This window comes from Stegostoma tigrinum, chromosome 5 (assembly GCF_030684315.1).
Source record: "Stegostoma tigrinum isolate sSteTig4 chromosome 5, sSteTig4.hap1, whole genome shotgun sequence".
Taxonomy (NCBI): Eukaryota; Metazoa; Chordata; class Chondrichthyes; order Orectolobiformes; family Stegostomatidae; genus Stegostoma; species Stegostoma tigrinum.
Genome location: NC_081358.1, coordinates 95,217,970 through 95,698,424, shown reverse-complemented (window position 1 = coordinate 95,698,424; position 480,455 = coordinate 95,217,970). Strand labels below are relative to the sequence as shown.

The window sequence follows — 480,455 nt, the reverse complement described above, 5'->3', positions numbered from 1 at the left end:
TGTCTTTCTAATGTAAATAATCCTAATCTAATTAACGTGTCTTCATAGCCAGTGCCCTCCTTATCAGGCAACATCCTGGTGAACCTCCTCTGCAGCCTGTCCAAATCATCCACATCCTTTTGGTAATGTGGCGACCAGAACTGTCCGCAGTATTCCAAATGTGCTTGAACCAAAGTGTCATTCAACTGCAACATGACTTGCCAACTCTTGTACTCAATAGCCCATCCAATGAATGAAAGCATGCCATGTGCCTTCTTGACCACTCTTGACCTGCGTAGTGACCTTCAGTGTACAATGGACCTGAACCCCAGATCTCTCTGTGCATCAGTTTTCCCCAGGGCTTTGCCATTTACCTTGTAGTTTGCTCTTGAATTGGATCCTACAAAATGCATTACCTCACATTTGCCTGGATTGAACTCCATCTGCTATTCCTCCACCCAAATCTCTAATCTGTCTGTATTTTGCTGCATTCTCCGACAGTCCCCTTCACTATCTGCTGTTCTACCAATCTTAGTGTCATCTGCAAACTTGCTAATCAGGCCATCTATACCTTCCTCCAGATCATTTATGTACATCACAAACAACAGTGGTCCCAACAGTGGAACACCACTGGTCACAGGTCTCCAATTTGAGAAACTCCTTTCCACTACAACTCTCTGTCTTCTGTTGCCCAGCCAATTCTCTATCCATCTAGCTAGTACATCTGGAACCCCATGCGACTTCACTTTCTCCATCAGCCTACCATGGGAAACCTTATCAAATGCCTTACTGAAGTCCATGTATATGACATCTACAGCCTTTCCCTCATCTATCAACTTTGTCATTTCCTCAAAGGATCCTATCAAGTTGGTAAGACATGACCTCCCTTGCACAAAAACAAGCTGCCTATCACTAATAAGCCCATTTTCTTCCAAATGTATATAGATCCTATCCCTCAGTATCTTCTCCAGCAGGTTCCCCACCATTGATGTCAGGCTCACCGGTCTATAATTACCTGGATTATCCTTGCTACCCTTCTTAAACAAGGGGACATCATTAGCAATTCTCCAGTCCTCCGGGACCTCACCCATGCTCAAGGATGCTGCAAAGATATCTGTTAAGGCCCCAGCTATTTCTTCTCTCGCTTCCCTCAGTAACCTGGGATAGATCCCATCCAGACTTGTCCACCCTCATGCCTTTTAGGACACCCAACACTTCCCTGCCTCTTTATGCTGACTTGGCCTGGAGTAATCAAACATCTGTCCCTAACCTCAACATCCATCACGCCAGTCTCTTCAGTGAATACTGACACAAAGTACTCATTAAGAATCTCACTCAATTTCCCTGACTACTCACATAACTTCCCTCCTTTGTCCTTGAGTGGGCCAACCCTTTCTTGAGTTACCCTCTTGCTCCTTATGTATGAATAAAAGGCTTTGGGGATTTTCCTTGACCGTGTTTGCTAAAGATATTTCATGACCCCTTTTAGCCCTCTTAATTCCTTGTTTTAGATTGGTCCTGATTCTTCCAAAGTTTCGTCTGTTTTCAGGCGTCTAAACCCCACCTCTTCCTCCGTTACATTGATGACTGTATCGACGCCGATACATGCTCCCAAGAGGAGCTCGAACAGTTCATCCATTTCACCAACACCTTCCACCCCAACCTCAAGTTCACCTGGACCATCTCTAACACATCCCTCACCTTCCTGGACCTTTCTGTCTCCATCTCAAGCAACCACCTACAAACCGATGTCCATTTCAAGCCCACCGACTCTCACAGCTACCTGGAATACACCACCTCCCCCCACCTTCCTGCAAAAATTCCATCCTCTATTCCCAATTCCTTTGCCTCTGCCGCATCTGCTCCCAGGATGAGGCATTCCACTCCTGCACATCCCTGATGTCCTCATTTGTCAAGGACCCCAACTCTTTCCCCCCCCCCCCCCCCCCCGCGGTGGTCAAGAACGCCCTCGACCGTGTCTCCTGCATTTCCCACACCTCACACCCCGCCCTCGCAATAACCGCCAAAAGAGAATACCCCTAGTTCTCTCATACCACCCCACCAACCTCCAGATACAACGCATCATCCTCCGAACCTTGTGCTATCTACAATCCGACCCCACCACTAAAGACATCTTTCCATCCCCACCCTTGTCTGCCTTCCAGCGAGACCACTCTCTCCGCGACTCCCTTGTCCGCTCCACACTCCCCTCCAACCCCACCACACCAGGCACTTTCCCCTGCAGCCACAGGAAGTGCTACACCTGCCCCCACACCACCTCCCTCACCCTCATCCCAGGCCCCAAGATGACTTTCCACGTCAATCAGAATTTCACCTCCATATCCGCCAATGTGTTATACAGCATTTGCCGTACCTGGCGTGGCTACCTCTACATAGGGGAAACCAAGCAGAGACTTGGGGACCGCTTTGCAGAACACCTATGCTCGGTTCACAGTAAACAACTGCACCTCCCAGTCGCAAACCATTTCAACTACCCCTCACATTCCTTAGATGACATGTCCATCCAGAGCCTCCAGCAGTGCCATAATGATGCCACCCATAGGTTGCAGGAACAGCAACTCATATTCCGCTTGGGAACCCTGCAGCCCAATGGTATCAATGTGGATTTCATCAGTTTCAAAATCCTCCCCCCACCCCCCCCCCCCCACCCCCGCCGCTGCATCCCAAAACCAGCCCAGCTCGTCCCTGCCTACCTAACCTGTTCTTCCTCTCACCTATCCCCTACTCCCACCTCAAGCCGCACCTCCATTTCCTACCTACTCATGCCATCCCGCCCCCTTGACCTGTCCGTCCTCCCCAGACTGACCTATCTCCTCTCCCTCCCCACCCTTACTCTCCTCTCCATCTATCTTCTCTATCCATCTTCGGTCCACCTCCCCCTCTCTCCCTATTTATTTCAGAATCCTCTTCCCATCCCCTTTTCTGATGAAGGGTCTAGCTCGAAACGTTAGCTTTTGTGCTCCTGAGATGCTGCTTGGCCTGCTGTGTTCATCCAGCCCCACACTTTGTTATCTTAGACCTTATGTATGCTTCCTTCTTCCTCTTTGCTAGTCTTACAATTTCACCTGTCATCCATGGTTCCCTAATCTTGCTCTTTCTATCCCTTCTTCAGACTCTTCTTCAGAAGAAGGGTGTAGGCCCGAAACGTCAGCTTTCCTGCTCCTCTGATGCTGTGTGGCCTGCTGCGTTCATCCAGCTCTATACCTTGTTATCTCAAATTGTCCACCATCTGCAGTTCCTACTGACTCTGATCATTCAGAGACTTAGGTTGGTCAAAACATCAATGCTAACTGTATTATGATAATTTGCAAATTTAAATTCAGTTATTCTGAAAAGAAATATGGAAGTAAAAAGCTGTTATCAGCTAAAATGACTAATCAAAACTCAACTAGTTCTAAGCTATTCTTAAAAGGATTAAGTTTTGATACATGAAATGCAAGACATAGAAGTAGAAGTTAGACTTTCAGCCCCTCAAGTCTGCTCCACCATTCCATGATTTTTTTTAAGTACAACTATGCGTGGACATTGCGCACACAATACAGGGAACCACATCACCTTTCACGCTAGTGTTGTTGTAAAACAGTTTATAAATAAAATGTATATGCAGCTGAAATGAGCAACCGGGTTATCAAATGGAAAGATGAAAACTTGACCATGAAATGAAAATCAAACCTACCCCTATCCATGGGAGTGGTCCTGTTTCTCTACTGGTTAATTTCGTTTTCTATGTGTTGCAATCTCTGCACAAAACAAATAATATCATGAGGCACTGATCGCTTGAGGTCTGAAATAAAGGTATAGTACTAATAACGATCATGCTTATCAGTCATTCAAACTGAAGCAGATGAAATGAAAGGAGTTGCATTTATGTGTTACATTTCACGACATCAGTTTCTCTACACTGCTAAGTATTTGCAAGCGTACGCCGTAAGAAATAGAAGCTAATTTGCGCAATGTACAAGGAAAATGGTTAAGCAATATATGCTGGCAGGATATCCTGTTCTTTCACTCGTGCTGTGGGACGTTTAGATCGTGAAGGGCTGAGACCTTAAAATTAGATTTGCATTGCTGAAAGACCAGAACTCTCGGGCATCATATGTCCTGAGTCTGTGGTGTGAATTTAAAAATCGTTACATTCTGACCGATTTGAGGACGCTACCCCTTGCTTTAAGATTGAGAGCACGAGTTTTCCAGTGGCCTGTCTATATGAATATGTCTGCTAATTGCTGAGCTGATCAGAAGCGCAGAAGTATTTACATGTCACCGTGGAATCAAACTTAAACCTGTTATTTTTAAGTGCGATACGTTTGTTCAAAAGGACATATTCACATAGGGAGTGAATAAATGATGGGAATTTCGAGATCATTGGACTTAGCTAGCTGAACAGGAGCAGGCTCTGATAATGCTAGCTTTCCTGCTCCTCTGATGCTGCTTGGCCTGCTGTGTTCACCCAGCTCCACTCCTTGTTATCTCAGATTCTCCAGCAGCTGTAGTCCCTACTAGTTCTTTCCCTAAGTTGTTTGAGTCTAGTTCGTCCCCCAGCAGTGACGAACACACACCTGAAATTAAGGCGAAGGCTGCAGGAGGCGGGCCGAGGCCATGGGGTGGGGCAGCCAGATGTGGTGGGCGGGGCAGGGGCCGGGCCGTTGGTGGGGGTGGGGTCTGAGCCGGCAGAGGTGGGCGGGGACGATCCGCCTCACGTGTCGACGGCCAGCTGTTGCCGTTGCCGCGCTTCGCGTTTCCCCAGCGACAGTGGCCTTAGCAACTGCTGCCCTCGTGCGCTCGTAAATCACAAAGAAATTCTGAAATAAAGCGAGTCCAATGGAATCGGCTTTAATTACAAACTGAAGTGAGATCCGCGCTGAATCCGGACCCGGAAAATATGGGGTTTAGCTGCTCTGGGCCCTACACCGTCTGGTCACCTTGGGAACTGTTTCCATGGTGATGGCGGCCCGGCGTCTGGGAGATGGTGTTGTTGGAGCCTCCTGCGGGAGATAGAGAGTGAGGGAGAGAGAGAAAACATCGGGGACAGTAAGTCGTGATCATTTCACTCAGTTTATAGACAGAGTTTGCAGCTGTCCCTTTGCAGCCACTCCAGGCCTCAATGTGGTCAATACGACTTCTCCCGTACCTCATTTTCCTTTTTGCCGTTGACTATAATCGGCCGGAGGGGAAAGTGGGATTTTTGGCTTGGTCTCCATATGCCGTAAAACCACTTGTGCTGACAAGGGGTTGCAGGCATACACCAGGCGAGAGAATGAGGACCCTGGCTTCCTTGGTGACACTGGGTATGTTGGGCTGACCTAAATCAAGAATAGCCGTCCCCTAACCATCAAAACCGCCACTACCCAGGCGAGGTGCTGGGAAAGTCTATACAGCCCCCATAAGGATCAAAGTCTTAGAATGAAAAAAAAATTGCATAATGTTCCTTTCACCCCACAACAAACACAAACAAAACAACCATTGAAATATTTTTAAAGTACAGCCATTGATGTGATCCAGAAAACATAGGCACCCAAAAGTTCCACAAAAATAAATCAGATTATCGTTTTACTCGCAAATTGATTGAGGGATAAGTATTGGTCACAGTACCAAGCAACGCCTCCCTAGAATGCCGGAGGATCTTTTATTTTCTTGTGAGTAGATGGTGCCTCACTTTGGCATCTCAGCAGGTAGCCGGATTGCATGGAAGTGAAGCATCCCCTCAATTGTACCCAAAATGATGCGCCAAGTCCCTGGAGTGGTCTTAAACTCAAGCCAGCATCTGACATAGAACTGAATGCAATGACTAAGCAAACGCTAACATCTCAAAAAGGGCGTATCTACTTTTTCGAAAGTTGGAAGAAAACCTTGATAAAATTCCTAGCCGCGGTATTGATGTTTAGCAGGTTTAAAATTCCATTCCAGATAAAGTCTGATCCAGAGTAAGAACCTTGGTGAGGAATTGAGAGACACTACAATTCAAATGAACGTTTCCTGAGCTTGGATGGAGAAAACAAAGTGCATTCTTATTCCTGGTCCTGATTACTATGCAGCAACTAATACCGGAGAGAGACTGTGTATGAATGCCAGTCTGCCTTCTATGGTTCAATGACTTACTAGTGTAGTTCAAGTTTGTATGTTAACATTTTCAGCATTATTATTCATTGAGATATGCAGACATGATAGGAACACAGCAGAGAATAAAACTCACATTTATAAGCAACTTAGAACTGGGTAATGGAGACAGACAAAGTCTGCTTTATCTCAATGGCAATGCTCTGTTCAATCAAAATCTACCTGCCTGGTCTGGAAATAGCAGTGATGGTTAACTGTTCTTACTGCCTCTCCATGCCAATGGTGGCCCAACTAATCAGCATCCCCACTTGTGCTATGTGAAATGGTATTGTTTTTGTTAAGTTTGTTTCTTGTAACCTAGCTCTGATGGTTGCAAGACAGAATGCTCCAATACCTAATTACCTTAGCAGGATATTGCTTGGTATGGAGGACATTAGCTATGAGGAGAGGTTGGAAAAACTTGGATAACAAGATGTAGAGCTGGACGAACACACCAGGCCAAGCAGCATCAGAGGAGCAGGAAAGCTGACGTTGTGGGCCCGACCCTTTTTCTGAAGAAGGGTCTAGGCCCAAAAAGTCAGCTTTCCTGCTCCTCTGATGCTGCTCGGCCTGCTGTGTTCATCCAGCTCTACACCTTGTTATCTCAGATTCTCCAGCATCTGCAGTTCCTACTATATCTGAGAAACTTAGGTTGTTCTCACTGGAATGATGGAGGTTGAGGGGGCACCGGATAGAGTTCTACAAGATTATGAAGGGCATGGACAATTTGGACAGTCAGAAGTTTTTTCCCAGGATGGAAGAGTCAGTTACCAGGGGCCATGGTTTAAGCTGTGAGTGGCAAGGCTTAAAGGTGATGTATGAGGCAAGTTTTTTACACAAAGGGTGGTGGGTGCCTGGAACTCACTGCTGGGGGAGGTGGTGGAAGCAGATACTACAGTGACTTTAAGGGGCGTCTTTACAAATATATGAATAAGATGGGAATAGAGAGATACGGTTCCCATAAGGGTATGGGCTTTTTGTTGTGATGGGCAGCATGTCGGTGCAGCTTGGAGTGCTGAATGGGCTTATTCCTGTACTGTATTTTTTTTTGTTCTTTGTTCTAATCTCCTTTTAGCAATTTTTAACTTCCTGAGACTTCCTTGCTAGCCAGAATAGTTTCCTCTCTCTTAACCATATTTGGTCCCTTTCATATCTTGTAAAATTTGATCAACTCAGCGTAACTTTTTAAGTTTCAGGAGATATGATCGTAGCTTATGTAAACTTCCCTCATAATTTAAAACAAAAGGCTTTTCAGAAAAAATAAAACTCCTTTATGGTCACTACATTGATATGAAGATGTGTTATTTGAAGTATAAATTTAAAATCTAATTGAACTTAGCGAAGGTGATGGCCATGTGTTTTTATGGCTGGACTGCTAATTCAGAGACCCAGGTAATGTCCCAGGGACCGTGGTTCAAATCCTGCCATGGCAGATGGTAGAACTTGAATTCAATGAAAATCTGGAATTAATAGTCTAATGATGACAATGAATCCATTGCTAATTGTTGAAAAGAATACCTTTAAAGCTAAGGAGACTGGCCGCAGCACAAAGAAAGGTTGCATTTGCAAAGAACAGAAGCTGCTCAACTGAAGTCAATAAGCCGACAACACTTCTGGAGATATCACATGACACAGTTTGTAGATCCAAATGAAACTATTGGATTTTAACACGAAAATGCAAGATAAGCTCTCCCAAACGCAACAGCCTTTGCCCTCTTTCTCCTCCTTGAAATCATTGTTGTCAGAGTTTGAGAGTTGAAAATTCACTGGAAGATTTCATCCCTCTAAATGGAGGTTTCCAAAAGGAGACTTGGAAATCTACATCACCGTCTGCATTAAAATATTATTAGCCAGTCATAGCTGGTCCAGGAAGACATTCCAGTGCCAAAACACTTGGCAGTGTTTAATACTTTGCTGTCAAAATTGGAGGTTGTGTATTGTAATTTGAAAGAAGGACAGTTGTGTATATTTTTGCATTTCTAACCACTTGTTAATAATCTTTACATCTATGTTTGAGCAAGTTTGGTTTCCCATAAATTAGTTATTTGTTTATTACTTAAGGAACCTGGCTGACTTGTTTCTTGTACTGAATTACAATTGACAATATTCCCTCCTTTTTAAATTTAAATTTTATTTTGACCAGTACAGGAGCGGGACAAGGAAAGGAATCAGTTCACCCTTCCTAACTTGACTTAACAAAGTATTTGAATGGTGTGACATCTAGATTTGCTTACTTGACCCTAGGTATGGCCTAATCATTGCTTTATGCAGCTAAAGCTGCATTGTGGTCCTTTAGATATAAAGGACAGAAATCCATTAGCCTTTTAAAATATTCTTCACACCCATGCTAATTTTACTTATCTCTTTACTTACACTATTTTAAACTTTCCCTCATTTAGTAAATACCCTTTTTAGCTAAAAGTGGATGAAGTCTCATGTACATTGAAATCCATTTGGCACTGTTTTGCTAATTCCATTGATCTATGAGTATCTTATATTTTTAGGCATTCATTTACCCTGCTTAAAGTGCCACTTACCATTTGGATTAATTTTGATATGTGAATTTCTATCGTATCATTTTGAAAAAAAAAGGATCACTTGACATTTTATGGTCTAACTATTCTTCATTGCAGTTTTAGTTGAAGATGAGCAGCAAAAGCAGTGGTGTGAAGGTGTTCGCCAGAGTCAGAACAACAACTAATTTTGCATCAGATATGATTGAGTTTTTACCTGACAATCAGGTAAGAAAGACCATTACAGAAGACTCTCCTGTATGTTTTATTTATATTGAGAAATCACAGTGAAGAGTTGATGTCTTCAGAGCCTCTAACAACTCCTAATGGAAGATGAACATCACATCACCATATCATCACCCATTCTTCCTGGTCAACTGGCTGTCTAAAAAATTTAGACTCATTTTCAGTCTTAGGAGAATTAACTATCTACTGTGACATGAACAACTGCATATATTGCTTGTTGACATCTTCTGTTGCTGACCACAATATATATACTATAATTAAAACTTGAGGATTGCAACATGTCTTTTAGTTAGAAATTGAAGGATTATTTTCAAGGACACAGAAATTGCTGGACAAGAGAAGGTCCACACTTCATGTACTACCATCACGGTAGCCCCCTGATGCTAATATAATGCATTTCTTGATTAAATCAGAAATCAGACAACACAAGGTTATAGTTCAACAGGAACAAAAACAGAAATTGCTGGAAAAGCTCAGCAGGCCTGGCAGCATCTATGAAGAAAAAATCTGGGTTAACATTTCAGGTCCGGTGACCCTTCCTCAGAACATTTTTCTTCACAGATGCTGCCAGACCAGCTGAGCTTTTCCAGCAACTTTTGTTTTTGTTCTTGACTTACAGCATCTGCAGATCTTTTGGGTTTTTTAAAATAGCCCAACAGATTTATTTGAAATCACGGGCTTTCGGAGCATAGCACCTTCCTCAGGTGAAGTGAGAAAGAAGCTCCAAGAAACAAAATTTATGGGCAGAGAGATCAAAGGCAGATAGATCAAACGATCATACAAATGGTGTGAGTGGAGGGTTGAATAATACGTCTCTGCTGGTGATCACATGTCAGACGATGTGAGTAAAGTGCCAACAGTTAAATAACAAGTGAAGGGATGACATATAATCCGATTAAGTGAGGCATGGAGTTAATTATAAAAGCTTAAAAATAAGTTGATGTTGGAGACAAACCAAATGACAGGAATAACATGATAGGTATAAGAGTTGCATGCCGAGGGTCTAACCAAAGTAATAAGTAATCCAACACTGTACAAACTAATTAAGGTAGAGAGACCATAACAATTTGTCAAGGTGACGGAGTCATAATAGTACAGTAGGGAAGATTTTACAGATATAGAACAGTGTGGTGGGGTTGCATGTAGCGTGACATGAACACACAATCACGGTTGAGGCCAACTTCATGTGTACGGAACTTGGCTATCAATTTCTGCTCGGCAATTCTGTGTTGTGTATCTCAAAAGTTACCTCAGTGGACGTTTACCCAAATGTTGAAGGCTGAATATTCTTGACTGTTGAAATGTTCAACTGGCAGGGAATATTCCTGTCTGGTGATTGTTGCGCAGTGTCCATTAATCTGTTGTCCTGGCATCTGCATGGTCACGCCAATATACTCTGCCTCAGGGCATTCAATCCTGTAGCGTATGAGATAGGCAACATTGCCCAAGTCACATGAGTATCTGCCGTGTACGTGATGGGTGATATTCTCATGTGTGATGGTAGTATCCATGCCAATGATCTGTCATGTTTTGCAGAGCTTGCCATGGCAGCGTTGTGTAGCGTTGTGGTCAATGTTGTCCTGAAGGCTGGGTAGTTTGCTGCGAACAATAGTCACTTTAAGGTTTGGCGGTTGTTTGAAGGTATAGGGATGATCTTGGCGAGATGCTTATCATCATCAATAATGTGTTGAAGGCTGCAAAGAACATGGTGCCATCTCTCCACTCTGCGAAAGTACTGAATGATGCACTGTATTCTATTGATCGTACCCTGAATCTGTCTTCTGAGGAGGGCTTTGCGGTTTTTCACTGTGGCACATCAGAACTGGTGATCAATGATTTGAGCATCAAATCCCATTCTTATGATGGCGTCCTTCAAAATCTTGAGGTGCCCATTCCATTCCTCCTCATTACCTATTAGAAGATAAAGTGAGTGCACTCAAAGGTGCCCTGGCTCCTGCATGCGTACTGGAGCTCTTTCCTTGGGTTGGTAAATTATTACAAATCATACATAACCTGGCCTCCAGCTTGGCTGTCTTACACCTGCTATTGAAAAAGGGTCAGCCTTGGAAATGACTGAATAGCCAAGAAGTAGCCTTGAGGGAAGTGAAGAAGCAACTGTTGTTATCTAACGAGTTGGCCTACTACATACCCGAGCAAGAGGTGATGCTGACATTCATTTATTCCCCAGATGGTATCAGGGCAGTGTTAGCTCACTGCTGGCCCAATGGAGTGGAATGCCTGACAGCTTTGGCCTCCCAGACTTGGGCTGATACTGAACGCAAATTGCTTCAATAGAGAATGAAAGTTTGGTGGCCATCTTTGGTGTGAGAAAGTTCCTCCAATACCTTTACATACATGGATTTTTAATAGTAATGCACCACAAACCCCTGCTAGGACTACTTAAAAACAAGGCTTGTGCCACCCATAGCTTCTGGTTGAATTCAGCAGCAGGCCTGTTCTGAGTGCATACAAGTTGGAACACAGTCCAAGATGCAATGGCAAATGTGGATGCCTTGAGCCATCCCCCACTGGCACACACTTCTGGTGGTTCCTCCGCTGGAAGAGTCCATTCTGGTTTTAAACTTTCTGGGCACTGTTCTGGTCACCACTGACAATACCTGACTGTGGACACTAAAATCTCCTATCATAACAAAGCTAAAGCAACTGGAGGTAATGGGGGAAACAAAAGAGCCATCACAACCAAGAATGAAAACTTCCCAGACCTGATAAGACCAGATTACCATAGAGGGTGGCATATTACTATGAGAAGCAAGAGTGATTGGCCTGATTTAAAGGTCACTGCCAGGTACCGGCTGAACTTCACCAGGGTCATCCAGAGGTATCCAAAATGAAAGTTTTGCAAGAAGTTATGTCTGGTGGCCAGGATTGGATAGCGACGTAGGTAGTGGGGTAGTGCCAGAGTGCCAACAAAGACAAAAATTACTGCCAGCAGCTCCTGCTAGGAATGACTGGCTAAAACCTGGACTCGGTTACACATTGACAATGCTGGTCCTTTCATGGGCTCAATGTGCTTGGTCATTGTGGATACCCATTCAAAATGGTTGGGCATGCATAGTGTTCAAACACAGGTGACAATTGAAAACCTGCGAGCATCATGTATGATACATGGACTCCTACACATATTGGTCATGGACAATGAGATGTCATTTACCAAAAATTGAATGGTGTTCAGCTTGTTCAGTCAGCTCTGTACAATCCATCGTCCATTGGTTTGGCAGAAAAAGCAATTCAAATGTTGAAGGTAGGCCTAAGAAACAGCCTGCAGCTTCACTCGGCGCCAAACTGTCCTGCTTTCTGTTTGATTATAAGACCAGCCCTCATGCAACTACAGGGGTAGTTTCCAGCAGAATTGCTGACGGGGTGAAGATTCTGCACCAGGTTAAACCTGATATTCCCAGACCGGGGTGGGTGGGGTAAGGGGTTTGGGTGGGGTGGAATGGGTAAAATTCCAGCAGGAACGCCAGTGCTGGCTACATGACACGTCTAAGATAGAAGGACAGTTTAAGTCAGGGGACGGCATTTGGTGTCAAAACCATGGAAATGGTCCTGCATGGATATGAAGCAAGGTCAGTAGCAAGGTCATGTCCTATACCATATAAAATACAAGCAGGTGAGGTGATCCTGAATAAACATGTGAATCACCTGAAAGCTGCTACCTTGCAAATGGAGCAAAACATACTTGGCCCTCAGAACAGCCAGAAGGCGTATCAGAAACTATGGGTTCTCAGAGTCCCAGAAGGATGCAGTCTCAATACCATTAGCAACAGAAGAAGAGAAGGAAACTCCCCCAAGACAGTCTGGGCAAGATTATGGTACATGCTGTCCGTGTCCTGAGTCCACATCAGTAGAACCAGACCTGGGGTGGATTCTTCCCTGAAGAAGCTACAAAAGAAAGAACAGGCCTGCATCCCTGGACTTGGGGAAAAGGCGTGTAATTATTGGAACCAGAGCTAGATGGATCTCATTGACTATGAGATCCTTGATTGGGGTTGTTAACTCGGGCCAATCAGGGAGACTTAGCTTACAGATAAAAACAGGTGATTCAGAGAGCCTCCTCGGTCTTGGGACTGGTTTTGAGCAAGTTGGGCAAAGCCCAGTACTAAGCACATGTAAGTAAAGTGTGACTCATAGAGTCATAGAGGTGTACAGCATGAAAATGGACTGTTCAGTCCAACTTGTCCATGCTGACCAGATATCCTAATTTAATCTAGTCCCATTTACCAGCATTTGGCCATATCCCTCTGAGTACTTCCCATTCATATACCCATCCAGATGCCTTTTAAATGTTGTAATTGTACCAGCCTCCATCACTCCACTGGCGGCTATTGTATACATGCACCACCCTCTGCTCCTTAAGTCCCTTTTAAATCTTTCCCTCTTACCTTAAACCTAAACTCTGTAGTTTTGGACTTCCTTACCCTGGGGAAAAGACCTTGTCTACATACCATATCCATGCCCTTCATGATTTTGTAAACTTCTATAAGATCACCCCTCAGCTTCTGACACTCCAGGGGAAATAGCCCCAGCCTCTTCAGCCTCTCCTTGTAGCACAAACTGTCCAAATCCGGCAACATCCTTGTAAATCTTTTCTGAAATCTTTCTAGTTTCACAACATCCTTCCTTTGGCAGGGAGACCAGAACTGAATGCCGTATTCCAAATGTGGCCTAACCAATCTCCTGTATAGCCACAACATGACATCCCTACTCCTACACTCAGTGCACTGACTATTAATGGCAACCGCACCAAATGCTGCCTTCACCACGCTGTTTACCTGTTTAATCCACTTTCAAGGAGGTATGAAACTGTACTCCAAGGCTTCTTTGTTCAGCAACACTCCCAAAAAAACTTACCAATAAGTGTATAAGTCTTGCACTGATTTTCCCTACCAAAGTGCAGCATGGTATACTAGTTTGTTTGCAGTTATTTCATATGCACAGTGCAGCCTGCTGTACATTGGAAAGATCAAATGCAGATTGAGTAACAACTTTACAGGACACCTCGATTTGATCTGCAAACGTGATCCTGAGCTTTTGGCTGCCTGTGATTTTAATCGTACATCTTTGCCTCACACTGACCTTTCCGTCAGCCCTGCATGAGAATTTCAGTGAAGCTCAATGCAAAGCAAAGGAACTGATTTTCATCTTTTTTATCGGGCAGTTTGCAAGTTGAAGGACATACCAGTAAGTTCTTCACATTCAGACCATAGCTGCTCCACTGTTTGTTGCCTTTTCTTTATGCTCCCAATGTCCTTTTGCCATATAATCTCTTACACACTCTGTCTCATCTCAAGCCTTCCCTTATCATTTTCCACAGTTTACCTCCCTCCTCCACCCCAGTTTACTTGCTTAGCATATCGTGATTATTCTGAGTTTTGACGAAATTATTTCTTTCTCCTGGATGCTCCCTCATCTGCTGAATACTTGCAGGATTTTCTGTTTAATATTTCAGCTTCCTTGTTAATACAAACTATTAGTGTAAACTATAACGTGAATGTATTTTTCAAACTTAAGCAAATGATTTCATTCACTTTTATTATTTTTCATTGCAGACAATACATATTCACACCAGACTGGATCAACGAAAGGACGTGGTCAATAATCAACACAGCGACTGGTCATTCAAAGTAGATGGGATTCTCCACAATGCTCCACAAGATGTTGTGTACAAAGCTGTCGCAAAGAATGTCGTGTCTAGCACAATAAATGGCTTCAGCAGTACGTAGATCTAAATCCTCTGGTTAGGAACAAATTGAGGAATCTCAGCTCAGGGAATTTTATGAGAATAAGGCTTGTGTTCAGGTTCCAAAAGGGATTGATTCTATTGTCAGTAACACTGAATGTGCCAACTATTTCTAAGGTGAGAACATTGAATACAGTTGCATGTAACAATGTAGATTTTCAAATTTGTTCATAGTGGTTGTCTTCCCTGGCAAGGTCAGTATTTATACCCATGTCTCATTGCCCTTGAAAAGATGCTGATGACACAAAAACAGAAATTGCTGGAAACACTCAGCAAGTCTGGCAGCATCTGTGGAGAAAAATCAGAGTTAACATTTCAAGTCCAGTGACCCTTCTTCAGAAAGATGCTGTTCTTGAACTGCCTTCTTGAACCGTTGTATTTTTTTTGGTGAATGTATTCTCACAAGATTTTGATCCAGCTAACTTGAAGAAACAATGGTAAATTTGTATGTCAAAATGGCATGTGACATGAGACACAATTTGCATGTAGATGATGATGTTTCTATGATTGTTGCCCTTGTCATTGTAATATAGTAGATGATGCAGATTTAAATGGTTAATTTTTGAAACTTTGGTGAACTACTGCAATGCGCTTTATATATTGTATGCACAGCTGACACTGCTTGTCATGGAGGGTGTAAATGCTTAAGATGGTTCTTGAGATGTCAATTAAGTTACTTTATCCTGGATATTGCTATGCCTCTGTGTTGTATTGGTGTTGTGCACATCCAGGAGAATGGGTATTTTATGTTCCTGACTTGTGTCTATGTTATTATCCCAGCTAATATTATTCCTAGACAAGTCCAATCCCAGAATGGAATCGGGTTTGGTAGGTTATATTGTGTTTTGTTTTAGTTTGGTTTTAATATTGTGGTCTCATAATGAAACATAAATATGTAAAGTTGCACATTTAGTTTTCACAATTAAACAGAAATTTATTTCACATAAGAAATGGAGACAAAATAGAATAAACCTAAACTATTTAGACATAACACAAGTTTAGAGGTTTTGAAACACATGGTAAAATATAATTCCATTCATCCAAAACACCACTTTACAGATCCCAAAATACCCCTACATATTACACAAAAGCACCCCTTCTACAGTACTCACACCAAAGAAGAGTCCTTTTCTTTAACATCTCAATAGGTTTAATTTGACAGTGCCCTCAATAGGGGCAGAACAGCAGCTCAGCGGTTAGCACTGCTGTCTCACTGTGCCAGGGACTGGGGTTTGAGTCCAGCCTTGGGTGACTGTGTGGAGTTTACGAGTTCTCCCTGTGTCAGTGTGTGTCTCTACTGAGTGCTCCAGTTTCTACCCACAGCTCAAAGATGTGCAGGTTAGGTGGATTGGCCAGGATAAGTGTGGGGATAGTGTAGGGGTCTGGATCTTAGTGGGGTGCTCTTCAGGGTGTCAGTGTTGACTTGATGGGCTAAATGGCCTTTCTGCACTGTAAGGATTCTACGTAAAAATAAAAGTCACAGTCTGCAGCTTTCACATACCTGAATTTAAATATTTTATCCAAATACTCCCATTATGGTACTATTACTAAACTCTTCATTCTAAGATAAACAATTTTTACTACTTCTCCTTTTCTCAGGAGCACTGCTTTATACATCCATCTCCAAGCTGCATGTATGCGCCAAACTAAAATTAAAACAAAACATTTATTTAAAAGCTATGGGTTAAAATAATGTTCTAAACTATAAGCTTAAATAAAAGTCCACAATTTTCTAACAGAAATCCTGATGCATGATTGTTTACGTTGCTTGGTTGTAAAACCTCTTAATGTACACACAAAACTATTTGTTCTGAAAGCTAGATCTCTATTAAGTTATTTTAAAAGAAATCACCATAGCTACAGAAATAGTTACAAGATAATCATTAAACTCTTTATGGACTCAGAAAAATATATATGGCACTAATTCAAAATTAAAGCATTTAAACTTAAAAATAAACAACATTAAACTGCATGTAAATTGCACATCGTACATTATACACTGAAGATGCTAGACATTTAAGAGGCAGCCAATTATCACTTTTTCAGGGCTTTGGGAGTTCCAGGGTCAAGTTAATTGCCACAAAATTCTCTGCTTTCTATCCAACCTGTCCATGCCCCTCATGCTATAATATGCCTCAGTCATGTCTCCTCCTGGCTTCCTTTGCTCCAAAGAGAACAACCCAAACTCATCCAGCCTCTCCTCTTAGCTAAACTGCTCCATCTCAGGCCACAGCCTGGTGAATCTCCTGCAACCTCTCCAATGCAATCACACCAATCCTATTGTGTAATGATCAGAACTGCATACACTATGGCCTAAACAAAGTCCTAGACAGTTCCAACATAATCTCCCTGCTTTTATAATATGTGCCACAGTTGACAAAGGACAGTGCCCCATATTTCTTCGTGACTACTCTATTAGCCTGTCCTGCCACCTTCAGGAATTTGTGGACAAACATCCCAAGATCCCTCTTCTTCTGAGTTTCCTATTGTTCTATCCTTCATTCTTCCAAAGTGCATCACCTCACACTTACTAAGGTTAAATTCCATCTGCCACAGAACTGCCCATCTAACTAATCTATAAAATCCTGTAACCTAAAGCCTTCTTCTTTGTCAAAACCCTAACCAATCTACATGTCATCAAACCCCCCCTCTATTTTTAATAATTTCACCAATTTCTTTTTGAACAGCTTCCACTGTTCCTCTGTAGATTTACCCAGAAGTAGCTGTTCCCAGTCTACTTTTGAATGAATGATTTATTATCATGTGTAATTTACAGTGAAACATAACAAAATAAAGTGAAAAGGTTTCATTGTTGCCATAATCCAATGCCAATTTGATCATTTAAGAATAAGAGAAAAAGGAAAGATACAGCTTAAAGAGAAGTCTGGCTCAGAGACACTACTCAGAACCAACTATTATCAAAGTCACTGATCCTCAGGCACCATCTTTTACCGCTTGCCACCGCCCACGCCAGACACTCTTAACATCAGGGACTATCTCCATGGTTGATGTTGCCGTGGTGCCCTCTCACACTGCTTCACCGCTGCTAGTGCCGGATCCAGCTAATGACAAAGTCATCAATCCTCAAGCGTTATATTCTGCCTCTGGGTCTTCCTCATTGACATGTCTTCAGTGCTTGCTCTCCTCCATGTTGGGCTCCCTCTCCTCCACACGGGGCCCCCTCTCCCTCACGCTGGGCTCCCTTTCCTCCACAGTGGGCTCTCCTCTGCGCTGAACCTACCACTGCTACTTGGGAGTCCAGACCTGTTCTTCCCTGTTGATGACGCCAAAAATGCTGTTAAAGAGAAAAAAAGAAAAAAGAGCAAGAAAAAGAAACAAAGAAAGCAAATGGAAGCGGACAAGCCTTGGACCAGGAGCTCAAACGCAATTCTGGCACCCTGCCAGTGTCTTGGCTGCTTTGGTCAAATCCTGCCTTATTCTAAAAACATCTTCCTTACCCCAATCCAAAATACTTTATTGTAGACCATCGCTTTCTTTTTCCTGAGTAAATATTTATGGTGTTGTAGTTGTTATCGCTAATATTCTCTCCCATTTCCCCCTTGAACACCAGTCCAGCTTCAGTCCCCAGGATTAGGTACAGCACTGCATTTGCTGGGCCTTCGACATGTTGATAGACGATATTGTTCGAAATACATTTCAAAAAAATCTGCCATCACTAAACATTATGATGGATTTTCTGCTCAACAATGATTCCAGTCTCCATATGAGATTGATGATAGGGTATTTTGCAATGATTATCCCATTGAAAGTTATGGGGAGTTGATTAGACACTCTCTCGTCAAAGAATCATTTATCAGGGACGTGTCACAATAATGTCACAATAATTGTCATACTAAGACTGAATATGTTAAGTTTTATTTTGAATATGTTAATATGCAAGCAAGAAGAGATTCATTATTTAAGGAGCTGTGAATAGAGCTGAACAGTGTGATATCATTAGCAAACATTCACACTTCCAACCTTAGAGAAGTAGAGAATCCTCACAGTGTGGAAGCAGTCCATTTGGTCCATCGAGTCCACACCACCCCTTTGAACAGCATTCCATCCAGTCCAACCCCACTACCCAATCCCTGTAACCCTGGACAGGGTTATGGCAGACATAAATTTATTAAAGTAACTGAAGATGATAGAATACTGCTTTAAAAAACTCCTGCAGCAAATTTCTGGGACTGTGAGGCTGCAGTGCTAACCACTGAGCCACCGTGCCACCCCAACATATGCTTATTTAGAATCCATGGCTCTGCATCCAGAATATGTTGGATTCTGGTAAGTTAGATTTTGGAGTTAAGAATGCCCACCATTTACATTCCAAATTTTCTTTATTCTTACATTCCAAAATTCCTTTAAACAATAGTTCATGTTTTGCTCCAGGAGGACATCAATGTAATAATGTATGTGAAATTGACTAAGAATAAAGCTTATAGTAGACTTTTTGGAATTGTTCTAAATGATGAATATGTTTGATAAATAAGGAGAAATTGTTAGCAGTAGCAAAAAGGGTAGTAACCAGCGAACATAGATTTAAAGTGACTGGGAAAAGAACCAAAGGCAATTTGTAGAGCTTATTTTTGACAGTGAGTTGGAATACATTGCCTCAACTAGTTATGAATCTGATTCAATAATAAAGTTTTATAAGGAAATGTCGAAGTATTTGTTGGGAGTGAAAGAGAGGGCTCTGAATGCAGAACAAGCGAGTGGGGCTATTTGAATTGCTGTCTGCTAAAGAACTAGCAGTCATGATTGGCAATATAAAACTAGATGTTAAGAGCTGCTGGAGACAGGAAATAAATTTAAGAGTATAGAAAATATGCAGGACAACACGAGAATCCAGAACCTAAAAATAAAGACAATCCATCATCTTTGATGCTTTTGAGGGATGAAACAGGGAGTCTATATTTTACTTTTTCAGGTCCTGATGACCTGTTTGCATGTTCCTAGCATCATCATCTTTTAAATTGCCAACTTTTGTGTCTGCATCACTTATTTACAACTTATTTTCCCACTGTCAAATCTTCAACAGAGACACAAAGGACTTGCTATGCATTTCTAACATTTCCAGTTTCTTCTTACTTGCATTGAGAATTTTCTGTGTTCAAATCTAGCATTCACAGCATCCTGAACACTATTCAGCTAGTCATGTCTGTGCTGGCTTTCAGCAAAAGTAACATTGCTAGTCCCAACCTCCCACCTTTTCCCCATAAACCAACAGACATTTTTCCCTTCAAGTGCTTATCCAATTTCCATTTGAAAAGTTTTCTTCACCACTCAGAGTCAGCTCAAAAATGAATACCCTTTAATTCTTCAACATTCCAATCCCTTACCTTGATGACCATACAAAAAGAATTCCTTTCCTGCCTTGTCTAGAGATTCTGAGGAAGATGATACAGGAAAAAAGTAAACTGTATAAATGACAGATTATTCTTCACATTTCCTGTAGGTACAATAATGTGTTATGGACAAACTGGGGCAGGAAAAACCTACACAATGACCGGAGCTACAGAGAAGTATGATTATCGTGGTATCATCCCGAGAGCAATTCAACAGGTAAGATTTGCAGTGACTAAATTACAATCAATGTTCTTTGAGATTCCCCTCCTATTAACCAAGTCTACCATTCTACGTGTGACCCATGATCCGTGTTCCTGCATTGTTATGAATAACACAGAATTAAGCCAAAAATTCTTCCATAGATTCCCAATATCCTAATCCACATCTGACAAATTTTCTAAAGTTCTTTGAGGATATAAGAAGTGGAATTGATGAACAGGGATAGGTAGGTGTAGTGTATTTGGATTTCTAGAAAGCTTTTTGAGAGATTTGTAGCTCAGGTTGTAAAGCGTCGATGTTCTGTTCCTCTTGTTATTTATGTGCTTCCTTTTGCTGAGGTGGTTGGCATTACTTCTGGTTCTGTTTTTCAGTATTTGGCTATTAGGTCCAGTTAAATGTGTTTGATGGAGTTCTAGTTGGAATACCAGGCCTCCAAGAATTCCCTGGCATGTCTCTGTTTGGCTCATGCTATTATGAATGTGTTGCCCCAGTGGAATTCATGTCTTCATTGTCTGAGTGTATTGAGACTAATGAGAATTGGATGTGTATCTTGGTACCTCGCTGGTGTTCATGCATCCTTATTGTCAGTTTTCTTCCAGTTTGGCCTGTGTAATGTTTTTCACAGTCCTTGCATGTTATTTTGTATATTACATTAGTTTTATTGGTTGCGGTTATAAGATCCTTTACATTCATCAGTAGCTGTCGCAGGATGGTTAATGGTTTGTTGGCAACCCGCATACCTCAAGGTTTGATTGATCTGGCAGTCACCTCTGTAATGTCTCTGTACGATAGGATGTCTAGTATGTCTGGCTGTGTTGTGCCTTCTTGTGGTGATCTGTTGGGGAGGCAATGGCAGATTGTGCTTTTTGGGTACCCATTCCTTTTAAAAATTCCGTATAAGTGCTCCTATTCTGCTTTGCTGAATTCCAAATTGCTGCTGTGTTTTGTGGTCCGTTTGAGTAATGTCCTGATAGAGCTCTGTTTATGGGTGTTGGTGTGATTGCTGGAGTAATTAAGTATCTGGTCGTATGTGTGGTCTTTCTGTGTACACTAGTCTGAAGTTCCCTGTTGCTCTCAGGGTCTACCATTACGTCTATGTAGGTTAGTTGGTTATTGTTCTCTTCTTCTTTTGTGAATTTTATTCCAGTGACGATGATGTTTACGTGTCAGTGGATTTCTTCTAGACTTATGCATTTGATAATCATGAGGGTGTCCTCTACATAGCATTCTAACCTTTGCATTAGCACTTCTGAAATTAATCATGATATCGGGGATCCCATCAGTTGTTCTGTTGATTTTTTTTTAAGATACGACCATTGAAGGTGAAGTGGTTGTGAGGCACAGATCCAGCAGCTTCAGGGTGCTGTCCTTGTTAATGCTGTAGGTGTCGTGGGGTGCCTGCCTTCCTGATTCGTCCACCAGTGTGGCAATTGTCCCTTTGGCTAGGTCAATGTTTATGGATAGTGCTGTTACGTTGAAGGATATTATCTCTTCCTCTTCTATTCTGGTGTTCTTGATGAGGCTGAGGAATTCTTGGGAGGAGTGGGTGGAGTGGGTAGTGTTGTCAACTAAGTATTTCAGTTTGCATTGTAGTTCTTTGGCTAGCCTGTATGTTGGTGTACCTGGTAGTGAGACAATGGGTCTGAGGGGGACCCCTGGCTTGTGTGCCTTGGCGAGCCCATAGAAGCGGGGTGTGCTGGATCCCTCTGGCTTCATATTTTGGTAGTCTGTCTTGCTGATGTCTCCTGAGTTATATAATTTCTTCAGGGTTGTTTTGATCCAGTTCTGTAACTGGTATTGGGTCTATCACCATCTCTTGGTAGGTGTCGGTATCTGCTTGCAGTGCCTTAACTTTCTCGATATATTGGGCTCTATTAAGGATTACTGACATGCATCCTTTGTCCACTGGTAAGATTAGAATGTCTCTGTATTTCCTAAGTCTTTCCAGGGCTTTCTTCTCTTCTGTGCTGAATGTGTTCCACTTACTTTTTCTGCTCAGTTTTGGAACTATAGTCTGTTTGATGGTCTCTTGTATTTCCTCGGTGAGCCTGTTGTTCTTTAGTGTTGATTCCACTGCAGCTAGGAAGTCAGTTTTCTTGGCATCTCTGTGGTTATAATTCAGTCCGTGTATGAGGACGATCTTCTCAATATCTGTTAGTGGTCAGTCTGAGAAGTTGTTAATCCACGTTTCTGTGTTATCTGTGTCTTTTGTGGGTAACTTTAGATAGTTTTTCTTGTAGTGCTATTCTTTTCTTAGTTCTGGTCTTTTGTTGTTGTTTGGTGATGGCTTGTTCCGGTGTGCTTATCTATTCTTGGTCGGTTGCATTGGAGTATAAAGTTTTTTGGCACACAATTTCCCACTCGTACTTGTGGAAGCAGTTGTGGGCATTGTTGATCATAACCCTTGTCATTCTGCAGCCATTCTGTGCAGCTGTTTCATGCCACTGGAATGTTGATTGGTGGTTTATATTTTAAGCTTAAAATATCACACCCAACACCCATAAACAGAGCCACATCAGGACATTATTCAAATGGGCCACAACACACTTCAGCAATCCGGATTTGTGCAAAGCAGGACAGGAGAACTTATACGGAGTTTTTAAGAGGAATGGATACACAAAGCACAATCCACTGTTACCTCTGTGACAGACCACAACAAGAAGACACAACACTGCCACGCACACTAGTCACCCTAACGCACATCAGAGACATATCACAGATGACCACAAATCTGCTTAGACCCCTAGGTATCAGGGTAGCCCACAAACTAACAACGACCCTGCTACAGCTACTGACGAATGTTAAATATCCCATACCCATAACCAATAAAACTAACGTAATGTACAAAATACTATGCAAGGACTGTGAAAAACATTACACAGGCCAAACTGGAAGAAAACTGACAATAAGGATTCATGAACACCAACTAGGCACCAAGAGACAGAATCAATTCTCACTGGTCTCAATAATGGACAAAGAATGGCATAAATTTGACTGGGACAATACATCCATAATAGTATGAACCAAACAGAGACATGCCAGGGTATCCCTAGAGGCCTGGCATTCCAACCAGGGTTCCATAACAGACACATTAACTGGACCCGTTATGCAAACCAGTGAAAAACAGAACTGGAAGTGATGCCACCCACCCCAGCAAACTGAAGCATAATAACAAGCGGGACAGAACACCAACGCTTCACCGGAGGCGCACTGATGATGTTACCTGGCAGGATGATGAAACGTCTGCAATCAAACATACTGTCTCAGCAAGCAAGTCTACAACCTCCCTTCTGGAAAGCATTTGATAAGGTGCCATATAAAAGGTTATTGCAAAAGACAGGCGCTCGTAGTGTTAGGGTAATATATTGGCATGGACTGAGGATTGGTTAACTCACAGAAGACTTAGAGTGGGCATTTTCAAGTTGTAAAGATGTAACTAATGAAGTGCCACAAGAATCAGTCTTAGGGCCTTGATTATTTACTATCTATATTAATAACGTTCAGGAGGCACAGAGTGTGATGTATCAAATTTGCAGATGATTCAACATAATTGGGAGGGTATATTGCAATGAGGATATTAAGAAATCCGCAGAGAGATATAGGTAGGTTGAGGTAGTGGCCAAAAACATGGTAGATCGAGTTTAATGTCATACAGTGTGAAATCATGCACTTTGGTAGGAAGAATCAACGGCAGTTATTTAAATAGAGGAAGACTCCAAAATAGTGCAGCATTAGAGGGATCTGGGCATTCTTGTTAATGAAACACAAAAAGTTAGCATGGGTGCAGCAAATGATTGAATGGCAAATGGAATTTTGGCCTTTGTTGCTATGGATTTAGAGTTTAAAATAGGGAAGTCTTGTTACAAATGTACAGGGTTTTGGTGAGTCCACACCTGGAGTACAGTGTACAGTTATGGCGCCCATGTTTAGGGAAAAATAGGCTGGCATTGGAGGCAGTTCAAAAGAGATTCACTAGGGTTGATTCCAGGAGCCATTGATTTATCAAAGAAAGCTAAACGGGGTAAGCCTTTGACGTTACTGTTCTATTCATATTGATTGACATACTGCTGGCAAGAAAAACACGAGCAACACTTCTAAAAGAACAAGACCCAAGGGACACCATCTCCACAGACAATATGCTGAAGTTACTGGACCTATGTCTCACGACTCACTTTACCTTTAATGGCCAAATCTATGAACAAATCAACGGGACACCAAAGGCATCACCTATCTCCAGACTAATAGCAGAAGCGGTGATGCAGAGACCTGAAAGCATGGCCCTTCCGCAGATCCAACCAAAACTATAGATCCACTACATGGATGACACTTACGTCATCATCAAACCGTCTAAACTAGAAGAAACACACCAACTTATAAACAACACTCACCGGCATCAAATTCACCAGGGAAGAAGAAAAGAATGAACAGCTCTCATTCCTGGATGTCTTGGGAGAACACAGGGCAACCCGGGATTTCTGACGGCACACAAAGAGACCACACACACAGATCAAGTCCTGAATTGCAACAGCAACCACCCCAACACCCACAAACGGAGTTGCTTAAAGCCCTATTTAAACACACTGCAGAATCCTGGAACTATGCCAAAATGAAGAAGAATACCTCTACCAAGTATTTAAGGACAACGAATACCCGAACAGCCGGGTCTGATGACACCGATCACTCAAGCAACAAGAAGAAGATACAGTGTGCTCACTCACCCAATCTAACCAAGTCTTCTTGAAGCCTCTTACAACTTATAGTCCAACCCAGCTTAGTGTCATCAGCAAATTTGGAAATAATACAGTTGATACCCACATCCAAATTATTTATCTAAGTTGCGAACAGTTGTGAATCTCGCACTTAGCCTTGATGTTAATAGTAACAGCCTGAATTTCTAAGAATGATCTGTTTATTACTGCTCTTGAATTTCTATGAATGATTCTCGAACTATACCAGTATACCCCTTGATCCCATTTTATTTAAATTTTTTATTAGCCTCCTTAGTGCCGTGAGCAGTTTTGGGCCCCATATCTAAAATAGAATAGAATAGCAATTTATGTCACTTGTATTTATGAAATTAAGTGAGATGTGTATAAGTCGCCATAATCAGTGCCAATTTAATACAGAAATTAGGAAAATAAATAATTGAGACAAAGTTAGGGCACAGTTCATCATGTGCTGTCTCCAACTCAGCAGGTCCAGCAGCACCTGTGAAGAGAAATCAGAGTTAACGTTTCAGGTCCGGTGATCTTTACTCAGAACTAATGGTAGCCAGGAAAATGGCAGTTTATATGCAGAAGATTGAGGTGGGAGGGGTGAGAGTAAGGAGTAAACAATAGTTGGGGATACAGCCCAATGAGAGAGAAGAACAATTAGACAGACAAAGGAGTGGATTTACTCCTTAACCCCTCTCCCATCCTATATTCCGCATATAAACCGATATTTTCCTAGCTACAACCAGCTCTGAGGAAAGATCACCTGACCTGAAATGTTAATTCTAATTTCTATTCACAGATGCTGCCGGATCTGCTGAGCTTTTCCAGCAATTCCCAGCAATGTTTTGGTGACTCAAAATAACTGTTTAGTTTCACTGCCATTTCTCTGTTGTCCATGATAAATTTCCCTGTTCTCATTTGTAATAGGCTTTGTAATGTACATTTTCTTTATTGCTTTCTCTCTCTTAATAGAGATTACATGAAATCAATCATACCTATATTTAAACACTATGAAATGCAACAGATTAACCATTGATAAATGGTCTTGTCATCCTAAGAATTGGTTTTGGGCACATCTGAAGAAATTGGAGAAATACACATACAAGGGACAATAATCAAAAACAGAAATTGCTGACAAAACTCAGCAGGCCTGACAGCATCTGTGGGAAGAAAACAGAATTAACATTTTGAGTCCCGTGATCCTTCAACTGATAGTTCTGGCAGCACACCTGCTGAGTTTCAGGTGTCCAGCACGCGCACTTCTTTGTTTTATTAAATTGCATGGATATCCAGTTCATAGCACAAGGGAATACTTTAGTTTTTAGCACCAGTGTGCTGGAGGAGTTATCTAGGAAAGATCAAAACTTATAACAGAGAGGAAAAAAACTAGAAGAGAATAAAGAGATAAAATGCTCAATGTTCTTGCTCACAGATTTTTAAAGAGGTAGAAGAACAGGGGGATCTTTCTCTCACCGTATATGTCTCCTACCTGGAAATCTACAACGAGACTCTCTTTGACCTCCTGTCTAGCCTGCCTGATAGCTTGGCCTCTGATGGACACATGGCAATAGTGGAAGACAACTATGGCGTGCATGTTCGAGGGCTGTCAATTCACCAGGTCAGCACAGAAGAAGATGCTCTCAACTATCTGTTTGAGGTAAGAAAGCTCAGGAGTATTGCAGAAATATTGGTGCAGAATCAAAGTTTGGGTGGGGGCTAATGTTCCTTCTAAACTGTGTAAACACTTAACAAGCTGAAAGTGCCCAAGCAGGCTAAGCAGAAGTCAATTTTTTAGGTTACCACACTTGTGGAGATGTGTGAAACTGTAAACTTTAACAATCAGCCATGCACTTCAAAATATAACGTTTGCTGGAACACAGCAGAATAGATCTTTTTAAAATTATGCATTCTCTACGTATAGCAAGGTCAACATTTACTGCCCACCCGATGGGTTTTCATGAAAAGCCAAGCCTGAAATTTTAACTCTGTTTCTCTATAGATGCTGCATTACTTGATGAACATTTCCAAGATTTTCTGTTCTTATTTCATATTTCCGCCATCAATAGTACAGTATTTTAGTTTTGGTACAGTTCATCTGCATTTGGTGTTAACATGTTATCTATCTAGACTTCCAAAAGGCCTTTGATACAGTGCCTCACGGGAGGCTGCTGAGCAAGGTGAGGGCCCATGGTGTTCGAGGTGAGCTACTGGCTTGGATTGTGGATTGGCTGTCTGACAGAAGGCAGAGAGTTGGGATAAAAGGCTCTTTTTTGGAATGGCAACCAGTGACGAGTGGTGTCCCGCAGGGTTCAGTGTTGGGGCCACAGCTGTTTACCTTATATATTAATGATCTGGATGAAGGGACTGGGGACACTCTGGTGAAGTTTGCCAATGATACGAAGATAGGTAGACAGGCAGGTAGTATTGAGGAGGTGGGAAAGCTGCAGAAAGACTTAGACAGTTTAGGAATGTCAGGAAATGGCTGATGAAATTCAATGTGAGTAAATGTGTGGTTTCGCACTTTAGAAAAAAGAATACAGGCATGGACTATTTTCTAAACGGTGAGAAAATTCGCAAATCAGAAGTGCAATGGGATCTGGGAGTGTTGGTCCAGGATTGTCTAAAGGTTAACTTGCAGGTAGAGTCCGTAATTAAGAAAGTGAATGTAATGTTGTCATTTATCTCAAGAAGGTTGGAATATAAAAGCAGCGATGTGCTTCTGAGGCTTTATAAGTCTCTAGTTAGGCCCCATTTAGAATACTGTGTCCAATTTTGGGCCCCACACCTCAGGAAGGACATACTAGCCCTGGAGCTTGTCCAGCAGAGATTCACATGGATGATCCCTGGAATAGTAGGTTTAACGTATGATGAACGGCTAAGGATCCTGGGATTGTACCCATTAGAGTTTAGAAGGTTGAGGGGAGATCTAATAGAAACTTACAAGATAATGTATGGTTTAGAAGGGGTGGACGCTAGGAAGTTGTTTCCGTTAGGCGGGGAGACTAGGACCCGTGGGCACAGCCTTAAAATTAGAGGGGCTAAATTTAAAACTGAAATGAGACGACATTTCTTCAGCCAGAGAGTGGTGGGCCTGTGGAATTCATTGCCGCAAAGTGCAGTGGAGGCCGGGACGTTGGATGCCTTCAAGGCAGAGATCGACAAACTCTTGATCTCAGAAGGAATCAAGGGCTACAGGGAGAGTGCAGGGAAGTGGTGTTGAAATGCCCATCAGCCATGATTTAAATGGCGGAGTGGACTTGATGGGCCGAATGACCTTACTTCCATCCTATGTCTTATGGTCTTATGGTGGCATTATTTGGACATTGACTAGGACACCAGAAGAACTTGAAATAGTGTCATAGGATCGATAACACAGATTGAAGTAGACAGACAGGACCTTGGTCTAGGATCACATCCAAAGAACGTAACATTCCTTGGCAGAAGTGAATGAAGCTTTATAGCACTTTCTGTGAAGCGCTGAATAGGGTAATAGATTTATTCATTTAAAAAAGCAACTAATTGTTGTGTGACTACATAACACAGGCTGCCACATTCACTGCATAATATGATGTTTGCAAATAAAAACCAAAGTATTATAAATAAATGTAATACTCAGTTATGTTGAAAACTCAACCCAAATTAATGCCAGAAAAAGAAAAACTGAATTAATTGCACAAAAGCTACATGACCACCACCACAGTAATAAATATGCAGCACAGCCCATAATGAATTGGGAGGCAGCTGATGCTGAAGAAGCATTGGAGAAGTTTGAATAAAAGTGCAGACTGGCAATTAGACACATATTCCCCTCCCCTCTCTTGCCCGCCTTCCGCAGGGACTGTTCCCTTCAGGACACCTGGGTCCACGCATCCTTCAGCCCCAATACCTCCCCACAGCCCTACGGCACCTTCCCCTGTACCGAGAGAAGATGCAACACCTGCCCATTTACCTCCTCCCTCCCCAGTATCCAAGGGCCCAAACATACCTTCCAGGCGAAGCAACACTTCACCTGCACTTCCCAGAATCTACTCTATTGCATTTGTTGCTCACGATGTGGTCTCCTCTACACTGGGGAAACGAAGCATAGACTTGGCGACCACTTCTCAGAACATCGACGTTCTGCACGCAAAAAGACCCGAAACTACCTGTTACCTACCACTTCAATGCACCACCCTGCTCAATGGCCAACATCTCTGTCTCTGAGTTGCTGTAGAGTTCCAGTGAAGCCCAATGCAAACTGGAGGAACAACAGAGGTAGCAGGAGCTGCAGATGCTGGAGAATCTGAGATAACAAGGTGTAGAGCTAGATGAACACAGCAGGCCAAGCACCAACAGAGGAGCAGGGAAGCTCACATTTTGGGCCTAGACCCTTCTTCGGAAATGGGGGAGGGGAAGGGGATTTTGAAATAAAGAAAGGGGGAGACGGATAGAAGATGGATAGAGAAGATAGATGGAGAGGAGACAGACAGGTCAAAGAGGCTGGGATGGAGCCAGTAAAGGTGAGTGTGCGTGGGGAGTTACAGAGGAGATAGGTCAGTCCAGGGAGGACAGACAGGTCAAGGGGGCGGGATGAGGCTGGCAGGTAGGAGATGGGAGTGGGGCTTGATATGGGAGGAGGGTATAGGTGGGAGGAAGGACAGATTAGGGAGGCGGGGACAAGCTGGGCTCATTTCGGGATGTGGTAGAGGGAGGGGAGATTTTGAAGCTTGTGAAGTCCACCTTGATATCATTGGGCTGCAGTGTTCCCAAGCGGAATATGAGTTGCTGTGCTGTTGCTGCAACCTTCGGGTAGTATCGTTGTGGCACTGCAGGAGGCCCAGGATGGACATGTCATCTGAGGAATGGGAGGGGAAGTTGAAATGGTTCACAACAGGGAGGTGCAGTTGTTTGTTGCGAACCGAGTGCAGGTGTTCTGCAAAGCGGTTCCCAAGCCTCTGCTTAGTTTCCCCGATGTAGAGGAGACCACAATGGGAAGAGCGGATGCAGTATACCACATTAGCAGATGTGCAGGTGAACATGTGTGTGGTGGGGCTGGAGGTGAGTGTGGAGCGGACAAGGAGTCTCAGAGAGAGTGGTCCCTCCGGAATGCAGATAAGGATGGGAGGGAAAAAGTCTTTGGTGGTGGGGTCGGATTGCAGATGGCGGACGTGTCGGAGGAAGATGCATTGGATCCGAATGTTGGTGGGGTGGTACGTGAGGACGAGTGGGATTCTGGTTTGGTTGTCACTGCGGGGAGGGGGTGTGAGGAATGAGTTGCAGGGGAAATACAGGATACAAGGTCAAGGGCGTCTTGACCACTGAGGGGATGAAGTTGCAGTCCTTGAAAAAGTGGATATCTGAGATGTATGGGAATGGAATGCCTCATCTGGGAGCGGATGTGTCGGATGTGAAGGAATTGGGAATAAGGGATGTCATTTTGGCAGGAAGGTAGGTGGGATGACCTCATTTTCTGCTTGGGGACCCTATAGCCCTCCAGACTCAATGTTGAGTTCAATAATTTTAGGGCCTAAACTCTCCCATGTCCCAGCCCTCCATCCCACACCCCAGGCCTTGTTACCACATAGCCTGCCATTTATACACCCTCTGTTGTCAGTCACTTACAGTCCCCATAAACAACTAGTCACCCTCCCAGCCTGATCGTTAGCAACTCCTTTGTTTGTACAAGCGCCTTTCTCTCTCTTTGGGCTCTATCCTATTGTTTACTCCCTACACCACCCACCTCCCTATCTTCTGCATATAAACTGACGTTTTCCCTGTCACCATCAGTTCGGAGGAAGGTTCCGTGAACCCGAAACATTAACTCTGTTTTCTCCTTCACAGATGCTCCCAGACCTGCTGAGCTTTTCCAATAACTTTGTTTTTGTTCCTGGCAATTAGCAGGTTTAGAAAAGGTCCTGGTAAAGTGGAAAAGGTCAGCTCCATCCCTCTGTGGGCATGAGAGAAAGTGTTAAATCAGCTGAATAGTTGGGAACTAAGTGAGGAAAGGAGCAAAAACCAGACAAGATTTTTGAAATCAAAAATTGCTGGAAAAACTCAGCCAGTCAGGCAGCATCTGTGGAGAGAACCAATTTTAACATTTCGAGTTCAGCACAAATCTGCAGCCAAATTCAAAATTTCAAATTCACCAATATGAATTTCAAGACCTGAGCTAGGAATCAGGCAAACCAGTTGACAATTTCCTGAAGACTGAAAGTTCAGCCAGAAAATATAATTTTAAAGTTAAAGCTGAAAGGCTGTCAGATCAGTTCATTTGGGGTTCTGCACACCCTGTATACAAAAAGGACAAACTCACAATATCACAGGCTGTAAATACTAACACCGCACACGAAGCCATGAGTAGCCAAATTAAGGTGCTGACTACAAAAATGGCTTACTTCCAGTTAAAACAAGAGAAAAGTAGCAAGATTGATGAATTGAAATTGCAGCAAAAGAATACATGCTAGACAGAGAAAGCGTGCAAGAGCTGTGAACAACCAAATGATTTTACAGTCAGAAGGAAATGGTATCCATATAGATCAGATTGCAGAACATGTGGAAACCCAAATCTTTGAGAAAAGATGTAAAACAAAACAAAGAAAGAAGATGGTAAGTGTGTTATCAGAGACAGAACCACAGGGTGAATAAGAAATCTAAAGAATAAAAATGTCTATGCTGTAGAAGATGATAATGAATTTGACAATATAATGGCTGCCGGAACCATGCACCTACAAGAAATGTCACGATGCCGCAATTCCCAGAGAAAAGATTTCACAACTGCTGAGGTCAGGAAGAGGGTGCAAAATAAGCCCACAACCATCATCTTAAATAAAACTTTGATACCAGACCATACAGTAACATTTTTCCAGTTGGACTATATAAGAACTGTTTTACGGAAAGTCGGGATAAAATTAGTGCCCAGGAAAGATGCTATAAAACCAGGCAACATCACACTATGGCATATATCGGAAATGAAATTTGTTATTCCAGCTAGGAATAACACAACTGAGGCACACAAAGGAAATAATGTTAACTGTATGTTTTATATTATTGAAGCAGACGGTCCTGCTATCCTGGGTTTGAGCAGTTGTGAGGAGCTGCAGTTTATCTCTAAATCTTGAGATTAACAAGGTGATACTGATGGTTGGAGGGAATCACCCTCTGAAAAGCATCCTCCGATCATAAGTAAAGGGAATCTGATTCAAATGTAACCAGTGTTTTGACAAGACCTTTGAATACTTTGAAGGTTTTGTGCATCACATCAACAGTGACCCAGTTTCGAAGCCGGTGATTCATTTCCCATGTAAGGTACCAATGAACTAAGAGAAAAGCTTGAAAGAGAACGCCGAAGATGGAAGAAAAGCTAGACTTACAGAGCTCGCACACTGGGTAAATCCCGTTGTCGTGCACAAGAAACCAAAGAGGTGGTTAAAATTTTGCATCAATCACAGAACAATAATCAAATAATAAGGCATCATTGGCTTATTCCAAAACTGAGTACAGAAATCAAACCATTACTGTCATGGACAAATGCTTTCAACATGCTTAATGGCAGAATTGGCTACTGGAACATCAAGCTGAATAAGGAATCTTCAGTGTTGAGAGAGTTATAGAGTCATACAGCATAGAAAAAGGCCCTGTGCCGACCATGCCTGTGCCAACCAACAAACACCAAACTATACTAATCCCATTTACCTGCACTTGTTTCATAGTCTACTATGCCCTGACATTTTAAGTGCACGTCCAGATCCTTCTTAACTGTTATGAGAAAATATTCACAATTCCTGCACCAACCTTTTGAGCCAGGATGTGTTTCAGCAAGTAGTAGACAAGAAGTACCAAGGATGTAAAGGACTTGTGAGACCACTGTCTACGTGAAACCATGGAGAAAACTAGAGAAGCTGGGTTCAAGCTAAATGCAGACAAATGTTTTGGAAAGGTAACAAAAAGCCAAGTTTTTAAATGGGGTACGTAGCTGACAGGATATAATTGAATCCTGAAAATATTACAGCCCGGAGTGCTCTACCAATGCTTTTACAGAATGCTCTTCTCAGCCGACAAGGTTTCCCACCAGTACAGCCAAGTCAGAAAATAGTGTGATGATACTATGGCTTTAAGAGCTGTGTTTTGTCCTAGTTTTCTTTTTATGAAGAGAGATTGAGATAGATGTATGAGCGGCCTGCTTCAAGCCAATTAAGTGAACAGCTTGTGAGGCTTTGGTTTTTTTTATTTAAGTTGGAACAGTAGAAGCAGCCTGGATTAGGGTCAAGCTCCCACAGAACCAGGATTGTTTTTAGTTTTAGCCTTCAGCAGAGGTTGCTACAGTCTTAAAGATGGATGTAGAAGCCCTTTTTCCTCTCCTTGTTACAGCTAAAAGCTGGGCTTTTCTACCTGCTGCCAGAATTACCAAAGTCAGAATTCTGAGCTTCCGTCCTGCTTTTGTAGCTGCAGTGGCCAGGCCAGTAAAGTCTGTGGTCAACTGTGACCCCCACAAGCACAGTGTTGGTGATGGGGACAGGGGAAGGGAAGATGAACATGGCACTAAATGTTAATTAGGTTGTAACCTAGCTCGAATGAATTAGTTACCAATTATCGGCACAAACTACAACACTCTCTCAATCTTAGATAATGGGAACTGCAGATGCTGGAGAATCCAAGATAACAAAGTGTGGAGCTGGATGAACACAGCAGGCCAAGCAGCAATGTGCTCCTAAGATGCTGCTTGGCCTGCTGTGTTCATCCAGCTCCACACTTTGTTATCACTGTCTCAATCTTGTTGCTTGTTGCCTAGAAAGGGAAAGTTGTTGCAAAAATGCTGGCCTTGCTACTGATGGCCAGATTCCATGAGAGGTAAAGGAAAAAAATCTTCAGCAACAGTGAAGATGTTGTTAGGATCCATAATCTTTGCTAAATTCAGTTTGCTCAGCCATTTATTAGCACCACTTGAAGTGAATTGAACTATCTGAAGGAATGATGAGTCTCAATACTAGCGTATTTTTGATGGTACAAACTCAATAGGCCGTAGGCTTCTTCTGTACTCTGATTCTGTAACATCTGTAACAGTGGCATTACTACCTTTGTTTACTGCTTTGTTTCACACTGCAGGGTGAAACTAACCGAATCATTGCATCACACACTATGAATAAGAACTCCTCCAGGTCTCACTGCATCTTCACAGTGTATGTCCAGGTAAGCTTAGTCTTGATTCCTTTGGCTTGTAGGCCTCTGATTTGATTTGATTTTATTTATTGTGTACTGAGATATAGTGTAAAGTATTGTTTTTTTGTGCTTTTCAGGCAAATCAGACCTTACATACATACATTAGGGTAATAGACTAGAATGCAGACTATAGTGTTATGGCTAAAAAGAAGATGCAGTGAAACATCAACTCAAAACAGCAGGGAAGAAGCTATCCTTGAATATGTTGGTACATGGTTTCAACTTTTGTATCTTCTGCCTGATGGAAGAGGGTGAAAGAGAGTATAACTGGGATGGGAGGGGTCTTTGATTATGTTGGCTGCTTTGCTGAGGCAATAGAAAGTGTAGGCAGAATCAATGGAAGGAAGGCTCGTTTGTTTGATGGACTGGGCTATGTTCACAACAATGTAATATCTTGTGGTCCTGGCAGTTCAGTTGCCATATGAAGCTGTGATGCATCCAGATAGGATGCTTTCCATGGTGCACCTGTAATAATTGGTAAGAATCATTGTGGGCATGCCGAATTTCCTTAACCTTCTGAGGAAGTAAAGCATCGGTGTACTTTCTTAACTGTGGTGTTGATATGGATGGACCGGGACAGATTGTTGGTGATATTTAATTCTAGGAACCTGAAGCTCTCAACCATCTTCACCTCAGCACCATTGATACAGACAGGAACATGTCCTCTCCTCCACTTCCTGAAGTCGATAGCTAGCTCCTTTGTTTTGCTGATATTTAAGGAAGGATTGTCATCTTTACACCATGCCATAAAGCTCTCTATCTCTTTCCTGTGCTCTGTCTTGTCATTGTTTGAGATTCAAACCACTATGATAGAGTCATCAGCAAACTTGTAAATGGATTTAGAGCAGAATTTGGTCACGCTGTTGTTAGTGTATTAGGAGCATAGTAAGGGGCTGACTATGCAGCCTTGTGGGGCACCAGAGTTGAGGATTATCATGGAGGAGGTGCTGTCCTGATTGTGGTTTGCAGGTCAGGAAGTCAAGGACCCAGTGCAGAGGGGGAAGCAGAGTCCTAGGTCTTAGAGTTTAGAGATGAGTTTTGTTGGAATTACGGTGTTGAAGGCAGAGCTAAAGTCAATAAATTTAAGTTTGACGTAAGTGTCCTTGTATCCAGATGTTTGAGGGATGACCTGGGTCTGCTGCAACAGAAGGCGAATTGTAGCAGGTCGAGGCAATCGGGGAGACTGAAGTTGATGTGTACCATTACTAATCTCTTGATGGTCTTCTTAGTGATGGATACCAGACGGTTGTCATTAAAGCAGACTGCCTGATTTTTCTTTTGCACCGGGATGATAGTGATCTTCTTGAATCAGATGGCAACCTCAGATCGGAATAGGAGATATTAAAGATGTCTGTGAATACTCCCTCCAGCTGGCCCGCACAGGATCTGAGTGCACAGTCCCAGACTCCATCCAGCCAGTCACTTTCCATGGGTTCATTCTCAAGAAGGCCAATGTGATATCTGCGGCAGTAACTGTGGTTTTGGTGCACCTGAGGCTGTGGAGGCAGGTGACATCATTTCACTGACATTCTGTTCAAAACAAGCAGAGAATGCATTGACCTTATCGGGGAGGGATGCATTGGTGCCAGCGATTTTGCCCAATTTCACTTTGTAGTTACATTATGTAAGCCTTGTTACAATTGACGTGTGTTTGTGTAATTAGTCTGGGACTCTAGTTTAATCTTGTATGTCTTGGCATCCTTGGTGGCTTTGCAAAGGACCTTTCTAGTTTTCCTGTATAGATTAGAGTCACTCTGAATTGAAAGCCTCAGACCTGTACTTCAGTAGAGAGTGGATCTGCTGGTTCATCGATGGTTTCCAGTTAGAATCATAGAAGAACCATAGAATCCCTACAGTATGGAAGCAAGCCATCTGACCCATCGAATCTACACTGAAGAGCACTCCACTCAGAACCATCCCTCTACCGTGTCTGTGTGACCCTGCATTTCCCGAGGATAATCCACCTAGCGTGCACATCCCTGGATACTATGAGCAATTTAGCATGGCCAATCAACCTATTATGCACATCTTTGGTTAGAGAACAGTCGGATTATTTCATTGGCACACAGTCCTCTCCACATTTACTGATGAAGTTTGTGATGGTAGCGGTGTACTCATTTAGGTTGGCTGCTGAGTTCTTGAATATGGACCAGTCTACTGAGCCCAAGCAGTTATGTCAGAGCTCATCTGTTACCTCAGACCAGAACTATAAGTCATTCCTTCCCTCAGTAATAGATTATGGACTAATCTCACAGGCTACCTGAATCGTTAGCAAAATGTTTTGTTCACAGGAAAATCTTTAATACAAAAACAGAAATTGCTGGAAAAGCTCAGCAGGTCTGGCAGCTGAGTTAACATTTCAGCTCCAGTGACCCTTCCTTAGAATTGATGGTACCAGCAGCTCTGAGGAAACATTACTGGACCCAAAACATTAACTCTAATTTCTCTCCACGGATTCTGCCAGACTTGCTGAGCTTTTCCACTAATTTCTATTTTTGTTTTTGATTTGTTGCATCCGCAGTTCTTTCAGTTTCTATTTAAAATTTTTAATATGGTTGAAATGCTAATTAATTAGAATTTCCATACCAGATAAGTAATGAAAAATAAATTGTTAGTTGACTTCGGAATCAATGAACACCTTACTCCATTATATGTTCATTTTTGAGCACCAGATGATTAACATGATTTGCTTGCTATTGAACCTTCTTTCAGGTTGTGAACACTGCAAGATAAATCATAACAGGTAGATTTTATAAGGAAAGTCAAAGGAAACATTTTTTCATCCAGTAGAGTAGCCATTAGCTTTGTTTAAGTCAAGTACAATGACCCACTAACATGGGCAAGCAAGAAAATTTTACAATTTTTGTGCTATCATGCAAGAATTTACATTTTAATTGTGTCTTTAACGTAAAGAAATATCCCAAAGTACTTTACAGGAATATTATGAAACGTAATATGACATTGAGCCACAGAAGGCAACATTAGGTAAGACGGACAAAAGTTTGGTCAAAGACTTAGTCTTTAAGGAATGTTTTAAAGGAGGAAATAGGAATAGAGGGACAAGAAAAATATAACATTAGACCATAGCTTGTCTAGACCAGATTCTATTTTTGAATTACGTTGTTGAAGGGCAGCATGTGGTTGAGAAATAGGATTGAGTCAAGAATAGGTTCTTGGGGAAACACCAGAGATATTTGCAAAATCAGGAGGAGAAGCTATTGAACTGATTTTCTAACTATGATTACTTGGAGCCAGTTAGAGCAGTGGAAACTCATCCAGCTAAATGACAGTGGACGAACATGGAGGAGAGTGATGTGACCAACTGTGTCAAAGGCTGCAGATAGGTCAAGAAGGACAAGGAGGGATAGTTTACGTTTGTCACAGCAACATGGGATACCATTTGTGATTTCAGAAAAAGACTTCTTGGTACTGTGGCAGTGGCAAAATCTTGATTGGAGGGATTCAAACAAGGAGCTCTGGTAAGAATAGGCACAGATTTGAGAGGCAGTAGTACATTCAAGGACTTTGCAAAGGAATGTGACAAGTTGTACCATTTCTTTTTATGTTTTTACGCTGTAGAATAAAGCAGTTTAGCAGCTAGTGCGCTCTTAATAGCTGTTTTGGAGTCTACTTATAGAAGATTGAAGACACATATTCAAAAATGTTTTTGTATATCCACTTGAGGTTATACAGGTACTATTGTTGTACCATCACCAGAGGGCATTAGACAATGTGAATCTATGGTACAGATCACCGAGTGGTTCTGATAGGCATCTGAGCCTCGTGGGAGCCAATGAATAGTTTTGCGCCTTCAGCTACTCAAAACGTTCACCTCTTTCTTTCAGTTGACTTATGAGTAGTTTCTGTTTTTAACAAAATGTTTAGCATTGCCTATCTTTAATTCTCCTTCTTTGTTTGCAGACTCGTTGGAAGGAGGCTTCAGAAGTCAAGTATTTGGCCTCAAAGCTTAACATGGTGGATCTTGCAGGCTCAGAGCGTTTGGGAAAAACAGGAGTGAGTGACAATCAAAATGTTTCATTCCATTGCTTAATCTGTCAAATTGGTTAATTTGCTAATTCCCAAGTCAGATCATCTCAAACTTGTAGTTAATTCTGCCTTTTTTTTTATAGTGAGCTGATGGTTTAAGTTCTCGACCAATTTAACTTATTTTAGCTCTCTTAAAGGGACAAGCAGAATCACAGAATTGTTAAAGCACGGAAAGAAGCCGCTTAGTCCATCATATGTGTGTGTCAGTTGTCTAAACAAGCACCTTATTTTAGTACCTTTGTCGTGATATCTCCATTTAACACTGCACAAAATTCCTGTTCAAATAACTATCTATTCCATTCTGAATGCCTTTTTTGAACATGCCTCATCATGTTCTCCCAGCTGTAACTACCTGTTGCACAAAAAAAGATTTTCCTTATATCACTTGCAATTGTTTATTAATTATGTTCAATCTGTGGCCTCTTGTTGTCTATGTTTTCACAAGATGGAACCGTTCCTTCTGATGTACTGTGTCCAAACTGTTGATGATTTTTGACATAACGGTGTAGAGCTGGATGAACACAGCAGGCCAAGCAGCATCAGAGGAGCAGGAAAGCTGATGTTTCAAGTCTAGACCCTTCTTCAGAAATGGGGGAGGGAAAGGGGATTCTGAAATAAATAAGGAGAGGGGGGAGGCGGATAGAAGATGGATAAAGGAGAGGATTGGTGAAGAGGAGACAGACAGGTCAAAGAGGTGGGGGTGGAGGCAGTAAAGGTAAGTGTAGGTGGGCAGTTAGTGGGGGGATAGGTCAGTCCAGGGAAGACAGATAAGCCAAGGGGGCAGGATGAGGCTGATAGGTAGGAGATGGGGGTAGGCTGGATGTGTGAGGAGGGGATAGGTGGGAGGAAGGACAGGTTAGGGAGGCCGGGACAAGCTGGGCTGGTTTTGGGACACGGTTGGGGGAGGGGAGATTTTGAAGCTTGTGGAATCCATATTGGGCGGCAGGGTTCCCAAGCGGAATATGATGTGCTGTTCCTGCAACCTTTGGGTGGCATCATTGTGGCACTGCAGGAGGCCCAGGATGGACGTGTTGTGTAAGGAGTGGGAGAGGGAGTTGAAATGGTTCACGACAGGAGGTGCAGTTATTTGTTGCGAATCGAATGTAGGTGTTCCACAAAGCGGTCCCCAAGCCCCTGCTTGGTTTCCCCGATGTAGAAGAGGCCACATTGGGAACAGCGGATACAGTATACCACATTAGCAGATGTGTGGGTGGACATCTGTTTGACGTGAAAGATCTTCTTGGGGCCTGGTATGGGGCCGAGGGGGTGGTGTAGGGGCAGGTGTAGCACTTCCTGCAGTTGCAGGGAAAAGTACCAGGAGTGGTGGGGCTGGTGGGGAGTGTGGAGTGGATGAGGGAGTCACAGAAAGAGCGGTTCCTCTGGAAAATAGATAAGAGTGGGGAGGAAAAAATGTCTTTGGTAGTGGGGTCAGATTGCAGATGGCGGAAATGCCGGAGGATGATGTGTTGGATCCGGAGGTTGGTGGGGTGGTCCGTGAGGATGAGGGAACTCCTGTTTTGATTGTTATTGCAGGGACGGGGTGTGAGGGATGAGTTGTGGGAAATGCGGGAGACGCAGTCGAGGGTGTTTTCGACCACTGTTGGGGGTAGTTGCGGCCCCTGGAAAACGAATATGTCTGGGAGTGGAATGCCTCATCCTGGGAGCAGATGCAGCAGAGGCAAGGAATTGGGAATAGGGGATGGCATTCTTGCAGGAAGGTGGGAGGGAGGAGGTGTATTCTATGTAGCTGTGGGAGTAGGTAGGCTTGAAATGGATATTGGTTTCCAGGTGGTTGCCGGAGATGGAAACAGAGCGGTCCAGGAAGGAGAGAGAGGGAACAGAGATGGTCCAGGTGAACGTAAGGTTGAGGTGGAAGATGTTAGTGAAGTGGATAAACTGTTCGAACTCCCCATGGGAGCATGAGGCAGCGCCAATACAGACATCAATGTAACGGAGGAAGAGGTGGAGGATAGGGCCAATGTAGCTGTGGAAGAGGGATTCTTCCACATAGCCTATACACTTGCATGCCTCATGCAGCTGGCCTAAGGCCCTCCGCTTCTTCCTGTTCCGCAGGCCCGACCAGTCCCCCTCCACTGACACCCTCAGCCGCTTAGCTGAACTCGCCCTCACCCTCAACAACTTCTCCTTCAATTCCTCCCAATTCCTACGGACAAAGGGGGTGGCCATGGGTACCCGCATGGGCCCAAGCTATGCCTGCCTCTTTGTAGGATACATGGAACAATCCCTCTTCCGTACCAAAACTGGCCCTAAACCCCACCTTTTCCTCTGTTACATCAATGACTGCATCAGTATTGCCTCATGCTCCCACGAAGAGCTCAAACAGTTCATCCACTGTACTAACACCTTCCACCCCAAGCTTAAGTTCATTTGGACCATCTCTAATCCCTCATGCACAAGCCCTATGCATACACAGGATCTGTTCAGATGAGGAGGAATGCGATGGATGCCCGAAGGTGTTTAGGGTGGAAGCCAGAGAAATGCAGCATTGTGAGGTTATCCGTAGGCTTGCGGTAGAGTGAGGTACTGAGTTATCCGTCCCTGATGGAGATGTCTATGTCCAAGAATGAGACTGATTGTAAACAGCAATACACACACTTATGTAAATCTATGGGGTGAATTTGTATTTGCAGATGCATTCTATTTTGTTCAAAAAGTACACGATTTATAGACGGTCAGTCAATGTGGCATTTTACAAATTCCTGCTTTGGAAATAAAACGAGTTTGACTCCAAATCAAAGCACAAACAGATTCTAAACAAGGCCTCACACCTGGCATGCATTGCCTGACTGAAAATGTCACCTCTTCTTTACACTGATGATACCTTAATTTTCTCAGGGCAGTGACTTGAAAGAAATTTGAGGATTTACATATACGTATTAATCAATTAAAACCTTCAAACTGATTAAAGATTTAACAGCACCTTAGATTTGTTTAATACATTCTCATTTGTGGTGTGACCCTTTGATCTTTTACTTATAAATTCTGTGTCTGATTCCACGTCTCTCACTAATGCCTGAAGAAGGAGGAAGTCTCTGGAAGCTTGCATTTTCAAATTAACCTGTTGGACCATAACCTGGTGTCATGTGATTCCTGATCTTGTCCATCCCAGTCCAACACCGGCACATCCACATCATACTGTTATTTAAGATTAACCTTTTATTTAGGGTTTTATAGATATAAAATGTTAGTCTTTGACCTTTCCCTCTTGCCTTCAAACTAAATGTGGATTTCTCTCATGTGCCGATCATTGTCACCTAAAGACACCTTCACCTTAAGGATATTAATTTTTGTTAACAAAGAACAAAGAAAATTACAGCACAGGAACAGGCCCTTCGGCCCTCCAAGCCTGCGCCGATCCAGATCCTCTATCTAAACCTGTGTCATATTTTCCAAGGATATCCCTCTGCTCCCTGCCCATTCATGTATCTGTCTAGATACATCTTAAATGACGTTATTGTGCACAGCTCTACTGCCTCCACTGGCAATGCGTTTCAGGCACCCAACACCCACTGCGTAAAGAACTTTCCACGCAAATCTCCCTTAAACTTTTCCCCTCTCACCTTGAAGTTGTAGTAATTGAGCCCAAGTGAGTGAGTCCCCCACTCTAAGGGAAAAAGCTTCTTGTTATCCACCCTGTCTGTACCTGTCATGATTTTGTAGACCTCAATCAACCTCTGTCTTTCTAATGTAAATAATCCTAATCTACTCAACTTCTCTTCATAGCTAGCAGCCTCCATACCAGGCAACTGCACCCTCTCCAAAATATCCACATCCTTTTGGTAATGTGGCAACCAGAACTGTACACAGTAATCCAAATGTGGTCGAACCAAAGTCCTATATAACTGTACAATGACCTGCCAATTCTTGTACTCAATGCCCCGCCTGATAAATGAAAGCATGCTTTATGACTTCCTGACTTAAGAGATCTAGGATAGCTAATCTCTGTTTGTGTGATAACATACTGCGTTAAGAAAATTGTCTTGAATGTACTCTAGGAGCCAGTTTTCCAGGCTACTTTTGTCAATCTTATTCACCCAGATTGCATGCCAAGATAATTGCACTCCTTCACACACCCAATTATTTTTTCATATATTTTCTGTCCTAAATCGGAACTACCATTAGGGGGTTTATAAACTACTCCTGAAATTGACCTCTTATTGACCTCAATTTCCTAATCCTACCCAAACTGATTCTACATTTTCCTCTTTCAAGGTAAGATAACCTCTCACTTATGTTCTTTTTAGTTAACAGTATTACACCTCAACTTTCCCAAGATTCCTGACTTTCTGAAATATTCAATATTAAGGTCCCAGCCTTGGTCACCTCAAAATCATGTCCTTGTAATGGCTATCAGGTTCTGCATACCTACTGCTATCTATTTTCTGCCGCAGAAAGCAGTTGAGATCAAAACATTGAAGGTTTTCCAGGAGTTAGATATAGATCTTGGTAAGGGATCAAAGAATACAGGGAGAAAATGGGAGCAGTGTACTGAGTGGATGATCAGCTGATATTGAATGGCAGAGAAGGCTTTAAGGGCTGAATGGGTCTACTCTTGCTTTTATTTTCTATGTTTCTGACACTCTTGTTACAAATTCTACTTTAATTCAGGTATAATGCCCTTCACTCTCTCTTTTTACCATCCCTAGCATCTCTGGCTTTATCTGCTGGTGCACACTTAACTGGAAAGCTCTGTTCTTAAATTACTACCTGATCGACTACCTTGTCATTTCCCTGAAATTTACCACATCTCACCATATTGCTATTTTAAGCATTTTGCTCAAGTCATGTGAAGCTATTCACTACTTTGTTAATTTTTGTTTCATAATGTTGTTCCTTAAACCTGAATTTTGATATTTTTAAAAAATGGCATTCAAGTCCAAAATATTCTACACATATAAAGAATAAAAACAGATCCAGCATTGACATCTGATGTACATCACTTCCAACTGAACCCCAAACTGACCAACATCTGTTAAATCTACCTCTGTTTTCTGTCAATCTCATTTCTATCTATGCCGTTCATTCTTGAAGGTTGAAATTATGATTTTCTATCGCAAAGGCAAAAAAGGTACTACTAAGCCAAAGCAGAAACTCATATGCAAAAAAATGGCGTTTAATTTCCACAGTACTGTATATTAATCCAAACTAATGTCTTTTTATGTTCTTTCAGTCTGAAGGGCAGGTGATGCGAGAAGCTATGTACATCAATAAGTCACTCTCTTTCCTCGAGCAGACCATCATTGCTCTTGCTGATCCCAAGAGGGGACATGTTCCATTCAGGCAGAGTAAGCTTACACATGTACTAAAGGATTCTTTAGGTAAGTGAGAAAAATAAAAACAAGTGTATGGAAAAAGCATTAAAGGATAAAGGTGTTAAATTAGAGCATGAGACAATCATTAGCAGAGAGGGACAAGACTAACAAACCAGTGAATGTAAATTATCATGTGGTTTTCGATCTGAATTCAACTTTTTTTAAAGAAATTGGAAAACTAGTTAGATTGTCATAAAAACCCAGCTGATTGACTATTGTCCTTTAGCAAAAGAAGCCTGTTGTCAATACGCAGCCTGGCTTGCAAGTGATTACATGTGGACATGGGTTGACTCTTAACTGTCCTCTGGAATGGCTTAGTAAGCCATTTCATTATGTTACAACACTACAAAGAAGTAGGGGCAGTAGAGTTTGGCAAGGTGTAGGAAAGACTTATGAACCCTATGACCTCCCCATGAACTTGAGGAGGGTAGGAACCTTCTATTTTGGGCTCTATGTGGTCCTCTGGGACACTCCAATGGCAATGTCCACCCTTGCAGTAACCTCTGTGCGCATCTCACTAAGGCTTGCCTAACTGGTCCCCATGCTCCCAGATTCCATTCCCATTTTGGGAAAGAGGCATTCTTCCATAGTGTGCCCTCTTTCAGACTCAGTGCCAGCATTGCACCCCTATGGTCCTGATGAGTTATGCTGCAATTTGCCATCAGATCCTGGGGACAGGTGTCCATCAGAAGGGCCCAATTAGTTGCTGAAGGTCTAAAAAATACGTCCAGAGAGGAATGTCACAAATGACTGATGTAATACGGCAAAAACATTCTCACCTTAGTATGTAAATTATTTGGCAAAATTCACTAATCAACTGCATGAATTCCTTTTTTTCAGTTTTATAGTACAATGTTTAAATAAATCACTTTGCTGTCAACTCTCTTCAGGAGGGACCTGCCACACAATCTTGGTGGCAAATATATATGGCGAGGCAGCTCAAATTGAGGAAACGGTAAGGATCATACAAACGCAGACATGTAATCTGTGTTTATTCCTGAGAATACTGAGGGCTTATGTGATTTGTTTCCATTCACCTATTCCCAATAACCAGATTGGTAATGGCAATGTTTATTTCCAAGTTGCTTTTGAGATGATGATGGCTAGTTTTCTTTTTGAACAGCTGCACTTCATGTGCTGAACATGCTCCCACAGTTATTAGATAGAAAATCCCAAGAGTTTGACTGAGCAATGATGAGGGATTGACAATCTGTGTCCAAGTTGGACTGTTGTGTGATTTGGAGGTAATCATTTTCTATGCAGTAGCTAACCTTGATCCACTCCGTAGTGGAGATTTCAGAGATGCTGCTAAACAAATTTGGTAAGTCACTCTAGTGTATCCTATAAATCATAGACACTGTAGCGGTGGTGTGCTGCTGTGGAGTGACTGAATGTTTAAGCTGATATTTGGATAACTGCTCAAGAAAGACTTTTTCTGTGATTGGAATGTTAGGCCTGGGGTAGAGAAGAAGCCAATGAGTATCTTTACACTGGATGATATACTGAAGGCTTTTCTCCATGTAGAAAATAACCTATGGTTCTATTCTGATGCTGCCTGTCCTGCTGTGCTCCTCCAGCTCCACGTTGTGTTATCTCTGACTCCAGCATTGGCAGTTCTCACTATTTCTATAATTCTATTCTTCCTACCAAAGTGTACAACCTCAAACTATCCCATTGTATTCCATCTGTCACTTCTTTGCCCACTTCCCTAGGCTGTCCAAGTCCTTTAGCAGTCTCCCTGCATCATCAACACTACCAGTCCCTCCACCTATTTTTGCATTATCTGCAAATTTAACAACAATGCCCTTCGTTCCTTTGTCCAGATTATTATTGTAAATTGTGAATAGCTGTGGTCCCAACCTAACTGCTGTGGAACTCTACTAATTACTGGCTACCACCCTGAAATAAAATTCTTTATGCCCACTTTCTGCCTTCTGCTAGTCAGCCAATACTCTATCTATGCCATTACCTTGCCTGTAATGCCATGGGCTCTTATTTATCAGCACCATGCCGAAGTCTTTCCAGAAATCCAAATATATCCCATCCATTGGCTTTCCTTTGTCTAACTTGCTTGTTACCTCCTCAAAGCATTCTAAGAAATTTTTCAGGCATGAACTCCCTTGATGAAGCCATGCTGACTCAGCCCAAATCACCATGCATTTCCAAGTACTCACAATCTCATCCTTATTAATAGACTCGAAAGTCTTACCAATGACTGAGGCCCAGCTAACTGACCTATAATTTCCTGCCTTCTGCCTCCCTCCCATCTTAAATGGGGGTGTTATATAAGCCATTTCCGGTCCTCTGGGATCCTGTCTGCCCCCTGTGATTCCTGAAGGATTACATCAATGCCTTCACAGTTTCCTCAGATATCTACTTCAGAACCCTGTGGCATAATCCACCTAGTCTGCATGATTTATTCACCTTTGAACCTTTCAATTTCCCCAGCACTTTCAACCACTATTGTTTTTAAGTTCTGATATGCTATTGGTGTCTTCCAGCACGAAGAATGAAGTACCTATTCAGTTTCTCCGCCATTTCTTTGTTCTCATAATGACTTCTCCAGCCTAAATTTCCCATGGTTCAATGTCTAGTGTTGCCTCTCTCTTGCATTTCGTACTCAAAAACACCTTAAAAAATGTTTCCATAATATTGAATACGGTCTTTGGAAAACAGTGATAAGATTGGACAGAGTAAACATGGACTTACAGAAGGGAAATCGTGTCTTCAAATCTATTGGACTTTTTGGACAATGTATCTACTAGAGTTGATATTGGGGAACCAGTGTAATGTGGTTTACTTGGACTATCATAAGGCTTTTGACAGGGTCCCCCATAAGAGATTAGCATGTAAAATTAAAGCACATGGGATTGTGGGTAGTGTACTGACATAGAAAGGGAACTGATTGGCAGCCAGGAAACAAAGAGTAGGAATAAATGGGTCTTTTTCCAAGTGGCAGCAAGTGACAAATGGGGTATCAGATGTTTTAGTGACTGGATCCCTGCTATTCACAACATATATCAATACTGTAGATGAGGGAACTAAATGTTACATGTCCAAATTTGCAGATAAGACAATGTTGAGTGGAGGGTGAACTGTAATGAAGATGCAGATATGCTTCAGTATGATTTGGGCAAGTTGAGTGAGTGGTCAATTAAATGGTCAATCAAGTAAAATATGGATAAGTGTGAGTTTATATTTGAGTAGTGATAGTTGTGAAGCGGGGGAGGTAAAATGAGACTTCGGTGTCCTTTTACAACGGTCACAGAAAGTAAGCATGCAGGTGCAACAAGCAGTGAAGAAGGCACATGGTGTATTGACCTTCATAGCAAGAAAATTCAAGTACAGAAGCAGGGATGTGTTGTTGCAGTTGTACAGGATCTTGGTGAGATTGCACCTGAGGTACTGTGTGCGGTTGGTCTTCTTATCGGAGGAAGGATTCCAAGGCTATGAAGGAAGTGCCACAAAGGTTTACCAGATTGATTTCTGGGAAGGCAGCACTAATGTATGAAGAAAGACTGGAACAATTAGGCCTAAATTCAGTCATGGGTTTGAAAGAATGATGAGGGAATTTCAAAAATACCTATAAAATTCTAAATGGATTAGATAGGGTAATCACAAGAGGATGTTCCTGGTGATAGAGGAGTCTAGTACTTGAGGTCACAGTTTAAGGATACGGGATAGGCCATTTAGGACTAAGATGAGGAGAAATCTCTTCACCCAGAGAGTGGTGAGCCTGTGGAATTCTGTGTTACGGAAAGTAGTTGAGGCCAAAACATTGAATATTTTCAAGAAGGAGTTAGATATCGTTCACATGGCTAAAGGGATCAAGGGATATGGGAAGAAAGCAGGAACATGGTACTGAGTTGAATGATCAGCCATGATTATATTGAATGGCAGAGATGGCTCCAAGGACTGAATCGTCAACTCCTGCTCCTATTTTCTATATTTCTGTGAATTCAGGTATAATGTATGATCTATAGCTTATGTTAAATTGGATCAATAGAACAAGTCGTGAACCCTTGCATAAGACTTGTGAAAGAAAATCAGCAAGGGATCTGCTTCCCTCATTTCTAGTTTTAAAAACTCATCTCGGTTCTGGGGGGTTATCCCTTCGCTCTGGGGCTGTGCCTTGGGTTCTGGTCTCCCTGTTGGTGGAGGCACCTTCTCCATATCAAGGGTTCAATTCTACCCTCAGGTAACTGTCTGTGTGAAGTTTGCACATTCTCCCTGTGTCTGTGGGGGTTTCCTCTGGATGCACTGGTTTCCTCCCACAATCCAAAGGTGTGCAGGCTAGGGTGGATTGGCCAGGCTAAATTGCCCGTAGTGTTCAGGGATGCGTAGATTAAGGCAATAGGTCTGGGTGGGATGCTCTGTGTCAGTGTGGACTTGTTGGGCCGAAGGGCCTGTTACCACGCTGTAGGGATTCTATAAATAAAATAAATAAATAAATAAATAAAAATGTGAGTAAGCTAACGAGTATCAGACTTGGCTGTGGAGTCCTTATGGTGCATTAGTCTAATGGTACATACTCAATCATTTTGCTTGTTAGTAAAGGCCACATGAGGGGGCTCTGGAACTGAGTCAGGAGAGGAAGGGAGGAAATAAAATAATAAACTCCTTATAACTGACGACATTTTTTTTTCTTGTTTCAGCTGTCTACACTCCGGTTCTCATCAAGACTAATGTGTATTCCAGCTGAGCCAGCCCCTAACGTATACAGTGATCCCAAGGTGAGTAGAGATCTTGTTCATTTTGTGTCGAAGAATTTTCCCATTCAAATAAGCTGTCACTTACCACTCATTCACCCTGTCAGAAAATTATCAAAGTAGTTTTCTATTAACAGGGTCCTGATTTGATGAACGTAATAAAATGACTTATATTTCTTCAGCATGTTCCTGCATCACATAGCTTGTTCCTGATTGACACATAATGGCTATTACTAAATTAACAAAATATCTGTCGCACACCTTGAATGACCAGCTAATATATGTATGCAATAGTGGTTTAGAGAGGAATTCATATTTAGATAATTCCTGGCTGTCCTACTAATGCTGCCATTCAATCTTTCACCTCAGCTAATCAAGAGTGGATATTGGTGGGATCTTGATTTCATATCAAGGTTGACGCCTCTGACAGTGCAATACTCTGTTAGTGACTAGTACGGGCATATTATTCCTATAAATTGAGACATCCATGCCCAGATCTTTGCACCCTATTTAGAATTGGTGATGGGACTGGTTCTGGGGCTCCTGCTGTAATTTTCATCAATGTGGGACAAGGGTACAGGTAGCAAGCATACACCCTATACTTGTCAAAGTCAGTTCCATGGCTAGTCTGAGCTTCTCATAGTCACAGCGGTTTTGGTGGAATTGGGTCGTATTGAGCCATATTGAGCCCCTTTGTAGCTCAAAATAGAAGTGAAACTGCGCAGACTGCCTGGCATTGATCTGGGTAAATACAGTCCTATCAACCCTGAAAAATTCTCCTTATTAACATCTGGGATTTCAATGTACACAACCAAGAGTGGCTTAGCAGTGCCACTACTGACTGAGTTGGTCAGGTTCTAAATAACACTGCTGCTCAACTGGGTCTGCAGCAGATGATAAGGGAATCAGCAAGAGGGAAAATATACTTGACCTTATCCTCACCAACCTGCCTGTCACAGTGGCATCTGTCCATGACAATATCAGTAAGAGTGACCACCGCACAGTCCTTGTAAAGACAAAGTCCTAGCTCCACACTGATAATACCTTACATTGTGTTGTGTGGTACTATCATCATATTAAATGGGACTGACTGAAAAGATTTAGCAGTTCAGGACTGGGCATTCATGAAGTGCCATGGGCCATCAGAAGCAACACAATCTGCAACCTCATGGCTAGGCATACCCCCACAGTACCATTATCATCAAGCCAGGGGATCAATCTTGGTTTAATGAAGAACGCAGGAAGGCATGCCAGAAGCTGTATCAGACATACCTACAAATGAGTTGTATCAACCTGGTAAAGCTATAAAACAGGACGACATGCATGCCAAACTGAGTAAGCAGCAAGTGGTAGAACTAGTTTGCACTGCAGAGTGATGCCAACATTGCAGGATCAAATCCTGTAGCCACTGAGATTAGTATGTCGGTCCCAACGTCTCAACATGTCTCCTTGCCTGAGTTGGGGTAATCGTCAGGTTAACCCAGCACCAAGTCATCCCTCTGGATGAGAAAGCAGCCCTGTTGTCCTCTAGGATTATGGCAACTTCACCTGTTTGAATGAGATTAAGAGATATGACATGGGAATAACTTCTGTTACTGACATGATAACTACACTTATATAAAAAGACAAAAAAGTTGCAGGAATCCTCAGGTAGTCAGGCAGCATCTGTGGAAAAAGACAGAGTTAACAATTCAGGTTGATGATCATTCAAACTGTTTTTTATTATTGTTTTCACATTTCTAATGTCCAGAGTATTTTGCTCTTGACCTTTAATGACCCTGTCTATTTCCAGGTTTGTCCATATGGACAGATCTTCTAAGCAAATTAAAGGCCTATAGTGCTAAGGAATATGGGTATTTCCAATTCATTCACAATTTTATTTGCCGTAATACAATAAGTGAATCTTTCAGTGTAGGTGGTCCATCTTCAAATGATCTGATGGATCACTATGAAGAGTAGTTTCTAATTCCAGATGTATGAATTGAGTTTAAATACCACAGGCCCCATGGTGGATTGAATCCATGCGTTAGCATGGGCCTCTGGATCATGAGACCAATGACATTACCATTAAGCCACCAATTCCCCCCAAAAGTGAAAGTGCTGTTAATTGTGGCAAGCTGATTGATGATCAGTGAGATAGTGTGTCATTGAGATGAAATTCATCAGCAAATATCAACATCCTATCCATAAACAATGCTTCTTTTTCTAGAAATTGGTTCAGAATCTTCAGAAAGAAATCCAGCTACTGCAGGATGAGCTGGCTATGCACAACATACTGGTGAGATAGTTTACCTTTCATTCTTCAAATATTTGTTTCTATTTCTGATTACACAAGTGATGGTAAAGAAAGTCAGAATATGATTTAGTATTTTAAAGTCATTTTTGCTGTTAAAAATGGTAATGTCCGAGAGTTTGTACTGAGTTTATTTTATTGTTCAGCTCCCCGAAACATGTTTTTAGTAGTGTGATGATCTTCCGTCATTTTTAAACATTTTATTGCTTTGTAAGGATTTTCAGCAAAATATTTCAGTTAATCTTTCAGAATATCAAAAGATTATATTCTAGCAAATCTGTCTAGCTACATAATGATTCTATTCCAATTTATCCTTCAAGATATCCCATGGATATCCAGTGATAAAAGTCCAGTCATTGTGCTGAGATATTCAATTATACATTTCAATAAAATCCTCAGAACATTCAGTGATTATATTTGACTAATTCCCTCAGAATCTTTTGAATATATTTCAGTATTTCTGTCATATTTTCTATTCCTGCAAACTTTAGGGTATACAGTGACCATATTCTAGTAATTTGGTTAAAATACTGCGATAAATTTTTCAAGATATTCGTGGATATAAATCTATAAATCTTAGTATATATAGTGATGGATTCCTATAATTCATTTTGATATATGGTAACATAGTCTTGCAAATCCCTTTCTGGATTTTCAGCTTAATGATTTTTCTGATGTATAATGAAATGAATCTAAAATTCTTTCTGCTTGGATAATATATTTTTGTAATTCTTCGAAAGTATAGAGTGATTTATTCCTGCCAGTCTGAATCTTGAATGATTTGGCCTAATAATTCTGTCTGGACATACGCAGATACATTCCTGTAAATCTCTCTTGTGTTGCTTCTGAGCCTTACACCATGTGATCACACTATTTCAAGGCCGTGACTGCACTATTTCAAGGCCTTGCTCCCTCTAACAGTTCTATTCCAAGGCTGCTTCTCCTCTGACCACTCTGCTCCCAAACCTTGACACCTCTGATCGCTGTGTTCTTAACTCTCAATTATTCTGACCACATCCTGGGTCCTTACCCCTGTATCCGCTCTGCTGTTGACCTGACACCGTCCAACTGCTCTGTTCTTGGGTTCCGCGCCCTCTGAGTGCTCTGTTCCCAAGCCTCACATCCTCTGTTGTATATCCAGGCCTCTACCCCACAACTTCTCCGCTCCCAGGCCTCACCCACTTCAATTGCTCATTTCCAGGCCTCTACCCCTCCAACTACTCTAGGCCCTCATCCCGTTTGAACTCTCTAAACCCAGATTCATCTCCGATTGTTCACAGGTCTTGTCCCATCCGGGTTGCTGTGCTCTGTCTTGGGCTTCAATCCCTCTGTTTCTGGGCCCAGGTCTCGCCACTTTTGTTCTCAGGTTGCATCCCTGAAACACATCTGTGTTTCACACTTTCCAGCTCTCCAGCCTATAGCTTTGCCCCTTCCACCCAAAGTCTCATTCTCTCTGAACACTATTTTCTGATATTATTCTCTCTCCCATTGCACCTGGGCCTTGCCTTGTGTGAGATGGTTGCACCTCTAATTCTCGCCTTTTGGTTTTAAGCTTGCAGCTCAAGCATTCTCGAATTTCCTCGCTTACATTTCTACCCCCACTCACCCTATAAAATTGGTCAATGAACACAATTTTTGTTATCTGCTGTAACCTGACTGATGTGGTTCAATCGACACTCTTCTGAAGTGCTTGGTATATTTTCCTAATTTTAAGGTGCTAGATAAAATTAATAGTTGGTATCATTACTGTGCATGGATTCCTGTTTCCCGTATAGGCTAACCGTCGACAAACCAGTTATGAAGCTTTGACTGAAAATCAAGTTCAAGAAATTAAGACTCAAGTTAGCAGATATCTGGATGGGACGTTGGATGAAATTAATGTGAGTGACTGTATGCTTCAAATGGTATATATGTGGAGAGATACACCAATCCCACAGATCTGTTGAGAATCTTTATTGCAGCACAGGTTGTAGGTGGGGCCACTAGAGAGTGCTAATTTTCCAAAACAAGCTCCATTCTAGTCAACTTCTGCTGGGTTTACTGAATTCAAGAAATTGAACAAAGAATCCATGCAAATGCTGCAATGCCGTACTATCGACAAATGGTTTTTAACATACATACAGATGTGTACTTTGATAGATTTACACTGCATAGGAATTATGTCCTATCAGGAGGGGTAGATTGGCTTAGCTCCTTAACCCATTCAATTGGATTTTTATTGATTTGTACTTCCCAAATCTATTTAGACACCTTTGCAGAACAAAATATATCAATTTCATTGTTAAAATGCACCAAGTGTTCTGCACCAACATTCTTTTGAGGAAGGGAATTCCACTTCTACTTCTCTTTATGTGATCAGATCTAATTTTAAGATTATGTCTCCTTATTTTTTGATTTCCCTACCAAAGATAACAGATTTTCCCCATTTACCTTAAACTTCGATCATATTATCGCTCAAACTGTCTATATTTAAGGAAATGCAAACCAAGGATTTTGTCTATTCATTCATGGGATTTGGACATCACTAGCTCAACTAGCATTTATTGCCCATCCCTAGTTGTCCTTGAGAAGGTGATGATGAGCTGCCTTCTTGAAACGCTGTAGTTCATTTGAATTAGATAGCCCCAAAATGCAGGTAGGAGAGAGTTCCAGGACTTTGGCCTGGCAACACGGAAGGAACAGTGATATATTTCTAAATCAGGATTGTGAATGGTTTTGTGGAGAACTTCCCGGTGATGGTATTCCCATGTATCTGATGCTGTTGTCATTCTAGATGGGCATGGATATGAGTTTGAAAAGATACCATTTAAGGAGCCTTGGTGAATACCTGCAGTGCATCTTGTAGATGGTGAACCATGCTGCTTCTATGCATCAGTGATGGAAGCAGTGGGTATTAATGAATATGGTGTCAATCAAGTGAGTTGTTTTGTCCTGAGTGATATCAAGCTTCTTGTTCGAACTGCACTACCAAGCAAGTGGGGAGTATTCCATCACACTCACAAATCAAAAGTCTTTCCTTTCATTCCCTCCCTCACCAGTATTCAGTAGCACTAATGTGTACCATCTACAAGATGTATTGCAGAACTTCACCAAGGCTTTTTCAACAGCACCTGCCAAACTCATGACTACTGCCATTTACAGTGGGAGCATCATCACATAAGAATAAGAACAAAAGAACTAGAAGCAGGAGTAGGCCATCTGGCCCCTTGAGCTTGCCTGCCATTTAATAAGATCATGGCTGATCTTTTTGAGACACAGCTCCACTTACCCGCCCACTCACCATAACCCTTAATTCCTTTATGTTCAAAAACTTATCTAGCCTTGCCTTAAAAACATTCAGCTACGTAGCTTCAACCACTTCACTGGGCAGGGAATTACACAGATTCACAACCCTTTGGGTGAGGAAATTCCTCCTGACCTCAGTCCTACATCTCCTTCCCTTTATTTTGAGGCGATGCCCTCTAGTCCTCTTTTCACCTGCTAGCAGAAACAACCTCCCTGCCTGCACCTTATCGATTCCCTTCATAATCTTACATGTTTCTATAAGATCTTCCCTCATTCTTCTGAATTCCAATGGAGGAATCACCTGCAGGTTCCACTCCAAGCTACTTACCATCCTCACATGGAAACGTACCACCGTTCCTTCAGTGTTGCTGGCTCAAATTCCAGGAACTCCCTCATCTGTAAAGTGATAGAAGGTGTCATCAATAGTGCAAGCAAGCAGCACCTGCTCAGCAATAACCTGCTCAGTGACACTCAGTTTAGGTTCTGCCAGGGCCATTCAGTTCCTGATCTCATTACAGCCTTGTATTCAAACATGGTCAAAACAGCTCAGCTCTCAAGGTGAAGTAAGTGTGACAGGGCTTGACAGCAAGGTTGCATTCAATTGAGTATGACATCAAGAAGCCCCTGTAAAACTGGAATCAATGGGTATCAGGGAGCAAACTCTCCTCTGTTTGGAGTTATACCTGGCATATAGGAAGAAGGTCATGGTTGTTGGAAGTCAGTCATCTGAGCTCAAGGACATCTCTGCAGGAGTTCCTCAGGGTATTTCCTTGGCCCAACCATCTCCAGTTTCTTCACCAATGACTTTCCCTCCATCATACCTTTAGAAGTGAGGATAGTGAAGCAGTTCAAATACAACAAAATCTGGACAATATCCAGATGGGCTGACAAGTGACATGTAACATTTGCACCAAACAAATTCTAAGTTGTGACCAATAACACTAAAAGATAATCCAACCACTTGGCATTCAGTGGTGTTACCATCACTGGATCTGTCTGGCTAGGGGATAGAGAGTCAAGCATGAAAGAGGGACTGAAAGACATCCTTTTTAGCCAGGTATTGGGGAAACTGATGTGATTAAAACCTGATAAGTCCACAGGGCCTGATGCTCCCACACCAGAGTACTTAAGGAAGTGGCCCTAGAAATACTCGATGCATTGGTGATCATTTTCCAGCATTCTATAGAGTCTGAAAGACTTCCAATGGATTTAAAGATAGTAAATGTAACCCCACTTTTTAAAAAAGCAGGGAGAGAGAAAGTGAGTAATTAAGACCAGTTAGCCTGACATCAGTAGTGAGAAAAATGCTGGAGTCAATTATTAAGTATGTAATAACTGAGCATTTGGAAAGCAGTGACAGAATCAGTCTAAATCAGCATGGATTCACTAACGGGAAATCATGTTTGACAAATCTTCTGGAAAATTTTGAGAATGTTACCAGTAGAGTGGGCAAAGGTGAACCAGTGGATGTTGTGTATCTGGACTTTCAAAGGGTTTTTGTCAAGGTTGCACACCAAAGACTAGTAAACAAAATTAAAAGTCATGGTATTGAAGGTAATGTATTGACATGGATAGAGAACTGGTTGGCAAACAGGAAGCAGAGAGGGGAATAAATGGGTCCGTTTCAGAGAGGCAGGCAGTGATGAGTGGGGTAATTCAGGGGTCCGTGCTGGGTGCACTACTGTTCACAATAAATATAACCATTTAGGTGAAGGGATTGAGTGCCATATCTCCGAATTTGCAGATGACACTAAGCTGGCTGTCAGTGTGTGCTGTGAAGAGGATGCTAGGAGGCTGCAGGGTGGCTTGGACAGACTGGCTAAGTGGGCAAATACTTGGCAAATGCAATACTATGTGCATAAATGTGAGGTTATGCACTTTGGTGGCAAAAACAGGAATGCAGATTATTATCTGTTTTGGTAGCAGCTTGGGAAAAGATGAAGTGCAACAAGACCTGAGTGTCATGGTGGAACAGTCGCTGAAGGTTGGCAATGCAGATGCAGCACGTGGTGAGGAAAGCTAATGGCATGTTGGCCTTAAAGCGAGAGAATTTGAGTTCAGGAGTAGGGATGTCTTGCTACAGTTATACAGGGCCTTGGTGAAGCATACCTTGAATATTCTATGCAGTTTTGGTCTCCAAGTCTAAAGAAGGACATTTTTGCTATTGAGGAAATCCGGCATAGGTTCACCAGACTGATTCTTGGGATGGCAAGACTGACATACGAAGGAAGACTGGATCAACCGAGCTTGTACTCATCGGAATTTGGAAGAATGAAGAGGAATGTCACAGAAACATGTAAAATCCTGATGGGACTGGACAGGCTAGCTGTGGGAAGAACGTTCCTGATGTTGGTGAAGTCGAGAACTGGGGGTCACAGTCTAAGAATAAGGGATGAGCCATTCAGGACTGAAATGATTTAGTGTTGTGAACCTGTGGAAATCTCTATCATAGAAATTGGGACCAATTCATTAAATATATTCAAGAGGGAGCTGGATGTGGCCTTTGCAGCTAAAAGGATCAAGGCCTATGGAGAAAGGGTGGGAATGAGATACTGAGATCGCATGAACAGCAATGATCATATTGAATAGTGGAAGAGGCTTGAAGGGCCAAATGGCCAACTCTTCCACCTTTTTTCTATGTTTCTATGAATCTCCCACTGTAAACACAATGGCTGCAAGAGCAGGCCAGAGGTTAGCAATACTATGATGAATAACTGACCTCCTAACTCCCCAAAGTCTGTCCAGCATCTACAAGGCACAAGTCAGGAGTGTGATGGAATACTCCTCGCTTAGCTAGATGGATGCAGCTCCAATAACACTCAAGAAGTTTGATACCATCCAGGATAAAGCAGTTTGCTTGATTGGTACTACATCCACAAGCATTCCTACCCTCCACCTCTCAGTGGCAGCAGTGTGCATTATCTTCAAGATGCATTGCTGAAACTCACCAAAGATTCTTAGACAGTACCTTCCAAACCCACGACCACTTCCATCCAGCAGGACAAGGGCAGCAGATACATGGAAACACCACCACCTTCAAGTTCCCCTCAAAGCCACTCACTATCCTGACTTGGAAATATATTACCATTCCTTCACTGTCAGTGGGTCAAAATCCTGGAATTCCCTCCCTAATGGCATGTGGGTCAACCCACAGCAAGTGGACTGCAAAGGTTTAAGAAGGCAGCTCACTACCACCTTCTCAAGGGCAATTAGGGATGGGCAACAAATGCTAGCCAGCCGGTAACACCCACATCCCACAAATGAATAAAAAATGCATTATGGGTGTACTTGGAGTGAATGGTCTACAGTGGTTCGAGATGGTAGCTCACTAATGACTTCTTGAGGGCAACTTCTGATGAGCAATAAATGCCAACATGCAGTGAAAAAATGGAGACAAGCACTCTGCTTTGAAATTGAAGTGAACACCTTCTCAGAGAGCACTCTATGGTATGGATAGCTGTTGTCATTGCGAATGATTGATTGAGTTTCAACTGCTAATGGATTTCTGCACTGTGAGGGTTCTATTAATGCAAGAACAAATTACTCTTTTTAGACGTTGTAATAAGGAGATTGTGCCTTTGCTATAGTTTTATTAATATAATTACAAGTACGACAAGGGCCTTTTTCACATGGCAGAAGGCATTATTTTTCTGAGAATCGATTACAACGTGTTTGATGCCTGTTTTGTTCAGATGATGAAAGGTTTATTTCTCTTCCCAGGGAAGATAAAATATTTCCATTGATATTTTCATTGATATTTCATGACTCTGAGCATTGCATGGAGTGAAAATTGGGCAAGTGGCAATGAAGGATGTATGGAAAGGCCATGGAGTGTGTGTGTGTGTGCGTATGCGCGCGCACACATAATAACGTTGATGGTGGTGATGATGGGAAGTGAGGTTGGTGGAGGCATTTGAACAATGTTAGGAGCCACACATTTCTGGTGGGGCTTCTCAACAGGGCTTCTCAACAGCCCCACACTGTTCCCATGTTTGCAGTTTGCAAACTGCACTGTCTACTCAAATTTTGCTGGAAAAGTCATAAGAGGTGAAGAAATCAAATGGTATGTTGACCTTCATAGCAAGAGGATTCGCAGTACAGATGCAGTAATGTCTTCCAGCAATTGTACAGGGTCTTGGTGAGCCCACACCTGGAATATTGCGTGCAGTTTTAGTCTCCTTACCTGAGAACAGTTGTTCTGGCTTTGGAGGAAGTGCCAAAAGGTTTATCAGACTGATTCCTGGGATGGCAGCACTGATGTATGAAGAGAGACTGGATTGATTAGGACTATATTCACTGGAACATATAGAAACTTATAGATCTTATAGAAACCTACAAAATTCTAACAGGACTAGAAAGGGTAAATGAAGGAAGGAAATTCCCAATGACAGGGGGGACCAGGACCATTCGCAGTCTAAGATTACAGTGTAGTTCATTTCGGACTGAAATGAGGAGAAATTTCTTCACTTAGAGTGGTGAGCCTTGGAATTCTCTGCACAGAAAGTGGTAGATGCCAAAACATTGAATGGTTCTGGATGTGAGTTTGCTTGCTGAGCTGGAATGTGTTGTTTTCCTGTAGACACTGGTTTGAAGTTCCCCATTGGCTGTTCATGCTGTCATGAGCCATAGACATCAGACAGCGGCAAACACAGAAAACGAAAAGACTAGACCTGCAGAAAAAACTAGACAAACTCACACAAAATAACAACACAGACAGCACAGAAGCATGGATAAAAAACTTATCTGACCAAACATTAACAGACACTGAAAAAGCCGTCTTAGTAAGAGGATTAAATTACAACTTCCGGGATGCGGACAAGAAAGATTTCTTAGCAGCGTTAGAAACAACACTGAAAGACAACAAACTCACAGAAGAAACCCAGCAAACCATCAGACAGACAGTCGCACCAACACTAAGCAGGAAAAGGGAAGAAAACACACTCAATACACAAGAAAGGAAAGCTCTAAAAGGACTCAAAAAAGATAAAAACATCGTTATCCTACCTGCAGACAAAGGATGCTTGACAGTCATCTTAAACCGAACAGACTACATTGAGAAAGCGAACGCACTGCTTGCAGATACCGACACTTACCAACAGGTGGCGATAGACCTGACCCCACGACCAGAGAACCGAATCACAGCCTTACTCAAAAAACTTCAAAAATCTGGAGAATTAAACAAGAGAGACTTCCAAAAAATGAAACCAGATGGGTCCAACACACCACGCTTCTATGGACTACCAAAAATTCACAAACCAGGAGCCCCCCTCAGACCCATAGTGTCGCTACCTGGAACACCAACCTACAGATTAGCCAAGGAACTACACCAAAGACTAAAACACCTAGTAGAAGACTCCCACCACTCCATTCGCTCCACCCAAGAATTCCTGAACACCATCAAAGGCACCAAGATAGAAGAGGATGAAATAATGGTCTCCTTTGACGTAACAGCCCTGTTCACATCCATCAACATCAACCTGGCCAAAGAAACACTGACTACTCTATTAGAAGAACCGAAGACACATACACCAGACACCACCAACCTCATCAGCAAGGACAACATCATCAGGCTAGTGGACCTATGCCTCACCACCCACTTCACTTTCAATAACAAAACCTACAGACAAACCAACGGTACACCCATGGGATCTCCGATATCAGGGTTCTTAGCAGAGGCAGTAATGCAGAGACTCGAACAAACAGCTCTGCCAATCATCCAGCCCAAACTTTGGGTCCGCTATGTGGATGACACCTTTGTCATCACTAAACAAAACAAATTAGAGGAAACATTCAAGACCATCAATAATACCCTTTACTGGCATAACATTCACAAAAGAGGAGGAAAACAACAACAAACTGCCATTCCTAGATGTCACAGTAGAGCGAACAGCCAATGGGGAACTTCAAACCAGCGTCTACAGGAAAACAACACATACGGACCAAATACTGAACTACAGGAGCAACCATCCCAACACCCACAAACGAAGCTGCATTAGAACATTATTCCAACGAGCCACCACACACTGCAGCACAGAGGAACTACGCAGAGCAGAGGAAAATCACCTATACAGCGTATTCAAAAAGAACGGGTACCCAATGAACACAGTCCGCCGATTTCTCAGCAACAAACCCAAACAAACAGACAAAACGGGCTCAGAAACCATAACCACTCTCCCCTACATCAAAGACATTTCCGAAATGACTGCCAGACTACTCGGACCTCTTGGCATCAGGGTAGCCCAAAAACCCACCAACACACTAAAACAGCAGCTAATGAACTTAAAAGACCCTATACAGACAACAAATAAAACAAACATCATCTACAAAATACCTTGCAAGAACTGTGACAAACACTACATTGGACAAACAGGCAGAAAGCTAACCACCAGGGTACACGAACATCAACTAGCCACAAAACGACATGACCCACTATCACTCGTATCCTTACATACAGATAAGGAAGGACACCACTTTGATTGGGACAACACATCTATCCTAGGACAAGCCAAATAGAGACACTCACGAGAATTCCTAGAAGCATGGCATTCCAACCGGAACTCCATCAACAAACACATTGATTTGGAGCCAATCTAGCATCCCCTGAGAAAAAGAACAGGAAATGACATCACCAATGCAGGAAATGACATCACCAACCCAAGGAAACCTAGCCAGATAAATAGAAAGCGGGACATAACACCAGCGCTTCATTGGAGGCTCACTGATGATGTTACCTGGAATGGTGACGAAACGCCTGAAAATGAACCTTCCAGCTCAGCGAGCAATCTCACATCCAGAACCTCAAACTGAGCTACAAATCTTCTCAAAACTCACTAACATTGAATGGTTTTAAGAAGGAGTTAGAAGTACCTGCAGTTCTCAGGGCTAAAAGGATCAAAGGATATGGAGAGAAAGCAGGAATAGGGGTACTAAGTTGGATGATCAGCCTTGAGCATATTGAATGGCAGAGCAGGTTTGAAGAGTCAGACAGCCTACACCTCCTCCTGTTTTCTGTTTTAATATTTTTATGAGCAATGTCATAATATCCTTTTCATTGACTCTGGCCTTGAACCCTCTGAGGAATCCTCTTTCTAATGCTCAGCAATGTCCTCCTTAACCAATACTGATATGCTTCCTGCTTTCCTTCCTTTTCTATCTTTTCTGGAAAACTTACAGCCATGATGTTTAACACCTAAACTTGCCCTTCCTTGAACCAAGTCTCTGCTGTTGCCACACTATCATATTGCCACATGAAAATTTCATCTGTAACTCCCCATCCTATACACTGTACTTCTTGCGTTTACATATATGGACATTATCTCTGTTTTAGACTTCCATTCTTTTTCACAACAGCATTAGCAAAATGCCTCACAAAAAAATCAGTCCCAGCCTTGTTCAGGTGCAACCAGTCTGGCTTGTACAGGTGGAATCTTCCCCAGAGACCCCTCCCCGCAATAACAACTAAAACAGAGTACCCCTCTTCCTCATGTACCACCCCACCAACCTTCGGATCCAACGCATCATCCTCCGACACTTCCGCCTTCTGCAATCCGACCCCACCACCAAAGACACTTTTCCCTCCCATCCTTATCTGCTTTCCAGATGGACCACTCTCTCCGGGAGTCCCTTGTCCACCCCACACTCCCCTCCAGCCCCACCACACCCGGCACTTTTCCCTGCAGCTGCAGGAAGTGCTACACCTGCCCCTACACCTCCCCCCTCACCCCCATCCCAGGCCCCAAGAAGACTTTCCACATCAAGCAAATGTTCACCTGAAAATCTGCCAATGTGGTATACTGCATCCACTGTTCCCATTGTGGCCTGCTCTACATCGAGGAAACCAAACGGAGGTTTGGAGACTGCTTTGCAGAACACCTACTCTCGGTCGCACTGAACAACTGCACCTCCCATTCGTGAACCATTTCAAGTCCCCCTCCCATTCCTCAAACAGCATGTCCATCCTGGGCCTCCTGCAGATCCACAACGATGCCACCCGAAGGTTGCAGGAACAGTACCTCATATTCCACTTTGGAACTCTGCAGCCCAATGGTATCAATGTGAACTTCACAATCTCCCCTCCCCGTACCACATCCCAAAACAAGCCCTGTCCTTCCTCCCAACTATCCCCTCCTCCCACCTCAAGCCCCACCCCCATCTCCTACCTACTAACCTCATCCCATCCCCTTGACCGGTCCATCCTCCCTGGACTGACTTATCTCTTCCACAATGCCCCACCTACACTCACAGTTACTGGCTCTATCCCTGCCTCTTTGACCTGTCTGTCTCCTCTCCGCCTATCTTCTCCTCTATCCATCTTCTGCCTGCCTCCCCAGCTCTCCCTATTTATTTCAGAACCTTCTCCCCTTCCCCCATTTCTGAAGAAAGATCTAGGCCCAAAACGTCAGCCTTCCTTCTCCTCTGATGCTGCTTGGTCTGCTGTGCTCATCCAGCTCTCCACCTTGTTATCTCAGATTCTCCAGCATCTGCAGTTCCTACAACCTCTGATCACATTTGGCTGGGTGTGACTTTGTGACAGGCCAAGAAGTCTGCCAGACAGTTCTTAAGTGGATTGGAGCTTGATCTGTTGGAATCCCTCTCTGTCAGGTTTAGTCACCCTTGAAGATGGCTGTTTCCTGTTTCATGCAGAGGATGCGAAATCTCACTGCAGAGGAAGTATTCACTCAGCTTTATACTCACATTATTTAGAATCTGTTCCATGTAGTTACTTACAGCTGATTGAAAAGCAAAATAATGCAGGCATTGGAAATCTGAAATAAAAACAAAAAAGGCTACGAAACCTCAGCAGCTCAGACACATCACTTTTCAGGTTGATGGCCTTTCATTAATGGATTGATGATATGGGGAAGATGGGGTGGTAGCCCTCATGCAGAAAAGTTATCACTTTAACAGATTAACTGTTTAAAGTTTTGGCAAAGATCTGTAGCTCAGGTTTTGGATAAGATTGTTGACTTGCTCGCCAAGCTGGCTTGTTTTTGGTCAGATGTTTTGTCACCATGCTAGGCGACATCATCAGCACAGTGTCTGATGAAGCGATGTTATTCTACTCCACTTGGAATTTATACTGTCCGGTCCGTTAAGGTGAGTACTGTTATTTCTGGATTTGATCTGTATGGGTTTGTATATGGGGTCTAATTCCATATGTTTGTTGTTGAATTATGGTTGGAGAACCATGCCTCTCGGAATTCCCATATGTGTCTATGTTTGACTTGGGCTACAATAGTTACTTTGTCCCAGTTAAATAGATGGCCTTCATTGTCTGAATATACTGATATTAAGGAACATCAGCCAGTAGCAAAACGGCACGAAAAAATCTCCTTCATATCAGTACATTCAGACAATGAGGGCCATCAGTTTAACTGGGATGAAGTAACCATAGTAACCCAAGCCAAACATAGACACACACAGGAATTCCTAGAGGCATGGTTCTCCAACCATACTTCAATCAACAAACATAAAGAATTGGACCCCAATTACAAACCCAGTTGAGATGACAGTTTTCACCATAAGGATCCGGACAGCATAAATTCCAAGCGGAGTAGAAAAACATCGCTTCATCGGAGGTTCCACTGATGACGTCGCCTGGCACAGTGACAAAACATCTGAACAAAAACAAGCCAGCTCAGCAAGCAAGTCAACAACCTCAGATTAACTGTTTCTCTCCACAAATTCTGGCTGACCTGCTGACAGTAACAACAGGCAAATTCTGTTAACAAACCTTCAGTTTCTTTTAAAATTTAAAAAAAATGACACATTCAAAATGTTGAACTAAATTTAAGTTTGTGATATGGCTATGAGTAGTTTCAAGAGACCATTTATTCACATGAAATTGCCAGCCTTTACACTGTCTTTACACTGCCTTCCTTTAACAATCACTCTGTCCAACTACTGGATAATAGAGTTGGGAGACTTGGCTGAAATAACCGTGTGCGATGAACCTGAGAATTTGTGCATTATGTATCAGTGAAATTTATAGTCTACACTTCTAACACAACTATCGTGTCTCTGGCAGGAAATTCCTATTGGACAACCACGTGTAAACTATTGTTGTATAAGATTGAACACTGCCTCTTTATAAAAAAGAGCTAAAAAAATTCTTTGGGTCAGGCATTTAAATTGTAGAATTAAAAACAGCACTGCAATGTTTGTGTGTGATGATTAATTTCGAACTAACCGTTTTACCAATTTAATTTTACAAGATCACAAACCTCAGGCAACTCCGTGAATCCTTTGCACAGTTCAAGATAATATTGCAGTGAGTACTGATGTATGCTCTCATTTTTTCTGTTATGCTTTCATTAAATTGAGATGATGCCTTGAATTATAAACACTCCCAGGACAGATACTGCACAGAGCAAGAATAGACTAAAGATCTCTCAAATTTGTCCCATTGAACTCTTGCAGAGAAGATACTAAATAGGTAAGATCAAGAGTGACATTTCCTCTACATTGCCCATCATGCCCTCTCAGATAAGATACTCTCTTTATCCTGTCCACCAAACACTCTCAGGTCAGGTAAGGCAGCGACAGATAGAAAGTAGAGCCTTCTCCACATGATCCTATTAAGGATGCCTAAATCAGATGAGTTGATTAGGTACGTGGTAAAGTTTCCTCGCCACTTCCCCACCAAAGGACTCCAGGTACCGCAAAAGTAAGATACAGACTAAAGCTCCCTCTATTCTACATAGTTAAGAACTTTCAGATTTCCTTTGAATATACTACATCAGCATCAGCTTTAAAAATGTACAAATTTAAACCGCACTGTGTTAAAGACAAACTGTATGTAACTGATGAAATGAGTTTTTTGATGAGGTAACAGAGGGCTGTTGAGGGTAATGCAGTTTATATGGTATATACGATCTTTCAAAAGGTATTTGATAAAGTGCCATGTCAGGAGCCTTTAAACAAGATTAAAGCCAGCTGTATAGGATTTATCCTCGGATCCTCTGGGAAGCCAGGGAGGAGATTGCCAAGCCTTTGGCATTGATCTTTAACTTGTCATTGTTTACAGGAATAGTGCCAGATGACTGGAGGATAGTAAATGTGGTTCCCCTGTTCAAGAAGGGGAGTAGAGACAACCCTGGTAATTATAGACCAGTGAGCCTTACCTCAGTTGTTGGTAAAGTGTTGGAAAAGGTTATAAGAGATAGGATTTATAATCATCTCGAAAAGAATAAATTGATTAGGGATAGTCAGCACGGTTTTGTGAAGGGAAGGTCGTGCCTCACAAACCTTATTGAGTTCTTTGAGAAGGTGACCAAACAGGTAGATGAGAGTAAACCGGTTGATGTAGTGTATATGGATTTCAGCAAGGCGTTCGATAAGGTTCCCCACAATGTACAAAATGCGGAGGAATGGAATTGTGGGAGATATAGCAGTTTGGATCGGAAATTGGCTTGTTGAAAGAAGACAGAGGGTGGTAGTTGTTGGGAAATGTTCATCCTGGAGACCAGTTACTAGTGGTGTACCGCAAGGGTCGGTGTTGGGTCCACTGCTGTTTGTCATTTTCATAAATGACCTGGATGAGGGCGTAGAAGAATGGGTTAGTAAATTTGCAGACGACACTAAGGTCGGTGGAGTTGTGGATAGTGACAAAGGATGCTGTAGGTTGCAGAGAGACATCGATAAGCTGCAGAGCTGGGCTGAGAGGTGGCAAATGGAGTTTAATGCAGACAAGTGTGAGGTGATGCACTTTGGTAGGAGTAACCGGAAGGCAAAGTACAGGGCTAATGGTAAGATTCTTAGTAGCGTAGATGAGCAGAGAGATCTCGGTGTCCATGTACACAGATCCTTGAAAGTTGCTACCCAGGTTGACAGGGCTGTTAAGAAGGCATACAGTGTTTTAGCTTTTATTAATAGAGGAATCGAGTTCCGGAACCAAGAGGTTATGCTGCAGCTGTACAAAACTCTGGTGCGGCCGCACTTGGAGTATTGTGTACAGTTCTGGTCACCGCATTATAAGAAGGATGTGGAAGCTTTAGAAAGGGTGCAGAGGAGATTTACTAGGATGTTGCCTGGTATGGAGGGAAGGTCTTACGAGGAAAGGCTGAGGGACTTGAGGCTGTTTTCATTAGAGAGAAGAAGGTTGAGAGTTGACTTAATAGAAACATATAAAATAATCAGAGGGTTAGGTTAGATAGGGTGGATAGGGAGAGCCTTTTTCCTAGGATGGTGACGGCGAGCATGAGGGGGCATAGCTTTAAATTGAGGGATGAAAGATATCGGACAGATGTCAGAGGCAGTTTCTTTACTCAGAGAGTAGTAAGGGAATGGAACGCTTTGCCTGCAATGGTAGTAGATTCGCCAACTTTAGGTACATTTAAGTCATCATTGGATAAGCATATGGACGTACATGGAATAGTGTAGGTTAGATGGGCTTGAGATCGGTATGACAGGTCAGCACAACATCGAGGGCCGAAGGGCCTTTACTGTGCTGTAATGTTCTATGTTCTATGTTCTATAAAGAGAACAGTAGCTAAATGACTGGAAACAGCAATCAACGACAAGTGATCATATTTCATTCTGTAGAAAGGTGTTCCACAACAGTCGGTAATGGGATTATTGCTTACATTGATCTGTATTCATGAACTAGACCTGGGTGTACTGATCACAATTTCAAAATTTGCAGATGACACAGAAGTATAATGTACAATGAATTGTGATGAGAATCGTGGTAGACCATGGGATAGTGAAATGGGCAGATATGTTTTTGATAAAGTTTAATGGAAATGAGTAGGAAGTGATGTAATATTAACAGCAAGAATGAGGAAAGAAATTATAAACAAGGGTGCAATTCTAAAAGGATGCAGGAATAAAGAAACCTGTGTGAATATGTGTACATTGTTTGAGGTAGCTAGGCAGGTTGAGAAAGTGGTTTTGAAAGCATAGAAATCCTACACTTTATATGGAGGATGGCGTACAGGATCATGGAAGTTTTGATGAACCTTTAAGAATCATTTGATCAGCCCCATTTGGAGTACTACATTCAATTCCAGGCATCGCACATTTGAAAGAATCAAAGGCTATAAATACAGTGCACAAAGATTTTCTGATAATGCTTCCAAGAATGAGAGACTTACTTTGCAAGCATAAGTTCAAGAAGCTGGAATTGTTCTCACCGCAGAAGAAAAGGTCGAGAGGTGAATAATAGAAGTATGCAAAATCATAAAGAACATAGAGATAGTAAATAGAAGAGAAATCATTTCCATTCAGCAGAAGGATCAGCAATTGGAGGACACCACGGGGGTTGGTTGGTTCACTTGACTGGATGACTGGCTCACACTGTGAGCACCACCAAACACAAATTCCTGTATTGATATCACTATGATGCCCCTGCCTTCTCAAATTCATCTGAGGCATGGTGATTCTCAGTTTAAACTCACCAACAAATCATCTTTCTCTAATGAAAGAGAAGTCTATGGACCTCAGGGACTATGACAACATTTGCTTTCACTTTGGCAATACTTCAGTAAATGGTTATAATCAGTAAATTAAACGCTATGCCTATGAAATATAACTGTAGAGGCCAGTATCCCATCACCAAATCACCCTTTATTCACATGTGCATAGTACTTGACGTTCGTCCAGCTTCCTCAGAGCCAGCTCTCAGGGTGAATAGAACCTCTGACACTTGTATTTGTATCTGTCAGCCAGAATCCATAATTGGACCAGGTTAACAGCCCAAATCAGGGAGATAATATTCTATGTCGTCTACTTGGCTGAACTCATTAGTATTGCTTCAGCCTGAAATGATGTTTGAGGCAAATTTAGTCTTTCAAAAGGAAATTGAATAAACCTTTGATGCAGAAACAGAAATTGCAGGGTTTTCGGGAAAGGGTTTGGTGTGGGAAATTGTTAGAGAAAACTGACAGGTGTTTGATAAGCTGAATGGTGCTGGAATAATTTTGATTCTGTGTTGCATTATGATCAATGTTGCTGGTAATATCAGACAAGTCAATCCCAGAGTGAAACCTTACTTGATAGACCAAAAGTTTTATTTTTCTTTTTGTTACCAGTGGAGTCAGTCACTGAATATATTTGCAAGATCCTTTCCATGTACTTTTAACATAAACATTAAAGTTTATTTCAGGTATTATGGACCAGGCCAGACCCTCTCAAAATATTTTAAGAAGGTAGTCTAGACCCTAACTTTTCTTATTTTAAAGGCAGGTGTGAAGTGGGTGATCCAGGTATGATGCAACTGGTCAAACCAGTCAGCTTTAAGCAAAACAAAACTTATTTAAACACTACAGTTGAAACATGAATGAAAGAAAGCGGAATTTAGAGTAACTTAACTATTGGAAAACCTACCTGACTCGGCCCAGAAGCTTAATTAATTAACTTTTCTATGTAATAACATCCCATAACACAACTCTTGGCAAAAAGATAAATTCAAACACAGATTCCAACAGGCAGGAGGGAACAAAACCCTGAGAGAGATCTCAGAGAAAGTCAGAGGAATCCTCCACTGAAGCTTGCAACATTTCTGGTAGTCGAAACATCTTGTGACTGCTACAGCTAAAAAAAAACAGGAAAAGGACTGGACTGGGAGAACTGGCCATTCTGCTTCCATTGTTGCTCTCTAGACTCTTTGGTACCTTTGCCTTTACAATCTCTCTTCAAAAAAATCAAGGACAAAAATAACCTTATCAAAGTGACAGCATTGTCACACAGAGAAGAAACAAAAACAAACTATGTTCCACTGTACAAGAGCTATTGGACTGATCCCATTACAAACAGCGGAAAGAAAGAATCACAGAATTGTTACAAACCAAAAGGAGGCCATTCAGCAGCAATACCCTCGTAAGCTTTCAAACCACAGTGTCCTGTCTCTACGCTAAAGCCTGTTTCTCAGCTGCACAGTTGTGGTCAGCTCCCCTTTTGGCAAATTCACTAGATGCTATATTTTTCAGTTAATATATTTTCTTGATATTTAAAACAATCTGCTATCTCAGTTTCCCGTTACTTAACATGGATACGCAAAACTCATGTCTTCAGTAGTTTTGTAGCATGTCTCATGCTCAGATACTCCCACAAACTATTTGGCACCCCAGGATTCTGGGCTCCAATTGTTTGAAAAATGCTCTTAACAGCACCTTTGCTGCTATTGACCTCTTGTCCTTGCCTGAACCTGCTTCAAGCCCCTTCTCTCTCTCATGTTTGAAAAACTCAATTCAGCAAAATACCTTAATAATTATCTCAACGGGTGAATTGATAGTCATTTAGTTGAGGTCATGTGATTTCTTTTAAATGCTGTCTTAAACTTAATGTTCAAAATTACTTTCCGACTTTTGCAAAAATAAATCAGACCTTTACACAATAACTAAATCTATTTTCCTTACTTTCAAACCAAGTCCTCAAATAATAACAACATTATAATCTTCATAACGGTTGTGATTGGCTATAAGTGCCTTGGGGTATCCTAAGGTCAAGAAAATTACCAATGAGATCTGAGTCTTTCTTTCTTAACAAACAAAAATGCACTCAGTTCAGTTGCAGGATAAGCTGAAAATAGAGGATGACACCACTACACCATCCCATCATGGATCAGTTACAGTAAAGCTCTGTTTACACTATTAAGCCAAATGCTTTCAAATAAGGTTTATTGCTGGGGCTGTAATTTTGCTGCTGTATCTAATGCAGCCTTTTCATCTGCTGCCTTGTCTCAGTTTACCAGTGTCTCTCTGAATCTCTCTGGCTTTGCTTCTGCCTGTTTCTTTCCCTGTCCCTGATTCCACCTCTGCCTGTAAAATTGCTTTTATCCCTGCTGTCACATCTGTCTCTAGTTTGATCCAACTTCTTGCTGCTGTCTGTTTCTGTTTCAGAGTTTTCAACAAAATTCAGTTCATAGTCAAAACCATAATTTCTGATTTGATTCCCCTTCTTTCACATCAAGGCAACAAGGGCAGGAAATAGAGACTGCATTGCGGAAGAAGTACATTCTGATTGATAAAATGAATAAAGCAACTAGCTATACTCCTGAACCGGTGAGTAAGGGGAAACTTGTAAGATATCATTACCTCAGCATGTTACCATTAGTGTATGTACATGGATATGAGGTGATTGAGGAAAGGGCTGGTTTTTGCCCACGATTTAATTTATTTATTGTTTAGTCATGTCTCTTACAATGCTGTCTCACACATGATATAGTTACTTTGATATATAAATTTGTCATGTAGATGAGCAGCAAGTTAATCCAGTGTAATTCGTTGATGACAGAATTTTGGCCAGAAGGTTGTCTTTCTTGCCGTCTTAAAATATTGACATGGGATTCTTATTTGCATAAGAACAAGTAGATAGGGCCTCAATTACTCACCAAAATCACTTTACAAACAACAGAGCACCCATAAAATAAAGGAGATCAGAAAAACCACCAATCCATTAGTCATTATGTCCAGTTTATTTGGCTTACAATGTTCTTGTCTGCTTTGTCCCATTCACAGCGTCCAAAGAGCAAATTTGATCTGAAATTAATTGTTTGAAACAATAGTTGGAACAGTAACTTCCAAAAGTGAATTGGACATGCACTTGAAAAAAACATAATTTGCAAGGCTATGAGAAAAGAACTTGATGTGGAAAATCTGGAACTCTCTTCACTGTGATTGTACATCTAATATGCACTGCAGCAGTTTAAGAGAGTGGCTTACCACAACAAATAACATTGCTAGTGATACAACGCAAGACTAAATAAAATAGGCTGCTATCTGTATTTCTGTATTAGTTCCATTTTTCAAGAAGTGGCTGAGAGGGCACCTTCTCGTTAAATTACCCTCTTAGTTCCTTAATTTTTAATGTAGCTGGATGCTCCTCTGAGTTGGAAGTCTCCCACTGATCATTCAACTTCAAAAACCAATCTGGCATCCTCATGACCTTGATGAACATGAAACTGGCTCCATGCCAGTTTGGGGCACCCCAGTAAGAAATACACATCAATTACACTTTTCCAGGGGTTAGAATCAGGAGGTGAAAAAAGTCCCAGTTCCTGTTTCCTTCCTTTAAAGTAAAATTCAGCCCAGTAACACTTCTTACATTCTTTCTTGTATGCACACCATTACAGATTCAAAACAATTAAAGACCATATATATAGAGCAGAAGTAGACTACCCAGACTATCACATCTGCTCAATGAGACCATAGCTGATCTGATAATCTATAACTCCACTTTCCTGCCTATTCCCCATAACACTTAAATCCTCCACTGATTAAACATCTCTCTATCTCAGCCAAGCTTCTACAGTCATAGACCCACCACCCTTGTGAGAAAAAAATTCTCCTTTTCTCCTTTTTTCTGTCTTAAATAGACAACTCTTTACCCTGAGATTTGCCCTCTGGCCCTAGAAACAATTTTTCAACATCCACCCTGTCAAGTCCTTCAAGAATCTTGTATGTTTCAATAAGGTTGACTATCATTCTTCTAAACTTCAGTGAGTACAGGCCCAACCTACTCAACCTCTTGTAATAAAACAATCCTACCATACCTGGAATCGAGCTAGTAAACCTTCTGTGGACTGCCTCCAATATCTGTCTTTCTTTCCATAAATAAGGGCACCAAAACTGTTCACAGTATTTAAAGTGTGGTCTAACAAGTGCCTTTTAGCAAGACTTCCCCATTTTTATACTCCATTCACTGTACACAATTTTAAGAAACAGCTGGGTGTGCTGCACGCAATAAAGGTTATAGCTGTAGACAGATCTTAACTACTGAAGACCCATGCTTATAGCAATTACACTTGCATTTATCTGACAAAAGTGTAAAATATCTGTTATATCCATTTGAAAAGGACAAATCCAACTTGGCAAATTATCACTCTGTCAGGCTGCTCTCCATCACCAGTTAGGTGATGAAAGAAGTCTCCAAACAAGCAATGCTGCATTGTCAAAGGTGATACTTTCAAATGAAACATTACAATAAGACCTCATCTGCCTCCTACGGTGATGTAAAAAGAGAATATCAAATCATTCATTTGAAGAGAAGCAGGTAGTGTTCTGGCCAATATTACTCCTCAATCAGTATCTAAAAACAACTAAGTCTGAAGTGCAAAGAGACTTGGGAACTCTAGTCCAGGATTTTCTCAAAGTAAACTTGCAGGTTGAGTCAGTAGTCAGGAACGCAAATGCAATGTTGGCATTTATTTTGAGAGGACTTGAATTTAAAAGCAGGGATGTGCTACTGAGGCTTTATAAAGCTCTGGTCAGGTCACATTTGGGCCCCGTATCTCAGGAAGTATGTACTGGCCCAGGAGTGGGTTCAGTAGAGGTTTACGAGAATGGTCACAGGAATGGAAAGCTTAACATATGAGAAACGTTTCAGGACTCTGGAACTATACTCATTGGAGTTTAGAAGGATGAGGAGGAATCTAATTGAAATTTATAAAATACTGAATTGCCTGTAGAGAGTGGACATTGGGAAGATGCTTCCATTGGTAGGAGATTCTAGGACCCCAGGGCACAGCCTTAGAGTAAAGGGAAGACCTTTTAGAACAGAAATAAGGAGAAACTTCTTTAGCCAGAGAGTGGTGAATCTATGGAATTCACTGCCGCAGAAGGCTGTGGAGGCCAGGTCATTGAGTACATTTAAGACTGAGATAGAGAGGTTCTTGTCTATAAAAGGAATCAAAGGTTACAGGGAGAAAGTGGGAAAATGGGGTTGAGGAACTTATCAGCCATGATTGAATGGCGGAGCAGACAGGCTGAATGGCCTAAATTCTGCTCCTATGTCTTATGGTCTTATTAATATTTGTGGGATCTCAATGTGCAAGCTGGCTGCCTTATTCTCCACCTTACAACTTTAAAAGGACCTTTAATTTAACTTTAATTGGCTGTAAAAATGCTTTGGGCACCCTGAAGTTGGGAAAAGCTTTAGATTCCAAGTGTAAGTCTTTTTTCAAAAAATTAGCTTAAATTCACAGTAAATCCTACGGTAAAACTAGATTATGTTGCTGTTGCACATTATTTCATTAACCTTTTCCTTATTTTTTAAAAATTATGTATAAAACAAGATCCAATATGGTGCTCAATATTTTCAAAGGCAGAAAGAGACTGTGGAAGCAAATGAGGGTTTTTATTTTGTAAGGCAATTAACAGAAAGGATTTTATGCTTGATATCCTAGACATGTTATTGTAAACCCACTTCAGCATAAAGTAAAGGCCCTGGTAATGGCTTAGTTTTAAAATTCAGCTTTGAAAAACTTCAAATTTATATCTTTTTTATGTATATAAAATATTCCCAATTTCTACAAGTCATTTCTAAAAGAAAACATTACAGTGGGCACAACAATATTCTAGGGACTTGGATTCAAATCTCACCATAGCAGTTGGTGAAATTTGATTTAAAATCCTGGAATTTAAAAAAAAGTTAGCCTATTGTAGAATTTCATCTGGTTCACTTTCCCTTTAGGAAAGAAAATATGCCAACTTAAACTGGTCTGACCTACATGTGACTCAGGCCTACAGAAATGTGGTTGCCACTTAACTGCCCTCTGAGCAGGAATGGGCAATAAATGTTGGCCTAGCGAGTGAAACCCACATCCCATGAAAGATTTTTTTAAATCTATGAGGTTTTCTTTTAAAGTATCTTATTACTTGTGAGCACTTCACCAATTGTTTTTTAAGTACCTTGTCCTTTGGTGCTTGCAGGTTGTGACTGGAACAGCTGAAGAAACACATGTTGGAGAAGTTAGTGGTGAGGGATTTGGTATTGGACATGCTCCAACATCAGCTAAAGCCAAGAAGTTAAAAACCAAGAAGGGCAAAGATCCAACTGGGTTAGAGGTTACATTTTTTTTCATTGGATTTATCTTTCTCCTTCATGAGCTCTGCTTGAAGAAACTATTCACATAATCGTATTATGTTGTTGCAATCTTCCTCATGTGCTAATCATTGTAGAATAATATAGTACAAGCGAAGGCAGTTTTCCCGTTGTATTTGTTTCAGGTCTTTGAAGAGCTATTAAATTAGTTCAATTCATCCACTCTTTTGCTTATTATTCCTCATCTCTACCTAAATCAATTTTAAATCCTGATCTCCTGAACCACCTGTAGTTATTGCACAAATCGAATCTTGATTAACAGTGCTACCCTAACCACATTTACCAAGCTTCCTGTTTTTCCTTGAATATTACATACCCGTCAATATTCATGACTCAACCTTTGCCACCTGGCAGCCGTGTCTCTATCAGATTACATTTACTTAAGTGTGTTTTGTCACTTTCTTTACTTTCTCATAAATGCTATGCATATTCAGATACAGAGTGTTCAGTTTTGTCTTTTTTGTTATTGTTGTAATGTCTAGTCTTGATTATATATTCTTAGGTTTTTTGTTTCTCCTTGCGCCTGCCTGCCATTCTCTGATTCTCATTTCACATATTAATGCTTTCCTTTCTTACCTTGTCTCTATTCTTTGCAATACCTATCTTTCTTTATTTCATCCTTGCCCCATGATTTATTTCAAACCGTCTCTACTTCCCTAGTTATGTGATTTCAAGAACATAGGCCCATTAACATCAATTGATTCTCACAGTATTTAATGTTTTAAGAATTTGTAAACCTCTGATTCAATGCTTGAGCATCCATAACCCTCTGCTGCAGAGAATTCCAAAAATTCAGAACAATTTCAGTGACGGGCTAATCCTGATACTGTGATGCTTGTTCTAGATTTACTCAGGAGAAATATCCTCCCAGCAGCTACCATATCAAACCCCAAGGATTGTTTCAGTGAGAGTACTCCAATTTTTGTAACTTCTAGGGAATTTAAACCTATCCAACACAACCTCTTCTCAGAGCAATGCTTTCATTCCATGAATTAGTTTACTGAACTTTTCTTGTGAGGCAAGAACATAGTGTACATCCTTAGTTAAGAAAACACAATTGTGCACACTATTCCCGACGTGATCTCACCAAGACTGTTTGAACCAGGCCAGGATTTTCAAGTAAAGTTTTCAATTAGTTTCAGGCAGAATCTTATGGACCAGTAAGTGTCAATGATGCAACAGGAAGAACCTAAGTCAGCTTCTGTCACTGTTAGTACTTTGCTATGAGTTATTTTTATAATTTTGATCTGCCAGAAGCTGAATTCTGGACAATTGTTGAAATCTAAGCTGCCTAGATGAAATCCAATTTTTTTTTAAAATCATGAACATTGTTGGTAAGGCCAACATTCTTTTCCCATCGTTAATTACTTTTGAAAAAGTGATGGTAAGCTAGTTTCTTGAGTACTACACTCAATGTGCTGGTTGTACACCTACTATGACATTTAGGGGAAGGAGTTCTTGGATTTTGATCCACTGGAGTGAAGGATGGTGTCAAAATTTTGAGAGCTGTTGTAGCTGCACTTAATCAGATAAGGGGAAAGTATCTCATCACAATTTTGACCTGTCCTGTAGATGTGAACAGGTTTTGGGGAGTAAACAGGTGAACTATTTGCCACAGTATTCCCAATCTCTAGTAGTGCTACTCTAGTAATCACAGTGCTTTGACGGCTGATCCAACCAAATTCAGACACAATGGTAGTTCCCCATTATAGTATGAGATGTGGCGATGAGAATGCCTTTGAATGGCAAAGAGGAATGGATACATAATTTTGCTGGAGACAATTATTGCCTGACACTTGTGCAACAGTTATGTTACTGACATATCAGCTGAAGCCTGGATGTTGACCAAGTATTATCACAGGCATGGAATGGTTAATCGTCTGACAAGTTACAAGCAGTGCTGAACACTCAGCAAGCATCTGCAAAAATCTATACAAGAAGATTGGGCCCCAGACACTAACTTATGAACTCTTGAGATGATGTTGTGAGACTGAGACAATTGTCTTCCAACAATCGTAATATCTTCTTTTGTGTAGGGGTTTTCCTCCCATTATTTTAATCAATTTACATTTGATCAGAGCTTCTTGATCCTTCGGTCAAATACTACCTGAAAGTCAAGGGCAGTTTCTTATGCCTCACCTTACCTCAGCTATTTTGTCCATGTTTGGATCATAGCTGTAATAAGGTTTTCAGTTGGAATCCTGAGAGAACCCAACAGAGCATCGGTGAACTATTTTTGGTGAGTGAGCACAGCTTCATAGCATTGTTGATGACACCTTTCATTATTTTGCTGATGATTGAGTGGGCAACAATGAATATCTGTCTGTTCCTAATTAAATTGATGGTTACTTTGTGTTTGCAGTGGCAACATCAAGAAGGAACGAACCTCCATTGGAGGAAAAGATGGTGAAACGGTTTCACAGGTGAAGGACCCTCCACCTCCTCTCCTTCCTGAGAAAGATACAACACAGCGAGACCATGAAGTACTGAGTGCTGATTCTGCACAGTCAGAATTAGTTATCAAATTGGAAGATAGCAAGCCCAGGTAAGCAGGGCAATTCAGAGACTTGGAAAGAGAATTGGAATTCAAGGAATCTGTGATCAGCAGATTTTACACCATAAATCTCCTATTGTAGTGATGCTTGACTCTGATTCAATTGGTTTGGCATATGGAGCAGTAGGTGATGGTGGTCTGATGATGACGGTAGAAAAGTGTTTAAATTGTGTTATTGAAGGTAAAAGGTAGAAGAACCCAGTGAATAGGCAAGGTAACCATTTTAAAAAGACCAAAATTATGTAGAAGCCAATAGCCTTTTCTGTTGATTTGTACCGCCGTTGAATTATTTTGGAATGAGAAAATTCCACTGTTTGATAAATTTCCAACTCTTCAAGTATGTATTGAATTCCACCCTTGAAAATTACTTTCTTACCTCTGCCTTTCTGTAATTGTTTGGTGTGATTGACTGTGATCCCATGTGCTTTCAGTTGATCCCTAAAGTCCATAAGTTTTCAAGGCACAGTCTGAGAGCTCGAGTGTTGGGTAAAAAGCTTAAAGGCCAACCACACACGCTCAGAGATGACTGCCTAACACATCACGACACTGAGGCTCTGCTGCTGACCGTTTGACTGAAGCCTTAAAGTTTTTAAGTGGTGATGAAAGGGAGCAGAGCTCAAATCTTTGTGCAGTTCAGGAAAGGGAGCAGTGAAGCTCAGGTCTCAATGTGGTTTGTGAGGGGGAGGGTGTGTCTGGGTTTGCTATTGGAGATTGAGTCTCCATGAGGTTTGGGGAGGGTACCAGAGCCGGAGTGTGTATGGGTTTTGGGGATGCATGGGGGTGTGGAAACAGAATGACTCGAGTCTATGGGATTTAGTGGGGAAGGAGCATCGCCTAAATCTCCCACTAGTGTAGTGAATTGCCACCAGTTTGAGTGACGGTGCCCTTGCATAAAAGGATCTATGGGGGCCACAAGGCGGCTCAGTGTTGTTGTAAGGCTGTTGGAAAGGTCAGTGTTGTTACAGTCTAGCAGGCTGGTGGAGTGACTATATTGATTAGTGCGATTGGTATCCAAAAATCCAAAAAAACTGGCATCCATTCTTTGAAAACCAGTGAGTGTCCAGATTTCTATATGGTTACATGAAACTAGAATGGTACCCATTGCTTTATAGAGTTTGCATCTCTGTCATAATTGAGGACAAATGACAAAACATTGACGAGGTTTTTGACTGTTCCCTTTTGTTCCTTATTATTACAAATGTCTGCCCACTCTGAGACTGGGAAGAGGTGGCATATAGTTGGGGGATGGGAGGTGGCGGGGGCGATGATTTGAGAAGTGGGACTACTGACTGAATGCAGGGAAGTAGGATTTTGAAGAGGGGCTGCTGATTAAGTAACTGCGAGAGGAAACAGAGTTTGAGAAGAAATTGCTGGGTGACTGATTGCAAGGGGTAGGGGGAAAGTTTGAGAAGAGAGCTGCTGTTTGAGTATGGGAGGTTGTTGTGAAGAGGGGCTGGGTGAGGATGGGGTTGCAAACAGGTTTGTATATATATGTGAGAGATAATGGGAACTGCAGATGCTGGAGAATCCAAGATAACAAAGTGTAGAGCTGGATGAACACAGCAGGCCAAGCAGCATCTTAGGAGAACAAAAGCTGACATTTCGGGCCTAGACCCTTCATGAGACTCAAAATGCCAGCTTTTGTGCTCCTAAGATGCTGCTTGGCCTGCTTTGTTCATCCAGCTGTACACTTTGTTATTGCTGGAAAAGCTCAGCAGGTCTGGCAGCATCTGTGGAGAAAAAATCAGAGTTAACATTTCGGATCCAGTGACCTTTCCTGAACCATTCTGAGGAAGGGTCACTGGACCCAACACATTCACTTCGATTTTTTTTCTTCACAGATGTTGCCAGACATGCTGAGCTTTTCCAGCAACTTCTGTTTTTGCTCCTGATTTACAGCATCTGCAGTTCTTTCAGTTTTTGTGTTTGGAATTAGGGGGATACAGTTTAGCTCTGCATAGTTGTTCACCAGTTTTGCCATTTATCATATATGTAGCAGCCATGTGTACTATCCACAAGGTGCACTGCAGACGTTCATCAAACATCCTCAAAGAGCACCTCCAAACCCATGACCACTTCCATCTAGAAGGACAAGGATCAGCAAATACAGGGGACCAGCACTACCTTCAAGTTCTTCTCCAAGCCACTCACCATCCAGACTTCAAAATTTTTGATCTTTTCTTCATTTTCGATGGGTCAGAACTCTGGAATTCCCTCCCTCATGGCATTGTGAGTCAACCCACAGTAGGTGGATTATAGCAGTTCAAGAAGGCAGCGCATCACCACCTCCTAAATGGCAACCGGGATGGGCAATAAATGCTCGCCAGCCAGCAATGTCTACATCCCACACATGGAAAAAAAAATGTTTTCAAAAAGGAGTTAGATGTAGCTCCTAAATGTAAAAGGATCAAAGGGTATGGGGCAAAAGCGGAAACAGAGTACTGAATAGAACGATCAACCATGATCACATTGAATGGCATAGCATGCTCAAAAGGCTGAATGGCTTTCTCCCGACTGTATTTATTATGTTTCTATGTAACGTCTCAGATCACCATAAAGCCATTAGACATAGGAGAAGAACTAAGCCATCTGGCACATCAGGTTTGCTCTGCCATTCAATCAGGGCTGATCTGATAGTCCTTAAGTCCACTTTCCTGTCTTTTCCCCACAACCCTAGATTCCCTTCCTCAATACAAATCTATCTACTCAGCCTTGATTTTTCGTCCTCATTACTGCCTTATTTTGGCAATCCCTTACTCTGAGATTATGCCTTCTGGCCCTAGACATTCCCACAAGGGCAAACTACCCTGTCTAAGTCTTCTAAGAACCTTGCATGTTTCAATAAGGTCACTTGTCATTCTTCAAAACTCCAATAAGGGCCAAAGCTACTCATCCTGTCTTCATAAGAAAATCAGTCCATGACAGGGATTAACCTAGTGAGCTTGCTCTGCACTACCTACAATGCCAGCATATTGTTCCTTAGATAACGGGATTAAAACTGTTCGCAGTGTGGAGGGAGGAGAGAGTGAATGTTTGTGGATGTGGTGCCAATCAAACAGGCTGCTTTGTCCTGTTTGGTGTTGTTGGTGCTGCACCCATCTAAGCAAGTGGGGAGTCAGGAGGTGAATTACTTGCCTCAGTACTCCTAGGCTCTGACCTGCTGTTGTAGCCACTGTGTTTATGTGGTGAGTCCACTTGAGTTTCTGATCAATGGTAACCTCAGGATGTTGATAGTGAGGAATTCAGTGATGGTAACACCATTGTAAGTCAAGGGGCAGCTATTTCTTGTTGGTGATAGCCATAGCCTGGCACTTGTGTGGAGTGCATGTTACTTGCTACTTTTCAGGTGAAGCCTGGACATGTCCAGATCTTGTTGCATTTTAACATGGACTGCTTTAGTATCTGAGAATTGTGCTGAACATTGTGCAATTATTAGTGAACATCCCCACTTCTGACGTAATGATGGAGAGAAGGTCATTAATGAAGCAGTTGAAGATGGTTGGCCCTAGGACACTACCCTGAGGAACACCTGCTGAGGTATCCTGGGGTTGAGATGACTGACCTCCAACAACCATGACCATCTTCCTATGTGCCCAAGTATGACTCCAACCAGTGGAGAGTTGGGCCCCTGATATCCATTAATTCTGAATTTACAAGGGCTTCTTGATGTCACAGACAGTCAAATGCAGCCTTGATGTCAACGGCTGTCACTGTCACCTTATGTCTGGAATTTAGTTCTTTTATCAATGTTTGAACCAAGGCAGTAAGGAGGTCAAGAGCTGAGTGGCCCAGGCAGAACCCAAACAAGGTGTCACTGAGCAGGTGCTGTTTGACAGCACTATTGGTGACACCTTCTATCACTTTACTGTTGGGTGAGTGTAGACTGATGGGGCAGTAATTGGCTAGATTGGATTTGTCTTGATTTTTGTGTACAGGACATACCTGGGCAATTTTCCACAATGTCGGATAGATACCAGTGTTGTAAGAGTTTGGCTATAGGAGCAGCAAGTTCTGAAGCATGAGTCTTCATTACCATCGTCAAAATGTTGTCAATTTTTGCAGTATTCAGTGTCTCCAACTGTTTCTTGATGCCATGTGGAATGAATCAAAATTATTAGAAACAGGAATCTATAATGCTGCGACCACTGAGGAGGCCAGGGTAAATTATCCACTTGGCACATCTGGCTAAAAATTACTGCGAATGTTGGGTCTTCCATCATTGAGGATGGGGATATTTGTGGAGCCTCCTCGTCCAGCTGATTGTTTAATTGTCCACCACCATTCACAACCGATTAAGGATAATCAGCATGGCTTTGTGTGGAGGTACATCATGTCTCACAGGCTCAATTGAGTTTTTTAAGGAAATAACCAAAAAGATTAATGAGAATAGAGTGGTAGATGTTGACTTGAAGGACTTTACGAAAGCATTTGACAAGGTTCCACATGGTAGATTAATTACTAAAGTTAGATCACAAAATTCAGGGAGAGCTTGCCAATTGGATACAGATTGGCTGACAGTTGGAGACAGAAGATGGTAGTGGAATGTTATTTTTCAGACTGGAGGCCTGTGACCATCAGTATTCCACAGGGATTGGTACTGGGTCCTCTTTATTTGGCATTTAAATAAACAATTTGGATGATAATTTAGGAGACATGGTTAGTAAGTTTGTGGATGACACCAAAATTGGTGGTATGGTGGACAATGAAGAAAGTTATCTGAGATTACCAAGAGCTTTTGATCAATTGGATCAATGAGCTGAGGAATGACAGATGGAGTTTAATTTGGATAAATGCAAAGTATTGCATTTTGGTAAAACAAACTAGAGCAGGTCTGATACAAATAGTGGTAGGGCACTAGGTAGTGTAGTAGAACAGAGGGACCTACAGGTGCAGGTGCATGATGCTTTGAAATTTGAATCACATGGAGACAGTGTGGTTAAGAAAATGTTTAGCACACTTGCATTCATTGCTCAGACCTTTAAGTATAGGAGATGCCACATTAAGGTTGTACAGGATGTTGCTGGGGCCTCCTCTGGTGTACTGCACAGTTCTGGTTGCCCTCCTACAGGAAGGATATTATTAAATTGGAGAGGGTGCAGAAAAGACTTACCAGGATGTTGCCGGGAATGGAAATTTGGAGTTATAAAGCTAGGCTGGATAGGCTGGGACTTCTTTCACTGGAGCATAGAAGGTTCAGAGGTGACCTAATTCAGGTTTATAAGATCATGAGGGGCATAGGATCTTTTCCCTTAGTCTGTGGGCATTCAAAACTAGGGTGTATATTTTTAAGGTGAGAAAAGAAAGATTTAAGAAGGACACGAGGGATTACCTTTTCACATAGAGAGTGGTTCATATGTGGAATGAACAACCAGAGAAAGTGGTGGATGCAGGTACAGTTTCAACATTTAAAAGACATTTGGATAAGTACATGAATATAAAAGGTTTGGAGGGATAAGGGCCAAACGCAGGCAAGTGGGACTAGTCTGGATTGGGAACACAGTCATCATGGATTAATTGGACTGAACAATCAGTTCTCATGCTATATGACACTGTGACTCTGTATCTGGATGGCAGGACTACAGAGCTTAGATCTGATCCATTGATTGAGGGATTGCTTATCTCTGTCTATCACTTACTGCTTATGCTATTTGGCATGGAAGCAGTCCTGTTTGGTAGCTTGACACCTCATTTTCAGGTATGCCTGGTGCTTCTCCTGGCATGCTCTCCTGCATGCTCCATTGAACCAGGACTGATTCCCCTGGCTTCATGATAATGGTTGAATGGGGCATATACTGGGCCATAAGGTTACAGATTGTGCTAGAATGCAATTCTGCTGATGTTTGACAGCCCACAGCACCTCATTGATACCTAGTCTTGTAATAATGTTCAAGGTATATATGAGATACCACCTCATTCATCTAAATTCCAGTGAGTACAGACCTAACCAATCCAGTCTCTTCTAATCTGTCAGTGCTGCCATCCTAGGAATCAGTCTAGTAAACCTTTGTTGCATTCCCTCTTAAGCTCGGAGATTCTTCCTCAGATTAGGAGACCAAAACTGCACATGTAGCACCAAGGGCTTGCACAACTGCAACAAGACATCCGTCAAATCTTCTTGCTATAAAAGTCAACATACCACTTGCCTACTTCTTAGCCTGCTACACCTGCATGCTTACCTTCAGCAGTTGAAAGAACACTGAGATCTTCATCGCACCTTTCCCTTTCTCAATCTAACACCATTCAGATAATAATCTGACTTCACGGTTTTGCTAACAAAATGAATAATATCACATTTAAGGGTAGGCAATGGCATAGTGGTACTATTGCCAGAGATCCAGGTAATGTTCTGGGGACCTGGATTCGAATCCCACCATGGCAGATGGTAGAATTTGAATTCAATAAAAATCTGGAATTAAGAGTCTAATGATGACCATAAAACCATTGTCGATTGTCAGGGAAAATTCACCTGGTTCACTAATGTTCTTTAGGGAAGGAAATCTTACCTGGTCTGGCCTACACGTGACTCTAGACCTACAGCAGCATGGTTGTCTCTTAACTGCCCTCTGAGTACTTATGGATGGATAACGAATGCTGGCCCAGCCAGTGACACCCACTTCCCATGAATGAATAAAAAAAATTAACATTATACTTCATCTGTCATACTCACTCATTCAACTTGTCCAAATCACACTTTAGCATCTCTATCTCTTCTTCACTGTTTAGCTTCCCCACCAGCACTGTGTCATCTGCAAACCTGGAGATATTATTCTTAGTTCCCTCATTTAAATCGTAAATATATATTGCAAATAGTTGGGGTCCAGGCATTGATCCATGTGACAATAAATGCTAGCCTAGCCAGTAATGCCTACATCCAATAATGATTAGAAAAATTTGCTTGAATGACACCAGGCTTAAAGCCTTATGTTATGAGAACTGATTGCCATCCAGTGATCCCTATTATAAATGGGTGACAAGTAGATTCAATTATAGTTTGTTCAGCTGATAAATAGTCTATGGATCATAGCAAGTGGCAGGAATTTATGGAGTGACTTTACCTAAAGGTATGAAACAAAAGTTAAAAATAAGATTTATTAAAAGCAGTTTTGTTCAAATAAGGTTAATACTTTATAGTTTTATTCTTCATTTGTGTTCTATTTTTGTTATTTAGCACTCCTCCACCAAAAACTTCAATGTTTGAATTATTCAAAAATGAGAAAGGGCGTGAAATTAATCGTATCCTAATGGAGAATAAAAGTATTCTCAATATGAAGCAGAAGAGTGTGAAGGAGCTGACTGAAAGGATCAACAGCATCAAGGAAGAAATTGATATCACTAACCAGGCACTCAATGTCAAGAAAAAGGAGCGTCAGCATCAAGGTAATGCCACAGGATAGTGAGCAGTTTCTTCAACACAAACAGAATCATAGAATCCTTACAGTGCAGAAAGAGGCCACTTGGCTCATCAGGTCTGTATGAACCCTCTGAAAATCATTACACCAAGACTCAGCCCTCCTCCACTCTATCCCCATGACCCCATATTTCCCATGGCCAATTCCCCCAACCTGCACATCTGTGGACTGTGGGAACAAACTGCCACATCCAGTGGAAACCCACGCAGACACAGGGAGAATGTGCAAACTCCACACAGACAGTCTTCCAAGGCTGGAATTGAACCTGGTTCACTGGTAATGGGAACTGCAGATGCTGGAGAATCTGAGATAACAAAGTGTGGAGCTGGATGAAAACAGCAGGCCAAGCAGCATCTTAGGAGCTGCTTGGCCTGCTGTGTTCATCCAGCTCCACACTTTGTTATCTCTGGTTCACTGGTATTGTGAGGCAGCAGTGCTGACAACTGAGCCACTGTGCAATTATGCTATAGTTTCTGCTCTTCGTTATCGTGCTGTTCCTCCAACTGTAAATTGACTTTTTAAAAATTTCATTTTGTGGTTGTGGATTTCATGAGAGAAACCAACATTGGTTGCCCAACCCTAACTGCCCTGAGTAGGTAGAAAATTGTGGGTCACTTCAAAGGGCAGTTAAGCCAATTACACGGTTTTGAAGAGATAACAAGGCGTAGAGCTGGTCAAGCAGCATCAGAGGAGCAGGAAGGCTGACGTTTCGGGTTGTTGAACTGGACTCACTCAGGCCATTCTGGATAAGAATGACACACTACTTTCCTAAAGAAAATCAGAAAATTGGTTTGATTTCTGTGACATTCTGATTGCTTCATTGTGCCTTTCTCTTAAAATTGAATTTAAATAATCAAACTGCATGTTAGAATTTCCAGTGATATTCTCTGGTGAACTAATCAAAATGTGTGTAAATTAGGTACAGGGGATTCTGCTATAATGTGATAGTTGCATTCCAGCACAACATCAGTAGAAAGTCACGCTATGTAAATAACTGGGCCTATGGAAAAAATGGGGTTAGGGGCAGAGCACCAAAAAACCATAATACAAAGGATAGCACTATTGTCAGCAGCTGTTCAGACAGGTTAGTCCAACTGTGACAGCTGCTTTGCAGCTCCTTCTCAGATCGACACAACTGTCATCACTATTTCCAAAAAGTGCAGGATAGTTACCTAGGAGTCCTGGTCAATATTTATCCCTGAGAAAGCAACACAATGATAGATTGTCTGGTCATTATCACATTGTTGTTTGTGGGAGAGTATTGTGTGAAAATTAGCTGCTTATATTTTCTACTATGACTGCACTCCAAAAATACTTCAGTAGCTGTCAAACTCTTTGTAACATCCTGAGGTTGTGAAAGGTGTAAGCCTTTGTAGGCAAGAAAATCTAGGTTCACATACTGCCTCAGAACTCAATGGCCAGGGTACATGCATTCAAAATGCGACTAAAAAGATTGCATATCAATTGGCAAATACTTCCAACACCGCCAGTAGCAGACTGTCAAATTGGGAGAGATTCCCGGTCAGCATGTGACTAAAACAACACTGGAGACTCTACCACCACAATCCATTGTTCCAGACTACGACATATACATATGTGTATGTTGCCAAAGCAACTCAGACTACTTCAGCAATCTTATCAACACAACAGTATCGAGGGGCAGGGAGCAAAGGTGGGATTCAAGTTGAAACATGATTCAATCATGATCTGACTAATTACTTAAACAGGAGTCTCCTGTTGGACCCAGGTCCTGTGCCTCACACTGTTTCCTTTCGAGGTAAGTTGGATATACAGTTTTTCACTCTCCCCTACACCCTACTTTTCTTGATAACAGACCTGCTGGCTTAGTTTTCAGTTTTAATTAAGGCTGACAGAGAGAATTTCTTTGAGACTCAGAATTACAGCATTGTAGAAGTACACTGTAGGTATCATTAACAAAGGGCTCCTGACAGCAAAATGCCTACTCGATGAAATTGCATTATAGCCAACACAAGTTCACATTTCAGAAATAGCATTCCCCTATTCGTCAATCGCATTATAACCAATTTGTGTTGCCCGACTGCGCATTTTGGCAGAGCCCGTTGTACGGATCTGACTGGGCTGTAATAGGACTCTGCAGTGGAATAACTCACAGACACTCATTGTCCTTGTATCCTTGGCTTGGGTAACATTGCAACTAAAATCTTTAGCTCATGCTATCTTAAATAAACTGACTCCAGCCCAGAAACAAATATAGATAAAATTGAACGGATTGACATTTCTAATACTGTTATGTCGTGTAACGAGTTGTCCAGTGTACAATTTAATGATCTCTCTGTTAGAAGGATGAAGAGGGTTTTTGTTAAAACCATGTTATCAGCTTCACAGGCCCAGTGCTTCAGTGGATAAACAAAGGCGAGTTAATTTCAATTCGAGTTTATATTGAGTTAACTAGTTAAATAAAAGCATCAAATCTTGCACCACAGTTGAACTCCACACTGATGTGCCTAGGGCTAGGGATTGGCAAGACAGAGTTCCTGTTTCTGGTCACTAACTTATGAGCCCCATTGCTAATACAGAATTAGACTGGTGTGTAATGATTTTCATGATCAAAAAGTTAATGGCAGTCACTTGTAGACTCATGCGTGAAGAACAATGACTTGGATGATGCTGCAAATAAAGTGAAACGTGTCAGATATAACAGGCAATGTAGTTCATTACCTGCAACCTTTAAAACTGGGTGTGATTCATTATCAAAGTTCTGCTTAGATCATTATCATCTGTTTTTCTCAAAATAGCTTACAAGATTAATCTACCTAAAACCATAGTCTAAAAATGCCTAAACTTGTTTGATTATTGGTCCTTCCCACACCTAACAGGTGATTACATGAATGAACAAGGTGATCCTGTGATTGATGAAGATGAGTTCAACTTGGTCATGCAGCTGAAGGATCTGAAACACCAATACCGGCACGACTTTGATACTTTGCGAGACCTGAAAGTGGAGCTTCAGTACTGCCACAAGCTGGTGGACCAGTGTAGGCTGCGACTGTTAACAGGTAAGAAAAGATGACTCAGCTCAAAAATGTGCTGAGATTCAACTGCAGCAGTTACAATAATCAGGAACAATTGCACTTTAGATGAGAGATTGTTCCTATTTTCAGTGGCTCAGTTAGATTTGAAAGTTCCCATAATTCTACTGGAAGAAGATTAGGAAGGTGTTTTGGCCAATATTCCTCCTTTGATCATAAACAGATTTTCTAGTTATATGTGATGGCACTCTTGGAAGGTTTTTGCTTTGTGCACCAAAGACTGCCAGGTAACTCAGGATGTGAAATAGTTTGAGATATTTCTGAGAGACATGCTGAGTTACAGTATAAATATAATGCCTTACAAAACCAGTTAAACTCGAAAATCACAGGTATACGTTTAGATCCTCTGTATTATTTCTTTTTCATAGCTCTCAAGTCCAATGACCACACATTGTGTAACACTGTATGCTCTCATTAATGCCTATAAACAGTCACCTTGTGCTCATAGTTAACACTATATTCAGATGATGAAGTTTCATATGGAGAGATTTGTAATTGTAAGTAGAAACCTAACAAACATTGGCAAGTTTCCCAGTGAGCCAGCAAGTATCCATGCTACTTACAGTGAGATATACTGACATAATATTTGGCATATCTTCCATCAGACAGGGAAAGAGTTCACCCTATTAGTTCAACACTCCTAAATTGCAATCCATATAAGACTAAACACTAAAGAAACCATCAAGCATTGATTTATTAGTCCATTATGTATGCATTTGCAAACTCTGATGACATATCTATTAATCTTCAATTAATGCAAGGAATTCTGCCCTCCTCCCATTTTCCATGCCAGTGATGTAACCCTAGCAAGTTTCTCCTTGTCACCACAAGGTTGATGAGAACTTAAACCCAGTAGTTGCTCCCGATATACAAATATCTATAGCAGCTCTCAGAGGCCACAGAAGACAAGTTCCTTCATTCAAAAGCCACAAGGTGGTCCAAGTACAAAGCAACTATGAGTGGGAACCAGTTAGAAAATTAGATTATATACTTGATCCAGACTTGGAGGGTTGGGGATGAGGAGATAAGAAATGCATTCATTTAGCAGACATTGAGAGATTGATAAGCTAAAATCTGAATTGGGAAACAAACAGTAAAGCTGCTGAAATATACCAAGCAATCACAGAATAGAAATGCTAAAATGTTTCCTTGGTCATACAGCCGAGCCTCCAATCACCACAATAACCAGGAATTTTCCATATCTCTGAAGCACAGAAAATCAAAAGCTTTGCAGCTAAGCTCTGCCCTTGTATGGACAGCAGCTAGGACTCATTATAGCTGCCAAACTCCAAATTATTGGCTTTCCAGCAGGTAAAAGATTAAATTCTCCCTGAACTGATCATGAATTGCAGAAGTGCTGCCATCGTAGTTGAATATCATAGAGTTGATCTCACCTCCATTACTTTAACACATTAAATACCCCAATGGCTGGTTGTGGCAATGTCTTACAGTATTCATAAAGAAGCAATCCAGAGAAGATAGAATTTAGAGTTGACCATACCCCTCTTTGCCATTCAATAACATCACGATTTATCAGTTATAACAACTGCTCTTTCCTACCTGATCCTCATATTTGTCAATCCTCTTCCATTCAAAGAATTTGCTGATATCAACCTTGAATATACTCAATGACTGATCATCCACAGCCCTCACAGGAAGATCCATTACTTTTTGAATGAAGACATTTATCCCCATCTTGGACCTAATGAGTCTCGCACTTATCGTGTGACTACGGCTTTGTTAAAATTATGATCTTGTAATTTGGAATTGGTCCTTTAACATGGTAAAATGACGTGGGTCATGTGACCTATCTTTAGTCTGCTTGACAGCAAGCCTGGTTGCTGAGACAGTTAGAGATTAGAGGTGTTTAACTAAGAAGAAGATACAAGATGAGTTGCAGCTAAACAGAGCTGGGACAGAGTTTCTTGTGGTCCATTGTACTAGTGCCATTGAGAGGGCTTTAAGTTTACTTAGCAGTGTTGTAGGAACCAAGAAACAACAGCAAAGGGGAATACCAGGGTTTGAAAAATACCTGGGGATACAGTTGGCACTAGCATAGAAAATAGGAAGGTTATAAGTGAAGTTGGAATAAAGAGAAAGAAAGGAAGTCCAAACATAGTTAATGTACATGTATGTAAATGTTTGGAGTATAGCAAATAGGGTTGGGATGTTATAGATACAGATTTCAAATGTGGAATTATGATATTGTAGCAATGATGGAGACCTAGCTCAAGGAAGGGCAAGACTGGGTGTTAAATCTTCCTGGGTACAAGTTGCTTCCGAAGATGGGAAAAGAAGGGAAGATGAAAAGGTAACAGTATTGGCTAAGGTGAATGTTTCAGTGATGGAAGAATGAGGATATCAAAGAGGGTTCATGGATAGAATCAATCTGGCTACAGCTAAGGCATAAAAAGGGTAATTACATTGTTCAGTTTAGCCTAAAGGACAAAAACTAGTGGAAAAGATGTAGAAGAACAAGCCTGTAGGGAACTTACAGAGAAATGGCAGCATTTTAGCATAGTTAAAATGTTGGACTTTGATTACTCAAATATAGGCTGGGATGCTCGTAGTGTAAGGGGCAGTGAGGGGTAAGTGTTCCTATATAGTGGGCAGGAAAGTTTCCTACAGCAGTATGTATTTAGTCCGGCAAAGAAAGATGCATTTTTTGTACCTGTTCCTTGAAATGAGAAAGGCTAAGTGAATCAAATGTCAGTGGAGGAACATTTAAGAGACAGTGGTCATCATATCATAAGGTCCAGGATGGTATTGGAGAATGACATACCACACCCCAGAGGAAGAAAAATCAATTTGCGGAGATAACAAAGTGTGGAGCTGGATGAACACAGCAGGCCAAGCAGCATCTTAGGAGCACAAAAGCTGACATTTCGGGCCTAGACCCATCATCAGAAAAGGGGGAGAGGGAGAGGGTTCTGAAATAAATAGGGAGAGAGGGGGAGGCGGATCGAAGATGAATAGAGGAGAAGATAGGTGGAGAGAAGACAGACAAGTTAAAGAGGCAGGGATGGAGCCAGTAGAGGTGAGTGTTGGTGGAGAGGTAGGGAAGAGATAGGTCAGTCCAGGGAGGACAGACAGGTCAAGGGGGTGGGATGAAGTTACTAGGTAGGAGATAGGGGTGGGGCTTGAGGTGGGAGGAAGGACAGGTTAGGGAGGTGGGGATGAGCTGGGCTGGTTTTGGGATGCGGTGGAATTTTTTGAAGCTTGTGATGTCCACAGTGATACCATTGGGCTGCAGGGTTCCCAAGCAAAATATGAGTTGCTGTTCCTGCAACCTTCAGATAGCATTGTTGCAGGAGGCCCAGGATGGACATGTCATCTGAGGAATGGGAGGGTGAGTTGAAATGATTCACGACTGGGAGGTGCAGTTGTTTAATGCAAAACAAGCATAGGTATTCTGCAAAGTGGTCCCCAAGGCTCTGCTTGGTTTCCCCGATGTAGAGGAGGCCACAACGGGAACAGCAGATGCAGTATACCACATTAGCAGATGTACAATTCAACATTTGCTTGACATGTAAAGTCTTCTTGGGGCCTGGGATGGGAGTGAGGGGGGAGGTGTAACGGCAGGTGTAGCACTTCCTGCGTTTGCTGGGAAAAGTGCCGGGTGTGATGGCGGGTGTGATGGCGTGTGTGGAGTGGACAAGGCAGTCACGGGGAGAGTGGTCCCTCCAGAAAGCAGACAAAGGTGGGGATGGAAAAATGTCTTTGGTAGTGGGGTCGGATTGCAGATGGCAGAAGTGTCGGAGGATGATGGATGATGCGTTGGATCCAGAGGTTGGTGGGGTGGTATGTGGGGACGAGGGGGATTCTCTTTTGGCGGTTATTGCGGGGACGGGTTGTGAGGGATGAGTTGCAGGAAATGCGAGAGACACGGTCAAGAGGGTTCTTGCCCACTGCGAGGGGGATGATGCGGTCCTTGATAAACAAGGACATCTGAGATGTACAGGAGTGGAATGGCTCAACCTAGGAGCAGATGTGGCGGAGGCGAAAGAATTGGGAATAGGGGATGGCATTTTTGCAGGAAGGTGGGTGGGAGGAGGTATATACTAGGTAGCTGTGGGAGTCAGTGGGCTTAAAATGGATATCGGTTTCTAGGCGGTTAGCTGAGATGGAGACAGAGAGGTCCAGGAAGGCGAGAGATGTGTTGGAAATGGTCCAGGTTGGTCAATTTGCGGACAGCTGCCTTTAATGAGACAAAAACAATAGTTGATCAGGATTGATTGCAATAAGAGGCTGGTGGGAAAAACAATAACTGAACAATGGGCCACCTTTAAGGAGCAGATGGTTTGTGTACGGTTTAGGATTATCCCCTCAAATGGAAAGCTAGATCAAACAACCAGAACTCCCTGGATGATAAAGTAGGTAGCAATTAACATGAGAAAGAAAAAGAGCATAAGACAGGTATAAGGCAGAAAGTACAATTGAGAACCAATACAAATAAGGAAGGATTGGGAGAGATGAAAAGCAAATAACAGACGCAAAGAGGAAACATGAGAAAACATTAGCAGCTAACATAAAAGGGAATGCCAAAGTCTTCTATAGGCATATAGAGAGTAAGGAAATGTCTAAAGATGGAGTAAGACCAATCAGAAACCAAAAAGGAGATTTACGCATGGAGGCACGATTACACATGGGTCATGGCTGAGATGTTACATGAATACTTTACATTACAGAAGTGGAGGATGCTGCCCAGGCCACAGCGACAGAGGAAGAAACTCACACCAGAAGGGTTCAACATTAATCAGGAAGAAGTCTTGGATAGATTGTTGGCACTTAAGGTTGTCAAGGCACAGGAACTGGACAAGTTACTTCCAAGGAATTTTTAAAAAGTGAAGATAGAAATTGCAGGGACACTGGCCATAATCTTTCAGTCTTCCCTGGACTCAGGGGAGGTACTAGAAGACTGGAAAATCATGAAGAATCCAGACTTGTTCAAAAAAGATTGTCAGGATAATTCTGGCAATTACAGAACAAACAATTTAACTTCAGTAGTGGGGAACATCTAGAAATAATTATTTGGGATAGAATTACTCGTCACATGGAAAAAAGTAGGTTGATTAGGAAGAGTCAGCATGGATTCTGATGGGGATGCCGTGTTTAACTAATTTTCTGGAGTTTTTCGGAAAAGTTAACACAAAAATTTGATGAGCGTAACACTGTTGATGTGATATACACAGTTCTCCAGAAGACATTTGATACAGTGCCACACAATAGACTTGACAGGAAAGTGTAGGTCTTGATATGAAAAGGGACAATAGCAACATGGATACAAAATTAGCTAAGTGACCGGAAACAGACTGATCAACGGATATTTTTTGGGCTGGAGAAGGGTTTGTAGTGGAGTTCCCCAGGGGACGCTTACTTTTCCTGATAAATATTAATGATGCACATTTTGATATGGAGGGGACAATTTCCAAGTTTTCAGATGACATAAAACTTGGATGAATTTTAAGTTGTGAGGAAGACATTGATAGTTGATGGAATGACGGGCAGGTGACTAATACAGAGAAGTGTGAAGTGAAGCACTTGGCCAGAAGAACATTGAACGACAATATAATAGAGGTGGTTCATGGTGTCAAGTGCTGGTAGCAGTTCATGAACAAGCAGCTTATAGGTAATGGAAAAAAAACAAATCCACTGAACGGACAGCAGAGCTGCTGGGAATAGGATGGATAATATTGATGACTACTATTGCAATTGTGACAGACATATTGTGAGAGAGTGGCACAGTGGTTCAGTGGTTGGCATTGCTGCCTCACAGTGCCATGGACACAGCCTTGGGCGACTGTGTAGAGTTTGCACATTCTCCCTCGCTTGGGTTTCCTTCAAGTGCTCCAGTTTCCTCCCACAGTCCAAAGATGTTCAGGCTAAGTGGATTGGCCATGCTAAATTGCCGGTAGTGTCCAGGGATGTGCAGGCTAGGTGGATCAGCCATGGAAAATGCAGGGTTACATGGATAGGGTAGTGGTCTGGGTGGGATGCTCTTCAGAGGAGTGGTGTGGACTCAATGAGCCGAATGGCCTGCTTCCATAGTGTAGGGATTCTATGATTCTGTATATACTTTGGCCAAATCAGGGTAATGACTTCATTGCAAGGGCATGGTCCCTGGTTTCCACCTACTGGTGGTCATTCCAATACATTTTACAATCCTTGACTTCAGTAATAACAGAACTGAACACTTTCTTTTACTCATCGATATCTACAACAAGTTCACACAGACTATTCCCACCCATGACCAAAAGGATTTAATTTAGGCCAGTGTTAGGGCATGATTGTTTTGTCTGTTTTAGTGTTCTAAGTTGGATACACCGTGACCAGGGACTCAACTTTGAAGACAAGATCTTACAGGATTTCTGCAAGGCTTATGGCACTGTTAACCTCAGAACATAGTACAATGGAGTGTTGCTTGAAGCCTGAAGTCTGTTGGATGAGGTGGATGCAAACAGCTGTGTGGCAGGATCTGAAATGTCTGCGCATGATGACTCGAGTGGAGTCAGATACCGACGCAGAATCCTGGTGTGACCTGAGTGTTGTGATCCCGTGTGGATAGACCTATTTCTACCCTGGAAAACAACTCCGGGGGAACCTGCAGGATGCAGAAATTGAAGCAACAAGTACCCCCCCGTCATACAATTCCTGGGATCCTGTGACATAATTTCCAACACTGGTCATCTGCCAAAAAGCCTGGAACCCTTGGAAGATACCAGTACAAATAAGAGGCCGAGAACATATTCTAAGGCTATCAACCCAACCCTGACCAGTTTTTTAAAATTCATTCGTGAGAATGTGGGCATTGCTGGCTGGGCAGTATTTATTGTACCTCCCTAGTTGCCTAGATGAGAAGCTGCTGTCTTAAACTGCTGCAGTCCATATGGTGTAGATAGACCTACAAACCTATTTGGGAGGGAATTCCAGGTTTTTGCCCTATCAGCACTGAAGAAACGTCAATATATTTCCAAGTCAGGATGGTGAGTAGCTTTGTAGGAGGTATGTTCCCATTTATCTGCTGCCTTTGGTCTTCTCGGTGGTAGTGGGCGTGGATTTGGTAAGTGTAATAAGTCTTGATGAATTTCTGCAGAATATCTTGTGGTGTACATTGTTGTAATAATTGGTGGTGCTGGAGAGAGTGAATGCTTGTGGATATGGTGTCAATCAAGCAAGTGATTTTGTCCTGGATGCTGTCAAGCATCTTGAGTGTTGTTGGAGCTGCACCCATCCGGACAAGTGAGGAGTATTCCATCACACTCCTAAGTTGTGCCTTGCAGATAGTGGACAGGCTTTACGATGTCAGGAGGTGAATTATTTGCTGCAGGATTTCTAACCTTTGACCATTCTTGTAGCCACTATATTTATGTGGCTAGTCCAGTTCAGTTTCTGGTTAATGGTAACCACCTGAACCTTCTCACACTCCCTCTCCTCTTTGCTTAAAATGCTGTTTACAACAATGTCAGGAGACTGGTTGTAGCCCAATTTAGGTGGATTCTGTGACTACTGAATGTTTCTTCTTCATCTTCAAAGGACATATCCTTAAACCCTGCACAAGGCAGGCAACACAACTTTTGGGAATTCAGATCTCAGCTCTAAAGAAAGTATTTACTCTGTTAGTATTATCATATTATCAGTTGTTCAGCAGTTTGTCCGTGCTCCCTGCAGTGTTCATTATTATCCATAGAAAGCACTTTGCATGCATTGGACAAGATCAAAGGATGAAGCTCCTCTTTCAATGCATCCTGGATATCCATACCTGCCTCTCTCCTTGTTACATCCTCCAGCTCTTGATCACTGACCAAATTTAAATTACTCCCTGATGTACAGGGTGCTATTGTTTCTTGAATCAAATTGTCCAGATAATTCTTTCTCTCAGAGGCATAATGATGTCTGGAGTTTGGACTACTGTTCAATAAATCTGAAACTAGAACACAACATACAATTGTACAGCACAGGATATGCCGAACATGTTGCCAAATGAAACTAATTCCTTCTGCCTGCCCTTGGTCCGTATCCCTTCATTCATTGCATTTTCATGTGCTTATCTAAAAGTCCCTTAAATACCCTTATCATATCTGCCTCCACCACCACCCCTGGTATTGCATTCGAGACTCCTACCACTCTCTGTGTAAAAATCCTTGCCCCTCACATCTCCTTTGAACTTTCCCCCTCTATCCTTAAATGCATGCCCCCTAGTATTAGACATTTCAACTCTGGGAAAAAGATTCTGACCATCAAACTTATCTGTGTATTGCATAATTTTATAGACCTCTATCAAGTCTCCCTTCAGCCTCTGCTGTTCAAGAGAAAAAAACGCAATTTTTTCTAGCCTGTCCTTATAGCTCATACCCTCTAATCCAAGCAGCATTCTGGTAAATCTCTTTTGCCACCCTGTCCAAAGCATCCATATCCTTCCTGTCATGTGGCGACCAGAATTGAACACGATACTCTAAGTGTGGCCTAACCAAAATGTTATACAGCTGCAACATGACATCCTGACTCTTGTACTCAATTCTCTGATCAATAAAGGCAAGCATGCCATTCATCACCTTTACCAACCTATCTACTTGTGAGGCCAGTTTCTGGGAGCTTGAACCCCTAGGCCCTCCTGTACGTCAGTGCTGTTCAAAGTTCTGCCATTGACTGTATACTTTTCCCTAACATTTGATCTCCCAAAATACGGCAGCTCACACTTAGGTGGATTAAACTCCATCTGCCATTTTGTTTGCAAGAATATTAAGAAATAACCAGAGAGCCTCAAATCACATCTCGACCAACAGTCAGGTAGATTGTTGACTGATTTATTACATTCTTTGAGGAAGTAACAAACAATATAAATAAAGGGAAACTGGTGAATGTACTGTACTTTAAATTTTCAGAATGAATTTGATAAGAGGCTAATCAAAAGTTAAGACACAACATAAGACCTCATGGTTTAGATTGTGACATTTTGGCACAAATGAAGGATTGGAAAGCTCATAGGAAGCAGAGGTGAGGGTGAGGTGACAAGTGGATTGCCACAGGGAGGCCTGCATCCTCAATTATTTGCCATTTGTAAATGACTTGGATGAAAGGACCAAATGCATTGTTGCTACCTTTGCTGATGATGCAAAGATAGTTAAGTTGTGAAGAGAGCATAACGAGTCAGCAAAGGGATATAGACAAGTTAAATGACGTGGCAAAAAGTTTGGTAGTTAGAGTGTAATGTGGGAAATTGTGACTTGTCCCCCACTCTGGCAGGAGAACAGCAAAACAACATACGATTAAAATAAGGAGAGATTACAGAACTGTTTGGTGGACAATTATCTGAATATCTTTGTACATGAATCATAAAATGTTAGCATATATTTTATTAATGATAATCATCAGGAAGAAAATTTGAAATGTTGCAATTTATTACAAGGGGAATGGAATATAAAAGCAGGAATGTGTGCTCCAGTTGTATTGTGTTGGTGAGGTCGTGTACAGTTTGGTTGCCTCATGTAAGAAAGAATGAAAGTGCACTAGAAACAGATCAGAGCTCGATTGATACTTGAGATAGGGGAGGACATTATCTTATGAGAAAATGTAAGACAAGCTGAGCCTGTATCCATTGGAGTTTAGAAGAATAAAATGTGATCTTATTGTAACATGTAAGATTCTCAGGAGACATGACAAGGTGGATGCAAAAGTATGTTTCACCAGAACTGTAGGGCACAGTTTTAAAAATAAGGGATCTACCACTGAAGATGAAGATAAGCAGGACATTTTTCTCTCACAGTATGGTAAGCCTTTGGAACTCTCTTCTCCAGAGATCAGTGGAGGCAGGTTCATTGAATACATTTTAGATAGAGGTAGATTTTTAACTAACAAGGGGATCAAAGGTGATGAGGGGTAGGTGGGAATAGCAAGAGATAAAAGAAGAGACAAGAATAATGATGGCTAGATAGTCTGAGCCTTCAAGAAGCAACAGTTCAGAAATATACATCTTAACTATAAACCAGCTGCTAAAATATGCCTCAATATTCTGGATTAAGGAAGGGAGAAGTTAGCCTGGGTACTTAATTCTAATCATTGCCCAGTGATGGGATGCTGGAACGATTTCTACGTTTGGATTGTAAGAAACCCAGATTTAAAATGAAATCGCTGATTGTGCTCAGAAATAAATAATGTCAACTTCAGAATGAAGTGAGGCTGATTCCTAACAAACCAATCTCCAGCAAAATATTGGAGAGGAGAAAAAATTATATTTCAGACAAGTATCACATCTGACAAGAAACATTAAGTCTGTTTCTCTCTCCACAGATGATATCAGACCTGCTGCGTTTTCTTTTAACACGTTGTTTTTATTTCAGAATTGCAACATCCTAAATATTTAACTTTTGTTTTCGCATTTAATTCACTGCTACTTCACTTCCAGGAATGCCTACTGTGAAGAAGTTCTGTTTCTCTCATCGACAGGATTTCCATTTGTCTCTTTCACTTTACATACCTTCATTGCTTTCTATTTTCCTCCTAATGTCAGAGAAGAAGAAATTTGGCAGTATGATTTTAAATAGTGACTTATTTTTCCCCCGGTACAGAGTTTAATATTTGGTACAATGAGTCTTTTCTCATTTCTGAGGATGTTCAGAATACAGCACAAAAAGACAGCATTCGACCAGGATTGATCCCAGACTCCAGAATGCTATCTTTGGTAAGTTTCTTAGGATTGCTTGCACTACAGATGTTTGGTGCATCCCCCTACTCTTGTTAGCTTGGCCAACAAGTAATATCGCCATTCAGACCATCAAATCAGTTATGGTGGTCTTCCCTTCATGAGTTCCTGAGTCCAAACCCTATATCTTGCTTAAGATAACAAAGTGTGAAGCTGGATGAACACAGCAGGCCAAGCAGCATCTCAGGAGCACAAAAGCTGACGTTTCAGGCCTAGACCCTTCATCCTCTCTGATGAAGGGTCTAGGCCCGAAACGTCAGCTTTTGTGCTCCTAAGATGCTGCTTGGCCTGCTGTGTTCATCCAGCTTCACACTTTGTTATCTTGGATTCTCCAGCATCTGCAGTTCCCATTATCCCTATGTCTTGCTTGCTGCCTGTAGCCTTCAGTTCTCAATATATTCTAATCCCAGTCTCCCGATCACTTCTACCCATTAATATGCCTCTTCATTTAGTCCCACTCATAATCTACACTTCTCTAATATTCTACCTTCAATACAGGTATCCATCATTTAATGTTGTTGCTGTGTTCTTGAAACTGGTGACTTTAAGCAACGAATGGTTTCCCATAGGTATCAACGTTGAATGAGATGGCTAACTGGCTTGCCTAGCTGGTTTGTTTCTGTTCAGATGTTTCAGCACCATGCTAGGTGACATCACCAGTGGAGCCTCCGATGAAGCAATGTCGTTCTACTCCACTTGGAATTTATACTGTCTGGTCCGTTATGGTGAGTACTCATCGCTTCATCGGAGGCTCCACTGATGATGTCACCTAGCATGGTGACAAAACATCTGAATGAGAACAAGTCAGCTCAGTGACCAAGTCAACAACCTCAACCCGAGCTACAGATCTTTGTCAAAACTTCATCAATGTTGACTCCAGAGTTAGGATCCTCTGCATACCTTTTGCTTGGAAAGAAATGTACAGGTTGAAAGACTTTACAGTACATGTGCAATACTATTTATTTTTACCTGAAATAACTTGCAAAATAAAATGAATCTCTAAATTTAAAAAAAAAATCCATACAGTGCAATATTCAAGTGTTTTGTTTTAAAAATACTCACCAATATAGTGCTTTTAGATTGACCAAGCTCCATCTGGTGGCAGATATTGGTCAGTGCAGGTAATCGCTCAGCCACGAACGCTTGCACCAACTAACCAGAATGGGAAGCAGAAACCAAGAGCAGACAGTAACTGAAAAAACTCACCTCGGGATAAGCTAAGGGGCAGGATCCAGCCTGTAAACCAGGACAAGAGCCAGGCTGCAAATCAAGGTGGGAGACAGGGCAAAGTGGAAGGAGAAGTTAAAATCCCCAGTGGTCGCATTGGACACTGGAGACTTTCAAGGTAAAAATGGAGAGTAGGAATGGGAATGGGAGCGAGTAAAGGGGCCAGAGAGGGACTTTGTGACTGAGACTGGAACTGGGAACACTGGGGAAATTGTTATATGCACCTTGCAGGAGGTCTGTGGCAAGGGAGTTGAAGAGAAAACTCAGAACCTTAAATGTATGCTTTGGCATTGCTTTATTCACAATGTTGAAGCAAAACAACATTAAGTGAGTTGATTTTAAGTGTTGACTACCTGTATCACTCCTGTGCACTCCCACATCTTTATTATATCCAGATCTTTCTACTTAACCCAATACTTGCTCACTTCCCATTTCCTTTAAAATTTTGTTCAGTCTGATCACCCTGTTATTGTTTCTTCCCACAATCTTCAATATCCTAACTAGTCTGTTGTCCTCTTTCTACTCATTCCCCACATCTTTGAGTGTTGCATGAGGATGGTAAAATAGTGTGCTGCAGATGTTGTGAGGTATTTCTCTGATAGGTCCAGACAGTTTCACCAGCAACAGTTATAAACTAATCATCAGAGTGGTCAGGCTTAGCTAGCGGCAGGGCATAAAGGCTAGGGAGGGGAGTGGAGAGTTCCAAATTCCAAGGGAAAGAGGGTTGGTCAGTTAGAAAGAGGGCTACATGTTGTGGTCAGGGACTGGGAGAGAAACAGTCGGCACTGACATTTCTGTCCTTTGTAAAGAGATGACTTGGCTAGTCAAGAGGGAGGAATGGGCTGTGCATCAGGACAATCCAGCAGCCTGTCAGGAATGGAGGGAAAATAGGGAAATGGTATTAGAGGTTTACAGGTAAGTGTCCTGGTTCCAGTTTGCACAGTAAATCAGTGGCATGTCACTTCCTCAGTACAAGGTCAAGGAATTGACATCCAGCTTGTCAGAATAATAGACAGCAGGTGAAGAACCAAGTGTGTTTCTCATCATGTGAGAAGAAATAATATTAGTAGAAGTAGACCGGGAACATTGGGAAGGAAGTTTAAAAAGAATACTTCAAATATAGTCACTTCTGAAATCCTATCCATATTAGTAAAAAGAGACAACAGGAGGGTGATAATACTCTTAAGGCTTTGGTATGATGAATCAGGAGTTTGATCTTTCATGCACTGGAATGCTCTTTGGAATATGTGGAATTTAAAATACAAAATTGGAGCCACCTATAGAAATGGTGAGGGTAGAGGATTATCCAGCCAGAGGGAAAGAATGTTGGGCTAGCATTTAAATGAAGTGTAGGGATTAATTACAGTAGGTATAAGTGAACAGAATGGAGCATACACTAAGATGTGTCAGTATAAATGAAAATCAATTTTTAATTATTCTGAATCTGACAGTGAGAGTGAACAATAGAAAATGTTAATAAATCAAAAGATAAATATTTTAAAATATATTTGACTTAGAATAAAATTACCATCACCCAGACAAAAAGGATTTCTCTGCCTTCCATCCACCCAGGATGAAGATGATAAGGAAAAATTCCAACGTATCCAGGATGAAATCCTAATGGAAAATCCAGGTTCAGCCGCATTCTACAGGGCACGGATGAAGCTGAAACAGAGGGTAGGTGAAGGCCAAGACAGACAACAGGATGAGACTCAGACTGTGTAGGGATTGCTAAGAAGAAAAAAACCTTCATATTGGTGGGGTGAGAGACAATGAGTTCTTTATTTTGCATCTTAAATGTGGTCAGAACGTGGCTGACCAACGCAAGTTCAAGGACTAAGTATATGAAAACAGCAACTTAGGCTTTTGCAGGTTACTGATGTCCCAACTGGTCTCTACGTAGAACCCAAACAACACTGAACCTAGGAGAGATCAAGGACTGCAGATGGTGGAAGTCAGAGTCAATAAAATGTGGAGGTGGAGGAGCACAGCAGGTCAGACAGCATCCGAGGAGCAGAAAAGCCTACATTTCAGACCCAAAACATTGGCTTCCCTGCTCCTCGGATGCTGTCTGATCTGCTGTGCTCCTCCAGCTCCATATTTGATTGAATAGCATTGAGCCTTTTCATTTCTCCCCACCTAAACATTCTTTGCTCTCTGTGTCAGCTAAACACTCACCAAATTTTGAAATGCAGCCTCCAGGCCTTCTACAAGAATAAGTAAGTTAGATTGGCTGTGCAGGTTGATGCAAATTATGTCCAGATAGTTTGTGTTTCTCATTTAGGCTCTCATTTTTCATTTGTGCTCAATACTTCCAATGCCCGTCCAAACAGTCAGCTTCCAAAGCCATCAGAAACTGTCCCCTGTTGTCGGTACCAATATCTACTATGTTACTATTTATCTCATAGCCTAGATATCCAAGCAGTTGCGACTCATCTGCCAATTTATCATATAAAAAGATTTTGGATATATGGGTGTCATGTATTTGATGAAGGTGGCTTTGCCAGCGCAGATGTCATGGGATAACAAGGTGTGGAGCTGGATGAACACAGCAAGCCAAGCAGCATCATAGGAGCAGGAAAGCTGATATTTCGGGCCTTGACGATGTTCCTTTCAAACCAGTCACCACTTTTTTACTACAAAAACAGAAATTGCTGGAAAAGCTCAGCAGGTCTGGAGTTAACGTTTCAGTTCTTAGGAAATGTCACTGGACCCAAAATGTTAACTCTGATTTATCTTCACAAATGCTGCCAGACCTGCTGAACTTTTCCAGGAACTTGTGTTTTTATTTTTGATTTACAACATCCGCAGTTCTTTCCATTTTCATTTACCACTTTTCTGCTGTTGCTTCCCAAAGGCTATTATAGATAGTATCTTCAAGTATGATCCATTTAGCTTCTGTACTCTGTGTAAGAACACCAGAGGGCTCTTGTTAAAGTGTGTCAGGGAACTATTGATATCAGAATAGCATTTCTGCTTTGAATTAAAAAACTTCAAGGGTTGTATCTTAAGCCTGGTGATATCAGTCAGTGGTCTGTAGTATAGTCAGTGCTGCAGCTGCTGTGTGTATTTAGAATGTGGTTGAGAGGCACATCTGGTGATAATCATACCAAATTGGTGCTAATGGCCTGATTATGGATGTCTCCAGACACTTAGTGGTGTGGTTTGTGCTAAAATGTATGGTAACAGCAAACCCTCAAGCAGTATCAGACCATTCCTATTTATAGTTCCCAGGACATGCAGCCTGAGGCATAAGGACCTATTATTGTGTTAAAATCTCACAGTAGGTGAAGACATTCAGACTTGTACAAGATAATAAAATGTGAGGCTGGATGAACACAGCAGGCCAAGCAGCATCTCAGGAGCTCCTGAGATGCTGCTTGGCCTGCTGTGTTCATCTAGCCTCACATTTTATTATCTTGGAATTCTCCAGCATCTGCAGTTCCCATTATCTCTGATACTTTCAGACTTGTACAATCTGTTTATAACCGTTTTAAGCTCTTCATAAAAGTGGTCCTATGCCTCTGCAGTGGAGGACAGGTTTGGAAACCTTAGACTGGTAGGGCTGCTTACAGCTTATAGACTATACTCAGCAGGTGGATAAAAGCCAGCGCAGAAGTCAGGCAACATTTACGTAAAATGAAAATGCCAGTTCAAACTGCAATGTCAGTACCATGTGCAGGAGATTGACAGTGATTTAAGCTGCCGTTTAAGGTACACATGCTGACTGTAATAAGCAGAACACAGATGGAGCTCCCTTACAAGAGGCCAAGCTTTCCAAGGGTGGATCAATTAATGAGGGGGAGGCAATGGCCTAGTGGTATTAGCACTGGACTGTTAATTCAGAGACCCAGATAATGTTCCGGGGACTCATATTCAAATCTCACCAGGGCAGATAGTGGAATCTGAATTCAATAAAATATCTGGAATTAATAATCTAGTGATGACCATGAATCATTGTTGACTGTTGGAAAAAGCCATCTGGTTCACTGATGTCCTTTAGGGAAGGAAACTGCCATTCTTACCCGGTCTGGTCTGCATGTGACTCCAGACCCACAGCAATGTGGTTGACTTTTAACTGCCCTCTGGGTAATTACAGATGGGCAATAAATGGTGGCCTAGCCAGCGATTCCCTAATCCTGTGATCGAATACAGAAAGAAAAGAAAGAAAACCTTACATGTTCATGCTGCAGGGGCTGAGCTCAGAAACCTGTGAACATGGTGTAGACTTCACTGTAAGGAACTCACTACACTCAATGAGAGAACCTCTGGTCCCTAAGGAAGGTATATCTGTGTTCTGTTTATGGAATTCCGTTTTAATCACAGTCATTTTTTGTGCCTTAATGGACAGCTGTAAATCACTGTCAATCCCCTGCACTTGGTCCTGGCATTCCAGTTTGAGTTTGCATTTTCCTTTTTCTAAAAAATTGCCAGACTTCTATAGTAGGTTTTATTCACGTTTCAAGCAGAGCCAGTAAGCTGCAAGCACTCATTTAGCTGGATTCCAGTCTTGGGTTTTCCAATCTAAGGTATGAGGTGGCTGACCAATGGGACATGGAGGCCTCAACTACTGTCAGAAACACCCCTTATCACTAATTCTCTACAATAATTGAGTTGGGCTTATTACTTGTAACTGCTGTATCCTGCTTTGTATTAAGATTCTGCAACAAACTAGGAAACTTTCTGGAGACTGCTGCCTTTTTTGACCTCCCACTTGGATTCAAAGATATACACTGACTTGATTGCAGCAGTTCCTCTTTGGGCTCCGCGCCAGATTTTTTTGTTAGTATCTGTTTCCTTAACCTTTGACTCGCCTAAGATATTAACACGGTTGTGGAGCAAGGGATTGACCCACAGCAGGGTTCACTGGTTCATGAGAAGCAGGATGCATCCACAACTGCACCGCAGGCTTTGGGGTCAAACCTCTGCCAGGTTACTCTGAAGCTGTAGCCAGGGGCTGTGAGGATCTCAGTCTCCTGGTGCTGGCATGAGGAGTTAGTGATGGAGAGACTCTGTATTAACTCAGAGGGACGTGCACATTTGGCTCTCATGTTCACATTGATCCATGCCAGGAGTGTAGACTGAAAGTGAGAAGCAAGCTAGAACACTAACTCTTTTTAGCACACACTAGACACATGACTGTTGATATGTTGGACATACTTGATGTGGTCTGATACAAGCCGCAACAGACACAGATTCTTACCCTACAGGATATGACTGAAACAAAACGGTTTTTAACAACAACTTGATGAGAGGTTTAATTGATATTAATTATTTTTACTTAGTTTTCTAAAAGAAAAACAAATCCCCAATTGTCAGGGTGGTATTTCAGTTTATGTCAGCTAGATTACTCGTGTAGGCCTCGATACTGGAGTGATAACGTAACTATTATTTTACTGTACCCATGTTTACAGGAAATTCTTCACCACAGGACTTTTTAAGAATAAATATTAAACAAATAATTGAAGCAAAGGGAACAATTGAGAAAAAGACTGCTAGAAAGCTGGAATATGGTCTTGGGGAGCTTGGCTGCTACTACTGGGCCCAGATCTTTCACCACTGAGAATGACATGGCATCACCATGACCTGAAAGTTTTCCTCCATGAAATAGACCATTCTGGACTAGATACACAAATCCAACTTATCCAGAAATCATGTTCTCAATGGTCTGGATTGGGTCCTACCATCTGAACATCTTTCATCAGATATCATTAATTTGAAATATTAACTCTCCTTCTCTATCTGTTAGATCTGCAAAGTATTTCCAGCATTTTCTGTTTGAAAACAAGCCAAGTTTGCTTAGCCCATTAACCCTAGTATAATTCTGGAAAACCCACATAACCGTACAGAACCTCCAGTTCTGAAAAAGGGTCACTGGACCCAAAACATTATCTCTAATTTCTCTCCACAGATGCTGCCAGGTCTGCTGTATTGTTCTGGCAATTTCAGTTTTTGTTTCTGATTTCCAGCATCTGCATTCTTTCAGTTATTCCAATATATCTTTAACTGAAACTTTAGTGTCTAAAACTTAATGCAAAACTCCAGAAAGTGTGACACCAAGGGTCTGTGAAATTAAGAACTATGTCTCTGCTAGTCAGTATGCTGGTTCACAGTATGATTTTCTTCTTTCTAGCAAAATTACCTCAACGCCATGGCTCAGCCTCAACCAGTAACCATAAGGAAGAAGCCAGGAATGATCACTCAAACCATCAAGAACAAACCACCCTCTATCTTCAGTGTTACCTAACAATTCAGTCAAACAGTAATGGGAAAAAAAAGCCAAAAGGGACCCTCCAGCATAAACACTGTTCAATAACAGTGTTTTTTTTCTAAAAAAAAACTGCTGGCAACAAATTTAAGGACAGTATCCCTAAAATAAGCATTGTACAAAGTTAAATAAATCAACAAAATCACATATTGTATTTTACTACCTGTAAGTATGTTTAGTTTTAAATTAAGTTTGTTTTCACATATAGTTCTCATGTATGGAGTCAGGCCTCGGTGGCTGAATGAATAAATGCACTAGCTAGTGTACACACAAAGTCAACTTTCAACCTGCACTCAGTAGATCAATCTTTGTGCATGGTTCAGCATTCATTCAGCAGCCCTGATTAAGTTAGCTCAATTTCCCATTTTGCAAATTCTCAATCCCTGTGGGATACTCTCATTACCACAACAGCAGACCAAACAATAAACCTGGGACCTCTGCACATAAGGCAAAACCACTGATGTAACTGCAATTAGTTAGCATGTTCCATATGTCATAAATGGGTTGAATGTTGTGCTGAAAGCTGTAATTTTAAGCACCAGGTCTCAGCACACAGCATTCGCAGGTCAGGGATGGTAAAGTCGACATAGTCCCAGAAGACTATAGTCAGGTACAGCTTAGTTGGAGACAGCATAAAACTCCCACTCAAAACACTGTGCCTTACCCACAACAAATGTCATATTTCTCCTCTGCTCACATGAAAATCTGCCTGTGACTGCTCAACTATATTTCAAACCAGGAGACTGAGCTGGAAAGTAATCCACATGTGGAAGAGAAAGGCCATCACTTCTCCTCTTATCAGCACTTAACAATAACATATGTAAGTCTCTGAGATGGATGGTCAGTGATCTCCTGCAGCATTGTATTCCTTCACCACGGAGTCCAGGATCTCAAAGGCCTGCAGGAAGTCTCCCTCTTCACAGCCGTGCTTCCAGTACCAATGGAGATAGGCATGGGCATCGTACATAGTCTGAGCCTTCTGTAGGACATGCTGAATGTAGTCTGACACACTGCTGTGGTTGGCACAAATGGTCAGAGAATGGCTGGACGATGTCAGGTCAACAATATTGCAGGGATCTTAAAAGAAAAAAAAATCAGCAACTTCAGAAATCCAAAATGCACAATCTTAAAATATTAATTCCACACAAAAAAATTAAAATTATACATAAAATTTTATTGACTAAGAAAAGCTCATTTTCCTGAAGATCCTGTACACCTTTCCCCAATCGTGGTCTCAGCCCACAAACTCAGTACACTACCCTGCACGTTTTGTTCAAGGATATTTATCCACACACTCCAACGGTTTGATTCAGGTGGGCTGTCTTCACAGATGGGTTACCTCCAACATTCATCCCAGTTTAAAACATTATCACAAACTGAGTAACATCAACTATCAACATCTTCAGGTTTGCCATGAACCAGAAACTAAACAGAACCAGGCATATAAATTATGTGGCTACAACAGCAGATAGGAAGCTGAGAATCTTTGGGTGATGACTGGTGAATAACTCACCTTCTGACTTTCCAAAGCGTGTTCCCATTTACAAGTGTTTTGATGCCATCTGATTGTGATGCCAGACAAGCCAAGTGCCAGACAGAAACCTGGCTTGTTAAAACATAAGCATTATTTCGTAACCTTAGCCAGTTGCTGAACATATTCAAACACAGCTGCTGATGGCCTTTGAACAAAAAGTAAGTATTCCACAAAAAGGGAGGTAAAAAAAAGCTATCTGATGATAATAAAATGTGAGGCTGGATGAACACAGCAGGCCAAGCAGCATCTCAGGAGCACAAAAGCTGACGTTTCGGGCCTAGACCCTTCATCAGAGAGCTTGGGACGTAGGGGTACAGCAGCGCTGTTAGGAAGCGAGTTTGAGGATTTTGACCTCGGAACAGTTAAGGAACAGCGATATAATTCCAAGATAGGTTGGTGTGTGGCTTGAATGGGAACTTGCAGGTGGTGGTGTTCCTGTGTATCGCTTATCTTGTCCTTGTAACAGTCACAGAGCATGGAAACAGACCCTTCAGTCCAACTAGTTCACACCGATCATGTTCCCATACTAACCTAGTCCCACTTGCCTATGTTCGGCCCGATCCCTCCAAACCTTGCAGCTAATTCCATACGTACACCACCCTCTGCATGAAAAAGTTGTCCCTCAGGTCTGTTTTCAATCTCTCTCCTCTCACCTTAAACCTACACCCCTTAGCTTTTGACTCCCCTACTGTAGGAAGAAAACTTTAGCTATTTATGCTCCTTATGATTTTACAAACCTATATAAGGTCACCTCTCAGCGTCCGATCCTCCACGGAAAAATGCTGCAGCCTATTCAGCCTCTCCCTATATCTCAAACTCTCCAGAGCCAGTAACGTTCTTGTACATCTCTTCTGAAGCCTTTCAAGTTTAACAATATCCTTCCTATAGAACGGAGACCAGAACTGAACACAGTATTCCAAAAGTGGCCTCACCAATGTCCTGTACTGTCACAACATGACCTCCCTATACTCAATGCACTGACCAATAAACACAAGCATGCCAAACAACTTCTTCACCATCCTGTTGACCTGTGGCCCCACTTAAGGAACTTGCACTCCAGGTCTCTTTGTTCAGCAACATTGCCCAGGGCCGTACTATTAACTGTACAAATACTGCCCTGACTTGCCTTACCAAAATGCAATACCTTCAGTACCATTCCCAGAAAGTTATTAGGAGTCTATAACTTTGCAGTATCCACTGTCTTAAGCAGTATCATGGAGTGAATCAATTGTTTGACTGGTCGGGCTGTCAGGAAGAAGTTGAGATGGATCACCCAACTGGCATTTCTGGCTGAAGATTGTTGCAAAGTGTTCAGCTCTGTATTTTGCACTGACGCACTAGGCTCCCTTCTTATTGAGGATGGAGATAGTTGAGGAGCCTTTACATCCAGCTGGTTGCTTCTACCCATCTTTATTCATGACTGGTCATGGCAGAGCTTCGATGTGATTCATTGACTAGGATTGTTTAGGCCCGTCTGTCGCATGCTGCTTTACTGGCTGGCATGCACATCGTCCTGTGTAGTGTATTAAACAGGTTGAACACCTCAGGTTTAGGTATGTCTGGTGCTGTTCCTGGAATACACTCCTGCACTCTGCATTGAACAAAGGTTGATTTCCCACCTTCATGGGAACGGTAGAGCATGGAATAACCAGGGCCATGAGGTCACAGAGTGTGGTTAAAATTAATTCTGCTGCTGCTCATCACCTAGTGTCTCGTGGGTGTTCAGTTTTGAGTTGCTAGATCTGTTCAGTGACTGTCCTATTTATCATAGTGGTGCTGCCACATGGCATGGTGGATGATATCCTCAATATGAAGATGGGTTTCATCTCCACAATGGTTGTGCGGTGGTCGCTGACCAAAATCGGTAAGGATGAGATCCAGTAGATTTTCCCTTCTTGTTGGTTCCCTCATCACTTGTTGCACAGACCAGTCTAGCAGCAATGTCCCTAAGGACTTGACATGCTCAGTCAGTAACAGTGGCAGTATTATTGGTGATGGACATTGAGATATTCGCACTCAAAGCACATTCTATGCCCCTGCCACCCTCAATGCTTCCTCCAAGCGGGTTTCAACTGAAGGATTACAATGTTGGAAATATATTGTCAATCCTTCATCATCACTGGGTCAAAATACTGCAAATTTCTACCTAACAGCACAGCACATGTACTGACATGAGACGGACACTAGCAGGTCCAGAAGGTTGATCAATACCACCCTCTCAAGGACACTTTAAGATAAGTGAGAAATACTGTCCTTGCCAGTATTGACCACATCCCCATAAAAGCAAAGAAGGACTTGTATGTATATTGGGTCTTTCTCAAAATAAAAGGCACCCCAAAGCAGTCCCTTAAGTACCATTGGAGTGTGGTGACAGCTTTATGATGTGGGAAATGGGGAAGTGAATTTTTGCACAGAAAACTCAAACAGCAAAGTGCTAGAAAGGATTGTGTCAACTTGGGTGTTTTTATTATAAGGCTCACATCCCATCAGATCAAACAGACAGCAGCCAATGGGAGGAGGAGATCTGGTGCAGAAAATGAAGTCACCAAAACAAGTCTTGTGTTGTCTATTCCAAAAATCTGCTACACAACTACTTCTGACTATATCACTGATATAGTAACAAAGAAATAAACAATACAATGCAAGTCAGCTCAGGACATTTGAAATCAGAGTGCAAATAATCATCAATTCATTGGAAGTTAGGTCACAATTATGCAAACTGATGTGACTCTTCATCTGTTTCACTTTCTGTAATGCCTACGACCCTTTATTATAAGGTTTTCCTTACGATTGTCATAATTGAAATTTGGAGATGGACATTTGTAGACATTGTTGATCCTGATGCACTCCAATTCTTGTTTAGTTTGGGTGCTGCAATCTTTGAACATTTGCACACCAGTCTGGATTGATAGTTATTTCTCATTCTCATGCACACGACTGCAGATTGTGGTTCTTGGCCCAGTTACTGGAGAGAAACTGGTCTACAACAGTACAATCTCTGCACCATGCTTCAAAATTCAGGTCCAAATTCCCTGGTAAGCAGGAGTAACAAAAACAAAGTGCATTGGCTCGAATTTCCTGGGAAGTGAAATTGCATTGAAAGGGTTTTTCACGCGAGTGTCAGTTAGCTCAGTTGGCTGGAAGACTGGTTTGTGATGCAGACTAACACCAACAGTGTGGGTACAATTCCTGTACTGGCTGTGGTTCCCATGAAGGACTCTCCTTCTCAGCCCCTCCCCTTGCCGGGGGTACAGTGACCCTTAGGGTAACATACTAATGAGAGAGCAGCCCTATAGGACTACGGTGACTTTACTGACCTGTCCAATAGTCCAAGGCTTGAGGGTTCCATGAAACACATCCATATCCTTGTTTCATTTTCATCATGATGGGCTGTAGCGAGCAATTAAATGTCTCAGCTCTGGTTCCACGCGCCACAGCTAGAACTGCTGTGCTGTGATACTGATATAAAGGAATTAAGAACGTGTTAACAATAATTTTGCAAGCACAGCCATTCATTCAAGAATTCTCTGCTCTCTTCTCCTCGAGTGAATCTCCAGCAGGATGCTTCACCCTGTCTCTCCAGCCTCTTCAAGGTACAGAAATGGCCCAAAGCATTCATACAGTCACTCGGAAATCATACCTTAGCATCAGACAACCCCTTTAGAGAGTGTTTCTCTTTTAATTTTCTTCCTGCATGTAAACATTAGAAACATTCGTAATTTCACTACCATTCCCTGAATTGGCCATGTGATGGGTCTCATCAGCAATTTTTGTAACTTGCTGGGCCATGTCTGAAAGCACTAAGGATTAAAGATCAGTTTGCCTTCAGTGCAGGATGTTAGAACTGGAGAAAAAATGAAATGGGACTTAGGGGTTCAAGGTCAGACTCTTAAGGTTACCATGAAGGTTCCACTGGGAGTTCGGAAGGCAAATGCAATGTTAACATTTATTTTAAGAGGGTGAGATTACAACAGTAGAGATGTACTGCCAAGGCTGCATCAGGCTCTGGTCAAACCACATCTGGAATACTGTGAAGCAGTTTTCGGCCCTGTATCTGAGGGAAGATATGCTGGTGGGAGGAGATCCACAGGTGGTTTACAAGATTGATCCCAGAAACGAAGAGATTGTCACACAAGGATCTCGCTGAAACTTAATGAATATTGACAGGCCCAAATAGTCTGGACATGGAGACATTTCCTTGAACAGGAGAGACTAGGAACTGAGGGCACAGCCTCGGAGTGAAGGGATGACCTTTTAGACCTGCGATAAGGAGGAATTTGTTCAGCCACAGGATGGAGAATCTAAGGAACTCATTAGTTCAGAGGGCTTTGGAAGCCAATTCATTAAGTGTATTTAAGACAGAGAGATAAAGGTTTTTGATTAGTGAGGGGAAGAAGGGTTATGGGAAGAAGGCGGGAGAACGGGGTTGAGAAATATATCAGCCTTGATAGGCCAAATGGCCTTATTCTGCTCCTATATCATATGGTTTGCATTTTATAGAATGCATTTGACAACCTGAGGATGTCTCAGAGCTCATTATAGTTGACAAAGGATGATATTTTAAAGCAGCATCACTGTTGTGGGCCAGGTAAAGTTGATGTTGCCTGAAGGACAAATATAGACCAGGAATCTGGACCAGATCCCCGTCTTCAAAATTGAGATCTGGGATCCATTACTTCCACCTGAGGAGACTTGTAAGGTATTGTCTCACCCCAAAGGAGGCATCATCAATGATGTAACACTCGCTCAGAACTGCAGTCAGTCTCGATTCTGTGTTCAAATCACACAGGAATGTGTTTTGAAATCACCACCTCCAAGATGAGAATGCTCCCACTGCGACATGGCTGTCGCACCCGTACCTTATCACATATTGCCAGCTTCACTGACATCATTTTAAAATCGCCAGCTTCACATCATTACACAAAAAGACTGAAGGGTTGGAAGGAGGCCTTTGTGCCCCTCTCCAGGTGAATTTATATTGACAACAAATCTGGCCACATTCTGACAGCACTTATCAGCTCGCTGGCTCCAGAAAAAAACGGTTGAAAATTCGGAGCAGGAACACTCCTGATTAATCCCAAAAATGCAACAAAATGTGGTAACACAAAGGTTCTGTCAGTCTCGCTGGTCCGCGAAATTGTGTTGTAATTCCAGAAAGATGAGGATAAACTTCTTCATCTCAATGTGTTTGCTTATCTGCAAAAGGATACAGTATTGCCAGTGGGTGAGTGACGCGGAAGAGTACGCACAATGGAGGACAGCATACTATCCCAGGATGCAGTTCCCCTAAGGACAACAAAGCAAATACAATTGATTGGACCAGCAGTAAATGGTTAATCCAGACGGTCATGGAGCAAAGTCTAAGGGGATTAAATATTTGAAAGGAGGAGGAGGAAAGTTCATTTAGTTAATTGATCCTGTTCAACATCAAAACTACCCCACTTTGATAAATTCTCTTTGGGGGAGATAAGACCTCAATACATTCAGTTTTGATGAGTCCAGCTTTAACCTATAACCTGTCACCTCAGAAACAAATGCTGCCATTAAGGTAAAGTTAATACTTTGGGACTTGTTTGATTTGAAGACTCTCAGACTTAGTTTTCATCCTTATTGGAGAACTGGCAAATGAAATCGTAAATCAGAACATGAGCATTTCACAGCCAAGCTATGTATGATATGAATTGCTTATTGAGTGACATTCCACACTCCCAGTTATGTAACTCAGTCAAAGTTACAATGCTGTATCTTTATCAAGAAATGACCAGTTGCTCAGTGGAATGAGCACGGTCACTATGGTAATATTCCCACCTCTGAAACAGAAAGGCTGGTTTTCAGGCTGTCTCCAGAAAACACAATAAGTGCTTCATGTAATGGTTTCTTGTGCAGAGGCTACAGCTGTGTTCAACTGATACAGGTGTTATCTTCCCCCATCAGATTATAAAGCACAGGTGGAGTTCTTCCACATGGCATACAGCTCGGCAAAGTGATGGTACTTAAACATCAGCTCAGCTGAAGAAGGGTCTAGGCCCGAAACGTCAGCCTTCCTGCTCCTCTGATGCTGCTTGGCCTGCTGTGTTCATCCAGTTCCAGACCTTGTTAGCTCAGCTACAATACCTAGGATGTGACTCAAAAATTTCATGTGACCATTAAAAGTAGTCTCACTAGACCCAAAACATTAACTCTGTTTATAACTTCATAGATGCTGCCAGACTCGCTCAGCTTTTCCAGCAACTTTGTTTTTGTTCATAAAAAGTAGTCTGTTTGGCCTTGAGTCTAATCCACAATTCAATAGGATCATCGTTGATCTGACTATCCTCGCATCCACCTTCCTGCCCTTTCCCCATAATGCTTGCTTCCCCCACTCTTTATGTAATCCAATCTGCACCTGCCAGAGTGTATTTGCTGGGACAGTTATGAGGCAGCTTTATTCTGTGTCTAATCCAAGCTGGTCTTTCCACCAGAATGCTGTAACTAGCTGATGAATTCAAAATTCTCACCAGGTCCAAGTCTGATGCTCTGATTCTAACACAGTTCAAACTTTCACTGAGGTCTTCTTAACCCATCAATTAGCCAGTTTGACAACTGGACCAACAAGAGTTAGATTGGCCTCCTACCTCATGTTCATCTGGCTTGTATACAGGAGCTTAGTAGTTGGCATGGGGCAGACTGTTCTCAGCAACTCCCAAGGTTCCAGACCAATGCCGACACCACTTCAAATAAAAAATACACATACAAACCAGTTAGACAATGAAACAAATCAACTCATGTTCCTGTGACCCTTCTGCAAATGAAAGCCCAAACCATGAACACTATCAGATTGTTATAACATTATGGGTTGCAGAGCCAGGTTCAGAAAGGTCCATATAGAGTTACCACCAGGATGACGAGATGGGTTCAGGTCAGAGGACCTTCAGCTCATTTTAGGTTTCATTGTTCCTAGATAAAAGCTACTGAATCCAACTCCTGCACCAACTCTCCTGCTGAGTTGAGAAATTAAGAAAACAATATTTAGCCTCTGGTTGACAGTTATCCAGTGACCACGATGTTCAACCGGTATCATGGGAGATTGTCTTAAAATACGTTGAAAAATCATTCTCAGCAGGATCCTTTCAACAAGCCCTACAGAGAAACTGCACAGAAGGGGGATGAAGGACTTGAACTACAGTCTGTTAATTAGTCAAAATTCATTGCTTAGTCAGGAATATGAACTGGTCACTTGCATGAGATATCAGGGGGTTTCCAGTGTAACCAAACTAAACCCAATAAGAGTCCTCACTTATAACAGCAAACTGTCAGAAAAGTAACATAGAAACATAGAAAATAGGAGAAGGAGTACACCATTCAGCCCTTCAAGCCAGTTCTGTCCTTCGACATGATCATGACTGATTATCCAATTCATAACCCTGTTCTCCAAGGCTTTGATTCCTTTAGCCCTAAGGACAAATTTATATCTAACTGCTCCTTGAAAACATATTGAACTCAAATGCTTTCAGTGGCAGAAAATTCCATACGCTCATCACTCTCTGAGCAAAGAAATTTCTCCTCATCTCGGTCTTAAATGGCCTACACTATATCCTTAGATTGTGGCCCTTGGTCTGGAATGCCTAGATAATGGGAACAGCCTTCCTGCATTAATCCTGTCTAGACCTGGTTGAATTCACCTGTTTTTTTTTTAAAGACTTTTATCAAGCAAGTTTTGAGAAGATTTGTAGCTCAGGTTGAGGTTCTGGATGTGAGTTTGCTCACTGAGCTGGAAGGTTCGTTTTCAGACGTTTCGTCACCATTCTAGGTAACATCATCAGTGAGCCTCCGACGAAGCGCTGGTGTTATGTCCCGCTTTCTATTTATCTGTTTAGGTTTCCTTGGGTTGGTGATGTCATTTCCTGTTCTTTTTCTCAGAGGATGGTATCCTCTTACCATCCTCTGAGAAAAGAACAGGAAATGACATCACCAATGCAGGAGATGACATCACCAAACCCAAGGAAACCTAAACAGATAAATAGAAAGCGGGACATAACACCAGCGCTTCGTCGGAGGCTCACTGATGATGTTACCTAGAATGGTGACGAAACGTCTGGGAACAAACCTTCCAGCTCAGTGAACCAGCTTACATCCGGAACAAAATAAAGACCCACTCTTTTGTGGACCGAGAGGAGGAGAGTGCTGTGTTGGAGGTGGAAGGAAGATGTCGGGTTGGCTGTGCACCCTTGCAACCAGTGGATCTTAATGCTGGCTTCGGCCTAAAGCTCGTTCAAGGGAGCTGCCAACCTGCAGCGATGGCTGTGGCGAGTGTTCGTGCCCCAAGTCAGGGGGTCCAGAACACCATCCGTGTTTCCGTGAAGAAGGTGGATGAAGGTGCACCTGTGGACAGGACTTTCTTTGTGAAGAGGGTCCTGTTGGACTGTTGTGCGTTCGCTGCTGCAGACATTTACTGCCTGCAGGATTTCCCTGGAGGAAGTTTTTACGATGTGACCTTCAGGAGTGCCAAGCTTAATGAGCGCTTCCTGGAGGTTTTCAAGGAGAAAAGAGGTGAGGGCCCCATCTCTGTATTGACTGCTGTCCTGCTGTTCGTGATGCCAGCACAGAGGAGCCGTATGGTGACTGTACATATGTACAACCCGCATGTGCCAGCAGTTGATGTCCTGACCTTCCTTGGAAGGTACGTGAAGGTGGAAGGGGACCTAACCAACATCATGGACCCCTTCGGCATCTGGACCAGTAAGAGGCAGGTCAAGGTGACACCGAGGATGGGCACAGATGGGAACATTGTACACCCACCGTCCAGCTTCGCAATCGGCGGGAGCAAGGGCTACCTGACCTACGCAGGGCAACCTAAAGCCTGCCATGCCTGTGGTAGGTCAGGTCACATGGCAGCCGACTGCAAAGCCACCATCTGCAGGAACTGCAGGGAGGAGGGACACCTTGCAAAGGATTGCCCACAAGAGAAAAGCTGCAACCTTTGCGGGGAAGCGGGCCACTTCTATAGGGCATGCCCGCGGCGGGGTCCACCTACGCCCAGGTCGCCGGCAGGGGCAATGCGAGGCCAGCACCCCCCGGGAGGACAGGAAGGCACCAGGGCCCTGCAAGGACCCCCCTAATGTGCAGGAGGGCCAGGTCATGCAGGAGGGCCCAGCCACGCAGAATGGGCCCGAGGCCAGCAAAGCGCCTCTCCAGGCTCCGCTCCCCCCCGACAACCCGGAGTCGATGGAGGCGGCGACAGGCGACCCAGGGGAGTGGACGACGGTCCGGAAAGCGAGGAGGAAGGTGCCTCGGCGGGCCCAGGAACCGCAACCATCAGGTGGGAAGAGGCAGCTACAGGGGGGCTATAAGAGCTCCTCTGACGAGGGAGATTTGGAGGGGGCATGCCCAAAGCAGAAGCTAAAGATCTCAAGGGAGAAGAAAAGCAGCACCCGGCTTCCAGGTGACGGGAGGCATCCTGAGGCTCCCTCCGACACCCAGTCACGTGCCGCTGGGGCCCTGGAGGGCCCTCCGGAACTCCCAGGCGGGAAGGAGGAAACAGCGCGTCCCCAGCTTGACCCAGAGCTGGACTCTCCTGCCTCCGCACCCCCGACGGGAGGATGCCACAAGGAAGGCAGCACAGACGGCTTCCTGAGCCAGGAGAGCATCCAGCAGTTAGCCCGGGCAATGGGCATGAAGGGACAGATGGAGGGGCTGGACCTTGGACTTGGGGAGGGTACTGCGGTCACTGCCCACAATGGGGGTACGTGTTGCGAGCATTAATGTGCGCAGTGTCAAGTCCACCACAAGATGTGTGCCCACGTTGGCCTACCTGACCACCATCAAGGCGGACCTCCTGTTTCTGCAGGAGTGCGGGATACTGCATCTCAGCAGGTACAGGAAATGGTCCGGCGCCTGGACCTGTGGGCCTTCGATCTGGTCGGGGGGTAATGACTGTCGCTCCTCGGGCCTGGCTATTCTGCTGCGGGGGCGCAACTTCACCATCTCTCAAGTTCAGGAGGTGGTGGTGGGATGCCTCCTAGTGGTTGACGTCACCTACAAGAACGCTCCCCCGAGGCTGATCAACGTGTACGCCCCAGCGGTACGGAGTGAGCGGTTGGCCGTCCTGCAGCGGCTTCCACCCCTGCTGGCTACGTCCAGGCTGGTCATCCTAGGCAGAGACTTCAACTGCATCATCGATGCAGATGGAAGATCCGGCGTGGGGACAGCGGGTGGGGGGATTCAACTGGACATCACGTCCAGATTCCTGATGGGCACGGTGAAGGACGCCAATCTGCTCGACGTCTTCCGCACCCCTGCAGACGGAGCGCAGCGGAGGTACACCTGGTCGCGGCCAGACGGGTCTATCCGCTCAAGGATAGACTTCCTGTTTGTGTCACGGACGTTCTCGGTCAGGTCCACTAGCGTCGAGCCGGTGTTCTTCTCTGACCACTGCCACCTACTGGCCGACTGTCACTTACAGGACGACCAGCCGGCCGGCAAGGGGACATGGAAGCTCAACACGACTCTGTTGACCCCAGAGAATGTCGAGGAGCTTAAGAGGGAGTACGCCGGTTGGAGAACCGTGAAACCCCTCTTTGAGTCTCCGGGCGACTGGTGGGAGATGGTGAAGGAGAACATCAAGAGGTTCTTTGTCCTCAAGGGTGTTCGGAAGGCGAGAGAGAGACGGGGAAAGCTGTCGCGACTCCAGAAAAGGGTGCAGAACCTGCTCCTTCTGCAGTTGATGGGGGTCGATGTCACGGAGGACCTCCGCGAGGTGAGGGGCCAGCAAGACTCGCTCTTCGCCACGGAGGCCTCCAGGATAATCTTCCGGTCCAGGGTCTGCTCCGTGGAGCAGGACGAGACATGCTCGCGTTTCTTCTTTCAGAAGGTGCACAAAGAGAGCTCTGTGCTTAGCCGGCTGAAGGAGGATGACAGCTCGGTGACGTTGTCTCAGCCCAACATTTGGAGGATCAGCAGATCCTTCTATGCCGGATTGTACGACACGAAGCCCACGGACAGCATGGCCTCCGAGTCGTTCCTGTCGTCTATCACGGAGGTCTTAGACGACGGCAAGAGGGAGTGGCTGGACCGGCCGATATTCCTGGACAAGCTGACCAGAGCCCTCAAGTCCTTGGAGAGGAATAAGACTCCCGGGAGCGACGGCTTACCGGTCGAGCTGTATTCCGCTCTGTGGGACCTGGTCGACCAGGACCTGCTGGAGGTGTACGATAGTGCGCTTTGGGCAGGGGAAATGTGCAAGTCCATGAGGAAGGGCATCATCACCCTCATTTACAAGAGGAAAGGGGAGAGGGAAGAAATTAAGAATTGGCATCCCATTTCACTATTAAACGTGGACTACAAAATCCTGGCCAAAGTCATAGCCAACCGGGTCAGGTCTGTCCTGGAGTCAGTGATTCACCCTGCCTGTGCTGTGCTGGGCAGGAAGATCGCTGAGAGCCTCGTGCTCATCAGGGATACAATCGCCTATGTGCAGGACAGGCGGATGGACACCTGCCTCGTCAGCCTGGACCAGGAGAAGGCCTTCGACAAGGTCTCTCATGCTTACATGAGGGACGTCCTCTCCAAATTGGGGTTCGGGGAGGGCATCCGCAATTGGATCCGGCTGCTCTACACCAACATCGTTAGCGCAGTCTCGATCAACGGGTGGGAATCGGACAGTTTTCCCGTCAGATCTGGAGTCAGGCAGGGCTGCCCGCTCTCTCCTGCCTTGTTCGTGTGCTGTGTGGAGCCCTTCGCCGCATCCACCAGGAAGGACGTGAGCCTGAAGGGCGTGACTATCCCAGGCAGCGGAGGCCTTCAGGTCAAGACCTCCCTGTACATGGACGATGTCGCCGTCTTCTGCACCGATCGTCGGTCGGTGAGTAGGCTATTGGACATCTGCGGCCAGTTTGAACTGGCCTCGGGTGCCAAAGTCAATAGGGGTAAGAGCGAGGTCATGTTCTTCGGGAACTGGGACGACCGCTCCTTCATCCCCTTCACCGTCAGGACAGACTACCTGAAGGTGCTGGGTGTTTGGTTCGGTGGAGCTGGGGCGTGCACTAAGACTTGGGAGGAGCGTATTACCAAACTGAAGCAGAAGCTGGGCAGGTGGATGCTCCGGTCCCTCTCCATCATGGGTAAGAACCTGGTTGTCAGGTGCGAGAGGCTTTCGGTACTGTTGTATGTGGCGCTGGTCTGGCCTATTCCCTGGACCTGCGCCGCTGCGGTCACCCGGGCCATCTTCCACTTCATTTGTGGGTCGAGGATTGACCGGATCCGCAGGGACACCATGTACAAAGACCTGGAAAATGGGGGAAAGGGCATACCGAACGCCACCCTCGCCCCGACGGCTACCTTTGTGTGCGGCTGCATCAAGCTGTGCGTAGATCCTCAGTACAAAACACCAAGTGTCACTACTTACTGAGGTTCTACCTGTCCCCGGTGTTGCGAAGGATGGGCCTGGCCTCGTTGCCGCGGAACGCTCCGAGTAGTTGGACCGTCCCGTACCACCTGTCCTTCGTGGAGAAATTTTTGAAAGGAAACACCTTTGACCACAAGGCCATCAGGCAGTGGTCAGCACGTAGTATCCTCGAGACCCTTTGGGAAAAGGAGAGGGTGGATCCCGTCGTGTGGTTCCCCACGCAGACTGCCAAAGTCGTTTGGCAGAATGCCTCATCGCCAGAACTTTCAAACAAGCACAAGGACGTTGCTTGGCTGGCGGTGAGAGGGGCTCTGCCAGTGAGATCCTTTATGCATGCCCGGAATCTCTACGCCACAGCACGCTGCCCTTGAGGTGGCTGCGGGGGGGGACGAGACTGTTGATCACCTCCTTCTGAAGTGTGCCTATGCGCAGCGGGTTAGGAGGGGGATGCAATGGTATTTGTCGAGGTTTGTCCCGAGCAGCTCCGTGACACGGGACTCCGTGCTCTATGGGCTGTTTCCCGGGACGCACACCGAGACCAACATCAACTGCGCCTGGAGGACCATCAATGCAGTGAAAGATGGTCTGCCCGCAACTTGCTGGTCTGCCAGCTGAAAGAACTGACCCCAACTGAGTGTTGCAGACTGGCGCACTCCAAGGTCCAGGACTACGTGCTGAGGGACGTGCTAAAGCTTGGGGCAGCCGCTGCCAAGGCGCGGTGGGGAAAGACCACCGTATGAAACCCCTCGTCCAGAATAGAAAAAAGGGACCTATCTGGTAACTGGGCCCAGCTGGCGCCTTCCCCAACAGGTCAGGGGGCCAACTGGGACTGTGCGGGGAGATGACTGGCAGGGTATTTTCTTTGCTTTGTTTTTTTCTTCTTTGTTTTTTTTCCTTTAGTTGTGTATGTACCCCCTGGGTAACCCGGAGCGGCTTGCATGACTGGGTAGGTGTATAAATGTTTTATTTTTTGTACATCTTATGAATAAAGTATATTTTTTCAAATAAAAAAAAGTGATGAAACGTCTGAAAACTAACCTTCCAGCTCAGCGAGCAAACTCACATCCAGGACTTTTATCAAATTTTATTCCCACCTCATTTTTCTAAGTTCCAGTGAACAGAGTCTAAACCGGTTCAGTCTCTCTTCATAATGTCAGTACTCTTGTCCCAGGAATCGGTTTGGTGAACCTTCATTTCATTCCCTCTGATAGCCAGACATCCTTCCTCAGATGACAGACCAAAATTCCACACTCCAGGTGTGGTCTCACCAAGTGAAAACAGGAAGAACTGTGGATGCTGCAAATCAAGGACAAAAGTAGAAGTTGCTGGAAAAGCTCAGCAGGTCTGAGGAAGGGTCACCCAGACCTGAAACGTTAACTCTGATTTTTTTTCTTCACATATGTTGCCAGACCTGTTGAGCTTTTCCAGTAACTTCTGTTATTGTGGTCTCACCAAGCCCCTGTACAACTACAGCGAGGCATCCCTGCTCCTGTACTGGAATTCTATAGGGCCAGCATTCCATTTGTCTTCTTCAAAGCCTGTTGCACCTGTGTGCTTACCTTCAGTGACTGGTGCTTTGTACTTTCCCCTTTCTCAATTTATCACCTTTCAGATAATAATTTGCATTTGTGTTTTTGCTTCCTCACACTTATTCACATTATATTTCATGCATATGCCCCGTTACTCCACTTGCCCAAATCACACTGAAGCATATCTGCAGCTTCCTCACAGTTCACCCTCCACCAGGCCTTGCATTGTCTGAAAACTTGGAAATATTACGTTTAATCCCCTCATCTAAACTATGAACATATATCACAAATAGTTGGGGTCCTAGCACTGATCCCTGTGATACTTCGCTCATCACTGGCTACCACTCAAGAGAAAACCCTGCTCATGCCTATCCTTTGTTTTCTTCTGCCGCCCAGTTCTCTATCCATCTCAGAACACTACCCAATTCTTTAGGCCTTAACTTTACTTTAAATTTTATATCAGCATTAGGACTGTGACATTATTAAAAGTCTTCTCAAGTCCAAAAAAAGCCACATCCACCAGCTACCCTTTGTCAACTCTCCTGGCTACATCCTTGGAAAAATTCCAGCGGATTTGTCAAGCATGATTTCCCTTCAAAAATCCATGCTGACTCTGTCCGAGTCTGTTTCAGGCCCTAAACTCTCCCATGTCCCAGTCCTCTACCTCACACACCAGGCCTTGCTATCACATAGCCTTTACACACTACCTATTGTTTACACTATCAGTCCATATTAACAGCTATTCACCCTCCTAGCCAGATCGTTATCAACTCCTTTGCCTGTCCAACTGCTCTTCTCTCTCTTCAGGCTCTATCTTATCATTTACTCCCTACTCCATCCCCTTCCCTATTTTCTGCATATAAACCAACATTTTCCCAGCTACCATCAGTTCTAAGGAAGGGGTGCCAGACTCGAAATGTTAACTCTGATTTTTTTCTTCACAGATGCTGCCAGACCTGCTGAACTTTTCCAGCAACTTCTGTTTTTGTTCCCGACTCTGTCCGATCCTGTCACTGTTTCTAAGTGCTACCCTCTTAAATCTTTCATAACAGGCTCAGGTTGAGGGAAAATTATAATCCTAACTTTTCAAACGCTATTTGATTATCACTCAGTGTTTGACCTTTGAGAGAGATAGTAGGAACTGCAGATGTTGGAGAATCTGAGATAACAAGGTATAGAGCTGGATGAACACAGCAGACCAAGCAGCATCATAGGAGCAGGAAAGCTGACGTTACGGGCCTAGATCTGAAGAAGGATCTAGACCCGAAACATTAGCTTTCCTGCTCCTATGATGCTGCTTAGCCTGCTGTGTTCACCAGCTTGACCTTTGAGAGTTGTTTCAATTAAATTGATGGAGATTGATGGAGGGTTGGACAGAGCAGATAGAAACAGGAGATAATGGGAACTGCAGATGCTGGAGAATCCAAGATAATAAAATGTGAGGCTGGAACAACACAGCAGGCCAAGCAGCATCTCAGGAGCACAAAAGCTGACGTTTCGGGCCTAGACCCTTCATCAGAGAGGGGGATGGGGTGAGGGTTCTGGAATAAATAGGGAGAGAGGGGGAGGCGGACCGAAGATGGAGAGAAAAGAAGATAGGTGGAGAGAGTATACGTGGGGAGGTAGGGAGGGGATAGGTCAGTCCAGGGAAGATGGACAGGTCAAGGAGGTGGGATGAGGTTAGTAGGTAGGAGATGGGGGTGCGGCTTGGGGTGGGAGGAAGGGATGGGTGGGAGGAAGAACAGGTTAGGGAGGCAGAGACAGGTTGGACTGGTTTGGGGATGCAGTGGGTGGAGGGGAAGAACTGGGCTGGTTGTGTGGTGCAGTGGGGGGAGGGGACGAACTGGGCTGGTTTTGGGATGCGGTGGGGAAGGGGAGATTTTGAAGCTCGGGAAGTCCACATTGATACCATTAGGCTGCAGGGTTTCCAAGCGGAATATGAGTTGCAGTTCCTGCAACCTTCAGGTGGCATCATTGTGGCACTGCAGGAGGCCCATGATGGACATGTCATCTACAGAATGGGAGGGGGACTGGAAATGGTTTGCGACTGGGAGGCGCAGTTGTTTGTTGCGAACCGAGCGGAGGTGTTCTGCAAAGCGGTCCCCAAGCCTCCGCTTGGTTTCCCCAATGTAGAGGGAGCCACACCGGGTACAGTGGATGCAGTATACCACATTGGCAGATGTGCAGGTGAACCTCTGCTTAATGTGGAATGTCATCTTGGGGCCTGGGATAGGAGTGAGGGAGGAGGTGTGGGGGCAAGTGTAGCATTTCCTGCGGTTGCAGGGGAAGGTGCCGGGTGTGGTGGGGTTGGAGGGCAGTGTGGAGCGAACAAGGGAGTCACGGAGAGAGTGGTCTCTCCGGAAAGCAGACAGGGGTGGGGATGGAAAAATGTCTTGTGTGGTGGGGTCGGATTGTAGATGGCGGAAGTGTCGGAGGATGATGCGTTGTATCCGGAGGTTGGTGGGGTGGTGTGTGAGAACGAGGGGGTCCTCTTGGGGCGGTTGTGGTGGGGGCGGGGTATGAGGGATGTGTTGTGGGAAATGCGGGAGACGCGGTCAAGGGCGTTCTCGATCACTGTGGGGGGAAAGTTGCAGTCCTTGAAGAACTTGGACATCTGGGATGTGCGGGAGTGGAATGTCTTATCGTGGGAGCAGATGCGGCGGAGGCGGAGGAATTGGGAATAGGAGATGGAATTTTTGCAGGAGGGTGGGTGGGAGGAGATGTATTCTAGGTAGCTGTGGGAGTCGGTGGGCTTGAAATGGACATCAGTTACAAGCTGCTTGCCTGAGATAGAAACAGCAAGTGATTGAGGTGATTGAGTGGTCCAGATTGAGGGAACAAATAAGATTACATGTAAAATATTTTAGGTAGAGAGCAGAAGGACTTTTCTAACAATAGAAGGTTTGAGTCAATAGTTAAAAAGAGGCAATAACAGTGCTGAAGAATGGTTTAGACTGGTTGTTGAAGGGGCACAAAAGAATTTGGGAAGAGAGTAATCATACAGATGAGGATTGGAGCCTGTGTGGAGGAAGAACTGATGGGATCAAACGGCCTTGTCCTTTTTATAAAACCCATGTAATTCTGGGACCTGGCTAGGTTTATGTCCCTCAGGAAGGTTGAGCTTGCTACAGTCATCTCATTCACCTACTCCCGTGAAGACCTTAAGCTTTCACTGAGGTGCATTCCCACAGATACTTCTGCAAAATTAGCAATTGGCCAAAGTCACTGCATGAGCATGGGCAGCGAAGGTTAGAAAGCTGTTCGGCCATGTGGGCTGTTAATGTGAAGGCAAGGCCTGGAATAACTGTAATCAATTTGCGCAGAACATAACGACAGATCCTCAGGGAACAAAGTACAAGCAAATTGAGAAGCCTAAGACCACAGGTCGCAGGGTAAGGAGTAGGCCATTCGTACCTTTGTCATTCAATAACATCAGGGTTGATCTGGCTGCGCTTTCAACTAAACTCTCCTCTGCCCCCAAAGCCCTTGACTCCCTTGTCTATCAAAAATTGATCTGAATCAGCCCTGAATAAATCCAATGATCCGGCCTCAACTGCTTCCTGAGGAAAGGAATTGTTCAGGCTAACCACCTCCACAGAAAAACTGATAAGGTAGGTATCTATTTTTAAACTCCACTCCCTCGTTCTAGGCTTCCCCACAAAATGAACCATCCTCCAATTATCAAGTCCCCTTAGGATATAATATGCTTCAGTAAAATCATTTCTTTTTCTGCTGAATCCCAAAAAGCATGGGACCAACCTTTTCAACTTTTCCTCATAAGAAAAGCCCTGCTTTCTGGAAGTGAGTCAAGCAAACCCTCCATAAACTGCTTTTTGCACATTTATATCCTATTTGAAACAAGGAGGTTTAATCTGTACGAAGTGTTTCAGATGTGGTCTCACCAAAGCCCTGTGGTAAGCTTTGCAATCAACACCACATTACATTTGCCTTTCCTGTCACTTGCATCTGCAAACTAACATTTTTGATTCATGTACCCGGACACTCAGATTCTTTTTTACCTCAGCAGATGAAGTTTAATCTGGGTAAGTGTGGGATGCTGCACTTCGGGAGATCAAATGTTAAGGAAATGTATACAGGACCCTGAACAGCAGAGGGAATTTGGAGTTCAAGTCCATAGCTCCCTGAAAGTGGGCACAGAAGTAGAGAGGGTGGTAGAGAAGGCATATGGCATGCTTGCCTTTCTTGGTCAGGTTTTTGAGTAGGATGTCATGTTGCAGCATTATAAGACTTTGGTTAGGCCACACTTGGAGTATTGTGTTCAATTCTGGTCGCAACATCATAGGAAGGATGAGGCGGCTTTGGACAGGGTGTAGAAGAGGTTTACTAGGAAGCTGCTTGGATTAGAGGGTATGAGCTGAAAGGAGAGACTAGAAAAACTCAGACTGCTTTCTGTGGAGCAGCAGAAGCTGAGGAGAGACTCGACAGAAGTCTAGGAAATTATGAGATGCATAGATAGGCCTGACAATCAGAATCTTTTTCCCAGAGTTGAAATGTCTAATACTAAGGGGCAGGCACTGAAGGTGAAATGGGAAACTCAAAGGAGATGTGAAGGGCAAGTTTTTTTTAACAGAGTGGTAGGTGTGTGGAACGTGCTGCTAGGGGTGGTGGTGGAGGCAGATATGATAGGGGAATTTAAAAGACTTTTAGATAGGCACATGAATATGCAATGAACGGAGGGTTATGGCCAAAGGGATTTGTTTTATTTGGTGTCAAGGGCCCGTTCCTGTGCTGTACATTCTATGTTCTATCAAAAATGCGTTTGAATATATTCGATGACCAGCTTCATTGTTCTCCGGGAAGCTGAAACCCAGTCACCTCTACATGTACGACTGAATCATCTATCTTGCTAATGATGCTTCACATGTTTTGTTACATTGCCTTAATTTTAAATTTTTACTATTATTCCTAATGTGGCCTCAGTCATTAATGCCCTTTAACATAGAACATAGAACATTACAGCACAGTACAGGCCCTTCAGCCCTCGATGTTGTGCCGACCTGCCATACCGATCTGAAGCCCATTACACATTACATTTACTGGCATTACACTCTCTGACATAACCTAACAGATTGTTTTTTTTCCAAATTGCTATCATATTCTCCAGCTTTTCTCTTCAGACATGTTAGATTTAGTCTTATCTGACCTACCTCTCTCTTAGTAACTTTATGTCCTGTCTTTTGTCACATTGACAGAGGCCTCTCCTCCCAGATGTTAAATCCGTAAAGTGTCAGGATGAAACAGGGGATCGACACGAGTCCACGTCAAGGCCTTGAGTAGCAATGGACCTACAGGTGCTACCGCTCTACCACTGTTTTTATACTCACAGGGTTGATGGGGAGTGGGGTGCAGAGGTGAGCAGGCCAGCAGTGGGAAAGCTGCCAAACCAAGATACCTTATTTCACCATCCCTGCTGCCCACTTTCTCATGTATAGGTGGCTCGTAAATATAGACAAGCCAATTATGGAGTTATGAGGAGTGTATTGATTGAGGTAGGTTGGGAAATAAGATTTTTAAAAAATGGCATCTCATGTAAACAATGCAGTTTTAAAAGAGAATATTTGCATTTCGATAGTACCTTTCACAATCGGTCATCCTAAAGAGCTTTTGAGCCAATAACATGTATTTGAAGTGTTGTTAAGTAGAAAATGTGGTACTGATTTGCAGACAGCAAGCTCTCACAAATAGCAATGCAATAATTACAAGATTAACTGTACTGTTAATTTTGATTTGAGTGATAAATATTGGGCAAAATACTGGGGATGATTTCCCTGTCGTTCTTTAAACTTTTTTTCAGCAGTAACAGTATTAAGATATTATATGGAAAGGACAAGAAAGTGAGGTTGCTGGGTAAGTATAGCCAGTACATCACTGAATAGTGGAACCAGCTCAATGGCCCACTGCTGTTACTATTTGTTTCATTTTGATGTTTTATTTCAAACACACGTATTTTCAACAGAGGTCACCAGATAGTGGCATAGAGTCATTGAAGCCAACGGGAACATGGCAAGGAAAGAAAACGCTATCTCAGGCAGATTGGAGTCAAATTTAGGACTTTCTGGTTTGTGTCTTAATTCTAGATTCTACCTTTCAACTAATGAGTCATTAGAAAGTCTACAACTCTATTTTTTTTAAAAATGTTCACCTGGGAGTCTAGGCCCTGGATCTGTGGGAAATAAAATTAATGCTGATGCTAAAATTTTGTTGAACAATTTTAACTGTACGTTAGCTCTGCAAAAATAATACGAAAGGCAAAATTCAATGTTTCCTGTAGACTAACCAAGGAGTTAATGTCCATTTGTTCTAGTCCACAGAGCCAGAACTGGTTTAATTCTATCAATCTTTCTCATACAGTACTTACTATAGGAATGAGAGATAATGGGAACTGCAGATGCTGGAGAATCCGAGATAACAAAGTGTGGAGCTGGATGAACACAGCAGGCCAAGCAGCATCTTAGGAGCACAAAAGTTGACGTTTTGGGCATAGACCCTTCATCATAGGCCCGAAACGTCAGCTTCTGTGCTCCTAAGATGCTGCTCAGCCTGCCATGTTCATCCAGCTCCACACTTTGTTATCTCTCATACTGTAGGAATGGTGGGCGAAACTATAGCCAATTTACAGTGAACTCACTTATCAAAAGATTAGTTGTGATGCTGAGGAGGTTAAAATAGGAACTTTCCCCCTATCCCTGTGTGAAAATCCACCCATTAGCTTCGCTACATCAGCCATCCAGCTCTGAGTTGCAGATTAAAAACAGGATTTACTTGTTTACCCTTCGGGGCAATGATTTCCAAAGTGGGGATGGGGACAGCATTACGGTTATTTGGGCAGGGGTCGGGGTGGAGAAAGTTTTGTTACAAGAAACAGGAGCTTCCAGGTACATAATGCCAAAAGGATCATTAAGCAACATGCTCACGCTACGTCAGCTTCCGATTCCCATGTGCAATGTAACTTTGTGTTTTCGTAAAGAAAAGGAGTACATTTTGGAGAGTAAAGTTAAGGATGCTGAATTCTCGAGAAGGACATCAAAAATAATTAGCTTAAATTAGACATTTAGTTCTGTATAAGACACTATTTCTTGCTGTTAAACATTGGACTGAGACCATTTTGTGAGTTTTGATCCCACCAAGCAGTGTATTCTCACCATTAATAATGCACTTTGTACAACATAGATGTATCAACATGAATGAATGAATGAATGATTTTTATTGTCACAGCGCCAGGGACCTGAGTTCGATTCCAACTTTAGGCAACTGACTGTCTGTGTAGAGCTTGCACGTTCTCCCTGTGTCTGCGTGGGTTTCTACCAGATGCTCCAGTTTCCTCCCACAGTCCAAAGATGTGCAAGTTAAGTGGATTGGGTCGTGTTAAATTGCCCAGTGTCCAAGGATGTGTAGATTAGGGTTCAGGGTTGCAGGGACAGGGGAAGGGGATGAGTCAGAGTGGGAAGCTCTTTGGAGTGTCGGTGCGGACTTGTCGGGCCGAATGGCCTGCTTCCACATTGTAGGGATTCTATGATTCTACCTTGTTGTGCCTTATAAAGTATAATGAAGCATATAACATAAATACAATGTAAATAATAGAATAATAAGTATGGTCCCTTCTATATGGAAATATCTGCAGAGCTACAGGGAAAGTAGAGAGGAGGAGTACTAAATGGATAACTCTTTTACAGTACAGGCCAATGAGTCATAAGGGATTTGGCCTAATGATCAAGACATGGGGTTAAAATCCTACCACAGCAGCTAGTGAATTTAAATTCAGTTAGTGGGTAAATTTGGAACTAAAAATGTTTCTGTCAATAATAACAATAATGATGTAACTTCTGAATTTGTGTAAAAACATAATTAGTTCACTAATATCCTGCAAAGAAAGAAATGTGCCCTGCTTCCCCGTCTAGCCTACAGAACCACAGCAATATGTATGACTCTGAACTATCTAACATAGCCGAACAAGTCACACCATACAGTATCAGGCAGTTAGTGTTGGACATGTTAATGGTCTGTACATGTCTTGAATGAATGATTCAATGATTTAAGATTCTCATGGACTGGCTCTGAACCAGCAAGACATGATACTCAGCAGATGATCGGGGACTGGGGTAATGTGAATCTCTGGTAGTGAATACAAGAAGAAGGGTTTGGGAAGATCCAGGGTTAGGGTTCAGAAACATTATCCAATCGAGGAATGTTCTTTTCTCTCTCTCCCCATGTCCCTACTATTGAAAACATATTAGGAGTAAATATCACCAAAACTCTGTCCTGCTCCATCCACATTGACTCTACAGTTAAGAAATCACTCCAATGCCTCAACTTCCTCAGGAGGCTAAGGAAATTCAGCATGTCCGCAATGAATCTTATCAATTTTTTATACATGCACTATAGAAAACATCCTGTCCAGATGCATCACAGCTTGGTAAGGCAACTGCGCTGCCCAAGGCTGCAAGAAATTACAGAGAGTTGTGAACACAGCCCAGTCCGTCAGTCTTCCCTTCATTGACTGTCCACATTTCCTGCTGCCTCAGGAAAGCAGCCAACGTAATGAAAGACCTCTCCCATTTATAATCTCTTCCATTCTCTTCCATCAGGCAGAAGATACAAAAGTTTGAAAACACATACGAACAGATTCAAGAACAGCTTCGTCCCCGATTTTGAACAGACCTCTGTTCAAAACTGACTTTTTTCTGCACCTTTCCTGTTGCTGTAAGACTGTATTCTGCATTCTGTTCTACTACGTAACGTATGATTTGTCTGGATGGCATACAAAACAGTACTTGCACTGTATTTCAGTACAAGGGGCAACATTAAAATCAAACCAAATTCTTTGGCATGTACTGAACATTTACCTTCGGGTTCGGAGGTTGCTCACTGGGTACATCAATCCTGCCAGGCAGGAAGCAATGAGTGTGTTCATGTCAGACAAAGAAATTTGTGGCTGTTGAGCTGTGGTGTGGTTGATCTTCCTTCCACACAAGGCCTGCATCCTGCGCAATATGTCATCATTGTGAAACAGGAGAACCCCATCGGCATACCTACACACAAAAGAAAATGATGCTGAATAGAACAGCCCCAAACTAGAATCATAGAACCCCTACAGTGTGGAACCAGGCCACTTGGCCCGTCAAGTTCACACTGACTCTCCAAAAGCATCCCGCCCAGAGCAACACCCCCACCGGAGGCCTGTAACCCTGCATGTCCCATGGCCAATGCACCTAACCTGTATACCTTTGGACTGTGGGAGGAGACGGGAGCACCTAGAGGAAACCCACGGGGAGAATAAGACCATAAGACATAGGAGTGGAAGTAAGGCCATTTGGCCCATCAAGTCCACTCCGCCATTTTAATCATGGCTGATGGGCATTTCAACTCCACTTCCCTGCACTCTCCCTGTAGCCCTTGATTCCTTCTGAGATCAAGAATTTGTCAATCTCTGCCTTGAAGGCATCCAACATCCCGGCCTCCACTGCGCTCCGTGGCAATGAATTCCACAAGCCCACCACTCTCTGGCTGAAGAAATGTCATCTCATTTCAGTTTTAAATTTACCCCCTCTAATTTTAAGGCTGTGCCCACGGATCCTAGTCTCCCCACCTAACGGAAACAACTTCCCAGCGTCCACCCCTTCTAAACCATACATTACCTTGTAAGTTTCTATTAGATCTCCCCTCAACCTTCTAAACTCTAATGAGTACAATCCCAGGATCCTTAACCATTCATCATACGTTAAACCTACCATTCTAGGGATCATCCGTGTGAATCTCCGCTGGACACGCTCCAGGGCTAGTATGTCCTTCCTGAGGTGTGGGGCCCAAAATTGGACACAGTATTCTAAATGGGGCCTAACTAGGGACTTATAAAGCCTAAGAAGCACATCGCTGCTTTTATATTCCAACCCTCTTGCGATAAAACAACAACATTACATTCACTTTCTTAATTACGGACTCTACCTGCAAGTTAACCTTTAGACAATCCTGGACCAACACTCCCAGATCCCATTGCACTTCTGATTTGCGAATTTTCTCACCGTTTAGAAAATAGTCCATGCCTGTATTCTTTTTTCTAAAGTGCTAAACCTCACATTTACTCACATTGAATTTCATCAGCCATTTCCTGGACCACTCTCCTAAACTGTCTAAATCTTTCTGCAGCTTCTCCACCTCCTCAGTACTACCTGCCTGTCCACCTATCTTCATATCATCGGCAAACTTTGCCAGAATGCCCCCAGTCCCTTCATCCAGATCATTAATATATAAGGTGAACAGCTGTGGCCCCAACACTGAACCCTGTGGGACACCACTCGTCACCGGTTGCCATTCCGAAAAAGAGCCTTTTATCCCAACTCTCTGCCTTCTGTCAGACAGCCAATCCTCAATCCAAGCCAGTAGCTCACCTCGAACCCCATGGGCCCTCACCTTGCTCAGCAGCCTCCCATGAGGCACTGTATCAAAGGCCTTTTGGAAGTCTAGATAGATAACATCTACTGGGTTTCCCTGGTCTAACATACTTGTTACCTCTTCAAAGAATTCTAACAGGTTTGTCAGGCACGACTTCCCCTTACTAAAACCATGCTGACTTGTTTTAATCTGACCCTGCACTTCCAGGAATTTAGAAATCTCATCCTTGACAATGGATTCTAAAATTTTACCAACTACTGAGGTTAGGCTAATCGGCCTATAATTTTCCATCTTTTGCCTTGATCCTTTCTTAAACAAGGGAGTTACAACAGCAATTTTTCAATCATCTGGGACTTTCCCTGACTCCAGTGACTTTTGAAAGATCACGACCAAAGCCTCCGCTATTTCCTCAGCCACCTCCCTCAGAACTCTAGGATGTAGCCCATCGGGGCCGGGAGAAAACAGCCTCAAGTCCCTCAGCCTTTCCTCGTAAGACCTTCCCTCCATGCAAGGCAACATCCTAGTAAATCTCCTCTGCACCCTTTCCAAAGCTTCCACGTCCTTCTTATAATGCAGTGACCAGAACTGTATGCAATACTCCAAGTGCGGCCGCACCAGAGTTTTGTACAGCTGCAGCATAACCTCTTGGTTCCGGAACGCGATTCCTCTATTAATAAAAGCTAAAACACTGTATGCCTTCTTAACAGCCCTGTCAACCTGGGTGGCAACTTTCAAGGATCTGTGCACATGGACACCGAGATCTCTCTGCTCATCTACACTGCTAAGAATCTTACCATTAGACCAGTACTTCGCTTTCCGGTTACTCCTACCAAAGTGTATCACCTCACACTTGTCTGCATTAAACTCCATTTGCCACCTCTCAGCCCAGCTCTGCAGCTTATCTATATCTCTCTGCAACCTACAGCATCCTTCGTCACTATCCACAACTTCACCGACCTTAGTGTCGTCTGCAAATTTACTAACCCATCCTTCTACGCCCTCATCCAGGTCATTTATAAAAATGACAAACAGCAGTGGACCTATCACTGACCCTTGCGGTACACCACTAGTAACTGATCTCCAGGATGAACATTTCCCATTAATTACCACCCTCTGTCTTCTTTCAGCAAGCCAATTTCCGATCCAAACTGCTATATCTCCCACAATTCCATTCCTCCTCATTTTGTACAATAGCCTACTGTGGGGAACCTTATCAAACACCTTGCTGAAATCCATATACACCACATCAACCGGTTTACTCTCATCTACCTGTTTGGTCACCTTCTCAAAGAACTCAATAAGGTTTGTGAGGCACGACCTTCCCTTCACAAAACCGTGCTGACTATCCCTAATCAATTTATTCTTTTCGAGATGATTATAAATCCTATCCCTTATAACCTTTTCCTACACTTTACCAACAACTGAGGTAAGGCTCACTGGTCTATAATTACCAGGGTTGTCTCTACTCCCCTTCTTGAACAGGGGAACCACATTTGCCATCCTCCAGTCATCTGGCACTATTCCTGTAGACAATGACGAGTTAAAGATCAATGCCAAAGGCTCGGCAGTCTCCTCCCTGACTTCCCAGAGGATCCGAGGATAAATCCCATCCGGCCCAGGGGACCTATCTATCTTCACCCTCTGTAGGATTTCTAATACCTCTTCCTTGTGAACCTCAATCCCACCAAGTCTAGTAGCCTGTATCTCAGTATTCTCCTCGACAACATTGTCGTTTTCTAGAGTGAATATAGTTGAAAAATATTCAATTAGCGCTTCCCCTATCTCCTCTGACTCCACACACAACTTACCACGACTATCCTTGATTGGGCCTAATCTTACTTTCGTCATTCTTTTATTCCTTAAATACCTATAGAAAGCCTTAGGGTTTACCCTGATCCTATCCACCAACAACTTCTCATGTCTCCTCCTGGCTCTTCTGAGCTCTCTCTTTAGGTCTTTCCTGGCTACCTCGTAGCCCTCAAGCGCCCTAACTGAGCCTTCACATCTCATCCTAACATAAGCCTTCTTCTTCCTCTCGACAGAGATTCCACCTCCTTCGTAAAGCACGGCTTGCGCGCTCTACAGCTTCCTCCCTGCCTGACAGGTACATACTTATCTAGGACACACAGGAGCTTTTCCTTGGATAAGCTCCACATTTCCAATGTGCCCATCCCCTGCAGTTTCCTTCCCCATCCTATGCTCCCTAAATCTTGCCTAATCTCATCATAATTGCCTTTCCCCCAGCTATAACTCTTGCGCAGTGGTATACACCTATCCCTTTCCATCGCTAAAGTAAACATAACAGAATTGTGATCACTATCACCAAAGTGCTTACCTACTTCCAAATCTAACACCTGGCCAGGCTCATTACCCAGTACCAAATCTAATGTGGCTTCGCCCGTTGTTGGCCTGTCTACATACTGTGTCAGGAAGCCCTCCTGCACACACTGGACAAAAACTGACCCATCTATAGTACTCGAACTATAGTGTTCCCAGTTGATATTTGGAAAGTTGAAGTCCCCCATGACAACTACCCTGTCTCTCTCACTCCTATCGAGAATCATCTTTGCTATCCTTTCCTCTACATCTCTGGAACTATTCGGAGGCCTATAGAAAACTCCCAACAGGGTGACCTCTCCTTTCCTGTTTCTAACCTCAGCCCATACTACCTCAATTGACGAGTCCCCAGACATCTTTTCTGCAACTGTAATACTGTCCTTGACCAACAATGCCACACCTCCCCCTCTTTTTTTACCATCTTCTCTGTTCTTACCGAAACATCTAAATCCCGGAACCTGTAACATCCATTCCTGTCCCTGCTCTATCCATGTCTCCGAAATGGCCACAACATCGAAGTCCCAGGCACTAACCCATGCTGCAAGTTCACCCATCTTATTCCGGACACTCCTGACATTGAAGTAGACACACTTCAAACCAATTTCTTGCTTGCCAGCGCCATCTTGCGTCCCTGAAACCTTATTTCGGACCACCCTACCCTCAACCTTTTCTATACTCGAACTACAATTTTGGTTCCCATCCCCCTGCTGAATTAGTTTAAACCCACCCGAATAGCCTTAGCAAATTTCCCCCCCAGGATATCGGTACCCCTCTGGTTCAGGTGAAGACCATCTTGCTTGTAGAGATCCCACCTACCCCAGAAAGAGCCCCAATTATCCAAGAATCCAAAACCCTCCCTCCTGCACCATCCCTGTAGCCATGTGTTCAACTCCTCTCTCCCTATTCCTCATCTCACTGGCACGTGGAACGGGCAACAAACCAGAGACAACAACTCTGTTCGTCCTAGCTCTAAGCTTCCATCCTTGCTCCCTGAATTTCTGCCTTAAATCCCTATCTCTCTTCCTACCCATGTCGTTGGTGCTAATGTGGACCACGACTTGGGGCTGCTCCCCCTCCCCCTTAAGGATCCCAAAAACACGATCAGAGACATCACGCACCCTGGCACCTGGGAGGCAACACACCAACTGTGAGTCTCTCTCATCTCCACAGAACCTCCTATCTGTCCCCCTAACTATGGAGTCCCCAATGACTACTGCTCTGCTCCTCTTCCCCTTTCCCTTCTGAGCAGCAGGGACAGACTCTGTGCCAGAGACCTGTGCCCCACTGCTTTCCCCTGGTAAGTCCCCCCCCCCAACAGTATCCAAAATGGTATACTTGTTGTTGAGGGGAATGGCCACAGGGGATCCCTGCACTGCCTGCCGGTTCCCTTTCCGTCCCCTGATCATAACCCATCTGCCTTTTTCTTGTACCTGAGGAGTGACTACCTCCCTGTAACTCCTCTCAATAACCCCTCTGCCTCCCGAATGATCCGAAGTTCCTCCAGCTCCAGCTCCAGTTCCAGTTCCCTAATGCGGTTTTCAAGGAGCTGGAGTTGGGTGCACTTCCCGCAGATGGAGTTAGCAGGGACACTAGTGGTGACCCTTAGCTCCCACATTCTGCAGGAGGAACATTCAACTGCCCTGACCTCCTTTCCCATTATTCTAAATTCCCAAAGAGACTCCTAAAAAATAAAGGATAAAAAATAAACTTGTTACCTTACCAATCAGGTGCACAGAACCTTTTTGTTTTGGTTAGAGGAGGAGGATGGGTGGGAGACACTACCTGAGTAGTGTTTTGGGTAATGCAGCCACAAATATATTACCTCACTTACTCAGCAGTCCCGTGTCCGCTCCTGCTCAGTGTGCGCTCCACCTATTCACAAGGTAAGCTTTTTATAGATTCACTTCCTTTGTCAGCCATGGCTGTCTAATCCCACCCCGGATAATCTTGCCTTTCTTTGGGATGAACCTCTGTACTGTGTCCTCAATTACACCCGGAAACTCCTGCCATTGTTGGTCTACTGTCTAATGTGAAAACTCCACACAGATAGTCACCTGAGGCTGGAATTGAACTCGGGTTCCTGGTGCTGTGAGGTAGCAGTGTTAATCACTGAGCCACCGTGCTGCCCCTAGACTTCACACTTGGGCCCTGACTTGAAAAGGAGGCAATACTGATGTTCCAAAAGGATATTTCTGTCAAAGGCAGAAGATTATGGTCAACCTAAAGGACTCCCCGAGTCTTCTGCACAAACTGTCTTGAGGGCTTTTACATCCACCTGAGAGCATGGTGGGGAGGCCTCAATCTCATCAAAAAGGCAACCCCTCTGACTGTGCTGTGCTCCCTCAGTGTTACAGAGTGCCAGCCACTAATGGTTGATTCAGAGAGGAGAGAGTTACCCACTGAGCCAAACAGGCAGATACGACAGAGTAAATATCAGGCACTGCACTCCGGGTCTTTCTCTTTCTGAGGTGGCTCTAAGATATCCTGGTGTCAAATGTACGGTATCCAAGGTGTGATTTATCTAATCACAGGAAGTGGGAGGGAAGTTTAACTTTTTCTATTGGGAATGCTTACTGCTGCCACCTGGTGGCCTGCAATGGAAAGTGTCCGTTCCCATCAGTTTGAAGAGCACAAACACTCAGACGGAGAAACAAATGTTGTTTAAAGCAGGTAGCATCTGGAGTGAAGTCTTACCTCTGAAGCCAGGAAAGGCAGAGCAGGGAGTTGTAATGTTGGAGTGGGCTTTCCCCGACCTGATGTGGAGCGACCGTCACGGAGAGAATATAGCCCATTGGAAACTCCTCCCGGATTGATTCACATAATCGTGCACCCAATCCTACAGGAAAGGAAATATTCACCGCTACAGATCAGAAAAGCTTTCATGCTCCAAAAGGATAATGCTATTAACAGGTCACTACCTTCCACTGTCTGTTTGGATGATTGGTAGCATTCTCAGCTCTGAGTCAGAAAGATGAGGGACATAGAGATGAAAGCACACAATGTGGCCTGAATCTCCCAGGACAGTCTGAAGGGAGAGCTGCACTGTCAGAAGTACCGCCTTTTGAATGAGCTGCTAAACTGAAGTTCAGTCTGCCCTCTATGGAGATGTTAACATCCTGAAGGAGGTCAGGAGAACTGCCCCCAGTATTCTGGCTAACAATTATGCCTAATGTATGAAATAGGGGCATTTTCACATCTCCATTCTTGTTTGAATGGAGGTGGAAGGGCTTTAATATTAGAAGGCCAAACCCGATCCAGAAATACTCCACTAATTCCCAATTTCAGCCACTTTTGTTGGCACAGGATAAGGGCGTGGCCAGTGAACCCACGAACAACAATCCTACTATTTCCACTCTATTACAAGGTTGGACATTTCAGACCCTCCTGACTTACAGGCCAACATTTCACAGGAGACATGCTTGATGCCTTCTCAGAGGGGCAGAAACCATGAGGGAACCCTATCTGCTGCTGGGAAAAACACAAAAAGTATACATTCAACATTTCCTGTATCGCAAGAAACGGGCTGAGACCCAATATGTATAATAGCCTGATTCTAGCAGGTATTTGTTTACTCAGTTACAGAAGGAAGTACTGACTTTGTTTGCTGTTCTTGCAGGATTGTGAATGTTTACTATCTTATTTGAATGAGATTAAAAAAATAAAGTGGTTTAAAAGTTTCTGCTAATACCTGTGTTTATTTAATTTTGTATGGGAAGATATGAGGCAATGTTGATCAAATGTATTTTTATTTTTTAATTTCAAAGATATGCTAGTGTAATTACATGGTTAATTAGTTCTGCACCTACTCCATACTTGGTGAGTAGACTTGGAGGGGGCAAAGGGGGCATGAGACATAAGAGAATGCCTTGGAGGCTGAGATATTGAGGGCTGGATGACCATTAATACAATCACGTTGTTTTCTAACTTAGCCTTGACATCCTCCTGTCTCCGTAGCTGCCTCATTAGATTGTGGGTCTGTCTTCAATCCGTGACCACCTCTTCAGGACAGGAATAGGGTAGGTGTACTCCTCCATGAAGCAAAAAGGATTATATAGTCAGGAAAATTCCAGACTCCCAATATCGACTTCCTGAACAAATCTTGCGCACACTATCTGGTCATTTAGTAACTTGTTAAATGTTTGTAGGCCCTTATTGACTGCCATATTTCCCTACAAAGCAGCAGGGACTGCATTTCTAAATTCTTTATTGAAGCACTTTGAGAAGACATGAGCTCACAAAGGGCACTATATAAATGTAGAAATTGAACATTTTCCTCATGAAAGAAGTTTGACAGTAGCTCAGTTAGTCAGTGGTTGTATAGTACTTGGTTATCAAGGAGGGAAGCATAGCAGTTTATGTAATGGGCTGAGCCATTAAAAAGGCAACTGTACATGTTGCTTTAGCATTACTCACAATACCTGATGACTTGAGGAGGAAATGTCATGTTTGAAACTGCAAGTCTGTGATGTAGCATCACTGGCTGTTTTCACACAAACAAACTTTCATCACAATTTCTCCTGCCCTCATTTTTGCATTTAGATGGAAATCTGCCTCTTCGTTTTCACCACATTGATGTGATTCAGTGGATTTGCATAATCATGTCACTTGAAAAAAAGTAATTCAGAGATAGTGGGAACTGCTGATGCTAGAGAATGTGAGATAACAAGGTCATCTCAGATATTATGGATCTCTCGGATATTATGGTAAAGCTGGATGAACACAGCAGGCGAAGCAGCATCAGAGGAGCAGGAAAGCTGATGTTTCCAGTCTGGACTCTTCTTCATTTTCTGCATATGCTTCAAGTGGGACTTATTTTCACCTTCGAATAGTAGAAGGACACCTATAATATTGGACACGTAGTAAGCGAGCAGCTGCAGCCCACCTTGAGGCCTCAAATTCTGGCCCATGCCATCCCTACCAGGTTAAGTTATAGGAAGCCTCACAATTATGGAATGGGAGGGTGCCCCTGAGGTGTCAGCTGCCAGGGAATGCCTTGAGGCTGACAAACACTTAACATGCCTTTGGTGGGCTTTTCATTTCCATTGCTTGTGGCACAAGCTCTGATTACAAACCTTTAGTGTGCAGGTACAGCAAGTGATTAGGAAGTGAATAGAATGTTGTATTTTATAGACAGAATCAAACAATAAATGTAGGGAAGTTTTGCTACATTTATAAAAGCCATTGCTGAGACCACATTTGGAGTACTACGTAGAATTTTGGTTTCCTTAATTTAAGACAGGATATAATTACATTAGAAGCAGTTCTGACCTCATTTGCTCCAAGCATGAACAAAAAGAGGTGAGTTCCAAAGGTGAAATGAGAGTGGCAGCCCTTGAGATCAAGGCTGCATTTGACAACATTTGACATTTAGAACATAGAACATAGAAAAGTACAGCACAGTACAGGCCCTTTGGCCCACGATGTTGTGCCGTGGAATAATCCTAATCCAAAAATAAAATAACCTAACCTACATTCCCCTCAATTCACTGCTGTCCATGTGCATGTCCAGCAGTCGCTTAAATGTCACTAATGACTCTGCTTCCACGACTACCACTAGCAAAGTATTCCATGCGCTCACAACTCTCTGGGTGAAGAACCTCCCTCTGACGTCTCCTCTACACCTTCCTCCTAACACCTTAAAACTATGACCCCTCATGGAAGCCAATCCTGCCCTGAAAACGCCCTTGTGAAAAGCTGAAGTCAATGGGAATGAGGTGGGGTGAAAACCCTCTGATGGTTCATAGTCATACTTAGGAAAAAGGAAGATGGTTGTGGTCATTTTAGGTCAATCATCTCATCTTCAGGATAAGAGTGCAGCAATTCCTCAGCATAGTTAATTTCTCATCAACCTGTTGAGAGATGATGCTTCAATGACATTCGCTCCCCATCAATAAGGTCAGAAGTGAGAATGTTCACTGATGAGTGGACAATCTTCAGCATCATAGCATTTTACACAACAGAAGGAAGCTACTGGACCCCATCATGTCTGTACCAGCTCCCTCAGAGACCAAACATATCAGTTTCCATTTGTGGCAAGGCCTAAGTCAAGACTTGGGTTTTACTGATCTTAATTCTTTCATCAGATGTAGGTGTTGTCACCAAGACCTGCATTCATTGTCCATTCCTAATTACCCTTGTACCCACTAGCTTCCTAGGCCTCTTCAGACAGCAAAATGGTTCTCCTTTCAGACTTAGTCCCCATGCATCATTTTCAACATTTTAGTTAACTATTTGTCTTTAATCAATTATCTTAAAAACTGATTAAATGTTTAGCCTGCATACTGGTTAACCATTTCCCCTCTTCAGACCTAGTTTCTGAAAGTGCTTTGTCCAAAATTACGGCCAAAGGGTGCCCCTGGGGCCAGGTCATTTGGGTGTGGTTCCAATCTTTTGCCTTGTTCCTTCAGGCTTAGTGCATTGTTGAATTATGTGAGAGGGTCTTATCTTTCCAATGAGTCATCTGTGGCCTGACTGGATGCCAGACCTCACACTGTGGGTATCTGTTAATTTTGTACAACAAGGAGAAATTTAATTGTCACCACATTTAATTCAATGGAGCTGGTCTCTTCTTTCTCCCTCCCATGCCAGGCTGGTTCCAGGCTTGCTCAACAGCCCTTGGCCCCAGTCAGCCAAAACAGCTGCCTGGGGGCGGCTGGTCTCTCTGCCATTTGGTCAAATACCAGAACGTGGTTTCAAGTCTCTGTGCCATTCCCTTATCTGGGCGGAGGATGGGTTTCTGGCCATTCAATCTCCATGAGACACATCTCTCTGAGTCCCTCAATCAGCTGTTGACCCAATGCAGAGTTTTCTTTTTGAATTTGTTTGTGAGGTGTGACACTGGATGGCTCAGCATTCATTGCCCATCCCAAACTGCTCTGGAGAAGTTGGTGAACTGCCTTCTTGAACTGCTGCTGTCCTTATTCTGTAGGGATAGTGAGGAATGGAATCCCAAAATTTTGACCCAGTAACTGTGAAGGAGCAGCAATATATTCTTTCCAAGAAAGGATGTTGTGTGACTTGGCTGTGTTCCTCCATTTGCTGCTCTCTCTTCTCCTTCTAGATGGCAGAGATCATTTTGGAAGGTGCTATCAAAGGCATCTTAGTGAGTTAGTACAGTGGATCTTGTATACAATGCTGTGACCATGCATCGATGAAGGGAACGAATGCTGACGGTGGTGGATATGGTGCCAATCACTGATAACACACTGTGGAGCTGGACAAATGCAGCAGGCCAGGCAGCATCAGAAGAACAGGAAAGTTGACTCTAGCATCTGCAGTTTTCACTATCACTGTGCCAATAATTGGGCTGCTTTGTCCAGGATGGTATTGAGCGTCTTGAACGTTGTTGAACCTGTACTCATCCATACAAGTGGGGAGTATTCCATGTATCCCTGACTTGTGCCTTGCAGATGGTGGAGGGTCACTGTGGATTCAGGAGATGAGTTACTTATCCTAAAACCATAGAATTGTTACAGGTGTAGAAGGAGACCATTCATCCTATTGCTGCTGGATGGCTGATTAAGCATTCTAACTTGATGCCAATCTCCCACTATTTTCTTGTAACCCTCCAAATTGCTTATATTGAACTAATTGTTCATTGCCTCAGTTGAACCTGCCTCTTTTATTGCATTCCAGATCCTAACTATTTGTGGAGTAACAAAGATTTTTGTCACTTCATATTTGCTTCTGTTGTAAAACACTTTAAATCTGTGCCTTCTGGATGTTACTGTATTCGTGAATGGAAACAGATTGATCCAGACAGACCCCTCAATTTTGAAAACATCTATCAAATCTCCTCTTAGCCTTCTCCCCTTCAAGGAAAAAGGTCCCAACTTTTCCAATCATTCCTCATAACTCAAGTGTTTTATCCCTATAACCATTCTCATTAGCCCTTTCTGAAATCCACTCACATCCTTCTTACAGTGTGGTACTAGAATTCCCAGCCTCTAATCTACTGTTGTATCCACAAATTTCATATGGTTGGTCTGACACAGTTTAGCTTCCGGTCAATGGTAACACCCAGGATGTTGACAGTGGGGGATTTGACAGCGATAATACCATTGAATGTCCAGGGTTAGATTCTCTCCAAATGGATGTTTCCCCTTGTGGGCAAGACTAGAACTAGAGAACAGAGATTAAAAAGAAGGGATCTCCCACTGACAAAGTAGTTAGGGAGAAATATCAAGTTTGAGAGGGTTGGTGTTCTGTGAAGCTGTGTTTCCCAGTGAGAAGTGGAGGCATGGTCATTGAACATTTTTAAGGTCGAGGTAGACAGATTTACCACTGTGTATAAGGACAGAGAGCTGTTGTCTCCGGCGGAACTGAATCTCAGTGCATGCAGTGCAGAATCAGTGCCTGTAGAAGCACAGAGTGGCAAACTGCAAAGATTTACAAATCCTGCTGAGCCGGAGAGTCTAGAGCTAAACCTCCCAGGAACAGAAAATAACAGGCTGTGCCTCGCTTGTGCATTCCCACTTGTTTTATTATCTTGTGTAAAAGCAGCAGGGGAGAGGTCACTTTCCTTCTCAAGCACTTTATTCTAGACACAATAAACCAAAATGTATTCCTTAACTCAGCATGACCAGCTTGTGTGATCTAGGCAGTTTGCAGGGGAAAGTAATTTTGTATTATCTGTTCTTGAGACACTTCTATTGAAATTCTGGTGTAAAATATTATATTACTAGTTCAGGTTGATGACAATTGCCCTTCAGTTCTTTCATGCCACCCACTGAAGATGCTCTCTCATGTAGCCACTCTGCAGCTCTAATGCAAATAGCCTGCTCCAGTGTCTGTTTATCAGCTATATTTCATGCGTGAACCATGACTATGAAAACAGGTTAAACATTCAGTGTCAAGCTGTGCAAAATATTGCATTTTAGGAGGAACAATGAGTAAAGGGCAATATAATTTAAAGGATACAACTGTAAAGGAGGTGTGGGTCCAGAGAGAGCTGGCAAGTCCTTTCCACAAATCTTTGACAATAGCGAGCTCTTAAAAGGCAGATGGGACCCTGGGCTGTATTATCGGAGCCATTGCATACAAAAGCAAAGGATCTCAAGTAAAACATTACAAATCACTGGTTAGGCTTCAGCTGGAGTACCGTGCTCAATTCTGGTGATCACATTTTAGGAACGGGCAAGATTTTGCAAAGTCTCCAAGAGAGATTTAAAGAATTTAAAGAATGAAGAAGCTAGATTGATCTTCTTCGAACAGAGAATCATAGAACACCAGAGTTTGGAAGCAGGCCATTTGGCCAATGAGTCTGCACTGAGCCTCTGAAGAGTGTCCCTCCCAGACCCACCCCCATCCAATCCCTGCGACCCTGTATTTCCCACGGTTAATCCACCTAACCTACACATCCCTGGACATTTTGGGTAATTAGCATGACCAATGCACCTAATCTGCACATCTCTGATCTTTGAGAGGAAAGCCACGCAGAGAATGTGCAAACTCCACACAGACATCACCTGATGATGTAATCGAACCCCAGATCCCTGGTGCTGTGAGGCAGCAGTTCTGACCACTGAGCTACCCTGCTGTCCAGAGAAAGTTAAAGTTAATAGAGCTGTTCAATATTCAGGGAGGTTAGCACAATCAGCAAGAAATACATAATAATAGAACATGGGACAGAGTGAGGAGAACCTTCCTGACACAGTGAGTTTGAAAAAATTGAAAAAGAAAAAAAAATTGCAACGCAACAGGGAAAGAGTTGGAACAAAAACAGAAATTGCTGGAGAATTTGAGAAGATTTGTAGCCCAGGTTGAGATTCTGGATGTGAGTTTGCTCGCTGAGCTGGAAGGTTAGTTTTCAGACGTTTCGTCACCATTCTAGGTAACATCATCAGTGAGCCTCCGATGAAGCGCTGGTGTTATGTCCCGCTTTCTATTTATCTGGTTAGGTTTCCTTGGGTTGGTGATGTCATTTCCTGTTCTTTTTCTCAGGGGATGGTAGTTTGGCTCCAAATCCATGTGTTTGTTGATGGAGTTCCGGTTGGAATGCCATGCTCCTAGGAATTCTCGTGCGTGTCTCTGTTTGGCTTGTCCTAGGATGGATGTGTTGTCCCAATCAAAGTGGTGTCCTTCTTTATCTGTATGTAAGGATACGAGTGATAGTGGATCATGTCGTTTTGTGGCTAGTTGATGTTCATGTATCCTGGTGGCTAGCTTTCTGCCTGTTTGTCCAATGTAGTGTTTGTCACAGTTCTTGCAAGGTATTTTGTAGATGAGTTTGTTTTATTTTTTGTCTGTATAGGGTCTTTTAAGTTCATTAGCTGCTGTTTTAGTGTGTTGGTGGGTTTGTGGGCTACCCTGATGCCAAGGGGTCCGAGTAGTCTGGCAGTCATTTCAGAAATGTCTTTGATGTAGGGGAGAGTGGTTATGGTTTCTGACCCTGTTTTGTCTGTTTGTTTGGGTTTGTTGCTGAGAAATCGGCGGACTGTGTTCATAGGGTACCCATTCTTTTTGAATAAGCTGTATAGGTGATTTTCCTCTGCTCTGCGTAGTTCCTCTGTGCTGCAGTGTGTGGTGGCTCGTTGGAATAATGTTCTAATGCAGCTTCGTTTGTGGGTGTTGGGATGGTTGCTCCTGTAGTTCAGTATTTGGTCCGTATGTGTTGTTTTCGTGTAGACGCTGGTTTGAAGTTCCCCATTGGCTGTTCGCTCTACTAGCCACAAAACAACATGACCCACTATCACTCGTATCCTTACATACAGATAAGGAAGGACACCACTTTGATTGGGACAACACATCCATCCTAGGACAAGCCAAACAGAGACATGCACGAGAATTCCTAGAAGCATGGCATTCCAACCGGAACTCCATCAACAAACACATTGATTTGGAGCCAATCTACCATCCCCTGAGAAAAAGAACAGGAAATGACATCACCAACCCAAGGAAACCTAACCAGATAAATAGAAAGCGGGACATAACACTAGCGCTTCGTCGGAGGCTCACTGATGATGTTACCTAGAATGGCGACGAAACGTCTGAAAACTAACCTTCCAGCTCAGCGAGCAAACTCACATCCAGATCGCTGGAGAAATTCAGCAGGTCTGGCAGCATATTTAGGAGCGAAGGCAGAGTCCAGTGGCCCTTCTTCCTGAAAGAGCTGCGTTGTTGAATTCATTGGATAGCTCTTTCAATGGCCTCTTTCTGTGTCAATGACTAACCCTGAACTTCCCCACCAGTATAGTGAACGATTTTTGCCCTTTTAATAACAAAAGGTAAGAAAGGAGAAAGGGTGGGAGTGGGGCCAAGAGCAATGGATGACAGTCTCAGAAAATGTGGTGTAACATTTCAAAACTGAGATGAGGAGAAATTTCTTCACTCAAAAGGTGATGAGCCTGTGGAACTGTCTATCACATATCGTAGTGGAGGCAAAGCCACTGAGTATATTGAAGAAAGAAATAGATTTCCAGAAGTGTCAAGGTGCATTCCAACTTGGACTGTGACCTTGACTGCTTTCAAGCTCGTCTTTTCATCATCTCTGCAAAACTTGGAGAGTTGCATCTTGTTGGATAGCTCACTTAATTGGAGGAAGGCACTCATCTGTTAAATGAAACAGTTGCTGAATTCAAGAGCATTGCAAGATAATTCTTCGAGTTGAATCTGGAAGATTTCACATTCTATCATAGCAGCGTCTACTTTCTTCACTAGGAATGCTGCTCTGGACATTTTGTCTGCAACGTACATCTGCTATCTTTCTGTGTATGTCGCATTCAGATATTATCTCTCCAATTGATATAAAAATCTTTCAAAAAGCATTGGAACAGGTAACAAAGGCTTGAGGAAAATGCTTTGAAATGTCTTGTGGAGAAATTCAACTGCCATTTTGTCTCTTCCAGCAAAGACAATGGTGAGACATTCTACTGCAATCTTAGAATAGCATCATTCCATTTGTGTTAACATCCTTAATACAAATGCACTTAGTTATCTTTGTTATACTAAGTTTGCTCCAAGTCTCATCATGCTGGCACCACAGTGCAGGGTGACTTCATCATTTACGTTATAATCTATCATTACCAGGACTGTTATCACGAGTTGCTTAATTTTAGCAAGTGTCACTTCTTGTGTGATAATTCTCCACTTTGGGCCTGCAGTATTAATCAGCATAAGGCAACCCCTGGTCTGTTCTACTACGAACATGCCTTAGCTGCTGACTTCAATCCTCAATGCTTTGGCACATGTCACTCACTTTCCTGGAAGTGAGTTTGTCCTCTCTCAATAGGATCTCTTATGCTAAATACAATCCTGTCTTTAAGTAAAGCATCTTTCAGTTCAAACAGTGGAAACTGATTCAACTATATATACACGGAAATTGCAAAATACTTGAAAAAATGTTGAGCTGTGGGTAAGAAGGAAGCAGGACTATAGAATAGCCCTTTCTAACAAATTATTCCAAACAATAGATTATTCTCGAAAGATGGGATTATTCTTCTTATGGCAGATAAGTTAAGAGATATTTATCGAGATATTTAAAATCATGGAATGATTTAATAGATTAAATAAGAATAAAGTGTTTTCAGTGGCAGGAGGGTCAATAATCAGAGGACAATGATGTAAAGGAACTTGTAAAAAACATGGAGGTGGTAGAGGAGAAAATGCTTTATAGTCTAGAAGGCACTGCCTAAAGGGTGGTGAAGATAGATTTCTGAAGAAGGGTCTAAGCCGGAAATGTCAGCCTTCCGGCTCCTCTGATGCTGCATGGCCTGCTGTGTTCATCCAGCTCTACACCTTGTTATCTCAGATTCTCCAGCATCTGCAGTTTCTACTATCTCTGAAGATCGATTCAATTGTGATTTTAAAAGTGATTTGAATAAATTACTGGAAAGGAAAGTATTACATGGTGATGGAGAAAAACTGGAGGAATGTGGCTAGGCACTTTCACAGAAACAGCCTGACTTCCCTTTGCACAAGCTAATTCTACAGTTCTATACTACATTTGGGGAAAATTAAATTCAGTGTTTCTCTATACCCTAGAGAATAGTAATCCTGTGGAGCAAGTTGCTGGATTTTGTGCCAAATGCTAATTCGCTGTATATTTTTCACTGATAGCTAGAACCTGCTTAGGCAGAAATTTAAGTAGCAAATATGGCACCAAGGATACGTGGAGACTTTTCCTGTGATGCTGACCATTTATGTTGGGGAGGGGGAGCTAGTTCATCCTAATTTATTTTCCTATTTAGGTCTTCATACTTACAGGCACTGAAAAATCTGAAACTGGGAGAGTGATAACAAAGTTGCTTGTTTAAAATCAATAAATAGTGAAATTTTCATACAGACAACATTGGGAAAACTCCCCAGCTCCTCAAAAAAATATCAGTGGATCTTTCACTTTAATCCAAACTGGCAAGCAGGGTCCTCAGTTTAACAACTCACTTGGCATCTACAGTGCAACATTCTGATAATGGCATTAGCCTGGATTATACGCTGAAGTCACGGTGCGCAGTTTGAATCCTGACCATGTGTTTCAAGTGGAGCTTTCACAATATGACACACAGTTCACCATAACAGAGGTCAGTTGAAACCACTTCTGTCCACTTGCTGTTTGATTAACCTTTGACCTGTTTGCTTTTCTCACCAGATCCTGTGCCACCAGTCAGACTGTGTAACAGTATGACCCCACAGTAGGCATCGCGTCGCTCCACCTCCTTCCGGAAGCTATCCAAGGTGCGATTGAGCAAACTGTTGTCATTCTGCGTCTGCAGCCCGTGATACCCTGTCAATAGAATGTGGTTGATTAGGTTTCAGTGAGTGTCCTGTTGGAATAATCACTATAGCCACCATATGATCAAAACAGTCACAATCACTGAATTATATAGTTGACAGAATGGAATCAAATAGATATATTCAAGGCTGAGTTACACAGATTTTCAAGAGACATGGGAGTCAAAGGTTATGGAAGGAGGAGGGGAGCAGAGAAGAAAATGAAGCCAAAACCACAACCAGCTCAGCCATAATCTTAGTGAACGATAGACTAGGCTTGGAGAGACGAAAGCTACTCCTGCTCCCAAATTATATGCAAATAGATTCAGAGAATGCACAGAAAAAGGCCATTCAGCCAGTTGCGTCCAAATCGGGTCACAGCAAGTGGAGTTCCACAGCGCTGTCCTTTTCCCATAGTCCCGCAAGCTATTTTTTATTCACTTTTTGGACAGGGTTGACACTGGATGGCCAGCATTCACTGCCCGTCTCCAGTTACCCTTGAGAAGGTGGTGGTGAAGCAGCCTTCTTGAACCGCTGCAGTCCATGTGCTGTAGGGAGACCCACAATGCCCTTAGGGAGGGGAATTCTCCAGATTTGAAGGCAATTCTCTTTTGGAAGCAATGATTAATCTGCCTCCACCACACGCTCAGGAAGTGCATTACAGATCCAAACCACGCACTTTGTAAAAATATTTCTTTATCACATTGCTATTTTTTTGTCAAACAACTTGAAACTGTGTCTTCCGGTTCTTGGTCCTTCCACCACTGGAAATTATTTCTCTCTACCTATTCTGTCCATTCCAGTCATGATATTGAATACATCTGTCAAGTATCCTCTCAATCTTCTTCAAGGAAAACAGTCCAAAATTCTTAAACAACTAAAGTTCCTAAACCTTAGATCCATTCTCACAAGTCTATGCTATTTCCTCTCTATTTCCTTCAAATCCTCCTTAAGTGTAGTGCCAAAACTGTGTGCAATATATAAATGAGAGCAAACAGGTGTTTATACAGGATTATCATAACCTGTGTGTTTTTCAGCAATGCATGCTCCTGTACGTTTTATTAGAACCACTCTCTACCTGACCCTACCACTTGAATTATTTATGCAGATATACCCCCCACTTACACCCATCCTCAGCCCCAGGACATCTGTGCAGGAGTTCCTCAGGGGAGTGTCCTAGACCCAGAAATCTCCAGATGTTCACCAATAATCTTCCTTCCAGATCAGAAGTAGAAATATTCACTGATGAGTGCATCATGTTCAGTACCATTCACAATTCCTCATTTACTGATGCAAATACAGCAGGACTTGGACAATATCCAGTCTTAGTCTGACAAATGGCAAATAGCATTTGCACCTCACAAATACCGTATGCTGACCATCTCCAACAACAGAGTCTAACTAGCCACATGACATTCAGTAGCATTGCCATTGCTGAATCGCCATTATCAACATCCTGGGAGTTACCATCAACCAGAAACTGAACTGGACCAGCGATTTAAACACTGTGGCTACAACAGCAGGTCAGATGCAAGGAATTCTACATTGAGTAACTCGCCTCCTGACTTCCCAAAGTCTGTTCACCAGCTGTAAAGCACAAATCAGCAAAATGATGGAATGCCACACATTTGTCTGAACAAGTGTAGCTCCAACCATAGTTGAGAAACTTGACGCTGCCCAGGATAAAGCAAACTACTTGACTGGCATCAAACATTAACTCCCTCCACCATTGAGGTAGAGTAGCAGCAATGTGCACCATCTACAAGGTGCCCTGCAGAAATTCACCAAGGATCCTTTGACAGCATCTCTCAAGCCTGCGACCACTACATCTAAAAGGACAAGGGCAGCAGATACAAGGAACATTGTAAATTCCCATCTGAACCGACACGAAGGTTGGAGGTGTCGTTGACAGTATAGAGGGCTGTTGTAGGCTGCAGCGGGACATTGACAGGATGCAGGGATGGGCTGAGAGGTGGCAGATGGAGTTCAACCTGGATAAATGCGAGGAGATGCATTTTGGAAGGTCGAATTTGAAAGCTGACTACAGGATTAAGGATAGGATTCCTGGCAGTGTGGAGGAACAGAGGGATCTGGGTGTGCAGATACACAGATCCCTTAAAATGGCCACCCAAGTGGACAGGGTTAAGAAAGCATATGGTGTTTTGGCTTTCATTAGCAGGGGGATTGAGTTTAAGAGTCGTGAGATCTTGTTGCAGCTCTATAAAACTTTGGTTAGACTGCACTTGGAATACTGCGTCCAGTTCTGGTCGGCCTATTATAGGAAAGATGTGGATGCTTTGGAGAGGGTTCAGAGGAGGTTTACCAGGATGCTGCCTGGACTGGAGGGCTTATCTTATGAAGAGAGGTTGACTGAGTTCGGACTTTTTTCATTGGAGAAAAGGAGGAGGAGAGGGGACCTAATTGAGGTATACAAGATAACGAGAGGCATAGACAGAGTTGATAGCCAGAGACTGTTTCCCAGGGCAGAAATGGCTAACACAAGGGGTCATAGTTTTAAGCTGGTTGGAGGAAAGTATAGAGGGGATGTCAGAGGCGGGTTCTTTACACAGAGAGTTGTGAGAGCATGAAATGTGTTGCCAGCAGCAGTTGTGGAAGCAAGGTCATTGGGGACACTTAAGAGACTGCTGGACATGCATATGGTCACAGAAATTTGAGGGTGCATACACGAGGATCAATGGTCGGCACAACATCGTGGGCTGAAGGGCCTGTTTTGTGCTGTACTGTTCTATGTTCAATGAACCACTTTAAATCCTAGCTTGGAACTATATTACCATTCCTTCAGTGCTGCTGGGCCAAAATTCTGGAACTCCTTTCCTATTGGCATTGTGAATGTACCCATACCAAACGGTCTACAGCACTAATAAAGCAGTTCACACCCACATTCTCAAGATCAATTATTGATAGGCGATATATGGCAGCCTAGCCATCAAAGCCCATGTCCTTCTGTCTAATATGCCTCACTTCACAAATGCATGAATTTCATTTGCTATTCGTCAGCCTTTCCTGTTTAAGACCTTTCTAATTTTAACATGTGCTCCTCACAGGTGCATTGAACAGTGTGGCTTGGTGGACATCAGAACTGTTTAAGTAACTAGTCAACCACTTGTTATGTGTTGCTCAGTCCGTCCTACCTTTCCAGCATGAGTGCCATTTAGCACACAATGTATAACCTTTTCTGAAGCTTATACTGCTCAGGAGGTATAATCTACAACAGATTGGCTATATGACTATGAAACTTGAGCTCCTGTAACGACTTAAGAGTTAAAAGCTTCTTCCAGTGGGAACCCAGATGTACCATGTTTGATTCACAATATGTGCTTGGCTACTGTAAGTTATTTCATGTTAGACAACAATTGCTCTGATTTAGAGAAACAGTAAAAATCAGCCAAGAGTTCTTACTGCTGGACATGAACCAGTGATCCTTGGAGTGACTGTGTGTAAATATCATTCAACGTGAACAAAACTAATCAACACACATTCTTTTATTTTCTTTTCAAGTTGGATCCAATCCCTTTCAAAAATTATCGTAAAAGTGGCACCCACCACCCTCTCATTCCAGATCACAGCAATCCTATACTTAAACATCCACAGACCTCCCCTGTAACAAAATAGCCTGTGCCTTCTAATTACCAACAAAACTGATAAAAGGAACATTGCATCTCCTTATTTACTCTAGCAAGCCCTTCAGAATTTTGAATACCTCTACCTAAATATCTCTCACATCAGTTGTAGGGAAGCTACTAGAGAAAAATCAGAAAGAGAGAATTAATCTCCATTTAGAGAGACAAGGTTTGATCAGGGACAGTTGGCATGGCTTTGTCAGATACCTAACAAATCTGATTGAATTTTTCAAGAATGTAACCAAGTCTGTAGATGAGCGAGGCGCAGTTGATTTTGTTTGTATGAATTTCAGCAAAGTCTTTGACTAGGTCCCACATTGGAGACTGATAAAGAAGGCAGAAGCACATGGGATCCAGGGTAACCAGATTGGAACCAAAACTGCTTTAGTGGCAGGAGACAGAGGGTAATGGTAGACAGCTGTTTGTGTGACTGGAGGACGGTGTCCAGGGTCGTACCACAGGGATCAGCACTGGGTCCCTATTGTTCATGATAAATATAAACAATATACATGAGAATGCGGAGTTGAGGAAGATGATAAGTAAGTTTGTGGATGACACAGAGTGGCCAGGTGATTCACAAGTGAGGAAGTACCTCTTAGATTACAGGACGATATCAATGGATTGGTCAGACGGGCAGATCAGTGGCAAAAGGAATTTAAGCTTGATATTTGTGAGGTGATGCACTTTGGAAGAAATAACAAGACAACAGAGTACTGAATGAATGGTAGGACATTAGAAAACTGCGAGGAATAGAGGGATCTTGGGGTATTTGTTCACAAATCCCTGAAGGTAGCAGGATAGGTTAATAGGGTAGTTAAAAAGATATACTGGATACTTACCTCTATTAGCCAAGGTACGGATTATGACAGCAGGGAGGTTATGGTGGAGCTATACAAAACTTTGATTAGCGGGAGTGCTGTGTGCAATTCTGACTGAGAAAGGGTGTGATTGCATTGAAGGGAATGTAGAGGAGATTCACCAGCTTGTCACCTGGGATGGAACATTTTAGCTATGAAGAGAAGCTGGATAAGCTCAGGGTATTTTCTTTCGAGCACAGAAGGAGCTGCAGGGGTGAATCAGATTGAGGCGTATAATATTACGAGGGACATGGTCAGGACGTAAAGAAACCATCTGCTCCCCTTACTTCTGAAGAAGCGTCTCTGGACCTGAAACAATTAATTCTGCTGTTTAAAAAGAAGGAATGAAATCCATGGGCTTGTGGAGATTTGAGGGTCAGGAAATTGCCAAACTTGTATCTTGCTGCTGAGAGATGGCTCTCAAACCTACATGGCAGGGGGAAGTGAGCCTGCTCAAGAGCTGGCATTAGACTTGACTTGTTCTCATCATGCAACATATCCGTCAAAAGTGCAGTGTACAGATCTCAGTTAGTGCAGAAGTCCTTTCTCTTCAATCCATTACATTTGTTGTCTGTTAAGTGGCGTTTGATTAATGTTGATTTTGTTCAAAAGTAAACATTTTAAAATTAGAAATATTGACCTTTGGTTATTTATGATCATCATTTGGAAAATTAATCTATTATTAAAAATTCTCTAAATGACACTGCAGAATCTCACCAAGAGCCCAGTTGTTGCCTCTTCCTCTCAGGCCAAGGGAAATGTTTGAATCTCTGAATGACCTTTAATTGAATACAAATGTGATGTCAGTTTAATTGTGAGTAGTGTAATTAAGTCTACAGTATAGTTCAACAGTGGTCCATTTCAAAGAGCTCAACACTCAAAATATTTATGCATACTGACATATTGTCATAGCCAGCCACCAATATCAACAAGACGGTCTCAGTCATCTGCATCACCTTAGACATCAATTACTTTCAGTGTATTAAACAGAATGGGCTTTTCAATCCAAGTAATGGCTTGTATCTTGCTGAAATGCACTGGCCTTAGTGATGTTACTTGTATTAATACCTCTTGCAGCCTCTCCCTCCTGCATGAGTCGGCAATGCCATTCAAGTGAGAGTGATAGGACAGAATCATTCCCTTTCCTGCAGAGGCACCCTTTTGAAGGTGGGGCATGGAGGGGAGGTAAGCAACTTTGCCGGAGGAGGGTGATCATCAGGATCAGCTACCTATCCAGAAAAGGCAGGGAGCTAATGTTAATCAAAGATATGCCAAATGAGGGGGAAACTATGAGGATTTTCCCAAGTGGATCCCATTGATGCACAGCCTGGCAACAAACTGTCATCAGGAGCAGAGACTCCATGCGTTAATGATAGGTTTTCTGGTTAGAAGGTAGCAACCACAGCTAAAGCAAACCCTGCACAAGGGTTTTCACTCCACCCTCACAACCCTATCAGATCCAGCAGGGTTTTCACTCCACCCTCACAACCCTATCAGATCCAGCAGGGTTTTCCCTCCACCCTCACAACCCTATCAGCTCCAGCAGGGTTTTCTCTCCACCCTCACAACCCTATCAGCTTCAGCAGGGTTTTCTCTCCACCCTCACAACCCTATCAGCTCCACCAGGGTTTTCTCTCCACCCTCACAACCCTATCAGCTCCAGCAGGGTTTTCTCTCCACCCTCACAACCCTATCAGCTCCAGCAGGGTTTTCTCTCCACCCTCACAACCCTATCAGCTCCAGCAGAGTTTTCTCTCCACCCTCACAACCCTATCAGCTCCAGCAGAGTTTTCTCTCCACCCTCACAACCCTATCAGCTCCAGCAGGGTTTTCTCTCCACCCTCACAACCCTATCAGCTCCAGCAGGGTTTTCACTCCACCCTCACAACCCTATCAGATCCAGCAGGGTTTTCACTCCACCCTCACAACCCTATCAGATCCAGCAGGGTTTTCCCTCCACCCTCACAACCCTAACAGCTCCAGCAGGGTTTTCTCTCCACCCTCACAACCCTATCAGCTCCAGCAGGGTTTTCTCTCCACCCTCACAACCCTATCAGCTCCAGCAGAGTTTTCTCTCCACCCTCACAACCCTATCAGCTCCAGCAGAGTTTTCTCTCCACCCTCACAACCCTATCAGCTCCAGCAGGGTTTTCTCTCCACCCTCACAACCCTATCAGCTCCAGCAGAGTTTTCTCTCCACCCTCACAACCCTATCAGCTTCAGCAGGGTTTTCTCTCCACCCTCACAACCCTATCAGCTCCAGCAGAGTTTTCACTCCACCCTCACAACCCTATCAGCTCCAGCAGGGTTTTCTCTCCACCCTCACAACTCTATCAGCTCCAGCAGAGTTTTCTCTCCACCCTCACAACCCTATCAGCTCCAGCAGGGTTTTCTCTCCACCCTCACAACCCTATCAGCTCCAGCAGGGTTTTCTCTCCACCCTCACAACCCTATCAGCTCCAGCAGAGTTTTCTCTCCACCCTCACAACCCTATCAGCTTCAGCAGGGTTTTCTCTCCACCCTCACAACCCTATCAGCTCCAGCAGGGTTTTCTCTCCACCCTCACAACCCTATCAGCTCCAGCAGAGTTTTCTCTCCACCCTCACAACCCTATCAGCTCCAGCAGGGTTTTCTCTCCACCCTCACAACCCTATCAGCTCCAGCAGAGTTTTCTCTCCACCCTCACAACCCTATCAGCTCCAGCAGGGTTTTCTCTTCACCCTCACAACCCTATCAGCTCCACCAGGGTTTTCCCTCCACCCTCACAACCCTATCAGCTCCAGCAGAGTTTTCTCTCCACCCTCACAACCCTATCAGCTCCAGCAGGGTTTTCTCTCCACCTTCACAACCCTATCAGCTCCAGCAGAGTTTTCTCTCCACCCTCACAACCCTATCAGCTCCAGCAGAGTTTTCTCTTCACCCTCACAACCCTATCAGCTCCAGCAGGGTTTTCTCTCCACCCTCACAACCCTATCAGTTCCAGCAGGTTTTTCTCCCAACCCTCACAACCCTATCAGCTCCAGCAGGTTTTTCTCCCCACCCTCACAACCCTATCAGCTCCAGGCTTCTTTTGTTTTGGAAATGGTTTGGGAAAATCACATATTAAGTTAAGGATATTATTCCATACCCACTCTTTACTTCCCGGAGCAATCTCTTCACTACTTTGGGCTCACTGTCCACACACAGGGCACTCAGCTTCCCGTCAGATGCGTAGAATGGATACCTGCAACAAGAGATCATATTGTGTCACCAGTCTATAAACACAAATAATAAGATACGTGCACATATTGAGGGTGGAATAGCCAGACAGCATATCTCAAATAATCACGGTCCTGCAGACAATTATTAGTAAACCAGGAGAGACATTTTAAAATGTCCCTTAAAGGCCCATAGTTGCCAGAATACTGCCAGAGCTATTCGATTTTTGCTCCCAGTTCTGTTGCATCTCCACCTGCCTTAAGGAGCAATAGTTAAGAGTTTTGTGAGTGTCAGCCAGTGGGCAATATGCTGCCAAGTCCTTTGACCAGGGTTTGTATGTCCCTTGCCCACTAGGTAAGTACTGGCAGGTGGTGGCATGAGGCACATTAAATGCCCACTTTGGGCCTCAGTTGGCAGCAGGGAAGAAAAAATATTCACCAGACCCTCCAACCACAAACTTACAGAATGTCCACCCAACAACTTTCCCCCCGATTAAATGTCCATTACAAGAGAATGCACAAAATTCCACCCACAGTCTAGCCGCTGTTTAAGTTACCTTCATTTTCTCCAAGTGTAAGTACCTCGTATTTTCTTTACAGTAAAACAATCTGGGCATGCAATCTCAAAAATTATTGCAACCCAAGCTTGACCTGAGGCAGACCTTCAGAACACTGTCACATGACCTCTTCACCTTGCTTCATAGAACACAGAACATAGAACATTACAGCAAAGTACAGGCCCTTCGGCCCTCGATGTTGTGCCGACCTGTCATACCGATCTCAAGCCCATCTAACCTACACTATTGCATGCATGTCCATATGCTCATCCAATGACGACTTAAATGTACCTAAAGTTGGCAAATCTACTACCGTTGCAGGCAAAGCGTTCCATTCCCTTACTACTCTCTGAGTAAAGAAACTACCTCTGACATCCGTCCTATATCTTTCACCCCTCAATTTAAAGCTATGCCCCCTCGTACTGGTCGTCACCATTCTAGGAAAAAGGATCTCCCTACCCACCCTATCTAACCCTCTGAATATTTTATATGTTTCAATTAAGTCACCTCACAACCTTCTTCTCTCTAATGAAAACAGCCTCAAGTCCCTCAGCCTTTCCTCATAAGACTTTCCCTCCATACCAGGCAATATCCTAGTAAATCTCCTCTGCACCCTTTCCAAAGCTTCCACATCCTCCTTATAATGCGGTGACCAGAACCGTACACAATACTCCAAGTGCGGCCGCACCAGAGTTTTGTACAGCTTCACCATAACCTCTTGGTTCCGGAACTCGATCCCTCTATTAATAAAAGCTAAAACACTGTATGCCTTCTTAACAGCCCTGTCAACCTGGGTGGCAACTTTCAAGGATCTGTGTACATGGACACCGAGATCTCTCTGCTCATCTACACTGCTAAGAATCTTACCATTAGCCCTGTACTTTGCCTTCCGGTTACTCCTACCAAAGTGCATCACCTCACACTTGTCTGCATTAAACTCCATTTGCCACCTCTCAGCCCAGCTCTGCAGCTTATCCACGTCTCTCTGCAACCTACAGCATCCTTCGTCACTATCCACAACTCCACCGACCTTAGTGTCGTCTGCAAATGTACTACCCCATCCTTCTACGCCCTCATCCAGGTCATTTACAAAAATGACAAACAGCAGTGGACCCAACACCGACCCTTGCGGTACACCACTAGTAACTGGTCTCCAGGATGAACATTTCCCATCAACTACCACCCTCTGTCTTCTTTCAGCAAGCCAATTTCTGATCCAAACTGCTATATCTCCCACAATTCCATCCCTCCGCATTTTGTACAACAGTCTATTAAATCATTAAATCAGAGAAACGATTCGTCGCTTGGGACAGGAGAATTAAATTGATGTGGTTTTGGACAACGAGTTATTAGAGCACACTCCATCTTGTATTCCATTAACTGTTCTCTGTTTCCCCTTTGCTGGAATTTAATAATTTACAGACTCTATTTTCAAAATTTAAAACAAATAATTAACATCCAGAGTAGTCTCCTACCACTAGTTCTGTTTGGAGCAGTTTTGTCTCCCAAACATGTTAGATATCACAGTATTTGCAGTGTTCTTCAACCCCAACATTTGTGAAAATCTTGGATCACCCTTTCCAATGCACACAGATCTAAAATAAATCTCCCGTTATTTCAATTTAGAGACGGTCTCAAAACTGATAATCGTATTAGTCTGTTCATCATAACAGTAGATTAAACGAGGCTCATCAATTGCTGTGATTAGTTAATTACTCCTCTATGACTGCATTCTATTTTGTACTATTTCTACAGTTCTGAGATTCTGTCAACTACCAGGACAGTAGAAGGAGAACCAGATCAATTTTACACATTCTTTGTCCAGTATTTTCTATGTTCATTGTAAACAGGAGAAAAGCAAAAGCTGGTCCAGTCAGGGTATATGAGACAGTAAAGAAAATAGAGAAAGTAAATCTAAATTACATTGTGGGATTATGGCCAAGGGATCAGTATTCAAATAGTGAAAGGAAAACAAAAGGATTGCCAGGAAATTCTTCCAGGTAGATTGTGAGGTATTTTTAATTTGGGCTGACTGTCTTCATTGGGTGATATGGAGTTGGTGGCGCATTATACAACTCCTCAGTTTTATCTTCCGTTAACTTCATTGGAAATTAGTAAATTGGTATAATGGTTGGTACCATTCAATGTAGCCCATCTTACACCATAGCTTATTGTAAAAATTATCCCCAAAGAGTGACCAACATCTGGAATGGAAGCTCAAGAAAAATGGTAGAGGAAAAAAATAATCTCATTAACATAGCTGGTTCTCCAGTGAGGCAAAGATCTCTTTTGATTGAAAAAAACTGGCCTTTACCACAATCGTAATTATCTAGGGATTTACGTCCTCAGACCAAGAAAAACAACACACAAAAGCTCGTGAACCTAACGTCTAACCTTTTTCTCTGGAAACTATAACGTACGCAGCTTCCTTCTATCACATTTCCGTACAAGCTATGTGAGCAAGTTAAATACCTACCCACCTTGCTGTACAGATTTCTGTTTGTTCAGATCAACTGCAGTTTGCTTTGATGTACGTCTTTGTAGATCTTTTGAGCTGTCACTGAGGGCTGTCAGAAATTGAAAAGTGACATTCCTCAGTCTTATCATTCATGGGTCAATAATGAAGGAGGTAACATTTGAAAATTGCACCGGGCCCTCTCTAGCCTGTTGCCAAGGAGACTCAAACAACTAACTTCGCAACATCGTGACAAAATAGGCCCAGGCTGCAGGTGGCTTTTCAAAAGACCAAGGTAGTTAGTTAAATTCAAAGGACAGTTTCTACAAATGAAATAGGTAATAATTGAATACTGGAGGACAGGATGGGAAAAGATTGGATTTACGTGCAATATAAAAACCAGAACAGATAAGTTGGTGAGAATGGCCTGTTATTTCGATGCTGAAGATTCTATGCAAGGCCACAATAAGCCAGAGCTAGTTCACATTTAGAATTGTACAATGTTAGAGCTATATGGTACAAACAGGAAGATAGGGTCAAGATCACAAACAGATCAGTTATGATTTCAGAATTTGAAAAAATAATCAATTGCACTTGTAATTTGTATCCATTTCTCACCTTTACCTGGCCCATCTTTGACTCACACTCCCCTTCCTTGACATCACTGTTTGCGTTTCTGGGGCTAAACTGCCCATCAACGTCTACTATAAACTCAAGCTCCCACATTTACCTCGATTACACTTTCTCACAGACTACTTCCTGCAAGGATTCTATTCTTTTCTCACAGTTTCTCTCTGACTCCACTGCAACTATTTCAATGATGCCATCTTCCACTGGGTTGTCTTTGACATGACTTCCCTAAATTGAAGATTAACCGCCATTGAGGTTGACAGGACCTTCAGCTGTGGCCGACCCTTCTCCCATACTTCTGACCTTCCCCACCCTCCCAGGACAATGATAAGGTTTCCCTTGACCTTACTTTCCAACTGGCTAGTCTCTACATTCAAAGGATCATCTCTGTCATTTCTGCACCTCCAGCACGATACCACCACCAACTACATTTTCCGCTCCCCTCCACTGTCAGCATTCCACAGGGACCATTCCCTCTGTGATACCCTAGTCCACTCCACCATTACTCATGGCACCAGTTGCCCATTCACCTCCTCCCCCCTCACTGTCTAAGGCTCCAAACAAGATTCCAGGTGAAGTGATGTTTTACTTGTACTCATGCAGTCACAGGATTATACAACACGAAAACAGACTCGGTCTAACTCTTCCATGCGAACCAAACATCCTAAATTGATCTAGTCCCATTGGCCAGCATTTCACCCATATCCCTCTAAACCCTTCCTATGTACACATCTAGGTGGACTGTAAATGTTATAATTGTACCCTCCTCCACCACTTCCTCTGGTTGCTCATTCCATGCACGCACTACCATCTGCGTGAAAAGTTGCCCTTCAGGTCTCTTTTAAATCATGCCCTCTCAACTTAAATCTATGCCCTCTAGTTTTGGAAATCCCTACCCTGGGAAAAAGAGCTCGGCTATTCACCATATCTATGCTCCTCAAGATTTTATAAACCTCTTTAAGGTCAATCTTGTCTACTGTATTCACTGCTCACAACACAGTCTCCGTTACATTGGTGGTATTGTCCTGGGCCTGCTGAAATGTTCCAACAAAGCAAATGCAAGCTCAAGGGACAACACCTCATCTTCCAATTAGGCACATTACATCCTCTTGAACTCAATATTGATTTCCACAGGTTCAGAGCCTGACTGTAACTTCCTGCCCTTCATTTTTGTTATGATCTTCTCTCAGCTCCCCTTCCCCCCTCACCCTAATAGGCCTGTCTTTTGTTTGTGTATTGTATACTCTGCTCTCAGCAAAGAGGGCTCATTTTCTTTTACTATACAGTCATTTTACATCTCTATTTCCAACCCCTTTCAGTTCTGAACAAAAGTCGCATGGGGCTTGAAACAATACCTGTTTCTCTCTCCACACATGCTTCCAGACCTGTTGAGTTTCTCTAGAATTTTCTGTATTCGTCTCAAATTTTCAGCATCTGCACCATAATGCTTTTACCTCAGCCATGATATTACTGAACTGTGAACAGGCTCAAGGGCTGAAAGCCTTACTCCTGCTTCAATATTACAGAGATCTGAATAAATGACCACGTGAATTAAGAGCAGAAATAGGCCACTTGGCACCCAGAGGGCTGTTTCGCCATTTATTAAGACCATGGCTGATCTGATTATGTCACATTTCTGCCTTCCCCCCAGTAACCTTTCAGCCTCTTGCTTATAAAGAACTTGCCTATGCCTGCATTAAAAATTTTCAAAGACTGTGCTTCCACGAGCTTTACAGGAAAAGAGTTAAAGACTCACGAACCACGGTCAGAAGGGATTTCTCTTCATTTTTGTTCTCGGCGGGCAACCCCTTAAATTTAAGCAGTGCCCCTCAGGAAACATCCTCTCCGCATCTCTCCTGTAAGATCCTGAAGGATCTTATATATTTCAACATGTATCTTATATGGCATCTCTTAATCTTCGAAGGTCCAGCAGACACAGTCCTAGCCCGTCCAACCTTTCCTCATAAGACAACATACCCAATCCGGGATAATGGGAACTGCAGATGCTGGAGAATCCGAGATAACAAAAGTGTAGAGCTGGATGAACACAGCAGGCCAAGCAGCATCCTAGGCCCGAATAGTCAGCTTTTGTGCTCCTAAGATGCTGCTTGGCCTACTGTGTTCATCCAGCTCCACACTTTGTATACCCAAACCAGGTATTAGTCTGATAAACCTTTCCACAATTGCTTCCAAGGCATTTACATCCTTCCATAAATAAGGTGACCAATACTGTACACAGGACTTCAGATGTAGTCCCATCAGTGTCTGTATAACTAAAGCATAACCTCGCTACTTCAGTAAAAACCAAAAGAACTGCAGATGCTGTAAATCAGGAACAAAAACAAGGTTGCTGGAAAAGCTCAGCAGGTCTGGCAGCATCTGTGGAGAAGAAAACAGAGTTTACGTTTCGGGTCCGGTGACCCTTCCTCATAACTGACGGTAGCTGGGAAAACATCAGTCTATGTGCAGAAAATAGGGAGGGGGGTGGGGATGTGGTAGGGAGGTAGGGTCACCGGACCCAAAATGTTAACTCTGTTTTCTCCTTCACAGATGCTGCCAAACCTGCTGAGCTTTACCAGCAACTTTGTTTTTTTCTCCCTACTTTTGTGTTCAATTCCCCTTGCAATTCGTGAAATCTAATAAATTGTTGTACCCACATACTTACCCCCGCATCCCAGAACTGTGCAATCTCTCATCAATTCCTACTAAAATGAACAATTTCACATTTTCTCACATCTTTGCTCACTCATTAATCTAACAATTTTCCTGCTGCAGTTTCCTTATGTCCTCTTGACACTTTACTTTTTAACCTTGGAAGAAAAAAATCAGTTAACATTTCAGGTCTGGCGACTCTTCCTCAGAACTGATGGTAGCTGGGAAAATGTCAGTTTATATGCAGAAAACAGGGAGGGGGTTGGGGATGGGGTAGGGAGTAAAAGACCAGATAGAGCCCGAAGAGAGAGAACAGCAGGTGAATAGACATAGGAGTTGATAATGATCTGGCTGGGACGGTGAATGGGGACTGTTAGTGGCTAACATTAGGTAGTGTGCAGTGTCAGGCTATGTGATAATAGGGTAGGGTGCTGGGACATGGGAGAGATTGGGCCCTAAAGTTTATTGAACTCGATTTTGAGTCCAGAGGGCTGCAGGGTCCCCAAGAGGAAAATGAGCTGTTGTTCTTCCAGCTTGTGTTCAGCTTCGCTGGAAAACTGCAGCAAGCCTGAGACTGAGACAACAAGGTGTAGAGCTTGTACAGGATTTCACAAGCTTCAAAATCTCCCTTTCCCCCAGTGCATCCCAAAACCAGCCCAGCTCGTCCCTGCCTCCCTAACCTGCTCTTCCTCTCACCTATCCCCTCCTCCCACGTCAAGCCGCACCTCCATTTCCTACCTCCTAATCTCATCCCACCCCCTTGACCTGTCCATCCTCCCCGGAGTGACCTATCTCCTCCCTACCTCCCCACCTATACTCACCTCTACAGGCTCTATCCTCGCCCCTTTAACTTGTCTGTCTCCTCTCCACCTATCTTCTCCTCTATCCATCTTCGATCTGCCTCCCCCTCTCTCCCTATTTAATTTCAGAATCCTCTCCCCATCCCCCTTTTCTGATGAAGGGTCTAGGCCCGAAACGTCAGCTTTTGTGCTCCTAAGATGCTGCTTGGCCTGCTGTGTTCATCCAGCTCCACACTTTGTTATTACAGCAGGCCAAGCAGCCATGTTGGCCAGGGAACAGGGTGGTGTGTTAAAGTGGAAGGCAACAGGTAGCTCAGATAACAAAGTGTGAAGCTGGATGAACACAGCAGGCCAAGCAGCATCTCAGGAGCACAAAAGCTGACGTTCTGGGCCTAGACCCTTCACCTCCTGAGATGCTGCTTGGCCTGCTATGTTCATCCAGCTTCACACTTTGTTATCTTGGATTCTCCAGCATGTGCAGTTCCCATTATCTATGAACAGGTAGCTCAGAGACTTTTTTGCAAGCAGAACATAGATATTCTGTGAAGTCATCATTCAGTCGATGCTTCATTTCCCAAATGTAGAGGAGATCACATTGTGAGCAGTGAATGCAATAAACCACATTGTGGGAAGCGCAGGTATTACACATTACCTATTGTTAACCACTATCAGTCCATATTAACAACTATTCACCCTCCTAGCCAGGTCATCATCAACTCCTTTGTCTATCTAACTGCTCTTCTCTCTCATAGGGCTCTATCCGCTCATTTACTCCCTAACCCATATCCCTCCCTATTTTTGGCATATAAACCAACATTTTCCCAGCTACCATCAGATCTGAGGAAGGGTCACCGGACCTGAAATGTTAACTCTGATATTTTCTTCACAGATGCTGCCAGATCTGCTGAGCTTTTCCAGAAACTTCTGTTTTTGTTCCTGATTTACAGCATCCACAGTTCTTTCAGTTTTCACTTTGTCACCTATCTATTCTGTTGCTCCTACAATCCAGGGTAGCATTCAGCTCATCTTAGTTGTGCCTGTTCTTTGAAAAAATTGTCCAATTTTCCTATCCTTTTGCCATATTATTTTACATTTTTGTTCGTAATATTTGCCCTTTTACTGGTTGGGCATTTCATGTTCTAACAACCCTGGACGTCAAAACACATTCTCCTGAACTCTCCCCTCATCCTTCTGATGCTGGTATTAAACTGATTTCCCTGTCTTCTGATGATGATGATGTTAGTGGCGATATGATAACGATTTTCCTTTCCAACTCAATGACCATTAGTCACTCGCCCTTTTCCCATAAACGTGGGTGCTGCAGAGGGAGCTGTGGTAACCACTGCTCGTCATGATGAATCCTTGAAAAGCAATGGCATTCAAGCATTCTTTGCCAGTTGTGAAATAAGCCATCACCTGGAAAACACATCACAGTGCAACATCGGGGAGGCGATGGGCTAGTGATATTATTGCTGAGCTGTTAAGCTAGAAGCTCAGCTAATGTTCTGGTTCCCCAGGTTTGAAGCAGATGGAGGAATTTGAGTTAAGAATTTAATGATGACCATAAATTCATTGCTGATTGTTGGAAAAACCCATCTGGCTCACTTATGTCCTTTAAGGAAGGAAACTACCATCCTTACCTGGTCTGGCTTATACATGATCCCAGGCCCACAGCGATGTGGTTGACTCTCAACTGTCCGCTGGGTAATCAGGGATGGGCAATAAATGCTGGCCCAACCAGCAACATCCCAAGAAAGAGTAAAAATAAAAGTCACTGTTGGCCATTTCACAATGGTCGCATTCTCATCTCTAAATCAGAAGATTCAAGCCGTATTTCAGACACTGCAACCTAATCCTATCGCAGTTCCATGTTTTTCAGGCAAGATGTTAAACCATAGTCTTCCACCTCAGGTGGGCATGAAAAAAATCCCATGACACTTATCAAAAGAGCAGCAAAGTAATATATTTGATATCCTGACCAACATTTCTCTTTCTAACGACACCAGTCAAAGAGGTCATCTAGTCATGGAATTAATTGAACAAATTGCTGCTTTAATTGAATATGAAACTGTAGAAATGGGCATCAAGCTAAGGATTCCTTGCTGTTTTTGTCTCTCCAATGAACACTGGTATCTATCCCCAGTAGGTCTATTTCCCTTATAATTCACTCAAGGCCTAAGATATTATACCACATTCCTTCACTAGCATAGAATCCATCAAGAACAAAGAAAGAACAAAGAAAATGACAGCACAGGAACAGGCCCTTTGGCCCTCCAAACCGGTGTCGATCCAGATCCTCTATCTAAACCTGTCGCCTATTTTCCAAGGATCTATATCCCTCTGCTCCCTGCCCATTCATGTATCTGCCCAGATACATCTTAAATGATGCTATTGTGCCCACCTCTACTACCTCTGCTGGCAACACGTTCCAGGCACCCACCACAGTCCGCGTAACGAACTTTCCACGCGTATCTCCCTTAAACTTTTCCGCTCTCACCTTGAAATCATCAAACTTGAAAGAATGACTAATATTTATATAGTACCTTTCATGGCCTTTCAGGACATTCCAAAGTGATTGACAGCACTTGGATCTTTTTGATTCTCCAGCATCTGCAGTCCCCATTCTGTTTGATTTACAGCAACTCCCCCTCCCATTCTTTAGATGACATGTCCATCATGGGCCTCCTGCAGTGCCACAATGATGCCACCCGAAGGTTGCAGGAACAGCAACTCATATTCCACTTGGGAACCCTGCAGCCCAATGGTATCAATGTGGACTTCACAAGCTTCAAAATCTCCCCTTCCCCCACCGCATCCCAAAACCAGCCCAGTTTGTTCCCTCCCCCCACTGCATCACACAACCAGCCCAGCTCATCCCCTCCCCCCACTGCATCCCAAAACCAGCCCAGGCTGTCTCTGCCTCCCTAACCTGTTCTTCCTCTCACCCATCACTTCCTCCCACCCCAAGCCGCACCTCCATCTCCTACCTACTAACCTCATCCCACCTCCTTGACCTGTCCGTCTTCCCTGGACTGACCTATCCCCTCCCTACCTCCCCACCTATACTCTCCTCTCCACCTATCTTCTTTTCTCTCCATCTTCGGTCCACCTCCCCCTCTCTCCCTATTTATTCTAGAACCCTCACCCCATCCCCCTCTCTGATGAAGGGTCTAGGGCCGAAACGTCAGCTTTTGTGCTCCTGAGATGCTGCTTGGCCTGCTGTGTTCATCCAGCTTCACACTTTATTATCTTATACTCTTCAATAGTGAAACACTTCCTCAAGAGTGCAGTAGAATGTCAGCCTCAACTTTTGTACTCAACTTTCCAGAGATTTGACCCGACAACATAATGAATTAGAGGCGAGGGTGTTACCAGCTAAACCATAGCTGATACACATTCACCAAACCAAAAGAACTAGGAGCAGGAGTAGGCAATTCAAGCTCTCTTGTCTGCTCTATCATTTAGTATGGCTGATCTCAGCTCGGTCTCAACTCCATTTTCCTGCCCTCCTTCCATAATCATTCAATCTGTTACTAATTTATAACCTGTCTGATGTCCTTAATAAATTTAGTCACTGTACTCTGGGGTAACGAACAGATTCACAATCCTTTGAGGGAGGTAATTTCTCCTCACCTCTGTTTTAAATCTGCTACCCCTTATCCTAAAGGTATGAACTTTTGTTCTAAATTGACCCACAGGAGGAAACATCCCCTCTGCATCTACTTTGTCAATCCCCTTTAGGCACAATCATATGTATCATCTCATCATTTTCTGGACAGAGGGCTCTGGTGTCCCTACATCTGAGCCAGGACACCTGGGTTCAAGTCCCTTGAATAGGCTGATATAAAATATTGTAAAAATTGCCCCAAATGGGGTTCTTGTGTGATTGTGTCACTACCTCTGGGCCAGGAGGCCCTAAACCTATTCCATGTGCTCCAGAGGTTTGGAATATCATCTCTGAACAGGTTCATCAGAAACTGTATTTTTAAAAGATTACGTTGCAAGTACAGTGTATAACTGAATCTACACACATGGCTACATTGAATATATGGCGGAGAAACTGGGCATTCAACTCAAACAGTTAATGCTAGTGTTGTCAGTCCACTTGAGCATCCTCCCATCTTACTCATCTTCTCTCATTGTAACTGTTAATTCCTTTCTCCCATACATTATTCTGTGCTTCCCTTTAAATGCATCTGTAGATTTGTAGTGATTGCAACGAGATCAGCCAGGTCGACCTCATGGAATATGTGTTTCTTGATTGGCTCTGTTAATTTGGTCCAATCAGGGAGCCCTGGCTGATACATATAAATGGAAACGTCAGGGGCTCTGCTTACTCTGAGGAAGCCAGACTGTTGTGAAGTACTATGCACATGTAAATAAGGGGTGATAGGATATCACCCTTCGTAGAGTTATTTTACGACTCACTGCAACCATTCCCTATAGGAGTGAGTTCTACATTCTTACCAGTCTTTGGATAAAAATAACTTTCTCACAATTCTCTATTGGATTTCTAGCTCACTGACATAAATTGATGCTTATCCCCATAGGAGGAGACATTCTCTTTATGCTTGCATCAAGACTAAGGTCATCCAAACCCAGTGATGGAGCTCACACTGATGAGTTTCTGTCAAGTATTTAGTCTGCACGAAACCACGGGTCCTGAAAAGTTCATATTGATCCAAAAAAAACTCCTATTATTTCTATCTCAAAATGCTCTTTCACACTATCTGGTACAGGGTGTGTACAGAACATGGAATCATACAGCACAGAATAGGCCCATCAGCCCACTGTGTCTGCCCTGACAAAAACTACACTAGCTCCAGTTTTCAGCACTTGCTTGAATATTATGCTATTTCAAGTGCTCAACCAAACACTTTTAAAAGTTGTGAGGTTTCTTGTCACACTACCCTCCCAAGCAGTCCATTCCAGATACCCACTACCATAAAAATACCCACTGGGTGAAAAGAATCTTCCTTAAATTCCCTCTAAACCTTCTGCCTTTCATCTTGAAATTCTGCCCTCTTGTTACTGGCCCTTTAACTAAAAGGAATAACAAAGGGAATCAGCTGCTTCCTATCCACCTTGTCCATGCCCCTCATAATCTTACACACAACAGTCAGATCCCCTCTTAGCCTTCTCTGCTTGAAAGGAAACTAGCTGAACTTGTTCAGCCTCTCTTCTTAGATAAACTGCTCTATCCCAGGCAACATCCTGGAGAATCTCCTCTGCATCCCCTCCAAAATAATTGTGTCCTTTCTATTGTGTGGTGACCGGAAATGTACACAATCCTACCACTGAGGCCTAACTAAAGTTTTATACAGCTCCAAAATAACCTCTCTGCTCTCATAATCTATGCCACAACTTATAAAGGCAAATGTCCCATTTGCCTTCTTAATGGAGTATTAACTTGTCCCACTGTCTTCGGGAATAGAGACATAAGGACCCAAGTTCTCTTGGCTCCTTTCTGGTGACTTGCCATTCAGTGAGATCTGCTTTGTCTTGTTATTTCTTCTAAAGGGCATTACCTCATGTTGATCAGGGTTAAATTCCATCTGTCACTGCCCTGTTCAGCTGACCAATCCGTCCTTATAAATCTGCAACCAAAGACCTTCTTCCTCACCATCAACTGCCCAGCCAATCTTTGTGTCATTCACAAACGTACCTATCATCAGCCTCACATTTTCTTCTATACTGCCTATATATATGAACCATGACCAATAAGAGATCCAATACTGATCCCTGTGGTACACCATTGGACACTAGCCACCAGTCACACAAACAGGATTCTACCACGCCTAGCGCTAAGCCAATTTTGGGTGCAACCTGCCAAATTACCCTAAATCCCATGGGCTTTTATCTTCTTTATCAATCACTCAAGTGCGATCTCGTCAAACGCTTTGCTGAAATCCATATAAACTATGCCAAATGCACATATTGCTTTAAACGTGTACCTTGACCTTGCGTTTGTTATATTTTGTCATTGTTGATTTTTGTTATATTATCCAAAAAAGAATTTCCTGGGTTGCTGTACCAGTGTAGGACAGAGCTAGAAGGGAAAGTTGTTAGCCCTGTGAAAGATTCTGGAGCAGAAGGAGATCTTTCCAGCAACTTCTGAAAGCGAAGCAGTGTATGGCTTTTAACTCAGATGGAGAAGTTGAAAAGGAGACGCTGAAACGTGGCCATCCCAAGTGTCTATGAGCCTTCTGCTCTGGAGAACACATTCCAGGAGGATAACGGAACATAGAACAGAACAGTTATGAGTGAAGGGATGCTCAACTGCCAAGAATAGAGCAGACAGAAAACAAAAGGCCAGCGAATCCTACACATTCTCAGCCCACTATTTTCACCTGTAACAAATGTACTACAGACTACTGTGCCAGAGCGGGGCTGCTGAGTTCAACGTAGGTTTGACTACCAACTTGAAAACTATCATCTCACAAGATGGAAGACTGCCAATCAAGAAATAGTAAAATGTCCTAATATGTTTCACAGGAAGGTAATCAGTAAAAAATTCACAAATAATATGACATTGGGAAAGGAGGTCAGTTTTAAGGTGAATGAGTGGAGAGGTAGAGGTTTAGTGAAGGGCTCTTGGCCTACAGAGAGCTAAAGAACAGCTGCCAATGGTAGGGTGAAGGCAGTGGAGTATACAATAGAGGCTGGAATAGGAGGAGCACCGTGTTCTCGGAAGACAAAAGGCCTGGAAGGATTACAGAGATAGGAACGGATAAGGACATGGTGGGTTAGAACCTGATCAGAATTATAAAATCAAGGAGATGCTGGATAATTGAAAGTCAGTGAGAACAAGCATAACAGATGAAGAGGACTTGGTGTGAGTTAGGATATGGGCAGCCAATATTTGGATGAGCTCAGGTTTATACAGGATAAGCAGCTGGTTCACTTTAGATGTTTTCCACACCCAGGCCACATGGGGAATATTTATAAGTAGTTTTTTGTCACTCCAATACCACACTTGGATCATAGAGACATAGAGCACAAAAAGAGCTCTTTAAAAGAGCTCTATTAATCCCACTCTCCTAATCCTTTCCATTGCTCTGCAATTGCTTTCCTTTCATGCTTCCAGACGATTCCCTTTTGAAGGTTACTACTGAATCTGCTTCCACCACTTTTCTTTTCCAGACACTACATTTCAAATCAGAACAACTATCTCCTCAAATCTGTGCTGTCTAGTTATCAAACCTCTGGCCAATGGAAACTTTTTCCGGTGTTTACTCTGTAAAAATTACGTTACATTTGTAAATATTAGAAAATTTGAACATCTGTATTAAATCACCCAGGAGCTTTCTCTACCCTCAGGACAACAAAGTGCAACTTTTCTAAACTACCCACATAATAGAAGTCCTTGTCCCCTTGTCATTCTGGTAAATCTGCTCTGTCCCCTCTCCAAGGCCATAACATCCTTTGCAAAGTGTGGCATGTTGGGAACGATAGCTTAGCTGAAGCCAAAATATCAATTTACAAAAGCTTAGCATATGTTATTTGCTTTTATATTCTATTTCTCTACTTGTAAAGCTCAAAATACAATAAGCTTAACAACTTTATCACGATTTATCAAGTTATCATGGCACCTTCATGTGCAAGTGCAAACTCCCAGGGCTTCCTCTCCCTATATTCCCTTTAAAGTTTAATTGATGTTTCTGTTTTTTATCCTGCCATGGAATACGGGAATTGCTGGCATTTGCTGCTCCAGTTGCCCTTGAAATTAACTGCATAATTAGCTATTTTGAGAGGACAGCTAAAAGTCAACCTTAGCTCTTTGGGACCAGAGTCACATTTAAGTCAGACCAGTTAGGGATGGTGAATTTTGTTCCCTACAGAAATTAGTGAATCATATCGGGTTTTAAGACAATTACTAATTGTTTCACAGTCACCATTATCATGACAAGCTTTCAATTCAGATTTATTATTTAACTGCAACTAAACTCCAAATATTGGACCTTTCAGATTAGCAGTCTAACAATATTACCACTATACCATTGTCTCCCCCTCAGTTTAGCTCAATGGTGGATCTTAAGTCAGAAGGTTGTTGGTTTAAATCCTGCAACAGGATCTAGGTTGGTAATGTAGTGCTCCTTCATTATGGCATTGAGATGTCAGAGATTTTGCCTTCTAGATGAAACATTAAACCAGGGCCAACATGCCCTGTAGTGTGGGAATAATGGATTGCATGAAAATTTGAAATTGAGAAGGAAATTCTTCCTCACGTGCCAGCCAATATTTATCTCTCAGCAAGTATGAGCAAAACAGGTTAACTGGAAATGTGCCTCTGTTGTTGGGGATTTATTGTGCACAAATGACCAATTAGTTTTTCTCCATTACACAGTGAATACGCTTCACACGCACTTCATATGTTTTGGGCAGTGCTGTGGGTGTAAGGTGTGCTGTAAGGTACTGTCACAGTTAGGAATAGGCAACAAATATTGGCCATGCCAATGTCAGTTATACCCATACAAGAATAATATAAATGCAAGTTCTTTCCTTTACTCATTGGAATAGCAGATAATCCACCACTAGGGCTGCTCCTAGGCTGGTAACATTTTCCTGAGTGATAAAGAATGCCAATTCCGAAAGTCCCAAATTCTCCATTCATTTCTTCTGGAAAAGGCCTCCTCACAATTCCCAGATCACAAATCCTCCAGTGGAAGCCCAAATCCCAATTATCTGGTAACTAACAATCATTGTAGATCATATTTCTTTTCTTTTCAAAGATTAATAATAAAATCAATACAGCCAATTAACAACAGTAGGTTAAAAAGTAAACCATAACTATCAAAACGTCCACAGGTTAACTCAGAGTACAAAGGGACCTTGATCAGATGGGCCAACACGCCGAGGAGTGGCAGATGGGGTTTAATTTAGATAAATACAAGACGTTGCATTTTGGTAAGGCAAATCAGGACAAGACTTATAGACTCAATGGTAGGATCCTGAGGAGTGTTGCCAAACAAAGAGAACTTGGGGAGCGTGTTCATAGTTCGTTGAAGGTGGAGTCACAGATAGACAGGGTGGTGAAGAAGTAGTTTGGCACACTTGCCTTTATTGGTCAGTACATTGAGTGTAGGAGTTGGGATGTCATGTTGTAGCTGTACAAGACATTGGTTAGGCCATTTCTGGAATATTGCATTCGATTCTGGTCTCCCTGCTGTAGGAATGATGTTGTTAAACTTGAAAGGGTGCAAAAAAGATCTACAAGGAATTTGCCAGGGTTGGAGGGTTTGAGCTACAGGGAGGGGCTGAATAGGCTGGGGCCCAATTCCCTGGATTGTTGGAGGTTGTGAGGTGACCTTACAGAGGTTCATGAAATCATGAGGGGCATGGATAGGCTGAATAGGCAAGGTATATTTCCCAGGATGGGACAGTCCAAAACTAGACAGCATAGGTTTAACTGAGACAGGAAAGACCTAAGGGACCTAAGAGGCAATTTTTTCACACAGAGGATGGCGTGTGTGTGGAATGAGCTGGCAAAGGAAGTGGGTGGAGGCTGGTACGATTACAACATTTTAAAAGGCATCTGGATAGATACATGAATAGAAAGGGTTTAGAGGGACATGGGCTAAATGCTGTCAAATGGGGCTGGACTATTTTAGAATATATGGTCAGCATGGACGATTTAGACCAGAGAGTCTGGTTCCAGCTCAACGACTTTATGTATCCTCAGAGCTAGGCTTTGTTTTGACAATGGTTCCTGGTCTATTTTCAATTTGTCTTGAAGAATAAAGTATGTACACATTTGGTCAGAGAAACTGCTTGATCTCCAAACCCTACACACAATTTTCCATTTCTAGTTTATCCCATAGGTAGGTTCCTTTCGCTACTGTTTACCCAACTTTTGTCCTTTCTTGTCGAGAGGTGACAAGCCCTGGCTGCATATGATACTCCATGGAATTTCCCAGCCTTCACTGACGAAGTGCAGGAATGGGTACTGACAGGCTTTTTGAAATTGTGGGGCACAAATTGCTGGGTCTAACTCTCTCTTCAGCCAGCCAATAACTAACAAAGGTTGATGCATAACAATTAGGAGTGAAATCCCTCCTACTTCTTCCCAGCCTACCTAGGGTGGAATTCAAAGTACACAGAAGAAACAGTAGCTGTAGAGGAGATGGGCAAGCACAGCAAGCCAGAATGATTCATAGAGCTGCTGCACTGCTGAGATCACCTGACCCAGCATCGGTCTAAATTCAAGCCTGAAACCTTTTGTTCTATTTATCTCAGTCTTGAAAGCTCTAATTATCCCATATTCACATTCTTTTTAGTTACTGTCACTTTCCAGGCCAGGTGAGATCACTGACCTGTCCAAGGCAGAATTTGGAGCCTTTTCGTTGGTAACCAGTTTCCACCATTCCTGTCCCACTTGATTGCCACACTGCCCAATCTGTAGCCAAATGGTGGACATTCCTGGAGGAAAAGAAGAAAACAGGGGCCATTTCACATTGAATGCAGAATCCCAATGGATAGTGCCCACTGCAACAAGTATGGAATAGGGTTTAAAGGATAAAAAGAGAAATTAAATGCTAATCTGAACGCAACCACCTTTTTAAATACTGTTTTTACAATCTGAATGATTTTATTCTCAATGATTTCATACTTGGGAAAAGTTTAAAGTGGGCAGCCAACTCACACCCACCTATTCCTAGGTTAAAATTGTTATTGGACCGTGAGGGACAGACAGCAATTGAAAGAAAAGAAAGACTTGCATTTTGATACTGACTCTCATAACTATCGAATGCCTCAAAGTGCTTCACAGACAATTAATTGCTATTGAAGTGGAATCATGGCGATAATTTAGGAAACATTGCAGTTAATCTACAATTCGCAAACTTTCCCAAGCACAAACATTTTAGTAACTTGATGAAGTGTTTTTCCTGACGTTGACTGAGCGATAAATATTGACCTGGGCACCAGGAATAATTCCCTTGCTCTTTTTCAAAATGTTGCCATGGGATTTTTTGCATTCACCTGATTAGATAGATAGGGCCAAGATTTAACATCTCATTTGAAAGATGGCATACCAAATAAATGCAATGCCCTTTTAGTACTGTACTGGAGTGTTGGTCTTGAATGTTGTTCTCAAATCCTGCAGTTGCCCTTCAACTTGGAACCTTATGTTTTAGATAATAAATGGATGCTAGAAATCTGAAATAAATATAGGAAATGCTGCAGAAACCCAGCAAATCTGGCAGAATCTATGGAGAGAGAAACAGAATTAATATTTCAAGTCCAACATGGCTCTTCAAAGTTAACGCTTCAAGACCAATATGACTCAGAATTGAAACATTAACTTTGTTTCTTTCTTCATGGATGCTGCTCAACCTTACGACTGGGATGAGTGAGAAAAAGAAATTTAAGCATGAAAAGTGTGGTGTGATGTATTTAGGGAGGTTCCACAAAACAAGAGAACATGTGATGATTGGTATGACCCCAGGAAGTACAGAGGATCAGAGGGACCTTGCTGCAGGCAAAAGAACAGGTAGAAAAGGTGGTTAAGAAGATATATGGGATACCTGCCCTTATTAGTCAAGGCATTGAATTCAACAACAAGAAGGTTACAATGCAGCTATACAGCACATTAGTTCATTCACAACTGGAGTACTGTGTGCAGTTCTGATTGTCACACTATAGGAAGGATGAGATTGCATTTGGTGGGGTGGGGGGTAGAGAGGGTCAGGCAGGGGTGAGGGTCAGGGGGGTTGTGCAGTGTAGATTCACCAGCAAGTTGCCTGGTATGGTGTGTTTATGCTAAGAGGTTTGATAGACTTATGGCAAGTGAGGCAGAGCAAAGGTGTTTAAATTTATGAGAGTTACAGATAGGATGGACAGGAAGGAACATTTCCTCTTAGTAGGGAGCATATTTTTAAAGTAAAGGACGGAAAGTAATTTTTTTCACAGAGGGCAGTGGGCATCTGGTGCTTACTGCCTGACAAACAAGTAGACAAACAAATCATCTCAATATTTAAGAATTTAGAAGATCATTTGAAGCACCATACCATAAAGGCAATGGGCCACATGCTGGCAAACAGAACTAGAGTTGTACATAAGTGATTCCAACTTTGAGTGACTGTCTCTGTGGAGATTGCACACTGTTTTTTTAAATTCATTCACAGGATGAGGGTGTCATTGGCCAGGCCAGCATTTAACACCCAACCCTAATTTCCTACATTGTAGGGCATATCAGGGAGGATGGCATCTTCCTTCCCTAATGAAAATTAATGAATCAGATGGGTTTTCCTGACTATTGACAATGGATTGATACTAATCATTAGACCCTTAATTTCGGTGTTCCCTTTTTATTGAATTCAAATTCCACTATCTGCCGAAGTGGGATTTGAACTCAGGTCCCCAGAACATTAGCTAAGTTCCTGGACTAATAGTCCAGTGACAACACCATTAGACCATTACCTCCCCATGTCTGCACAGGTTTCCTCCCACAGTCCAAAGATGTGCAGGTTAAGTGGATTGGTGATGGCAAATTACTCTGTGGTATCCGGGGACGCGCAGGCTAGGTGGTGAGCCATAGTGAATGTGGGGTCACATAGATAGGGCGGGAGGGGGCAGAGTCTGGATGGGAAGCTGTTCAGAAGGCTGGCGCAGATTCAATGATCTTAATGGCCTCTTTCCACACAATAGAGATTCTATGATTCTAGATGCTTGACTATTGGTATAGATAATATGGGCCAAAGGGCCCTTTTTGTGTTGTAAAACCGTAAGAATTATGACTCAGAAGCAAGTGTCTCATCAACTGTGCCACCAACAAGATACAGGGAATGAAAAAGGGAGAGATGGATTAGACAAAGATGAGAAAGCAATTAGAAGTGGCTGAAAGATTAATGTTGTCCTGGACCCCACTCCGCTTCAAATAGTTATTTATCATTGGATCTGAAACAGCACACCTAACCATGCTGGATGCCGTAGGTGAGATGTTAAACCAATGCAGCACTGTTTTTAGGACTGAACAGAAGTTTCAACCTCATTTAAGGCTATGGACAGGGCTTGACCTTCTGACTCAGAGGTCAACATAACCATTGAAACTAAGTTAGGGAGGAATATCAGGAAAATCTAAGAGTGTTCATTTAATAGCCTTTAGGGAATGGAAGTTTCCAGTCCTGCCTGGGAGAAACATACACAGGCTATTAGTCTAGATGGGATTGAGGTTCATAAGGAGGGCGTGTTAGCAATTCTGGAAAGTGTGAAAATTGATAAGTCCCCTGGGCTGGATGGGATGTATCCTAGGATTTTCTGGGTAGCTAGGGAGGAGATTGCAGAGCCTTTGGCTTTGATCCTTAGGTCATCACTGTCTACAGGAATAGTGCCAGAAGACAGGAAGATAGCAAATGTTGTCCCCTTGTTCAAGAAGGGGAGTAGAGATAACCCTGGTAGTTATAGACCAGTGAGCCTTACTTCAGTTGCGGGTAGAGTGCTTGGAAGGATTGTGAGAGATAGGATTTATAATAATCTAGAAAGGAATAATTTGATTAGGGATAGTCAATGCGGTCTTGTGAAGGGTAGGTCATGCCTCACAAACCTTATTGAGTCCTTTGAGAAGGTGACCAAACAGGTGGATGAGAATAAAGTGGGTGATGTGGTGTATACGGATTTCAGTAAAACGTTTGATAAGGTTCCCCACAGTAGGCTATTGCAGAAAATACGGAGGCATGGGATTGAGGGTGATTTAGCAGTTTGGATCAGACATTGGCTAGCTGTAAGAAGACAGAGGGGGGTGGTTGATGGGAAATGTTCATCCTGGAGTTCAGTTACTAGTGGTGTACTGCAAGGATCTGTTTGGGGCCACTGCTGTTTGTCATTTTTATAAATGACCTGGATGAGGGGGGAGGAAGGAATTGTTAGAAAGTTTGCCGATGACACTAAAGTAGGTGGAGTTGTGGATAGTGCGGAAGGATGTTGCAGGTTACAGAGGGACATAGATAAGCTGCAGAGCTGAGCTGAGAGATGGCAAATGGAGTTGAATGCGGAAAAGTGGGAGGTGATTCACTTCGGAAGGAGTAACAGGAATAGAGTACTGGGCTAATGGTGAGATTCTTGGTAGTGTGGATGAGCAGAGAGATCTCGGCATGCATGTGCAAAGTTCCCTGAAAGTTGCTACACAGGTTGATAGGGTTGTTAGGAAGGCATACAGTGTGTTAGGTTTTATTGGCAGAGGGATTGAGTTTCGGAGCCTTGAGGTCATGTTGCAGTCGTACAAAACTCTGGTGCGGCCGCACTTGGAGTATTGCGTACAGTTCTGGTTGCCACATTATAGGAAGGATGTGGAAACATTGGACAGGGTGCGAAGGAGGCTTACCAGGATGTTGTCTGATATGGACAGAAGGTCTTATGAGGAAAGGCTGAGGGACTTGAGGCTGTTTTTGTTAGAGAGAAGGTGGTTAAGAGGCAACTTAATAGAGACATATAAGATGATCAGTGGATTAGATGGGGTTGACACTGAGAGGCTTTTCCTCAGAAGGTGATGGCTAGCACGAGGGGACATAGCTTTAAATTGAGGGGTGATAGATATAGGACAGAAGTCAGAGGTAGGTTCTTTACTCAGAGAGTAGTAAGGGCGTGGAATGCCCTGCCTGCAACAGGAGTAGGCTCGCCAACTTTAAGGGCATTTAAATGGTCATTGGATAAACATATGGCTGATAATGGAACAGTGTCGGTTAGATGGGCTTCAGATTGGTTTCACAGGTCGGCGCAACATCAACGGCCGAAGGGCCTGTACTGCGCTGTAATGTTCTATGTTCTATGTATGGATGTATAGGCACAAGCTAGAATAGCATTTTCTAGGATTCGATTGTATCAAGGCGTTTCTGAAATCAGTTTTACTTTCTGCTGTCTCCAAAAACTCTTGAACACACTAATGATGCACGTGTTATCATTCTACACAGCGCTGTACTCTACATTAACTCAATTGGTCACAGTCTGTTGCTACGGGAAGCATCGCGTCAAAGACAGAAAAAACTGAAAGTGCCTGGCGATTCGAAAGCGATTGAGTAGACTACCTCTCGATTTTTAGGAGTGTCGCTCCAAAAGGACATAGTTCACGTTCATTTTAAAGTTATTTTTAAAACCAAGGTGTTTCCCACCCAATGAGCAAGTTTCTTAATCGTGCCTATTACAATTGTCTTTGAAATTACAACTTTTAGAAAGATAGGTGAGAACAGAAATTATTCCAGAAACAAACCCATATCCAATTGCGGAAAGAAACAGACACAGACCTGACGATTAACAGCAGTAACTCCCGTAAATTAATGATAATAAAATGTCGCTTGTTATGTCAGTTTTACCAGTCAGCCAGGCACTTACAATTGGCCAAGGCGTCCATCGATTTTACAGGAAAGTCCCAGTCTCTTTTTAAAAAAACCATCTCGGTTCATTTCCGTTTGTTACGGAGCGACGTACATCGTCCTAGTGTTCTTTCTCGAGCCTGAAAAAAAACACACACACAGAATGTGTGCTTAAAACAAGAGAGAAACCAGATAGAAAAAAATACAAATTAAAATGGATTTGAATGTAAAGAATTGCGTTTCTTTCTGACGAAAGATTTTTTTTAACGTTACAATTTTTTGTAGAGGCAATACGGGGATTAAAAAAGATCGTGTGCTTGGTGTTTTCCCATATATTTGATACAATAATATATAGATATATAGAAAGGATGTTTTAAAAGAAGGGCTTCGTGTGAGGATTCCACAAGGCGACCGGCGGCGGAGCAGCAAGCATGGAACGAAGCTGAAGGGCAACATTTGTATCGGATCGGAGGAGAAAATTGATACAAAAAGGTTCGATTTTGGAACGTCGCGGGCGCCGGGATTCTAATTTCGGAACGTCGAGTTGCCACTCGTTTCGAGAGGAAAAGTCTCAACGTTCTAGAGGAAGGTGGAAGACAAATTTATAAAGAAGGAAATTTCAACGCCGGCCGGGATAATCGTTGGGGATTTTTTTTCTTTCTCGTTGTTTTATTTTTTTTTCCTTTTAATGCTGAATGTTTTGAGTAAAATAGCGCCGCTCGGTGAAGATGGGGGACGCTTATGACCCAGAGCACCCGACCGAGTAAGTGATTAAAATATTTATTATTGTCACATAATTGATTTGCTTAGTTGTTTCACGGCGGATTTCCGAAGAAACTAGCGATTTCAGATGTGATTTGGGAGAGGGCGGATGCAAAAGCACGAGTTTGAACTGTTTTGCGAAGCGTTCCTTTAGGGGACGGTCTTAAAAGGGTTGGAGCCCAGGCCCCTTGTGATGGTCACTCTCCTCACGTTTTAATCCCCCTCCTGTTTTACCTTCAGCCATCTCCCAACGTTGTTCGGCTGTAAGGTAAAATAAATGGCGGGTAAACTTTGAAATTGGTAGGTTTAAAAGACATACAGGATAGCTTTGGGAACGGAGATGCAAGGCCTGAAATCCACGACGCTCGCGTACATGAAATGGGCGGGCGGTGAAGCTGCGGCACCAGTTGGAGTGTCTTTTTGGGGGCGGGAGGCTGCTGGTGTATTAAACCATGAGAGAGCAGCCTCAGTAAGATTTTTAACTGGGTGGTGGTATAGACACAGAGAGAATGGTAGGTGGGGTAGGGGTGATCAGAAGGTTTTGGTTGAAGAGGGAGATAAACACTTGTGGGGGGTGGGGGCTTCCCTTGTTTGGCCAAGTGTTAACGTTTGGTATAAAACACTCAGCAGTTAGCTCCATCTTATTGCACTGAACACAATGGAGCCAGAATGAAGGACAGTAAACATCAGAATGGTCAACATAATCAGCCAAATGCATAGTGGCCATCATTTGCCAAAAAAGACAGTTGGATGCCATCTTGAGTATTTCAAGCTGTTATCACAAACTCACATAGCCATGAGGAAGAAAATTCATGATCAAAATTCTACTAAAACACGTGTAATTTTTTTAAGATAAAGTTTTCACTAATGGCAGGCCAGCCAGACCGCAGTGATCTCTAAATCTACATGTAATAGACGGGATTTTACTTATTTTAATATGAAAGAAAATATTCAAATGAAGGAGCTCTTTTTGTCACTAAAACACTCTACTGTGTGGTGGAAAGTCTTTTGTACACAAAATTTTCTAAGTTAAACTTTGACAAACTGTTCAGATTAAAATGAGACACCTGCAGAATATTCTGGAAATGTAGGTTGGCCTTCGACAAGGTAATGGTGGGTACCCTTTGGCAAGAAATGGACACATTTTGAGGTGGAAGGACTGGAACAATAATTTGCTCTTTTTATTTGCACCTTCAGGCACTGACTGTCCTGATGGTGATTTCTGGAATTTGCAGTTTATTTTGCGCTCCTAATATTATCCTTCATAACAAACAAGAATTAGCAGTATGACCTGCTCTCTGAATAAAAGAACTTATATTCACACAGTCTTTCGCCACCGAGTGCATCCAAAGATCCTGAATGTCCAGTGAAGTACTTTTGACATAGACTCAGTGATGTATCCAAGGTAGACTTGGCAGCCAAGCATAGATGACCAAGTCCCACAAAAAAGGACCAAGTTCAGTAATGAGGTAACCTGTTGTTAGTGTTGATTGTTCGATAAGTATTGACCAGGACACTAGGAAGATCTTCCTTGCTCTTCAAATTGTGCCTGTATCTTTCACATTCAACTTGGGGGAGGTACAGGGCCTCAGTTTAATGTTGCGAGCGAAAAATGATACCATTGATTGTATGGCACACCAGTACTACACAACTGCTCTTTGACTTTATCAGCCTAGATTGAATCTTCTGGAGGTCCCAGTAAAGACTGTTAATCTCATCCTCACTTTGTGCTCTCGAGCACGTAGCTTCCATCATTAAGTGCAATACTGCATATCAGTATGTAGGGTAATATAGGGCTTATTTTAATTGAGAAGGCATGGATGATGAGGCTTCATTTTAAGCAAGATGTTTTTGACGGTATAGTTAGGAAATTGCAAAGAATGGGATACCTTCAAGTTAATTGTTGATTGTGCCCTTTATATAGTTGCAATTGGTTGTTTGATCAATGTCTTTCTTTGTGAGAGACATACAGAATTGTTGGTTGATGTCCGGAGACATTCCCTTTCACCCAGCAGCGTTCCAGTAGACTAAGACTGTCTGAAGTTAGGAGTGGCTTTTGACAGCATGTTTAGATAGAAAGGAATACAAGAAAGCTTTGAATCTCATGAACAGAGATGTAGGTTGAAAAGGAATGCGTAGATATTTTTAATCAGCATGTTCAGACATGTTACAGCACGCACCTTGGGCAGGTGGGACTTGAACCCAGACTTTGTGACCCGGAGCTGAGGACATTGTAAGTGCTTTTTCAGTGCAGTGGCAAAGTCACTGATCAGTTGAAATTGTTTTCCTTTATTGGGTATTTCTAATCAACCTATTCAGAGATGTTATGACACATCAATGCACTTAAACCCAAGGCTTCTGACTCTGAGGTAGGGACACAGCTATTGCACCACAAATGCCCTTTTTCCAAAGGGAGTGTATATGGCAAATATAAAGGGAGACCTAATGATGGACAGTCGAAGGTTTGGTGACACACTAGGAAGCTCAAAGGAACAGAGGGATTTTGGGGTGCTTGCAAACAGAACCTGGAAGCTGTCAGTGTAAGTTAATAGGGTGGTTAAGACTTGTAGAGTGCTTGCACTTTTCGGTGGAAGTATGGATTATAACAGCAAGAGCAGGGTAGCTATGTTGGAGCTTTACAGGCCTTTGGTTATGCCACAGCTGGAGTACTTTGTGTAGTTCTGGTCACCACCCTGTAGGAAGGCTGTGATTGCATCAGAGGAGATGCAGAAGAGATTCACCAGGATGTTGCCTGGGATGAAGCACTTTAACTGTGGAAATACTTTGGATAAGCATGTGTTTGAGCAAGGAAGGTTGAGGGGGGGAACCTGAGGAGTGAGGTGTAAAAGATTGAGGAGTGTAGACAGAAAACAACTGTTCCCCTAATTGAGATGTCAGTACAAAGGGGCACACTTTGAAGGTGAAAGGAAGGAGTTTTACAGGGGATGTAAGGAAATACGTTTTCACCTAGAAGATAGTAAGGGCCCGGAATGCGTTGCCTGGTTGGGTAGTTGAGGGTGGGAACAACACAACTTTTGAAAAGCGCTTGAATGAGCACTTGAAATCTCATACTGTTCAAGACTAAGGGCCGAATGCTGGAAAGTGGGACTAGTGTAGATTAATTAATTTTTGGCAGTACAAATTTGATGAACTGAAGGCCGTCTTCTATACTGTATTATTCTATGATCTATATAGTGACTTTTAAGAGAGGAAACTTTGCATGGCACCTTTCACAGCATCTGGAAATGGACAGTGAAATACTTTTGAAATGTGGTCATTGTTTCACTGTAGAAAAAGTGACCTCTAATTTATGCAAAGAAAGCTTCCTTCTACAAACTGCAAATACATGATTGATTACACTGTTTTGTGGTGGTGGTTGTGGGATGATATTGGCACCAGGAGAACTCCTCTGCTCCTTAGCAAACAGTGCCGGAAGATCATTTACCTGAAGTCATTTGAGGTGATTGAGAGTCTTTGAGAAAAGTAGCTATCCATAACTGGTGGGCATGTGGGCTAAAACATGTCAAATTGGCACACACAACAATATTATGATTTGGAATTCTAGGTCTCCTTGGTTAATTTGATTTTGTCTACAGTATATTGGCAGTACTTCCCTAAGAGTAGACACTTGCGGTGTTATCTTAGGTGACACTGAGCCACTTCTGAATTGGTCATTAAAAATAGACAAAGCACAGGAAGAAACAAACTTGGGTAGGATTGCGTGATCTTTTGGTATTTTTCACTCTTAAGATCAGCATTCAATCTCTCTCAATTTCTTGCCCCCTCCCCGTACTTAATGTAGATCTAAAGCAACAATTATAACTTTATATTTTGATGCTTAAGCCAGGTGATTGGGCCTTTTTTCTATGAATAAGTATTGAATGTTCCATGGTCTACTCTGGGTGACCACAGCTGCACAATTACACAATTCTGTCTTTGTGCATCAAAGACCTGCATCTGATCTAGTTTGTGGAAACGCAGTTAAGGTTTCTCAAATTACTTCCTAAAATATGACGAGATAAATGCTGATGTCTACCTCAGTTGTGAATTTAGAAAATGGAATAATTTCACAATAATATCTAAGTCAGAGTTGAGGAATTTATTCACTTCGAGGGTCATGATTCTTTTGGCATTCTCTACTCCAGGAGCCTGCGTCATGAAATATTTTCATAGCTGACGTAGACAGAATTTTGAATTAAAGGAAAGTAATGGAGAGAGGCAGGAAATTGGAATTGAAGCCAAGACCAGACAGATTTTAATGAATGGTGAAGCATGGGGAGTCCAAGTGACCTACTATTACTTCTGTTTCTTATGAAGCCAGAAATCTTTGTGTCAAGTCTTTTTCAATATTTTTATGACTTCTGTTGACGATCCACTTCATTTGCCTTTTCAGGCTTCTTTATGGGTTGAAGTCATGTTGAAGATTAAATATAAGGGCCCAAAACGGCGCATGCAGCTTCAAGTAGTGTTGAGCAGTGTTGCTGATGTCCTGGTGAATAAGGAGATGTTCATTTTCTTCAGTTTCCTGAATTTCCCAGAAGGTTGCAGCATCTCAGTGAACAGACAGAGCAATATGCAACAACATGAGAAGCCAGGGTTTTGGGGCTTATGATGTTTCCAATGATACACTATGTTGCAGTAATCAGTTGACAATTAATACGTTTGAGCGTGATCCTTACTCGTGTTCAGTACTTGGCCTGGGAGCACCAAGAACACTGTGTGGTCTGAAATACCGATACTGCTGGTCCACAGCTTGTGCTTGCTAGTTCCTCCTTCGCTCTGAAAAGGGCCTGAATGGGATCCATGTTGCATACAGATGTTCACTGGGTGTGTACTTCGTGATCCAGTTATCAAGATGCAATGCAGTGCTTGTTGTATTGTCAGGGTTTGACTTGAGGTTCTATTTCTGGAAATAATTCCTCTATTTAGTTTATTGCTCAAAATGGATTCTGGAAGTAGGGATCTTAGATAGGTTAAGTTTGGTCAATACCATTCATCATGAGCTTTACTTTGAATTTTTTGTTTTAACTTGCCTCAGCCTCCATGTTGGGTTTCTTTTCATTTCCTTGTACAACCTTCATCGTTTCTTTTCATTTGCAGCTTAATATTTATGTAATCAGAGGTTCCAACAATTGTCCTAGCGTTCAATGCATTAGTATGCCCCACAGACTTCACTCGTAAACTTGTGGCTCTTTGGCCACAACAGTGCTCCAATGCTGTACCATAGCCAAGTGCATATTCTTCACTTGCAAGCTTAGCCACATTGGTAGCTGATTCCACTGCAAAAATGATAAGAACCCAAACTCGACTGACACTCATACAAACATGTTTTTTGAATGGAGAATCTCTGGTGAAGAAAAACGTGCTCCAGTTCAGCCCCCCACCCTCCCACCCCCCTCCTCACCCAGGTTGTTAAGCTGACTGAATCCAATGTTTGCATTCCACAGCTTCCGAGCACTTTTATTAATTTGGCTCAAATCAGGGTCAACTGGGCACAATGGTTCTCGCTATTCCAGCTGTTGGGAGCTGATGTTTGTTTGAATTTAGGATGTGGAGGTGCCGGTGTTGGACTAGGGTGGACAAAGTCAATCACATGACGCCAGGTTATAGCCCCATTGGTTTATTTGACATCACAAGCTTTCAAATAAACCTATTGGACTATAACTTGGTGTTGTGTGGCTTCTGACTTGCTTTGAATTTAGCCATTTGCAATTTTAAAAAAAGAACTGCAGATGCTGTAAATCAGAAATATAAGCAGAAATTGCTGGAAAAGCTCAGCAGGTGTACCAGCATTTGTAGAGGGAAATAAGAGTTAAAGTTGCAGGTTGAATGACCCTTCCTTAGAACTGTTCTGTACAGATGCTGGTAGACCAGCTGAGCTTTTCCAGCAATTTCTGTTTTTATTGTTGTTGCAGTGATCCAGTTGCTGTTTGGCAAGTGGAATGAGGTAGCTGTTGGAGATTTACTGTGCTGAAATTGTTTCTCTGGGCTTGAAGATCACATTGAAGTTTGGAAGTCATGGTGGTGCATTTGTGCAACAGATGTAGGCCAGTCAGCCTCTCATGTCTGTACTACTGTTCTGTTACCTCAATCCCATTAGAGTAGGCACCTTTGTGGAAGCTTTTGGTGGGAAATAAATGCTGACCTTGCCCACATCAACAGTGTCCCATGAATAAAGATGAGAAAGTCACTACCTCAGTTCTTCTAGACACAAGCGACAGATCAACATTAGCTTGAAGCTGATATTGCCCTTTTACAAGAGCAGGAGTAAACCATTCATCACCTCAAACTTTGATAACAGGATGTAGAGCTGGATGAACGCAGCAGTCCAAGCAGCATCAGAGGACCAGGAAGGCTGATGTTTCGGGCCTAGACCCTTCTTCAGAAATGCCTTGGATGCTGCCTGGCCTTTGTGTTCATCCATATCTCCACCTTGTTATCTCGGATTTTCTAGCATCTGCAGTTCCTACTGTCTCTGAAACAATTATCACCTCAGTCTTGTTCAGTCATTCAATTAGTGTTTGATTGATCGTTATCTCAATGTCACTGTCATTTACCTGCCTTGGGCCCAAGTCAGTTATATCCTTACTCAAAACAAAATCTACCACTCTCAGTCTTCAATATTTCATTTGGCCCAGCATCCACAATCTTTCAGTATTTTATTGAGTGAAGAAATGTTTTCTGATTTCATTCTTCAACAACTGAAATTGTCTTCTGCTGGACTCTCCTACAATAGAAAATCACTTCTCTGTGTTGCTGTCTTTTTACATTGCTGAATACATTAACTAAAATACCTGTAATCCTCTACATGCAAGATGTGTCTCAGTGCTGCCTTTGGTGTGGAACACTTGACACCCAACTAGTGGGAGCCAAAAGTTAATGATTGTGTTGCAGATATAAAGTTTACCCAAATTTTTTTTTTTTGAGGATTGCTTAAGTTTGTATCTCTCTTTGTTTCACAGACAAAAGGTTATGTGATCAAGCTTAACTCAAGGACTGGACCATGTAATCTAAGCTGGCACTTCAGTATCATACTGAGGGACTACTGCAGTGAGACAGATTTATTCTTCTGATGAGATGTTAAGTTGAGGTGCTCCCTCCATATTGAGCTGGATGCTAAAAGATCCCCTTATGCCTTTGTTAGTCGTTTGGTGATTGTGACTTAATTAGTAATTGAGGAGATATTAAAATCTCACACAGCAATTTGTGAATATCAATTCACGCTTTAAAAATCTAAAAATTAAAAGCTGATACAGCATAAGCGACCAATCAGCTATTGGACTCATCTCGTCCACAAACTTGTTTTGGTGAAGCAAACCTGCTGTCCTTAAGCAGCCTGGTCAGTGTGTGACTTGGTTGGACTCCTTAACTAACCTTTTGAAATAGCTTGACAAACATTCAGCTAACTGCCCTTTATTTATTTGCCGAACTCAGTTTCTGGTCAATGGTAATCTCCAGGCTGTTGATAGTGGGGGAATTCAGTAATGGTAACACCACTGAATGTCAAGGGGCAATGGTTAGATTGCCTCTTACTGGAAATGCTCATTGCCTCAATGTCAGAATGCGAAATACATGCTAGCTCTGCCAGTGACACCCACAGCCCAAGAATGAATTTTAAAATAACCATTGTTGGTGGGCCAAATGTTTCCTTGCTAACTGCTTAGTAGGCCATTTATAGTTGCTGTGTTTTCCTTCGTAATAGTAGTCAATGACGCAACTTCTGATCTCCCCCTCTTGCACAAGTGAATTATTAAGGGGATGAAAAGTCACTGGATAAGTGCAAGTTCTTATTTCTTTCCCAGGGGAATTGCTAAGTCTGCCAGAGGGGAAATCAATGAAGTACCTAGTCATAAGTGTGCTCTGTTGTGTATTGACATTTCCCATTTGTGGCTATTTCACATACTCACTGGGATCAGTACCCTTCTGGGAATGTTACTGGATGAGTAATCAAAGGCCTGGACTAATATCCCCATGACATGAGTACAAGTCCCATTGTTGCTGGAGAATTTGAATTTAATTATTAAATTGTGAATAAATACTATTCGCAATGAGTATCACGAAACTGCCAGATAATTAGGAATAGTACCATATCTGATGATGAGATCCAAACATCGTGAAGCTACCACACAGGACTAAGCAGCATGCTTTAGATGGTCAAGTAATCTAGATGTGAGTGGCAATGGACAATGACTGAACAAGCTCTGAAAAGACCCCTATCCTCCGTGGTAAAGGAGCCCAGTGCATCTTTTTTTTAGTTCCAGAACAAAAACAAAGTTGCTGGAAAAGCTCAGCAGGAGTGGCAGCATCTGTGGAGGAGAAAACAGTTAACGCTTCGGGTCTGGTGACCCATCCTCAGAACCCTTTCAGGTCACTGGACCCGAAACGTTAACTCTGTTTTCTCCGCTGCAGACGCTGCCAGACCTCCTGAGCTTTTCCAGCAACTTTGTTTTAGTTCCTGATTTACAGCATCTGCAGTTCTTTTAGTTTTTTTTAATTCCCCTGTGGGACATGGGTGTTACTGGCCGGGCCAGTGTTTAATGTGCGTCCCTGGTTGCCTTAAGGAGTTGATGGTGAGTTGCTTTTTTGAACCACTATGGACCATGTGCTGTAGGTCCAAGGCCATTTGGGAAGGAATTCTAGGATTTTGACCCAGCTGTACTGATATATTTTGAAAGCAGGAAGGTGAATGTCTTGGAGGGGAACATGGTGGGTGTTCAAATGTATCTGCTGCCCATTTCCTAGATGGTAGTAGTCGTAAGTTTAGGAAGTGCTGTCTGAGGATCTTTGGTGAATTTCTACAGTGCATCTTGTTGAAGGCACACAGTGCTACTGCTGTGCATCAGTGTCAGACTGGTTGTTTGTGGCTGCACTGCCAATCAAGTGGTCTGCTTTGCCCTGAATGGTGTCAGGCTAGTTGAGTGCATTTGGAGCTGCACCCATCCAGGAAAATGGGGAGTCTTCCACTCCGCAGTTAAGCCTTGTAGATGTTGGACAGAATTTAGGGAGTCAAGAAGTGAGAACTTGCTGCAGTGTTACTAGCCTCTGACCTGCTCTTGTTGTCAATGTATTAATATGGCTAGTTCAGTTTCTGGCCAATGGTAACCCCCAGAATGTTGTTAGTGTGGGATTCAGTAATTGTAACACCATTGAATGTTATGGGGCAATGGTTAGATTGGCTGCCTGTTATTGGAAATGCTCACTGCCTCGTATTTGTGTGGTTAATTAAAAATGTCTACAGAACATAAGAAATAGGAGTAGGCCATCTGGCCCCTTGAGCCTGACCCACCATTTAATAAGATCATGGCTGATTTTTCAGACTCAGCACCACTTACCCGCCCACTTCCAATAACCCTTAATTCCTTTACTATTCAAAACTTTGTCCAGCCTTGCCTTAAAAACATTCAGCGAGGTAGCCTCAACCACTTCACTGGGCAGGGAATTCCACAGATTCACAACCCTTTGGGTGAAGAAGTCCCTCCTGACCTCAGTCCTACATCTGCTTCCTTTTAATTTGAGGCAATGCCCTCTAGTCCTAGTTTCACCTGCTACCCTGAGGAACTCCTGCAGAGCTGCCCTGGAGTCGGAATGATTGACCTCCAGTTATTGCACCCACCTTTCTATGATTCTATATTTCTGTTGTGACAGGTATCTCACACGCGCATGTGAGCGCGCACACATGTGCACATGCACACATGCTGCCACCACCGCCGCTGACACACACACACACACACAAGACAGCTTTCCCCTGAATCCTGTCGACTCCTAGGGCTCCTTGATGCCATGTCTAGTCAAAAGCAGCTTTGTTGTCAAGGGCAGGTACTCACACCTTGCCTCTGGAGTTCAGCTCTTTTGTCCATGTTTGAACGAAGGCTGTAATGAGGTCAGGAGCAGAGTGGCTCTGCTGGAACCCAAACTACATATCAGTGAGCAGGTGTTGCTTGATAGTACTGTTGATGACCCCTTACATCTCTGAGAGGTTTGGATTTGTCCTGCTTTTTGCATCAATGTAAAAGGCAAGGCCAAAACACTTGCAACCGCCTTCTTCATCCAGAAGTGGCCAGTGGTTGATGTATCTTCACTTCCTTCGGAGGTACACACTAGCATGCTAGCCAGTAGCTAAACTAGTTTGTCGCACATCTCATCAAGAATTGGCTGAATACTGTGGGGCTTATCAATATCCCAAATAGACTGTGTTCCCAGTTGATCCAACTGTGGAAAATTGCCCAGACATTTCCTGTCCACAAAAAGCAGGACAAATCCAAACCAACTGCTTTTGACCCATCAATCTATTGTCACCATCACCAAAATGATATCAAAAGACCAATGAAGTAATGCCTGCACATGAAGTGTGCTCCATTCATGATGATATTATAACCTTAGTCCAAATATTTTGGCACTCCAGGGATGTGATGAAAGTGACTGCCCTTGACTGAGTGTGACAACAAGGAGCCCCAGTAAAATTTAACGATTTGGGGACTGAGAAAAACATTCTACTATTTGGAGATTTAAATGATTTTGATAAGAGTATAGGAGGCATATTTACTAAGTTTGTAGACAACACCAAAATTGGTGTATGGGCAGTCAAGAAGGTTACCCCCAAGAGTACAATAGGTTCTTGATCAACTGGACCAATGAGCAGCAGATGGAATTTAGTTCAGACAAATGTGAAGCGCTGCGTTTTGGTAAGACAAACCAGGCAGGATTGACACAGTTAATGATCGAGCTTTGGGGAGAGTTGTCAAACAGAGAGACCTAGGAGCTAAGGTATGGAGTTCCTTGAAAGTGGCATCACAGGTAGACAGGGTGGTGAAGAACATGTTTGGCATGCTTGCCTTTATAGGTCAGAGCACTGAGTACAGGAATTGGGACATCATGTTACAGCTGTACAAGACATTGGTAAGGCCACATTTGGAGTACTGCACACAATTCTGGTCACCCTGCTGTAGGATTTGCTAAACTGAAAGGGTGCAAAAAAGAAATACAAGGATGCTACTGAGACTGGAAGGTTTGAATTATAAGAGGCAGCTGGATAGGCTATGGCTTTTTTCCCTTGACCATAGGAGGCTGAGGGGTGATCTTAAGGAGGTAATAAAGTAATGAGGGGCATAGATAAGGGGAATTGCCATGGTATTTTCCCTAGTGCCGGGGAGACCATAGCTAGCGGGCTTGGGTTTAAGGTGAGAGGGGAAAGATTTAAAAGGGACCTGAGGGACAAATGTTTAGCCTGAGGATGCTGTGTGTATGGAACAAACTGCCAGGGGAAGTCGTAGAGGTGGGTACAATTACAATTTAAAAGACATTTGGACAGGTACGTGGATAGGAAAGGTTTAGAGGGGCAAACGGTTCAGTTTACGAAACCTGGTTGGCATTGGTGAGTTAGGCTGAAGGGCCTGTTTCTGTGCTGTATGCCTCTACAATTCTAAAAGGATTGGTAGCCTAATAGAACCACAACCATCTCAACCCCAGAATGGAGGAATTCCTCAGGACCATTTACTATGCCCAATCATCTTTAGCTGCTTTGTTAATGACTTTCCCTTTTTATGAAGGTATTCAGATGTCCTGTTATTACTAACAAGTAACATTAATGGCATACAGTCATGTCCAACAGAGAATCTATCCATTTCTGTCACCGGTATTACCATAATTTATTCACTCACTGTAGCGTCCTGTGTGTGACTATTGGCTGGAAAGTTAACTAGATAAATCAGATAGACATTGTGGCTAATGAGCAAGTCGTGTAATTCTACAACGAGTAACTCCCCTCTTTACTCCCAGAATTCTTTTCATCATTTGACAGACCAGATCAGAAGTGAGTTGGAATACTCTTCATTTGCCTGGATGAATGCGGTCCAGCCACAGTCTTAAGATCAACGCCATCCAGTACATAGCAGCTTGCTTGATGGATACTCAATCCTCCGATTTAAACATTCGCTCCCACCATTGTCGATGTGCAATGATACCAGTAATGTACTAAATGCAAGATGTGCTGCAGCAACTCACCAAGCCTCCTCCAACCTCACCTTCCAAACCAGCAACCTCCAGCACTTGGAAGCACAAGGACAGCAAATATTAGGCTCAACGCCACCTGCAAGTTCTCCTCAGCCACTCACCAGCCTGACTTGAAACTATGTTTCTGTTTCTTCGCTGTCAAGAGGTCAAAATCCTGGAATCTCCCTTAACAGCAAAATAGGCATGGATAGCAGTGGTGCAAAAAAGTGGCTCACCCCTGCCAAAAAATGGATGCTGGACTGACCAAGGATGCTGACATCCAGGGGGAAAAAAAACACATTATGAATGAAATGGCTGAGCTTGTCCCCATAATGGCTTCATGGCTAAGGGATGCGTAGACCATCTGTGACAGAAAGGAAAAACCTGACGTGGATTGCACAGTTTTTACAGACTTGCTGTGGAAGTATTTTCTGTGCACTCAGTGTGGTAAATCAGGAAGCGCAGCATCCAGTTTTCACACTGTAACGTCCCAATGAGAAATTCACTGAATTGATGTCGGATGAGAAGTAAATTTTGGCCAGATCATTTAAAGGAGTTTCCCCTTTCTTTTATGTTTTAGTTTAACAGCTCCTCTTAAAAATGGCGCCTTGTGTAGTTTGCCAGCAGTACTGCACTGAAGTGTCATCCTAAATTTTCTCTGTCTGGAGTGAGACTTGACAATATAGCCCTCCGATTCAGTTTCAAAATTGTGGGGAGACGGTGGGGGGGGCTACTTTTGAGTCAGGTGATGTTGTGGAAGCTGGAGCAATGAATTGGGCATTGGCAAACAGCCACTAAGCTGCTGGTGCAGGCTTTATGTTTATCAATAAGCATACCATGGAAACTCAAGGGCTTCCCTGGCATAGTGGTGGTGTCACTGCCTCAGGCTAGAAGGCCTAGATTCAAGTCCCACCTATGTTAGAACAAATCTGAAGAAGTAGATTTTTTTTTAAATAACCTACCAAAGAAGCTCACTAACATTGTTTATCGAAACTGTTGTGGGATCACCCCCATTTGGAGGTCCCACCTCTGGCACTTTCAGTCCTGGGTACATTTTCAATAACTTTACTGTTCTCACTTCTGTCTGAACTGTTGCAAATATAATGAAACCTAGGCCCGAAACGTCAGCTTTTGTGCTCCTGAGATGCTGCTTGGCCTGCTGTGTTCATCCAGCCTCACATTTTATTATCTTGGATTCTCCAGCATCTGCAGTTCCCATTAGCACTGTTTCAAATATATCTGCTTTTCTCTCTTTTTTTGTGGAAAATTTTTAAATGCCCTGACACTACGTTCTGAGCTAATAACAAAGTGTTTATGTGTTACCTATTTAATATGTTGTGCAGCTCACTAATGTTGTGTAATGAATTGTAGAATTTGAATTTTCTTCAGTGTTCTGTTAATGGCATGTTTTGACATTGTTCACCACCTTCCCCCACCCCCCCCTCCCAATTTCACAATACGATGGCAGAATGTCACTATAAGCCATATGTTTCCAACCTAAAAGGTGACCATTCGAATCACAGAATCCTGGCAGTGCTACTAGAGGCTATTCAGCCCATCAAGACTGCAGCAATCTTCTAAAGAGCATCCCACCCAGAACCCTCACCACCATCCCTGTAACCCCCCAGTTGCCTTGGCTAACCCACCTAGCTAACATATCCCTGGACACAATAGACAATTTAGCATGGCCAGTTCACCTAACCTGCGTGTCTTTGGACTGGGGCGGGCGGGGAAGAAGACGGGAGCACCTGGTGGAAACCCACACAGGCATGGGAGAATGTACAAACTCCACACAGACCATGATTAGAATCAAATGCAAGTCCCTGGCACTGTAAGGCAGTAGTGCTAACTACTGTATTACCCCAACCTGTTTCTATCTAGCACTAATGCCACATCCCTGCATTTTTTTTCTTTCAGAACCTTGTACTGACCTGTGCTGTCTAGAATAAATTTAAATAAAACAAAATTGTGACAATTAAAATGTTTGCTACAAATGAAAGATGAGCCATGGAGAATGCTTTCCAGACGGTTAGGTTTGAAGGGCAATAGATACAAGGTTAAAAGCAAGATTTTTGGACCTGATGACAGGTGATGTGTGCGTTCATTAAAGATCAGAAGAATAAGGCAACCTGGGTTCAAGTCCCACCTATTCCAGAAGTATGTTGTAACATCTCTGAACAGGTCGATTGGGAAAAGAAAAATGAGAAGTAATTTTAAAATCTGTTTTAAGATTCTGAGGGGACTTGACACGTTGGATGTTGAAAGAACCCTTCCTCTCCTTAAGGGATGCAGATTAAAGAAGGTGATTTAGAGGGATTACTTTTCTGAGGGCCATTGAATATTTAGAAATCTCTTCTCCGGAGAGGAGTAGAGGTTAGGTCGATATATTCTAGGCTGAGTTTGACAGTTTTTTTTTGGATTTATCAGAAAGTTGAACATTGAGTCAGAGGCAGGCATATGGCGTTAAAGCTACAGTGAGATCAGTTTGAGCTTTTGTGGAGCAGGCTTGATGGACCAAGTACTTACTCCTATTTCTTATGATCTCAAGATTTTATTACTTGGAAGATAAAGTACTTTACTCTCTTGTTTCTTGCCCGATGCAGGAAGTTGCTTATTTTAAAGGTTGATGGTTAATATTGGTCGCAGGGTCAGCGCTAGCGTTCACCATTGTTGTTCAAGACATATTATGTTAGGCAGTACCCACATTGGGATCTAGCTGGGCAAAGGCATTCCTGTTCAATTATCTGTGTCTTGTTGTCAGGCAGTGTATTTATTGAATTGGAATATGCTTACAACCACATCCTTCTTGAGCATTTGGTTCATAATCTTAAAGATAAAGCTAAATCTCTTAAGCATTGAATCAGGAAACAACATTTTTAGACAAGGGTTTCTGGACATCTGGAAACCTCATTCCCAAATATGGATACAGGGCTGTTTTAAATTTAAGGTTGAGATGGATGGGATTCAGAAGCAAGGGCATTAAAGTTGTGGAGCAAAGAAGGATAAATGAGGATGAGCAAAAAAAATCACCCATGATCTGATTGAAGAGTGGAATAGGCTTATGAGACTTCCTCGCTCCTGGCTGTTTCAGTGTGGGAGCGGGATGTTTCTGGTAAGATCCCCATCCTAAATGAACAAAATGCCACAAGGGTGATACTGACTTTGAATCATTGTGGCTGAGCCCTAATGGCCATGCAATTATACTTTGATTCAATGAAACATAGAAGAGGCCATTATCCAAAAAGTAACGTTCCTAATGTAAATATTTGGCTTAAACCCTAATTCGTACTACTGGGGGTCCTTGATTTAAGAGTGTCCAATTTCTAAGTGGCTGTACTTATGAACGTGATCCCGTGCAGGGATGTAATTTTAAAAACCTAAAAACATTTCCTGTACTTACAAACAGCTGTTTTATATTGTCCTGCATTGTGGTTCCAAGGCACACTTGCTTTCAGTGGTCAGTGCATTGAGTACGGGAGTTGGGATGTCATGTTGTGGCTGTACGAGACATTGGTTAGACTGCTTTTGGAATACTGTGTTCAATTCTGGCTTCCCTGCTATAGGAAGGATGTTGTTAAACTTGAAAGGCTTCAGCAAAGATTTACAGGGATGTTGCTGGGCTTGGAGGATTTGAGCTAAATGGAGAGGCTGAACAGGTTGAACTTTGATCTGTTTTGTTTTCTTCGGGTAGGGGAGCCCAAATCTAGAGAGCGTAGTTTTAAGGTGAGAGAGAGGAAAGATTTAAAAGGGACCTAGGAGGTAACTTTTTCTCACAAAAGGTGGTGCGTGCATGGAAGAAGTTGCAAGAGGAAGTGTTGGAGGCTGGTTCAATTACAATTTAAAAGGCATCTGGATGGGTACGTGAATAGGAAGGCTTTAGAGGGATGTGGGCCAAATCGGATTAAATCGGCTTAGGATATGTGGTCACTGTGAATAAGTTGGACCAAAAGGCCCGTTTCTGTGCTGTATAACTCCATGACTTGCAAAGTCACTCCGGAATGGAACCTGTTGAAACCAGGAACTACCTATATATCAAAATATCAATTTGACAGCATGGCCTATATCTGTGATGCAATTGCTGTGTAACTGGAAAAGGCCCATAAAACATTTCTAACGAAATATAAACTTGAAATAGCACTAATGTTAAATTCAATATTTCTTGTTCTTTCAGTTGAAACTTTGACAGAGTCAAAACTGCCCGCTCTAAAAAGCTGTGTAAAAATAGATATTTTATCAAGATCCTGACCTTGTAACTTGTTTATGGTTGTAGAATGTAAATATCTAATTGGGATTTGTTTTCTTCCGAGTTGAAAAGGCAGTTTTACATCTGATGGATTCAATATCGCTCAAGGACTTTTTAACTATCTAATTTTAATTTCAACATTTATCATCAATGTTAACTGCTTTGAAATGACCGATTTTGTACTGAATTCTTGTTTAGATTTCACGTTCTGTAGTAACATTATAACTCCTCCTTCCTTGACTAAATGACTTGGATGAGGGGACTGAAGACAGAGTAGCAAAATTTGCTCATGGCACTATGATATGTAGCAAAGTATTTTGTGAAGAGAACATCGGGAGGATCCAGATGGACGTAAGTTGAATGCACAGAAAAATCTGATAGATGGAGTATAATGTGGTAAAACGCAAACATGTTCACTTTGGTAGGAAACATGTAAAATGTTTTAAATAAAGTATATTTCAAATATACTCACTAGTTTGTATATATTTGCAGCTAATTTGTAAATTAAATGTGTTTCTCTCGGGTTCAGAGTTCAGTTATCAGAACTAGTAGAACAATACCAGGATGTAGGAGTAAAGCAGTAAAAATACTGCATACAACCTTCTGTGCAAGTGATGCTTTTTAAAGGTGTGGTTATTCTCATTGGTCTTGAGAGGGAGATGGTGGTTCCTTGTTGAACACTGATTTTTTTCGTTAGATTTATATCAGGAGCTTCTAAATGTCAACCAGGTAGATTTGAACTGAAATCAAGGCTAATGTGTAGGACAGACTGGGTATGACAGGAAGACCTCTCCCTTGTAGAACATTAAGTTTTCATAACAAACTAGTAGGTTTTCTTGATATTTTTAGCCTTTCTGGCAGGAGTCCATCACTTATTAGATTTTATAAATTAGATTTCATAATTCATAATGTGCCCTCTGGGTTCTGTGGTTCTGTACCACAACCATTGGCTTGCATTGTACCCAACCAGTGACACCTGTTTACTGTTTATAATATGAAGCATACAGAAATACAGCTCTGTATTGTCATGTTATAAACTTTTCTCTCTCATAGCGTTACATGTGGAATGAATTACGTATATCAAAGTGAAGACATCTGGTTCTCAATTTTGCACGTATGTTTTGGGGTGGTGTTTGTCAAAGGAGTAATGTTGTCTGGGGCACTGTATGACACCCCCCCCCCCGGCCTCCTGTGGTTTGGACAAATTCACTTTTGGGATAAATACATTCCTGGTAAGGTCAACATTTATTCCACTGAGAAAGTGATGATATGGTATCATCCTAAACTGCTCAGCCCACATCAAGCAGTTGCCTCCAAAATGCTGTGCCTCTTAATGTAGCAAATTAATACAAATTGTCTGCGTTTCTAGGTAGGGGCTGTGTAAAGTGAGGTGGTAAGCTGAAACTTTGGGGTTGCAAGCTCTGAGCTAGCCATAGCGCTCTGAGTTATAAGAGCTGTGCTGTTGTTCAAAGAGAACCACATCAGTTCTCTACTCAGTCCCACTTGGGAGGTCATGACAAATTCCATACCTCCAGAATGGGATCACAGTGGGAAAAAGTTTGGGAAGTGATGTTGCAGGCTGTTGCTGAGGGCAGGAAAGAGTTAGTCATGTTGCGCCACCTATGGGTTTCCATCCCTACTGGGCATTAGTGAACCAGTTGAATGTTTACAGCACTTAGTGTTTTGTATTGATACCTGATATTCACAAACTGCCTGTGGTAAATTTTTTTGAAGCGACCGCTATTTTGGAATATCCCAATGTGTTTACCTGAATCACCAGCAACAGGCAGAACCCCAGGTGGATTCTCTGACAGATGATTAATAACTGAATTTTTACATGGTGCCTTTTCACAACCTTGCGATGTCCCAAAGCACTTCTCCGCTCAGTGAAGGACTTTGGAGGCAAGACCACTCTTGTTCTGATGGCACATGCTGCACTCCCTCGCCACTGGGCAGGGACAGGCATGTTGGCTTAAAACGGTGGGAGCAGAGAAAGGTCGGAGTAGGGGAAGAAAAAGGCGGGGTGGGGGGGGGAAACCCGTCTCTGTAACGGGCAACAGGGTTCATGTTCCAAGGATCGGTGCCTTTTGGACCTCTCGGAAAGATTTGGTGATGTGTCATAATCAGGGCCCGCGAGAGTGAGCACTCTGCGATGGCATTCCTCTGGTAACTACGGCAACAGACTGCCAGCTGGAACAGTCAACTTTTAAACGCTAGGGAGGGAACAGAAACTTCTGCAGACGAGCCCTTCTCGCTTTAAACGAGTATGTTTGTGACTTTTTAAAATTTTGAATGTTTATTTTAAAATTTTAAGGTGTGTGTGTATATACACAATGCGGTTTGGGGTGAGAGTTTCAAGATAATCAAGTCAACATGATTTTCTTCCCTTTTTTTTTGAAGCCTCCTTTTTTTTTGTTTTCTGAGCGTTACGCTGCCCCTCTCGCTCGCCTTCGGCCCAAATATTTTTCCATCATCCCCTCAATTTAATCTAGGTGTGGGGGCCTGTGAATGTAGAGTGGACTTGGTGAAGGGGGCAAGGTTTGGCAATGAGCTGTCGACAGTTAACTTTCTAAACCTGCTTTGCCCCTTGCCCTCCACAGGTAGGATCACCAACTCTCCCTGATTGTCCTGAAGTCTTTGGGAATTGTAAGATTAAATTCCCAAGGTAATGGTGCAAGTAAATGGAGAAAACCATATTTCTGGGCGATTCTCAATATGAATATTGAAGAGTTCTTTATTATTTTTGTATTCTTGTGCGCTTCCTGTGTGAATCAGTGAAAGGACGTACAGGGTGATGAACAGAACATGATGACACACCTTTTGTGGCTGTGACTATCTGACTGCCACCGTCCTTTAGTTTTGTTGTAGTCATGTACAGCAGGAGTATTTTTAAGATTGCACACAATGAGGAGACCATCCTGGACCACCGGTCCCACAAAACATCAATCCGGAATTCGGAGCTCCAGTCCCCTCGTCAGAACAGTCTGAAGTGCAGTCTACGTCTGTGTTCTGACATATGGAAAATCACCAAAGATGAGCCCAAATCAGATTCTTTGCTGACTCTACTTCGCTGTATTGGTAGGACACATCAAGTGTCGTGACTGTTGCAGAAGGAAAACTTTGTAAAACGAGTGAATCTTCAAAATTTATTCATGGGATGTGGGCATCTTTGAGCTGGCATTTATTACCCAGAGGGCAGTTGAGTCACAGATCTGGGGTCACCGGTAAGGATGGCAGTTTCTTTCCTTTTCAAAGGTCATTTGTGAACCAGATGGGTTTATTCAATAATTCACAATGTCATGATCATTATACACTTGATTCCAGATTTTAGTTGAATTCAGTATCCACCGTATACCGTGGCAGTATCCCCAGGAAATTATGCAGGTCTGTGGACTTGCAGTCTTGCATAATACGACTAGGCCATTGCCTTCCACTTGAGACTGACTGATCTGACTCACATTGTATACTCAAAATAGAGGACCAATAAACTTGTTTCTGAGTATGACAGTTTGTTTCTACAATTTCTACCCCCAGGATCTTATTTTATCTCATCCTCTACTGAGGTACCAACCTTTTTGTTGATGGAGTAATGTTCCACAGACGCCAGATGTTTCAGCAAACTGGCCATTGCCTTTTGACAAAGCCTAGATTGGTATAGTCTGCTTCGATTAGAATTGTATTTATACAGAACCTAGCATGACCCTGATGTGCCAGAGTGCTTTGCAACTAATGAATCATTTTAAAATTACAGTTGTTTCTCAGTGAATATGTTAGACAATTTGCCAATGGTAATGTCACGCTAACAGCAGTGTGATAAATGGCCAGATAAATCTGTTTTTGATAAGGTTTAGTTGAGGGATAGTTATGGCAAGAATACAAAGAATGTGGTTGAATTTGCCACATAATTAGCCCAACGAGTCTGTGTCAATCTTTCCCACTTAAGCAGTAAGGTCTTGTCCTTCAAACACACTTCCTCTGCCACCACCATATTCTGTCCCAGGATAAAACGTTCCATTCCTGGACATCCCAGTTGTCTTCCTACTTCAAGGACCATAACTTCCCCTCCCCAGCATTCATATCGCCCTCAGCTGCATCTCTAGCACTTAGCGCACTTCTGCCCTCAAATCCCCTCCCCTCAGTAACAATAAAGATAGAGTCCATCCCTGGTCCTCATATACCATGCCACCAAACTCAAAATCCAATGCATCAATCCAATTGCCACCTGCAATCCGACCCTGCCACCAAAGAGATTTCCCTTCCCACCCCTATCTGCCTTTCATTGAGACCACTCACCCTGTGCCTCCCTTGACTGCTCCACACTCACCACCAGCCCCACCGCACCTGGCTCCTTTCCCTGTAACCGCAGGAGGTGCTACACTTGCCTCCAGACCTCTCCCTCACCTCTGCTCAATCATTCCAAATCCAACAGGGATTCACCTGTACGTCTTCTAACCTGGTCTGTTGCATTCATTGCTCCTGATGTGGTCGCCTCTACATCAGACAGACCAAACGTAGACACAGTGACTGATTCGCCAGCCATTTCAACTCCCACTCCCTTGGCGACATGTCCATCCTGGCCTCCTCTAATGTCACAATGAGGCCACACACAAACTGGAGGAACAACACCTCATATTCTGCATTGGGAGCTTACAGCCTAATGGCCTCAACATAGAATTCACTAGTTTCAAAATCAGAGGAGTCAAGACTTGGTGTAGATCTACAGCTGGGTGCTGTCACTGCACATGGTAAAGTTGATCTATCTGCAAATATTTAAGCATGGGCAAAAATTTGGGCCTGGGAATGACTCATTTGGGGATACCGATTTTTTTTTTTTTTTTTTTTTTAGGGTTATAGGGAAGTAATTGTAAGAGCCTGTCTGGCTATAACTGGATAGATTGCATCAAATTGAGACTGTTCCATTGAGCTGAACAACATCAAATAGGTGTTGAAAAAGAATTATATGGTTGACTGTGTCAAAGGCTACTGGACAAAGATAGGAAGCAAGTACACAAAAGCCCCTGTTGAAAATGTTGTCATTCCTCACATGCATTAGGATCATTTCACTGTTTTGGCAGGGATGGAAACCTGATTGGACATGATCAGTTTTCAGGCAGGTGGGCACGGATGTTGGACAGGACAACACGTGGAAGGTCATTGGAGAGGTTAGGGATGGTGGTGGTAATTTGCAGAACCAAAACGGTCAAGGGTATCATGTGAAAAGGATGAGCAGCAATAATTGGGAGAGTGAATATTTTGGCATCAGCTAGCATTTAATCTTATTTCAAGAACTCACTACTTTGAGGCTTCCTGAAATCACAAAGGGTGCTGAAGAAATGCAAATTGTTTCTGTCTGTGTTTCTTTGAATAGTGCTGTAGGATCTTTAATGTCCAGTGAACAGGCAAATCGGACCACAGTTAATGACTTTATTTAATGTTTTATTGTTAACTTTTTGTACCACCTGACACTGACAGAAATAGCACTTTGTATGATGGTCTTCTGAGACTTGTGACTGTCCAGTCATTCCTTCATATCTGTGAGCATTCTGATCCAAAGACCCCCCCCCCCCCCGAATGATGAAATGTGAGTGTGTGGAATCGTTAAATAGGTATTAAAAACTGCAGATGCTCAAGTTTTGCCCAAGGATGTTGAATTTTGTTACTGTTTGTGCGTTTCGGTGAATTCATGATTGTTGATTTCATGGAGGTAGAGAATGTATTGTATGTGCTTTCCTAATGGACTACCTGAGGGGCGCTAATCACAGCTCATATTCATATGAGCATCACAGGGTACAGTGGAAAGAGCACTGCGGCAAGTACAGCAACATAAATTAGATGTTGAGGCTTCTGGACTACCGGCATAGTTTAGCCCCTTTTGTAAACTGAGGTTTGAGTCATACAAATATATGCTCCGTGTAATCCCACATAACTCCATACTAATGTTCTGGCTAAGAGCCTGAACAGGAAGTTATTGGTGCCAAGGGACAAATTAACTTACAGTTAATGGTAAACAAAATAGTTTAACGTTTTAAAGATACAAAGCAATTGTTCCCTTAAGGGCAGGAGAATCTCTGCACCATAATTAGCTTATTGTCCTGATTGCTCACATATGTTAATACAAAATTATTCACCTCAAATCTAGCTGCTGTCAGGTTCTACTGGGCCTGTTTCCCTAATCTCCCCAGCGTTCTAGCGTTCTTAGCATCACTTTCAAACTTGCCTTCTTCCTCATCTGAGGAGGCAGGTGGCTGGTCTGCATACCCCTTTTCTGAGTTCTCACCCTATCACTGAACAAAGTCTTGCAGGGCACAGCAAGCTGTCATTATTCTGGAGACCCTATCTCTTGAGTACAGGAGTATTCCTCCTGAATGGAACAGCCAGTGAAAGCACATCTTCAGAAGACCAGTTATCTATTCACTGATGCCTCTAATGGATGCACGTGCTGTATTTTACTGCTGTTTAACATTACTCCAAGGGTCTTGCACTGAGATCATTAACCATGTTTTGACACCCATTAGCTTGCCCTGGAGATGGGGGTCAAACATCCGCTATACCAGTGGGTTGTGCACAATGTGAACTTTGTGTTCGACTTGTAGAGAGCAGGCACGTATCTGTTGGAATTGGTGCATATGACCACAAATGAGTTGGATGTTGAAGGAATGAAATCTGTTTCTGTTCAGGAATCTGGCTGGGTGATCCCAGGGAGCTCTGAGTGCCATTGTGTGCAATTAATGGCCCCTTGTATCTGAGGGAAGCCAACACCTGGCTGTGTATCCAACCCTGGTACCTTGACTCTTGGAGTTTACGAAAAATTGGACAAACTGTGTTACTTGCCTGTCAAATAATCAGTGAACCCAGCCATGCATTTGGAGATGCCACACATCTCCAGAGTTGAGGCCTGAAAGGAACTAGTGACAAGAAAGATCAGTGTCACTGATCTTCAGGCCCACTGGCATAGTACTGCCTCCCCAAGCCATCTGGCTGCAGGATGTTGTGGATATAGGTAATAACGTCACCAACACATTCCTGGTGCTGCCTTTTCACGTATCTGCAGGGTGGTCAGTGCATCTTCTGCCTTGGTAGCCTGGAGCCCCTTCATCCCATCTGCAGGGGCTGCTTATTCATCCACAATTGAAGCCCTTGAGGCCTCATGTCTCTGGTTCAGTAGCTTGGGGTATTTTTTTAAAAAAAACATTGTGGCTGTTACTAGCTGAGCCAGCATTTATTACCATCCCTGAGTTTCCATTGAGAAGGTGGTGGCAAGCTGTTGCCTTGAAGTGCTGTAGCCCATGTGCTGTGGGTAGACCCACAGTGCCTCTCAGGTGGGAATTCTAGGATTTCTCTTCCTTCCTTCCTCTCCCTCAGTGCTGCTGGTTAATTTGATGAAACATCTGGTGTGAAACATTTGGTAAAGCATCTAATATGTGAAGGAATATCAAACGGGAAATGTTTGGTTTGCGTTTGAGATCTTGACATGGTCGAGCTAACCTTTGGACCCTTATCAAGCTGCTCGGGTCTTGAGTGAAAGCCTGCCTTACGGTCCCCTCTCTGTGATAAGCTGCATCCTCCATGACTCGTGACTGCTTTACCACTTTTAATGACGCAATTGTGAGTAGTAGTCTTGCTCATTTACATTGAGCCAATTACCACATGCATAGAAAGCAATCTGTTTCTTGGTGGTCTCCGTTAGTCTCCATGACGCACTTGGATAGCTGTGGAATCTACAGCCTACATAATGGTTTCATGTCCCTAACTTTCATATCAAAAAGGGCCTGGGAATATTCCTGTATGTGCGCATGCCCCCCCCCCCGCCGACTCCATACCAACCTACAGGCTGTGTTGATAGAGATTATAAATTTTTATTTTACATTCAGCACTAAGCCCTCTCCTGAAAGTTTGCACAACAGCAGGGTAGGCAATGTTGTAGTGGTAATTGTAGAGTCATAGAGATGTACAGCACAGAAACAGATCCTTTGATCCAATTTCTCCATGCCAACCAGATATCCTAAATTAATCTAGTCCCATTTACCAATATTTGGCCCATATCCCTCTTAAACCCTTCTTATTCATGTACTCTCTCTCTGAACTAGTAACTACAGCTCTAGACGCATGTTCTAGGAGTGTGGCAATGAATCCCGCAATAGTAATAAAATTTGAATTCAATAAAAATCTTGGATCAAATACTCGTAACCATCCGTGATTTGTCATAAGGACCAATCTGGCTCACTTGTAGAGAAGGAAGTCAGTCTACATGTGACTCCAGACTGACATCAAAATGAGTGACTTTAAACTACCTTCTGAAATGCCTGAGCCACTTGGTTCAAGGGCAGTCAGATAGGCAATAAATGCTGGCCTAGCCAGTGAAATTCAGATGCCACAATCAAGAAATGAAATTTAAGAAGTATTTTTCTGTTTTTAATTCCCTCAATTGGGTGTGTTTTGAGCTCTGTAGGAACTCATGCAAATAGATCTTCCATGAGGAGGGTACTTGGCTCCCAATTGTACGACATGAGGAGAAAGCTGGTGGTTGTGATCAATTGATTTGTTCATGTTTTTCCTTTCACTACACTTTTCTACCATAACTAGATCATCTCCTTCCCTCTAGAGTCTCTTTTTGTCCTCCTCAGTCATCGCCGTGACTTATCAGTCCTTTCACCATCTTTCAATATTCCAGTGACCCTTCCTCAGAACTGATTAACTCTGATTTTTTCCTCACAGGTGGTGCCAGACCTGCTGAGCTTTTCCAGCAACTTCTGTTTTGGTTCCTAATTCACAGTTCTTTCAGTTTTTATTCACTTCACCTGGTCATGTTTCCTCCGAAATGTGTGTGCTTATCCCACTCTGTGCCTGCCTTTCTTTGTTGCCCAATCACTGACTCTCTTCTGTATCCCAGTTTTCTTCCCTGTATTGCCCAAGATTATCCTAGTGTCCTCGTTCTGTTTCTATAGCTCCTTTCTACGTTGCCAACCCTTTTCTCAACTTCTGAATTGAGGAATTCTTGCCTGCCACCTTTTTTGAGGTGTCACTTTTTACACAAAGCATTTAAGAGCAACAAGCAAGACCACACATGACTGAAGCTCCTTGTAAGCTGATTGACCCACTGAGGCTTCACACCTTGCGCTGTAAACGTTTACAGAAAGAAACAAATTGTTTATGAAGGCACCTCATATTTTTGTACTCGTGGAGCTTGGAAGAAGAATACTACACAACCAGATCACGCTTGGTAGTTGAGTTTGCAAACATGCATATTTGCCATTTCTAATTGCATGAGGTTGTGCTGGTGAATGCATTTGGAACATGCTAGGATGTTGAAGTATTCACGGTAACCTGATAAAAGCAAAAGGGGTTCTCAAAGCTGACTCATTTGAAAGGTTGATCAGAGTACTTAATACCAAAACTTTAACTTTACTTTTTGCCTCTCATCCAATCCACTTTCTAAAAGCTCATGGTGGGCCCAGAAGACTCTACCAGAGTATCTCATCATTGGGCTGTTTGTTGTTTTGTATTGCGCACATTGATTGCTTTGTTTCTCACACCCACAGCAGTGATTATGCTTCAGAAATACTTCACTGACCACAAATGATTTTTCAGTTGGTGGTGTTAGTCAAGAAAGGTCCTTTGTAAATGTAAGTCTTTGGTCCTCTTCTTTTCTTGGTCAGACCCCAACAGGTGATCTTGTGAGGGTTGAGAGACCACCTCTTCTAAATCAAGCTCGTAATTTTTTTGCTGACTGTCTGCGGATGTGTCACTGCCCTCTATATCTGGATTAACAGTGAGAAGGTGGAGGAATGACTATGCCTGAGGAAAGTATTGGAACGATGGCAGCTTGCAGTGCTCACCTGAAGCAGTCAGCTGTGGCTGTCTTTCAGCACTACAATATCTGAGGAGAATGTATTCAAGCTGCACTCCAGAGACTTGAGTTGTCTTCACCCCTGGACTGAGTGAATGTCATGCTGTTTGAGAGAGATGTTTCAGATGAGACATGGAATCTGTCAGCCTTATTAAGGGAGATTAAAGATTATCTTGATAAATTACACAATGTAACACAGAGAATAGCCATGATAAAGAACCAACATAGGTAAGGGTAGGCAGGGCATGGACAAGAATGAACATCTGGTGGAGCGATCACAGATCGGGGCAAGGATTTAGGTAAGGAGCAGCATTATTGAGTGAATTGAGGGGGGAGAAAACGTACATCCAGAGATGGTGGAAATCTGGAACTGACTTGTGAGGATGTTAGAGTCAGAAACCTTTATAACATTTAAGCAGTATCTAGATGTGCACTTACAATGCCAAGCCATGCAAGCCTGTGGGCCAACTACTGGAAAATAGGATTAGAATAGTTTGGTACTCATTAAAGACTAATGCGGACTTGATAGGCCAAAAGGTCTTTTCTCTATGTAGACCTCAACGCCTCTGTCCCGTCGCACACTTTTTTTGGGGGGGAGAAAAAACACCTCCAGTTGCATTTGGTGCCTTAGCTAAACATGACTGTTTTCTAATCCACCGACTCTGATGTTATCACACTCTATATTACAGCAGATGGAACCCAGGCCTGCTGGCCACTGCACCAGAAGAGGGCCCAATCCAACCAATAACTGCCCCATAACTGTCAGTGAATGCAGATGGTTTGGCCATTAATTTAATTGATGTTTATTAACTCTTACTCTGCATGCATTAACTTGCTGCATTTCACTTTGTTAAAATACATGTTTATCACTGCTCTGTAGCAGAACACCTTTGAAAAGGCAGGTGTCAAAACACAGTAATGGCACCTAAGGCTGACAAGTCCTCTGAACCTGATGGTGCAGCTCACACTCTATAGAGGAAGTGACTGCATAGATGGTGAATTCTTACGGTCTTCCAGATTTCCTTACGTGAGCTCTTGGAAAGCCCCAAATTTAACAGCTCTATCCTAGAAAAGAGGGCAGCAGAAAGCAAGCAATGATCAGCTAGTTATCTAGTATCTGTCATTCTGCTAGGATGCATTATTAAAGGGATGACGCATTTAAGAAATCTCTCAGGTACATCCTCTCAAATCTGATAGCCTCAGGACCATAGCCTTGCCAGATTTTGGAACATGGTGGGTGCGAAGGAAAAGGTCTGAAAGCCTTTTTTCGAATCATAAATATTTTTAACTCACTGAATGAGGGTCACCAGAAAATCAGCTAATACGATTGTAAAGTCCTTTAGGTTAATGGCCATATGTTTTAATAGTACTAATTCACTTCTCATGCATTGGAGTTTTACTAACAGCTTAAGGCTGCCCCACTTTACTTCATCAGCAGAACCTATTTAAAATGAGAAAAGATCAATCAAAAAAATGTGTTGTCTTCATTCAGTGCTGGTTTTTGGGTGACTACTTTTGAAAGAGTGTACGAGTAACACTCATCATCATAGGTCTGTGAACGGGAAGTTGTATCTGACTGGTTTATAAGAGTTAATTGAGGATCTGTCAGGTAACCTGGATAAAGGGGAGCCAGTGAATGCGTATTTGGATTTTCAAAGCATTTGTTGAATTACCACATGAAGGTTTATGACATGAGGTGAGCGCTCCTGTGGTGTTGGTGATACATTGGCCCTGATAGAGGACTGATTGACTAAGAGGGAGCAGACAGCTGGGTGCAATTGGGCAATCTTTGGTTTGGCAGACTACAACAAGTGGAGTATCACATGCCTCAACTGCTTACAATCTGTATTAATAGGTCTCAAGATATATGGGCAAATTCCACCCCCCACCCCCAAAACAGTCAACAAAGCGCCCTGGAAAATGTAATCGCAAGGTGACCAATCAAAGAAAAGTCATTCCTATAAATAAAGTAGAGACTTTCAGAGGATCTGCTGTTGCAGTCACAGTCTGGGTCCCACCCTTGTGGCTGCTTCAGTGTCAGCCATAGGGGAAGAGGAACAGCAAGCAGCGAAGAAAGTTAAGTGAGGAAATTAAAACCAAAAGAACTGCAAATGTTTCAAATCGGAAACAAAAACTGTGGAGAGAAATCAGAGTTAACGTTTCGGGTCAAAGCTAACTTGACCTGAAACATTAACTCTTGACTTCTCTTCACAGGTGCTGCCAGACCTGCTGAGCTTTTCCAGTAATTTCTGTTTTGTAAATGGGAGAATTGTTGGAGGATCCTGTGTTTTTTGGGAATCACTTTTTGCTGGGAGAAAGGTAGCAAAGGAGAGAGAACTGTTTTAAACTTGTCACCAATGTATTATTTGACTAACTAGGAAATCTGAAATAACTGAGGTAATAAATGTCTTGCAAATGGAATCTTTAGCTTAAGGCTACATAAGTTCAAGAGCTACTATATCAGGGAAAAATGTGTGAATTGTTAAATTTAGGCATTTGGTTCTTGATCTGAGATGCTGCAACAAGGATAGCAACTGCCTGGTTAAAATGTGATTGTACCTTGGAAACCTTTAACAATGACCATACCAGTGAACAGTGTGTTTACAGTCATTTTTTAAATCAAAGAACTCATGTTCAGTTATGCTGTTATCTCGTACCAGCTTAAATAATATGGCCTCAAGAAAATTGTTTCCTAGTGGTTTGAAGTTTAACGGATGGATGATTGTTGGGAGATTGCTGAAAGGTATTCCTACTACGTGACTGCATCACTTAATAAACTACTCCATGGGTGTCATGGTGGCTCAGTGGTTAGCACTGCTGCCTCACGGCACGACGGACCCAGATTCAGTTTCACCCTTGGGCGACTGTCTGTTTGGAGTTTGCACATTCGCCCTGTGTCTGCATGGGTTTCCTCCGAGTCCTCTGGTTTCCTCCCACAGTCTGAAGATGTGCAGGCTAGATGGATTGGTGATGCTAAATTGTCTGTAGTGTTCAGGGATATGTAGATTAAGTGGGTAAAAGGGGGATGGGTCTAGGTGGGATGCTCAGAGGGTCAGTGTGGACTTGTTGGGTCAAAGGGCCTGTTTCCATATTGTAGGGATTCGATTTAAAAAAAAAAATAACTGAAGCACCTAATATACCACTGTTCCTTCAGTGTTGCAGATCAGAATTGCAGAATTCCCTCTGACAGCTGTATGGATATACTTACACCCCATGAGTTGCAGCAATTCCAGAGGGCACCTCGCTGTTACTTGGGGGCAATTGGGGATGGACAATAAAAGTTACCTAGTCAGCGATGTGTGTATCACATAGGCACATTTTGAAAAATGTACCTGCGAATGATGAAGGAGCTCCTGTGAAGCAAAAAAGTAACCGGCAAGCAAACCTCAAGAAGAAAAGTGAGGGGAGTTTATTTTGTGCTCTGTGTATTAATGACTTGAGTAAAGATACTGATCAGATCAGTAATGATGTTACAGAAATTGATGGGAAGGCAAGTTTAGATTCAATTTCTGTGAAGTGATCTAGATAAGGGGGCAAGAATTTCACAGATGGAACATAGTATGGAGGAATAGAAATGTTGAATGTTTCAAACTTCTGATGGGGGAAGAGCTTTGAATATGTGTTTAGAGCAGGAGTAGATTATTTGCCCCTCAGACTGACTGTGCCATTCAGTAAGATGATGTGTGATCTGATTGGGGTATTAAGCCACTTACTTGGCCAACCCAAATTCTTTGACACCCTAATTAGTCAACAGTTTAAGCATCTCTGCTTAAAGTTGGTGAGACAGTAAGGTGGATTGAGCATGGAGTCAAGTAGGCCGGGAGGGTATTATAGTGGGTATTAGTTTTGTGGCGGGGAGGTCACTCGGAACATTTGGGAAGTCAGGGAGTCAATGTTGAGTCATGGTTGGGTGGTGCTGGTCAGTTTTATTGTTAGCCAAGAGTTAGTACTATTTTTAATGCATTTAGCATTCCTGTGTTACTGTCCAGGTCAGTGAATCGAATCCTCCAAATCCTCTGACTCTCACTGAAAATTAGAGACTTTTGCAGGGGGAACTGGTGCAGGATAAGTCCCCCATCAGAAATTTAGACTTCCCAGGCAGTTTGTGCTGAGTTGGTGTGCTGGGACCTCCAAGGGATCCCTCCACATCCTTCAGGTTGTATTGCTGTAGATTATCTTCCAGTTGAAGACCTTGTCAGAAGTCACAAGACACCCAGATTATTGTCCAACAGGTTTATTTAAAATCACAAACTTTTGTAGTACTGCTCCTCCGTCACATCTAGGAGACCAATGCTGTATGCAACTCTGGTTGTGGTTTCACCAATGCTCTGTACAAAAGTAGAAACACGTCGCTCTGTTCATATTCCGTTCCCTTTTCCAACATGTGACAGTGTTCAGTCTGCCTAAATCATATGCTGTGGATCTGTTTGTTATTTCTGTTAATGATGGTCTTTATTGCCAGGGTGATGGAGTATAAAAATAGAGAAGTCTCACTAGAACTGTGGAAACGAATAGTAAGGGTTCAGAGGGATATGGGCCAAATGCTGGCAAATGGGACTAGATCAGTTTAGTATATCTGGTCAGTGTGGACAGGTTAGACCAGAAGGTCACTTTCCATGATGTATAACTGTATGACTCTATCTGAGACTACACCTGGAGTAGAGTATTATGTACAGTGTGTCCTCCTTACTCACAAAAATAAATTGCACTGTTCTTGTAATCCTACATTGTTACAATGCAGAAAGAGGCAATTCATCCTGCCTTATCTATGCTAACTCTCCACTGATTAATTCCCCAAGGAGCAGTCTCTGCTTCCTCTAAGTAAGAATGCTTTGATTGAACCTGCCTCCAGTGTCAGGCGGCACGTTCCAAATTCAAATCAGTTACTGCAAGAAAAGTTTCTCCTTGTGTCTCTCCTAAATCTGTGCTCTGATTTTCAACCCTTCTACCAGTGTGAAGTTTCCCAATATCTACCTTGTTCAGACCACTCATGATCTTGAATACCTCCGTTGAATCACCTAGACTCATCTAAGGAAAACAATCCAAATTAAAGATCCCTGAAACCATCCTCCTGAATCTTTTCTGCAGTCATTCCAATGGCTTCACTTTTTTTCCCCCTAAAACGTAGCACCCAGAATTGGACGCAGTAGTCCAGTAACCGTAATAGACCATTGATCCTTTTCCATCATGATGGCCCAGTGATGGCTGATCGAACACTTCAGTGTACTCTTTTATTTTATTTTACATGTCTCTTCTTCCTATCAAACTGTATTACTTTACAATCCTCTGCATTGAACTTAATCTGCATTTGTATGATGATAATAATCCCTGAAATGAAAGAGTTGTCACATGAGGAAAGTTGAGCACACTGGGCTGGTGCCCTTGGAAGTTTTGAAGGATGAGAGAGAATCTTATCCGAGGTGACTTGATAGGGTAGATGCTGGGAAGGATGCTTCCTCTCATGGAAGAATCCAGAACTAGGGGGCACAGTTTAAAGATAAAGGGGTTTCCCGTTAAGGCAGAGATGAGCAAGTTCAACTCAGTCTTGTGAGTGTTTGAGATTTTTTTTATTGTATACAGAGCAGTGGATGCTGGGTCACTTGATATATATGACACTGTTAAATAGCAGAGGAGGGTTATGGCAGCGCAGGCAGGAAAGTGGCATTAGGGCCACAACCATATCTCTCCTGAGCTACTGAATTGTAGACCAGTCTCAGTGGGTCAAATAGCCTACTCCTTTTACTTCTTAGGATCTTGTATTCTAAAGTCAAATTATTATTTTTAATGTTCATGCATCTGGGTTTGCCAGTAGCAGCATCCAGAAGATTAATCTCCTGAAAGTTCTTGAGATTCCAGTACATCCTGGAGTGTTGCCACCCCATTCTTTCACAGTGTGGCTCTGGTACAGAGGTAAGGAGGCTATGATGTAAAGCCCTTGTGGATTGTGTCGAGGAGATTGTCTTTCTCAAGGCTTTAGCTGGGAGGAAAATTTGATGCAGTGTATAATGGCAGTTCCACTGTAGATTTCGATTTGTCTGATATAAATTTTAGAAAATAATGTAACCTTTCCTTTCTTTCTTCCCCTCCCCCAAGGGCTCATGCCTCTCCTCACCCTCCGTCTCCTGCGAGGGAAGGTTGGACGGAACTGCAGATGTCGCCTGGAGCATCGACGCATCTTCAAGTTCAGTCCACGGGAGATGTGCTTGCTGTGGGGTGAGATGGACAACTCTCTCTCTTGCACTCTCACCCGCGCGTGCTCTCGCACTTTGTGTGTCTATGTGTGACTCCCTCTTCCCCTTCCTTCAGTTTGGACTCCTAGTTGCAGAACCCCAAATGAATGTTCAAAATTTAAGAAATCCTGTGTTCCACGGAAGAGGAATGAGGGAGAAGGAAATAACTTGAAATTCTTATGAATGTATCCGTGTAACAAATGCGTTTCTGCCATCGGCTATCTCCCAGGCCATTGCGTTTGAATTATCTGTATTTCTTTTTAAAATTTGGGTTCCAAGTTGAGCTTAGGGAGCACTGGCAATAAACCCTCCAAGTATCAGAGCCTGTTTGTTGTTTGAGTTTGATGAGAAATAACAGTCGTCTTTTAGGTATCCTTTGATAATAGCTCTATTGATCTCTTAGGGAACAGTAGTAGTATTTATTAACAATCTAGTAATTAATAATTCTGTCCAATTCTGATACCCCTTTAATTTAACAAATTCTTATATGCAAAATTTTTGCTGAAACTTGCCATGTAATAACAACCTCCTGCCTCTGGTGGGAGGATACAATTATGGTGTGACATATTTTTAACGCCCATTCTTATAAAAATCTGTGCCCATAGTTAGAACAGAAAAATAAGAAACCAGGATAGGATGTGTTACAACTTAACATTTGCAAATATCAACACTGCAAGTGGCATCATTATTTTCTTGGTCAGCTGTTATACAGAAGCTGCAAGTTTTGGCCTCTGTGTCTTGTGGAATGAACTTCTGAAGCCTATTTTTGAACTTGATTAACATTGTGTTTATTTTTTAGTAACTATCCCCGGCTGCATACAATTTAGTAAACTCTTGAAGATAACTGTCTTGCTTTTTTACATTTATGAGTGTTGTTAGGCTTAATTTTTGTCTTGTGTAGTTGTATTAATTGACCCATTGTATCTCCCTTTGTGCTATCAGTTAGTTCAGTGGGTATCCTGTGTGTCATTTTCCTCTTCTTCCTAAAGCCTCCCCAACACATCTCCATAGTCGTCTTCAGCTATGAATTTTGTTGTCCAAGAGTTCACAGGCAGCAGCAGAGCTCATTCAGTCAGCCATTCTCATTCTTGCACCTTGGCTGCAAGTATTGCTAACCTATTTGACAACATGCTGCATCACTATTGCACTTGCTTTTGTTCCTAACTTTGCCAACATAGCACATGAGAAATGGGAGCAAACTACATTCCTTTCCCCGCCCTGCTCATCCCCATCCAACTATCCTCCAATAATGATGAGGCAAGTGAGAAGTGCTCACCTGAGATCTGAGACAAGTGCTGGGAAAGAGCCCACACTGAGACGTTTGAAAGAACTCGCAGGAGGTGTATCGCAATATCCCAGCCTGTTGACTGGCAGTATGCCCACCCAGTAACAAAAGCATAAATTTCCAAGCAGGTTGATCAGCACCAGGGAGAAAAACACTGAATCAGTGTTTTGGATCAGTGACTTTTCAACAGAATTTGAAGATATTAGTTTTTGAATACATCTAGAACCAGAGAAAGAACAAAAGGGAAGTGGTGAAAGTAATGACGGTTCAAAACAGCACTAGTGTTCTACAATCATAGAAACTAAAGATGAGTCCTGGGGAGATGTGACTACGCTGGAATCACACAGGGTGATAGGGCATTTGGAGGTAGTGTGTGGATTACTTATTTTAACAGGGATAATATACAGCCCATTGTATCTGCTGGCTCTTTGAAACTCGATTACTCTCATCCTCCCACTCTTTCTCAAAGTCCAGCAGTTAATTTTACTTTTTAAAGTTTCTATCCAGTTTAACAAAGTAGTAGCTTTAGGTGCCTTGTTAGATGATGGATAGGGAGTCAAGAGATGCAGTGCTTGCTATTGTAGTCGTCGTCCAGGTGGCTTGGTTCAGTTTCTAGTCGATGGTAGTTCCTGGGATGTCGATGGTGGAGGATTCAATGGTGGTAGTGCATTGAATGTCAAGAGGCAATGGTTCAAATCTCCAGTAGGGAAAGAGGATATTTGCTGGCACGCTTGTATTTATATGAATGTTATTTGCATCTTGGCAGCTGAAGCCTCTTGTCATTGGCAAACACTCCTTCCTTCTGGATTTAACAGAGGGGAGGTAATTGAAGAAGTGGCTGGACATTGTTGGTCCTCGGGGAGCTCCTGCGGAGATGTCCTGGAACTAGAATATCTGGCCTCAGCAGCCACAGCGATCTTCCTTTAATGCGGTGTGACTCCACCCAGTGGAGAGTTTCCTGATTTTCCCCGAGTCTTGTTTTGATAGCCACCCACCTCTTGATGCCACGCTGTCTTGGTTCCTGATGTATACTGACAATCAGATGCAGTAGCAATACAGATTGAAAATGTAACTACAGCTATCAAAGCAGCATTTGGCTTGGTCATAGCAGACAAGAAAGTTGTGGAGAGGTGTTTTTCTGACTGGAGGTCTGTGACCAGTGGCGTTCCACAAGGACCAGTATTGGCACCTCTGTGTCTGTTTGTAAATTACTTGAGTTAAAATGTAGATGGTCAGATCACTTAAGTTTGCAGAAATTAGTGGAGTTGTGGATGGTGAGGAAGGTTGTCAAAGGATATAGTGAGATATAGATCAGTTGGAAAGGTTGGGCAAAGAAATGGCAGGTGGATCTTAACCCAGACAGTGAGAGGTGATGCATTTGGGGAGCTGAAATGTGAGACAAAAGTATAAAGAAAATGGCAGGAACCTGAGGAGCATTGAAGTACAGAGTGATCTTGGGTTGCAACTCCACAGCTTCCTGAAAGTGGCAACACAACTGAATCAGGCAGTAAAGAAGACGTATGGCATGCTTCTCTTCAATTAGTATAAAAATTGGCAGGTCGTGTAGCAGCTGAATAAAACTTTGTGGAAGCTTTGGAGAGGATGCAAGAGGTTTACCAGAATGCTGCCTTGATTGGAGTGTAATAGCTGTAAGAAGAGGTTGGCCAAACTTGGATTGTTTTCACTCAAATGTGAAAAGCTGAGAGGTGGCCTGATAGAAGCTTATAAAATTGAGGAACAAGATTAGAGTGAAATGTAGGAGTCTTCTTCCCAAAGTGGAAATGCCAGTACTCGAGTGCATAAGTTTTTAAAAATGTGCAAGGCAAGTTTTTTTTTGATGCAGAGTGTGGTAGTTTCCTGAAGGTGATGGAAGCAGATATAATAGTAATGTTGAAGAGGCATTTAGACGTACATGTGAACAAGCAGGGAACAGAGGGACACGTACCACATGCAGGCAGATGGGATTAGTTCAGAATGGCATCCTGGTCGGTACTGACATGGTGGGCCAAAGGGCCTGTTCCTGTGCTGCGCTGTTCTCTGGAAGTCTTTCAAAATCTAGGCACAATTACAGCAGATAATTCCATGAGATTTTGGTTGAATGATAAAGATTGATTAAGACACTAGGTTGAACTCCTCTTCGAAATATGCCTCAGATCACCTGAGAGAGCAGACAAGATTGTCATCACATTTGGAACATGACAATGCCTGTTCCCACAGGAACAAACACTTTAGCTGATGTTTTGACTTTACTATTGGGAACCGTTCAATTATAGCACCAGATCTCCTTTTGTCAATCAAAGGTCTAATAGCTGGGACCTGAAGCTGCAGCAGTAGTGAAATTTTGAAATTTAATTTTAGATGTTATGGTTGTCATCCTCACAAATCAAGTTGGATATAGAAGGTACAAAGATCTAATTAGGGTTTTAAAAAAAGAAGAAAACCAGCATAGCTAGTCTGAGAATAAGCTAGGCTCTTTTTATGAACACAAATAGTGAAATGATTGTGGCACCTTGCAATTCAAGGATGCCTTTTGCAATTTGTCTGCCATTGAACAATATTTTAAACCTCTAACCCAACAGCCTAATGGGACTAGTTCAGTATAGGAAACTGGTTGGCATGGATGATTTGTACCAAAGGATCTGTTTTTATGCTGTATGACTCTATAACCTTGGTGATTGGTGGTGGATTACACCAACTGCAAGCTAAACTTGATGGGTTGTTAATGACCTAGTAATGTAGAAGCAGTTTGGTTGAAGAAATCTAAAGACCAGGCCTATTTTGTATTCATGCAGCCTGTAACTGTTCTGTCTCTTATGATTAACTTTCTCACTCTTGTCTTCAGAGCAATGGGAGCGCTCTGTCAGATTTCAAAACTGGGTTTCTGGTGGAGCTGTGAACAGATGAAATCTGTTCACTGAGAATTTTTTAGTGTTCCACACAGCCTACCACGTGGTGCACTTGCTGACAGTGCAGTTGTTGTCTTGGGCCAAAGTGAAGATTTCAAGCAGCGTAGTCTTGATTCGTGTCGCGTGCTATTTTTGAACTCGCCGTTACCTGCGAGCCTGGCCCCCTTGCCTTGAGTGCAACTTGATCCAATGCCTCTTTGTTTTTCCCCTCAGTGTCTCCATCCTGCATGACTTGCACTGTCTCTCGCATCCTTCCTCTATCTTGCTGTCCTTGTTCTATAACCTTCCCCATTTCTTCTGTTCTCAACCCCTACCCGACTCCAGCTGCACCCAATTCTGCTTGCACGCTCTCTTTTCGGCCTCTGTTGCTGTTGTTCTTTCTTTATTGATTTGCCCAGGTTAAGGTGGACTTACTCAACATTTTTTTATTTTGTGTGGGGTATTTTGTTAACATGAAGTAGACATTGCTAGCAGCATCAGTATTCATAATTCAAAACGAACGGCCCTGGAGAAGGAGGTGGTGATGAGCTGTCTGTTTGAACATGGTGTGGATCTGTTACGAAATTTCAAGATCTTGGTCCAATGACTGAGGGAAGAATTATATTGCTCTGAGTCTGGATAGTACATGGCTTTCAGGATTCCATATATCTAATGCCCTTACCTTTCAAAGATGGTAGAGGTTCCGGGCTTGAGAGGTGCTGTTGAAGAAACCTTGCTCTACTGTTGCAATGTATCTTGTAGATGATATACACTTGTGTGCAGGCAAGTGGAAGTAAAAACACAAGGTAGTGCATGGGGTGTGATCAAACAGTGCTCTTTGTCTTGGATAGTGTTGAGCTTCTTCAATGTGGCTGGAGCTGTACTTATCCAAGTACACAATATTCCATTTCACTTTCAATTTGTGTCTTTGTAGATGGCGGACAGATTTGGAGCAGCCAGGATTAAATAACTTATAGAATTTCCAACCACTGCTCTTTTTTTTAAAAATAGGTATAGTGTTTATATAGGTGGTCTATTTAACTTCGTAATTAATGGTTATTGCGAAGATATTGATAATGGAGGATTCAGTAATAGAATGCCATTGAGGCAACAAGGTGACAGTAAGTAAAGTCTCCATAGACCCAAAGGACCATAGGACTGCGCTGTCACTACAGCCAAAAGTGGGGGTTGGGTTGGGGAGAGAGAGAGACAGCTGCCTGGTCATGGTTTAACCTAAGGATCACCATACCTCGGACTAGGGGAGAAATTGAGAATGAGGGATTTGCACATTCTCCAGATTTGAACTGAGAAAGAGAAGTTCAAAGAGGAGTACCTTGTACTTGGGTTTCGTGAAGCACACATGACTAAACAAAGAGATTTTACAAAGTCAAACGTAATGAAAAGACGTTATCATTCAGCGATTATTAGAAGATTTGGATACTATGTAAAGACAGCAAAAGAGTTTTTTAAAAATATTGAGGGGAAAATTTTGATGTGTAAAGGCTGGCTGGAAATATATAAAAAGATGTTTTCTAAAGGGGGGAAAAAAAGTTGAATGTTGGTCCTATATTGAAAGTAAATCTGGGGTACTAATAATGGGAAATAAAGAGATGGCAGAGGAATTGAACAGAAATTTTGCATCGGTCTTCACAGGAGGATACAAGTAACATCCCAGAAATAGCTGTAAATCATGAAATGGGAGGGAGGGAAGAACTGAAAGAAATTACAATCACCAGAGCAGAGACGTGAAGTACATTTTTGGAGTTGTGGGCTGATGAGATGCTGCTTCACCACTGCCACCGCTGCCATTAACTTCATCCTGGACCCTTCCATTAGATAGAAAACATGAAGTATAAATCCTATATTCAAAAATTGAGAGAGATAGAAAATAGTAACCTAGAGTCGAGTTAGCTGAACATCTGGCATGGAGAAGATGTTAGAAACTTCTTTGAAAGGCATCAAAGCGTGGCACTTAGAAAAGTTCACAGTAATCAGGCAGAGTCAGCATGGTTTTGTGAAAGAGAAATTACGCTTAACCAACTTATTAGAGATCTTTGAGGAAGTAATGTGCTGTCAATTTTAAAAAATAAAATTGGATATACTGTACTTGGGTTTCAATTAGAATTCAGTGAGGTGTCATGGTAAAAGTTATTGCAGAACACAGTGTACTTAATGTATTGGGGTTTGTGTAGAAGATTGACAAGTGAACAGAAAACTGGAGATTTAAAAAAAAGTTGCTGGAAAAGCCCTGTGAAGAAAAAAAAATTAAAGTTAACCTTTTGGGTCCGGTGACTGTTCCTCAGTATCAGTTCCAAAACATTTTGCTCTGATTTTTCTTTTCTTCACAGATGCTCCCAGCCCTGCTGAGCTTTTCCAGCAACTTCTGATTTTTGTTCCTGATTTACAGCATCCGCAGTTCTTTTGGCTTTTAAACTGTAGGGGGTAAATGGGTCATTTTCTGGTTGGCAAGAAGTAAAGAGTGGTATGCTACAGGGATTAGTGCTGGAACCTCAAATTTATACAATTTACCTGAATGGCTTTGAAGACAGGACTGAAGGTATTTATTTGTTGATCACTTGAAATTGCTTGACCTCCCAATTTCCTTATTTCAGATATCATCTTGTATGGGTGCCTGGTGGGTTGTCGATTGGCATCACTCTGCTCTCCTCTACCCACTCAAGCTTCCATCCTGTGGTAAATAATATGCTGCCAAATGACGGGGTTCGCAATTTACGAATGTCTGGCTTACATGGAAACATAGAAGATGGGAGCTGGAGGAGGCTGTTCGGCCCTTTCAGCCTGTTCTGCCATTCTTCATAATAATGGTTGATCATCCAACTCAGTAGCCTGCTTCTGCTTTCTGCCTGTAACCATTGATCCCATTTCCCCCAAGTGCTATATCTGGTGGCCTCGAATACATTCAATGTTTTGGCATCAACTACTTTCTATGGTGATGAATTCCATAGGCTCACCACTCTTTGGGTGAAGAAATATCTCCTCATCTCTGTCCTAAATTGTCTACTCAGAATCCTCATACTGTGACACCTGGTTCTGGACACACCCACCATCTGGAACATCCTCCCTGCACCTAACCAGTCCAGTTTTGTTTGAATTTTATGGGAGATGCCCCCGCCCACCCCCACTGACTTTCGTCTGAACTCCAGTGAAAACAATCCCAACTTAGTCAATCTCTCCTCATACGTCAGACCCACCATCCCCGAATCAGACAGGTAAACCTTTGCTGCACTCCCTTGAGAGGAAGCACATCCATCCTCTGAAAAGGAGGCAAAAACTCCACGCAACACTCCGGGTGTGGTCACACCAAGGCCCTGTACAACTGCAATAACATATCACTGCTCCTGTACTCTCAACCTCACACAATGAAGGGCAACATAACTGTTTGCTTTCTTTACCACCTGCTGTACCTTCACGCTTACCTTCAGCAACAGGTGCACAAAGACACTCGGGTCCCACTTCACATACCCCTCTCCCAATTTACAGTCATTCAAGTAGTAATCTGCCTTCTTGATTTTGCTTCCAAAGTGAATTACCTCTCATTTATCCAAGTTTTGCTGCATCTGCCATTGATTTGCTCATTCACCCAGTCTGTTGAGATCATGCTGAAGGATCTCTGCATCCTTGTCACAATTCACCCTCCTACCCAACTGGGCATCGTCTGCAAACTTGGAAGTGTTACTTTTTGTTCCCTCATCCAAATCTTGAATATATAGTATGAATAGCTGGGGTCCCAGTAGCGATCCCTGTGGCACCCCACTAGTTTCTACCTGCCTATTTGAAAATTACGAATGCTCGTAATTATGAACACGTCTTATTAGGGGTATAATTTTAAAGATCTCAACATACATAAACTTGCTGTATTTGCAAACAGCTGCATTATATCATTCTGCCTGGTTTTCCGACCTGCTTACACATTAATTTGCGGATGGACTCCGAAAAGGAATCTGTTTGTAACCTGGACACTCCCTGAATTTCACTCCCCTTAATAAAAAAACTCCATAATTCAGCAATCTGCTGCGGTTTCTCAACTTTAGCATAAAGAGACTCCATGTTGGTAAGGAAAACATTTCATGTCAAGCATAGTTTTTCATGTTTAATGTATAGTTGATGGCTTGTGTTTTTTTTAAACTTTAACATGCATAATGCCATAGAACATACCAGGGTGGTTCTTAAGTACAGCGGTTGACTTTTTTAAATACTGAACTTCCATTTAGTCTTTTGAATATTTTAATACAAAACTTGGCTACAATGAAGAAGACTGGTAACTCTGTTTTGGCATGATAAAAAGCTACAAAAAAAATCACTGTTAGGCATGCACACAGTTCACAAAACTATCTGATCAGATGAGTATACTAGCCTCGTATCTCTGCTATACTGCACTAGGAGCCCAAAGGTTATTAGTTCCTGGTAAGGAATAAAGGAAAATTGAAACAAACTTGTGGGCTGACTTTGGTGGTTCAATGCTGGAAGATGACTGTTCTGAAGATTCAGACTAAAGTTTTAAAAGCCTATAAGTTCTAAAGTTTTAAATTGGTTCACTAGTATGGTGCCGTCGTATTCAACCTTGGGGAGTAGACCCTGCTTTCTTACCCAGCTGTGGTCTGGAGAGTCCAATCGTATGTGATTTCATAACTCTTATCAAGTCCTCCTGAGGTGCAGTAATAAACTATCCAGTTGCAAATAATTGATATGTAACTCAAAAATAAGTGGGAAAGAATATTTTCAAAAAATGTTCATTCATGGATTGGACATGGCTGGCAGGGCAACTATTTATTTCCTCACCTAGTTGCCCTTCGGGAAGTAGTAGTGAGCTGCCTTCTTGAACTGCTGCAGTCCATTTGGTGTAGGCACACCCACAGTACTGTTAGGGTTCCCAGATTTTAACCCAGCAATGTTGAAGGAACGCAGAATATATTTCCCCAGTCAGTTTAGTGTGTGGCTTGGAGGGGAACTTGCAAATGGTAATGTTCCCATATGTCTGCCCTTTATCCTTCTCGATGGAAGTGGCTGTGTGTTTAGAGGGTGCAGATAAAGGACCCTTAGTGAATTGTAGCCGTACCTCTTGTCCATGGTGCACACTCCTACTGAGTGTTGGTGATGGAATAACTGAATGGTGCCATATCCATAAACAATCAAGCAGCTGCTCTGACCCGAATGTGTCAAGCTTCTTGTGTGTTGTTGCCCCTGAACACATCCTAGCAAATGGAGAGTATTCCACCACATGCCTGACTTATGCTGTTGACCAGGCTTTGCAGAGTCATCACACAAGTTATTTTGCTGCAAGAGTCCTATCCTCTGTCCTCTTTTTGTAGCAACAATATTTATTTTGTTGCAGTTTTTGGCCAATTGAAAGTCGAGGATGATAATGTCATTGAATATCAATGGGCATTGGTTCGCTTTCTGTCTTTATTGGCGCTTGTCATCACCTGGCGCCTAATACAATGCAAATATTACTGGCCACATTTCAGCCCTAGCCTGGATATTTTCTGGGTCTTGCTGTATTTGGACATTAACTCCTTGGACGCTGAAATAGTCACTGATAATGTTGAACAACGTGAAGTCATCAGCAAATATCGCCAGTCTGTGAGCATACCATGCAGGGAGGATCATTGATGAAACAACTAAAGATGGTTGGGACTAGAATACCACTCTGAGGAACACGTGCAGGTGTCCTGAAACTGTGGTATGATCTCCCAAGACCCTCAACCTTTATTCCTTGCGCAAGGTATGATTCCAACCAACAGAGAGTCTTCATCCGCATTTCACAAGTCTAGAATAAAACGAAGAGCTGGGGATGCACGTTCACTTACCCATCCACGCACCCACCTAGGTCTCGCTGCTGTAGAAAAGATGTTGTAAAACTAGAAAAGGTTCAGAAAAGATTTACAAGGATATTGCCAGGGTTGGAGGGTTTGAGCTGGAGGGAGAGGCTGGGGTTATTTTCCCTGGAGCATCAGAAGCTGAAGGATGACCAAAGGTTGATAAAATCATGAGGGGCATAGATTGGGTGAATAGCCAAGGTCTTTTCCCCAAGGTGGGGAGTGCAAACCTGGAGGGCATAGGTTTAAGATGAGAGGGAAAGGATTTAAAAGGGACTTAAGGGGCAACATTTTCACACAGGGTGATGTGTGTATGGAGTGAATGGCCAGGGAAGATGGTGGAGGCTGGTACAGTTATATTTAAAAGGCATCTGGATGGTACACGAATAAGTAGGGTTTAGTGGGATATGGGCTAAATGCTGGCAAATGGGACTCGAGTAATTTAGGATATCTGGTTAGCGTGGATGGGTTCGACCTAAGGGTCTGTTTCTGTGCCATACATCTTTATGACTCTGTTAGGTTCGTTTTTCAGAGACCCTCACGGACTTGATGCAAGAGCAAGACACTGACCTGGTTACAAAAACACAGTCCTTTATTATTAAGCAAGTACAAGCTGCTGTATGCAACCCGGCACAGAGTGCTCAGCATCGTGAGTGATTCTCCCCGAACAGGGTACAGCCCCCACTTTTATGCCCTTGGAATTGGCAGATACGTAAAACAATTACTACATCTGAGAACAGGATATAGCTTTGATTGTCACTAAGTGTAAGATACCGAAAGGATGTGGTTTCAAGTGGTGACAACTGCCTGGCTTGATCACAGGCCACTGACCTGGCAATCTCAACAGAAACAGGGGTAGGCAGCAGTGTGGGTACAGCCATAAAGATTACCGAGCTAAATACCATTCGTTTTTACAGATGTTTTGCACCCAATCCTATTCGGGCAGGAAGTTGAGACAGTGTTCACATACCCCTGTATGAGGAGCGTAAAAATTCATGGGATGTTAACCCATTAACATCTCATCCATGACAGCAAAAATTGCTGGAGGAACTCAGCAGGCCTGGCAGCATCTGTCAGAAGGAAGTAGAGTTAGCATTTTGAATCTGGTGTCTCTTCATTAGAACATCCTGGTACAAGTGAGAATCCCCTTGCTGTCCATGTAGTGTCATGGGATACAGATTCTATGATTTCATGATTACATCCATCTGACAAGGCAGATGAGTAATGTCTTATGAAAGGTTTCTTAACCTCTTTGTAGTACATGCATTATGGCCCGCGTTAGCAGCTGGTACCATGGTGGTGTTGAGATTATTTGGAAACTGAATATAAAATGTAATTAAATTGCAAGTTATGTAAAAATCTACCTTGTTGCCCAGTGCCAGGGTCTCCAGTGGTGGCAATAATTCATTGAGCCACCAATACACTGCGCTCTTACTCTGCATTTGGCTTTTGAAAGCAACCACCTAGTTCCCTGAAGCCCTTCTGTTAAATTGTTGATCTTGGCCAGTTGATCATGGTGAGGGGTTACTGAAGAAGGAAGGATGATCGCATTGTGTAGCCCCAGTTTACAAATGAATGAGGGACGGGGAAATGCAGTTGGTGGAATTAGAAAGCATTGCAAGCTCAAAATTAAAATCCGAGCAATGCTGTGCACAGTATAAATCGGTCTCTTAGACTGTCACCTCAGAAGTAATTAATGGTGTGATGGGGGTTTGTAATTTATTTTTCATTTTTAAAAGTCAGAAAATCACTTTGAGCAGCAAATCAGAGGTCGTGTTTCATGGGAAGTATGTGACATAACTCCTAATGTAGCTGATCAAGATAGTTAATTGCTGAATGTTGCAAAGCTGAGTTTTAATGAATGAAAAATTGACAATAAGTGCCACTAGCAGCTCGAGTTCTGAAGAATGAATCGACCAAGCAGAAGAGCAGATTTTTATTTTTTAAGTTTGTAGAACGTTCAATGTTTTCAGAGTTGGCAAGAAGTATCTTGACCATCAGAGTTGGAAAGAAGTCTTCCAGCCATCAGACCTAAGGTGTTTCAGGAGAAGGGCCAGGAAATGCCATTTGAGTAAAGATAGGAGTGATACTCTGCTCTGAGTGTCTGTAAAAGATATTCCTGGGGAAAGAGTTAAAACTTTCTTTTTGAATTAAACTTTTTTTTTAAAGTTATCTTGTGTATTGCTGTTTTTGTTTTCATTTGTATGATAACACCACAGTAATTAAACTGCAGAATAAAACCTTAGGCTAGGCTTCACTCTGTAATTGAAGTTATCCAGTATTACCAGTAGTTGGGATCGTAATGATAGTGAGAAGTGGAAATCCTTGACTGAGTTGGCATCTGTTTTACTTTTGTGAAAAGTTCTAAATGTGTATTCCATGTGAGGATCTAAAAATGATCCCATCATGAGTGTATATCCTGGTTGTATTACAATTAACCTAATGCCCATTGGCAGCCAAGTAAACCAAGAACTGTATCTTCTGAGATAATGGGAACTGCAGATACTGGAGAATTCAAGATAACAGTGTGAAGCTGGATGAACACAGCAGGCCAAGCAGCATCTCAGGAGCACAAAAGCTGACGTTTCAGGCCTAGACCGTTCATCAGAGAGGGTGGTGGGGAGAGGGTTCTGGAATAAATAGGGAGCGAGGGGGAGGCGGACTGAAGATGGAGAGAAGAGAAGATAGGTGGGGAGGGGATAGGTCAGTCCAGGGAAGACGGACAGGTCAATGAGGCAGGATGAGGTTAGTAGGTAGGAAATGGAGGTGCGGCTTGAGGTGGGAGGAAGGGATGGGTGAGAGCAAGAACAGGTTAGGGAGAGGAATTGGGAATGGGGGATGGAATTTTTGCAGGAGGGTGGGTGGGTGTTTCTCCTGAAACACCTTAGGTCTGATGGCTGGAAGACTTCTTTCCAACTCTGATGGTCAAGATACTTCTTGCCAACTCTGAAAACATTGAACGTTCTACAAACTTAAAAAATAAAAATCTGCTCTTCTGCTTGGTCGATTCATTCTTCAGAACTCGAGCTGCTAGTGGCACTTATTGTCCCGTGCGGGGACGAGCTGAGCTGGTTTTGGGATGCAGTGGGGGGAGGGGATGAGCTGAGCTCGTTTGGGGATGCAGTAGGGGGAGGGGACGAGCTGGGCTGGTTTGGGGATGCAGTGGTGGGGCGGGGGGGGGGGGGGGAGAACGAGCTGGGCTGGTTTTGGGATGCAGTGGGGGGAGGGGAGATTTTGAAGCTTGTGAAGTCCACATTGATACTATTGGGCTGCAGGGTTCCCAAGCAGAATATGAGTTGCTGTTCCTGCACCCTTCGGGTGGCATCATTGTGGCACTGCAGGAGGCCCATGATGGACATGTCGTCCGAGGAATGGAAGGGGGAGTTAAAATGGTTCGCGACTGGAAGGTGCAGTTGTTTATTGCGAACCGAGCGGAGGTGTTCTGCAAAGTGGTCCCCAAGCTTGGTTTCCCCAATGTAGAGGAAGCCACACCGGGTACAATGGATACAGTATACCACATTGGCAGATGTGCAGCTGAACATCTGCTTAATATGGAAAGTCATCTTGGGGCCTGAGATGAGGGTGAGGGAGGTGGTGTGGGGGCAAGTGTAGCACTTCCTGCGGTTGCAGGGGAAGGTGCTGGGTGTGGTGGGGTTGGAGGGGAGTGTGGAGCAAACAAGGGAGCCACGGAGAGAGTGGCCTCTCCAGAAGGCAGACAAGGGTGGGGATGGAAAAATGTCTTGTGTGTTGGGGTCGGATTGTAAATGGCGGAAGTGTTGGAGGATGATGTGTTGTGTCTGGAGGTTGGTGGGGTGGTGTGTGAGAACGAGGGGGATCCTCTTTGGGCGGTTGTGGCGGGGGTGGGGTGTGAGGGATGTGTTGCGGGAAATGCTGGAGACGCGGTCAAGGGCGTTCTCGACCACTGCGGGGGGAAAAGTTGCTTTCCTTTGAAGAACGTGGACATCTGGGATATGCGGGAGTGGAATGCCTCATCCTGGAAGCAGATGCGGCGGAGGCAGAGGAATTGGGAATGGGGGATAGAATTTTTGCAGGAGGGTGGGTGGGAGGAGGTGCTCGTCCCCTCCCCCCCCACTGCATCCCAAAGCCAGCCCAGCCTGTCTCCGCCTCCCTAATCTGTTCTTCCTCTCACCCATCCCTTCCTCCCACCTCAAGCCGCACCTCCATTTCCTACCTACTACCTCATCCCGCCTCATTGACCTGTCCATCTTCCCTGGACTGACCTATCCCCTCCCTACCTCCCCACCTATACTCTCCTGTCCACCTATCTTCTTTTCTCTCCATCGTCAGTCTGCCTCCCCCCTCTGTCCGTATTTATTCCAGTTCCCTCTCCCATCCCCCTCTCTGATGAAGGGTCCAGGTCCGAAACGTCAGCTTTTGTGCTCCTGAGTTGCTGCTTGGCCTGCTGTGTTCATCCAGCTTCACACTTTGTTAACTGTATCTTCTAGTTGCTGTCCACTCCAGATAAGTTATGCTGTCCCGTGACCTCCAATAGTATAAGCGTGTAAAATACGTTTGAGCTTTTGCCCAATTGTAACCAGGCAACCCAGCACTAATTTATAAGGTTTTTGTTAAAGATTGCTGAGAGGTTATGATTGGACCCATCTAACCAGATCCCATTCATTTATTCAAAATGGTTATTCAGTTTGCAGAACCAAATATCAGGTCAGATATGTTTGCCCTAGGCTGGGATTTATTCATCATTATTAGAGCAGTTTTTCTAAGCTTACCTTTTGTTATTCCCTGAAGTGGCTAGGATAAAATATGATGTAATCAAGATATTTAAAACTGCATGCTGTGTAAGTAAGAGAAGCTATTTCCTCTGATGTGATCAAGAGAGTATAACCTAAGTATGATTCAGGAGTGAAATCAGGAAGTATTTTTTCTCACATAATGTTGGTGTTTCTCCCTTGAAAGCCTGTGGATTTTGCGTTTTTGTGTCGTAAACCAACACATTTTTGTCAGATAAAGAAAATGAAATTTTTATCCAGATTTACCATCATCTCATTAAGTAGCCTACCCAACAAATTTGAGGTGCTGAGCAACTTATTCCTGCTCACTGTTACCATAAGGTAAGAAAGACTTTGTATTTCTCAAGCCACTTTCATGTTCTCAGGATATTACAGAGTTGGACAGCCATTATACTCAATTTTGTAGCCTAACACAACAGCTAATTTGCCACAAACAGCAGTGAGGTATGTAACCAGTTAATCTGTTTAGACAAAATAATATTTATGAACTTCTTTAAATGTTGGTGAAGGATCTTTAGTCTTCAACAAGTAAAGGGAAGAAAACTTTTTCAGGTGTCTTACACGATACAGTATTGACATCTCCACTGGATTATATTTCCACTTGGGTCTCTGGAATGCAACTTTAAATCCATAACCTTAAGACTCCAAGGCAGTGGGTGTCAAGCAAGGAGAGGATTGCACTGTTTATACATTGGCAGGGTACTTGACCAAATTAGACAAATGTTGTGTTCCCTACGTAAAAGAATGATGATTTGGACTAAGGTTTTGAAGTATAACCAGGTCAAGGAAAACTTAAAGAATCTTGTGAAAGATTCTGCTTCAAGATTCCTACGCTCAATTATTACACAGCCATTCATAGGAGAAAAAATATGTATGTGAAATGGTTGGAGAAGAAATGTTTCAGGTTAATTAGCGACACCTTCATCACTTACAACATTCCATTACTTGACTATCTTGCAATTGAAGAATATCCAATCCGATTTTCTTTTTAAATCAGGATGTGACTTGGGCCAGCATTTCCCCCCCGATCTTCTGTTGCTCTTAAATAGTGGTGCTGAACCACTGTCAACTGAGCAACTTACTTCATCTTTAAGAGAGCAACTGCTTTGGTTTTGAACTGGAGTCCTTCATAGGCAAGGCCAGGTAAAAAGAGGCAAGTTTCCTTTCTGAAAGTGCATTAGTGAATCTGTTACAAGTTTTGCTCCAGTCCTGAACCTTCAGAACTGGCAGAAAATATTCTGTTCCCTTAAAACACTGCTGGATAGTCAACACTTCTAGGAGAACAAGGCAAAGTGCAGTCACTTTGGTTGTGATGCTTCTGTCATTATCATTTTCCCTCTCTTTATGTGAAGAAGTTTCTAACCTTGTGCTTTTTTCCCCTTTTCTTTCATGGCTTGCTTGGTCATCTGCAACAGAGAAGACGAGAATGCAGTAAGATTTAAATAATGTTCAATTAACTGTTGTTTAATCATTGTGTTGGGGAGACAGAGAGATTGGTCTGTTTTTGGCTTGTCATTGAAAAAGATTTGGCCGGTTTTAAGCTTTTGTCAAATTTAGGAACCTGGCTGAAGTGGGATGTGAAATGAATTCATGGATATCTGGGGAATTTTTCATTTTTTTGAGCGGGATAATTGCCCTTGTGTTCATCAAAGCAAGAACAGGTTGGGACTTTTCTCATTGGAGTTTAGCAAGATGAGAGGTGATAACAATGAAACATATAGGATTCCTAAGGGGTAAATTCTGAAAGAATAGCTCCCTACATGGAAGAATCTAGGAACAGAGGGTATAGTCTTAAATTGGCACCCCTTTATTCTGAGAATGCAATAAGGAAGCGTTTCTTCTCTCTGAGTGTGTCTTTGGAACTCGTTGCCACAGAGAGCTGTAAGGGCAGAGTCCTTGTGTATATTTAGGGCTAAGATTCTTGATCAGTAGGGAAGTCAAGAGTTACAACAAAAGTGTGGGAAGGAAGCCACGCGTCTCGCATGCTATAAATCCTATGGAATGGCAGAGTAGGCTTGAGGGGCCGAATGACCTACTCCTGTTCCTACTTTTTATGGTCTTTTTGGTAAATCTGTGTGTTGGATATGTCAGTGATTAAGCCTTGAATTCATGGAAATGTTCAGCCAGGGCTAACCTATCAAATGCTCCCAGGGCAGGTATGCCATTGGTACACAACAAAGCTCTCTCTCTATATGCACCAAACACGCTCCCAGGGTTGATAGAGCAGTTTGGATAAGGAATAAAACTCCCAGCGTGAGTTAGATGTCCAAACTTACGTAGAATTGATCCGTCAAGGTACCTGAACTGCTAAAGAAGTTTAAATTTGTGATATTTTCAGTCATTTGTCAAAATTGTAAAACAAAAAATCTTCATTTTGTCATGGGATGTGGACACGCTGGCTAAGCCAACACTTTCTACTGACTCCTAATTGCCCAGAGGCGGCTAAGACCTAGATTGCTGTGGGTCTGGAGTAGATGAGGCCAGATAAGGATGGCAGATTTCCTTACCTATATGGGTTCAAACTAGATGGGCTTTTACCCACAATCAACGATGGTCACCATTAGATCAGCTAGTTATATAAACCAATTATTTCAGATTTTACTTAAGTCAAGTTTCACTATCCGCCCTGGAGTGATTCGGACCCATGACTCCAACATTACCCTGGGGTTCTAGATTACTAGTCCAGTGACATTATCACTGTGTTACTCCTCCCCTTCACATACAACAAGTTACCTTTCAATGGAAGGAAACCAGCCAATTTGGGTACCTAAAGGTTCCATAAAAGATTAATCACTAATGACATATATTTTTAATGTGTTATTTAAAGGAGAATGATATCTAGAAACTGGAGAACTTCTTTCTCCGAAATTGTGCTATGGGATCTTTAAATGTTTACCTGAAACAACAGACGAACCATTGATTTAATGTCTCCACGAGTGTTGAGTCCTGTCTTGAAGTGACATTTGAAGTCACAATCTTTGGACTCTGGCAAGTTGCAAAGTTGTCCTTTCCCATTTTCCTTATCAGCCATCCTATAACCTCCTGAGTGAGGTCTCTGGATGAGTCAGAATTACATCAGTCTCTTACTTTGAATTATTTTTAGGCTTTACATTCTTATTTATTTGCTTAAAACAAATAAATCATAAATGCTGCTCAGATACTCCTCCAGGTTCTGCCCTCGACTATGCAGCATCATTTGATTTTAGCCAGACAAGTAATGAGAAATCTTCTCCATCCCCAAAATCATGGAGGGGGAAATATGGCATATGTGTCACCCTGCCTGACTCCTCTTCATTGCACAGGCTGTTGTTGTCAGGCATTATTTTCCAGTTCCTCAGCTAGTTCAGTCCTTGGGTCAAGGTTGAGACACTGAGTGCATGACCACTGTGCACAATCCTGCCCTTGGCTGATGCCTGTCCACATCCACTTCTTTTAGCAGGGTGATCACTAGATAGCCAGAGCAGGGACTCTCTATGCCTCATGGGTAATTAAGTGAGCAAAATCATCACAAACGTGGAGCTTTGGGTGACCTGTTCTTGCATGTGTCTTAAATACCTGCTACTTTGACATTAAGATTGAATTATAATGAGCTGCACGTGACCTCTGAGCTGTACCTAACATTTGTGTAATACCATTGCAGGTCAAGCCAGAGAATCCATTGGTATTGAATGTTCTCAAGAGTCAAGTGACAAAAGGCTGTAGTCGCTTTCTACCCAAGGGCACCAAGGCAAAAGTCAACCTGGAGGATCAAGGGCGACAGAAAGTGTCTTTTACCTTCAACGTAACAAAGAATTTACGGAATAGGTTCCAAAGTGCCATTGGGAGTGAACTGGATGAAGTCAAGATTCCCCCTCTGACATTGCCTCCGATTTCAGTGAAAGGGAGCCAGGACAATAAAAGTGACTCTGATTCAGCTGATGCTACTGAGACCACTACCTCACCACCAAAATCCAAGGTAGAGTGGAGTAAGGTACACTTCAAGAAGAAACATCTCACCGATGCAGCTAAACCGGCAGGTTTGCCAGACAGGGAACTGTGCACCTCGTCAGTGGAGGAACCTGTGGATGTAGCCGCTAAGAAAGATTGTACAGGAGGAACGGAAACTGTGACAAAGGTGGCCGCTGAACCAAAGCCATCAAAACAGAATCTTAGTACATCCCACATTGGGAAGGGTGATAACTTAGAGGAATTTAAGAATGTCTCCTCATCTTCGGAAAACGATGAGCTTAGGAAGGTTACCCAAACAGAAGAAGCAGTGCAAGCACAATCAGCTGGCTCTGAGTCTGATGGGGATTTATTAAGGAGGTCGCAAGAAATGAAAAACACTGAATCCGATCGAGATGTTAAGAAAAATCCAACTTCTTCCAAAGTAGATGAAGTTGAAAAAGCATTCTCTCATTCCAAGTCTGACAGGGATAAGAGGAGCAGTGGCCGTTCCAAGTCCGATCGAGATCTTAGAAGGGCTTCAACCCGCTCGAAGTATGGAAGAGAGGAAAGGGTCAGTTCTTCTCGATCCCGTTCTGATAGAGACTCGCGGGTGCCCTCTTATTCAAAATCGGATCGTTCAAGGACCTCTTATTACCGTGACAAGGATAGAGGATATCGTAGAAGCTCACCTTACTCAGAAAGGAGCAAATTTTCTCGTTCCAAATTGGTGTCAGATTTAAGGGATGCTTCCTCTTGTTCAGATTCTGAAGAAGACTCTAGAAGATATTATCCTAGATCAAATGACTTGAGAAGGGCTTCATTGTGTTCTAAATCCTATAAAGACTCTCGCAAGTACCAATCACGATCCGACAGAGATCTGAGGGCAACTTCATCTTGCTCTGAGTCAGAAAGAGAGTCTAAAAGGACTAAATCTCATTCTAAAGCAGAGAAAGTTTCTAGAGCTTCAGCTTCCTGTCACGAGTCAGAAATCTCCAAAATTAATTCTCCTGAACCAGAGTTAGATTCCAGGAAATTGTCCAAATCAGACTGTCATTCAAAGGTATCTTCACTTCCTACAAAGTCATCAACTTCTTGTCATAAACCAGAAGTAGTTAAAACAAACTCAGCTGACCTGGAATTAGATTGCAGGAAAATTACCAAATCTGACGCTCTTCCAAGGACAAGTTCATCTTATTCCAAATCTGTAACCTCTTGCCATGAAGTCATAGTAAAGAGGGATTCTCCTGAGTTAGAAATGGACTCAAAATGTTTTAAATTGGACAGTACCACCAAGACACTTCCACCTCATTCCAAGCTATCCACTTGTGGAATTGCTCAAAGTGACTGCCCAGAGCTAGAATCAGATTCCAGAGGCAGCCACAATCCAGATGTTAATTCAAGGATATCACCTTTACATTCTAAATCAACTACTTACTGTGAAATGGAGGTAGTTAAAATGGAGTCTTCCGACCCAGAATTGGACTCTTGGACTAAAAGTCGACTAGATAAGAATTCAATGGTAGCTTTATCACATTCTACTTGCTATGAAATGGGAGTTGTTAAAATGGACTTTGCAGAGCCAACTTCAGACCCATGGACAAACAGGTTTGACAAGAACTCTGTTGTCACCCAATCTCATTCTAATTCAGCAACTTGCTATGAAACAGAAGTAGTTAAAATGGAATCCTCTGAACCTGATCTCAAATTGGACTCTTGGAAAAGCTGTACATTGGACCGGAATTCGAGGATACCTGTATCTAGTTCCAGGTCCTGTAAATTGAGGACTTTGCCTCTTTATACATCTGACAAGGAATTAAGGAGGATTTCAGGTTCTGAGTCAGAAGATGAATTCAGAGAGTTTCCTGAACTGCACACGTCAGGAACAATACAGACTATTTCTAGATCAGATCAGATTTGTTCCTCATTTGATCACCAGTCAGACAATTATGTAAGCACTTCGCCATATTCCACATCAGATTTACCAAGGGTGTTCTGCCACTCAAGATCCACAACCGATGTAGCTGGAAATTCACCTAATTCTAAATTAGATAGACCCCTAGCAAAGGTTTCATCTTACTCAGAATCAGAGGAAGAACAGGGATCTTTACCTCATTGCAAAGTTGATTTGATGGTTTCTTCTCATTCTGTATCAAATGAATTGTTGCCCATGCCCCCTTTCGTAATTAAGGATTTGAATTCCTCCCCTCATTGCAGCTCTGAATTGGCCCACCCAAAACTGGAGCAATTCAGCACTTGGCACCACACCAAGGAGAAGGAGATTTTGCCCTGTCCCAAACAGGATGAAGCTGCGTTTGTGTCCCATTCAAATTTAGATGTAGCAAGGACTGTTTTGGCTAATGCCAAAAGTTGCACAAACGAAGCTAAGCGCATTGGCGACAAACCAACAGAAAGTAGGGATGTCGATAATCGAAGAGAGCAACAAACCAGTGAAGGAGATAAATTGAAGCAAGATAGACTGTTCCAGAATTGCAAAAATAAACCAAATGCAGATGTTAGCGACCAGAATTGGGATTCGTTTGAGAAGGTTAGATTGTACACAGATTTGGCCAGCCACCTTGCTTCTGAAATGCAGGAGTCTTCAGAATTGAGGACCCAAAATCTATCAATTAATAATGAAGGTATCTCTTTCTCCGCCACGCCAGATAGTTCCGTTAAAGTAGAGCCAGAGCAATCAATGGAAATCTTTCCAGTTGATGAAGAGACGGATGATGAATTGGCTGGGGAGGTGGCCACTGAAAGACCGTTATCTTTGTATGTGACCAACCTGCCGAGCTCAAATGAAGCAGAACGTAGTTCACAGAACTACAAAACCAAATCTGATTGTGATAGTAGCTGCATGAAGACCAAATACAGCAATGCAAACTCTGAAAACGAAGAAGGCTTAGAGGTTATCAAGAGTAGCAGTGAGCAGGAGAGTGAAGAAAGTGAAACAAGCTCTGATTCTGATGATAGTGGAGTTCCCAGGAACCGTTTGCAGTCTGTTGTTATCATTCCCAAGAATTCTACGTTAACATTAGAGAAGAGCTTGTCATCCTCTCCTTCATCATCCTCTTCATCTACCAGAAGCAACCATCAGGAAAAGAAGCAGTTGAGCATTGAAGGAGGTCAGAGAGAAGCAGAAGAGAAACCCAGTCAAGGACATCAACCAAGCAGTATTCAACTTGGAAGTGACCCCCAGGACTTAGCTGGTGGCCAGGTTCCCAGTGAAGAAGTGGTTCAGGACAGCCTGTTATTCTCCCATACAGCAGCAGAGGATCCACCACAAGCCTCTTCAAGTCAGATCTCCCCCATTACTGACGCCTGCAGAAGTAACAAACAGCAATTGTCAAGTGACAAGGCAGATAGTACTAGTCAGCCTGACAGGTTTTCACCAGACCAAAATCAGCTCCCACGGTTGGATGAAAAGCCTGGTTCTGTAGAGTTTCCACATGTGGATGGACCAGCAGAACACCACCATCACCAGCTGCCTGGTAGCTACTTGGACAGTCCTGCGTCTGGAGAGAGCATTGCTCAGCCATCCAGTCGGTTAGAGAAAAACCTGAAAGAAAAGCCAGACAGTGGGCAAGCCGTGCCTTGGCTGCCACAGCAGACCCAAGATGAAGAGTCGCTTTGCAGTCCAGAGTATGTCGTTGACAGCCATGACTGGGACCTCTGTCAGCCAGAGAAGCCAAGCAGCAGTTGCCAACAACCGGATAGCAGTTATGGACTGTGTCTGAAATATGAAAATCAAACTGAAGAAGCAGACTTACGTGACCAAAGTAGTTGCTGGCAAGATAGCAAAGCCAATTACTGGGATCCCAGGTTACACTCCAAGTCAGCATTGTATAGCAGTTGTCAGTTGAGTCAAGATATTTCTGGCTCAGATGCTCAAGGTCAGGTGCAGCCTGACTCTATGACCGATGACTTTGCAAGCTATGATAGCTGGGAGGCTGTGACCAGAGATCCACGGACTGTTGCCAAAGGTGTAAGCTCGCTACAAGCTCATGAAATAACCAGCAATTCTAGTAAGGGGACCACTCTGGTGCTGAAGGCCAGTGACTCAACTGCAGACAAGGAGCCGAGGGTCAAAGGGTCAGAGAACAGGTTGGAAGATGACCAGGGGCACTCGCAGAAGGCACAGCAAGAGGATGTGGACACTGATTTGGAAAGTGATACAGACACACGGGACTGTGAGCAGGTCAACACCGAACTTGATTCACGTCCCATGTTGCCCTGCAAAGAATGGGTCACACTAGTGTGCAAGATGGAAGACTTCAAAAATACTCAGTGGTGGAAGGAACAGTCAAAGTTGGGATTGATGCCACCTTACTTTGAGCTAATTGAAGAGAATTTGTATTTGACAGAGAGGTAACAACTTTTAAATACATTTTTTTTAACTGATAAATAACTAAAATTCTACGTTAATGGAGATTATTGGTGTATCCTTAGTGGAAGTTATGCTTGACCAAGTGTAAGCTTTGATTCTTGCCAACCTGGGCTTTAAACATTTTTGCAACTGAGAGTGATATTATAATTCCTAAATAGAAGCAATAACTTCTTTTTAAAAAAAAAAGTTTGGATTCTACAACAAGATTTCAAACTTAGACTTTTTGCTTATAACAAATAAACTAAAATCAATATTGCTTAAGTATTGCTTAGTGGGCAACTAACACTAACTACAGAAATTGTGACCCCTGTTAATGTCTTAGCATGACTCCTAACCCCACAGGATGACAGTGATATCAGGGAAACATCTAAAGTCACCCAGGTGCGACTTCTTCATATTGTGATATCATGTGGATTGATCATTGAAAGTCACTTTCCCTCAGTTTTTGGAGTATGCCTGGACTGATTACTGACAGTAAGACCCCGTTTTGGTGATTTTTGCCTCCGACACTGACAAGGGCAAACCTTCAAGATTCTCTTTAGTGCCAAAAGATGTGTCTCTCCAGCCAGTTTCACAGGCTTGTTGTGGTGCAAAGCCGTGCTGAATTGCCTGTAGTGTCCAGGGATGTGTAGATTAGGTGGGTTACAGGGGGATGGGTCTGAGTGGGATGCTCTGAGGGCAGATGTGGATTTGTTGGGCCAAAGGGCCTGTTTCCACACTGTAGAAATTTTATGATCTATAAACCTTTATCAGTGACCGTTTACAGAGCAGATATAAAATTATGTTAATTCTAGATATGTTTTTGGAAGGATATCTCAATCCTTGTAGAGAATGCAGATGAGATTTGTCAGAATTATACCAAAACTGAGGGACATTTGTAAGATGAGGAGACAAGCTACCTTGTTTACTTTAGTATGAAAATGGGGCGATCACTAGTAGTCACATTGGCAGTTAGAGAAAACCGATCCAATTACCTGCAAATACGGTTCTATCATAATGGGAAACAGTGCAAGATAATAACGTTAAATTAATTCTTGGAACTAGGCAACACAGACAAGATTATCAGTGCATTTATTGTTCACCCCACTCTGTCCTGAGAAGGTAGTCGTGATCCTTCCCCTTTGAAGAAATTGTGGCATAAAAGAACTGAGCACAGATCAGCTAAATGTAGCAGGTTATCTTCACTGTTAGGACCACCCTGGTGCCATCCCACAAATTCATGGTGATATGATTGAATTTGAGCTTGTACTTTCTCTGCTGATAGGTTGGAAACGTAACTAACTTCATGTCGTCATGATCTCCCAAAGTACTTTATAACCAGTGAAGTACTTTTGGAAGATAATCAACTGAAGTGCAGTAACTTTGCATGCACCAAGTACTACAAACAGAAATGTAGTAATTTTTTTGTTTAATCAATGAAATTGGTGAAAGGATAACTAACCGCCAGGCCATAGGGGTGAAGTCCCATGTTCTTCCCCAAATAGTGCTACTGCGCATTTTATATCTCTCTGAAAGGAAAAATGCTCCCTCAGGTTCATGTTTCCAACAGTGCAGCAACCCTCTAAACTGCATAATAGCATCATTAGAACATAGAACATTACAACACAGTACAGGCCCTTCGGCCCTCGATGTTGTGCCGACCTGTCATACCGATCTGAAGCCCATCTAACCTAGACTATTCCATGTACGTCCATATGCTTATCCAATGACGACTTAAATGTACCTAAAGTTGGCGAATCTACTACCGTTGCAGGCAAAGCGTTCCATTCCCTTACTACTCTGAGTAAAGAAACTGCTTCTGACATCTGTCCTATATCTTTCACCCCTCAATTTAAAGCTATGCCCCCTCGTGCTCGCCGTCACCATCCTAGGAAAAAGGCTCTCCCTACCCACCCGATCTAACCCTCTGATTATTTTATATGTCTCAATTAAGTCACCTCTCAACCTTCTCTCTAACGAAAACAGCCTCAATTCCCTCAGCCTTTCCTTGTAACACCTTCCCTCCATACCAGACAACATCCTAGTAAATCTCCTCTGCACCCTTTCCAAAGCTTCCACATCCTTCTTGTAATGCGGTGACCTGAACTGTACGCAATACTCCCAAGTGCGGCCGCACCAGAGTTTTGTACAGCTGCAGCATAACCTCTTGGTTCCTGAACTCGATCCCTCTATTAATAAAAGCTAAAACACTATATGCCCTCTTAACAGCCCTGTCAACCTGGGTGGCAACTTTCAAGGATCTGTGTACATGGACACAGAGATCTGTCTGCTCATTCTAGATTATAGAAAAAAATTCTGTTTTGGGCATCATGGTACACCATTGGTGCAGATGAACTTGAACCTGGTGTTTCTTCACTAGAGGTAGGGAAGCTTCACTTGTGCTAAAATATGAGGCTTGGGACTCAAACCAACAACCTTCTGACTGTTGGCTCAGAGTTGTCACCAAGTGTGGTTAATGATGTTCTCCATGGGGCAATATATAGCAGAAACTCTCCTTTTCAGGTTTTTTTTCAACTTACATGTTTTTATTTCGAAAACATCATGGAGGTGCACAGTGCTGCTGCCTCTTCTTTAATACTGTCCCTTTCTTGACCATACAGTGAGGATGGGATTGTAATGACCTTGCTGTCCTTCAACCCCATTCTTATCATCAGATATCATTAGGTACCACATCCCTGCATGCTCACCCTACCATATCCACTCTAACCAAACTGCCTATAGTACTATGGCAAGTCAATTGAGGTTTTTTTGTTATTCATTAATTGTTCAATAATTCTTTGTTACATGTTACTGCCACTAGATTTTCCTCAGAGTCATGCAGTGATTCACACAGATAAGGAGTACAAATGGAGATTATGAAACTAAATATATGTATATCCAATAACAACAGTCTGGAATTATTTAAAGTAGGAAAACTTCCCAAGGTATAACTCACATGAATGCTGGGTGGAGGGGTGAGCTGTGAGGAGAATGCAGAGACGCATCACTGTGATTTGGACAAGCTGAATAAGTGGGCAGACACTTGACATGTACTATAATGTGGCTAAGTGAGAGGTTATCCACTTTGGTAGCAAAATCAGGAAGGCAGATTATTATCTGGCTATAAATTGAGAGCGGGAAATACACAACTGAAGGTAGGCATGATGATCATGAAGGCAAATGTATGTATCATAGATAGAGGATTTGAGTAAAGGAGCAGGGATGTCTTGTGCAATTCCACAGGGTCTTTGTGAGACAAAACCTGGAATAACGTGTGTAGCTTTGGTTGTCTTATTTGAGGATGGATGCTCCTGCAATAGAGGGAGTGCAGTAGGTATGCCAGACTGATCATGGGGTAGCAGGACTGAAGTATGAGGAGAGGTTGAATCAATTAGGATTATGTTTGCTGGCGTTTAGAAGAATGAGGGGGGGATCTTGTAGAAACCTATAAAATTCTAACAGAACTAGAGAGCTTAGAAACAAAAACAGAAGTCACTGGAAAAGCTCAGCAGGTCTGGCAGCATCTGTGGAGGAAAAAAACGTTAACATTTTGGGTCTGGTGGCGCTTCCTCAGAACAGCTAGACAGCTTAGATTCTGGAAGGATGTTCTTGATGTCAAGGGAGCCTGCAACCAGTGGGTACAGTCTGTGGATTTTAGACTGAGCTGAGGAGAAATTACTTCAGCCATTGAGTGGGGAACCTGTGGAATTCACTACTACAGAAAGCAGTCAAAGCCAGAACACACTGATTTCAAGAAGTAGATGTAGCACTTGGGACTAAAGGGACCAAAGGAAAGGGGAGAAAATCAGGAACTGGCCATCAAATTGCATGAGCAAACATGATAATGATGAATGGCAGACCAGAGCTTGAAGGGCCAAATAGCTTACTTGTGATCCTATTTCCTGGTTCTGTTTAATTTTAATAAGCAATGTTTGACATTCAGTTGCGTAGGATAATGTTAGGGGAATGGGTCTGGGAGGGATGCTCTTCAGAGGAGCGGTATGGACTTGATGGCCTGAATGGCCTGTTTCCATTTCATGGCCTGTGATTCTATGACCAGAAGAAAAGTCTCAGAAGTAGGTTTTATGGGAAGAAGGAGAATTCAGAGGCAGAATATTTTGGATTTCGGGGCTTCAGCAACTGAAATCATGGCTTCGAGTGAGGGAGCAGTTAATTTTGGAGTTACTCCAGGTCAGAAGTGGACAAGTGTAGATATTGGAGGATACTAAGACTGAAAGTGGTTAGAGATAAGGGGACTGAAGCCACTTGAGTAATTTGAAAACCAGAATGAGAATTTTAAAACGGCAGCAGGGCCAGTTTAAGTCAGTGGTAATCTAGAATGGCACTTGGTGTGAAGGGATACAGCAAAGAGTTTGAGTTTAGAAGGTAGGATTTGGGAGACCAATCTGTATTGCATTAAAATAGTAAAGTCTTTTGGTAACAAATACAGAAATAAAAATTTCAGCAGATGAGCCGAGCTGGAGCAGAGTGGAGTAATTATGAAGGTAGAAAACATGCAGTCATAGCAATGACCCAGCTATGTGATCAGAGTCTCATCTCGACATCACTTCTGGTGTGAAGGTTGCAAACGGTCTGGTTCAGACTCGGTTAATCACCAGAGAGAGAGATGAAATTTGTAGTTGGAGAATAGAGTTTGTGCCAGGGATTGAAGATGATGACTTCAGTGTTCTCAGTATAGAATTTGATGAGATTTGTGCTCATCTGTTTGGGCATTCAGTCTCGGTTTAGCAACACTGAAAGAGTTGGGGATAGCGGTGAGATGGATCTGGATGTTGCGAGTATACGTGTAAATACTGGCACTATTTTTGGATATCACCCAGGGCAGCAGGTTATTGAGAAGGAAGAGAACATCTAAGGTAAATGCTTAGAGGGCATCCGAGTTAATTGTACGGAACAGGAAGCAAAACCATTGCAAGCAGTATTTTGAGTATGACTAAATGGATAAGTTTGGAACCAATCTTGGCCAGCTCATCAGCAGAGAGGCATTAGAGGAGGATAGTGTGACTAACCATGAAAAAGGCTGTAGGAATGATGTGGGCACACTTACCTTTCTCACAATCACATGGAAAGGCATTTGTGATTTTTAAGAGCTGGCTTGATCCTGTGGCAGAGACAAAACCTGATTGGAGAGATTGAAATGTAGATTTCTAAGAAACTTGTTGACTGGCTAATGAGATAACAACAAAATTATACAAAGCATGCAAATATATAACATATATGAACATATATATATATTTAAAAATGGGATAAATGAGTAGGCAACAAGACAGCAGTTGCAGTATGATGTAGGGAGGTAGGTACTTTGGAGAATGGGAAAGCAAAATATTACTTTGAAAAGCACGATACTTATAAATGGTGATGTTCAGAGACACTTAGATCTGCTGTCATCAGGAACACAAAACATTAGTTTCAATGATAGTAGGAACTGCAGATGCCAGGGAATCTGAGAAAACCAGGTGTAGAGCTGGATGAACACAGCAGAGCAAGCAGCATCAGAGGAGTAGGAAGGCTGATGTTTGGGACCTGGACCCTTCTTCAGAAATGGGGGAGGGGAAGGAGGTTCTGAAATAAATAGGGAGGGGGGGAGGAGGCAGCTCGAAGATGGTTAGAGGAGAAGATAGGTGGAGTGGAGATGTTCACTTGCGCATCTGCTAATGTGGTGTACTGCATCCGCTGTTCCTGTTGTGGCCTCCTCAGCATCGGGCAAACCAAGCGGAGGCTTGGGGACCGCTTTGCAGAACACCTACGCTCGGTTCGCACTAAACAACTGCACTTCCCAGTAGCGAACCATTTCAACTCTTCTTCCCATTCTGCAGATGACATTTCCATCCTGGGCCTCCTGCAGTGCCACAGTGATGCTACCTGAAGGTTGCAGGAACAGCAATATATATTCCACTTGGGAACCCTGCAGCCCAATCGTATCAATGTGGACTTCACAAGCTCCCAAATCTCCCCTCCCCCTACCGCATCCCAAAACCAGCCCCGCTTGTCCCCGCCTCCCTAACCTGTCCTTCCTCCCACCCCCAACTCCTACTGACTAACCTCGTCCTGCCCCCTTGACCTGCCTGCCCTCCCTGGATTGACCTATCTCCTCCCTACCTCCCCACCTACACTCACCTTTACTGGCTCCATCCCCGCCTCTTTGACCTGTCTGTCTCCTCTCCACCTATCTTCTCCTCTATCTATCTTCTATCCACCTCTCCCTATTTATTTCAGAAACCCCTTCCCCTCCCCCATTTCTGAAAAAGGGTTTCGGCCCAAAATTTCAGCTTTCCTGCTCCTCTGATGCTGCTTGGCGTGTTGTGTTGATCCAGCTCTACACCTTGTTATCTTACATTAGTTTCAGGTGCAGGAAGCAATTAGTGAAGGAAATGGTATGTGAACTAATTAGACTAGCCATTGAGATTGTTTCCTCTGGCTGGGGTAATTTGGATCAAGGTAGCACACAATCTCAGGATAAGGAAGCAAGTCATTTGGCACTAGCGTGAGGATGAATTTCTTCACTGGAAAGATTGTGAATCTTTGGAATTCTTTGTCCCAGGTTATATTTAAGATTGAGATAGACTGATTTTTGTCCAGATTAGGGCTGAAAGCAAAATAATGAATAACTTGGTCTAAAGCAAAAACATGAAGAGCAAGATCCAGAACAGCATGCAACGAAAAAAACACAAAATCAAAATGAGAGTAGAGTTTGTGGTCTGAAGTTGTTAGACTCTATTTTGAGATCAGAAGGCTGTAAAGTAGAAGAAGCTTTTAGGGTGCATTCAGCTGCAGCAGGCCAAGGACAAAATGTGAGAATGAGAACAAAATGGCAAATTAAAATAATGGACAGCTAACAGCTTGGCCTCATGCTTGCAGACTGAACAATAGCGTTCCTTGAAGCAGTCACCCAGCCTGCATTTCACCTTCCGAACTGGAGAGGACAGTAGTCTGAATAGTCAATATGGGGTTAAATTGTTAAATTCCACTGCCGCTTGACCTGGAAGGAGTGTTTCAGGTCTTGGACAGTGAGGAGAGGGGGTTGGTTAAAAGGACAATTGTTGCTCCTCCTGCAATTGCATGGACAGGTGCCATGGAGATGACTGGGCGTAGTTGTGGAGTAGATCCATCAGAATGCTGAAATGGAGGGCAAGGTGTGAATGCTAGGAGTAGCAGAAATGGCAAAGGATGCCTCATTAACTAAAGAGGCTGGTGACGTGGAAACTGGCAACAAGGTGAATCCATTGTGGTTCTGGGAGGGAGGAGGAAGGGATGAGAACAGAATGTGAGAAGTGGGTCAAACAAGGTTGAGGGCTGTGTCAACCTGTGGTGGAAGAAGAACATCCATAAGTTGAGGAAAATCTCATCAGAAGCCTTAATGTGAAAGATGGATTTTGGGAAGGAGGTAGAAGTTCAGAAGTGTCTGAGAGTTGCCTCCCAGTCTCTGCAAGATTGAGGTCATTACACCAGACAGTAAGCCACCTTTGAAACTGATCTGATAACCGTTTCAGGGTTAGACCTGAGAGAATGGAGTGCTGCAAATTCAGAGGGAGTCTAGGCAGAGTGTCTAAAGGGTGAGCTAGGCAAATGAGATGATTTTTAAAATATATGATTGCTTGTGTCATACCAATAGCGCTCAAAAGAAAAGATCAAGAGCAGGTCAGAGACCAGGGATGGGGTCATGGTGGAGGGAGGTGAAAGGGACTGCTGGTCAGGGGAAGGACCCCAAGGCAAAGAATTGGGCACAAGTGTGAAAATGACAGAGATGAGTTCAATATTATACCAAGGCCAAATTAAAGTGGAGACGTAATAAGATAAAACTAGGCTTTTGCCAAGCACAAATCATGCCCCCTCAGATGGGAAGATCAGACAGTGTTGTCTATACCCAGCAAGTGGTGGGATTAGCAGAGGGTCTAGGATTGGAGGGTAGTGAAGGGAAAGAAAGGTCTGGATGGGTCTTGGTACCCAGAGTTAGAGCTTGTTTTCCTTAACATCTGAAAGGAAGAGAAGTTTTTTTTTGTTTTTCCTTGCATTTGTCTCATGTTGAGGAGGGAAGTTTTGAGGCAGAACGAAACAGTTCTCCTGGAGAGAGCTGTGTGTCTGTCTGTCTCCAAGACTAGCAGCCAGAGGAGCCCAGTAGGCCATGGACGTACTTGTGCACTTGGATGGACCCACAGGATGGATCTCAGTTGGAATCCACCTGGGATAAGTTAGAACTAGAGAACTTCACTGAGGGAAGGAGATGTGGCTATCAAAGTGAGTTTTGACAGTGACCTTATCAAAGACTAGGAGTGAAATTGAAAGCAATGAAGCTGAACAGGGCCTACTCACGTTTTATGTGTCCAGCCAGACTTGTCAATGAATGATTGAACCACTTGTCATTGTATTGTTTCAGATTGCATCCTTTGTACTTAAAGGGAAGTGACAGAAGGAAAAGTTAGGAGGGTTGAAACAAGGACAGCAATGAGACAAGAGAGGTATCAATTGAGACTGATGGAGAGAAAATTTATACAGTGCATTAAAACTTCATGAAGTTGGAAAAGATTAATGCAGCAGTAGTCAGTGAATTAGAAGAACAGGTATTTGAAAACAGCCATGGAAGATACAGCAAAGAGGAAGAGAATTGGAGGGCAAGACACAAATATGTGAAGGATGTATTTCAAATGGTTTTTCTGGTAGGAAAGGCTTCGCAGAGATCAAGTAGCTTTTAGCAATGGACAAGATTTTCAAACTCAGGATAAAAAGTTCAGCATTCAAGAAATTTAGACTAGTACGCTAAAGTGAAGACAGTCTGATCATTGGCTTACTCTTCCTGTGCACAGATGCTGGCTGAGCTCAGTATATTTCCACTATATTAGCATTTCATATTTTTTAGGTTGCAGTATTAGCTTTGACTTGCTTCCCTGGCTTCACCAGTGAATGCTGGACAGATTGAAATGTTCAGGTTATTTTCGTTGGTCAGGATATTAAAGGATAAAGAGATAATAAGTGCTTGAATAGGCTGCTGTTGGTCCTTTGGATGGATGTGCTGTCTGTTCCGCAGTGCTTTGCATTTAAATTGTCCCTCTCTCTCTTCCAGGCTGTTCCTACTGCTAAGTTTTAAGGATAAATAGTCTGTTGTTCAAAGCACTTGTTTACTACTGTAATTAAAATGCTTATTCACAAAGTTTGGCTTGGCTTGAGCCATGTCTTAATTAAACAAATTTACTACTTACAGGAAGAAAAGTAAGTCACACCGTGACATAAAGCGCATGCAATGTGAATGTTTATTATCCAGAGAAGACCGAGAACGAGGAGAGCTGGCATGTGGTGAAGACTGTCTCAACAGGTTACTCATGATAGAATGGTAAGTGCCTTCCCATTGACCTGTGATGCGGCCAAGGACCGGGATGATCTTTCATAATCCCTAATCCCTCAGTCCTTTAGAGTCTCTGTGGTACTTTTTGATGGTCATTGCAGTAAAATAAACTAACCAGATGCAGAAGGTGAAACCACACGGGCCCAAGAGGGTTCACCATCTGCAAGACTGGTTTTTTTGTGTCTGTTGAGAACTCGGTGTTCTGTGTAAGGCACCAGCAGTGTCAACAGGAGTAAAATACGTCACTTTAGAAGATGCCAGTTGTTATGATCCCAACTGTCAATAATATTGGAAAGGTCAATGTTAATACAGGCTTGGGAGATCATAAATTTTACCTTTTGTCTACTATGGGCATCAGTCACTGAACATATTCACAAATTGCTTTTGATGTACTTTTAAAGACAATTACAAATTTATGACAGGATTTTTTTTAAAAAACACATCACATGAGACAAGAACTCTTTAAAAACAAAAACAGAAATGGCGGAAGGCTCAGCAGGTCTGGCAGCATCTGTGGAGAGAAATCAGAGTTAATGTTTAGGGTTCAGTGACTTCTTCAGAACTGCTCGTAGCTAGGAAAATAGTTTTTTTTAGACAGAAGATAGTATAGGGGAAGGGGGTTATGGAATAAGTGATAGGTGGAGATAGATCCCAAAGAGAGAGAACAATTAGACAGACAAAGCAGCTGATAACGATCTGGCTATGTGAATGAATAGCTACTAATGGGAACTATTAGTGGCTAACAATGGGTTGTGTGTAAAAGCAGACCATGTGATAACAAGGCCTGGTGCGTAAGGACTTGGGAGAAGGTGCCGCAGGTTCTAAGATTGTTGACCTCAATATTGAACCAAGGAGGCTGTAGAGTTCCCAAGTGTAAAATGAAGTGCCCTCCTTCCAGCTTCACTGGAGCACTGCAACATGTCTGAGAGAGATGTTGGCTAGAGAACATGTTAGTGTGTTGAAGTTCAGCAACTGGAAGCTCAGGGCCTTTTTTGATGACAGAACATAGGTATTCTGTGAAGCAGTCACCCAATCTATGCTTGTTTCCACATTGCAGACCACAATGTGAGCAGCGAATAGTACAGGTAAAGTGCTGCTTCACCTGGAAGGTATGTTTGGGCCCTTGGATACTGAGGACACAGGAGTTAAATGGCAGGTGTGAGTCCTCCTGCAGTTGCAGGGGAAGGTGCTGTGGGGAGCTTTTGGGAGTGGAGGAGAAGTGGACCTGGGAATGGTCCTTGTGGAAAGCTGATAAGTGAGGGGAGGGGGAATATAATATTCCTAAACTTGTATCTTCAACAGCCTTGTAAGATGTATTCCTCCCTGATATGTCCACAACCTTCTGCTTTTGAAGCTCTCTTCCCCTTATTATCTCAGAACTTCTCCCTAGCCTTGACTACTTGTAGACCTCTGCTGTTGTGCTGCTGTGTCTGAATGAGCCAGCTTCTGGCACCCTCCCACTCTGTCAGAAGGTCTTAAACTTCAGAGTCTTAGTAATTATCTCCCAGGTGGCTTGATTGTCATTTAGATAAAAGTAAATGATTTCTTGTAAATGATGCTTTAAGTTCTGTTCAAAATAACCTACTGGTTTACCTACTTTATTCTGAGAGAAGAAATAAGGCAGACTGTCAGCTTTCTGCACTGTATGATTCTATGTTCGTAGTAAATTCCATCTTCCTCCAGTACAGACCCCAAGTTCCCAGTAATGTTGATATTTTATGATATTTCATCACACAGACATTGTCTGTTAAGGAGCTGAAGTATGAGGGAGATGAAGATTGTGGTTTATGATCCTGCGAAGTGGCGTTGAAGCAGATTCTACCTAGGCATCAAATTTGGAACTTCGGGAGGATCAAGGGAAGAAATTTGAGAAGAACGTTTACTGTAGTTGTGCACATTAAAATGTAGATGAGATAAAGAAATCAGAGTCTGTGAATCACTAGCGTATCCAACTAACGTAAGAGATGTGCTGGAGGAGATTTTTGTTCCGCATGTAAGGAGCAAAATACATGACTGAGATCAATTGGATCACGTTTGCAGCAATCTGACAGTAGCACAATGATCTCTGCTATATGACTGCGTGAATCTGAGTTCCCATGATGCTGATTAGGAGTTCTGCTCAGGGTCACAGGAAAAGCTGAGGTCTTCAGTGACATCAGATGAAGTCAGATTGAGCAAAAGTAATTGTTGGTAATCGCCTTATGGGAGAGGTGAAGACGTTGTCTGAAAGAGACATTCTTATTAATGGCAAAGTCAATAGAGACGATTTATTTACACCGTATGGTGAATAAAGGTTGAGTGTGACAACCAGACAAGGTAAAGGAAGGTCATCAACGTAGAGCATTACCAATGTAAGATTGAATAGGACTGTATGATGACTGGTGATATTTTGAATCTAAATGGGATGTAGAATGAAACTAAGATTGACAGTAAACTGAATGACCTTGTGTCAGCGGTGAAATAAGTAGAACATAGAACATTGCAGCGCAGTACAGGCTCTTCGGCCTCAATGTTGTGCTGACCTGTGAAACCAATCTGAAGCCCATCTAACCTACACTATGATAATAAAGTTTAAATAGTAGCAAATAATAAATAGTGAAAAATCATAAAATCTGGCTAGAAGTGTGCAGTAGCCTGCACGTTCTGAAAACTTGGACATATCTGAGACAATGACCAATACATTATGTTGTCATGATCAGCACAGAAATGATGGACAGAAGGGCCCGTTCCTGTGCTATACAGTTGTATGTTCTGTAGGTGATCAAACAGTGTTCTAATGTGTGACTGGATCCAGAAGTAAAGGCCAACAATTCAGACCCCCTTGTGACGAGGCTGAATGGCCCTATTTGAATGTATTAAAGAAGATCACCATAATACTTAACAGTAATGTTAGATGTTGTCGTTGCCTTGTCACAGCTCATCGAGATGTCTGCATGGTGAGTACTGTACAAACCGGAGGTTCCAGAGACGGCAGTATGCTGATGTGGAAGTCATCCTCACTGAAAGGAAAGGTTGGGGTCTGCGAACAGATAAAGACTTGTCAGTGTGAGTGGAAGTAAATTTATCTTTGCATTAGTGAAGCATTTCAAATTTATTCCATCATAACTTATGGAGCTGCCTCTTGCAGGAATACAATTCTCCTGAGTTTTTTTTGTCAGTTGTTAATAACCCACTCTTCATCTGAAGTTGATCATTACCAAATGATTGCCTGCCAAATACACACCATTCATCAGAATGAAAATTGGTAAGCATTCTAAAATTAGACATGCAATCATGCCACTTGACCTGTTGCAGATGAGCCACTATTTGTGGATTTCATCATTGCATTCCCCAATAGACATCCAGTTTTTATTATTCTAGTTTCTCCATCACAACTCCCCTGCCCACTGCTCCCGAACATCTTCCTGAGAAAAAGGGTGCAACTCAAGATGGTCAAGTCAGTGATCTAATTCTTATAAGCCCACTCTCATGGGTTTTATTGTTCTGAGATCTTGCAGCCTCCTCATGGTGACGATCTGTTCAGACTTCCTCCCAATAACTCTATGTGGTTGTTTGAGTTCTTGGCTATTCAAGAAAGCTCACACTCTTCACTCACTGGTTAAATATCTGTTTGATATAATGGTTTAATTTTTACAAAGAGCCAGTCATTGCCCTGCCCTTCCCCTGGTTCTCAACAGCTTTTAGCCCCCAGTAGCTGTGAGGTTCAGATTGAACTATTCAGATCTTCGCTTACACAGTACAACCATCTCCGCTCTGGCTTCCAACTTCCCTTACGTCCAAAACCTATCGTTCTTTAATCGCTAAATGTTCAAATGGAGCTTGGGTTTTGTCCTCTTCACTGTCTTTCCTCTGTTAGGCAATTAACGTTGTTATTAGGTGCTTCGTAAAGTGAAATGCTGTTATAACAAAGAAACCTATGTCTTTACAGGAATAGTTTTGTACTGGAGTACTGTGGGGAAGTGCTGGATCACAAGGAATTCAAGGCAAGAGTTAAGGAGTATGCCCGCAACAAAAACGTCCATTACTACTTCATGGCACTGAAGAATGATGAGGTGAGCTTGGGCAGTGTTGTTGTGATTCACATTTCCCCCTGCACTGTCTCGTGTTGGCCCAGTATGTATATGATTTGCTGAAGGAGTTAACCAATTGGTACCTTTCCTCAGTTCCTTGAACACACTCTTTTACATTTGACCCCAATTAGTGTTGGCCATTTTGGTTTTAAAAGCCAGTATGCTTTCTGATTCCACCACAGATGGTTCAATGGCCCAACAATTCTTCTGAGCTTTTTAAAAAGGCAGTAATTCTCCAATCCCTCTCCATTCTTTTTCTGCTGTTCTTAAATTATTTTTGTTTGTGGGCTCACTGACCCCTGAAGTGTCGGACTTGTTTACGAACTCCGGTCTCTGGAGTGTGTTAAGCCCCCGGGTCACGAGTCCAAGATGTGATTGTTGTCTTTAAGTCTAGGCTGACAGTTTTGTTGCAGTGCTGAAGGTGTGCTACACTGCCAGTGTTGCTGTCTTCTGGGTAAGGAGTGAAATTATGGCCCTGCCTGTCCCCTCAGGTGAATGTAAATGATTCCATGATGCCATGTTGAAGATATTAAGGCAACTCTCCCACTGTCCTAGCCAAACAGAGATTAGTGATGAAACTTTCCCAATCCTTTGGTTAAAAATCAGCAAAGCAACAATAATATAAAAACACAGAGAATTAACTTTGTGTGAAGACTTGTAAGTAACATTGAGGCAGACACCAAGAGCTCTTTTAAAATATGTAAAGGGAAGTGAGGGGCAAATCACAGGCCCCGTAGGGAGTGAGGCTTGGAAATAATAATGGAGAACCAGGAAATGGCAGAGGAGTTAAATAAATACTTCACGTTAGTCTTCAAGGTAGAAAACCCTAATAATATTCCAAAATCCTAAATAATCAAGCGGCAAAAGGGAAAAAAATAAACACGATAACTACCACTAGAGAAAGCACAATGGGGCTAAAAGCCCAGTGATCCATGGAAGTGATGGGTTGCATCCTGTGATGTTTAAGAAAATAGCTGCCAAGATAGTGGATAATCATTCTCTGCAATTATCCTTTTCATCCTCTATCTTTGCCCTCCTTTTGTTGAATGCAAAAATACTCGGGCTTTTTGCTTCTTCTGGTCTCCTCTCGGTCTCCACTTTGGATCTAATAAGAGCTGTAATTTATTTTGTAAGGTATTGTTGAACCACCTTTCCAGCCAGGAATGAATAATAGTGGTCGTTCATGCGTGAGAGTTTAAAGTATTAGCCATTGCCTATCCACCACCATCATTTTTGTGAGGTTTCCCAATCCCCCCCCTTGCCAATTTGCAATGCATGACCCATGTAGTCTACTTATTTATATTCTGATTTGGGACCCCAATTTTTTTTTAAAAAAAGGTAAATTTTCCTACTTCACTCCATCTGATAATTCTTCAATCATATTGTAGTCGCTATTTCCCAAGGAACCCCACACAGCAATGTTATTAATTAATCCTCATTACACGGTACCCAGTAACAAATAGCCTGGTCTCCGGTTGGCCCTTCAACATATTGGCCTAAAAATCAATTGCATACACACACCAGGAAATCCATCTCCGCACAATATTATTGCTGCTTGGTTCAGTGAAATCTAAATGTAAATTAAAATCTGTCATGATTACAGTTATACTCTCGGACTTCTCGTTCAGTGCCTTCCCTTGCATCTCTGCTACTGTTTATGGAGCTACAGACAACCCCAGTGCGTTTTCCGAGCCAATACCCTTCGTCACTACTGCATTGATTTTTAAGTAATGATGCTACCCAATTTCCTTTCCCTTTAAATCTGTCCTTCCCAAATAATGAAATCCTGAATGTTCAGTTCCCATCTTTGGTTACCTTGCAATTTATATCTCTGTAACCGCTACTATATCTTAATGTTTATATCTATTTGCACTGCTAATTCATCTACTTTATTGCAAATGCTACAGAGATTAAGACACAAAGCCTTTAGACTTGTCTTTTTAACTTTATTAGTTATCATGGCTTTAGCTTGCATTGTGGTTTCTTTTTTTTGGCCTTCCACTTTTTCTTCTTTCTTTCTGTCTTTTGATTTTTTTTTTAATCCATTCATGGGATGTGGGCATCTCTAGCTAGACCCATATTTATTGCCCATCCCTGATTGTCCAGAGGGCACTTTGAGTCAACTACATTGCTGTGGGTCTGGAGCCACCTGTAGGCCAGACCAGGTACTTGCCCTCCCTCAAAGCCATTAGTGAACCAGATAGATCTCCCCAGCAATCAACAATGGTTGTTGTCATTGTTAGATTCTCAATTCCAGATTTTTTTTGTTGAATTCAAATTCTGCTATCTGCCATGGTGGCATTTGAAGCCAGAGTTCCAAAACAGTCTGGCAATAATACCACTAGGCCGCCACCTCCCATCGCCACAGTCCTCTGTCTCCCTGCTCTGGTTCCGTGGCCATGATCGGATCAGTTGTTTTGTGCACATGAGATCTTGCTATGTGAGAATTGGCTGAATTTTGATTTATTTCCTGGAATGGACTTATCTCTAGCTGTGCCAGCATTTACTGTCCATCCCTAATTGCCCTTCAGAAGGTGTGGTGAGCCACCTTTGTGAACCGCAGTATTCTATTCTCGAACCTGTAGCTGGTTGCTTCAACTGACTGTGTCTGACCTGACCACTTCACAGGGCAGTTGAGAATCAACCACCTTGCTGTGGGTCTGAGTTCACATGAAAGCCTGACCAAGTAAAGACAATTTAAATATCGCCACTGCCATGAGCCTGTGTCTCTAAAACTTTAGCTTAGCCTCTAGATTGCCAGTCCTGTGATGTTTCCACTAGGTCACTGTCTCACTCTACATTACTGCAGAGGCATTGCTTCAAAGGTTCCTAATTGGCTGTAAAGTACTTTGGGATGTGCTGAGCTTGTAAAAGACGCCCTCCGAATGTGCCATCATCATCTTTAAAACTATTCTGTCCTGCCCCAGCTGTGAACCAAGCTGAAATCGCATTTCAGGCCACATGCTGTCAGCTTTTCCCGTAATCCCACAGATAGATCATTATTTACATGGAAACTAATGCCCTCATGAACACTTCAGTTGAACCTGCCTCCTCCAAACTTCCAGGCAGCTCATTCCAAACATAAGCCACTTACTGTGTAAAATGTTAGATCTCACCTTTTATTTGTTTCTTCTGCAAAACACTGTGCCCTTTATTTCTTGACCCCTCTCTGCCACACCTTTTTACTTGGGGCTTGTTTACTTGCTGTGACCACCTCCCTTGAGGTTGGACACTCTGTTGTTAACTCAAGCCCATCCATTCCACGTGGCATCAAACATCAGTGCATTGCTCACCAAGGTCCTTTTCAAGGAAGGAAAAAGTGCAGCTGTTCACATGTCAATGTTCGTATTTTGAAACAAGGCAAAGTCACTTTTATGTCAATTGATTCTTGCAATGTGAGTTGCTGGGAAGTTCAAGATTTGTTGCTTATTCCTAGTCCCTCTTGAGAAGGCTGAAATGTCCTATTGAAAACTTGCGGTCTGTGTTGTGAAGGAATTCCTACCGTGTTGTCAGGCAGGAATTTCCAGGAATTTGACCCAACAATGATGAAGGAATCACAATTTAACATTGATCAGTGCATAAGTCATAGAGTTCTAGTCATACAGCGTGCTCCAACTAGTCCATGCCAAACATAATCCCAAACTAAACTAGTCCCGCCTGCCTGCCCCTGGCCCATATCCCTCTAAACCTTTCCTGTTCATGTATTTTATCTAAATGCCTTTTAAACATTGTGATTATACTTACATCCACCACTTCCTCAGGAAGTTTATTCCACACTCAAACCACCCTCTGTGTGAAAACTTTGCCCCTTGCGTCTTTTTTAAATCGCTCTCCTCTCACCTTAAAAAGTGCTCCTTATTCTTGAAGTCCCCTGTCCTAGGGGAAAAACAACTGCCATTTACTCTACCTATATCCCCCATTGTTTTATAAGCTACTACAAGTTGCCTCTCAATCTCCTACGCTCCAGTGGAAAAAGTTCCACCTATCCAGCCTCTTTTTTTTTTATATAACTCAAACTTTCCATATCTGGCAACATCCTGGTAAATCTCTTCTGAACCTTCTCCAGCTTAATAATATCCTTCCTATAACTGGGCGACCAGAACTGGACACAGTATTTCAGAAGAGGCCTCACCAATGTCCTGTACAACCTCAACATGACTTCCCAACTTCCTATACGCAAAGGATTGAGCGACCTAAGAAGTTTCAAAAAAGCACTCTCAAACACGTCAACTAACACCCTGTGTGAGTAAAATGTTAACAGTCAGGAGGGACTTATTTCTGTTCATCAGTCACATGCCTAGTTGGCTGCATGTGGGGTGCCTTAAACTTTGCAGATCACGTCAGCTCTATGGTCCATATTGCCTGCTTGCTCCCATACACTGGCTTAAAAGGAAGGTATAACTGTAAATACATATCTCTGAGCTGAAAATTCAGGCATCTCCTAATGGAAAGCTAGCCCTAAATGTGGACTGACCAGCTGCCAAATGGGGTTTCAGCTTCATGCTGAATACAGGTCAGTTGTATGTGCTTCTCCTACATCTGCTGTCACCCTCTTTGCAGTTGCTTGGAACTACAGATTGGGACATCATATCAAAGAAAGGTTCATTGCCCAAGGTGAATCAAATGGAGTGAGTGGGGTCTAGAAATGCTGCAGTCTACAGTGAGCGAATCTAATCAACACTATCTAACACTTCATTGGTTGCGGGCAGAATGTTAACCAGGACACATGGAGATCTTTAACACCAGGTATCTTGTCTCAACACTCAGTGCAACAGATATGAATATTAATGGGGCAGCACCAGGCATACCGGCCTGATTTGAAGGTTAACTTTCGATCAGCCAGAATCTTAATTTGTGCTGGTGTAAAATAAGCAGCTGCTTGCTTGTGGTTTGGAGAACAAGTAGTGGTTTCTATTTATGAGAATAAGTTATGGTTTTTTGCTTTCCTTTTTCTTTTCACTAGATCATAGATGCTACTCTGAAAGGAAATTGTTCACGCTTCATGAACCACAGCTGTGAGCCGAACTGTGAAACTCAGAAGGTGAGAATGGAAGTCCAAAGCAATTGTCGTGATAATAACTTGCCTCTCTCATGCTCCTTCCCTTGCTCCCTGTCTTGTATCTATCTCTGCCCCTTTACTTCTCCCTTCTTTTGTTCCTCTTCCTTTGTTACCAACCCTTCCCCTCCTTTTTCTTTCCTTCCCTCTCTCTCCCCTCCACTTCCCATCCTCCCTTCTCTTTCCTGCACGCCCCCCCACCCCCAGCCCCTACCCATTTCTTCTTGCCGCCCCAACTCTCTCTCGCACCTTTCTGTCAACCCCGTCAACTTCTCCAGTACAAACTTGTTGCTGATTTGAATGTCCTTCTTCCTCCTCTCTGTCTGTCTTTCTCTCTCCCTGTGAGATCAGGAAGATATTAAACAGATTCTTGTTTTGCACTGGCTTAATTGATAACATTTGAGATGCTACACTTGACCTTGTTCACATTTGATGAGATGCAAGCCTGAGCTCCAACTCCTGGTCTTTGTTTATTATGTATGTCCCTCGTCATAGGTATGACATAACCACCATATATTATCCATTCTATTTAAGATGATCAGAACAGCAGAAGGCTGCCACTTAATCCTCAGGCATGCTCTACTATTCGCTAAAATCGTCTCCTTTCTTCACTTCTACCCGTCAGCACTATATGATCTTTCCATCTACAAGTCTACTGATTGGTGCTTTGAATTTACTCAACAACTCTGCATCTGTGGCTGTTTGGGATTAAAATGGTTCAAAGATTTGTAATGTGCTTGATGAAATTTCTATTCCTCCTTTTCCCCCTAGTTCTAGACTACCCACACTTACGGAAGCAACCATTTCAAAATTTTAAGACTTCACTGAGATCGCATTTCAACACTGCAGAAAAGAGGCCTTATTTACTCAAACTCTCCTCATAAATCAATCTCCTCATATTAGTAATCACCCTCTATTGCACTCACTCTTGAGGCAAGAAAGTCCCTCCTTAGGTAAGGAGCCTAAAATTTTACTAATTGATATAAAAATTGTCACACCAAGGCTTTACACAGTGTATGCGTTCTCCTCAGTCTTATGGCTTTGTTACAAAAGGATCAGAGTAGAATATTTACTTCTGTTTGCTCTAGTTGCATGTCAACTCTGTGATTTGTGTGCAAAGGTCTGTCTTAATGCCAGCATTTTCAGGTTTTTCACCATTTAAATAAGGTGGCTTTCGGAAGCAAAGCCCTACAGGACTGAGCGTTAATTCTGTTTCACTCTCCACTGATGCTGTTGGGCCTGCTGAGTTTCTCTAAAACTTAGTGTTTTTAATTTCAGATTTCCGGCAACCAGAGTATTTTGCTTTTACATAACATGCTACTTTGCCTACCAAAGTAGGTAACTTCACATTTTCTCCACATTATCTTTCATCTACCATGATGTTGTTCACACATTTAACTGTCTGAATCCTTCGCAATTTTCACGTTACGTTCTCATCTTTATATTTGCTCAAGAAGTAATATTAGAAAAACCAAACTAAGGAAGTAGTTACAGAAATAGTAGATGCATTGGTTGTAATTTTCCAAAAATCTTGCATTCTGGAGAATTACCAGAGGGCTAGGCTAGTGAGCTCCTGATGTGACACATCATTTCAGAAAGGGAGTCAAGAACTGGCTAACTACAGACCAAATAGCCTAACATCCATTGTCAGAAAAATGTTGGAGTCAATTGTTAAGGAAGTAAAAGCAGTCCAATTCGAAATTCATAGAAATATCAAACAGACCAAGCATGGCTTCATGAAAGAGAAATTATATCCTACTGTTTTGACAGAGTCTTTTGACAGTCTCTCAACCAGAATAGATAGAGGGAAACCACTAAGATGTGTTGTATTTGCTCTCCCAGAAGGCATTCAGCAAGGTACCTCACAAAAGGTTAAATCATCAAATAAGAGCCAGTGGTGTTGGAGGTAGAGTATTGGCATGTAGAAAGAATTGGCTAATGAGCAGGAAACACAGTATGGATAAGAGGTTCTTTTCCAGATTGACAGCCTGTAGCCAGTGGGGTTCCACGGGAATTAATGCTGGAACCATGGCAGTTTACAAAATATCTTAATCACGTGGAGAAAGGAAGCAAATGTACTATAGCCATATTTGCAAATGATTCAAAATAGGTGGAAAGGCAGGTTATGGGAGGGATACAAACAGCTGACAGAAAGATATTTATCAGATAAGTGAATGAGCAAAAGGTTGGCAACTGGCATATAATGTGGGATAATGTGAAGTTTTTCATTTTGCAAGGGATCACAAAAGAATACTATTATTTGAATTGAGAAAAGTTGCAGGACAAAGTGACTTGGGGATACTTGTGCATGAAACCAAAAGATAACGCACAGATTCAGCAGGTAATGAAGAAGGTTGATAGACTGTCGCCCTTATTTCAAGAGGGTTGAAGTATAAGAATCTAGCAATCTTGAAACTTGGGGAGGAGCTGGTGAGACTACATCTGGAGTAATGTGTGCAGTTTTGGTCCCCTTATTTAAGGAAAGATATCATTTCACTGGAGACAGTTCAGAGGAGGTTCACAAGGATGATGCCTGGAATGGAGGCATTGTCTGATGACCAAAGAGTAAACTCACTGGAGTTTAGAAGGATGAGAAGTGATCTCATTGAAACATGGAGTCTCGGACCAGAGGACATAGTTTTAAATTGGAACCCTTTTATTCTGAAACTGAGATGAGGAGGAATTTATTTTCTCAAAGGCTTGAGTGTATTTGGAACTCCTTACCACCATGGACTGTGGGAGCAGAGTCCTTGTGTATATTTAAGGTGACATTCTTGATCTGTAGGGGAATCTAGAGTTATGAGGAAACTCAGGAAAGTGTATGTGAGCAATGTCAGATCAGCGACGACCCTGTTGAATGGCAGAGCAAGCTCGGGAGTTGAACAACCTACTCCTGTTCCTGCCTATTTTATAATCTTGTAGTCTAAAACTCTGTCACGTGCATGATCTCTCTTCTGCTTTTTTGAGTCCTACTATTGTCCGTTTGAGCGACTCACTATTCCAGGATCATCCTAGATTGCAAATATAACTGTTAGCTTCTTTCATCTGCAAATTGTCTTCTAAAACTCATCTTTCCTGCTCCTTTGACCTCTCCTCCAACAAGAAATGTGAGCAAGTAATGGACTTCTTTGTGTATCTGGTTAACAGCCTCCACCACGGCTCTGCCTTCAGTGGCCAATCCAGCTAAACTTTATTGAGAGCTTCACCGTTTCCCCCCAACCCTTGCTGTCAATTAGCATCTTTTTCTAGTTTGTCTCTGCTCTTCCTTTGTGCTCTGTTTGAGTACATCTTGTCCATGAGCTCCACCTCCTATTCATTCAATCCTATTCCCACTAAATACTGATCACCTAACTTCTAGAATGTTCCCACTGCTGTAATGTACTCATGGGATGCGGGCATCACTGACTCAGTCAGCACTTATTGCCTGCCCCTACAATTAAATATTGGGTCTATCAATGCTGTTGTCCTCACTGTTTATTCCCTGGTTACTGGTGTCCTTCTCCCTGCCAACGTTTGCAACTTCAGTGTCACCGTTGATCCTGATGTGACCCTCCAGCCTCATGTTCATATCTCCTAAGACCACCTCTGTAGCAGCATCCTACTTTGCCCTTTTCTCAGCTCCACAGAGCTAGCATTTTCAAGCTCTGGATTTGACTATTCCCGTTCACTTCAGGCTGACCTCCTGCATTCCGTTCTTCATAAGTTTGATGTCATTTCCAAACTTCTGAGTTGCCTGCATGTTTATTTGCTCCACTATGACTCACCTGTCCTATTCTCCTGACTCAGAAATGAAAGCCAAACTGACAGCCTTGTTCTTTGTGTGTATTTTCTTGTAGTATAAAAGCTCTTTGATATTACACTTCCTGGTATCTGTGTTCTTTCCAGTGGACAGTAAACGGGCAACTACGTGTTGGATTTTTCACAACTAAGACGGTTCCAGCTGGGACAGAGCTAACCTTCGATTACCAGTTTCAGAGATACGGGTAAGAGATATCTAACAGGGCTGTTTGTACAACTGAAATGCCTGTTTTTTTTTAAACTCCATTGGTGCAGTAGTCTTTAACACTGCCTTTTACGACATAACACCACTGTCACACAGTGTTGCAATGTAGGCAATACATTGGGTGCACTGCCACAACTCACCAAAGACTTTTCAGAAGCTCCTTCCAAGCAGTCAACCGCCATTGTCCAGAAGGACCGCTCCACCAAAATGCATGGGAATAGCATCACCTTAAAGTTATCCTCACACCATCTGGCCTGGACACACATCATGTGCCCAAACTCTGGAACAGCACACTGCCCAGAGCTCCAAAAGTACCTCAGATATGACTGACAATGGGAACATGGCTATGTGGAGGAGTTCGGCCTTTCATTAAGTGTAGCAGTAATGTTACTGGGCTGTAATCCTGAGATTGGGAGTTCAAGTCACATCATGGTAGTCATGTCACCATAACATTAGCACATTGTAGCAGAATTCCAATTTGTTTACTAAAATCCTCATGGAAGTAAATCTGGCCCGATATGTGACTGTAGCCATACAACAAAGTCTCACAGCGAGCTTTGAAATTGCCTAGAATGCCATTTGGTTATATCAAAGTTTCATCAATGATGGTTATATTATAATTTCACGCTGGCACACTATTCTACAGTCAGTGTTAGTTGCCTAAAACCCTTTCCCCATGTCTCTTTCACTGTCACTTCTTCTTTCTCACTAAGATTGTGATGATGTGATCAGCTGCTTCAGCCATTTGTCTGCCAGTTCCTGTAAAATCCATTCTCTCACCACCCCCCCCGCCACTGTCAATGTGTATATACTCAATCCTCTCCCCCCCCCCCCCCCCCCCCCCCCAACCCACACACACACAATCCTGAACTTGGGTCATGACCATGAGACTACCTCCTTGCCTCCTTCCTTAACCCTATTCCCTGGAATCTGTGGACCTACCCGTCTGGTCTCTGTGTTAGCTGATGTTGCTGGACCTTGGCATCTGAATCTCTCTGGTCAGATTTCTATATGCAGTAGTACTGAAACAGCTTTTACCAAAGCCACAAACGGCATTCAGTCTTACTGTGACAAGAGTTAAACTTTCACTCCTCATCCTTAACTTCTCTGTGGCCTTCGATACATTGACCACACCATCGTCTCATGCTTTTTCACTAACAGCCTTGTCCTTTCAGTGTGGGTAATACCACACTCACATGGTTCCATTCTTACTTAAGTGTAGCTATAGAATTATTCTAACAGCTTCTCTTCCTGTACCCACATCATCGTCTCAGGTTTTCCCAAGGATCAGTCCCTCCTATTTCTCACCTCAACACATTGATTTCCACATGTACCTAAATGACTCCAGTACCTCCTCTTCCTTGACTAAATTATCAGACTGCTTAGTGAGATGTTCAACACTGAATAAGGAGAAATGTCCTCTTATTCACTACCAGGTTGTGAATGGAGTCCATTCGCAAGTCATTTGTACACAAGTCAAAACATAATGCACGGAAATATAAAATAGAATTCATAAGTACAAGAAGCGATCATTTGTTGAATCTTCAAAACTACATCCCTTTTTGGGTTCAGAATTACAAGGGTTCATAATTCAGACATTTAGCAACTTGGGGGGGCCCCTGTATTGGGAAGAAGGAACCATAATCTTCGGCTCCCTGGCTGAGGGTGAACCAGAATGATCCCAACTTTGGTGTCATAATTGACTCCTGGATGAGCTTTCAATCAAAGAACTGCCCCATTCATTTAGGACTGCCTGCTTCCACCTTCATTACATTACTAAATAGCTTCAGCTCACTCACTGCTGAAACCTTCAACCATGATTGTGTTGCGTCTCTTTGACTAATCCATTCCACTCCTGGACAATTTCCCATGTTCGACAGCCCATAAATTTAATGTCATCCCAAAATGTGCTCCTATGCCTTAACTCCCTCCAAGTGCACTTCTCTTGTCATCCTTGTGTTCATTCACCTCCATTGGCTCACAGTTAAGCAATTCCACCATTAGTAAATTCTCATCTTTGATTTCGATCCCCCCCATGCCCCTGCCCCTTGCTCCAGCCACACAACTATCTGAGTTATCTACACACTAATTCTAGTCTCTTGTGCATCTCAGTTGTAATTATTTCTTACGACCAGATATCGTATTTTGTTTTGTAACATTCCATGATGCATCTTGAGATGTTTGATTATGTTAAGGTGTTATGTAAGTTGTAGTTTTCTTCCTTGATGTTTGCCTTAACCCTGAAGGTGCGATAGATTAATTAGCTGGGTTGTGTCCTGTTCCTTAGCTGGGGTTTGACGCTAAACATGTTGCTGATTGGTATTTTTCTTTTTCAACTGCAGGAAAGAGGCTCAGAAATGCTTCTGTGGGTCTGCAAATTGTCGCGGGTACCTGGGTGGTGAGAACCGTGTCAGCATCCGGGCTGCTGGAGGGAAGGTTAAGTTAAAGGACAAGGATCGGTCCCGAAAGAAAGACTCTGTGAGAATCACATTAATCAACCTGCTGCGTGATTTATACCACGTTTAATTGCAGCTTTCTTTTCTCTCCCTGGTTACCCTCCATCATAGGCACAGCCAGATGAAAGTTGCGAAAGGGACATCATGCTTGTAAATCTACTAGAATTTTTCAAGTGTGAGGCTGGATGAACACAGCAGGCCAAGCAGCATCTCAGGAGCACAAAAGCTGACGTTTCGGGCCTAGACCCTTCATCAGAGAGGGGGATGGGGGGAGGGAACTGGAATAAATAGGGAGAGAGGGGGAGGCGGACCGAAGATGGAGAGTAAAGAAGATAGGTGGAGAAGGTGTGGGTGGGGAGGTAGGGAGGGGATAGGTCAGTCCAGGGAAGACGGACAGGTCAAGGAGGTGGGATGAGGTTAGTAGGTAGCTGGGGGTGCGGCTTGGGGTGGGAGGAAGGGATGGGTGAGAGGAAGAACCGGTTAGGGAGGCAGAGACAGGTTGGACTGGTTTTGGGATGCAGTGGGTGGGGGGGGGGAAGAGCTGGGCTGGTTGTGTAGTGCAGTGGGGGGAGGGGATGAACTGGGCTGGCTTAGGGATGCTGTGGGGGAAGGGGAGATTTTGAAACTGGTGAAGTCCACATTGATACCATTGGGCTGCAGGGTTCCCAGGCGGAATATGAGTTGCTGTTCCTGCAACCTTCGGGTGGCATCATTGTGGCAGTGCAGGAGGCCCATGATGGACATGTCATCAAGAGAATGGGAGGGGGAGTGGAAATGGTTTGCGACTGGGAGGTGCAGTTGTTTGTTGCGAACTGAGCGGAGGTGTTCTGCAAAGCGGTCCCCAAGCCTCCGCTTGGTTTCCCCAATGTAGAGGAAGCCACACCGGGTACAGTGGATGCAGTATACCACATTGGCAGATGTGCAGGTGAACCTCTGCTTAATGTGGAATGTCATCTTGGGGCCTGGGATGGGGGTGAGGGAGGAGGTGTGGGGACAAGTGTAGCATTTCCTGCGGTTGCAGGGGAAGGTGCCGGGTGTGGTGGGGTTGGAGGGCAGTGTGGAGCGAACAAGGGAGTCACGGAGAGAGTGGTCTCTCCGGAAAGCAGACAGGGGAGGGGATGGAAAAATGTCTTGGGTGGTGGGGTCGGATTGTAAATGGCGGAAGTGTCGGAGGATAATGCGTTGTATCCGGAGGTTGGTAGGGTGGTGTGTGAGAACGAGGGGGATCCTCTTGGGGCGGTTGTGGCGGGGGCGGGGTGTGAGGGATGTGTCGCGGGAAATGCGGGAGACGCGGTCAAGGGCGTTCTCGATCACCGTGGGGGGAAAGTTGCGGTCCTTAAAGAACTTGGACATCTGGGATGTGCGGGAGTGGAATGTCTTATCGTGGGAGCAGATGCGGCGGAGGCGGAGGAATTGGGAATAGGGGATGGAATTTTTGCAGGAGGGTGGGTGGGAGGAGGTGTATTCTAGGTAGCTGTGGGAGTCGGTGGGCTTGAAATGGACATCAGTTACAAGCTGGTTGCCTGAGATGGAGACTGAGAGGTCCAGGAAGGTGAGGGATGTGCTGGAGATGGCCCAGGTGAACTGAAGGTTGGGGTGGAAGGTGTTGGTGAAGTGGATGAACTGTTCGAGCTCCTCTGGGGAGCAAGAGGCGGCGCCGATACAGTCATCAATGTACCGGAGGAAGAGGTGGGGTTTGGGGCCTGTGTAGGTGCGGAAGAGGGACTGTTCCACGTAACCTACAAAGAGGTTCCACTCCCCCTCCCATTCTCTTGATGACATGTCCATCATGGGCCTCCTGCACTGCCACAGTGATGCCACCCGAAGGTTGCAGGAACAGCAACTCATATTCCGCCTGGGAACCCTGCAGCCATATGGTATCAATGTGGACTTCACCAGTTTCAAAATCTCCCCTTCCCCCACTGCATCCCTAAGCCAGCCCAGTTCATCCCCTCCCCCCCACTGCACCACACAACCAGCCCAGCTCTTCCCCCCCCACCCACTGCATCCCAAAACCAGTCCAACCTGTCTCTGCCTCCCTAACCGGTTCTTCCTCTCACCCATCCCTTCCTCCCACCCCAAGCCGCACCCCCAGCTACCTACTAACCTCATCCCACCTCCTTGACCTGTCCGTCTTCCCTGGACTGACCTCTCCCCTCCCTACCTCCCCACCTACACTCTCTCCACCTATCTTCTTTACTCTCCATCTTTGGTCCGCCTCCCCCTCTCTCCCTATTTATTCCAGTTCCCTCCCCCCATCCCCCTCTCTGATGAAGGGTCTAGGCCCGAAACGTCAGCTTTTGTGCTCCTGAGATGCTGCTTGGCCTGCTGTGTTCATCCAGCCTCACATTTTATTATCTTGGAATCTCCAGCATCTGCAGTTCCCATTATCACTGATAGAATTTTTCAAAGATGTAACAAATAGAGTTGATAATGGGGAGTCAGTGGATGTGATTTACTTGAGTTTTAAAAGGCTTCTCATTGGATCTTATATGAGAATAGCATATAAATTTAAAGCACACGAGATTGGTTGTGTGCTGAAGTTGATGGCTGACAGACAGGAAATAAAAACTATGAATAAACTGTTTTCTCCTCCTCCCTCTCTCTCCCCCTCTCTCTCGTTTCCTCTTCCCTCCCCCCCCCCCCCCCCCCCCGGGGGGGAGTGGCAGTCTGCAACTAGTGGGTTTACCGCATGGATCAGTATTTGGACTCCCAACTATTCAAAGTAAATATTAATGATTTAGATGAGGGAACTAAACATAATATCTCAGGTTTATAGGTGACAGAAAGCTGGGTAAAAGGGGAGGAGAGTCTCATAGAAATCTATACAATTCTAACAGGACTAGATGCAGTCAACACTTGAAGGATGTTCCCACTGACCTGGGAGTCCCGAACCAGGGGGTCACAGTCGCCGTACAAGAGGTAGACATTTACCTAGAAATTGGTGAGCCTGTAAACTACTCCGCATAGAAAGCGATTGAAGTGAAAACATTGAATGTTTTCAGGAAGGTGATAAGTATAGTTCTTAGAGATAAACAGATCAAAGGGTGTGGGGGGGAAAGCAGGAACAGGGTATGAGTAGGATGATCAGGCTCACATTTAATGGCTGAACAGATTCAAAGGACCAAATGGCCTACTCCTGTCCCTATTTTCTCTGTTTTGTAATAGCCAAGCCATGTGGTCTAGCTTCTCTTTCCCCTCAATTGTCAGGTGGATGAAGAACTAGAGGCATTCCTAGAGAATGGTGACGGATTGTGCGACTCGAACCATGTGCTCAGTTTAACTCGGCTGATGGTCCGCATAGAGACAATGGAGCAGAAACTGACCTGCCTGAAAATAATACAGGTAATGGGAGAGAGGGCCTTGTAATAACGGTGAGTGATTATAACCCAAGTAAAACCTCAAGCTTGAAGTTACTTCAGAAAGGGTTGCATTGCATGTGATGACAGTATAATTTAGTGATGCTTTCACTTATTGGTAAATCATTCATGGTTTAATCACATGGACCTTACTGGCATTATCTCTCCAAAAGCAAGTAGAGTCTTGGGAAGAATAGTGTAACAGTGATATTACTTGATTGGTAATTCAGAGGGACAGATAAAATCCCAGCTGGTTGGAAATTGCATTCTAATTTTTTTCTCGTCTTGGTTTGAGTGATTGCTTATGAAGTAAAGTGACCGTGTATTTGTTGGCTTGTCACTAGAAGCCCATATGGTTCATGTGCCATCCTTCCACCAGTCCAGCCTGTATATGAAACCGGTGCCCATATTCATGTGGTCAGCTCATAGCTACCCTATACACTTGCCCAGTAAGTCAATCATTTCTATCAAACCATGACTAGCAGTTCTAGAACACATAGAACAATGTGAGTCAACCTTTACTGTATGGATTACAGAGAGAGGACAGGTTACAATGGAGCTGTACAAGATGTTAGGTGACAGCTGGAGTATTGTGCGCAGTCTGATCATAATACTATAGACAGGATGTGATTGCACTGGAGACAGTGTAGAGGATGGTAACCAGGATATTGCCTGGATTGGAACAATTCACCTGTAAAGGGAGGCTAGTTAGGTTAGGATTATTTTCCTTAAAGTAGAGAAGGCTGAGAGGGGAACGTAAATTAAGCATATAAAATTATGATCGGCATTGATAGAGTGAATAGGAATAAAGCTATCACCCTCAGTAAAGAATCAGTAAGCAAGGGGCATAGATTCAAGGTAAAGGGCAGGAGGTTTTGAGAAGATTGAAGGAAAGTATTTTTCATCTAGAGGATGGTGAGTGCTGAAACTTGCTGCCTGAAAGGGTGGTAAACGTGGGAAGGCAATGCTGAAAAAAATTAGGGATGAGCAATAAATGCTGGCTTTGCTACCCGTGTCCATATTCCGAATGGAAGGAAACGTTAATGCCACGAAGATGAACAGGTTAAATTTTTTTAAATATAAAATATGAATGTACTTGTTTGTTTTGCAGAACACACACTCACAGAGCTGCTTGAAGTCCTTTCTGGAGTACCATGGATTATCCCTGCTGTGGATCTGGATGACTGAGCTTGGCGACAGCCGAGGGAACTCCAGCAACAGTATTAAGTTTCAGACTGAAGTATGTTGAGCTAAAGATTTGTAGGGCATGTTGCACTGAAGGTGTTGTATCTGGCTGCGTGAGTGGGAAGCTGCAGGACTCACCCTCCACCAGCAGAGGGAGCTCAGACATTAACAAATGCTTAAAAATGGCACAAAGTGAACTTGGTTGGCTTCATTCTTTCCATTTCAGCATTTTAAGTTTTTTTTTGTTTACCTAGACAAACACAAAATCCAATTGCGCTCACTATCACCATCGACAGACATAGTTTTCCTATCTTCAAAGTCTTTCTCAAGAATAGATCAGTTTGAAATTGATAAACAATGTGACCTGATGGAATGTGAAAAGTTCATACCCAGGCTTTGTCCTTTTTACCACAGTGGGGATTGGGGTGGTAATGAAGTTTCTGGGCTTCCACAGCCTTTGCAGTGAGGAGAGGCAGCTAATCACCAGACCCAGGGCTGTCTTCTCAGAATTCACCGATAAAACTGTGGTCGTGTGGAAATATATATTTGCATAAATAGGACCATTTCGTCAGTTGTATCAGTGCCGACAGCAGAACATCTACCCAGTCTAATCCCACAGCCTTATAGTCCTTTCTCTGTAGCCCTATACTGCTATCTTATCTACTTTTTTAGTTTTGAGTTAATTATGGAAATGCACAGTAAGATTTCTTCTGCACTTAACAGAACTCTACATTTTATTCTGTATTCTTTTCCCTTGTTTGCTCTTGTCAAATGCATTACCTCAGCCTTCTCTGAATTGAATTCGATTTGCCACTTAGCTGCTGATCTAACCAGCCCAATGATATTCTTTTTCCTGCATTTGACAGATTCCTTCCTCCTTTTCAGCCACATGCCCAGTTTTCATGTAATCTGCAAATTTCTTTGCCCTGCCTCCAACATTTAGGTCTAAACGTTGATGCATGCCACCAATAACAATGGGCCCAGTATTGTGCACTGGAAACAGCCTTCCAGCCACAAAAGCACTGTTGACCATAGCCCTTTGCTTCCTATTGCTTAAGTCTGAATCCAGCTTGGATCTTGAGAGCTTTTAATTTATTAATAAAGCTGGATGTAAGGTTTCGTTCAAAAGTCTTAATAAAATCTATATAGTGCATTAACTGTGCTGTACTAATTGACCCTTCTTACTTTCTTTAAAAAATTCAATCAAGTTAGTCAGACTCTGCCTTCCTTTAACGTTCCATGCTGACAGACCTTGGTTAATCCCTCCTTCTCCTAAAACTGATGTGTATCATCTCTTAGAAATTTGTTAACAATGCTGTGCCCTGATCGTCTCACTTGAATTGCCTTTAGAGTAGGAGATTGAATCGGAACCTTTTGACTCAGATGGGAATGCTACTGTTCCAGTGTAGGTTCAGTGCACGTTAGCTGAGAATACAAAATAAAATCTGACCAACACTATCTCATTAAATACCTGGGAATGTGTTCTAGAACGAGATAGGAGAGAGAGTTTATTTCTCACCAGTGCTGTACCCCCCTGGTAAGTGTAGAGGGAGCTTTGACTTTACCCATTCCATGCTGTGTATTACACTGTGCAGAGCAGGCTTTAAAAGACCCAAAGATTGTGGTAAAGTAGGCAGGTCTGAAAAGCTGGTGCTGTGCATATTCTCCTTTTATTGTAAAGAAAGTACTTACGCATTTGACACTCCACCTCAGTTCATGTCCTTGGATATCACAACGTGGAAGGGGGTCATTTGGTCAATCATTGAAAGAATGGACATTAAATCCCTCTTTTTCCCTGTACCTTGGAAAATCCATTTTCAAGTGGATGCCAACACCTTTTTTGGAATTGCTATGAGATCAGATTCCACCATCCTTCCAGATCTTTGCACCAGACTGGAAAATTCTTCCCAAGTCAGCTCCAATAAGTCAATGTTCTCTATTACTAACTCACTTAGCAGAACCAAAAAAAACCCTCCATTTGTTTAGTGAAAAGCCATCATAATGTAATCCAATAGAAAATACAGCACTGAACCAGATGATTCAGCCCAGTCAGACCACGGTGCTATTTATGCTCTATTCAAATGAGTGAATATTTCCATTAACTCCCGTTAATATACTCTGCAGTATGGAGAAACTGAGATTCTCTCTAGTCTCTCCACAGAACTAAAGTCTGTCATCCCTAGTATCATCCTGGTAAAATTCCTCTACCTTCAAGGATTTGATATTGTTACCTGATACCCAGTTGGTGGGAGGCATCAAGTCAGCTGGGTCCCAGTTCTGCAGTGTGAAAGATTGGGTCCTTCACAGTGTGGTGCTCCTGTAACAGAGAATCTAGATTAAAAATACAAAACAATGAGAATTGTAACATGGAAAAAAAATTTGTTCAAAGTTCAGTTACAATGTGGAGCGTGGTCCTTCAGTTTATTATCATGTTAAAATGTGTGGGGATGAGTGAGATCAGTAGGTGGAATTGTAAAAGAAAGCTTAGCTTTTTGAAGGAAGACTGATATTGCTAAGGAATTCTACCTGTTTCCCCAAGTCAGTCTCCGGAATATGAGAGTAGCTTTAACTACAGAGTTGTTCACTTGTCTTCCCAGATCATGAAGACTTTGGAACTGCTACCAATCTCCACCAAGAACATGTTAGAGGAAAGCAAGCTCCTGCCTATAATTCAGCGTTGGGCTCAGACAAAGGCCTCCGCTCCTCAGATCAGCGAGGCAGATGGTTACTCAAGTGAAAATACCTCCCGTGCACAAACACCGCTGAACACACAGGATCCTGCGTTGAAGCAGAGCACCGAAGCTGACACTGACCCCTCCAAAAAACTGGTGATGAAGAGACTGAAGATCATGAGTGAGAACAGCATGGACAGTGGCCTCTCTGACACGAGTAAAGCCTCTGATGGAGAGGTCGAGGTCAAAGAGGTGAAGGACGAGGTTGTTACAACAATTGAACCGTTGCCATGCCTACCACTGGACGAGGAGGAACCACCAGGCCAGGTGCCAGCTGATGATGGGGAGGGCCAAGAGACGGACCCTGCTTCAAAAACGACCAATGGGACAAAACTGGAAGAGGGTATCTTGGTGGAGACACCGTCGCAGGATGAAGAGGAAGGCGTTTCCGATGCAGAGAGTGAGCGAAGCCAGGAACAACCCGGTAAAATTGAGGATGTGAGTGAGCTGGCAACGAAGCTGCTTGATGTCTGGAAGGACCTGAAGGTAAGCGCTAACAGTTGAAGGGGTTAAAGTTGAAACGAATTCATGGAGACATGAATTACAATATTTCAGGGAGTGCGTGGTCATTAGGCTCCCTTGGGTGGAAGCAGTTGGTACGATATCGATTTCAGTCAAAACACAAATTAGGACAGTTGCTTTCTGAAAAAGAAAAGTATGGAGCTGGAGGAACACAGCAGGCCAAGCAGCATCAAAGGAGCAGGAGGGCTGACGTTTCTGGTCAGGACCCTTCTTCAGAAATGGGGGGAGCGGTGGAAGGGAGCTCTGAAATAAATAGAGAGAGAAGCTGGGGAAGGTAGATGGGATGGTGATAAGTGAGTGCAGGTAGGGACTGGTGTAATAGGGGAGACAGTAGCATAGTGGTAACGTCACTGGGCAAGTAATCCAGAAACCTGGGGGAATGCACTGGGGTCACGGGTGCAAATCCTACCACGGAAGATGGTGAAATGTGAATTCTGTATAAATCTGGATTTATTCATGATGACCGCTACCAATTGTTGTAAAAACCCATCAATGTGTCCTTTAGGGAAGGACATTTGCTGTCCTTAGCTGATCTGGCTTATAAATGACTCCAGATCCACAGCAGTGTGGTTGACTCTTAAGATGTCCTCTGGACATTTAGCGATAGGCAATTAATAGACAAATTGGCCTAGCCAGCAATGCACTCGTCTCGAGAACAAATAAAAAGGAATAGTTGAGTCTGAATGTAACAAAAGACGTGGATGAGGATTTCAGCAGCAGATGAACTGAGACAGCGGCGGAGTCAGACAATGTTGCATGTGAAACCAACAGACCGTGCACAAGTGATTAGGATGCTTGGCCACATGGCAGTCGTAGAGGGGGCATGCACTGCAATAAGTCAGCCATGTAGACCAAGCAAAAATGAGGGAATATCTTTATGTTGTCCAGTGCATTTGTGCAAGAAAACGAGAGAGGACAGTGCAGGATTGTGTTATGATCTTTCAGTCCCTGGCCCCATGGTTCAAGAATCTATTGCCACACCTTCATAGGCCAATAGGGGTTATATATTACAGGGCTTATATGTTTCTAGATTTGGGTAGAAGTTGTGTGAGAGGAATGTATAACTAATGTTCTGAATTGTGAATGAGAAGTTTGGATTCCATCATCTGTGCAATGAAGCTACTCTAAGCATGTCAGACCTTCTCTGTGTAATCAGTGGTTTGTAAGGCTGAGACCTGTTGCTGAGTGGTGAGCAGTGCTATGTTGCCACTTGCAGTCTGGATTAACATCCCAGCTGGAAGCAGGCCATTTGGCCCATCACATCCACACCGACCCTCTGAAGAGCATCCCACTCAGACCCACTCCATTACCCTATCCCTTTAACCCTGCATTTCTCGTGGCTAATCTACGTAGTCTGCCCATCCCTGAACACTATGGGCAATTTAGCATGGGCAGCCCACCTAACCGATGTATCTTCAGATTGTGAAAGGAAACCAGAGCACCTTAATGATGGAACAGAACTAAGGCGCAGTTCCAGAATAAGTTTTCTATTTAAGATGAAGATGAGTAATTTCTTCTTTCAGAGACTTGATAATCTTAATATTGAGAATTATGTACACCAGAGAACAGTGGAGCCTGGATCACTGAATATCTTCGAGGCTAAGTTAGACAGAATTTTGGTCTTTATTGATTATAGGGGATAGCTGGGAAAGGGGAGTTGAGGACACAGTTCGATCAATCATGCTATTATGGACTGGTGGAGCTGGCTCAAGAGACCTATTTCCTGTGTTTATGTAAGTGCCTTTCTTCCAATGAGAAAACAACAAATTAAGGTCTTGTCCAACTGTCCAGAAGGATGTTAAAGATCCCGTGGCACTAATTGAAGAATTGTAGAAATATTCAGTCTAGTATACCAGACGACATTTGCCTTTCGTCCAAAAATAGTTTGTAATTCTTAGCCTTGGTGCCAAACAATGAGACCTTGCACCATGGAAAATAAGCTGCCACGTTCCCCAACACAGCCTTCCCTGTTGCAAGGATAACGTTGAGATGTGATTGTTTGATATAATGCCTGTTTCTGACTTTGCTAACTTTGTTAACTAGGAAGTGTACAGAATTCCCAAGAAGGATCGAAGCCAAACAGAACGGGAAAGTACTGGTATGTATGACAGAGGCTCCTTGCTGTATTGGCTCCTTGATTTCTCCTCTCTGTGGTATGTAATTTGTCTGTTTAGTTCTGGAGATGGATGTGAAATATTTATTCAGTGATTCTGCCATTTCCTCATTCCCCAGATCATTTATTGGTCTCTGGCTCTAAAGCACCAATATTTAATTTTGCCATTCTTTTACCATACATGGTATAACCATTTTATAATTTCATATGATTCTTGGTGACCTTTTGACATGCTGTGTCCCTGTCACCTTTAAGCAAGAGTAATTTGCGTAATCCGCTACTCTACCTTTTCTCTGTGATCCTTTTGTAAAACCTCCCAAATCTGCTCTTATATTCCAGATTGGCTTACTTTCATTATATTTTTCCCTTTTTGTTAATTGTCACCGTATTCTGGTTTCCAGGACTATTCCAATCCTCCGGCTGTCTACTATTCTTAATAACACAGTAAATTTATTTTTCCTTACCGGGAATGTAGGTATCACTGGGTTGGGTCATCCATTTGTTACACATCCCTAATTTCCCTTGAATCGACTGACTAGCTAGATCATTTCAGGGTCGTATGTAGACCAGACTGGGTAGGAACAGCAGATTTCCTTTCTTTAAAGGACATTAGTGAACCAGATGAGATTCTAACAGTTTACAATAGTTACATAGTTGCCATTAGTCTGGTTTTTAGTCCTGATTTTTATTGAATTTCGATTTCATCACTTGCTGTGGTGGGATTCAAATCCATATTCCAGAAAACTAGCCTGGGGTTCTGGATTATTAAAATTCCCACTACCCACTCTGCCCCTTAGTATCTAGCGCTGAGTTCAGCTTTTAAACTAGACCCGTAGATAGGTTCTAGAAGAACCTATCAATCACCTATTTAAATACTCTCAGCTTTAATTACCTCTTCAGTGTTTTATCCTAACACTTATGGCCTAGGATTAATACTAACTCCTCATTCTAAGCTAACCTAATTCGCTATATGTCCCTCTCAGGAGAGCAGGTCTACACAATCATCATATTGCAAGGACTTCACAGGACTCAAGATAAAGAAACAAGACCAATCTACTTCTCTAAGCTATAAGTGTTCCTAAAAGTTCTAGCCATTTCTAGCAAACCTTCTGATCCCATTATTGATCTTGCTGGGTCACAAAACAATTGAAAATAAACAAAAGTCTGTAGGTGATGCACAAATCTCGGATATTCTTTAAGTATATTAAAGGGAAAAGAATAACTAGCAAGAGAATAGGACCCCCCCCCCCACCCCACGAAGGACCAAAATGGACGTGTATGTGTGGAACCACAGGAGATGGGCACTGTCTTCAATGAATATTTCTCCTCTGTATTTACCATGGAGAAAGACATGAAGACTTGGGAACTTGCTGGTGATATCTTGGAGACCATCCAGATCACAGCAGAGGAGATGTTGGCTGCATTAGAATATATGAACGTGGATAAATCTCCTGGTCCTGACCAGACATATCCAAGAATGTGACCAGAGGCTAAAAAAGAAATTGCGGAGGCCCTGGCTGTTATGTTTGTTCTTTGTTAGCGGTGGGTGAGGTCCCGGAAGATGGAGGGTAGCAAATGTTGTACTCTTATTCAGGAAGGACTGCAAAGAAAAACCTGAGAATTGCAGACCAGTAAACCGAACATCTGTGGTCAATGAGTTACTTGAGAAGATTCTGAGGGGTAAGGTGCACATGCATTTGGAAAGACAGGGTTTGATTAGGATTAGTCAGTATGGTTTATGAGTGGGAGATCATGCCCCACAACTTTGTTAGACTTTTTTGATGAAGTGACCAGGAAGGTTGATGAGTGTAGGCCGGTAGACGTAGTCTACGTGGATTTCAGTAAAGTCTTTGATAAGGTTCCACATGACAGCTGTTATGGAAGGTTAGATCACATGGAATCCAGGGAGAGCTGGCAATCGGATACACAATTGGCTTGATGGTAGGAAGCAGAGAGTAATAGTGGAAGAATGCTTGTCTAACTGGAAGTCTGTGACTAGTGGTGTGCCTCAGGGGTCAGTGCCGGGCGCATTGCTGCTTGTTGTCTACGTCATTGACTTGGATGAGAATGTACGAGGCACGATTAATAAGTTTGTAGATGACACTAAAATGGGCAGTATCATGGACAGTGAGAAAGATCATCAGAAATTGCAGCAGGAGCTTGATCAGTTGGGGAAGTAGGCCAAGAAATGGCAAATGGAGTTTCATACAGATGTGCGGAGTGTTGCGTTTTTGAAAAGCCAAATCAAGGTAGGACTTTCATGGTGAATGGTAGGGCCTTGACGAGTGCAGCGGAACAGAGGGACCTTGGGATTCAGGTGCACGGTTCTCTGAAAGTGGAGTCACGTGGACACAGGGCAGTGAAGGTGGCGTTTGGCACATTGGCCTTCATCGCTCAGGGCGTTGAGTATAGAAGTTGGCAAGTTATGTACACGACATTGGTGAGGCTGCAACTGAAGTATTGTGGTCAATTTTGGACATCTTGCTATAGAAAGAATGTTATTAAACTGGAAAGAGTGCAGAAGAGATTTACAAGGATATTACCAGGACTCGAGGGATTGACTTCTGGGGAGAATTTAGACAGGCTAGGGCATTTTACTTTACAACGTAGGACACTGAGTGAGGGATATTATAGAAGTGTATAAGATCATGAGAGGCATGGATAGAGTGAATGGATTCTGTCTTTTTCCCAGGGATGGGCAATCAAGGGCTAAAACGCATCAGTTTAAGGTAAGGGGAAAGAATAAATGGGTACCTAAGGGGCAACATTTTTCGACAGAGGGTGGTGCACATGTGGAATGAACTGCCAATGGAAGTGATTGAGATGGATACATTTGCAACATTTAAAGGGCATTTGGACAAAACATGGATAAAGGCTTAGAAGGATATGGGCCAAGTGTAGGGAAATGGGGTTAGGGTGGATGGGCATTTGTGTCGACCAGGACTAATTTACATGGAAGGGCCTGTCTCCGTGTTCTGGGACTCTATGAAAGCCCTAAAGCCAGGCCTCAAAAATTCTTTTTTAAAAGAAATCACAATGGTTACAGAAATACTTAGAAGTTAATTATTAAATTTCAGACACACTCAAATTCTACCAATTATTTAGTTAAAAATCGGCAACCTGATAAATCACAAGGTTTATGTCATAATATTGATCTGTCAGTATGCAGAGCGGGTGCTGCAAATCAAGCGAGTAGCCACTTCTGTTTGCTGACTGTTCATTAATCTTTAGGTTTTGGATGCAGAGGATGCAGGCTGTTAATCTCCCATCAACCTGACCCATTCACTGCCTGTAGTCAAAGTGATGTGGAGATGCTGGTGCTGGCCTGCGGTGGACAAAGTCAGAAGTCACATGACACCAGATTATAGTCCAGTGGGTTTATTTCAAATCACAAGCTCTTGAAGCACTGCTCCTTTGTCAGGTGAACAAGAGCAGCTTTCCGAAAGCTTGTGATTTCCAGTAAACCTGTTGGTCTATAAACTGGTGTCATGTGACTTCTGACATACCACCTACGTGAGCTGCTGTGAGGTACCTAGGTGTTTGTGTGAGATGGAGGTGGGGTCTACTGTCAGTATGACTATCTCTTTTTCTCCCCTTTTCCATCCCACCAAAACGACAACTTACAATTATTTAGCACTGCTAACCAACTAAAAGAAAAGATCAAGCAGATTGATCAAAAACCTAACAGTGTCTAGGATAGGATCTCTGGAGCATTCATCTGAAGCTGATGAAGGCATGGCTTTCACTGGTAGTGAAGGAGGGGAGAAGTGCACCACAAGCAAGAATTGGAGGAACATAGTGTTCAGATGTGATATTTTAGAGCTGGGCAAGTTCACTGAGAAAAAGAGAGGTGACAAAGTGGAGGGATGTAGCCACAAGTTGTGAATTTAAAACTTGAGGCATTGAGAAACTGAGCGAATGGATATCACTTTTTAGTCATTCATGGGATAAGTGTCGCTGGCTGGGCCAGCATTTCATATCAATCCCCAGTTGTTAAGAGTCAACCACATCACTGTGGGTCTGCAATCATACATAGGTGAGACAGTTTAAGGATGGCACTTTGGTTCCTTGAACAACAATAGTTAAGCAGATGGGGATTTTCAACAATCAGCAACGGTTTTATGGTCATCATGGGGCTCTTAATTCCATATTTTGTTTATTGAATTCAGATTCCACCATCTGTCATGGTGGGATTTGAACCTTGGTCCCCAGTAACCTGGGTCTCGGGATTAATAGTCTAGTGATAATACCGCTTGGTCAAAAAGAGACATAAGAGTATTGAAACTGGAGATGACAAAATCTTGTAAAAGGCTTTTAGCAGAAGAATGGCTGGAGTGGCAGACGTAGTAGTCTTTGTGATGGAAAGGGTTGTGGCGTCACTGTCCAAACAGTGCTTAATGTTGAACTGAAGGAAGTGGTGGACAATCAGGACCAGATGTCAGGGCTGGATGTCTGATGCCACAGGAGCAGTGGGACAGTCAAAAGAGGCAGTGATGACTTAATTCTGGATGTTGTTGATGTACATGTGAAAACTGACCCCATATCTATAAGAGATGTCATCAAAGGCAGAATATAGACAAGGACAGTGGTGGGGAGAGGGCTGAGGGCTGACTGTTAGCGAACTCTAGCAGCGACAATGAGAAGGTAAGCAATCATTGAAGGTGCTTTGAGTTTAGGGTGACGCCAAATACATTAGCCCCACTGAACTGAACAACAGAAGAGTGGCACCCAGTAAGGTGGCATTGTTGACCATTTAGAAATCTGCCTATCTGACCTCTCACAGAGGTCACTGGGATTCATCCACCATGATCAGAGCGCGGAATATTGTGATTTTAGGATTGTGTGGCAAAGCACAAGCTTGATCAGAGGAAATCCCAACAAAAGTATGGATTAAGGGTTGTGGAAAAGATGGTGACAAATTCTTCAGGCAATAACCTAGTCAATGAGTGTAAAATGACATTGGAGATCACAAACCAAAGGTTTGAGGTTGGGATTTTGATGAGGCTGTCAAGATGGAATTTCTTTAGAGGGAACCATTCACAACAGAAGGAAGTTGGAAGCTCACAGGGAAAGGGTCTGAAAGAGCAGGGGAAAGGTTTCATTGAAAGTGATATGTTTGGTGATGACAGGAGGGGAAGAGCTCAAGTGTGCCAAGGATCTTATGTTGGGGCTGGGACATAGGATTGGGTTTGGCTTGGTGATGAGAAATGTAGCATTCAACTAAATGTTTCTCTCTGTGGCAAGAAATTCACAAGCCCCTTGTAGATTTGGTGGAGCTGCTCAAGACTGATCTGGCAAGGCTAGATCATAGCAGTGAAGGTTTGCTGGGGTGGGGAGGATGGCAAAGTGAATCAATGGTTGCAGAGTTGTTGTGGTGAGTGGAGATCGCACAGGGTGATAATACTGCACTTGAACTGCTGTTTGATTCACTATACCAGCTGTACCTGTCCTGGTTATTTGGCAATCTAAAACCAAGGGAAGGAACTACTAGCTTAGCATCTATTATAGCAGGGTTAGTTTAAGATGTGGCATTTGGCAAGGCTTGTTAGCATTGGTACACAAAGGGAAGTGCTTGCTGTTAGTGTGGAGGTCTCAGCCAGGGTGGGCAAGGAAGTCTACATCATCAATGTTGTTGTTCTCAGCTCACCACCTCAGGAAGCCGGTGGGCTTAAGCAGAGTTTTATTTTGAGAGAGCGAGAGAAATGGGAACAAAATGGAACTTAAAATTCATTTTTTGTTGACTTGCTAGAAGCTTTCTCAATCCCAATTGAAAGTTCTTCTCTAGAGAGATCCTGAAGATTTGTTGCTGTGTCTTTTTTTTGTGTTCTAGAGCGCAGCAGGGATGGGGCCTCACAGAAGGATGTTTCTCAGGTTCCGAAGACTCCAGTAAACGTGGGTAAGGAGAAGGATGTTGACAAGACACTTAGCAAAGATCGTAAAAAACGTAAACCAGCAACTTCGCCACCACCTTCGGCCTATGAGAGAGAAGGACTGAAAAGATCTGTCCCAGATGAAAGGCAAGTTTATTTTCTGTTTTGCTTTCTTTCGAGCTACTCTGATTGTATTGTGGGTTCTAGGAAGCCTTCTGTCGTTCTTAGGCAGTGACTTGTGTGATGGAGTGTATCAAGCTGAAGCTTCCAGTGTCATACATATTGATACATTTCCTGTTTATCAGATTCAGAAAAAAAACTAGGTAGTCTACGGCGAAACTCTTGCTTTTTAGCTGACCTTTGGTAACTTGAGAATGACCCAAGGCATTTTCCAATCAACTACTTTTTAAGTTGTGGTTATTTTTGCAATGTAAGGAACACAACTAGCATTAAGGTAATGACCAGTTAATACTTTTAATGAAATTAAAAAAAAACTGCAGATGCTAGAAATCTGAAACAAAAACAGAAATTGCTGGAGAAATTCAGCAGGTCTGGCAGCATCCATTTATAGGAAGCAGAGTTAACATTTGGGGCCCAGTGATCCCTTTTCATGACTGTAAAGGCACCTAAAGACAGAGTTGGTGGGTGTGAATAAGGGAGTAAGCAATAGCTGGAGATGGAGACGAGAGGGAGAGAAAGACAGACAGGCAAATGAAAGGATGGATAATGGTGAGCAAGGGAGATAGAAGAGTTGATAATGGGACCATAAGTGGGTGAAAAGGTGAAGGGCTGCTCTTAGCAGCCCATGTGATGATGGGGCATAAGGTGTGGAGACAAGTAAAGGACATGGAGGTTGATGTTTGAGCCCTAAAGTTATTGAATTCGCTATTGACTCCAGAAGGCCGCAGGGTTCCCAGGAGGAAAATAAGGTGCTGTCTTCCAGCTTGCGTTGAGCCTCACTGGAGCACTGCAGCAGGCCTGTGTCAAAAATGTTGATGAGGGAACACGGTGGTGTGCTGAAGTGACAAGAAACTGGAAACATGGGTTCATTTTTGCAGATGGAAACGTATTCTACAAAGCGACTGTTCAGTCTGTGTTCATCTCCCCATCGTTGAGGAGACCATATTGTGAACAGAGAGTACAGTAGACTAAGTGAAGTTCAGGTAAATCGGTGATTTACCTCGAAGGTGTTTGGGTCATTGGGCTCTGAGGAGGAAGGAAGTAAACAGGCAAGCATTCTGCCTTGTGCGATAGCTTGGAATGCTGATGAGGAAGGGGAATGAGTATCTGGTGGTGGCATCCTGCTAGAGGTGGCAGAAATAGATGCTACCATTTGTTAGGTTGTGGATGTTTTGGCGGTGAAAAGTGAGGACCAGTGGAACCCTATTAATATTGTAGAAAGAAAGAAAAGGGGTGAAGGGAGAAGTGGATCAGACTGGGCAATCACTTTGCAGAAGGCCTAAATTCCATCTGCAAAATGATCCCAGGCTTTCAGTTGCCTGCTGTTTCAACACACCAGTGTGCTCTCTGGCCAACATTTTTGGCTCGGACCTGTTGCTGTGCACCAACAAGACTCTGCACAGGTGCTGTCATATTCCCAGCATTTTCTGTTTGTATGGTATAACTCAGAGACTGAATTCAGCAGTTCCAGTAATTTGTTGGCCAGCAGAGTGCAAACCGGCCTTGCAAGTTGTTGAATTTTTGTGAGAACTCAGCTAGTTTCCAGATGACTTCAGGGAAGAAACTATTCCTAATTTGTCTTGGCTTACATGTGATTCCAGTTCCTGACTGCAGTTTGCCATTATAAAGGCTGTACACCATAATGAAATTGCCGAAGGTGAATCACAGGAGTGTACTCGGACTAAGATTTGGCATCAGGCCAGAGGAGAAACCAGTTAGGGGAAAGGGTTAGGAGAGTTAAGTTTCAAAACATCGAGTTAGGTGAGAGGGAGAGAGGTTTACAGAGAGTTGCAGAGCTAAGGTAATAAGTTGTTATAAGCCAAGGTAGCTGACATTACATAAGAGGCCCAAGTAAGAGGAATGTCAGGGTTATCAGAGCTTCTATAAATCCTTTGAAGTGGCCTAGCAACCCAATCTGTTGTGAAAACAATCCTTCAGGATGGCTGATCACACTCCAAGAATAAAATAATTAATTTGAACATGAAATGCATCATAAATTTCAAGGTGATGAGACAGATTTGATTTAGAAAAAAATCTCTGATCTCTGTAGGAATGAAGAGTGTTTATTGTTTTATTGTTAATTATAAACTTTACTGTATAATGTTGCTTTTTCTCGTCTCAAAAAGGTATGACGGCGCAACACCAGCTAAGAAGAAGAAAACCAGGAGTAAACTATCTACAGAGGAACGGAGGAAGCTGTTTGAGCAAGAGGTGGCACAAAGGGAAGCGCAGAAACAGAGCTTGTACCTGGTACAACAGCAGCAGCAGCAACAGCAAATACAACCCATTTGTGTTAGCTCGCAGGTGCCTTATGACTCTGGAACGTACAGCAACTCTCACACAAGCTTTGCCAGTTACCCGCCGGGATACCCTCTACAGACTTATGTTGACCCAGTCAACCCAAACGCTGGCAAAGTGCTCCTGCCAACACCAAACATGGAGCCCTTGTGCCCTCCGCAGATGGGCTATGAGCACCCGCAGCCACTGTTGTCGGAGTCAGTGCCAGCAGGGCACTCCACGGTTCAGCATCTGTCGCCTCAGGTGGAAGTCCAGGGGCAACAATATCTGGCTCAGGCTCCTGTCGTCATCACCCAAGACCCAAACGTAGCAGCAATACAAGTATCGGGGACTCAAACAACCGGGCAGAGCTATGGAGTGTGGGATCCCAACCAGCAGACAATGGCAGTGCACCAGCAATATTCCAGTGGGCAGCCCCAGGCGCCAATTTATTACCAGGGACAGCCGTGCCAGCCTGTTTACAGTATATCCTCTCCTTACGGACAAACTACGCAACAAATTGTCCAGGTGCAGTCCTTGACCTTTTCTTATTAATCAGCCTTGTGACAGAGTTGGTGGGGGAGAGTGGCGGGGTAATTATATAAGTGCATGTCTTTTCTTCAGTTGTCACTGTCTCTTTGTTTGTGCATATGTGTGTGTGTGTCTTCCTCTCTCCTCTGTCTCTTTCTGTCTTTATGTCTTTGCTCATTTCAGAGTTACTCTCAGTCAAGTCCTGAATGCGGACAGGGGCAGCAGTGTTTCCTGGCTCACCCACAGGGTACTGTTGCACAGCCAGCAGCAGGAATGCTCGTGACATCATCAGCCCCATCCTACCAACAACCTGGGCAACCACAGACTGTACAACAGGTACTTGCTGTGCTCATCCTCCTTGTTGTGGTATTTTCTTATCTTCCTGTCCTTTACTCTTCCTACCTCCTCCAACTTCTGTGCACCAGGTAGCCCTTGATTTGAGTTCAACTCATAGCCTTACATTTGTACACAGCTTATCATGGTGTCAAGATGTCTGAAAGTCTCTCCACAATATGGTCTTTGGCTAAGTAACAATGTTCCCTCCTCTGAATTGGAGGGAGCATGGTTCAGTCCTTCATCCAAAAAGTCCCAGTGAAAGGGGGCAATGAGATGTTAGCAGCAGCAAACAGGGTCCTGTTTTTGATGCCGTGCCTGTTATGTAGACACACAGTGGCTGTGTAGAGATGTACAGATACTGGGGTACATGTGTGCACATATATTGACACAAAGTCCTTTGCATACTGACATACATGTGTGCAAACAGGCATGTACAAATGTACACATGCACAGGCACACTTAACTCTCAGACACAAGATGAATGCCCGATTTAGTCTGTTTTAAAGCATGAGGTTGGAAAGGAGCTTTAAGTCAAGCTCAGAGAGAACTACAATTCACAAAATCTTCCACCAAGCAGTAGAACCAAACGGGTAAGCTTAAAAATACGAATAAAATCCCCAAATACTGCTGAATTTGCTGATGACTCAAAGATTGGCAGGGGCATAAGTTATTAAGAGGACGCAAAGAGTCTGTGTCAGCATATGAATAGACTAAATAAGTCTAAAATGCTGAAATTTGGCAGATTGTGCACAATGTGGGAAATGTGAATTTGTTTGCTTTGGAAGGTAGAAAATGAGCATATTATTTCAATGTGGAGAGATTGCAGAACTCAGTGGTGCAGAGGGATCTGGGTGCCTTGGTACATGAATCACAAGAAGGTAATATGTCGGTGGAGCAAGAGCTTAAAATGACAAATAGAATGTTGTCATTTATCCCAAGGCAATTGGAATATATAAATAGGGTAGCTTTGCTACTGTTATACAGGAGCAATGGTGAGACCACATCAGGAGTACTTTGTACAGTTATGGTCTCCTTTTCCTTTAGGAAAGGACACAAGTGTGGTAGAAGCAGTTCAGAGAAGGTCCATTCGAGTGATTCATGGGATGGTAAGGTTGTCTTAAGAGGAAATGTTAGCTAGGCCTGTTTCCTTTGCAGTTCAGAAAATTGAGAGATGTGACAGAGTTGAATAGGCAAGAAATAGGGGGAGACAGACTGCGTACAGTCAAAAGGTGCTTAGTTTAGAAAGGTGTCATCCATCTGTTCTTGAGACCTGTAAGATCCTGAAAGGATGAATGCTGAATGGATGTTTCTTCCCCTTGCGGAAGAAACTAGAACTAGTATACACATTATAAAAATGAGATTTTTTTTCATTTAAGCCAGAGACGAGGAGAAATTTTGAGTTGCTTTTGTTTTTGGAATACTCTTCCCAGAGAGCAGTTGGAGCAGCCATTGAATATCTTTAAGGCAGTGGTGGATAACCTGTTGACAGTTGTTTGCCCAGAAATTATAGGGAATAGACAAGAGTGTGCACTTACGGCCACAATTGTTCACCTATGACCTCATTGAATGATGGAGCAAGGGGATCAAATGATTGTTTGATCAGCAACCGTAGCAACTCTGCACAGCTAGGCATGTGATAGGGTTAGAGCTGTGTGACTGGACGAGTAACCTCCAGAAACAGGATTTCAAGCCCTACCATGATCTGCAAATCTGAATTCGGTTTTCAAAAAGTATCTGGAAGAAAAGTCAAGTAATTGTAAAAGTGGCCATGAAGATTGCTGACTGACTGTTACACAAATCCAGGTAATTCAATCATCTCATTGGCTGGTCTGAATCAAGTCCCACACCAACTTGGAGGCTGACTCTTGTTCACCTTCTCACCTTGTCACCTCGAATCATTTAATTGCATCAAAAAATTATATTTTAGATGTAACAAGGGATGGATAATATGTACCACCCTTGACATTAATTTCCACCTCCGAAGAATGAAAAAGGAAGGTGATTGATGCTCTCAAAAGGCCACATTACTTTTCTTGATCACCCCTTCACCTCCTTGCCAACTCTCCCATGGCTCATGACACACTGGGAACTCTATCACACTTGCCACAGTGGATATTCTTCGTGTACCAGCCCTTGACAGTGCTTCTAGGCAACATTTTCATCAGACTATCCGGCACAAGAGCTTTCCGATAGGATTCACAGGTTGGAGGCATAAACTGGGGAAGCTGGCAGATTCCACCCCCCCCCCCCCCCCCCAAAACATCACCACCACCACACAACAGTGACATCCCTATTACAGGTCCCTGAATAGACCTGGGTCCATCTTGGTCTTTACTGATACTGCCGCTTATTGAGTTAATTTCGTTCACATGGTCACAAAACAATTGACATTACCTCATCTGGTTTCTTTAGGTATTTACAGTTTTACTGCACCACAGACTGTTGTTGGATTATGTGTGTTGTTCTTTCTATTTTAATAAATTCTGTATCTGTAATCTCCAGCCGGAACTGATAGTTGTCAACAGTCTTCACGATTTGCCACCACCTTCGCCTCCAAAGCCGAAGACCATCATCCTCCCCTCTAACTGGAAGACTGCTCGGGACCCAGAGGGAAAGATTTACTACTACCACGTGATTACCAGGTGGGTTTTTGTGGAACCTGCCCCAATCCCAGTGAGCTGGTAGAAGGAGAATAACCTGTAATGTGAAGATAGCTGTTCAGCCTAGAGGCAGTGATAGGGAAAACTGTTTGAGGTCAGTGAGTCATTGACTGTAACAAACTGGACTTCCGAGCAGAATCAAGATGCTCAACTCTCCTATTCCCTCACTTACTCGGCACCACCCAAAAATATTTGCATGGAATATCGTGTACTCCATTCACATCAGCTACGCTGCAAGTGACTTTGTACAGTTACAGAATTGTAGCATCTCCCTGTACTAAGAAAAATATTATGCATTGTGTTTGCTTGTTAGTTGGAATTTGGTTTCCTCAATAGTGGTGTTATTGCCACTCCAGAAACCTGAGCACACAGCCTCAGTCAGGATTAAATTTCAGTACCGTATTACTGGAGGGCTGTTCTGTCTTTTGAATGAGACACTAAATTGAAGCGCTCAAGTCCCAATGGCACTGCTTTGAAATTCATCCCTCTGTCCTGGCCACCAGTCAGTCTTCCAACCCAATACCGTGAAAAGGAAAAGGAAGCATTTATAAGGTTTAGGAAACCAAAATCAAACAAGGCTCTTGAATGTAAAGGAAATAGGAGAGGACTTAGAAAATTAACAGGCTAGAAGAGGCCATGCAATGTCCTTGGCAAAAGGACTAAGGAGAATCCTAAGACATTATAAATGTATATTAGGAGCAAAACCTTAACTAGGGAGAGGGTAGGTCCACTCAAGGACAAAGGATGGAACTCGTGTGAAGCCGGAGGAAGTGGGTGAGATCCTTAACGACTACTTTGCTTCAGTATTCATCAAGGATAATGGCATGAGTGCTGGTAAGTTTAGAGAGGGGTTTGTTGACACTCTAAGGCGAGATGATATTGAGAAGGAGGTGGTGATGGATGCCTTGAAAAACATTAAGGTAGATAAAGTCCTCAGAGCCTGATGATATCTATTCCAGGAAACCGAAGGAGGTAAGGGATGAGATTGCTGGGCTTGACAGATATATATGTATCCTCTTCAGCCACTGGTGAAGTCATAGAAGACTGGAGAATAGCCAGTGTTATTCCATTGTACAAGAAGGGCTACAGGGGTAATCCAGGAAATTATAGGCCAGTGAGCCTTACATCAGTGGTGGAGAAATTAGTGAAGAAGATTCTTAGGTGCAGGATTTACTAGCATTTGGAGAATGGTCTCATTAGGAATAGTCACCGTGGCTTTATGCAGGAGAGATTTTGTCTCAGAAATTTGATTGGGTTTTTGTTTTAAAGGAAGTGATGAAGATGATTTGTGGGTAAGGCAAAGGATATTGTTTACATAGACTTTAGTAAAGAATTTAACAAGATCCCTCATGGTAGGCTGATCCAAAAAATCAAATCGCATGAAATCAGTCATGAGTTGCAAGTTAGATACGAAATTAGCTCGCCTGTACAAGACAGACGATAGTTGTGGAGGGCTGTTTTTCTGACTGAAGGTCTGTAACTAGTGGTGTTCCATAAGATTCAATGCTGGGGCCTCTGTTGGTTGTAATATATATAAATGATCTGGATGAAAATGTCATTGGTGTAATTGGAAAGTTTGCAGACGGCACAAAAGTTGGTGGAATTGTGGATAGTGAGGAAGGATATCAAAAGGTGCAACAGGTTATAGACAGCTGGAAAGTTGGGTGGAGAAATGACAAATGGAGTTAAATCCACTTGCTGGACAATTGAAGTGATGCATTTTGGGAGGTTAATCGCAAGAGAAAAGTACACAGTAAATGGCAGGACCCTGAGGAGCATTGATATACAGAGGGATCTTGGGGTCCAAATCCATAGCTCCCTGAAAGTGGCAGCACAAGTGTATAAGTGGGTAAAAAAGGCATATAAGATAACTTGGTATCAGTGATAATGGGAACTGCAGATGCTGGAGAATCCAAGATAAAATGTGAGGCTGGATGAACACAGCAGGCCAAGCAGCATCTCAGGAGCACAAAAGCTGACGTTTCGGGCGTAGACCCTTCATCAGAGAGGGGGATGGGGTGAGAGTTCTGGAATAAATAGGGAGAGAGGGGGAGGCGGACCGAAGATGGAGAGAAAAGAAGATAGGTGGAGAGGAGAGTATAGGTGGGGAGGAAGGGAGGGGATAGGTCAGTCCAGGGAAGACGGCAGGTCAAGGAGGTGGGATGAGGTTAGTAGGTAGGAGACGGAGGTGCGGCTTGGGGTGGGAGGAAGGGATGGGTGAGAGGCAGAGACAGGTTGGACTGGTTTTGCGATGCAGTGGGTGGAGGGAAAGAGCTGGGCTGGTTGTGTGGTGCAGTGGGGGGAGGGGACGAACTGGGCTGGTTTTGGGATGCGGTAGGGGAAGGGGAGATTTTGAAGCTGGTGAAGTCCACATTGATACCATTGGGCTGCAGTGTTCCCAAGCGGAATGTGAGTTGCTGTTCCTGCAACCTTCGGGTGGCATCATTGTGGTACTGCAGGAGGCCCATGATGGACATGTCATCTAAAGAATGGGAGGGGGACTGGAAATGGTTTGCGACTGGGAGGTGCAGTTGTTTGTTGCGAACTGAGCGGAGGTGTTCTGCAAAGCGGTCCCCAAGCCTCCGCTTGGTTTCCCCAATGTAGAGGAAGCCACACTGGGTACAGTGGATGCAGTATACCACATTGGCAGATGTGCAGGTGAACCTCTGCCAATATGGTATACTGCATCCACTGTACCCGGTGTGGCTTCCTCTACATTGGGGAAACCAAGCGGAGGCTTAGGGACCGCTTTGCACAACACCTCCGCTCGGTTCGCAATAAACAACTGCACCTCCCAGTCGCAAACCATTTCCACTCCCCCTCCCATTCTTTAGATGACATGTCCATCACGGGCCTCCTTTAAGTGCCACAATGATGCCACCCGAAGGTTGCAGGAACAGCAACTCATATTCCGCTTGGGAACACTGTAGCCCAATGGTATCAATGTGGACTTCACCAGCTCCAAAATCTCCTCTTCCCCCACCGCATCCCAAAACCAGCCCAGTTCGTCCCCTCCCCCCACTGCACCACACAAACAGCCCAGCTCTTTCACTGCATCGCAAAACCAGTCCAACCTGTCTCTGCCTCCCTAACCTGTTCTTCCTCTCACCCATCCCTTCCTCCCACCCCAACCCGCACCTCCATCTCCTACATACTAACCTCATCCCACCTCCTTGACCTGCCGTCTTCCCTGGACTGACCTATCCCCTCCCTTCCTCCCCACCTATACTCTCCTCTCCACCTATCTTCTTTTCTCTCCATCTTCGGTCCGCCTCCCCCTCTCTCCTTATTTATTCCAGAACCCTCACCCCATCCCCCTCTCTGATGAAGGGTCTAGGCCCGAAACGTCAGCTTTTGTGCTCCTGAGATGCTGCTTGGCCTGCTGTGTTCATCCAGCCTCACATTTTATTATATAAGATAACTTCCTCAGTTGGGACATTTAATGTAAACGTTGGCAAGATAGGAGGCTTCAAAGAGGGTGCACTTATAGTTATCGTGATGTTGCCTAGATTGGAGTGTATTAGCTATTAGGAAAGATTGGACAAACTTGGATTATTTTCATTCAAACATCAGAGGCTGAGGGGTGACCTGATAGAAGTGTATAACATTGTGAGAGGCATGGATAGTGGATAGTTGGAGTCTGTTTCCCAGGGTGGAAATATAAGATGGTAGGGGCATAGATTTAAGGTAAGATGAGGACAGTTCAAAGGAGATTTACATGAAAAGTTTTTTTTAACAGGTGCTTTGAATGCACTGCCAGGGGAGGTGATAGAAGCAGATACGATAGAAAAGTTTAAGAAGCATTTAGACAGACACATGAACAGGCAGGGAAGTGAGTGGAACAGACCATGTATGGGCTGATGGGAGTTAGTTTAGAATAGCATCATGGTCAGCTGAAGGGCCTGTTCCTGTGCTGTACTGTTCTGTGTGCGATGGAATAGCTGATTCGTTTGGTGCTGTTTTGAAATCTTATACGCTGGTGGCTGTCTTAAACCATTGGTTGCATCCCAGGTATCACTAAGGTGACCTCTTGACTTTACTTTTTACATTCCCAGTTCTTGCCTCTTCTCAGGCACCCGATTCGAGGTTACATTTTAAATTTCCCTTCACCTCCATGCTCTCCAGTACCAGGAGTTTCCTCAATTATCTAAATGCAACTGCACCCAATGGTGATGGTAATATGAAGGGCATTCAGCAACCTCGTACTGTGCTCTACCTGCTTTTCTGAGTAGCCTAAGAACCCATCTTGCTCAATTATGTTGTATGTTCCTCTAGGCAAACGCAGTGGGACCCGCCATTATGGGATGGAGGCAGCGACGACATGGGTGTGGGTCATGAAGCTGAAATGGATCTGGGGACTCCCACATATGATGAACATCCAGCCAAGGTGATGATTCTTGCTGCTGCTAGGAGTTTTGGCTCTTTGGCAATTTTGGTGCAAAAAAAGGAATGATCTTGGTAGCTTTCTTTCATCAGTGTCTCCTTTCTTACTCAGTGTACTGTATCCTTCACTCCGTGTTGCAAACCCAATCAGGTCATGAGGTTCAGTAACTACTGTTGCATTTTTTCTTGATGGCATATTATTATCCTCTTGATCTGGTTTTCTTATGTGCTGGTTGTACCTGATTGCTATGAACCAAAGGGGAAGACAGTGAAATCTATCAGCTAGAGTATGAAAAGGGGAATTTTATTGTCTGTTTCTTGTTTCTCTTAGGACCCAATGCTCACTGAGTTACATGGACAGGATGGGAGTGGAGACGGGACACCTAACTCATATAGCCAGGTGTGTGTACCTGTACAGTATGTGTGCATGCAGTCAGCATGCATGTGTTGGTGGGAAAGGCATGCTGATATTGGGATGACCAAAGCCATTGCCTTTCAATTCCCACTGCAATCTCTGCTCCATCACCCCCAGCTCTAACCTCTCCCTGGTGACTTTCTGAGCCTGAACTAGATGATAGGAACGTAGAACCTAGGAGCAGCAGTGGGCAATTTGGCCCTTCATGTCTGCTCAGCCATTCAGTAAGGTCATAATTGATCAGACTGTGGTCTCCACTCCACTTCCCTGTCTGCCTCTCTAAAGTGTTAACTTGCTTGTCCATCAAAAAAAACAAACTCTGTTAATACGTTCAAAGCATAGGAACAGGAGTTGACCATTCAGCCCCTCAAGTCTGTTCTGTCATTCAATTAGATTATAGACTCCCAAAAATTTCTCGACCGCAGACTTTAAGCTAATTGATCTGTAATTGCCTGGCTTTCCTCTTGTTCCCTTCTTAAATTGCGGAGTGATGTGAATTTTCAATCCAGAGGGCCGAGTCCTGAATCTAGGAAACTCTGAAAGATTATTGTTACGGCGTCTGCAGCATATTCCTCCACAGATGGAATACCCTCGGATGGAAACTGTTAGGTCCTAGGGATTTGTCGCTCTTTAATACCATTAATTTCCCTCATCATTGATGGTATACTTAAGTTAATTTTAGTCAGTCCTGATTCTGATCCACTATTGATTTCCTTGGGATTTCTGACAAGTTATCCTTCTTCTCTACTGTAAATACTGAAGCAAAGTGATTATTTAATATCTTTGTCATTTCCTTGTGTTCAGTGATGATATCCCTACTTTCAACCCTTGGTGGGCCAATATTGCTTCTGACCACCTACTTTCCCTTTATGTAACTATAAAACGACTTGATTTTTGTCCTTTTGCAGGTTTCCTTTTGCAACCCCTTTCAGTAATTTTTGTAAGATGCTTTGTGGCCCTTTGCATCTTTCCCATTAAGCAGAAACTTTGCTTTCTATTGCATTTTGGTAAGCCCTATTTTTTTTAGTTTTATGTTGTCCACAACTTTTTTTGAAGAAATCTTTTCCTGTTGGAGGTGTAAACTTGTTCTTTGTTTTAAATGTTTCTTTAAATGTAGTCATAGAGTCATAGCATCATACAGCACGGAAACAGACCCTTTGGTCCAACTTGTTCATGCCAGCCAAGTTTCCCAAACTAAACTAGTCCTGTTTGCCTGTGTTTGGCCAATGACTCTCCAAAACGTTTCTAATCATGAGCCTGCCCAATTGTCTTTTACATGATGTAAGCATACACACATCCACAGTTTCCTCTGGTAGTTTATTGGACATGCAAACCACCCTGTGTGGAAAAAGTTGTCCCTAATGTCCCTTTTTAAATCTTTCTCCTCCCTCCATAAAAATACGCCCTCTAGTTTTGAATTTCCCAACCCTTGAGAAAAGACCTTTTGATATTCACCTTGTTTATACCCCTTTATGATTTTATAAACCTCTATAAGGTCACCTTTTAACTCATATCCTCCAGCCCTGATAACATCCTGGTAAATGTTTTCTGCACTGTCTCCAATTTAATAATATCCTTCCTGTAACAGGGAGACCAGAACTGGATGCAGTACTCCAAAGCTGGCCACACCAGCATCCTGTACAACCACGACATAATGTCCCACTTCCTATACTCAATGATCTGAGCTATGAAGGCAAGGGTGCCAAATGCCACCTTTAACACCCTGTGGTGCAACTTTCAAGCAACAATGTACCTGAACCCTAGGTGTCTCTGTTCAACAATCCACTGTTGTTGAGTTATTGCCAGTTTACTCAGGACTGTCTCTGTCTAATCTCAACAAAGTCAGTTTTACCCAGTGCTAAAATTCACTTTTAAATGCTACGTTGAACTCCATCACATTATGATCACTAGTTGATAAATATTCACAAACGTTTAGGTTACTAATTAAATCGGGCTCATTAACAAATCCAATATTGCTTGTCCTCTTGATGCATACAGGACATGTTGCTATATGAAAGTATTTTGAAAACACTCCAGAAATTCACCATCTTTTTAACAGGGGCTTGTCTGCCTTCCCCTGTCTATGTTAAAAATAAAATCTACCATTAACACTCCTCTGCCTCTGCTACACATTTTTCTAATTTCCATATTTCTACAATCTAACACCCACAGCTGCTACCAATGAGTCCGTATACTATACCTATCACAGTTTTAGATCTTTAATATTCCTCAGTTCCACCCATAAAGTCTCCCCTCATTATATCTTGTGTCACCATGAAGTGATTTTGTTTATGATGTGTAAGGTTACCCCATCCCCTCTGCCATTTTCCTTATCCATCCTGTAAATCTTATAGTTGGGTACATTTTGTTTCTAGTCCAGACCGACGAGGAGCCATGTCTCAGTTACGGCTAATATCTCAGATTTGAATTTGTTCTTGCAGCTCATTCATTTATTCCATACAGTCTGTAAATTTGTGTATATATAGAACTCTTCCTTGGGCAATACACTGTAACCTGTCCATCAGTACTGATGCTTTATAAACCTGTTTGTTATTTCTCTCTTTTGGCTTGAGCAGTACACTTCTTTTCCATTACCTGCTATAACTAAAGTAGGTTTTAGTGAGTTTTGTACCAGGGTCCTGTTCTGTTTGAATGGAACTTACTACAATTATTCACCAGCACCACCACCCCAGCTTTTGATTTTCAATTCTCAACTAGGATGTGTGCATCTGTGGCTAAGCATTCGTTGCCTATCCCTATGAGTCAACCACATTGCACTGTGGATATGAACATCCAGGTCATTTTGTTAATTGTTCTGCATGAATTGGAAACATTTGAGCATTGAGTCCACTAAAAGTACAGGGAGTAGCTTTTTAGACTTCCCATCTGGCACAACAGGGCAATAATACCTTAAAAGGACCTTTGTGGGTTTTTTAAATAAGTGTTTAAGTTTTTTGCTGTTGCCCCTGTAGTGATGATTCAGCCTGCCTCACCCTTTTGTAATACTGTTGTGCTGCACCATCCTAAAGTTTCAATCAAATACTACCATCGCCCCCCCCCAACACATCCCATAGCGCGGTGGCACACAAGGTAGGGGCACGTAGCAACATTAAAAATTAATTACAATACACACGCGAGTAAAAAATAAATTGGTGATGCCAGTTGCCAAAAAAATTCACTGTGGACAAGAGGTAAGAAAAAGGGAATGTGGACCATGTGAAGGGTAAATAGAAATATTTTCACCAAAGAAGAACATCGGCAAAGAGTTGGCAAGGAAAGATTAGGACATTGGGACTAGTTAAGGTACAATTGAATGGGTTAATTGCAAACCAGCAGGTGAAGGGATGTGGTGAATATGATGTTATAACAGCTGGGTGAGTGACTTTTGCCATGTAATATTCCGTAGCTGGTAGGTGGGATCTGGAAGTTTAACTTTTAATTAATTGCCTTCCTCCATTTTGTCTCTGAAGTTACCAAAGTCCTTTATATCTCTCGTTCAGTCATCCAAGAAAAAGCCTAAAACAGCAGAGGCTGACACCTCAACCGAACTCGCCAAGAGAAGCAAAGAGATGTTCAGGAAGGAGGTAAATCTGCACCATAAAACCTTAGCTCTTCCCTTTGCCGTCTTCCTGTCCAGTGCCCCCACCCATGTTGTCTCACAATGTAATGTCCCAGGTAGAGAAAAGAAATTACCAGCGTTCTGTAAAATTGAGATGTATACATCGGGTTGATGGTCGAATCTTTTTCCCAGAGTTGAAATGCCGAAAATGAGGGGGCATGTATTTAAGGTGAGAGGGGAAAGTCCAAAGGAGATGTGAAGTGCAAGTTTTTTTTACACAGAGAGTGGTACAGTTCTGGAGTACACTGCCAGGGGTGGAGGCAGATACAATAGGAGCATATAAAGAGACTTCTCAAAAAGCACATGAATATGCAAGGAATGCAGGGATATGGACCAAAGGCAGCCAGAAGGGATTAGTTGCAGTTGGTGTCATGTTCGGTACAACATCATAGGCCAAAGGGCCCATTCCTGTGCTGTACTGTTCTATGTTCTGGCCAGAAGTCAACATCGAGAGCACTGTTGTGTCCTTTTATGCCAGCCCTCTCCTAGCAAGAAAATCAGTTAACCTGGCAGTTTAGCTCATTGCATGTTGGATCTTGCTGTGTGTAAAATGGCTTCAGAAATAATTAATTAGTTGCCTCTCATAGTATCATTTAAACACTTTTATGAATATATATATTTTGCACTGTTTCCAATCTTTGTATTCACACGGATGATCCCTGGAATGGTAGGTTTAATGTATGATGAACGGCTAAGGATCCTGGGATTGTACTCATTAGAGTTTAGAAGGTTGAGGGGAGATCTAATAGAAACTTACAAGATAATGTATGGTTTAGAAGGGGTGGACGCTAGGAAGTGGTTTCCGTTAAGCGGGGAGACTAGGACCCGTGGGCACAGCCTTAAAATTAGAGGGGGTAAATTTAAAACTGAAATGAGACGACATTTCTTCAGCCAGAGAGTGGTTGGCTTGTGGAATTCATTGCCATGGAGTGCAGTGGAGGCCGGGACCTTGGATGCCTTCAAGGCAGAGATCAACAAATTCTTGATCTCAGAAGGAATCAAGGGCTACGGGGAGAGTGCAGGGAAGTGGAGCTGAGGTGCCCATCAGCCACGATTTGAATGGCAGAGTGGACTTGATGGGCCGAATGGCCTTACTTCCACTCCTATGTCTTATGGTGTTTATTTAGAGACAGTAAGAACTGCCGATGCTGGAGTCAGGGATAACACAGTGTGGAGCTGGAGGAACACAGTAGGCCAGGCAGCATCAGAAGAACAGGAAAGCTGACATTTCTGGTTGGGTCCATTTCTGAAGAAGGGTCCCAACCCGAAACGTCAGCTTCCCGACTCCTCTGCTGCCTGGCCTGCTGTGTTCCTCCAGCTCCACATTCTGTTATCTTTGTATTTATTTATATTTGTTGTACAGCACACGTGTAAGACTTAGAAAGTTTGCAATTAGAAGGGAAGTCAGGAGCGGGAAGGTGGAAGACCAGTTGGCAATAAAGTTGTGAAACAAGTTCCCGAGGAAGCACATTTAGTTATCAGTATAACTATATTTAGTAGGATTTGGATACCTTTTCTCAAGGAAGGATGGTCTGGGGGGATAGTGAGATGATTGAGAGGAGGTGGGTCCCTGAAAAACCTTTTTTTTTGCCCTCCACAGCATCTAGAAACAAACTCAGCTCTGGCTTTTAAAAGGTAATCCATTGTCTGAATTGAAAATAGGTAATTCATTCAACTTTGTTCCTCTCAGGAGCATAAGCTCTGAATTTGGGTATGCTTATGTCATTTGTGATAGCCCTACTTCTTGTGTTCAGTGTGTCCCCCTCCCGCTGGCCTAATGATAGATGTGAAATTTTCCCAAGGGGGAGAGCTGTCATCTCTCTCAAATCCACGTCCCATCAACATAACTCCTGTTTCTCAGGGACAGGCACTCCCTCCAAAGCATGAACACTCGCCTCTAATAAATGTAGGGTTCACCCTGTCTCTCATGGGCATCCCTTAAGTCCCCAAGACAGTATTGTTGAATCATTGCCTTAAATCACTGCAGTCCATGTGGTGAATGTGCTATCACAGTGTTGAGTATTAATTCCAGCAGCGCTGAAATTGCAGTGAAACATGCTTAAGCCAGGATAATGTGTAACTTGACAGCAGTGATATTCCTATGCACTCGCATTCCTCTATCCCCCTTTTCTGAGTTGGAAGCAATGTTGTCGAAGATCTTTGACTTTCTGCAGTTCTTCTGTCAGTTGTAATAACGTTGTGCTACTGCTGGAGGGAATGAATATTTAAGCTCGTTGGTGAAGATTGAACACGTAGCAAGTCCCAGCCTGATTGCAACTTATCTCACCACCAAACAGTTCTTTTATTTCTTTGCCAGGGGCTGGAGTGTCATCAGCTGGCTAAATGTGGACAGGAGTGTGGGCCTGGCTGCAATGCTTAAGCCCAAGATCAATTCACTGCTGGTACTCACTGGCCTATGCCAGATAATGTTGGTCCATGAAGCTGTGGTGGGAATAATTACCTTGGAACCAACTGGAAACAGCACTATTGGAACACGACATGTAGCAACTTACCCCTGGATGTTTGAGCACCAAGATTACAATTGGCTTTCCACCAAGAGCCAAGGCCTTCAGTTTTGGCAGGAGAGGCATGAATCATAGAGTCATACAGAATGGAAACAAATCCCTCGGTCCAACCAGTCAATGCCAACCATAATCTCAAACTAAACCAGTCTCACCTGCCTGTGCTTGGTCTATATCCCTCCAAACCATTCTTGTTCATGGACTTACCCAAATGTCTTTTTTAAATGTAGTAACTAACTGCATCCACCATTTTCTCTGGCAGTTCATTTCTTACATGAACCACTTTGTGTAAACAAAAAGAGTTGCCCCTTATGTCCTTTTTACCTATTTCTCCTCTCACCTTAAAAATGTGCCCCCTAGTCTTGAAATTCCCCACCCTTGGGAAAAGACGTCTGCCATTCACCTTATACCTCTCATGATTTTATAAATCTCTATCAGATCTATGAAATGTTAACCTCCTGTGTTCCAGTGGGAAAAGTCCCAGTCTATCCAGCCTCTCCTTATAGTTTGAGTCCTCCATTCCCAGCAACATCCTGGTAAATGTCTTCTGAAGGCCACGCAAGACCAGTTTAAAAAGTACAGGGGAAATGTGCCATGTGCCAGCACATCATAAAGTGGCCTTTGTTTAGAAGGGACCCCTTCTTCTCAACTTAAAGTGAGGGTGAATGTGACTTTTAATTCACACTCAAACAATAAACACAAGTGAGCCGTTGCCTGTAAGTAGCCTTTTTTTGCCAGGCTTTAACTTCAACTGAGGTCACCCCAAGCAGGCCAGCAAAGCAATACAGGCTTGCGCAGTTGTAGATTGAGGACGAGGACCTGACATTAGGGATGCTGTTTTATCCTTCAGGATGTTGTTATTCCTGAATTTTATTTCAGATTCTGGAATCCTCCATTTCATTAAAAAATTCAACCTCCCAGCAACCTTGTGTAGCACTTCAAGAGACCCAATCCAAATACTTGATTAATAAACAAGAATGACACCTCACTGCAGAGCTGAGGAAGGGCTGCATACTTAACGAGATTGCTTGCTTTGCAGATCAGACCCAGCAGAGTTCCCATTTGCTCTCTGGGTTAGATATTTTTAAAAAATTTCAAGCTGTGATTTGAGGGAGAGCAGGCATGTTCTCATTAATATCCTGACCAATATTTGCCCGTTATGCAACACTCTTAAAGCAAAGTAATTCTTGAGAGGTTTAACATTCAAAATGCAGTGTAAAGTGCTGAGATGCTATATAAATGTAACTTTACTGTAGAATGAACAGTACTTAAAGTGCTATTAACCTAGTGACCATCAAGGTTGGGGGAAGAGAAACACAAAGTGGAATTTGTCAGTGGGCGAGGGAGGACAGTCTACCCCTGTCCAAAGTTTGATTTCTGTCCTTTTTGCAGATTTCCCAATTCATTGTTCTGTGCCTCAATCCTTACCGGAAACCTGACTGTAAATTAGGACGAATCGTAGCAACAGAGGACTTCAAGCATTTAGCTCGGAAGGTAGGGGTATTGAAAACATCGTTTGGCCAAGGTGTGGGATATCTTTTCTGGGGCTGCATTGGGAAAATGAAATGTCTTGACAAGGACCATTTGACAGCCCTATGCCCCTCTGACGCTCCATGGTACGTCCAGGATACACAGATACAAACAGCAGTCCGAGCATTGACAGCTGACCTCCTCCCCAGAGATGAGGCCTGCTCCAGCTCCACCCCATCCACCTTTGGACTTGTGGAGAGTGCATCCTGCCCTGGTTGAAAGTAGTTGTGAGCGTAATGTCAAGCTCTACAGCAATGACCCACAGCATGACTGTTTTTCTGTGTTTCGCTTTTTAGACTCTCATTATCACTTTTATTATCACTTTTGCATGAAGCAGTTAACATAATGAATCTGAAGATAAATTTAAAGCCCCAATGAGAGTGACCATCTGTTGTCAGAACTGCGTAGAAGATACATAGTAATTACTTCGTTATGTCTCCCCGTCCTGCTGCTCTCTGCGTCTCCCTCTCTCCTGCTTTCTCTTTTCCTGCCTCCATCCCACTACTGCCCATGCTTTCCCCTTCCCTCACTTGCTGATTTCCCACACAATCTGTCTTCCTCTCCTCCTCCTCCTTCCACTCTTTACCCACTCCTCTGTGCCCCCTGTGGTTACCATCCCTTCTTGCCAATCCCTCACTTACCCTTCTGTTCTCTTTCCTTCTCTCTCCTTGCGTGTCCTTCTCCCATCCTGTCTTTCTCATCCTGGCTCTTGTTGTTTTCTCCTATTCCCTCTCCCCTCCCTTCCACTTCTCCCCTTGCTCTTACTCGTCACTCTCTTTAACACAGTTGACGCATGGAGTCATGAACAAGGAGCTGAAGCAATGTAAAAATCCTGAGGACCTCGAGTGCAATGAAAACGTGAAGCATAAAACCAAGGAATACATCAAGAAGTACATGCAGAAATTTGGCGCCATTTACAAGCCTAAAGAAGAACCAGATGTGGATTGAATAATAAGCCCCTCTCTGTTCCTTCTCCCCAGACCTGCCCTGTCCTTAAGCAGAAACCCATTGTGAATCTATAACTAGCTTCTCAGTCTCCTCATAGCTATCTGTATTATACTGTTTTAATGCATATGTGAATATATTGAGAAGGCAAAGAAACCACTTTCTAGTTAATGACTAGTCCCTGTTCACTCTGATAATTTTGTTTTTAGAGGGAGGGAGTTTGCAGGGTCAGGGAGGGTTTCATCGTTCTCCCTCTTTTACTGTGTAAATACTAGATATTGGTTAGATATCAACTCATTCTGACTGTATATCACCGACAGTCAACGGAAAACTGTCGTACTTTAAAAGAAGCATTTTACTGTATTAAATTTTTACGGACTTTTTTATGTAAAGAAAATGTTTAAAAAACTTTTTTGCTTTCAATTTAATGTCAGCGAAAAGAGAAATTGTGATGATGAGTGTTTTTGGGGAAGAAGTTTTAAGACTTTTTTGTTTTTTTTTAAAACTTGTGCAAAATGATCTGTGACTAGTACTGACTTAAAGGTTCCTTTTGTTTTGTTTGGATAGTGGGCGATGGTGTTTATTCAATGACCTGAGCAAAGGTTATACAAAATGAATTTTAATTCTGATCAACCTTTCTGTCCCCCCACCCCAAACTCCCTCCCAGAAAAATGCAGCGAGTAACCAGGCCAAACAAGGCTAGGAGGAAGGTTCTCAGTTCAGCTCCCTCACCCCATCAGATATGTTGCGTTAGCTGATCTCAGCCGCTCTGGGAGGCTTGGGGAAGCCTATTAGTGTTAAAAGGCTCTTATATTTGAGCAGTGAACATGTGAATCCTCTGTCTTTACCCCCTCGTTTGCACACATACACACCTCAGTCACACACACACCCCCACTTTTCTCCCACCACCCACCAGAGGGTGGGATTGAGAACAGGGGTTTTGCTCTGCTGTGATGCCCCCTGCAGTCAAATAGGCTTTGGCTACTAACGTAATCTGGATGCCATGTGCTGAATTGTGTCTCAGGGTGCAGCATTCATATAATTCCTAACCCTTTTTGTTCTGTTGAGAGATTAGGGTCTACATTAACTTAATATTTTTTACAAGGTGCAGTGGAAACTGGAAGGAGCAATTTTTGTGAGAATGTGCAGCTATATTTCTTTTGGTTTTGCTTCCAATCCTGAGCAAGGTTACAAACACCATTGGCAAAACTAGAGTTAGCAAGTCACTTACAAATCTCTCTTTCACCCCTTTCCCCACCCCGAACTGTCTTTTCCCCAGCCGATAATTGCCATCATGACCTTGGCAAACTTCAGACCAAACTGTCAGCTCTGGTGATCGGGGCCAGAATGGATCGGGCACTCATTTTGCTGCTTGTCCGTGGAAGTTGTTGGGTGTCGAGGGAGGGTTTAGAACAGGTGGCTGCCGAATGACCACCACCCAATTCCTGAGTCTTCCCTTCTCTGGCTGCAACTAAAAATTCTGTCCAAGCATCCTGTTTAGGCTTGAGTATTTTGATACGTAAGCCAATCTGATATTTAAAAGAATGTTTTTGATGGTGGAATTTTTTTAATTATTAATTAAATTAAAGCATATTATACGGCAGGGGGAGCAGGAAATATGATGTATTAAATATTTAGTGTCTGGTAGTGTAACCTTTGATGAAATCTCCAGTTTGACAAGTGATTCAATTCTGTACTATAAACTAAGAATTTTTTTTTACAAAGCACAGTTCCCCAAGTTTTTTTCTGAAACAATTAAACCGTTATGGAAACCAGCCTTGCATTGACACAATCTAAGGACTGAGGTCAGCGCTTGAATGTTCTCTCCTCTCTCGCTTTTTCTTTCTTTCTCTTTTTCTCTCTCTCTCTCTCTCTCTTCCCCCCTCTCTCTCTCTTCCCCCCTCTCTCTCTCTTCCCCCCTCTCTCTCTCTTCCCCCCTCTCTCTCTCTTCCCCCCTCTCTCTCTCTCTCTCTCCCCATCTCTCTCTCTCCCCCCCATCTCTCTCTCCCCCCCCATCTCTCTCTCCCCCCCCATCTCTCTCTCCCCCCCCATCTCTCTCTCTCCCCCCCCATCTCTCTCTCTCTCCCCCCATCTCTCTCTCTCTCCCCCCATCTCTCTCTCTCTCCCCCCATCTCTCTCTCTCTCCCCCCCCATCTCTCTCTCTCTCCCCCCCATCTCTCTCTCTCTCCCCCCCATCTCTCTCTCTCCCCCCCCATCTCTCTCTCCCCCCCCCCAATCTCTCTCTCTCCCCCCCCCCAATCTCTCTCTCCCCCCCCCCAATCTCTCTCTCCCCCCCCCCCAATCTCTCTCTCTCCCCCCCCCCCAATCTCTCTCTCTCCCCCCCCCCAATCTCTCTCCCCCCCCAATCTCTCTCCCCCCCCCAATCTCTCTCCCCCCCCCAATCTCTCTCTCCCCCCCCCAATCTCTCTCCCCCCCCCCAATCTCTCTCTCCCCCCCCCCAATCTCTCTCTCCCCCCCCCCAATCTCTCTCTCCCCCCCCCAATCTCTCTCTCCCCCCCCCCCCAATCTCTCTCTCCCCCCCCCCCAATCTCTCTCTCCCCCCCCCCCCAATCTCTCTCTCCCCCCCCCCCAATCTCTCTCTCCCCCCCCCCCCAATCTCTCTCTCCCCCCCCCCCCAATCTCTCTCTCCCCCCCCCCCAATCTCTCTCTCCCCCCCCCCCAATCTCTCTCTCCCCCCCCCCCCAATCTCTCTCTCTCTCTCTCTCTTTCTCTCTCTCTCTCTGGGGAAATAAGTTTCAGTGAGTGCTCTCTGGTAAGCGGCTTGTGCATTTGTAACTTTACAACTTGCAGAGATTTCACTTGGTGCTAGGAGCTGGATATTTGCAGGGATGAATGTTGTGTATTTTTAAAAGTAAACAAAAAAATTGTTTGAAATCTGCCTGGAGTCTTCCTTTTGAAAAAGAACTTCACCCCTGTTGTTCTTTTGCTAACCATTTAAGGTTAGCGGCAGGCTCCAATGTTAGGCAGTGACCTTTTGGAGAGATGGAGAGGACAAGGCACAATGAAGTGAAGAGTGAGAGAGAGAAATAGGCTTGACTACAGAAGAAACAATAAAGTACAGAGTTCTGTTAATGTATAGCTTGAATACTTTAAAAGGCAATATTAAATAATACTCATACACTGATCTGTACAAAGGGGTTGCTAGTTCCATTAAACTTTATGCTAAAACACTGACCTTGTGCAAGAGTGTAAAAGGAAAGTGCGTGTGCATTTCTCATGACTGGATCACTCTCTGCAACCTCATGTTTTTTATGTTTACATAGCGCCTGTTTTCTCATTGCTATATCAGCTTTATATTTTACCTATCTGCTTTTTCCACGACTGTACAGTGTCCCATTTATATTTGTCAGTTGTCTCTTGCATTTTCACTGCATAGTCCTCTCTGTCTCTGTGTGTGTGTCTTTCTTTGTGTACTCACTAGCCCCCCACCCCCTGTTGTTGTCTGTTCTACACTCTTGCTTCCTCTGGGCACATACTCTTTGCTGTTTTCCTTCCCTACTGTCCCTGTATACCCTCACTGTTACCCACCATGCATTTACATGTCCTTTTCTCACTGATTCACCCTGTAATCACATTTTCTCTTTCTCTTTCATGTTCTTTATCCACTTGGAATGATTTCATTCTGTCCCTCCTGTGGGACACTGTTGTGTCTCCAGAGTTGCATTTTCTTCCTTTAGCTTCTCCAATGTTTTCTCCATTCTTTTTTTTTGTTTTCTAAACTGTAACTCTAACACACCTTTCTACATGGCTGCATTTTTCCAGTCCTGTTTAACATCCTTATAAATCTCATCTGTGTCCTCCCTCTCTGGTACAACTATATCCTTTATGTAATGAGGTGACCAGAACTGCACAAGTAGTCAAGTAGTAGCTTAACTAATGATTTATTCTGTTCCAGCTTAACTTCCTTGCTCAGCTAATATAGACACCGATTCTCTATGCTGCCTTCTACACATTATTGACCTGTCCCTGTTACCCTGAGAAACCCAAACTAGGAATGTGAGTAGGTCATTTGAGCTGTTTGAACCTGTCTGCCATTCGATAGAACAGCGAAATTTCTTCTGTCTCAATGCAATATTCCTGCTTTCTCCCAATACCTTTTGGCTTTAGAAATCTAGAAATATATCTATACCAAATATTTCAATAATTTGGCTCCACAGACTTTGTAGTAGAGAATTCACAGTTTCCTACCCATTTTCCTCATCTCAGTCCTAAATGGTCTACCCTACAGCCCTGAGATTGTGTTCCCTGGGTTCCAGACTCCCCAACCAGGGTAAACATGCTCCCTGCAAGTAGGCTGTCCAGCCCTTTTATACATTTATGCGATTTTGGTCAGATCCCCTCTCACTTAAACTCTAGTGAATACAGGCCCCGTCAAATCAATTTGTCCTCATGCAACGGTTCTGCCATCCCCACTATCTACCTAGTAACCATTCTTTCAATGGCAGGTATATCCTTGCTTGGGTGGGGAGACCAAAATTGCACGTGCTCTTCCAAATGTGGACTTTCCAAGGCAACATACAATGAATAAGGCATCCATCCATCTGAATAAAAAAAAACTGGAAGAACTGCAAATCAGGAACAAAAACAAAGTTGCTGGAAAAGCTCAGCAGGTCCGGCAGTATGTGTGAAGGAAAAAACAGTTGACATTTCAGGTCTGGGGACCCTTCCTCAGAACTGACAGTGGCAAGAAAGTAAGATAACCAGGTTTGGAGCTGGATGAACACAGCAGCCCAAGCAACATCTCAGAAGTACAAAAGCTGATGTTTCAGGTCTAGGCCTGAAACGTCAGCTTTCCTGCTCCCAAGATGCTGCTTGGGTTGCTGTGTTCATCCAGCTTCATACTTTGTTATCTCGGATTCTCCAGCATCTGCAGTTCATACCATTTCTGTGGCTGAGGAAAATGTTAGGTTATATGCAAAAAATAGGGAGGGGAGGGTAGGGAGTAAACAATAGGATAGAGCCCAAAGAGAGAGAAAGCCAGTTGGTCAAACAAAAAAAGTTGATAACTATCAGGCTTGATGCTATCGTTTTGCTATCCTATCGTTTTCTCCCTACCCCACCCACCTCCCTATTTTCCACATATAAACTTGCGTTTTCCCACCCACTATCAGTTCTGAGGAAGGGTCAGTGGGCCCAAAGCATAACTGTTCGCTCCGTCACAGATGCAGCCAGAGCTGCTGTGCTTTTCCAGCAACTTTGTTTTTGTATCGTTCTATGTATGTCTTTGTACACTTGGGAGCACTCGCGCGCTCTCTCTATATTTCTGTGTCTGTCTGTCTCTGTCTCTCTATACACACACACTGGGAGCGCTTGCTCGCTCAGTCTCCGTTTCCCAGGACCACTTTCTCTCTTCCTGTGTCTCTACCCGGTGCACTCGTTCCCTGTCCCGACTCCGGAATGCTTACTCTCCATACACCCCGGAGCGTGCGCTCTCTGTCTCCCACCACCCCCGGAGCACGCTCTCTCTCTTTCCCTGCGCCCGGGTGCACGCTGTCTCTGTCTCCCTGCATCCCGGACCGGGCTCCCTCTGTCTCCCACCACGCCCGGAACGCGCGCTCTCTCTCTCTGTCTCCCACCATCCCCGGAGCACGCTCTCTCTCTGTCTCCCTGCACCCCGGAGCCCGCTCTCTCTATCTGTCTCCCACCACGCCCGGAGCGTGTGCCCTCTGACTCCCTGCACCCCGGAGCCCGCTCTCTATCTGTCTCCCACCACGCCCGGAACGCGCGCTCTCTCTATCTGTCTCCCACCACGCCCGGAGCGTGTGCTCTCTGACTCCCTGCACCCCGGAGCGCGCGCTCTCTCTGTCTTCCTTCACCCCGGAGTGCACTCTCTCTATGTCTCCCACCACACCCGGAGCGCGCGGTCTCTCACTGTCTCCCTGCGCCCCGGAGCGCACTCTCTCTCTCCTTCCCTGCGCCCCGGAGCGCGCGCTCTCTCTCTGTCTCCCTGCGCCCCAGTGCATGCGCTCTCGGTCTCGCTGCACCCGGGAGCGTGCTCTCTCTCTGTCTCCCTGCGCCCCAGCGCGCGCTCTCTCACTGTCTCCCTGCGCCCTGGAGCGCACTGTCTCTCTCTCTCTCTCTCCCTGCGCCCCGGTGCGCGCGCTGACTGTCTTGCTGCACCTGGGAGCGCGCTGTCTCTCTGTCTCCCACCACCCCCAGAGCATGCGCTCTTTCTCTGTCTCCCTGCGCCCCGGAGCGCGCGCTCTCTGTCTCGCTGCGCCCTGGAGCGCACACGCTCTCTCTCTGCCTCCCTGGTGCAATCTTTTTCTCTATCTCTGTCTAGTTCTACCTTGGGTCACACTCTTTCTCTGTCTCAACCCCAGATTACACGTTCTCTCTCTCTCTCTCTCTTTTCCTGAGCAGGCACACTATCTCACCTTGGAGCACCCTCTCTGTCTATCTCTGTCTCCACCCCAAATGCACTCTCTGCCTCTAACCAGGTGTGTTCTCTCGCTCACTCTCACTCACTCTCTCTCTACACATCCCCCTGCTCCCCCAAGTTATTGAGCTCTCTCCGGGAAGCGTTCATTCTCTCTCTGCCCCAACCCCAGAGCGTGTGCACTCTTTCTATCTCTGTCTCTACCGGAGAAAGACACACTCTGTCCCTCCCCAGATCACTCATTCTCTCTATCACTGTCTCGCTGTCTCTTCCCCAGAGCGCATGCTGTCTCTCCTTCTCTCTCGCTGTGTCTCGCCCTTGCGCCGTGTGTCCCTCCCTCGCCCTCGCACCGTGTGTCCCTCCCTCACCCTCGCGCCGTGTGTCCCTCCCTCGCCCTTGCGCCGTGTGTCCGTCCCTCGCACCGTGTGTTCCTCCCTCGCCCTCGGGCCATGTGCCCCTCCCTCGCCCTCGCGCCGTGTGCCCCTCCCTCGCCCTCGCGCCGTGTGCTCCTCCCTCGCCCTCGCACCGTGTGCTCCTCCCTCGCCCTCGCGCCGTGTGCTCCTCCCTCGCCCTCGTGCCGTGTGCCCCTCCCTCGCCCTCGCACCGTGTGCCCCTCCCTCGCTACGTGTGCCCCTCCCTCGCCCTTGCGCCGTGTGCCCCTCCCTCGCCCTCGCGCCGTGTGCCCCTCCCTCGCCCTCGCGCCGTGTCTCCCTCCCTCGCCCTCGCGCCGTGTCGTGTTCTCGCTCACTCTCTCTTTTCTGTGCTGCGATATCTAACGTTTTCTCTGTAGCTGTTTTTGAAACTCTGAGGATTTCTTATCCTCAGCCGAGACTCCAAAAGAATTGAAAGTAAAGGATCTGAAAAAGAACAACCCATTGTCCATCATCTAGACTGGTGCTAGAAATCTGCTTCTCCATTCTCTATTTTTCCTCTCTCACTCACAGTAGCTGTGTCTTGTCTCTTTGCCTCTCTTCGGATTGCATGGCAATTTTAAGAATGGGATAGAGTTTAAGTTATAGATTAGCAATTAAACTCGTCAATGTTTTGCCATTTGGTTTAAAGCAGATAGTTACAATCAATGGTTTCTTGTTAATGGAGAGGGCAGGAAGCCTGTTGTGCAGGTTTTATTTTAACCAAAATTGGGTAAAATTGGGAAATTGAATGGTTTACTTAACTGATCACTTTTGTGACAACTCCAGGAATAGTGATACTTGGTTTCCAGCCCACCGCGCCAGTGATTCATGATAAAGTTTGGGGGTTCGTCTGCGATGTTGGAGCAAAGACAATGTAAGATTAGATGTGGAGTATGGAATAAAAGGATGGACACTAGATTTTGTGCTGAAAGAAAAGAGTTGTCAACATTGGCTGCTAAATTCTTCCAATAAGTGATGGAATGGTCCCTGATGAACTTAACAAAAGCCTTTTTGTACAAAAGCCAGGTTAATTGAATTGACAAACAAACTTAAACGTTCCAGTGAATTGTTGCTGGATCTGAAATGTTGACTGCTTTCTCTCCAGAGATGTTTATGGATCTGCTGTATTTCCCCAGCAATTCCTGTTTTGAAACTAGAGGTGGAAAAAGGGATGGAAAGCACAGTGGCAAAATTTGCTGATGACACAAAGATAGGAGGAAAGTAAGTTGTGAAGGGGATATGAAGAGCCTACAAAGGGATCTTGATGGGTTAACTGAGTGGGTAAAGATCTGCAAATAGGGTACAATGTGAGGAGATAGTAGGAACTGCTGATGCTGGAGAACCTGAAATAACAAGGTGTATAGCTGGATGAACACAGCAGGCCAAGCAGCATCAGAGGAGCAGGAAGGCTGATGTTTCGGGTCTGGACCCTTCTTCAGAAGTCATTTCTGATGCTGCTTGGCCTGCTGTGTCCATCCAGGCCAAGCAGCATCAGAGGAGCAGGAAGGCTGATGTTTCGGGTCTGGACCCTTCTTCAGAAGTCATTTCTGATGCTGCTTGGCCTGCTGTGTCCATCCAGCTCTACACCCTGTTTATCTACAATATGAGTAATTGTCCATTCTGACAGAATAAAAAAAGCCAAATGGTACGTAGTTGAAGAGCTCTGTGAGCCAGCGAGATCTGGGTGTCTAGTGCATGAATTATGAATCACAAAGATTCGTGTGCAGGAATAACAAGTAATCAACAAAGCCGGTAGAATGGTGAGATAGTACAGAACTTTACTGTAAAGAGATATTGTGAGAAGCTCATTGAATTCCAATGGCAAGACATGTAGAAATGTGGAAAACATGAACATTGTCTTTCATTTGGCTAACATGTAAGGATGTAGAATTGTACTGAAAAATATCTCGTGTGTCAGGTTGTAGGGAAACCTCGGTGTAATTAAACCCCCACTTTTCATACACATACCAGTTTTTGAAGAGCCATTCAGTTGAGTGTTAATAGAGCCCTGCTGTTTTTGGAGTCAAATATTATTAAAGATTTTTTGTTAATGTTTTGCCAGTGTCCCAATTCAGACCAATGTTGGTGAAAACAACAGACCAGGTTTTTGTACTGAACAAGAATTATTTATTATAAGTAATTAAACTATGGTTTGAAGTAATTACTGTGCTAAATGGGACAGACTCCAAAGAGTTTAGTAACTGGGCAATGATAAGGAGTCTGGGCCTTCAGCAGTAATAAAATTGTATTCAATGCAATCTGCAATCTCATGGCCTGGTATGGGGGCACAGTGCCAGAGACCAGTGTTTGATTGCAGCCTCGGGCGACTGTCAACATGGAGTCTGCACATTGTCCCCATGTCTCTGTGAGTTTCTGCCAATGCTCCAGTTTCCTCCCATAGTCAAAAGGTTTGCAGCTTAGGTGGGTTGACCGTGCTAAAAGTTGCCCCATAGGGGCCAGGGATGTGTAAGTTAAATGGGTTAACCATGGTTCCAGGTGTGCAGTAGATCGGGTGGGATGCTCTTCGGAGGGTCAATCTACATTCAGTGGGCTAAATGGCCTCTTTCTGCCCCAGCGGGGTTCAATGTTTCATACTCCCCACTCTGCCTTCACCATCAAGCCAAAGGATCAACACTGGTTCAATGAGGAGGGCAGTAGGGGGTGCCAGGAGCAAAACCGAAAATGAGGTGTTACCCTGTGAAACTACAAAATAGGATGCCTTGCATTTCAAACAGTGATAGACAGAACCAAATGCTCTCCCATCCAACAGATCAAATGTAAGCTCTGCAGACTTGCCACATCCAGTTGTGAATGGTAATGGAGAACCAAACAACTTACTGGAGGAGGAGGTGCCACAAATATCTCCCACATTTAATGAGGGGGAGCCCAGTACATCAGTGCAAAAGGTAAAGATGAAGCTTAATCACCTTCGGCTTTAAAAAAACTCTTCCAAATCTCCCCAACATCACAGGTTCCAGCCTTCAGCTAATTTAATTCACTAGTAATATTTGAAGGCACTGGGCAGTGCAAAGGTTATGGACCCTGACAGCATTCTCACAATAGTACTGAAGGCTTGTGCTCCAGAACGTGCTGCTCCCCTAACCAAGGGGTATCTTCTACTACAGTTACTATACTGGAATTTATGCGAGAATGTGGAAAATCACCCATGCATGTCCTGCGTACACAAAGGACAACAAATCCAACCTGGCCAATTACCACCCCATCAGACTACTTTTGATCATCAGTAGGTTATGGAAGGTGTCACCAACAGTGGCTACAAGTAGCACCTGCTCAGTGACACCCAGTTTGGGTTCCACCAGGGTCACTCAGCTACTGACCTCATTACAGCCTTGGGTCAAATTCCAGATGCAAAGTGAGAATGATGGACCTTGATATTAACAAAGCATTCATCTGAATGTGGCATCAAAGAACCCTGGCAAAACTGGTATCAATGGGTATCGGGGGCAAACTCCCTGATAGCTGTAGTCAGATCGGGCACATAGGAAGATGGTTGTGGTTATTGAAAGCCAGTTCTTTCAAGTCCAGTGAAAGCATGGAGACATAGAAGGAGAAGGCACAGAGAGAAAATAAGAAACAGGATCATGAGTAAGATATCCATCCGCAGCCTTCCATCTCCCCACAAGACTGTCCCACCATTCTACAAGATCATGACCACTCTGCCCCAGGCCTCAAGTCCTATTCTGTTCCAGCTCATGAGAACTCTTAACTCTTCAACATTGCAAAAATCTACCTATTGTCTCTTTAAATATTTTCTAAGATCTAGCCTCCGCAACTCTCTGGGATAGACAATTCCAGACATTTGGTACTCTCTGAGAGAAAAAAGCTCAGCTTTGAATGAGTGTTGCCATATTCTGTAGCTATGTTCCCAAGTTCATGATCTCCCCCCCATTGGTGGAATCATCTTCTCAACATTCACCCTGTCATGCCCCTTCATGAGTTGTACACCATACTCGCAGGTGTAGCCTCACTAATACCCTGAATAGTTGCAACAATTTTACATATTTGAAGACTCCAACCCCTAAGTAATAATGACCAAAATCCCATTTGCTGCCTTCATTACTTCCTGCACCTGTGTGCAACTTTTGTTTTTCATACACAAGAACTCCTGGATCCCTCTGCACGGCACCTTTTGTATTTGTCTTTGTCCATTTAAATAATAGTCTGTCTTTTGATATTTTCTACCAAAGTGCATGACTTCACACTTCTGTGCATTAAACTCCATCTGCCAAGTTTTGCCCTCTCACTCAACCTGCCTATAATCCCCTTGCAGATTCCTATTTCCTCATCAAGCTATACCTCTCCCCACTATTTTTACATCATCAACAGATTTAGATATTTAAACTCTATCCCCTCCTAAATCATTCGCTTAGATAGTAAATAATTGAGGCCCAAAACTGATCTTTGTTGCGCTCCACTAGTCTGTTCAAGCTGAAAAAGACGCTTGAATCCTGACTTTGGTTCTTTCTTCATACCTCTGTAATGGTCTTTGTTTAAATTGAGCACAGAGGCTTGAGACCTGAGTTGTTCTCCCTCAAAGTAAATTTGAACTTCTACAGTGTTGTGATCACTGCTCCCTAGATGGTCATTAACTACAAAACATTTTGTTGATCCTAGCTCAGTGCACATTACTGGATTCAAAACCGCTGATTTCTGGATACATTTTGCAAAATATTGCTGTAAGAAACAATCCCCTGATGCACTCTACAGGTTGGCTGGGGTAACATCGAAAAGCAATCTGATTTGTCCAGTAAATATGCAAATTAAAATCATCCATGATAGTTGTGATGCCCTTCTTACACATCTCCATTATTTATCGATTTATACTTTGTCCTACAGTGAGGGGCCTCATTGGTGACTAGAGACACCTCCCATCCTTTACTCTTACTCTTGTCACTTCCACCCAAATCGATTCTATATGACAATCTGTTGCACCTATAGGTGTTCACTACTGCATTGATATCTTTCTTTATTAACAACACAACTCCATGTCCTTTGCCTTTTTGCCTGGTCTTCTAGAAATCTTGAATATCCTTGAATATTGAGTGCCCAACCCTGGTCATCTTCAACCATTGGCTCTGTAACAGCTAAAGAGCCCTAAGCTTTCACTTTTTACCACTATTACTTATTCGGGTTCTAATTTCTGTTGTAATCTTTTTGCTTTATATTTCTACCCCTTGCAGCAACATTGATTATCGCTCACCTCTCTACCCTCCACCTCTGCTCTCATTTCTTTTTGAATTTCACAAACTTCCTTTCAATTGAACTGAATGGCTCCCCTCCCCTCCCCCTCCCACCCCACCCCACCACCCACCTCCACCAAACTAAAACCCTATCCACATCCTCAGGCGTACAATTCAGCAGGACACTCATCAATTAAGTAGTTTCCCAACAAATGTATTGATTTTTTTGTTTCCTTCTGAACTTGTTTTTCTGGGCTCAACTAAATAATTTTGTTTTATTAAGTCTCCTCCATTCACATTGTGTCTAACTAATGTACGCGATGTGTATCACTGCAGATTTTCTTATAATTGCTGAGCAAGCTTATCAGATGTTTCTGTAAATGTGAGAAAACAGCATCTATCTGCCTCAGCATTTCTGCATTTGCTGGTCAAATTGTATGACGTTCACTTGTGAACTGTCTACTTCTATCTCACTCCTACACCCTCTGCCATCCTTCACTAATGACCTGACATATTCTTCTTCTCTGCAATATCACTTCAACACGTCCACGTGGCAAAATTGATGTTTCTTTCTATGCTCAGGGGTATCTAGCAGATAAGTCACTTTACTAACTCTCCTGACTACTTGATAGAGATCATTGAATTTAACTTTTAGACAATCACATCGTAAAGGCTATATCGTAATACATTGTCTCCTGCTTGAAGTGTCCTATTGTAGTGTGTTGGCCTGCCTATTCATTTCTTTTCCCTGTGAAGCATTTAAATGCTCTTGTACTATTTTATATGCTCCTATTGGTCTCTCTATAATCATGGGCCAGTAATCCAACACTGAGGATTTGTCTTAATTTTAGTGGACCTCTTGTCTCCCAGCCATAAGCCAACTTCAATTGATTAAATCCAATGTTATTTTGGGAATTACTGCAAGCAAACAGTAAGAAATTTAACTTTTCATCCCAATCCATGGGCCTTTGTGACAATAGGTTTTAATCGTGGAGTTGAGAGTCCTGTGCTATGCCTACCTCTTTGCCTGCCTCCCTTTTCTCCTGCTAGCCTGGCACCATCCTTCATCTCTTCCTCTGTTAGATTGATGACTGAATCAGTGCTGCCTCATGCTCCCACGAGGTCCTTTAACAGTTCATCAACTTTACTGTCACTTTTCACCCTGACCTCAAATTCAGTTCGACCATCTTTGATAACCTCGCTCTCCTCCCTGGAGCTTTCTGTCTCCATTTCTGGTGATCACCTCGAAACTGACATCTATTTCAAAGCCACTGATTCCCACAGCTACATGGACTACACCTCCTCTCACCCACCTTCCTGTAAGAATGTGGCGCCCTACTCCTAATTCCTCCGCCTCCACCACATCTGTGCCCAAGATAGGGTGTTCCATTCCCGGACATCCCAGATGTCCTCATATTTCAAGGACCACAACTTTCTGCCCTTCGGTGATCAAAAATGCCCTCAACCACATCTCTTACATTTCCTGCACTTCTGCCCTCAATCCCCTCCCTCCAACAAAAATAAAGACGGAATTCCCCCTTGTCCTCACAACCGCCCCACCAACTTTCACATCCAGCATATCATTCTCCGTCACTTCTCCCACCTACATTTGGACCCCACAACCAAAGAGATATTTCCTTCCCCACCCCGATCTACCTTCCCCAGGGATTGCTCACTCTGACTCCCTTGTCCGCTCCACTAACCCCGCCCTGCCCCCAGCACTTTTCCCTGCAACCGCAGGAAGTGTTACATCTGCCCCTACACCTGCGCGCCCCCCCCCCCCAACCTCCAAACAAACCTTTCACATCAGAGGTTCGCCTGCACATTCGCTAACGTGGCCTATTGCATCTGCTACTCCCGATGTGGCCTCCTCTACATCAGTGAAACCAAGCACAGGCTCGGAGACCACTTGATAGAGCACCTACGCTCTGTTCTCGACAAATGTCAACAGCTTCGGGTCACAAACCATTTTAACTCCCCCTCCCACTCCCTGGACGACATGTCCATATTGAGCCTCCTCCAGTGTCATAACGATGTCACCCAGAAACTAGAAGGGCAGCACCTCATATTCCAACTCATATTCCACCTCTGGAGCCTACAGCCCAATGGCCTTAACATGGAATTCACTAGTTTTAAAATCTCCCAACCCCGACCTAATCCTGTGTGCAACTCTTCCTCTCACCCCTGCCTGCTTAAGCTGACAAAACCTGTCCATCTTCTCCCCACCTATTCCCCAGACCCATCCGGCTGACCAATCCCCTAAATGCGTCCTAAACACTCCACCTACCTTTCCCCATCCTCCCTCTGGCATCCTTGGCCTGACACAACCTGTCCATCTTCTCTCCCACCGATCTGCGCCCCTATCCCACTGACCAATCCCCAGCACTCCCTACCTGCACTCATCTATCACCATCCCATCTTTCTCCAACGTTTTCCCCTTCCCCATTCCTGAAACGTCAACTTTGCTGCTCCTCTGATGCTGTGTTTCTCCAGCTCCACACTGTGTTGTCTCTGACTCCAGCAGCTGCCGTTCTTGCTACCCCCTCCAAACGCCTTGAGTTTGTTGATGATACGCATTTGCATTCAAATCATTTTATACCCAAACTGTTGATGTCCTAGAAAATTTTAGACAAAGTTAGAATGTTGGTGAGATTGTATTTAAACCGGTAGTCCCCACTAACAAGTATTGCCCTCAAAGGAATAGCCTCAATCTTCACAGTAGACAACATTAATATTAATCCCAAAAGATTAAATAGTCAAGGGTCCTAAGTGGGGAAGGAAATAATTACAATAGCTATCAGTAAAGAAAATGTGCCAGGGAGATTAATTGGGAAAAATATTGATAGATCTGATGGGATATATCCTAGGATTTTAAAGGAAGTAGCTACAGAGATAATGGATAACGAATCCTTAGATTCTGAAAACGTCCCAGAGACCTGAAAAAACCTATGTAACGCTGTTAATCATAAAGATAGAGAATAAAAACCAGACAACTAAAGCCCAGTTAGATCGACATTTTGACATTGAGAAATTGTTAGAGGTTATGACAAAGTATGTGTCGGCAAAGCAATTAGAAACACAAAATATAGTCAATCAGTGTAATATCGTAAAAATACTGTACAGTTCTTTGAGGAGATAATGAGAGATAAAGGGGAACCAGTGAATGCATTATATTTGGATTTTCAGAAAGGTATCTGGATACAGGACTAGCTCGAAGGCAGAAGACAGATGGTGGTGGTAGAGGGTTGCTTTTCAGGCAGGAGGCCTGTGGAGACCTATTGCTAACTAGCCCTTGCCTTTCAAAACTCATGTAAATCCTCTCCCTCAGGATCCCCCCCAACAACTTGCCCACCACAGATGTCTGACTGGAGGTTTGTGACCAGCAGTGTGCCATAAGGCCCGGTGCTGGGTCCACTGCTTTTTGTCATTTATATACACGTTTGGATGAGAACATAGGAGGTACGATTCGTACATTTGGAGGTGATAGCAAAATTGGAGGTGTAGTTGACAGAGAAGAAGATGCCTCAGAGTACAATTGTATCTTGATCAGATGTGTCAATGGGTTGACGAATGGCAGATGGAGTTTAATTGAGATGAATATGAAATGTGCCATTTTGGAAAGGCAAATCAGGGCAGGACTTATACACTTAATAGTAAGGCCCTGGGGTGTGTTGATGAACAAAGGGACCTTGGAGTACAGGTTCATAGTTCCATGAAAGTGAAGTTGCAGGTAGATGGGATAGTGAAAAAGGTGTTTGGTATGCTGGCTTTTATTGACTATAGGAGTCAGGAGGTCATGTTGCAGCTGTACAGGGCATTGGTTAGGCCACTTTGGAATACTGTGTGCAATTCTGGTCATCCTGCTAAGGGAAGGATGCTGTGAAACTTGAAAGGGTTCAGAAAAGATTTACAAGGATGTTGCCAGGGTTGGGGGTTTGAGCTGGAGGGAGACCCTGAATAGGCTGGGTCTATGTTCCCTGCAACATCAGAGGCTGAGGGGTGACCTTGTAGAGGTTTATAAAGTCATGAGACCCATGGATATGGTGAATAGGTAATGAGGTGGGGGAGTCCAAAACTGGAGGGCATAGTTTTAAGGTGAGAGGTGAGAGATATAAAAGGGATCTGAGGGGCAAAATTTTCCCGCAGAAGGTGGTGCGTGTATGAAATGATCTGCCAGAGAAAATGGTGGAGGCTGGTACATTTAAAAGAGTAAATGAACCAGAAGGGTTTAGAGGGGTATGGGCCAAATGCTGGTAAATGGGACTAGAGTTATTTAGGATAGCTGGTTGGCATGGATGAGTTGGAACAAACAGTGTGTTTCTGTGCTGTACATCTCTATGGCGCTGTGATTCTAAGACATAAGGCTACTTAACGAAGTAAGAGCTCATGGGTTGTACATTAGCATGGATAATGATTGGCTAACTAATATAAGAGAGAAAGTTAGGGTAAAAGGATATTTTTAAGATGGCAACAGTGCTGATACCTCAACTATTTACAATTTGTATTCAAGGCCTGAATAATGAAAGTGTTTGTTTTAATACCAGGTTTACAGTTGACACAAAATTAGGTGGGTAAGTAAATAGTGAGGATGACACAGAGTCCAACAGAAAGATATGAACAAGTGAAGTGAGCAGGCAAAAGCTTCGTAGATGCAATATAATGTAGGAAAATGTAAGGATATATGCAGTAGAGCTGAATATTATTTTAATGGGGAAAGCTACAGAAAACTGCAGCATGGAGGGATTTGGGATTCCTTGTGCATAAATCACAAAAAGCAAATACACAAATTCAGTGGGTAATAGGGAAGAGAGTTTGCCTTTATTTCAAGGGGAATGGTACAATGTACTAGTCAGACTACGGCAGGAATCCTCTCAATAGTTTTGTTTCCCTTATCTAAGGAAAGATGTATGCCGTTGGAGGAACTCTAGAGAAGTCGTGGTTGATTGCGAGCATGCAGGCAATTTGTCATGAGGGAAGGGAGATCAGTATGGGCTTTATCTCTCTTCACCTCTGTGACCCTGTCTTCCTCTGCACCCTCTTTCCCTCTGAGCTCCCTATCTCTCGCTGCCTCTGTTTTGTCTTTCTCTCGCTGTCTCTGTCTCCCCTCTGCATTTCTTTCATTACTCCCTTTTTCTCTGCCACCTCTCCCTCCCTTATCCCTTCTCCCTCTCTCTCAATTCTCCCTCTCTTTCCCTCCCCTTCCCCTCTCCTTCTCCATTCTCTCCCTCTCCCTCTTTCCGACCCCTCATTCCTTCCTTCTCTCTCTATTTCTCTCTCTGTCTCTGTGTGTGTCTCTCTCTCAATCTATCTATTTTTCTCTCTATCTCTCTCTGTCTCTCTGTCCTTCTCCTCCTCCTCCCTGTCCTTCTCCCTTCTCTCCCTCCTTCTCCCTATGTCCCTCTTTCCATCATCCTTTCCCCTTTTCTCTCTTTTCCCCTTTTCCTATGTCCCCCTCTCCCCACTTGCCCGTCTCTCTGTCTCTCCCTTCGCATTCCCACACTTCCAGCCCTTCGACCCTTTGCCTTTAAACCCTCTCACCCAAGCTCACCTCAACCCCCTCTTGGCACTGCCCCTTCTCTCATTGCTGACCACTTTCTCGCCTGTGCCCCCCTCTTTTACAGTGTGCTATCTTGCACAGTGTTTGTTCACTAGTCGCGACTCAAGCGCTCGCCCTGTTCTGTTGAAGGGCGGGGGAGGGAGAAAGAGAGAGAGAGAGAGAACAAGAGAGAGGATGGGACAAGAAGCCAGCTGTGTTGCTCAGTCACATTGTGTTAATCAGCACCTGATAGCATATATTTGAATATTGCTGATCAAAGTACCATGCTGCTGAAGATTTCCATCCACATTCATCAGGACAGAATCATAGAAGAACCAAATCTCAAAGAGAATGACGATATTATACGGCATGGGAAGAGCGTGGTACTTGGTTGTCATGTGGACTTTGCTCTGTAGAGTCATAGCCATGAATAGGACGTTCAGAAACTGTGAAGCTTTTATTTAGATTCAAGCCAAGCAATTGACTCTGGTGAAGACATGATATGACCATTATATGTAGGAGCAGAAGTAGGCCATTTGGTCCATCAAGTCCGCTTCACCTTTTAATCATGGATAACCCCATTCTCCTGACTTCTCCCTGTAACCCTTGATCTTCTTAGCATCAAGAACCTATCTATCTCGGTCATAAATACACTCAATAACCTGGTATTCTCAGCCCTCTGTGGCAATGAATTCCACAGATTTATCATTCTTTGGCTGGAGAAATTCCTCTTCACCTCAGTTCTAAAGGGTTATCCCTTTACTCTGAGGCTATGCCCTTGGGTCCTGGAGATGATTGGGAATGCACCAGGAAATGGGTGCATCCTTGGTTTTGTTGAGTTGAGCAGCTGAATTTGGGAGCACGTTCTTTCAGTTTACAAGGGCTCGGAATGTGGATATATGTGGCTTGTGGCATGCATGAATAATCCATACAGTGAGCTCAAATGATAACCTTAGCTGTTTTATAAATAATTATTGGACACTTTAAGTCAACAAATTCAATAATCTCAACTCTATCTACCCAGTGCTCATGACATTCTTGATTACACAAGATAAATACAATTGATATCAAGCACTGATTTTTGGAAAAAGGGCAGCACAAAGGCTCAGTGGGTAGCACTGCTGCTTCACATCGCCAGGGGCCAGGTTTGATTCCGCCCGTGGGTGACTGTCTGTTTGGAGTTTGCACATTCTCCCCGTGCCTGCCTGAGTTTCCTCTGGGTGCTCCCGTTTCCTCCCACAATCCAAAGATGTGCAGGGTAGGTGAATTGGCCATGCTAAATTGCCTGTAGTGTTCAGAGATGTGTAGATTATGCAGGTTAGACATGGGAAATTAGGGGAATAGGTCTGGGTGGGAATGCTCTTCGGAGGGGTGGTGTGGGCTTTTTGGTCCGAATGACCTATTTCCACACTGTAGGGATTCTATGATTCTATCAAGGATTTGAATCTGAACTCTTACCTTCTTCTCTGCAAAGTTTGAGTGTGCATTTTCTTCTTTGAAACTGTGTTTAACAGGGCGACATTTGTGTTTTGCCTATACCTTGAGTCTGTGGATCCTTCTGCAGGAGCTTTTTCTTCTCCAGTTCGAATCCATAAATGCCAGTTCTGACTGATTTTATTCATCCCGTCTGTATTCACAGCCTGTAGAAGGCATGGTTTTCTGATTACTACCCTGTTTGTGATAATGCTGTGTTGTTATGATTTCTCTGCTAAATGGTTGGGGTCTCATTTTAAAATTATGCCCCTCACTCTGGAATTGCACCCCCCCCCACCAGAAGAAATGGTTTCCTGCTACCCAAATGAATTCTCTTTTCTCATTGTAAACTCCTCCATTAGATCCTGCTACATTCATCTGAACACAATTGTCAGTCCAAGTCACTTCCAGATTTTCCTAATTTTCTCCTATAATCTGTACAGCTTTGGTCTGGAGCTCAGGCGTGGCTTCTGAGCAAAAGTATGCCAAACATCCAAAGAGGTTTTTTTAAAAAATATCTGTTGTGGTTGGTAACAGGCTATAGTTGGATTTCTGATGCATTCTTTACTGCTAATGTCACCATGTGTTTTGGAAAGCCCATCAGTTGTATAATGGAAAAAAATAGTTTGAGGGAAGAGACCTCGCCTGTGTTTATCTTCTACTTCCGCCAATATTCCTGGTCTGTTCCTGGTAACTGCCTGCGACTATTACCCTGGTTAATGACTTAGCCCCTTTTACATCCAACCACTTCTTGTTTCCAACTTGTCATTGATCTGCCCTAACTTTGACTCCACAGTTTGCACATGTTGATTTTGCTGCCTGTCCCCCTCGACTGTAGCGATGGAGTTGAAAAGAACGGAACAGCTGCTTCCACATCTGCTGTTTAATCACATACAGGCAGTGGAAACCAAAATCAAGGATTAAATCCGGTCAACTTGCCTGGGGGAGGTTGGAGGGGGTGGGGTGTGGAGGAGTGAAGGGATGACAGTAAATTGAGGCCTGCAGCCTCTCTCTCTTTCTCTTACTGCTCCCATTTTAAAGTGGAAATATTCCTTAACCCAGAGATTCTTTCTGGTTTGTTCCTCATTTCCTTCCTCGCTTGAAGGTACTCATTCTGCACGGGGTTTGTACAAATTCACCTGTACCATGTGACCTCCTTGCAGAACAACTTTTCGCGACCGTAAAGTGAACATTCTTCATGTATCAAACTGGAGGCTGGTCACTGCTAGAAATATGGTCAGGTTTTAACTTTAACCATCCCCTTGCCTTATGGGAATGTAAATAGTTTCTTTTCATGTTTAGAAAATGTCTTTTTTGTTGCAACTGAATTGAAGTGCAATTTAGGAATGTCACAATTCCACAATCCTTTCTGCAAAGTCTGAACAGAAGTGTTTTGTGCTTGTTTGTATTTACTTAACAATAAAGTACATTTCTGAAATAAAAATCAAGGGGTTTGCAATTCATTTCAAAGCTCATTAAAGTTAGAGAAGCTTTAAGTGATAGATGCGTCAGTAACGAGAGGACCACAATTTTAAACAGTTATGAAAAGAATCAGAGTGGAGATGGAAACTTCTTTTTAAATAGGGAGTTAGTATCTGGTACAGACTGTCTGAAAGAGTGATAAAAGCAGATTCAATAGTAACTTTCAAAATTTTTTTCAATACATATTTGAAAAGGAAAAACATGCAGTGCTCTGGTGATAAGAGCAAAGGAGTCGATTTATTTACATAATTTTATCAAAGAGTCATCATAGGCTCCATGGGATTAATGGCTTCCTGTGCTGTTAGATTCAGTGATTAAATGATTTACACATAAAATATAAAGATTCCCAAAGTCACAGCTATAACCCATTCCAAGCTCAAGCATTGTGTGATCTTAGGTCACAGAATCCTTCCACTGTGGAAACAGGCCATTTGGCCCAACAAGTCAACACTTCCCCGCCATAGAGCATCCCACCCAGGCCCATTATCCTACCCCTGATTTCCCTAACCCACCTAACCGAAACATCCCTGAGCACTATGGGCAATTTAGCATGGCCAATTCACTGAGCCTGCACATATTTGGATTGTGGGAGGAAACCCAGGGAGGGCATGTACCTCCACGCAGACAGTCACCCAAGGCTGGAATCAAACCCAGGCCCCTGGCGCTGTGAGGCAGCAGTGCTAGCCAATGAGCCACAGTGCCACCCATAGGAGAACTCCACAAGTGGATCACTCAACCAATGGATGCTTCTTTCTGTAGATCAATGTTGCAGAGACACCAGCAACACATTGCATTAGATCATTACAGAAAATAGTTAAATTCAAAAGTGGACTTTGGGATTCCTTCATCAGGAACTGGATCTCTAGGAAGCATCTTTAAAATACTTTGATCTGCAGAATTGAGGGAAGATTGGCCAATAGAAGGATGTTCAGACTCTGTCACAGTCTCTGCTTGTGAGAATCTCATCTTGAGTTTCGACTGACTAGTTGTGGAAGGCTTAGGTGAAGCATTTTCCTTCATATTTATTTTTAATGCCTTGTTCAAAATGATCATAACCATTCTAAAGCTAACCTCTTTCATTAAGGAGGGGTAATCTGTAAAAGTTAAACCAAGATCTCTGTTCTCTCTCTCTCTTTCTTTTTTGGATGTAAGATCATCATTTGTTGATTATGGCAGTAAGTTCTCGTCAGCTAATAATCTTCAAGATTTGAATGTTTCAATAAAAGAGAGACTTTCTTCCTCCATCAAATTAACTTTGTGTCAATTGCTAAACAATAATGCCTGACTCCATACTGGACTTGTGGAAATTTCCTGTAATCTTTCTATAAGTTGAAAGTTCCTTTTTATCCCAAAGTCCACAGGAAAGTGCTATCAACAACACTACTTGTTTGTGAAGCCATTGAATTTGTTCACATTCAAATACTTTACAACTTGTTTGATCTTCTGCCAGTAGATCATTGATGTTGGAGTCCAAAATTTGGAGATCTTCATTTTGTTTTTGTTCCTTATCAAGTAGCTACTGTGACAATTTGAATTCCATAAGAATCCCAGAACCTCGTCCTTTACAGTCTCTGAGGCTTGATACTAGTATTACTTGAGCTTGTAGTTGATTCTGCACTTAAATGTTTCAAAATCTTGTTTAATTTTAATATGTAAAAACTCTATGTGATGCTCAGCTCTAAACTTTTTGAAAGAAGACGGGGGTGTTCAAAAACTGGGAACTGGCAAATTTACAATTGCTGCAGCTTTTTCTAATACTTGATCAAGGCTTTAGAATCTCTGTAGTTTGTAGCTGTTTTAGTGAAAGAAACGTTGAATGCTTTTTATGGCTTGTCGATGAAATTCATTCCCAGCTCCAGCTGACCTTTATGCAAATTAATAACCTTAAAATTCAATGATGGTTTGATCCAATTCAGACTTAAGTGTCTCCGCTTGCCCTGTATATATTTTCGCCAGCTGCTTGCTGTTGTGGAGATACCTCCTGGTGGGCTGTTTCTAAGGTTTGAACATTTTCTCGGCAGCAAGTTAATTTTGAGTCTCTTTGTTTATTGTTATAATTTGGGTTACATACAGTTGATTTCTGTTAATGAAGGTGCAGTACTACTGACTATCTGTAGCTACAAGAGTCTTTGCTGAAGATCCGATACCTCCTGCAGTTTAACTGAAGATCCACTTTTAATTCTATAATCTGAGAGATTAGATTAGATTCCCTCCAGTGTGGAAGCAGGCCCTTCGGCCCAACGAGTCTATACCACCCCTTGAAGCATCCGACCCAGACCCATCCCCCTATAACCCACACACCCCTGAACACTACGGGCAATTTAACATGGCCAATCCACCTAGCCTGCACATCTTTGGACTGTGGGAGGAAAGCCACGCAGACACGGGGAGAACATGCAAACTCCACACAGACAGCCGCCTGAGGCTGGAATCGAACCTGGGTCCCTGGTGCTGTGAGGCTGCAGTGCTAACCACTGAGCCACTGTGCCGCTCACAGATATTATGGACAGCTTGCTCCTGTTAAGTGGCAAATTTTGAAGCTTTATAAGTTTCATTCCTCATCAACATCACTGGCAGTTTCATTCTCTTCTTTTCAAACTAAGGTCAAAAATTGTTGCGTTTGGTCACCATTCTGGGTGAACTATTTTCCCACTCATTCTAGTTTAGAAGCAGGCCACTCAGCCCATCAAATCCACACCAAACCTCCAAAAAGCATTTCATCTTGACACACCCCCGAACCTATCCCCATAACCCCACATTTCCCCTGGCCAATCCAGCTAACCTGCACATCTGTGGACTGTGGGAGGAAACCCCCGCAGACACAGGAAGAATGTGCAAATTTCACACAGTCACCTGAGGATAAGATCAAACCCTGGCACTGTGAGGCAGCAAGGCTAACCACTGAGCCAATGTGCTGCCCCAAACCTTTCTGCTGAATAAGGGGTACAGCTGATGCAGTGGAGGTTGATTTCACAGCGAACTGAGTCAATTTCAATTGCTTGTGACTGCTGAACAAGGAATGTACAAAGCCACATAAGCACCTCTACTTAAGAAGGATTCATGACTTTGGAATGACAAGGGATTAGATTAATTGATAAAGTATAAAAGTACAAGTACCAGATTTCTGTCAAATAAGATGGCATTGCCAGCAGCGAAAACTATCCTGCAGCTGGAGGAAGTATCCCTGATTAACTTACCATGGCTAAGGCTATGGAATGGCAAAATCTTGTATTAAAGGTGCCATTTCCAGTAAAAGTTAAGAAAGTAGAGATATTTAAAATATTAGCACAATATTTAGGACCAGTGGAGAGACAAGACAGATTGAATGACTGTGCGAGTGCACTGGAAATCAAGCCCCACTAACCCTGGAGTTGTTAGAAATGTGAAAATTTAATTAAGCTACTGAATCACCAATGTTATCTAGCTGTCTAATTCGGGTTAAAAAAATACACACCATTCTTTTCATTAACAAAACAAAACAATTTATTGTAATCCAACTGGTTGTTCCTCTCTTGTTGTCAACAAACAAGTCTATAGTCACTCTCTCAGGAAGCAATCACTTGTCACTGAGCTGAGCACTCCAGATGAGCGCAATTGGTCCCGATTGAAGAACTAAATCAAAAAGGCTTTTTCTAGGCAAAACTGCTACACAAAGACAACATGTCTAGCATTCCCCAGCCATATTTTAATCAGGTGACCTTGTAGACTCAATTCACAATGCATTCCGAGAACTGGTTTTTATATCTACAGCATTTTCTTTCACAGTTTCCAAACAGACTAGGTGGATAGTTGAAGGGTCAGTAACTAGGGGGCATACTGTTAAGGTGAAAAGAGGGGATTTGAGGAAAATCTTTTTGCCCAGAAGCTTGTGGTGCACAGCCTGGGAGGTTGGTTGAGGCAAGAAACCTCGCAACACTTAAAACATAATGGAATTGGAATTGCATTCAATATTGTTGCATTCAAGGCATAGGCTAAGTGCTAGTAAGTGGGTCTAGTGTAACTTTGGGAATACAGATTCAATGGGCTGAAGTGCCTCTTCTGTACTGTATAATTCTATGATATTTACCCGTTTTTAGATCATTGTACAAAATGAGTTAATGAGAATTTAATTGCAACTGAATCTACTTAAACATAAAAGAAATGAAACTTGAACAAATTGAACGTGAGGAATGAGTTAGAGAAAGGAGCTCTGAAGAATATAATTAGACATTCAGCAGGGAAAATAACACACAGAGGGGTAATCTAGCAGAGGCATGATAAAATGCTTAGAAAGATAGAAATTAAGAAGACTTCAGATGGAGAAGAATACTCTGACGAGGAAAAACACTTGTCATGTGAAAGTCCAATAAGGAAATGTTAAAAGTTTGCAGAGGCCATAACAAAACTCTGGGGAAAAGATTTAGAGTAATTCTTTATGTCATTTGAAAAGGTAACAAAACAAATGAATTGGTCAGAGGGAAACTGAGCACTACCCATGCAGAGATAATGGGAACTGCAGATGCTGGAGAATCCAAGATAATAAAATGTGAGGCTGGATGAACACAGCAGGCCAAGCAGCATCTCAGGAGCACAAAAGCTGACGTTTCGGGCCTAGACCCTTCATCAGAGCATGCCCATGCACTACCCATGCAGAGCAGGTAACACTCATGACGTTAATGATTTTTTATTCACTCATGGGGCATGGGCATTAGTGGCTGTTTGAACTGAGTTGCTCACTATGAAATTTCAGAGGCCAGTTCAGTCAACCACATTGTTGTGGCTCTGGAGTCATATGTCGGCCAGATTAGATCAAGATAGCAGTTTCCTTCCCTGAAGGTCGTTAGTGAGCCAGATGGGTTTTTCTTGACAACGGTTTCATGGTCATCAATAGATTCTTAATGCTTAATTCTGATTTACTTTAAATTGTGGCAGGATTCAAATCCACGTCCCTAGAACATTATGTGAGTTTCTGGATTAATAGTCTTGCAACAATACCTCTAGGCCATTGCTTCCCCTGAATTACTATCAGAACAGGGTTCTATAGATTATGACTCCGCAGAAAGGGCTAATCAGGGTGCACACAAAGCACATGGGCAAAAATTTGAGGAAGTAGACTGGGCAAACCTCAAGGGAATTTAATAAGGTAAAGCAAAGTTATTTGACAGAGTGCTGCATACATTACCGGTAAACACCACGTATGAAGCACTCAGAGAATTTTTTCTGTTTGAAGTATTTAATAACTTTTTGCCGTAGGTAATTAGAACTCAAGTTGAAGAACAGAAGGTTGCAATTTCTGCTGATTATGAGCTGATCCATAAAGTAAACCCTTTTTGACCATGGCATGTGTCCAGGTAAAGGATGGACATCTGGGAATTCCCTGGGAAATTTTCCTCAAACAGGAAAGGACAGTACTGAGGGTGGAAGTGAAAATAAAAGGCTGAACTGTTTTCTTTGTACCAAAATAGGACACTTTCATCTAGCATGCAGGAAGCCCACGGGACTTGTTGGGACTCTTAAAAGGGAGTCCAAAAAACAAACTTGCAAAGTAAATACAGCGGATTAACTGGTAGCATTAACTACAACCATGAGACCAAAAGTAGGCAATGCTGAGCTTTAACAAAGGTAGATGAGAAATAGAGAAGTTTTTTTCAAAGGATACTCGTGCTGCTGAGTATCTTTTCTGGAGAAGGGCATAGTTTTTCCTCCAGACAGTGCATTGCAAGTCAAAGTTTTAATAACTTGAATAGGCAGAGAACGCATGCCTACTGTGCAAAATGCAATTTGCATTTACTTAACGTCTGGAGCAGTGGTAGCAGGAATTACTCAGAAATTATCTGTGGATGGAGTTGACTTACTCTGAGGTAATAATTTGCCCAGCCTGATAGGTATAGCTTTGCAAGTCCCAGTGAGCTGAAAATGGATGGAACACTTACAGGAACAAGTTCCAGGTGTCTCTCCAATGTATGCAATGACCACAGCAATGGCTAAACAAACACCATCACCAGAGGTCAAAGTCACACACACTCGCAAGTTCTCGCACTCAGAGGGGCTGAAACAGAATGCGAGAGACAGAGGAGCTGAAACAGAGTGCGAGAGACAGAGGGGCTGAAACAGAGTGCGAGAAACTGTTTCAGCCCCTCTGTCTCTCGCACTCTGTTTCAGCCCCTCTGTTTCAATCATTGCAGACTATCAATTGAAATACAGTCATTTTGAGAGATAGCTCAGACTCTCAATATCTGCATTTCTTGAGATAATGCAACCCTCATAATGGTTTAGGTAGGGAATTCCTAATTAATGGTCTCTGCTGGTCCTTAGGTTCCACCTAAATATTGGGTCAACTTAGTGAACAGTAACATTACCAAAGAACGTTTGGGGTTCTCATTGCATTGAGAACTAAGTCAGAAGGTTATGAGCTTCACTCTAGAGACTCGAACAGATAATCTTAGTTGATACTCCATTGCAGGACCCAGTCAAGCGTTTGATTCTTATTCTAATCTTAAGGGGGGGGGGGGCTCAGTTAAGGGTCATTGACCAATGGGCAAAATGCCATCCAGGTTGAAAGGAATAAAGAAACAATGTTCTTAACACTGAGAATTTATAAACTATTTACAGGATTTAATACCATTCAAAGGGAAGACCCACTAATTCCTGTTCTCATTACTACATTGAGATACAAAAGCTGCTGGAGAACAGCATGTCTATAATGGACTTGGGAGTCTCCAGGGGAGGCACTTGGTACCCTACCTTCACTCTGGATAAAGTTGACTATGCCATTGTACACCAGCATCTCCCCTCCAGCATCCAGCTCACTGAGGCACCCACCACTTGGATCTACCTTTACATACTGACATGTATCCAGAGCACTGACTTCTCTTCTCTCACTAACTCTGTTAACTTTGGAATCTCTTGGTCTATCCATTTCAGTTGCTGATTTACTGCTCATCGGTGAAACTAAACCCAGAAATGGAGTCGGTTCACTGCGCCCTCACTCCTCAACAGTTGCTTTTCACTCCAGAACTTACGTCAGACTCCATTTTGACTCTATCATAAGCAGTAATTAATCCTACTCTCATCTCTACCTCACGCCCAACTGTTCAATGCTCTAGATCCAGGTACTTGAGTTCAGGGGTCAGTTTGTTAGAGACAGACACACAACATGGAGGTCTGACACTGTAGCTAGGCAATATTCAATCTCAAATAGGTTGCCGCTGAGCAGTTTACCTAGCACTAAACCACATTGTACCTGATCTGACAATGTATAATGGGCTGCATAAAGGAAGATTTGCTCTGTATCTGACCTGTCCTATACCTGCCTTGAGAATTACCCGAGGCAGAGTAAAGGAAGCTTGTGTTATAACTGAGCTGATTCAATAACAGTAGGTGATCTCTTCCCTGTTGTGCATCTTGAAATGAGAACAAAAGAATGTATCATTTTATGGTAATTAAACCATAGCGACCTCCCTGGCTGACAGTGACTTTGAAGATATACATTGGCACAACTATTCTTGTCAGTTACACAGAACAGAACAACACCGGGCTGGATCCTTTCTTTGAAGTCAAACACACACTTGTGAATAGGAGCACTTTCCATCAGGAAGGTCAAAGCACCAAAATAAATTCCCTCTCCAACATGTGGATGCAAATATGAGGGAAGGAAAGCGAGAAAGTTTTTGATTAACCTCGCATGTCAGGAAACCTGAAGCTGTGGCATCCAGTTACCCAGTGAAACCTTGCAGATGTCTGCAGGGAATGAGATGATCAGGAAGTCAGATGACAGCTGGCTCAGACTCACCTTCAGTATTGGAGCTTCTCTCGGCCTTTTACAGCTCTCCATTCCTCAGTAACTTTCTGCAACATCACTTAGGGTAAAATGCAATACAAACCTCACGGTTTTCATGTCGAAGTAAAACCCTGAAATAGTGAATTCAAATTCTACAAATGAAGAAGTGTGCAACAGATTTTTATTGAACTTCTGCTTGATTTCCCCTTCCACTAGCCTTCTAAGCCAGACATCACTTCAGTCTTATGTTAACACCAATTCTGTATCATAGCTTTCATTTTGGCCATGAATTGCACTTCCTTTTCCCTGGACCTCAATTCTCACTAAAACTGATGACCGTCCAACTCTTCTTCAGGACCCCATGTCAACGAGCCGATATGGCCAACAATTCCCATTCCCAACTATTGTTATCACCCACCTTTCACCCCTCTTGCCCATTGCACTCATGTTTAATGTTCCTTCCCACTCCAAATATTTGTTCTCACTCATTAATGTTTGAAGACTTTCAGTAAGGCTTTGATCCTGTTACAGCACTGAGTTAGCTTTAATCGTAGTTACAAGTGACTTTACCTGAGGTGCACTATCCATCATCATCATTCTGGAGCCTCTGACACAGTCAGCAAGCCATCCGACTGCCACATTGTGACCTCTGAATTTCAGAATAATCTATCCTTGACCCGGTGTCTTCCTTATCTGTATCTTGCCCTTGACAAAATGACCTGAAAACTAGATTCATATTCCACATTTGTGTGCTGATGACTGCAAGCCCTGCATCACCATCACCTTTGCACCTTTCCACTGTCTCTGTATTGTCAGAATTCTTGTCTGATATCAAATTCGAGAACCAACCTGCTCTCCACCAATCATTGTACATGTGAAGGTTTTTGTCTTCAGCAGTAAATTCTACAAGAAATGTTAACAATTTCTTCTCCACCCTGCCCAGTCTGTCCGGCTGAAGACAACTGTTCACAACCTCAGGATCCTACCTGATTCAGAACTAAGTTCCAACTTTATATTCCCTCCATCATAAAAACACTTACTTCCTTCTACATGTATAACCTGTTTCACCCTGCCTCAGTTTGTCTTCAAAGCACTTCATTTGTTACAAAATTGCTTTTGGACTTCCTGAGATTGCCAAAAGTACCAAAGGAAATCTTGTGATCTTTTCTCTGCCGAGCACTCTGTTAGCCAGGCTCAATGTTTTGATTAGCCTCTGCTATCTTACAGTAAACCACCCCACTCATTCGTCAACTTTGTCTTTGTTGATCTACTTTGGCTTCTGTTTCACTGCTGGTACCAATTTACATTTTCTCACATTGCATTAAGTCCCTGTGATGCCTTGACCCACCCCGACCTCAATATTCTTCTCCAGCTACACAAAGCTATCTGAACTTGGCTTTCTTCCAATCCGGTCTGTGTAACTCCACCTCTCTTTTCTCCCCATCATTAGCTGCTGTGGTTCACTGTCGAAACACTAGTTTCAGAAATTCCCTTGGCCTCTCCACTTGTCGCTTATCCTTTCAGATCCAAATCCTCCCCACATGCTTCAAGCATTCGGTTGGCCCAGGTAAACTCTCTTTCCTTGGTCCAGCATTAACTTTTATCCGATTGCATTCATCAATTGCCTTGCCATATTTTAAAGGAACTACATAAATGCAAGTCATGATTGTTATGATGTTGGTAACTTGTGAGATTGTAACTATGGGAAGTGTGTTAAATAAAAAAGCCATGAAGCATGGTTGTTGAACTCATGTAAAAATCTAACTGGATCACTAATATCCATCCTTCATTGGAGACAATCTGCCTTTGTTATCCAGACTGGGCCAAAGGGAATACCAGTCACACGTGATTATTTCAACAGGTTCTCAGCAACCTGAGAGCAGCCTTTCTGTTTACATCCCAAGGCTGTTCTGCTTGTGCGAACCTACAACGTAACAGGAAGTTGATCAACTAGGAGTAGTCTCACATGTTCCTGTTAGCCTATGAATGTTCCTGCTGATACACTATCACAGCTAATTTTTCCTTCAGTCCAGAACCCTGTATCTATTTACTGCACTTGCAGTGTTCAGTTACGGCAGTATTGAATGTATCTGATAGTTGAACCATTGGGACACAAGTACCTTCACTCAAAGTAGAAGCAGCTGGTGCCTACCAGCGACCTAACTGGGAAATGCTGAACTTGTTCTGAGACTCGGACCAATCACAGCTCAGACATTCATCCTAATCACTTCAGTTAAAACCAGATTAACGTGAATGCTAGTTAGTGTCAGTGTTCGCTAGGGCAGTGAGGAAAACACACAGACTGCAACGTTTATTTACATACGGGAGTAGGCCACGTCTGTTGTACTACCTAATGAGATTATGGCTAATCTGCACCTTAACTATATACCTGCCTTCGCTCCATATCCCTTGCAAATTGCATTGAATAAAATTAATCTCAATCTTGGAGATGTAATGTGTTCTAACAGACACTTTTTTGAAATAAAAGTTTGTTAATGGGATATAATCATGACTAGAAAAGTCCAAGGTAGTGGGGGTACAGTTTGAGTGGTGTAGGAGCTCCAGATTTTGATTAAAGTTTGTGAAAATGTGCTTTGTGAATTGGCTACTAAATGACCTGGCTCCAATTTGAAAACTGTGCCCATTGCTCTGTATTACTGCAGCAGAGGAAATGATTTTTCGCTATCAATTCTGTTGAATCTATACAGGACTTCCTCCTGGGCCACCATATCCTTCCTGAGGTGTGGTTTGCCCAAAGTCTGTACAAATCAAAGATCATTTACTCTGCTTTGATGCCAGCCTGAGGTTCACTCTCTAGTTTCACGTATTAACTGCCCATTTGAGTGAAGTATTCAGTGCAGAATCACACAGGATGAAAAGATAAACGCAATGTTCTAAGTGTTCCAGCCACTCCAGCTGGCCTTCCAAACCCAGCAGTAAATGTGTTCCATACAAAGCAACTGTCAATGCCATTCAGAATGTCACAGCCTTTCACTTTTGACCTCTGCAAATCTGACTGCATTGAAGATCTGCTTACACAGAGTATCACATTCTCCTTCAAAATCGCTTTGATCTCAATTAAAGCCATCTTTCGTCTGCAGTTAATGATGGATGGGGGCAAGCAGTATAGCAGTATGAGTAGCTGAAACCTCAGCAGGAGCAGTGCTAAACTCGGGTAAGCCATTTATAGATGCGAGTCATTCTCCGGCTCCACCACCCAACTTCCACATTTATACCAGATCAGACTGGACAATGGCACGCTCCACAATCAAATACATCAATGTGACAAAGAGTGGGCAGTTGTGTGGAAGCAAGCTGGTGCCTGTGGAACGTCCTTTGAGAAGAGGGAGGAGAGGAGAGGAGAGGGGAAGAGCAGGGAAAGGTTTACATTTCTTATTCCATGAAAACAAATGATATCAGCACATTACTTAACCCACAAGAAAAATAAACCACAAGCGAACTGGAAGGGGTGGAACTTAGTATTTCAAATGTTTATTTGGAATAAGATGATAATTTCAAAGAATATAAAATTTCTTTGTCAAACACAATTAAGTAATAACAGCACAATGAGATGAAGATTAAACGGTCTGCAACAATTCCAGGGCAGAAAACCCCTCAACTGCATCTCTTCATGCTCAGGAGAAAGTTCCAAAAAAGAAGACATCAGCCAAAGAAAGCTGACGATTCTTCAAAATCCCAGATACCTATCATTTACATTTTATCAATAAAAAGTACACCAATACATATGAGGATAACGATTTGCCTTAAATTGGTATTACAGACAATAAATCAGTGGTAATACTTTGTAATGCTGGACATTGGTTGTCATTTTAGTTAATGCTGCAGTCATTTTGATTTTCTCTACCTTAACATTTCTTTTAGAAGACTGACTGATTTGCCCACCTTGAGAGCACAAAATTCAATGCCGATCACTGTAAAGATTTTATTTTGGCCAAGGGAAAGCAATAACAGCTTCCACCACACTCCATTCTCAAATCTAGCTGTAGCAGAGGTAACAGCCACAAATAATGCTCCCGAAATCCCCACTGGGTGAATGTCAACGAAGGATCACAAGTTGTACAGGAACAAAAACAGAAGTTGCTGGAACAGGTCAGCAGGTCTGGCAGCACCTGTGAAGGGAAAAAAAAAGACAGAACTAACGTTTCAGGTCCAGTGAACCGAAACGTTAACTCTGATGTTTTATTCACAGACGCTGCCAGACTGGCTGAGCTTTTCCGGCAACTTCTGTTTTTGTTCCTGATTTACAGCATCCGCAGTTATTTTGGTTCTTATCACAAATTGTACTTCTTGTTGCCTTGTGCTCAATTGTCTTTGGGAATTGGAAACTATTTGTTCTGTTTCCCATTTCACACTTTTAAGTCGGTCACCCCACAGTTGTGTTAGTTCTGTCTGAGGACAGCTGTGCTGTCTTCCCACTAGGGCCGAGATTGAGAGACTTGCAAACTCATGTCACCTAAGACTAACGAATCATGCACCAACTGCAGAGTCGAACACTTTACAACAGCCTGCCACTCCCAAAGTCAAACATACCCGTGCCCCCAATAAGTTACATTTTCAGAATTACCAACTTAAAAGTCAGTTTTTTCTTGAATTCTTTTGGCCTTTGAATATAGTTCCCCAAAGCCACCAATCCCCTGTCCATCCAAATAACCATATATTGTGTGGGAGCCTATCTAAATCTTTGCAAGATATTACAACTTAAAGGGTCACATTCAACATTCTATTAATGTGTAGTTCTCAAACATGTGTGACCTCAGACCATGTACAGATGGGTGAAATTACTCTGCAGATCACCTACTAACCTACTCGCTTTCCTGTGCCATTCCAAAACAAGTCAACATATAGGAAAGGCTGGTGTCGCAAGCTGGAGAGTTTCAGCCTCCGGCCTGGGCTTCATAGTCAGCCACTTCATCCTCTTCAATTTCAGCTCCACAGCGATGAAAATCTGTTCATTTTTGTACAGGGCAACAGCGTCTTGAACACTGCTTATTAAGTGATGATATTGTTGCTGGTCAGACCTACGATAATGGATGCTGTGCAAGTCAAAGCCAGTCTGGTTGTGGGATGTCATGGTAACGGCAGGGATAGGATTTCTGGCCTGTTGCCTGGCTTCATTCATGCCAATGTCTCTCAGTAACTTACATCTTGAACCATGTACAGAAGGCCTGGAGAAAGCCCATGGGCCACTATAAAACCACTGAACCTATACAAATTGCAATGGAGGACAGCAAGGGACTGAACATTTGCTAACATCCATCACCCATTTCTTTAAAACATAGGTAGTGTTGATAACAAAATTAGCACTTCTCCAGCTTCAAAGCTGGAATTCAGCATTGACTGGTGCTACAGTGTCACATCCAGCAAGGACACGTTCTTTTTAAGTGGAGTTGCAATTCCAAAAACAAAGGCTCATTTGTAAAATAAACAGAAAGGTTCAGTTACTTTTTGCAGTCAGACTTATTGTTCAGTCGGCCAGTTTATACGTAGAAGTTTTGCAGGGGAATCAAATCAACAGGCAGTTGAACAGCACCTAAACTATACGAGCCTGGCTTAGGAATCAACAAAATCAACTGAAACTGCTCATGTACACAAGGAGTGTGAACAAGACTGTAAACTGACTGGACATCCAAGCCAGAGGTCCAGAAATGCCATTAACCATCTAACCATTAATTAACTCAGCCACATTAGGGGCATTTAAACAGTTCTTGGATAAGCATATGGATAATGATGGAATAGTGTAGGGGGAGGGGGTTAGATTAGTTCACAGGTCGGCGCAACATCGAGGGCCGAAGGGCCTGTTCTGCGCTGTATTGTTCTATGTTCTAATCCAGTTTGGTGCTAAGAACCATAAATTCCTTTCTCTTGTTGTGGACAAAGGATGAAGCTTTTTCTTACCGTCCAGAGGCACACACCCATCCCTGAGTAAGAAGTGCCCACAACAGTCTTTGATCATCTCGAAAAGTGTGATGGTATTTCAAGCTGAAGAGTTCACCGATATATGCTATCCCAGGCAAAGAAGTCACTGAAGTGAGGAAGTGGAGTGAAGTCACTAAAAGGGATCTGTTTTATTTTTAAAATTGTTAATTCACAGGATCAGAGCTTTGTCAGCATTTAATACCCATTCCCAATTAATTAGCCTTGACAAGTTGGTAGTGAATCGTCCTCTTGAATATATCAGTGGCTCACTGACAACGCAGAGGCCAGTGAAGAATTGGTGTAGGTCTGAAAACACGCAGATCAGGGGAGCAAAGATGTCAAGGTTCCTTCCCCAAGCAGGTACAGCCAACCAGACAGGATCCTACAACAATCTGCTGGTTTCACAGTCATCATTTTCATTCCAGGTCAATTCATTGAATTTAAACTCCCAAGCTGATATGTTGACATTTGATCTGATGCCTGTAGATATTTGGCAAGAGTTCTTGGATTCAGAGTACAGTAACATTACCAATAGCCTGGCTTACCCCACTCAGATGGGACTGTCAGCACCTTACAAAGAGAAGAAATTGAGCAAACAGGAACCAGTGAAATGCAGCAGACTGTTCTGCCCACGCAGCTCATGCATAGGATACCTAAAAATGAAACAAAAAGAAACTCACATCTCAAAACATTCTAAGATGTGGGCCAATGGCAAGGCTTCATCCACTGAGTTTCACAAATTCCATTCCAATTCCATTACAGCCAAACCGACTGTCTCACCATTCTGTCCTAGCTACGTTTTCTGATTGAAAAAGTTGAAGAGATTCAGCACATTTTGAGTCTGGGGCCACCCCCTTCTGCCAAGAGAAGAATCTTCAACACACGAAGAGGGTGAGGGTGGGTGCTGAGGGTGGGCACTGCTCCTTGCGTCACAACAGTGAGGTCACAGCTGACTCTGATTTGAGACACTGTGCGATGTCCTCCCTCTCCATCCTCCCCAATGCCTTGCAGAGTACATCCAAGCTGCCACCATCCCTCATCGACCAATCAGACAGCAACGTGTGAGCCGGGTCCTCTCCACGGCCAATGGTGGCCACCCGCTCCTCATCATAGCCCAGGTGGCGTGCCAGACTGCGCCAGTCAGGTCGGGTGCCATCCTGACTATCGAGCAGCTGTTCAACCTCTTGGCGTTTCTGCAGTGGGAGCTTGCTGTACATGGATGGGTCAACATGAACAACTGACAGGAAAGAGGGAAGGAAAAGAACAAAATCTGGTTAGACATCTAGTTATCTATACAAGAGCCACTATTGAGTGTTAACACCTGAAATCTGGACAATGAGACAGAAAACAGCATGCCTACGATTGAATGAAACATCTAACTGCAGATGCTGGAGACCTCAAACAAAAACAAATTGCTGGCAAAACACAACCAAACCGATGAAGAGTTACCAGACTCAATGTTAATTCTGCTTTCCCACCATCGATGCTGCCAGACCTGCTGAGTTTTGCCAGCAATTTGTGTTTTTTTGTCCTAGAATTGAATTACAGGCTAGAATCTAAACTGAGGGATTTGGTTAATTATAGGAAAGAGAACAGCGGGTATCCAGGAATAAATTCCAGGTTGCAGCTAACACGTGGCATCTCACATGGTCATAAGGAGGACGTCTTCCTTGAAAGCAGAACCCAACCTGAGGAAAGGAGAGTGCATGAAACAGCACTCCTAGCTTTCAACTCCAAAGCCACTCCACTATTTCGCCACTTTTTCCATGCATCTAATCCCGAAACCTACAGGCAATGAAGGCAGACTCCTACCAGTGGCTCAATCTATTACAGGATTAAACGTCTGATCTAACTTTCTAACTAAACATACATTGAGATCAGAGCTGAGACTGGCTACAATGCCTCTGCAGCAGCACAAAACATAGACTTTGATGAGCAAGTAATGCACGGAAGGATTTTCACAGCACGGACAATGTCGGTCACTGGCAAACTGTCATACCCTTACTGAGTTGTGGCTCATGGAGGCTGTGGGTGTCAACAAACACGCCGCTGTCACCATGCAGCTTCTCGCCTTCAGGTCCCGCGTCAAGTTCCCCAGCTCGAGCCTTCGCCAGCTGCTTCTTCTGCTTACACGTGTTCCAACTGTCGGGGGAGAGAGAGAGAGAGGCAAAGAAGTGTAAGAGCGAGGGAAGTGATATTAAAGCAGGGAGACTAAGAGCGGGGCAAGTGCCAGCAAGAAAAACAGGAAGGGCAGAAAGGAGCAAGTGAGAAATGATGATGAGGAGGAGTGAGTGAAAGGAAGATGAGAACGAGTCAACAACAGGTGTCTCGGAAACAGGAGAGGGGTTTGGCTTATAAAACGGAGGCAGCACCTGAGGGTAACAAGACACAAGGAGAGCTACAGGCAGTGGGATAAGACCAGTAGTTAGGCTCATCCACCCAACAGCACAAGCACAAAATCCAACTACATGAGTTATTTAAACATCTCTCATTCCTTCACTTCTATCCCCCTCCCCACCAAATTCATCTCTTCCCTCTTCTCTGCTGCTAACCAAGTATTTAGGACAGACCAGGGATTAAACTCCAGGCCTTTGGAAGCTCAACCTTATGCTCGGTGGTGACTTTCCTTCCTTTCTAGAGGTGGAGGACACCGACAGTAACAAAATGTGAAGAGCCATTCGCCCTTCCCTGAAATCAAATCTTAATCTGAAGTTATTCATCTGTAAAATTCACCATTTCACAGTGACGTAGATCACAAGTCCCATGATGACTGCTGCAAGGATAGAAAAATAAACTGGAATGATGTTCTTTCCTGTATCGTAGGCAGTGAAGTTGACTGTACCAGACGCAGGTTCCACAGGATTGTCAAACTTGGTGTCATCTCTCACCGGTTCCACTTCTGGCCTCCTCAGCAGTGACGAGTTTTTGCCTAAACAGGAAGTAGGAGGGAATGAAAGCTACATTTTAGATCCACTGTGCAACAAAGCCACTGCAAACAATTCTAAGTTTAAGAAACAGCAGAGCTGAAAATCAAAATAATAGATGCTGGAACTGAAAGAACATAGGAAGCATTTCGGACAAAAGAAATAACCCCAGGGTGTGATTACAGGCTCAGTTCAGAAAACTACAAACTTCTAATCATTGTGTAAATTTATTCAGGACAGCATTTTATGCCGACAGGTCTAACAAAGGAATGGCTCAGTTCTGGAACTAATTCTGGGGAATGAAGCCACATAGCCGTTCCAGGTAGTGAAGATAACCACAACACAGCAGGTTTAGAAGTTTATGGAAAAGGGAAAAGACAGCCTGCAATAAAGGGGGCTTTGGTTTTTCCTTTGGTTGGGGTTGGGTGGGGGAGTGCACAATCTTATTAAAATGAGGCAGGATTTGGCCCAAGTAGACTGTGAACAGCTACATCTACTGGAGTGCGAGTGCATCTGTGGGTGTTCAAACTGGAACTGGTAAAAACACAGGCCCAACATGTTCCCTTCAGGGTGAAATGTAGGAGCAACAAGTCCAGGGAGCCCTGGACGTCTAGGACTATTCAGGACTAAATATGAAGGGAAAGAGGGGCTTTCAAACAAGTACAGAAGGGGACAAATCAAGGGCAGTTCTAGTGGAGTTCAGACAGTGCGGGGGGAGGGGCACTTAAAGCGATTAGGGGAGCAAAGTGTTTCATGACAAAATACTGATGGGTAACTTAGGGAGAATCTAAAGGCATTATATAAATAGGGGTAAGAGGGACTGTGAGATTCTTGAGAAAATTAACTCCGTCAGTGAGGAGGTTTTGGGCTTAAAAAGTGGGAAATGTTTTTGACTTTTATCCCAGGCTCCTGTGGGAGGATATTACAGGCGTTCTGACCCAAATTTTTAATTCCCCTCTAGCCACACAGAAGATGCCAGAGGACTGGAGGACAGCAGATGTGGCTTCACTTTTCAAGAAGAGTGGTAGAGATAAACCAGGAAATTAGAGCAGTGAGTCTCCCATGAGTGGCATAGAAATTAGTGGAGAAAAATCCCGAAGGCGAGAATTAATCTCCACTTGGAGAGATAAGTTTTGATCAGGGAAAGTCAGTATGGCTTTGTCAGAGGAAGACCATGCCTAATAAATTCAACTGACTTTTTCACAAAGTGGCAGGTCTGTAGATGGAGGATATGATTGTGCTGGAGCGAATGCCAGGGAAATTCACCAGGATACTGCCTAGAATGGGGCAGTTAGGCTACAAAGAGATTAGATTAGGATTAGATTCCCTACAGTGTCCCTACAGTGTGGAAACAGGTCCTTCGGCCCATCCAGTCCACACTGCCACTTGAAGCATACCACCCAGAGCCATCCCCCTATAACCCACACACCCCTGAACACTATGGGCAATTTAACATGGCCAATCCACCTAGCCTGCACATCTTTGGACTGTGGGAGGAAACCGGAGCACCCGGAGGAAACCCACGCAGACACGGGGAGAATGTGCAAACTCCACAGAGAGTCACCCGAGGCTGGAATCGAACCTAGGTCTCTGGCGCTGTGAGGCTGCAGTGCTAACCACTGAGCCACCGTGCCGCCCTGAAGAAGCTGCATAAGCTCAGGTCGTTTTCTTTGGAGCAGAGAAGGCTGAGAGGGGACCTGATTGAGGTGTATCAGATTATGAGAGGCATGGACAGGAAGCAGCTGTTCCCCTCAGATGAAAGGTCAGTAGGATTAGAGATAGGGAGCATAATTTTAAAGTGAAGGACCGGAGGATTTGGGGAATTGATGAAAATTCATTTCACCCAAAGGCCAATGGGAATCTGAAATGCACTGCCTGGGAGGGTAGCAGTGGCAGGAATTCACAACTTTAACATAGTACTTGGCTCAGTATTTGAAACATTCAATTCTATGGGCCAAATGTTGGAAAGTAGGACTAATGCAAAGTAGTTTCTATCAGTGCAGGCACAACGGGCTGAAGGGCCTCTTCTGTAGTGTATGATTCTACAAGATACAGGTCTAAAGAACAGGACTACATTACCTGTAGTTTACACCAATTGTGAAGATAGTGTGATGAGGAAAAAAAAATGGAAACAAGCCCGGCTCTCTTCCCTGGCATGAAACTCTGATAGCAGTTTGGTGTGTTTGCAAAGTCTTTGAGTGTCTCGGGTTATGATCCCTGGAGTACAAAACAATTGACCTGTAATCTGTTTAAGGTGTTGAGAATGCTGCGGATGTTGGGAGTTGGTTCAAACTTTTAAGATAAAATGAAAATGCTTGAGTAACATTTATTGTTGCATCATAGATTGCGCACAGGCTCAAAGGACTAAAAATTGCACAACCAAGTGGATGTCCAGAACCATGGGGGTTGGCCTGATATAGAAATTCTCGATATTTTTAGAAAGGTCACTGTGTAGTGCTTCACAGGGCAGTGCAGTGCAGCCCAAAAGAAGTTACAGATTGAACCAGAAGAAAACAGCAATGAGGATTCCAACAGGGGGCCTTACTCAGGCAGACCGTATCAGAGGTCACTTGGCACTCTTGCAGAACAAACTGATCCTGATCACAGGTCCGACAGGGCACACATGGCTCAGAGTTGCTTGCTTTCTCAGAGAAGGTGCCTTCAGGGCAAAGCTCGCACACGACATCTCTGTCCCTGGTGCACTGCTCCAGAACCTGATTGCCACGGGGACAGATGGTACATGGCACACAGTTCCTGCTACCAGCCTGCAGGTAGTACCCTTCCATGCACTGACACTGGGTGTCTAACGTGGCATTGCAAAGGGATAGGATCTCCATCTTGTCAGGACAGCTTGAGCACAGCTGACAATGAGAGGAGCTGGCACTGGGTGAGAAAGTCACACCTGCAATAAAACAAGCAAGGCAATGGAATTAGTACAATCTAGGAGTGTTCCCAGCTTTAATTCCCAAATACTCCCCTACCAACCCATACAATTTGTAAACAGATAAAGAATTTGCACCTTTCACAGTCCCCAAAACCACTGAAGTACTTCGCAGTCAGTGAAATACTTTTCTGTATAGTCACTATTTGTAAATCTGGCATGAAATCTGCACACAGCAATATTTTAAAACTGTTAAAAACGTGACTGGATAATCTGACATTAACAGAACAGCAACAAACGTTCAGGAACCTGGTAAATCTTATCTGCTCTTCTTTGGAATAATGCCACTTTATTCTTTGCAGCTACTCAAGTGCCAGGGAGTAGGGAGGTCCATCTGAAGGGATGCACCTTCAACAGTGCAACATGCTCTCACAACTTCAACACATTTATAGTTTTTATTCTTTATGAGGGAGAAAAGCGTGGCTGGCTAGGCAGCATTTATGGCCCATGCCTAATTGCCTAGAGGGCAGTTAAGAGTCAACCACATCCCTAAGGACAATTAGTAAACCAGTTGGGTTTTTGACAATGGATTCGTGGTCATCATTAATTCTTAATTCCAGATTTTAAAGAAAAATTGAATTCAAATTCCATTCACAGCAGCAAGATTCAAACTTGGGTCCCCAGAACATGATCCGAGCCTTCGGATTAACTGTCAGGCAATAACACCACTAGGCTATCAACTCCCCACTCAACACTACATAGTTTTTCTTTACCTAATATTTTCTAGTCAACCTGTTCAGTCGTGTTATTACACACCTCAGGAATAGGTGGGAGTTGAACTCAGGTTGCTCTGGTCCAGGGCAGAGACACTACAGCAACACCACAAGAGGGTCCTCAAAGTTCCATAAGGGGTCTGAACCAGAATATTTTCAGACTCGGATGGTTATCACTGAGCTTGATATGTCATATGGAATAAAAGAGGTAGGAACAATGTAGACACAGAACTGGCTAAAAGACAAGCAGCACAAAAACCGTACAACACAGGAATGGGTCCTTAGGCCCCTGGTATTGTACCAAAAATGCACCAAACTAATCCATTGTGTCCACCTTTGGTCCATATCCCTCCATTCCTTGCATATTCATGTGTTTACCTAAAAGTCCCTTAAACACCCCTATTGTACCTGCCTCCTCCACCACCCCTGGCAGTGCATTCCACACTCCTACCACTCTGTGTAAAAAATCTTGCCCCCTCGTGTCTCCTCTGACCTTTTCCTCTCTGTCTTAAAGGCATGACCCCTAGTATTAGACATTTCAACTCTGGGAAAGAGATTCTGGCTGTCATTAATGAAATGTTATTTGGTGATACATTTTGGTCAAAAAACTTGAAAGGACAATAACAAACTAAAGGGTACAACTTTAAAATGGCCGCAGGACCACAGAGGTCTTTATTATTTTATTGGATATGGACATTACTGGCAAGGGCACCATTTGTTGCCCATTCTAACTGCCCTTTAAACTGAATGACAGACTGGGCCAGTTCAAACAGTCAACCCTGCATTGCTGTGGATCTGGATCTACATGTCAGCCAGACCATACATGGGTGGCAGGTTGATCTCCCTAAAGGGCATTGAACCAGATGGCGATTTTTTTTAAAAAGCAACTGATAGTTTTTCATCAAGAAACCATTGCTGGAATTAGCTTTAAAACAGAATTTAAATTCCACCAGCTGCTATGGAAGGATTAGAATCCTGTCCAAAAGCATTACTGTTGGTCACTCGATGACTTATTCCAGTTGTTCCATCATCTATCCATAAAAGCATTAACGACGGCCCAAAGGTTGAGAGAGCAGTTAAAAAATACCAGACCTTATCCTGGTTTTGTTAACAGAAGCATAGAGTACAAGAGCAAGAAGGTTACATTGTTTTAGTTCCTTAACAAGTTCAAAGTTGCTGGAAAAGTTCAGCAGGTCTGGCAGCATCTGTGAAGAAAATAACAGTTAAGGTTTCGGATCCGGTGACCCTTCCTCACAACTGAGAAAGTTCTGAGGAAGGGTTACCGCACCCGAAACGTTTACTGTTTCTTTTTTCACAGATGTTGCCAGACCTGCTGAGCTTTTCCAGCAACTTCTGTGTGTGTTCCCGACTTACAGCATCCGCAGTTCTTTCGGTTTTTATTTTGCTAAGAACCTGGCCTGGCCTCAGCTGAAGAATTGCGTCCAGTTCTGGCCGCTGCACCTTAGGGCAGATGGGAAGGTATTGGAGAGAGTGCAGATGTGCTTTCTAAGAATGGTTCCAGGAATGAGGAATTAATGTTTCTTAAGATAGATTGGAGAAGCTTTATGACTATTTCCCTTGGAGAAGAGAGCTGCAAAGAGATCTGGTTACAAGGCATTTAGACAGAGTAAACAGTGAGAAAATACTCCCACTCACAAATGATTGAAAACAAAGAGCACTAATTTGAAGTAATTGCTAAAGTAAGGTTAAAAAATACCGCAAGTGATTAGAGTCTGGAATATACTGCCAGAGAGCATGGTGGTGGCAGGTTTAGCACAGGAATCAAAAGCGAATTAGATGTTATTTGAAAAAGAGCAATGTTTAGGCTGTAGGGAGAAGACAGAAGAACAGCACTAAGTGAGATGCTCATTTGCTTTATCTGGGCTGAGTTGTTCTGTAATTGAGAATTAAAGCATGCACGTTGATTTCAAAACAAGACTAGTGCAATGAACAATGCAGACAGTTTGAGAAGGGGGAGAAAAGGTGGGAAGCAGAAAGGGAAGAAAGCCAACATTACCTTAAGTGGTTACAGACTGACTGTACATACTTACCATCCTCACAAGGCTGACATTGGGTATTGGTGGTGTTACACTCTTTAATGACACCATGACCTGCAGGGCAGAGGTCACAGCAGTCACCCTCCAATGTAAATTGTCCGCTGCGACAGGAGTCACCCGGCATCACCTGCAGCATCAAGAAAATTAAACGAGATTGATCAGTAAGGGTAAGGCCAGCTTTTCCTCCTTAAGATACCAATTTGCACCATGACTGCAGATTGCTACAAAGTGGCTGTCTGAGACCTAAAACCGAAACACCCAAACAGCAGCCCCTCGCTGTATAATCTGTAAATGAGAGTGCGAAAGTAGTGTAACCTGCCTTTCAGTAACTTCTAGTGGTTAAAATAAAACAAACCCGACACTCACTTTACAATCAACAAGTAACAATTTATTTATCTAACTCTAACAGAGAACAAATCAACTAAACTGTTAACAAACCAAATAAATTCATTTTACACACTAACTATTCTCAAATAAAGCAAGATTCTAATGGTATGTTGTTCCAATAAATACAAGACACACTTATCTACGTTAAAAACCATAGAATTTAGCCTCTCGAAATTGCAGTCAGATTATGTATCTTCCAAGATGTTCTGTGCCTTCTCTGATGTTTCTTCTGTCAGGAATATTACTGAGTTGTGCCATTGATAATGTGGTTATTTAGATGTTGCTTTCTCGAGGACAGAGGATGCTACGAGAGCCAACGATTCTCTCAAGAGCTGAGCGCCATTAGCTTTGGCAGATGGCAGCTAGCTTTGGGGTCTCTGTTCAATTGCCCCTTTCTTTTTATACCCCTAATGATGTTTCACTATTTCTAAAATAGGCCATAAATTTAAGAGTTTTTTTGATATCCAAGCACTTGGTTCAAAAATTGGCTAAATTCAAAAGCTGTTGTATTGGTAAAACTGTTGTTTGGACTGCTACCTCTATGTCCTTTCACTACTAATATTTCAAGTCGTGTGGCCTCTGTGTACTTGCAAACTTTCAAGCTGCTGCTCACAAACATCCATTTTAAATGTCTAAACACAGAAAAAGCAAATGACCTTTTAAAGAGACCACAAAATACTCTCCCCCCAGCATTTTACGAACACCAAATTCTAAATTCCTGCCTCTCAATCCACAGGTACTCTACCCATCTTTTTTTAAAATTCACTTGTGGGATGTGGGCATCGCTGGCTGGCCAGCATTTCTTGATCATCCCTAGTTGCCCTTGAGAAGGTGGTGGTGAGCTGCTTTCTTGAACCGCTGAGGTCCTCCTGCTGTGGGTTGACCCACAATGCTATTAGGGAGGGAATTCCAGGAGAGCGAAGGAACGGTGATGTATATCCATCTCAGGATGCTGAGTGACTTGGAGGGGAACTTGAAGGTGGCGGTGTTCCCATGTATCTGCTGCCCTTGTCCTGCTAGATGTAAGTGGTCGTGGGTTTGGAAGGTCCTGTCTGAAGATCTTTGGTGAATTTCAGCAGTGCATCTTGTAGTCGGTACACACTGCTGTTACTCAGTGGTGGACAGTGTGGATGCAGTGCCAACCAAGTGGGCTGCTTTCTCCTGGATGGTGTCAAGCTTCTTGAGTGTTGGTGGAGCTGCACCTATCCAGGTAAGCAGGGAGTATTCTATCGCACTCTTGACTTATGCCTTGTAGATGGTGGACAGACTTTGGGGAGTTAGGAGATCAGTTACTCACCATCGTATTGTGAGCTTCTAACTTGCTCTTGTAGCCACTGTGTTAATGGGATGAGCCAGTAGAGTGTTTGGTCAATGATAGCCCCCAGGATGTTGACAGTGGAGTATTCAGTGATGGTAACACCATTGAATGCCCAGGGATGGTAGTTAGATTGTCTCTTACTGGTGATGGTCATAGCCTGGCATTTGTGTGGCATGAAGGTTACTTGCAACTTGGCAGCCCAAGCCTGGATATTGTCCAGATTGTGTTGCATGTGAACATGGACTGCTTCAGTATCCGAAAAGTTGTGAATGGTGCTGAACATTGCACAATGATCGGTGAATATCCTCACTCTTGACCTTATGATGGAGGAAAGGTCATTGGTGAAGTAGCTGATGATGGCTGGGTCTAGAGGAACTCCTGCAGAGATGCCTTGGAGCTGAGATGACTGACTCCTAACAACCACGACCGTCTTCCTAGGTGTCAGGTATGACTACAACCAGCGGAGAATTTGTCCCCTGATACCCACTGATTCCAATCTTGCTCGGGCTCCTTGACGACACACTTGGTCGAATGCAGCCTTGATGTAAAGGGCTGTCACTCTCACCTCAGCTCTTTTGTTCACATTTGACCCAAGGGTTTTCATGAGGTTAGGAACTGAGTGACCCTGGTGGAACCCAAACTGGGCGACTCTGAGCAGGTGCTGCTTGATAGCACTGTCAATGACACCTTCCATCACTTTACTGGTGATCGAGAGGTGACTGACGGGGCGGTAACTGGCCAGGTTCGGTTTTTCCTTATGTTTGTGTATATTACATACCCGGGCAATTTTCCACATACACCAGTGTTATAACTGTAGTGGAAGAGCTTGGCTCTGGGAGCTGCAAGTTCAGGAGCACAAGTCTTCAGCACTGATGTCAGGATGTTGTCAGGGCCCATAGACTTTGCTGCATCCAGTGTCTCCAATGGTTCTTGAGATCATGTGGAGTCAATCGAATTGGCTGAAGACTGGTGTCTGTAATGCTGGGGACCACTGGAGGAGGTCGTGAGGGATCAGCCACTCGGCACTTCTGGCTGAAGACTGCTGCAAATACTTTAGCTTTATCTTTTGTGCTGATGTGCTGAACTCTTCCATTAATGAGGATGGAGATATTTGTGGAGCTTCCTCCTCCACTGAGCTGTTTAATTGTCCACCACCTCCATTCACAACTGGATGTGGCAGGACTACAGAGCTTAGATCTGATCTGTTGGTTGTGGAATCATTAAGCTCTTTCTATCACTTGCTGCTGGTGCTGTTTGGTGTTTCGCCAGGCTTCACTAAGTTGACACGTCACCTTGAGGTGTGCCTGGTGCTGCTGCTGGCATCCCTTCGTGCACTCTTCATTGAACCAGAGTTGATCCCCTGGCTTCACGGTAATGGTTGCAAGTGGGATATGTCGGGCCATGAGGTTACAGATTGTGCTGGAGTACAATTCTGCTGCTGTTGATGGCCTGCAGCGCCTCATGGATGCCAAGCCTTGAGTGGCTAGATGAGTGCAAAGCCTGCCCCATTTAGCACAGTGAAAGTGCCAAACATAATAGAAGTTATTCTCAACGTGAAAGAGGGACTCTGTCTCCACAAGCACTGTGCGATGGCCACACTTACCGATACTGTCATGGACAGATGCAACTGCAACTGGCAGAACGGTAAGGATGAGGTCAAGTAGGTTTTTCCCTCTTGTTGGTTCCCTCACCACCTGCTGCTGACCCAGTCTAGCAGCTATGTCCTTTAGGACCTGACCAGCTCAATCTGTCATACTGCTGCTGAGCCACTCTAGGTGGTGGACATTGAAATCCCCCACCCAGGGTACATTTTGTGTCCTTCCCGTCCCCAGTGCTTCTTCCAGTGTTGTTCAACATTGAAGAGTACGGATTCCTCAGCTGAGGGAGGACGGTATGTGGTAATCCGCAGGCGGTTTCCTCGCTCATGTTTAACTCTAAGCCATGACACTTCATGGGGTCCAGAGTCAATGTTGAGGACTCCCAGAGCAACACCCTCCTGACTGTACACCACTGCGCTGCCACATCTGCTGGGTCTGTCCTGCAGGTGGGACAGGATCTATCCAGGGATGGTGATGGTGGTGTCTAGGACATTGTCTGTCAGGTATGACAATGTCAGGCTATTATTTAACTAGTCTGTGAGACAGCTCTCCCAATTTTGGCACTAACCCCCAGATGGTAGTAAGGAGGACTTTGCATGGTTGACAGGGCTGTTTCTGTTGTCGTCTTTTTGGGTGCCTAGCTTGATGCCGGGTGATCCATCTGGTTTCATTTCTTTCAGTCTTTGTAGCAATTGGTACAACTGAGTGGCTTGCCAGGCCATTTCAGAGTCAACTATATTGCTATGGGTCTGGAGTCACATATCAGCCACACCTGGTAAGGATGGTATATTTCCTTCCCGGAAGGATATTAGTGAACCGGATGGGGCTTTTCTGACAATTGACAATGATTTCATGGTGATCAGTAAATCCTTAATTCCAGATTTTTCTTTTAATTGAATTCAAATTCCACCATCTGCCATGGCAGGATTTGAACCCAGGTCCCCAGAACATTACCTGGGTTTCTGGATTAACAGTCTAGTGATAATACCACTGGGCCATCGCCTACCCGTACCCAAGTTCACAATACCTGCCCCCTTAAGAAAACAATGAACCATTGCGATGAAAAGATGGCTTCTTTTTTTTTTTGAAACCTTAACTTCATTATTACTAGATCTATCACTCATTTGGGGCGGCACGGTGGCTCAGTGGTTAGCACTGCAACCTCACAGCACCAGGCGACCTGAGTTCAATTCCAGCCTTGGGTGACTGTCTGTGGGGAGTTTGCACATTCTCCCCGTGTCTGCGTGGGTTTCCTTTGGGTGCTCCAGTCTCCTCCCACAGTCCAAAGATGTGCAGGCTAGGTGGATTGGCCATGCTAAATTGACCATAGTGTTCAGGGGTGTGTGGGTTATAGGGGGATGGGTCTGGGTGGGATATTCCAAGGGGCAGTGAGGACTTGTTTGGCCAAAGGTCCTGTTTCCACACTGTAGGGAATCTAATCTATTCTAAAAATCGTGAGTTACACATTTTACACTAATTCTGTTAAAATATAACATAGAACACTGCCGTTTCTATCTCACATAAACATTTCTCTTTTAAACTTGTGATAAAGCATCTGTGAGAATATGATCACAACCCACAACATGCACAATCTGTAAATTAAATTCTTGTAACATAAGACTCCAATAAAATAATCTGGTGTTCTCGTCCTTAAATCTTTCCAGAAATGTCCAAGGATTGTGATCAGTGTACAAAACTGTCTCTGATACATTGTTTGCAATGTAAGCATTAAAATGTCATAAGGCCATTACCAAACTCAATAACTCTTTTTCAACAGTTGAATATTTTTTCTGGTGGATATTAAATTTTTGAAAAATAACTGTTTGGACTTTCCATTCAACCATCCTGCTGTGACAACACAGCTCCAATACCTACATCACTTGCAACAACAGCAAATTTAAAGGGTTTCAAGCAATTTGCCACGGCTAAATCTGGTGCGGTGTGTTTAATGCTGCTTTTAAATTCTCAAATGCCTCCTGGCATTGTTCTGTCCACCGAAATTTTGTGTTCTTTTCCACAAATCCATCAGCAGTGCTACCACCCTGCTAAATTTTGGTACAAATTTCATGTAGAACCCATTCAATCCCAAAAGATGTATCACTTCTTTCTCCGAGGTTCTCGAAGGTCTTCGTTTTCACATTCCGTGCCCGATATGGTGCCCCAGGAATGTCACTTCGGCCTTCGCAAACTCTGGTCCAAGTCTACAACCAACCTTGTCTTCTGCAGTCTGTCAAATACTCCATGTGATCTTTCCGCAAATGGTTAAAGATCACTAAGTCATCTATGAAGGCGGTACAATTAGTCAATTCTGCAACAACTCTGTTCATAAAGCCTTTGAAGAGTAGTTGGTGCATTTTTCATGCCAAGTGATATGACTTCAAAGTGACACAGCCCTGTTGGAGTGGAAGCTTCTTTCAGTCTCTCCGACAAAAGGTACTTGCCAGTAAACACAAAGCAAGTTCAACTTTGTGATGTAAATGGCCTGTCTTACTTTTACCACACAATCCTCCAGCTTTGGATTTGGGTCTGAGTGAGATTTTGTCACAGCATTGACCTTCTGATAATCTATGCAAAATTGCAGAATACCATCAGGTTTGGGAACTAAAATGATTGGCAAATTCCACTCACTTTGACTCATCCCCATGACGTCTTCTTGCAACTTCACATCCACTTCCTTCTGAACCTGTGCTGCTTTGACAGTATTAAGCCTGTAGGGGTGTTGTTTTATCAGATTAGCATTCCCTACATCATCCTCATGTACTACGGCATTAGTCCTCCCCATTCTATTTCTACAGAAGTCCTCATAGCATTGTAACAAGCTTTTCAATTCAGTTCTCTGTTCCAGGGACAGGTAGCTCACCACCTCTATCCCATTCCTTAAGGACTTCCTCATTATTCAATCTATTCTGAGGCACATCAAAATCCAAATCATCTGAATTTGATTCCTCGCTCTGAGTGGCAGTTACTAATACCAGTTTCTTCAGTTTCCTTTCCCTGTCGTAGTAGTGTTTTAGTACGTTCACATGACCATACCTGATAATTTTTTTCCTATCGGGTGTCTTTACCAGATAATTAGCCTGACTTAACTTCTTCCCAATCTGATAGGGACCACTGAACTTTGCTTTGAAGGGATTTCCTACCATTGATAACAGCATCAATACTTCATCCCCACAGGCAAACTTATGAATTTTAGATTTCTTATCTGTTTCTTGCTTAATTAGGTGCTGTGCCGCCTTTAAATGTTGTCAAGCTAATTCACGTACTCTATTTAATCTTTCTCTCACCTCAGATATGCCATCCAACTGTAAGATCTCTGGCTTTGGACTATCAACTTTTCCTTCATTAATTTTAAAGGCCCTCTTACTTTGTGTTCAAATATCAATTCAAACGGTGTAAACTGAGTCAATTCATTTGGAATATCTCTAACAGCAAATAATACAAATGGGATATCTTATCCCAAACCATAGAATCCCTACAGTGCGGAAACAGGCCCTTTGGCCCAACAAGTCCACGCCGACCCTCACAGTATCCCACCCAGACTGTAGCCCACCTAATCTACACATCCTTGAACACTACGGGCAATTTAACATGGCCAATCCACCTAACCTGCACATCTTTGGGCTGTGGGGGAAACTGGAGCACCCTGAGGAAACCCACGCAGACACGGGGAGAACGTGCAACCTCCTCACGGACAGTCGTCCGAGGGTGGAATCGAATCCTGGGTCCCTGACGCTGTAAGGCAGCAGTGCTAACCACTGAGCCACCCAAATAGGCCTAGTGTATGTGGTATTCCAGGCAGTACCCCATCCAAATACTAACCAGACCTGAGACTGCTTAACTTCTGCGATCAGACAAGATCCTACAGTATAGCTGTAGGATGTGCCCACTCATTTGGGTAACCCTGGCAATACGCCCTCAGTATTGTTTTTAGGGTCGGATGCCACCTTTCCAATGCTCCCCGGCATTCAGGATGCTACGCTCTTGATTTAAAGTATTTTGATGCTGAAACGATCCATGACTTCCTTAAATAGTTTGTCTGTAAACCTGGGCCCTTGGTCTGACTGAATCTCCCTAGGGTGTCCATAATGGATAAAGAAAGCAAGCAACTCCTCCACCACTTTTTTAAAAAATCTTGACATTCTGGAATGGAATTGCCTCCAGAAACCTGATGGACACATGCATTATGGTAAGCAAATGCCAGTTCCCACTTTTGGCTTGAGGGAGGGGACCCTCAATTATAACCTGTGTAAAACGTTCTTCAAATGTGGGAAATGGCATCAGTGACGTAGGTTTTATCACTGCCTGTGGATTTCCTACCATCTGACATGCAAGACAGGTACAGCAAAATTTATCTAGATCTTTATGTAACCCAGGCCAATAAAAATGCTTCTGTATCTAAACCAGAGTCTCCCTCACTGCTGGATGACCTCCTACAGATAACTCATATGCTACCCACAATACATCCTGTCTGTATTCTACCAGCAACACAATCTGGTGAACCTCCATACATTTCTCACCTGCCAAGGGTCTCCATTTCCACCTTAAGATTTTATTCTTAAGGTAATAAAATTCTGGAATACAATCTGATTCCTTTTCCGAGTTGGTTTTCTGATATAAATCTTTTATCGTCTCGTCTTTTTGTCATGAATCTTTCTGAACTAAATACCTCTGCCTGATCCTCTACCTGCTTAGGTTTTCCTTTATCATCTCATCAGAGTGTCAGCTCCTCAACTCCTTCATCTTTCTCTTCTGTTTTCCCTTCTTGTTTTAACTTACGTCCATGGGATCTTGACACTGCACAGTCTGGAAGATTCCAGGCTATTTTTCTTTTAACTCCTCAGTTCCATGGTTCTCTTTGGTTTTTCCACTATAATAGGCATCACTCCCACCTATGATCCAGTTATATCGTTTCTCAGAACAAACTGAATTCCTGGAGTAGCCAATTTTACATCATTCCCACGATCGTTTCCCCACTCTTGTTTGGACTTTCTAGCCTTACGTTACAGAGGGGAACACTACTCCTCTCTCCATTTATTCCACAGATTACCCTTCTCTCAGGCAATATTTAAGAAGGAAAGAAAGTATTTTCATCTCTTACTATTAGAGAATAACCAGCTCCCATATCTCTAAATATGTTAACTTCTTTACCTACTCCCCCATTCTATGGGAGTAAACCTTGCCCATGCAGGTGAAGTCTTTGAAAAGATCAGGCACTATGTTACTTTCCAGCCTGTGACTAGGCTGTGCACTCTCCTGCAACTCCTCGACTTCTCCTGGGATTTCCTTCACTACCACGACCAATCCCACTGGTTTATCCTCTTTTACTGCATGCTTTTCCCCACTGCCTTTCTTAAACCGCTAGCACTGTGACTCTGTGTGTTGCACATTATTGTGAAAACACCTGAGGTCTTTCACCTCTTTTCCACCCTCTCGGGTTTCTTTTTTCACATGTGGTAAACTGTTCCCAGTGTGAAATTTTTTTTTGTTTTTCACTGAACGATCTCCCTCTTTCCCAATTTCTATTCCTCACAGATTAAAATTACTGTCAGAAGTTAGATTTTGATTTATGCACTAATACATATTCATCCTCCATCTCTGCAGCTCTTCTCACTGGTTTAACTTTCTGTTCCTCAACATGATTTCTTATCACTTCTGGAAGGGAGTTTTTAAACTCCTCCAGCAGAATAATATCTCTAAGGTTCTCATATGTCTTCTCTATCTTTAATGCTGTCACCCATCTATCGCAGTTGCTCTGTTTCATTCTTTTAAACTCAATATAAGCCTGACCTGGTTCCTTTCTTACATTTCTGAACTGCTGTCTATATGCTTTTGATACCAATTCATAGACATGCAATACAGCCTGTTTTACTCCTTCATATCCTCCTGACAACTCCTCTGACAGCGCTGCAAACACCTCACTAGCCCTGCCTACTAACTTGGCCTGAATTAACATTATCCACATAGTCTCTGGCCAGTTCATCTTTTTAATCACTTTCCCAAAGAAAATGCAAAAGGCTTCTACATCTTTTTCATCAAATTCTGGTAATGGTTTGACATATTTATCCCTACAATATATAAATATCTCTACCAGGCTTTGCTACAATGGGTTTGCTCATCATCACTATTCTCCTCGCTAAGCCTACCTTCTACCTTCACCTCTATCCTTTTATGTTGACTTTCCTGTTTCAATGCCAACTTCTGAAAATCAAATTCTCTCTCTTTCTCCCCTTCTTCTCTTCTTCCCTTTTTCTCTGCTTGGGCGATTCTTTCCTTTTTTCTTTCCTCTGCTTTTAACTGTAATTCAAACTGTTTCAGTCCCCATTCTTTTTCTTCAGCTAGGAATCTTCTTTCCCTTTCTTTATCCTCTAATTCCAATTGTCTCATTTGTGATTTAATTTTGTTCTAACTCCACTCCACTGTTTCTCTGATATATTTAAATTGTAATGGAGTTAAAATTTCAGTTTTCTTATTACCCCTAGTTAAATCCAATTATAGCGTGCTTGCTAATTCTACAAGTGTCACCTTCTTCTGTCTTTCTCACCTTTCTTGGCAAATCTGGGAAGCATCTTTGCCCCCCCCAGAACCTCTTTAGCAGTGTTAAGAGACATTTTCCCACTTTTGATTTAATCAACAGCAAGCAACCAAAATTAAACAATTTTTCCACTCCTCACTTGTGTTTTATTTAACTTCTAGGGCACTAGTCCCCAGGTCTGATTAAATCTGCTGGGACCTTTTGTACCCTAAATCTGTCCAAATCTGTCCACATCCCAGATGAGTCTCCAGTCTGTTTTAAGTGGAGGTTGACCTGTGAGAACTAAAGGAAACACCCAAACAGGAGCCCCTCACCTTATAATCTGTAAAAGGAGTGTGAAAAGTGGTGTGACCTGCCTTTCAGCAACTTCTAGTGGTTAAATAAAACAAACTCCCGACACTCACTTTACAATCAACAAGAAACAATTTATTTATCTAACTCTAACAGTGAGCAAATTAACTAAACTGTTACCAAATGAATAAATCCCTTCTGACTACTAGCTGTTCTCAAGTAAGGCAAGATTCTAATGGTATGCTGTTCCAATAAATACAGGTCTATATTAAAAAAAAACAGAATTTAGTCTCTTGAAATTACAGCCAGGTTACATTTCTTCTGGAATGTTCTGCTCCTTCTCCATTGACTCTTCTGTCAGGAGTGCCTTCTCCATTGATTCTTTTGTCAGGAATATTAACTATTAGTGTCCTTGGTAATTTGATGGTGTTTTCTCAAAGACATAGAAGAAGAGGCTGTGACAGCTAGCACTTCTCTCGAGAGCTGAGGGCCATTAGCTCTTGCAGACGGTAGTTAACTCTGGGATCTTTGTCCAATTGCCCCCTCCTTTTTATACACTTGATGACATATCATTATGTTGTCAAAACCATCAGACTTCAATTTAATAGTTTATTTTAGTATCTAAGTACCTGGTTCTAATGATTGGCTAAATTGAAAAAGCCTGTTGCCTCGGTAAAACTGCTGCTTGGCCTACTAACTCTAAAGTCTTTTGACACAAATGTTTCAATTTGAGTGCGCTCTGTGTACTTGCAAACTTTCAAGTAAACTGCTCACAGACATCCATGTTAAACCTCTAAGCACGGAAAACACATATGATCTTTTAAAGAGACCATTCAATGCTTTCTCCCTTGCAGTTTACAAACACTAAATTCTAACTTCCTGCCCCTCAATCCACAAATACTCAACACAACTTCGCAAAACAGATCTATACTCAAAAGGATAACAAATTGTGAAGCTGGATGAACACAGCAGGCCAAGCAGCATCTCAGGGGCACAAAAACTGACGTTTCGGGCCTAGACCCCGCTCTGATGAAGGGTCTAGGCCCGAAACGTCAGCTTTTGTGCTCCTGAGATGCTGCTGGGCCTGCTGTGTTCATCCAGCTTCACAATTTGTCATCTTGGATTCTCCAGCATCTGCAGTTCCCATTATCTCTACACTCAAAAGGAACCTTTTTCATTTGACAGCCTCAGAGAGTATGCAGTGGGGGTTTAAACCTATTCTTTAAGATGTCCTGGTAACCATGTTCAATTGAGTCCTAGGCTCAGGCAATGAAGAACCAGCTCAAATTCCCATAATCTACCAGCAGGCCTCTAATGGGCAAGTCACATGAACATTGAGTACAGAGCCGAACATTCACTGTGGCTAACCAACCTGCTTACACAAAAAATGGCCATAGTGACAACATACCCCAGTGAGACCCAATTGAAATGGAGGGCAGCAATTGGGGTCATATCTGTATCTACCTACCTGCTGCTGCACTGGAGTTCCAGCAAGGAACAGGGTTGGACAAGTGGGCTACTGACACAGCACGCATTCAAAATGGACAGAGGAACTGTAAGTGACAGATGAAACTTGTGTTCTCTTTCACTGACAGGGCCACAAGTCATGAACTCTCACACTCTTATTAATCTTCTTCTATTGTCTCTTTGCTGCATCAGAAAACAATGTGGGTCAACTGGAAACATTTACAATTGTGCTCAGAATGCAGGGTGTACATGTTCCACTAAAAACAAGGAACAAATTGAAGACCAGTGGGACTCCAGAGATAAATGTAAACTGAGAACAACTGCAGGTTAGGAAACGGAGATAAGGTTCATAAACAAGAGAGGAGTGGACGATAAAAAAATTAGGAGGGCTAACAGGATCTAAAATTATACTAAAATGTACAAAAATTGAAATATTTTACAAGCACATCGCATGAAGAAAAGTAGGACATCTGTATTGAGAAATAGCAATTAAAAACCAAACAGAAGAGGGTCACATAACTAAAGAAAAATTATTTCACTTTTGTATTCACCAGGAGAGTACAGGTTATAATGACACTGGATGAGGTGATGTGTAATGTCAAGAGTGAATTTTGACATAAAAGGGATGCACTGAATAAACTAAAACTCAGAAGAGATAAATCAATCCCCTGGTCTGGATGGACTATATATTAAAATAATCTGGATGAGATAGCAGAGATATTATTGCTCAATAATGCTTTAAAAGTGCATAATTTAACAGGTAACAATTTAAGAACATGTGCAGAAAATGAAAGAACTTCAGCTTAACATCAATGGTAGGAAAAATAATAGAATAAGAGAATATCTAGAAAAGGATAATAAAATGAATAGCATGCATTTCGCAAAAGAAAATCTGGTTTGATCAACCTTTTTGAATTTTGTGAGAAGTTAAGGGGAGAATAGACAATGGTAGTGAAACTCAGGTGAGGTGCACTATGATAGATAGTATTTGGGGACAAATAGCATAAAGAATTCCCACATGGCTTGAAGATGACAAGCAGGGAATTCAAGGTAAATAGCAGTTAATCATGAGTGGCAAGCAATGATCTGCAAGGATCTGTGTTGGGAACACCACTCTTCACAAACATAAATTGACTATCTGAAATGCAGAATCTGAAATATAATTCCTAAATTTATAGATATCAAATTGTAGGGGTAAGGTGGATAACAGGGAGGCAACACTGACGTGGACTGGCTGAGCCAAAAGTCATGTTTCCTTGCTGGGTATCCTACTGAATGTAATCCAATTAATATTATTCCACCACGGTCTCTCTCACAAAAGGAGAGTTTGGTCAAATATTGCTACATCTCAAAAGTAATGGAACAAATCTCTGATACTGTTTATTGTTACATCTCCAGTACCCCACTCTAGTTGTTTTCTCTCAAACTCTCCTACATCTTTTTCTCAAGCAACATTGGATCCACTGTATCCTTCAGCCTACTTCAAGCAAATATTAAAGGAGTGGGCAAAACACTGATAACTGTTAATCATCCTGGCCTCTTCCTTGGCTACAAACATTAAAGTCAAAGCCCTCACATTTGAATTCCACACCTCCTAGGCCCTTACAAAATTTTCAGGAATTGAAAAATAATCTTCCGGATTGTAAAACTGGAGGCAAAGCAGAGCTTCAGTGAAATAGACTTTCCTGCATTTTCTTTGGAAGCATGTTCATTACTAGTTGTGAATTTCTTGTTGAGTGGGGGGTATGGGGAGTAAAGAATTATTCATTCTTTTAAGAGTGTTAGTTTTCCAGTGGCCTTGTACATTGATCATCTGATATGCCAAGCCTCAAGGCACGAGAGGCAGAGACTTGAAGCCCGAAGGTTGTGTGACAAAACCTCTAACATCCAGACTGCGTTATGCCTCTCCTTCCTCCAAAGTGCAGACAACACAGCCTCTCTTTTCTTCAATCTGACTCCGGTTTATCGAGTTTGGATTTCCTGTGACTGGAGGTTTTGGCAAGAGCTGTTACTCATACTGTCGCCTGATTGGTGAATGAATCCTAAATCAGAACCATCAGTGACTATCAAAGAACTATGCAAGTTAACAGCAGTACCCCACACCCGAGACTCTACAGCACTGAGCACAACCATCAGAAACAAAATGCTTGGATATTTCTGGCCTCGCTGATGTGTGTTGACAAGCTGTTTGACAATGCATCAACACAGACAACACTTTCTTCTTTCTCTCGCCCAGACGTACTGAGGCAACAATTATTGGCCCATTTGGACCCAACCAAGATCAGCAAACCCTGCAGAAGCTGGAGTTTCAATAACTCAGTTTCTGTGACTCAGTACTTGGGACCTGCATCAATTGTTCGAGTGTAGTTTCCACAGCATCACAGTTTTATATTTGATTAAATTTGCTTTAATAGCAACAACTTGGAATCTTACTTTGCAGTGCTGGGGGAGCTGAACAAGGAGGAGCAGGGGGAGCTGGGGAAGAGGAGGAAAATTGAGGGGTTGGAGGCAGAAGCAGTAAAGGGGGATTAAAAATGAGCGTGGGAGGGGGGTGCAGGAACAGAGGAGGAAAGAAAGGAGAGCAAAGAAAGGGACGGGGGAAATGAGAGGAACATGAAGATAGAAAAAGTGAGAGTGTGTAAGTTGAGCGAAAAGCTAGTGGGAAGAGTAGTGAGAAGTGGAAGTATTAAAGAGGTGGAAAAGGGAGAGAGAAAAACAGATGGGCAATAAAATAATGGAAAGGAGAGAAACACAGAAGGGAGAAAATAGAATTGGAGGCATTTGAAAAAGAAAAAAAAAGGGAGGAAGAGAGGTTGAAAAGGAAAACATAATTTTTAAAAATGCCAATAAACTAGGATCCTATGATTCACAGCTTCAATCGTGATTTATTCCAAGGCTGGCTGTTTCCAGCATGAACAACTTTGTTTGAGAAGATCAACATAGACTGATTCTGCTGGTAGACGTGTGTGACAGACAGGCAAAGAGACAGAGCATAAGAGACAGGCAGACAAAGACAGGGGTCCGTCAACCTATAGAAGGGAGTCATATACTAAATTAAAAACATGCTTGGGCCAAGAATAGTGAATAAAAGAGGGGAGCCACTCAACCCATCCAATGGACTTTACAATTAGGAATCGAAGATTCTTTTTTCTCCACAATCTAATTGGTCCTGAATAATTCCACTTACCTCTGCAGAAACTATAAAAAAGTATAAACACTTCATACAGGAAAAGAATTGAGAAACAGTAGCTCACGGCAAATTAAATGCAAAAACATGTTACAGAATCATAGTCATACAGCACGGAAACAGACCCTTCAGTCCAACCAGTCAATCCCAAATATAATCCCAAACTAAACTCATCCCAACTGCGTGATCCCGGCCTACATCCCTCCAAACCTTTCCAGTTATGCATTTATCCAAACAAATTTTAAACGCCGTAACTGTGCCTGCATCTACCATTTCCTCAGAAAGTTCATTCCATGAACCACATTATGTGTAAAAAAATTTGCCCCCTCATGTCTTTGAAATCTTTCTCCTCTCACCTTAGAAATATGCCCACTTGGCTTAAAATCCCCTATCCTAGTGAAAAGGCACCTACTATTAACCCTACCTATACCCCTCATGATCTTCTAAACCTCTATATGGTCACCTTTCAACATTGAACATTCCAGTGATAAAAGTCCCAGCATTTCTTTATAACTCAAACCTTCCAATAGCGAGTACCATTCGCTTCTGAACTCTCTCTAGCTTATTAATATCCTACTTGTAATAAGGTGACCGACCAGAACATGTTGTTGAAAAGAACAAAGTCTTCATACTGCATATGAAGACTTTAAAAATAAGCACTTGGTCAAGTGCCATGGAGTAAGGTCATTGATAAAATTCATGCATGAGATATTAAAGGGAATGCCACAGCACAGACAGGAAGTCTGTTAATGTTAAGAAAACTTTTGCTTTGGGCAAAAACAGGGTCAGTTGATAACTTATTTTCTATTACAATAAGCACTGGTCATATCCAGTCCATTTTATCCTAATCACATTTAATGTTACCCCTCCCATTCCTTTCAAGTCTACTAGCATTCAATAAGTTTATCCTGTACTCGTGTATTTAATTTTGTTTTTCTCCCGGAGCTCTCCACTACTAGAAACAAACACAATCTGCTTCTATATGCTCTGCCCAATCCTTTGTAATTTTAGAATTTCTACCAAATGTCACACCATAATTTGTGTTGTTTTGAAGTCTTGGTATTTGTGTTTTCTTACAGTAGGCAGCCATCAGGAAACAGTTGCAAACTCTCTCAACTATCCTATCTATAGATAAGAAAGTTTGAAAGCATTGTCAACTAAGAGGAGGGTAAGGAAAGACTTCAAAATAATTTACGAATTAGCAAGTGGGAAGAGTGGTGAAGTGAAAGACGAAACAATGGGGAGATATATTAAATGATCTGTTCTGGTAGGATAAATGTATGGAAGACACAACCAAATACAAACAATAAACAGAGGCACGGGTTAAAATGAACATTTATAATTGATTAGATTGGGATCAGAGTGTTTTAACCAATTCTGGGCACCACATTTTAGGAAGGAAGGACATAGCAAAAATTTATGGAAGTCGTCTTTGGAATGCGGGATTTCAGTTACGTGGGTAGCTCGGAGAAGCTGGGAGTTATTTCTCTAAAGAGAACAGATTTGGCAAGTGTTGAAAATGCCCCGCACGATTAAATTACAGCTATCAAAAAAAGAAAAAAAAATTGCTAAGTTCCCAAAGGAGAACTTGCAAGCTGAACAGCTGAAGAAGGCTCTTGCAGAGCACTGCATAGACACAATGGCCTCCTTCTATGTCTTAACCTTTCTATGACCAATATCTTAAAAAAAATTATCTTTGGACTTCTGTTTAACAGCCCCCATCTCAAAACTGGAGACCAATGGAGGCTGGTCTATTGTGAAAGGGGAGGAAACGAAAGAGCAGCTTTCATGACACCCCAAAGTGCTTCATCAACAAAACACTTAACGTTGTTTAAAAAAAGTTAGAAACGCAGCAACCAATATTCTTACATCATGGCCCAGAATCAGCAATGCAATAATCAGCCACAATTTGTTTCAGTCATTTCAATCAATGGGCTAATATTGGTTAAGACACCAAGTGGAATCTCTCATGCTGTTGAGAAGAGCAAGTCATGGAAGCTTTCTTATCCAAGGAGAAAGAGCTGCAGTTTAGACAACTCACAGTGCAGCACTCCCTCAGTGATGCATCAAAGTGTCAGCCTTTACTTTAAAAAGGAGGAGCACAGAGACAGAAACACTGAGATGTCAGATGTAAGTTAATACATAGAAGTGGAATGTAACTGGAGAGAACAAACAGCAGAAATATCTGCTAAATGAGAAAAGTCTCACAGCAGATATCAAAAGATCAATGAATATGAACTCCTTCCACGAGTCACTGAGCCAGAACTAAAGGCCATAAATTTACTACTACTGTGAAAGAGCAATGAAAACTTTTTCAAACACACAAATTGTAGAATGCCTGACCAGAAATACAGTTAGAAACAGAATTCAGTAAACGTTTTAAAAAGTGGAAAAAACTTTTGGAAAAGAATATATTCCAAACGGTGCTCGAGGGTAAGGGCAGAAGGGATAGCTCATTAAAAAGGAATCAGCGCAGATAACAAATGGACTGAATAACATTTTTCCTAAATGGTAAAATTCTCTGATTTGGGAGCATAGGAGAGAACTGTACATCACCCACCTGTTAGGTCAAAGACTCATTTCTCAGTCTGCTCAGTACGTGGGGATATAGCTTGCTCATGTGAAGGCTGTAAGCCAGTGGCTAGGCAGCTAAGTGCCTTTTTACAGCCTTTAAACTGGACGCATAAATATCTCTACATACTTTTTTTTTCAAAAACCACACAGTGCACACAATAGGAAGGAATTTAACAGCTGTAGGGGCCCAGTATCTCTCTGATCTTCACCACTCAAGACTCATGAGATTTCTGGTCCCTAAAGGTTTCCACATGGTCCTTTATGCCCACTATTCCCCATATTTGATGTAACATAATACACAAAGTAAACTGACTAGAAGCAGTTCTTTTTGAACAGAGGACATAAGCACAAGCCATTATTGAAGGTATAATCCAACGTTTGAGGCTACATAGTGAAACAATCTGTCAGAATTCACTACAGGAAGCACCACAACTGATGATCCTCTCAGATCAGTGCTTGTTTCAAACTGCCTTATATCACCGACCTCATACTTAATCCTGAGTTGCCAGTAGCTGAAAACTGTCAGTTGTGATACTTTGGGTTTCTCTGTGTAACATCGAGAAACAGCTGAAGACACTTGATGCACCAAAGGCGGTGGACTCGGCAATGTCACGAATATGATATGGAAGTTTAGTGCTCCAAACTAGTCACATCACTAGTGTGGGAAATTGCTCAGGAATGGTTGTTTTTTTTTCCCTCCTCTCTGTACCATTCATGCAATTGCCACATCAGATATTTTTAATCAACAGGCTTTTTAATGACACACCTTCCGGCTAAAAGATAGGGACATTATCACAGCTCCCCACCGTCAACTTCCATCAGTGAAGTGACGTATGGTGGGTAGTGTTGACAGTGCAGTCATACGATGCTGACTCAGCAGTAACCAACTCATAAATGCTCAGCCTGGGTTTCACCAGGGCCACTTGGTTCCAGAATTCATTACAGACTTGTTCCACACATGGATAAAGAGCTAATTTCAAAAGGTGAGTGTCTGCCCTCCATACTAATACATCATTTGATGGAGTATGGCTTCAAGGAGCAGAGCAAAATTGAATTCAGTGAAATTTATGAAGTTATTTACTGGCTGGAGTTATATAGAATCCTTAGAGTGTAGAAGCAGGTCATTCAGCTCATCACTGACCCTCCAAAGGACATCTCACCCAAACATACCGCTGAGCACAAAAGGCAGTAGTTATGATTATAGTTGGGTTTCAGGTTCGCTGCAACAGTTCTTCAGGGTTAGTCCCCTAGGCCCAAACATTTTCTGGTACTTCAATGATTTTCCCACCCTCATAAAGACCAGCATGGAGATGTTCACTAATGATTGTATTGTGCAGTACCATGCGTGATTTCTCCAATTCTGAATATCAATAGCAATCCATGCACAGACCATTCAGGCTTGGATTATCAAGTAAGATTTGGGTCATCTGTCACACGGGTGAATCTAACTACGTCCCTTTCGTGGGCAACAGCACTACCACTGCTGAATGTCCCGACCATCATCCTGCACATTACCATTGGTTAGTCATATAAATATAGTGGCAACAAAAGCACAGCAGAGGACGGGAATACTGCGGCGTGTAAGTCACCGCCTGACTCCCCGAAGCCAGCCCACCATTTATAAGCCACAAGTCAGGAGTGTGACAGAATACTCCCCATTTGCCTGGAAGCCTGCAGCTCCAACAACATGAAGCTCCACACCATCCACGACAAGGCCACATGCTTGATTAGTGCCACAACCTTCAACTGACACATTCGCTGCTGCCCACGTGACAAGTTGCCACAACCTTCCAAATCTCCAAAGCCACCTTCAAAATCTACAATCTTCACCACCTGAAGCAGCAAAGACAACACCACCTGAAAGTTCCTAAGGCACACCATGATTTAGAACTGTAACAGCCATTCTTTCACTGTATGGATCAAAATCTAGGTGCTCCGCACACAGTGGGCATACACACTCGATGATTGCTGTGAATCAAGGTGACAGCTCACCTCTACCTTCTTGAAGGAAATTAAGGTAAACAATAAAACCGACCTTTGTCAGCAATGTTCACACCCTATACATGAATAAAATACGAAAAGCTGATATGATAGGAGCAGGATTTTTACTTTCCACCAAGGGCACTACCCGATAGTATCATGCAGTCAGAGATATGGAGCTAGTGATTTGCGCAAGGAAAGATAGTGTGTCCAGCAGGAAGTCAGAGATCTTCATCTCCACAAAAAAATCTTTAGGACACAACTAGTCCCGTTAGGTGTGTGGCCCAGCAGCTCGAGGTGTTTATGGAAGAGTAAATACTGACACAAGCTCTGCCTTCAGGTCAGGTACAAACAGGAAAATCAGCCACCACTGAATCATAACTTGCAAAGAGGGTGAAAGACAGGAAACTGGGGCTTCACTGTAAATAATTTAGATTCTTTTCATTAATTCCACACAATAGGAGCCGACAGAAGAAGCAATTAAGGAGGAAGTGAGTTCAGACAAAGTCTGTGCAGATGGTGCATCTGTGGCACAAGCTGGAGCTGATTTAGTGTCTGACAGAGACTGTGAAACATTCTCTCCCCACCCCCTGCTATTCACCAGGACTGAGATCTTCTTTCAACAAAAAACACAAATTAGAACTGTTTGAGGTCCTGAATGCAACTCGCCAGACTATTTCTCAGCCAGCTCCTGCAGAACTATTTATTTGAAACACAGTCTCTGTTTAATTAGGACTGCGTTGAAAGCATTCTGGAGAAGCTTCAGTTTGACAATATTAGAAAAAAATGTGAAAACGTACACTGGGCAGGTAAAGCGATGGATTCAGATTTTATTCCCAGTTTCAGAGCATGGCTGAAGCCTTGCCATACAACTTTGTTAAAATAAAAAAACTTATCAGAGTAGTAGTTACCACTTGACAATTGAAGGTAAAAACAAAAGCTTCGCTCATTTCATTTAGAGAACAGCAGGAGCTGTTATAGAATCATAGTTATGTATAGAATCAGGACTATGGACTGCCAGAGAGAGTGGTAGATGTAGATATAGTTACAATATTTAAAAGACATTTGGGCAGATACATGAATAGAAAGGGTTTACAGAAATATTGGCCAAATCCAGGCAAATGAGACTAGATTAACTCAAGAAAACTTGGTCAGCATGGACAATTTGGACTGAAGGGTCTGTTTCCGCCCTGTATAACTCTGACTACTAGACACACCCAGTCTGTGATACATAGTCAGGGATGGGTCAGACATGAAGGCATTAACTTTGAAGTAAACATTTCGCACAGTGCAGTAGTGAAGAGCTTGAGCCTCATTTGAACGTGGGAGGGGAGCTTCAGGGAACCACATCTATCCTGGGACATGGCATTAACCATATGTTTACCCATATTCTGACATTCACATGTTCTGCTGTGGAAGAACCAGAACAGTGCCATTCTACTTTATTGTTTGGCAGAGGTACTGGCCCTTAATGTCAGGGAACAGGGAAGGCAAGAGTATGAAGAGCTACACAGTCAGATAGTATGAAGGACTCACTGGTCTGTGACAGCACAATTAATAGAAAACGAATGGTGAAAAATCCTGAAGAACAAAGCCAACGTGACGCAGATACTATTTTTCAAGACATGGAGTGCATGTAACAATGCACGATGCTTCACCCAAACAGTTTAACGTTTGGTCAAGGGCAGTCATCTCCATCAAAATCGTGACTGAACAAGCTTTGCCAGCTCCATTTATCTACAGAACACATTTGAACAAATTCAACAGTTCTGAGCACACACCAGCATACAGAAACAAAGTGGAATATCTAAACAACACTAGGCTGTTTAATCAACCTCTTCTGCCATTCCATGGTCTCATCAGTATCCAAACGCCATCTTCCTACCTTTGTTCCCCATTCCTGATCTCCTCCATCCTAAAAGTTCCAAATTCATCTGGCATCCACTGACTTTAGCCAGAGACAGTTCTACATTTTAAGCATCCTTAATTTGAAAGCTGTTTCCTAATTTAAACCATCTGTACAGCAATGGATGCACAGTCTGCAACAAAACAGGGAACTGGAGGCCACAATATGCTGTAAAGAACCAGACAGTTGGAATTACAGTGACATAGCTGCAGAACAATTAGAACTACGAGTGAAACACTGCAGAGTGTAACATATTTAGAAAAGATAACAAGGGGAAAGGGAGGTGGAATAACTGATAGATAATAGCATTCAAAATGACTTGGCCATCAGCAAGACAGAAATAGCATTCATGCTTTAAGGGGCTGAGATTGGAATTGAACTTAAAATGGATAACATTGTTGCTCTAAAATGTTTGCCAATGTGAAACAGAGCAATTTCCATAATCCAAGAAAAACACACCCTGCTGAAAAAGAGAGACAAGCTGAACACTGATCCATCACCATGTATGAATCAAGACAAGGAACCACGTGAGAGTAATAAAAAGTGACATCAACCAAGTATTGACATGGACTGCAGGCAAGACCACAGAAAGGGAGAACAGCCAGACAAAAAGTGTAAATACTGAAAATATAAAAAAGGTATGCAAGGAATCATTTGACGGACAGGATAATAGAATTTTCAACATTACAGAAATAATCATGATAACAAATTAATATTGTTTATTTTAGTGTTTGGATTTTGAACTAGTGGCATGTGGATTTTGGTTTGCATGTATGAGAGGGTTTAATAATTAACTGGTCAGTATTTCTGGGGGAATGATTTTTCTTAACCCAATAATGAGAGATGAAGTCCCAAAAGTGGTAACACAGATTTGTTTGTATTGGGAAAGTTTTATAAGGAAACAGCATAAACAGAGGAGATTCATTTTCCTTTAAAACTTGTAAGGATTTTTTTTTGTTTTCCCTCAAGGGGAAGCACCCATAGCTAGGCAAGTTGAGAACTCCAGACCAGAAAAATTTGGTTTGAAGTCATTATTTAGAGCTCAGTAAGACTAAGCTCAGTTATGTAACAACCAAGTAAAAAAACTACCAAACTTCCAAAACCATGAATTCAAAACAATTGTTGTTACATTTACAGATGTAATCGACAAATGAACTGTCTCTGATATTTGAGTACTGTAAAATGATAGCATTGGAGAAATGGGATTGTATTTTTACTGTGTGTTTTGAAATGAGGAACATTGCTTAAAGGGATGGTGGTGGAAAGGCAATGGTAACCATCAAAGAGTGCATGGGTAAACTGCAACACTTGTTCATTCCTGTCTGAGCCAAAAGTGAAAAAACTGAAAAAGGCCAACCCATGGCTTACAAGTGAAATTAAAAACCGTATTAAATCCAAGGAAACGGTGAGGGTGATGGGGTGAGAAATAAACAGACCTGAGAAGTGGAAATGGTTTGAATTCAGCAAATGTAGGACAAAGGGATTGATTTATGAAAGAGAAAAGAGAGTGCCAAAGTAAGCTTGCAGGGAACATAAAAACTGACTGTAAATGTATCTCCTGGTCTGTGACTAGAAATAGGCCCCTTCCAGTCAGAAACAGGGTAATTTATAACGGAGATCAAAGGAGTGGCTGACCAACTGAATACATATTTTAGTTCTGTGTTCACAAAGGAGGACATAAATAACATACCAGACATGTTGGGGAACTCGGCACTTAGTGAGAGAAAAGTACTGAATATGATCTGTACTCGTACGGAAATGTGTTAGGGAAATTGATGGGATTGAGGGCTGATAAATCTTTCAGGGTCCAATTATCTACATCCCAGAGTACGTAAGGAATACCCAGAAATAGCAGATGCATTGGTGGTCATCCTCCCAGATTCTACACACTCTGGAATAGTTTCTACAAATTGGAGGGCAGATGATATAACCACCAATTAGGAAAGCAAACAGACAGCTGGGAATTATTGATGAGTCAGCCCAATATCAGTAATGGGGAATATGCTAGAGTCCATTATAAAAGAATTGATAGCTGAGCATATGGAAAACAGTGGCAAGATCAGACAGAGTCAGCAACAATTTATCAAAAGGGAAATCATGTCTGATAAATCTACTGGAAACTTTTGAGGACGTAACTTGTAGAGCTAATGAAAGGGAGCCAGTTGAAATGGTTTATTTGGACATTTAGAAGATTTCAAAGAAAAGAGGTTAGATGTAAAATTAAAACATATGGGACTGGGGACAGCACGTAGAGATAGATAGAGAACTAGTGGGCAGACGGGAAATAGTAGGAATAAACTGGTCCTTTCCAAATGGCATGCAGTGATTAGGGGGATACTTAAGGGATCAGTGCCAGGTCCCCAGCTATTCACAAGATGCATTTAATTCTCTCATCTAAATCATTAATATAATTTCGACAAAGTTATAGATGATACAAAGCTGGGTGGGAGGATGAGCTGTGAGGATGTTGCAGAAATGCTTCAGTGTAATTTGGACAAGCTGAGTGACTTGGCAAGAAATGCCATATAATGTAGATAAATGTGAAATTATCCGATTTGGTAACTAAACAGAAGACAGATTATTATCTAAATGGGGATAGATTGAGCAGGAGAACATGCAATGTGACCTGGACGTCCCTGTACGCCAGTCACTAAAAGTAAGCATGCAGATGTAGCAGGTAGTCAAGACATATTATATGCTGTCCTTCACATCTTTTATTTATTTGGATGATCAGCTTGGATTCATAATGAATGGCTGAGCAGGTCTGAATGGCCAAATGGGCTACTCCTGCTCCTATTTTATCTTTCCATGCTTCTATGAAATTTTCAAACTGAATATGTTACTAGCTTATTGTTTACTTAACTGGTTTTGTTGATAAACCGAATCAAGCAATGCTGCAGATTTCATTTTGTAAAAGAGCACCTCATTAAATTTTGCTTTTAATTATCAAAATATGATTTATCAAACACAGGATATTGGAGAAACTCAGCAGCTCCGGCAACAACTGGGGGAAGATAAATCCAGTTAACATTTTGAGTCCGGTGTGACTCTGAAGCTCAAGTCCTGAAGAACACTCACTCTAGAATTATTGTTAACCTGCTGAGCTTCTCCAGCATTGTCAGTGTTTGTTTCAGGTTTCCACCATCCACAGTATTTTGTCGGATCTATCACAACAAATTTCAGGTCGGGATCTGATATGTTCTGAAACACCATCAGATGGGGTGATAATGCTTGGTAAATTAACGCTTGACAACAGCAATCCTTTAGTCCCACTTACTCACCTCCTCCTCATAGCTCTGCAATTATTTCCTCTTTGTGCCCATCTGTTCATCCAATTCCTCTCTTTTTTTTAAGAAAGAGATCGAAACGTAGTTTATCGAGCAGCACAATGGCTCAGTGGTTAGCACTTCTGCCTCACAGCGCTAAGGACACAGGTTCAATTCCACCCCGGGTGACTGTCTGAGCGGAGTTTGTACATTCTCCTAGTGTCTATGTGGGTTTCCTCCGGGTGCTCCGGTTTCCTCCCACAGTCCAAAGATGTGCAGGCTAGGTGGATTAGCCATGCTAAATTGCCCATAGTGTTCAGGGGTGTGTAGACTAGGTGGGTTATAGGGGGATGGGTCTGGGTGGGTTGCACTGAAGGTCAGTGTGGACTTGTTGGGCCAAAAGGCCTGTTTCCACAATTCCACGATCGAATGTGCCTCCAGAACATTGGTGTTTCAGATTCTAACTACTCACTGCATAAACTAATTCTCATGTTATAGTCATTAATCACCTTAAATCAGCATCTTTGGTTTCTCCATTCTTAAAAAAATGGCACACATCATTGGCATGGTTTCTCACAGGCCATGGCCAACAGTTGTTAAGTAACCAATTCCTCCCGAAAGGTGGCGGTGAGTCGCCATACGTACTCCTACAGGCCGTGGGGTACAGGTACATCCATTAGCGTGGTTAGTGAGTTCCAGGATTTTGACACAGAAACTGAAGGAACAAGATATTTGCAAGTCACGCAATTACATATCTTGAAGAGAAAGCTGCAGTCAGTGGCTGTGTGTGTATTTTCAGCCCTCATCCTTTTCGCTGGAACAGGTAATGGATTTGGGAAGTGTTCTCGAGGGAACCGTGGCAAGTTGCTGCTGCTGTGTAGCTTGTAGATGGTACACTGTGGCCACAGTACATCGACGGTGAAGTGAGTGAATGTTTGAGATGACAGATGAGGTTCCTGTCAAGTCTTTCCTTTGTCCTGGATGGTATCGTGTTTTGAAACTGCACTTATCTAAAATATTCCATCACATTCCTGGCTCGTGCCTCGTAGGTGTTTGATGGAATACAGGGCACCAAGAAGCAAGTTTCTTATTGTAAAATCCCTCGTTTTGAAGCCAGGGTACTTATATGGGCAGAACAGTTCAGTTTTTTGTTAGTGGCAACTCTCAAGACATTGATAATGTCATTAAATGGAAGGTAATCTGAGTCTCTCTTGTTGGAGACATGTATTGTCTGGCACTTGGGTAATATGGATCTTACCTGCTGCTTAACCCATGCCGCTTAACCCAAGCCTGAACATTGTCCAGATCATACTGCTTTGTTCGCGTTTGCCACTGCTTGTACGGAATTCAATGCAATCAAACATTCCCACTCAGGACCGTATGATGGAAGGAAAATCATCGATGGAAGTTGAAAGTAGTTGAGCCTCGGACACTTCCAAAGAATTCCTGCAGTGACATCTTGGAAGTGAAATGACGGAGCTCCAAAAACCACAAACATTTTCCTTCATGCCAGTTAGGAGTCCAACCAGTGAGGAGTCTCCACCCCAACTCCCAGTGACTCCAGTTTGACCAAAGTTTTCTGTGCTATATTCTGGCAAATGCTGTTGTTGGTAGTGACCACTCCGTCCAGTACAGTCACAGACTGTTCCATACAAAATGACAGGAGAAGGCCATTCAGCCCCTCAAAGCTGTTCCATCGTTCAATGAGATCATGGGTGATCTGTGGCCTAACTCCATATATCTGTGTTTGGCCCATATCCCTTAATAGCACTGTTTTAAAAAAAAAACTTAGATTTAAAATTAACAACTGATCCAGCATCCACTGCTGTTTCTGAAAGACAGTTCCTAACCTCTACCACCATTTGTTTGTAAAAATGCTTCCTAACATCTCTCCTCAACAGTCTAACCTTAATTTTCAAACTATGACCCCTAGTTCTCGAATCACAAACCAGGGAAAATAGTTCCTATCTTCACTCTTTTCCTATTAATATCTTGAAGTCTTTGATCAGATCAAATGTCTCTTCAAATCACAACCCGTGAATCCAAATACTACTCTTGTAAACTTACATCGTACTCCCTCCAAGGCCAATATATCCTTCCCAAGGTGTGGTGCCCAAATGTGTGATGAGTAGATTCTGACGGTGAGATCAAGCTTTTTTGGCTTTGCACCATCTGTGGCACACTCAGTCTAACAGATGTGCCCTTAAAAACTTGGTCAGTTTGATCGTGCAGTGTTCTCCCAGATGGCTATTCCGAGTACCTAGTGGTATTTGCCAACTCAATCAGTATGTGATACGAAGCAAGGGATAGGAAGTAGTTCGCTGCTACTAATCCTAAATATAAATCTTTTCTGAACCCTCTCTAAAGCCTTCCCATCTCTCCTAAGATGTGGTGCACAGAAATAAACAACCTTCATGGATGTCAAAAGGACAAATTTTATTTAGTCAGCCTCATTGGGTTTTGTTAACAAGGTAACAGTAGATAAAGGTAACACAGCAGATACAAATTAATTGCAAGTTTTGTGGAAAGCCAGATAAGGTGTCCCAAATTATATGAAATGAATAAACATCAGAGGATGGGAAATCTGCTTGCTCATGTTGCTACAAGTCAGAAAATAGTCAAGGGGGATAAATGATATTTATTCAAAGAGGTAGGTGGTGGTAAGTGTATTCTATACGGATCGGTGTGAGGACTACTGCTGTTTTGAATTTATGCAAACTATTTGAACTGGAGGCAAAAACACTATCAAAATTTGGAGACAACATCAAATTAGGGGGAGATAAATCAATATTGAGGAGATAAATATGCGGAATTGTTGTGAGATTGGCAAATTAATTTTGACATAGATTAGATTCCCTACAGTGCGGAAACAGGCCCTTCGGCCCAACAAGTCCACACCACTCCTTGGAACATCCCACCCAGACCCATCCCCCTATAACCCACACACCCCTGAACACTACAGGCAATTTAGCATGGCCAATCCACCCAGCCTGCACACCTTTGGACTGTGGGAGGAAACCGGAGCACCCGGAGGAAACCCACGCAGACACGGGGAGAATGTGCAAACTCCACACAGACAGCTACCCGAGGCTGGAATTGAACCCAGGTCCCTGGTGCTGTGAGGCTGCAGTGCTAACCACTGAGCCACCGGTGTCACCCTATACGTAGAAAAATATAAGTTAAAACATTTTGGCAATAAACATTAAATTGAATATTACTTAGAAAATAAGAATAAATGAAGGCAAGCAGCAAAGAATCCTATGAGTAAAAATACCCAAAGGAGTGACACAAGTCAACAGGGGCAGGGCCATTTTAAAAGAAAGCAAACCAAACACTAAATTTCTTGTATTGAAAGTAAAGTTCGACCAAGTTCAGTGCAACTTTGATTCTTCCACATCTGAGGCACCAAACATGATTCTTTTTACTATACTATAAAAACAAAAAGGATATGCAGGAACTGGAGAAGCAATGATCTACAATGGCATTAACAGAAATGCAGCATACATCCATCCAGCTGATGAACAGGTCAATCACTGTTGTTTTGAAGACAGAAGCACAAAGATTTACCTAACAGACCTTCGAACACATGAAAAGACTTTGATAGAATAAGCACTGGTAAAATGTTTCAAATTATGCTAAAGAATAAAACTGAATGCCATTGATAAAGAAAAGTCCCCCAAGCAACCAAACAGGGAATTAGGAAAGTTTACCCAGAGTGGTGAGAATATGGAACTTGCTGCCACAGGAATAGTTAAAGCAAATAGCACAGATGCACTAAGAAATTAGACAAGTACAACAGGGAAAGGGAAAAATGCTGACATAGATGTATAAAGATATGGGGAAGCCTGAGTGAAGTATAAAGGTCGAATTGAACTGGGTGATCTGATTCTGTACTATATTGCTTATGTAATGATTTCAATACTGAACAGCCCAGCTCAAATTTGACATGACAATCTCATGCTCTGGATTACTCACTGCAGGAGTGATTTCTTTGTACATACTATTTTATCATTTTAAATATTTCAATTAATACTTTAGGACACAAAGCTGGGTGTGAGAGTGAACTGTGAAATGGGCACAGAAATGCTTCAGTGCAATTTGGGCAGGTTGAGTGATCAGCTGCGATCATATTGAATGGCAGAACAAGCTTGAAGGGTTGAATGGCCCGCTCCTATTTTCAATGTTTCGATCAGTCCTCAACCATCTACATTTCTAAGTAAGATCATGCAATCATTCCTTATAACTTAACCTTTTCAGATCCAGCAAATTTGAACTTCACTTCTTCAAAACCGAAATACCCTATCTGAAATGTGATGGCCCAAGATAAAGACAGCATTTGAGATGGGACTGAAGTTTCTGCATTGGAAGCATTACTATTTTCCCTTTTCTACAACAGCCACTTAAAATTAAAACCAGCAGGCCTGTTGTCTTAAATGCCTTTTCTACCAATGATTTACCTTTTATAGAGATGTAGGCGAGGCCACCCTTCCCCAAAGCTTTCTGAAACTCCACAATTCCTATCGGGACCTCAGAAATCAGTGTTTTTTTAATCAGAAACAACTCACATCCTACATTAGCAAAATCTTTCCTGATTGCATAAGTCCCCATTTCCAACACTGCAGGAAATATCCTGGTCTGCACACCATTCGACCAGTTTAATTTGTGCTGTTCTTTATAGTCGTCAGCCATCCTCCCAGCCAGGAGGCCATCTCAAGCTTTGAAGCTGTAAACAGCACTGACTGTGCTCTTCCTCTCACTTTGGGGAATTCCTTCTGATCACAAATGTTCCACACACTATCCCCTTGGCCTATCCTACTGGGATAGCTTGTGGGACTATTTGGAGGGGAATGTTGGAGTAGGACACAATATTAGCCACAACAGTGATTTCCTTTATGGTCAAGATTCACATGTGCAGTTGTGACTCCCGAGTACAGCCACTTGGAGGAGGTCACAGGAAGGATGCAGCAACTGCAAAACTGCAACCATCTGTTGCTCTCTGGGCACGCTATCTTCTTTGTGGCCTCAAAAAAAAGTCTTACAGACCAAATTATTATGAAAAATGAATCAGAGGAGGAATGAGGAGAATTCATTTTGCTGAGTAATAATGATCTCAAAAATAACTTCCGAAAAATGGTGGTAAAGAAGATCCAATGGGAATTCTCAAAAGTGAACGGTATACAAATTGATAAAGAATAAATACTGGATACCTGTGGTAGCTGGATGTGAGACTCACCCAACTGCGCTTTCACGAGAGCTAGCAGAGACCTAATGCGCTGAGTGGTCTCTTTTTGTGTAAGATGATTCATTGACTACATTGGATGTTATGCTACAGATGCAAGTTACAGCTAATGATATTAACGCTTTGATCACCAGGAAGGCAATAATCTAACTGACATCTAACTACCTTCTGAAGTGTCCCAATAAATAACTCAGTGATATCAGACAACCAAAGAATTCAATTCAACACATTACCATAAGGGCAACAAATTCCAATCTTAGCAACAATTTCCATTTTCCCCAAGAACAAACAACAGATATTATTTAACAGGGTCATAAAGGCAGCGTGGAATCACTGCAGTACAGGAACTAATATGACCCTTCAACTGGGGCCCTGCTACAGTACAAAAAATATTAAGCATCAACACAGCACATTCAGCAAAACATCACTCATGGTTTTGAAAACCAGTGGCCTTGAAATTCTTAGTCTGCGTAGGTTTCAGTTGCTCAGAGTGAAGAGGTGGAACCACTCATAACCAAGGCATGAACAGTGAGACCAGTTCACTTCAGATTAAAGCTGCTTTGAAATTCAGGTTCAGCCATGGGCAAAGACTCCATCTGATGCTGTAAACTGAGCGGGAACCTCCCCAAGGTTGGTTGCCCCGTCTGGTTTCAGTTTTGCTGCTGTCAAGGCAACAAATTCATCATAACCACTGACTTTTGCCCTTAGGCTCCTTTTTCGAATGGAGCCAATATGAGAGAGGACAGCAAAACATCAAGGAAGACTCGCATGGTGGATCTGTTTCTAGTGAAGAGCCCTTCAGACCCAGGTAGATGGAGAGAGGGAGCGACAAACAAGAAAATTTGTCACAGGACTCCCAAAATGTAATCTCATTTCATCGTCCCGAACAAGACACCAACCTCATGCAGTGAGCTGTAATGCTGTAAATTTTACTATGGAATAGATTGTAGAATGAGCTTCTTATGTGAGGGAATCGGATATTTCCTTGAAAGGGAACAATAGCAAGGAATGTTGAATGAGTGAGCAAGTGCAATAACCAGGAGTCAAAGTTAAGAAGATGAAAAATGGTCTTTGACTGCAACAGAGCTTTCAAACTGGCTAGGACTTTTTAAAATGATTAGTGAAAACTAATTTCACCGCAGCACTTGAGTCAATTCACTACTTTCAACAATCTCCTTGATAAAACTCCATCCAAGAACCCTGCATAGAGACTATAATTTAACCACTGGCTATTGATTTAATAAGACTTGCATTTATATAGCAACTTGCACAGCCGAAGTGCTCGAGAGTGTACTGCAGGAAACATAGCAGTCAATGAACACTCAGCAAACTCCCACCAACAGAAACAAGATAACTGGCAGGCAAACCTGTTTTTAGTGATAATGGTTAAAGAACAAGCATAGACCAAGACACAAAAGGATTCCCCCCCCCCCCCCCCCCACCTTGGGCTGGACTTCATTTTAACATCTTATTTGAAAGATACTGTCTTCCCCTCCCCCATTCCCTGTCCAGAAGTCCTCTGTCAATTAAACACAAACGTATGTATGTGCGTACATTTAAGAACCTGAATCAAACATGAAGCTGATTGCACACAGAGCTAAATAGACTGACTGGTCTGTAACATAAAGAATGGACACACAGTCAGTGGCAGAGGGTACGTGTGGAACCACATCTTGAGACAGTCAGCACAATGAGGAACTAAATAATAAGAACAGACTAGGGACTGAGAAGAGTCTGAACTTCACTGGGGTTCTATTGCACTGACCAAGGGTGTGTGTTAGCAGCTGAGGAATCTCATTATCCATTGCAGAATTTAACCACTTATGGAAAGGCTCAAAGTATTATATACGCATAAAATAATAACTTGTGAAAAACAAAATTCTATAATAGAAATTATCAACCCATTTTACACAAGCTCACAGAAATAGCCTCTCTGAAGATTTTACATTCTTGATCCCTGTCACTCCCATTACATTTTCTCCCCCCATGGGTTTAAGATGTTTCAGAACTAGAATTTCACGGGAATCAAGCACCTATGTTTCCCGTACATACTGGGCAGACAGTACAGGCTGTTCAACCACAGAAGCCATCACAAAACAGCCAGTTCCTCTCCTCACTTATATGTACTCACCACTGGAGGGAGTGAGTCAACAGCAAATTGGGATTAGCATCTAAGGCACTTTCTTCACACACCGCACATGGATTCCAGAGGAATTAAGATCAACCGGATGCCTGGGCTAGTAATGCAAAACATGTGGACTTGAATTGTAGAGAATACAAGTTCAAATCTCACAATGGCAGTTGAGAATTTGAGTTTGGTTTAAATAAAACAACTGAAGTCTGCGAAAGTGACTATGAAGTTATCAGATTGTCGAATCAACTGGGAATTTACAGCAATGTTCTTTACTGAGGGAAATCTACTATCCTTGCCCTGTCTGGGTTAAATGTGACTCCAACCTCACACCAGTGCAGTTGACTCTCGAATGCCATCTGAGACAGTTGTATCAAACCTGTCACTAGCAATTCAGGAAAAAACCCAATACTGCCCACTCATCGCAAGGACAAATTCAATGGAAACCTTTATTCAACACACAGTACAGTCTCGCTGGGGGCCAAATCACTGCACAAGGTACCAGCAAAAACTCTCCAGCAGATTATTCTTGTAAAAACGGACAGCGAACACCCGTTCAGGATTCGAAGTGCAGATTTATAAACCCGTTTCACATCCATCAGGCTTCGCTTCAGTCTCCCCGTCGTCTCTCTAACAGACTTGGCTCTCTTTTCGGCATATTCTCCCTAGTTTCTTGATCAACATTAAATCTCTCAACCGGCACCTAGACACAGAAGGGAGCGGCTGGGTCGTGGTATCTTGGCGAAGTTGCCACGTTAAAAATCTACAACACCGCTGCAAAAACGTGCTTCACAGACAAAACCAGGGGCTTTGCAGGCTCTACATAAATGCAAGTTCTTTTTCTTTCTCCACGCACGCGTTAAGTTTTATTTTATTAAATGAAGCTTTTCCAAGCAGATTCAGGCAGTAAAAGCATTTTTTTAAAAAAAGATAAAACTGTGCAGTGTCTCCAGGATAACAGCAGCCTCCTTACCTGCGAGATGAACAGTAGACAAAACATGAACCGCATCCCGTCCTTGGCCAGTCTCCAGTCTGGGTGGATTAAACTCGAGATCTCAGTGTTGCTCAGTCCCGGCTTAGTTTATGAGAACTTGCAAACTTCTCTGTCTAACTGATACCAGCCTGAGAACAAGAGACAGGATTCGTTACTCGAGTAGAACGAAAAAAATGGGATAACGAGCAACGCCGAAATCGAGTCTGGCAGAGCCTCCGGCTTTGTCCCGGTACCGAACCCTCCTTCAAATAGTGCGGGGCTTGAAAATCTGAACCACCGGCTCCCGGCCTGATCTGCAGCCTGGATCCCGGGAGCTGCTCAATGAACCGATCGGAGCGCAGCTAGGAGCTGAGATGGCAAGGCAGAGCGGTGGAGAGGGAGAGAATCTACACCCTTAGCCTCAAATTCGCACTGAATCAGCCCCGGCCTGAGTGAACCTAACGCACTCACCTTCACCCTCTCTGACCTTCCTGCTTTCCCTTCTCGTCTCTCTATCAGTCTCCCTCCCTCAATGACTGAAACATTTCCAGTTGCTTTCTCAGAGAAGAGACAAACCACCGACGGGGGGGTCAAAATCTCGACCCCACGTGGTGTTAATGCTGTGGGGGAGGCGGGGGGGGGGAAACATACTTTCATTCTGATTGGCTGAGAGCTGCAGTATCAAAACTGCTCTGGAAATAATAACTCTGTTCACCAAATTTTCAACTCTTAAAGCCACACCGCACAGGACCGTCATTTTCAGATGTTCAACTATTAAATATTCCACTACTCAATATCAAACTGATTTGTTGTGTTCCTCAGAGGGTAAAATAAAAATAGAACAATTAACGCCATCACAGTAGTAACTGATAAATGAAAAAAAATCACCGAGATGGAAAATAACATTTAGCTGTGTGTAAAAGCATTTCTGGATGTAAAAAAAATGTAAAAGATAGGACAAGCGTTTATAAACCCCTTTCATGTTTTCAGTCAACAAACCATATCAAGATTGTAGCTGCTTAGATTCTGAAGAGAATTACTGCGGCCAATTCGTGAACAGCAAAAGAGATGAAGAACCAGTTAACATTTATTTATAGAGATAATGGGAACTGCAGATGCTGGAGATTCCAAGATGATAAAATGTGAGGCTGGATGAACACAGCAGGCCAAGCAGCATCTCAGGAGCACAAAAGCTGACGTTTCGGGCCTAGACCCTTCATCAGAGAGGGGGATGGGGGGAGGGAACTGGAATAAATAGGGAGAGAGGGGGAGGCGGACCGAAGATGGAGAGCAAAGAAGATAGGTGGAGAGGGTGTAGGTGGGGAGGTAGGGAGGGGATAGGTCAGTCCAGGGAAGACGGACAGGTCAAGGAGGTGGGATGAGGTTAGTAGGTAGCTGGGGGTGCGGCTGGGGGTGGGAGGAAGGGATGGGTGAGAGGAAGAACCGGTTAGGGAGGCAGAGACAGGTTGGACTGGTTTTGGGATGCAGTGGGTGGGGGGGAAAGAGCTGGGCTGGTTGTGTGGTGCAGTGGGGGGAGGGGATGAACTGGGCTGGTTTAGGGATGCAGTGGGGGAAGGGGAGATTTTGAAACTGGTGAAGTCCACATTGATACCATATGGCTGCAGGGTTCCCAGGCGGAATATGAGTTGCTGTTCCTGCAACCTTCGGGTGGCATCATTGTGGCAGTGCAGGAGGCCCATGATGGACATGTCATCAAGAGAATGGGAGGGGGAGTGGAAATGGTTTGCGACTGGGAGGTGCAGTTGTTTGTTGCGAACTGAGCGGAGGTGTTCTGCAAAGCGGTCCCCAAGCCTCCGCTTGGTTTCCCCAATGTAGAGAAAGCCGCACCGGGTACAGTGGATGCAGTATACCACATTGGCAGATGTGCAGGTGAACCTCTGCTTAATGTGGAATGTCATCTTGGGGCCTGGGATGGGGGTGAGGGAGGAGGTGTGGGGACAAGTGTAGCATTTCCTGCGGTTGCAGGGGAAGGTGCCGGGTGTGGTGGGGTTGGAGGGCAGTGTGGAGCGAACAAGGGAGTCACGGAGAGAGTGGTCTCTCCGGAAAGCAGACAGGGGTGGGGATGGAAAAATGTCTTGGGTGGTGGGGTCGGATTGTAAATGGCGGAATCCGACCCCACCACCCAAGACATTTTTCCATCCCCACCCCTGTCTGCTTTCCGGAGAGACCACTCTCTCCGTGACTCCCTTGTTCGCTCCACACTGCCCTCCAACCCCACCACACCCGGCACCTTCCCCTGCAACCGCAGGAAATGCTACACTTGTCCCCACACCTCCTCCCTCACCCCCATCCCAGGCCCCAAGATGACATTCCACATTAAGCAGAGGTTCACCTGCACATCTGCCAATGTGGTATACTGCATCCACTGTACCCGGTGCGGCTTTCTCTACATTGGGGAAACCAAGCGGAGGCTTGGGGACCGCTTTGCAGAACACCTCCGCTCAGTTCGCAACAAACAACTGCACCTCCCAGTCGCAAACCATTTCCACTCCCCCTCCCATTCTCTTGATGACATGTCCATCATGGGCCTCCTGCACTGCCACAATGATGCCACCCGAAGGTTGCAGGAACAGCAACTCATATTCCGCCTGGGAACCCTGCAGCCATATGGTATCAATGTGGACTTCACCAGTTTCAAAATCTCCCCTTCCCCCACTGCATCCCTAAACCAGCCCAGTTCATCCCCTCCCCCCACTGCACCACACAACCAGCCCAGCTCTTCCCCCCCACCCACTGCATCCCAAAACCAGTCCAACCTGTCTCTGCCTCCCTAACCGGTTCTTCCTCTCACCCATCCCTTCCTCCCACCCCCAGCCGCACCCCCAGCTACCTACTAACCTCATCCCACCTCCTTGACCTGTCCGTCTTCCCTGGACTGACCTATCCCCTCCCTACCTCCCCACCTACACCCTCTCCACCTATCTTCTTTGCTCTCCATCTTCGGTCCGCCTCCCCCTCTCTCCCTATTTATTCCAGTTCCCTCCCCCCATCCCCCTCTCTGATGAAGGGTCTAGGCCCGAAACGTCAGCTTTTGTGCTCCTGAGATGCTGCTTGGCCTGCTGTGTTCATCCAGCCTCACATTTTATCAACATTTATTTATAGTTAATTTGTTGGGGCATCATTTTAGTTACTTGTGGACATGAAATTCTGATTAGGATCTTTTACACTATCCTGAGAGGGCAGACAGGACATCAATTTAATGTCGCAAGAAAAGGTGGCACATCTGACAGTGCAGCACACCCTCAGAGCAGCATTGAAGTGTTGGCCTAGATTTTAGGTAAAAACCTCTAGCTTCAGAAATGGATTTATATTTGTGAGAAGTCTCCCAACAGTGTGAAGTGCAATTTTAAAAACAATTTTCTTCATCACAATTTTTTAAAAAATTAATGCCTTCTGCATTCAGTTTACTTTTCTTCTCTTCCACTGTACTGAATTCCCTGTCTGGGACTTACCGGGAAAAGTTTAGCAATGTGTGTTCAACATGTTAACATTTCTTCTGAGGACATGAATATCAAAAAGCATTAATCACCATTAATCATTAGTCTCTTAATCATTTTGAGAAGGTGTAACCTCTCCTTGAATTAGTCTAAATACGAAAAGGATGTTCCCATGATGATGTTAGGTAGGGTTAGATTATCCTGTGTCATCTCAGACACAAGTATGGCAATAGAATGAGGTCTATTACGGCAATTACTCCAAACAAACCTAATTTATCCACTTGTCCAATATCAATGCATTTTCCAGCAGTGACTCAACAGGGTCCAAGCATTAACAGAGAATTAGCACCAGGCCCTTTGGGAGTGAAATCAAGAAATATCTTTTCACAGAAAAGATCTTGAAAATCTTGAACCCTCTGTTCCTGAAGACGTTGTGGATGTTGGGGCAATATTCATTTTCAAAATTGTGATCAATAGGATTTATGCTGGGTAAGGGCAGCAAGGCGCGTGGAGCTGTATGTTATGGATACCCTCAGCAGACATGATCTAATGGAGAACCAACTCAAAGGACCGACTCACCTCCTGCTGCTCTTATGTAACTGGAGTGAGATCAAAAATAAGATCTCAAAATAAAAACAGAAAGTCGTGGAGGGACAAAGCTTCTCCCCTCCCCACATCCGTAAATCTCCTCCAAACCCATAATCCTCTAAAATGGCTGTGTTTAGAGTAATAGGGCCATACAGCACAAAAACAGACCCTACAGTCGAGCCAGTCCATGACAAACTAGTTTCCCAAACTGAATTACTCCCATTAGACTGCATTTGGTCCATTTAAACCTTACCTTTCATGTCCCTGTCCAAATGTATTTTAAATGTTGTAATTGTACCCATCTCCATCACCTCTGGCAGCTCATTCCAATTGCACATCACCCTTTGAAAATGTTGCCCCTCAGGTCCCTTTTAAATCTTTCGCCTTTCACCTTAAAACTATGCCGTCTAGTTTTGGAATTCCCTACCGTGGAAAAAGGCCTTAATTGTTCATCTTATCTATGCCCCTCAAGATTTTGTAAACCTCTAAAAGATCATCTCATCAAACTCCTACATCCCAGGGAAGAAAAGAACCCAGCCTATCTAGGTTCGCCTAATAACTCAAACATCAGAAATAATGGGAACTGCAGATGCTAGAGAATCCAAAATAATAAAGTGTGAAGCTGGATGAACACAGCAGGCCAAGCAGCATCTCAGGAGTACAAAAGCTGATGTTTCGGGCCTAGACGTCAGCTTTTGTGCTCCTGAGATGCTGTTTGGCCTGCTGTGTTCATCCAGCTTCACACTTTATTAACTCAAACATCAGGCCTTCTTTAGTTATGAGCTCTCACATGTGTGAAGATAAGCATTTGAATCAGGAGTAGGCCATTCAGGCCCTCAAGCCTGCTCCACCATTCATGGCTACTCTGGCATTGGCCTTAACCTCACATTCCAATCTACTCCCAATAAATTTTGACTCCACAATGCATTTCTAGCTTTTAACACTTCACCATTAGTGCTCACATCTTCAGTTCCTTAGATCTTATGTTCAGGAATTATCTCCCTAAACCTCAGCTCACATTCCTTCTTTAAGACACTCATTAAAATCCACCTCTTTCTCCAAAAATTTGGTCCCAACCTAACATCTCTTCATGTTGTTCTGTTTCTATATTTTTTACATAACACCCCTGTAAAGAATCTTGGGGTATGTGTTACATAAATTTAATAACGTAATCAGTACAAAAATAAATGTAAATATTTCAGTTGCCAAGCCTTCAAAAACATTTTCATTAAGAAGTCAAGCAACCTTTCCATTCATCCATCAAACTCAGGAATGACCCTGAAGCAGGGCAAAGGTCTTTCTGAAGAAGGGTTCTGACCCGAAATGTCAGCTTTCCTGCTCCTCTGATGCTGCCTGGCCTGCTGTGTTATCTCCACACTGTGTTATGTCAGGAATGACCCTGCCTCCTCCCTTTTCACATGTGCACCTTCTCCTTTACCTACTCCAGATCATTAAGTGATGCTGCATGTCAGAAGACATTGGTATCCATTAAACTCTACCCAAAGGTAACCTAACCACAATGACAACACTGCTGGAAACAAAGTCAAGTAATAGAAATCAGGAAAACTTCATATAAGGGTAACCAATTTTCCTGTATTGACTGAATATCTCCATAAATACAAATTTATCTTCATTGAAAACAATCCTGAAGGAAGCATCATCAGTGCAAGCGAAATTTTGCTTTTTTTTTCAATTTTATAAACTCTTCTTTACGTTGTAGAAATATTGGACGGGGGGAATAAAATGAAAACAAGAAAGACAGCATTTGATGCAGTTTTTCACAACTTTAGCAAGTAGGCTGTGATTCTGTGATAGTCACTGGTAAAATATAGCAAGTGGTAGTCTAACACACATCTGCCCAACTTTCCATGGTCTAGCCTCCATAAACATGAGTTCATCAATAACTTGACTGCCTACATCTTATCCTTGTGTTCACTGATCAGTAGCTCCTGGTGATGCAATGCCTCAATTTTACATTTTTTATCTTTGATCAAAATCGCAGATGAATAAATTACTATATTTAGCATCTCAGATTGATAACGTCACCAAAAGAGTGAACAGTTCTGAGGTTCATTTCTAGAGAATTTGGGTAAAATAGTTAAATTTAAGTGGAAAATCAGTTAGTCCATAAAAAAACCTGTGTGCCACTTTATTCTTCATATTACAACAAGAAGGGATGCATGTAAAACGTGTGGAAAAGGTTTGAGAATTGAGAAATTCTAATTATTAGGAAAGAGGAAACAGGCTAAGTTCTTTTCTCTAGAAAGAAGATATAATTAATTTCTTTAAAATTTTGAACTATTTTCATGGAATAGTTGTTTCTTTTTGTTTATTTGTGAGGCTGAATCTCACTGGCTGGTCAGCATTTATTATCTGTCTCCAGTTGCCCTTGGTGGTGGTGAGCTCTCTTCTTGAAGTGTTACAGTACGTGTGTTATAGGTAGGCCTATAGGGAGTGAATTCCAGGATTTTGACCCAGCAATGGTGAAGCATCAGTAATATATTTTCAAGTCAGGATGGTGAATTACTTGGACTGCAATTTACTGATGGTGGCAAGTAGGGACCATTCCATTGCACTCCTAACTTGTGCCTTATCAATAGTGGACAAACTGTGGGGAGTCAGGAGGTCATTTACCCATCGCAGTATTCCAATCCTCTGACCAGCTCTTGTAGCCACTGTCTTTATGAGGTGAATTCAGTTTCTGGTCAATGGTAACCCTCAGGATGTTGATAGCAGGAGATTTAATGATAGTAACAGTGAATAGATTGTCTCTTATTGGAGTTGGTAATTGTCTGGCATTTGTGTAACTTGGATGTCAGACCAAGCCTGTGTATTGTCCACATAGAATCATAGAGTAATACAGTGTAGAAACATGCCCTTTGGCCCAAACTGGTCCATGGTGCCCACTTAGCCAATTCCAATTGCCCACATTTGGTTCATATCCCTCTAAACACTTCCTATCCATGCACCTATCCAAATGTTTTTAAATCCTGTTGCATTTGAACATGGACTGCTTCAGGATCTGAGGAGTAATGCGTGGTGCTGACCATTGCGCAATCTTCTACAGACATCTCAACTTCTGACCATATGATGGAGGAAAGCTCATTGTTGAAGCATCTGAAGATGGTTGGGCCTGAGGAACTCCTGCAGAGATATCCTTTGGCTAAGATGATTGACCTCCAACAACCAGAACTCTGTGTGTGTCTGTGTGTGTGTGTGTGTGTGTGTGTGTGTGTGTGTGTGTGTGTGTGTGTGAGCAATGAGAGCACATTTCACGTAGAGATGCCTTAGAGAGATTTACAATCAATCCTTAATTTAGAGTGTAGTCTATTCTTATGCAATAGCTAATTCGCACACAGCAAGATCCCATTTGCAACGTTAAGATGAGTAACAATTTGTTTTGTATTTTGCTAGTTTGTGCTTGCTGAGGGACACATATTGGTTCAGACAGTTTTTTTTTGATTTGTTCAAACAATTCACTAACATTCAGCGAGTTTCGAGAAGATCCACTTTACCTGAGGGGGATATAATTTTCAAATTTCTAACCATCAATTATTCTAACTCAGCCTTAAATGAACCCATTTTTGTCTTAGCCAAATGTTTCCCTTTTACATAGCCATAGAAACTTTAGAGGTCCTTTTTTTATGTTTTTGATCGATTGCATTCATATTCTATTCTTCATTTCCTTGATGGTTGTTTGGTCCTCTTTTCCTGTATTCTAAAAACATCCAATCTTCAGATTTATCACTATTTCTGACCATGTTTTAAGCCCGTGCAAATCTTCAACTTCTTTTGTTAGTCCCAAGTGACTGACCTCTTTTGAGTTTTGCACCTTTAAAGAATAAAATCGCCATACTCCTACCAGACTATAGGGCAGCTATCTCATGATAGTTGGTGTTTGCCTAAACTCAGGCTAACCATGCCTCAGCCCGAGCGTAGTGGTTGAGAAGGAGAGTCGTTCATTGTAACCTCAGTTGATATGGGAATTCAACTCATGCTGTTGACATCATTCTGCATTCCAGACCAGCCATCCAACTAACCGAACTAACTGACTCTCCTTTAAGGAATATATATTTGCTGTAATAACTTTTTATGGGCTATCCATTGTCCATTATAGTTGTGCTGTCATTTAATGTATTTTCCCAATCCAGCTCAGCAACTTATGTTCATGATTTAATAATTTCCTTTAATCAAATTTAACACCTGTGTTCTAGAATTAGCTTTGGACTTCATGCATGCAACAGGATGTACAGTCCTCCTGTCCCCACTTACTTGCTTTTCCATAACTCTGAACATTATTTGTTACCCTGAGAATAAATAAAAACATGGTCTAAAATTTTATCATATTGTGGTCAGTCACGACTAAAGGTTTCTTTACAAGTTATCAATGAGGCTTTTTTTCATTGTATAGTATTAAATGCAAAGTAGCCTATCCTCTTGTCACCTCTCCAAAATGTTAGTCTAAAAAACTATCCCAAAGATACTCCAGAAACTCATCACTCTTAGTAATAATTTGGTTTTCCCAGTCTACATGCAGATTGTCATGTTACACATGCTACCATGTTATAGTCCAACAGGTTTATTTGAAAACACAAGTTTTTGGAGTTTTGATAACAAAGTGTGAAGCTGGATGAACACAGCAGGCCAAGCAGCATCAGAGGAGCATAAAAGCTGACGTTTCGGGCCTAGACCCTAGAAAAAGTTGGAGCTTTGCCCTTTCTTCACCTGAAGGAGGAGTGAGGCTCAGAAAGCTTGTGTTTTCAAATACACCTGGTGGATTATAACATGGTGTCATGTGATTTCTGACCTTGTCCACCCTAGTCTGGCACCGGCACCTCCAAAACATGGCACATGCTACATCCTTCTCTCATCTCTTTACTTTTACTAGGCCTCACACTAACACTATTGTTTGGTGGTTTATAAGTAACTCCAAACAATGTCTGCTGCCCCTTGCCGATCTTTACAACCACCAACCAGATTCCACACATTGTTCTGACCCGAGATCCTCCCTTATTAATGTACTGATCCCATCTCATACTTTCAGCACGACTCCACCTCCTTTTCCTTCCTCTCTGTCCTTTCTAAATGTTGAACATCCTCGAATATTCATTTCCCAGTCCTGGTCCTTACCACCATGTTGTATCATAATCATTTACCTTTATTTGTGTCTTTAGATCATCTGTCTCATTGTAAATGTTGTGTGCCCTTAACTTGGTCTTTTTTGAAATCATCCCACATTTGAGGCATACTTAATAGTCAGCTTTGTTTATTCTGTGTTTTAGTTTTCTTTGCAGCTTTTCTATTTCCACTTACCAACTTAATTCCCTTCCAATTTGGATTATCTCTCAGATTCCAACTTCCCTTCATCCCAGTAACCTACTTTCAACTAAGTCCAACAGCACTAACAAATCTCCCTGTGCAAGGATACCAGCTTCAGTCCTGTTCAGATGTAAACCATCCAGCATACACAGGTCTCACCTGCTACACAATTGGCCCCAATGTTTCAGAAATTGTTGTCTTTCCTCTTACACATGTTGTTCAATCAAATAATCTCCTGTACTTATCATGAGTAGCAAATTGCACTGTGAATAATCCTGAGATTACTGCCCTTAAAGTCCTGCTTTTTAATTTTCTTCCAACTTCCTGAATTCAGGACCTCATCCCTCTTCTTACCAGTGTCATTGGAGTTAATGTGGACCATGACTTCTAGCTGATACCCATCCTTAAAATGATATCTTACAGCCACTCTGTGACATCCATGACCTTGACACCACGGAAGCAACACACTATGCTAGAGATAGTAAGAATTGCCGATGCTGGAGTCTGAAGAAGGGTCCCAACCCGAAACGTCAGTCTTCCTGCTCCTCTGATGCTGCCTGGCCTGCTGCATTCCTCCAGCTCCACGCTGTGTTACACTATTCTACAGACATGTTTAATGCCACAGAAATGCTGTCTGACTCTCTGACTATGGAATTCCTATCACTATTGACCTTCCATTCTTCTTTCTGTCTCCTCTGTACAGCTAAGATGCCTTGGTACCATGTACTTGTCACTGTGTACATTCCTGTCAGGATCCATTACCTTTGCTAACACCGATTATCAAGTAAGATACGCTCATGAGACTCATGCATTACCTGCCTGATGTTTTTTGACTGTCTGAGGTAGTCATCCATTCCCTCTCTACCTGAATGTTTTTAATCTGCAGTGAAACTGCCCCTCTAAACATGCTGTCCATCTAGTCCTCTGCCTCATAGATTGACAACAGTGACTCCAGCTGCCGTGCAAGTTCAGAGCTCAATTTTCTGCAGCCAGTGATATTTGCTACAGATGTGTTTGTCTGAGACACATGGTATGCCCATGACATCACTTATCCCACAGGATGTACACTCCTTCTGGCTCTGCTGACTTGCCACTTTGTAACTTTGAATGCTATTTGTTACCTGTAGACTAAGTAAATGATTAAAAACTTGCCAGTAAATTAACTTCACTTATGTTACCTTTAATTTCCTTTGGTTTCACTTTATTGTACTTGGATTTGATGTAATTTTAACTCACCTTTGCTAGTGTTCCTTCCTGAAACAAAAGTAACTGCTTAGCCTTTATAAATTATACATTTTTTAAGTTTTAGGCTATTTAGAATCAGTCCCTAACTGCAGAATCTCACCAAACAGTAAAAGTACAGATTTCCTGTGACATTACTCTTGGACTGTTTTCACATTCAGTCACTGTGGGTGCTACGCTCAGAATGAAGCCACTCCTTAATCACCACACTCATTTTAAATTTGCTGCTTCCTTTCTTGGCACTGTATTCAGAGTGAAGCCATTCCCCTCTCCCTATTCTCTGTGTTCTTCTACACCATACTGCCATCTCTCCCTTCAAAATGAAGCCATTTCCTCCTTTCCACACACGTTGTATACTTGCTGCTTCCTCTCTGGGTGCTATGTTCACTCTTTCAAATCCTGCTGCGTCCTCCCTTAGTGCTGTGTTTATGCACACTCTTAACACTTTTCTTGTTTCCAATGTTGTGGTGCTGAGCCATCTTGCTGGTGAGCTGTGTTTTGTTCAGAGGTCTGGCTTGGCCTTTGTAACTGAATTGTCTCCACATAGGTGCCATTGGTGACACAGGTGTCACTGCCACTGTGGCTTCATGCTTGTATCCATCCTCAAGTAATGTGCCACTGGTCTGGCCCTTCTTCTTACTCAAAAGCTCCTTCTTAAAGGAGTTCCTCTCCAAGCTCCAAGTTTCCAAGTCTCCCTCCAGGCCACTCACCATTCTGTCTAGGAAATACAGCACTGCTTCTGCAGTATCGCTGGGTCAACATCCCGGAATTCCCCTCTCACTGGCATTGTGGGAGTGCCGACGTTGCTGCAGCAGTTCAGGAGGGAGCTCACTAGCACATTCTTGACCCATTAGGATTGGGCAATAAATGTTGGCACAGCATCCCACAAATTAATGTTTTAAAAAATGATTGCTGTGGAAGTGATGACTGACTCAGTAAGTCTCTCTGACTGTTCATCTTTGGAAAACTCACACACAACATCTTCTGACAAACTGGTCAAAAGTTTAGTACGCTTGCTATTTGTGTGGTATGTATTGGTACCCATTAATCTTAAAGCTAATTCTTAGGTTCAACAGCTCACCTCAAACTGCTTACCTTGAGATCCTCCCAGATCTTTTCTGCATCTTTCAGATCATTGATGGAAAAACTAATGCATGGTGTGATTTTGCCCCCAGTGGGGTGTTTACTTGATGCAGTAATGCCTACATTATTTTCCACAATATAAGAAACTGGGCTTGGTGGCATTGAAGAATCAAAAGACAGTTATTATAGCTGACTGTTGCATACAAACTTTTTCTAATTTAACAAATATACTTTATTCATAAATTATCCATAAATAAATAAAAACAGACTTTGCAGAAAATATACTGGAATATCAACATTCCTCATTAGAGTTTCAATTCAGTTGCAACAAAAAGGCATTTCCTAAAATGGAAGGAAACTGTTTATATTCAGACAACAAGGAGAGCTCAAAATTGAACAGGCCATCATTGTTCTTTGGCAGAAAGGCCTTAGGCAACAGTCTTTCCCCACTGTATTTTGGCAGCAGCTGCCCCAAGCTTTAATGCATCCCTCAGCACATAGTCCTGAACCTTGGAATGCGCCAGTCTGCAACATTCAGTTGGGATCAACTCCATGTGCTGGAAGACCAACACGTTTCAGGCAGACCAAAGAACATCTTCCACCAAACGGATTGTCCTCCAGGCGCAGTCGATGTTTGTCTCAGCGCCCGTCCTGGAGTTGCTCAGGACGAACACTAACAAAAACCACTGCATCTTTCTCCAGAATTCCTTTGCAAAAGCACATTCCATTAGGAAATGTGTGACAGTCTCTTCATCACTTTGAGGACAGCGTGCAGTGGTGCAAAGAGATCAGGCATACATGAAGAATCTCACCACCGGCTATGCAAGTAATGTCTTGGTGCTTGTTGGGAAGTTCTGGCTGACTTTGACGGTCTGCTCAGGGAGGCATGGAACAGGATCCACCCTGCCCTTTTTCCACAGGGTCTTGCGGACGCTACGAGCTGACGACTTCCTGATGGACTCGTAGTCAAAGTTGCTTTTCTTTGCAAATGTTTCCACAAAGGACAGGTGATGTAGAAAGGTCCAATCGCTTGGAGTGTTGTGCGGCAATGAGGGCCAGGCCCATCCTTCACAACATTGGGCACAGGTAGAGCCTCAGAACATAGTGACACTTGGTGCTTGCTTACTGAGCGTCTGCACACAGTTTGATGCAGCCTCACACAAAGTTGGCCATCAGGATGAGGGCTGCATTGGGTACTTTCTACCCCCTTTAGCTAGAGCTCTTTTTATGGTGTCCCTTTGGACCTGGCTTCCCGATGAAGTAGAAGATGGCTTGGGTGACTGCAATGGCACAGATTCTGGGAATGGGTCAGATCTGTGCAACAACATACAACAACAGAGACGGTGTCCCGGACTTCATGACCAGGCTTTTATCTGCAATGGAGAGGGAGTGGTGTTCCCAAAAGCCCAGTTTCTGTGTCACCTTGGTTATACAATTCTCCCAAGCTTTTGCACACACTCCAGCCCCTCCAAATGATATTCCCAGCTCCTTCAGGTAATCAGTCCTGACAGTAAAGAGAATAAAGGATCGGTTCACCCAGTTCCCAAAGAACATGGCCTCAGTCTTGCCTCGATTTATCTTGGCTCCCGAGGCCAGCTCGAACTGGTTGCAGATGCTCATGAGCCTGCGCAGTGACAGCAAATCTGAGCAGAAAACGGTGACATCACCCATGTACAGGGTGACATTGACCTGCAGGCCTCCACTGCCTGAAATAGTCACCCCTCTCAGGCTCGCATCCTTCCTGATGGCCTTGGCAAAAGGTTTTATACAACACACAAACAAGGTAGGAAAGATTGGGTAGCCCTGCCTTACTCTGGATCTGACTGGGAAGCTGTCTGATTCCCACCCATTGATTCAGATTGCATTAATGAAGTTGGGAAAGAGCAGTCGGATCCAGTTGCAGGTTCCCTCCCCATTGCCCATTTTGGTGACCATGTGCCACATGTGTGATATACTGTCAAAAGTTTTCTCCTGCTCCAGGCTGATAAGGCAGGTGTCCACTCTCCTGTCCTGCACAGAGGAGCGCAAGGCTCTCACAGATCATTCTGCCCAGTACAGTACTAGAATCACTGATCCCACAGCAGGCCTGACCCAGTTAGACAGGATTTTGTAATCTACATTCAGCAGTGAAATTGGTCACTAATTTCTAATTTCCCCCCCCCACTCTTCCCCTTGTAGATGAGGGTGATGATACCTTTCCTCATGGATTCATACGTTGCCTGTCAGAGCATACTGTTATATACCTCCAACAGGTTCTGGCCATTCAAGCCCCACGGAATTGAATACAACTCAGCCGGTGAGCCATTGCTTCTGGGAGTTTTTTCTCTTTTGTAGGGACTCGAGGGCCTTGGTCAGCTCATCCAGAGATAACGGTTGGTCCAGCCTCTCCCGCATACTGTCACCTAACACCTCCATCATACAGGACCAGAACGACCAGGGGACCATGTTTTGTCTGAGTTTCGTGTCATACCGCCTGACTTAAAAGGATTTGCTGATCCTCAGGATGTCAGACTGTGATGATGTTGCTGAGCCATCTTCTTCCTTCAGGCTGCTAAGTGCAGAGCTCTCCTTGTGCACGTTCTGGAAGAGGAGACATGAGCACATCTGATCCTGCTCCATGATGCAGACCCTGGACTAGAAGATTATCTTGGAGTCCTCTGAGGCAAGGAACAACACTTGCTAGCTGTTATGCACAAACATTGTAGGCACATTAGTATCTGGGCTAACATCACACTATTAGTTTACAATTGATCTATGTGTTTCTACATGTTATATGTTTCAAGTGATTTTGGGATAAAATGAAGTATAAGACCTTTATACCTTCCAGTCACATGCTATGACACATTAATGGCAACATTAGTTTGTCTTTTAAAGGTAGAGTGCAATGCCGACCACGAAACATAAAACAACAATCACTATGTGTAAAAGATAATGGGAACTACAGATACTGGAGAATCCGAGATAACAAAGTGTGGAGCTGGATGAACACAGCAGGCCAAGCAGCATCTCAGGAGCACAATGTGTATTTCACCATGTGTATTTCATTTGTTTAATTCAGTTATGGAGTGTAGGTTGTCCACCCCGTTTGTCCTTGGGAAGGTGGTGAGCTGTCTTCTTGAACTGCAGCAGTCCACTTGCTGTAGGGAAGCTCATTATACTTCAGGGAAGGAATTATAGGATTTTATCCCGGCCAGTTTGAAGGAACAGGTATTTATTTCCATGGATGTGAATGGTTCAGAGATGAGGGTGGAGTTCCCATGTATATGCTGCCCTGACCTGGATGCTAATGGTCATGGGTTTGGAAGACACTGCCTAAGGAGCTGTGGTGAATTTCTACAGCCCATTTTGTAGACGGTACACACTGCTGCTACTGAGCGTCGGTGCTGGAGGCACTGGATGTTTGTGGGTGTCTTGCCAGTCAAGGATCCTTCTTCATCCTGAATGATGTCAAGGTCCTTGAACATTGCTAGAGTGCACTCATTCGAGCAAATGTGGAGGATTTCATCGCACTCCTGATTTGTGCCTTGAAGGTAGTGTACTGGCTGTGGGGAATTGAGAAGTGAGTTACTTGCTGCAGTATTCCTAGCCTCCGACATGCTCTTGTAGCCATTGTGTTTATATGGATAATCCAGTTCAGTTTCTGGTGTAGTCAGTTCTGATCAATCTTTAATTGCCTCGAACACTTGCAGTTACAATTAGATGCCTTGTTAGACCATTAAGAGTGAACTATTTGGTAAAGGAATGGAGTAATTCATCAACCCATGTGATTGACTCTGAACTGTCCTCTGAAGTAAACAGTTAACCTTTCAGTTATATCAGGAGGCACATCGCCACCCTCCTAGTATACCTATGGTACTCCTCCATGGTTAAATGGTCTTGCGGCACTTAATCTCAAGGTGACACAGAGTATTAGCTATAAGTCATTGGTTGCTTCAGAAGTTTCTATGTTCAAGACAAATTCCAGAGATATCAGTAAAATATCTGAGACAATTTAGTATAGTGTTGGAACTCCTATACTGTTGGAGGTGCCATTTTTCAGAAGAGATGTTAAACTGTAATCCTATCAGGTGGGCATAAAAATATCCCAAATAACATCATGTTGAAGAAGAGTAGGAGCGTTCTCCCAATGCACTGACCAAATATTTTCCTTCAATAAACGTGGCTAAAACAGATTTTCTGGCCACTATCTATTCCGTATTTGTGGGACCTTGCAAGCGAAGGTGTCCATGTCCCAAAAGCAAATGAAATAAAGACTGTCAATAGCCTATTGATCCCCCTCAGTACTGCACTGGGATGTGATCTTGGATTTGGGAAACAATTCATTTGCTAACCCAGTACTCCTTGACCTAGCTGCATCCTTGCTGCCTCCCAGTATTGAGTAAAACTCCCCACCTCCTTCTTTCTTTGAACACTACAGAATCTACATCTTAAACCAAACATTTGGTCATCTGCCTCACTCTCACCTTGTGTGATTCAATGCGATAAGCTTACCTTATTATGCTCTTATGAAGCATCTTGGAACATTTTTTGTTAAGTGAATGGTGCTATGTTAATGCAACTGCTGTGGATCGTCAGAAGTACTGAAGAAAAATGTTCAAATCTTTAAACCAGTTGCTTTTTGGGTGCATTTGTTATTCATTCTTTTACTTCGAGGCAGCTTTGAAGATGCTCTGGTTATTTCCTTGACACCCAAATCCACCTCTCACACTTCTTTCTCCTGGCCATTGGGCAAACAGTGTTTTACTACAGCCCCTCATAAACTACTCAAGTCTCATACCAACCCTCCCCCATTCCCCTTCCCCGTCCCCCCGCCCCGCCCTGACACACCCCAGGGGTTGTGTCTGACTTCTAAAGTGACAGATGGATGCTTCCTGCTTAACAATAGCTAGGCTGGACATCAAAGCAGGCGACTGATGTTCTGAGGTGTGTGTATATGCACTCCAGGCCTATATCCTCCTGCTGGGGAGGAGTCGGGGTGGGAGGTGGGCTTACAGCAGCAAAAAGGCCAGTATTGAGGAGCAATAAAAAGAGATTAGACTTGCTACACTTAAACTGCTCTTTTATTCCCTCAGAACGAGCTTTACTGTCTCATTTTAGCCTTAGCTTTTTCTTTAAATGAGAAGGATTTTTTGGATTTAAGAAAACCATTTTTACAGTGATAAGTCAGACGTGTGAGGGTTCTCAAGAATAGGATAATGCTAAAAAACAACAAGATGAGAGATTAATTGATAGCACGTTTGGATTTTGACCTATTGACTGTCAAGAGGAGAGGGAAAATTCAGGGAGATAGGCGATAAGAAAGAAAGAATTACAGTGAGTGACTATGTAAGGAGCTAAGGTAGAGCAACTAAAGACTCCTATAAAGAACTTACATTGAGCTCAGATCACATCATAAAAAGCAACATGTGAAGCTTAAAAAATAAAACCAGGATCAGTGATTTGTGATCTGCTGGTGTTGATGAGCAGGGGAGTACATTTTGAAATTGAAAATATTTTTAATTCATCAATCGCTATATGCAGTCTGCTTTGTCTTAAAGTCCCAGGCATTTCTTAAACTCCAGTGTACCTTCCTGTCAACACAATCCATGCCAGCTAATCAAGCTGCCTTACTTGGCAAGTATAACCTTAAACATATATTTCCAATCTCATGTGAATGTAGCCCCAAACTTGCATTTATTAGCTGAGAAATGGGGGTCAACTACTATGCTAAATACAGGTCTATACGTGCATTTTCACATCCAAACAGAGGGTTCTGTTTTACATGCTGGGTTTACTTATAAATAACATGGCATAAATACCATATTTACTGTATATATGCCTTTCATACTCACAGGTTGCCCCAAGCTAAAGGAAATATTTTAACTGTAGTCTCTTTTGCAATATAAGACCCAACCAACAACCATCTCTCATAGGATATGAGAGAGAGTAGTACCCATTTCCATGTCGCTATTTAACTCTCGTTGGCAAGATGCTGGCCTATGAGAGTTTCTCGTTGCTTCTAGGTCTGCCATCCAATTGAAGAGAGAAGGTGATTTGCTGAGGCCAAATCAGAAAGCCTAAGTGCTCTGGAAGAACAGTGACCCCATCCCTGCTTCTGCTCAATAAGGGCTCTGCCACAGGCAGAGGGGAAGTCATATGAACAGTAGCCGTAGCTGCCAGGCTGCTGCTATGGGGCAAACATCTCCACAGGATGGTCATTGGCAGCAGGTAAAGAATGAAATACAGTGAGTGACTATGTAGGGAACTATGTAAGTCATTGGCAGCAGCTAATGACCATGGCTCCCAGTTTATTGTAGGAGGGCTCCCCAGGACAGTCACTTACAAACCAGGTAGCCACTGACATGACTCTCAGTGGGGAGCTAATCCACCGTAGGGAAGATCCCTGTGACATCTCTAAGTAGCACACAAATGGGCAGTAAATGATGCAAATGGGCTGCCTCCTGCTGTCATGCATATAGCCCCTGCAGGTACTGAATCACTGTGTAAAAATCATTTTCATGGACTCCGGGTATCACTCCACAGGCTGGCATTTATTCCCCACTGTGTTTGAGAACCGCTGCAATCCATTTTGTGCAGGAACACCTGTTAGAAAGGGAATGTTGATCTAGCAACAGTGAAGAAACAGCAATTATGTTTCCAAGTCAGGATGGTATGTGGCTTGAAAGTTGTAGCGTTGGTGGTGCTGTGCCCATGTCGATGGTTGGGAAAGGCTGCAGCTTTGGAAGGTGCTATTGGAAAGCCCTTGGCTAGTTGTTGCAGTGTGGTACTGCTGTGCTTCAGTGATGGAGGGTATGAATATCGAAGACATTGATGGGTTCCAATCAAGCAAGCTGATTTGTTTCGGATAGTTTTAACTTCTTGAGTGTCATTGGGAATGCTCCCATCTAGGCAAGTGGAGAGAATTCCATCACATTCCTGAATTATAGATGGAGGGCAGACTTTGAGGAGACAGGAAATGACACCAAATTCCCAGCCTCTTGCCTGCTTTTATAATCACAGTATATACACGGCTGGAACAGTTCAATTTCTGGTCGAAGGTAACCCCCAGAATGTAGATAGTGAGACATGCACTGATGGCGATGCCACTGGCTGTTGAGGAGAATGGTTAGATTTTGCCTTGTTGGAGACTGTCAGTGCAGGGACTTGTGAGGTACCAAAGTTATTTTCCATTTATCAGCTCATATTGTTCAGACTTCAGGAAAGATCAAACCAAAGGGGTGACATGTCACACCACTAGCCTGAGCTCAACTCCTGTGAAATTCCTCCCAGTTTTGCCCTGTGGGACAAGGAGAATTTAGCTCAAAATGTGGGTAGCAATCTTCCTCAAACAAAAAATATAATAAATGGAAGGTAACTGGTTTCACTGATGCTGTTTGAGGGGAAACTATTGACTCGAACATCGATTGGCTCACTGTCTCTTTTCAATAGTACCGTGGGAATTTATATATCCACCTGAGAGAGGGCTAAAGGGATCTTGGCTCAATGCCTTGACTGAAAGCCTGCAATTCCAGCCAGCACAGCATTCCCTGGAGTATCAGCCAGGATTATGAGCTCAAGCCTCTACGGCGAGGCTAGAAACCACAAATCTCCAATTCTGAGGCCACCACCGAGCCACAGCTAAAACTTGAAAGAGTATGAGATTATTTCAACACAGGAAACAGGGAAAAGAATGTGGAATGATGCATTCAAAGCTTGGGAGCAAAGATTGAGAGGAGCAATCCCGCAGTTCCAACAAAATAATCAAATTGAAAAGCTATGGCAGAGACCTCAGGAGGTGAGAAAGTGGGTGACATCTCCCATGTGCCATCCAGAACTGTGATCGCTGCTAAAACAAACTCAGCCATGGAAACACTATGCAAGTCTTGAACTTGGTAAGAAGAGAGTTGCTGTGGAGAAAGGATGCATTTGGGATGAAAGAGGAAAATGAAACTTAAGGTGCAATGTTTATTTTAACTGTTTTGTCCCATGTGAGTGTCCTGGGGATGCGTGCCATTTACTATGATTTCCCGTTGCTCTGAGTTGGTAACTAGCTCGATAGATCATTTCAAAGTTCAGTTACATAAAAAACTGTATTGATGTCATATTGGTGTCACCTGTGGTCCAAACAGGATAAGGATGTCATGTTTCCTTCTTAAAAGGACCATCCAACAGCTTCACAGTCAGTGTTACAACTTTTTATTCTAATTGAACTCATGATGGAATTGATTATTCTCTGGAATGTTAGTCCAATAATATAACTAGTATGTAGCTCCTGTACTGTACCTGGCACAATGAGAAAATGAATAAAAGACGGTTCCCATCTAACAGCGACATCTCTCACTTGAGGAGTTTGCAACAAACGACAAATCAAAACTAGCAAGGCAAAATCATGTTCATCATTTTATTTAATTTGCATTTCTTTCAAATGAGCACGTCATATGGAATCCCTACAGTGTGGAAGGAGACCATTCAGCCCACTGAGTCCACACCAACCCTCTAAAGAGCATCCCACCCAGACCCATCCCCTAGCCCTACATCCATGCCTTTCCCATGGCTAGCTTGCATATCCCTAGAAACTACATGCAACTTAGCATGGCCAATCCACCTCACTTGCACATCTTTGGACTTTGGGAGGAAACCAGAGCATCCAGAAGCAACCCACACAGACACAGGGAGAATAAACTCCATACAGAGAGTTGCCCAAAGCGGGAATCAAACCTGAGTCCCTGGTGCTGAGGCAGCAGTGTTAACCACTGACCTTTGGCCCGTGCATGCAATCAGCGACACAGTGAGGCTCACAATTCAGTCAAAAGTGACTCCCCAGAATGAAACTCCCATCTCCAGTGGTTACATCTGGTCAATAATGTCTCACAACCAGGTGACACATTGCAAAGGACTAAAGCGATTGATCACTTTGTATCTGACATATGCTGAGTACATCTTTAAATGCAATCCTACTTTGTACTCAGTCTCCCATTTGCCTATTCTTGAAAATATTCTGTTCCCTGGGATTTGGTCACACTCCAGTTGTCACCCCAGTTCATTATTGACGGTGGGCCGTTCAATTGTGGAGGGCATCACAGCTGAGATTAATCCAAATTTCAGATAACTTTCACTGCCCAGAAGACTAGTGCAGGTAGAAGCCCTTGACTCCTTCAAGTGCCACAGCTTCCACAGATATGAAGCACATCCTAGAAAATGGGTTTGGCTGTGTTGCTCATTTCTCCAGAGCTGGAGACGCAATGGGCAGTGTGGTCTCCATTTTTATTGGAAATGTTTTCACATTTTCTAAACATTTAAATATCTGAGGAGGAGGAGGACTGTGCAGAGATGTGGGGAGAGGAAGGGGAATGGCAACATCTGAATTGCTACTTATCATGGGCACTATGAGAAACACAAGTAGAATCTCCTCTTGTGATGTCCTTGTTCTACCAGCCTCGTGTTGGTCTCCATTCAGCTACAATCCTACCTTCTGAGTGCACATAGTAGACAGGATGCATTGCGGCAATGGCACAGGCCTGTAAGGGAAATAATGAGAAAGGTTGAGAGGAGGCACAGAGAGACGGAAAGAGTGAAACAAAAGAGGAGGAAGATGATAAGAAATAGAAGAAAGGGAAAGAAATGGATGATAGAAGAGATGTAACAACAGACATAGAGAAAATGAGTGATGAGAGATGGAAAAACAGAAGTAGGTTGAGGGAGAGTGAGGTAGATAGAATTTAATGACAGACAAAGAGAGAAAAGAAAACAAAAAGACATTGAATGAACAAGTTAGAGAGGGAGGGTAAGAGATGGTTATTGAGAGGGAGAGAAACAAGAGGAAAGCATAAAGAAGAATAGGCACGGTGGAGATAGGAGAGTTTTAAAGTATTGGAAAGGAGAGATAGAGAAGGTGAAAGCGGGAGGAGAATTGGAGAAAGAGGCAGGTACAGAAGGAAAGAGATGGACTTCGACAGATGAAAGAGAGAGAAAGGATAGTGAGGGTACAAGGCAAGAGCAATGTTACTTCAAGATCTGTTCAGAACATCAGACATTTATTTAAAAGAAGTTTCTATGGTAATAGTGACTTCCCACCAGTTCCTTCTTCAAAGCATGCAGCCTGTGAGAAGAGGAGACATCTGGGGGTGTGTGAGGCAGAGAGGTGAGGGCGAGGCAGACACTCTGTTCTGCCATTTAAAACAAATTGTTCACAGGATGTGAGCATTGCTGGTAGAGCCAACATGTATTTGTTGTGGCTGTAATTAACCTTGAGAGAGTAGTGGTGAGTTGCCTTCTTCAACCAGTGCAATCTGTGGGGTGAAGGACACTCAATGTTCAGATGTTAGTTCCAGGAGTTTGACCTAAGTCCAGGTCCTGCTGCATTTGGACATGGTAATAAAGTGTGAAACTGGATGAACACAGCAGGCCAAGCAGCATCTCAGGAGCACAAAAGCTGACGTTTCGGGCCTAGACCCTTCATCAGAGAGGGGGATGGGGAGAGGGAACTGGAATAAATAGGGAGAGAGGGGGAGGCGGACCGAAGATGGAGAGTAAAGAAGATAGGTGGAGAGGGTGTAGGTGGGGAGGTAGGGAGGGGATAGGTCAGTCCAGGGAAGACGGACAGGTCAAGGAGGTGGGATGAGGTTAGTAGGTAGGAAATGGAGGTGCGGCTTGAGGTGGGAGGAAGGGATGGGTGAGAGGAAGGACAGATTAGGGAGGCAGAGACAGGTCGGCTGGTTTTGAGATGCAGTGGGGGAAGGGGAGATTTTGAAGCTGGTGAAGTCCACGTTGATACCATTGGGCTGCAGGGTTCCCAAGTGGAATATGAGTTGCTGTTCCTGCAACCTTTGGGTGGCATCCTTGTGGCACTGCAGGACGCCCATGACAGATACGTCATCTAAAGAATGGGAGGGGGAGTTAAAATGGTTCGCTGCTTCAATATCTGCAGAGTGACAAATGGTGCTGAATATTGGGCAAACATCAGCAAACATCCTCACCTCTGATCTTATAACGGAAGAAAAGTAATTGATGAAATAGCTGAATATGATTGGGTCTAGGACACGTACTTGGGGACCTCCTGGGACTAAGATGATTGATTTCCAACCACAAGCATCTTGTTTTGTGCCAGGTATGGAGACTTTCTCCCTGATTCCTATAGACTCCAGCTTTGCTAAGGCATCTTGATGCCAGACCTGGTCAAATACTGCCATAATGTCGAAGGCATCACACACCCCTCACTTCAATTCGATAAAAATAATCTGTACCTCAACCTTATTTCTCTGCGTTTTGAATAATCCCTTCGTTGCCCTGACTAAGATATTAATCAACATCAATCCTGAAATTTAATTTGGCATCCATATTATAGGACAGAATTCCTGATTTCCATTATCTAAGTGTGAAGATAATCTTCTTGACATCACACTGGAATGGCCTGGTTCTAATTTTATGATTGCGTCTCAGTAATCTCACTAATAGTATTCACCCACTGGAGAAAATAATGCCTGTATCTACCCCATCAACATCTTTATTCATTTTAACCATCTAGAATAGACCACACCATAATAAAACTAAACTCAAGAAAAATCAAGCCAATCTGTTCTCATAATTTGAACTTTTCAGCCCAAACACAATTTTGGAAAATCTGCACAGCACCCCGTCTGAGACCAATAACTAAAAACTATTACCCAAACAGCTATGCTGCTCCTGAGATGCTGCTTGGGCTGCTGTGTTCATCCAGCTCTACACTTTGTTATCTCGGATTCTCCAGCATCTGCAGTTCCTATTGTCTCTGCCCCAATCCTGTGCTGCTTTTCCACGTGCAGTCTGATCAAGACTCACTCAGTACTTAAATAAAAACACAAAGTGCTGGAGAAACTCAGCCGGTTTGGCAGCATCTCTGGAGAGAGCGAAACAGGGGTAACATTTCCAGTCCACTCACTCAGGACTGAGTTTGGAATTTTGGTTGCGTTGTAAAGAAGATGCATATTGGGCTTGAAAGGTTAACTCTGTTTCTCTCTGGATGCTGCCAGGCCAGCAGGGTTTCTACAGCTTTTAGTTCACCTCCTATAGGAAGGATGTTGTGAAACTAGAAATAGTTCAGCAAAGATTTGTGAGGATGCTGCCGGGATTGGAGGGTTTGTGCTATAGGGAGAGGCTGAATAGGCTGAGGCTATTTTCCCTGGAGCATCGGAGGCTGAGGGGTCACCCTATACAGGCTTATAAAATCATGAGGGGCATGGATAGCATGAATAGACAAGGTCTTTTACTCTGGGGTGGGGAAGTCCAAAACTAGAGGGCATAGGTTTAAGGTGAGAGGGGCAAAGTATAAAAGGGACCTAATGGGCAACCTTTTCACACAGAGGGTGAGGCATGTATGGAATGAGCTGCCAGAATAAATGGTGGTGGCTGGCACAATTACAACATTTAAAAGACATCTGGATGGGTATCTGAATAGGAAAGGTTTAGGGGGATAGAGGCCAAATGCTGGCAAATGGGATTAAATTTATATAGGATATCTGAACAGCAGGGATGAATTGGATCAAAGGGTCTATTTCCGTGTTGTATATCTCTATGATTCTATGACTTTACGTCTGCAGCAACTGCAGTATTTTGCTTTTATTCATCAGCTGTGAACTAAAATAAAAGCACTTATGTCCCAGTTGATGACACTCTTGGTTGATAGCCATCCATTCTACATATCCTGTACAGTTTAATCATAAATTCAAAATTTGTTTTTCATTTTCTAATGTCAAGACTATAATAAATAGAACGAACCTGTAATTTGCTCCCTATCACGTGTTAGGCAAGGCCTTTAATTAAGAAAAAAAATTATAAGGCAGTCAATACATCTTTACATCAGTCAGTACTGGAGCATAGTGAACCTGAGCAATGAATGTCAGTATCACTGCCAAATCGCATTCTGTGATACTAAGCGGCAGATGGGTGTGTGTTTGTGTGTGTGCATGTATGTGAGTAATTTTGTGTGTATTTGTGTGCGTGTGTGCACATATCTTCTCAGAAGTGAATAATTCCTGATGATACCAGCTACCCAGAAGCCATTTAACATTCAGCTGGGCGGAATTGGCTAAGAGAGAGAGACTTGCATCCCCAAGAGGTAAAGAAGCCCCATGTTAGGGAGCTGTCAACCTCTTAGTCCCAGCAGTTATGGGGTTCAGGCGGTGATCACTGCAGGGACCTCAAGCAGTTCTGGGACATGGGGAACTAATGAGGCTGGATTGAAGGTAAGCCTGAAGTACTACATAGCAGCTGCACAGACCTTTAGTTAGGCCACGTATTGCGGATAGCTCTGGTCGCCACTCTACCAGAGGACGTGGAGGATTTGGAGAGGGTACAGAAATGGTTTACCAGGATGTTGCCTGGTTTGGTTGGCATTAGCTATGAGGAGAAATTGGACAAGAGATAGGAGGAACTGCCGATGCTGGAGAATCTGAGATAACACGTTGTGAAGCTAGATGAACACAGCAGGCCAAGCAGCATCAGAGAAGCAGGAAGGCTGACGTTTCGGGTCGAGATCCTTTTTCTGAAGAGACAGCCACACCGGACCCTGAGAGACAGCCACACCGGGCCGCTGAAAGTCGGCCACACCGGGCCCTGAGAGACAGCCACACTGGGCCGCTGAAAGTCGGCCACACCGGGTCTCTGAGAGAGGGCCACACCGGGCCGCTGACAGACGGCCACACCGGGCCACTGAGAGAGGGCCACACCGGGTCTCTGAGAGACAGCCACACCGGGCCACTGAGAGTCGGCCACACTGGGCCGCTGACAGACGGCCACACCGGGCCGCTGAGAGTCAGCCACACCGGGCCGCTGAGAGACGGCTACACCGGGCCCTGAGAGACAGCCACACCGGACCACTGAGAGATGGCTATACCGGGACCTGAGAGACGGCCACACTGGGCCCTGAGAGACGGCCACACTGGGCCACTGAGAGATGGCCACACTGGGCTGTCTGGTTAAAATGGCTCCTTTTCAAACATAAATTCAAGAGATAGATATCCACAATGGGAAGGATCATTTTAATATTAACCTTATTTTCACCACTGGGGTTTGGGATGAATAAAGAAGGGGACCTGGTTCATCTCCCCTCACCTACGAGATTGATGATTTGGGTTACACATTTGGAACCATAACAAATTGGGGAACCTTGCCTGAGGTCTGGTCATGACATACACACATACCAACATGTTCACATACTTTCTCAAACATCTATATATTCTCAGGCACACACGCACCAAGACATGCACATACCCAATAGTCTTAGAAACATGCAGATGCCAAGAATAGCTAATTTTTCTATCCTGAGATCTCACACACATTCCAGTTAACTACATTGTCACCTTGGTGTGATTGATTATCTCAGAGACTAGGTATGGGACTTTCTGTACAGACCTGACCCGGTATGACACTGGGTGAGACGTTCCCAACAAGATCCGACTAGAATTCTTTTCAAATTGCAGAACTAATTAACAGCACTGAAGCAAATACCACTGGAGTAGATATTGGCCTACTATAAGCTTTCCTTGTGATTTCTAAATTTGCTAAGTTATCACTAGTTTCAACAAAACCCAATGCACCAAAACATCAGCTTGATCAGTGAATCTGAGGTTTATGCTCCTGCCTGCTTTCAGGACAATGTTTTCTTACTGTAACACACGTCTGCACACATCTAAACCAAAGTACCTACATGATAAGGAATAAGCGAGATCAAGCTTCCAAGCGGAAACTTGTGAAAATTTGGTTTCCCTGAAGTTGGCTCAATTTTTCCATGTTCCTGTGTCATTCCCACCAACCTGCAATGAAAAAAACAGATATAAATGGTAATGTTGGGACTGGAATATGCAGTGGGTTTGACAGCAGTTTTTCAACATTTGTGGACAAGTGGAAAAAAGAGCTCAGAAGTTCCTACAAGTCCACTCCACCAGTCCGAATGTATTACAGTAGAATCCATACTCAAAAGCCTGGTAGTTCACAATCAATCCAAGGCCTGGGTCATTTAGGTAGTTGGGGTTAGACAGCACAAGGAAGATGCAAGAATCTCATACACCCCAGTTCAACCTGACCAGTCTCTGGTCTCCCAAGCCTTTCCCTCACCTGTGGCTTGCTCTTTCATTTTGTTGCTTAAGACAGAATGTATTTTCTTAACTGATTAAAATCCTGGAATGAAGCATTAAGCCAAGTCCCAGCTAAGGTGTTCTATGAAAGTACCTATGACATCATTTCAAAGAAAATCTGAAGAATTGTCCTGGTGTCTTGGTCAATTTTTATCCCTCACCCAGCATCCCCAATACAAATTTGCATTATTTCATTGTATCCATTTCCACTTTGTTATATACAGTCTGGTATTTTCTTTATTAAAAATAGTGGCTACACTTTAGACAGCAGCGTCCTGCATTACTTTGTTTCTAGGAATGGTTGATGGGATAGTGTCAGCCACGTATTTTGTAGTTCACTCAATTCTGCATTAGAGATTGTCGAGCAAGTTCCACTCCAGAAATTGCAGCATAAAACATCAAGGTTAGCTCAGTACTGCATTGTTCGAGGTAACCCATCGGCATGAAGGTGGAAGTGAAACATACAATGACAGGAAATTGAAGAATGGCAGAGGTGGCATACCTGATGTCAAAGCCACTATTTATCCCTTAATAAATGTCACAAAGCAAATTGTCAGATCATGACCACATTACTTTTTGTGGAAACTTACTGTGCAGAAGATGCCTGCCATAGTTTCTATTTTAATGACAACATCAACTTCTTTCTTCATCCATGGGATGACAATGTCGCTGGTGTCAGCATTTATTGGCTGTTCCTAATTTCCTTTGAGAAGGTGGTGTTGAGTCACCTTCTTTATGTATTGTAGCTACACTGACATTGCTCAGAGGGACAGAGTTCCAGGATCCTGACAGCAAAGGAACGATGGGCCGAGGAGTGGCAGATGGAGTTTAATTTAGATAAATGTGAGGTGTTGCATTTTGGTAAGACACATCAGTACAGGACTTACATGCATAATTGTTAGGTCCGGGAGGTGTTGCTGAACAGAGAACTTATGGCGCAGGTTTATAGTTCCTTAAAGGCAGAGTTACAGGTGGTGAGGAAAGCATTTAGTACACTGACTTTATTGATCAATGCACTGAGTATAGGAGTTGGGAGTCATGTTGCACTGTACAGGACCTTGGTTAGGCCACTTTTGAAATACTACATTCAAACCCATACTATAGGAAAGATATTGTTAAACTTGAAAGGGTGCAGAAAAGATTTACAAGGATTTCGGAGATAGTAAGAACTGTCGATGCTAGAGTCTGAGATAACAGAGTTTGGAACTGGAGAAACAGAGCAGGCCAGACAGCATCAGAGGAGCAGGAAAGCTGATGTTTTGGGTTGGGACCCTTCTTCAGAAATGGGGGAGGGTAAGAGGGCTCTGAAATAAATAGTGGGGGTCAGGCTGGGGAAGGTAGGTGGGATGGTGATAGGTGAGTGCAGGTAGGTAGTGCTGGGTATTAGTCAGTGAGGTGGGAGGAGGTTTTTACATGAATGTTGCCTGGGTTGGCTGAATAGACTGGGGCTATTTTCCTTGGAGCATCGAAGGCTGAGGGATGACCTAATGGAGGGTTCTAAAATCATGAGGGGCATGGGTAGGGTGAATAGCCAAGAGCTTTTTCCCAGGGTAGTGGAGTTCAAAACTACAGGCTACAGGCTTAAGGTGAGAGGGAAAAATTTAAGAAAGACTGAGGGGTAACGCTTTCACACAGCGGGTGGTGCTTGTATGGAATGAGCTGCCAGAGGAAGTGGTGGAGGCTGGTACAATTACAACAAATGCAGTCATTAATCTAGCATATCTGTTTGGAAAAGTCGAGTTGGACCGAAGGGTCTGTTTCCATGCTGTATATCTCTATGACTCCATATTTTCCAACTATGATAGACTATGACTTGGAGGGGATGTTGCAGGTCACAATGTTTCCATGCACTTATTGCCTTGGTCCTTCTAAATAGTAGAGGTCACAAATCTGAAAGGAGCTGCCAAAAGATCCTTGGAGTGTTACTGCGATGCGTCTTGTAGGTGGTACACACTGCTGCCACTATACACCAGCAGTGAAGGGAATGATTGGTCAAGGGTGGATGGATGCCAGTTGAGTGGGTTACTATGTGTAGGATTGTATCAAGCATCTTGAATATTGTTGGAACTGCATTCACCAAGGCAAATGAAGAGTATTCCATCACACCTTTGACTTGTGCCTTGCAGGCTTTTGGGACTCAGATGGTGAGCAAATTACTACAGAATTCCAACTCTCTACCCATCTCTTGGAGCTTTAATATTTATATGGCAGGTACAATTCAGTTTCTGGTCAATGCTAACCACCAGGATTAAGATAGTTAGGGATTCAGCAATTGTTATGTAATTGAACATCAAGGGTGATGATAAAGTTTCTTTTGTTGGAAATGGTAATTTCCTGACATTTACATGTTGTAAATGCTATTTGCCATTTATCATTGCAAGCTTGAATTTTGTCCAGGTCTTCTTACATATGGCCATGTGACTATGAAAATGATAATTTATTGTTGTAAAACCCCATCTTGTCCACTAATGTGCTTGAAGGATGGAGATCTGTCATCCTTACTGGTCTGGCCTATATGTGAATCCAGACCCATAGCAATGTGGTTGTCTTCTGAAATATGCTGGCATGCCACTCAATTCAAGAGCAATTAGGTGTGGCAGCAAATGCTGGCTTTATCAGTGATGCCTATGAAAGAATAAAGATAAAATAAACATGGGCTGCTTCAGTAAATGAGGAGTTGCAAGTGGCTCAGAACATTGTGAAATCACTGGCAAACATACTCAATTTTGACACTGTAATGAAAGGAAGTTCATTGATGTAACAGTTGAAGAAGATTGGACCTATGGAATGCTGCCCTGAGGGACTCAGGCAGCAATGTTATGATTAGAGACTGAAATGATTGCCCCTGATAATCACACTACAATTCTTTGTGATAGGTGTGACTCCAGCCATTGGTCAGATTTCCATTTAACTCCTTTAAGAGATTTTAAATTTGCTGGAGCTCCTTAATGCCACATTCAGTGTCTGTGATACCTTGATGTCAAAGGCTGACACTCCCACCACACCTAGATTCAAACAGTCATAGAGACATACAGCACAGAAACTTGCCCATGCTGATCAGATACCTTAAATAAGTCTAGTCCCATTTGCCAGCATTTGGCCCATATCCCTCTCAACCCTTCCTATTCATACACACATCTTTTAAATGCTGTAATTGCACCAGCTTCCACCTCATCCTCTGGTAGCTCATACCATACACATATTACCCACTGTGTGAAAAAGTTGTCTCTTAGGTCCCTTTTAAATCTTTCCCCTCTCACCTTAAACCTATGCGTTCTAGCTTTGGTCTCCCTCACCTGTGGGAGAAGACCACGCCTATTCACCCTATCCTTGCACCTCATGATTTTATCAACTTCTGTAAGATCGCCCCTCAGCCTCCGACGCTTCGAGGAAAATAGCCCCAGCCTATTCAGCCTCTCCCTATGGCTCGGTTAAGGCTTCGACCAACGCAGGTCTGAAATCATGTGATCCTGGAAGGGACCAATCTGAGCGTCAGAGAACGGGATATTGGTAAATAATTGTTGCTTGATAGGAATACCATTTTGAAAAAAATCATGCTGCCCAGACATGTTTTGACACACTGCTGGTGCAGGTGAGACTTGAACACAGGCCTCCTGGCTCAGAGATGGGGACACTATCACTGCACCTAGAAATGCCTTCCAGTACTTTGCTGATTAAGATTGATACATTGGTAATTGGCCAAATTGGATTGTCCTGTTGACTGTACCTCACAGGCTATGAACGGTTTGGTCATAACTCGGTCATAAATTGAGAGTCTTATAAATATAAATCTACCTTTGTATGGGGGGGGAATTGGCTCTTTATCTAATTGACTGAAGTGTCAGCCTTGTCTCAGTGAGCAGCACGTCTACCATGGAGTCAGAAGGTCGTGAGTTCAAGCCTGGCACGTAAGGAACTGGAGAACAAAATCTTTTATCCGACTGATATCTGCTCCGCAAGTATTTATTGGAATGGCTTGCAGGGAGCTTTAGTCAATGCTGTATTTATCCTGGAATGTTTCTTCAGTTAACAAGAGCAATTGTAGATCCAAGCTGCTCCACCCACTTATCCTCTTCTTGACTAACAAACACAGCATAGTGCAGGGATCAAGCCTGCAGAATCCTGGCTTGTAGCATGCTGAGTGGTTTATTTACTCGCTGATCCAGTAAGCAATTGCACTATCTAGAGAAACAATACCATTAAAACAAACACACAAGTGTGTGTGCGGAGAGCTACATCTGGCCTTACCAAACCTGGGTTCTGTACAGGAAAGACACTGGCAACAATCACACAAAGCAGTAAGTGTGCTTAGTTGTGATACTCTCAGTGGCTGAATGCACAACTACCAAGAGCAGCTTTTATCTGCTTCCTTACACTGTTCACAAATATGCTTTCCTTACTTCTGCTCAGGATGGCCTTCAATGAGTGCATAGCCTGTCGGCAGCTTTCCCAAACTGTCCAGGCTCAATGCTGTCCATCCACAGTCGACCAGCATTTGATTCCGATGTGGATAGTGACCTATGACCCTCGTCAGTACCCGCACAGCAATGTCATCCATCTGACAGGAACCAATCATCATCTGTTGGATGTCTGTGAGAGAATTATTCAAAAATGAACACACAGCGGTCTGAGTTGAGAAACATAAAGCATACTAATACACAGTCAGGAGGATTGTTGGAATAATTGAGATTTTGTGTATCATTACCCTTCTGTCAGATTAGAATAAGCTGTTGACTCACAACAAAACAATTCTACATACCAATCTTGTCAAAAAAGTGTTTAAAAGATAATTCTAGTACTTGAGCACACGACCTATGCTGATACTCCTGTATTAATTCACTGTCAGAGATATCATCCATTTAACTGAAATGTAGCTCTGTTTGCCTGTGTGGCGGGGACTGAGAAATCTCAGGCCCAATCTCAAGAGCAGGAACGTCTCCCAGTGCCCTGTCAACATTCAACTATTTCCAATTGTAATGGCCCTTCACAGAAGCATAGTTGGACAGAAGAGACAATAAACTGAAGAAGAAAATGATAAAAGGATAATTAAAATGAGGTTAAAAAAGTAGATTTTAACACGTTTCCATGGTCTCTAAGGCAAATGGTTCTCACCATAAAAGACATAGTTTCCAGGATGGAGCTCACTGAGACGAGCCATGTCTGGTATAGGGTGACTGCAGGTAGGTGTTGAACCAATACTTGAGCAAGGACACTTCACACCTGCTTCCTCTAACCTACGAAGAAACATTGACATTGTACAATCTCAATATGTATACAGTAACTTCCAATAACAAGCCTCTCAACTATCTGAAGAAAAAGATACTGATTCATGTGATACCCCTCAATAGTTTTAATTTTGACCAATTTTATTCATTGTTCCAGAAATATCTCTGTTTATTTTGGATTTCCAGCATTTAAGTTCTTCTCTCCAAAACAAAATGTTTTATTTTGCGGCTTATCAGAGTTGCAAAACATCACTGCTGAAGTTTTGAACGTCTCCAATTGATATTTGTTTCGCTCTGTCCCATTGATCACTCCCAGAGCAGGTATAGCATAAGTCAGAAAAAGAGAGAGCAAGGATCCCTCTATACTGTCCCATCAAACATTCCCAGAAGTTTGGTTAGTTTCTCTCCATGGTTTGTGTTTTTATCTGATCTCTGGTGAAATTAATCTCTCCATCCATGGGGCAGGGGTCTTGTTGAAAGGTCAGGGGTCTCACTTGGAGTCTGGAGATATAGTTAGAAACTTGCACAGCCCCTTCTGTGATGACCTGCTGAGCCACATGCCAATCGGTCTGTGACATCACTACCAACAGGCATCCTCCAAGGGTCTAGGCCCAAAACGTCAGCTTTTGTGCTCCTGAGATGTTGCTTGGCCTGCTGTGTTCATCCAGCTTCACACTTTGTTATCTTGGATTCTCCAGCATCTGCAGTTCCCATTATCTCTCCCATCTCCTCCCCTGGTCCCACTGGTCAAGAGCTGCCTGTGTGTTCTATTGAGCAAAGCCAAGCTGGAGGGTGTAACTACTGGTGGGAGAGCACCAAAATCAAAAAGGTTCAAGATAAAGGTTTGTGGCATGAAGGGACAGGGTCTCTCAGGCTGTGGTGTACGGGCAGAGGGGGCCTGCATGTTTGGAGCAAAAGCAGGGAGTGGCTCCATGTGGATGCTGCCTCTGCCTAATGTACAATCCTTTCATTCAGGGAGCTGAGTGCCCTTAATAAAGGAGCCACACACCAAGCTAGCTGACAGGCTGCCATGAGGTGTACCATGTGAGGTGCTACACAGTGACAAGCCCACCTTGAGCCAACTTATTCTCAGCAGCTATGGGCTGAGAGCTTTAGGTGCCTCGGAACACCAGGGATCTGAATTTGATTCCAGCCTTGGGCACCTGTCTGTGTCGTGTTCGCACATCCTCCTTGGTGCTCCGATTTCCTCCCACAGTCCAAAGATGTGTGGGTTAGCTGGACTGCTAAATTGCCCGTGGTGTCCAGGGGTGTGCAGGTTAGGTAGGTTCGCCATGGTAAATACCCCATGCAGTGTTAAAGGATTTGGGTAGGTCTGGTTGAGATACTCTTGGAGGGTTGATGCAGACTCAATGGGCTGAATGGCGTCTTTCTGCACCATAAGGATTCTATGACTTAAGGGCCTTAATTGGCCATGGGATAGGAAAGCTGACATGAGCCTTCCTGCTCAGAATCTAATTCTGGTTGAAGTGGGAAGGGGCTAGGGTTTGGATAATGCTACCATCCTCCATAATTAACTGCCCTCTCCACTTACAAGCTCATCACTTCCAGATCAGATGTTTCCATCCAAGATGTGAGAAGAACAAAATTCAGCATTAAACATGATTATTTGCCAGGACCTCAGGCTGCACATGGAAGGGAGTGCCTTTATACAAGGGCTTATCAGATTGCTTTAGAGGATGTATTTCAGTGTGGGTGACAGGGTCAGCAGTTCACTATTGCTATCGGCACCAGGGGAAACAATGACCACTGATGGCACTGCACCACCCAATGCCCAGGATCAAAAAGAGACCCAAGACCACTTGTGACTGAATGCAGAAATGGGTATCATGGGTATGAGTCACAGGAGGTGGCCTTAGAGGCAAGGGTAGTGGGTGACTTGCAGCTGCCATTCCCTGCCCAGTCAAATCCCTTGATGGTGTACCTAGTATCTGAAAATGAGGGACTCCCCTCAAAGAAGTCCAGAACCATACTGACGGCTGGCATTTCAAAGAAAACCGATAAAGTGGAAAGAAACCTCCAAACTTGAATAGCTTGATACAGAATAAAGCCCCTCTTCTAAAACCTGTTTAGTGTCCAAATGTACTTTTCGTTGGGGGCATCTTGTTACATTCACAACATAATTAATTACTTTTCCTTCCCAACTGCCCGCTGTTAAAGCCAGAAATTTGCTGTTTGGAAGAAGAATGTTTGAATATGTAAACTGCCTGATGACTGTAGGGCCAGGAGTCTTGTCATATAAAACATAAATATTCCAGAAATAGCGGTCAATCAAGAAATGTTTTTGTGGGAGGAACTCAAGAAAATGAAAGTCACCGGCAAAGTGGCACTAAGTAAATTGTTGGTCTGACACTAACAACTGCCTGGGTTTTTAGATGGACTTCCGTCTAAGGTCTTAAAAGAAGTGACTGGGGATAGCTGAAGCATTTGTTTTATTTTTCCAAAATTCCCAAGATTCAAAGACATTTCCACTAGATTGGAAAATAGGAATGTAACTCTTTTAATCAAAAGGAAGGTGGCAGAAAGCAGGAAATTACAAGACAGGCAGCTTACTATCTAACATAAGGAAGATATTACAAGTTATTATTAAAGAGGTTATGGCAGGATTCTTAGAAAGGTTCTGCATAATCAGATAGAGTGAACGCAGTTTTGAAAGAGAAATCATGTTTAAGCAATTTATTAGAGCTCTTTGAGGAAGTAATATGTGCTGTGGGTGTACTGTACTTAGCTTTCCAGAAGACATTTGATGAGGTGTACCATTCAAGATTGCCATGGAAAATAAGAGCTTGCAGTAAAAGTGGCAACATATTGGCAAAGATAGAAAACTGGCCACCAGGAGTCGGAAAGCAGTCACAAACAAGTTACTTTGTCGTTGGCAAAATGTGTGCAGTAACGTGCCAAAGGACCACAACTTATGCTGGGGCCTCAACTTCTTACAATTCATACAAACTACTTGGGCTGAAAGTATTGTTGCTAAATTTGCTGTTGACACAAAGACAGGTGGGAAAGTAAGTTGGGGAGATAAAATAAGGGAAGTACGAAGGCACACAGATAGTTTAAGTGAGTGGGCAAAATTGCGATGAATGGAGTACAATGTGGGAAAAGGAGAAATTGTCCATTTTAACAGGAAGAATTTTAAAAAATTGAAAAATGTTGAGATACTGCGGAGCTCTATGATGCAAGAAGATCTGTGCGCCCAAATAAGTGAATCACAAAAGGGCAGTATGTAAGATATAAATAGTAATTATAAAAGTTAGTAGAATGTTATCATTTATTGTACATGGAATTGAAAACAAATGTTAGGCTTCAACTATGTAGGATACTGGTGTGACTATATCGGAAGTATTTTGTACAGAACTGTGTTGGTTGAATAGGCTAGGCTTCTATCTGGGTGAGTTTAGTAGCGTATCAGGCAATCTAACTGAAACATACAAGATCCTGAAGGATCCTCTCAGGGTACGTGAGGACTGGGTGTCTTCTCTTGTGAGATAATCTGAAACCAGGTAGTCACTGTTTAAAAATAAAGGTTCATCCATTTAAGGCAGAAATAAGGAGATTTTTCCTATCAAAGAGCACATGAGTCTTTGTAATTCTCTTCCTCAAAGCGGAAGTCCCTGAATAGTTTTAAGGCTGAGACAGATATATTTTGGAGAAGCAAGGCATGGGAGTTTATCTGGTGTAGTTTGAAATATTAAGTAATCAGATCAGCTGCGATGTTATTGAATGATACAGCAGGCTCAAGGGAACGAGTGGCCTACTCCCGCTCCTGCTTGGTATATTTGTATATCTGTACATTCGTAGAAACTTCCAGAAGATATTTGCATAGCAAAGGTTAACCTCATGTTACTTTTGTTTCTTTTGTCAATCAGCATAAGTCTTTGCAACTCTAAATCTTCATTTCTTTCGTTTAGGCTGATGAGAAGAATTAGACAGTACACCCCGCCTGGGAGCAAATTTTACAACCAGGTCCATCAGAGAAAACCCTGTGAACGTGCATTTTGCTACCCTTGAGTCTTGGAGGGGGAAATGAAGGAAACCTAGTCGGTTAAGGGGAAAGACAAAGAGAAAATAATAAGTAATTGATTAATTATAGAATTAGGCAACGAAATTACAAACCCAGAAATACAGAAGATCAACTACTCCACTTAAAAAGCTGTAATAATTTGACATTAATGGATATTAAAAAGGGAATGCAAGATATTTGTTGGACAAGCTTTGTTAGGTAAAAATACTCTAGGCATTCTAGATTTGGTGTTAAAACAACCATGGCATTGTGCGATGTAAATAATGGTACATCATTAGTGACCTTTGCTAGTCAGAGAATTGTAAGACTATAGAATGGTTGCAGCATAAAAGAAGGCCATTCAGCTTGTCATGTTTCTGCCAGCTTTCTGCAAGAGTAATTCATTTCTACCACTCCTTGGTATTTTCTTTCAGATAACGATCAACTTCTCTTTTGAACGTCAGCAGTGAATTTGCCTCCTTCACAATATCAGGTAGCATATTTGAGCTGCTAGCCACAAATGTAAAAAATAGTAAACCAAAAATATTTATCAAAAGTAACGCAAGGTTAATCTTTCAATGCAAAGAGTGATCAAGATTTGGAATACAGTGCCAAAAAGGGTGATGGATACAATAGCAACTTTCAAAAGGGATTTGGATCAATATCTGAAGGGGAATAAATTGCAGTGAGATGAGGAAAAAGCAGGGAAGGGGTTGATCTTTGAAAATTGGTGCAGATTCTATGGGTCAAATGGCCTCCTTCTGTGCTGTGCTATTCTGAAAGGGCAAAATTCACTAGCCCTGCAAACCAGCATAATGTTCATGATGCAGGATTAACCAACCCTGCTTTCTGTCATTGTAGAGAGCATGGAAACTTCAAACGGCCCATTCCTTTAAAGTATACTAGCCTGCAGTCCAGCACTAAGTGCTTTAATAGGAGCCAAATGTTTGATTGAATCCAGCACCACTAAAAGCTAGTCTGCATTATTTTAAGCCAGATGCACTTCCTAAGATGCATCATGCTACAAGAGACGCTGTAAGTAACAGGGAAAAGTTTCTGGTTTATAAGACTATAAGCTTTAAGGTGTAGGAGTAGGAATAGGACATATGGCCAATCTAGTCTGTTCCACTATTCGATGAGATCATGGCTGATCTGTCAATCCTCAACTCCACTTTCCTGCTTCATTGCCATAGCCCTTGTTAAAGATTTTAGCATACACCTCTTAACTCAACCACATCAAAGATTCAATCGATGGTTCTTTACATTTTTTGCTATCTCTAGTAGAGAAATAGTAGATCATCATAGAATCCCTACAGTGTTGAAACAAGCCCTTCGGCCCAACAAGGTCACCCTGACCCTCACAGCATCACACCTAGAACCATTCCCCTTATCTACACATCCCTGGGTACTGTGGGCAATTTAGCATGGCCAATCCACCTAACCTGCACATCTTTGAACTGTAGGAGGAAACCGGAGCACCCGGAGGAAACCCACGCAGACACATCTGCAGGAAGCAAGACACTTGCCAACCAGAGTCAGGCATAGAAAATTCAGAGATCCTGAATTTGCTCCAGGATCAGCTCCTGGCCCTACCACTGAACCAAGCACACTGACTTTTCCCTGGCCCTAACTCCTGACCTGGGTACTGAGGCCCTTACCAGATCTGAGCAGAGGCCCTGCGCCAGATGCCATCACAGTAGGCTCCCTAAAGGCTTAGCTCTTTATTATTGGGTCCTGATATACCCCTTGACCTGGGCGGTGCTTGCAGTGGTGTCTTTTAATGTGAAGAGCCTGTCATAACAGCCTCCACACAGTGCTGGCTGACCAGGAGACTTTCCCACTCTTACCGCCTGCATAAACAAAAGGAATTACATGCTGATCATCAACCTACACCACCAACGCGCCTTTGTTGACCATTGAATCATGGGGAGAGGCTCAAACCCAGAGCTTGTGCCTCACAGGCAAGTGATGTGGTTTGTGGTTTTCTATATGTCAAGCCATGCAATATATACAACATAGTCAGGTTCTCATTGAGTCAGATATCATGAAGTTTACTTACAACATCGACTATTTACAAGTGTATAATATCACAGACTTACATAAATAATGTGGCTTCTATACTTACTGATGCTATTGTATGTTATGCATATAAAACTGACATGCATTGACTCATGAAACAAAGAGACTGAAGGGAAGATGGGTATTTCGAAACTAGAATGTCACATATTGTCATGTCATGTATCAGGGCGCGGCTCAAAATTCTTTGTCAGTGTATATTATTTACAAGATAATGTATGGTTTAGAAGGGGTGGACGCTAGGAAGTTGTTTCCGTTAGGTGGGGAGACTGGGACCCGTGGGCACAGCCTTAAAATTAGAGGGGGTAATTAAAACTGAAATGAGACGACATTTTCTTCAGCCAGAGAGTGGTGGGCTTGTGGAATTCATTGCCACGGAGTGCAGTGGAGGCTGCGACGTTGGATGCCTTCAAGGCAGAGATCGACAAATTCTTGATCTCAGAAGGATTCAAGGGCTACGGGGAGAATGCAGGGAAGTGGAGTTGAAATGCCCATCAGCCATGATTTAAATGGCGGAGTGGACTTGATGGGCCGAATGGCCTTACTTCCACTCCTATGTCTTATGGTCTTATTTTTAGTACAACATTTGAGGATTGCAGTACAACCTGACTGAGCTGCTTCTGTTAACTACTTTCAAGCACCAATGAAACCGTCTCTCTGGTGTCTACCTCAGTTCTTCTTGGCTTGTCATTTACTACAGCAGTGACCCAGTATCTGTTGGTGTCACCAGCAATGGCCAGTATGTTTAATAATAGCTCCTTTTCAGACTGAGAGTCTGGAATTTTCTCATGCTCTTTTTGTAGATTGTTTTCCTACTGTTTGCTTTTTCTACTTTTAATGTCTTATTCACCTCTTTTCATCAAACACACTGATTCAATGAGACTTTGTTTATCCACAGTTTCTGCATGCAGTTTCTTTACACCTGCAATTTGATGCTGTATGGCCTGTTTTATCACTCCAAAAGCAGTTTTGAGTCTATGTTGGATGATCCTTTCTCAGCTGCGATTTTGTGAATTCTCATGCTTGAGCTTAGCTGTTGAACCTTCTTGGCTGTTATTGCATCAAGATTGCTAGTCTTTAAGGCTAGACCTCTTTAGGTCTAGGCTCCTTTCCATCAGTAATCCCTTCTGGATTGCTTCTCATCTTAGGTCACACACCAGTCTGTCACTGACAGCATTGTTTAAGTTTTGTCTGAATTTGCAGCATTATGCTAACTTTTTAAGATTGCTATGTACTGGGAGATAAACTCACCATCATGCTGGTTGCATTTGTGAAATGTGAACCTTTCAGCAATGACCAATGGTCTTGATGAAAATCAATTCTGCATAGGTTTTGGAACTTGGCTTCTCTTGGTGTATCAGACTCCTCGAGGGGCTGAAAGTTATTCCCCCCATAAAACTCAGGAACACAGATGACTATACCCGCTTCAATGTTGTTAGTTTCAACAAAGCAATGGAACCTCTCTGGGTAGGAGTTCCAGCTCTCTGTATTCTCATCATATGTTCACTCTGCTCCAAAATTTCCAGCCATTTTCAAATGGGAAGGGCTGCGTAGTACAATGTACCACAAAACAGCCAGCACCAACTTACTCCTTCCTGTTTAAAACAAGGTATTTCGAAGGCAGCCTGTTCCTTCCTGAGTCTACACCATTAATTTAAGACATTTCCTAAGATGAGGTGAACTGTGCTTTTTTACCTACTGTGCTTGTTTTGGCACAGCGCTAGTGTCTTAGGTTTTTTTTCTTCTTTTTATCTGAAATCTGCAGTAAGGACTGTGATTCTTTTTTTCTTGACCAGTCAGTAGATTGATCTGGTGGATCTCAAAACAGGTTTTCTCCTGGTCAACAGTTTCCTTCTTGAGCTAAACTCCAAGAAAGACTGGGAAGCCAAAGCATTAAACCGCCGTGAGGTGTTCACGCAATAGATAGCAAGGTTAGAGAGAGTTCTTAATATCCCTTAGAGAGAGCTGTTTATCTGCTCAGAATGGCTGATAATGTCACCCTTATGTCACGTGTTTGGGCTCTTAAAATACATGACAATTTTGTCTCATAAAAGGGAATTTCATGAAATAGTTCATCAGCATAGCACAATTGCGTACTCCACAAGGAAAATATTAATGGAAATCTTGCATAAGGGCTCCAAAAGAATCTCATCTCGATTAAGATTGAGTGTTGAGCTTGAGGGAATTGAGGGGGAGATATAGCACAGTGTGATGTCACTGGGCTAGTATTCCAGAATCCTAGGCTAATACTCTGAAAATGTGGGTTCGAATTCAATAAAAACCTGGAATGATTAAAAAGAAAGTGCCTAATTGCAATCATGCACCCACTGGCAATTGTCATAAAAACCCATCTGGTTCAGTGATGTCACCTAGGGAAGAAAATCTGTCATCCTTACCTGAAGTGTCCTATATGTGACTCCAGATCCACAGCAATGTAGTTGGCCCTTAACTGCCTTCTGAATTGGCCCATTCAGTACAAGGAGCAATTAGAGATTGGCAATAAATGTTAGCCCAGCCAGCAAAACCCACACTGCATGAGCAAATAATAAAATGTTGAAATTTTTCACACAACTTCATCAATTGATTAATATCCTTATTAATGCCAGACAATTTCGGGATTTCTGCACCAATGTCTTGGCTTTCTTTTTTACCCTAATGTTTAAATGGTTTAGCATGTTTTAACTTAGTGCTTTTGAGAGAGTTTTAGTTCATCAATGAAAAATCAGAAGCAATGCATTAACATGGAGACCTGTGCCTGCATTCAGGTCACTGTTTGATGATAATCTCTTGAACTGTTTCAGTCGGCCATCACCTACGTAGCTTGCGGAATCTGCTCTACTTGGCTGTACAAAAATGTACAACACTGTGGTCTAGAACCTTTGGTTTGCTACTGACACACTTGTTACCTCATGGATTGTACCAGCATATTGACCAGTGCACGCAGGTATACCAGTGATAGGAGACCAGTTATTTCAACAACATAAAAGGTTTCAAGGGCCAATCCTGAGGAACCATGTTGATATTTAGAATGGATACTGCCGATGCATGGAACATCAAACCCATTGTAAGCAATTAGCTTATCTTGTACGGACTACACCACGCTGTGCCAATTGTCTGAGTAAATCTCATAGGAGATAACCTAAAGGATGATATTTACAATGGCACCAGTGTCAAACTTGGTATTTAGTGTATGTAAGATAACAAAGTGTGAAGCTGGATGAACACAGCAGGCCAAGCAGCATCTCAGGAGCACATGTAGTCAATTCCTCTCAGGGTAAATCACTTTGATGGTGGTAAAAGCTTCAGCTTTTCTGATGGTGTCCATGAGTCATCTCAAGTTTACCATACAGACAGTCTGACTGGAATCTGGGAGTATTTCATTGTGGTTACCTCATGGGCTTTGTTGACATGCTTGTGTGCCATGGAAGGAACTTTGGAAACTTCAACGACCTTGTTGCTTGGTTTGCCCTTTTGCACATGTTGCTGTCAAGCATGGTCGCACTTTGAGTTTAATCTGGTGGTTGGGCTTCCTGAACATTTTAATCCAATGTCCTTTTGCAAATCATAGCATGCACAAAAATGCTGGACATGAATGTTCCCAGTGAGCTGTATGGCTGGGACAGCCTGTGCATACTCAGTCATCCTTGACTATATTACCTGCTCTTCTGTTTAAATATTCCACGCAAAGATCTCAGATGTCCATGCAGGATGAAAAAAGTTGGTTGGTAGGTGAGACAAGCCACACCTCATACAGGATTTGCATGATCCACTGAATCTTTTGATGGTTGTAATTGTCGTTCCAGCAACAAGCACTTGCAGTTTGGCAGGAGGTTCACTAAGCCTCTTCGGAAGGGTTTGAACTAGTGTGGCTGAGTGTTGGGGACTGGAACAACAGGCCAGTAAGTGCAGGGACTCAGGGCAAAGGAGAGACTGAGATATGCATAACGCAGAGTAAGAAAGCATACAGTAGGTCTTGACAGCTACAAACTGACGAAGCCATTCAGGAGAATAGAGAAAGTAGGAAGGAACTTAAATGCAGAATTAGGAAGGTTAAAAGGGGCTATGAAATATCTTTAGCAAACAGGGTCAAGTAGAATCCCAAGGCTTTTTATACATACATTAGAAGAAAGAGGGTAGTAAGAGAAACAGTAGTCCCCTCAAAGACAAAGGAAGGAAATTAAGTGTGGAGCCACAGGAAGTGGGAAAGATCCTTAATAAGTACTTTGTATCGATATTCACCGAGGAGAAGGACATGACTAATGCTGAGGTAGGGATGAGTGAGTGAATACTCCAGAGAATGTCAATTTGTTAATGGAGGGAAGTTTTGGGTATCCTAAATTGCATTAAGGTAGGCATACCCCCAGGGCAGGATGGGGTCTATCCCAGGTTACTGCGAGAGGCAAGGGAAGAAATAGTTGGGGCATTAGCAGATATCTTCACAGCCTCTTTAACCACAGGTAAGGTACCAGATGACTGGAGATTAGCCGAGTTGTTCCTCTGTTTAAGAAAGGAAGTAGGGATAATCCAGGAAATTAGAGGCCAGTGAGTCTGACATCTGTGGTGGGGAAGCTCTTGGAGAAGATACTGAGGGACAGGATGTACACACATTTCAAAGAAAAAAGTACTAGTTAGCCACAGGGGCATGGTTTCATATAGGGAAGGTAATGCCTCATCAACCTGATTGAATTTTTTGAAGAGGTGACAAAGATAATTGATGAGGGAAGAGCTGCGGATGTAATTTATATGGACTTTTGTAAGGCATTTGATAAAGTCCCACATGGCAGATTGGAACAAAAACCTAAATCAAATGGGATTTGGGGTGCGTTGTCTAGATGGATTCAAAACTAGCTTGGACATAGAAGACAGAGGGTAGCAGTGATAGGGTGGTTTTCAGAATGGAGACTGGTAACTAATCCACAGGGATCTGTCTTAGGTCCCTCTGTTGGTTGTAGTACATGTCAATGATCCGGAGGAAAACGTGGGTGCTCTGATTACTAAGTTTGCAGATGACATGAAGATTTGTGGCATTGCTGATAGTGCTGACAATTGTGAAAAGATACAACAGGATATAGATAGATCGGTGACTTGGGCACAGAAATGGTAGATGGGGTTTAATCCAGGCAAATGTGAGATAATGCCTTTTGGAAGATCACATTTAGGTGTGAATTATACTGTTAATGGCATAACCCTTAGGACTATTAACATTCAGATGGATCTGAGTGTGAAGGTCCACAGTTCCCCAGAAGTGGCCAAGGTGATTAAGAAGGCATATGGCACGCTTGCTTCCATTGGCCAGTGCACAGAGAACAAGAGTTGTCAGGCTACATTTGGAGTCGTGTGTGCAGTCTTGGTCGCCACATTACCAGAAGGACGTGGAAGGTTCACCAGGATGTTGCCCGGTCTCGAGAACATTGGTTCTTGAGGAAAGGTTAAGAAGACTAGGGTTGTTTTCACTAGAAAAGACGGTGGCTGAGGGGAGACCTGAGAGGTCTACAAAATTATGAGAGGTATAGACAGGCTGTAGAGTCGGAGACTTTTTCCCAGGGTTGAAGTTCCAATTACAAGGGGGCACAGGTTCAAGATGAGAAGGCAAAATTTCAAGGAACGTTTTTCAAGCAGACAGTGGTAGGAGCCTGGAATATACTGCCAGAGGTGGTTGTAGAAACAGGCACATTGGTGACATTTAAGAGGCATCTGGATGGTTACATGAACAGGGAGGGAATAGAAGGATATGGACTGAATAAGGGCAGAAAGTTAGTTTTTTCAGTTTATTCAGGGCATGATGATTAGTACAGGCTCAGAGGGCCGAAGTGTGTGTTTCTGTGCTGTACTTATCTCTTGTTCTTTGTTCAGTGCTCCTGGCCTGCTACAATAGCTTTGAATGTCTGTCCTTCTTCTGCTACAGCATCAATGGTATATCCTTCAGGCTTTTCCAGAAGTACTTTACTGAAGGATTTAATGGGTGTTGAGGCTGTGACCAGCTCTAAAAGCCTTTCAGCTAAATTAGTTTTGGTGAAACCACATTCCATACCTTTGTGTTGACACCTGCCTACAAACTGGTTGATCATTTCACCCGGCTGTTGGCAATATGGACCGAACTCAAGCCTGTGTATCCTGAAATTGACTTGAACTTTAAAATGTTCTGCCAAAATCTGATAAATTTTGTCAGGATCTTACTGCTCCCTGTCAGCAACACCTGAGGATTTTATTCTTCATAACCTTCAGAGTCCAAAGCAAGAAGATGTTTCACTACCTGTCATTCTGTATCAGCATTCTGACAATCCATTAAGATTGATTCTTCCTTTAAATAACAGAAGTACTGACTGAAAGACCATGATGTGCCAATCCATGATCAGAAGTTTCCTTTTCATCTTTCTTTTGTAACTTTGTGCTCTTAAAAAATGTCAGAGTAAAAATCTGTATTGCAGTATAGTGTTAACAAGGTGTGGAGCTGGATGAACACAGCAGGCCAAGGAGCAACAGAGGAGCAGGAAGGCTGATGTTTCGAGCCTAGACCCTTCTTCAGAAAACCTTGTTATCTCAGATTCTCCAGCATCTGCAGTTGCTACTATGTCTACAGTACAGTGCTTTTCTTTTCTTAATTTCCCCTTTGTGTTATCTGTTGCTGTTGCTTTAAAGCTGCAGACTTGAAGAAGGAAGTTTATATCTGCAGGCAAAATTATCTTTTTTTTAAAAAAGTAACCAAAGAGAACTGCAATGTCACATGTTCCTTTTCTCTTTACCTTTGCACTTTCTCTGAGAGGCAGAGATGGAGGAACCAACCAATCACTGTGAACAGGTAATAACAAAGTGTAAAGCTGGATGAACACAGCAGGCCAAGCAGCATCTTACAAGCACAAAAGCTGACATTTCAGGTCTAGACCCTGCGAAGCCTCTTCTCGGGATGCCTAACTTGAAGAAGTTACCCTCCTCCCACCGGACAAACCTCAGGGGCTCTCTGTCCCACTGCAACTCTCTTGTCCGCCTCCCCCTCTCTCCCTGTTTATTTCAGAACCCTCTCCCCATCCCCCTTTTCTGATGAAGGGTCTTGGCCCAAAACATCAGCTTTTGTGCTCCTGAGATGCTGCTTGGCCTGCTGTGTTCATCCAGCTTCATGCTTTGGAGTCTCCAGCATCTGCAGTTCCCATTATTTCTCTCACCGTGAACAGGTAAGTCTTTTGTAATGAGAAAACTGTCTTTGTCAGTGTTTTTTTTCCTGTTGTTTTTGTTCTTCTAATTTTTTAAGCTAGAGCCTGTCCTTTTGAAAAGTGCTTTTTTTAAAGAAAGAAGAGGGAGATAGAGTAATCACTGTGTTTCGCTATATGTTTGTAGCCTTCAGTTTTGATTGTAACATTTTAGTGTTGGTTATAGTGGTAACTTCAGCTCTGAACTCAGACAGATTGATGAATGACTGTTAGGAAGAAGATTCTTGACAAGTATGAACATAGAAGCTTGTGGACAAGGAACAGGAGTAGGTCACTTAGCACTTACAACCTGCTCTACATTAAATAACATCATGGTATATCTGATTTGAACCTCAACTCTACATTCCTGCATATCTCCAATGATCTTTCATATTTATCAAGAATTTATCTATCTTTGACTATCATGCTTCTGTTACCTATCAGTGTGTAGCATCCACTTACTCCCACTGTTGCAGGAAGATTTTAAGTTCCCATATACCGCCACCATGATACAGTTTGTGGTTTTCTACATGTCAGTCCATGTAACACGTACATAGTCAGATTCTTGTTCACTCAGATATCTTGAGGTTTATTTACAATACTAACTACTTACAAGGGTACAAAATCACAGAGGTACATACTTAACATGGGTTGAGTGTTTACTGTTGTTATTGAGCATTACACACACATAGCTGACTGACTACACTGACTTCATTATGCAGAGAGAGTGACTGACTACGAGACAGGTACCTTTATACTGGAAAGTCACATTGTGATATCAGGTAACTGTCTGGTCTGGAATTTATCCAACAGTATGGATATAAATAATACGCCACAAGAACCCTCACCCCATCCCCCTCTCTGATGAAGGGTCTAGGCCCGAAACGTCAGCTTTTGTGCTCCTGAGATGCTGCTGGGCCTGCTGTGTTCATCCAGCCTCACATTTTATTATCTTGCATTCTCCAGCATCTGCAGTTCCCATTATCACTGATACAATTTTAACCTCACTGCGACGCCTCTTCCAGGGATGCCTAACCTGAAGAAGTTACCCTCCGGACCAACCTCAGGGAATCTCTCTCCTCTCCACCTATCTTCTTTTCTCTCCATCTTCGGTCTGCCACCCCCTCTCTTCCTATTTATTCCAGAACCCTCACCCCATCCCCCTCTCTGATGAAGGGTCTAGGCCCGAAACGTCAGCTTTTGTGCTCCTGAGATGCTGCTGGGCCTGCTGTGTTCATCCAGCCTCACATTTTATTATCTTGGATTCTCCAGCATCTGCAATTCCCATTATCACTTATATAAGATCTCCAAAATGGCTCGACATTTTTGTTTACAACTAACGAATGAGAATGTTCACGATATACTTTCTTGGCCATCACACTCTGAGGCAGGACTTGAACCCAGACTCTCTTGTCTAGAGATAGTGGCACTAAAAGATTCTCAAAATAGCTCTTTAAATGTGCTCAAGTGAAACCCCAATTAAAGACCTTTATCTGATTGTAATCAAAAACTATTAACTAGTAGACAAGCAGGGGGCTGGAAGAGCACAGTAAGCCAGGCAGCATCTGGAAGAAAGCAGCAGACAACATTTCAGGTATTACCCTTCTTCAATTAACTGGTATACCGTGTCGTTAACAGTGCATGATATTTCTGTTTGTGGGACCTTATGCAAACATTAGTTCAGTTTAGACATCGAGGTACAAAGCAGACTTTAACTGCTAGAAACTGTATAGAGAAAATTGATCACATAATCGAGAATCTGAACTATGAGGAATAATTGTAGAAATTTGGACTTAATTGCCTGGAAAGGAGGTGGCGATGATGTCATTTTTTCTGCAAGATTGCTAATTGAACAAATAAAAGTACCTCCAGAAAATGACTTTAAATTGTGAGAGTAGGACAAAGAAACAAATATTTAAATTAGTGAAAAGCTGTGTTAAGGCTCATGTATGCAAATTCTCCTTTACACAGAGTAATCATCATAGAAATGAACAATTAAATCAAGTAGTAGAATCCTGAAATTGTACTCTTGACTGATACAATGTGGCTGTGTCCAGTATCTGAATGAATGAATTCAGGTGGGCCAAATGGCCTCAATTTTGTGATCCTATAGCTCAGAGTGAAGCACATATAAAACCCTAAAATTCTGTGTTCTGTCTCATTCTAATAAAGGTGTTATTGCCATTTCCTCTCTGCTTCACACCTCTCTTGTATTGACTGGGAAGTGACAGTCAGACAAAGGGAGAAAATAGCAGAGTTGGGTTGATGATTTCTCTCCTGCTTGAAACCTGTAACCTGATACTTGTTAGACATCAGAGGCAGAAAGTAATTAACGGTTGTGGTATCTGCACGAAAGGATTGCACAGCAAGTCCCTGGGGGAGGAAGGGGTGGGAAAAGGAAATGTCACAAGAGGCTGTTAAACACTCAACAATTCACATTTTGGAAGCAGCAATTATCTCGCAGAACAGCGACATGCCTCTTTTACATTCACAGGCCTTCATCATCACTCAAAAATCTCCCCAACAACCCCACCGCCCTGCTGTTTGATAAGGTCGAGTTCAAAGACTGCTAATACTTGAAGCCTGTTCAAAACAAAATCTCCCAATGTTGCAGAGCTGCAACTGTCTTGGGGTCATGGGACAGCGAGATGCAGTGTTTTGAAGGTTGCAAGTAAAGTTTCTGCACAGAAAATCTATGGGTTGAACGTTACCAGAAATTGGCAGACAGACATTTGTGTCAAGTTCCACGGAGGGTTTTTCTCTGTGACACTTGCCAAGTTTTCTTGTGACTACCGTCCCAGACTCGGTTTAGTAACAATATGCCATGCTCCTATCACCCACCCAGCCCACTCATCCGAAACAGGAGTTTTCCCACTTGCTATAGGGGGGAGGGGGGGTGTATTCAATATTGTCAGGGTGTCACGGGATCCCTGACGCCAGCGCCATCTTTGAATCACAGCACCACAGATGGTGGTGGAGCAGGGGTCCTGAAGCAGAGTTTGTCCACTCTGACTGCTTTTCATTTCTTTTTTTTTCTTGTTTTTTTTCCTATCTTCTATCTTCCTTACTACTTACCTCTTGAGCTCAAATGGCATGGGCAGTGGGCCTTGAAGACCTCCAGCAAGCCCAGCGCAGAGAAGGGTGGGCCCAGTGTGGACCCCGAGGGTTGGTAAAACTGGCAGTGACAGAGCATGGCAGAGGCTAGGGCCCAGCATGAGCCTGACCAGCGATGAAGCCTGGCATGTCCGGGCAGGTCTTGGTTCAGCCTGGGGGAGAGTGAGCCTTCTTGAGGAAAGCCCAGCTTGGAGCATCTGCAGGGTGCTGTTGATTATTCTGGCTGCCAATCATTTTAACTCCTCCCCTTCCCACTCACTGGGTGACATGTCCATCCTGGGTCTCCTCCAGTGTCACAATGAAACCACACACAAACTGGAGGAGCAACACCTCACATTCTGCCCAATGACCTCAACATAGAATTCACCAGTTTCAAAATCTCCCCACCCCCGGCCTCATCCCATGTCCAACCCTCCCTCTCATCCCCATCTCCTTGAACTGACACTACCTGTCCATTTTCTTTCCCACCTATCTGCCCTGACCAGTGACCAGTCCCCACTAACCCCCAGCTGCATTCCACCTCCCACCATTCTACCTATCTTGCCCCAGTCCCACCCCTCCTCCCTCTATTTATTTCCAAGCTCCCTTCCCCCCTCAGTCCTGATGAAGGGTGTAAACCCAAAACGATGACTTTCCTGCCCCTCTGATGCTGCCTGACTTGCTGTGTTCTTCTCGCTCTGCATGGTATTGACTCTGAATCTGACTCTAGCATCTGTTGTTCTTGCTGTCTCCCAAGTGACCGGTTTGTATAATCTCACCTTGTAACTTAACCCCCAAATGCAGGTATCATTCTTGTAAACCTACATGTACCCCTCCAAAGCCACTATATCCTCGCTAAGGTATGGTGCCTAGATCTACACACAGTACTACAAGTGGGGTCTAATCTGGGTTTTGTATAACTGCAGCATAACTTCTGCAGCCTGAACTCCAGTCCTTTAGATGGTGAGAGCTGGCTTTCCATTAACTTTCCTGATTATTTTCTGCACATGCTTGTGGCATTTTAAAGAACCACCCACGCACGGCAGCATGGTGGCTCAGTGGTTAGCACTGCAGCCTCACAGCACCGGGGACCCGGGTTCGATTCCAACCTCCGGCGACTGTCTGTGTGGAGTTTGCACATTCTCCCCGTGTCTGCGTGGGTTTCCTCCCACAGTCCAAAGATGTGCGGGCTAGGTGGATCGGCCATGCTAAATTGCCCGTAGTGTTCAGGGGTGTGTGGGTTATAGGGGGATGGGTCTGGGTGGGATACTTCAAGGAGCAGTGTGGACTTTTTGGGCAGAAGGGCCTGTTCCCACACTGTGGGGAATCTAATCTGAACACTCAAGTGGCTTTGGATACACACTATATTTAACTGCATATTATCTAGAAGGTATCCTGATCTATATTTTTTCAGTGAAATGACTAACGTCACACTTGCTTACATTTAACTCCCATGTGTTTTGCTCACTCACTCAGTCTATCAATATCCCTTTGTAATTTTATGCTTTCTTTGTGTCCTTTAGTTATTGTCATAGGGATGCACAGCATGGAAACAGATTCTTCGGTCCAACTTGTCCATACCAACCAGATATCCTAAATGAATTTTGTCCCATTTGCCAGCATTTGTCCCATATCCCTCTATACCCTTACTATTCATATATCCAGCCAGATGCCTTTTAAATGTTGTAATTATAATTGTCATCATAATTATAACAGTAACTGTCTCGAGGCTGGTGAACATCAGATGTGGGCAAGTCCAGTTTCCTGCTGGCACACATTACCTAGACTTGGACATGCCATAATGACTATTTAAATGAGATGTTGGAAGTTGCCCAGTGCCCAAGTAAGTGGCTTAACAGACAGAGAGTGTTGATTCAGAATTGTTCAGAGAGCAACAGTGGGACTGGGCTCTGGGAATGTGACCCATGAAACCCAGTCCTGTTCCTTGCTTTTATTCCACTTCACTGGTTTGCCCTGTTTCAGCTTCGTGGCCCTGGAGGTTTGGAAAGGGTTGCATCATCAGTGGATAAAATCCCACATTAGAATGCCAGTTCTGATGTGTCTTAGGGATAAAGGAGAATCATGAGACTGTGGATTCCAACTGTGGTTTTTAAATGACTCACAGATGCTGAAAGCTTGTACAGACATTAACATAGTGCCTTTCACAATTTCAGATGTCCCAAAGCGCTTTGCAGCTAATGAAGTACTTTTGTAGTTACCGTGGTAATTAAGGAAACACCGCAGCCAATTTGAGCACAGCAAGATCCAACAAATAGCAATGTGATCCTGGCCAAATAATCTGTTTTTACTGGTATTGACTGAGGGTAAACAGGCCACATTGCCAGGGATAACTCCCCTGTAACTGTGCAAAATTATGACATGTGACATATTTTTTGTATCTAAAGGGAAAGCAGGTAGGGCCTTGGATTATACATTACATGTCAAAGATGGCTCCTCTGGCAATGCAACAGCCCCCCAGCATTGCACTGACGGCCTGAGTTTTCACAAGTCTGTGGAGTGGGGTTGGGGCAACCCGGCATTTGGAGCTAAGATTGCAGCCCTTGCCATGGCTGGTACCTTGGGTCAACCAATACTGTCTGCTGCTCCCCCCCCCCCACCCCCCACCACCAAACCCCAACACCGCTGAATTCCCCAGAAGAAATGAAAGATTAAATTATTTTGAAAACAAAAAGCTCTTACTTCTGCACAAATTCCAGGGTGGCTATGGTGGTTTCCTGGGCCACAGCTTGAATCTCCTCCAATCCAGTTGCACGGTAGGAATTCCCACAATGTGCATATACCCCAGCTAGCTCCACACCTTCACATTCCGCGATGGATTTAGCCAATATCATTGCCGCTGGATCCTCGGGTCGTACCCCGACTGTGGACAGGAAGAAATTCATTAAACTGTGTACCTGCTAAAACTTCACAAATGCAACAACCTGAATCCCTCCATACTTCAACTGTCAGCCTCGTTCATTAGTTTTTATTTGAAGAGACCAGCTTAGATCAGTCTGCCTTGGCAGTGCCTTGCATTCCACACCTCAACCCTCGGATTTCAATGATTGGGAAAGGAATTTAGCAGTAAAGATGGCTGAGGAATTATGGTAAATGTTTAAGAAAATAGGTCATGGCTCATTACAAATCAGTGAGGAAGAAGGATCCTAGTAAGGGAAAAAGCCAATCATGGCTAACCAGGGAAATTAAGGATGTCATCAAGTTGAAGAGAAAAACATACAATGTCGCAAATGTTAGTGGTAAGCCTGAGAAAATTTTAGGAACCTACAAAAGATGACCAAAAATATTATGAACAGGGAGAAAATAGCTTTGAGGGTAAACTTTCAAGTAATAACAAGACCAACAGGAACAGTTTCTTTATATAAAGATAAAATTGAAGACAGAGAGACCAAAGATCCTTGGAGAATGAGGCTGGGGAAATAATAATAGGGAAAACTGGAAATAGTAATGGAGTTGAATAAATACGATGCATCAGTCTTCCCAGCAGAAGACACTAATACAATTTAAAAATTATTAAATAATCAGGTAGCAGAAAAGAGAGAGGTAACCTCACAACCTTTAAAAGTATTTGCATAATTCTATGAAATACAATAACTATCTCTAACTGTATGAGGGAAACAATTAGGACTAAAGACTGATAAGGCCCTGGACCTGATGTGGCGCATCGTTGGACATCAAAAATAGTTACATGGACATTTGATGTGCAGGTAGTGATATTCCAGGGATCCTTAAATTTGGATAAAGTCCCCGAGGATTGGAAAACTGCTATCGTAACACTGTTATTCAAATAGGGAAGGCGACAAAAAAACAAGTAACTACAGGCCAGTTAGCTTAACATTTATTTTTGACAAAATGTGAGAGTCTACTATAAAGGACGCAATTGCAGAGCTGGAAATGCATAATGTAATCAAGCGAGGAGAAAATCATACTTGACAATTTTTTAAGAATCTTTGAGGATGTAACTAGCAGGATTAATAAAGGGGAGGCTGTGGATGTTTATATTTGAATTTCCAGAAGGCATGTAGTAAGGTACCATTATGTTAAGCTGCACAATAAGACTCTTTGGTGTTGGAGGTAGAATATTAGCATTGATGCAGGATTTGCAACTCGTAGAAGACAGAAATTGGGATAAGGGGGACTTTTTCACCATGACAATCTGTAACCAGTGCAGTGCCACTGGGATCAATCCTGGGGCCACAACTATTTACAACATATATTAATGTTTTGGATGAAGAAACTGAATGCACTATGGTCAAGTTTGTGGATGACATAAAAATAGATGGAAAGGAATAAAATGTAGAAAATTGTAAGGTCATGCATTCTGGCAGGAAGCATAGAAGAGTGGGATATTATTTAAATGGAGGAAGACTGCAGAAACCTACAGCACAGAGGGATCTTGGAGTTCTTGTGCATAAATCACAAAAAAGTTAGCATCCAAATACAACAGGTAACGGGAAAAGCAAATGGAATGTTGACCTTTTCAAAGGGATGGAATATTAAAAAATGTGTTTCTAAAACTATACAAGACATAAATCCAATCAAACTAGGAATACTGTAAGCAGTTCTGGTCTCCTTTTTCTCTGAAAAGATAAAGCTGGCATTGGTGGCAGCCCAAAGAACATTGACTAGGTTCTCAAGCATGGTGGGACTTCACAATGGGGAGAAGTTGAGTAGGTTGGGATTGTTTTTACTCAAGTTCAGAATGAGTGGTGGCCTTTTTTGCAAAATGTAAAATCCTATGGGGACTTGACAGGGTAGATGCAGAATTGTTGTTACCCCTTGTGGGGGAGACCAGAACCCAGTGGGCATAATCCCAGAATGAGAGGGCACACAGTTAGGACAGATCTGAGGAGGATTTTATTCTCTCCAAGGATTCTGAATTTGTGGAATTCTTTACAGCAGAGGGTTGTAGGGGCTGGTTCGTTAAGAAAGTTCATGTCTGAGACAGAGAGGCTTTTAATCCATAAGCGAATAAAGGATTATGGTGAAAAGGCTGGAAAATAGAGTTGAGGATTGTCAGATCAGTTCTCAGTGAATGGTAGAGCAGACTCGATGGGCTGAATGACTTATTTCTACTCCTACATCTTATGGTGAATGGTCTTATGCTCTATAAGTCACTAATCACGGCTTCAAACCGTCTTACTGTTTTGTACTTGTCACCAGTTCACCTCAATGCCCACAAGTCAGTGGTGAGTCTGATTAGGGGATCTGTACTGTCAAGGCTTGTTGAAGAAGAATTACAACATTGACTTGGCCTTGCTAAGTTACCCCACAGTACAACTCCTTCAGAACTCCTAATGAGTGGGACATTACACACTAGGCTTCTGAGGTTCCTGTATACTCTCCAAGCAGGTATCAGAGAGGCTATATTGAATAAGGTCCGACGGACGAAGGATCACTCGAGCTCAAAGCAGGAAGTTGTTTTAACTGCAGCCTTGAACTATGGGAACTGCCAGCAATCTGCCCTGAGGAAACTGTCTGGATCTGAGTTTCGGCTGAGTACTGAGGCCTTCAGCTGCACCTTGTTCTTTCTTAATCAATGCTGACCACAACATTCTCAGATGGCTTTAGGGTCAATCAGGAAATAGTCTTTACAGACCTGGACTGACCACTCTGGTGAATGGGAAGACACCCTAACTGTTCACATTCTCCTGCACCGGATGCATGCATTCCTATCCTCCTCCAAGAGAAATGAGGAGATAGTCAAATTAGTCAGGCGACTGCAATGTCTTTCTCTCTGACTCAGAGAGCCAGACAGTGGCTTCAGCAGATGGGGAAGTACGAATAAAATAAAAATGTAAATAGTTTATGTTGTGAATAATTTATGATTAGAATCAAAGAATGGGGGGGGAGGGCGTGGGGGCGCGGGGCGGGGCAGAGGGGTGGTGGTTTCCAGTGTTGCATAAGTGGTTAGTAGCTAGACTGCATCGTCACTGAAATGCTGTAATATGATTTTGAGTACTCATCTGTTGAAAACATCCACAGTCTGACATAACAAGGTGTAGAGCTGGATGAACACCACAGGCCAAGCAGCATCAGAGGAGCAGGAGCTGTGATTTTGGAAGATAGATCACTGTAAGTATTTACAAAGAAGAAAAATAGATTTTTGAAATATCAAGGAGCGAAAACCTTGCCCGAAAGGGGAGTTGAGGCCTGGGGCAGAGCAAACTTGAAGGGGTTGAAAGGCTCCAATTACTTACATGGTTATGAAATCTAAACAGGGCTGAACTTCAGATGAAATTTTGAACAGAGATCCAGTCTGCCACCTTAGGACGACACAAAAGATCCATTTGCACTATTTTGAGGAAGGGCAGGAGCCCCTCCTTGCCGACCAAGCAACGTTTATCAATACCAGCACAAACATTGTGGGACTTCTGAGTTGATGTCAGCAGTATGTTTCCTACTTTATAATATTTTAAAAGCATTTAATTATCTGTAAAAGCACTTTCTTAGGTCATGAAAGACATAATGCCAAACAAATCTTTCTTGTCATTAACACATATAGTTCAATCACCCTTTCCTCCTTTAAGACTACTCTTAAAACCAGCTCATTAACTAATATCTTGGTCATTCCTCTGAATTTAACCATCTCTCACAGTGTCTATTTATGCCTGTGCCTGTGCCTATACCTTATGCCTGTGAAGTCTCCCCGGACACTTATTTTTCCCTCTACATTAAAGGGACCACATGAATACAAGTTATTGTTGTACTAAATACTGATCATCACCAGAATTATCCAGATGACAGCATCATTTAACAAAGCAGCTTTTACAGTGAAAGCCTGTAAATTTTTCTTCTGGATTGGCCGGTACGTCTTTTTCATCTGCATCTGTTTTCTGAGAACACTCCATCCTACACAAGTGTAGGAATCCAGAATTTCGTTATCTGTGTTAATGAATGCTGCAGGAAAATATGTCACTTCCGCAGGCTGCACTGACATCTATTGGCAGTGGAATCTCATTGGAAGTTGACTACTTTCAGATGAAGTGTGGGTCAAAAATTTGATCACAGAACAATCACGGCAGTGAAGGATGGAATCAGTCTCTGAAGTTATAGAATCATAGTCATACACCACAGGAACAGACCCTTCAGTCCATACAGTCTATGCTGACCACAAGCCTGAATTAAATTAGTCCCACCTGCCTGCACTTGGCCTATATACCTCCAAACATTTATTGCTCGTGTAATTATAGAAACATCTTTTAAATGTTGTAACTGTACTCAGAAGTACCACTTATTCTGGAAGTTCATTCCACAAATGGACCACTCTGTGTAAAAATATTGCCCCTTCTGGATGTGAGTTTGCTCGCTGAGCTGGAAGGTTAGTTTTCAGATGTTTCGTCACCATTCTGGGTAACATCATCAGTGAGCCTCCGGTGAAGCGCTGGTGTTATGTTCCACTTTCTATTTATCTATTTAGGTTTCCTTGGGTTGATGATGTCATATCCTGCATTGGTGATGTCATTTCCTGTTCTTTTTCTCAGAGGGTGGTAGATGGGCTCCAAATCAATGTGTCTGTTGATGGAGTTCCGGTTGGAATGCCATGCTTCCAGGAATTCTCGTGCGTGTCTCTGTTTGGCTTGTCCTAGGATGGATGTGTTGTCCCAATCAAAGTGGTGTCCTTCCTCATCTGTATGTAAGGATACTAGTGATAGTGGGTCATGTCTTTTTGTGGCTAGTTGATGTTCATGTAGCCTGGTGGCTAGCTTTCTGCCTGTTTGTCCATCAACTAGCCACAAAAAGACACAAAAAGATACGCACGAGAATTCCTAGAAGCATGGCATTCCAACCAGAACTCCATCAACAAACACATTGATTTGGAGCCCATCTACCACCCTCTGAGAAAAACAGGAAATGACATCACTAATGCAGGAAATGACATCACCAACCCAAGGAAACCGAAACAGATAAATAGAAAGCGGGACATAACACCTTCACCGGAGGCTCACTGATGATGTTACCTAGAATGGTGATGAAATGTCTGAAAACGAACCTTCCAGCTCAGCGAGCAAACTCACATCCAGAACCGCAACCTGAGCTACAAATCTTCTCAAAACTCATATTGCCCCTTGTAGCTTTTTTAAGATCTTTTTCCTCTCACCTTAAAAATATGCCCCCAGTCTTGAAATCCCTCACCCTAGGAAAAAGGCACCTCCATAAACCTTACTATAACTCTCAAGATTTTATAAACCTCCGTAAGATCATCCCTCAACTTCCTAATCTCCAGTGAAGGAAATCCCAGCCTATCTAGCCTTTCCATTAACCTCAAACCCTCTACACTGCATCAAACCCTACAACATCCTGGTAAATCTCTTCTGAATGCTCTCCAATTTAATAATATCCTTCCTATAACAGGCCACCCAGAACAGGGCACATTACTTCAGGAGAGGTCTCAGCAACATCATGCACAACATCAACTTAACATCCCAATTCCTATACTCAAAGTTCTAAACATGAAGACAAACATGCTAAACATGCTTTGACCACCCAATTCACCGGTGATGCCTGAACCCCTAGTTCTCACTGTTTTACAATACTACCCAAGGCCCCACTTGTAATCGTACAAGTCTAGCCTTTGATTGTATTACCAAAATGAAATACCACATGATGGGTTAGGGTATGACCATCGATGATAGTCACCTGGAGATCATACCTTCATCACTTGCTTTATCTTGCTCTGCTCTAAGGGGACAGCTCTAGCTTTTCTGGTTAATCCACATAACTTTAATTCCTCATTCCTGGAATATCTGTAGTAAATCTCCTCTTTGCCCTCTTTAATGCTTTCACATCCATACTGCCCAGAACTGACATCCTGTTCCAGCTGAGGCCACATTTGTGTTTTATAACTTTTACTGCCTGGATTTCATATTCATGCCTCTATATATAGAACAAACAAATCCCACTTGCTCAATAGATTTCTTTGTTAACTTAACCCAGCAACTTCAGGAATTTAAACACAGACACCACCAGGTCTCTGTCGTGTATTGTCTTTAACACTGTTTATTGAAGTGGCCGGCGACTCGAAGCATGGGGTCATTTATATGTACAACGTTTTCTCTTTTCATTTCCCCAACTAAAATGAATTACTTCTTGAGGTGTATCAACACTTCTGCGTTTACAGCACTTCCAAATATTGTCATTGGCAAATTTCAAAATTGTGCCTTCAATTATAAGTGATTAAAATATATCAAAACAGCAGGTGTAATTATGGGCCATTGAAGAACTTCACCGTACAACTCTGTCCAAACCAAAAACAGCCTTTAATCACAAATACTTTCTGTCTCACTTAATTCTGTGTCTATGACGCTACTGCTCCTTTTATACCATGAGCTTTAATTTTGAGAAACCAATTGAGTAACTCTTATACATAACTGTATTGTGAAGAGCTGCTAAAAACTCTGAAACAAAAAAGGTCTGACAATTATAAAGTGGATTACCCTCCTAAGGCTCCAAACCATTTTACCAGTGTGTTAAAAGCTAAATTGAATTACAAAAGTATATTAAAAATGAATTGTAGGATGAATTTCTAATGTATGGATAATTTTGAAATAATTTTTAATTACGTTGGGCATAAATCTGTAATGTAACAGTTATTGAACTCAATGTTGAGTCCTAGACAGCAAGTTCCCCAAGTGGAAAATGAGATTTTTTTTTGAGCTTATACTGAGGCTTGCTGGATTACTGCAGCAGGCTTGTGACAGAAATGTTGATGTGGGAGCACAGTGGTTTATTGAAGTGGCCGGCGACTCGAAGCATGGGGTCATTTATACGTACAAAATTTAAGTGTCCTGCAAAATGGTCACTCGTTTTGTGTTTTGTCTCCCCAGTGCAGAGGAGACCACATTGTGAGCAGCGAATACAGTAGACTAGATTGAGTGAAATGCAGGTAAACCGCTGTTTCACCTGGAAAGTATCTCTGATGCCTTGAGTTGTCAGGAGGGAGGAAGTAAAATGGCAGGTTTTACATCTTCTGCGATTGCAGGGGAAAATGCCGTGGGGCTGTAGGGAGCTGTTGGGAATGGACGAGGAGTAGAACAGGATGACCCGGAGAGAAGAGTCCCAAGGGAATGCTGACAAAGGAAGAGGAGGAGAATATGTATATGGTCATGGCATCCCACTGGAAGTGACAGAAATTGGATGTGGAGGCCGATGGGATGGTAAGTGATGGCGTGGGGTCCCTATCATTGCAGTGGGAAGGAAAGGTATGCTGCAAGGTTCCAGCAAGCCTCAGCACAAGCTCAAAGAACAGAATCTCACAGTCTGTAGGGGAATACAGCAGCCTATCAGTACACCCATGTCCTGCAAACAATGTGATAATAATCTGATTATCGGTTTAGTTGATGTTGCCTGACTGACAGATGTAGGTCAAGACAACGTTCTTTAAATAGGCCATGGAATCCTACACCCACCTAAATGGAGGTGGTGGAGAAACAGGCCTTCAGTACTGCAATGAAGTATGATACTGAATTATATGTTCAGGTCTCTAGGGTAGGGTTGAACACACTATGTTCTGATGTGGAGATTAGAGCGATACCATGGAACTGAGGCACACTGTCATAATCCTCAGTTTTCCTGTCGAAACCTCATTGATCCAGTATCATCATTCCACATGAAAACCCATCTGTCTGATTTCCTGACTCTCCTTTCTTCAAAGTGATAGATTTCAAATAATATTATTTTAAAGGTGAAAAGACAAGTAGAGAGACAGAGTGATTCGAAAAGGTAATTCCAAATCCCAGAGTTTTAGCAGTTGTAGGCAATAGGAAAAAAACAAACAAGAAGCAAGGGCAGGTCACTCAGACCTCGGAGCTGGCTCTGCCATTAAATAAGATTATGGGCTGATCTAATTCTAACCTCAACTCTCCACCCCTGCAAATATTTTTTCATTGAAGGTTGAGTGTTAAAAATTGAAGATGCTCTGGAGTTCAGATTTGCATATTATATAATAACATATAAGAGATGAGTAATATCAGAGTATTGTGGGGTTGTGGGATACTGTAGGGATGGAGAGGGACTAAGCCATTAATGTCACATATACGTAAAAGATCCCATGGCATATTTGTAGATGGGGAGGAATGTGCTGGCAAACATTATCCCTCAACCAATATCACTTCATTGACTTAATTGACTATGAAGCACTTGGATTATAAAAGCTGCTATAGAATTTCAATTTCTTTCTTGTTTTCTTTCCCAGTGCATGTAATATTCCACATTAGTTTACCTCTTCCATTGTTGCAGTCCACCTTCTGCCAGACCAGCCATGCTTTCCCATCTTTTAGTCGCCTCTTTGTGAGCTCTGCTAGGGCCAGCTCATCGTCAATCATCACGTGGAGCATCTCCAGGCGTTCTGCTAGCTCAGCACAGATGTCCACTTTGTCGAAAGGAAGTTGGTAAGCATACAGGATGTCATCAAAGCCATGGTCAGCATAGAAACGTGCTTCAGCCAGTGTGGAGACGACGATGCACCTTCGAGAGCCCCCTGTCATAATATCTGCACATTCCCTGAAATTGGGAAAAGTCATGAGCTGAGCAGCAGGAGCAAATCAGTGCAATACCTCCTTCCAATTTCTTTATTCTAACACTCTGACTCCAATTTCCTGACCAATTCTAGCCTTACATCACAAGGTTCCCTGCAATTCTATGGTTTTTGTTGTTTGATAGATTGAAGGTAATCATGGGTATAACAGGAATGTAGAGTTGAGGTTCAAAACAGATCCTGATCTTATTGAGAGGGAGTAGACACAAATGGCCAAGTGGCTTTCCCTTGTTCCTTGGTCACATGACTGCTAATTTTAAAAATTCCGTTTCAGAAATTGGGTGGCTGGGCCAGCATTTATTACCTGACACCTGATGCCCTTGAGAAAGTGGAGGTGAGCTGCCTCACTGCAGTCAACGTGCTGGAGGTTGACCCACAGTGCCCTTATGGAGGGAATTTGAGGAGTTTGAATCAGGGACACTGGAGGAATGGGGATATATTTGAAGTCAGGATGGTGAGTGATAATCTGTTGTGAGTGGATCTTACTGGAAAACCCTATTGGGCAAGATGCATTGATGCTTCTCTGTTACTATGTCGGTGAAGTGCAACTAGATTTTTTCAGTCGCTTTTTTTTTCTAAGTTCCCCCTGACTCTATATTCATGGATTTTATCTCAGAGTTTATTGCATATGGGTGAAATACAGAGTGAACAGAGGTTCCCCCATGATGAATTCAGCCAAATGCCTGGGCCAATTGGAAACTTCAATTAAATCTCAGATTACGGCTGGAGCAGAAACTGGGCTGATAGCCCCAGGATGTTAGATCTCCAGGGAATGGGCACCAGCAAGAAGTAGATGCTGGGAAGAAGGGATCGAGAGTGTGTTGGTGTTGGAAAGTACAGAGAAGGAAAATATAGGAAATGTCCAAAAATTCCCTGTAGGCAGGTTCAAATGAAACATTGCAGTTTCTCCTGGCTTTTGAGGAAAGATTGATTTAAATTGCGACCTCACCTCTTCTGCTCTCAGCAGACTCTGTCACCAGACTTTGTTTCTGATTTTGCCCTGATACGACTCCGATGACTTTCAGTAAAAATCACATGATGCCCACAATACATCATCAGGATACACAATTCACATTATATTTACACTGTATTCCTGTGGCAAACAGAGATCCAGGCGTTAAAGCAGTGGGGACTTTAGGGGTATGAAACCGTTTCCACAGGCCATCATTTAAACCACTCTTCACCCCCTGCTCTTTCCACTATTCTCTAGGTTGGCAGAGGTAAAAATCAGCTCAAAGAATCTTTGTCTCTGTTCTATTTCAGCTAGTCTGTTTCTATTAAGTTACATTTTTTAAAAAGCTGCCATAGCCAAACTGCTTTCGCTGCAGGCTTTCATAATCTCCATATTTGCACAACACCCCTCCCTCACACAAAATGACTACTATCAGGAGAGCTGTAGATTAAGCATGTTAGAGTCATATATCCTTTGCTGTTTGTTAACTCAATCCCAGTGTTTGTATGGCCTGGTCACCCTTTACCTAAAATCCCTTCTATCACAGTAATTGTTCTTTTGGTCCATATTCCTCCCCCTTTTCTCATTTGCCCTATCCTTTCTAAAGATTCAATAACTTGGAATATTTAGTTAACAATCATTACCTGCTTTTAGCAACATGAATTAACAAGCTGAATTTATGTTTCTAGCTCAATTATTTAATTTCTTAGGCTATGTAACTTCCTTTACAGAATTTCCACTGGGTTAACTGTTTCTTGCTTTAGTGATTATGTATGTACATAAAGATCTTTTATGAATAAAGGATATTTTTGAAATTAAAAAAAATTTTCTTGCTGTTACGTTCTCCAGTGAATTTGTATCACACTTTTGCTACATCAGCAATGTAATATCTTTCTTTTAAATCATTCCTGTATGTGCCATGACCAACTCCAAAGCATGGTATAAAATAATTTAATTATTTTTAAAGTCAGGCTACTTTCAACACAAGACATGCTTCATCAAATGTAAAGCTACAAAGTGAGTCACGTTCCTTGAGGTGGCAAGTAGGGACTTTGTTTTATTATTTTTAAACACACTCATTCAGTTAAAACATATAATCATTGTCAATTGTTGAAGCTTGTACCAAATCCTGTAACATACACACTCAAAAGGAAACAGTATAAGTTACAGGGTGGAAGAAATGAATTTTTTTAAAAAGTAAAATAAAAGAATAGGTTCTAATGTTTCTCCTGTTGTCAGAAAGCTCAGTTATGTTATGACAGATGTAAGCTGGTTAGTCTTTTGAAAACAGATTCTCTAAACTGTGATCAGCCCAAATAGAATAGAATCCCTACAGTGTGGAAACAGGCCATTTGGCCCATTGAGTCCACACTGACCGTCTAAGGAGCATTCCACCCCTATATTTCCCACCCTGGACAATTTAGCATAGCTAATCCACATCTTTTAGACTGTGGGAGGAAGCTGGAGAAAACCTATGCAGTCACAGAGAGAATGTGCAAACTCCTCACAGACAGTTGTCTGAGGGTGGAATCGAACCCAAGTCCCCAGCACTGTGAGGCAGCAGTGCTAACCACTGAACCATCATACCGCCCCTATTCTCCAAAAGATGCTCTGGCACTTGAAGTACCTCATTTTTTAACTCTCTATCATTTTGATGTATTCTAACTTGTAAAAGAGATAGAATCCAAACTTGGAAAATAAACTGTTGAGAAATAACTACTATCTATTCCATTAAGCAGGTCTTCTTAATGTTACTACCTTCTATAACCAAAAGAAAAGCTTGTAATCTCAGCCTTTCACAAGGGTGACTTTTGATCATGTGATAGCAAAGTATTGACCCGCAACTCAACGAAGAAGCTTCAACCTCCCATTAATAAAGCTACAAGATGTGATGAAAACAGACAGAGTTCTCAGCACCATCTTTTTCATAAACTTTTCATTAAGGTTTCTTTTCTCTCTTCACTGTTCCTGTCGTTAAAGGGTGAAAGCTAATAGGGAGCTGAACATGTGGACGATGGTGAGAAACGTGGCATAATTTTGCAATAAGTGCACCGAAGCCTGTCTTAGGGTCAGGAGCAACTTGCTGTGTCTTCTAAGTTCCAGTTGCCAAGGTGACATTATTGCTAGGCAGCAGTTTACTAAAGCAATTATTTCTTCTTTATAATCTCATTAACTGTGCATCTCACCTATCCACTCTACAACCCACCATGAGCAAACTAGATGCTGAGGATTCTGAAACATGGGAGTCAGAGCAGTCACAATGGCAATGTCAGCTCAACACTGGCTGTAAAGAGTCTCTATATTGGTCACACGTAACATCGGGACACGGTCCTATGGGCACCTGCATTTCTCATCCACGGACATTGACATTCAATAATTGCCAGATCTTCAGGATCCTCATGGTCCCTTTACAAGCTGCTTGTAGGATACATAGCAAGTTAAAACCTGCATTTCAGGTCACACCAGCAACTAGCACTGAAATAGCGTGGCAAGGATATTTATATGCAGGCTCAGGCATTGAACAAAGCTGTATCTCAGGGCTGCTCGCTTGCTCTCTTAGTTGTACCTGGATGCTCATTGCTTCTTTGCCTTACCTTACCTTGCCTATTAACACAGTGACACAAGCTTGTTGGTCAGCAAGGGGCATACATTTGGCTGCATAGCACTGCACACCATCAATCTCACACCCAAACCATGGGCCAGCATCTTTCACTGTGCATGCTGCAAGCACGCAGCTATGTCTCAAATTCTCAGGGGAGTAGTCCTCACAGAAGTACAGAGAGGTACCCGTTAGTCAGGGATATTGGCACAGTAAGACAGCAACAGCCTCCCACACCTATCCAGGGGATTGGCCATGGTCAGGTCAGGGTGTTATCGGTCAGGGGTTCCAAGTCTTTTCAGTCTGTGGAGTGGATCATGTGGCTCCAAAGCACCCCATCCAGGGGAGACAGGGATAACCCCGTCAGGAGACATACAGTCATCAGTCGGGGGTCTGGGCACTTCTCATCTACGAATGAAGGTCACTCAATGGTGTGGGCTACGGTCAGTCCGTCAGAACAACGGGTGCTCCTACCACAGTAAGGAGACCTGGGAACCTACTTGTGGGGAATAAGGGTTATGGGAGGAGATGAAAATTGTGAAGGGGGGGGGAACAGTATTATAAGGGGGAATTTAATAAAGCATGAATGGGAATGAGCTAATGTGGGAAGTGGTATGGTCAACGGTCAAGAGCATCCTGGCTTCAAGAAGCAGCTGGGGGGTGGGTGCGGGGTGGTGGTAGGGGTGCAGGAACTAGTGTCTGATCACTTCTGCTGGCATAGACACCTCCAATGCCAGGGATGTACATTTTCAGGTGTAGGGAGAGTAAAATGGGCATGTTCAGACTCTTATGGACTGGTTAAGTGGGGACGAGAAGGAGGTGTAAAGCCAAGGTGTTTCAAAGGGAGAACTATTGGGAAGGGGATGTTTGAGGCTCATCGGTACTTCCTCTTCAATACTTAGAGGTAGCGGCTGGAAAGCACTGTCTGAGGAGTGCTCATCTTCCACCGTAACAGAAATCCAAAATACGTAATAGGAAAGGAACTGACTGCATCCACACCTGGAGTGGGCACAGTTCCTGGATTCATGAGGGAGAGGGCTGCAAGACCCACCGATGCAAGGTCCTCTCGAGGGCAAGAACATTATGCACACACCCATGCACTGTTCCAGATACAGACGCCCGAGTACCCTAATTCCTGGTGATCCTTACTGCGTTGTGACCCTATGTGCTGTACACAGCCTGCCCCAGACATCACTGGCCCCTTCCTTCATACCAAGGGAATGAAGTTAGGCATCAGGCTAGCACAGTTACATTCTGGGCTACATAGAGCTTCAAACAAACAGATACATTGCAAAACCATTCACATTTATGGAAACATGACACTTTATAAGCAATGTCACCAAAATACCCATGAAAGACTCTTCTTCCTCAGTGCGTTTCAGTGTTGTCCTAGATTCCACAGGTTTCGATGAAGCAAACCTGCTTAGCAGTGGAGTCTCATAGCCTTGGAGATTTGAAAGGCAACCCCAGGGTCATCTGTGTCCAGATAGTTCTGACATGCTGAAGATCATCTTTTCAGAGGTGATTGGGCCCTTCTTGGTTTGAACTGTGGCAGGCAGGGTGAAGGTGGAGGGGGCCTGGCTACGTGTGTGTGTGTGTGTGTGTGTGTGTGTGTGTGTGTGTGTGTGTGTGTGTGAGAATGATTGTGAGAAAGTATGTGCTTCCACCCTCTGCTGGGTGCTTCCTGGCACTGCCCTGCCTGTGTGAGATGAAGAGGCACCTGGATAGAGGGCCAGGTTCCCCATTCCTGACCCAGCTACTTCAATCCCGAGGAGAAAGGACTGATGCTATGGAGTGCAGTTTTCACACACCCAGCAGACGCTGATGGATGTTCTCCGTGGCAGCTGCCAGCCTATTCGTGGAAGCAGGCAGACGATCTTGAGCCTGCTGAGTACCCAATAGTGTGGCTGCCATTCTGCTGTCTCTAGGCAATGAGAACCATTGCCTCCTACATACCTGCCTGCTGCTCCTGTTGCTCCCTTTGGACAATACTCCTGCATGCAGATCCCACAGGGTTCTCACCTGCCTGAAGGACAGCAGGTGCCTAGACTCCACCTGCTCTCTGAGCACCTGTGGTCTGTGATGGGTCTCCCTTGGTCGACTGTGGAGCTGTTGCATTGAAGTGCTCACCAACTCCCAAATGTTCTAAATCTGGGGGGAGCTGATCAGCCGAATGGTGTTAACACTGGACTGTTAATCCAGAGACCCAGATGACATTCTGGGGACATGGATTTGAATCCCACTACAGCTGATGGTGAAATTTGAATTCAGTAAGTATCTGGAATTAAGAGTCTAGTGATGACTGTCAATTGTTGGGAAAAACCCCTCTGGTTCACTAAGATAACAAAGTGTGAAGGTGGATAAACACAGCAGGCCAAGCAGCATCAGGGGAGCAGGAAAGCTGGACCCTTCTTCAGAAAAGTTCAATAATGTGCTTTAGGGAAGGAAACTGCCATCTTTATCTGGTCTGGCCTACATGTGACTTCAGACCCACAGCAATGTGGTTGCCTCTTAACTGCCCACTGGGCAATTAGGCCTGTCTAGTCAGCACTGCTTTCATCCCATAACTGAGTAAATAAAACCCAAATCTGACATTGTCACCAAAGTGACAGTATCTGAGCTGTCAGAGGGTGCAGGGGGTAGCCTTGCCATGCTTCTCTGGAGGTTACTTCTGATGGAGCAGCTCATTTCTCTTCAGGGGCCATGGCCATCCCATTGGTACCTGCTGGGTACAAGGGAGAGAAGGTATTGCCACGATGAGCGATGAATGACGTTGATAGTGGGGTTAATGTGGGAGTGGCAGTGGAATGAAGAATGTTACTTTACTCCATCATTGGGAAACGGATGTCTCTGCATCCCCAGCAGCAGCAGTTCCAACTCTCTCCTCCGAGGGGCAGGATTCTCTCCATGCAGTGGGTGAGGATCTTGATGTCTGGCATCTCCTCACCCATCCTGGCTCTTTCCACCCTGTTATAGGGATGTGTCACGTTTTCTCCTGGAACTAAGGTATCGAGTAAGTTGAAAATGCGTTAGAGCTGGTGCTAGTGGTTGAAGTGTATCCTGGGCGAGAGAGTAGGCAGCGCAGAGGTTTTGCAGAATTGGTGGTGTGACAGGTTGAGTGGGTACAAGAGCGAGTAAGCAAAGATGTTGCATACAATAGTAAGAGTGGTAGAGCTTGAGCCTTGGTGAGTGGTGGGTGCAATAGCAGAAATAGAATGAGTTTAAGGTAGTATCCCGGCTTATTTAAGGCTGTTTTCTTTTGAGTAAAAGTCCTAGTTATTAAATCAGCCAATGGAATTAAGCATTAATATTCTATATACAGTACTGCATCTTCTTGATACTTGTACCTTGTTGACAAATGAAACATGAATTAATGATGCACATTTCATTTCTGCGTGCACAAATATGGTTTTAAAAAAATGAAAGAAATATAAGCGAACCATTCACTCTTTTAATGTATGTTGCAACCATGCATTACTTTTGGTTTGGTAACGAGGTAGTTCTAAATCGAGGTACATTCCGGATAGCTTTAGCTGTCACATCGCTTAGTTCCCTTTTGTTACAAAAAGTTCTGATAATGTATCATCTAGGGGTGATTGCCATGAGCATTCACTAGTAGTTAGGTTTAAAACTCAAAACTTAGTTCTGTGATCCAATTGCCAATAACTTTTAAGCCTCCAGTTAGCTGCAGGTTATCTATCATACAAATTTTCTTGCTGACTGACCTGAGCTGCTAGACTGAGTTTTAACCTTTCACCATCCAGTTCTGTAACCCATGAGCCACATTGTTCCTTTTCAGGCATTTTCACAAATATGACTTCTAGGCGGTTAGTGGGTTGTCATTTGAATCACCTCAAGTGTGGTTAATTTTGTCTCAACATTGCTGGACTGACTGAGGCTTAAAACCTGGTATTATTCATTTGATTTACCAGTTGGTAGCACTGCAGTGATTTCACTGGCATACTGTTTGTGGACTTCATAACTAGTATGTCCTCTCCCTGTTCCTTTGCTTTCAAAGCAGGCTTTTTGCGAAACTGTTCTTCACTTCATGGAACATTACTGCTCCCTAGTGGATGTTCAGCTTGTGCTGTACCCCACTGTGACTTCTCAGCTAAATGGTACACTAGGCACACCTCCTCTATTTAAGAACTTCTCCACATAAATCTGACATGAAATTGTCAGCTGACTAGATCTCTGGCTTTGTTCTTTCAGTTCTTTTTCTAGTTTTCACAAGCCCTTTCCCTTCCACTGGCTTAGATTCAGCCCTTTTATATTTAGTTTTTATCCTGACACGTTGTGAATTTGTTGACCTGGCTTCTTAAAAACACCACAGGCTTCTCGGGTTTCACTGCCTCCTCTAGGACCTCCGAGCCTCTCTTGGTCCCCTGCACTTTTGCAGATCCCTGCTGGTTTTCTCTACCTCTTCCAGCCTCTCTGGACTGTCTTTGACTTTCCAAAAAGTAACACCCTCCACCCAGCAAGGTAATTCCTATCAGAGATAATGGGAACTGCAGATGCTGGAGATTCCAAGATAACAAAATGTGAGGCTGGATGAACACAGCAGGCCAAGCAGCATCTCAGGAGCACAAAAGCTGACGTTTCGGGCCTCTGATGAAGGGTCTAGGCCCGAAACGTCAGCTTTTGTGCTCCTGAGATGCTGCTTGGCCTGCTGTGTTCATCCAGCCTCACATTTTGTTATAAGGTAATTCCTATGATGTATCTATTCCTGCCCATTGAGCTAGGAATGATATGCAGCTACATAACAAGCCTGCTGTCTTAGTAATTTTTAACGAGTGTTATCCCCATACACTCACCAGTGAGCCAAATTACCAGAACAATGCCATTTAACCTGTTTTTGGACGGTTCCCCACTATATGCGATATAGTGCATATATATGCGAGCAACTGATTTTCCAGAGGAATAAAAACAGAAAATACGGCTGGAGAAACTCAGCAGGTCTGGGAGCATCTGTGGAGCGAAAAAATTAGAGTTGATGTTCCATATCTAGTGTGACTCTTCTTTGGAACTTATTTCTCCACCTTCCGCAGTACTTTGCTTTTAACTTCATGGATGATGCCAATCTCCTTTTCTGGCTTTTAAAAACAGTCAGGGGTCACTTTCCTTTGAACTCGCACAAACACCTGACAGTTATCCCGGGCATCAGCCATCCTTGAGCCACCTTTAGTAGGTTCTGGTTCAGCAGTCAGATTCCCCATGAAAAATACTTGGCCTGCAAATAAATTTCTTTTAAATCCTTTTATTTGTTCACAGGATGTGGGTGTCACTGGCTAGGCTAGCATTTATTGCCCATCCCTAATTGTCCAGAAGGCAATTAAGAGTCAATCACATGGCTGTGGGTTTGGAGTTACATGTAGACCAGACCAGGTAAGGGTGGGAGTTTCCTTCCCTAAAGGACACAAATGGCCTAATTCTAATGCTTGTGTGTGTATATGTGTGTTTATATGTATGTGTGTATGTATGTGTGCATGTATGAGTGTGTGTGTGAGAGAGACAGATACAGACTGACAGAAAGAGATGGATGAGGAAGGGTGCATTCAGTGGGCCTACAGCCAACAGTTTGAATACTTTAACTCCCTTTCCTGCTTACCTTTTAGAAAATTTGTTCTCTTTGACTTTCCTGGAGCTCCCTCCCTTCCTTCTGTTCTTCTTTGCTCTCTCTTATTCTTGGCTCTCTTTTTGAACTCACGCACTCGGTATTGCTTTAGTCATACTTTCTCTAACGCGAGCCCATCTATTTCAGTTTCTTCAGGTTCAAAATATAAATGCCTGTCATAAGTTTTAACATTTCAGTATTTCTAGATTGTGGTTTGAACTTTAACTCTTCAAGTTTTAATCTACCCTAGATTATCTCACTGTAGGAACACACTCACTATCAATATGGACGTTTTAGTAGTTTAATACTATAACAATGCAAACCATAAGAGGGTGTACTGGCATTTTTTAAATTGCTTAAGGCTTAATTTAATGCCCACTTCCAATTGTGCTTATTGCCTGTGAGTTCAAATTGCAGGGGTAAGTCCCCAGGTATCTATTACAACCAAGTCCTGAGGGATAATGAATTCATCTCACTCAACTCCTGAGATTGGTATAGCAAAGTGTGAATTTTTAAGATGTTCTTTTAATTGGATTTTTAATTTTAAAGTACAATACAGACTCCACAGTATGATTGCATACATTTGCAAAGAAATATGCCAGAATAGATCTCTTGAGTTAGCAAATAAGTTGCTTTTCATTTTTTTTCAAAACATTCATACAGTTAAAAAGTATAAACATCATCAAGAGGTAAACACAGACACACACACACACACACACACACACAGACACACACACACAGACACAGACACACACACACACTCACACACACACACAAACACAAACACACAAAGTAGCATATACATCAACAAAACAGGTTACAAGGTGCCTGAAGTGAATAATTATATATTCTAAAGTTTCTTTAGTTGTTCAGAAGCTTTGTGGTCTTGCGGCTGAAATAAGCCGATTGATCTTTTAATCTCTTTTAACCCAAATCCTTTTCCAGAGTGGGTTTGATGGTACTTTAAATTCTCTATCTTAATGATGTCTTCCAACTTGTAACATTGATAGGTCTGAACTCTGAAAATTGTTGAGAGAGACATGCTGTCTATTCCATCCAGAAGACCTCCTTCTTGTTATTGGCTTCTGTAATCAACAGGAAAGCTTGGAAAAGCAACTTTGTTTTTGTTTTTGTTTCTGATTTATAGTATCTGCAGGTCTATTGGTTTTTAGAAAAGTTTGTAACCACAGTTTTTCACAAAGGGGAGAAGATCTGATCATGGTGGATGATTAACACATTTTGGAGACAATCCATGTTAATGAAAAAGGTTAATCTTTCATTGACACATCCATCAAAATGCCACCAGAACTGGAAAGTGTGCTCAATACAAACTCAATACGAACTGCAGCGCACCCCTTCTGGGATAACGTTCCGACTCCATTTGCCCCTCATGGAGTCAAGCTTTGGTTCAGCATGTTTCAAAGACCACCCATGCTGAACTTGCAGCAGGCAATGTGCTCCAAGGTGACAGAGCTGAAAGCAGTGGCCCAGTCACAAGCAATAACAAAATGAAGTGCCAATTCTGTGGCCGTCCATGTTGCTCCCACATCAGACTGCTCAATCAGGAGAGGGCCCATGGAGAACATGAAGTCACTTAAAGATTGGACACATTCAATTAACAAGGCATCTTGTGATTATGGGAATTCTCATGATTTTTGGGTAGCAATTCTGAGATTACTACACTCATGTTCCTGATTGTAAATTAGTGCCTGCTTCTGAGACTCCATCGGCTGGAACTGTTTATCCCTATGTAATTGGTTCCATGATGAATTACAGCAATGGTCCTTTCAACTTTTTCAAGTTCCCTTCCATCCCTTACCCTACTGGCTGGTATGCCACATACCCTATTGCATTCTTTTCAGGGAATATGGTCCATCCTAATCAGTCAACGCCTCAGAATGAAAATCTTTCCAATCTGCTATTTACAACCCAATTGACTAATTCCTGCTTCACAATTCCTAGATTAACATTCATCTTTATCCATATGAATGACAAGTATGTTATACATGTTGGACAGATCAATTTCAGTGCCTCAAATAAACACCCTTTACACTGCTGGCTCTCAGTTACATGTTTGTCTACTGTACTTCCATGTGCAGTGCGAATGTGTTTTGGAATAACCTACCTAGAAATTTCTCCAAATTCACCACTTGTCAGAATTTCTCCAGTTTGTACTCCAGACTAAACCAGGGTGACTTGTGAGGGAGAAATTTTCCACTAATGTCGTCACTGGTGCATTTCTGTATATATGTCATTGCATATGTGCTTGTCTGTGTGTATGTCCCTGCGTGTGTGAGTGCATGCAGACATGTATGAATGTATGTGTATGCATGTGCCTTTGTGGGCCCATGGGTATGCATTTCTGCACATGTATTTCAACGTGTGTACATAATGATGGGTTCTGTAGTAGAGTTGCAGGTGAGCAGCCTGAGTATCTGTGGAAAACCCAAGAAAGCAGACAAGAAAATTAGAGAAGAAATCTGAGCCACTTACACAGTTTTATGGGTCTTCATGTGTGGCCGGAGTTGAACTCCCAGGGCCTGACATCGCTCAATCATTCGCTTTGCATTATTCTCAACTTTCTGGATATCAATGGTGAATGCAGGGGTCAAGAGCTGCTGAACTGATGCGACAGAGACCATGGTGAACCCTGTGAGATAAAAGCCCCAATCTTGCATTAGTCATTTATGCAGCATCTAGACCGAGGGTGTCATTGGAAGGAAGCGGTTAATGAAACGATAAATCAGCTTCTCTCTCCACAGAAGCACGCTGTGTGAAAAACATTTTTCCTCACATCACCCTCGCGTCTTTGGCACAACATTTTAAATCTGTGCCTCTTGTTCTTGTCCTTTTTACAAGTGGAAACATCTCCTCCCTATCTATTCTATCTAGCCAACTCATGATTCTGAAAACCTCTATCAAGTTTCCTCTCCGTCTTCTTCTCTCCAAGGAAAACAGTCCAAACTTCTTCAACCTATTCTCATAACTGAAATTCCTTATTCCTTCACCTATTCTTGTAAATCACTTTTGCACTCTTTCCAATGCATTCACCTTTTCTATAATGTGGACCTCAAAACTGTGTGTAATACTCCATCTGAAGCTGAAAAGTGTCTTTTACACTCTTGTACTCTATGCCCCTATTAATGAAGCCAAGACCATTGTACACTTCATTAATTGCATTCTACACATATCCTGCCACCTTCAATGATCTGTGCACATACATACTCAGGTCCCTCTGGTCCTGTAGCCCTTTTTGAATTGTACCTCCTAATTTATATTGTCTTTCAATGTTCTCCCTACCACGAAATGTATTCTAATGTCCTTTAGGGGAGGAAGCAGATGTCCTTACCTAGTCTGGCTTACATGTGACTCCCAACCCACAGCAATATGGGTGACTCTGAACTGCCCTCTGGACAATTAGGGATGGGCAATAAATGCTGCCAAGCCAGCGACACCCCTCATCCCATTTAATGAATGAAAAAAATTTCCAGACCCCAACTACACGATCTGTGAAAAAGTTTTCTTCTCATCTAAAATTTGCCTCTTTTACAAAACACTTTGGAAACAGTGCTTCTTATACTCAATCCACTTTCCAGCAGGAACAGTTTCTGCCCACCTACACTGTCCAGACCGCTCATGATTTTGAAAACTTCTATCAAGTCTTCTCTTAGCCTTCCCTTCCCCAAGGAAAATATTCCCATCCTCTCCAAACTTTACTTATAACTGAAATATTTTAGAACCATTCAATCAACAAAGTCAGTTTTACCCAAAAACGGATGCATTCAGTCCTAGCTTTAAAAAGTCTAAATTTTCACTTTGTACAACTTAGTTTGTCATTTACAGTTACCATTAAACTAACAGCTACAATTTAAATTCTGTTTCTGCCAGTCTTACACAGGGTTTTCTTTTTCTCAACAGTTCCAAAGAAAGGGCAGCTTAATTAAGAACCAGCTGAAACTGGATCCTTATTAAATGACTCTGATTTGCCATTTATGACAGGAGTAAATATAAGTAGCCAACTCAGTATGACTGATTGCAACTTATGATAGTGTCAGTGTAGAATGCTTCAAAGAAGTAAGTGGAGGAAGGGACTGCGGTGTGCAATCACTTTTATCTAAACCTTTCCGGCCTCCAATCAGAAAAAAAATGTAAAGAACAAAGGATTCTTCAAGTGTAAAAAGCAATGATATGAGATTAATCAATTAATAAATTGAATAAAATACAATGTTGATGGGTAATGCGTTGCTGCTGCAGCATATAGAAATCTGGATACTAAGGAGCAAGTTTGTCTTTAATAAGTTTTGTAGCTCAAGGATTTTTGTACCTGAGTTAAGGAGCTGGAATTCAAGCAAACATGCTAGTATAAAGAAAATATTAGAATGAAAAGAGATGTTTAAAATAAAACAATTTGCAGTAGTCACCTGTTGTCACTGTTTTTGCAGAAGAAGTGTTATATCCAAAATATTCGGATGACCTTGAAAGTGGTGGTGTGAGAAGTTTTAAAACGTGTTCAATTTTTGTTTGAATTCTTTGTAATTAAACATTATTAGTCTTCTTTAAAATAAAGACTGGGGACTGTGAAAGGTTCGTTTGTATTATTAAATAGTGCATAACTATGAAAACACTTTTGTCATTGAAAGCATTATATGGAAAAAATAATTTTGAAAAATTGCATGTAATATAAGATGTAGAACACGGAAATTAAAAGTTTCTTTTTATTTTCATTCATTTGTTCGAAGATAATGTGCATGTCACCAAGAGTGTTATTATAAGGAGAGGGTAATCTATTAATTTAAAAATTAAAGTTAAGATGGAAATAAGTGATGGATGTTAATTGTTCATTCGTCTGGATATATATGTAAAGGGAACTGTTTCAGTCAATACATTCTCTATCTTATGTCTTAGGCTTAAATCCAATTATCATTGTTTACCAGTGATCTTGGCAAAAACATGCGTGTATGAAGATAGTTCTGATGTTTCCCATAATTAATGATCTCTATCTGGTTTAAACCATGCATGTTTGGTGCATGGTTCGGTACATGATCATTATGCAATCATGTGATGGTTAGGACACAAGCAAAAACATTTAGTCAAATAGTCTTACAGATCCAAAATATATGCAACTATTTTTAAAAAGAAGGTTAGTTGTAGGTTATAATTTTGATGATACCTATTTACATAGTGTAATACCTTTTCAATTCTTTCCTCTTGGAGTTTGGTCCAATTGCTGTTTCTTTCAGGCTCAAAGTTTAACTGATGAAGGGATCATCCATAAATTGCATAAAAAACAAAAGGCTGAATCTAAAGAAATGAGATAACAGCTGGCTTCCACTAATAACAAACAAATGAACAGTTAATCTATTAGCGACATTGTTTGTGGAATAAATAATTGTTGCTTTGTTGATCTGAGGATGACATTACTAGGGTTTGTGTGTTCACGGTGTGAGTCTTCATGTAACTGAACAGGCTGATTATCAACCTGCGAATTCTTGGACACATGAGGAAGAATGTACCAGGAAGTAGAGGAATCCAGAATGTGGAATTTGCTTCGTCTTCAGGCTCATCATTAAGGTGCTTTGACTCAAAGCATGATGCAACTTGATGTTCAAATTTCCACTATTTTGAATGATTGGTAGCAAGGTCCTCCCGGTCATTAATGTCAGTGCTGCCACACTTGTAAAAGAGCATCAGCGTGTGTGTAGCATTTTCCTTGTTCTGCTCTGGGGCACTGGACATTTGAGAGTTGAGGAAATAGGGCCAGTTTTCGGATATCCAGACAGTGTCCCATCCACTGCGTTAATTTGAAGGGGTTTTACCTGAGTGCTTACAGAGCTGGGTGTAAGAAAAACACCAGTGTTTGTTTGTCCTATAGTTGAATCCAGTAAATGCAACAGAGGCATTATTGGTTGAATTTGTCTAGTGCTCTCATGTGTCAGTGATGCATAGTCCAGGTTTCACTTCAGTACAGCTGTAGTGACAACTGTTGTGTACACTAGGACTTATGTTGATTTGAGGAGGACTCAGTGATGAAGTTGGTAGAAAGCTGAGCTGGTGCAACTGATCCTGTGTTGCGTCGTCTCATCAATGGTGGCCTCTTGAAGAGTGGCTGCTATGGCATGGACGGTGCTCAATATGTTTTAGGGTTTCTCCTTCAACTTACATGGGAGGCTGAATATGTGACCAGGTCTAGGTTATGATTTTTGTTCTGGCAACATTCAGGGATAGAGCAAGTCTCTTTAGTGAGATCAAACATGGTTTGCGAATCTGATGCACAGTGGGAAACAACACTGCAGTCATCTCCATGCTGTAGGTCATGTAGATGTGGTTGCTAGTGTAGGTTGGCACAGAGGTGGCTGAAGTTAAACTTTTCAATCTAGGTGAAATTTAATACTTAGACCAGATGATGGTTGATTTTTAAGGCAATAATTATGATCAGATTGTAAATATTATGGGAACTATCAGATGGCCTCTCTGGTCACCAGTCTAGATTTTGATGGCATCTATTCCTGATCTCTCATTCAAAACAGTCGCAGTCATACCATCATGAAGCAGTTGCAGGCAATGATGAAGTTTTAGGCCCCAAATGTCTGGCCTAATCTAGACCCTGCCCCATCTTTACATGAAGTAGAATGTTAGAGGCAGTCAGGGTGGGTTAAATAATTAAGCAATGATGCAACAAATGCAAGAATGAGTTTCAACAGCAAATGAGCTGAGACAGGGCTACTGAATAATTTTATAGAATTGGAAGTATTGATGGTGCAAATACATCCATATGGTTGCACATACTGGGGGCACATTGCCCCAAGGTTACACAGAACATAGAACATTACAGCACAGCACAGGCCCTTTGGCCCTCGATGTTGTGCCAACCTGTCATACCGATCTCAAGCCCATCTAACCTACACTATTCCATGTACGTCCATATGCTTATCCAATGACGACTTAAATGTACCTAAAGTTGGCGAATCTACTGTGAAAAGTCTGGTTCAATTTTTGATATTTGCCAGGAGACAGAGTCAGAAGGAGCTGAGAAGTTGTGGTGGCATAGAGTAGGGTGTCACCAGTGTGTGTGTGTGTGTGAAAACTAATACTGCTTTGAGGTCATGTCACCAAGGGTCAACAAGTGGATGTGGGGCAAGGAAAAGTTCTTGAGGGAACACCAGAGGTAACAGTGCAGGCGCAGGAAGAGAAACCATTCTAACTGATTCTCGAGCCATTATCACATAGATAAGAATAGGACTACACAAGTATAGTGCTATTCAATTGGATGGCAGTAGATAGGCATTGAAGGAGGATGATGTGGTCAATTGTTTGCTCTTTGACTAGTGCTGTAAACTGATCAAATTAACCCATATCATTTGTATGCATCTTCGATGCCAATAACCGATCCCCATCATTTCCTCTCCCAGCAGCTACAATATCATTCAAAGTTCAGAGTGACTCTGTTATTGTATTTACTTCTAAGTTCTCTCAAAGAGTTGTAGGTTCAAGTCCAGTTTCTTGAAGCGGCCCGATAGCCATTCTTCAGACCCAATTTAAACAGATATGAACTCTATTTAAGTAATTTCCTTTTCCCTTTTTTGTAACTCAAAATGGCCCCAGATCATTTCAATGAAATACTTTTCACTGCATCTTCCTAGATGTGGAAATCATACAATCCCTACAATGTGGAAAGAAGCCATTCGGCCCAACAGTCCACACCGACCCTCCAAACAGCATCCCACCCTGACTCATTGCCTTCCCCTGTCCCTGTAACCCTGGACCCTAATCTACACATTCCTGGATACTATGGACAATTTAACACGGCCCGATCCACCTAACTCGCACATCTTTGGACTGTGGAAGGAAACTGGAGCTTCTGGTGGAAACCCACGCAGATGCGGGGAGAATGTGCAAGCTCTACACAGACAGTCAGTTGCCTAAAGGTGGAATCGAACTCAGGTCCCTGGCGCTGTGACAATAAAAAGCATTCATTCATTCATTCACGTTGATACATCTTTGTTGTACAAAGTGCATTATTAATGGTGAGAATACAGTGCTTGGTGGGATCAAAACTCACAAAATTGTCTTAGTCCAATGTTTAACAGCAAAATATAGTGTCTTATACAGAACTAAAAAAAAACCCCAAAAGATCTGCGGATGCTGTAAATCAGGAACAAAAACAAAGTCACTGGACCTGAAATGTTAACTCTGTTTTCTCTTCCACAGATGCTGCCAGACCTGCTGAGCTTTTCCAGCAACTTTGTTTTTGTTCTTCTACAGAACTAAATGTCTTGAAGCAATCTTAATAAGACAGAGGCAGAGAAAGGGTTAATAAAGATGGTGGCGTGGCAGTGCTGGATGTAATCGATGTACATCTGGAAACTGGGACTATGTTGCATGAAAATAGAACATAGAACAGTACAGGCCCTTCGGCTCAATCTGTTGGGCCGAACTTTTACCCTAATTCTAAATTCTATCTAACCTCCACGCCCACCTTACACTATCATCCGTATGCCTATCTGATAGCCGCTTAAATGCTCCTAATGAGGCCAACTCCACTACCCTCTCGGGCAATGCATTCCACGCTCCTACCACTCTCTGAGTAAAGAATCCCCTTCTCTGATGAAGGGTCTAGGCCTGAAACATCAGCTTTTGTGCTCCCTGAGACGCTGCTTGGCCTGCTGTGTTCAACAAGTCCCACACTTTGTTATCTCTCACCTTTCGGTGTTCTCAAGAGAAAAGCCCTAGCGCTCTCAACCTTTCCTTGTAAGGCCTTCCCGCCAAGAACAGGGCAACAGGTTTGAAGTGAGGCAGTGTTTTGAAATGTCAACGGCGACTTTTAACAGCTGAGGGCAAGGAATAATATGAGACCAAATGGAAGGGTGGGGAGGTGATCCGCGGTTAGTGGCGGAGAGCAGACGGCTCCCAGGACCATTCTGCGTTTTTCACAAGGTGCGAAATTCCCTGACGCTCCCTCAAGGGCAGGACCCGGACGTAAAATTAAGGGGAGGATTTAACCCCGCCCCCCCCGTTTTATATTTTTAAAAGGCCGTGACCCGGAGCCGGAAGTAAGTCGCTGGGCTGAGTAAGATGGCGGACGCAGAGGAGGACTTGCTGCTTTTCAGTGTCAGTGACCTGCCGGTTCGCGGGTACAGCCTGATGGAGGAGATCCGGCGCCAGGGCAAACTCTGCGACGTGACCCTACGGGTAAGGCCCCACGGGGAGCCGCGCGGGGGAGGTGGACTCCTCACGACCCCCCACGCTGGCTTGTTGTTTGGCTGCTTCATCATTGACTTGGGGATGTTAACTAATTCGGCCTTTTGCAGGTTGGTGACCACAAGTACACGGCGCATCGCATTGTGCTGGCTGCATCTATCCCGTACTTCCATGCCATGTTCACAAACGACATGATAGAATGCAAGCAGGATGAGATTGTCATGCAGGGAATGGACCCCAGGTAGGAAGAATTTTACACCATGCTTTCTGAGATTGCACGCATTGGAGTTATTCTCGTTTATTTTGTCGCTTCTTATTCTGCGCAACGTCAGTGTTTGCCGGGGGAAGGGGGAGTTGCTCCACCTGCAAAGGTGATATTCATCGGGTAGTGTTTGGAACGATGTGGTTTTGGTGGGTTTTAAGTATCCTGTGGCACTGTTTGAACACCGTGGTAGCTTGTTCTAATGTTGCTTCCCATCCACCAGAACAAATGAACGTACCTCTAGTATTTGTGAAAGGCACTGGTACACTGGTTTTCTTTGTCACTGAATTAGAGGAGAAATATTTTATAGAACATAGAACAGTACAGCACAGAACAGGCCCTTCAGCCCACAATGTTGTGCCGACCATTGATCCTCATGTATGCACCCTCAAATTTCTGTGACCATATACATGTCCAGTAGTCTCTTAAATGACCCCAATGACCCTGCTTCCACAACTGCTGCTGGCAACGCATTCCATGCTCTCTCAACTCTCTGCGTAAAGAACCTGCCTCTGACATCCCCTCTATACTTTCCACCAACCAGCTTAAAACTATGACCCCTTGTGTTAGCCATTTCTGCCCTGGGAAATAGTCTCTGGGTATCAACTCTATCTATGCCTCTCATTATCTTGTATACCTCAATTAGGTCCCCTCTCCTCCTCCTTTTCTCCAATGAAAAGAGACCGAGCTCAGTCAACCTCTCTTCATAAGATAAGCCCTCCAGTCCAGGCAGCATCCTGGTAAACCTCCTCTGAACCCTCTCCAAAGCATCCACATCTTTCCTATAATAGGGCACCCAGAACTGGATGCAGTATTCCAAGTGCGGTCTAACCAAAGTTTTATAGAGCTGCAACAAGATCTCACGACTCTTAAACTCAATCCCCCTGTTAATGAAAGCCAAAACACCATATGCTTTCTTAACAACCCTGTCCACTTGGGTGGCCATTTTAAGGGATCTATGTATCTGCACACCAAGATCCCTCTGTTCCTCCACGCTGCCAAGAATCCTATCCTTAATCCTGTACTCAGCTTTCAAATTCGACCTTCCAAAATGCATCACCTCGCATTTATCCAGGTTGAACTCCATCTGCCACCTCTCAGCCCATCTCTGCATCCTGTCAATGTCCCGCTGCAGCCTACAACAGCCCTCTACACTGTCAACGACACCTCCGACCTTTGTGTCGTCTGCAAACTTGCTGACCCATCCTTCAATCCCCTCATCCAAGTCATTAATAAAAATTACAAACAGTAGAGGCCCAAGGACAGAGCCCTGTGGAACCCCACTCACCACTGACTTCCAGGCAGAATATTTTCCTTCTACTACCACTCGCTGTCTTCTGTTGGCCAGCCAGTTCTGTATCCAATTAATATGACATGTTCTGTATTTTTTAAGGAATAGATTTAAGGGATATGAATTAAAGGCAGGTAGGTCACACGCCCAGATCTGCCATAATTTCATTGAATGGTGGAACAAACACGAGGGGCTGAATGGCTTACTCTTGTAGCTAAGCTCTGAAGTTAAACATTAGCACGAGCCAGTACTTCTAGGGAATAAAGAAGATGACCAATGTCTTGCCAGTGAATATGAATTAAATGATTGTAGTGAATGCAATGCAGAACCCCAGTTATGAGGTGAGTGAGACCGTGCTTACAACAAAGCATTGATGGGATTTTTGTGCAGCTTTGAGAATCATGAGGATGATAAGTTCTGAAATGAGTCTGTCTTGTCCTTTTCACAGTGCTTTGGAAGCGCTTATTAACTTTGCCTATAATGGTCGGCTGGCAATAGACCAGCAGAATGTGCAGTCGCTGCTAATCGGTGCCAGTTTCTTGCAGCTGCAGAATGTGAAGGATGTGTGCTGCACCTTCCTGAGAGAGCGGTGAGTGTTGCCTGTGGGGGAGAAAAATGCAATCATTTTTTTTAAAAAAGTGTTGCTTCCAGACTTCAGTATGTCAAAACAGTGCCCACAGGCTGGGGAGGGTCCATTCGTGAGAGAACTGATCCCAAGATGAAGTGAAATTTGACCATTATTATTCCTTGGTCTCAGGAAGAGAGCGAGACAATCTAGAGATAATGGGAACTGCAGATGCTGGAGATTCCAAGATAATAAAATGTGAGGCTGGATGAACACAGCAGGCCAAGCAGCATCTCAGGAGCACAAAAGCTGACGTTTCGGGCCTAGACCCTTCATCAGAGCCTCTGATGAAGGGTCTAGGCCCGAAACGTCAGCTTTTGTGCTCCTGAGATGCTGCTTGGCCTGCTGTGTTCATCCAGCCTCACATTTTATTATCTGAGACAATCTAGAGTTCTGTTTTCTGATTGTTCTGTTGATTCCTGCTGAAATATTTATCTAATGGGATGTTAATGGAGGGCAGGATTCAGCTTAACTATGGATGTGCTAGAGGTTTAATGATGTCCTGATATTTGAATAAATGGGGATTGAACTGTGTTGAGAGACTAGCTAATGCAAACTATTGGGAAAGGTGTTTAAATCTGGAACTGAACCCCATCATAAGTCTGTACCTTCACTACCGGTGACTTGAAAACTAATCTGGAGTGGAATATTGCACTGGTTAGACTGTATATGTTACTATGGCATTAAGGTGATTGTGGTGATAAGTGAAGAAAGTAATTAGCCCTGTGGTACAAAACTGCACAGATCAGGAGAGCTTTTGGTTTCAGTCCCAGAATCTGCTCTCAATGAGCTGAACTGGCTCAATGTCTCAGTGCAACAAGGAGATAGCAAGAGTTTCCTCTGCTAGGGAGTGTCTTTAAAAACGAGAACTGGGCTTTTCAGGAGGGGAATCGAGAATAATTACTTTATTCAATGATGGCAAAAAATTGGAACACCTCCCTCTTAAATACGACTCAATTTAAGCTTGTCTTACTAATGTTAATACAGAAGAAGTTGTATTGGAGTCAATGATAATTTTGTTTCTCAAATATGCTGTGAGACCTGTTGAGCTTCTCCAGCATTTTGTAGCTTGATTTTATATTTTAACACTGAGTTGGTGTTGCCGTTTCTTCAATTATGTTTGGCTTGTTACTAACTCCTGTATTGATGCATAATAACGCAATCTGTTTCTAAAGACCTTCCAGTATTGAAAGATTTATTGACAACACTTAAAAGGCTTTTGGGCAAATACGTGAATTGGAAAGGTTTAGAAGGATATGGGCCAAGTGCAAGGAAATACGGTTAGAATGGATGGATATTTAGGTCAGCATGGACCAGTTTGGGCCAAAGACCCTATCTTGGAGCTGTAGGACTCTGACTCTTGAGTAGTCATAGTGATCAATTACAACTTCCTAAAAATTTTGCAGTAACAAGTGTCTTTTGTCACCCCCCTCACTTTTCCAGACTACATCCTAAAAACTGCCTGGGAGTGCGTCAGTTTGCAGAGACAATGATGTGCACTGTTCTTTATGATGCATCCAACAGTTTCATCCACCAGCACTTCGTGGAAGTATCCATGTCTGAAGAGTTCCTTGTATTGCCCTTTGAGGAGGTGTTTGAGCTTGTTGCTCGAGATGAGCTCAATGTGAAGTCTGAAGAACAGGTACGAGGGGTTTCTGGTGAGCCTGTAGGATTGGGTGAGTTGGTAGTGAGAGTAGAGGAAAGTTGTTTACTTTGAGAGTATTCGGTATCATGGTCTTTTTTTATATATGTAAGATACATGGACTGGATTATTCCCCATCTTGCCTGAAAACACTGAATTTTCAGTTACTATTGGCCACATCATTGACCATCAACAACATCATAGCCTGACGCTATTCTTTGGCTTATGAAAATTTTATAATGTTACTTTGTTTTAGAATACCGCTCTTAAAAATGACGACTGCAAGACCTATCTGAAAAAAAAAGTATAGGAGGAATGGAATGGAATGGGAACAGCATAGGAAGAAGAGGGAACGACCTAGAAATGATAGAATGGTTGAAAGGAATGAAGTTTCCTCCGAATGAGAGGCATAGCATGGGATGGAATTTAAATAAGTTCTGTAATGATTTCAAATTTCCAAAACTGCCTTGATTTGGGAAGGTCTGTTAAAATGGAAGATAGCAAATGTTATTCCTTTCTTTAAAAAGGGGAAGGAAGCAAAAAGCATAACATTGCTTAAGTTAGCTTAACATCTGTCAAAATAAACTTCCAGAATTTTCCTTAATAAAGAGGTTATAGCAAGGTATTTGGAAAAGTTAAAGGAAATTGGGCCACATCAACATTGTTTTGTGGAAGGGAAATTACTTTTAGCCAGTCTGCTTTTTGACAAAGGAACATGTGGTGTGTACAAAAGTAACTGATGTACTGCACTTACATTTCCAGAAGGCATTTGGTAAAGTGCCGTATTAAGGATTAACATGAAAAGTTAAAGCTTACCACATAGCGGATAACATGTTGGCTTGATATAAGATCGTCTGGCTAAAAAGAAGTAGAGAGTAGACATAAATGGATTTTTTTTTAGGTTAACAAGATGTAATAAGTTGTGCTACAGGGTTTGGTGCTGGGACCTCCAATTAATTATAATTTATACAAGTGACCTGGATGAAGGTCATATTTGCTGATGACACAAAGATAGGTAGGAAAGTAAGTTGTGAAGAGGATGTAAGAGGCTACAAAAAGATTGTGGGTGGGCGAAGATACAACAAATGGAGTATAATGTATGAAAATATGTAATTGTTAGTTTTGACAGAATAAAAAAGTCTGTTACCTAAATGGTGAGAGATTGCACAGATCTGAGATGCAGAGGAATGAGAGTGTCCTAATGCATGAATCAAAGTTTAGTATGCAGGTACATCATATAAGTAAGAAAGGTAATAGAATGTGTCCATTCATTGTGAGCAGAATTGAATACAAAAGTAGAGATGTTATTGCCTCTGTTACGTAAGGTCAGACAGTGTCAAGTCTAGAGTACTGAGTACGGTATTGGTCTCCTTGTTTAACGAAGATTGTAAATGCATTGAAAGACTTTCAGAAAAGGTTTACCAGACTAATAATATAGGAAGCGTCTTGTATGAGGAAAATCTGTACTGGCCAGACTTGCAGGAGGCTAAAAGAGTAAGAAGCAGATTGATTGATTGAAAAACATCATAAGATCCTGACAGATCTTGATTGAGTTTGTTATAGAAAGGATGTTTATCCATGTGGGTGAATCTAGAACTTGGGGTAACTATTTTAAAAATAAGGTGTCACCTGTGTAAGGCAGAGATGAGGAAACACTGTTTTCTTGAAGATGGCTGATTGTATTTGAAACTTTTTCTCAAAAGATGGTGAAAGCAATGTCTTTGAATGTTTTTAAGGCAGAGCTACTTAGATTCCTGGTAAATACTGGTTAGGTGGGAATGTGGAGTAATCAGATCTCATTAAATGCTGGAGCAAGCTTGTGGAACCGCACGACCTTTTCCTACTCTTTTAAATCTTATGTTTCTGTGTTTCCTTTGCCAGGTATTTGAGGCGGTTCTCGCTTGGGTACGATTTGATCGGGAGAACCGTGAGGAGTACCTGTCTCAGCTGCTGACCAGAGTGCGCCTGCCTCTCTGTCGACCACAATTCCTAACAGACAGGGTTCAGCAGGATGATTTAGTTCGCTGCTGCCACAAGTGCAGGTTAGATGGGTGGGATGTCATGGTAATTCCCCTTCAGCGTTTCTCAACAGAAAACAAGATGTAGCTTGACTGACGGACAGCCCTGTATCATTGATTTAAAACTGACTATTTTTGCCAACAGATGCTGTGTGACCTGCTGAGTATTTTTAGCAATTTCTCTCTTTATCTGTGGATTATGAGGAGGTGTGGATAGTTACAGCAGAAGAGCTGTGGAACAGTGTGACAAGTCTGGTGAAGGGAAACCATCCATGGACGAGGTGCGGTGAAAGAAAGCAGGTAGCCCCAGAGGGTGAGACAGCCCTGATGGCTATGTCAGTAAGGGCTTCATGTACAAAGTTTCAGCCTGCATCTCCTCCACTTTCAGTGGTTCTTGTGCAGGCGCCCTCCAACAACAACACTTAGTCTCGAGGTAAAAAGGTAAAAACGTGAGCGTGTGATCTCGACTGAAGTCTCAGTGGAACAGAAATGGAGAACTTTGCTGGCTGAGCTACTGCCTTCCAGATGAAATATCAAACCAAGTTAGAGCTATTTTTTGGGGTATTTTAACCAATATAAATGCTTAGATCTTTAAAACATTGTTCGGTTGTTATTTCATTGTATGTGGGAACTTACTGTGCTGAAATTGGCTGCCACGTTTGTGCTTCGAGATTGCATAATTTGTTGTCTACATTTGGGATATTCTGAGTCATGAAAGGTTCTGTAGATGTTTTAATCAACTGGTTGGTCACATCTCGGACGGGTGGGATGTGAACTTGGGCTTTTTGGCCCAGGGCCAGGACCTTACTACTCTACTACTGTTAAAATCCAAGATCCTGAGCCGAGGTGGAGCTTAATGGACTTGAAGAGATTTGAGCAAACAACGTTCCGATCTGGATGCACTACTGGTTCAACAGACTTTTGAAAGATTCTGAGATTTCAATTTTATCTTTTTGTGATCTAGTTTAATTAGCGATTGGGGACTGTTTGATACATTGACTCTGAATAGTGAATGAGGAAAAGCCTACCTTTTATTTCTTGATGTTGAGTAAGTTGAACTTCATGGGCTAAGGAAAGTAAGTAGTGGAGGAACAGCCAGAGTTCCTGTTCTGCACTGCCATTTATTCATAGCTGCTGGAAAGTGCTTTGCACGGGGTTGTTAAGGTCCACATTAGCGTCATCTGTGATTCTGCTTTTCCTGGTGACGCTCATTAGGTGGCGACACTTGTAGTTGTTTATGATCTACCACGGTCACTTGTCGTGAGTTTGAGTTAATGGAGACGAAAGATTCTGAAAATTGGGGAGTTGCTTGTTGTGAATTTCAGGACTGCACATTTTGTTTTTCAGGGACCTTGTTGATGAGGCAAAGGATTATCACCTAATGCCTGAGCGTCGTCCTCACTTGCCATCCTTCAAGACCCGGCCACGATGCTGCACCTCCATTGCTGGCTTGATCTACGCAGTAGGAGGCCTCAATTCTGCCGGTGTGTTGATCCCGGGCGTCCAAATGGTGTGGGCTAGGCCAACACCTTTAAAGGAGATTGTATGACAATATTTTTGTAGTTGTTTGAAAATAGGGGAGAGTTATTGCATACTAAAAGTAATTTCACGTAAAAAAGGCCTTCGGTGAGCTGCAAATAAGCCATTCTCTCAATGCACTGTACAATGAGGGTAATTTTCACTAGATGGCCCTTAAAGAAACTCTGCTAATACCCCTCCTTCACTTCAACTTCCTAACAAACTGTGTGGTTTACCTGATTGAGTTCAGTGCTCCATATGTCTTGAACATGTACACTTTTCTGTGGGTGAAGACTATGAAAGGAAAGAGGTGCTGAAACTTTGAAGTAAAAATAACTACCAGGGTTCGAATTGTTAGGTCTTGGACCATGTACTCATTTGTTGTTTCTCAATTTTCTTCCTTGTTCCAGAAGTGTTAGTCTTGCACTCCCACACACCTCTATCCACTGGGTCAGGGCAATACTTTATAACCGGTTGCTCAGTGTTCAATCCAAGCTTCAGTGGTAGCTGATTCTAGTCAAGGAACTAATTTTCTTCAGTGCTCTGCGTGTATGGTTAGGAAAATCACTCTGTTCCTGTACATGTGTTTTGTAACAGGGGCTCCTGAGTGTGGGATACAAATGAAGCAAGGCCGTGATCCACTTTAAAGGGCATTGCCCTAAGATATCTGCTGCTGAGACTCGTAAAGAATGCGTAAGATAGTGGTAGAGGCCCTGCTCATACTCCAGTATCTGACCAAGGGCTCTGCCTCCGTGACTGAGAGTCAAGGGAAAGATTGAATTGGGAAAGATTTGGGGAAAAAAAAAATAACCTATGGTTGGTTGGCATTAGTATGCCATTAAAAAGGAAATGCATTGCACATCTCAATGTACTGCCACTGAATTCAGTGGGGCCCCACAACACTTGCACCTTCACTGTTACCTTTATCTATTGTAGGAAAGCTGTCAACTTGGGGCAAACCTAAACAGTAATTTGTTTTCCCAGTGGATATATTACTTTATATTGTGACCCCTGATCCCATTCATGCCTGTGACTAGACGTTTACTAGAATTTACAAATTTGGAGCTACAACTGAATAGTTAAGACATTGATGCACTGTCTAACATTTAGAGAGCTGTTACTGGTGTGTACTACAGATTCTCCCACTGTAACTGCCCCTCTCACCATGTTTCACTTCACAGGCGACTCTTTGAACGTTGCAGAGGTGTTTGATCCCATTGCCAATCGATGGGAGCGGTGTCAGGAGATGACGACCTCTCGGAGTCGTGTGGGTGTGGCCATGGTTAACGGGCTGTTGTATGCGATAGGTGGGTTCGATGGGCAATCAAGGTTAAATACAGTGGAAGTTTACAACCCAGAGACAGACAAGTGGACCAAAGTGGCCAGCATGAACAGTAAACGCAGGTAGGGCTGTTTGGGCAATGCCGAACCCACATTTGCCATCTCCTTTCTTTCACATTATATTCTATCTACTCAGTCCACCCTTTTTTCTCTCCCCACCTGCTACCTAATACTTAGCATTGCTGGATATATACACTTTATCAAGCTTTGCATCTTGCTAATTCAAGTGCAAAGCCATCATTTATACTGCACAAGAGGGGAGTGCTGCTTGTTTGGCAAGTGGACTCTGATTGGTAAAAGGTTGCCATGAAGAAATCACCATTAATAGTCACAAATTCATACAGCACGGGAACCTACCCTTTCATCTAATTTGTCTGTGCCGACCAGATATCTCCTGTGCCAGCATTTGGCCCATATCCCTCTTAAACCCTTGCTGTTTGTGTACCCGTCCAGGTGCCTTCTAAATGTCACTGTACCAGCCTCCTCCACTTCCTCTGGCAGCCCATTCCATACACATACCAGCCTCTGTATGGAAAAGGTTTCCCCTTTAGGCGTCTCATGTATTTTTCCCTCTTGCCTTTAAACCTATGCACTCTAGTTTTGGACTCCATTCCCCTGCAGAAAAATACCTTGGCTACTCACCCTGCCCATGCCCCTCACGATATTGTAAACCTTTAATAAGTTCACCACTCAGCCTCCGGGGAATGTAATTAAGGCAATGTCTTTCCAAATCTTTTCTGAGCAGTTTCATGTTAACAACATCTTTCTGATAGGGAGACCAAAGTTGAATGCAGAAATCTAAAAGTGGCCTAATAAATGTCCTGTACGACTCCAAAATATCATCCTAGCTCCTCTACTTGATTCACTGTCCAGTGAAGGCCAGCATGCCAAATGCCACCTTCTCCACCATGTATATCTGCAACTTCATTTTCAAGGAAATATGCATCTGCGCCCCTAGGTGACTAACGTTAAATGTACATGTCCTTACCAAAATGCAACTCATCACATTTATCTAAATTCAACTCTATCTGCCACTCCTCAGCCCATCTGTCCCTCAAATAGTTTCCCATGTGTAACCTATTCCTGGGTATTTGTTATTCTCTCCATAAACCACCCTGATTCTCTCGATTAGATTATTTGATGTGTAAACCACACCAAAGCCCTTGATCATACTCTTGTCTGTAACTCACTTGCTGGTAGCTGTTAGTCCGTATATAAACCACCCCAAGTGCCACCATTAGATTTTAGACTGTAACTCTCTCCCCTGTATATGTTATGCTAATATAAAACCCCTGAGCCCCTCAATTAGCTTACGGTCTGTAACTCTCCCTGTTGCGTTATGCTATATATAAACTTGCTGAGAACAATGAAATTCTAGTCTCTAAGTGAATATAAAGTAAATGGTTAAATGTTGAACTGGGAGCAGAACTAGAGAGCTGTAGTTTTAATTCTGCTACGTTCTGTTCTCCAACTAAGTTAGTTTTATGGATTGCAGCAGTTCAATACGTAGCTCACTACCATTTCCCCAAGCTGACAGGGATGGGCAAATCAATGTTTGCCCCAACAGTGGTGCTCACATCCTGTGAATGAAATGGGGAAAAAAAAACCCTTTGCCCCTGCAGATGAACTCACTGAGTCATATGCCAGGACACCCAGATCCCTCTGTACTTCCAGAGGCCTGCATCAACTCCTTAGTTAAATTGAAGTCTCTTTATCGATTCTTCCTGACAAACATCACACTCTCCATTCTATACTGCATTGGACAAAGTTTTACTCACTCACTTACCAACTTTACGTTGCTCAATTTGAATACCCTTACGTTGTCTTCACAATTTATCTACCAAAGTATTCTCACCAATAGTGTTCACTTTTTAGAATGAAAACTGACCTGATTTGATGCCTGTTATAATCTAAATATCCTTACCTCGTTCTCTGTTCCTTTGGTCTGTGTGTCTGCCTGCTTTTCTCTCTCCTCCTGGAATATCTCTTCCAGACACTGCTGATTGATAGTTAGCTGCCAGGTTTTGTTTAAATTTTAAACCAGCCAGGTTTCCTGTCTTTTGTGAGCAGTGTGGAAGATGGTAAGTGGAATACAGGTATAGATTTGCCATGATCTGATCAAATGGCTGTACCACTTTGAAGGCTTACATGACCTTATCCTGTTCCTGTGTGATTAAAACTTACTTGTTCAATGATATTTCTGTTTTCTGTTTCACTTGTGCCAAAAGGTTTCAGAGTGAATTCATGCTCAATACTGAGTCCAGTGATCTCCCTAAAAAGGCATGATACAAAGACCTGTCACCTTCAGCTTCCACTATCATAATGACCTGTACTGAGAAAAGGATAATAAAACGTGAGGCTGGATGAACACAGCAGGCCCATCAGCATCTCAGGAGCACAAAAGCTGACGTTTTGGGCCTAGACCCTTCATCAGAGAGGGCAATGGGGTGAGGGTTCTGGAATAAATAGGGAGAGAGGGGGAGGCGGACCGAAGATGGAGGCGGTCCACCTCCCCGTCTGTCCCTATTTATTCCAGAACCCTCACCCCATCCCCCTCTCTGATGAAGGGTCTAGGCCTGAAACGTCAGCTTTTGTGCTCCTGAGATGCTGCTGGGCCTGCTGTGTTCATCCAGCCTCACATTTTATTATCTTGGATTCTCTAGCATCTGCAGTTCCCATTATCACTGTACTGAGAAAAGGGTCTGTTTACCTAAACACCTTGGATAGAGCTTAACTAATGATTCATAGTTTGAGAAACTGCATTCTCTGAAGGTTAAAGCATTAAATACTAATTGTGTCTGGTACAACATGGCATAAATAAAGCTTGAATCCAATTAGGATATCCACATTAATGCTGAATAAAATTCAGTTTTGTTTCTTTGCCAGAGTGTTGCTATCAATTATAATTGATTTGGTGCTACAGTGAAACTATAAAGATATCCTCAGTGGAATAGTAAATGACAGTATTGTTGAATGTGCAGTACTGAACCAGAGATTGGTCCCAAGTTACTGTTGAGTTGTTTGTTATTAATCAAGATATTGGTTAAGCATGGTCACTTAAGTAAAATTTAAGAAGGCATCCAGAGCTCCATGTGACAGAGGATGGCAGTGTGGAAGAAACCCCTCTTGTTATAGCTGCACTTGTTTAATCATCTTCATAATTTTCATACTACAATGTACAAAACCATTACTGGAGAACTCTGTCCTGGGGGGGGGGGGGGGGGGGGGGCGCGTGTTTGGCCTAGAGGGGATGCTACAAAGTGTCATTCGACTGGATCCTGGGATGTGGATATAGCTGCGTGGACTGCCAGTAGACCTGGGCTTCAGGAAAATAGAGTCTAATTGAACCGTGTTACATTTCTAAGGGGCTTGACAGAGTAAATACTGAAAGATATTTCCATATCTGGGGAATCCAGAATCTGAATAAAGGATTGGCCATTTAGGATTCATATGAGCAGAAATTTCTTCATTCAGAGGATCTTGATCGGCGCAGGCTTGGAGGGCCGAAGGGCCTGTTCCTGTGCTGTAGGTTTCTTTTGTTTCTTTGTTTCATTCACTGTGAATCTTTGGAATTCTCTACCCCAGTGTGCTTTAGATGCAGAACATCAAGTATATTCAAGGCACAGTTATGTATTCTTTGAATAATGAAAGAGATGGGGAAAGTGGAATTGTGATTGTAACGAATGGGGGAGCTGGTTTGGAGGGCCAAATGTCTAGTCTTGCTTCTATTTGATTTCTTTAAACTAATCCATATTGTGTTGCCTTGTACATGGCAAAGAATCACTTGGTTATTTGCACAGATCGATTTAGTGAATTGTGAGAAAGGATTAGAGAGAGTTGGGATCGTAAGCTTGAATGAAGGTGGCTAACTGGTGATCTTATTAAGGAACAGGCGATAGTAAATGAAAAAGGAAAAGTAAATCTGGGACAATAATTTAACTGACAAGCAAAAGAGTACAGCTTCAAATCAGTGAAGAGTAAATTAAGACTGATATCAAGAAATTCTTTAGCCAGTGATCCAACAGGTGGGATGGACTCCATGTAAAACATTTGGACGGTCTGACCTCGCTATAGTTTAACAAATGGCTAAATTGAAGTGGAGCACCTGGGTGGATATATCATTCACGCTCATTTATACAATGAAAAATCTGCTTTTCTTCCATCATGTGAATGGATACTGCTTAATGGAATGAATTTTACAACAAGTATCTCAACTTGTCTCTGTCTCAGTGCAATGGGAACAGCTGTCATGGATGGACACATCTATGTTTGTGGTGGATATGATGGAATCTCCTCCCTCAACTCTGTGGAATGTTACAGTCCAGAAGCTGACAAGTAAGAATTGTTAATGATATCTTTATTTTTATCACCATAAATCAATCATGATGCGAGAGGAAACCTTTTCTTGAAAGAATGTTGGAGATGCATGAGTAATTTGCCTAACTTTTTATGGAAAAACATGATGTTGGGAAGGAATTGGCAGGGAGAAATGTGGATAAATGAATAAATAGATAACAATAGAATTTCGAGAATACTGGACCTCTGTATGGAAAAGGCTGTGTCAGGACACTCAGAAGCTACAAGAAATAGTAAAGGCTCTAACATTGTTTCATCATGTTTGTGATGTACCAGAGACTGCAGAGTTCACTAATGTAACTTGTCCATGTAGGAATGTGAAAGAATTCAGCATGCTGGTCAACCTGTGATTGTTAGTGTCTAGAAATCATTGTAGATTCAATGAAATAAATAAATGCTAATCTGGAATGCAATAAGTTAATTAAGGACAGATGATGTGGATTTTTAGAAAACAAGTATCTCATAAGTTTAAAGGAGCTGAGGCAGAACTGCTTACTGTATTTAAAAAATGCTTGTATGTCAACCTGAAGCACCCTAATGTAGGCACAAAACTGTTAAGAGCAAGAAGTGGGATTGGATCTCACCACCTTATTATGGCTCAAACATAATGGTCACCTGTGCTGTTGATTTTCAACGTTATTGTAACAGTAACTAACTTCCAAAAATGCTCCCTTCTGTGGAAATCAGTTTGGGAAATGCTAAGCTATTGGAAAAATATATAAGTTTTTCTTTCTTAAAAAACATTTACAGTAGGGATCCTAAAATGTCTGCCCCATGTAAGGACCTGCTTTGGAAACTTTTATAGTTCTCCAAAACAAATGAACATGCAAATCTGTGCACAAATGTCTGAATTAGGAGCATGAGTAGGTCATTTGGCCCCTTGTAACTTTCCCTGCCATTCAATGGGATCATGGCTGATCTAACTGTTGCATTAATTCCACATTCCCACCTATCCCCAATAATCATCCACTTCCTTATCAGTCATTGTCAATTAATATTCTACACACCACTGCCTTAAAAATATTTAAAGAACCTGCCCCTTCTGTTCTCTGGGGAAGAAACCTTAAACGTAAAAAATGTTCCTCCATCTCTCAGTCTTCAATGGGATTTTTTTTTGAAGTTCTAGTGCAGTTTTAGAAGGAATAGACAGGGTAGTAGAATTTTTCATTAGGCATCTGACTCCTCAATGTAGGAACTTTGAGGTGATGAATATTAGAAGGAAGAAGTCAAAATGTGCAGTAAATGGTAAAACTTCAGAAGGAGCAGAAAACTGAGGGATTGGATGTATAGAGACAAATCTGTAGAAGTGAGGGGATTTTAATACAATGGGACATTGAATACAGGAGGAAAGAGAAAACATGTTGTTATTTGGATCTCATTAATGTACTTTTAAGATAAGGCCATGGAAATCCTGCAGAAATGACCTGCATTAACACGTTTCATGATCTCCAATGTCTCAAAGTACTTCACAATCAAGAATTATTTTAAAAATGTTTCCATTATAATAGAAAGAAATGAGGTGGCCACATTTGTGTGTGACAATCCGTCAAGTCATAGCTCTATAATGAATATATGATCTTGCTTCAGGCTTAAACATTGGTTAGGCCACCGAGGAGAAGTTTGCATCTCTTTACGGCCCTGTGGGCTGCTCTTGTACTGATCTGAGAGAATGCAACTCTCAGTTAAATATTACACATGGAAGATGGTATAAATGATAGTGTGGCACTTCCTCAATACCGCCTTGTGTGTCACCCTAGACTTTGTGCTCATATTTCGAGTGCCTTGCCCTCTGACTCTGATAAGAATGATGCACACTGAGCACAAGTGTTGTCAGAACAGATTCACTAAGATGATATCAATAAGAGTATACATTTAACTTGCAAAATCCCAAAGCATTCCTCAAAATCATTTAACAAAAGACTGCTAAATCTTGAGGGCTACTAAAACTTTAACCAAGACATCTGTTTTCAAATTTCTAGGAATGTTTTGATAAGCTGAAGATTGAATTATTGGATTAATTTAACCAATTTAAAAGTAATAGCAACAATGAAGTTCAAGGAAATGATCTTTTTACTAACCTGTTTCTCTGCCCCGGTTCCCAACAGGTGGGTCTCTGTGACTCCAATGAGTGCCTGCCGCAGTGCTGCAGGGGTCACTGTGTTTGAAGGGAGGATCTATGTTTCTGGAGGGCATGACGGGCTGCAGATATTTAATACGGTAGGTTCTGAGAATCATTTGAAAACAAGCTCAAACTGGGAATAAAGGCAACAGTGTTGTGCATGAACTCTTAAGTCCATGTGGTAGCATTTCATAAGACTGCAAGCAGCTAGAGCACAACTATGGCATATTAAATAATTTTCTCACCTTTTTAATAATGCTCACTTCCGCTGTCAAGTTTTTTTAAAATTCACTCATGGAATGTGGGCGACACCAAGCAGTGCATGGATAGCACTAACCTGCTCATTGACACTTAGTTTGAATTTCGTCTGTGCCACTCAGCTCCTGACTGCATTTTAGCCTTTGTTCAAAATGTGCAAAAGAGCTGAATTCTAGAGATAAAGTGAAAGTGACTGACCCTGATGGTTTGATGCCACCCAAGTGGCTGATCTGTCCTGGGTGGTGTCAAGCTCTGGTGGTGTTGGGGCTTCACTAGCTCAAGTAAGTGAGGAGTATTCGTCACGCTGCTGAACTGTGCCTTCAGGATGGGCGATAGACTGTGAGGAGTCGAGATGAGTTGCTCGCTGCTGGCCTCCAAGTCTCTGACCTGGTCTTACAGCCACAGTATTTACGTGACAAGTCTGAGTTCAGTTTCTAGTTAATGGTAAACCCCAGGATAATGAGGGATCTGGTAATGGAAATGTTGTTGAATGTCAGGGTATGGGGTTAGATTCTCTTTTGTTGGAGCTGGTCATAGCCAGGCTCTTATGAGGCAAACGTTACATGCCACTTCACAGCCCAAACATGGATATTGTCCAGGTCTTGTTGCTTCTGGATATGAGTTCCTTCAGTATCTGAGGAATTATGAATGGTACTGAACTTTGAACAATCATCAGCAAGCAATCCTGCCTTATGATGGAAAGAGAGTCATTAATGAAGGCATGGTTGGGCCGAGGACACTCCTCTGAGGAACTCCTGCAGAGATGTCCTGAAGCTGAAATGACTGACTTTCAATAATCACAATCACCTTCCTTTCTGCCTTATATGACTTTAACCAGCAGAAAGTTGCTCCACCGCCCCCCCCCCCCCCCCCCCACCCCCACCCCTGCCATCTCCCATTGGTTTTAAGGGTTCTTTGCTGCACTCAGTCAAATGCCAGCTTGAGGCCTACAAAATCATGAGGGGTATAGACAATGTGGATAGCAAGAAGCTTTTTCCCAGATTTTGGGACACAATTACTAGGGGTCATGAGTTCAAAGTGAGAGGAGGAAAGTTTATGGGAGATATTCATGGAAAGTTCTTTACACAGAGTGTGGTGTTTACCTGGAGGTGGTAGATGCAAACATGATAATGTCTTTTAAGATGTATCTGGACAGGTACGTGGATGGGCAGGAAGCAAAGGGATACAGACCCTCAGAAAATAGATGACAGGTTTAGACAGAGGATCTGGATCGGTGCAGGCTTGGAGGGCCGAAGGGCCTGTTCCTGTGCTGTAATTTTCTTTGTTCTTTTGTCTTTGTCAACAGCTGGCACACTCACCTCACCCCTCGAATTTAGTTGTTTTTTGCATTTTTAACCCAAGGCTCTATTAAGGTCAGAAGCTGAGTGGCCTAGGTGGAATCCAAACTGAGCATCAATCAGCGGCTCAATGCTAAGTAAGTGTCACTTGATATCACCGATGTCTTCCATCACTTTACTGATGATTGAGAGTAGATTGATGGGATGGTAATTGGCTAAGATGGAGTTGTCCTACTTTTTGTTTACAGGGCATACCTAAACAACTTACATATTGTGGTGTAGATTCTGTACTGGAATGGCTTGGCTAGGGGTGTGACAAGATCACAAGGCCTTCAAAGACTTTTGTTGGCATGTTGCCAGAGTCCATGGTCTTTGTAGTATCCAGTGCCTCCGACCATTTCTTGATACCATGTGGAGTGGATCTATTTGGCTGAAAACTTGTATCTATGATCCTCATGACCTCCTCATTCACTTGGCACTTTAGGCTGACAATTGTTGTGAATGCTTCAGCTTTATGTTGTGCAATGACGTGTTGGTCTCTTCCATCGTTTAGGATGGGGATATTTGTGAAACTTCCGGCTCCAATGAGTTGTTTAATTATCCGCCACTATTCTCACCGGGATGTGATTTGGAATTAAATGCCCAGTGGCGACTGAGTCCCATTGTCGATTGTCATAAAAACCCAACTGGTTCACTAATGTGATTTCGGGAAAGAAACTGCCCTCCTTACCTGGTCTAGCCTACGTGACTCCAGATCCACAGCCATGTGATTGACTCCTAATTCCCCTCTGGGCGATTATGGATGGGTAATAAATGCTGCCTAGCCAGTGACGCCCTCATCCCATGAAGGAATTTTAAAAAATGTGGCAGAGCTTCTGATTTGTCTGTGGAATCCCTTATCTCAGCCTATCACTTAACATGACATACTGCTTGGTAAGTAATTGATCAGGATCTGGCCAAGGTAGACTGGGAACAGTTACTTCAGTGTAAATATTCAGTGGAATAGTTAGTTATAGATTCAGAGCCATATAGCATGTTGGCAGGATTGGGGGTGGGTCGTATTCAAAATGGGATTGGTGAGCAAAAAAGCCAAGAATGCTCCCTTTAGGTGAAATGCAGGAGCAACAAGCCCAGGCATATTCAGACTTGGTAAGAAGGAAAGATTTTTAACGGGTACAATGGGAGCAAATCAACAGAAGCCCTAGACAAGTATAGAAAGTGCAGAGGAAAACTTAAAGCAATTAGAAAAGCAAAGAGCGATCATGACAAAACACTGACAGGCAAGATTCCAGAGATTCCCAAGATATTCCAAACATATCAAGGAGAAGAGAATAACCCGATAGAGTCAGGGCCATTGAGTACCAAGGGTTCAATCTGAGCCAGAGAGCATTGTTAGTGTGTTAAATGAATATGTCTCTACTTTGGAGAAGGAGGATGTAAATACAGAATTTGGGAATAGTAACTGAGGCTCCAGGTTAGTTTTGAAATAGGAAGAGGTATTAGAGGTTTGGCAGGATTAAAAATGGGCAGATCCCTCGGGTCTAGATGAGTTGTATCCCAGCCTGCTGCACGAGATGAGTGGAAATTATAGGGCCTATGACTCAAGTTTTTATTTCCTGTCTGGCTGTGGGAGGTGCCAGAGGACTGATTAAGTCATTTCACTAGAGCCCATGGTATGGGAGGTGGTATATTGGCATGGATAGAGAAATGGCTCATGGGCAGGAAACATTGATTGGGGTGTTAAGGAGTTCTTTTTTAGGTTGGCAACCTATGATTAGTGGGGTTCCACAGGGGTCAGTGCTGGGTTTACAATTGTGTACAATATATACTGACAACTTGAAGGAAGGAAGCAAATGTGCTACACCCAAATTTGCAAACAACACAAAAAATGTGTAGAAAGGTTGTGAGAGGGATACGAACCAAAAAAACCGTGGATGCTGTGAATCAGGAACAAGAGGAGAAGTTGCTGGAAAAGCTCAGCAGGTCTGGCAGCATCTGTGAAGAAAAGATCACTTAACATTTCAGGTTTGGTGATTTTGCGTGAGAGGGATACAAACAGTTTATAGAGATCTATTAATAGATTAAGGAAGTGGGCAAAACCTTTAAGTGGAATATAATGTTGGAAAATGCAAGCCTGTTTATTTTGATAGGGAGAACAAAAGAACAGAATATTATTTAAATGGAGAAAAACAGCAGAAAGCTGCAACATAAAGGAACTTGGGGCTACCTGTGCATGAAACACCAAGCTATCACAAGTGCAGCAGTTAATCAGGAAGGCAAATGAAATCTTGGCTTTTGTTTCAATGAGGTTGAAATATGAGAGTAGGGAGTGCTTCACTGCAACTGTTTAAGGTGCTGGTGAGATCACGGAGTACTGTGTGGTTTCGTCTCTTTCTTAAGGAAAAATATAATTTCATTTGGAGGCAGTTGAAGGAAGGTTTGCAAGGATATGAAGGAATTGTTTTATGAGCAAAGGTTAAACAGATTTGGGCTCTATTCATTGGAGTTTAGAAGAATGAGAGGTGATCTCATTGAAACATGTAGGATTCTTAAGCGGTAAATGCTGAGAGGGTGTCTGTCTTCATGGGAGGATCTAGGACCACTGGGCATAGTCACAGATGAAGGGGCACCAACTTAAGACTGATGAGGAGGAATTTCTCCTCTCAGGTTTTGTCTTTGGAACTCCTTGTCTCAGAGCCGTGCAGGCAGAGTCCTTGTGTATATTTAAGACTGAGGAAGATTCTTGATCAGTGGGGGAGTCAAGGGTTACAAGAAAAGCAAAGTAAAATGAATGTGAGGAATATCAGATCATCCACGATCCTGTTGAATGATGGAGCAGGCTCGAGGGCAGAAAGACTTGCTGCTGTTACTATTTCTTATGGTCTTGCGGACAGGAGGACAGCTGATATGATAATTAGAGTAGTAAAGATAAACCAGTGAATTACTGATCAGTGAGTCACATCACTGGTTAGGAAACTGTTGGAGATAATGCTGGAGCAGAGAATTAATCTCCAGTTGGAGAGGCAAGATCAAGATAGTCAGCACAGCTTTGTCAGAGGAGAGGTCGTGTCTAACCAATTGATTGAATTTTTGAGGTGTCCGAGAGGGTAGTGCACTTGATATAGTTTGTGGATTTCATCAAAGCCCAAGGGCAAACATGGGATACTGATAAAGGTAATATATGTGGTATCCAGGGTAAATTGTCAAGTTGTATCCAAAATTGGCTTGGTGGTGGTAGAAGGAGGAGTGGTGATGGAATGTTGTTTGGGTGACTGGAGGCCACTGTCCAGGGGCATACAGCAGGATCAGTGCTGGGTCTGTTATTGTTTGTGCTATATGTAAACAATATAGAAGGAAATTAGGGATGTGTTAATAAGTTTGTGGATAACACCAAGTTTGGCTGGGTGGCTGAAAGTGAGAAAGAAGTCTTATGTTACATGAGGGTGTAGACTAATTGGGCAGATCAGTGGCAGATAGAATTTAATCCTAATAAATGTGAGGTAGTGCACTTTAAAATAAGTAACAAGACAAGCGCCTCCTCAATGACTGGCAGGAAACTGGGAAGCTCAAGAATAGAGGGATTTCAGAATGCTTGCCTACAGATCCTTGAAGATGGCAGGACAGGTTAATGTAGTTAAGGCATATAGGAAATTTGCCTTTATCAGTTGTGGCATAGATTATGAGAGCAGGGACGCGATGATGAAGCTGTAGAGGACTTTGGTTAAGCCACAGCTGCAGTGCAGTGTGCAAATCTGATCATTGCACTGGAGGGTTGCGGAGGAGATTCGTCAGTATATTGCCTGGGATGTGCAGTTTAGCTATGAAGAGAGGCAGGATGAGTTGGATTGTTTTCTTCAGAGCAGAGAAGGTTGGGAAGGACGTGATGAGATGTATAAGATTGAGGTCCAGTTTTGTAGCTTCACCAGGCTAACACCTCAGTTTTAGTTAGAATTTATGCCAATCCTAGCATGCCATCCTGCACTCTTCCTTGAACCAAGGTTGATCCCCTGGTTTGATAGTAATATTAGAGTGGCGTATATACTGCAGCAAGTCAAAGATTTTCTGGCATTAACTCCTAAACACTCAATCTTCAAAAACTAAAAGTTGGGACAAGTAGATGCACAAAAGCAGCATCATCTTCAGGGTCCATATGTCCTGATTCGAATGTCTATCGCTTTCCTTCATAGCTACTGGAATAAAATCCCAGAACACATTATTTTAACTATTTGAGAAAAGAGACCTATAACTGCCATCTTCCTGTGGGGAAACTAAGGAAAAGCAATGATTGTTCGTCTCACCATCAGCTTGGACATCCCAGAAGTAAATGTAAAAACTCTCCCTAGATGTATGTGAGATTCTCCACACAAGAGGGCCCGTTGTGCAGGCTAATAATCTGGATAACTAGTTCTAATTGAGCTCTAGCTTAATCTAGATGGGCACAGTAAGATGGGCCAAATGACATTTAGTTGCTGTAATTTTGTTCTTAAATTCACCTTTTTGTTTTTTGTTTGGAAACAGGTTGAATGTTACAATCATCACACCACTACCTGGTACCCAGTGCCAAGTATGCTGAATAAACGCTGTCGCCATGGGGCTGCATCACTAGGCAGCCAGATGTATGTCTGCGGTGGTTACGATGGCTCTGGTTTCTTGAGTATTGTGGAAGTTTACAATTCTTCTTCAGATCAGTGGTATCCACTTGTTCCTATGAACACTCGCCGCAGCCGGGTGTCCCTCGTTTCAAGCTGTGGCCGCCTCTATGCTATCGGTGGATATGACGGACAGTACAACTTGAACTCAATGGAGATGTATGATGTTGACACAAACTGCTGGACATTTATGGCCCCCATGGTGTGTCATGAAGGTGGAGTTGGTGTAGGGTGCATCCCCCTCCTCAGCGTGTAAGACTGTCGTTGTTCCTCTAGTCGGAAATCTAGCATTGAGGAGATGTGGATACAATGATATATTTATGGGAACAACAAACAAACCCTAGTTTTCAGTGCCCGTTGATTGTTGCCTGTGGCCAAAGATGATGCAGTAACAGCTGCATCTTTCCAACAGATTGGTAACTTATCAGTATTCTGTCACTAACAGAATCTGTGGTATTTTTAAAGGCAGCCATTTTATTAGAATTATAATTACTTTATAAATTACACTGTTTTAAAAAAAGCCTGTTAATTTATGAATAACTTGTTCCCGTGATTACCCGAATGCAGAACAGTAGATCAATAAAACTAATATTGGACTAGGTGTTGTCATGAGTTAGGGACTTCCCTTTCACCGTTGGCATCTAGGTTATAATGTTGAGAAATAGAAAACTGAGATACTAACAGTCCTATTATACTGTGTTTTGTACCTGTCCTGTGCTGAACCTTGCTGTTGAGTACTTGCTGCTGGTACCAGATGGCTGCAATAGGAGTGTTCCTAGAATGATAACTGGCTGAAAAGACAAGGTCAAGCACTGACTGCATGGTCTGGTTGGTGGCTTGTCTACCGTTTCCTGCAAGACTGATTGGTCACTGTGTGTCTTTTCATCTTGTTACTCAGCCAAGTAGCGTTGAATAGAACTTTGGCTTGAAAATAAGCCAATTCTGGGATAATTGAGTGTATGAATATGGGAAGTTCTATTTGTTTTACATTTCCAGGATAGTACAGTCATTCCTTGTATACCATGATAGTGCAGTCTGCTACTGTTTCCAACCCAGGTAAAAACACTTCCCGGTATTTTTTCTCCTGGCCCTGGTCCATAGTCGACATTGTCTCTTTCCCGTTTACTGGTCCAAGTGCTGTTTGTCCTTTGGAACTTATACATAAATAGATTTTGTTTTAAAAAGTTTACAGTAATCAAAATGTGGGAAGACTACTTGATGGTGATGTGGGCCATTACTTGTCAGTACTTTATCGAGTAATGGATTTCTGGGGGCGAGTTACAGAATACAATTAGTGGTTATGCCACGACTGGTGGATATGTACTGCTGCACCATGGCGAACACACCAAGTTGTACATTTCTGCTCTTCCGGGCAACTGAAGAGTGAAATGTTAGTTTGTGTAGATTTGTTACTGATGGGAGTGTGGCAGAAGGAAAATATTGCACAATGTTAAATGTGATCTAAAGTGACATTTTATTCTTAATATTATGTTGGTAGCTACTGTATGTTTAAAAAATTATATACCATTACTGGGTAGAAATTTAACTAGGTGGTTTGTACAGTCTCTCTAATAGACACCTAGGAGTCAGTTGGAGGATAGAATCTAACTGGATTTTTTTATACAAATAGAATAATGAATGTCCAGGATGAATTGCAAACTAGAATCTAAAAGATGGTTTTGGGGGGGGGTGTTATATAGAATAACGGATAGCATGGAGTGTGTTACAGATTGAATTCCAGTGTACCATAGCAGACATCTGCCACAGATTCGTTGACTGGCATCTAAATCAAGAGGATTCTCAGTTTATACAATCCATAGAGTATAGTGGATACCTAGGGAAATGGTAACATCGCAGATTGAGAGATGCCAATTAAGTTGTATTGAAATTGCTTTTGTGTGCAATTCTCCTTGTTCAGAGTTGGTTCTCGGTGTAGTGCAGTTCACTAATTAGGGCCTGTATCCTACTACCAGCAAGTAACCATTAATTATGTATGTAGGCATTAAATCTCACCTGATTATTTGGTGAGGAGGCATATCTTGGTCTTCTCCTGCTCCTCTACATGTGCACTTTACAACAGGAATCATTGAGTAACTATGTCCCTATTCTAATGGTACTGAGGAAATTGCAGGCTCCTACTGCTGGCACAACTGAGGAACCCAAGTGCTTGGGTCTGAATGACTCATTAGGGTGGACTAGACATACGATTAATTTACACTACATGGGTCTTGCCTGCTAGGTTTTGCTTGCAATGAGCTAGCTGAGCTGTATTTAAGCAGACTACAGCCAAATACTGCAGTATTGAATAATATCACTTTTTTCCAAACCTTGCACCCAGTGAAGCATACTATTGGACCCGATATGGATCCGTCTGTTCTTGAAAGAGCTATCTAAAATCACTTGCCTGCTCCTTTAGTAGACCCCTGTATATTTTTCTTTTTTCCAAGTTGTAAACTTAATTCCCACTTAAAGCAAAAATTAGAAACAACTTATTTATTTTGTTAATATAATGTCAATGGCACCGGCTCAGTTGTTCACTTTATCGGTTACTCAAAAACCTGAAGCAGTTTTACTATCCCCAATAAACAGGATAGGAGAAAAGTTCTGCCAAATTCATAGCAATGTGGAATAATTGTGGAAATAAAGTATTTGCTGTCTGCTCGGTTATTCCTGGGACCAATTATCAAGCCAAAAGATTGGTGCTCATTTTCTGCCTGAGTTGATTCTAATGTCAAGCTGGCATATTGTCTCCAAATCTGTTTGAGATTCCCAGCTGCACTTGCTTTCCTGTGTTTAATCAGTTAAAACATGCGCTTATCACAGACTAGGGAGCCTATATGTGTTCCCCAGCTTAAACCTTGTGAGCCAGTTTCTTGAGTACTTTGCCTATTCTTTTCTTGTATTAAAAGAGATGGTGTCCCAGTGTAATTTCCACTTAACCCAAGTGAAATATTAATTTCTATTGGGAGTTGAAGTATCACTGCATCCAGGTCCTTTTTAATTCATGCTGCACTCTTCAAATGTCCTGAATTTTGAATTTGAGCTCTACAGCTTTGGACTTTACTTTCTATTTATGGTGCTACATAATTGTATATAGCCAGTAGTTATTGCCCTATGAGATGATTTATGCTAACCAGGTCTTTGTCATTGGGTTTAAGCTGTTGGCCAGACTGTCTCCAGAAGAATCATTTATCCTAATAGGGGAAAGAAGGAAGGATAATTGGGTCCCTGGATATCTAACTTTTTTTAAACCATGTCAAATGTGAAACCTAGGTTCCTAAATTCTTAGGAATAAGACAAGGGAGTTGGCCATTCAGCCCCTTGAGCAGATCATCACCAGAAAACAGCTGTTAGAAATTTTTATCTGGAATGTGGGGTAATCGTGAAAACCTACAGTACTTCTATTCATCCATCTGTTACAGTACGTTATAGGTCAGACCTTTGTGTCATTGGTACAAATTGTATGTTCTGTTTCCAAAGTGTACACAATGTTTTGTTACCAGGTTACTGTGGAACACATGAATGTTTTTAGTGTAAAGTTGTAATAAATTGTGTACATTCCTACAGAACCCAACCACAGAGTCTGCATTTCATTTATCAATACATGGAAGTTACCAAGACTGGTGAAACCTGTTAAATGGGCTTTCCCATTGATTTAAGTTAAGTTGTTATATTCACCCATAGTATATGTATATAAATACCTGCAGAGGTCTACACATGACTGTTTACCTCTTACACTGATTATATATACCTTTGTACTTGGGTATCAAAAATAGCAGAACAAAGTTTCTAAATTTTCTGTGGCAGTGCTGCTATTTCCTAACTGTGTCTACCCAACTCATTTGCTCTTTGGCTAGCTGTGGTGCAACTGTTATTTCGCAGGTTGTCTTTCAGCTTCAAAAGTACAAAACACATTGTTAGCGTGATGTTCAGTACTTCGCCTTATGTGCCATTTGAAGGTGGGGTGGGTAATGTTGCAGCTTTTCATTTGCTGATGCTGCAAAGCTACAAAGAAATGTTCAACTTTACTGCCTGATGGGCAGCTGTATATCAATTCCTACAGATCGCGTGCAATGCCATGAATTTCCACTAAAAACAATTACACTAAGGAGGAGGCCATTTGGCCAATTTCAGTGTTGTCTGCCAATAATAATAAGGGCATACTCAATTTTATTTTGAAGGTATCTGCCTCTACTGCCCTTTCGAGCAGTGAACTCTAAACTCCCAACACAATTTGGGTGAAAGAGGTCCTCTTCTAATCCTCTTTTATATCTGATTTATTTATCAAGGGAAATACTACCCATCACTTCTAGACAACTCTTGGCACAATTACATCTCCTCAAATTCCTCTGTTCAAAAAAAATTATTTCAGACTTCCAAACTGCACAATATTTCCTCAGTTAAAATTCTCTACTCCTGGCAGCACCCTTTAAATCTCTTTTCTGTACCATTTGTTTTGTAATCCCATCCTTGCTATCACGCAGTGATAAGAATTATACAGTACTCTTACTGTGGATTAAGTAATGCTTTATACGGTTCCATCATAACCGTCCTGCTGTTAAATTCTATCTTAAGTATTCAAGGAAAATGTGTGCTTCCTTTTAATTTATCTGCCTATCTCATCTTGCTACTTTCAGGAATCTGTAGATATGCAATCCAATGTCTCTTCCTCTGTTCCTTAATATTCCACCATTTATTATGTGTTTCTTTTTACTTTTGTGATTTATTCTATCATATGCAAACTTCTTGAATGTACTCGCTAAACTAAAAGTTTAAAGCACTGTCACAAAGTGAGGAATTTATGACTGTTTGGCAATGTCTAACTGGAAACAGCCCTCCAGTTTTAGTTTTTTTTTTCAAAAATATGTTACTGATTAGGAATACGTCCTTGTCCAAAGTTACAAAATCCAGTTGTATGATCAAGATCAGCTTCATTCAACACAGATGCAGAGCCCCTTGGTGTTTTACTTCACTTGCAGTGCAGTTTATAATTATTCATTCTTGTTTGACATGGTTTCTAGTACTTTGGTCTTTGCCTGTCATGTCTTCATTGAAAGTTGACCCAGTATTTACTGCATCCCACAACACAAAACTATTCTGGTCAGAATTACCATTTTGCTTCCTGCCACTGAGCTAGTTTTTAGAATCATGCAACTTTCTTTTCTCTCCAGACTTCACCAAGATGCTGCTTGTGACTTGTTAATTCACCAATAGATCCACACACAACATTAACCACAGTTCTTGGTTTTGGATACTTTCTATTTTAGAGCTATTTTCTATTTAGAGATTTAAGTCAACCCATTGAAACCATGGAATTCCTAATCTAATTCCTACAGTTTATCAACTTGACGATAAGCTTAAGGTTTCAAATGTAATCACCATTAGAATTAACTTGCCTTTCATTCTTTTCAACATAACTGATTTCTTGTTTCATGGACCTCTTTTTTTGATTTTCATTGTTATTTATCAGAGATGACAACACTGAAGTCAACATTAGTAGTTTCAAGAAATTCTTCCAAAAACAGGACCAACTTGTACGCTAAGTATAAAATGTAAATCACTAGTATTGGTCTAAGTAGTCTTTATTTGGACAGTGACAATAACCAATGTGTTAAATGTTATTTAATGAAATAGTTCTAAATAGACTGACCAATTATAACATTCTATAAAACCTCTTGTCTTCAGCATTTGGCACTAAAAGTTTATTGCATTCCTGTTGAATCACTTTGACTATGGCACCATTATAAGAATTTCATTGGACCAAAGCAGGTGTTTTAATTTTAGTCATTTCTCCTCTAAACATCAACCCCCCCACCCCTGCTCCAATCAGTTGGATACTCAGGTTTTTTTTTGAACATTCAGTTGCGAGGTATGCCCAAAGTTTGTTGGCTTTGTCTGTATTTCAATGAAGTGTATTGTTGGCTTTTGTTTTGCACATGGTTGAGCCACAAGACACTCAGAACTTTGGTGTTTCTAAATGATCATGCAAGACTAGTCATTTTTCTATAAAGCAACTGCAACAATTAGTGATTGATTTGTCATTTCAGAGCCTCCTGATAAATTTTTGAAGTACCAATCCTGTTGCATACTTTGAGATCAGGCCAGTGGCAGGCCCATTTTGGCACACTTATTCTTGGGCATCTTTGGCTATTTTATTCTTTATTGTATGAGATTTATGCTAGTGAAAACAAACCCAGTCTATCAAACCCTGCTTCATAGCTAAAATCCCCCATGCTAGGCAACATCCCAAATCTCTTCTGTACCGTCTCCCAAAGCATCACCGTTCTTCTAGTAGTGTGGTGACCAGAATTGTATGCAATATTCCAATTGTGGCTTAAGTTCTATAAAGCTGCAGCATAACTTGCCTATCTTTCTACTCAATGCTCCTTCCAATGAAGCCAAGTGTGCCATGGACTATTTTTTAACACCTTATCTATTTGTCCTGCCACTTTTATCCCTGTGTGGGTGTGCATATCAATACTGCTAAGGATTCTGCCATTCACACCAAACTCCAGTTGAATGTGTTCTTAGTGGCACCCAGGTCTCATTCACTCATACTCTCATGGTTGCTAGCCTCTATTATCTCCTTGTCAGACAAAGTCTTTTTATTTAAAATGCTGTTTTTGTTTTAAAAAACCCCTCCGTGACCTCAAACCTCTCTATCATTGTAACTTCCCCTTCAATATGTGTTCGTTTAATTCTGACCTCTTCATCATACCAATTTAATTGCTCATCCTTTGGTACCACTGCCTCTGTTCTAGAACTCCTCTATTTATCTCCTTTCTTTTAAAAAGCTCCCTAAGCATCTATCTTTTTGATCAAGTTTTTGACCACCTTTGTGATAAAGCTGAAGCATTCATAATTAATCTTCAGAGAGACAGGCTGAGTGGATGATTCACCTCCAGAGGTCACCAGCATCACAATTTCAGCCAGTTTGATGCACTCCTCATAATATCAAGGGGTGGTTGAATGCTGGTAATAACATCGAAGACTTATGTTCCAAGACTTGCTGCACTAAGTTGTTCTTATGCAGTTACAACACTGGTATCGATCTGACAATGTGAAAATTGCCCAAGTATGTCTTGCATACAAAACCCGGACAAATGCAATCTGACCAATTACCGCCCCATCAGTCTGCTCTCAGTCATAAGTAAAGTGAGGGAAGGTGCCATCAACAGTATTATCAAGTAGTGCCTGCCTGGCAATAACCTCAGTGACACCCAAGGTACTGCCCATCTTCAGATATTTCATCAGTGACCTTCCCTCTATTGTGTGGTCAGAAGTAGGGATATTTGCCAATGATTGTGGGATGTTCAGCACCATTCATGACTCCTCAGATACTGAAGCTGTTCATGTCCCAATGCAGAAAGACCTGGACAATTTCCTGGCTTGGTATGAAAAGTGGCAACTAATATTGGTGTGACACAAGTGCCAGTTAATGCCCATCTTCAATAAGAGACAATGTAACAATTGCTCCTTGACATTCAATGATGCTACCATCACTCAATCCCTCACTCTCAGCATCCTGGGGTTATTATTGATAGACACTCAACGGGACTCACCAAATAAATAGTGGCTACAAGAACAAACCTGATTCCCCAAAGCCGGTATACCATCTACAAGATGCAAGTGAGGAATATGATGGAATACTCCCCACCTGCTCAGATGGGTGTAGTTCCAACAACACTCAAGAATCTTGATACCATCCAGGACAAAGCAGCCTTCTTGATTGGCACTACATGTATCCCCTCTACCACTGCTCAGTAGGAGCAGCGTGTACTATGTGCAAGATGCACTGCAGAAATTCCTCAAAGATCCTGAGACACAATCCTCTAGACTCATGGCCATTACCATCTGGAAGAACAAGTGCTGAAGATACAATAGAACACCCACCAACTTCAAGTTCCCTTCCAACCAACTCACCATCCTGACTTGGTAATATATCACTGTTCCGGCAACGATGTTGAGTCAAAATCATACAATTCCCTCCCTATTGGCATTATCGGTCTACTGACTGCACGTTGACTGCAGTGGTTCAAGAAGGCAGCTCACCATCACCTCCTCAAGTGAAACTGGGGACAGACAATAAATGCAGGCCTAGCCAACAATGCCCACAGGTGAATAAAAAATAGTAACTAGCTGCTGAATTTGTTTTTTTTTGATGCTGTGGTTGGTTCACGCGCTGAGCTAGTCCATTAGTTTGCAGATGTTTCATTACCCTGCTGGGTAACATCAAGAGTGCAGCCTCCGATGAAGCGCTGTTGTGTTTTCCCACCTGGTATTTAAACTCGCGTCTGTTGGAGTTGTTTGCCTTATTTCTGGTTTTTCTTTGCAGTGGTGTACATAAGGACCTGTGTGTTAATGGCCTTCCTGGAGAACCAGGTCTCTAAATATTCCCATGTTTGTCTCTGTTTGGCCTGTGCTAGGATCCTGGTGTTGTCCCAATCAAACTGGTGGTCCTCCTTTATCCAGATGTATGGAGACAATTGGTTGTGTCTTTTTGTTGCTAGTTGGTATTTATGTGTTCTCGTAGCCAGTTTCCTTCCGGTCTGTCCAATGTAACGTTGGTCGCAGTCTTTGCATGGGATCTTGTACATTACGTTGGCTCTGTCCATAATGGGTAAGGGATCTCTTGGTTCTTGTTAGCAGCTGGCATAGAGTTGACTTGGGTTTGTGTGCCACTCATATGCCCAGTGGCTGTAGGAGTCTTGATGTATGGTAACATGACAAGTGCGTCAGGACATACTGTATCTTCCTGTTGTTATTTGTGTTACAGGCATCATTGGACCGAGCTGTTTGGGTACCCAGTGCATCTAAATAGTTGGTTGAGATATTCTTCTTCATTTTGGCCCAGTAGCTCTGGGTTGCTGCTGTGTGTTGTGGCTCATTTGAACAGTGTTTTTATGCAACTCCGTTTGTGGGTGCTATGGTTGCTTTCGATGCTTCTGGCTTGGGCATTTTACCAAAGTTATGTTAATACAAGTTGTTACGTTTGACTCTAGTTCTGACGCCACTCAATCTTCTAATAAAGAATGTGCATCTCTTTCTGTGCTAAGGGTTTATGAACACAATATAGGTTGAGGCTAAATTCATGAAGAACCTTTTAAAGTCAAGGAGAGAGCATTTTTACTCATGCTTTTGATTGATGCTAGATGGGAATATAAACTAACAGTACTGTCCAGAAGTAAAGATAAATGGTACTCCTGTGTCAATGATTTTCTTCTCCAGAATTTGGGAGAACTACAGAAGATATGGCATATCAGTGCTGACAAAATGTAATGAACCCATCTACAATGTAGTTTAGTGCTAGAAAAACAAACTTGGACCTGTTGTATCTGTGCCAGGGATATGTTCTACATACAGTCTAGTAGATTTACTTAAAGGAAGTATACTTACCTAATGTACACAGCAGCACAAAAGTAGCATGCATTACTGTTCTGAGTTCAGTTGCGGGTGATTAGCCCCGTGGTCTTCCCTAGTAACTCCATACAAAGCAGAACTATCAGTACACTGCCCAATAAAGCATTCCAGGGCAGGTATAGTAGGGGGTTAATGCAGAGTAAAACTGTTCTGGTCCAGCAATGTGACCTATCATAATTTGAGAAGAGCGCTCACTTTTCACATTTATTCCAATTTTCTTGCACCCACTGTACTGTGGATTGTGAAAGAGAAATGTGAGGTGCTGCATTTTGAAAAGGCAAATCAGAGCAGGACTTATGCACTTCATGATACATCCTGTGAAATGTGGCCAAACAAAGAGACCTTGGAGTGCAGGTTCATAGTTCCTTAAGAGTGTGGTCACAGGCGGACAGGATAATGAAGGTGGTGTTTGGTATGCTTGCTTTTCTTGGTCAGTGCATTGAGTTTAAGTGTTGGGACATCGTGTTGCAGCTGCACAGGATGTTGGTTAGGCCACTTTGGGAATACTGCGTGCAGTTCCAATCCCTGCTATAGGTAGGATATTGTTAAACTTGAAAGGATGCAGAAAATTTTTGCAAGGATGTTTTCAGGGTTAGAAGGTTTGTGCTATAAGGAGAGGCTGAATAGGCTGGGGCTATTTTCCCTGGAGCATCAGAGGCTGAAGGGTGACCTTATAGAGGTTTATAAAATCATGAAGGTCATGGATAGGGTGAATAGTCAAGGCCTTTTCCCCAGGGTGACTAAATCCAAAATTAGAGGGCGTAGATTTAAGGTGAGAGGGAAAGATTTAAAAGGGACCTAAGGGGTAACTGTTTTACACAGATTGCGGTGCATGTATGGAATGAGCTGTCAGAGGAAATAGTGGAGGTTTGTACACTTACAACATTTAAAAGGCATCTGGATGGGTACATGAATAGGAAGGGTTTGGAGCAATATGGGCCAAATGCTGGAAAATGGGATTAGATTAATTTGGTTGGCATGTTTCCAGCCTGTGCAGCTCTGCGACAGTATAATAGCTGATGCAGTATGATGTAGAATCAAAATTTGTGCACTAGGTCTGTGTTCTGTCAGGATTGGATTGACAGTCCCAATTCTGAAAATCTCGAAATGTTACTGAAAATAACAAACATGTTGGCAATGTAAAGTGGATTTACTACACGCCATGGCAAATTCAGTTTTCTGGTCATCAGTACGCAGCTAATCACTTCATTACAAATCACACATGGTGTTGTATTAACCATCTTCTGCCAGAAGATGACAGTCACTCGCATTTCTTTGCTACTATCAGATATTTGGCACAAATAAAGACAAAGAACAGCCAATTCACTTGTAAGCTCCTTGCCTTATCGCATACAGTGCTAGGTCTGATATCTTATTTACATGATTCACAAGTACATTACGCTGCCTCCCCCACCTAAAACAAAAACGTTTTGTTTACTTCAATAACACATCATGCTTACTTTCCTGTGCATTTTTATGGTACATATTCAAGTGACTAAGGTATGTGTAAAGCAGTTTCCTTTATTCTTTAAAAACATGCATCTTACATTATGCAATCTTTATTTTGTTCTTTAATCACGTTCAGAAGAATTTTCTAGCACAATGTGTCTGGTCCAATGAGGTAGGAGGCATTGCTAGTAAGAGTCACTGTGTCAGGTTCGTTTTCGGAGACCCTCTCGGACTTGATGCAATAACAAGACACTGACCTGTTTAGAAAAGCACAAATCCTTTATTACCAAGCAAGTACAAGCTGTGGAGAATCACTGTACTTAACCCAGCAGAGTGCAGAGGCTCGTAAGCAATTCTCCCCGAGCAGCGGACCGTCTCTGCTTTTTATACTTTACTAAGTACATAATACATAAAACAATTTCACATCTCACAATGACATGAAACATGAAACAATTATTACAACAGGCAAAGACAGGACACAAAACAATTATTACATCAATAACATAAAAGCCGATATAGCATCGATCGTTTGTGAAGTGACTGCTAATGGTAGGAGGTGATTTCAAGTTGTTAACGAGACAGATCGTTATTTCAAGTTGCCGATGTGTCTGGCTGGAACAAAGTCAGTGCCCTGGCCCCTTTGTCAGAGACAGAAGTTACATACTTCAGAAGTCTCACACCTTTACAAATGTTCCTCACTTAACCTTATTTGAGTTTAACTCTAATTCTATTCAGTCAGGAAGCTTAAGGCAGTGCCTGCATACCTATGTGTAGGCAGATAAAGGATATTAATTTATACAAGTACAGAAATCAATAGGATGTTATCCCAATAACATCTCAACTGGACCTGAAATGTTAACTCTGCTTTTTTCCTTCACAGATGCTGCCAGACATGCGGAGCTTTTCCAGTGACTTCTGTTTTTGTTGAGGAAGAAGCATTGCTAGATTTGGTTCTTGGAAATAAGGTGGATCAAGCAGATCAAGTGTCAGTGGAGAAGTATTTAGGGGACAATAATCATGGTATCATAAGTTTTAGGATACTTGTGATGAAGAGCAAAGAATGATCCCGAGAAAGAATAACTAGGGTAGAGCCAACTTCAATGGGACAAGATGAGAGCTGTGCAGGATAGACTGGAATCAAAGGCTGTTAGGAAAAGCTGCAGCT

General features: G+C 42.8%; 6 protein-coding genes across 14 annotated transcripts; 3 read left to right on the top strand and 3 right to left on the bottom strand.

Moving 5' to 3' along the window:
- Positions 1-4,716: 4,716 nt before the first annotated feature.
- Positions 4,717-104,969, top strand: kif9 (kinesin family member 9). Of its 4 annotated transcripts, none has more exons than XM_048528580.2 (21): positions 4,717-5,031; positions 8,730-8,837; positions 14,426-14,591; positions 20,075-20,181; positions 26,332-26,556; positions 33,981-34,064; positions 38,016-38,108; positions 43,333-43,480; positions 44,365-44,429; positions 48,130-48,207; positions 50,393-50,461; positions 52,252-52,356; positions 63,976-64,031; positions 69,672-69,762; positions 73,411-73,538; positions 75,945-76,127; positions 83,305-83,513; positions 86,404-86,583; positions 97,182-97,294; positions 100,115-100,219; positions 104,676-104,969. In XM_048528580.2, exons 2-21 carry the CDS (start codon positions 8,742-8,744, stop codon positions 104,787-104,789), a joined length of 2,415 nt encoding a protein of 804 aa, XP_048384537.1. In that variant the 5' UTR covers positions 4,717-5,031; positions 8,730-8,741; the 3' UTR covers positions 104,790-104,969. The 4 variants fall into 4 exon arrangements, with proteins under 4 accessions (XP_048384537.1, XP_048384538.1, XP_059502147.1 ...); XM_059646163.1 differs by lacking the exon at positions 4,717-5,031 and adding an exon at positions 14,035-14,057 and having other exon boundaries at positions 8,771-8,837; XM_048528581.2 differs by lacking the exons at positions 97,182-97,294; positions 100,115-100,219.
- Positions 101,969-173,527, bottom strand: LOC132209622 (tubulin delta chain-like). Its single transcript, XM_059646352.1, has 12 exons — positions 173,507-173,527; positions 171,812-171,917; positions 157,438-157,528; positions 154,335-154,430; positions 151,925-151,986; positions 146,585-146,722; positions 135,697-135,838; positions 129,120-129,305; positions 112,959-113,054; positions 111,555-111,630; positions 109,662-109,803; positions 101,969-105,887 (listed from the first exon to the last, which is right to left on the bottom strand). The coding sequence occupies exons 1-12, from the start codon at positions 173,525-173,527 to the stop codon at positions 105,652-105,654; spliced, it is 1,392 nt and encodes a 463-aa protein (XP_059502335.1). The 3' UTR covers positions 101,969-105,651.
- A 3,382-nt stretch (positions 173,528-176,909) lies between these two features.
- setd2 (SET domain containing 2, histone lysine methyltransferase) lies at positions 176,910-295,031 on the top strand. 5 transcript variants are annotated; one of them, XM_048528574.2, is made up of 23 exons: positions 176,910-177,566; positions 209,737-209,856; positions 226,065-226,080; positions 228,290-232,944; positions 242,160-242,288; positions 245,217-245,345; positions 246,229-246,352; positions 251,334-251,411; positions 255,312-255,409; positions 257,772-257,907; positions 261,096-261,230; positions 262,356-262,484; positions 265,027-265,647; positions 267,727-267,781; positions 273,627-273,813; positions 275,973-276,651; positions 276,838-276,990; positions 279,493-279,632; positions 283,926-284,037; positions 284,365-284,433; positions 287,949-288,032; positions 291,982-292,083; positions 292,906-295,031. In XM_048528574.2, exons 1-23 carry the CDS (start codon positions 177,532-177,534, stop codon positions 293,065-293,067), a joined length of 8,148 nt encoding a protein of 2,715 aa, XP_048384531.2. In that variant the 5' UTR covers positions 176,910-177,531; the 3' UTR covers positions 293,068-295,031. The 5 variants fall into 5 exon arrangements, with proteins under 5 accessions (XP_048384531.2, XP_048384530.2, XP_048384536.2 ...); XM_048528573.2 differs by having other exon boundaries at positions 287,919-288,032; XM_048528579.2 differs by lacking the exon at positions 276,838-276,990 and having other exon boundaries at positions 287,919-288,032.
- A 29,758-nt stretch (positions 295,032-324,789) lies between these two features.
- On the bottom strand, positions 324,790-369,366 carry nradd (neurotrophin receptor associated death domain). 2 transcript variants are annotated; one of them, XM_048529520.2, is made up of 7 exons: positions 369,221-369,366; positions 368,750-368,898; positions 335,895-336,027; positions 332,735-333,091; positions 329,999-330,194; positions 329,265-329,407; positions 324,790-328,502 (listed from the first exon to the last, which is right to left on the bottom strand). In XM_048529520.2, the coding sequence occupies exons 2-7, from the start codon at positions 368,783-368,785 to the stop codon at positions 328,195-328,197; spliced, it is 1,173 nt and encodes a 390-aa protein (XP_048385477.1). In that variant the 5' UTR covers positions 368,786-368,898; positions 369,221-369,366; the 3' UTR covers positions 324,790-328,194. The 2 variants fall into 2 exon arrangements, with proteins under 2 accessions (XP_048385477.1, XP_048385478.1); XM_048529521.2 differs by having other exon boundaries at positions 329,271-329,407.
- A 19,616-nt stretch (positions 369,367-388,982) lies between these two features.
- Positions 388,983-446,763, bottom strand: zgc:162816 (uncharacterized protein LOC571260 homolog). The gene is made up of 8 exons (XM_048529820.2): positions 446,547-446,763; positions 440,340-440,496; positions 428,367-428,647; positions 419,828-420,008; positions 400,641-400,762; positions 399,929-400,118; positions 395,102-395,207; positions 388,983-389,936 (listed from the first exon to the last, which is right to left on the bottom strand). Exons 2-8 carry the CDS (start codon positions 440,486-440,488, stop codon positions 389,847-389,849), a joined length of 1,119 nt encoding a protein of 372 aa, XP_048385777.1. The 5' UTR covers positions 440,489-440,496; positions 446,547-446,763; the 3' UTR covers positions 388,983-389,846.
- A 142-nt stretch (positions 446,764-446,905) lies between these two features.
- Positions 446,906-471,957, top strand: klhl18 (kelch-like family member 18). The gene is made up of 10 exons (XM_048529558.2): positions 446,906-447,035; positions 447,155-447,285; positions 449,046-449,186; positions 450,666-450,864; positions 452,746-452,906; positions 454,230-454,366; positions 455,582-455,804; positions 459,972-460,076; positions 462,203-462,314; positions 468,291-471,957. The coding sequence occupies exons 1-10, from the start codon at positions 446,919-446,921 to the stop codon at positions 468,675-468,677; spliced, it is 1,713 nt and encodes a 570-aa protein (XP_048385515.1). The 5' UTR covers positions 446,906-446,918; the 3' UTR covers positions 468,678-471,957.
- The last annotated feature ends 8,498 nt before the right edge of the window (positions 471,958-480,455 follow it).

Bases quoted from the DNA above. Each gene is read 5' to 3' on its own strand.
- zgc:162816 (XM_048529820.2), bottom strand. From the start codon at position 440,488: ATGGTCTCTGTCGCATCAGTTCAGCAGCTCTTGACCCCTGCATTCACC. The intron at 420,009-428,366 runs GTAAACTAATGT...TCCTGTCCACAG, and splicing joins GGACTGCAACAATGGAAGAG to TCGGGGTACGACCCGAGGAT. The intron at 400,763-419,827 runs GTAAGAGCTTTT...GTTTCTTCGTAG, and splicing joins ACCCTGGAATTTGTGCAGAA to GTTAGAGGAAGCAGGTGTGA.
- kif9 (XM_048528580.2), top strand. From the start codon at position 8,742: ATGAGCAGCAAAAGCAGTGGTGTGAAGGTGTTCGCCAGAGTCAGAACA. The intron at 20,182-26,331 runs GTAAGATTTGCA...TCTTGCTCACAG, and splicing joins TCCCGAGAGCAATTCAACAG to ATTTTTAAAGAGGTAGAAGA. The intron at 73,539-75,944 runs GTTAGAGGTTAC...TTGTGTTTGCAG, and splicing joins AAGGGCAAAGATCCAACTGG to TGGCAACATCAAGAAGGAAC.
- LOC132209622 (XM_059646352.1), bottom strand. From the start codon at position 173,527: ATGTGGCCCATTGCCTTTATG. The intron at 146,723-151,924 runs GTGAGATTCTGC...TTCTATTGACAG, and splicing joins AGGCAACAACTGGGCTCTTG to GGTATCACGGGCTGCAGACG. The intron at 105,888-109,661 runs GTCAGTAAAGTC...TTTTCTTTTAAG, and splicing joins AGCCTTGGACTATTGGACAG to ATCCCTGCAATATTGTTGAC.
- klhl18 (XM_048529558.2), top strand. From the start codon at position 446,919: ATGGCGGACGCAGAGGAGGACTTGCTGCTTTTCAGTGTCAGTGACCTG. The intron at 450,865-452,745 runs GTACGAGGGGTT...TTCCTTTGCCAG, and splicing joins ATGTGAAGTCTGAAGAACAG to GTATTTGAGGCGGTTCTCGC. The intron at 462,315-468,290 runs GTAGGTTCTGAG...GTTTGGAAACAG, and splicing joins GGCTGCAGATATTTAATACG to GTTGAATGTTACAATCATCA.
- nradd (XM_048529520.2), bottom strand. From the start codon at position 368,785: ATGCGGTTCATGTTTTGTCTACTGTTCATCTCGCAG. The intron at 333,092-335,894 runs GTAAGTATGTAC...GTTTTATTGCAG, and splicing joins ATGTCAGCCTTGTGAGGATG to GTGTGACTTTCTCACCCAGT. The intron at 329,408-329,998 runs GTGAATTTTACA...CTCCCCCGACAG, and splicing joins ATCTACGTCACTGTGAAATG to TTGGAACACGTGTAAGCAGA.
- setd2 (XM_048528573.2), top strand. From the start codon at position 177,532: ATGGGGGACGCTTATGACCCAGAGCACCCGACCGA. The intron at 273,814-275,972 runs GCAAGTTTATTT...CGTCTCAAAAAG, and splicing joins AGATCTGTCCCAGATGAAAG to GTATGACGGCGCAACACCAG. The intron at 276,652-276,837 runs GTGCAGTCCTTG...TGCTCATTTCAG, and splicing joins CTACGCAACAAATTGTCCAG to AGTTACTCTCAGTCAAGTCC.